General features: G+C 34.9%; 2 protein-coding genes and 1 long non-coding RNA gene across 11 annotated transcripts; 1 reads left to right on the top strand and 2 right to left on the bottom strand.

Annotated features, from left to right (window-relative positions):
* Nucleotides 1-137,642: 137,642 nt before the first annotated feature.
* On the bottom strand, nt 137,643-172,691 carry LOC129120758 (uncharacterized). 4 transcript variants are annotated; one of them, XM_077177640.1, is made up of 4 exons: nt 171,240-171,718; nt 158,280-158,414; nt 155,325-155,487; nt 137,643-138,995 (listed from the first exon to the last, which is right to left on the bottom strand). In XM_077177640.1, exons 1-3 carry the CDS (start codon nt 171,602-171,604, stop codon nt 155,331-155,333), a joined length of 657 nt encoding a protein of 218 aa, XP_077033755.1. In that variant the 5' UTR covers nt 171,605-171,718; the 3' UTR covers nt 137,643-138,995; nt 155,325-155,330. The 4 variants fall into 4 exon arrangements, 2 of the variants coding, with proteins under 2 accessions (XP_077033755.1, XP_077033754.1); XR_008534328.2 differs by lacking the exons at nt 137,643-138,995; nt 171,240-171,718 and adding exons at nt 148,757-154,427; nt 171,725-172,691; XM_077177639.1 differs by lacking the exon at nt 137,643-138,995 and adding an exon at nt 148,757-154,427 and having other exon boundaries at nt 171,240-171,717.
* Nucleotides 172,692-173,421: 730 nt separating this feature from the next.
* LOC143693980 (uncharacterized) lies at nt 173,422-173,949 on the bottom strand. Its single transcript, XR_013182141.1, has 2 exons — nt 173,851-173,949; nt 173,422-173,637 (listed from the first exon to the last, which is right to left on the bottom strand). It is a non-coding gene; the product is annotated as an uncharacterized LOC143693980 (long non-coding RNA).
* PCDH7 (protocadherin 7) lies at nt 173,929-441,237 on the top strand. 6 transcript variants are annotated; one of them, XM_077177634.1, is made up of 4 exons: nt 173,929-174,105; nt 174,427-179,083; nt 298,370-298,586; nt 436,903-441,237. In XM_077177634.1, exons 2-4 carry the CDS (start codon nt 175,913-175,915, stop codon nt 437,280-437,282), a joined length of 3,768 nt encoding a protein of 1,255 aa, XP_077033749.1. In that variant the 5' UTR covers nt 173,929-174,105; nt 174,427-175,912; the 3' UTR covers nt 437,283-441,237. The 6 variants fall into 6 exon arrangements, with proteins under 6 accessions (XP_077033749.1, XP_077033752.1, XP_077033753.1 ...); XM_077177636.1 differs by lacking the exon at nt 173,929-174,105 and having other exon boundaries at nt 174,222-179,083; nt 298,370-298,478; XM_077177635.1 differs by lacking the exon at nt 173,929-174,105 and having other exon boundaries at nt 174,223-179,083; nt 298,370-298,562.
* Nucleotides 441,238-576,716: the final 135,479 nt, after the last annotated feature.

The raw sequence follows: 576,716 nt of genomic DNA, 5'->3' as shown, positions 1-576,716 counted from the left end.
AATGGGGAGTAAATATCTTTTCTGATTGGTTGTTGGAGTACATAAATGATATTACTTCCTGCTCACAGAATATTTCTAATAAATACACTTTTTGCAAAGCATGACCATCTAACTTGATACAAATATTCTACCTGGTGGCACAGAGATGTTGGTAAGATATAATGAATAAGAAATCTTTCCCCTCTTTGGTGTGTCTCCTTTATTATCATGATTTAAAAAGGAATGCCAAGAGGCTACCTTATCAAAAGAGATTAGAATTTTTTAAGAAAGCAAAAACCAGATAAAAAATAGCAATCTAATGCTGCATTTTAAACTCAAAAATACATTTGAATTTTTAAAGTAATTTGCTTAAAGCATACCCTGAGCATTGTAAACTTATTTCATGTGAATATTCTACCAATTCTGCATCAGCAAAAAGTAATTTAATTAAATGGCAAATTTTTCAAATTAGAAAATATATTGACAGACATTCATAGAATTCATAGGATGAATCAATTATTGTTAAAGAGAGTTGTCCAAAATCTCTTTTGCATGTTTTGTAGCTCTTACACACTGAGTACACTTATGCATAACACTCTGTGGGGGTGAAGAGTTTATAGCACAATCTTTTCTCTGGAACCATCCTCAGCTCTCCCATTTGCTTGCTTTCTCTCACACTAAAAAAAACCCAGACAAACTAACATGGTTCATAGGATGGCCACTGCAGTTTGTTTATCCTGAAAAATTAATCTTAATAAAGGGCTAGAAAGCATGTTCAGATTTTTCAGAACAAGTGACGTAAACTACACATGAAATCTCACTCCATAGTATCTGGAGTCATTTAAACTTCCAATCATATTTTGCATGTGGAAGAGCAAAATCCCTCTATTGCTTCAATAGATTTAGAATGATTTTCTCCCCCTAAGAAGCTGCATACCACTTACAGTGAAATTTTTTACCTTATAATACAATAATAATAATCTCTATCAGATTATTATTTGGAATACTAAGGTTTTTTCTTATCTGCTCTCTTCTGACTGGCAGATGAGAAAGAAGAGAGATTTTGTTGTGTTTACCAGTAATTAGATCAGTCATGAGGAAAAATGGGGTCAAAAATTTATCAGACTTCAGCAGATTTGTAGTCTTCCTTTTGGGATTTAGATGGTGAATGCAAAATATGAAAGTCTCTGCCCTTGTTTTAACCCCTTTTTTCTTAAAATGACCATAATCCTTCAGTATATCTGTGTCCAAATTCAGGGGATACTTAATAGATCCCAGTTTCCTCTTAGTTATCTGTATAATTAGTGGGCAAAAAACCACACGCATTATCATGAGTTGGGTGATCATTATTATCCTCAGAAAAGAATTTTTTCATTTGCATTCAGTTCTACTATGGACTTTATTCCTTCTACTTTTCTTGAGGCAAAAATCTTCAGTTTTGTTGGGACAAAGATTTAAGGATCAAGAAGTTACTATTGTCCCTCAATGAAAAGATAGAGGATTTACGTATTTCTGCACTCTCAGAACTGGAAAGTAAATAAAGCCTTTCCACTCAATTCTGAAAACAAGTCTGAACTTCCTACACCTCTAGCAGACATGCCCTGATGATCAGTGGAATAATCATTTTACCCTAGATTCAAAATTTCAAACATCAAGAGATACTTAGAACTGGATGGAGATTCTGCATCAGTGTCTAATGTAAACCTCAGATTGATTTAAGTGCAGAAATTTGATATTTCTTTTTCTTATCACAGCCTTGAAGAAACTGCCATAGCATGGTGTTAAGAACTCTCAGATATAGTGCTTCAATATTTCAGGTCCTTCATATTTCTTATGATTTGTCAAAACTATGCAATCACTTCCTAATTCTTTGATTTGTCATCAATACACATATCTTTTTAAAGAATGATTTATTATACTTACTAAAGAAGTCTTCTGGTAGGCTCTATAATAGAGGGAGAAACCAAGCAACATAAATTCTCTGAAACATCCAATTTCCAGAATTTTTTCTTAGATAGCTACATTTCTTTGGTCTGCCAATACAAATTCACTTTGTAGTAGAGACAAAAAAAGGGAATAATCATTGGCTACATAGTAAAATACTCTATTATGGAGATTTACCCTGTAATGTCTACTCTATAGCCTCTGCTGAAAAGACTGCTTCTGAGGAGATTATGATTTATTTTTCTAATTAAAGAAAATAATTGATATATGAAATGTGTTCATTAAACAGGGAATCAATTAGCTCCAAATTAGCTATCTAACTCAATACTATTGTCATAATCTGTTGAATTTCTCAACACCTCTTTGAGAACAATGAGTTTTAATGTCAGATCCTGTATGACGTAACCTCAGTTACACTATGTTTTTGAAAATGCTACTCTTCAATGCCAACATTTTGAATAAATAAACCTCCTAAATTCTAAGTCTCAGTAAACCTTCAGCATAGGATTGTCCTGTATGATCATTAGATTTTAGATGGAACAAGCCAATATTCCCTACGAGACGTAATTACAGTTGTTCTGTCTGAGGACAAAAGCATGCTATAGCTGTTTGACAGTTTTATGCAAATAACAGGGAGTATATAGATTTCTTCTAAAAATCCAGAGGGTTTTTCATTCTGATGAAACACGAGGGAAACTGAAGAAATGTATTGTCATCATAAATTAGGTCATATAAAATACTAATTACTTTGACCAGAAATTTTCCATTATGGATACACAGGGAACCTGAAGTTGTCTCACATTATGCCCATATCAGCCAGACATTTCACCACAATGTGATTGCTGTCTGACTTAAGAGAGAAATTCTGCAAAATCAGCCATATGCTTGAATATTGATGCACTTAGCTCAGTTGAATTGAGTAGGATTTAAGTGTTAGTTATTTTTGCAACTGTGCATTTATTAGACAGGTGCTTTCATAAACTGAAGAGTCTCTGTATTGAAAAAAAAAAAAGAAAATAAGGATAAGAAAATTTATGTATTGAATACTGTATTACAGAGCACATACATTTCACAGATGACCCCAAGAATAATGTTTTTTGCCTGTCAATGAAAATAGTTTCATGGAAGAGCAAAGTTTCATATTATGAGACAAAAAAGCAGAATGAAACAAGAAAAGTGTGAAGACTAAATATGTAAGAGATAGTTTTCCTACAAAAACCTAGGCTTTAGTGTTTATACCTTAATATATGAAGATTTCACTTTCAAATGTAAATCAGCTGAAACCCAAACAGCTGAAAAAAGGTTGTTAACTTGTTTGCTTGTTTAATTTTCAATAGTTACTACAAATTACTTCCTTATATGTACTGAATTCAGCAACTGAGTGAATACAATGTCCACCAAATATCTTTATCTCTTTTTTTAGTGTCACTGTAAAACATTAAAAATGTAGAATTCCAAGCTCTGGTGACACTTTTGAAACAAGAACAGATACATCTTAAAAGCAGTTTCTATTTTATTTTCATAATTAGTTTGCCTCTTAGGAAATTTTCCTCTGCTAACACGAAAAAAGTGGGAACATGATCTACTTTAGTACAGCATTTTGTATTTCTTATCCTGATTACTTCCTTTCTCATTACATTTCTGTTACCACAAAATCACAGAATCATCAAAGTTGGAAAAGATCTTCAAGCTCAATTAGCCCAGCCTTCAACCATCACCATAATCACCCTTCGTGTCACACCCAAATGCTTCTTGATTTCTTTCACAGGTAGTGATATTCCACCACCTGCCTGGGAAACTTATTCCAATGCCTGACCACTCTTTCAGTGATGTCTTTTTCTTTTCTACTTACTTACGTAACCTGAACTCCCCCCATTTATGGTAAATATCTGTATTTCTTTCTTTGGTCTTTTAATTCTTGAAAAGAACCAGGCCATGAAAATACAATATAGGAATACCACATTCTGATTTTCTTCTGTTCTGTTCATTTATTAGGAACAAAAATATGGGTATTGTTGCTATTACCCTGACATAAATTTGTATTCCACTGAGATTTTAATTTTATATCATAGTGTGATAAAAAAAAGACTCAGAAAGTCATTCCTATTTCAAAATATTGAATGTATGCACTACATAAAAGATTTTTAGGTTTTCATATAAATTTTCATTTATGTCCAAACTGTATGCAGTGATTTTCCAAATTGAAATTATAGCATTAGATATTGTATGTCATGTAAAATCGGCACATGAATCAAGTTTCAAATTTTCTTTTAACTCAAAACACTTTTTAATCAATTTAAGCTAAAGAAGAAAAGTTCTTTTTCCTACCTTCTCTGTATCTGAACATTGATTATGCTTTAGAAATGGCATGAAAAACCAGACCTCTCGTGTCTTTCTCTGATGATGAAAAATGCTATTGGTTGCTGGACATTGTCTCCTATATCAAAAAGTATTTCTAGAACTTATTTAATTCTGAATTTGCAGGTTGTGAATGTGTTAATGTCATTTCTTCATAATAGTGAAATCAAGAAAAATTCACGGCACAAAAGTAGAAAAAAAAGTTTGAATTACTAAGAACCTCTAAAAAAATCTTACAATGTAACAAAATAAAATACATCAGAATTAATTTTTCAAAAATATAATAGAGTCTAATTGTCTCTGAATGCTTCTAAATCATTAAAAAGAAAATCCTGTGCCTAAAATACTAGGTAATATACAAATTGTTTGCTGCCATGGAAACTGACAAGTTAAGAGATGCTTGAATTTCTGTGTGTAATTTTACCTTACCTTTCTTATACAGATTTAATGCATTTTACTCTTTATATTAGACCTTTTCTACAAAAAATAGTTTCTTTGTAATGGCTACTCAACTAGTTACCCTTAACCTGTAATAAGGCTGAATGTTATGGAAATGTCAGAGGTTTTAATTCTTGTAATACTAGTTGCCACTAAAACCTATATATTTTAAAATCCAATGCTCTTATGTAAGAAACTAAAGTACTTTAGATTGGTGAGCCTGGAGACATTCAACCAAACTAATAGTAATAATGACATTTGAACACATTCAAATTAACATTGACTCTTTCAAATGGTCTAACAAAACCAGCCCTTTGGTAGGTTTTTCATTTAGATTTTTTAGACAGCTCCATCTTTCATTTATACCATTAGATGAACAAGCACTTCTTACAGACATGTCAGCATTTCAGAAGAAGTTTTGGCAAGCTGACTGTGTAATATTCAGCTGATAACTATTGCCTATTAATGCAAACCACCTAACCATCCAGCAACTGCTCATCATCCACAGACTGATGCCCAGCCCATTCCTGAGCAGCAGGCAATCAGTGGCTTTCAGCAATTTTTATATGGTCTGGAACATCCCTTTGGCCAGTTAGGTCAGTTGTCCTGGCCATGCTTCCTCTCAACTTCCTTTACACATAACTCACAGAAGATGAGAACTGAGAGACCTGGATTTAAAGCAAGATCTACTAAGCAATAGCTAAAACATCAGTGTGTTGCCAACATTATTCTCATACTGAATCCAAAAGAAAGCACTGTAACTGCTACAAAGAAGAACATTAGTTCTATCCCAACGAGGAGTATAAGAACTTTTCTTATGAATTTCTGTTTTCTCTTAAAAAAAAAAGCACTGTTATTGTATTTGCAGGCAATGCAAGGATTATCTATTATGGTGCAACCATCACATTATTGATGTGTAATTTCTACTTCAGTGTCCAAAATGTTGTAAAGACCAAAATTAGGAAAGGGCTGAGGAAAGCAGATATGAAAAGGCACCCAGCCATATTATTCTATGGCTAGAATAATAAACATGTTCTTCTATATTTACCTGGCTGTCTAAATTAGGTTTTACATGTATTTTGCCCTAAACAGACAAAACCAAAGTTGGTTTTGCCTATTTAGGGCAAAATAAATGTACTGTTTGTACTGTAGGTATCACTGTACAAATCTTAATCATTTTCTTTTTAGTGTCATGACTCTTATATGTAGAAATTTGTCTTCAAAAGGAAAATTAAACTAGAAAAAGAAAAAAAGAAGGAGGAAAATATTGAGGTGGTCAATGTGTTTATTTTTAGCTTTTGACCAGAGACATAAGTTATCCCATTTTCTTGGATATTATACCATTTTATAAAGTATATACAAGACTACTTCACCTGTCCTATTAATTTTTAAACCAGTACAGTGAAGCCAACTAGAAATCTGCATACAGAAATCTTCAGTGTAGATCCAAAATGAAAGAAGTATCAGACACACCATTTTTGTTAGAGACATCATTCATATTTTAAATTATACATGTTTACTTTCAGTAGGTTTAGAGATGCTTTGTCACTAAAGGCAGATATAGAGTCATATTTGATACTGAGGTATGTAAGTTGAGGATGCCTATATAAAGAGGATTGCTTTTTACTACAAATTGCATTTCTATTGAACTGAAATAGTGTAAACCTGTCTCTATGAATACTATGAGTATATGAAACAAGGGAAGATACACATGTATATACACACAAGAATACATATAATGTATGTATGCAAAGTCTTCGTTTTTAGTTCTAGCTCTAAGAAGGGGGATCTCAGCCAGAAAACACTGCAACAGGTTCTTTCCTGTTATTGGAATAAGGAGAATATCATAAGGGATACTTTTTCAAGAATCCTCTTTGAGAAAACTCACAAATGCACAGCAGGGGAGATTTCTGAAGGCTGGAATGTAATTTCCTCTAATTGTATTGACCTTGCAGAGGTCTAAAAACTGCTATATAATTTTTATCTTGTATTGGGTCTGTCAATACATGTCTGTTTTCAAGCAGAAAAAGGACAGCTCTTTTACATGGAAGATTCAGCACCTTTGCAAAACTGCTTAACTTTTCTTGATTAACCTCATATCCTTCTATGATGAGGTGACCCATCTAGTGGATTTTAGGAAATCATTCTCCTGGAGAAACTGGCCACCCATGGCTTGGATGGCTGCACTTATTGCTGGGTAAAAAGCTGACTTTACTCAGGCTTCTCTGGAGTAAAAAATGTCAACACTGGTAAAACTGCCTCAAGTTGCAGGAGGGGCTTAGCCTGTCTAGGAGGAAAAAAATTCTTCACTAAAAGGGTGGACTGGCATTAGAATAGGCTGCCCATGGAAATGGTGCTATCATCCTTCCAGGAAGTGCTCAAGAGGTGTCTGGATGTGGCACTTCAGGATATGCTTTAATGCTGAACATGGTGGTGCTTGCTTAATGGTTGAACTCGATCTTAGAGGCCTTTTATAAACTTAATGATTTTATGATTCTATAAAATCTGGCCAATATAAAATAAAAAATAAATACTGGGAAAAATGAAAATTAATTAATGTTTTTCTACAGCTAATTTTGTCTAATTTCAAAATAAATCTGTTACATTTACATTTAGCAATGAAATGCTATGTTATGTGAACTGTAAAATTTACATAAAAATGTCAGATATTTATCAAAAGAATTTATTCCCTAAGTTTAAAATATAGACATTTACTATTAAGATGTAAAGCCTTTCACCTCTTTAATGAGCAAATAACTGCAGGCATATTTGACATTAAAAATAAATAAATAATTAAACCCCCAAATGTGGACCACATATAAATAAGGGTATGAATCCTAGAATTACATTTACTTAGAAGTATGCTCAATAAGGAATAAGATAACCAGCTTCTTTTAAAAATTAGAAAAGAGTTCTGACTGCAAAAAAATCCTTAATTTTGGATATAGTAAGTTTTAAATGTCAATGACTAAGACTCTAACACAAAGCACATTAATTTCAAGTTTCAGGCTTTAAGCATTATAGATCTAACATTGAATATAAGAGAAGACTGCAAATACTTTCCAGAGAAAATGAACTTAAAAGCTGACATTTGTAATCAGAGCTATGGGTTAAATTCTGTTAAGAAGCTGTATTGAAAATGGAAATTACTTAATACTGAGTACAAGAAATTCCACTGAATGCATTATCTATTATATATATATATATATATCTTAGTTTTAATAAATTGTGTTTTAAAACAAATTCTCTATGAGAATATACAAACATGGAATGACAGAATACCTTGGTTTGGCAGTAACCTTACAGATCATTAGTTTAAAACCCCACTGTCGTGGGCAGAGATGTCACTAGATCAGGTTGCTCAGGGCTCCATTAACCAGGCCTTGACCACTTCTGGCTTTCTATCAGACTTGTTCCATAGGTTCCATCTTAACATCCATAACGTGAAAGGAGTCAAAAAAGTCCCAACAGCAGACCACGCAACAAGAGAAATCTATTCTTTATTTCAGTTTTAGTACTTAAAGGTCTAATGAAGTTCTCATCATCTGAGATCTCTCTAGTCCTTAAATTTGCCTTAGTCTTCAACTGTGGTTGAGAGTATGTCTACATTACAGTTCCATTCTGGATTAGGAACATGTTTTTGGTGCTAATGTCCCCATATACCATGTTTTTATTTACTTTACAGGAGAATCTCAGAGTACAGGTGCGTTAATTTCAGTGAAACTAATCTGATGGTGCACATCAAAGGTACACCCAATGACCTTCAGATATTAATGCCATTCAGTTCATTAAACCAGTTTGAAGACAATCTAAAGTAATCTCACATGAAACATGTCAATGGTGGATGTCAAGTTATTGACAACTGTTTTGATTTGCAAGTCCATTTCTACTGTTCAGCTTTACTTGCCTAAGCAGACATAACCTACATGATTCCCCACTTCTGTTCTCATGTTACAGAACAATCAATGAAAAATACTTATGCTTTTCTCTAGGGAATACACAAGTTCTCTCCTCACTATTTTGAGCACAAGAAAAGGTTTAAGTAGTAGGTGACTTGTACTGTGCTTTTAAGAGAGAGCAGTGAATAGCTACAAAATATGAAAGAAGAAAACCCAACCCATAGAGTGCCAGTAGTCAGGTAGCATCTAGGTAAAATGCTAATAAATCTACATTATGCATCAACCTTTTAACTAGACAGTGAAACTGAGTAGAAGATTTCCATCACAGAAAGCAGAATAAGGATAACAAATGGATTTTTATTCTGTTAAACGCCAGTAGTGTTTTCTACTGAAATGTTCCCAAAAATATAAATAACACTGTTTAAAGTATGAAGTCTAACAATAGATAAGAATGACAAAATCCAAAGAAGAATGTTTAAATAAGCTACATTCATTTATGAAAGAACAAAACAGGAAATTTAGCACTTACAGTTTAACCATTTTCAGTGGCTGATTATGCTCAGCCTGAAAAATAGAATCAAAACCTATGAGTTAAGCACTGCATATAGGAGAATTACAGCTTTCTGAAATTTGCCAGAATTTCTACCCAGTGATAATAAAACATTTAAATTCCTAGTGAAAAATACCAAATATTAGATGCTTGTGAACCTCTATCTTTCTGCATGGACTCAAAATTTACTAGACCACAAAGAGAAGACTGTTGCATGAACATACAGCCTAGTTGCTCTTTTATTCATATGCGATCAGAACTATTTTTTAAATGTGAGTGAAAATCCATGATGGCATCAAATAACACGGAGAATGGTGTAGTGGTATATCTATGCCTCCTGACCCTGGCCCCTGCTTCAGCAAATTGCAGCCAGAGTGAAAAATTAAGACTAAAATCAACTGTCTTGGAAGCCTATAAATAGTGGTTCCAAGTGAGACCTTTTGAGCCTTCCTGGACTCCAGTGGGCTGCATCCAGCAATATTCCTCTCCATGGAATGCCTCTCAGAGCCAGTGAACTCTCAGGTTTGCCATACTTGGAGGATCACTGAATGACAATGGAGCCTGGGTTAATACTCACATTCCTCGAGGCTCAATCCTTTGCCCATTGAGAAGATACAAGGATATCTTTGTACTGAGTCTTTGTACTCTTTTGACATAAGTACTTCACTGAATTTGAGGGGAATTTTCCACAAGTATGTCTTGTACATACTCTTTTAGGTCTGTGTGTGAGTGTGAATATGCCCTAGCAAATATGATATGAAGGTTGATCTCCTAGATTCTTAGGTACTTAAGATTTGTAAATAAGTTAGAACTGTAAGTTGCTGTTGTGCTGTAGTAAATTCTATATGAATCTTTGGCTAAATTGTTCAGCTTAAGTTGATTGACTACTGTTAAGTTTAAGTGAAGTTAAAACTTTAGACTTAAACTGGTGGTGTAGTCTGGGGCTAAATTTTGGCAAAGTGGTCTACTGTGAACCTTGAATGGTCTCTCATATTCATTTTTTTAGCCTTACCATCTCTTACCATTATTCTTTCCTCTACTACCTGCCTCCACTGCCCCAGCTTTCACATAGGTAATACATTTTAGTTTGGTCTTCCTCTGTGTCTTTAACCATGTAGTAAGTAGTAGAGTGAAACTTGCTGACAAATTTTGTCATGCTTTCACTTTTATATTAAATGTGTTTTTTGCTGGTGCCTTTGCCAGGGATTCTTTAAACAACATTAAAACAATCATTTTCAACAAAGGGTCATTAGTAAGTTTTGTCACACAAAACATAAGACCATCAAAATCAAAATTCTCTTGATATGGTGGGTATTTTTAAGAGAATGAGTATACAATGGACTTGAAAAATTGTAGTCCTTCTTTTATACAGTACAAGAGTATCTATATCTGTTTTTTTATAAAAGTCACCGGTTTGAAAGAAAAACATTCCTTCACACTAGAGAAAGCACTCATAACACAACGATAGGTGTGACTTTCACCTCTTACCAACTTAAGTAGAATATTTATATATACATATATATATATATATATATATATCTGGTATTAGAGGAGAATTTACATTCCCTTTAAACGAAATATAACATACATGGATTTAAAATAATAGAAGGTGACAATTTATTTTCAGTACACTGTTCTCTTTTCTTTTCATCTGCTGTGCAAATGAAAATGCAGCTATGGTTTCTCTGTCTTTTCTCATTATGCTTCATGCCCTCATAATCTCTTTCATGAATTCCAATTCAGCTTTCATACCTGTGTTTATGCATCTCTCCAGACATGCTTTCTGTTCAAATCAAAACTTCTCTTTATGTTTCTGCATTTCTACTTTCCAGTTTATTGTCCATATAGCCATAACAGTTGAAAAGTTTTGACATGGCCACCATTGAGGCATAACATAGGCTTTATTTGCCTGTAGTTTTGAAAGATGTATCCAGCAGTAAAATAAGGATGATATTCCACTTGTAATAGAAGCTGAACTAGGCTGTCAGAGCCTTCATAATCCCTAGAACTATTCCTTGTGTTGGTTTTAGTCATCAGCCAGTCATAGGGAGAGAGAGTCGAGACAGCAATTTTGTGTTTTTCATGGTAGATTTCACACAGACCAACAAGCTGTTTCAGTTCACCCTACAACTCATAAAAAAAGTATCTCAGGTAAAAGAAGTAATATTTTTAAACCAAGAACATCTTCCATTCAGTCTTTTTTCCTACCCTACCCTCCTCTTTTTTAGAAATATTTTAAAAATAATTTTTCTATTTTTACTGTAATTTCTGTCTCTATTACAGTCATAAGCACATATTCTGTATAAACTAACATTGTATATTATATATGCATATGCATAGCTATTTCTTTTTGTGCAGAAAACTCTATCAACAACAACTGATACCTTGTAGAATTAGGGTGACTATGTTTTGTATTCTAATTTACGTTACTGTATAACATGTATTCCAGAATATAGTATTTCTACTGTTACTGTTTTTTATGTTCTAGTAGCATTTTCAACATCCTCTGTATCTATGATATGTGATACAAACCTAACCACCAATCTCTTAAGGAAGGATTTTATGCTGACCATTCTTTCTGAGATTTGTTTAAAATGCAAATATCATTTATCTTTTCTTATAATTCATTTTTTTATTTGCAAATGAGTGTAGTGAGCACTTCTTTCTTCCTACTTTCTTCTATGCTTTATTTTATCAGTTTGGCCAAGTTTTGTGAAAAGTAAAATAACTTTTCTATGTTACTGAAGAAAAAAAATTTTGTACGGAGAAGCATTCTTTTAATGAAGTCTCCTTACAGATGTTTCTGACAGGATTCATAAATCTTCTGGCCTAGAAGCTATTTCTTTCAACATACAAAGAAAATGTAACAGAAACACATATATTCAAATGATTAGCAAAACAGGCAAAAATGCCCACTCAACTCTATTTATTTAGCAATGTAAAATGCTATTTATAGAAAAATGCAAATATTCTAGGATTAATCCACCACATTGCCCCACAAACAATGTGAGAAATTGCTAAATGGAAAGAAAAATGTGAAACATGCAAAAATTAATAGAAGCATTGTGGTGATTATGCAAATGTAAACATCATTAACCAGCCTAATTAGAGAAATGTGTTATTTTTGGTTGCACAGAAATTTTTCACAGTTTGTTCCCAAAAGCTCTGGAATCACTTATTGCATACTTGATTTGTTCTAAAATATTGAACATAACTTTCATATACTTGACCTTATGACCTACTGGTTATTCCAGCTTTGGAGAAATAAATTTCTCTGGAGAGGTAATGAATTTATTAAACTTTCATTTTGGATCAGTGAATCACAAAATAAAGTGTCTACCAAAAAGAAAAAAAAATTCAGTTAGCATGTCTTACTCTTGCAATTAAGTATTTGGTACAAAAGTTCATTTTTTTGTTATATGATTGTAAAAAAAAGGAAGTCAAAATTTCAAATATAAATGGAAGGCCTAGAATTCTCTATCACGAATTCAACATTTCTTTACAGAGAATTAGAGAATTTAATGAAACAGTTAGACAAAATTTAAAAAGTAAATCATAGCCTTTTATTGTGAGTTCAGGAATATCACTTGATAGGAGAAGAAAAGAAGACAACCTTACTGCTTCAAATGGAAACAAAACAGAAGTAATATATGAAATTACATTAAACACTTGTTATTTTTAATGGAAACCCAGAATTCATAAAAAATATTCAAACTTTAAAGAAATACTTAAAATCACTCATGTGTGAGTAGAACAGGATGCTTAACTCTACTCTGTTATACAAGTACAGCTTTTATTTTCGAGAGAATGTCATATTTTAGTCAGATCAGATACTAATGTTACTGTCTTGCATTAATTCTAGCTCACAACGTCTTTTGAAGGTAGTCTTCTCAACTAACCCTGACCTGGACATGATGAGAAAGAATGCAAATTTTACAACATTGTCTACAGAAAATGCAGGGCTATCTAACAAAGAAATTTTTCATTCCTGTATCATAAAGTCCTTCTTTTAGTGTTTGGAATATTTTTACTTGCTGTAAACAACACTATTCAGAGAATTAACATTTTTTTCTATGTATGCAGAACAATCTCTTCAAAGTCTTCCTGTTTTTAAACTGAGCTGAGGGGTTTTGTTCAGTTTGAGGCCTCTCCACCTTCAACATCAAATCTACTTTACTTTCTCTCCAAAGTTACCTATGTGCTTATGCAGAATGTTTATATATTTATTCATTTTTCTATCTTTATTTCAACTTTAATTTTCTTTGCTGACTGATTCTGTGACAGAAAGATTATCCCCAAGTTTACCATAAGACCCTATTTTTCAAGAGTTAAATCTAAGTGTTTTAAATTTCTTGCTGTCATTAATAATCTTCCCATTTCTTTTTCTTGTAATTTTACCTCAAAATTTTTATAAATAAACTAAGAATTCAGCCTGAAAAGTAAAAAGTGGACAGATAATGGCCAAACAGCAATGTTTTGTGTCCATGACTGAACAAGGAAAGAGGATTTTAAGTATAAATTTTCATATCACTAAATGCAAATTTTGATGCTGTACATTCCTCCTAGAAACACTTAATTGAGACAAACTGGACAAAGAGTGAACAACTAGAAAGTAATCATCCCGAAGTTTGTTAATATCTCACAGGAAATTTTGACTGACAGCTAAACTGCCTTTTTTTTTTTTTATCCTTGGGTTGTTCTGTCACTTCTATCTCTTATTACCCACCTACATCCCATTTCATTTTCCTATTTCTCTGGCACCTGTCTTACTGTGACTTGACTTCAAAAATGTGTACTAAGTACTTAAACTGCATATGATGTGTTTAGGATCAGCGGTGGAATTTGATTCATTATGATGCCTTAGCTTTGCAATTGTGAAAGGCAGCTGTGACCCCTTGGCTTTCCTAGGAAATTCCATGGTTAATCCTGTGTCATATTCATTATATCATTCAGATTTTTAACTAATTTGCAGATTATATTGCTTCATTTTGTCATGTTTTGTAAGGAGTCTAAAGATCTATGCAGATGTCCAAATTTACGAAAGTTGGAATTTTGAAACAAGATAAATGAAAAATCTGCTACTCTCTTCCCTGCCCTCAAATGTTTTTTGATTATTTGAACTGAACAATGAATAGCCTGCAGCAAACCCATCAGTGTAGCAGTTTGCAGTAAATTCTTGGTGTTGATACAGATAAAATTACAATGGTTACAGAGGAAGACAGAAGCAGAAGTTTTCTTAGGAATATTTTAATTTTCTCTTCTCATAGGCATGTGTGACACAGGCCTCTCACTGAAACCAGTGTAGTATTCCAACGTGCTTTAGGAGAGTAAGAAATTTTGCTTGATGCAAGGGCAAAGAAAACATTATGAATCCTGATTACAAATAAATGTTAAATCATTTTGTCTAAAAGAATGGGGACACCTGCCAAAAAAAATCTGAGTATGTAGATGACTTACCTAACAAGTAGGTGCATTTCCTAGTATTTATATTCACAAGATTCCATGAAGTGGATCAGAAACTTTGTGTCTTTTTTTGCAGACCTCCTCTATGTGCTAATTTTTATACAAAATTCAGTCCAAAGCTGTAATCATACAATCCTGCAATTCACTAAAAATCTTCATAATATATTGCTTCTGCTACTGAAGAAGAATTAGGTTACACTTCCAAGAATATTCTGGATAAAATAACATGAATTTATTCCTTAATGATCTGTCATTGCACATAAGCAAATTCATGGTCAGGAAATATGTCTGCATGCATTTAACAGATAAAGATACACTTACATACAATACTAGATAGATTGTTGCAAATGAAAGATATTTATGTGTTAGAAACTTAGCATACTTGAAAAAATTATATTTTTATGATTGCATCTAAACATATGATTTTATTTATTAATAAAAGTTAATATCTCTTTCATGCTCTTAAAACATATTTTTCTGCAATACGTACAGGAATCAATATTTCCATTGTGAATGTTTTTTTGTGAAATTTAGTTATCTCTACAGGGAAGATTTCAGCTTCTTCATGCATCAAAACCAGTTGAATAAAAAAGCAGTACCTCAACTATGTAGGATCAAACCTTTAAATAAAACTGAAATAACTCAGGATTATTCAAAGATTGTTTTCTCACTCTTGAGAAGAAAAACTATTCAAAACCTGAAAAATTATAGCAGGTATTATTCATTATGTTGATGTATTAATGGTAAAGTTTATCAAAGCATACCAGGTTGCTTTGTTTTGCTTGTTAAAATTTTTCCTTTGATTCATCTTTCTTCCCTGTTTTTCTGCCTCATTCCGAACTGGCTTTTGATTTACTTGATTTTTTTTCTGCTGTTCAGACTTGCTAAAGTGCTTTTGTCAACAGTTCAGTGGTTGAGTGAAGCAAAGTGTTAGTTAATAGTGTGAAAGCTTGGTGTGCTGTCAGAAAAGGGCAGGCCATTAACTTGTGAAATTCTGCTTTCAATGTTCCACAGCCCTGGCAGAACAAATCTCACTGATGATTTGCCATTAAAGTTACAAATGGCATATGAATTTATGACACTTTGTAATTAAGAACCACACTTCTGCCTAGAGCAGTTAAGATGACAGACTATGAAAGATGGTTTATAACACACACATACATTAAAAAAAATCAAACAACAAAAACAGAGTAAAAAAAGAAAGAAAAAACACAGCCACACTTAAGAACAGCTCCCTTTCACCAGAAGCAGTAACCATGTCAAAGGGTTGCAATTTTAACTTCACAATCTGACCTTTAAATGATCAGATCAGTCAGTATCTGAGTACAACTGTATTAATTACTATTAGAGTTATACAAACAAGAATAGGTTATCTTGAATGCAAAATAATAAACATTGTCTGATTCCAGGCCTAGAACAAAAGCAAGGTGATACTTCTGAATTGCAATAGAGAGCCCTGAAATGACAGAGCTTTTCAATGATAAATATTATGTAATGATAGAGTATATTGCATGCTCTCTTTCCGTCTTAAAAAACGACATATCTTTGCATCTGAGACTCTGCAAGCCAGTTGATTGCAAGTCTGGTAACTTCAAAACATTTGTGTCACTTGTAATTTCTGTCATTACCTGAATTTGCCTTCTAACATCTACTAAACAGCTACAGGGTTATTTGGTACAAATGAACAATGTTCACTTTAAAGCGACTTGCTGTGGACCTGCTGATAATGTTGTGGTTTTCCTTTTTCTGGTCTGTCAAATTTCCTCAATTTTTAGTTTCATGCTAAAATAAACAAATTTATGTCACCCTAAAAACCCTGCATTTCTATAGTACAGGTTGATTTTGAAATACTATGTCATGCAGTTCTGACTACAGCCATCATTTTAATTCTCTCTTTTTATTGTTGTTGTCTTTAGATTTGAAAATTCCTAGTATGTCCATCTCCTGTTTAGGAATTATGATGGTGGTATTCTATTATAAAGAAAAGGTGTGTTAAATTATTCATACTGATCATAATTAATTTTTTTCATTTTTCACATTTGCTCTTCTTTAAAGCTCCTGTTCACCTCATGCACCTTCTTAAAATGATCCAGTGAATTCTTCAGGATGGATCTATGGAGTTTTTGTGGCAAAAGATGGACAATTATTTTTATCAGATTCCTTAGTCTCTCAGAGTGCATAAATTCTGAAATTCTGTAGGCATTAAAGCAAATATTAAGCAAGTGTAAAAGTCACATTTATTAAGTAACAAATTTAAGGCTTCAACTTGCAAAGAAACCAAATGACAAAACTTCTATTTCATCGAAAATTGAAGGAGACAGATTTTTTTCAGTATGCACTACATATGGAAAAGTACATAACAAAAATTTTCTGGAATCTGAGAAATTTTGAAATAAAACATTGTGCAAGTACTTTCAGATATATGGACGTGAACAGTCACATAATTTGCAGGCAGCACTGAACCTGTGTCTTAAGACTCATAGCAAGAAAAAAAACTTGTCAGTGTTGAACGTTAAATTAGATTCTGGTTGCATGATGCTGCAACAGAAAAGAGAAGGATAACAATAGAGAAAAGATCAATGGCTGACCAACTACAATATTCTTCCTAGTTTTTCCTATTATTAAAACTATGTGGGCATAATAATTTCCCAATACAGAGGAAACCATATATTTTCATTCAACTCACAAATAATACCAAATAGCTGTCAAACTTCCCTGCAAATGTAATTTAAAATATGTAAATCTTGGAAAAAAAACACTCCAACCAACTTAGAAAAATAATCTAAATCATACATTCATATTGCTGCAAAAGGAGTTCAATAAACTTAAACAGCAATTTCAATAATGGAGCCAGTTAATTTAAATAAATAGATACACATATACTCTGATTACCCTCTGTCCTATAGAATTTAAAAGTAATTATTTACTATGAAAGTTTTTCCAATTTATTAATTCATAGGGATAATATCTGTTTTATATTATTGTCATGAGACAGGAGCAAAACTCTCATGTTCAAACTACCTGCAGTATTGTGTGATTTCTGTTCCTCCCTCTAGAGCAGCTATTTCTGGAAAATGTGCATCTCTTACACTGTAATTCCAAAAACAAAAAATGTCATTTAATACTACTGTATTCAACAGCCGTGCCCTTTTTCTATATTCTAAATTGTAACTCTGTATTGGTAGAATTAACTGATCAGCTCAATATTAGAAAATATCTAGAAACATTTATATAGAAGACAACTGCCTCACATTCTAAACACTGAAGTGTAGTGAGTGACTTTAATACAGGCATACACATTTATGTTCTTCAATCACAGATTTCAAACATGTAAGGGATTTTCAGTTAGGGTAGGTGGGTAAAATTTGATGTCCTACATACAGATTCCTTTTGTGAATCTCTTTTATCTGAGGAGACTCAGGGAAATGAGAGACATTGAAAAAAAAACAAACCTATCAACTGAGTTTCATGTAAAAAACATTGTGTTATTGAATTACATGAAGATAGCCAAGATTTGAGACTCCTTTCTGAACATTGTTGTGCTACCATCTTAGTATCATTTATCATTTGAACTGGTTTTTAAGTGCATAACATCTCTGCTTTTTGGTAACATCTGGAATTTCAACAGAAAAATTACTGCAGACTGGACCCAGATGGGTAAGGATCAAGTTAAATAGCCTGGAAGCTTGATTTATATTAACACTTATGTTGTCACCATAATTTCAAAGAGACATTTTTATGTTTCAAAAGACCTGACAGCTTTACACTGTGGTACAACCAGTCTACTTTTGATTGGCATTTAGTAATCCTAAAGATGGATCTGCAGTCTTGTTTTGTTTACAAAAATTTGTTGTTTCCTGCTGATTATTTGAGCGAAACGGAGGGGAAAAAGTTTTTTTTCCTCATGTGTTGCCAACTCCTATTATTCCTACTGAAGAGTGTTCAGAATCCATGCTCTTTATTAACAGCAAGATGAGTAGTGCAATTAATGCTCTTGAGGAAAGGGATGCCATCCAGAGGGATTTTGACAGGCTTGAGAGGTGGGCCATGGTGAAAATGAACAAGGCCAAGTGCAATGTCCTGCACCCAGGTCAAGGCAATCACCAGTATCCTTAGACACTGAATAATGAATACACTGAGAGCAGCCCTGGGAGAAGGACTTTGGGATGTTGGTCGATGAAATATTGGATATGAGCCAGCAATGTGAGCTTGTGGCCCAGAAAGCCAGTTATATCCTGGGCTGAACCAAAGGAAGTGTGGCCAGCAGGTCAAGGGAGGTGATTCTGACCTTTTATTTCCCTTTTGTGAAACCTCACCTGGACTATTGCATCCAGCTTTGGAGATCTCAGCATAAGTCAGATGTTACAACAGGTCCAAAGGAGGTCCATAAAAAGTATCAGAGGGGTGGAACACTTTACCTTTGAAGAAATGTTGAGGGATTTGGGGTTGTTCTGCCTGGAGAAGAAAAGCCTTGGGGAGAGCATATTGAAGCCTTACAATACTTAAAGGGGGTGTGGGAAACTGGAGAAAATGATTACTGGCTCAAAACACCTTGAATATGTGGGGGGGAGCAGTTCAAGTTCTGTGAGGGGTGGGATGTGCACAGTCCCACACTCACTCCAGTGTCACTCAGTGGCACACCTGAAGCTCCACCTGGAGGGGAGGACCTGGGACACCAAAGCAGATAAAAGCAGTTGCACAAAGACACGTGCTCACGGCCCAATGTTTTGGATTTTATAGTAGCTGAGAACATGCTGGAATTCAAGCAATCAATATAAATCTTTCTCTGTACCCCCCTCTCTTTCTCCCTCTCTAATTTCCCCTTTCCCTCTCTAACCTCCCTTTCTAATTTCCACTTCTCTAACTCTGGTAACTTAAAGTTCAATGGGTGAGAGTTTTCTTAGTCAATGCTTTATTTCAATTGCTTTAAAATTTACCAAGTAGCCTTATTTTCTAAAGTTTCCAGTAAAATATGTTGTTCAACCTCCTGAGAGTATTGTCCATTTATCCTGTGCACTAATCTCAGAGTATAAAAAAAGCCTAAACCCCTTTAAGAAGCTCATTGAGTAAGAGAACCTTTTACAGGGGCTCATTAAAAGATTGAGAGAGACTTTTTACCAGGGTGTGTAGTGATAGGACAAGGGAAATGGTTTAAACTAAAAAATATAAAAGAAGAATATTTTTATGATGTGAGTAGTGAGACACTGGAACACGTGGCCCAGAGAAGGGATTGAGCTCATTCCTGGAAATATTCAAGGTCAGGTTGGATAGGTATTTGAGGCACCTGATCTAGTGTGTGTCCTTGCCTGTGACAGGGGATTCTTCCCAGATGATCTTTAAAGGTCCCTTCTGACCAGAACCATTCTATGATTTTTATGATCTTTCATACACTGTGGCAAAAAATAAAAATCCACTGTGACAATTTCTGTTGTTTTGTATGCCATTCTCATTTAAGTACTAGCCTTTCTTAAGCAAGTTTTGATTCCCTTCTCTTACACAGACGTTTTTCAATTTAGTTCTGTCTACTCATCCAAAAGATTGGTGAAACATTGGCCTAAATAATTTGACATTACAATATCCATTAACTTCCCTATGCCAGCCTCGCAGATTCCATTTTTGTAATGCTGTCCTTAGCTTTTATCAAAGCTATTTCCTGTATTATGAAAACTCCAGTAACCTGATAACAAGTAGGTAGCTGCAAAATGAAACTGAAACTCTGAGAGCGATTTTAAATATATTTAACAAGAATGGTTCAAGTTTCTTACACTGAATTGCCATCAAAATTACTAATGTTACAACATGAGAGTTAGTACAGTGAGCTCTACATCAAGTCACAGATGACACACTGGAACCAGCTCCCAGGGAAGAGGTCACAGAGCCTGACAGGGTTCAAGAGGAGCTTGGACAATGCTCTCACACACGTGGTACTGGTGTGTAACCCGTGTACGGGTGGCCCGGGAGCTGGACAGGATGATCCATGTGGCTCCCTTCCAATTTGCTTATCCTGTGAAGTCAGAGATTTGTAGCATCCAGTCCTGGAAGAGCAAACACTTTATTTGTTGAGCTTAAATGTCACTATTTCTCAATTCCACTTATGTTACAGTCAAACACAAAGATAACTATGGTCCGGAATGAAATACACAAATCTTGATCTCCAGAGTAGTGAGACTACAAGTCATCATTTTCTTAATAATCATGTTCCAATCATTAATCATACTTTCTGTTTACAGCATTTTTTGCCTTATTTCTTACTTTATCAAACTTCAATTTTATGCTTTTGGTGTTGCTAAATCTTCCTGTTTAAATGTGTGATATCTCTATCCATGACAACTTTTATACTGTAATTGGGTCACCTCACCTTTTATTCTTGATTTCTTAGGATTACCTACTAAGAATTAATAAATTTCATTTCTTGCTGTACAAGGTTTTTCTAGCTCTTACACTATTTTTAGTTTTGGAAGGGATTTTTCTGTCTTTTTGGTGTCTGTGTACTCTTAGAAACATAACTAAATTGAATAAAATATTCCAGCATGAGTATCACCAGGTTTACATCTCACGCTCTCATTCTTTTTTCTTGATCTATCATCGGACTCCAACATTACAACTCTGTCATTGATTTTGAATTCTTAAGAAATGTTTTGAAATTCCACTTCTTCTTTAAAAATAATGTAGCTATTGTCTAAATTTTTGTGCATGCATACATACAATCATGTGTGCACTGATTGTACATTTGAAGGATGAGAGAATAAAGTTAAAATTGCTTTTGACAGAACATCTATTTTATTAGAAAATATCACCAAGCATACATAATGCATTCTGTAATTGCCTTTTACACGTTCGTTTCCACTTTAGCAGCTGGAGTCAGTTAATATCTCCCCTTTTATTTAATTTGTTATTAAAGCAGTGCCCTGAAATTAATTGTTCCTGCTTCATTCTTCCAAAGTCATGATGCACTGTGTGCAAAAGCTCTTATTTCTTGTTTCAGTTGTTCTATTCAGGATTCTCAGGAGAATTTTGTCAACTTTTACAAATGACACAGATATGACTTGTAGTTTAAGCCCATCACCAGCTGTTTTGTTTGAGGTTTAGCACTGATATGTTTGTGAGAATGCAAAGCAGTTGAAAAGATTCAAAAAAATTAAACTGCTGCAGGCTTTCTACCTTGTTTTTCTGTGCTGCTTTCTGTTTGTGTTTGTGTGTTTGTATCCTAGGAAACCACTGGAGGTGGAATTTGTGAACTAAGATCCCATGGTTATATTAAACATTAAAAAGATTTCAGATTTTAAAAGTTTGTTAGCAAATTAGGTAATGCCAGTTTCATTTTGTATGAAAAAATATAATTCTGATGTCTGTGCAAAAAGATAATTTAAATAAGTGAGCCAAAGTACTAGAAAATATAAATAAATAAATGATGACTTTGTTAAAATATTGAGAAGAATGTTTGAATCAATAGAGTTCCTTTAAAAATCCAGGGCATGATTCTCATGTCTGTTTGCTGTTTTAGTACCATATCAGTGAACCTCGGATTGTGAGCCCCACAGAGGCTCACAATAAAGGAGAATAAAGGGAGAATAACTAGAATTTGTAAAAATAGGATTTGATAAGAATTAATAAAAGTAATTTCCAGGTAACTTGAACTGATTACTATATTTTAACACTCAAGTTAAACTTATGGTCCTAATATGTGAAAGGTATTTAACTTATGGTCCTAATATGTGAAAGGTATGTGAATCACATTTAGAATAGCAAAGCCCAGGAAGCTAAATAAGGCAGTTCAGTAATGATACAATTTGACTCTTGCTACAAAGAGGGAGACTGTGCCCTACTGATAGAATCATGAGCACAGTATGACTGTGTCTCATTACATCAACACAATTTAACATAATATAAAACCCCACAGAGCATAAATAATAAGATGCAGAGGGAATTTGAAGGATGAACATTAAACACTTTCTATTTTAAAAAGGAGATACTGAGGTACACCATAATTAGTACTTTCTTAACCCACATTCAAAGTGCAGAGAGATCTACAGATACAAATTCTATGTAATACTCTGAGTATTTTTTGCTGCTATTTTTTATAATTTTATTAACAATAAAAAGACAGAAAAGTAATTTAACGTTACAGATAGGTCACAACAAAACTTGTCAATTCAAATTGTAAATCATTTGCAAAGAGTTTGCATGAAGAATGTTTAGTAAGGCTGTATATGACATGAAAGGGATTCAGAGAAAGTAAATTCATCCATTCTATTGTAACCACATAAAATGTCCTTGTAAGCCTATCTCTGCATTTTAGTTAGAGTCCCAAACCTAGGTTTGACAACATTTATAAGACATACAATATTGAATCACAGAAGATTACTAAAGGTGATGTTTGGAATGTAGGAACAGTTGAAATAATTTAATTAAGGGTATTGCCAGATATTGCCATCAGTAAAATACATGGCTCTACTCATCTGTGGCTCTTATCAACAGAAATGCTTGGCTCTCAAAGGTGTGTGCTTGTTCAAGTTGAAGTGTACAACCTCTTTTAGGTATAGCAAATGATTCTTCTGAATCTCCTCTAAAAATGATAACTCAAATTCTGTGGCCCGTGCAACATTTGAGTGTGTGCATAATGTGTATGAATATATGTTTAATGTAGGTCTTCACATTGTTAGCTGTGTTTGTGGAAAAGAATGGTGAAAGCAGCCTTTCATTGCACAGTTAAAAAAAAAAAAATTCCTTTCTCCAAAACAAAAGTATGAAGCGCCCCTCTAGAAAATTAACAATTGCATTGGTGAAAGCTAGAAGAGCATATCTATTTTTTTCCAAAGAAAAAATACTTAATTTGTTTCTCATTTATATATGCCTTCAGTAAGGCATATATATATGCCTTTATATATGCCTACAGTTTCATTCAGATATCATATTTTATTTTATAATATTTAATAAAATAAGGGAAATAACTAAGGGTTGGGGTTCTTTGTCCATCCAGATTTATCTTTTTAGTACTAGAGAGCAACATCATGGATTTTAAGGTGCTTTTAACAAACCCATGAGGTCAGAGGAAGTTGCAGGTTTGAGGATACCTGAAATCTAAACATCTCTAATTATGCCAGTTTAAGTACAGCAGATGATTTATTTTAAAAGACATTAGAAATGTTAATTCTAGAGCATTTTATTGGCTTACTTTCTAAGAACTGTAATCCTTCTTAAGTTTCCTCTAAGCATAAGGGCGTTCAATCTTCTAGGCATAAGGTTTTCCATATTGAGAATTTATGAAATTTTATGCTATACTGAGGTGATAATTTTGCTAAAGAGAGTTCTTTTGTTAAAGAGCTTTGTTGAAAGCTACATTTTTCATCTTTCTTTTTATTGATTCTATTATTTGGCCCAAAGTCAAACTTGCAAGCTTATGTCTTTGTTGGTATTTTTACAGTAGAGCCTGATTTGATTTGTGAAACTGAATTTCTGTGTCTCTGTTGAGCAGAAGTTAGTCTTATTTTTGAAAACTCATCACTAGCCACAGATTTCTCATAATACTTCACAGACATCAGATTCCCCTTCCTTGCACACTGCAAAGAATTGTACTTAAATACTGTGTTTAGTGCTGCAGTTTACCTCATTTAAGAGTAGTTTTAAGCATATGTGTAAACATAATCTTATCTCCACAGTAACCTTCATCACTGTGTAACACTCACATAAATTGGTCTTTCGGGAATTCTGAGCATCAGCATTTAAAGTTTTCTGTGTTTGAACTCTTTTCCTGTCTAGGTAGGAAAGAAAACTATGCATAGAAAAGAACAACAATTACAGGTAATATAAATTTCTTTTTTCTTCTTGAAATCACACAGAGAACAGATAACAAGTACCTATTACACACATGGTTTGAAAGAAAACGGATAAACCTTTCCTCTGTAGCAATTTTTTCAAGGGCTTAACTCTTTTGTTTCACCCACCTCATTTCTATAAATCCGATTTTTGTGTTGAATGCAGTATATTGGATTGAGGATAATCTTGTATTACATCCATAGGTTTTGACAGTGTATTCCTAAGGTGCATTTTTTGTTGTGGGAACTCAGATAGAATTCTCCTTTTTTGGGGGTTTTGATATAACCTGATTCCTCGGGAAACTTATATTAGAGGAGAAATAAGTGTATAAATTGATAGCTAGTACTTTTTGTTTTTTTCTTTTTCTTGAGAAATAAGAAAAAAATGTTTCTTAATAAGGCTTCTTTAATACTCAAAAGTAATACAGCTCTGTTCCCTCTTCAGGTAACTCTCAAGCTATTTGTGTTCAAAATATAAGCTAACTATTGCAGGAAGAAATTTGGAAGTGAGAAGTGATTCTGTGATAAGGGAGCTGGGTTAATCCTGTTTAGTGAGAATAACTTCAACTAGTACAGCAAAAAATCTTTCCTGGTCTTCAAGTTCTGAAACAACCTGAGAAACCACTTGTTTCATAAAGGAGCAGGTGATGAAAGGTTACAATATATTGATGTAGGCTACAAAAACTGAAGTAATGAACGAAAAAAATCTATCCAAATACCTTAAAAATTATTTCCATTAAACAATAGGTCAGAGTTGAATCTACATGCAAAAACATTAAAACAAAGCAGAATCTTTAGTCCATTGGCAAAGATGCCATATCCCTTACACACCAAATCTGTTTACTTCTTTTATTCCCAGCCCTGCCACCTCTTACATAGCTTGTGTTTCTTTCCTGCTATGATTGTTTTTCAGCAAAAATAAATCACTTTATTTAACATTTTAAGGTTTTAAAGTTAAGGTTCCCTTAACACCTTTCTTGCACTTTCAATAAATAAGATAGAATTTAAAATTCAGGCTTCATAGGCTACATTCCAGTCTTCTGTAGGCCTAGTTATAGCTTAGATTTCTTTAGCTTTTCATTGAGTTTTTAGATTTTCAATTTGAGAAAAATTGAAACACTAAATTGTAAAATATTATGTGGAACATATTTTCTCATTTCTTTCTTTAAGTTTTTCACAGAAGGAAGTCTTTCTACCATCAACCCTGCTTTACAAGACCTAAAATCTTGTAATTCAACATTTCAAATTGCTACTAATGACACTCATTTCTAATCTTCAATCTTCTAAGTTTCTTTTTCAATGTCCTCAACTTCCTTTTGCCTATTTCCACCCAGCCCAACTAGCTATAAACAAGTTTATAAAGGGAAATTCTTGCTTACATCAAGGAGATGACGCAATACTTTATTATTGATGAAATAATAAAGTATACTTTATTATTGATGAAATTTATGGGATAATGTGCCTTACAAACAGAACCACACACAACACACTCTGACTATCAGAGCTTGCATTTACTTTTAGGTACTTGCATAACTCCCAAGACGCCTGGTCCAGAAGGATGAAGGGCCCTTCTTTATTTAATTTAAAATTCTGCATATTTTTGAAGGATTTTATTCCTGGCTTTTTTTTTGGCTCATCATACAGCCCATTTCTCTCCCTTTTCCAATCTCTCTCTTTTTCTCTTCTTATCCTAACTCTACCTGCTATTTTTAGTCAATTGACTCCTTGCCTTATTCCCTAAAAAAATGCTCACTTTTGTGTGTTGCATTGTTTCAGATACCCTAATTTCTCTTCTTTAGGGAAATTTTCTTGTCCCATTGTACTGGTTTCAACTGGGACAGAATCCATTTTCTTCTTAATAGCTGGGACAGGGCTGTGTTTTGGATTTAGTATGAGAATACACACTGCTGGTTTAGCTGATGCTAAACAGAGCTTACTGTAAATTGAGGACTCTCTGTGTCTCATGCTCTGCCAGTGAGGAGGTGCACAAAAAACTGTGAGGGAGAATGGCCAGGACAAATAATCTGAACTGACCAAAGAGATATTCCATAACATAGAACGCCATTCCCAGTAAACAATTACTCAGAAATGGACCAATCACTGCTTGGGAACAGACTGGGAATTGGTCAATGAGTGGTGATCAATTCTGAAGTACATAATTTTTTTCCTCTTAGATTTCAACTCCCTTTCTTCCTCTCCTTTTTATTTACAATTATTACAGTTATTATCATTAGTAGTTGTAGCAATTTTACTGTTATTACTACTATTACTATCATTAAAAATGTCATTACTATTATTAGCAATATAATAGCTATTGTTACTGTTACTGTTATTGTCATTAACTTTGTTTCAGTTATTACACTGTTCTTATCTCAACTGACAAATTTTAGGTTTTTTTCTTTCCTGATTTTCCTCTGCATCCCACTGGGGCAGATGGGAGGGGAAGTGAATGAGCAGCTTCATAGCTTTTAGTTGCCAGCAGAGCAACTAAACCAAGTTCAACTCAACTGATAGTCACATCCTCTTCTTTAGAAGAACTTTCTTTATTACATAATCAAAGATTTCTCATGAACCATTTAGAAAGTTGCTGAGCTAGTAGAGAGCTTCTGCTGTGTGCTCAAAGGGCAAAAAACATTTTACCCTTTGTTGTGTTAAGTATGTAAAAGTAATTATTGATAATGTAAGTTCACCCTAGTAAATACACAAATAAAAAGAAATTGGCCAACAGAGACCTTTTAAAAATAATCTGCAAATGAAAACACTAATGCATTTGCTACTAGCAGCAGGCCTCAGAGAGAATTTTTTGAACACCAGAAGTTTAATGAGTATCCTGTTCTAAGAAAGTGCCATGGAGGGATGCCTTTAAATTAGCTTTATAATCAGTCAGAGCACATTTGAAGAGGATTTAATTTGCAAGGTTTAACCATCAATCTTGGCTTAAATCTGTAATCTCTGGTGGGTTGGTCATTTCTCCAACAAAGATTTTCAGCACCAGCTGTTCAACCTTTGCCAAAGCTCTGTAAATTGATTGATCTGTCCCCGTTCACACCCTCAGGACATAGTTGGTCTATTGGCCCCTATAATCCTGACTGACAGTGTGGATTAAAGCATGCTCAGCATCTAAATTCATTTGTATTTGTGACTGGAATGCATTCTGAAAGTATGTTTTGAATTTTTAAATCAATTTTTTTTATTAGCCTTGTGTAATACAAGTATAGTCTACAAACAAACATGAAATTAACATATCCATATGCAAAAAAGTTTACATATCCAACAGCATAGACTGGATACAAACATACTTTACTGCCCTAAATTCAGCTGAACCCAGTGAAAGGAATCCTAGGGGGCAGGGGAATGAAAGAAATATCTAAGGAATGAAAGCTATTCTTAATCACCAAGTGTTCATCATGATGAAATTGGAAAAACGCCCTTCTCCATTTATTGTCTTGGATTTTTAAAATTGATTTCATTGAGTTACTTAGTAAATATTAGAATAATTTCTTAATCAACACTGAAATAAATCTACATATGTTTACATGCAGCATTAACATATTTACTGTCTCTTGTACTCCCTGTGCATAAGAAATGAAATGTTTTACCATAAACACATATATTTATCAGTAAGTGATGAGAATGAAGATTTAGAATAATTATTCTGTCTTTTCCAATTTATTATTGATAAAGGTATGGAAAGATTAAGATAATGTGCAATAGAATGGCTAATCATTAACAAATCAGCATGTTCCTTCTGACACTGTTTGAAGGTGAAACAAATTCAACAGAGATATCTTCCTGAGTCCATGTGTGTACACCCTATATGTGGCTGGTACCCAAAAAAGCAGATCATGGGTGTATTTTAAAACATGAGTTCAAACACTTGAGTTCAAATCCTGTGCTCCTCCTTCAAGAAAGCTTTCTTTATGTCAGTTATTCCTCTTAACAAATGAGGAATAAAATGGCTCCTGATGAAAAGAAGTATGAAAAATAGTATGAGATTAAATAATTTTACCAAAAGCAGTCCAAAAGCAGTCATTTATTTTAGTCTTGTTACTAAACAAGTTAGAGTTTTGTTCTGTTTTGTTTTGCATCTATCTCTTTTAAATTGGTTCTTTACAAAGGGGAAACATAACATTTTTTGGTAGAAAGCTTTCAGATTTAAAAATTTTGTCATCTCTTGGTTTACAAGGAAACACGGTTTTGTTCAGAAACTTTTAGGAGAGCCAAGAGTCTGCTAACTGCTTTCAGGTTAATTTCTTCTGGGAAAATGTGGCAGTAAGCAGATGATTTATGACTTGGTTTCACACTGGGCAACTGGGCAGCCCAGCATGCACTGGAAAAAAAAATAGAGGAACTGAAAAAATAAAAGTATTTACAATAAAGACTATTATTGTTCATATAGTTTACCATTACAAAAAAAATCAATCCTCAAAGTCAAAAAACCCCTCTGAGCAACTTGGAAATCCTAAACTACATTAAAAAATAATGCATTTTCTTACTCTTTAACCTTTTTCTTCCCAACGAACTATGTATTTAATTAAGAATCCTACACTCTTGGTAGTACAAAAATTTTACTGAGTGAAGGACCTTTTTTACATTCCTAAAACTTTTGTTTAAAGTCATAATCAAAATTAGTAAAATGATTCTCATTCTTTCCCATTGTTATAATCTGTGTTATCTGTCATCTACACTAGAGAATTTTATCAATGAGCTGTGTTAAAGACCACCATTTTTGAGAATACTTTCTTATAAGCAACCCACAATGTTGCTCCAGACCATCCTTCTTAAATAGAATTTCCAGTTTCAGAAAGTTATTTTTTCAATACAATCTTTTATGTGTTCTTTTTTTTCTTTTAATGAATGTTGATATTGAAAAATATCAACAATATTTTCGGTCTCTCTGAAATAAAAATTTACATGATACGTACTTTTTTGGTTCTAAAAAACACATAAACCCCCAAAACTTTTTGAAGAACTAACCACTCAGCATAGCAGAAATTAAGGAAGAGCATGTTAGGGAAAACATAGAATATTTACCTATTAGAATACATAATGGAAAGTTACCTTTTATTAATTACTCCTTTAATTTTGCATAATATATAATGATTTTCTTTTAAGCTGTACTTCTTTCATATTTGCCTTATATTACAAATGTTACATTTTTAGGCATTGGTATGACCTTCCTGAATTGGTGGATTTAATCTTCTTAAGTTCTGCCTTATTTTCTTGAACATTGCAAACTTCTGGAATTTTGAATCTTAAGGACTTTAAAAATTCCTTAAAAAGATTTAAGCCATTAAAATCAGGCTTCTAAAGTTTACTTTAAGGTAATTATTTGTAGCTAGTTTTATATTCATGGAGTTTAATTTACTTTGTATGTGACCAGTCTGACCAGCTGAATATTTTTTTGTATTAAATTAAAGGCAGAGATGTTAATTTTTTTAATATTCAAGCATGCATACATACATACACAGATACAGGCATTATAAACAATAAAAAAAAGAATCAGCAGCTAAAGAAAAAACCTTATGGCCTTTAAAAAAATTATTTTAAACATTTGTCCAAATATGTACTAAACAAAGAAATTAAGATAGCAATTATATTCAGTAGATTTCTTTTTATCACCTAGGAAATACATATTTTTTTACTCAGATAGCTGAGATGGTAGAAAAAAATGGAGTAAATGCTAGGAACACTTCATTTCACACAGGTATATTCCATAGTTACTGGTGTGAATAGCCAATTGCAGTGACATTAAAATATTTCCTCATTTTAGGAAATTAAAGGTATTGAAAAATGAAGTTCTAGCCAAAAGTCTTTGAAGGACAAACTGGAGAGCAGCTCATTAGACGTCCTCTGAGATTTCTGCTGTCCTGTAAAATATTTGTGCTATCCCCATATATATTGTAACTGCATATCAGAGATCTCTGAGGGAAAACATTTTCATTTCCCTTTTCTTTTTACACTAAAGCTTCTCATTTCCCATTCCTTATAGGAATAAATCCTTGAAACAGCAGATATTGCCTTAATCTATTATGCTTGTTTTCTTGCAGAGGGGAAAAGGAGTACCAAGAGGGGAAAGGAATAACTTTAATTAAGGCAGATGTTTTTCAAAGTTGACTAAACAGAAAATTTTCTCTTAAAGAATCTTTAACTGGTAAAAAGTAGATTTACAGTCTTACATTCTTAGGTAAAAAATATATTCAATCATATGAGTCATTAAGGTAGACTGAAGTACAACATGAAATTTATGATAGTAGTCAAAATATATCTCTTATTCAAAGATTGCTTTTGAAAGAGGAGATTCATTAGGCACTCTTTTTTCTACAATTATAGTTTCTTCAGTTTTTTCAACATGGACATGAGCATAACATCAATGCCCACAGGAGGAAGAAATACTTATAACTAGAGCTGAGCTGTTGTGTTGAAATGGCGACTGATTACACTTGTAAACTGATATACAAGAATTTATATCTGCATGTTAGGTATATAATAATGTTTATTTTATGAAACACTTCATCCTGAAGGTAAATATGTGGCTGGGGTTTGAGATAATTGTCTTTGGTTTGTAATGAGGGCACAGATTCATTCAGAACTCCGTTCCAAATATGAAAAGAAACTGACCATTAAAACTATGGCCACACATATGTAATTGCAAGGTTTTGATTTATTCGTGCTAGCATATGCAGCTGCTGCAAGAGCATTGCAAAAAGTAGGTCTTTCACTTAGGTGCTTCAGAATCTCTAAATGTATCTACACAGTCTTAGAAAGAACCGCCTTAAATGCCTCCCCACATAATTTAATTACTCATAAGGAAAGCAAGGTTTTTTGTACATATTTTCAAAATTGCTGGCTTTAAAATAAATAATTATGATGATATACCCAACATTAGGTATTTTCAAGTAGAAAACCACCATGATTTCACTTTTCTAAGCATCACTGCATTCTTCCTGTCATGGCAAAGCTTTGGTTTCTACCCTGGAAAAATAGACTTCCTAAATATATTGTTACCTTACTTTTACTGCAATGAGGAAATGAAAGATGATGTAGGTATCAGTTTCTCATCCAAACTTTCAGGCGCTCCCCTGTCTTCATAATAGACAAGTCTTTCCCTGTGTAAGGTAGATTCTTCATGTTCTAGCAACTATTCATCTGGTATGAAATAGGGAACAATACTACAAATATGTGTAAGGTTGTAAAATTGCACCTGTAAGTGAAGAATGGAGCTAGGAAAGAGACTGGGAAATGGCATTCAAAGAAGAAAAGATCTGCCAATGTTAATGAATGATTACGTGAACAGAAAATGCAGGCATCAGTACCTTCACAGAAAACGTTCAATGAGCACAGGAAGAACCCAGAAACATTACTCACACATTCAAAGATGTAATAAAAGCAGACCTCTGCTGAACTTGGAAATGAAGAGATGAAGAAAGCTAATGGCTCTTACATTTACAGCTGAAGCAAAGCTTAAGCTAAAGTCAATTCCATTCTCATGCACAAAAGGCAGAAGAACTCTTGACAACGGACTCAGAAAGAGATGAGGCAGTCAGTGCTGCCTTTAGTGGAAATATTGGTCCTGAAATGGTCCAGGTTCACATGGCCTTGTGGCAGAGTCCTAAAGATTACAGTACTATTCATAAGATAGGAAGATGAATTCAAGGATAATGCAGCAAACTGGATATGCACAGGTCCAGGGGAGTAGATAGCAAGGGCACCAAGGGAACGAAGCAATTTCTACTGGACCATTCCCTGTCATCTCTGAGAGATCATGGCAGACTTTCCCAAAAGTAAGAAAAGAAATGTTATGCCATTTTCCAGAGATAGCAAGAAAATAACTTTAGCTTAGACTTTTTAAAACTGATCTCTCGTAGTTTTGATATAAGGAAGTTTGGAAATAGTGACACAAAATGCTTGCACTAGAACAAGTAAAAAGTGTATTACATTATTATTTCTGGCCATTCATAGATTACTTAGATAGTGTGACAATGTTTTCCTCTATTAACTGAAACCTAAACTCATCAGTTTGGGTATGTTGCACATTAGTGAACTCAGAGCTCTCTTACCTGCTCTTTAAGGTGAAAAATAATTGAAATGAAATGCTGTTTCACTGTGGCGTAAGTTAATTTTTTTCCTGTTAGTTTCAAGATATTCCTTAGGGAAACACTAAAGAGTGTAAAAAGTTTTACTATAATCTCATCGTTTGGGTTTTTTTCTGATGAATTGTAAGTTTGCAGCTGATACTGAAACCATACAAGTGGGGCAGAAATGAGAACTTCTAGAAGCACATAAGTAGCAAAAGGTAGACTAGGAAAATGTGAGGCTGCTGCTGAACAGGGTAGAGCCTTAGCAACACAGGACAAAGAAAAGGATCAGGTATTGAATTCTCTCTTTGTCTCTTTGCCCCTGATTTTACCAGTAATACTAGGGAGACATAGTCTTGGCAGAAGAGGATCAGGTCAGGAAATGCTCAGGCTGCGTGGTCTCACATAAGTCTGTGGGTCTCGATGAGATGCAGCCATCAGTGCCAAGGGAAGCGGGTGATGTGATTGCAAGGCCACACGCCATAACCCCACACTGGCCATGGCCAAAGTAAAAGATATTCCTGCCAATTCTGGAAACCATTTCCAGGCACATGAAAGGCAAGAAGGTGATAGTTGGTATGCACTCATGAAGATGAAGACTTGCTTGATCAACCTGATAAACTTCAGTGACTGAATTATTAGCTTGGTAGATGAGGAAAAAGCAGTGGATATTTTCTACCTGGACTTCAGGAAAGCTTTTAACACTGTCTCCTGGCTGTCAGAAATTAATATAACAGAGTGGCATTTTATTGTGAAAGTTATTTAATTTTCTTTTCCAATATTCAGGACTTTTTTCTGATATTATTTTTATTACTTATGATACTTCTGAACCTTCTGAAATTTATGACAGTGATTGATTTTAGACATAAATTGCAATAAATATTTGATGACAGCTTATTTAGATATAGTGTTATTTATTTATTTTTTAATCTAGTATTATTTATTTATTTTTTTCTTTATCATAGTCAATTAGATGAGAAAAAAGAATTCTGTTACATATCATAAAATAACTGACAAAGTCTTAATTTTTTCAATAAAATTCCCTAAACTGTGAAAATATATTTCTTATTCTTTTGATCTCTAAGAATTTTCCAAAATGTGAAAACAGTATGAAAATTTGAAACTTAACAAAAATCTGAGCATGTATTCCTTTAATTAAAAAATAAAAATAATAAAAAAATAAAAGGCAGTTTTCAAAGTTTCTTTAGCTTCCTTTAATTTTGTTGTTCCAAAAGCAAATGTATCTGTATGACTGATCAACATGCTAACAGTCAACAGTTAACTGATCTGCCTGAAAAATTAACATTTTTGCTTTCTTTCCAGAGTTAGTTTTCAAACGATTCCCTGATCTAACTCTAAATATGACATGGCAAAGCATAATAAGGGACTGAAAGAGGAATTGAATTCCACTGGAATGGAAAATAAGGATAAGAGATGTTCAAAACAGCTGAAGCCATAATTTCACAGTTGCAAAATAACCTGGAGAACACAGCAGAGACAGCACCATGCACTGTTGCCTCAATTAGAACAGAGTCAAGAAAGATCAATTGTGCAGAGAATCTGGTCTGATTCTAAGCAGAGACCTTCAATATCTAATCTGGAATTTTACTCTACTGAGATAAAAAATCTTTAGGTTTTACTTATGCAGCAAATACCCATGTACATTCTTCTTTATGCAGTGTTACATATGATGCCCTATTTTGGCAAAGTGCTCAGTGTTTCCTATCAGGGGAAAAAAACTCTTTTCCCACTGAAATCAAGGTTGCAAGGAGGCTCCATACTCTCATGCTCAGATTATCTTTTACTTAAACATTCATTAATGTACACACACTATAAGCACAAAACATCTGGAAACTGTTGAGAATATTTTACTCTGAAATTTTATTTAGCAAAGATAATACCAGTGTACCCCGCTGAGGTCCATTCATTGTGTTTTTAAAAGGATTTTTAAAAAATACTGTGTGAGAGATGTAATTGTAGTAAAGACTATCAAGGTAATTCAGGTTCTACATATTGTAAAAGACTGTTTGTCATAGTTCATGACACAAGGCATTAATTAGGCTTCCCAGGATTCCCAGCCCATACAATATGCCATCAAAGTAAATGGAACACAGATATTTAATTTTTTTTCAAATTACTAGTGGTCTTAAGTGCAAGCTAACAATAGAGATTTTTTTCTGACTGGCTACTCTATAATATTGATGGGAAAATTATCACTAATTTATTTATCCATTTGCATTATGCAGTACATAAGTTAGAGAGTGCAGATACATCATTTACAGTTACATACTAAGGAGGTTATAGTGACTTTAAAATAGCCATATGAAAGATGAACAAATAATTTTTAATGTTTTTCAAAAATACCCTTTCTGAGTCTAAAGCTTTTCAAAATGCTAGGACTTCATCAAATAAGTATAAGCATTTCAGATAAAACATTTTATAAAAGAGGAAAAATGGAAACAAAAGATGATGGGAAAAATAAAAGATGGGGAAAAGCACTTCAAGTATATGCATGCTTTATATAAAATAGTAAAAAAAACCCCAACAATATTTACATAGAATCACTGAATCATTAAGGTTGGAAAGTGCTCCACGATCATTGAGCCCAACTGTTAGCCTAACACCCCTGTGTTTACTACTGAACCATATCCCCTCATCCCACATCCACACACCTTTAGAACACTTCCCCCATATGCAGCCATCTCTGCTGTCAGAAGCCAAATTGTTACTAGAGTAAATAGTGGCACTTTTTAACTTTAGCAAATGAGCCACATTTATCTCTGTTTGCTCAGAGAACCAGCAAATATTGGCTCCACACTACCTTTTCAGTAACTAGCATTTGGTAAATATAGATAACTAAGCTGCATCGGTTGTGATGGTATTTCTAACACAGAAATCTCCCATTTGAGGATGATGCATAAAAAATATGCAGAGAAAAAAACAGCAAAACATAACAATTATGTTTTTGGACTCATAAAAAATAGATGCATTAATATGAAAGATTTAAGTATATCTACATATGTTATAGATCATCATTTTGTAGAAGAAGAAGAGCCCTGTGACACATGTAAATTAGCATTTTGCAGGGGCATATGAGCAGTTTGACCACCAAGAAGGCAAAGGAGTTGTACAGGGGGGGCATCCAAGTAGCACAATGTTGAAAAACCAAAAACAAAAGAAATGCAAGGAATGCAAATACATACATTCTGACTAATAAATTGGAAGAAGTACAGGAAAACCTGCATCAAAATGCAATTTTAAGCCCCTTCTTTTGAGAGAGAAAGCAATGGCATTAAAGCATCAAGCATGAAGAAGATGGAAATACCATGGGATATATTGCTACTTAAAAGTTGGTAAAGTTTATTTTAAAAGTTTAAAACTGACCTGATCACTATTTAAACACTTCTTTCACAGAAATCTCTAATATGCCATTTATTCACAAAAGTTGAAAAGAGCAGTAAATTACCTTAGTAGAAACAACTTAATAAAATTATTAAGCAATTACTCCTAAAATTAAGTGCAAAAAAGAAAAAAAAACAAGTCAATGTCATTCTGAATTTTACATTCATCTGCATATCTACTGAATGTAGCTCATCACATTGCTTTTGAGTTTGAATTATACCAGATTTCCAATGAGTAATGGACATAAGCTGTTCTCACAAGTTCTTTAAAACACTTACACAGTGTAATAATTTTTATCTAGTTTTGTAGTACTTCAGTTAAAGCATACAAAATGCCAAACACTCTCCAGATGTGTCCTTAGAAAAAAAACAAGTCTGGCATTGCAGCATTCAGTGTAACCAGCTGGATTTAGACAGAGGATATAATTCTTTTGTTTGCAACTGACTTTATCTGATTATTTACACCAGCTCTCCTCTCACTTTGCTCCAAATATTAATTAAAATCTTTGTTTTTATCCAACATCTTTATCATATGACACTACTGACCTTGGTGTATTATGGACATCAGTAATACCAATACCAAGAACATGACAGTTGCTGCTCCTTGGTTTGCTCACGTCTTTGGTAGCGTCAACAAACCTTGCACACACACTATGTCTTAGCCTTGAAAATATGTGATACAATACAATAACATACACGCTTAGAATATGAGCTTCCTAACCTGGAATGTCTATGAGTTTAGCATTATTCAGCTCACCCATAAGGTTGACATAGTTTGAATACAAAGAAAATGGACAGCACAAAGAAAAGCAGTGAAAAATGTTACAAAACAGTCAAGCTACTCATTCATCCACATATCACTAAGTTTTCATAGTGATCCTATGAAGAGTGAAAAACCCCACTACTAGATGTTGAAGGAGATAGAACTACATTTTTGCATCATTCATTTTCCCTGAAAGTACCCACAGTATATGTGAAAGGGTCCATAAAGCATTGGTCCACCTTCAGCAATTCACAATACTTTCCCTAAATATAGCACAGATACATAATGTTTCTACATAGCAAGGCTTTAGAAATAAATTAATCCATTAAGTAAAGACAAAAATAAGCTTGCAGTGGAGTTTTAACTTTCTCTTATACTCTTGTAACATTCCTTGGAAAATATTAAAATTTCCTGGGAGTTGACTAAAGTATAGCTTCAGAAAATAATTTTAGTTTTACCATCAGTAGAGTATTTCCAAATTCCTCCTAATAAAACTTTGCTAAAATAAATAATTTCTTGTTCCAAGAGCAGTCATATTTTGCATACCATACTGACTGTGCATATTATTCTTTCTAGAGTCATATGCCATTTAAAAGATTGTCTCAGTTACTGGTAGCATGTTTTAACTGATGCACAGAGATGCTGAAGGGAAAGTAATCAGGTAAAAACTTCTATTTCTCTGATAAAATTTTTATAAAAGAAATACTATTTTCTTTGGAACATGCAAAGGATATTTTTTTCAGCACAAATGGAAAATTCCTTTATGAAGTCCATTAAAAGAAGAAAAGGAAATATAATATGTCTGCAAAAGGAAGAATTCAATTTAAAGGTGCTTTTAGCCAAAAGCCATTTCATCAAACCAGGGCATAAAAAACCCCAAACAAACAAGCAAACAAAAAGCCCTCAGTTCCATCTCTTAGCAACTGGAGTGTTTTTATATGTGCTTGTGGGGAAAAAGTCTTTGGATTCTAATTCTATGTTTAACGCATATTCAAATATGCCACGCAAAACATAATAACTTGAACACTATAAAACTAGAAACTCACCAAACACAAAATATTATAATTGTACCACATCTCACTTAACAAATAAAACATATGGCTGTGAATCCTTTGGGGGAGAAATAATTGATACTAGCTGAGGAATCTAAAACACTTGGCTTTTGATAAACCACAAAAAACCCTCCTAACCTTCCCAGGATAAGGTATTTTAACTTGAACTAGTCTGGTGAAAAGGTGTTGTGTTTCATGTCCACTTGTCAGTGGCTTCTCTCAGACGCCTGATGGCACTGACTGCAGCAGTTTCACCTCCTGTGAGACAGTCTCATGGGCTTCCTAGACCAGATAAGCTTTGAACTTCAATTCTTCATCCTTCCTTGTGTTAATCGGGCAATAGGCTGCTCTGGACTGTGAATATTGGTTGCCTGATACTTTGGGATGATCCATTTACTTTTAAACTTTTTATGGTGATGAGATGAAAAACTAATTAAACTTTACAATTTATAATACAAATGCAATGCTTAGGCACTTTTTAAATTTGTTTAAACACTTGGAAATCTTTATGGTTTTTACTTCATTTTAATTTCAGATGAAACAAAAAATTCCAGATGATATGGATGAATTGACACAATTTATAAACGCTTCTGACTACTATGTAATACTTTTTCAGTGACTAAACTGATATAAAACTTCAAACTTCAAACCAAAAATAAAACAGCCAGTCTTAAATTATTTCAAGTTTCCATATTCAAACATTTATTAATTTTATGGTATTTTGTGGTAAATCAGTCTTAAAAAACTGTAGTCCTGGTCTTTCAAGCAAAAGAACTGTCACAGACTCCATTTACTCTAGATCAGTGATCAACTGACTAAGTCATGGCTACAATATTAATTTCTACATAAGCTTACCTACTTGTGTCCTTCTCTTGGGAAACTCACTGTAGTAAAATGTTGAGCTGCTGTTGCTGTCATGGTGCTCATCACTGTTTGATACTGCCAGCTCTTACATACTGCAAATTACTAAATAGAGCAAACAAAGCTGTGAAGTAGGTATGTTGAACTTATAAATAGTTGGTATCAAAGCAGTTCAGAGTTATAAGAGTGACAATTAGATTTAAAATGATATGCACTTAGGCAATTTACTTAAATGGAAACTCTTAACACAGCAATTTGTGAACTAGACCATTATGGATGTCTTTTTGGTTTCAATTTTAGAAAATTATTTCAAAAAATATATTATGTTAGGAATGCTCTTAAGAAGATAATTACTGTAAAAATTCATTCAATATAATTACATTAAGATGTGAGTATATGAGAATAAAGCTGTGTATGCCAAAAAAAGTCTTTCTATATATAAAATATCTCAGAAATATTGAACAAATAAATGAAATTCACATATTTCTTCCATAATTTTACCATCAGAGCTCAAGGAAACCACTTTTTTCATATGAAATTAGCTGTGTCAGAAATCATCTGTAGGCCAAAATATATAATTTATTTAGAAAATAACATTGAGTGGAAGGTAACAAAAGCTTTGAAAGGTCATATATGTAGTGCTATAGTAATTCTTGTCAACAATATGCTTGACTATCATTTATCAATTCAGTGGTTTACAATTTTCTTTACCAATTCAATTCAAAATAAGTAGAGATGTCTAAAAAACCATATAGAACTATTTTGGAGAGCAGAAATATTTCATGTTGTAAGGATATTTAAATGAAAAATAAGTACCCTTTCTGGCAACTTGCTACTGACTCTTCATTATTGCTGTAAACTGAAATTTAACAAAGCAATCAAAAGGCTGATTTAAAAAAAAAAATATTTTATGAGAGCGGGAGGAATTAAGATAACAAGGCAATTGCACATTTGTCTATTTGTGGAGAGAGATGTAATGAGTTAGTAAGTCTAGAAATCATGTAAATGCTGCTTTACACAAACATATAAATACCAATGAATCCTTGCTTATTCTAGAACAAATCACTTCTTCTATAACTGAAAAAAAAGCTGCATCAACACAAAATAAATATGGTTATTTGGTTTTCTTTATAATAAATTCCACAGAGTCCCAAATTTAAATTGAACTTAAATTAAACAATTGAACTTTGTGAGAATACCCTCTCTACTATTGGAAATGAGTAAACACTACAAATGCACTACAAACTGCTTTTAAACTGAAAGTTCTTTCTTTCATGTCCTTTGTATCCACACTACAAGGAGTTGCAGATAAGTGTGAAACAATCCCCCTTCAAATTTTTCTCCTTGAAAACTCAGTTCTGCAGAAAACGTGAAGGATTTGGAAACAGATGGAAGCGATGAACTGGCTGTTCATGGCTTGGGCAGGTGTTCTCTCTGCTGGGTAAACACACTGGCTGGATGGGCAGCTCCAGAGAGTGGTGGTGAATGCAGTAAAACCCAGTAGGTGCTGTTCCCCAGGGCTCAGTACTGGGACCAGTTCTGTTCAAAACCATTATCAACAATTTGATGAGGAGGGGGTATATCCTCAGTAAGTTCACAGACACCAAGTTGGGTGGGAGAGCTTTTCTAATGTGCAGCCATGATATTTTCTGAAAAATCCTTTCCTTAGGATTTTTTCTCCTGAGAAGCTGAGAGGCCTCAGGAACAAAATGTAAACAATGGTTATCTGCTGCTGTGGAATGCAACAGGTGGATCTTTGACTGGTCTCATAGAGTTTTTTCTGAATAATGGCCAATCACAGTCAGTTGGCTTGGGCTCTCTGTCCAAGACACAAGCCTTTGTTATTAATTCTTTCTATTCTTAGCTAGCCTTCTGATGAAATCCTTTCTTCTATTCTTTTAGTATAGTTTTAATATAATATGTATCATAAAATAATAAATCAAGCCTTCTGAAACATGGAGTCAGATCCTTGTCTCTTCCCTCATCCTCGGACCCCTGTGAACACCGTCACACTAATGGAAGGTGGGAAGGCTCTGCAGAGGGATCTGGACAGGCAGAATGGCTGGGCTGCAGAGAACTGTGTTAGGTTCAACAGGTCCTGCACTTGTGTCACAACAATGCCATATATCCCTATGGGCACAAGGAAGGGTGGTGTGAGAGCTGCTCAGCAGAAAGGAGCGTGGGGTGCTGTTTGACAGCCAGCTGGATATGAGCCAGCAGTGTGCCCAAGAATGCCAATGGAATCCTGGCCTGTGTCACTGTACTCAGCACTGGTGAGGCTGCACCTCAAGTATTGTGGCCAGTTCTGGGCCCCTCACTTCAAAAAAGGACATTGAAGGGCTGGAGCCAGTCCAGAGAAGGGCAGCAATGCTGGTAAAGGGTCTGGAGCACAGGTCTTACACGGAGCAGCTGCAGGAGCTGGGGTTGCTCAATCAGGAGAAGAGTAGGCTCAGGGAAGACCTCATTGCTCTCTATGACCACCTGAAAAGAGATTGTAGCCAAGTGGGGGGGCAGTCTCTTTTGACATGTCTCAAGTGACAGAACAAGATGAAAAGACCTTAAATTGCACTAGGTGAGATTCAGATTAGATATTAGAAAAAAAAAATATTCACACAAAGAGTGGGTAGGCTTTGGAAGAAGTTGCCAGGGAGCTGGTGGAGTCACCACCTCTGTAAGTGTTCAAGAGTATCAGGATGTAGCACTTCGTGATATGGCTGAAGAGTTTTTATGGTGGTGTTGGGTTGATGATGATCTTGAAGGTCTCTTACAACCCTGATGATTCTGGGATTTGGTGTACATATACATTGGTTAGATGCAGAGAAAGGATTGTAAGCACACACTTACTCTTAGACTCAGATGACTGTGCCTTGACAGTAATAAGAAAAAAAAATAATAGTTGAAAAAAAAAAACCCTCCCAAACCAAACCACAAAGGTCAGGAAAGCCATAATAAGCCTCTTTTCTGTCTCAGGATTTTACAGCAAAAACCTCTAACCATAGTAGTGGGCTGTCTGGACAATCTAATGCTGCTGTGTGATCAGTGAATTTTGGAAGCACAACAAAGTATATCTGCACCACTGTTCAACATTCAGAAGGAATATGAACAGGCTAAATTAATGTCTGGACAAAAAGAAAAATCCTTGATTAATTTTTTGAGGCATTCGAGGGTTTTGTGGCCATGAACATGTGTGGCAGCCTCTTTCAAGAATTCTTAACATACTGTCAGTAAGTTTGAGTGCCTCATATTTTTCTATTTCAATGTCCTTTGGGATTTAAATGACAGTTGCTCTGGATATACAGAAGGGGAAACAAACCAAAAATCAAAGTAGGCAAAATAAGAAAAGGAGAAGTCTACCCTCCCTGAAATAAAAGCAAGCAAAACACACCTCACAACAGAGTTTCATCTTTTGTCTTTGGCCAGATTCCACAAAGGTATAAGGCTGTTCAAATCATCGTGATCAAGGGAAAAAAAGTGCTCAAAACTTGTATTCCCCACAAAGCAACACGAGAGAAAAATAAGCCCTCTCCTATCAAAACAACTACTGTCATAAATTTGCAAAAAACAACAAAAAAGGGATGGTATTTTATAATAAAAAAATTAAATGAGAATCTAAAACTTTCATCTATATTCTACAACTTGCTGCCTTAACATGAATTTTCATCTACAACAAGTTCTGAATTTGTACTACCATTTCAGAGTGGGTTTGGTTTTTTTGTTTTGTTTTTACCCCCTCAGGGACTCTATAACCTTCCATAATGTAACAGGCTTTTTTCCTTCCCTTTTAAGTATTTTCTTAGTAAATAGCAAGGAAAAGAATCTTAAATGTATAATTTAAATTTTTTAAAGTCAGTTCCATTAGGCTCTTTCAAAGGCATGATTCACAGTTTCTGAATATTTGGGACTGTAATGCTTCAGAAATTCTCCATGACTGCTTAGCACTGCACTCTGTACTAATATATTTAATTTTGTTTTTATTCAAGTCTTTGAGATAACCTCATTCTTCTTGGTGTACATTTCCTTCTGTATAAAACCTTCCAGATATGTTTCACTTGAAGATTTTCTTAGTGCATCCCTTCTTTTTTTTCCTTTTGTGTAAAGAAGACTGATGAAAACATTCAATGAAATTATTCCCATTTATTTCCAAAACTGCATGAATACCCCTTTCCCTCTGTGAACCTACAAAAGTGGACCATTTGCAATAATTTCTTCCCAAAAATCAATCTGATTAGTCTGGAGGAAATTAGGTATTGACTAAAATGCAAAAACTGCTGCCTCCATGGAAAGACATTGCTGGCCTTGATATATGTATGACATATCACTTATTCTCCTCCCATGTTCAGTCAGATAATTCTTTATTTTGGATCTGAGAGACTGTTTATCATGAGGCAGTTTAACTAAAACTGATTTGTTAAAATATATTTTCTTCCTAAAATATTGAATACTGAAAATATTATGCATTATTTCAATTTAATTCCTACTATTTTTCCACTAAATTTGTGAGTCCACTGCATTTTTTTTGTTTTCCTTTTAAACTTAATTGAATCCTGGAAAATGCCACTTTGCAGAAGCACCATTTCTTCAATTTAAGTTTCACAGTCACCCTTTTTTTCATTTTATTATTTTCTCTTCTCCATGGCAATTTTGTTTGTGAAAACTATAATTATATATACATTTGAATAAAATTGAAACACTGGGGAAAAAAGATGAGTTACCTTTGTACGTTTTATTTCAGAGATTTGTATGACACCTCCTTCCTACAGCCAACATACCACAAGGCAGTAATTTCTCTGTCTTTCTTCCCACCTGCTTTTAGTGAAATATTTATTATGAACTAACATCTCTTTTGATACAAGCACAGAGATTCATGAAAAGTCTTGTTTTAGCCACCTGAATGCCAAAATTATGTTTTCAGTTCCAAATGTTATAATATTAAGTGGAATTGCCTTTCCTGGATTTTCTGAGGTACTTTTTCAGGATTATGAAGATGCCCCAAATAAAAATTAGTAATTTTATTTTGTAAACAATAAATAATTTCTTCTTTTTCCAGAGAAAATAGGACAGACCAAGATAAAATGAAATTTTTTCAAAAGCCATTCTGAGGGTCTCTATCTGCAGGTGAAAATAAAAGACCAAAACAAAAACCCACCTGATCTTGTTTAGCCAATATAGTCATAGTACTAAATGATTTCAGATTACTATAGTAATTAATTTTAATTAATTATTTAATTAATTAAATTTAATTAATTATTTAATTTATAATTAGTTATAAATATAATTAATTTTATATTTAAAAAAAAATAGCACAGCACTCAGGATGTCAGCAGCAGTATACATGGTGTATAGTTAAACAGTTCATTAAATCTATGTATTTGTCTCCTTTTGAAAGTTTTATTGCTCTCTGAAAACAGAGAAGACCATATATGACAGTGTCTCTGCTTTCTCTCATGTGAAAAATCCTCTAAAATTAATGCTTAACATAAAAGCAAAAAAAGGCTAATTATACTAAAAAGTGTTCTGGTAAATTAATTTCTTTATTAAGAAAAAAAAAACAACACATTTCCACCTACATTAAAAAGAAAAGAAAAAGAATACACAGGCTTCTATTTACTTCTTCCTTAAATCAGCTGTAAATAAATGTTGACCATTTTATGGTCACTGAAGAGAATAAAACAGTTTTCAACCTTCTAATTATTGTTAAACTATAAATGCTATTCTCATATCATTGGGTTATCAAGCAACAAGCCACTAATAAAGTTTAATTTATAATTAATGTTCTGCTGTCAGGCTAAATGGAAATGGTTCATCCCATCAATTTGCTGGTTCAAGAGTGCTGTTAAACTACAGTGCTGTCTATCATCAGGAATTTTTAATTTCCCCTGGACAAATTTTCATTGACAGAGTAAGCTAGGTGTTAATTTTTCCTACTGCAGTCTTGTGTTCTATTATTCAGAATGGTACCCATGTTAGAGGGCAAGTTGAAAATCTTATATATACTTCAAGGTTCTCTTTTCCTTTCATATGCTTGTGGGTATGATAGTACCAGAGAGAGGATATTCACAGCACCTATTTTAGTTTGTTGCCTAAATCAGTCTTAGTCTTCCTAAATTTCCTCCTCAACAGTCATTGTGGTTAACAGAGGTAAGAAGCACTACCAAAAGAAACAAATTAAGAAAAGAGATCAAACAAAACATATGGAAAAATTAGGTTATAAGGACATGCACTGTAAGCTATTGGCCAACAGCCATGGATGCCCAGGAAACTCGTGCTGGGCCAGCAGTTAGGGCACTGGGAAAGGCAAGCTCAGGGTAAGCAACCACTCATGTAATCTACCTGCAGGTATTCAGGACTTGGTTTAACTCTTTTAGAAGAGGTGAATTCTTCCTTTCATCAGTAATCATATGAAGTATCTGCAAAAAATAGGACATTCTCTGAATATATCAAACACATAGAATAAAAAATTAGGATCATTGTATTTTTTGGGGGGAGGAAACAGCTGAAAATAACAAACCTCTTAGAAGTTCAGTAGGATTTGCATAATGAGTTTTTCATTTTTTTGTGGAAACCCTAGTGGTTTCATATAGGAAAATTTACAATTTTCTTTAAAAAAACCTGGCATGGTTTTTTTGGGGGGTCTTTTTGTTAGCTTGGAAGCTGCTTCACTAGGAATGCAGTACCTCTGGTAACAACCCCGTAATAAGGGTAATGGAAAATTCTGTAATAAACTACAGTGTATTTACTGGTAATGCTGGTGCTTTTTAAGAGTGGTATGTTAAGCACTATCCAAAAGATTCTATCAATGACAAATTAATTCATTGTTCTCTGTATTGCTTTGCAGATTTTTGCAATATTATCCAGAAATTTCCCTAAGTTATTCAGGAATTTATAATGACGTTATTTGATTAATGCTCACTGAAAGTAAAATCCTATGCATTTGCATTTTCCTTGTTTACTTCTTTTTCCTTAATCTTGTTTAGGGTTTTTTTGGGGGGGAAGTGGGGGGGGGGAGGAGTGTTTATGTGATGAAATCAGTCAGCTGCATCATGTGCCATGGTGTAAACCCATATGACAATGAAGACCCACAGAGCTGCTCACTTACGCCCAAAACCCAGCAGGGCAGGGGACGTGAAGTGCAAGGGTACAAGTGAGAAAACTCGTGGGTCAAGATAAGAACAGTTTAATAATTGCAATCAAATAAAACCTTTTAACGAGAAGGAAAATAAAAAAGGAAGAGAAATAAAACCCAAGAGAGATAAGTGATGCAAATGAAAACAGTTCCTCAGCCCCAAAAGACAGCCAGGCCCTGAGCAGCTCTTGCCCCAGCCAACCTTGCCCCAGCCTTTTGTGCTGAGCATGAAAGCAGAGTATGGGCTCTGCCTTGTGTCACTTGGGCTCAGCTGTCCCAGCTGTGTCCCCTCCCAACCCCTTGTACCCCCCTAACCCAGTGGGGTGAGAAGCAGAAAAGGCCAAAACATTGTGCAAGCACTGAATAGCAATTACGAGTTATCAGCAGTGTTTCAGCACAAATCCAACCACAGCTTCACACTAAATGTGGGCAGAAAAGTAACTCTATCCCAGCCTAAATCAGCATGTATTCTGAGACTGAGAAACTCCACATTATGAACACAAACCCATGAACATACTTCTTAGAATTAAAAGGCTTGCAGTTTGGAGAAAATTAACTCTTATTTATATAACAGTCCAGAAATACACTGAATATTATTGCAGATAGATGAAGCAATTTCTTAATGATATATGGTCCTAACACTTTGCAAAACAGTGGAAAACCTACAGCTACCCTGTGAGATAGAGTATTTTAACTCTATTAGTGCTTAATTTTATTTCTTTCACACAAATATTGATATAATTCAGGAAGAAATAGGAAGCATTACTAGGCCTAGCAATACTAGGAAGTTTGTGTAGTATTCACAATCCAGAGTTGTTGATTTTTCACCACCCCTTGACAGAAAAAGTGGAATCCACAACTGTGAATTTAAAGATGAGATATCTCAATATCACTGAAATGAGATACTATGAAGTCTAGTTCCAGAAAGAAAATATTCTGCAGGAATGAAATATCATCTGCAAAATCTGTTTTCATTCAACATTCCCCTTTTGAGAAAGCTTTAGTAGTTTTTATCATGTTCTTTACTTGCACTATAACTGTTGACCCTGAAGTGAAAATTCAAACTCAGTGTATCAAGCTACTTACATATGTGTGTGTGTATATATATATATATATATATATATATATATATATATATATATATATACACAACTGACTTTTAGCAAAATACTTAGCAAAATTAGAGAGTTAAATTTATTATTGATGTTTATCCATGAGAAGTATGTAGTAAAGACAGACAACCAGACAACCTAGTACTCACTGTATAACCATAACCTTTTGAGTCAATTAAGAGTAGAGGAAGTTATTCTTCAGCTTAAAACTTTAGTTGAGAATCAGTGAGCTGCAGACCCATACTGTGGAGGGAAGCTGATGCATACTAACTCTGAATCTGCTCTTAGATGCTTTAATGGATATACCACATACTGTAGGAAGAGATACATCTCAAACACTCATGGCATTTTTTCATACAGAACTGAGTTGAGTTTCTGTGTCAATTTATGTTTCACAATATAAAAAGGCTTATGAAAAATCAGAAAATCTTAGGTTTGCCCATTACATGCCTGGAATTGTTTTTTGGGGTTTTTTTTGTTTGTTGGTTTGGTTTTTTTTCACAATTATCAGATGTATATTCTCTACCTCCATAGAAAATTTGCTGTGATGAGAAAGATTGTTTTGTCACTGAAAGATCAATAATGTGCTTGGATTTTAGATCAGTTCTTCATTCTGTTTCAAAGTGACTACATTTATACATAATGCAGAATGATGACCTTTTGCTAAGCAAATATGGGGCTCTTCTATTTTTCCCTAGAGTTTTTAAACAAATATTTGTGATATTGGTTATTCAGATTTGCTTATTTATATGATCTTGTCTGGGGCACCCTGTATTTATTTTTGAGAATGGAGTGTTTGCTAGGAAATGTAGATATTTCTCTGTTAAATATAGTTCTTTTCAACACATTTCACATAATAAGCATTGTTACTTAGGTTGCCTTATGTTTTTTCTCCCCACCTCAGATGTCAAAGGGGTTTTGTCTGTTTAACTTTTACCATTTAATCCTAAAATAAACATCTATAATCATAGTGCCTAGAGCTTCAAAGACACCAAACAGAATTTATTTAAAATACACACACACACATTTTACATTGGAAAGCACTGCTTAAAACTAAGATGTTTTAAACTATGTGCATTCCCCTTAAAATGTAAATTTGAAAAAACAGGGATTAATTTATTCTTTTTTTAGTAAATATATCTTTCTTTCCTGTTTTATGTACATCAAAAATATTGTATTCCTGTCGCAGACATCTTTTTGTGAAAATCTTTTCTTAAGATTTTTTCTCTTCTGAGAAGCTGAAGCCTCAGAAACAATGGTTATCTGCTGCTGTGGAATGCAACAGGTGTGTCTGTGATTGGTCTCCTGTGGATGTTTGGATTTACTGACCAGTCACGGCAGAGCTGCCTCTCGCGCTCTGTCCGAGCCAGCTGCCTTTGTTATCATTCTTTTCTATTTTATTCTTAGCTAGCCTTCTGAGGAAACCTTTTCTTCTATTTCTTTTTAGTATAGTTATAATGTAATATATATATATCATAAAACAATAAATCAAGCCTTCTGAACATGGAGTCAACATTCTCGTCTCTTGCCTCATCCAAGAACCCCTGTGAACACTGTCACAGTATTCCTAATTAATTTTTTTCAACAAATTAAATCATGGTTTGCTCAGGGAATTTTTTGCTTAATGTGTTTTATTCTCTTGGTTTTGTTAAAATACAGAGGCCATAAACTAGTCTTTTACTGACTTGAATCAAGGAGAGTTAGGAACTTGCAGCGTAGCATCATAGAATCATTTCATTTGGGAAAGAAGCTTAAGATCATTGGGTCCAACTGCCAGCCTAGCCCTACCAGGACCCCCACTCACCCATGTGCCCAGGTGTCACATCTAGACACATCTACCTGGTTTTTTTTCCTTAGTTCTCTGAAACTATAGTCTAGAGGTCTGTATTCCTTTGAAGTATTTCTTGATTTCCATCTTTTAGAAGGACCTACATTTTCTGAATCATTTAAGAAATGTCTTTTGGTTTCTTAACCAAAAAATATAGGTCCTTCTAAAAGATGGAAATCAAGAAATAATTCAAAGGAACACAGACTTCTTGGCAAAAATAAACAAACAAACAAACAAACAAAACTTTAACTGCCTCAATTTGATTTAGTGAAATAGAGACACTAGAAGTTGGTATCTGAAGGTCCATCCAATTCTATATACTACTGCTGGCATATTACATAAACCACCAAAAAGTTCTAGGGAAAACAGATTTTTTTGAAGCTGAGACTCGGTCTGATTTTAAGCCTAAAAATACATATTTTGATATTATAAAGGAATTCTCTCGGTATTAACTTGATCTAAAAATCCATAGTACATTTTTGACAGTAGCCAATAGTTGATTTTTAGAGAGAGAAGGATGAGTAAGAACAGTGTAGCATGACCTAAAGATATCGGCAAGCTTTAGTTCCTTCCAGGTTTTTAGCATTAATGTAACATTTATCTCTACAAATTCAGATAGTCAATGCTTTGATTTTGTATAGTCCTTTTTTATAAATACAAAGGACATTTTTCATGTGACTGATTTTTTCTGTCCTTTTAAAGGCTGAAGTTTTGCCAGCTTGCTCTTCTGTGCTGAAGGACCAGGCCTGCTTTATTTATTTCAAAAGGAAATATTTGTTCGAAATACGCTTCTGTTTCAATTTGCTAATTTTGACCTTGACTGCACTTTGAAAAAATACTGTCTCTAGTTCAACAATTGTGTATCTGCCCATAATTCATGAAAGGACATAGTGAGCTCAAGCATAGACATGGTCCAGAAATTTTCATGACAAAATGATGAAATACTGCTCAGTTCAGTAGTTATAGTTGTAAGGACTCAGATTATCACTGCTTTAATTATCTGGAATGAGCCTGTCTTCTCTTGAAATGTGATATTAGGAATTGTATATGTTATATTTATATTTATCTTGTTACAAAAAATGTAATCCCCTTGCAATCATTAATATTACAATCCTCAAAATACCCAGAAAAGGTTGGGAAATATTGGGAAATAGAAAAGCTCACACGCAGAAAAAGTAAATCTCAGAAATATTTAGATATGCAAAAAATGTAAAATAGCACTAAGTACTCTATAAGAGCACAATGTCTTGTCTGGCAAGGTTTTGAAAATTAGCAGGGACTAAGGCAAGTACAATAAGCTGAGAGTGCATGAACTTGAAGTGCCTATTTGGTTAGATGCAATGGAATTACTGATTGAGTTTTTTCATCTATTTGTTTGTTTGAAGAAGACCAGAAACAGGAGAGGAGGAGAGTGCTTATATTCACTTTTTCTATGGCCACATGAGTCAGCAGCTCTGGCCTTCCTTTTCATCTGAGCCTTTTTAGTCTGCAGGAACATATTCTAGCTACTAGATTACTGAGCCACGGAGTACAAGGCAGCACAGTGATCTGTACACTAATCCAGGCTTCGTATGGAGCCTTGGAAAAAAGCAGAAATTATTTAAAATGAGAAGCCATGTTTTGACTCCTCTAACAAAATAGCCAAAATATTAAATTTCATAGGTACTCATTGTCCTGTTTCTCCCTGTAGGGCACTTACCCCAGCTGAAAAGCAGCCTAGTCTTTACAATGGGAAATGGGAGCACCCCTCAATGCATTCTTCTGCCAAAGTAGCAGCAGCATCTCCTGGGCCTTCACAGCAACCAGACAAGTGCAAACTTAAAATACCTTCTGACTCTGAGAACCTAAATGCATTTGAATAACCCTCTGGGTCTCAGATACCTATCTTGTACTACAGATACCTAAGTGCATTTTTGGATCTCACTACTACTATTTATTGATTTCAACAGTACTTAAATGCTCCGGTGCTTTTGAAATTCTATTCATCTTCTATCTATATTTTTAGAGAGCTATTGCTTTTAAAACCCATCACACAGCAAAAAAACCCTGAACTTGGATTAGCTGAATCACAGGATGGCCAATCTAATCAATGATGTGGACTTCCTCACTAATCTGCATCTTCTAATGTACATACAGTTAAATAATAAAAGTCTATTCCAATAGCCTGAGTAAGTCCATATACCTAATTTAATAAGCTCAGTGAACCAAAATGTCAGTTGATGAAAATAACTATTTTGCACTATATATACAATTTTTATTTCCAGATATTTTAATTTCTTTTTTATGTATACATTTTTTCTTTTTACATTTTTCCCCAATGGGACAATTAGAATTAATTTAGAATTTGTGGAAATACAGCCATTGTCTATTCACTCAGTTTTATGTTAGCACAAAAACACTGATCCTTTTAGGAAAATGTATTTTAAAACGTAAGTAATACATATTAAAAACCTTTTATTATTAAAAACTTATTTTTCACTGTAGAGGTACTAATAACAACAGCAACAACACAGGGAGTTTTTTTGTCAAAAAAAAGGCATTTTAAACATGCTGAGGTGACACATGAAATATCCATCTTTTATTTATGATGGTTATTTTGCCCAGAAACAAAATCCCAAAACCTGCAGAAATTCCATAAAACCTTCCTATAAGGATTTCCTATAAGGGAAATCCCTTCTTATAAGGATGATTTCAGCTACACTGCATTTCAAAAAAGAGCAAACAGGAAAATATTTATCCACAAACATACAAGAATATTATATGCAGTATGTAATCTTGGAACCACTGTGTTGCGTTAAAGTTTAAAAAGGTTAAAAAAGAATTGCAAAAGCCAAAATGGTCTAAGAAAAAAGAAAACAAAACAAGTTTTATTAGCAAACTACACATTTCTCATGGAAATTGGTATATTTTTGCACCTACTTTCTAATAATAAGAGAAATAAAAGTATGAAAGGAAAGAGAGAAGAATGAGAGGTTGAAAGAGGGAGAGAGAGAGAGGAGAGAAAATCACCAGTCCTGGGTCCAGACCACCTGGGCTTTGTGGGGGTACCTTATTATAGGTAAGTTTACCCCACCCTCACTGTTCACGTAAATGAGTTATCATGTGCAGTCCATTTTTCTGGACCTTTCTGGAAATAGGTTGGGGAATTTGAGGGTCTCTTGTTGGTCTTGTTCCCCCTCTATGGGTCTTGACCCCTCCTTGATCCCGTTCCCCCACTTCACTCTTCTGTGTTAGGCAGTCTCCATTGATCAGAACAGGGAAGTTTGCCTCAGAAAAATGTTGCCTTACCTCCCCTTCCCAGCCACATCCTGTTCTAACCTACCCACTGGAATGGCCCTCATTGTTCGAAGCAGAGCAACACACGAATTCCTCACTGTCCAGTTTTACTACAGTTGCCCAGAGAAGCTGTGGATGCCCCATCCAGGGAAGTGTTCCAGACCAGGCTGGATGGGGCTCAGAGCACCCTGGTTTAGTGGAAAATGTCCCTGCCCATGGGAGAGAGGTTGATACTCAATGATCTCTAAGGTCTTTACTAACCCAAACCATTCTATAATTTTCTGTGAATGTTTTAAAAGCTATTAAGGCAAATATTTTTACTGGTTCGTAAAGATTCATAAAGGAGAAATGACTGAGACCTCAGGAGTGACATTCACACAAGACACGTTAATTATAGATTTCTTGTCAAGCAGTATTATGGTATGTTTAACCATAATATAAAAGGGGCAGATTGAACAAAGAGGAAAATAAAGTGTTCTACTGGACAAGGAGCAGCATAAGAGACAGCAGAACCTTATTGAGTCAATACTAGCTGCGTTATATTTTCCTTGCTCTACAAAATAGCACATACTATTTTTTTTAAGCTACTGTGAGACAGATAGTGAGAAAAGTGAAAAACTACTTAGCCATTTCAAATAATAAAGGCAAAAGTAAAGAATCATTTGACAAAAATGTTCTTTTACTACTCTTACGTGTATCTAGGTCAAGCAACTGGCATATCAGCATAAGTAGTACCTTATGTCTTTTTTAGCAAAACAGATACATACAAACCAAACCACACTTTGGCTTACAACAAGGTAGAAGATCTGTATAGACATTCATTCTGCCCATTCTGCATCTTCATCTTTCATTGTTGCCTTTTTTTTCCCAAGGTCTGGTTTGCTGCAAGATATTTCTGGGGAAGGAATTAAAATATAAACAATTTTTCTCCTTGTCTGTGACATAGTCTCTCAAACTGACAAAAGCTAGCAAGTTTATCTGTGGGAAAAGAACACTCTTCATAAAAATTACAATTTGTGCCTGCAGGTCAGAGGGAGCCTTTGTCTCCCTGTACAAAATACAAAGATGACACAATGACATTTATCTCCACGGGGCTTCTCTAACAATATTTCTAATGGAGAACAATATATTATACATCTCTAACAAAACACTAAACTGACTGCAGGTCTCAGAAAATGTTTTTTTAAAAGTGTGATACATTGCACAATACACTACAGACATTGAAACTACCCACATTAAGTTTTTGTTCAATTAAATTAGAATAGATTAGATGTCAGTCATGAATTTTTTTCTGCTCTTCTACAGTAATTCATTTAATTGGCCTCAATGATCAACTCTGGGGTTTCTCATCTCCAGTGAATTTGTTCTGCCCAGGAGCGGAGTTTGCAAGAGATATATCAATTCTGAACACTTGTCTTCAGTTCACTCCAGTTTCTCAAGTAATTACATGACTAGACATGCATTTCACCAAAAGTAACCCCATCATCCTGACAATTTAAAAAATATTACTCCTTTAAAGTTCCTAATTAATTTCTACCTATTCAGCAAGATCAGTCTTTATTTCACATCAGATTATCTTCCATCAGTTAATATCCACAGTTAAAAGAATATAACCAGCTACAATATTGCATTTACCACGTGACATTTCTATTTGAATACGTAGATATACAGAGTTAACAGCAATAGTAGATAACAATATTGCTAAAAGTATGGATCAGTACACAAGCATCACACTGGGTTTTTTGGTGGGTTTTATTTCTAAAATACTAATTAAAGCAGAGTAGGATGGGCAGTAGGAAACTTTCAGAAGAGGGAGAAAAGGTAGAAAATCATGCCTCTCTAAAGCTAGACCCAGAGAGGCTAAAAAGCACAGATGGATTTATGTCTCTTTCCATTATATTCCTACCTGACCTCTTAGACTGGCCACAAACGAAAAATGTTAATGATAGAACACTTACCTGCATTTTACAGGATTGATGGAACTTTTTTTTTTTTTTTTTTGTGAAAATATGAAGTCCAGGTGTTTTTTATTATATAATTTTGAGACTGTTTAGGATAACAGTACACATGGACCTTTATACCCAGAGGCAGTAATCAGAGCTAAGAAATCTGGCAGGAAGGTGAAAGGAATTTTTTTTATTTGGGAGTCTCTGTTCTCAGTAAGGACTTTGACATCTGTCAAAGGTGCAACACAGCAAGATGCAAGCAATCAAGATTTCTGAAGTTTGTTAGGTATCTTTCTGGTACAAGTACCATGATGATGCATAGGGGTGTGGGCATGTACTCTGAGGAATCTTTAATGCCCTTCTAAACATTTTTTTGTACATATGCATGTTGTTTTGTTCTCTGTATGAAAATAAGTAGAGGAAGTTCTCTTAAGCCTGTGAAAGAAAGGTGTTTCTAAACTTATAACTTTCCAGTTTATACTAAAACACAATTTGTTTTAGAGTTGCTGTCAACAGGAATAGAAAACTCTCCAAGTGAGACCATTTTTAACATGGATATTGGTCAATTGGTTTAAGAGTTGATGAAATGGGGCAAAACAATTATTAGATATTTGAAAACTTAGGAATCCTGGTTTTTATTTATTGACTGATACTTCAATTAACAAATAGACTTGATTCTTTTGTTCCTGATTGAGCAAGCTGCCAATGAACCAATCTAGAGCTGCACCTGCATTTTCTTAATACCTCTCAAAACAGAGGTTTCACAGAAATCTGCAGTGAACTGTCAGTTTCATTGCAGGTCATTGCAGGAACAAAGCATTAATCATTACTTTCCTCATCTAAGCTGTTGCATTTCAGAGCTTCAGCACTTTAATTTATGCCTGAACTGTCCTTTAGAGACAAGCAAAGGATCATCTGGAATGGATGGAACTAGAGATGTCCTTCTAGAAAATCCAAACATGTTTAACAGGCTGATGATATTTGGATTTAAATTAGGGATCTGTGTATCAGGAGAATACTTTGGAATTCTATTTCAAACCTACATCTGGCATGTGTCGCTTCCAAAGGGTGCAGGTTTTCAGGAACAGTTTCAGTGTGTCCCCATGGGGTCTCAAGTCCTGTCATCAAACCTGCTCCAGCAAGGGCTTCTCTCTCCACAGGGCCACAGGTCCTCCCAGGAGCCTGCTCCAGTGTGGCCTTCCATGCAGTCACAGCCTCTTTGGGGCATCCATCTGCACCAGTATGGGGTCCTCCACCAGTATGATGTCCACCAAATTGCTGGTGGACATCTGCTCCACTGTGGACTTCCATGGGCTGCAGGGGAGCTTGAAGCATCCCCTTCCCTTCATTCTTAACCCGCCTTGTTTTCTGCAGAGCTGTTTCTCACATATTCTCACTTTTCTCTCCAGGTTACGGATGTGCAGGAAATTTTCACCCCTCCTTAACTATGTTATCCCAGAGGCAGCGCTATCCCCACCGATGGCCTTGACCTTGACCAGAAACAGGTCCATCCTGGAGCTGGTTGGTGTTGGCTCTGTTGGACGTGGGGGAAGCTTCTGGCAGCTTCTCAGAAGAGCCATCCTTAGAGCACCCCACATCCTAACCCCTGACATGGAAACCCAAATAGTTCCACACTCTCCTCTGTGAATCACATATTTAAGAATTATCATTAAAATACAAATTAATCCCACAATCTTCTCAGATTTCATAAACTTCACTCACATAAAAAAAAAATTAAAAAAAAGGATCCTCACACCAAAATCACATTAACATCATCACAAATGCAAATGAAAGAGGACAATTTACACTCATTCCACCCCTTGTCCCATCATCACAACATGACAATTGAAATTTCCATGATCATTCCACTCTTCATTCTCTTAATTTTCTTCTTTCAGTCCATATTTTGCCCATTACCTCCCCTTGTCTTGAATTCCTCAGGCCCTGCACTGCTCACCAAAAGTATCCATGGTGGGTTGATCTTGGCTGGATGATAAAATGATCTGATGCCTGGACCATCTGCTTCCCCTCTCTCCAAATCTTCTCCTCCTTCAGAGATTAAAATGTATTTCTGGAGGTGTTCCTAAAAAAAAATAAACAAATTATTTATGTGAGTTTTAAGCTCAAAATTTAGCCATCTTGATCTAAAATGCTAATCTGGAATAAAGTATATTTTCTTGTACAGGTTATTAACAAGATGTTGGCACACTGCTCTTGTACCAGACTAGCTTATTTTGGATTTTTACCAACTTTTCTCACCCCTCAAACTTTGTGTCAGAGAAGACATAATGTCTTTTGTCCGCTGTAAAGCTGATGCTAAGGCACTTAGCCTGACTATAACTGAGAACAGTGTGCTGCAGCACATTTATAAATGCAATCCTGTGCTGATAACCCACCTAGGTACAGCCGTCCTCCTGGGTGTCTGCCCTGTGCACTGGGCAGCTGTTATAGCACACCACTTCAAATAAAAACAGATTAAATGTAAACAACTGACAATGAAAATTAAGTATGTCTTCCAGAACACATTATATTAAAATTCACCTAACAACACCTGAATCCAGATTTTCTGTTATGATAAAATAATTTAATTTTGGATTAATTGATATTTTTCCTGTACAAAAACCTCAGGTGAATCCCTATGACTACCTGTATTTAGTGCTTAGTCATTATGGAATTTTTTAAGAGTGTTAACATTGTATTGCAGTATTCTGCAGGTTGAATTTTATAAAACTCATAATTCAGGATAAAGTTTTATTCAAAGAGGAGAGTGGAACAAGGCTTTCCTTTTCTGTTCCCATATTTTTTTATTTTTCAGTTGTGGAATAACTACCCTTAAATATGACTAGGTTTGGGGAAATTATATACCAAAAAACTTGTTTCTCAGATATATTATTCATATTTCAGAAGAAAAGCTTGTCAGTTTCAGAAACTGTTTCAACTACTGCAAATAGGTATTTGGGCAAACTATAAGTCTCATTTTACTGTACCTTGGTGCACGTTTTTCAAGGAATGCAAAATTGGTTCCTACTTGTCTCAGTTGACAGTTCTGAAGGCAAAACATATACATATATCTAGTTCTTCACTTTATAGAAAATGTCGTAATTGTAATTTGAATTTTCTTCTCTAATTAAGAGTTGCTAATTTATTTGGTAATAAATTTAGGATATTTATTACAATTTTATTAACAACGTGATTATATTTGTATGCACATAGATTGCTATTGCGGAATTTAAATATTTTAAATAAAAGGCTTTTACAAATTTTAAAATTAAACTTTCTATAAGAAAATATGAAAAAATATAAAATAAAATATAAAAAGGTTTTATTTTATAAAAAAATAAAATATAATCATTATGGACTATGATCCTATTTTCAAGGAATACTTAATTTCATTGAAATGCCATTTATAATAGGGAAAATAAGTACTTTGTAGAATATGTTGAATTTCTTTGTCAGGCTAGACTATTTTAGAGGTCTTTCTTAGATAATAAAATCTATTCTTCACATTTTTGTGTAGGATAGATATGTTCATTTTGCCTTAAGTAATATGCATCTCAAAATTATATGTGACGCATTGCCCTGCCTGAATGCATAGAAATAGAAGGGTTTTTTTCTAATTATAGAGAAGCTTTGCAGAAAAGAGGAGGGAAAAAGCTCTTGGTGAGAAAAATCCACTCAAGAACAATAGCAAAATTTAAAACTGGGAAGACTCTACTCTTCAATTCTTGGCAATGAGGATTTTCTGCTCTGGTCAAAAGAAGTAAGATCAGAAGAGAGCAACCTATTAAGAAAAGAACCCTACGGTGAAGCAGAAGCTGTCAGCTTCTGAGGCTGACATGGGCGTACTGAGAACCAAGATTTACAATAGATGAGAATTTACTGGTATCTCAAACACCAGTTATATGCCATGTTTGTGAAGAGACAGAAGGGAATGCCAAACATAAGTCAGTTAATAATTGTATTTTTGCTTCAAAACCACCTCCAGCTGGTCTAAATAATTTAGCAAAATGAACCCCACTTCGTTTATGTGTATCTGCTCTGCAGTTGCACAATCCTGTTATTTTCCAAGGGTTTAAGATAAAAATATTCAAGACACCAGGAAAATTACACTATTTCTAACTTTAAAGTCAGCAGTCAAGGTGATTTCAAGGACTTTAAAAAGAATGATGTGCTCACAGAGAAACAAAGGTATAAGTCAGGTGCTTTGATCAGGCACAATGATGGAACTGAGCAACAAAAGCCAAAGCTGACTCAGAGAGCCCTTGTTCTGAAAGTTGTACTTCAGAAATGAGATCCTCAACTCAGGTCCTCAACAGTAAGTGTTTTGTGGTAAAGAAGAACACCTTCATTTTCAAAATAATGGAAAATTTAAATTTTGAAAATATATTCTTCTTCTAGATGGCAGAAATCAGGATGAAAGATTATGTATGTACAGATTATCTTGATCATTCCAGCATGTGATCCTCCACTTTTCTCTAAAATAGGATTTGGGGCCAGAAAAAAATTATTTGGAGCTAGAAATGTCTAATAAAAATTCTTACAAGATTTAGCAGGATGGTTTAATATATATTTATGTAAACAGCATGGTAAAACACAACCATTTGTTATATAAATACTCAGTACATTTCTTCCCACTCTGATGTTTTTTCCCCAGACTTTCTCCACCTTTTCTGCCTTAACATATAAATAATCTCTTTAGATGTATAATCAAACTTTATTCATGCTTGAACATTGTTTTTAACTACAAGAAAGAAAGTTATTTATAATAATAGAAGTTGAAACTAAAAGAGTCCCAACAAGTTTATTGTTCATGTGGCCTACTATAGCTGCTACAAAAGATTTGCCTCAACTGTTTTAGCTGGTTTAGCCATTTAAATTTAATTTGATTTAAGAAAAAACCCAAAGCTCAGGTTCTTACATTTTCCCAAAGGAATCTACTGGATAGTGTAATGGACTTCAGTAGAAAATTGTTTTCAATAGAAAAGTTTCATGCTTCCATTCATCTCACCACTCCTAGAATTTCCACTTATTTCTCAGAAACAAGAGTTTATTGAAGGGGAGAAAGGTGATATTGATGCTATTGAAATACATGTAAGTTGTGATGATTTTCTCTTAAGAGTCATTTATTCTTTATTCCAATGATCATTGAATTGATAATGAAGATGGAGAAATACAGGATGAAAATTTTTATTATGCCTATGAAGATACATAGATATGTACATACTACATTCTATGCAGTATTTTATGTTTTGTTTTGCTTTAAAAAATCTGTATAGTTTTGATACACTGCAGTCTATCTGGAGTGTTTGATTTCTCAAGCACTGTTGGTTCCATAATGTAAAAAACAAATGAAGCTCTAAAACTGACGTGAGAAAAATGTGTTCTTAATTTTGGACCGCTTGAGTGAAAAATCATGAATGTCCTAGACTAATAATTACAGCACTCTTTTGTGAATGCAAGTAGCTGAATTCCACTTCTCTTGCATATGTAATTTAGGAGTTTTAGTTTGTGAATTTGAAAGACCTGGAAGCAAATATGTAAATACAGTCCTCCCTTTTTCATCCCCTCTAACCTGTAAATTTGTTTAATTTGAACCTATAATTTGTCCATACCTGACAAAAATCCCACACTTTATAAAGGAAAAATAGAGGTTGATGTCTCTTTTCATCGTATCCCCAGTAAAATTCCATTATGTTTCACTTTTCAAGTATCATACAGCAAAGTAGAAGTGGTCTTGGTGAAAATGACTAAATTTAGTTTTTTCCACTTCCTTAGCACAAATTATTACTTTTTGAGTAAAAATACAGAGGTTGATTTTCCAGCTCCTTGTTAAAATAACATCACCGTGTTGTTTGACCCTACTTTCAAGAAAGAACTGAGTGGCTTAAAGTCTGCATTGATGTTGACAAGGTGAAACCCCTGTTCAGGTGGCTTCTGGTATAGAAACATCTCTAAGCTTAGGTTTTTTAATTATCCGTATTCAGATTGGGAGAAAAATAATCTATCTGTAGCATGATGACAGGGATATTTCTCCACAGGGGAAAAAAAAAGAAATAATATACTTGAATCTCTTGTGAAATAGGCTTCTTTACTTTTGGGAAAATGTTTCAGCCAGAATTTTATGTTTTGTACTTCTTTTCGTGGAGGAAAAAAAAAAAAAAGGAGTTGCTAAACAATTTTCACAGATTTAAACAAGTATAGTGAAATTCAATGATTTCGAAGCAAGATATTTTCCATGTATACCACAACACTGGATAATTTTGCCTAAGTTTAGATGTGTTTCTGAAAATGTAAGCATCCAAATTTAGGCAAGCAGTTCATATTGGAGGCAATAATTCATTTTGGACTGTTCAATTTCAAGTAGTTCTGTAAAATAGGTTCTTTAGTACTTTGTAATGAGATCTACATATCTTGACCTTCCTAAATGCCTAAATATGTAACTTGGGTTAGTCTAAAGTAATTTAGATAGATAGTTTTAAGCATTTAGTCTGCACCTTGAAACATTTCCACATAAGGATTTCATAAGCTTAAGCAAGTCAGTCTTTCAGAACACAGTATAATTGCATAGGACTTAAGGAGGTGACACTCTATTTCCATAGTCAAACAGCTCATTCATTGTATACTGAGACTGTGAAGAGAAAAGGAATTTTTGCCACAATACTTGAAATTGCTTTGACAGCATTACATATTGGAAATAAAACTTTTGCATTCTCCTTTACTTATAATGAAGCATTTAATATCTTGTTTCACTCTAGGCATGATCATCCTCCCAGTGAAATTGTGAAAATTTTTTATTGACTTCACTTGTTTTGCATATAAAATAAGGAAATATTACTGAACTCTGTAGAATCCTGAGATTTATTTTTATGGGATGTCAAATATATACATTATATTTTAAAACATGAAGTGTAGTTATTTTCTGATTTTGAATTTGATAATGACAAGCATAAGTTTATTTTTAATTGTGTAAAATTTAAATAAAAATCACTGAATTAAATGAGGATGGTCATGTTTAAGACACATTCTTAAGGTAAGAGATATCATGCAGCTGTCAAAATTTACTGTCTTGTAAAGTCAATATTTTGTAAAGCAATCTGTCAGCTTTAAAATGTAATGTAACTAACTTGTTTATCCTTGTATTTCTGTACAGTGTTACAAAAGCTACAACTCAGTGGCCACTATGAATTTGACAAGAGACATTAATTTACAGCTCTGCAAAAAGCCACAGTCTCCTCTTGTTTTATGATCACTTCAAATGGACCCTGTGAACCTTTTCTAACATCATACCATCAATTTCAGAACAGAAACTATATAGACATGCTCAGTTATGTTTTTAGAAATTATTTTCTGTGTTTTTCTTAAGTTGTGGGGGGAAAAAAAAATCAAAAATCAACAAGGGTCATCTGCAACAGTACAGAAATTAATCTAAAATTCCAATAAACTCTGTAGCCCAGAGAAAGTGATGTACAATGATGAAATTATAACAGTGACAATACATACGAAATAGGACTGAGATTTGTTGCTGGAGTCTTAGCTCCCACTTCTGCTATTGACTGAGCTTGACACTTTTTGTGTGCATCATTTTGCAAGCATGAGATGGACTTATGACTGCATCTTTAAAATAGGAATAGCTAAATGAGATGTACTAGGGGACCTGACTTTTTAAAATGAGTTTTAGAATCTGTATCACTTGTGATAACTGAGCCCCAGCAGGATTAATGGCATTTGCTCTCTTCAAAAATGTATTATGAATGTACAACTAGTGTTCACAATTAGCATTTGAACAGAAAATAATATTGAAGATATTTCAAGGAGTAGAAATGTTACTTGGAAATTCTTGACTTGACTCTCAGTTATTTCTTTAGGTTCTGTATATTCCTATGAGTGAGCTATAACTTGAATTTGCTGTGTTCTGTCTTATCTTTCTGGTTCTTTTTCCTTTTGACAGGTAAAGGGATTTCTAGATATGTCTGGATTGTATCTGTCTCTTTGTTTCTATTCTGTGGTCCTCTTTTAATACAAAGAAACCTCATTAAATGGTTCAAGTTTAAATGTACAAGAATGACCATAATCATCTTTGATCACCTTTCTGAAATTAGCACTCCCGAGAAATGTGGGGGGAGATTTTTTGCAGGCACAGCACTTTATTCATAAATCCTAACATGAAGATTTATAAACAGCATCTGTTTTCAGATATATTTTTTATGTGGTATAAAGATTAGTCTGTTGGAAATTTCCACTGCTGGTTACAGAATACCTATAGCCAAAATACTGGTTCATGTCTGCTAATTAGAGATGATTGTATAAAAAAATACATTGTATTTTACAGTGGTTTATTTTCCAGTAATAAGAATTGCCTATATCCTTCCTCTGCTTCACACAGAATGTTTCCTAAGTTGGAACTAAGTTGCAAATCTGCAAAAATCTTTTACTAATTCACTCTCTGCATACAGATGATTAATGGCTGTGATGAATAGCTTGGGAATGACAGTGTTCTGCTTAATGGAGACGAGTAGACATGCACTCTGCATACTTATGATATAATGAGTGTTTTTCTGAGTAAGGGTTGAGATTAAATGTGTATGCTCTGTGTAAAGCTGAAAAGAATAAAAAAGCAATCTGGTTAATTAATAAAATTATTTTCCAGGAAACTGCTTAAATAAAAGAATCTTTTTCAATACAAAATAATTCTTAATAAAATAATGTTTTAGTCCATTAGTCCATTTAGTCCATCCAGATGATGTCAAACCTTGTTTAAGTGGTATGGATACAAATGACCTAATAGTTATTTATATTGTGAGCATGTTGAAGGGTTGCTGTAACAGTATATGTAACTGGACAGCTATGCACAAATGCAAACATGTATTTACGTCTTTAATTCTATTTGGAATGTAATGTGATACTGTTTGCATCACACTATAAGCAGTAAAACTGCCTCTTTCAAGAACTCCTTCCCATAAAATGCCACTTACAACAGATGGAGGTAGAAATAATGCATTAAATAAGGAACAAATATTTACAGCTCTCGGCATATCATGGGCATCCATTAAAATTCAGCCTGCAGCAGGACTAGAATATATTCTTACTGATGTGGTATTTCACTGTTTGAAGAAAGCATGTCTTCTCTGCTGTTACTCTTCTCATTTGGTATATGATGTCAATTTGTCCCAGTAATATTAAAAATTACTTGTTTTCTGTCATTTCAGCTGAATATGGATTCTTAATATGATTGTGAAGCCATAGTAAAGATTTGGAAAATTCTTTAGTCCACCTTTTATAAACACAGAATATTTTCTTCCTAAAGTTTGGGGCTCTGTAAATAACATAGGACATTTTGCACAGACCTTTGAAGGACTGAATTTTAAAGGTAGCAAAAAATAAGTCTATATTTTCACTAAAAATCTATTTCAATTATTTAGGGGGACTGTCCAGACTTTGTTTTGACTTCCTTTATATCAATCAGAGTTGACCATCTGAACAATAAACTATGTTTCAGTGGCTAAATTATGTATTTTAGAGTAAACTTATTTTAAATGTTTGTGACTGTCTCATGAAAGAGAAAAAGTTCTTGGCAGCAGTGCATATGGATCAACTAGAGATGAACCATCAGTGTAATCAACTTCTCTGATCAAATGTCCAGATCTTTATGTGAAGAGAAAGAGATCAAAGAGTCTCCCAATACCTATGCAGAGTATATTAAGAATATGGATTCAAACTTCCCACAGTAGTGCATGATGGGAGAATTAGTAGCAACAGGAATTAATTGAGACAGCAGAAGCCCTATCTGAAGTTAAGGAAAACTTTTCCACCATTAAGAACTGGAAGATGTTGTCCAAAGACACGGTGATGTCTCTGTCTTTGAAGGTTTTCAAGACCTGACTGAATCCAGTGCTGAGTAGCCCAGTCCAATATCACAGATAAAGTTGTTTTCAGCAGGAAGTTGGATCAATAACCTCCTCAGGTCCCTTCCAGTCTTAAAAATTCTCTGATTCTAAATAGGGATAAACAGGAGATGGACCTGAAATCTACATCCAGACCTGAACTAAAGTACTAATATAGTTGCATCCTATAGACATATACTGTATACTGAACTAATGTTAATACAGAAAATAAAGGAAATAATACATCATAAACTCAAGTTCTTTGAAATTGTCAAAAAGCATTCAGATGAAGATGATAATGCTGCAATTGCACTCATGAATTTAAAAAATAAATTTTGACACTGACCTTCACCAAACTTTCATAGTAACAGGTGTAAAGAGGCATGATCTATTCATGGTTAATATGTTTTGAAAGTAAGAAACAAAGATAGAAATGAGTAATTAATTCTTTAATGGAAGAAGATCAACAGTATACATCTGTGCTATGGACCCTAATGTACGGGTATTATGATCTCACAAAAGAAATGGGCATATAATTAACAAAATTAAATGCTCCTACCGAATTATTCAAGTTAATCAGCGTAATGCTGGCTTTGAAATATAATTGAATAATGAAATAACAGGGGAAATTCAGTATTAATAAAAACAACATAAAGAGTATTTAGAAAAGCAGTACTAGTTATGCATGCATAACAATGAGTCCTAGTCATTAAAAGTCAGGAAACAAACCTTAGAAAGACTTATGAACATGTTCTAAAATTGCCTGTGACAGCTGGAAGCGGTACTAGAATGTTAGAAAGCAACCCAATATAATTATATCATTATGTTAATCTTTGATGCACCTGGATCTTCAATATTGTGATCAAGCCTAGTCGCCCTGTTTTCAAATGAACTGAAAAGATACAGAACACATTGGCAGAATTATCACTGAAGTGGAAATCAATTTCTGAGATTTCTTGAAATGGGAATGAAAAAAAGAATATAATGACATATTAGGGGATAGTAAACAGGCCATGGAAGACTATCAAGAACAGATATAGTCAAAATAGACTTTATTAAAGATCTATAAATGTCATGTGTGGTATAAAAAGGCTGAACAGCAAAAGCCCACCTGTTACACATCTTAAGAAGCAGGCAGCAATCAATGTAATAATAAAACGGTTGAAATGAAACAATAATACTTTTTCACCTTCTAGAAAACTGCATCACAGAGTTTAGAATACAGTAGGGGCCTCCAGTACAAATATCTTTAAGGGCAATTAAACACTTATGTGTAAGAGAGTTCCATCAAGACCTATAAAATCAGAAGGTCTTAATGAAAATCTTCAGTTCTGAAAACTGCTAAACTTGTAGTTGCCAAAATTTAGGAAGCTATTTCAAGGAAATGCCATCTTCTGTATGTGAATCACCCCTCTTCTTTCTTTTTTTAAGACTTTAAATTGTTATCCAAGTCTTGCAAGACTGATTATATTTCTTTAATGATGAATGCCTCTTTTGCCTAATTTTGATATACCGCAGAACTTAATTTCAAATCCAATATATTGATAAGGGTTAAAGTGCACATTGAGATTTAAATACACCTTTAATGAGGTAAAACCAACAGCTCATAAGTGTGCCTTTGAGTGTCTTGAATTAAACAAATTATTATTTTTTCATTTTAACTGTGACATGGGTTCTCATTTTAAAATACTATAAGCATACTACCATCTTCCGCAAACTGTTATGGATGCTGGTAACCAAAAAAACCCATTTTTAAGAATGCTTGAGACAATCCATGTTCATGTAAATCTTGTACTTAATTTTTACATGAGCAAAACCACTTCTACAAAAGATGGTTTTCCTTTCTATTGCTCCCCTGCAATAACTCTCGTATGAGAGAGCCTGCTGATAGCTATCTGTGCTAAATGACTCTTCAGTACAAAGATGTTAGTGACTTGGCAGCCCTGCAGGATAACAATCCATCTCTGTATCTAACACCTGCTTAATGGACCACAAGACATCTCTAAATCTCTCTACTGACATATTTGAGAAGACCACCCTTGTGTTAAGCAGCAATGAAGCTGGTTTTACTGACACAGGACTTTCTATTTGCCTACTGGAAAATGAAATTTGGTGCATGTTAAACCTCTTTGAAGCAACTGTTGATGTGTACCTGCAGTGAAGATTAAACTAGCAACCATGGGATGTGTTTGGTTTTTTCTCTGCTGGAAACAAAATATGCAAGTTTTCCTACAAAGAAATCTCTCAATGATTCTTGCTTCTCTTGGGAATATTTAGTAATGGATATGTTTATAAACTGATTATGTATTTCTTATTGGTTCATGCATATCTAATATGCACAGCAACCTTGATAACACCAATATTTTCAAATACCAATAATTTTTATAATTACTTTCATGTTACCTCCTCTCTTATATGCATATTGGTGTATTTGGTTGTTTTCATAAGTCCTGGGCAGCCTTCTGCTTCAAAGGTTTAGATGAAAGTCTTTCCAAAATCCTAAACTCAGAAAATCCCTCTTAATTCCATGTGATGTACATTACTTTGGAAATATAAGCCATTCATACTTTCATCTTCCCAAGTAAATGTCAAAGTTTACATGTTAATGGTCTGATAATTTTCTCTTATTCTCTGTTCATTAATTTCCTTTTGGCTCTTTTTCCTTTATCAACTCCTTCCTTGTTGAAAAGGTGCCAGAAGAACTTAGAAACATTCCAAATAACACACACATTAAAGTGCATGATGGCTGTGAATCACTTGTAACTTAAAAAAACCCGAAACATAATCTGCCAAAATAATATAGTCATGTTTCTGTCTCTTCCCAGTAATCTCTTTGTCCTCTCGTATTTTAAAATCTGTTTTTTACTGTACCTATTTCAAAGGGTGCCATTGTTTTTAGTTACCATACAATTTTCTGTCTACAATGGGATTATAATCCTAAATTAGGTGGTATTTGGAATAATACTAAATTGGAAGGTTGTTAGTAGGCCGAATAAAGGAGGCAGCAATACACTTAGTTATTTGAACAAGGAAAGCAAAACTATAAATTGAGCAGAAGTCTCAGAAAGATGAAAGATGTAAGGCAGATAAAATGAGCATAACCTGTGCAAAGGTAGGAAGTGCCAATTTAAACATGGTCATACTCAGTCCAAAGAGTTCTATGATATGTACAGTTCCATGTTACAGAGAGAAAATATTCATACCATGGACAGTGGAATTAGGACTGAGGTATCAATTATGGAAATGACACTTAAAAATAGGAAAATATTAACAGAAGGAAGGGAAATTGATATTTTTACATGGAGTAGGAAGGAGCAATTAAAAACAAACCAAACTACTAGGAAAAGCTGTATAAAAATATAAATGCCACCAGCATCCCAGTGGCTCCAGGAACAGCTCCCACCAGAGACATTATGGCAAAATTGAATAACCAGTCCAGTTGACTGGAAAGGAAATTGATATTTGCTGATAATAGACAGCTGTATATAGCACTTAATAAAGCATAATGATAATTAGGCTTAAGTCATTTATTCTTTAGAATTGTTCGAGATGGTAGTTTTAAAATAAGAACAGAATGTTGGCTACAGTTTTGTGATGGAAGTTTCCTCATTTAATGTTCCTGTAAGACTGCAATATCTATCAACACCTGTGATTTAATTGACACAGGAAGCATATTTTTTTCATGTTACAATGATATTTTTTACACTTCAATAAGCCTATATCTGTGTTTTTCCACTTGCTGTTCCTTTTTTTTCTTTTCCCTCTTATGAAAACATACCTATTTTCAGATGTTGCAGCTGACTTTTCCTTAGATCTTGTATATACATACCCTTTACATATGTCCAAAAATGGAAATTGCATGATTGATGTTACAATTTTTCTGTCTTGGTTATACAGCATAATGGACTACATTAAATTTAACATTTAATATTTAAATTTTGTGATAAGCTATGTCACTATGGTCATGGAAAATGTACAGATATTGTGTTTATCGATGTGTCAGAATTCTTGGTGTAGTTGATTTCATGAGAAAGTAAGAATTTAAGGGTTTGTGATCAAGTGGTAAATTGGTTTTCTAGTTATTTAATTTTCAGATAAGAAATTGTGAAGCTTCAAGCTACCTTACTGTAGACTCTTTAGGTTAGCTGCCAGGGCCTCACCAGCACCCTAGTCTATTTAATATGGCATTTTAAATGACCTGTCAGCAGTGCCTGCATTCAGGTATTCACTTACATAGGGTGCACATCTGACTAGAGTTCATTAAGATAGGAAAATTAGAAACTATAACATAGATATGACTCAAACAAAAACTTCTAAAATAGGATATTTTTAAATCTGCCAGACTGAGGGTAGGGCAGTGTCACAGTGAGGGAAACTTGGACGCTCAATATGAGTGTTTAGCAAGCTTCATTTATTGAAGAGAGCATCAGACTTTTATGCACAACAAGTAATAAGCTCATACATATTCTGTAAGCTAAGCAGTCTATTGGCTATATTACGATATCAGCTCTTCCTCATACCTTAGGGGTTACATCTTTCTTTTCTCATGTCTCTCTCACGACTTGTTATTGTACCACAGCTATGCTCAAGGACACAGGGTTTTGCAGGTGCAGGGACCCAGATTGGCTGCATCCTCCCGATTCTTGGTCCAGAACATGGCCCCTGTCACGTAACCATTCCTCCACAGGGCAGGGGTTCTCCATGGGAGTGGCAGAAGAGAAACCTTCAGCCAGGAAGCAGGACGGGCTGGGGAGAGCCAGAGGCAGCCTCAACCCTTGGCTTTGGGCATCTCCATGGGTCCAGGGATGTGCAAGGCCTGTCTGCTTTGGTAGTCTGCTTTTGGACAGTTCTTGTGCTGCCTTACCCTCCCACAGGAAGAAAGAGGAAAAGTCTCAACTTTCCAAACCACAGATTGTGAAAGTATAACAATGGGCAATAATCTGCTACTCTACAGAGGAATTTGGTCTCATTATTTCTGCAGCTCAGAGAATCCAGTAACTGTGAACTGCTTCTTTGTGTGCTTCTTTATCCTAGAAATGACTGCACAAGGACCATCTCAGCCATGAACTCAGACTGGCCAGGTCCCTGTTGTGATGGATGTATTATTGTGCTTGACTTCTAGCAGCCTCTTGTTTACAGAACATCTGACGTTACTGCATACGGGGTTGTTTTTTAATCTAGCCAATTCTTTTCTGCTAAGCTCTTACTCAGTCCTTTTCCAGACTGTTTTGATCTATATGATTGCTCTTGATGAGCTTCATAAAGCTTGTGTTGACCAATATGAGCTCCAGGGAAGTTCCACTTTTTATCAGCTACCAGATATTAAGACATAAACCACCATCCTTTAAAAGTGATAGACTACCCAGTTTTAAATCCATCTAACAGTCTGTACATCTAGTGCATATTACCACCAAAGATTTCCTAGAATAATATTCTTCAGCATAGAAGACATAACTAGAGATGAACATGATAGAAATCTTTAAAATAAAGACTGACATGGAGAAATTGAATAGATGACTATTCTCTGGATCAACTGAAAGGAGCAGGTGGAAAATTTGAAACAAAGATGAGAAACAGTTTCTTTTTAGAGCAGATGGAGGATATTTACAGCAGTTCACCAAAATTTTAAAAAAACCCACTGGAATAAATAAAAAAAATAATTATGCAAAATTTATCAAAATGAGACATACTATTTCTACTCAGCAGAGTGAATGTACTACAAACCACTGTAAAATTGAAAAGTGTGTCAGAAAAGAATGACAAATACAGTTCATATACACTCAAGTTGTGCTACTGACCCTTGCATAGTAACTGAGAAGGATGAGTCTTCTAGCACTCAATGACATTCATGTCTGATAAAGACATTGGGTTTAGTAACAAAAATTAAACATTTCTTCTTACAGGTATGGAGCCTGACCATGTATTATTCCCTATTATTAACTGAAGTAAGGGAGGCTATATAAAATATTACAGTTTATTTTAAAAATATGTTTCTACTTAAATACAAGATCACTATGCTCTGACAGCCAAAAATGTTTTTAATACTCTTCAATCTGGATCCTCTGATCTGCTCATAAAAAAAAATCCAGTGAGATTATCAACAGAGATTATTTGATGCTGTGTGGACTAAAGCTATTAAAGAAACATCAATATGTGAAACATGATTTTGAAGCTTAGTTTCTTTTATCCTTTCCATCATTTAATGACTAGAACTTCATCAGGAAAGACAAAGATGAGACTTTCTTTGCAAACAAGAACTAACTTGCTAGAAGTTGCTATTTTAAGTGTACCCTGTTGTTAGGGTAACTAAAGTACTAAAAATACTTTAAATAAAAAGGACATTACCTTAAGAGCTACTCAAGTAGTCATAGCAACAGTGTTTTTTACAATAAAAGCAGTTCACAGAGCATTTTTTCCTCCTGACCTGAAGTTTTAAAATAATGCATAGCCAACTTCTATTTTTAAAATACATTTGCTTATTCAAAGTCAGATAAAATTCAAATTAGGAATATTCTGGATTATCCCAAAGAATTTTATACAGGCTACTAACCAACTTAAATACACTTCAAAATTTTTGTCATTCTTTTCCGTAATTCCAGAAAGCATGTTCGTATTACAGATTTATGGGGGCTCATACCAAAAAAACACTTTCACATGTCAGTGCCTATAATAAATACATATTTTATTTTAACATTCATATACTTTCTATATTTATCATATAGATAATTTTCTCTATTGTTTTCTTTCAGAAATATGTCCTTGTGAAATTTTACTCTCTTGTTAGTAACAAAGACATATATTCCTATGATGAAGAAATTTTCTATTTAAACCTAAGATAAAATTTTACTACATGATTACTTAAAAGTAGTGCTTTTTTTTTGGCTAACACTAACTATACTGATCTTAGGAGTAAATTTATTTTTTTCATTTCTAAATGCAGGGAGTCCTTTAAAGTTTGCCCTCTTAAAGAAGTAATACTTTTGATTGTAGCTACTAACAGACATAGCTAAGAAGATGACTATTAATCCTTCTTGCATGTCATTAACAGAGTTGCTAAATAAAGGCCTTATTTAAAGCTTATTAAAGTCAGTATAAAGACATATTGTTTCTAATAACCTTTGAATCAGGATTAACATTTATTTAGTTACAGGTGTACCACCAAAATGAAGGTTATAAAATTAAGGAGTTATCACTGAAGACATAATACGAATGTAATGGAATTTAATCTGTAACCAAGGGCCTAATTTGGCACACAAATCCTTATTAGCAGAGATGACAGATAGAAAGAGAAAAACACAGCTTGAGCTCAACAGCTCAGGTTGTGATTTCAGGAGTGAAATTAGAAATAAATAAATTAACATTTTAGAGATGCACCTTTAATATCATTGAGAGGCATTAAGAATAGAAAGCATGAGACAGTGACTCTTTAGGCCAAAGATATTGTAAAAGTTCCTTACCATTTCAGAGCAAAATAATGCCTCTTCTAAACCAATAAAATTTTAATACAAAATAAATAGTACCCATGTTTAGATAAAACCAGAATAATTTTGTATTCAAAACTCTCATTTCTGCATGGGTGATATTTTAAGCTTCTGAGAATTTTTAATATAAGCAGCATTCATAAGTAATTAAGAGAAAATTTAGGGTGATCATGTATGTGGTTTCTTCATTGCCTCCTGCAATTTTTTTCTTGGTCATATATCTCAACAGCTTATCAAATATTTTTATCACCACTTACATGGTCAATATCTTAAAATATGTTTATGGAACTATCTTAGAGAAATGAAAGGGATGCTATACTATATGGATACTGTACTATACAGAAATATGCAAAGTTTAGCACTATAAAACCATAAGCATTATTAAAATAAAATGGCAAAACTCAGCTTTAATAAAAAGCTATGGATAAAAAAAAATAGGTGGAAGAAAGCAAATAGTAAGAGTCAAAATAAATGGAATAAGAGAATGAAAAGTCTACTTTTCCCTTATTGATAAATATATTACTGACAGTAATCTAATTAGAAATATAGGCTGAAAAAAATCATAGTTTGCCATAAATTCTAGTCAGGAATTGTGAAAGCAACTGAAATTTGTCAGAGAATTTTCTTTCTCAGTAGTATTCATCTGTGGTTTAGACATTTCTTGTTGTTACTACTCTCAAAAGGTTGCTACCTAGGTTTTCAAGCTTCAGAATGTGCCTGTACTTCTTACTCTGTTAAGTAAAGAAAACTCTTAAAGATTAAATTTTGTGAAAATATCGTATGTTCCAGGCTGACAACACTCTTCCAAAGGCTTCCACTGGAAAACTCTAAGGACTAGAAATTCCTGTTATGAATCCATTTTGGAAGCAGCAGAGTTTAAGGTTTATTCACCAGTTCATTCTGAGATGATAAATCAATGCTCACATCTGGTTTTCCAAAACAGAATAATCCTCATAGTCATTCATAGGTTCATTATTACTAGAGTACCTCTTCAGTCTCCTCTGCAAAATGCTTTCATGAGGCTACCAAAGCAGGGAGACTGAGACACCAAGGAATGAGTTTTCTCATGCCTTGTGAATAAGAAATCTGTGCTTATTTTGTGCTGGATTGTGCACAGACTAGGCAAACACAATCTTGCCTAATGGAATGATTAAGTGTTTAAAATGATGTTTTAATTCAATCAATTAAAAGCATAAACAGCATGAGTTTGATTGAATCAGTTTAAAGAATTACACAGAAGTCAATGTGGCTGTCAGCAGGGGTGAAAAATTCATGTATCACCTACACACAGCTTGAATTCAGCATTTCTCAATTAGATATTACAAACAACCTACTCTATCACAGAATAGCTCTTGAGTGAGAAAAAAAAAACATAGCAAAGCTTTGAGAACATGTGCAGTTAATTAAAATTTAGGCACTCAGCAACCACTGTCAAACATTTAATAAATATGACCAATTGATTAGTCTTTATTTGTTCTGTCTTTCATAGGCGATTTCAATAAAATATTTGATAGATTTAAGATTAAAATATGATTTTAAGAGGAAAAAAAGGTTTAGTATTTAACAAAATACCAGGTTTTTAGGAATATCTAATTTTAATATTCGGTAGATGCATTCTTGAAACATAATACATTAGAAAAATCATAAATATTTAACTACTATTAATTGTACCAAGTACTTAAGACGTAGCAACATGAAAGAAAACAAAACCATGCAATTACAATTGTAATGTAAAATTGCTTTTATCCTACAATGCAGTCATTTATATGGTAATTTAATTATGTAAATGTTAGGGCAAGATTTTCCAGAAGTGCTCAGTTTTGGTCTAATTAAGTATTTACTTCAGTGATAAAACCCATTGGCTCTAAGACAATTTTGATTAAAAGGAAAGATGGGAGGCAAACTGCTTTTGAAAAGATATATTCCAAAAATTAACACCAATATATTGTCATCAGATTGCTTATTTGAATGTATCCTTTCATAGTTACATAAACATGATCTGATTATTAAACTGATGTAGTTCCTTCCATTTGTATACTTTAGTTCATGTGCCTCTGCTTAGCAATTTTGTCCTATTAACTTAAAGTTTCATTGTAATCAATATAGGATATTTCATTTTATCTATATTTTTCAGTATAACATTTTCAGATGACTAATTTTTCTTTCAAATCTTATTATTATATTAATTTCTTCATGGAAGAACTTTGCCATGGTAAGAACTTAAAATAACATCACTTTTAAGAATAATATAAAGAAATATAGACATAGAAGCAAATAATGCATTCAAGGCTAGCATTCTTTCCTTCGACCTCAGGCTTAGTGCATCAGCTTGGCTCCCATAACCTAAGTTTTAGAAAAAAAGAAAGACTGTTTATTGGACTGAGAATTTTCACTTCATGCACTAATGAATACTTCAAAACAAACTTATGTTAGTATTTTACAAACGACATTTAGTTCTTCATCTGAAAAAAGGGCTGAAGTATTAAACTTTTCCAAATAATATTAAATACATAATCAAAAAACCCTCAAAATATCTTATATGCCAGCACAAGTTTTGCAAGCAAGGAATTGGTGAGAGTAGGTTTAGGTTAGATGTTAAAAAAAAGTTCCTTATACTGCGGGTGGTGAGTCATGGGAACAGGTTTCCCAGTGAAGTTGTCGATGCCCCATCCCTGAAAGCACTCAAGGCCAGGTTGGATGAGGGTATGAGCAGCCTGGTCTACTGGAAAGTGTCTCTGCTTGTGGCAGGGGGCTTGGATCTAGATGATCTTTATGGTCCCTTCCAATCCAAACCATTCCCTGATTCCATGAATTAAAAATACATAATTCAAAAGACTTTGCCAGAAAAGGTGTGTGTGAGAGACTGAAATGTTGAAGATTAATGACTCACACAATTGGTCATTTGCAAAAGCAGCAAATATTTCACTGAGGCCAGGTTTGCACAGACACCCCCAACCAAAGGGGAGTCTTTTGCAAAGAGAGTTTTTGTCTGGTGGCAAAACCTCTATCTACATAAGGCAGAGAGGGTGCATCCCCACCCCTGGAAAATACCAGCTGGGTCTTGACCCAGATGGAAGAGAAGGCTATAAGAAGCAGATCCTGCAGAGGAGCAAAAGTTCTTTTTATTATGCCAATGTCCTCCCTTACACAAGTGGCTCAGTTGTAACACTTTCCCCCAGGGAAGTTATCGGGGTGTTCATATTCACACAGGACATTCCCATGAAGAAGATATTTGTTCCTTCTGATGGGGTATAACTGGCTCCACCATGCTGACTTGAGAGGCAGCTGTCATGTCTTAGGTGTCACACACCATCAAAGACCCCCAGAGTGCCCCCTGACTAATTTCTGGGGCCTTCCACCTGAAGACTCTGTATGATCTCCAGTGTAGCAACAGTCAGTGTAAAGCTTCCCCTCCTCAAGAGGAAGTACAAGGGTATTCCACCCAAACTAAATGTATATTAAGCCTTTGAATTTTATGTCTCAGGGGCCTCCCTCACCCCAGCAGATCAAGACTGTGACCGTCACTTTGACCAACAGACATCGAAATAGCAACAATCAAGTCTTGTCACTGAATCCACAGGTGGTGACATCTTTCCACAATCTACTTTTATAGCTTGTTTTTATTTCTCTTCCTAATACATTTTCTTAAGTGTTATTTTTAAGCTTTTATTTTGTCATAATACTAGAGATAATACCCAAAACAGCTACTTAGCTCTTTTCCATTGCAAATAAATTGTTCTAAAATAAATCCTGCATTTATATGTTTAGTTACAAACGCCAGTGATTCACTGTCATTTCACTCTAATCTGCCCCAAGGGCTCTATTAAAAAGAACCTGAGTTGCCCTTGCCTTCAGGGGTCATAACAGTTCTCTTAAATATGTTGGAATCCCATAAATCCATCGGCTACCGTATTACCTGAAAATGAGCTATCAGACAGCATACCATGCCCACAATTTGCCTCAACCACCAATGAGATTATTTTTTTAAAATAAAAGGATTAGACAAACAGTCTCATATTTTATGAATGCTAATTCACAAGCCAAGCCATACTGCAAGACCAGTAAAAGATTACTACATATGTAATACTAAAGGAAACAAATGTAGTAAAATACTTTGGGAACTTTAGATAGCTTTAAATGTAGTAAATATAGTCAGTCACATAGCAATAATTCAAAGCTAGACTAGCAAAAACTTTGGAAAAATGAATTGTTCATACTTTTTTAGTGGAGGTCTACAAGAACTAATTTCAGATAACAAAATAAAAAAGGAATCTCTTGTTTAATTATGACTTTACTATCCTACTAATAACATAATTTTTTGCACATCACCACTCATTGATATAGCACTAAAAGAAGAAATTTCCTAAGTTGACTTACCACTTAAGTTTCTTTTTAAACTCCTCTTTTTATTCCTAACATACCTTTGCTTCTTTCTCCAATACTACATCAGATTGTGGAGTCCTACACCAGTATCCTCTTCTAATCCTTGTGCCTGATGATGAAACTTAATGACTTGATCATCCTGTCAAATAATGGAATCTTACCACATCCTACCAAATAAGATTCAGAGATTTCATATATTTATTAAAGGCTCAAATGACATAATTTCTAGGCCCAGCCTACAGCAATCCAGACATTATATCCTGTTCAATACAACTACTTCCATGTTTGTATAAGTTTTTAATGCACTGAACATACCCTGGTCTTGTTAGTTTAACATAGTCTCCTAGTACTTTGAAATTGTCTTACTAAATGCTGTTTCTTTCTGGTAAAACCTTCTGCTTATACTTTGACTATGATTTCTATTTAAATTTTGCCTTATGCATTATACTTGATGCTAACTCAAGTGAAAGTTGAAACAGATGATAATTTTATTAGTATTGCCATCTATTTATTTTTCTCCTTCCCTGCCTCGCTGTTTCAGGAGGAATGGCACTGGTTCAGTAAATTCTTAGAGCAGAAGACCCAAAAACTCCAGAAAATAGAAAATGTCAACAGTTAGGATCTTAGACAATTAATATGGAATTTGGAACATTGATATTAATGGAATGTCTTTGACAAAAAGGAGAGCACAGAACATCTTTGCAAATTAGACTTTGGGTGCAAGTGTAAAGCTTGGTAAAATTAATCAAGTGATTATCACTTTTTTACTGGGATATTGGATTTATCTCATTATATTATAGTAAGATTGGGTGAAATCCTTATTTTCTCAGAGAACACAGATCATCTTAAAGACCATTTAATAACATGCTGGAGAGCTTGTGTTAGTACCATCTGTATACAAAATTAGAGAAAGCCCACTTCCTAGCTGCAATAGAATTTCTGTGTCACAGCATTTTTCTGGGAAGCTGAAAAGACTCAAAGAAGAGAGGATTGTGTCTACAATCTTTGGAAAATCAGCACATTTCTCCTGTTGTCCAATTTAACTGCTGCTTCACTAAATATGATAGTCAAATAAACCCTCTCATATTTGTTAAAAAACTATACAATTCACACCCAACATCAACTCCACCCAAACTAGCAAACACATCTGGAAAAGGCAAAGTCTAAGCATTGTGCTTCTGTATGAATCTCCAAATTTATAGGGACAAGTCCTGGCTTGCTGTCAGTCACCTTCTGGTACCTCATAACTAAAAAGCTCCTCAGCTTCTCAGACATTCAGTTTCTGCTCTGATTAAGCCCATTATCTGTTGTCTTGCACTATTACCTTTTCATATTTCCCTTTTAAATTCCTTAATACAAAAGAGAATTGCAGGTGAATAAGGAAATAGACAAGAGTGACCATGAGGTGCTTCACTGGCTTAATGATCTGTGATTAGATGTCCTAGATCAATAGTGAAGTGGTATTGACCAATTTCTGAAAATGAATCCTCTTTTTATCTTTCTTTCCTCACATTTGGCTTTTACTTCATTTGAGACACCTTCTTATTCTACCCAGATACCAGGTCATTGTGACAGTAAAGGATACATTGTCCAAAAAGAAAAGGATATGTAACTGGATAACAGCTGCATTATCACAGTGCTCTTGCAATACAAATAAAGTGCATAATGGAGTCATAAACAAAGTCTAAAAAGAATTAATGAAAACAGTTTAGTGGTAAGCATTTACTCATTTTAACCTTAGATCTATTAGATATCTACCATATCAATAAATACAGTCATTTTACAACATATATTACAGAAGTTTGCTTTTGTTCAAAACATGTCCAAGAAAGCTTTTGGTTACATTAAAAAAAGTAATTTTGGGAGTTGAATGCCCTTTTTTCTGTTTTTTTTTTTTTAATTTTATTTCTGGTGGCAGGTGTCTATCTCCATTATCATTTGGTGGTTTTATGGTAAAAAAGCAAAGTAGGCAAATTGCTTTCACTTATAAAGATCTTCTCAAAGGGAGAGAGAAGCTGATTTTAAAGAGTTCTATTTATAGACTGAACAATAAGTTAAAAAGTTAACAAAGTTGAAATAAAAATTTTTGTGTGCACCACTATCAAAGGAGTTGACTCAATTTCAAATTGTTATTGAAAGAGTGCTATATTTTCAAGAATCAATAAATAAAATACTGAAATTTTAATGTAAAATTATAAAATCCCCCTTGATTTTAAATATTTTAGTGTATTTTTTAAATTTTAGCTAAAAAATATAATAGAAGTATTCTTCACATTTCAATTCCTTTTGTAATTGTTATTTTTGCCTGGTAAATTTTTGAAAGAACAAATATGCATGATCTCTAAATAATTCTGAAGTATGTCAAGCTTTAATGTGTTAAATGCATCAGAACACCTCATGCTTTAATAGACACAAGTGCACAATGTAAAGCTCATGGAAAACAGTTTTATTACATAAAAGTCAGTGTAGGCATTGATGGTTTTATCCAGACTACAATTAAGTACCTTAAGGTATTAGCTGGTGAAGCGCTATTGCTGATAAGTACCCAGAATAATGAATTGTAATTTTAAAAAATCCATTTTAAACATTCAGTATAATGTATCTAAAAAAATATAAGCTATTTTTACTTGATGCTCAGAAAAATATACAGTATAACTTAGGTGACTTTACCATCTAGCTTAGTTGTGGCCTAACTACTAATCAGGTGTTTGTTCTGTGTTTCTTTTTATAGAAATGTTTATCTAGTACATGAGATACTGAACAATTAGTTGTAAATATGTACAAAAATACCTCCAAGAACAAAGAAACACAAAGGAGGTCTGAACCAGTAAAGCAAGTTACAGACTGTTTCAACTTCCTTCCTTTAGTCATTAATGATGGTAATAATCAAATTCAGATACCAAATTCTGATATGTTCAGCCATTCAGAATCAGTGTAGATAGTTACTTTAAAATTATACTTAAGAAATTGAATACAGAATCATATATGTGAAATTGGTCAAGTATGATTTTAAAGATTAGCCTAAACATATTTGTCTATTCATTTCATTTAGTAGTTCAGATTCTAGTAAACTATAATCTTTCTTGCTTATGATTATACTAATGTTACAGACTGTTTAATTTCTCATCTCTCATAAATCTTATTCCATTAAAAAAAGGTACAAAGCAGGAATGAAAAGGAAAGAGGAAAGTTCGGGCCTAAATACAGAATTCAAAAAGCACAGAGACATTAATAAGATAATAGCAGAATGTCCCTATTACTAGGAATAACTTTCAAAGTGCTTCAGTACATGCTTTGCATGAGTAGTTGAATCTAACTAACATAAAACTTCTAAAAATTCCCCTGCCTTTCCAAAAATCTTTTCCTATTTATAAGACTAAATTAAATTTATTTCTACACGTAAATGTGAAGAAAGGTCTTTATGAGGTTAAGATTGAAACACTCAGCGCTGGTAATTACCTTTGGTGTACTTTAAAAATAAAATCTAGGCTCAAAAAGTCCTTAATAGTCTTCAAATGCCAACATTTCTACAGCCCAGTCATAGTTGTAAAAAGAATAAAATTATCATTTGATCACTCATCTAATGAAAAAAAAACAGCAAACAACAAAAAAAACCCTTCATGTGAAGTTTTGCTAGAGCAACATAAATGTAACTGCAGTTAGTTAGAATACATTGAATTGTATTATTTCCAGAATATTGTTCAAGTTCTATCCTCAACACAGATCACAGTACAAAAAAGATTAGGAAAATATGTTTAAATGTTTAACAGTCATGAAGATGAGGAGAGTTTGAAGCTTGTGGTATTGTCATTTTCCTTAGGAAAAATATTCCTTGCAACAATTTTTTTTTCTCTAACAATTACACAGGTGAAAAGAGATTGTAAACCTAGGGACGAGGAGTGGGATCAACCCAAGTTTCAGGCTGACATGTACATTTTGCAGATTTAGAACAGAAGCCATCTGTTACAAGACTTAAAAGATGGAATTATTTATGTAATTGGGCATAGACAGACATTATATGTTCTCAAGAACATAAATCTGCGTGTATGAAAATCCTTTTGAAAAAGCTACCATTTATTTACTCTTAAGCACACCATTCATTATCTCCTGTAGTAAGTCTCACCAAACTCCTGTCGATGCAACTTCATGTCACAATCTAGAAGAAATATTTTTAGAGTGTCATACAGAATCATTAAAATGCTTCACTACTTACACTACTCCATATGCCATGACTACTACGTATATAAATATGCTTAATATACGTTTATGGCATTTAAAAAGTTTTAAAGTTTTTTAATGTGAAATGTTAGTCCTTTTCTTGATAATTTTAAGTATCAGAAGGCTGGGTATGTCTTTTTTCCAAAAATACATTGCATTATTCCTCAATGCAGAAAGTTGGATTTAACTGATTAATAGGCATGGTATGACTTCCCAGCTGGGGTACTGCATCCAAGTCAGGGGCCTGCAGCACAAGAAAAAAGCTGTATTTGTTGAAACAAGTCCAGAAGAGAGACACCAAGTTGGTCAGAAGGCTGGAGCACCTCTCCTATGCAGACCAGCTGAGAGAATTGGGGTTCAGCCTGGAGAGGAGGCTCCAGGGAAATATTACAGCAGCCTATAGTACCTAAAGGGGACCCACGAGAAGTCTGGAGAGGGGCTTTTGTCAAGGGCATGTAGAGATAGGACAAGAAAGAATGGCCTTAAACTGAAAGGTGGCAGGATTAGATTAGATATTAGGAAGACGTTCTTTGCTGTGAGGGTGGCAAGGCACAGGTTGCTCAGAGAGGCTGTGGCCTTCCCATCCCTGCAAGTGTTTAAGACCAGGATGGATGGAGCTTTGAACATCCTACTCTAGTGAAAAGTTCCCTGCTCATGGCAGGGGGGGTGGAGAAATAAAATGTTTAGGGTCCCTTGAAGCCCAAACCCTTCTATGACCCTTTGATTGTTGAGGGTTTTGATCTGTGTATATAAGCAGTTTGGGAGAAGGTAGAAGTGATTCTCTGGAAATGAGCTCCAGTTTTACCATTATGTCTCAGGAACCTCTGATTAGGAATTCTCACAGGGGAATTCAGATTGCTGGAATGGTCCCAAGGCTATGGATTGGTGAGAACAAACTTTTGGTTTACCCTTTGCTCACGGCCTGCTGTGCACTCTACTGACAGAACATCTGTTCTTCGTGTAGGTGTATTAACTATGTATGGAGTCTGTCATGCTGCCTAGTCTCTGTGCCAGTACACACATCAATCTATTTTTTTTCAGTTTTTCTTGTCTTGTAGGCAGCTAGACATGTTTCTTACAACTTTTTTTTTAATGACATTTTTGCTAACATTGCTTTAAATGTTTCACTGAATTTTGCCAGCTTGCTGTTTCACAGACTGCAGAGAAAAAAGGATTTGCTTTTACAGTTACATTTCCTTATTATTGAGACTTGTAAATTTTCTCTAAATTAATCATATCACTTAAGTCTGTTTTAACTGCAGGTTTTTAACCCTACATACCTTTACACAAAGCCTTTTCCTTCAGTACACAGAGCCTTTGCTTCAGCTAAGCTTGTTAATTATCTCCTCTGTTGATATAATAATTGTTTCCCATGTAGATTTTAACAATTTAGGTTAATTGTTCTGTAAAGAGCAGCAAAAATGGGAGAAATGTAGGATCTTGCCGTGTACCTGACTGGACAGAAAACTAGCTAGGTGATTAATAAGCATATGATCAGAGAGGTACATGGGTGATGTGCCTCAGCAATTACTGGTTTCTTCAGGCATGGGGTTAGTTAAAGAGGACTGTATCTCACCCCAGAGCCTATGTAGGAGTCCATTATCAGCAATTGCTACCTGATAACAAGTAAACACGATCACAGGAGCTGCAAAGGGAACCCTGCTGTTGCAGTAGCTTACTGCATAAAATCCTGCCAAGAGACAGAAATATTTCTTGTACTGAAGAACTACCTGTAGGTATCTTTTTTCTTTGAATCAGTGATGATATCTGACCCTTAATATATTAAATTCTCTAAAATATTACCATAAAGAGTGTGAAATATGTTGTCAATTATGACAATCTTCAAGCTGCTGTAATGATACTTACCAAACTTTAAGGCATCTTCTCCAGACATATATAGTGATCTGATATTCTACTACAAACCATATGCAATTTTTTGCTGAGCAGATAATCTGGTACTGTTGTAATTTATTACATAGAATATAAAAATAGGGGAAAATCATGACAGAATCATTCTCAATTGCAAAAGACTTTACTCACTATGACATTTTGGAGCACAATGAAGATATTATTGTGGCATATTCCAGCACCTAATATTGAATATTGGCTTGACTATAATTGCAAACATATCAAGAAAGACTGGAAACTGTCATCAAATGTTGCCTAAGTGTTTATTTGGGTCCCAGAGTCCCAGAGTGTGAGTTCCTGAGATGAAATTTAAAATGCTAACTCTCAATTGCTTCAATGGCACTGCAGCATGCAAAAACAGAGTTCTGCCAGCACTGAGAAGGGTCCTGACTCACATAAGGGGCATGGTATTAATTTCAAAATTTGCTAAGAGGAATATATTCCATATAATTCCCTTCTGGAATTTTTCTTGCATTCACAGAATTACTTTTATTGAGGTCCCAATCAGATATGTAGGAGAAACTTGAGGAAAGGAAAAGTCTAAAGAAACAACAAAAAGCTGGATAGAGCTCACTTCATTTTCAGCAAGCAGGAAGGTTGTTTATTGCCTAGAATACAAAATATCTGTATCCTTTCCTTGCTTAATCATAGTTTCCTTACATGGCCTTGCATGAGTAATTCAGCTACTGCATGACTCCTCCATCTGTTCAAGATACAGAATATTTACCCACAAATAAGGAATATAGAAATGTTAAAATCCTCCCCACATTTTTCAGAATTCTAAAAATCCTTTTATACCATTTTTAATGGGTTACTTAAAACTCTGCGTTGGTAATTTCAATTCTTTTTTTTCACTTTAAGTTAGTCATCATCTGTTTCTTTTCTTCATAACAAAGCATAACTTTATTGTAGAAATCCTGATATAAAATAAAACTTTTATGCAAGACTACAAAGGAAATGTTTTTCAATAAGTGGTTCTCCCTACACATGTTCTTACTGCCTGGAGGGATGTTCTTATTTTAATTTAGAACCACAAGTGGTTTTATCAGATAGCTATAAGCAGAAGTTCAGTATTAGTATACTAAGGCTAGAAAAACTTCCATAAAACTTGATTACTGTTCATAAATAAGTAGAGGAAAAATTATTCTTTTCATGGCTTTTAAAAATCTACTAAAAAAATAAAAAACCATTCTGAAATGCTTGTTTATACAATAGTTTATATAATTTTTCCCTTTCCCTCCTCTTCCCTGATTCTAGCAAATGCAAGAGACCTACCTCATCATTGTCCAACATGTCAGAGTAAATATTTTTAACCCATTTTACAATGTTTTAAATGAGTACACAAGAAAAATAAATTTTTAACCTCGGCCCAAGTGATATTTGCTTCAGTTGCAACAAGACTGCAAGATCATTATAAGACTTGCTGATGCAACTAAAACACTCAGAGACAGAAGCCAATGAGTTACAGAGACATACCTAAGAACAAAATGTTTTCTGTAGGCTTTAGCCAACAACCCAGGAAAAGGTTAGAAACTATTGCCCTGTGCAATCTGCTGGCTACTGTTAACATTTTACTTGTTAGACTTCATTGCTCTTTTATCGCTTTACTGATTTCTGTGGATTTTTTAAACAGAAGTAATTTCCTCTGTGTTTTAGTTCACTTGCTTTTATCACTGCTTACTCTATGGTGTTAACAATTGTCATTAATTGGAACACAACCATATTCTAAGCCAGACTCCAACAGTTTTGGTGTTATCAAAACATTTTGGGTTTTCCTTTTTTTAAAAAATTATTTGCAGGAAACAGGTATCAAACTGTGTTCTTAATAAGTCTTAAAAACAATTCCATTTTCAATTCTCAGCCATCTCTCATGGGGCAGAAATTCACTTTCATAGTATTCTGTAATAGTTTTTCCTGCAATAAGACTAAAGGGGAAAATGGAACACTTGTTTTCTTTGAAGAAATATCTTTAAAATAGATTTGAATGATTTGGTGTTTCTACTATGAAATTCTTGAAGCTTAAGTATCCTTACACAGAGACCCTTTTCCCTGCTCTAAGAGGTGACAGATTCTAAGGAGTCCAGAAGAAATCTATACAGGCAGAAATGGCTTTTTGAGAAGAAAAGGTAAGTATTCAGCCTTAACTTTCCAAACAAGATAAAATATTTGCATTTGGTCTTGTGCTAACAATCAGAGTGTGACTATGGCAGAGAAATGTACCCTTGTTTCCAAGGATATATAAGGCAGTGAATGAATCTGAGAAAGTGCTGATGTTGTTTTGTACTTAATCTGAGTCTAAAGTAGAATATCAGTAGTCCAAGAATTTGTCAGTCTAGTTATATCTGACTACAGCTAAAATCCCACTTTCTGTTCTCCCCTCTTCTTTATATCATCAGTAAACCAAATGATAGGGTTTTTTTTGGTTTTTTTATAATGTAGTGAGGTAATACCTTGGAACAAATTCTTCACTCCTTGTATAAGGATTAGTTATTTACTAGTGTACTACAGTGTGCTACAACTATTATACAAAAATATAAAAGTGAAAACTCAATTCTATAATAAGTTGGTCATCTTCTTAATAATGGGATCAAAATCACATTACCTCAAATTAATCAATATTTTTTGTATGTAACCAGCATTGTCCAGGCTTCTGTCTACTCAAACCAGAATTTTTTCAATAGACTAGATTTTAAAATTGTGATAAAATCCAGTGTTAAAATCACTGGAAGAAAAATTATATCAACTATTAACTTGAAAGTTTTGATTTATGTGAAAACATTATTTTTTCTGTTTTTACGTGCTTAAGTTAGACCTTTTCATTTCAATTTCCCTTGCCTGCATTTGGTTGATTTTTGTTTCATTTGTTTTTTGCTTTAGACTTTTTAATGTAAATATTACTCTATATTCCCACTTTTGCTTTTGTTCTTTTTTTGTTTTGTTTTTTAATTTTGCTTTGGCTTCACCATACTTTCATTTTCAACTAATTTATTTCAGTCATTATTTGAGTTTGCTTTTGTGGTCTACTTAGTTTTTCCTCACATTACGTGTTAGGATGATTTTTATCTGTGTGTTAGAGAGCAGAAAGAGTAGTGCTGCTCCACAGAGTATGAGCCATGAACAAAAGGTGGCCACAGCACAGGCACTGCTCTCCCAAGGAGGGCAGAGCTCTACAGGATCTGACTGCAGCACGCAGGGCAGGCTGCTGATCACAAGATCCATCAAGAGACCTGGTTTCTCTGAGCTTTTAGTCTTTAGTAAATAGAGAATTAATCATATGCTAAAGCAGCTCATTGTTAACATTTGTAACTGTTAAGTGTGAACTGACCCTCGTGCAGGTTCACAGGTGCAACTAGGAACATGACAAGATGACCCAGCACCACAAAACATATCACCTGATACACAACAAACAGGTACAAAAATGTTACTGTAAAGCTTTGCTCCATTAGCCCTCTCACCTGGATTAAGCTGTAATGCTCAGATGCCAGCTACCACTTTATTCAATGCATATTGAAATTACAACTGAGAATTGTACTGACCTGGATATTCCCACAATATGCATTTATTTGTATATATGCTTTTCTAGTGCACTTGAGAAACGTAGTTCCTACCAGTTGTCATGGTTGCTGCCTGCAATCTTAATAAACTTCCTAAAGTGTTTTGAAGAGTGCACAGAAATACCATCCTAGGCAGTCTGCCAGCTGGAAGGAAATTATAAAATACTGCACTTGCTCACCAGGGGTTTCCCACAATATCTTTCCAGCTGGCAACCTGATCTGCCAGACAGAAGCCTCTAGAAGAGCAGCACTGTACCTGTTGCTGGCAGATTTGTTCACACCGTAGGGTTGGGAGTGTCCCAGGAAGAGTTTTTAACAATTTCTTCAAGCCTGGACATTTATGTGGTTTTGCTTCCACTACACCTTTGTGCTTGACAGAAATCCGCCTGCTTTAAAAATAAGATATGAATGGAAAATCTCTGCAGTTTATAGAAATATTCACATAATATTAAAATTTCTAAAGATTATCACACTAGATTTGGGAATAGTGAATCTTAAATCATTATAATAAAGAAGTTAGTTTTGCACATCAACAGAGATCTGCAGGGCAGATCACTCAGATTTCATTGGTTGACTATATTAATATGGGTCATACAGTGATTTAGCATCAGCAAGAGTTTCATCTCTTTAAGTAGTTTAGAACCATAATTTTGACTGCAAAAACAAAGACAAAAGGTCACAGAAACTCTCTTTCAAAATCTCATTGAAGGATCTGAAGACTACCTTTTTGTCTGCTTTTTAAAGCAGTCTCAGGTTTCTCACTATCTTCAGGAGACCATAAAAGAGGCTTCTTGTGAATGAATATCCCACTTCTGAACAGCTTAACACATATTAATTTATTGAAGGAAGATTCAGCAACCAATATCTAAATTAAAAAGTGGAGCTCCATCTGAGGAAAAAAAAATCTTTTAAAATATAAATCAGAACCAGAAACTGTAATTCGGATCAATCCAAACATTCCACCTCTGCCTGCTGAAGAGCACAAATCCTGATAGAGGAAGAACACAGTGTAACTGTTAAACTATTCACTTTCAGAAATAATTGTACAGGATTGCATCTCGATGGTTCTTGAAAACCTCCGATGAGGGACACTCCATCTCTCTGGGCAACTTGTTCCAGAGTGCAGTCACCTGCACAGTAAAGAATTTCTTCCTCATATCCAGCTGCAACTTCCTGGGCATCAGTTTCTGCCCATTGTCTCTTGTCCTATTGCTTGGCACTACTGGGTCCATCCTCCTGCTCCACTGTCCCTTCAGCTACTGATAGAAATTGATGAGGTCTCTTCTTGGTAGCCTCTTCTTGAGGTCAAACAGGTCCAGCTCTCAGTCTATCCCCAAAAGAGTCATGCTCCTTTCCCTTAATCATCTTTGTCACCCTCCTCTGGGCCTGTTCCAGGAGCTCCATGTCTCTCTTGTACTGAGGAGCCCAGAACTGGACACAGAACTCCAGATGAGCTTCACCAGGGCTGAGTAGAGGGGCAGGATCACCTCCCTCAGCCTGTTGGCAATGCTCTCCCTAATGCACCCCAGGGCACCACTGGCCCTCCTGGCCACAAGGGCACTGCTGGCTCAAGGACACTTGGTGTCCACCAGGAGCCCCTGCAGTCCTTCCTACAGAGCTGCTCCCCAGCAGGTCAGCCCCCAGCCTGTGCTGGTGCCTGGGGTTACTCTTCCCCAGGTGCAGGACCCTGTACATGCCTTGCTGAATTTCAGATGGTTCTGCTCTGAGCATCTCTCCTGCTGAGACCTTTCTGAAGGGCTGCTCTCTGCAGCACTCTGCAGATCCTGCCAGTGCATTCTGGGCCCCCACAATAGGTGCAAAAATTGATCAGAAGGAGGTGTAAGATTTCGTTATATCAGAAGTCCTGGAATCAAGTTTCAGTAAGTATATCCACAGGAAACTCTACAGGAACACAAAAGGTTTCAGGCAAAAATAATGAATAAAAATAGTAATAATCAGTGATTGTTTTGTATCAAATGACATTGATTTGGTCTTTGAATTGCATAGGATAGTGTCAACAAATCAACAGTAGGCTTTGCTGGATATTCATTTTCAGACCTGCACTCTTTATTGTACTATAAGCTGAACAGACATATGCCTTGGTGCAAGGGCCCTCAATTTAATTTGTTTTCAAATGAGCTAATACTTTTATACTATATGACATAGGCAGCCTTTCACTTCCTAGTGTATAGTCTCTTTCAGATATGTATTATTAACCAGATTAAAAAAAAAAATTACCAGCTCTCAGTCACAAGACTTTCACATCAGTATGAAGAAAGCCAGTCCTTTTCAGCATCAATAAAATTCAATTTTCTCCTGAAAAGAGGCCATGAATTGCTTTCTGTCTGAAGGAGAAAAAATTATGTCACATTACTTGATTTTTCTCAAAATTTACAATATGATTCAAATCGGCAGAAGAAAATATTAGATATAATTGTGAAAGTTTGAAAAGACACAAATTTTGACTAAGATAAAATTTCAGCTTAGCTTCTTAGACCTCATGCTTGGTATGGCTTGATCAGACACACCCAAGAATCACCTCAGGCAGAATAGTCTGTAAGTTCAGTTGCACATTGAAGAGCATCATATTGTCATAGTAAATATGACAAATACATAGGTTATAAATCTCTTTTCCAACCAAATAGGCTGTATCCAAAGATGCTGAGAAAACCAATTTATGTTTTTGCAAAGATGATTACTCTGAAAGGTGATAGAAGAAGTTGAGTGGTGCTTTCAGAATGAAGTTTCTCATTCAGATGATGTAAGTTCAGGTTTGTATGTAGCTTTCCTGTTGGGAAAAGCCCTTTGCAATGAAGATACAGGTTGTGTTGGTCAAATACTGGAACTATCAGTCCCCTGATAGTCAGTGATATTCTCCCACAATTTGCTGTGAAAGAATTCAGGTTTTTTATGAGTGAACGTCCATCAAATGAGCCTCCAGAATTTGTCTTACAGCAGAGAGTTTGTAGAATTGTCATGAGACTTTTTATTTTGTTAGGTTAAAAAAAAAGTATGTCATATTTTTCATTATTCTATTAACACTCTCATTGTTGCAATCTATCACACATTTTAAATTTGTACCTTTCATCACATCTGATTTTATTCTAGATTGTAAACCACAAAACAAATGTTATATTTACCATTGCCAAAATTTATATTTAGCAGAGGTATGTACGGTGTATGATGTTAACTGTGGTCTCTGTGGTCTCCCATTAACAGCCATTTTCAATATCTATTACTCAGGAAAAAGCTAAATTAAGCTTTTGGTTTCACCTAAATACTCAGTTTAATTGAGAGAGCTCAATTAAACTATACTTGTGTCAAGTACATTAATTAAGATGACATCCTTAAGATTACAAATAGTTATATTGCTACTCATGCTGACTGATATGGAACATCTGGAGATTTTTTTGGATGCTTTCAGAATTCTCTGTGATTACATGAGTCAAAGGAGGATATAGATTTGCAAAAGTAGTCAAGGAATAACATAATTGGATGACTTCTTGATACACTCCAGTTATACAAATTACTTTAAAAGGACACCTCAGTGGAGTTCTTTTAAGTGCTACAGAGTAAAGTACGAGAAAGGAACACAAAAGTAGAAAGAAACCACTTTCTCAGACAGTAATTTTACAGTGTTCTACTGTGGGACTTGCTACACATTAGGGCAACCAAAAAGTTCCATCATCAAAACATTAGAGAAGTCTCGTATCTACAGAGGACATTTCCTGAGTTAATCTGGATGGCCTTGTGGGGAATGTGACTAGATTCCAAAAAATTCTAATGCAGATTGACACAGAAGGATTGCATTTACAGAAGGCATTACAAAGAATAGTGCTTTTCACTCAAAAAATCTAAAGAAATTGTCCCTGAAGATGTTGGACAAAACAAAGAATACTACCTTTAAACTGCATAAATTATTATTTATGAGATACCAATAGAAACTGAAGCATTTACCTGGATCACATCCACTAAAAAACAGAAGACAAAACACCTGCCCTTGCACAGCCTATTACTATCATTATTAAAGTGACCTGATTGGAAATTCTTAGGAATTTTTCAATGTTGTTTAGCTGCATAACTGTACTATAATCACAGGAAGATTGATTTAAGGTAAGTAAGCTTAAATTCAATAGCTCTTAATGATAATGTACTTCTTAAGAGTCTCTGTACCACCCATGCTATCTATACAAGGACTGAAATGATGATTTACTAAATTTACTTTAATCTCCTTAGTTATTAATTTATATGTTCTCACACTTACATTTTTCCCTAATATGAACTCTATTTTGTACTCATTAGAATTTTCTGAGTTCAGATACTTTCACAAGCTTGATAACATTGCTAGAGGACAACCACTACTGGTATAAAGCCAGGTATAAATAACTAAAACTTTTGTATAAGCAAAACAGAATATACTTGAAAAAGGGTTTTCGTACAATATCCTTTTATTTCTTTTTTTACAACTTTCTGAATAGGAAGTATTTGAGTATAATACATTCAAGTTTAAATTCAGTCCTACCAAATTCTGTAGAAGCAATTAGAGATTAGAGAGACATCAACAAATTTTTTAAATAAATCTGAAATATTACTCTAGAGGTGATTTTGCTTTGTAAAAACTGATAGTACTGAGAAACAGCTGAGTCATCTAACAAAAGAATCATAATTATATGGCTTCCATAAAGGAAAAAGGAACCCAAACACTACAGTTTTTCAGTTATTAGACAAGAATTTAAAATACTACACATGAAGTAAGTTACAGTCTTCTCATAAAGAGAAGAAAACAAATAAGGAAATGATCCTTTAATTTGCATGCAATTACATAACTAAAATTACTATCCCAATTCATACATACAGGAGGATCAAATTAAGGCTGCACAGGTATTAGGCCTGCCCTTTTCACATACTGAGTGAAGATACCTAGTTATCATTCTGAACAGTATTGCTTTGATAGACTCAAAATCAGCAGTATCTTTAATATCATGACACTCCCCAAGTGATTGGTTATTCCTGTAGTTATTTTTTCTCCCAAATTACGCAGTAACTTAAGAGCTAATAAAAATGTGGCTATTATGTCATGGTGGCCCCAGAATTTTGTGGCTAACAATGGTATTTATAAATGTGCCGTGATATGTAATTCTAAAAACTATGAAATACACTTAAAAATACTTTCATACAATAATCATGGTTTGTGTAAAGTTTCTTGTATGTGACAGAAAATGATGTATATCCTTCAAGCGAAAAAAATCAGCTTCTAATGTAATACAATATCATAATATAAAAATCAAATGGGAGCAAAGGATGTTTCAGAGCACCATGTCCATTCAGATGAAGCTGTGATTTAAGTCAGTGCTAAAGTCAATAATGTGTGTCAGGACTGAACAAATATATTGACATGAACACATATATAACAAATTCCAAAAATATGCTGTTCTTTTTTTTTAACAACATCAGAAGGTTGAGAGAATATTATTAAATTGATAGAATATCTATCAGTGTTTTATGAACACCAACCATGTATAGGAAAACTATAAAAATACACTGAAAACAATATCTAATTGTTGCAGAAATATGTAGTAGACATTAATTTTAGGATCTTAACAGACCTAGGGTTCAGAAGCTGTGTGGGTATGAGGAGTTCTTCCTAGATTCCATCAGAGTAAAGCAACTGATATTGAGAAATCTTGGCAAAATCTGAATATTTTAAGTTATTGAAGACATCTAAATATACCTAAGATCTTGCCAACATTTGTTGAAATAGAGAGCAATGCTTGTTTACTTTTCTACTTTTGCTAAATGTGTAAGTGTTCCAAGTCTGTAACACTCTTTACTGATCTCCCTCTTCAAATATGCAGTTTAAGTGATTGGGACCAGTCAAACATTTCGTGCCAACAGCTTCTCAATTAGAAAAATGTTCATTTGCTTTAAAAAAAAAAAAAAAAGTTGGGGACAGAAAGCATTTTAGATATTGCTACTTTTTAATGTAAATTGTTCTATGCTGCTGTAGGATTCAGTTTCAATTAAAATCAGAGTAAGATTTCTATACAGAACAACAGTCAGATTCAAAATGTACACAAGCAGGTAAGAAGCCCAAGATTAGATCTCCTTATTTAAGAAGCTGAGGGTTAAATGGTCTTTGGAACTCATGAATACTTTAATCAACAGGCTCACAAAGTGTTTCATAAAATGTGTCTCTCAAGGTCTCTTTTAGAGAAAATATTATCTATCTGTAAAAACAAATACTATTACAGTCATCAAAGAACTCTTTTTTTTAAGACTAAAGTCTCTAGAGCATTCAATTACACATATAAAATTGCATCTGCATTAGGAAAACGAGATTGAAAACAGAACAACCAGTAGTTGCTGGACAAGCCACAGGGACAGTAATAACAGGAGGCCCCCGGTTTAAAACCCCTCCCTTAAAAGTACCAGATACTTAGCGTGGATCTGTGGATCTTGATTTTGGTTTTCACACAGCAGAACAGTCTCACTGGTACAAGCAAGAAGTACTACTAAAGATAGATTAGCCCTCAGCTGGGGGGGATAAAAACTCTTACTTTTTCAGGCAAGGTGAGGTTCACCAGTTTTTTACAAACCAAGATTTTTGTATTCTCCTGTCCAACATTGAATGTTTTTTCAAAGTTTTGGTTTGGTTAGTTAGGTTTTTTTACCACTACCATCCCCCTTCCTCGCTGTTTAGAATCACCACACTGTAGCACTAGAGGGAAGCACAAAGAGCAGGGCCACCCCTCAGGGAAGAGCAATCAAGAGTGTTCAGGGCACTCAGAGGATAGTGCCCTTGCCAACCAAAGTGGATCTGTCATTGAGCTGATAACAGAGTCCAGCATCGCTCCCAGACAAAGCAAGGAGATGAACCAGGCATGGAGTTTATTCAGGGTTCCAGTGAGGAGCAGCAGAAAACAGGACCAAAGACAAGACTGGAAGCAAGATAAGCCATATGAGAGGTCTTTTCAGGAAACAAGTTACTTTCAGTGTAGGTCCAAGGTCCATCCACACAACACAAACAGGACAGGTATGTTTCAGCCATAGCCCAGGACAGCGCACTGGATAATCAGGCCTCAGCTCACATGAGGCATCTGAAACCCAGCACAGATGGTGGGATTGGAAGCCCCAGGTGAGGCTGGTCAGGGTCATTTAGACCTATGAGCATATTAAGAGCCCTGACAATCACAGCCTTTCAGCTTCTTCATGATACCAAAACTTAGGAATACAACCAAAGTTTCTAGTCAAGCTTGACTCAGGAAAAAAAATCAGCCTAAGCGGGCTCAGATTTCATGTCTCAGGCATCAATATAATACTGTGTAGATACAAACATGATTTTTTTTAGATCATCTGTGAAACTCCAAATGTATTGTTTACTCCACAAATTCTGGTTTTGATAATACTGAGAACTCATCAAGTCCAAGGAATGTTGAACAACAAAAGACTCAGCTAAGGTCCAAAGTTTGTTGGTGTCCACAAGATAAAATTATGTCCCACTTCTGCTGGAATTCTCATGGGTAAAATTAACCGATAAGCCTTAATTCAAAGCTTTCCCATATGAAAGGGAGAGGAATTATAAGTAACACAAATATCTATGAGCTTTTAAAAAAAATTTTGTAGCTATCTATTTGGACAGTAGGCAAAAAGTAGCAAAATCATTTTCAGTGTTTGCTTGAACAGTAAATTTTTAGATGGCTGTAATGTGAACTCTCCTCCCATGAAAAATGTACTGGATGAAAGGCAATGCTACTTAGAAATGCCATACAAAGAGGTTGACTCCTTCTCACACCCACCTGACTGACACATTTTTGTTAATACAAAGAAAAGGGTTTTTACAGCAGAGAGTTAATTCCCTTATGAATTATCCGCTGTTTTATGCCATCGTGGGATAGATAAAGTTGCCATGAAAATACTTTGCTGAAGGCAATACAGAGAAAAAAGAATAAAAATCTGCTCTTGATTTGACAACACAGGGCCTGTTCATTCCTCTATCACATACTTCCAAGTCTCATTGTCACCTTTATCAATTAATATTTAGAACACTGGACTAAATATTGGTGTAAGAAATATGTCAAAAGCTTCATACCTAAGACAGTGATGCTTCATACACAAAAAATATTGAGTGGTGTCATCTTTCTTTTTCCAAAACAGACTACTCTATTTTTTACCTTCTGAACAAAAAATATTTTTTTAAAAGACAGAGGTTTACATAAAATGAAGTTAAGAAAAATAGTTAGCATCATTTATTATGGAAATAAACATGTATAGAAAGCAACATTTTCCCATAAAGATTTTATTCCTTTTACACTAAAATATATAGCTTTCTGACATGACAGAAAAAAATGATTTCCAGATGAAAAAATGTTAGTTGTGTCCAACTATAACTTCAATTAATGACCTTAAGCATATTTTCACTATGGAATTCATAAGTCCTGTTATATTATCTATATGTCAAATGTATTTACATTTTGCACCAGATGTAAAATTATAGGACTATAACACAAAAGAACCATATAAATATTTTATCAAATTCTTTTACTATTAGAATAACTTCATTAATAATTTTTAAAAATAGACAAATATCAAAAACATCTTCTAAAAAGTTACCAAAACAAATATATTACAAGTTTTAGTGGTTTATGTTTCATTCATTTAAATTAAATTTCTATATTTCATCCAAACAGTAAAACTGGTGCTTTCATCATTATAGAGGTAACTTTTTTCTATTATGTCTATATAGAAAGTTTTCAGCAAGACAACTTTCTCATTAATTTTTTTAATCACAAAAATTTCCGAAAAACTTAAGGTGGTCAGAAATTTTTCCCTATACTTCCTAAACCAGAAACTGAAATGAATTTAAAAAATATATATAATATTATCTTTGCATCTTCACCTTCCAAAAAAAAAATCTCACATTTTGAGTAAGACCATCCAACCATCAATTCAGCATTTGGTAGTAGTGAGAAGAACAAGCATCTGAAAGGAGATCAAGGATTTCCAATAGCAAATCTTTAACTAAAATAGTAGGTTTCAATGTCATTAGACACAAAACCACTTTAAAAGGCTCTATTGTATTTCTGTAATGTTTCATCCATACATGTACAAGTAGGGCTGGAGCATTTACCAGATGTGGATGGGACCATGCTCTAAAGGGAAAAAAAATTCATCCCTGAGCTATCAACAGAAATGTTCAAGAATAAACCAAAGAGGTTAAACAATTATAAAAGGAAAACCTGTGATTCCTTTATGGTCATTGGAAAGGTGATCATCATTTAGAAGGCCAAGGTTTAACTTTTTTTTCGTGACAAACAGAGGAAAACAGTAATTCTAGAACAGCAGTGAGGTATGTAACTAAGGGGCAGTTTGCTCTGTCAGTACATCAAAAGCACCACTTTCCTTTTTAAAAAATATAGGTAAGAAAAGGAGATTAATTCAGCAATTTATTTAGACGATCAAAGAGCTCATTTCTATTTGGTTTGATTTTTATTTGTCTTGAATTATGTACATCAAAAGCATATACCTCAGGCTTATAAGAAAAAGAGAATAAGAAAGTTAAAGCACTAAAATTAACATCAGGGGAACAGATGAGGAAACAACTTCAAGACCAATAAGTAGCTATGACTTTTTCTGTTATAAAGATAAACATTTTGACCTTTTTAAAATATGACTTCTGGAACGGCAAGGGCAACATAATCAGGTCTTTTACAAAGGACACATATTCAATGCAATAAATTGAAGAGTTCTCAGAGAGCTGGTAAAAAGTGATATTAATATAATGTTAAAGCACGATTTACTTGTTTTTAATAAACTTGGCCATTTTAAATTCAAGTATTAGAACACTGACAGGTTTCTGTATATTCCACTGCAAATTTCAAGACTTATTTGAATTATCAATGCTGTAGAAACTTTTCAAGGTCTTGTATCTTGCAACTTTTTCACAATGGCATTGCAAATGTAAATGCAATACTAATGTAAACTTATTGTCAAATACATATATCTTATCAAAGTGTACATATATTTTATGCATATGAATCAAAACACCACATTTTTAAGCAATTCAGTTCCAAGAAGTCCTTACAAATTTGCTGAAACTATGTTAGCAGAAAGTAGAATTCTGCTCTGAAAAAATCACAGAAAACTTTAACTTGTCATAGAAAAATATCATGCAACGTGTCACCTCTCTAAAAGAGAGAGCTGTCTGTGAAGCTGAGCTAAATAACAGCTGAGAGTAGTTTTCTCTCCCCTGAGACAAATGACTTATGATTTAGAAGAATCCTTTTTCACCCACTTACGAGTTACTCTCTTGAGTATACTCCTTAACAGAGAGGTGTGAGCTAGTAGTTCCCCTAGTGGGAAGTGGGAGCCCTGGGGAATTCTGCGGTTGGGCAGACAGTCCTGTCCCGCTGCCCAAGCCAGAAGGGGAGTAGGGTCACTGGGGAAAGCCCCAGTTGCCTCACTGAGCTCCTGGAGGGGGAGGCACTGACTCCAGGCCCAGGCATGGACTGGCAGGTGGGCTTGGTCCAGGGATGGTCAGGGCTGTGTGGACTTGGACACCAGCCCTGGGACAGAGAATGAAGGCCCCAGTAAGCTATAATGGGGTCCAGAGCCCCACACAGGGGCAGAGAGAGGCCCCAGGTGAGGCTCAGCAAGGACAACAAGGCCTGATATTGTCACTGGGGCCCTGACAATATTAATCTCTACTTTTACATCCACATGATCTATTCACACAGCTTCTAGTCTCTCTCTTTTATTTCCCTTTACTATTTTCTTCTTCATTCTTCCTCATGACACCTTTGCTTGTATAGGTTCAAGGCAGAAATTTACTAAAATAATATTCAAAGGAACTAACTTATTGAAAAGCATAAAGGGAAACCATCACTTCCCTCAACCTGCTGTCAACAGTCCCAATAACACAGTCCAGGATGATTTATTTGATTTATAAAATAAAACAGTATCACCAAAAATCTTAATTTCTGACTCAGTGTTATTATGTATCTCTACGATATTTTTAGTATTAATGGTTAAAGATCAACCTTAGTAGTGTAACAACTGCCATTGCATTGTAATTCAATCCAATCAAACAGTCAACACAGCTACTCTGTGTGGTTGTTCTGGTATTCAGTTTACAGTTTCTTTTCCTTAATTTAATGCCGAAATTCTAACTACATCATCTTGTCCTGCACTAAATTATTTCTCTCTGACTTAATACTTCAAACCACTGGCTATGTGTAGCATGCTAATTCTCCCTGTCCCTTTTCATTGCTAAGTCAAATGTACATACTTCCTTCTCTTATCTTTCCTCAGAAATCAAGCCCTCCATCTCCTTGATCTAGGGTTTGGGTTTGATTTTTTTTGGTGTATTGGGAGAGGGTTGTTGCTTTATGAACTCATCCTCACAGCCTCATTCAGTTTGTCAATATCTCTTTTGGAGGCAACTTCTAATATCAAATGCAATATTCAAGATATATTCACTCCAAAACACCACAAAGAAAGAGTTGTTTCCTTGGTTGTTGAAACAGTACCAAACTCTTTACTACTTTCTGACCTCTTTATCCTCTGCTCTGCCAGCTGCAGAGCCGAAAGAAACATTTAAGTCCCTCATAACAGATGTGTATTTCTATTTATTCTCTACCTGTCTTTCCAGGCCGATACAATGGCAAACTTACTTGGAATGTTAATGAACAAATCTTTCAAAACTAAACAACACCAATAATAAGGGCAAAGCACAACAGAAAGAATTCATGTAAACACATTACCTCTCTTATGTTACCTTTACATTGAAAATTTTATCAGATTTTGTAAGTTCTGCAGGTCTCTTCAAAATCTTACAAGTTATTTGCAGTTGTTAATAACATAAGATTAGTAAGGACCCAAAAGGTCAAGCTTATTTCCCCTGCTACCATAAATTCTATTGTAAGTTAATTTGTTTATGAGTTTATCAGTCTATCCTAAAAGTTTTCAACTTTTCTGCTCTACATTGTAAATTACTCATAATCATACACTGCATACAGGGATAAAAACTGCTACCTCGCTTTTGCATGCATGGAAATAAAATGTACAGATTCTAAGATTTTTCTGGTGGACACATCTAGAATAGAGATTGTCAGCTCTGAGGCATACAACAAGTATAGCTTAAGTTGTTAGTACTAGAGTTGCTATGCAAAAAAAAATTAGATTGTGTGCCAAAACTAAGTAATTAACTATGCTGCTCTTTATTTTCCAACACTGCTTTACTTAATAAAAAAACATATGCACAAATATTAATAGAAGTAACATGCATTAATATTAAGAGATGTATTAAAAAGGAAATGAAAAATACCTCTAAATTTAAAAACCTCTATTTTTTCTGTTAAAACTACTCTTGTTAAAACTGCATAGTGACAGTAAGAAGTATTCTCGTAGCTGTCTACTCAATCAGATTAGAAGACTCTCTATACACATGTAGTCAGAAAATGACAATATATAACATGACCTGGCTATTCTTAGCTTCAATTTCTTCTATGTAGTTAAATTTATTGTAATTAAGAAGACAATCTATAGAGTCATTTTAATTAATCTGTAAACTTCACAGTATCACACACTGGCAGGACAAAGAACTTCAGATTTTTTCATAGTTAATGCATTTGCTTAATTCCTGTCATTAGAAAAGAAAGAAGAAAATGTTTTTGCAGACCTCTGAAGGCCTAAAAATATTTTTTTGTTTTCAGTCTCATTAGAAACTTTGATGTATAAACCATCAAAATAATATTTTTATTTTTAGAAATCTGTGATATTTTTCACATCTCTTTCAGTCAACTGTAACCCATCAGAAAGCACTTTTATTATGTCAAAAGTGAACTTGTCCTTTCTTGTTCTACAGGAGCTTCTGTTTTCTTCATTTATCAGCTATGATGATAAAAAATAATCCCTACATACCCCTAGGATTGTGATTGCCTTCTGTTTGCTTTCCTTTATTTTTGCTACACATGTAAGATAATTTCAACTCTTACATAGCCTGTGACATGCTAAGCCCACTCTAGTTCATGTAACCACTAAGATAATTTTTTTCATCATTTTTATATCACTCCCTCATCTTTTCTCTATTTCTCCAAGCACATTCAACTGCATCAAGATGGGTTTCTTAGGATATACCTTTCTTTTCTCATACAATTCCATTTCTTTCTGCTTATGTTGTCTGTGCTGTATCCCATCATTCTCTTGTAATAATATTCATCTCTATCAGTGATAAGAAAATATTGGTTCTTTTAGTCGTTGTTCATTTTTTTCAGAAACCTGTTTTTTTGGCTTATCACAAATTACTCACCATAGCTGTCATAATCAACAGAATAAAATGAACAGTGAAATTAAGCACATGTTATATGTTTCTTGTGAAACTTTGGTCCTGTGAAAAATCATTTATTAATGAAAGCAATTTATTTTCCACAGTACATTTTAACAAATCTAAACAAAATCCTAGAGTGACTTGTGAAGAACTTACCAATATACAATTTCCTAACTTTTTCTTTATGATAAGTTTTTGATATTTCTAAGGCGAATGGAAAAGAAACTGCAATGAAGTGCTAAATAGTCTGTTTTTAGCATCAGTACTGCTGCAGCCTTTCAGTATTAAATTTATTCCACTAGTGGCTAAGTGTGCTGGTTTTGTCTAGGATAGCATTTATTTTCTTCAGAGTATTCCCTATGGTTGTGTTTTGGATTTGCACTCTAACCAGGGTTGATAACACAGGGATGCTTTCCTCACTGCTGAGCTGCACTGAGATTTTCTGCTCCTTATCCCACCCCACCAGCAAGGAGGCTGGGGGTGCAGAACAGTTTGGAAGGGGACACAGCTGCCAGGACAGCTGACCTCAGATAACCAGAGGGATATTCCATACCATATGGCATCATGCTCAGCATATAAAGCTGGGGGAAAAAGAAGGAAGGGGAGAAATTCAAAGTGACAGTGTTTGTCTTCCAAGTCACCAGTATATGTGATGGAGCCCTGCTTTCCTGAAGGTGGCTGAACACCTGCCTGATCAGGGGAAGGTGTGAATGAATTTGTTATTGGATTTTGCATGAGCATGCAGCTGCTGCTTTACCTATTAAAAAGTCTTTAACTCAACCCAAAAGTTTTCTTACTTTTACCCTTCCAATTCCCTCTCTCATCCCACCAGGAGAAAATGAGCAAAGAACTGTGAGATGTTTAGCTGTTGGCTGGGGATCACCCATGAGACTAATTAATTAACCTTTAGCATCCCAGAACTTAATTCCAAAGCAAAACCAAGTAAGTAAAATATGAAGGTAAATCTCCAAGACAAGACAAATACTGCTGTCTTTCTCACACTGTGTTTTTCCTTTATCCTTCAGTTGATTTTTTTTCTTTCTCAATAAAGACTGATTCTTAAATATTGTAATAAACTTCACAGCTGGTATGTTTGGACATGTGGAATTTCTGCACTTATTAAAGTAGATATAGAAAGCTTCCTGGTCTAAATTAATTTTTAAAAAAATACTTATTTTTTATTATAACAGAACTCTCTTAACTTTTTTGATTTGAACAATTTTGAAAGCTGAAGCAAATACAGAAGCAAAACTGCTACAGTCCAACAATTCTACCTCATTATAAAAAAAGGGAAAAAGCGATTTTTACAAATTTGCCTCTAGAAGGGTTTTAACTGAATTAGAGGTATCACTACTGTGGTCAACCTTTGCAGTATGAAGAAGATAAGGATATGATTTGCCAGGGTCAATAGGAGACATCTTTTCTATAAGTGAGGATTTGTTGGTAATATTATTGAAACTTGGAAATGCAGCTTGAAAGTAACTTGAACTGATTAATGAACATTGTATAAGCAAGTGTACAACTGGGAAGAGGAGAGCAGAACACGGGTTCAGGAAGATGCATTTCTAATAAGCATTAGGAGTGTCTACGTAGCTTCATTACAATGGGTTTCTGGGATTAAAAGACCGTGCTACCTAGATGGCATAATGACAATGAAGTCATCTGGTGATTTGACATCAGAGGATTCAACTTTTGTGTCTTCTAAAGAAATTACTTCAGCAGGCCAGGGATTGTAAAGGCCACAGATAGAGTCACTGCATCTGCTTTCCTCTAGTATTCTGCAGGTCAGCAATCCTGTTCTGCTTTGAGATTTGACAGCACCAGTACATTGTTATCAGCTATAGCAGTTGGTCTTTAGCTGTGACTTCCTATATTGTGGAATTAAAGCCATACAACTGATTTTTTTCTGACCATATCTTTGTAAATATTAAATGGACAGAATGTCAGCCACTTACAGTATTTTTCCAGGGATAAGAAAGTCTATCCACAACAGGTTCTCCAGAATTCATGCTCAGCACTCAAACTACCCTGACTAAACCTACAGGATCAATGATTCTGTGCTGAGTGGTTAACAAAATTAATTATATCATATTATAACAATGTCAGGTGTATGAATGTGACCACATTATATCTCCATGTACCTTGCATGAAGTAAAAAGGTTCAAACAGCTCAACTCAGATACATATTTCTGTAATAAAAACATTCTTTTTTTCTTGCCTAGTAAACTTAACTTTGAATTCTTTATCAAGTATTTAAAATGCTACATCTCTGCTTTTAAAACCAAGTTAGAACTAATAACTGGGTAAATGCAGTTGTCTGCAGTTCTCTTTAAGCTGTAGATGAAGGTGCTAGCAGTCCTATGCTTCAAGGTTTCAAAAAGTTTCTTGGCATAAGGATGGATACTACAGTGAAAAGTTCTAAAAGAATTTACAAAGATTAAAAGAGTATGGGAAATTAGTCTAGTCTTCACAATATCCTAATTCTCATTTAATGCACTGGCACTCCATCCAAGGGATGCACATGTGAGAAAAATCTCAAATTCTTCATCAGGTGGGTTGAAAATGAAACCGCTTTTTGGTCTAATCTATAAAAAATCCTAATCAGGTGCCATGGCATAACAGTCCCTGACAAGGCATACTGACAGATATAATGAGAACAACTTTAAATTGAAGCATGGTGAAGTAAGGAGCACAGGTTGGGGAAATAATAAAGTAGAGAGAATGATAATCAGCAGAAGATAAAGTTACTTTAATGGACTTTAAGACTCCTGAAATGTGCAATGAGATGATGTCGGAATATATAGGGGTTTTTTTATGAACTGAAGAAAAAGACCCTCCAGTATTATATCATTCTAAGGTAGCTAAGTGAAACCAAACAGGGGAGAGGAAATTATTAAAGCATGGGGGAAAAAGGAAAATAATTATATTCTGACTTTTTTTAAATTTTTTTCCCATTCCTTATTCAAACTGTCTACTTAAACTGAAATCACTTCAAAGAAGCAGCTTATATTTTTGCATGACTGTAAAGCATCTAACACACTTCTGTGGACCCTACACAGATGCCCTAAAAGAGGGCTTTAATGACATTATTTAGACTGATTAAGACAACAATATAAAATATGAAAATTAACTCCTAGCACTTTTGAAGACAATTACAACATTTTGACCTTTTTTGAAGCGAGCTTTCAGTCCAAATATGAAAATATCTCTGTATATGAACATATATGAATATCTCTGTGTAGGAACATATATTAATATCCCAAAATGTATTTTACTTTTTTCCTGTATGTAAATCTCCACAAGAAAACCTTTTTTTTCTCCTGAGAAATATTATCTATTCTTTGAAGAATAAATTTAAATTGAAGGACTTCAGTCCTTAAGATTAAATTCCCAAAGATTCACCTTTGGGGAAAGACTATGTCCTGCCAACCTAAGATACTGTCTCTGAGCAGCCCCACTAAAGTTACTGGGTCTGTAAGAGAGATGAAATCCTTGTTTTTAATATTCTTTCTATGGACTATAACTCTAGGCAACCTTTTTTTTCTTTTTTGTTCTAGAAAATAGGCTTTTTATTTTCTTTTCTGTGGAATTCATTGTGAAGTGCTTGTTTTCCTTTCAGTATACATGGAGTGTAGGTGTTCAATTTAAGATTCAGGAATCAGTCCCTTTTTTGGATTCAATCTTGAGAACTGATATATTCATAATAAAAACAAATAAAAATATTTTCCAATATTAGCATAGGCTTTACATTAATTGAACTAGGGAAAGGTAAAAAACCTTTTTTACCTCAGTATTTCATAAAATGCATTGATAGTATTCACTAAATACAGAGAAACATTTTGAAAATTAGTTCTTCCTGGATTTTGAACACATCAAAGGTTATAAAAGGTTACTACTATTTTTTTTTTCATTACTGCTCATTCTGTTCTTGTTGGCTATTGAAAATAATTGATCCTTTCACCTTTATTTTGTCCCTTTATATTTACATAGTCATTACAACTGCCCCTACCTTTCTTTTCTTCAGACTGAAAACACACAGCTCTGTTTTAACTATCCTTTCCAGGTTCAATTGCCAAAACTTTTCATCCTTCGTTTATGTTCAATTTCCACCATTAATTTTGAGCAGCTGCCCTCTTTACTGATCGAAGGGATATGACTGAGGTCTACCACTGCTGAAATTTTCCTCATGTGCTTTGTTAGACCTCCATGAGCTACTGCTTATGTTCTGATTGTTAAACCAACATAATCACAGATTAATTTTTAGCTACATCAGTTTGCTTATCCCTCCTACTGCACAGACACAGGGTCATGAGTCCTGATACAAGAGGTCCATAGGCAAAAGGTGGGGAGTGGGGCAGGTGTAACTGTCCCTTTCACAGGTGCTGTTTGCTTGTGAGAAAGTCACTAGTTTTATTTTAATGACACTTCCTCCTGTCTTTCCAACCCTGATTCATCCTCACGGTATTTCTTTTCACTTTATTTTTAATAGCTGAAACTTTTCATAATTCATTTCACTTTGATGTTTCCATGCCCAATTTTTTTTCACCAACTCTTCCTAGGATTTTCTGCAATCTTTATGGTAATAGCTCAGAAAACCTAAAAGGAGTCTTCCCTATGTGGAAGGAAAGTGTTATTAAATGAGGACAAAGACAGAGGTAAATATGAAAGAAACCATAGCTCCTGGCTCTATGTTCCTGCTGAGTTTGAAAGTCAGTGGAATGTGAGAGTCCTTCCTCTTCTCAAAGGTAAGATATTTCTAATCAGCACTATCATGCTCTAAGGCACTATCTTACAACACCCATTAGTTGTAAACTCAGCAGGAACTGCAACCCTCTGCCTCTCAAAGAAAAAAAATATTTTTCCTCTATGTGATCCAGATTATCGAGAAAAAAAGGAGACAGGATACAGATTACATGCGAACATGTGCTACATTCCCATTCAAGCTGCTGTTGACAATACATTATACAAAAGTCATGATCACACAAGTTATTCAGTATTTTTCACTTAAATGAATTTTAGTAGGAACAGGATTTTCAGATTACTCCTCCTGTGTGCCATGAGCTCCAGGGATCAGGAAATGATTGATGACTGAATTTTCTGCACTCTACTGGATGTAAAAGAGAATATTCTTTACTACAAATGAAAACAAGCAATATTGAAAGGGAGTAGACACACACAGGGAGTAAAATGATCAATTTTTCTGAGTCTAGGAGCCCAAATTACCTAAATATATTGCTGATCTCCTCAGTAGTCTTTCTTGATAGTACACCAAGTAAGGCCTGGCAGAAGGTTGAAGCTGTTCATTTAGGCACAGTTGCAATAAAAGCAGGCTTTGATCCCCAAACTATCTTCTTGAAATTAATTGTCCTTTTGATACAAGTATTATAAAATATTCAGATTGTAGTTCTTGTGTTTCAATTCCTAAATAAAAAATACAATTTATTATAATTATTTTCCAAAGAGGTAGACAAGGGACAGACATGGACGGGGCCAAAATCCTTGAAAAAGTCAGTGTTTCAGAAAACCATTTGGACAAGAAAAGACAAAGAAACCTTTCTGTAAAACAAAAGAGTCTTCAATAAAGCAATGATAAGAACTTGACTATTTAGATGGGGTCCACCACAGTTTTTAGCTCACAAAATACTCCACAAAAATATAAAACTGGATAAAGTTAAATTTTTTTTTTCTGCTTATACCAAAGATAACCATCTTCACAATTTGACTGAAGAAACACATTGACTTTTCAGACACCTTAGAAAATTTCGAATCCTCATACTTTATTTCCCATCTTTTTCCATCAAATAAACCCTTTCTCAGCTACAGCCCTACAAACTCACAAGGTTCACTGTTATAACAAAATTTTTCTTCTCACAGCCCTCTATCATTTATGTTATAAGAAAGCAAGAGATTTGACTGATTCAGACTGCTTATATGCTCAGTATTCACATACTTTCTCCCAGCTACATGAGAATTAGCAAAAATACTTAGATCTTTGCCAAGCTAAAGATTTGCAAGGAAATCCTTTCTTGTCTCATATTTATAAGGCAATTAGTCTAGGACTATTTTTTTTTCTCTGTTTATATTATGTATCTCTTACCTAGCTGGTCTGTATTTTATGGTAGCCCCATCGTATAAGTATTAATGAGAGTAATGTAACAAGAATTCACTGGTGAATTGGATCTCAGGCAGTAATTTTCTTCCCCTCTTATGGATAAAAGCATTCACCTCTCCCTTAAAAATCTTTTCTAAGATTAAAAAAAGTTTCGTCCTGAACCTTGTCATTGAACACATCAATTAAGGAAAGGCAAGACTCGCAGATACTTGTTCCTCATGCTGTTCTCTTCTAAATTCTGTTAAATTATATACTACCTTTAGTGCTTTAGCAATCATGATTCTGTTTAAAATATTTTCTCAAGTGCAGTGGGATTTTTAATGTTTCAATTATTTTAAGGGATTTTAGCAACATTAGACATCTGTTGGATACCCACACAAACACATCCTTGTACAGAAATGTTTAATGTGGAAATATGGATATGAGGATTTTTTTAAATTAAAAATGCAACATTTTTAAAAGGAAAAAAATGAAGGACATATATTAAAATGGCAAAGGTGTCAGCAGATCTTATTGGAATGTGTCAGTCAGACTACATCATTACATTCCTGTTCTGCGTAATGCTCTTTTTGCCACCACTCTCACTGAAAGGCAGAGCATTACTAGCACCATTTGAGTTAGAAGAGGAAGAAGACAGAAAAAAACAGGTTTTATTTAGGTTTCTGCTGTTGACCATAAAGTTCTGGAAAACCCTTCTAACTTAGTCTTCTTGGAAAAATGCTAAAAATCAAAGTTCACAAGGAAGAGGTGATGTGAAGAGCAACAAGGAGAAAAATCACTGTTCAGTTCATGTTTTTTCTTTTCTACATTTATGGCAGAGGGCATAAGATCAAATGCTCTTTCCCTCTTATTTCTTCATGTGACTAATCTTCCTTCTCTCCTCTGTATATCTTGAAACTGGCAAGGTGCCACTTTGTGTCAAATTCCACTTATCAAGTTCTTTGTCCACATAAAATCTCAGATTTGAGAGGAACTTCTAAGTGGTATCCTCAGCAATGTGTAACTACACCCCACAAACATGAAAATATAGTAAACTGCAGGCAAAGGCTGAAGTAAAGTACTGTCTGGAAAATGTTGAATATTTTAGCATTATGATGACTATATTATAACTGGCAAGTATTATAGAACCTATCCTAAATCAAAATTTCTCTGCAAGTACAGTATAACTATACTCATATGAGCAACTAAAAGAAAACACTTTTTTTTTTTTTCAACAATATTCTCATTTTCCCAGCTTAAATAAACTTATGCTATTCCTGCTGCGTTTTATGCTCTCCACTTGATTATTAATATATGTGTATTTCGTCTTTCTTTAGTATTTCAGTTTTCTATATTTTCCATAGCCTAATTCAAATTCTGATCATCTTATTAATAAGAATGAATTAACAAATTATAGAGAATTTTCTCCACTGCTAGATAGTTACCTTCACATGTAAGTGAACTGCTGAGATCCTTTGTCATTCTCTCCTGTCACTTTAGGGCATCTCAGTAAACTATGATTTCAGAGTTCTAAAACAAACTCCAAAGCTGAATCACAATATGGGACACCCCAGGTTGCTATATCATTATGCTTCATTGCACTAAAAATATACCCTTAAGCAAATATATGTAAACCGTTATGAGAAAGAAGGCAAAAAAAGAAGGGGGTGCAGGAGGAAGAAACAAGACAATACAGTTCTACTTCACTCATTCACTCAAAGGTTACAGATATCTTTCAGTTGCAGAAATTTTTTTGTAATAGACTATGTGCCCTGCTGTTGCAAAAAAACTTCATTAAATAATCCCATTCACAATATTTGTTTCAATATTAATTTCCCTCATGCTTACAAATATTCCTGAAACATCAATGCTACATTTGATCACAGCAAGTTTATACCTGTTTGCTCTTGTGTAAATGCATTTTACCTTAAATCATCCTTTTCTCTGGTGTTTATTTCTGGAAGGTAAAATATATCCTCTCCCAGATTTTACCTTACAAAACTTTCTGTGCTCAATAAGTTGCTTTCAATAAAATAAAGTTTTCATCTTTCTGGTCAGCTCATATTAAAAAAAATTATGTCCAGAACTATATAAAAGAGTCAATATAAGATTTTAGCAATACCTTATGAATGTTATTGGTATTTCCTTTCTGTAACAGAAATAATTTCCTGATGGAGCTTGTAGTATGTCCCACCCCTCACCTCTTCCTGTTCTGCCCTTAATACTCTAGTCACTCTGCAATTGCTCAGAATGTTAATTTCTTTGACTTTGGATCTTTTGAAGTAGAAAAATCCCATTTTATAGCAGAATGTTTTTTTTAATATATAAACGGATGATCACCCATATTTCAACCCGTTTCTAAGATCATCTAATTCTTTCAATCAGATATTCTGAACACTTCTGTATTGGTATTAACTTCCAATTTTCTGTCATCAGAAAATTTCATGAGTACCTTATGACTTTTTGTGAACATCAATGAAAATCAAATTGCTTTCTCAAATATCCCATAATCTAATGGATAAAACCTTCTTGGGTTTCCAAAGGTTTGAAGGGGTTCTTGCTTTTAAAGAATATGATCAGCAATGACATAAAAGAGCTTTTCAATGTTAAATTATTTAGAGAAAGATAGGAAATGAAGCTAAGAAAAGTTAGTTCTCAGAGGAAAGAAAGGTCAGCTACTGGTGACCACCAATTAGGGAGAAATTGATGACGAGTTACACTGACATGACTTGTAAAAATATTGATATACAGTTTAGCAGGTGGGACAAAGTGACAAAGTTTGCTGGTGACAGGAGTTTAGATAGTAAGGATAAAGTCTGGTTGTAAGTAATTGCAGAAGGAACTATTAACTAGGAGAAACTAGCTACTAAAATGGCAGGTGAACTTCAATATGAATAAAGATAAGATAAAATGCAATAATAATTGTCTTTACAATTGTAATAAAAAATTTAATAAACCAGTCCAACTTCTCATAAAAAATGATCAGCTCTGAGCTGACAATCAACCCATCAGAAGCATGGGTAGGGGTTTCAAAAGCAGTTATCACAAAAAATCATTAACTTGATATTCAGAAGTGTCCATAAAGCAAATCAGGATATTAGAAGTCAGTCGGGGAAAAAAAAAATGTTGTCATTTTTCCATGTACAAACCCAATATTATCCTGCATTTTCAGTACTATGTAAAATTCTGTTTCATTCTTCTCAGTAAGAATAAAATAACAATGGAAAAGACGATGGAAACAAAATCAAAAGTATAGCAAAAACATCTCAAAGATCAAAATCTTAGTATGACTAAAAGGAAATGCATCATAAATATTTTAAATACAGATACATATAGCCAAGAATTTTTGTTTATAAAAACTGAGCAATATAATCAGGCTAAAGCAAGCAATCGTAAGTCTGAATGAATATAGAACACCTCATTAATAATAGCACTGTATTTTTGTTGCTATACAAGAAAAATCAAAATATCTTTTCTCCTTTCTTATGCTCATCCCTATGAAGTCCATCTAGGTCCTAAGGTCTGTGCCACCAGCCTTCCTCAAGCAGAGAAGAGTTGTAATAACAGGAAATTACTGACATCCTGAAGGGCATGTCCCTTCATCTTCAGTGTTGACAACCATTTAGGGATTATTTTCTATGTTTTCTAATAACAGCCCTCTCCTTCTCATTGGTTTCAGTAAATTTCCCCTCACCTGGCAAAGGATGGACAAACCTAACAGCTCCAGCACCACCCTGCCACCTGAGACATGTCCAGCCTGCATACTGATGTACCAGCCTGCCCTTGGCTTTTCCTCCACTCCCCTGCCCTCTCCAGCCATTCCATGTCTGTGTCTGACACCAGTTACCCTCTGAGCCTATCCTGACCCATGTCCTGGATGTTGTCTCAACATTGCTTCATCTCTGGGGACATCAGCCTGTTTCTGGCTCTGGTCACCATGGCTAGCTGTAACAAGCTAAAAAATCTCATCTCATTAAATTTCATTTAAATAAATTTATTGCCAATTATCAGTTTTTAATTATTCGTTGAGGTAGTGAGTAATGAAATATTTGGGGAAATGCCTTCCCTCCCTCTTGTCCAGACTCAGCTTTAGTGCAACTCTTCTTCTTTCCTCGTCTCAACCACTCTTGTTTTCACCTTACACTCAGTCCCTCCAAACCATTTTGATGAGGAAACAGGCAGTGCAGAAGGTTGGGAACAGTACACAGAGATTTCTTTCTGCAAGTACTTTTTGTTTCATACTGTTCCCCTGCTCTGGCATGGGTTGCCTCTGGGCCACACTCCCTTCAGTGGTGCCCCTGCCCCAGCACAGGCAACACAAAGGATGTAATCCCTCAGGGGTGTCCCTTGTCCCCACTTCCAAAGCACTTTTTTTCAGGAGTTCATCTAGTTACATATTCCCAAAATTTTCTCTTTTCATTCATTTTCCTCATTCTTTCTCCAAATAGTCCTCTTCACATACTCTATCATGTGTCCCATTTTGAGTGTCCTCCTGTGTTCTGCTTGCATTTCCTGACCCCAGTAGCAGCCATCCTTCCTCAAGAAAGAAAAGAAAGAAATGATATGTGAGTCTCTGTTTGGTGGAAGTTTTGAGGTGTCATGGACTATTTCCCTCCGTCTAGAGCTGTCTGGAATCCACTGTGAGCAGCACAGGACAATTTGTTCACTCCTTCCACAGAGGATGCCTGCAGCCTCAGCCTCAAACCCTGCATTTATTCCCAGTGCATCAGGGCTTCCGTGCCCCCTCCCTGGCTGATGGGACAGGCACTGGCTGGTGAGGACTGTGTCCTGCCAGTCCTGTGCTGAATCCTTACATTGAATAATTTCCCAGATGCTAGGCAGCCAATGGTATTTATTATCCTATGACACTAAAAAAATTAATGGGTTTTATGAAATGACTATGTAGATTATAAGATTTCTACTATACCAGGAATTCAAGGAACTGATGTTAAAACAGGTGTGTTGAGTGGTCAGTTGCTAAAAAAAGCCAAAATTATGTGAGGCTAGCTCCCTGACACACTGCTCTGTCACTTCCTTAATCGTGTGACCCTTTACTAGGGATTACAAAAAAATTATATTCAATGAGTCACAGTATAAGGATTATAGGGTTATGTAACTCATTTTATTGCCAACATGAAAACTCAACAATCAGAATATGCTAGATAAAACAGAACCAATGGAGCTTATTCACTCTATATTAAAAATGTTTAGAATGTATCAGTAAGGTATTAACAGTCAGATTTAAAAAAAAATGCATTTCTTCATCAACTTCAATGCAAGAAGCTGAATTTGCCACAGGATACAGAAAAGATAAAAAAATTACTAAGTCTGAAAGTGTCAAGACCTGACCACATGCTAGAGATTCATGGAAAGCTATAAAGCAGACTCTTTTTCTGAATTAGAAAGTTCAGAGCTGAAAAGAGATAGGGAATGGGTAAGCATTTGGATGAAGCACCATATGTTGGCTGTGTTCTCATTCTGCCCTAGATAAATGTAAAGTCAGTGTTGAAATGGTACACTTATGTGGACATGGTCATCTCTCACATCTACCACAGACATTCACACATTTCTGTGTTCTAAGGCTAATAACTAGTAAAACTGCCTCATACAATTCTGTCTAACATAACCACCTCATCCACAGCATTTACATTCAAATCTTTGTTTCAAACATGAAGTTTCTAAGTCCAAAATTAGGTAATTTTTAATCCCACACTAACTCAGTCCATCAATGTCTGATTTTCCTTCCTTTATTCCATACTTATTGACAAATAAAATAGAATGCACAGATTCTTCAGCTGAGAAAAAAAATATATTGTTTCTTGTTGTCCTTGTATGTTATCTATTAAGATGATTTTTTCCTTATAAGTAAGCTCCAAATATATTTGTGATTTGTATCTAGAGAAATTTCATATATTATCCACATTCAGAAAATTATTTTTTCTCTCTCTTTAAATAATCCTGAAGCCAGACTTTTATTTATTCTTTTCTATAATTTAAACAGAAGCCTTATTTTTTATATAATTGAAAAGGAACTACTTTAATATACTTCAGTAAAGGTATACTGTCTGCCTCCACCTTACTTTTTTATTATTTGCCAAAATCAAAATGAAGGCATCATAATCTTTCTTAAATCTTTTCTGGAAGAAGTGAATTTTGCAATATTGATAATGTATCTTTATTTATTTCCATCCACTGTCTCAGTAATGCAGTTAAGTGGCGTCTATTGATCAAGTTCAAATTGTTTAGTGTGCATGTTCTCTCACTGTTTCTTCACTCATTTGTAGAATCCTCAAATACACAGATATTCATCTCTGGAAACAAAGCACAGGGTAAAACCAACTAAACTTCTGTGACTAGCCAGAATTTTGTACTTGGTATATTGTTCTTAATTTCACTCATATTTAGTCAACTTCAATGTCTGTTTATTTGGAAAAAGATTTTGATTGTATTTTCTGTTAGATCATAAAATCTTGGAATCATAGAATAGTTTGGGTAGAAAGGAGCCTTAAATATTATCTAATTCTAACACTCCTGAAATGGGCAAGCACACCAAGTTGCTCCACCAGGCTGGTCTTCCAGGGATTGGGCATCCACAATTTCTCTGGGCAATGTGTTCCAGTGCCTCACCACCCTCACAGCAAAGAATTTCCTCCAAAAATCTAATCTAAACCCATCCTCTTTCAGTTTGAAGCCATTCCCCCTTTTCTTATCACTACATGTCCTTGTCATAAGTATCTCTCCACTCTTCTTGTATTTATTTATTTACTGGAAGGCTGCTGTAGGGTTTCCCCAGAGCCTTCTCTTCTCCAGGCTGAACAACCCCAACTCTCTCAGCCTGGCTCTCAGAAGGCTCTAGCCTTCTGACCATCTTCATAGCCCTCCTCTGGACTTGCTCCAGCAGATTCCTTTCCTTCTTGTGTTGGCAGCCCCAGAGCTGGATGCAGCACTCCAGTGGGGTCTCATGAGAGCAGAGTACAGGGGAGAATCACCTGCCTTTATCTGCTGGTCACATTTATTTAATTGTCTCCCCAGCCTGCACTAGGATTGCCCTGACCCTTGGCCTTGTTGAACTTCATTAGGATCACACAGAGCCACGTCTCAAGCCTGTCAAGCTCCCTCTGGATGGCCTCCCTTCCCTGCAGGGTGTCACCTACACCACACAGCCTGGAGTCATTGGCAAGCTTGCTGACTTTCACACAGTTCCACTCTCCGTGTCACCAGACAAGATATCAAACAGTGTAACACCCAGTAGTGACCCCTGAGGAATGCCACTCATATTTGGTCTCCACTTGGACATCAGGTCATTGACTGAAGCTTTTTTGTGTTCATCCATCCACCCAAACTTCTTACCCACTAACTTCTCCATCTGTCAAATCCATGTCTCCTCAATTTAGAGACAAGGATGTCATGTAGGACAGTGTTCATTCATGCAGATATCCTGTCTTTTTTGCCTGACTTTGTCTTTGCTGGGGTGCATTCTCCTGAGGAGCCATACCACCATGTCTCCATTGTCTCCATGCTGCAAATAAGGTCAGAGCCCTATAGATGTGTAGTTATCTGTAACTCTTATTCTTTCCTGATGTCTCATCCAGTTGTATAGAAGTACTTAAAAGGTCTGAAAAACCCTCAAATAATTACTTAACACATTTCAGCAGAGAGGCAGTAGCTAATTGGAGCAGCCATTGGCTACAGTTTAATCCAAAGTGGCATATCTGTATAGACCTTGATTTCCACCAACTAAACATTTGGTCTAGACATCAGATTTAAACACAGCAGTGACCTATGCACCTTGCTGTCATATCATTACAATCCAAGAGGCTGTTCACCTTTCTCACCAAGTGATTTTAAGTAGTCTAATGCCCAAATAACAAGGGAGAAATAGGAAAAAAAAAAAACTATATGAATTTAAAATTCTTCAAATGGTTTTAAACTGATCTTATGAAAAGTAAAGTAAATGATCTATGGATTAAATGGTTCACTAACAGTTTTTGTGAATTTACCTGTCTTTCACTAACTGCAAATTAACCTCCAAAATTAATGTGGTGTGTCTAGTACAATTCCCTTTCACTCCTGTATTACTCAAGTATTTTTCTATTTTTCCTACTCATTCTTCTTGAATAGAGGTAACATCCCTGAAGAAAAATTTCTATGATCTAACATTATTTTTCAAATGTAATTTTTCTTTCAATCTTTTTATTTACCTATGTGTATTTCCCCAGTGAGGATAAATTTTATCATTCGTTCATTTGGTTTTGTATGGTAAGGTTTTCTCTTTAACAGAGTGAAAGATAGACACAGTTGATTAGAAGAGAACCACCTGTTTTGCTAATGGGCACAAGGTAGGCCAGACTAATTTTCATTTTAAGTAGAGCCTTTCTCTGCAATCACTTTATTGAGAAAAGGCCAACTCAGTAACAAAGCTGGGCTATTAATAAAGAGTTGGTCTTCTAATGAAGAAATTTGTTCTACACATGATGTCTCAGTAATTACTTTCCAGAAGGCGGTCATTCTGTGGATTTAGCCAGAGGCATAAAGCTAGCAACTTCCTCTCAAACTGAAAATCTATCTATCAGGACTATCTGTCACCTGGAATATTAGATATGGTTCAAATTCTGAATCCATCCACAGAAATGTAGGCACTAGCTCTTTAGTAGCATAAGATCAATGATCTTCTTTGACCCATCTTTTCTAGAGGTAAGACCCCATAAAAAGCTGGCATCTCAGAGGATCACTTCAAACAAGCAAATAGCATTCAGGAAAATGTGTTGGTTCAAAACGTGTTGATCTAGAAACAAGTCTGCAAATTCCTCACAGAGAGAGGTGCCTTGAATCAGTATGAAGTAAACATGAGAAGGCATCCACATTACGTAGAAAAAACAAAATTGAGCTATGTTTTATTATTCCAAAATTCAGTCATATTACTCAGAACTTAGTGAAAAAATCTTTTCCTGGTATTAGCTTTTTAATAGAGGTAATGAAATAAAATTTAGAAAGAATCTTAGCAGCAGAGAGAACTCAGTTTTCCATCCTGCTGAAATATTCTAGCCACTAGTTTTCAGTATCATACTTACATTTCTTCTCTTTTTTTTCTCACTTTCCCTCTCATTCTTTCCCCATAAATATTATACTCTTAACTATGTAGGAACAGATTAAACAGGAAAGTTGGAAACCACCCTCCTTTTCATATATGTCTTTCTTCTTCCCTTTCATAGTTGTCCCATAGTGCAGGCTGTAGATTAAAGCATTAAGTTTGAGATGAAAGTGAATCTGTGTGTCTGAATTCCCACACTCTAAAAAGATTGGTGGTCTGTCAATAGCATATTTTGAGAAAGTTTTCTATCAATCCATGTAATAAGGCAGTCTTCATTCAAGGAACTCCATTATAATATAATCTCCTAAATTAAAAAATATTTTTAAAGAGAACAGTCACAAATACACTTCCACAGTTAATGCTCTCTGTTATCAGAGAAGAATACAGACATAAGAATACCTCCTACACTGAGCCATTAAGAGGATTTAAACTAATGGAGATCTGAATCACTGATTAACTAAATATGGAAGTGTGTGTTCAGCTGGCAGAGGACATTCCAGCAATGCCCCAAAATAGATGAAAAGGTGTAGGAATTAAACATTGACACTTTGGCTCCCAAGCACCACTACGTGGCAGAATTCTTTGGTCTGAGTTAGCTGAGTTAAGGCAGAGTTCACGTGGAGTTTACATTACACACAAAATAAGAAGACAAATCAAAAACCCAAATCCTGGTCCAAGGAGTAAGGTGGCACATTTTTCCATTCACTGCTCAAAGTAAAAAATTATTTTTGAGGTAAGAGAGCTAAACCAAGCTCCATGTATTCTATATCCTAACAATCACCTAGGATATAAAATACATTTTTTGCTTGACTTAGAAGTAATTGAATGCCTATAAATACCACTGAAAGCTAAGACATTCTAAATAAAGATGATTTCCTTTTGAAATTAGCTCAATAAAAATACTTAGCTTTACAAATATGTCTAAAATCAATATAATATAGAACAATGTGTTCACTTCAAAAACAACCAATATAGGTTTATATTCCTCCAGGTTTACATTTCTCCAAAAACAGAGAGAGAATGAATGGCATCAATCTTGTTCTTTACAGACAAAATTAAAATGCATACAAATACAAACAATCAAGTATACAGTGCATGTGTTTACTAGACTGAAGAAAATCTGTCCTCAGATGTCTTCTTTCCTATGGATTCTCACAGACTCCATAGACAGTTTGATATCAATTTTTGTTAATTTTCCGTTTTTCTTATCAGCAAAATGATGTCTTCATCCAGGCTGTATTTGAATTTTAGGTGCCACATATTTACAAGAATGATTAAGCTTTGTGATGTAACAGAGAATTACCATAGGAGGAATGTTCATTGAATATCTTATTATGGCTTGGCAATTTTGATTGAAAAGGCTGTCAAACCTTTGAATTTGTAGGTGAGTATAAAAGTTGACAATTTTTGATCTCTTAAATTTACTCATTTTCTGTCAGCCACATTGCCACAAAAATCTATCTTACTTACAAACACACAATTCAAAAAAACCATATATTAGGTGATGAGACCAAGTCCGATTCTAAAGGTGGCCAGCAATACCTAGTGACATTTCAAGTCCAGAACCATTCCTTCATAAAAACTACACTCAGCAGCTTTTGTAGATGTTACAGACTGTTTGATATATAAGCTTCTTTTTAGATCGTTATTAATCTGTTTTCTTTACTTTTCTTTCCCCAGAGGAATAGTCTGACTATCAATCTTCTGTCTTAGGCCAGCAGAATTCTGAAATGAGGCTACACAGCAATCTTAAGTAGATGCTTCCAAAGAAAGCCCAGCACACAAGGTGACTGCACCTTGTAGTCAAGAAAATATAGTTGAGACCACCTTTTTAAAAGATAAACAAAGGAGCTTTTGAAATTCCCTCAGTGGCATGAGTTCAGAAATAGAAAAGACCTGGCAGATATTTCAGGAATATTCCTAAGGTGAGGTTTATGGAGATATCATCAGAATAGCAAGATTTTTTTTTATTTGAATACTTCTTCAAATTAACTGATTTTTGTTTCAGTGATTGAAGAAATGTAAGACACAGAACTTTCTCACCCCTCATCTCTCCCCTCTCCTCCTAATTGCCAAAGGTTGACTCAATCCCTTCAATGAGTCAGTGGTGAAAATATCTGGGGAGTGTTTATGGTCAGTGCATGGTGGTTTGTCTCTGCTGCTCCTTCTGTGCCACCTCCTGTCTAATGGGGTTCCTTCATGGACTGCAAGTCAAATACTTTCTTTAGTGCCTGGAAAACCTCTTACTGTGACTCTGGTGTTCCCTCTGCTCTTTCTCACTCTCGGTGTTCTCTCTGCCTCTTTGGAGTTTTCTTTCCATTCTTAAATATGTTTTTCTAGAGGCACCACCAGCTTAAATGATGGGCTTAGCTGTGTTCTGTGGGTGGTCTTCTGGAATCATCTGGAATTATTGGACTGGACCCAAAATTGATCCCTGGGGGACACTACCAGTATCCCCTCGACTGGCTGGTAATGTTGTGCCTGAAGCACTCCAGGACACAGGTGGCCCTCTGGCTTCCAGAGTACTTCAGACTAATGTTCAGCTTTCTGTCAAGCAGGATCCCACATCTGCTGCACTGCTTTCCAGCATCTCAATCCCCAGTCTGTACATGCATCCAGGCTTACCCCATCCTAGGTGCAGAATCTGGCACTTTCTCTTGTTAAACTTCACATGGTTGGTGATTGCTCAGCCCTCTGATTTGTTGAGGTCTCTCTGCAGGGTCTCCCTACCTGTGAAGGAGTCAACAGCTCCTCCCAGCTTTGCATCATCTGCAAACTTGCCCAGTAACCCTTCCAGTCATTGGAGGCATCAGTCATTTATGAAGATGTTGAAGAGCACAGGGCCAAGGATGGAGCCCTGTGAAACCCCACTAGTGACAAGTCACCACTCTGATGTCACCCCATTCACTGTAGCCCTTTGTCCCTGACCTGTGAGCCAGCTGCTCTCCCATCCCATGCTGTGTTTATCCAGCTGTGTGCTGGATATTTTGTTCTGAAGGATCCAATGAGAGACAAAAAGCTTTACTGAAATCCAAAAAGACTGTATTAGCTGGCTTGCCTTGGTCGTCTAGGTGGGTTAAGTTCTAGATCACTTTTTGCCACAAACCCTCTATATAAGAAGTTTAAGGTAAAAGTTGAAGCTAAGGCAGTGTTCTCTTATTTCCATCTACTTTCAGATTTTTAATTTCTTTGTCATATTCACTAAGTGATACCTTGTTTGAAAGTACTTTGTAGTCTTCTAGAGAGACTAATAAAATATTTTCTTTCCCTTGCTCCCCAGATGATCATTAATGAGCAGTAAAATAATTCAAAATACTACAGATTGGTGAAATATTGTTTAATCCTTTCCAAGGCAAACCACAAGATGCAATTATTCTCTTTGCATTACAAGTGTCTGATTGCTAGCAGTCTCACATCTCTAGATGCCTGTAATTATCCACTGTAATTTGTTAGCTCATTTGGTTAATTCAGAGAGACTGTATGTTTCTTCTCATACAGAGATATATGTAATGGTGTGGACCTCTTACTTCACACAGTATACTAATTGCTAAATTTTGGGTTGTGTAACAGTATAACAACATTTGAAAAATCAGTAAAGAGATTAACTCTCCCAGTGCAAAGACAGAATAATTACTCTTACAAATTAACTAGCCCCATTTCCCATGAGTGAACAATCTGTCTAATTAATGGTCAGTTCATGCATAAAATATTACTATCAGCTGTTCAGCCATTATTTGAAGATGTTTGCAGTAACTGATAGAGTTTATCTGAATTTTAAATGGAAAACAATGTCAGTAAGACTGTAAAATATATTGAGCATGCTATTTAATAAATACAATTTATGAAAAATACTACATTTTAAAACAGAAGCACAGAATGTATTAGACACTAAAATCATAAACATCACATATTGTATTTTTCTTACTGATATATTGGGTTTTTAACTTATAAAATGTCCCAATTAGATAATTTAAAAGTATGTTCAAGAAAACTTAGCAAGTAAATGCAGATACATATGCTGTAATCACTTCTGAATTTTTTTAAAATTAGATCTAGATACATAAAAGATATTAGAGATCTACTTACACAGAGTGCAATTTAAACATAATTGAAACATCAAACTACAAATGTTCCATGCTTACATATTTATCTATCAAGTATAGTTGGTTTCCTCTCATTTGGAGAAGCTTGTCAGTGCTTTGGTGACTATTTATCCCTACTTATTTAATAAACCAATTGTTAGAAAGCTGCATCAACTATTGGACTTTTTGTGTTATTTTTTTCATTTTCCCAGCCACCTTTCAGTTTCTCAGCTAGCAAATAGTCTAAAAACAAGTCTAGAGAATCAAAATCACTTTTTGCCTTGTGCTGGGCGCCAATCAGTGTTTAATTACTTAACACCACTTAAAACAGGTGGTTAGGCATATTCTTTTAAGAGAATTCTGCTAGTAAAATTAAATTGCATTTCTAACATTTAAGGTGTTCTAACCTGTATAAAAGCAGAAGATTGTTAGAGCTGTACATATAAAGTAATTAGTTGTGATCCAAATGTGTAATATGTCCAACTCCATCAACAGCAAGTTTTACTTGGTCCAGATAAGTAGTGTCAGTCCTATTTTATTTAATAACATACAGATTTCTCTATCAGAGATTAAAGAGAGAATTTTTTTTCCTTTGTAAATATCTTTGATTTTTTTTCAGGAGAGAAAATTAAAGAAATATTCAGTAGTTACTATTATTAAGAACCATTTATTTCACTTTATGGAGACATTAGAGAGAACACATATAATTTTTCATATGGCTTGATTCATGTAAGAAGAATGGTACATAAGCACACAAGCAGATATAAATATAGAAACTGTTTATTAAAAATTTAATTGCAGCTAGGTATCTAGGAAGCATGTAAAAAAAATTAAAAATTCTCTTCTACTAGAGATGATTAGTCAAACAAAGTAGTAAGTCTTAACCATGTCATTCAAAACAAGTTAAATTCCTTCAATAATTTTATGTGCCAATGTCATGATTACCATTACCTCTGGTCTTTTCTGAGGTATATTGCTAACTTACTCATGCAACTGATAGAAACATGCTTTGCAGGTCTATATTAGCCCTGAGCTATGAAGTGGGTGTGTTATAAAATCCTTGAGCATTTGCTAATGAGGAAGAACACTCTTTCTCACAATGACTTTTTAACTTGCTAATAGCTCAGCTAGTGATAAACAGTTATTAAATACCTGCCATAAATCTCAAATTAAGATTGCAATTAGTACCTTCAAATAAAAAAGTAGAAAAATGTGGCTTGTTGGAAATATAGATAACACCTTCTTATTTGGATAAAAGAATAATAAATAAAGTGCAAAGGGAGAAAAAACTGTTATTAATCCAAATAACTTCTGGAGTGAGAAACTAATTACAAAGACATTGAGACTGGGAAACATTTACAAAGGTTAAAGTACTCATGTAGTTTTCTTCTCCAAGTCCAATGAAATACATACCAATTTATCACATGAAACTTGAGGGGAAGCATGTTATATATTTGTTCAGCTAGTTTATGTGGTTAAATGTGTATTGGCTAATTCTTAAAACTTCTTTTCCTTTGAGCAGACAATCCTGAAATTTAGTTAAATGGAAAATTTTTGAGAGTGCAAGAAACGGCTGCTTCCTGGTATTTAAAAGACACAGAGGTGAACTTATGTCCACACTACCACAAAAAACATGGGATCATTGTCTGATATTGATATTGAGGACAGCAAGGGAAATATTTCACATTGTTACTTCCAACCTTGTTACTCTCCAAAACAGGTGTCTTCCATTTAGGGATTTTCTGACTTACATTAGTTTCCAGACTGTGCCTAGGACTGCTACATTTCACAAAGTAAAAGTATTTCAGGGATTTTTCTAGCAATTTTAAATTATGAAGAACAGAGTTTCAGAGCCTGGAAGTGTCCCTTTACTCTAATTTACAAGAATTTCTTCAAGTGATCTTGCTTCATTAGCTAGGAAAATCCTGTGACACACATCAAAGTCATGAGAAGTTAGCTGTCACCTTGAAAGTGCTAAGAGTTACACAAAATTCTTGCATTATATTTAATTTAAGATGCAGACTTCTTTTACTGTGAGCTCAAATACCAAATATGTCTTAGATGGGACTAGATTTCAGGGTGCAAATATAAGCTGTTTCACAACATAGACAAATCCTGGGAAAACTATAAAACCACACTTAATGAAGAGGAATTAATATTGAATATCATTGAAGAAACTACACAAATATCAGGGTAAAATTAGAAACTCTCCATTAATTAAATTTACTTTGAATCCCAGATGTTTTTTCTTTCTTTGGAATTCAATCACATGTGAAAATAAGTGTAAAAATTATGTGCATCATCAAAGAAGAGAAACAAATTAAAGAGAGACAATAATAAAGCTAGGCTGCATCATTGTAGCTGCCTACAGAGGCTATATTTTCTGATATTGGCAGATATGAAAAAGCAAATTTTGAATAAAGGGAGAGAAGGAGACACATATTCAACAATTTGAAAGTCATCCTAAATTCTGAAAATCGTCTTGTGATATAAAAACAGATTTCACATTCATTCTGATTTTGTGGGATTTATTCATAAAGCCAACTGAATATTTTATATTCACATTGTAACTCCAGTTGGGTTTCACCCCCTCCCTCCCAGGGAAAAAAACCAGCCAACCAACCAACCCCAAAAAACCCCCCAAAACCCCACGCCACTTGCAGAAAAAGTGCTTCCAGATTTAAGAACTATTGTGTCATCACCATTGCACAAAATGACCACCAACTGTCAGGTAAAACACAGCTAGTCTATGCAAATAAATCAGTTGCTAGGTAAGGCTGCTAGTCTTTGAACAGAAATTACAAATTTTCTTTACAAAGCTGCTTCCCTGTTAACACAGAATAAGGAAATCTACTCTTAGCAGTGTTTTGTTACTCTAAAAATCAGAACAGAGATGGAGATAACAGCATGGCTACTACAAAGGAAATTCAGGCCCCTCCAATCTACTAAAATAGTGGATAAATGGGAAATGTTCATGTAATATTTTTAGGCCTTCCAGAAATCATTAGCAAGTTCTGTGTAGAAACTTCCTACTCATGTGAAGAAAGATAAAATACTGCAATACATTCTAACAGATTTAGATATTGAGAATAAAGTGTAAGAATAAATTATTGATTTTCAGCATGACAAAAAAAGCTAATAACTGGATTTTCCAAAATGTTGTATGAGGAATGTGGTTGTTATACTCACATATACTCAATACTGATACAAAAAAGATGATGTGGAGGAAGGCCATGATGTTGGAACAGGAACACAACATTATTCAGACTAGTCAAGATTGAAGAAATTGTATAGGATCTCTGGAAAAACTGAAATTTATTTCAATGATGGCAATAGAAATCTAATTCTCATAAATGGAAGTTGCTAAACACATTAATAACTTGCAGTCTTAGATCAGTTCTATCCGCTTACAAAGTCAGGTTACTGTGTCTTTAGGGAATATTGACTGGAAAACCCTGCTCAGTTACAATAAAATAGGAATTAATGAAAAGAAATAATAAAATATAATTTAAAATATTGTGAGCCAATGCATAATATTTACTGACATAAAATAACAATTTCAGTTTACTAACAAACGTGTATCAGAAAAAGATAAAAGCAATTTTTGAGCAAGACTAAGGTTTGGGTTTGTATCCTGGGTGATCAAGATGGAGCCAAGAAATAGAAATAAACTATTCATGCTGATAGTGTAGATGCTTTTCATACTGTATAGCATGATAGATGTATAAATATATATATAAACATCTGCATGTATTTTGTTTCATCACAAAATCTGCTTTGCTGTTTTTGTGTGGGCTAATTTTTTCCTCATATATTTTGGTAATATTATCTGCCAAAAAAAACAAGATAAACCAAACTATCTATCACATTCCAATGGGCAGAGGTCAGTGTAATATCTGCCCTATCTATTTTCAAATTGTTTCTGAATTCATATGCAGTGTTCCTCAGTCCCAAAATTTGTTTGAGCATAAAACTGCAATAGCAATGAATTGAAATCTTCACTATTTTCTTTTTAGCTGATATTGTGGCAAATTGCTTTCCAGCTACAAAAGCAGCTTATTTAAGTTTTTTTTCTCCTAGCATTGTTAGAAGTGAATAAAGTGGCCAGACACCGAGTACATTACAGTGACCTTGCTACTAGAAGGCAGCAATAATGAGCAATTTATGAAGTATGATACCTATGGTCTAGTATCAAAAATAATATTATCCAATGGATTTTTCAATTTGTACAGCAGCTTCTTCTGCTCCTTTTTCACTTTTACTTTGCTGGTGGCACTAGCTTTTGAGGCCACCCTAACTTTTAATCCTCTTTTATAGCAGGAATCAACTAGTACTCAGCTTGCCTGTCTATTTCCTTCCATTCCTATAAGAGAACCTTTGAGAAACATAAAGGACTCTGGACTCAGCACAAGCTCCTGTCTGCAAACCTTCAGGCTGCAGCAAACTAAGTACATAGCTATCTGAGTTTCATTTTTGCAGTCACACAAAGAAATTTTGAGTAACTTGAACCAGAACAGGAGCTTGCTACTAAAATGAATTTTATTTGATCACTTATTACATTGATAACTTGTTACTTGGTGATTTTGGTCTTCTTTTTTTCTTACATGCTTTACTAACCTCTTAAGTGAGTTTAGAGACAACCAGTTGCTGCTCATAACATGTTAAAATTTACAAAGATATGTGGAGAGGGAATAAAAGAGAAAATCATTATAACCAATGGGTGGTGTGAGACTTTATATATAAGAGATAACAATACTGTGCTACTTTGAAAGGCATCACTCTTTTCAGCACATAGCCAAAGGACAGCTCCATAATAGCTACCATGAATGAAATCAACTCTAACCCAGGCAAAAGCAGAAAATATGATCCATACTCTATCATATTTGATTGTATTTGTTGTTGTGTATTATATTTGATACTGTGACTGAGCATATGTAAAATCCCAAAACACTTGCTCAAGAAGATTTTAAAATGGCTTATTGGTGTTCATGTAGTCTGAGTTAGACGCATGTACTGACAAGATCTTTTCAAGAGATCAAAACAGCAAAAAGAACTTTGCTGGCAACCTTCAAAAATCAGAGGATTTTGGCAAAGGCTTAGAGCAGCATTCAATCAACATAATACCCTTCTCAAAGTATTAATTTAGCCTACTCAATTTAGCAAAATCCAAGCCCATTTGATTGTAAGTTACACAAAAATTCCAAGCAGAGAGAATTAGATGAAAAAAGAGGCAATAGAGACAGAAACTATATAGAAAAGGGCACAAATATCTACTAACTCCTGGGTTCCAGCAGTGTTCAGCAGATAGAGATTCCAAGAGGAGGTAGTGTAAAGACATGTGCTTGCCTTGTGTTCAGCTTTAAATACCCCTGGGCTTTCCTGGGCCCATCCCTCAGGTAGGACTTCCACTCATTTGTCACTCAGGAGGTGGGTTAGGGGCTCCAGAAGCAGGTGTGGAGCATTGCCTCTGCTGTGCCAGGGATTGACAGGCACTGCTGGGCTGGGATACAGGTTCAGGGATGGGGGTTGCAGAGCAAGGCACTGCCTTGCCAGGGTAAGGCCTGACCTGCCTCTTCCCCCATGCACGTGCGCCCCAAAATACCTTGAGACACCAATCTTTAGTCTCTCACAGCACTTGTACAGTTTGCCCAAAGAGGCTCTGGTGTCTCCATCCCTGGAGATTTTCATTTTCATCTCAACATGGTCCTAAGAAAGCAGCTTTTTGTGACCTAACCTGAGTAGGGGAGTCAGAGGAGATGTCCTTCAGAGGCCCCTCTAGCCTCAACTGATGCTGTTATGGCAATGGAAAATTTGAGAACTGTACTATATTCACTGCATACCTGCAGAAATCCTGTCTCCTTATGTTCTTCTGTTGGCACCCAGCCTATGAGTATTCAGCTTTAGAAGCAACTTCCAGAGAGTTCTGCAGAGAAAATATGAGCTAATGCAGACGAATGCAGACTCTTACCTGACTAAGCAGCCATGGGTTAACTGCAGCAGGCAGCTCAGTCCCACACACAGCCAGTCATTCACTGCCCCGCACTGGAAAAGTGGACAAGGATTCAGAAACCACTTCTTGAATGTGTTTAAATGTAAAATGATACAATTTTTAAAATATAGCAGTGAAATTTGCTATAAAATGAACAAGGTATATCTCACAGGTAGAGTAACTGTCAGTAAGAGAAATTGAAGTACCAGCAAATTAGAAAACATTTAAAGAAGGCATCACTGAACATATGATGGGGAAGGGAATTTTTCCTTTTCTTCATCCTGTTGATAAGTAAAACTAAAAGTTGCAATAGGTATGTTATGTTAGATCTTGTCTAGAAATGTGCAGCACTTTTGAAAACCAGTAAAAATTGTTGGAGCCAAGGGATTCAATGTATATTGGTTTTATTGCTTCTGCTTCTCCTTTGCTAGCAAGTTAAGATGTATTCTACTGTTGGTAGTATGGTGTAAGGAATGTTAAGCATTAGAGATTAATAGAAAACTGAACTGTATCATTCATGTATTCAGTTGGTTTTTGATTATATAGAGTTAGATGGTAATGAATTTATATTTCAAGGTAAGAAGAGGTGGTTCTATAAATCAAAGTTTTTGTAAAGGAATAATAATTAATAAAAATCTTAAGTAATATTCTATTTAAACTAAGTTTCACTTACTCTTTACATTTTTCTCATTATTCTTTATTTATCAAGAAAAATTTTCCCTCTTTGTGTACAGTTCTGGTTCAATTACTGAAGAAGTTTAAGGAGCACCAAAGTCTTCAAAGGCATTTTTTTTTCTAAATGCCAGAAGAAATAATGTTCCTTAGCATAGATGTATAATTGTACAATAGATGTATATATGTGTAAAAATAAGGGAAAGAAGCTCACAGCAGCCTTCACCAGTCTCTACACAGAATCTAATGGTAATCAATATACTTTACCATAACAATTGTGTGGGAGGAAATGCAACTATACCTATGAAGTTTTTTCTACTCCATTTTGTAAAATCATTATATGTTACCAAATATAATGTACGTATATGTCTGTATTAGGGATTTCAGTCACTCTATGTTGAGACTTGACTTCTCCATACTTCAAATCTTACTCCATAGTATGTCTAGAATATACATCTTTTTAAGATATTTTACACTGATGATGTGAGAACTGAAACACTGGTGTTCCCACCCTGAGAAACTGAGCCATACACAAGTATATTTAAATGAAGTATATTATTCTTATTATCAAAGAATGAAGTCTTAGGAGAATTTGTGTTGGAACAGTTGCTTCCATGACAACAAGAACATCATAAAGGTTTTAAGCAGGACTGTTGGTACCACCTATTATTGAGGTTGGCCAGTGGTTCATATTTTAAGTTAATTATAACTTCGCACAGGTTAAATGCTCTGAACTCATATTTTCCATGCTAAGTGAACAACTCAGGATGGAATAATTTGCCATTTTTTTGGCATTTCTGTCATAAATGTTCAATCAAACATATCTGCTATTCCCAAGAAAGTGTCTAAGGAAAATTAAACAAAATTAAATACTATTTCCTTGTATTACAATTTGCATTGCTACACACTTTGGAAAAGAGACTTTTACAAAGTCTATCAAGAACGTGTCTGTTGTTATCCCACAACATCTTCAAATCTGCTCAAGGTATAAGGCTCTAAAAAGTTTTTACTACAGAATGAATAACGATTAGCACTATAGAACTGACCAAATATTTCTTCAGAAAACTACTAGTGCCCGGAACTGAATTGGTACTGAATTCAGGAAACTCACCTTCTTAGGCTCTTTTTCATTAGAAGGCACATGAGACTAAAAACTAGAAGAGAAAAGGTCTGTAGGTGGGCAGAAAGCAAAAACTTGTGAGAGTAAACAGGAATGACAAGGAAAGATCTGAGAATAAACAGAACAAAAGAAATTGGATGACTGGTGAGGAGTCAATGTGTTTGTATGAAGCCTAAGTGATGACACAGAGAACCTAGATGAAAGAATAAAGGAAATGAGTGAAATAAGATGAGCTGGGAGAGAGAACTATGGAAGGCAAAAAGGTTAATGACCCAATCACCACAGGGAAAAAACTGTGACTCTTTACCCTTAAAATTATCCATGAAAGTCAAAAAGATTTTTATTCACATTTTGTTGATGAAAAATTCTAAGACTTGGAAGACTTTGATTTCTAGAGTTCTATGATGAACTGAATTATCTGACAGTCCATTGCATGTGTATGCCATTGCATGTTGAGAGACTGAGGCTGGATATTAGGAAAAAATTGTTTACTGAAAGAGGTGTTAAATATTGGAAGAAATTCTCCATGGGCATGGTGGAATCACCATCCCTGGAGTAGATGTGACACTTTGTGACACACTTCAATGCACCTGATGATCTTCAAAGCCTTTTCCAATCTTAATGATTTTGTAATTATATATTCTGACTATAAGGGATGGTTGAACAAGAGAGAAAATGGTTACTTGTCCACATTGCTGTCTTCCTTGTTGAAAGGAATGCTTACAGGAAAGGGAAGACTGCTATCTTAGGCTGAGCGTTTGGTCAGCTTGAAAAATGTCGTGTGAGGCAGGCACTTAGGGGTAGCTTACAGGGTAAGGGAGATTGAGACCTTGTTCAAAACAAAGAGTTTGCTGTTAGGTAGAAACAAAAGCCAAACTTGTGCAAGATAATTTTTTTAAAGATGATTTTTTAAAAGACCTAGAGAGAATCTGTGGGGTTTTCTGACCCAGAGCACAGGGAGTTCTTTGATTCAAAAGTAAAGCTAGAAAAAAGGAGATGGTGAAGAAAAAGGAGAATTGTTTAAAGCCTTCTCAGGTAATGTTGATATTTGAAACAGAGCATATCTGATTTTTTTTTTACAGAAAGGATTTCTTTGTTTTAGTTTATGTATTTTCTATATAATCCATTTTTAAAGATTGAGAGTCTTTAACATCATTTGGTGTGTTCACTTAAAGAAAGGAACATTGAGAGCTACTTGTTTCAAGATTTTCCTCTAGCTGAGTTTATCAGAGTCTGAACATGCAAAACCTTTGTGATACAAAGTAGAACAGTTGAATCACACCATTTACACCATTTTTTCATGCAGCAGGTTTTGAGTTCCTCATTTTCTGAGCATACAATTTAATGCCATGAATGACTACCAGATGAACTACAGGATGCCTGCAGCTGCATTTGAAGATACTGGGAACAGTAGCCCAAACTAAAGGGCTAAGTACTTTAAGCTTCTAGATATTCAAACCAGTCTTTGAACCAGATAATGCATCTCAATATTTCAGTCACAAAAATGAGGATAATTCTACCCCTTCAGTTCTCCAACCCATTTTGAACATAAATTCAATACTCTGTTGTGAGGCAGTAAAACACCATGAAGTCATGGTAGTGTAATAGCTAGTGTTAAAATTACCAAGCTTGTTAACAAACCAAACCAGACCAGGTTTTTGCTAGTGTGAAATTAATAAAACATGGGAATTACATTGAGTAATACTCTGGTCAAAGCACTGCATATGAACTCTTTCATGAAAAAGGCAAAAACACAAGAGGGAACAACAGAACAAGTAAAACAGGACAAGAACAGAGGACTCCTCCTTGCTAACTGATAATTTTCATCACAAGATGAAACCCAGACTTTTTACATTCAAAGTGTAGTGTTAGCTTCACATGCCAGCTACCCGAAAATTTCATCCATCAATGGCTGCTAACTCTCAGTCTATACTCCATGGTTACTAGAGTATAGTAATTAGAGTTGTAGATTTAATCTTATGTTCCAGATAAACTTCATTAACAGAAGCATATTACCCCATGAATATATTTCAGAATTCCAAGAGTGAAAATTCCAAAGTGAAAATGTGCATTCTCTACTGTTCAGTTGATATTACATACTGACCTGGTCAAACAGAGAAGCTTTCCAGAATGGACTCAAATAAGAATCAAATGTCAGTGTTGAATGGGATGGGGGGAGTGGAACACTGTCAGCAACAGTCATTTATTCCTACATACAGTAAATTATGACAGCTAGCATATTTTAAGACAAAGTGAGACAAAACAAAACTATACATGACCTCTATGATTTCTTTTCCTATCAACTTCTTCTGGTAGTATAATTTAGAACAATAAAATCTTTGTATTTTTGTTAAAAAACGAGGTTGGGGGTGATATGTGTACCTTCGTTTCACATTTACATTACATTTCCAATGGAGATATAGAGGTTTTCTTATTTATACTAAGCATTATATACTTTAGAGAATGATATTCTTATTATAATCATTCCTTACTTTAATTTCTCTTTGATTTCCCCTAGGCAAAACTTGGTCTGTAAATATTTATCTGAATTTTAAGCAATATTCTAATACAGCTTTCAAAAAAGTTCTTTGTCACTCTTTTCATATCTTGCTCATAGTTGCAATGTTCTTTCTCAAACAGTTGCAGTATATGTAATCCTAAAATCTGCTTTAATCCCTGAAAGAAGCTTGTTGGGGCTTATCAGTGTGGATTTGGAAGATATGTATAACCAACTCTACACATGATTAGAATCTGGATCTGTAGACTTACTAAACCACCTGACTCCCCTGTCTTCAGCAAAAAACCTTTTTAGCACTGTGGCAGAAAATAAAGCATCAGAACCTTATTTAGAAAAACTTAAATCCTTCTATTTTCTGAGGAAACTGTACCATTTTCTTCATACTTGCATCCATGCTCCATGTGCCTGCAGTGGTAACCTGCCTTTTTGTCACTAAGATACAGACCTTTAAACGAGGTCGCAGTACTATTAAAACAATCTGACATTTTGTAGCATCTCAAACTGCTATCAATAATGAATTATAATGTGCTTTTTTAATCAGTGCTTTTAAATATAATATCAAATATTCTGTGGATGAACATAAAATCTAGAAAATATTTTCATTTTTAACCTCTTTGTTCTCCTGTGCAAGCCCCAGAATAAATGCAAAAGGTACAAGATTTCCTCTGTATCTTCTTGATACAAGAAATTTTTTATTTTGTGCTTCTAGCATTCAGATTGAATCAAACTTGCAGATGAAATTATTTCAAATAATGTTAAAATGCAAGTAAAAGTGGAAACAATATTGTTACATTATTGCTAACTTTGCAGGCGCAGGAGAAAGTTCTAGAGATGTGCTGTGGTAACAAATTACTTTTAGCTACTTAATATCAGTAAAGCTTTCTGCACAAAGAATAACCACATATAAATTATGAATAATTATTTTATAATAGGTACACTATGTCTATATGAAGTCCAGGTTCAGTTTGTAAATCACTGGATGTGCAGAAAATATTTTTGATGAATGCTTTGCAATCCCTAGTAATGCAATTAACTAATTACTGGGAGCGCTTACTTAGACATGTAAATATGTACTACTTTATGAAGTTAGTTTACCCTTATAAATATTAAATCACATAAACAAATTTCTATCTTCAGGCTAACTTCAATAGATTAAAAGAAAATTCAGAGCTAATTTAGAGACCTCTTGTGCTGTTTCATTGCTTTTAGATATTTTAGGCCATAGTATTAAATATTTTTGTTATAGAGTGAACAGTGACAGAGCTAAAAATATGCTAATATTTCTGACGTGCATTATGTACTTTATAAATTTGTTTCAATATTTTGTTCCAATAACTTTCACTGAAATATTTTGAGCTACAACTGCAGCTGACTTAAAACTCACAATATATTGAGCAAACCCACTCAATGGTATGTAATGCTACATTTTTTTCATTACATATCTTCACAGTGTGTTTTTATGACTAGAATGAATTTAATATATTAGAATTGAAAAATCCAGTAGTGGAAAGCCTTAGGATTAAAGCTATGGAACTGAAAAAAGATCCATTGATTGATTCATTGACTCTGAAGAGCTGGATAGCAAATGTTTTCTGTTTCACAAAAGTTAGGGTTAGGATGAAGCGACTTCAGAGGAGGAAGTTAAAGCATAATTGGATTCTTCAAAAAAAGATATAACAAACAAAAATAACAAATTACTAAAAAGAATGACAAAAAACCAAAATAAACTCCATAAATTCAATAAGAAATTAATGAATAGATAAGAACACTTTAATGCTTAAGCCCAGCACTTAAGAAACAGATGAATTCTTTACTTTGATATGGAGACTTTGGAAGACCTTTGGAGGGAATGGTTATATGATATACTCATCTGAAATTAAATAGAATGCTTGTGAGCTTTTATTATTTGCTATAAAATATGGGTTCTACTTGTAAAATGGCAACAGTAATAATTGTCAAATGCAGTAAAATGCATATGTCATTCAAACACAGACTAAAAATACCTGCTGGTTCACAAAAGTACCTTCTGAACACTGTTCCTTGGCCTGTCAGTATTTTGTCCGTGATCTTGTCTAAGACATCTAACTTACTTAAATCTCCACTTTGCAGATGTAAAACATTAAGTCAAAATATATCTAAATATTTAATATTTCATGTATTCATCCAGATATGGAAGATACACAGAAGCAGATCTGACAGGAACTGTTTATTTGAGTAATATGAATAAAATTTATGTTTTAAAACATGTTTTATGTCTAATCTGTTTAGAAAATTTGAGAGTGGGCATAACAGAAGTATTGGGAAAAAATATTTTTAGTAGGGAGGTTATAGTTGTTAATGAGTCTCTACTTAAAAAAATAACCCAAACAAAGACCTATCCATTAAAACCAAAATGACTCTGCTAACTTTTTAGACTACTTGGTAGCTACCATGCATACCAGAAAGTATAAGAAAAGGTATTTTTATAAGGCATTCTAAGTCTAATATAATCTCTAGAAATCTGCCAAATTTCATTACTTTTTAATGTCTCTCTTTTTTTCTGAAGTTTGTGCATTCAAATTTCCTGCCTAAATCAACAGAACACTGGTATCTTCAGCTCCCTGAATGAGTCTCGAAAGGAAAGACTATTACAGCTACCAAGACAATGGTACTTAAAGCTCCACTATAAAGCATTAACTTGTTTAATTTCCACCTCATTCACAGTGTAAACTCTGAAGCCCCATTTGTTAAATCCCTCTTACATACATCTGATGTTGTGTTTATTATTTATGTAGTCAAATGCCAGTATATGTGATAAAAACAAAAATCTACTGTCAGATCAAAGTAACAACATTCCACAAGATATCACTTAAATGTAACACCAAGCAAAAGGATACTGAAAAGCAGAATTAACCTTGAGAAGTTTGGTTATCATTCAGTAATGACATGAATTAATAGATTAGAGGGTTTTCAGGGTGTCCAAATTTCCTGTCTCTTCCAGGTCCTTGAAACTGAATGAGCAGAGTCAGGATGTCTTTTGGTCTATGATATATCTAGGGAGGAAGATGGCATACCACTTCAAAGTGAAGTTCTGAATTACTGTTTATTTAGAGAATTTTTATTTCTGAATTACTGTTTATTCCAAGGAGTAGATGGGTTCACACAGCTTTATTGAATGGACAATCCATTCTGCATTTCTCTAAGGGACTGAGGGAATGAATAAACAGAATGAAACTAGGAACCTTCCTAAAGCACAGCAAAGAGTTTCTGAGCAAAGGAAATATCAGTATACTCATTTATAAGCTCGATTCATATTTTACAATGTTAGCTTAACTTTCACCTGTGTGAAATTCACTGCACTCCTGCATCAATAATTCATGATAAGGGACTTAGCATTTTAAGTATATACCAACTTTAATTATACACCGAATTTAAGTATATACCAACAAATGTGTTATAAAACTGCTCCCTAGGAGGACCTTGTGAGATGTTTCCAAAGTACACTTGTCAGTGACTATTTCACCTGCTATTGCTTTCTGAGCAAGTGGCTGAGTGTACCAAGGACCAAAATCTTAGCAAATGGAGAAAGACCATATGACACATATTTACTAGTACAGACCTAGATATTCAGCCACGTGTCTGCCACATCTGCAGTTACTTTCCAGCACATCTTCCTTGCTTTCCAGAACTGCTACTTAAATATCCTTCTTGGATAATGACAGCATACTTTTTTTGTTCTTTATTATTAGTACTGCTTTAGTATTATTTCCTACCACTAACATATATTGTGTTGTTTTACTTACAAAGGGAGGTGAAAAAAACAGTGGAATATGTTTTCCTCTGAGTCTGATACAAATGATTAATTTGATTCAATACAAATTTATCTTACCCTTTATTAATACCTACTGGTTTATTCTTCATCTGAATTTTAAATCCAGCATTGTCATCATATTCCTTTAGGAGGTTATTGTTTTTCTTCTCCCACCCCTTGATTTTCCACATCCTCCAGCTCTAATTTTTGAATGCTTTTCTTAGGAAAAAGTTGTTCTGTATCACCAGCATTCACTTTGCAAGTATTGTTTTCTGCTTTATTAGACATTCAGCATCTCAAAAAGGGCATAGTACTTAGAAAAGTTGAAAGTTTTGCTATGTCTTGCATACCATTTCATTACTTTTTCTCTGCCTTTCCTCATGATCAATAAATACTGAAGAGTGCTCTCAAATCAAGGGATCTCAAAAAGAGTGTTCATCTATGTATTCAGTATAAGGCAGGTACCTAATTTCCTTTCTGAAGCAACCCTAATTAACTATTACAGAAAAAAATTATTAGTTTCAAAATATATGCTATCAAATAAGAATTACTTGTATTGAAAGATTTGGCTGTAAAAATCAGACTTATTGCATCCTTTTAGATATATATTCATTAGAAAGAAGAAGCTTTAAAAAAGTGTCATTTTTTATATCAGTTCTATTTAACAATGGAATGATGATTAAAAACATTTAGAACAGAACTAGAAGCTGAACTATATACATAAGAGGAAGTAAACACTAATTTATCTATAATGAAAATAAATGTGGTCTTGAATAAGACTGCACTGCAAAAAAAAAAAAAAAAAAGCCAACCAAAATACTGGACCCATAGTACTCATCAAGGGAAGTAAAAATCAAGTAATTTTTCTGAAGCTCAAAACTATATTGACCTGAATTTTTCTACTGATGTAATTTGTTCATTTTTGTTTTGCCTGCTAGAGCCAAATGCTTGTCTCTAAATGTAGCCCTAGAGCCAAAAAAGAATGCACAGCTCATGTAATACGGTAAGTGCTATCTCCAGTCAGGAAGTTCCTCCTGTGATATTTAAGTGCCAAAAAAAGATGATCTGCAAAGTGAAGACAAGTACATAGAATTCCTGAGCATCTGAAACTGCCAACAGGACAAATTGTTTTTATAGTAAGTGCCTAAGAAATGCATTAGTACCACTTCCACTTGGAAGCCAAAATGAGTGCAACATAAGAGCAAAACAGCACAATCTGTTGTAAAGCAAGCCTGTGGCAGACAATGACACTGCTGGCACATGCATCATAAAGGAGGAAATGGAGAAAAGTTGTCCTGGGTGTGGAGATAACTAATTCAGAACTATTAAAGCGAGCTGCATCTGCAGCTTGGTTTAGTTTTACAAATAGATACACCCAGAGACTTCGAATCCTGCAAACTGCACAGCAGGAGCCCAAGACTGTAAATTCTGAGCTTCTACCCTTTTCCTTATGCAACATGTTTTCAAATGAATTAATGTCAGAATGCAACAAATACATTCAGCTTCACTGGATAAATACCTTTGCTTGATTGATGTCTCTGGTAATGAGTTCAATCCAGAAATGAATAACGCTAAACAATGAGAAAACCTCCTGTTTGTCTTTGCTTTGTGTTCCATCTAACCTTCACAGTGATTTTATCTATGAATTATTATTCACAGCATTCCCGATATTTAACAGTTAATTAAAAGTGAAAATTGAAGGCATTATTTTTTTTAGATAACTTTCAAATATCTTCAGTTTTAACTGTCTAAAAAAAGGCCACAGTCAAATTGTTTTCTATTTGCTTATGTATCTTTTTGAAAAGGTCCTAGATCACTTGGATAGATAGCTTTTATATAAATTCAATTATCATTGATGCTTTTTCAACTGATTTTGCTGACAGCTAAAAAGGATGCAATATTATGTGTGTTTAGGTGTCTTCAAAACTAAGAGAATAAGAAAATTCAAGTTCCACTCAATAGGTTTTTTTCATTAAAATAAAAAAATCAATTGAAAGATCAGTCCTTTTAGGCAGTTTAATTTGTTTGTTTTCTCATTACAAGTTTATTACCCAACAGAGTTTCTTAAGAGTTGGAAATCAGATTATAGACTTAGTCCCCGATGACTAATAACTTTGCATTCCTGGTGCAAAAAAAATTTCAAAATAATCTGGAAGTAATTTTCGTTTAATTTTTTTTCCTTTACAATTTGATTGATATTGTTAATATGTCTACTAATGTTAGTGCTAAATTTTTAATTATATTAGCAAATTTGATATTTCTCTGAGCTTATAGCAAAGTTCTTGTTTTGTTCATAGGACCTAATTATGTAATTTAAGCATATTCTTATGGAAGGCCTTTCAAAATATTCAACAGATGGTTCAGAATTTGAAAAAGAATAAAAAAAGAAGCAATAGACAGATACTTTCACTGCCATAGAGACAAAATATTATATAACCATTCAATAAAAGCGTGGTAGAAAGTCCAGCTAAAACTTTTCAGTGTATCTCCATCTATATCTCTATATCAAGAGCATATTGCCAGGTCACATTGAACTTCTCATGCACTAATACCCCCACATCTTTCTCCTCAGGGCTGCTCTTGATCCCTTCTTCACCCGCCCATTACTTGTACTTGGGATGGCCCTCACCCAGCTGCAGGACCTTGCACTTGGCCTTCTTGAAATGCATGAAAAGTGCACAAGCTCACCTCTCAAACCTGTCAAGGCTCCTCTGGATGACATATTCCTTCCCTGCAGCATGTTGACTGCACCAGACAGCTTGGTGTTGCTGAGCACTGAGAGTGCACTCAATCCCACAGTCCACATCACCAGCCAGGACATTAAATGCCACCAGCCCCAACACCAGCTCCTGGGGAATACCACCCATGCCTGGTCTCTACTTGGACATCAAGCTATTGACTGCAAATCTTTGAGTGCATCCATCCAACCAATTCCTAATTAACCACATATTGCATCTGTCAATTCCATGTTTCCAGTTTAGAGACAAGGTTGTCATGTCAGTGTCAAATGTTTTGCACAAGTCCAGATAGATTACATCAGTCCTCTTCCCATATTCCATAATGCCTTAACCATGTCACAGAGGACCACCACATTCATCAGGCACAATTTGCCCTTAGTGAAGCCATCTTGACTGTCACCAGTCACCTCCTTATTTTACACATGCCTTATCATACTTTCCAGGAGGATCTGCTTCTTGATCTTCCCAGGCATGGAGATGAGACTGGCATCTGTAGTTCCCTGGTTCCCTTTTATCCCTTTTTAAAACTGGGGGGTAAACTTTCCCCTTTTCCAGTCAGTGGAAGCTTCAGTGGAGCAGCAAAAATTCCCAAATATAACAGATATCAGCTTAGACACTTCATCTGCCTGCTGTCTCAGTATCCACGTATGCATGTCATCAGGTCCCATGCTTTTTGCTCCTTTAGGTTCCTCAGATGGTACCAAACTTGGTCTTCTACAGTAGGGGATTCTTCATGCTCCCAGTCCCTGACTTTATGTCCTGACTCAGGCAGCATGGCTGGGACATTTGCCATTGAAGACAAAGGCAGAAAAGTCTTTGGGTAACTCAGTCTTCTTCATCCCCTGAGTAATCAGGTCTTCCATTTCCTTACAGAGAGGGTCCACATTTTCCCTAATCTTCCTTTTATCACCAACATAGCCATAGAAGTTTTCTTGTTACTCTTGATGTTTATGAGTTGATTTAATTCCATCAGGTCTATAGAATTTGTATTCTGATCCATGGCTGCTCAGTTAATCTCTCTATATTCATCCCAGGCTATCTGTCCTTGATTCCATCCTTTGTACTTTTCATTTTTCTGTCTGAGTTTGACCTTGTTCATCCACACAGGCCTCCTGGTGTTTTTGCCTGACTTTGTCTTAGTTGGAATGCATTGCTCCTGAATGCATTGGGGAGCAGATCCTAGAATATTAGCCAATATTAGATTGACTATAGGCCAATAGACTTAACATACACATATATAGTTATACAGATACATTTATATAGCAAGATATATATTTATATAACAAAAGGTTTTAGCTAGACATTATTCCTAATATATTATGAAATAAAAATTCTTTCACATGCATCTATGTATATATTCATAATTAAACTACTAAGAAAACAAATTTTTTAATCAATGTGTACTTTTTCATGGCTTCAAAGACAAAGGATTCTCAGAGTGTTATTCATTCTGCAAAACACTAGCACAAGCATTAAATTATAGTCACACACAATAGTGTGTGCAGGAAGTCTGTGCTGCAATTAGCACGTTTGCACTACTAAGTCCTTGATTTTGTTGCCTGTATGTTAGGAGGTGTTAAACTGGAAGGCAGCACACCAGAGCACAGAGGTAGGGATAGTTTGCTCAAGGGTCTTCCTAGTTGTCTTGTCTGCCACCTAGTGTCAAGCCAGCTGATCATTCTGATGCTGTAGCTAGTGGGGGGGGGCTAAAATTTGTTTGTTAGTTATAAATCATTTGGGAGTTGACATTGAAAAGAGCTTCTAAGATTCAAGATAACACTAAATGCAAAACAAAGATATATTGGGCTTTGATCCAACATCTTCTGAAACTGATATTTAACATTGCAAATGTAAATTTTGAAAGCATAAAAGAGAAAGGAGCTAAAACCCCCAGCAAATATGATTTTTAGGTTAATTTTGAAATGGAAATTTCAAAACTTAGGTGGAAAAAAGGGGATGTATAGGCCCCTGTCTCTTCATAATATTATGAAAATCTAAGTAGCCTAATTTTAAGGCTGATGAGCACTCATAAATCTCATTAGCTTCACACGATTTATGGAGAGCATATCTGTTTCAGAATGGGAAAAATAATGGTCTGTGAGAAAGACCTACATTGGGAGTTCTTATTTAGTAGCTTTTTATTTTTTTTTTCAGACCTAAACTGATCTGGTGACTTTTTAAGATGCATTTTAACTGTTAACAATGATTAAAATATCTCTTTCACATTTGATTGCAAAAGTGGCAAGGAGCCCTTGATGGGTCTGGTGCCTATTCTTGTTACAAACATCCATCCTTTGTACTTCTATATACAAAATCTGATCTCACCTGTCAACTAATTATGAAGAGTTTTATATGTTGAACAACTCCCAGCCTAGGCACTGAGCTGTGCAATGCCTAAACTTCTTCCAGTTTTAAAGGACCTTTTTCTCTTCTCTCTTAAAGCTTGAATTTTGTGCCTTTCTCTTTTCCCACTCTAGTCTGTAGAAAACTTTATTGAAAAATTGTATTTTGGGAATTTCTGAAAAGCTGGGTAAAGAGCAGTGTTTGTTGTCAGAAACAGCCTGGGTGTTCAAATGTAATGTCTAAAGGATTTTCTCTTCCTCTGCAGCAGGCAGCTGGAGAAATTGATCTTGGTCTGACAGAAGGTGCCCAATACAGAAAGCTGGATACATTTCTTTGACCAAAGATGGATGTCCTTTGGTTTGCACATCACAAAAGAGCAACCAATCATTTTCTGTTTTTCAAGTCATTCTAGTAGCTTAATGAAGAGATAAATTGAAAGTTAATATTTTGTTGTGATCCCTTCCCTTCCCTTCCCTTCCCTTCCCTTCCCTTCCCTTCCCTTCCCTTCCCTTCCCCTTCCCCTTCCCCTTCCCCTTCCCTTTCCCCTTTTCCATCAATAAACAGAAATTAATATAGAAAAAGAAAATGCATTCATGCTGTTTTAATGATTCGCCTTTAACCCAAGAAAGAAAGAAAATTCAAAGATAAGGCTTCCAATTAATCTTTAACTTGTAACATAAAAGCACTGATTTCAAGCCTTAACAACATTGCAATTATGAAGGCACAGGGGGAATGTACTGTGGACATAGTCAAAGTTTTAATCCTAAATATGTCTGGCTCTTGTGAATTTCTCATAGCTTTAAAATTTAACATTATTTCTGTGTGTGTTATAAACATATGTGTTCTTGACCCACTTCAAAAAACAACCGCAAGTGAAATACCATTTCCATTAATCATTCAAGAGCTTTGCAAGAAGATTGCATCTCAAGAGATGACTTTTTCACTGAAGTTTACACTATTCAGCTTGGTTTCATTATTTTTTACATATATTGAGTTGCAGCTGCTTGTTGATCAGAGCATTGGTTTTAGAACTTATTCCCATCCTTTCCATCCAAATGCACACATTATCACTTAATATCCTGAAGAGAAAAATTAATTTCTATGTAATTATAGTTTTTCCCTGACAACTACAAAAAATTCATTGTATACTAATACCTTGCAAATGAAATTCTATTTTCATCCTTTAATCACTATGTAATGAGACTACAAAGGAGATGTTTGTACTGTGTGGAAATAGTAAATAGATGTAACAATAATTTTTCACACTTTTCACCAGATTTTCTTTACTATTTTTTAAATGGGAATATGGATCCATACTAGTGGCTCTCCTTGCGAGATTAAAACTTAAATTTATTATGTATTTGTAGAAATTACTTTTTCTATCCATAATACAATGTCATGTTATGTTGGAAATATTCTGTGATTGTTATTGGCACTAGTAAGACAGTATCATTTAAAGAATCAAAGTCAATTAATCCTTTAGATCATGTATCTGTATATTAGACACTGAAATTTATCATTGCTCCACCACACTTTCTTCATGAATCTAGCTCTAAAATCCTGTACTCATGAGGAGCATATGTAATTCAGTGTTGAGCATTTTAAAATCTGTACTTTCTGTTTACCTGTCTGTGCAATAAAATATATAAGGAGACTGAAAAATATCCATGGTTGAATATTTGTGCTCACCCTTAGGAAGTTGCATAATCCTTGATGCCTCAATATTTCTCAGACAAGGACAAAATCCTTAATTGAACAAAAGAGTAATTTTGGTTTTTTACATAATAGAAAACTAGATGATAACCTACACTTGTAAGAGCAGGTGAGGCAGAAAAATTAAATTCTGTATGAAAGATACAAATTGTCAGGCTTAAGTCTTCACTACTGTGCTTGAACTAGGGAAGCTCAGTGCCTTCAGAAGGGACTCTGGAATGATAGATATTGAAACATTAGTTCATAGTTCATGCTTCATAAAAGTCCTTTTCAAAACCGACAGGATTGCTAGTGTTATCTAGCATTGATGATTCTACTTACTTCCTGGCTTAAGATATTTTATGATACTTATTAGTCTGCTAAATATTACATTTTTATCCAAAGTTTTGTTAGGAAATAAAGGGAGGCAAGTTTTGGGGTTTTTTTTGTTTGTTTGTTTTGTTTCTTTGGGGTTTGTTGTTGTTTTGGGGGTTTTTTGTTTGTTTTTTTGGGAGAGGGTTTTTGGGGTTTTTATTGGTTTGGGATTTTTAAAATAAGAATTATCTATCTGTCAGCTCCAACAATTGGGGATCATAGCCCTTGTTGAGAGAGCTCAGGTATGGTGCTCACTCAGACAAAAGTTTCTTTTTCTACACACACCACAAAGGATGCAGTGACCCAGAAGGAGCAATTACAAGAGCATGCAAGGATCCAGGTCTCAGGCTGTTGGCAGTGCCAGAGTCTGGCACAGCTCTCTGGGGGCAGCAGGGATCAGCTGTGTGAGATGCCATCAGGCCAGAAACGTGCTCAGCCTCCTGGCAGAGATGAGAGATGAAGTGGAAGGACTGAGAGCTCTTAGGGACTCTGAGGATGAGATTTGCTGCAGGAACTGCACTCTACCATACCCCAGACAGATGCACCCACCATACACTTCACAAGAAGCAAAGGTTGTCCCACCCTCTCACCACCAGGCAGAAGAATGGAACCTTGGAAATGGAGGGAAGGGAAGGGAAGGGAAGGGAAGGGAAGGGAAGGGAAGGGAAGGGAAGGGAAGGGAAGGGAAGGGAAGGGAAGGGAAGGGAAGGGAAGGGAAGGGAAGGGAAGGGAAGGGAAGGGATTTCTGATTGGGCTGGCAGGAAAATCCCCTGCAAGGGAGGCAAAAGGTCTACTTAAATGAATAAGGGACTCCTGTCATTACTCAAGCATAAGCAGGAAATACACAGCAGATGAAAGCAGAGTCAGACCACTTGGAAATTTGGCAGGAGGTACGAGGCTTTAGGCAAAGATATAGATCTGAAAACAAATTCTGCCAAGTCTGGAAAAGTCATAAGCATGCAAGAGTCTTCATGCTGCTGAGTACTTGGTAGTGTTTGCCTAATAAATTTCTGACTATTCTTCTCCTCAACAGATATGCACTTATCACAGTTCCAAGTCTGATCAGGATGTACACACACCAAAATATGCAGGAAATTAACACCCAGATCAGAGGTAGAAGAGAACAGGGGGATTTTTCCTGCTCTCCTCTGCTCTGGATTAAGCCCCAGTGCTTGAATTAAAAGATGAGAATCTGCTTCTCCTGTACCATCCACATCACTGATAAAAAGAAATTATGAAAGATTAACACCTTTGATTCAAATATGTGGGGGATTTGGCATGGAGAAGACATTAGACGCCTACAAAGCCTTACAGAATTATTAAAATAAAGTCAGAAACAAATGACTTAGAATTCACAGTAAGTTGACCCCTTGCTGGCCAACAGCAAAGTCCACATCCAGTTGCTGTCTAACTCTTCCATCCCAACAGGATGCAGGAGAGAATCAGAAGGAAAAAAAAAAAATAACAAAAAACCTCATGGATCACAATAAAGACAATTTAATAATTGAAGAAAAGAAAGACCAACACACAAGAGATTTAAAGGCATTTACCACCTCCCAGCAGCTGATCAATTCCCACACAATCCTCCAGCTATCTTTGAAAATCTACTCCCCCAGAAGGTGCTTTTATTGCTGAGCACCATGTCATATGCCATCAATATTCCTTTGGTTAGCTGGGGTCAGCTGCCCTGATTTTGTGCTTTCCAAGCCTCTTGCCCACCCTCAGCCCACTCTCTGGGCAGGGCTGAGTGAGAAACAGAGAGGCTCTTGACATTCTGTAAGCACTAATCAGCAATTGCTAAAACACTGGTGTTTTAATTAACTGAGTTTTGGACATAAAACACAGCACCATATAATATACAATGAAAAAATTGACTTAATCCTAACCTGACCTAGTAGAGAATTGTACTGGTCTGACTGGAAACTGCTAAGTTGGAAAACCAGAATCACAGAACAGAGACTATAACACATTGAACAGGGAGGCTCTTCATTAAGCAGTCTGAATTTAGCTCACTTTTGTATTTCAAATTAATGATTCAAAAAATTATTTACTGCAGACCAATAATTTTTTTTGCTCATTTTTTACAAAAAGAGAATTATTTATTTACTTATTGAATTTGCTGAATTAAGTGAATATTTTATAATTATATTTTAGTTAATTCACAACACCTATATGAGGAAATGAAAGATTAGGAATAGATGTCAGGTAGTGAAAAGAAATACATTTAAGAAATATCTATAAATTTTGGGTAATCAAATCTGATATTCATTGCATGATTTTCAGAGTGCTCTGTATTATCTCATACTTCACATGTTCCAAACAGATCTCATTTCAGTTGCGGCTGAGACTCCTCAGCAGTTCATATTTCAAGATTTCCAGTTATGCTGTTACTAAAAAAATCAGTTTAAGCTACTTTCCTAGGACAATTTAAAAAAATGCCATGTCAAAGACAAAAGATGTAATTCCAGTAGTCTAAGAAAATATCTCCTTTTTTTCCTCATTTTTTGATACCTTGACATGAAATAATCCAGCCTCATTTTAAAATACAGAACATGAGATATGTGAAGGTAGAACTTATGAATGCCCCATAGATGACCACTCAATCCCAAAGCATGAGAGATGGTGCAATGGTTTGTCTTTTTGAATTAGAGAGACTCAGACAGTACCCCATGGTTCAAGACCTTTTGTCTTTGGAGCTGAAAAGAATAAGAGCTGCCCTGTTGAATGACAGTAGTATGAACATGGGACATTTGGCCTGGCCAAAATGTTCCCATGAAGGCTGTGAGGTGCTGCCAAAAACATTAACCACACATGTATCTGCTTTGTACTGTAGGCACATTGTTGGGGTTTTTTTCATGTTCAAAAAAAAAACGAGTCCCCAAATTAGTGTCCTTCTTCTTCTCTGTGTCAGTGTCAAGTTTTTGTGTGTTACTAATGGTACCATCAGGGAAACTGTGCAATGGTTCTAATAGAAAAATATAAGTTTTATTCTGGAGTAACATTAATATAAAACTGAACATTAGTACATAGTGAACATAATTTCTAACTCTCATTTTGATTTGCATCTTTCAAGGAATGATTGTTCAGGTAAGAGGAATTGTTTGTACTAAACCTCAGATTCACTTTACTTGATATTATCAGCTAAGCCTTTGAAAGAACATTAAAAGCACCTGTATTTTAAATTGCAGCTGATAAAGCAGCAAAGCTCTTGCTGAAGATAATGACCTAAAAAGGGATAACATCACAATAGAATCAAATAGTGCCATTCAATTATCTGTTCTGCCATAAAGAAATGTGCTGTTATTTCTTGATTTAAGATTACAAAGAACAATGCTGAGGTAATATTCACTTTTTTGGGGAAAGATTTTTATGCATAGAATTAGATAAACAGAATGCTATCTTCTAAGGCTGCTGAAAACCTATTGAACACAACAAACTCTGTCTTTTCAAAAAGTCAAACAGTAAGCTTTCTCACACTATAAGCGTGTCAGCGTGTAATTCATATTCCTAACCTCAATAAATAGAGGTCTCATTGAGTTTTAAGATGACTGAAAGAAGAAAGAAATTGTGCAGGGTTGTCAGCACTTGAACAGCAGAAAATAGGACAAATGTACAATTTATTGAAAGCAATTTATTCATAACAAAAAGGTAGCCAGCTACTTTGAAGAAAACAACCATCTCTAACTGGTTCAAGGGACATAGTGATTTTGAAAGTCTATACCTTCAGACAGTAAATGTAATACTTTTCAATATTAGAGAGCAGTTGTATACTCTATTTATAAAAGATGAACTTATTAATATTTAAAGAAGAAAAACAAAGGAAAAAATCAAGTAAATTCCCTATGAAATTGTTAAGTGTGTGTATACCATCCATGTAGGTGGTGTACCTGAATATAAGATGTTCCTTTACACTTATACACGAAGCATAATAGCAAAAAGTCACTAGAGAATATAAAACAGAGAAGGAAAGCCCAGACTTCAGCTCTAACTGATGCCATGATTTTTTTTTTCCTTACGCTAAAAACAAGTAACAGCACAAATTGCACCCTTTTTCTTTCTTGTTCCATGGAGAACTGATAGCCAGAAATGTTGGAGCAATTTTCTTTTTGCTCACTAAAGATTAGTGCTGAGTGAAATACTGACTGCTGAGGGGAAAAATTATTCAAATGTTATAGAGCTTTTGTCGATTGAAATGCACTTAGTGTCTGGTATTGTAGAATACTTGTAGAATACTGAAATATTTCCTGTTATTTTAAAGAAAATTAAGAAATTATTTGTTATGTTATCATTAAAGCCTTTATCCTGCGGTGATGAAACTTGAAAAGACCATTGTTCTCAAAATTCAAGCTCAAATTAGTTTCAAAAGAAAATAAAGTAAGAACAAAGAAAATGTAAAGATACTAGAGGTCAAGATGACTGTTTTAAACTGACAGATCTAAATTTTAGGTGGTTGTCTCTGTGGGAGAGATGAGGAAAAATTTAGTTCTCAGAAGGCAAGGTTTAAAATCTCCAGTTCATCAGTGAAGAAGGGGTGGCATTTCTTAAAAACCCCATCACACCCATATTATTTTCAAAACCCCTCCATTGTTGAAGGCACCATATCTAAGATAGGTGTCTAGCTGGCTTTTCCATTAGGCAATTCTTTCTGCTCAGGACCTAATGTGTCTCAGCTGAAGAAGATGGATGGTGGCTCTTCCAAAGGGGATGCACTAGTACTTTTTTGGCTATTACCTAATACTTCATGTTAGAGCATCTTCCTAGGAATTTGGAGAGGTGTGTTCTGTGCCTGCTTTAACAGCAGGGGAATAAAATGTATGTCTTAAGACAATACTGAAAGAGCTGAAAAGGCAAGAAACCTGACACTTCAAGAAGGAGCTAAGCTCCTGTCTCAGGAGGATTAAAACTGAAAAAATAAGCCTATAGGCTATTAATTGTAATGCATATTTGTATTATATTAGGTCAACAATGGAAAAAAATAAATAAACTATTTGCTAAGATCCTTTTTAGACATTTGGAGTCTAATAGCCTCTGTTTCTTTCAGTATTAGGTTTACTTACAGTTCAGTAGAGGTGAATAGGTGGCTTCCCAGAATTTAGAAAAAATTTCATTTCTGCCTCAAGACGATTAAGATGAAAAAAGGAAATTTTCAGATTTCTCTGAAAAATGCTAAAAGTAAACAGTGATTTTGAAGAAGCTGAACAGTGCTAGGAGCTAAAAGATCAGGATCATGTCCATTTTTTTCAGAATGCCCTTACAGATCTCAGTAGGTTTTTTTTGCTGTGCCCTAGTCAGAAGAGACATAAGTATGAAATATATAATTATGTCCCCAAAATAAATACCACTAAAATGTGTGAAAGCAGCAAAGATGTCAACTAATCCTTTAGATGCCTACAAAGTTAGGCTGTAAAATGATACAGACATACGGAACAGCTGCTTAGAAATTAGGTAGGACTTCAGGTCTCCTTGATAAGATTTCAGCAGCACAAAAGTCAGAAATTCACTGATTTTTTCAAAGATATTTTTAGAACCAAGCAGGTAATTTGAAACAGGAGATTAGGTTATCTTTCCCATCAAGTATATCTAAATCATATTGTACAGTGAAAAGTTAGGCATACAAGAAGAGAGGGAAAGAAGGAATAATGCAGTCCCAGGAAAAAAGGAGAATGATTTTATGCATATTTAAATGGATTTTGGATAGCTAGTTTTTCAGCAGCCTATGACTATACTATGACTGAATTTTTGTACTTCTTTCATCTTTCATTTGATTAAAAAACAGCACTAATGCATAAGGCAATGGAAAATGGGACATATCCTCAATCACTTATATTTAATTGAGTTAGGCAACAGAATGGAAGACAAAAATTTAAAGGTATAAAACATACATTATTAAGTCTAACAAACAGCAGTCTTATTCAATATGTATGTATCTGAGTAATAATTTTAAAAATTGTTCCAATTTTATACCATTTCTAATTGTATCTGAGGGGTCTCTGCACCGATAAATGGAGGCATTCTCCAAAGTTACCAAGCACTAGTATATTCAAATATTCTTTAAGCATAAACTTTGTTGAAATCTATGCAGGATAAGCATGTTTTGATGTGCCTTAGCCAACTCTGATTATGGGTAGTATTCTTCCTTTGCAAAAATTAATCACCTGTTTAAAAAATTCCCAAATGCTGAAATGTCAGAAAATGAGAAATTATGGAATCTAGCCCATTCTCAGCTAAGGTATAAATCTTCATTATTTGTCAGTAAATACCTGACAAATGTCCCCACCTCCAAAATGTAAACATGTCCAAAAGTCAATATAGTGCTTTTTAGGAGATTGTTTTGGATGGAATCTCTAAGATACAGATTTTTGTAATAAAACTGGGATTAGAGCACAAGCTTAAAACCAACCTGTGTATACATGGCACCATTCCAAAGGATAAATGGCATCATGATTCCACCATGATCAGCTTCTTCTCCACTTCTGCTTTGCAGTTTGTTTTGCTCTGTTCTAATAATACCTTTCTGTGTCTGCCTGCTCTCAGGTAAATGAGCAAGATCAGTGGTCTGTTCAAAAGGAAAATGGTTTTACATGTGCCCGTGGTTCCTGCATTGGCACACAATAAAGAAAACAGGCATGAATTTAAGGGTTTGGCTATTCTGTGAATGGTGACATTAGTATTTACATATTACATGTCTTCATTAACCCCTGTTATTATGAAAAAGTATAAACACATGTTTCATACATTAGAAGAAAGATGTATGGAATTAGCTGAGAACATTTGCAATGAACTGAGACTGTTTGCTGCTTACCTGTGTGAATAAGGAAAAGCAAATAAAAGAGATAACCTTTCTCCCCTTTCTTTTTTCTGGACTCTGCAGTATAAGAAGAGAACAAAAGTTATGGGGAAAAGGTATTTTGTTCATTAGACCAAATGATAAAGTTGGCAAAGAAAAATAATTATTTTTTTCCCTCAAAAGTCTTTCTTCAGAGATAAATAAGCACCAAAACCTCTTTCCCTGAATTGCTGGCTAGTAAAGAATGTGAAGTGTTCCTTCCATGCACCCTGTTTCTGCTACTGCACTCAAGACAGCAAGGTGTAAAAGTTTCAAAGTCACTTGCCCCCATTAAAATTATACTGTGGTATAGCAAATGTTAATGGCTAGCTGGTGCCTTGAAGGTAGAGAATCATCCTTTCTGATGTACTTCCACTAAACATTATGAGTCCTCTTGAGAATGGTGACCAAAGGACAATCAGCCTCAGCTCATGTCTTCCTCTCTGTTTTCTGCTGGCCCCAATGCCTACATGAAATTTAATTCAAGTAAAACCAGACAGAAACAGGGGTCAGAGCCATGTTTCCTTAACCCTGCATGTTTATTTCAGTAATGAACTGAGCAAGCTTGTTTTATAAATATATTTGATTCTTACTGACCAGTAGAAACAGGTACACACTGCCTACAAACCTTTCCAGGATCCACATGCATGCAAGTTTTCTTCAGAATCTTTTCAACTGGCTAATTCACCATATTTTAAAAACAAATATTTTCAGGCAAAATATGTCCCGTGCAACACAAAGACATCATAGTCCAGTCTTGCATAAGATGTGATAATCACTGCCATATCTTGGAGTAAACCATGTTTTAAGATTCTAAAAAGTGTCAGGACAATTGTTCCAATTAAATTCCTATTATGTATGGGAAATTAATCCTTTAATTCCCAAAAACCAATTTCACACCAAAATAAGCACAAATACTATTCCAGCATTTCTTAAACTATACCCTCTCTTTGATTTTACCCCATTTGCTGTGTTATATCTAAATTTAGGGACACAATGGCTCTGTATAATAAAAATGAATAGAAAAGATATCCTGAGATAATAATCAAATGAGTTTCCTTTATTGCTGAGAACCAGCAAAATACATAGGATAAAATGACATTACTAGGGCAGAGGAATCTGAAAGGTCTAGAGTAATTTTTACTCTCTAATTATTATCAGAGTTTGCAGAAAGATACACCATGTCTTATAGATTATAAAAGATATCTTCAGGTTTTATCCTCTGATATAAAAGTAGGAAAGTTCAAACAGGTCCAAAATTCTATAAATAACAATACTGTATTACAGTGTTCTGAGAATGTGTCAAGTCTTGAAGAGCCAGATTGTGATCCTGGCTTTGTGCCCACACCAGGAATTATGAGGCTGTTCAGCATTCATACTGCCTACATTTGCTGCCTATGTAGCTGCTTGCAATTATGGTAGCAAGGAGCTTCTCTAGAACCATTGGTTTACCCTTCTTTGCATGTGGAACTAGAAAATTGACTATAAATTGTACAGAACTCTCCAATCCCTAGGAGTCCTGGAAAGTAATCCACTCTCATTACAGGACTCATACATGCTGGCATATTCCTCTACCTGAAAAAGAGAGTGGGATAGAAGTGTGAGAACACAGAACTCTGTGGCTTTGAGTCATAATAGGACTTGCTTCTTTTAGGCTTGTGGATTATCACTGTTAGCCTATGAGTCAATATTAATTTACTCCATGCACTATGGGCAAAGAAGCCTCTCCTGACTCCTGGTATCTACAGTTCCATCTGTCCCAACAAATGAAAGAGGAATGCTGTTTAAGCGCTAGACTTCGGTACATCTACACCTGTTTATTTGATAACTCTTTCCATAGCTATGCTTTAGATTGCTCCAAATACCTCTTTTTAAGACAAGATCTGCACAGGGGAGACAGCTTTCTTCATGAGCAAATCTCAAAAGTGTATGCAGATAAAACTTGATCAGATTTCCACCAGTTTTCCCTCCCTCAAATATGGTCCTCACAGACTTGTCACACAGTCGCTCATCACAAATCCACATCACACCTCAAAACTTCCAATAACAGGATCCTCTGAGTTTCTTCAAATAAATTGATACTCTAGGGAGCTGTAAGATAGCTTTCACATTAGTTCTGGCATTTTAATCTGGGTGAAGATGGGGGAAATCCACCTGCCACATGACATGTAAATTAAAGATGATCTCACAGGGACTTCAAGGTCTGGATAAAAGACAAAATTGAGCACTATGTAGTGCTCAGGTAAAGCACTTTGGATCAGGTAAAGATATGCAAGACTGGCTATCTCTAACCCATGTGGAAATGAGCTTTTCTCTTGACCGCAGAAACTCTCAGTTCTCAGAAGCTCTCATTCCTTGACTGTTTTTTACATAGTACTGAGGGCATAGTCTCAAGTTACTGTCCATTCACTGGCAATTACTATCTGTCTTCCCTCTGTTCCTTTGTCTATTAAAATCTTACGAAAAATATCATTAGTACAGCACTTCCCTGAGAAAACAATTTGGTGAATGTGCAGATCCATAAATATAAGCCATAATTTAAAAAAGTAGGCATTTACATCATTTTGGGATTTTTAGACACTGTTTATCATATGCTTCTTCAAATGCAGTAACAGATGACTGTAACAACTTCTAGTGCTATTGTGAAGGCAGACCTCTCTTTTATAAGCTGAACACTCCAGTCGTCTTCCCACTCATTACATCCTACATGTTGTCAATCTTAGTTTCAAGAACTGTCAATCAGAAATGCAGTGGATGATATGTGCAGCATTTTTTAACAACACGAAGGTGGGCATTTCTTTGATTTTCCTTTATTCTCTTGATTGCAAAGTGCAGTATGTGTCTTGAATACAAGCAAACACAAAAGTACATAGAAAACAGTATTTTGAAAAATGAAAACAGAACTTTGGTACAGTAACCCTTACAGCTAATCAAAGCCTTATTGTTAGTCCTGATTATTTTATACAGTGGTTCTAGATATCATAATTACCTCTTTAGGCTTAAGGTTATTGATTTAGTAAGAGCAATTATGAAGCATTAAAAAAAGAAGGAAAATAAATGTCACAATAATTTGATGAAGCACATTGTAACTTTTACGGTTCTATTAGTATAAATGATCAAGATGCCAGGAGAAGGAGAAAGAAAAGGAGAAAAAAAGAAGGAAAGGGTGGCACAAGACTGGAATTAAAGGCAGTATTAAATGTGTGATTTACTCAATAGGCAAATTTTTATGTTTTAATACTAATACAATTACTGTTGCTATCCTTGGAGATGTACAGATGTCTCATATAACAATGTAAACTACAATAAAAATGCTGTTCTTATATAATTCACCTATGGAATTTTTGGGCAAGTTTTTGTTAACTCTTTGAGGGAATACATTTTTGACAACTCTTTCAAAAAAATCTCAAGAGATTTACCTGCTGCCATTGGTATCAGAAAATGGCAATTTCACATATGCTTATCAAGTCTCTGGTGTCATGCACTTTAAATAACTTGCCAGGCTTGCTGAGCTGGTGTGTCTCAAAAGCATTAAGACTGACCAGTTGGTGATCTATTACGGTGTTATAAAATTGATACTGATATTATTTCAGCAGTAGTATATACAGAACAAAAAATCTTCAGTAGAGAATAAATGAAAAAAAATGCATGCTCCATTCTGATGTTAAAAAATATTTTCTTCCTGTCTTCCCCAGAAGCTTAACTTTTTTCAGTGATGATTCATGATGATTCAGTGGGTATTTCAGCAACATCACAAATTTCCAATTCAGACCTGAACGACTTCATGAATTTTGTGGGGTGATCAAGAAGTTAAGTACTGATGGTAGTATTACAGCTTTAAAAAATACATACTTACACAGCTTGAAATAGCAAAAGCTTTCATGTCTGACAAATGTTGCTCATAATGAAAATATTTAGATATTCCTAACTACAGACATCATCAGATGTTGCTAAAATTACCAATGTTGCACCATACTGAAGGCAAAATGAATGATTGTCAGTTACTTCTGTGTTCCAAAAAGCCTTATCACCTCTAGCTTCTCATCTTTTTAAAACTCCTTTCTGGGTCTCCAAAAGTACTGATTTTCTATAATGGGGCATTATAATTTCTCTTCCAATCCTTGACCCACAGGATACCAGCAGAACTGACTAGTTTTCAATTTGTCTGACTGTTGTTTCCTGCAAGGACTCTTTGGACTATAATCTATTTTATGGCTAATTCTTAGGTTTAATTTGCTATCTCCTGGCATATGACAAAATGAAGGCAGTCTTCCAAACTCCTCACCCTATTAAGGGGTAAAGGAAGTTAAGTACACAGAGAATGCAGATATGATACAGATGAGCTTTCACACACCAGATTTACATTTTTGGACTTCTTCAGCATTCTTATCCACAATTTGCTTTTTAAGGTTTCACTGTTTTATTTCCAGTAAGAAGCAGATACCGGTTCCCTGTCTAGGGAATGGTAGTTGGAAATATTCCCTGATTATGCATACCTCTGTGTCACCATTCTCTGCATGTCACATACAGAGAATATGGCCAATTCTAGTACAGCTTCAGAATAGAATGAAAATTATAGCTCATGTGACCAGAGTCACAAAGCATAAAGTATTAAAACATACTAAAATATGGACTGAACCTAATTTATGAAAAACAGTTCAGAGGCTTGTACCTTTTTCCATACCTGTTCTGAAGTGTTCCTGACCTTACTTAACCTTGTCTTACTTTTGAGAGCTTCTTACAGATTTTTTAAAGAGGCCCTATGTAAGAGTGAGAATTTTTAGTTCTGTGAGATGCCTATGCATTGCAGTAAGGAAGACTTAAAAGAATAAAAGAGTATGCAAAATTAAGTGGATGTTGCACATTCTTTAACTCCTTCTCATTCTAGAAGGCAAAGATGTAAGTTGAAAGGGATCATCATCTGCCTGGAGTTGGTACTTAAAAAAGTATGAGTGAGACTTGAATTTGTTGTTGGTAGTTGTAAGTAATAACCCTCACAATTCCAGGCCCAGTGTGGAGCAGAGCTGATTAAGTCTTCCTAGAACCATACACATACCCCTGGAGTGCTTGAATAGGAGGAATTCTTGTTTCCATTTACTGAGTTGTGGCCCGAACTAGCACTAAATTAATAGAAAAATTAAAATTCCTCTAATAAATGTAAATAGAATAGCTAGAAATATATTTAAAAGTACTCCAGAGTGGGGTTTTTTTCCACGAAAGAGAAACATAAATTGCATTTTAAATTTTCACTCCATAAAAAAAGGAATGGAAAAAAAAAGTAGGACTCTTGGAGGAGAAAGAATAACTCTTAACTATCTGTCCAAATCCAATTGCAATATACTATGATTCTTCTTGACCCCTGAATTGCTTCCTGTTTGTATTTCCTTTAAGAACACAGTTGTACAGAAACTGAGTAAATACACTGAGAGACAACAAGGTTTTTTTTTTTCATTTAAAAAAATCAGTGGAAAAATATCTACTGATAAATTTATTAAATCGTGCAGGTGACAACAAATTCAGCAGTTCCATAAAAATTTCATATTTATGTAATAATCTGTTAGTACAGACGATTTTGAATCTTTACCAAATCATTCAGCACAGTGTAGATTGTGAAAAGGAGATCTTACAGATCTTACAGATTTAGACTGTATGCCTTTCTGCACATTTTTCCCTCTGACAAAAGCACCAAGTAAAAGAAGGTTCTCCCAAATACTAAAATAAGCTGTAGGAAAAAAATTGGCAAAATGATGAAACCCATACATGCCAGATGGCAGTGTTTCCATGTTCCAGTACAAGGGTGTTATAATTCCATTCTTGACTGCAGTTCTTTACATAAAAGTCACCAAAAATAGAATGTATTGCAAAACCATACTCAACCATGAGTATGAGTTTTAGGAGTCCCAGTACATAAAAGGAAATGACTGCTACATCACAATTTTTAAAAATATCTAACACCTCTTTAAAGTAAAAGTTAAACACAGGCTGCACAAAAAAAAAATATCTCTCTAAAGATATCTAACAAAAAAACCCACTTAGTACAACTGAGTTTGAGCTTGCAGTCTTTTTTTGAGATGTTTGCTATTTTTTTCAATCAGAGCATTCTTATCTCTTGAGACAGCCTAGTGAGCAGAACAAAATTTTCCTTTTTAAATAGTGGCTAGTTGTCCTGTTTCACACAGCAAATTACATGGAAATCCAGAAAAGGGTTCAATAACCAAGAGATAATAAAACCTATATCTCAGGCCTATACTTTCTATAAAGGCTATTAAGCCATGTATGCAGGTATTTCCTGACCTAAACAAGAGCATGCAATTTCTGTAGCATAGCAGACAAAACATTTTGCATGTGTGTGAATTTTGAGATCATTACATACCAGAGTTACACTGAACTAAAAAGCAAATTTGAAAAGAGGGCAGTTTGGAAGTTCAGCAGTAGGGCTCTTTCCTGCCTGTTCTCCTGGCCAAAGCTTTTTCTCCCTTTTAGACAGTGTAACAGAGATTTGGTAATCCAAAATAAGAGTTTCTCCATTATGAACTAATGCTAATAGAGACACTCTGAAGTGTTCTTTTGTATGTAGGAGCTTAATTTCAGCTTTAAAGTTCACTTTGGTTGCCCAATATGAATCTGACCATGAATACTTTATTCCAATGTTTGAAAATTCATATTCTAGTGCTGGCCATATTCTTTCAACAGTGTTTTAAGAAAATAGAGTTTCAAGTAACAGGACTTTTCAAAACACCGAAATTATTCAAATTTGTTACAGGCATACAATTTCTTATAGTTAAAAAACTTTAAAAAGAAAGGTTTATGGTTTACAGTTGAAAGTTCCCAAAAGTTAGTTTATTTTTCTTTTCTGTCTAATCTCTACAAAATGAATGAGGAAAACATTTCTGTTTTATAAATACAAATACAGAATTTTGGATAAGGGGAAGGCAAAGAGGGAAATACAATTTTCTAATATCTGTTTAAAGCTAGACAAAAGCAGGATTTGGGGATAAAAACTTTTAAAAAAATTAATTTTGAAGTTTAAAATACAGTAAAGATAATGGAAATAGTCACTTTGAAATTTATTTTGCACAGGAAGTGTGGTCTTTGAAAATAAGGTTGTCTTCTGGAAAAAATAATTCACAGTAGAATTAAACTGTCATTTAGTTTTTCTGTGTTATATCAGAGTTGCATTGAAAATTGAAAAGTAAAGTATTTTTGAGCACAAAAAGCTGAGTAAATACATGAGACATGGAAGACATTGACACCAAAATATCTTCAGAAATGAGAAGGCACACCAAAAAAAATAGCTAGCTATGGTATGCATGTCTTTGTGCAGGGATCTTTGCAGAGTTAACTCAAGATATGAGGATGGTGTTTCAGGATATGTCTCCTCAGGACATCACTGCCATACAGATACAGTTGACAAGCTACATTGATCTAAGTCACCTTTGCATGCTGTCAAACAACTTAGCACTCCATTTCACTTCACTCTGCAGTTCATTGACAGTTCACACCGCTTGCATGTCAGTTTGCTCCTGGGCTCTCTTTTGAACTGTCACAGCTAATTTTCTCTCAGGGAACCTTCAGGTGGGGATAATTTACTCCAAAGTAAACCTATAGGCAGTATGAATAAGACTGCAACAGGTCTGTGTGCACATCTGCACCGCCACAGTCACACACACGCCTGCATGGCACACACGGAGCCCTCCACTGCAAGGCCAGACCTCTGCTGCTCAACAGGTCTCACATCATACTGCCAGCCATACAGCACACACATTTGGTACAATTTGATAAAATTACCACTTGGGGAATAAACAGGGTCTCAGCTTTCCTCAGGCACCCTAAGACCTCTGGGCATGGATGGTGGGTCACAGCAATGTAGATCCTCAGCCATCCCAGAAACAATGCAGGTACCATTGGGGAGGTGCTTTGTCCAGAGCAGGAACCCTCCTGCTAGTTGTTCTATTGCACTGAATACATTAATGTTTAGAATATCCACTCCTGTGCCTGAAGCAATACAGCTGGGTTTACAGAGGAAGACAGAGGGCTTGCTGCATTCTGGCCTGCTCCATGCTATGCACAAACACTGGTAGTTCCTCAAAACTAATATGTAAATTTAAAGGTGTAGAAGTTCAATATTCATCCAGAACATACTCCCAGTGCAGATGCACTTGTTGGTGGATTGTTTAATTTTTCTCCATTCAGAACAAAAAAACTTCACGCTGTCTGTGTCATAGATATATTATTGTATAATATTTTATTAAAACATATCTCAAAGTTATTTACAAAGGAAGCTACTATCTTCCAAATACCAACACTACCATAAGAAAACCCTATTGAGTGCATGATGAGTTTTTCATTCTCTAACTTGTTTTCCTATTCACAGCATAGGAAGCTGAAGGATGCAGAGTGCAGAGTCTGAATACACAGTTTATTCATGGAAAAAATCAGGGTGTATTTTTAATATCCAGGGTCCACTGAAAATAAAGGTACATGATAATATGTTAAAGACATAATGATAAGACTAAATGAAGATTCTGCAACTATTTCTATGTATGAGTACTTATCTCTTAAATTATATCTTCTATTATTGTTTTATATTTACTTTTAGCTAACACATAGCAAACTTGTTACCAATGTCCTCACTCAAATAGATATACCTGAACTAAACCCTCATTTTTATAGTACAGGTTGTATTTTTCATAGGAATAAGATAGTATCAGGCTCCACAACACTATTTAAATTAGTGAATTACTGTTACTTCCATTTTTGTTCAATACTTTTTCATATGAAAATGACCACTACCTGAAACTAGTTACAAAACTAAAATACTGCCAAAATGTTTGTAAAATAATTTTAATTCTTAATATACTATTTATCTCCTTTCCCTAGTTATAGGAAAACTTTACAATGCTTAGATGGTAAAAACAGATGAGGGGAGGAGTACAAATCAATAGGTTTTTCTGCTAACAGGACTGAAGCCTATTCTAGCGTGGCAGGTTTTCTGTTTCCTTGTGGGGGGGGAGGAAAACAAACAACAAAAAAAAACCCAATTAAATGAGAAATAATGGTGAGGATGCAAAAAGAAAAATGTTTTAAAAATGAGGTTTCAGTCTTCATGGCTTTGGCACAATGCTGACTTTCTCCCAACATTTCTACAGAAGTGTGGGGAGGCAGAATTCTCAGCACTGCTTCTAGGACATACACTTTCTTTTGCCAACTGCACTAGGGCTCAGCAGCACCCACACACAGCCAACACACGGTCAGTGTTTAAAATTTACTCTAAAAAGATCCTAAATTCAATTCAATTCAATTCACTAAATTGAAGGAAAAATCAGTGTTCACATCTCAAAGAAGATTCCACTCAAACCTACCTCAATTTAAATCATTGGCTCAGCAAATTCAGACATTTCCATTATCTTTAGAACATTAAGCCACTCCTTCCAGCAATGCTTGAAAGAGACATTTCTTCTTCCTTTCTTTCTTCCTTTGAAATGAGTTTCTTTCACCATAAGAAGCATGCTGGAAAATTGTGAACTGCAAAGAATTATTAAGATAAGTTAGTGAAAGAGGTGGGAATAGAAATCAGGAACTCTAGGCCTTATTCATGTGCCTTGAAGCTAAAAGAGAATTACATAATATGCATTTTCCTATATCAGACACCCACTATTATACATTACAGAAAAGTATGCCTTTAAGAAATTTTTATGGTAATCCTTTTTCTTTGATTGGCAATGCCAAGACATCAGCATCTTTTAAAAAATGAAATAAGAAACTAGTCTATATTCCATGCATCCTAGTGTTTCAATCTATATAAAGAATTCACTAAGTTTATTATACCATCTACTTGATTTGAAGGGGGAGGAATTAATGAAATGACAAAATCTAGTAAGGCATGTCTCAAAAACTTAATGATTAAATTACTTGTTCTGTCACTGCAATGATAACATTTGAAAAAGCCTCTACTGAGATAGGAGAACAGATTTCTTATCACAGAAATCTATCTGTGGGGAAAGTAAATTATTTGCTCTAATCTATATTCAATATATTCTTTCTCAGCTAGAAAAATAAAGTCCATCTATAAAAGAATCCTTTAAAAACAAAAGGCATCCAGAAAGACAGTCATTCCCAAAGTAGTAGCTGCTTCTGGTCATTTGGGCTAAATTAATCCTCAGAAGAATTTAACACTACTCTGAAAAGATTAGAGAGCATTTTATACATACATACATATATATATATATATATAAAATACTTATACAGCAATGATTTGGATGTTCTTTCTTGCTTTGTCATTATTAGGGTCATTTGTAAGGCCTTTGGTCCTATGATGGAAAAGGAGGGAGTTTTCTACTGCTGTCTGTTGATGAATGAGGAATAGAATTGAAGTCCACAGGAGAACAAGCTTATTCCCACTCCTCTTTGGTGAGCAAGAGGAATTGAAGCTTGGAAAAAAGTCAGTCTGCATTAGCTTTCCCTGGGAAGCCCTCCAGGACTCATCAGAACAGCGTGCAAACTCCCAATGGCATGGAAAGAAAGAAAAGGTTCTGTTCTGTGGTTAGGGCTCAAAGGTCATGTGATTGACCCCAAAAATTTTGTGAGGAAATGATACAGATGTGATTATAGAAAGATATCTTGCAATAAAAGAGCACTGTGTTAAACTAGCAGAAGGCAGCAACAGAAAACCTCATTATGGCAGTTAAAATCCACTCTGACATGTCCTAAAGACTTCAGAAGGTAACCTAAAGGTGCACTGGTTTGAAACTCTGTTTCAAACATGAATAGTGTCTCACAGTTACTACACTGCAAAAAGATAAAGCAGCATATTCAAATTCAGTACTTAAAGGACAGTGATTCCAGTGGATTAAGAACGCTGTTTGGTAGATAGCTTTGCAAAGCACACAGAAAGAATATGTCTACATTTGTATTTGTTGCCAATTCTGGACAGAAATATAGTAAGATTACTACTGCAGCCATGGGGGGAGCGTATTTTTTATAAACATATATCCTTACTATATGATTTTTGCAGAGAATTACAGAAATACTTTCTGCATTAAAATCTGATTTATAAGAGAGCACAGTTTCTAGAAAGAGCCTAATAAATTTGCTTTTGCTACTTGGTTTTAGCAGCAAGTCAGCTTCTGTAACATTTTCTTCAGTGTTCACTGTAACTTGACTTAAAATTCATTGGTATTTCTACATTGCTAGAAAAGATTTAGTTAATAATCCATTTCTTTAGCCTTTCTGAAAAAAAAAAAAAAAAAGCTTTATGTAAACCTTTTTAAAATTTTAAAATTAACTGAGGCTAGTAGAAAACTGCCCCAAGTACCAGTTTAATAGATGTAAGATAGTAGAAAAAGTTGATATCTAGCTTCAACTGCTCATTAAAAGAATGAAGTATATTGTGTTGTTCTTGAGGGAAGTTTATTAGTTTCTGTTCTGCTCTCTGCTTCACTGGTGATGTGACACATATCTCCAGACTTATTGGCTGGGAACCGATGATTTAGAAAACTCATGGGGTGGTAAGTGCTCTTATAAACAACTAGTTAATTTGCTCCTGGGAAACTTTTTCATGCCCAGTTGTCAAAGCTTTGCAAGGCTTATAGAAAACTAGGTTTAATCAGTGAAAGAAAAAATTAATCTGAAATTAAAATTTAAGTTCTCTTCCTGAAACTAAAATACTTCACATAAAACACAGAGGACCAATAATTTTGAATCTGAATGATCACTCATTCTGTACTGCAAGCTGAATACTGATGCCCTTGTAAACTGCTTACACCATGTGAAGACCTCATCAATAATGCACTACCAAGAGTCCTAGTCACCTAAAAATGTAACTCAGCTCTCCTGAACAACACAATGTGCCAACACCAGCTACAACTAGCATTAGGAAAATGAGTTATATGGGAAGGGATGTTGACTCGTTTAACCTATTTTACTGTGAGCAGAGAGACAAATCACTGGTACCAAGCTTTCCTGGACACTGTGTTGTCATCTTCTCCACCATTTCTCTTTTTGCACACTGCTGTACTTGACTATCTTCTTTCCTTCAGTTTGCTGCTACTAGCAATGCCACACTGGGCACAGAGCCTCACTTAATACATTAATTGGACTGCACTCTCTTCTGTGCTTTACCTTTAATACTGGCACATCTCTCTAGAGAGCAACCCTGCTCATTGGGAAACACTGAACTGCAGGGATAAAGTGCAATTGCTGTTTTACAGCACATAAACCAGTGGCTGATGCATTCCTCTGGAGCATTCCCCATATAACAAACTGGATTCTTTTATGCAATGATGGTATTTGTCTCTGGCTTATATCTCATTACGTACCTGCATTTGAATGAACATTGCAAGTTAACAGGACCAGAGAAGGCATTTAATTTTTCTAGGCCTTTTAAATGGAGGTTGAATTTAGATGTCCTTGCAAAGGCCAAGTAGGGCTCCATGAAATTTCTTTCAGATAACCTGATAGAAAAATATGATTAAAAGCTTTTGATTTTGAAATTCAAACACAAATACTATAGTAAAATACAGTTATTGAATTTCCTTCATAATTTTTCTTTAGGATGATTTTTCTTCAAAAATTTGCCTGATTATGGGTCTTTCTAAAATAGAAGCTGGAGTTCTTTGCAATGCTTAATTCTTTATTTGCCTACCAACTACAGCAGTGAGCAGCCCAAATCTGATCCATATTTGATGCTTTCCATTAGTGTATGTGAGAGGCATAGTCTTGCAAAGTTTTCCTTATTTTTCCTACCACTGCCTCCACACACAGTAACCTTCACACTGAATGAGAATAGCTGGATACAGCTTCCTGCATGGCTTCTCAATTGCTGGCAATTTAGTTGGCCAGATGGGGTTTCTATGGAGAAACGTGAAGGCTAAGTGTGCCCCTGCAGAGCTCTTGGCTCCTGCTGACTCAGCAAGTTAAGGACACAATCAAATAGTACAACTTCCACCTCTTTTCTCCCCTTCTTTATAACCCCTTCTATTTTTCCTTCTTCCACTCATCCAGGACTGTGTCTGTACTACTATTTCAGGTGACACTTTTTTTCCCCAATTAGGATCTGCAGTATCTTGCAATTAAGGCAGTCTTTACCAGACTCACTCTAAGTTCCTACAGGGAAACTGTGAAGTCATAGAGACTACAGAGAGGCATGAAGCTTTAGCAGACACACAAAGCAGCAGCTGTGTGTGTAGATAATATGAAATGGTAGGACCGAGCTCTTCAGCCAGGAATGGAGGATAGTGCAGTGTCTGCATATTGTCTCTGTATGAGTATCAGAATGAGGCATCAGTTGGTTTCTGCTTTACTGAGACTAGGAAGGCATTAAGAGCAGGAGCAGCAGCTGAGATATAATTTTTTTTTTTCCAGAGAAGCCTTAAAATAGACTAAGTGAGGGCACATATTGAGGGAAATGAGATTTAAGCTGCATTATAAATGGAAATGTCTTCAAATGGCATAATTTTGAAAATGTGCTGAGGCACCAGTCCTTTTAAAAGTCATGGGAACATAGTCATTAACCACACTAAAGTAGAGGAAAGTCCCATAATACAAGCTTACATTTGCAACTGATTGACTTTAGAATGCCTTAAATTGGCACATAAATATTTTTATGAAGGAGAGACAGCTCTGGGAAACAAAACACTGAAGAAAGCCAGCCAGTAAAACCAAACACCTTATCAAGAACAGGCTACCAGCAAGTGAAATTTTGGCCAAACACCTTATCAAGAACAGGCTACCAGCAAGTGAAATTTTGGCCACAATATACTTGTACATCAAATAGGAGAGTTTGGCTCTCTGACATTCTTCTTTAAAATGGAAATATGCCTTCAGTTTTATAAAGATATGTTCTTTTCTTCAAAGTTATATCTCAAGGTCCAAAAAAACAGCCACAGGATGGGAATATTTTTGTCTCTGCCCAGATTTAGTGACGATTCATTAAAAGAAATATTTCTGTTGTAGTTATAAGGCACAAGCTGAATATTTAGAAGTTTTCTTTTTTCCCTTTATGGACAGCAAAATATGATTTTTAAAATAGTATTTCATGATTGATTAGTCCTCACTTTGGCCCAGAGTTCTTTTTATTTTTTTGAATTAGCAAGTCAAAGTGACAGGAGCCTTGAATGATTATGATGAGAGCACATGTGTAGTGAGAAAACACTACTACATGGGCTGTTCTCTGTCTCAGACCTTAAATTTCCAGCATGAATGATGTTTGCATTCTTCTGTACTCATTTAGTTGGCATCTAATCCTTTTTTATTAAAACCAAAATTATTTTCTAAAAGCTATTCCTGCTTTTGAAGTACATAAAAGAGGAATAAAAATCAACATAAATTATTTACTACGATTCTTTCTATTGATGAATCTGAGAAAATTGACCATATTCTGTGTATTGTTGATAACTACTTCTGACATCCTATTGTCAACTCTTGTGTTCTATGAAATTTTACAACAGCAGCTATTGGTCAAATATTTTCTTGCTATAATCAAGTGACCATACATATATGTAGAAATATATTAAAATATAGACATACAAGCATATATATATATATATATGTTATGCAGGAATCTCTGAAATGGGGTCTAGGTAAATTAAATTTTCTGCTATGACTTTCTTCCATTTCCATCAAGTGGAAGTCAAGAGAAATAGTTTATTTCCATTCAGAAGCTTACTGAGCTATTTCATCAAAGTGCTTTCTGTCCTACCAGACATGTACAGCATAGTGGACATGAGGCTTTCTGGAAGTTGAAAGGGTGGAAGTTTTGCTGTAACCTAATACACTATTTAATTGAACATATGACTTTAAATTAGTTTTCTAAACTGCTAATATGTTTTATGTTATATATTCAGTTGAGAAAACCAGAGATATCTCTGGGTGAAGGGAACTTATTCCTGTCTTTTCTTTCACAGAAAAGTTTACAGAACAATGTTTAGTTATTGTATCTATGTTGCCTGTCTGGACCTGACCCCTTCCTTTCGTGGAATACATTTCATATCTGAACCTTCTTTCTTTCAAGTCTTTCCACTAAATTACATTCCATCTGTGAAGCCTACAAAGCCTTAATCATGCCTTCTAACAAATGTTATCACACTTATATAGCAAAAGATGCCCAGAGAGAATCATAGAACATTTGGGAACTTCAACCATCTGTGCATCTCCCACTTATGCTTATTCAAGAGTTTTTACCCACACCCCAGTTCCCTCTTCTCCAAAGTGTTGCATACCTAAGTACATTTCCTGTAGAGACAGGGACCTGTGCTGTCCTCTCTCTGCAATAGAAATTACTATATGCCACAAAATTATATTAGAAGGATATTTTTAGGGTCAAAAAATTAACTGTTCATTTCACAGTTAGAAAATTATGAAATTAAGCTATAGGTGTAATCATAGTTCCTGTACAACTACTGGTACTTGTGAAGTCTGATATAGTCTTTCATTAGAGCCATATTTTTTCTCCTCAAGATCCCTACTTGCTGCCTTGTACAGAACTGACCTTCTCTGATGTAAAATCAAGGCAAAATCCAGGGTTTCATTGTGTCTGAATGTTTTGTTTTAAAGCTGGAGACTGAGATTCACTTCCAGATAGAATTCCCCCATGATGTCACAGAACAAAACATTTTGATTGTGATTTCACCATATCTGAGATCTTACCTGAAATCATGAGAATGTTTCACTGAAGAATGAACATTTCCAGACACTTATGTCACTGAGAGTTTGGCTTGGATATGTAAAAGTATGTAATTCTCAACACTCCTCAAAGATACGGATCTTAAAGACTCAAATTAGATATACTCAATCTATGGATATTTTTTACCTCAGTCTCTGTAGTACCTTCACATTTTAATACTGGAATCATGGTACACCACAGTATAATATAATTTTCCACAAATTAAATAAAGCTTTTACATTTTTTAAACAATACAGTGATATACACCATAAAAATTACCATTTAATAATTCTGTGTGCTGGATGCTGTTCTAACAGTGGGCAATAAGGTCATGGGACAAATACTGAACATGAACAAAAACTTTCTTAGTAAATCCAACCTTATGTATTTCTTCTGTGTAATTAAATAAAAATAAGGATTATTTTATTTAATTATTTTCTTTCTTTATTTGAATTTTTTCATTTGCTCTTTCTTTCTTTCTTTCTTTCTTTCTTTCTTTCTTTCTTTCTTTCTTTCTTTCTTTCTTTCTTATCTTTCCCTTCCTTCCTTCCTTCCTTCCTTCCTTCCTTCCTTCCTTCCTTCCTTCCTTCCTTCCTTCCTTCCTTCCTTCCTTCCTTCCTTCCTTCCTTCCTTCCTTCCCTTTTTTTTCTTTTTTATTTTAATTTTATTCCAAATTGAAATTCAGTCTAGAAAGTATACATAAACATGCCATTAGATTGTAATCACTGCATTAAGGGTATGCTGAAAGTATTCTGATATTTTCTGACTTCTGAGGGCTACATTGACTACATTATTCATATTTGGCAATATTAATATTGTTCTTTATATTAATTTTTGGGGTTTTACTTTTTTTTTTTCTAGGTTATTTATCAGCCAAAACTGAAATTAAAGAAACCTGAAAAAACAACAAAATTAAGTCTTATGTTTCCTTATTGATACTTAGGTGGTTGGTCATTAGCAAAAGCCTTTGCAAATTGAACTAAATATATACAATGCTACCATTGTTTAGAGACAGAATGAATGTGATAATTTTATAGCAAATTTCATAGCTGTTTTTGACATCACTGATACCTGGAACAGTCAATAGCACTTCATCTTTTTCTCTCTATTCAGATCTAACTTTCATCCCTCTGCGTTCAAACATGGAAGCTTCCTGCTACCATTGTTATGTCCCAGAAGAGGCCACATAATACCAGAGTATTGTAGTTTCTGGACAAAGAGATGAGATTGTCAATAGAATATTAGTTAAGCACATGTTGGGCTACATAAAATGTGAATAAAATATTTGAGGAGCTTATTCCCTAAAAATGTCAAGTCCTTACCACTCTTATGTAAATACAATACTTTAGTGCATTGCAATTTCAACAAATTTGGATGGATTGATTTTTATATTCAGACAAAAAACTCCAAAAAGCTAGCTTCTTAAAAGCTCAATTTCATAGTGGAATGTATAAAAATACTGAAAATATTTAAATAAGATTGCCTATAAATTTCATCATGGGTAAATCTAGCTTCATTATCAGATATCATTGAATCAGGCTGACTTTTTTCAAAAATTTAAATATAGATGTGGACTTGTAAAGAAGTTATATGCTAAAACTCAGTAAAGTAATAAGCAAGCAAAAAAAGGGATATATTATTTGAAGTGCCATGAAGTCATAATAGTTATCATTCTTACTTATAACTTTCAGAGGAATAATAATACCAAGTTAAGTTAATAACTTCTTCCAAGAATGACACAAGATAAAAACTTAAAAAGTTTTCTTATCAATACTTTGTGTTCATAAACTTTTTGAAACTGCAGTAAATTAAATATATCCTCCTTAAGTTGCACTATGAGTCATGCAGTGCCCCTTGAAAAAAAATAGACATTTAGTACAAAAATGCTAAAATTATTTTAAAAGAAAAACAAAAGTTAATAAATAAATCTCCAATAACTTAAGAAGTAGCTGTGTTGATGCATTAAAATTGGAACTCTATCAACTTTCTGAAATCTGTTTTTTCTCATTTCTCCCTTATAAATTTTTAATTGTATTTGTTCACAAAATTTAAAACAAACCTAAACATTTCTTATCTTCACCTCTCTATTATTGTATTTCTAATCCATTTATACTGATCTATCTCTCCAAACTTCTCTAAGGTATTTGATACAAGACTCTTCATAGAATGTTGTTCATCAAGAACTTTATATATATATATATATATATATATATAAATATACACTTTCTCTATATTCAGCTTGATAACACTTGGCAACTGGTAGAATCACCTGTCATTTGGATTGACTATTGACATTCTGGGTGGCTCTGGTCTTGTAAGTGCAAAATCTATGTTTTCAGAGTCTTTTTACCTTTTTTTTTTTTTAATCTAGCTGTATATTATTCCACTCTGTGAAAGTGCAAAGTTCCTTCTGGTCAGGTATGGTCAGTATGGTTCCTATACTCTGGAATGATCTACTTATCTTCACTTTCATTGCCATTCTTCTAATATAAAGCATTCAGACATTCAAAATAATGAATTTTCAGAAGATAATTTAGGTCACATACGGGTAATGCATGAACAAGACAGAAAATAAGACATGCAGTGGCAAAATAGGCAAATATGTTCAGAGTTACACCTTTTACTTTTTAATAAAATGTCAAATATAAACCTTTAGACCTTATTCAAAAATTGCATAGAAAGCATTGGCTCCACTTTTGCAGAATGTGCAATAAACACAAAGATAAATAAAATTATAAATATTTACCTAGAGATACCCAAATAAATTGTGTACATTGTTTCAGGTCCCAGTAAGGATTGTGATGTTGAAATGAGCAAAGTGATCAATGCAAGCAAAGTCATAGAACAAAAATTACCACATCTGAAATAAAATTATTTCAAAGACTACAAAATAGTATAAGCCAGTAGTCCAGATAACCTTCACTGCAGAATTCTGAAGAAATTAATGCATATGTCTGAAGAGACTAGAACAAGAATTTTTAGTAAAGGTATCAGTTTCGACAGGGAAAGAGAAGAGAGGAAATAAATAATGTTTCAATAAGATTTTTTTATGGGTTTAGAATGCAAAGTTTCAAAATCAGTTTTTGAAGCTAAGAATAAGTAATTGAACAGAATCATTTAGGTTGGAAAAGACCTCTGAGATCATCAAGTCCAGCCTTTGACTGATCATCACCTTTTCAACTAGACCATGGCTCTAAATGTCACATCCAGCTATTTCTTGAACAGCTCCATGAAGGGTGACTCCACCAGGTTCCTGGGCAGTCCATTCCAGTGTTTAACAGCCCTTTCTGATGCCCAGCCTCAGCCTCTACTGGCACAGCTTGAGTGTATGTCCTCTTGTCCTGTTGTGGCTGCCTGGGAGAAGAGGCTGAGCCCACCTAGCTAAAACCTTCCTTCAGGCAACTGTAGAGAGCAAGAAGGTCCCCCTGAGCCCCCATTTCTGCAGGCTAAACAACCCTCCTGTGCTCTCTCAGCCACTCCTCACAGGACTTACCCTCCAAACCCTTCCCCAGCTCTACTGCCCCCTCCAGAACTTCTCCAGCCCCTCAATGTCTTTCTTGTACTGAAGGTCCCAGAACTGGACACAGTGCCTGAGGTCTGCCCTAACCAGTGACAAGCACAGGGGGACAATCACTTCCCTGGTCTGCTGGTGACACTATTCTTCTAAAAGTACACAAGTATAGAGAACAGAAGTAAAAACCAAACTTAACATCCAAACATATTCGAGAGAAGATACTACCATATATCAATGTCTCTGTATCTTTAATAATGTATCTTCTATTCCAGGCATGAAATCTCACATATCTGGACTTCAAAACAGCTTTTGACACACTCTGATACGAAAATAATTACTTAAGACAGAGAAGATAAAGAATGGACCAATCAGGAGAGGACGACAGGTTGTGTTAGGTGTTTGCATGATTAGATGGAAGCTTTTAAGGGGTTCTTTATGGAGTGTCCTGCCATAGAGCTTCCTGATATTTAAGTTAAAAACTAGATCATAAAACCTCAGAACATGCTGCTGAAATTTGCTGGTAAAGCAAGCCTGAGAACCATCAAAATGATAAAAACAAACAAGAAGAATCAGATGACTTGATGACTTCTATAATAGAAATGCAATTACATTTAATAGTACAAACAGCAATGTAAATAGATTTTCATCTATAAACTGTGAGTTTATCAGCTGAAAATGACAGAGAAAAGAAAGATGCAGCCAATCTACAAAAGAAGGACTACTAGTCATCAAAACATGATGTAGCTATGAAAAATGCTAATACAGATTATTAATAATATAATAATATTATTAATATTATAATAATATTATTAATATAATAATATAATAATAATATTTCTGGGTTAAATAAAGAGATGTTTAACATTACCACATGAGGTAGAGTACATCTTTATGATGAAAATCATAAGTCATTTGTGTCCTCCATATTAAAAAAGGATTCACTGAAAACATCATTTAAAATGGAGTGGAGGGAGGTGAAGGGGAAGTTCGTCTGCATAATCTCAGGAATGCAGAATTTAGATCATGAAAGGAAATTTAAAAATCTTGTATTATTTAGCAGAAAAAAACCTAACCCTAAGATGAGAGAAATTCACTCTGTAAACACATGAATGGGTAAAAAGAGCCTGCAGATGTTTATAATGTACTGAACTTTAAGATAAAGTATCAACATAAGAATTTTACATGTATATACAAACACATATTTTAAAGATATGCTTTTCATGCAACATGAGTTCTTGCACTAATGGAGGATAGGACTCAGTGCCCAAGAATGACAATTTTTTATGAGTCATAAAGATGATCTCTGGGGTCAGTGTTTTAATGGCATTTATTTTGATTCAAATGCACATAATTTTCTTCTTCACTCATCTGCTTAAGATCTACATGAATGCTTTAAACATCATTCACTCACAAGGTGCCTAATGCAAAGCTTATTTAGTCAAAGTGCTTCCATTGACTTCTGTGTGCTTTGTATTAGGTTCTATACCCTTTCCCATAGCCAGCTGCTGCAGGCTGCAGTTTTATCACAGTATTAGACTGCTTTTCTCTTTTCCCCATGATCTTAAGAGGGAAAGAAAAAGGTATACTTTGGCTTGCCCTGTCTGTTCTTTAATGTGCTTAGATTGCAGTTATTTCCTGCTGAGCCCTGAATGAGTTTTAGTTTGTTCAAGAGCAACTTTTTAATCATCTCACAGAATGAATGAACTAGAAGATATGTCAGGTTTCTATCAGAAGATGAAAAACATAGAAACTTATCAGTACCTCTCTTCCTCTAGATATATTTTAGGTCATAAAAACCCACTCTGTACAGTACTTATTACTCTTATAAAGGACACTAAAAATGTAATTATGCAAAGGATGATCACCGAGAAACTTTGCAAAACACCTAAAGCAGACGTAAAAGTATGGCTGTGTCTGCATGGCAGAAAGTGCAAGTGAGACAGCAGGATTGATCAGATGATGATCAGATGATTTCAATGTCAGACTATGTAATCTTCCTCACAGAAGGGTGACTACAACCCCTTAATTCCTATTTTGGAGAGTTCAGATAGCAGTGCAAAACATTTTAGAAGCAAAGCTGATCAGGTATGTAGCAGTGCTTAGCAGCCAAAATATATTTGGCTACTCCTATTGGTTCTAAAAGGATCCTGGTTTAGGGTGATAGAACCAGGGTCTTCTTCAGCTTCTAATTGCTATTTTGGCTAAATACCAAAGCTGCTCACTAGACCTGTACAATATAGACATGGATATACAAGTTTATGTTTTCATGTACTTCAGGGAAAGGCACAAGGAACTCCACTTCTTCATACTTTCTCTTGCTCACCAAAAACAGTTGATGGTAGCAGGTGAATAGCCCTTACTTCTTTTCAGTGAACAGTCATGTCTCTGACAGGGTCAAACAGTGAATTAAGGGAAAACTTTTTCTGCTTCTCCACTGTATAGCTGAATAAGGCTTATAGCAACATGACCTCTAAGGATTCTAATGATGCACTTTTCATATGAAAAGAAATGACAAGCCTAACATTATAAAATACCCAGTAAAGTAGTTTTAAACATTGCAGAACAAAGCCAAATAGCCTGTCCAACAGGCAATCAACAGCTTGATCCCATTCTAAATTATTTTCCTTGCCACCATATTTATTTCCCTAATATAGAACAACTGTGTTCTATACCCTAGTTGTTCTGTACAACTACTACTCTTCTTTTTTCTGCCAGAGAGCAGTTATTGTTTTGAAAAAGCAGACAGAAACATTAAAGCTCCCAGCTAAGTGAGTACATGTGTAGATTTACAAATTTAATTTTAGATGTAATCAATAACATATATTGGCATTAACTTACAGAAAGGAATAGAGCTGCACAGCATTCAGTTATCGATAACAGTACTTGAATTATAATATCAAAGATTCTTCTTCAGAACTTCTCAGAGTTGCCCTCTTGCTTAAGTATTTTATCTTCTGCTCAACAGGCAGCTGACAACACAGCACAATCATGAAGACATACCAGATATTCTATGATCTCCTGAATTATATTAAAAATAAATCAAAACTGCACAGGATGCACTAAGAAAGAACATTAGGCAAAAGATATGCTCTCATGATTTTCATTCAAAAATGGAAGAAAATTTTCATTTACAGAAAAAGAATTTGTAGCATCCAAAAAAAAAAAAAAACCAACAGTAGAAAATGTAGGACATAGAACTGAAAAATCACATTAGGTCAAGAAGTCCTCAAGAGTACATTGAGGTGAAATGATTTTACAAAGTCTGTGTACTCAGTTTGGTATATAAAGGATAGCTGGCTGAAGTAAGTGAGAGCACGTGCTTAAAAACATCTGTATTTCAATATATCTGTAACAGTTTAGTATATTTTAGTGCTATCCATCAAATTTCATGACATAAGATTTTCTTTGTCTGTGTAGTTGTCTGGAATACAAACCTGTTTTAAAGGCTTCAGAAAGAGTTCTTTGACTCTCCAGCAATCCATCAAATAAAGCAGAAATTATTGTCACATATTTAAAGACAAATCTTGATGTGAACCCAGAATATAGTAAAATAACATAAAGAAATGCACAATTATGGTCTAATGAACCTAATCTGGAAAGAGTAAATTTTTTTAGTGGTTTGCCTGGGTGACTGCACAGGTCATTGCACTTCTTTTTATCTCCTAGGGATAATTTACAAAGCACTTTGAGACCTTCAGTGTGCTCACTACTGATAGCCACCTTGGAAACACTATTTATATTAAAAAAGTACCTAAATTATTTCCCAGAGTAACTGTACTGTTCTCTGCTAATAACCCTACATACATACCAATTGTACACATTTAATATTTTCTGTGACAATGAACGTATTTTTCTTTCTTTGGCGGTGCTACCTGGTTCTCATACATTTCATTTAAATAAAGTCCAGTTTAATTATCTCTTCTAAATGTCTCATTGTATCTCTTTATGAAGAAAATGTACTAATGACTCATCATTTTCCTCTATTTTTATAGGAATTCATGAAAGCTCACCTTAATTTTTTTATAATTTTCTTTGCATTTAGAGAACATGAACAATAGTTTAATTTAAAAATAAATCTATAAAATAGTGGAGCTGGGTGCAGAACTCATTTATATCCCTGAAAATCCAGGGAAGTTAGCACTTGCATGTGAAAGAAATTTAACAAAAATATGCCTCCCCTCATTAAAGTTCACATGAGTTTTTAAAGACCTTTCACTAACTTTTCTTTCTGATTTTAAGCATATTCTGTCTGTTATTTCTACATTATTATGAGTGGTTAGATATTTTTCTAAACATCTGGGAAAAAAACCCGGTCTGTAAATGGCCTTCCATGACAAATTCTAGAAAAAGAAAGAAAAAGAAAGAAAGAAAAGGAAGAAAATAAAGAGAAAGAAAGAAAGAAAGAAAGAAAGAAAGAAAGAAAGAAAGAAAGAAAGAAAGAAAGAAAGAAAGAAAGAGAAAGAAAGAAAGAAAGAAAGAAAGAAAGAAAGAAAGAAAGAAAGAAAGAAAGAAAGAAAGAAAGAAAGAAAGAAAAGAAAGAGAAAATGAAAAAGAAAATCTCAATGCTAATAATTGTGATTTTTGAGGAATATATACACACTGTAAAAATCTTACTAAACAGAATCACTATCTCTTTGGCTAAATATCAATTTTCATCATTCTTCATAAATGTGAGAACTCAGAAATGCTGATGGAATCATGCGTATGCAAGAACCTTTCACTTTGAACAGACTTCAGTTTGAGTTTAAGAATAAACGATTATAATCATGCGAGATTTAACCACTGTTATCCAACACAGATTAATTCTGCTCTGTCAGTAACTTTTATGGTGCATAATCTAGCTCAAAATTCTCAAAGAGAGTAAAAGAGAGAGGATTTAAACAAAGTAACTGGTTTCATGCTTAGCTAGCATTCAGTTAAATAAGCACAGATGTGGGGTTTATCTGCTTAAAAGTAAATCTGTGGTTTTCTTATTTAAACTCTTACGTTTTAACATCCATCAGAAAGGCTGCTGCTGCAATGAATAATTTAATCACTGCTGCCTATTACATGTTACTACACTGCGAGCATATTTGCAGAGCTGTGAAAGGCACTGGCCAAGTGTCAGCACTCCCTGTAACTCAGCCGCCCTCCCAGCACATTCACTGCGAGCAACTCTGGGAGCTCCGAGGCGGCCGGAGGGCACTTGCGGTAGGGAAGGGAGTGAAGAGGTCACAACAGAATTGCACCAGATCAGCAAGACACTTTGGAGAGATGAAAGGTCACCGCGGGCTCCGTGCTGCTCTGGTGTCATTTCAGCTGCTTGTCCCTTGGTGGAGTTCTTGAGTTAGTTTCGCCTTTCCGTCAAATGGCTTTAACTGCTTCATGTGGGGGTTCTGTCCTTGTTTTTACCCTGCTTTTGAATTTTCTGTCATGTTTACTGTATTTAATCTTTTCCATGTATTATTATGAATACGTTACTTTCAAGGCAATATGATTTTTTTCCCCTCCTGAAGCTTCTTTTTCATTTGTGAGTGAAAATAGTAATATGCAGTGTGTATTTGTTAATGTACGGAGTGGTGTGGATATGTAAATAATCTGTCTCTCTTTAACCAGAGACTGATTCCGACTGCAGATTCCAGAAGTAATTTTCCAGTGCGAGCCACTGACATTCCCAAACTGTGAAAACCAAATTGTCGTGGGCTGAAAGCGCCAACTGCGGACGCGAGTCCGGCTGCCGGCGGCAGAAGCTGGGCTCAGCCAACACAAGAAGATAAACCAGCCATTAATTATATCTGCATATTTTAACGATGACCCCTGTCTTTCCAATCAACAACTACAACAACGACAACAAAGCCCCGGTGCAGAGCATCGGGAGCTTGGGGGATGCACAGAGCCGGGGAAGCTCCCAGGCTGCTTTAGGATTTCCCCACGTACAGCAGGCTGCGATTGTCAGCAAGACGGATTCCTTCCCACACGCAAGATGCCACTTCGGTGGCCTTATCAGATGTTCCCTTTAAGGACACAAGCTCCTATTTCCCCTCTGTATATCACCAGCATCTCGGGCTATTTTATTTATTACAGACGATTACATTTGTGATCCCTCTTCCCACTTGATCTCACCAGATCAGGAGGACAAATGCCGTGTCGTGTCTGAGCGCGTGTGGGCGTCTGTGTGCATCGGAGCGGGGGGGCAGCCGGCAGGGGGGACTCACACTGCGCAACAGATTTGCCCGAGAGGGACCAACCTCCCCCGCCTGGAACAGCCGCGCTTGCTCCTGCCGACACCCGGGAGGCCGAGGGTGCGCGGGACCGGCGGTCTGCGGGGCCGGGGAGGCGGAGAGAGGAGGGTGCGGGGGGAATTCTGCTCTCTGCCGTCTCGAACGAGTGGGATGCGGGGGGGCGCGGGGGACACACGGGCAGCACAGCCCCGTGCTCCCCCCGGCAGCCGGGGCACGTGGAGCGGGAGCAGCGCGGCCATCCACCATGCAGCGCACGTCGGGCCCATTTCCCACGCCGGCCGCCTGCCCTGGGGGAGGAGGGGAGGAGGGGAGGAGAGGAGGAGGGGAGGGAGGAAGGGAGAATGATAGGAAAGGGGGGGCCGTTACCTCTGCTCCGAAAGAGGAACCAATCCACTGTGAAGGACGCAGCACTCCCGAGCAGGAAAGACATTGCACATTCAGAGAGAGATTGCATGTGAAGACACTGCAAAAGAGAAGGAAAGGAGGGGGGGACTGGGGGGCGCAGACCGCGTGTGAAAGGCATAGTGTGTGTAAGAGAGGCCAGCGAGGGTAGGAAAGGAAGGGGGAGCAATTGCACATGGCAAGAGAAAGAAATCACTCATTCGCTTGAAAGAGGCGCTCGCAAGGAGACCGTAGTAGAAACAACGGGGAAGGAGACGCAGGCAAGAAGGCGAGCGTCCATGCCGTGCAACAGCCTGGAATCCGATTAAAGTTTATGGCGGGGAGGTTAAAAACGCTCTCATCCCGCCCCTTCCCTGGCGAACACATTAAGTTTCCTGGCTGCGTTTAAAAACACAAAGGGACGGGAACAGCGGGACCTGCGGTTCGCAGTTGTATTTCCAGCGCAGGGAGCCAGTGTAATGCAGTATGCTGGTATTCCTACGTACTGGCATGTCTGGATCTTACACTGTGAGCAAAATTTCCTCCTCGCGGAGCTCCAGAACAGCGAGGGGGAATTTTGACAAATTCAAGTTGCTTGGCAAATATAATAGGGATTTGGTACTAATCCTACTTAACCCGCTGCGAAGATGCTGCGCTCCCGAACCCCCCTCCTCCGTCCGGGACTGCGGCGGTGAGCACTGAGCCTGCGCCGAGCTGGGCTTTCTCGCTGATGCTGCAGATAGAAAGCCGAGTGTCTCCAGCACCGGCGGGGGAGGGTTTTCGTGTTCTGGCAAGGCAGAGCGGCCGGGGCCGGTGCCAGGGCCGGAGGAGGCTCCGGAGGAGCAGCCCTGCAGCCCTCCGGAGAAGGGAGCAGTCCCTCCCACCCTAGCGCCGACTCCATGCGGCGCGGCTCTGCCCCTCTGTGTCTCTGGACTCCTCAAGGAAAGAGGTGGCAACCTTCCCTCCCTCCTACAATCACTCACCGCCCCAAATGACAAAGACACGCTGTGACCGCTGCTTTGAACCACCTCAACATATCCGGCCGCTTTTCGCTTAAATATATCATCGCGATGAAAGAGACATTTCGCTACATTGGTCTGCATGCGTTTTTATTCAAAAGAGCCATTTGTACCGAGGAATGCACACACAAACACATACAGAACGCGCACGTACAGAACTTGCTTTCCCACATGTGTTCACAGAGGGAGAAGGAGCAGCTGGATTCCTGCCTTCCCCTGGCTGCGCGCACGCACACAGGCGCACACACATGTACCCGCACACACACACATGTACCCGCACACACACATGTACCCGCACACACACACATGTACCCGCACACACACATGTACACGCACACACACATGTACCCGCACACACACATGTACCCGCACACACACATGTACACGCACACACACATGTACACGCACACACACATGTACCCGCACACACCCGCACACACACACCCGCACACGCTCATTCTCTCCCCTCTGGCTGCCCCGAGCTCGGCTGCCCCCGGAGTCTCCCTGTTTTCCCTCCGGGCTCCAAGCAGAGAGGACAAGTAAGGAACCAGGCATCCCCAAGGGTAGGGCGGGAGCACACAAAAGCCATACGAGATTAAATGGCTCAAAGTCAAAAGGAGACGCGAACTAGAGACGTCAGAATAAGCAAAGTTGAGCCGGAGAGCTTTACCATTAAAGTTTATTTCCCACTTACCCAGGTAGGTGACGCTACATTTTAGCAATCATCGAAGCAGCAAGTCTGTGTTCGGAAATAAATCTGATACTTCTTACATGTGTTTCTTCCACTAACCCTCTCGCTCCCTTCCTGATAATATTCTCCGAGGGTTTTTTTTTTTGTTGTTGTTTTTTTTTTTTTCTCCTAGGATACCCACAAACATGCTGAAAAGACACATTCAAAACACGGTAATAGGAAGAACACAATCACAAAGACCGAGAGGCTGAAACAGCACTGGGAAACAGGACGAAAGTCTGAGATCTAAGGCAGTCCCCCTTCCTCCCTGGAGTTTTATGCAGTTACAGTGACTGCAGCTATTTCACAAAAGCACCGACACAACAGGGGAAGGTGGGAATCTGCAAAACGAGTTTCCTTACCAGCTTGATTCCGCAAAATGCAGAATAGAAGCAAAGAAAGGCGAACAAACATTTGCTTTAAAAATCGTTGCTCGATTCACAGTCTATAGCGGACGTGGGGAGGGAAAGGGTAGGAGAAAATCACTACAGATCACGGGTTTGAGAAAGCCACAGAAGCAACACTCGGGCGTGAAATGAGGATCGGTTTTGAGGACTGAACTGGTGTTTTGTGATGAGCAGCTATCCCACTTGCAGCACTAGCAGCAGAGACAGAGGGTAAGACTGAGCTTTCTGGAGTGCAGCGCTTGACTCGTCCTCCCTCCTCCTCCTCCCTCCCTCCCTCCCGCCCTCCCTCTCTCTCTCTCGCTCTCTCTCTCTCTCTCTCTCTGCTCTCCCTCTTTCTCTCTCTCCCTCTCTTTCTGTGTGTGTGTAGCGCAGGCGGTTCTGCTGCTGCAGCGTCAGGGAAGAGCTACCGAGAGAGGCTTCAGCAGCTCCCTCCACTTTGGGCAAACTTGCTGGTTTACCGCTTCTTCTTCTTTTTTTTTTTTTTTTTTTTTTTTTTCTCTTCTTTTTTTTTTTTTTTTTTTTCCTTACGAGTGGGAAGCTTCTCAATTGCCATTCAACATTTTAATGCACAAGCCGCTCTGCCGTGAAAGCGTCTGATCCACACTTCTCTGAAAGGCACAGGAGGGAATACACAATTGCAGATTTCACCCACTGTGGCGGTGCAGATCACAGGAAACAATTGACTGATACAATTTTATTTGCAAATAGAACTCTGTATTTTTTTTTTAATCGCGTCGCGGCTCTTTTCCCCTCCCCTTTGCCATTCCGCTTTATATGGATGTAATTCAGAATCTGTGTTAATTCACATGGGGGATCCAGTTACATCTTGTTCCGCTCCGGGTATAATTACGAGAGACCAATAATCGCCTTTGGACACATAGTTTTGTTGCTAACCTTTGAACTGAAAGGATCAAGTTCAGATCTGGTTACCTGCATTGGGACGGGAAGGAAGAGGAGAGAGAGAGAGAGAGAGAGCGAGAGAGAGAGAGACTGCAATCTCATTTGTGAATCGCTCTCAGTGCTGCAGATCCAGATTGCTTTAACACATGCAGTGCAAATGCAGGTAAGGCACACACACAAACTGCGGATGCAAAAACAAACTTGGGACTGTTGTGTGTCTATGTTCTTATCTCCAGCCTTGCAAATTCTGGGCAAACGGCTTCTGCAGTTTCTGTATCGTTGCTTTGTGACTAATGACCTTGCGCAGAGTTGTTAAAAAAAATCCGCTCCGGAGAAAGAGCTGAACATTTTAAGCGATCTCTGAAGATGGATTTGGGTGCTTTTCTGCCAGCCAAAGGGGATATTCTGTGGACTGCACTGTAATACTCGGGGTTCTCCTATCAGCTGTGCAGCTACCGACATTATTGGGATTTTTTTTTTTACTTTTTTTTTTTTTTTTTTTTTTTAAGAGCTGCCCATTGCTAAGAGGATTTGGAGTTTTCCCGGACCCAAGCCCTTTGAATAAAGCAAATCACAATTTTTTTTCCCCTGTGTGTGCAGAGAGGGGGAAGAATAAAGCTATTGCCTTGGTCGTAAACGGCTGAGAGGGGGAGAGAGAGAGAGAAAGAGAGAGAGAGAGAGAAAAGAGAGAGTGTGTGAATTGTAGTTAACTCTAGTGTTGAAGACGACGACCTGGGGGGCTTCGAATCGTACAGTACTGCTCCTGCTTTTATTGCAAACCTTGCAAAGTGATTACAGTAAAATCAGAGAGGAGGAGGAGAAGGGGGAGGAGGAGGAAAATCCCATCCTATCTACTGAGATGAATCTTTAAAAAGCAAAATCCACTGTCCCGTGAACTGTAAGTATATCGGAACTGGAAGGCAGGGAGAGCAGCAGAGGAGCCAGCGGCAGGGTTTTGACCACCAATTGCACCAGTCATGAGACAATAAGTTTCCAGAAATAGAAGGATTTTATAATTGATCACCTGGACTCTCAGCCGTACTGTTGGCTTATCAGGGGAGTTTATTGGGGGGCAGGTGGGAGTGAGAGGAGGGCGGGGGGTTTCGGTACGAGGAAGATGAGGAAGATGCGGACCCTCCTTCGCTTTGTGCATTGCTGCTGCTGCTGCTTCTTGCTCCTCCTGCCTCCGCCGCTCTGGGTCAGCCTCGCAGCGGCTAAGCAGCTCCTGAAGTACCGGCTGGCCGAGGAGGGACCCGCCGACATCCGCATCGGCAACGTGGCTTCCGACCTGGGCATCGTGACGGGCTCCGGAGAGGTGACATTCAGCCTGGAGTCGGGCTCCGACTATCTCAAGATCGATAACATGACCGGGGAGCTGAGCACCACAGAGCGGCGCATCGACCGCGAAAAGCTGCCGCAGTGCCAGATGATCTTCGACGAGAACGAGTGCTTCTTGGACTTCGAGGTGTCGGTCATCGGCCCCTCGCAGAGCTGGGTGGACCTCTTCGAAGGCCGGGTCATCATCCTGGACATCAACGACAACACCCCCACCTTCCCTTCCCCCGTCCTCACGCTCACCGTGGAGGAGAACCGGCCCGTGGGGACCCTCTACCTGCTCCCCACCGCCACCGACAGGGACTTCGGCCGCAACGGCATCGAGCGCTACGAGCTGCTGCAGGAGCCCGGCGGGGACGGCGGCCGGCGCGGCGGCGGGGGCGGCTCGGCCGCGGCGGCCCCCGAGAGCGCCCCCTTCCCCGGCGGCAGCAAGCGGCGGCAGGAGGCGGAGGCGGCGGCCCGCAGCAGCGTCTTCGAGCTGCAGGTGGCCGACACCCTGGACGGGGAGAAGCAGCCGCAGCTGATCGTCAAGGGGGCGCTGGACCGGGAGCAGCGGGACTCCTACGAGCTCAGCCTCCGCGTGCGGGACGGCGGCGACCCGGCACGGTCCTCGCAGGCCATCCTGAGGGTGCTGATCACCGACGTGAACGACAACAGCCCCCGCTTCGAGAAGAGCGTCTATGAGGCGGACCTGGCGGAGAACAGCAGCCCTGGGACCCCGATCCTGCAGCTGCGAGCCACCGACCTGGACGTGGGGGTGAACGGGCAGATCGAGTACGTCTTCGGGGCGGCCACCGAGTCCGTCAGGCGCCTACTGCGGCTGGATGAGACCACGGGCTGGCTCAGCGTCTTGCACCGCATCGACCGGGAGGAGGTGAACCAGCTTCGCTTCACTGTCATGGCCCGAGACCGGGGCCAGCCCCCCAAGACAGACAAGGCCACTGTCGTGCTGAACATCCGGGATGAAAATGACAACGTGCCCACCATCGACATCCGGAAAATTGGGCGCATCCCGCTCCGGGACGGGGTGGCAAGCGTGGCCGAGGATGTGCTGGTGGACACCCCCATTGCCTTGGTGCAGGTGTCAGACAGAGACCAAGGTGAAAATGGTGTGGTGACCTGCACCGTGGTGGGCGATGTGCCCTTCCAGCTCAAACCGGCCAGTGAGGGTGAAGGGGAGCCACAGAATAAGCGCAAGTATTTCCTCCACACCTCGGCCCCTCTGGATTATGAAGCCGTCCGTGACTACAACGTGGTGATTGTGGCTGTGGACTCAGGCAGCCCCAGTTTGTCCAGCAACAACTCCTTGCTGGTGCGGGTCGGGGACACTAATGACAACCCTCCCATGTTCAGCCAGGCTGTGCTGGAGGTCTCCTTCCCAGAGAACAACTTGCCTGGTGAGAGGGTGGCCACAGTGGTTGCCACAGATGCGGATAGTGGCAAGAATGCTGAGATCACCTATTCCTTGGAGGCCTCACCCCTCTCCTCAGAGGCACCGGGCAGCATCTTCAGTATTGACCCTGACTCTGGGGATGTGTCGGTGCAGGCAGTGCTGGACCGTGAGCAACGGGACACCTATGAATTTCAGGTGACAGCCCGGGACAAGGGGGTGCCATCGCTGCAGGGCTCCACCACAGTGGTGGTGCGAGTGTCAGACCGCAATGACAACGAGCCACGCTTCATGCAGGATGTGTTCACCTTCTATGTGAAAGAAAACCTGCAGCCCAACAGCCCCGTGGGCATGGTGACTGTGATGGACTTTGACAAGGGCCGCAATGCTGAGCTCAGCCTCTCTATTCAGCCTGGAGATCATGAACAGGCAGCTGGCATCTTCTCCATCGAGAATGACACTGGAACCATTTTCTCCACTGTCTCTTTTGACCGTGAACAGCAGACCAGCTACACCTTTAAGGTGAAGGCAGTGGATGGGGGAGAGCCACCACGGTCTGCCACAGCCACCGTGTCTCTCTTTGTGATGGATGAGAACGACAATGCACCCACTGTCACCTTCCCCAGCAACAGCTCCTACACTGTGCTGCCACCCTCCAGCAACATGCGCACCGTGGTGGCCACAGTGGTCGCCACTGATGCTGACACAGGTCTCAACGCTGACCTCAACTACAGCATTGTTGGGGGCAACCCCTTCAAACTCTTTGAAATAGACCCGGCCAGTGGTGTGGTGTCGCTGGTGGGCAAGTTGGCCCCCAAGCACTATGGCCTGCACCGCCTGGTTGTGCAGGTGAATGACAGTGGGCAGCCCCCCCAGTCCACCACTGCCCTGCTCCATGTCTTTGTCAACGAGAGCCTGTCCAATGCCACTGTGGTGGAGAGCCAGGTGGCTCGCAGCCTTCACACCCCACTGGCCCAGGACATTGCTGGTGATCCCAGCTATGAGCTGAGCAAGCAGAGGCTTAGCATAGTCATTGGCGTGGTGGCTGGCATCATGACCGTCATCCTTCTTATCCTCGTGGTGGTCATGGCCCGCTACTGTCGATCCAAGGGCAAGCATGGCTACGAGGCCGGCAAGAAGGACCATGAGGATTTCTTCACCCCCCAGCAGCACGACAAGGCCAAGAAGCCCAAGAAGGACAAGAAAGGCAAGAAGGGCAAGCAGCCCCTCTACAGCAGCATTGTTACTGTCGAGGCTTCCAAGCCCAATGGGCAGCGCTACGACAGCGTGAACGAGAAGCTCTCGGACAGCCCTGGCATGGGCCGATATCGCTCGGTCAATGGTGGCCCAGGCAGCCCTGACCTGGCCAGGCACTACAAGTCGAGCTCACCGCTGCCCACGGTCCAGCTGCACCCACAGTCCCCCACTGCTGGCAAAAAGCACCAGGCCGTGCAGGACCTGCCCCCAGCAAACACCTTCGTGGGCGCTGGCGACAACATCTCCATCGGCTCGGACCATTGCTCCGAGTACAGCTGCCAGGCCAGCAGCAAGTACAGCAAGCAGGTAAGAGCGCTGCACCCCGCGGGCCCCAGCACGCAGACACACGCACACAGAGCGGGCGAGGGAGCCGGGATGCGCGTTCCCCCCGCCTCCCGCCCTGGCACAGGCACACACCCCGTCCAGCTTCAGTGACCCGTTCAGTCTGGTGCCCCCGCCCCCCTCGCTCCAGGCAGGCAGTCAGGGGCACAGACCAACACACAGCACGAAGGAAGGACAGTCAGACATCTTTATTGCTATTACTATAATTTTTATCATTGCCTCCGCTTATCAGATCCGGCAGCCGACCAGCCCGTCCGTGCAGCCGGCGCTGTCCCGCCGCAGGCGCAGCGGCAGCCGGCCGCGGGGGCCGGGCTCTGTCGCCAGTCCCGACAGCGAACTGTAAGGCAGCCTGAGATGCCTCTATCAGCCAAGAGCCCGGAGGCCAAACCCGGCGGTTTGGGGGGGTCGAGGGGAGATCAGGACCCCCCACCAGGCGGAGCCGCCATCCCCCTCCCGTTCCCCGGCCCCGCCTCCCTCAGCCTGTCCCGGCGCTGCCCCCACCGAGATGCTTTCCCAGCCTTAGGGATGTGTCAGCTCCGGCTGAGGAGGAAAGTTTCGCCTCGGCAGCCAGTTGTTTCGGGGAAAGGGGGGTGCTGCCTGCCTGCCGCTTCCTAAAGCTGTGGGTGAGAGTGGATTTGCAGCCGCAGCGCTGAAGCGTTAATGGCTGTAATTACCGGGTCTTTCATTAGGACCAAAAGGTTTAAATAATCTACACAGCCTATGTGCGCTCTAATTTACACCACAGAGATTTGCACTCATTGCAGCAGTTGCTCTGAATACACATAAGCGTTAGTTTAGAGTCGCACCTCAGTATGTTACGTTCTCATTGCTTTTTTTTTTTTTTTTATGCCCCTCTTGCCTACCTCATGAATTTTCATTCACGCCGAGAGGCCCTAATTTGCTCGCCCAGCTGCTGCATAGCTCTCTTTGTAGTCGTGAGACCTCTCGGAGCGAAATGTGCCTTCAGGGGTGCCACGAGTGGCTGCCTCTGGTCTCGGCTGTGTTGCCTGGGCTCGGTTCAGTGAAGCTCCGATTGCCTAAAACTGGTGATGGTAGGGACAGTCTTTACAGTCCTTGAAATAAGATAGGGATAGCACAGAGGGGAATCAAGCTCCTAAGTGAAGGCTTCCGTTTATTTTATAAGACGCTTATGTACCCTGAACAGAGGTCCCTCGTTTTTGGGGGAGTACTTTTTGGTGATAGTACTGTATAAAATAACATCCTGAACGTTTTCTCAACTGCAATGCACATTACACAGGAAGCTAGAGGCAAGTGAATGCTGATTCATGTAACTACACATCCAAGTCTGGAACAGGGAAATTATGACTAGTTTGACAAAAATGCTTTCTTTTCCACTTATTAACATGCAAATATGGTACACGATGACATTTTTTTATACTTTGAAATGTTTGCTAGTTTACTAAAACTGAGGTTTTACAAGTGTTGCCAGTATTTGCATTCTGCTCAGAAATACTTAAAATATAGTAGCATAAACTACTATAACTTGTGTAAGCCACCCCGTCCAATCTTTCAGGTCACCAAAATAGTGTGATTGTAATATCTACCAGTGCCTTTGTATATGTGGCTATGAAAGTGCTACAGACTTATAGAACGTTTGACACAGCAGTTTCTGTGTGACACATTTCATTAGTGTTGTCCTAGAGAGTACATCACAATTTCAGTTTGAGAATAGTCTGTATAAAATACAAATTACTAAATTCTTTATCTTTCATCTCCTAAGGTTTATTAAGCACAGAGTAGATGATGCCATTTTAGCAAACACTGGAATAAAAGTAGCAGTGGAATATATGCTAATCACCTATCACTTCTTTATTGATACTTCAATTCATCTAAACATATGGATTATAATCTGCTAAAGTGTAGTTTAATTTCAGTGTAAAAGAATGATTTGCTCTCTAAGAGTAGGAAAGGTAAAGGAATACTCATTACAAATTTCTGTTTTGCTTGATAAAAAAACTTCAAACTTGTTTAAGATTATAATACAGTAATATATTTTGAATTACTTAATATATTCCAAGGATTTCTTTTGATATAAAATATATGAGAAAACTTAGCAGAAGAAAATGGCTTTATTGCACTTTTGCAAAGTAGTGCATCTTGAATTGCTCCATTACCTGTTTGCTGCAAAGCAGTTTCTCAGTGTTGATAGTTCTCTTGTGTTAAATATTTAGCCTGTTAGGAATGTTCACTTATTCAAGTAGTTTATAGCCAGTATTCTAATGTCTTATCTGTTTATTTTTAAATATGTAGAGAGTATTTTCACACTTGTAAAGCATGCAAATAATTTGGAAATTGTCCAAGAAAACAGTAAAGGTAGTGTTTAATAACAGACTTTATGGGAGAGTCTATCAGTCACAAACCCTCTGTTTCCACTTTCCTATGTGTACTTGCCAGATTGTTGCTGAGTGACATTTGTATACTTTTGCTCATTTTACATAGTACTGAGGACATTAAGACTTACTTGCATGAACAATAAATAAAATGTACACTTTTCACATCTCAAGCATTGACAGTGCAGTATTTCTCAGTTTAGCAGGCAAAGCACCTGAGGATTTTTAACACCCAAACCACGTGGAGCTCTTGTTCAGCACAATTGTTTAGAGAGAAATGTGAAGCAGATGCAGATAAAGGGTTCTGATGGGGTGTATATCAGATTGTTTCATAGTTCTGCTGTACCTGTGGAACAGAACCAGTAGCATAATGGTATGACCGTGGTAGGGAGACTACTTGAAACCTCTAAGACTGCCTTTATTTACTCATTGTCAGTTCCCTTTGTTCTAAGTAGACATTAGAGAGTGTATAACATTTTAGAACAAATAAGTGGACACAGCAGAACACACCTGCTCTAAGTTACTGGAGATGAGAGTGATGCTAATTACCCATTAGTGTAATTAGAACTGGTAACTGATACTTTCCTATAACTACAATACAGCAGTCAGGAATAAAGTCTCTACTTACATGACTGACTGGTGTACCCCAGGGGACACAGGTTGTTTTCATTCCCATGATTTGATACTTAATTTTAAAGGTGTTGAATTGAATTCTTATATGAGTTTCAAAATACATCATGTTTGAAACAGGACATTATAAAATAACTTAATTGGAGAAAACTGCAAACAATTTGTAACTCTCCTTCTGACATCATGTCTTTTATATAAAGTTTAAAACAAAATTCTGTATTCAGTAGACTTCTGACATTTCACAGTCACTATTTGTAGGAGATCTTTAACAAGTTTAACTCTTATCCTTGTCTTACTTAGCATGGTATTACTCTGAAATATTCTTTTAGCCTCTCACTTTTCAATTCTCTCCTTTTCAGTAAAGCACTACAAATGTTTAAAACACTTAGCATTCCACAGGTCTTAATCACTTGCCAAAAGTTAAAGCTGCACGGAGGTGTTTTACTGAATGGGGATGAGTTTCAATGTTTTTCTGGATCATGGATTTAAAATTTGAAACCTCCAGGTGCTGCACATTGCCTGTGAGGAGCCTGGATACTGGGATTTCCAGCAAAGACAGCCAAAGATAATGAAAGCTCAGTGCCTAAGGAGAATCACTTAACAGCTTGGAGAGCTACATACTTAATCATAGATCTCATAATGAATTTTAATTGTAAATACTTATTTTATCATTTAGTTACAGATATATTTTTGTAATATATACTTCACCTCTTTGTCTCAAAGTGTCATACAAGCAGTTTTATTTCAGTGAAAATTTTGATAATGAATCCACATGTTACCAATCACTCTTTGAAGAAAGGCCTTTTAAACTCTTTATATGTTTATGCTTCTTGGCCATCATCTTATCTCAGTTTCTTTTTTATTTGCTTTACTAAGAAATCATTATTGGCTCTTTAAAACGCTTCAGTTATAATGCTGAGGGGATTTTTGCTTCTTTTTTTTTAGGAGATATTGGTCACTATAGGTGGAACTTATAGAAACAGTAAAGGAATTCCTGCACAGAATTATTTCTGTACTTCAGATATTGGCTTTTTAGCCTCTGTAATTCTTTGTGAAAAATCCCAATGCCTTTTCTCATTGAAAATGTACTGTTTCATGAAGAAAAATGTTTATCAAACCAGTGTGCTGACACTCCAATCAAAATTATTTGCATTTTCTGTAAAGTCTTACTTTCCTGAAAGTGAAATACATAGAAATTATTTGCTGGAAAAAAATCCTTGTTCAGTAGCCAGTTAATTTATGTAATAAAATTTCAAACATTAATCAGTCTGCTGCAATATTGCAGAAGCATTTTGACTCGTTGGTTATCATGTATGTCAGCCTATAAACTAAATGGATCAATTTCCTTATAAACATGCACATATACCCAGCAGCCCTAATAGGACCCCAAATTCATCCATTAAGGAGGCAATCAGTTTAGCCATACAGGAGGGCATCATCTTTCCTCTTGTTTGTGTACAGACACACACACACACCGAGGCTTATCTCAAAGGCTATTTTTTATATTCCCAAACACCTCTAAAGAATAATTTTTTCCACAACTTTAAGCTAAGCAAATACACTACAGTATAATAATAATAAAAATAACAATGTTATTGTGGCACTAAGTCCCATGTCAAAAAAAAGAGAACATTTTTATTGAGTAGAAACATTCATATTGGTGACTTTTTTCATACATTTAACTTTCATACTGTTTTGTGAAAAATGTACAGAAGTATTTTCAATTTTCTGTTCTCATTTTGCATTATGTTAAATATTTTACAATTAGTTTTTAAAAGTGACCCACATTTCACCTTCAGTAGCAAATTATGATGAGAGAGGGGCTAATTAAACATGAAATGGATGTATCATTGATGCTTTAATTATCTTTATTTAACAGAAAGTGTTCCACTGATAAGTGCAGCTTTTATTTTTTTCCTCTCCAGTAAAATCATCTTGTACAGTGCACAAATGACTAAGTTACCACTGAATCATTCTGCACTCCCAGGAGATGTACAGAGCCAAAAGGGACAGGATCTGAGTAAAGGAGGATACATGCTCTGAATAAGTAAAGAACTGTACTATTATAGGCAAAGGGTAGCAAGAAACATCTTTAAAAGGATAGAACCTGATTTATCAACTCAGACAGCTCTCTGGCATTATACACAGAGAACTTGGGTTATAACCATGATTAGCAGCTTCACTATTGCTCAGTCTTTATGTTTCTGAGTGTGTTTCTTCCTCTTTCTCTCTCTGTTGTTTTTTTAAGTTTTTGTTTTTGTTATCTGTTTTTCTAGTATTTGGTGTAGTTGCTAGTTTGACCATCAGTACAGCTTTGTTTCATCTGTATAGCTTCAGACTCATTTTCCTTTAAGTATTTTCTTTGAAAAGTTTAAGAAGGTTTATGTACTTAGTAATATGCTAGGCTACTTTGACATATAAAACTAATCAATTTGGTTTTGCATTAAAATATAAAAGAAAATCAACAAACTTCAGAGGTAGTTAGCATTATAAGTCAGCTAAATCCTTGACAAGCACTCTGAACTCTTCACTATAATTGCAAAAACATTTTAGTACTTAATTACTAATCTTAACAAGATTAACATAATTTTGACTATATATATAGGGAATATTGATAGAAGCATTTAGGCAATCCAGTACAGTATTTAACAGGAAGATTTTCTCAGCAAGTCTGCTTCTAACAGACATATAGAAGCTGTTAAAGCTGCAAAATATACTTTTTTCAGTCTTAGGCCATATTACGTGAAGTATGTTCCATATAATTTATGTTCTATATTTCTCCATTTAAAAAAAATTACCTTTTTAGATGGTTTTATTTCAGCATGTGTTGAGAATATGGTATTTTTCTATTTTTCTTCCTTGATTTTTCTTTCCTGGAAGAGTAAATTTGTTTTCTGTTATCAGATTTTAGACTTTTGTAGCACAGATTATACATTCATTTTAATCAATAATTGAAATTACAAAAATAGACCAACAGCTACAATCAAGGACCAAAAAATCTTTTAAATTATTGTTGTTTTTTGTATATAAATTTGTATTATTTTAATTTTTAATTAAGTTTATAAAAGAAAATTGTGGCATGCATAAAGGTATATTTCAAGCTAGGACTAATTTACTGTTTTTCATATATTTCAGGAAATAGACTTCCCAAGGTCACTTGTATTTTGTTGTTGTGGATGACAAAATATCACAGTAATGCTGTAGTAACTAGGATTAGTGGGGCTTCTGAAATGGGTGACAAGAATCAGAATGGAATAAGACCAGAATAATCCATAGGAGATTTCAAACTTTTTAATTTCTTATTTTAATGCAATTTCCTCTAAGAATATTTAACTGAGAGCAGGTCATGAACACAGAAGTAAAAATCTCAAAATGTGATTGTACTGAAGTATGAGTTAGTCAGGTTCCTGAATTATGTCAGTGATACACACTGAAGTTGTCCAACTCTGTGGAGATGTGCTTAGCATGAGTCATTTGCTCGCTCTTATGTGGCCATTTTCACTGACAAGAGATCTAAAATTAAAATTAAGAACAACTTTTGAAGGTATTAAAAACCCAAGGGATTAGCTGTATATATAGCACATACAAGCAGTGTGGAGGAACAATTTATTATTACTTTTTGTGAAAGGAGAATATAGAAAAACTTTGGGTTTAGAAGTTTGAACAAAAACAATGTTCTGGCCCCATTTAAAACTGTAAGGTAGGTAAAAGTGATGTAACTTTTTTATTGTTTATACCAGTAAAAAAAATTCCTCTCATTTAGGCAAAAAGCTGTTTTGAAATCATTAGTTTATAAAATGGTGCAGCATAGCCCCAAAAGATCAGTTTTACTCAGAGTAGATCATAAACAGCACAAATATTAGAAGTTGAAGAAAACCATTATCTTTTTCTTTCAAAACCTAATTTACATTATTAACTACTAAAAAGAGTGAGTATACTTTTTAAAGGCAAACATTTTTCTGTCGAATGAGATTTTGCTACAGATTTAATATTCTACTTTGTAACTGAATTAAATGAATGTGTCCTTGCAAGTATTAGGAAGCAATAAAATTGGCATTTACCACTGTTTGATAAAAGGTCTTTTATTATCTATAGATAATTATGGATAATGTAAAGTTAGTGTTTTAAGGCTAGGTACAGAAGGTAGGTATTAGCTGATGCTGAAAATTGCTCATAGATAGAACCAGAACACAGAAATACTGATTCCACCTGCCAAAAATTCAGAGACAATATTATCTTGCAGTCATGTGTAAACAAATTCCTTTATGGTACCCTTTTTAAGTAAAAGAAAATTGCCACCTGACAGCATAAAAATTCCTGAATTTTGAATGATTGTGTGATTATTGTGAAGAATCTGCCATAAACTCCATTCAAATTAGATTCTTGACTGGTCGTGTGGCCAGGAAATGTATTGTGTGTTATGTGTCAAATGTTTTGTCTGTTGTAGCACTTCTAAAAGAGAAATGGGAGGGGGTGCTGTAATTTATTCTGTCTATCCATGTATAAATATCAAGGTCTCTTCAGCCCTTGAGCAGTGTAAAATACGAGAAGTAGCCCCTACTTCCTCTGGATACCAAATCTTGAGAGTCAGAATTACGTTAACACAGAGACTTATCCTTGGGTAAAAAAAATAGACCCTTCACCAGGACAATGCATTTAAAGGGACACAATCTGGGGTAGAATTACGTTTCTGACTTCAGTGTTGTGCTGGCAAATGAACTAAAGGACGTTATGGAGACTGTCATGACATTCTGGTTATGGTTCAGCTATCTGAGGGTGAGCATCCTGATGTCAGCTTGGGTAGCTGAAAGTTCCTGTGCTGTCTGCACAGAGCTGCACGCACAGGGTGCATGATGCAAGACTTGGGTGTCTTCTGTGACTCTTCTGTAGCTGCAGCTCAAGGCCAAACAAAAAACCAATCACCAAATCCTTTGGTTTACTTAAAGGAACAATGTTTGAAATAAAATTAAGCACTCTGTGCGTCTGGTGCACTTTGGCAGGGCTGAAAATTATTTTTCCTGTGAGAACTTCAGCACAGTTTTCATATGTGTGTGCCATACACATTTGAAAACAATTGCCAATTAATAGAACAGAATCTGCATGTGCAGACACCTGATTACATATAAGCAATAAACTGAATTTTCATTCATTGTCAGACCTCTCAGGTTGATGTTTATCTCAGGTGAAACTACAGGTAATGCTCTAAAGTCAACCAAATTTAGCTAGTATTACGGCAGTGAATTGTGTCAGGTGTTGTAATATTCAGAAAATGCTTCATATTAGAATAAAATATAGATAGAGAGCACCAATTTATCAGTTTGGATGTTAATCCCCTGCATTTAAGTTATCAGCATGTATATAAGTATCATTTGCAAATTAACAGAGTAGGTTTTCATCATGTATTACATCCAAATCTAAAGTTATCTTTCTAAAAGGTCTGGAAATGATGTGGCTTTAATGACACTTCAAAAAAGTAAGATTTTAGTATTGAATACATTCTTGCTTAAACTAATGATACAGCAAGTATACATACATATGTCAAGCTACCTTTTTTTGGTCCACAGACAGGTCATGGTGTTTGTTCATGGAGCTGTGTGTTACCTCTTGGAGGCATATTTACAAGAAAGGCTTGGCCTAAAACTACCCCAGCAACTTTATAATGCAAATTGTTGTTTTGGATGAAATCTGGCCATTTGCTTAGGAAAATCTGCTTGGTTTATTGCAAGCCCCATTTAAAACACTATATTGTACAAGAGAAAATACTTCTGTAGTTTGCAGTCCTTGTAAAGGTGAAAGACAAGAGTGGAAATACAGATAATAAACCAACAGAAAACAAAAGCATTAGGTCATCTGCTCCCAATATTTTCACAGTGATATTTTAAGTCCCTATTTTGCACTTTTGCTATTCAGAACTTTTACAGTCTTGGTGATTTTAACATACATCTGATCATGTCATACCTGCTTTAAAGTGGGTTACATTGCCTTAAAATTTGAGTAATGAAATAGTTAATCAGTTTCCTTATCTCCATCCATGTATTCCAAATTGGTTATAATGACATAACATGTGCCTTGTGTGATAGTGAGAGAGGATATCCATCGTTCTGCTGGATTAGAGAAGTGCTATTTTCAGTGAGCATGTAATTATATTCCAATTGCAGTACAAGTTTACAGAAGGACAGTAATTGATTTACTTGAAAGAGAAATATTTGTTGAATTTTCAAGTAATGTTGTGAGTTTTTATATGGAGGGAATAATTGCACTGGAAACTAGAAGTATCTACTTAACAGGGCACTACATGCTCAGCCCAGATCTTGGGTAAGATCTGTCACACTTTAGTGGATTTAGAAAATCACTCAGACGACTCCTCTGACTGTATGCTAAGTGTTTTACTTTTCTTTCTGTAATATAAGGGACTAAATTTTAATCATATACAGAAAAAATCCATTAAATTTAATTTTATTTTAATGGAATTTTTCTGAATATGAGTAAAATTCAGCTATTTCTAGAGCAGGTGTCAATTCTGATGAGTAAAAGTGACAGCAGGGTGAAACAGAGCAAAACCTGTTTTCACAGAGTCTTTAAAATATGAGTAATTTTCCAAGGAATTGCAACACAATGTCTGGGTCATGTATTTTGCTCAATTTGTTACTAGATGCATATGCAAGAGAAGAGCATGACATATCTGAACTAACTACAGTGCAGATGTGAGTAGTACTCATAGCCTGGCAGAGCTACCACCGAGGCACAGTGGGTGCTTTGCAGCATTTGGGTTTGTGTAACGGGTGGGTTCACCCAATAGGTTTAGCAACTGCAGACCCTTGAGCAGACAGGAATTCACTAGGGCTTGGTGCACCACAGCAATTCATTCTCTTTAAATTCACCAGGTTCACAGGTAGAGATGATAGGTATACTACTAAAATACTTGCTACTTGTGGTGTTTTTCTGTGCTTTTGTACAAGAATTAAAAAAAAATACATAAGACAGCTTTAGTTTAGAAGTAAAGGGAACTTGTGCAAGTGTTTACAAATGGCTTGCCTTTGCCATCCGGTGTTTTGCAGAGATCACTGCATGCTTATATAATTTATCCTTTTTTGTGCAACATTGGATCTTTAAATAATTATTTATAGTGTTGCTGGTATTCTGGATCTTTCTGTTTGTTCTTTAATGCAGATGAGTAACAGTGTGAAATCCCTCTGTCCAGCATAAATTAGGAATATTTTGTTTTCATTATATTGCAAAATGTTTTATCAGTTGTGGTCTCATGTTCAAGGAGACTGGCTGATGCTTTATTCAGTTGGCCCTTCAGAAGCTGATGAATGAATTGAAAATTTATCTTGGACTTTCTAAAACTGCCCATTAGTGCACCTTTCTGGGAACCTTGAATGCTAAATTTATGCATTTTTTCTATACTACTTCTTAATTAAATATATGAAAGGACTGAACTCTTTAAATTATATGGTAAACTTCCTGGAGAATTAATGTTACAGAAATATGAAAGGGCTGGCTAAAGCATCACTCTACCAAATATTTCTAAAAGGCTTCATATATTTATAAGACTTCATGATCTACTATTGATGCAAATTACTAAGGATAAAAGAAAATCCATCTGTTATCAAAGAAAAAAATAAATTAAATAAGTCCAAGGATTTGAAAGACTTAGCATTAAGGACTAAGTATTCATACTTTGTGATGGGTTTATAGTAATTGACAGTAGAAAAGACTTCCTTTTAGCATTTACAATGTGGGTTATTTTTCTTTAAACCAAAGAAAATGACTTTGCCATAAAAGCTTCTCATGTAACATATCCTGTCTCATTTCATAATTTCCTATCCTTCACTGAAATGTCTCAATTAAAATACGGCCTACACCATTTCATGTTGTGTTGGGCATTACTAGCTTTATTATTACCCTTACATTTAATCAAATGGTCAGTAGCTAAATAAATAGCATTTCATCAAGAGCTGTTGCTTTTCAATCAGCTAGGAAAAAGATTACAGGCCTGAGCACAGATCTAAGGCTAGTGTCTCCAATCTGCAACTAATTGTGCACTGATAATAGCACTGCCCACAGGCAAATCTTACTCGCTGTCCTGATCTATGATAGATTTTCCTGAATGTTAATATTACATCAGATGGAGTAATTTTGTTGCAGTTGCCATATTTAACCTTTCCTTTTTAACTGAAAATATATATTGTTTGGAGACACTACCTTCATGCTTAATTTCTGGAAAGAAACGCTTAAAAAGAAATCTCAAGGGAAACATTATAGCCGTGCTTTTTCCTTTAGCTTCTCCTCTTAAAACAGTTTCTTCTTTAGAAGATAAAGTACTGCTGATACTTAAAGAAGTACTTACATGTAACATTACATATTCTGTGGTTTATGTGAGGGATTGAGGACCATGTTTTACAAACTACAGCAGGAAGCAGTGCTTCACTCTCCCCTGGTGTGGATGGACTAGCTGTTGAGGGTGTGGGTCCCAGAGTTCTCTCTGGATCAACTGCAGATCACATAGTAACTGCATAGAGCAGATGTGCAGATTACATCATTAAGACATTATAAATATTCACATTTTTCCAGTGTGAAGTTGATGAGGGTGATTAAACACACAGCAGACCCAGTACTGTACCAAGACTCCATCATTTCAGGTGCATCACAAATTCAGATCGCACTGCAAAAGCTGCTGTTAAACACAGAGGGTGGAATAGCAAATACTGCCTGTAGTCAGCACATTATAGTGTTCTGGAAGAAAACTGTCTTCTGGGCTGTGTACATTGTTCTTGTGAAATGATTCCAACAGTTTCAAATCTTTCTTTTCACCTTGCTAGTTATAGAAACAGCTCTTCACTTTTTTCTCTAAAGCAAGTGGGAATTGTTCACTGTCACAAATAATAAATAACAAGAGTACCCAATCTGCAGAGCATGGAAGTGATAAAAACACATGCTTATGAGTGCTTGAGATTTCACAGCTATTAATTTTGAGCTTTTTGATTGCAGTTCTGTTTTACAAGAGTGGATGCTGTTAGGGCAGCAGTACACAGTGACAGTGAAGGATTATGACAACATGCATTTATCACTGTGAGCTTGATAAATTCAGTGTAAGAGATGGTCAGAAAATGCCCCTAAATCTGAAGTCATAAAAGGTATCTTGCCTTTACTGAAAGTTAAAATAGTGAACATTTTTCTATTACTGCTAATGATCTTTTTCAATTATAATTCAATACTAACATGAGTATGCTTGAGAAGGCTTCTTTGTGCATAATGAAATGTGTAGCTCTTACCAACATTAGTGAATTTCTTAACATGTGCACTGAAGGAATCTAGGAATTTTGTGCAGAATGCTGTTGTATATATAACATGTAATCACATACAGAAAGGTCCTTTAAAAAAGGTCAGCAAATACTATAGCAAGTTTGGCATTAATAAAAGTCAGAAGGACTCTTAAGACTTTCAAGAGTGCTTTAAAACAGCTTTTAAAGGAACCTAGCACTTGAAGTCTAAATTGCAAGTTTGTTTAAAAGTATGCTCCCTGACTACTTCTATGTAAATCAAAATGTGGTAGATCATCTTCCCTTTTGAGATTGCACCATTTACAGGTAATAGGAGTGTTTCAAATCAGAAACCACATTTTTGGATTATGGACAGAAACAGGAATTTCAGTAATAATTGGACATCATTCTGAAGTTGTATACCGTAAGAAATTAGAAATTAGAATTTGAATATTTAATCTGCAATATTTACGCTTAATTTTCAAGGTGATAACAGAGAAAAGAAATCCTCATTTATACAGTAGAAAGTCTGGAATAAGGGAAGCAATTGAGTAAGAACATGTCTAGAAATGTTAGTACTTCATTTTTTTAATCTTTATCATTCTAGGGAATTAATCTTCAGCCTTTCTGAAATCCTCACTGAGCTGGTAATTTTTTTCACATTTTCCGAACATCATCAAAGCCATGCTAATCTGGACCAAGGGCATGTCTCAGAGTCCTTGAATCTCTGAAGAAAACATTTTGCTGTCTTTCCTTTTTTTAACACAACCAAGATTCACTTCAAACTTTTATAAAACATTTAGAGAAGACAGTTTGATTATTTACAAGGTTGGTGTTATAAGATACAATCAACAGTTTACAGTTCATTGCAAGATTAATAAGAAAAAATTGCAAATCCAGGAGGCATATGTTCTCACTGAATTTCTGGCTCAGTAATTAGACAATCTGGCTACTGAGTGAGGTACATTTATGATAGGTTGTAATGTAGATCCCATGTATAAGGCATTGTAAGCCTATAATCTGGAGGAAGAAGAGGAAAGATATAATGAGAAAAGGAAATCCAGATTTTCTTTTTTTCCTGTAATGTGAATCTGTAGGTATTTATTTTGTCTCCCAAAAGAAAAGGCCTAGCATTTGAGCAAGACTTTTCTCATAGAAAAGGAGAATAGTTGGAGTTCTGTCATTTTTATTTTTCTCTAAATCTAGAATTTTCTTTCAAATTAAGAAAATCTAGTTTTTAATCATCCAATGCTCTAGATTCTGGCAATGTCTTTCATTAATTAATATTTGTATATAACTTTGCCAAGGAAAACTTATACTCTATACCTTTCTCATCATCTTCATCAAAAGCAGTGTACTTTTAAGACACTGGGGCAGATAGATAGGAAAATTTAATCTTTCAGTATTTGTACGACTGCCTATTTGTTTTTTCTATGCTTATATTTGGAATGATTTTTATGGGACTTTACAGGAAGCATAGACTAGGCAACTACTACTAAAACTTACAGAAGAAAATAAAGGGAACCTGTGATGGAAAAATTGCTTTCAAAATCTTTTTTCCCAGTTTTTCTTTTGTTAAATATGAAGATTCCAGTTTTAAAAAGTCACCCTAGAGAACCTTAAAATATTTATTTATATGTTGGCTTTATGGAAAGCTGTTTTGAGAGCCAAATAAACCAATCTGTAAAATTGGTGTTTTGGACAGAGAACCGTTGTTGAGGAGGCAGCAGAATCCATATGCTGAGAATTTCACTCACATATATCATGGATTCCTATATTATCTGTCCTCTAACACCAGCTTTGTGCTCTGCTTTTATAGTCTCATCTTCCCAGTAGAAGTCTGAAGATTTTTGGATTTTCTTTTCAGTCTCTGTTCTTCCCACCAAGCCAGTATATTTTTCTAATACTGTAAGAGTCAGATAGTGCAATAAGAGATCAAATTTTATGAAAATGTGGACACTGAATATTATTTCAATTTTGTTCCTTCTGCTGGATTACAGAAAGTGTTGTTGATCTATAAGTATGTTGCTGTTAGGGTTTATTTGGTGTTTTTGTGTTTGTTTGATGTTCTTTATTTTTTATAATTAAATCCTATTCTAAAACTTTAAATATTTGAAGATCTGAGCATATATGATGAAAGGTAAGACAGTGAAGACAGTAAAGATCTTCACTGACAAACTTTCCCTGTCCCATGGAATAACAGCACATCTGTATGACTTCTTGGATACTGTTTTCCTGAAGAGTGGATTTCTTTCTGTTATAATAAAACCAAAGGAACAACAAAAACAAAACCAAAAAAAAAAATTGAAAAAGAAATCCATATACCAAAAAACCCACCAAAAAAAAACACCAAAAAACCCCAAATAAACCAAAACCTGCAAAAATGCTCTCCAACTCAGGCTGATTTCTGTTTCCATGAATCAATACCCCTAGTCAAATTCACAGTCAGTCTGGCAAACACCTATGACTGACCTATGCTGTAGAGAATAAACAGAGACGATGTCAGTTTTATGACTAATCCTCTGTCTTTCATGAAACCTTTTCTTTCCAAAAGAGGCTTAAGTATTTTGAGCACAAATGAAATAGTGCCCATGCTCTCTACTTTTCCATAATTCAAGAGCTAGGAAGCCTGATTTGTGAGAAGCTTATTCTGTGACTTTGTGTGTAATTGACAGTGAAGGGGGAAAATGAGGCAATGTTACGCCTTTGCCAGTTCTTTTTAGAGGAAGGAATATACTTACTCATTAATGATCCAAGCTATGAATAGATTCATGGTTTATAGCACAGCCTTAGAGTGGGTTAAGAGAATTTAAGGGTTTATCACACAGTCTTAAAAGAGGCTAAGAGAATTTAAAAGAAAGCTATTCAGACTGGAAAATTCTGGGTAAACATTTACCTATCTTCTTGGCAGTTCATTATTAAATTATATGTTGGCATTTTACAGTCATAGAAATAAAAGAGTGGTACAGACAAAGTAATAGAAACACTCTGATGACCTATTATTAGAGTTTAAGCTGAATAAATATTCAGCATCTAAAGTATGGAGCAGAGGTAATAAAAATCATTGGAAACTACCATCCACAGTGCATAATATTCAGTAATACAATTTAGTTAATTACATTAATACATGATGTAGTACTGTATGCTGCAGTATTATCACACTCTGTCTATGCCCTGGGGTTAAATTTGTTCAAAGTCTTAGAGTAGTTCTAAACAGTAGATATTTCATGATGACTGGCAGATAAATGCATTAATATAACTGTAGCATAATGAAATCACATCAAGGTGTGGGGAGTTACTTTTTTTAAAATTATTTTTTAAAATCAAATATTCTCATCTTCCTCTCATCAGAGGAAGAATCTGCATAAGAAAGAATCCATGTGAGAAATACAGAACCTTGTTAACAGTGTGCTGTCATAAGTGTCCTTTAACATATGTTCAGTTCTGTCTTATTCTAGACATGTCCTTAATATCACCCTTCTGGTTTCTTCTCCATAGGAAGTAGATAATAGCATTTTTTTGCTTCATGATCATGTTACAAGTTTGGAGAGAAGTCAGTAAATGAGCAAGTGCTCTTGTTGCATGCAGAATTTTGGATTCTAGTCTGCAAGTCAGAGACCAAAATGTTGTGAGAGTCAGGTTCTCTGATCTGGTGGTGCAGTAAATCCTAAGTACAAACAAGCACAAATTGTAAGGCTAATGTATTCAGCTCTTAGAAATGTTGGGTTTTGTAGGACACTTTTTGTAGGACAGGTTGAAATTACCCTGATGAGATTATGTATTTTATATATGTTTATAGAAATGGATTGAATTACACTGAAGTATGAATTGTAATGGATTTCATAAGAGAGCTTAAATTTGGTTCTCTTGAGAACATAGTGTCTTACTAAATTTCTTATACGTTTTACTTTATTATGGTACATATTTAAGAATTTCATTCTTATTTACTGATGTTGATAACAGGATAATAGATCTCTACATTCTTTGTATGTTCAGTTTGTGTTTAATTATTGGAATATAGTAGATATTTTATCCTAATATTAGAGCATACTGCCCTTATTTAGCACTCTTGAAATAAGCTTAACTTCACACATGTTGACTGTAGAGGGATTTCCCTGTATTACTCTAACTCTGTATTCCCTTGAAAGATTAAAATAACTGTGATAGAATTATGTTTAACTCATTTCTATGAAAGTATTTCAGGCAACAGAACTATTGTTACGTTCCTATATGTATATCAGACTGAGTTCTCCTGGTAAGAATGAGGTACAAACGGCAATGTTAATGAAGGACATATTTTTCAAAGTTTGTTACTTAAAGGTGAACTTGGGCCCTTAGGCCAATTTATCTCACCTCAGCTTGCTGCTCATCTAGCCCAAGTTACTTATGTAGGGACAATTTACAGGAAGAGGAATAGATGCCTTAAGGAGTCAAGCTATTCTCTTTACTTTAGCTATTAGTGTCTACTGGACCTCTGTCTCCACTGATCATAGCAGAAGAGTAGTTTAGGCAGCTTCTAGGTCACTGATTTGGGTTGACATTCCAGCTGCCCTGTGATTTTTCAAAATCAGGTAAAGGTTTTGATTTTTTTTGGTGGTATATTTCACCCACACAGATGATGACACAGACCTATAATAAAAATATTTGAGGTATTTCTGTATGTTTTGATTGTTGGGGCATAGACAAATGCATTTGGTAGTGGAAGCAGGGGATAAGAACACAGGGCCTAGGCCTGCTGAAGGAGTGTAGCTATGCATCCTTCTGTCCTCTCACCTGTTGCCTGTATGTACTTTTTGGAAATGTGAAAAACGACTGAGGGAACTAGGAAAGCAAGCAAAATGCAGATGCTCTGTAGATATTCTCTCAAAATACCAGTCATATCATTATTTCTAAAAACTGTAATTAGATGTTTACCTTAGTTATTTTAAGTAAAAAGTACAAATTATGGAAATGCAAGCACTTATGTGATGGTGATACAAGAGATTGTGAGTTCATCACCACCAGGATATGCTTTATGCATGTTTTAATTTCACCTCACATCTGCAGAGAATTTTGATGCTTTGCTTTGTCCTCTTGCCCTAGGCAATTTTTATAGTCAGTAAACATCAAAGTTAATTAAAAAGAAAAAAAGACGTGTAGTGTTCATCACATGTCATAAATAACATTGATGGATTCTGTTCTCTCTATCTAGGCCTAGAAAATGAGGAATATGTAAACTGATATACTAGAAAGTATTTATAGCTTTAATAATAACTAAGATAACATACAGCAGCCACAGTGTCTTAAACTGTTTTATGTTTTGTCCTCTATTTAGCGTTTATCTAGCAAATACAGCTTGTAATAATCAAGAGAAAATAGCAGATAGATAAATTTTATATCATGATACAGACATAGAAGCTGTATCTAAATGTGCCAAAGACAGGATTTTTATTTTGTTGGGATTGCAGGAACATCAGATTTTAATAATGCACTGTTTTATTGTTCATCATAGCGTTGATGCTGAAGATTATGAAAGAGGTTTGGTAAATTTTCCTCTAAGTTGGGCCTCTTTAGGAAGAAAAAGGGAAACAGTAATGAGTTAGAAATGCTAGCAATGATCATATCTAAAACTTAATAATAACAACAAGCACAAACTCAAAAAAATGGAAAGGTAATTTAAGGAAGTTCAAAGAAAAAAATTTTTTGTGAGATTAACCCTTTTTTGCAAAATACTTTGTGATAACTGTCTGCTTGAAAAAACCAAACTATCCTGGCTTTGTGATAACACACCATAGTGTTTTGTTACAATTTCTTCAGTGGTATTTTTATGGTGACTTTATAAAAACTGTTTCTGCCACCAATCTTTCTTTACCCTCAAAATGGATAATATACTTGTAGAAATATAATATAAAGTAAAAGTAGTAATGCAGTTGTTCTAACAAACAAAGTTTTAGGCTTGAAAACAGAACAACTATAGTGTTCTGAGTGTCAGATGAATGTATTTCCAAAATCTGTGTTTCTACATTCAAAGTTATATCCTGCTTTCTCTTTGCTGAGAAAAAGCTGATGTTTATGAGATAGAAAAAGTCTCGAGGCAGATCAAGGAGATTCAAGTGAGAAGATGAAAAGTATGCATTTTTTCCCTGGGAGGGAAAATACCAGAAAGGAACCTGGAAATATTTGCACACAGGAATATAATGGCTGAACAGGGAGACAGGTGTGTCAGGAATTTTAGCTGAAATGGTTTGGAGAGATCCATCCAGCTAGGATGGATTTGTATGTCCTTGATGAGTGTCTGCCCAGCTGCAGATGAAGGCTATATGGTCCATCAATGCCTATGTCTTTGTGAAGAATAAGGTGCTGTGACAGAGGAGCTTACAGATTCTAGCAGTGTCTGAGATAAGGAGAAGAAACTCAGTACCCTGGGTTCTTCTAATAGATTGTGTTACCACCTTATTTCACATAACTTAGGCAGGATACCAGGATGTGGTTGTTATGTTATAATTGATTATACATGACCTACAGACTCTTTGTGCCCAAACAACATAATAGATAGGTTGCCTGGATTTTCAATAATCAATTTTAACTTTATTAACCCTTATTTCTTCAAATGCATTCAGCACACAGACACAGGCCTAGTCTATGAATTTTTAGGGGTCTATACAACTCAGAGTGATAAAAAGAATTTTATAAACTGTGTAACTCCTTCCTGCGACTGGTCTCCTCTAACATTACAGGAAGTTAATGTCAATCACTGTAAAAAATTTGTAAGGCCACATCTTGGTTCCTGTTCTCCTGGATTTGTCATCTATAGAGGCATAAACCAGACAAAAAGCCAGACTGAGGACATAATTAGAAGTGTCATCACTCTTATGTTATTAGTCCCTGGTTTAGTGGATTTTGGAGAAGTCATTGAGGATCCAAGCTATTGCCTCAATGCAGATTTCTGTTCTAGCAAAAGACCATTTGAGGAGCAGTGTATTGCTGATATAGAATTGTTCTATCATTCAGACTGGGGAGAGGTGACCTGTAAAGTGAGGATGATGATTTTCAAAGAGATACAAAACTGAAGAAATATTTTCTATCCCTCTCTCTGATCTTGAACTGCGCACATTTTGAAAGGAAACACCCATGTATCAGTGGCTTAGTATTTCTATATCCCAGTTTTAAAAACAAAGAAACGGAGTTCACATGTGAAACAGAGAAAAAAATAAAAGGCACAGTCCTACAAACTCTGATGAATATTGTGTTTACAGGACCTCAGGTTGGTATTTTTATATGCTGTTTATTCTCAGACTTACTGTTAAATCAATAGAGTTATTTTCAATTCCTAAACCCCTGGTTTTCACTACTTAATGTTTTGTCCTATAATAATCAAAAGGTGATTTTTGCTTGGCACCTCTGATGTAATTAAATAATTTTGTTTACTTTATAGAATTAATTATTAATATGAAATGTGAATTGATATTCTGCATGACAATTAAAATATTAATTATATAGAATAGAATGACAAATAAATATATTTAATATTATCAAGCAATAATTACGTTAATAACTTTATTAATTAAATGAGAAAAGGAAAAAAATATTTTTTACAAGTTATTACCCTGGATTTTTTCCATTAGCTAACAGATTAAGGAACTTTTGAGACTTAGCACCTCCACATGTATATAAGCTAGTTTGCATTTATTTTAGTATAACCTTTCAACTCATGCAGTGGATAATTTAGAAGAAAAAAATTATGACCATATGTATTAGAAGTGCATTCGTTTTATATTTACATAGATATAATAATTTTGACATTTAAAGCTTAATTTTTTTAATCAAACATGGCATTCATGCAAAATGTGTTATTTTAAAGAAGGCTACTCAAATGAAGTAAACAACAAAGTCGTCTGCATTAAAAAGAGGCATGAGAAATATTTCAGAATAGAGAGAGTAGGAACTTGAATGGATTTGTAGTACAAGTGTTTTAACAATTGTATTCAACTTCACTTATACAATAATATTTTTCAGGGCTGAACATTCAGAGTATAAAATGTCACACGTAAAATGTGTTATGTCACATTTTATAAAGAAACTTTATAAACACTGTGTGTGTGTGTAAATTTATGTGCTAATACAGACCCTGCTCAAAGTGAGAAGCTTGATGTTACTTGATCACCAGACACGGGACTTCCTGTTTGGATTTTTTTTAATTTGTGGGTTTTGTTTTGTTTTGTTTTAAGAAGCATGATATACCAGAGTATAGGGCTAATTTTATGCACTGGTTGATCACTGCTGTGTTTGATTGGTTGCTGGTAGTCTTAGTGCAGTGCATTGAAATAATTCATTACATTCCTAGCAGCTAATGAAAAGTGTTGTTTTTGATATTTCTCTGACAATTTAGAAATTTTGAACATAAAAATTCTCATTGACCTACCTAAGGAAACACACTGGCAAGTGATATAATTCTGTAAGTGTTCCATTCACCCGCCGTGAGAGCGATCAGGGACCAAGCACCTTATGTAAGCGTCTGCCTGCTGGCTTTCGGAAGGGATCGAAATTCGCTGTGATATACTCAGGAGCATCCCATTCTTCTCCAGTAATCCCAGCAGGCAAAGTCCAGTAGAAGAGAACAGCTAATAGAGTATCTGTGATAAGCAGTTACAAATGTCAGCACAGTCTCTTCCAAGTTATCACATTCCCAGAGGATGCCAGAGAAGTTAGTGTATTACTCATTGCAGTTTCAGTATTTATCCTCTCATGAGGCCTACTTGAGGACAATCTTCCTTATGTGTTCTGTGTAGTACCCTGCAGTGTAATATCACTGTAGAATTTTATTTTGATACTATCTTGGTAGAAGAAAGGTAAAGATTTTGCTTTCTTTTAAAGTAACCAGTGATATATGTAATTTGTTTCAATTTCTTTCTTAAAAGTTGACCTTGTATGCTGGGCTTTGACTTTTTTCTCTATACATATGAACCGTGACATTAATCAGTATTTAAAGGAAAAATACATGTCACATTTTTACATAAATATGCTGGTAGACTGATAAAATACAGCAATGACTACTTCCTGCTTTTAACCCCAGGTATGAGGGGATGCAGCTACAGTTGCTGCAGAAATTTTAAAACCTTATTTCAGAAAATTTTTTTGAGCTTGTTGCATTTTTATGCCAAAAAATATTTAACTAACATAATTAAATTCATAGGATCATACCTGTTCTTTGTCAGACTAGCTATCATGTTTCTCTTATGCTTCAGAACAGAATGACTGGGTTCAAGCTATGGATTGGGAATGATTCCTGGGCAGTGGTGTCTGCTGAACTGTGCCTAAGCACTCCTGGGGACCAAGTGCTCGTTGGCATCAACCAAAATTGTACTAAAGGTCATGCAGATAATTTAGTGCTATGGAGGCTCACTTATCAGAAAATGAGAATGTGCCATGACCCTGCACAATTTACTACTAAAAATAATACTTTACTGTCCTCTCAGAAAGCTTTTAGTTTATTGCAGTAATGGACTTCTTTAAAAATGAAAAAAAAAATTTGTATTGCAGCTACATGCCAAAATGCTAATGTATAACTATATTTCCATATGGAAAATGAAGTTTCGCATGCTGACTGAATATAGATAGACTTAAAAGATCAAGTAGACTTTTAAGTATCTGCATTCACACATATTTTTTTAATGTGATATATTTTTTGCATGCACTTAGAAAAATGACTCATAAACATCAGGCTTGGGATTTTGTGCAAACCATTACTTGTAGGATCATTGTGTTTTACTTTGGATCTCAGCTTAAAGAAAAAGTGAAAACAAGAACAAAAAAGCAAAGTAAAGCAAAAAACCCCCCTATAATATTATGTGGTAAGTATGATTATTCTTAACAAAGTTTAACTTGGTTTTTTGAGCCTCTTTTAAAAGCTTAAAAAAAGTAGGTTTTGTTTTGGTTTTTTTTAATAAATCTTTCTAATGTAAATATCAGCATTGCTACTCTGATTACAGTGCTCTACAGAATCAGGGTTCTTTTGCTCTTTCCAATATATGACTATTAAATAAAATCTCATGGGAAAAATAATGCCCACAGCACTTCCTACTAACCACTTGAAACTGCTTTTTGTAGGAATATTACCAATGGAACTACGAACTCTAATTCTCATTTCAGCTTAGGTATAAAAGCACACTAGAAAAAATATTCTAAATTTACATTTATATAACTGAAAGTAGAATATGTCCCATGATACTTTTACATCTTTTCCTGCAAAGTGGCAATTGAAACATTCTCTCAACACTAAAAATGAAATCCCTACAGTTGTGTAGGAACTTAAATTCCTGTCATTGGGAAATACATTATCTCAGGATGGCCATGGGTACCACAAGATGCTGAGAGCAGTCCCTGAATAGAGTGTAAGTAGTTATCAGCAGGCGTCGGTGGTGTTGAGTGAACCTCAGGAAATTCTTACAATGCAATGTTATGACAGGTTCTCATTCAGTTCTTGAGGCACAATTGGAATTTCCCATTGCAGTAAGCTAATAAAAATGCATTAGGGTTAATGCAGATATAAAAGCTCTGAAATGGCTACTATCAGTAGAAAAATATAGTACAACTGCTAATATCAGGGTTTGATGCATGCTTAAATACCTAAGGAAAGAAGTATTAAATCATTTTTAAGAGAAAAAAAAAAACCCACTTAAATATCATTCTTTCACACTCAGATAATTCCTAGATGGCTGGAGCAAATTAGGGGGAAAAAAATCTGCCCAAGTATGAAAGTTTTTAGAAACCAAAATACATTGAGGATTATATGAGAAATAGATAAAATTCTTATTTCAACCTCATAATGGATAAAACTCACAAGAGCAGGACAAGAAATACGGATAATTCTAGCTACATAAAGCAGTTCAGTGAGACTATTGTGCTCTGCCATTCCATATCCCGTGATGCTCAAATTCAAATACTTCTGGTTTCAATCAATCTTTATTATCCAGTTATGTGCTTGGGATTGATGAAAACAGTTGGCAATGCTTGAAAAAAAGGATCAGGTGTGTGTGAGCTACTAACCTTTAGCATGGCTCATTAGAATATATCCTGAAATCCCTTTTGCCTTATACAAGACAGGCTGTTGTACACACACAAGTCATCCATCAAATAGCTGGGAAATTGTCTGTAACAAGCCAACTGCAGTAGTGATAGAAGCCCAAATGTATCACTTAATTCCTTTTTTTCTCTTTTTTAAATGGGAAAATATATTTCATTTCAAATTGCTTGAAATCTAAGAGGTTTTCTTTTTGTGAGAGTTATTCATAATGCATTGCATTACAAGCTTTTAACAGGAAAGACATTGTCATGCAATGTAAGAACCTTTATTATGAACAAAAATCTTGACAAAATCAGGGTATTTTTTGATCTTAAAAAGTTAAGATCACATATTACCTTCCTGGAAATTATACTAGATTTAAAAAGACAAGTATTACACACTGATATTGCAAGTATCAAGTATCACACACTGATAAACTTTCAGTAATGCTGGAGTTCTTATGAGGTTTACATCTTTAACATTTATTGATTTTTGTTTAGTTGTAGTAAATTACTATAAATTGCCATTGTTACAATATGACCCCAGCCAGCAGCCAAGCACCCACAAAGCTGCTTGCTCACTCTCCTCTCCATGGAGGGGGAGAAAATAAAAGGAATATGAGAAGTCTTGAAGATTGTGATAAAGGCAGTTTTGCAGGTGAATTGAAATCTGTGCACACAAACAAAGCTAAATAAGGAGTTCATTTACTAGTCCCATTGGCAGACAGATTTTTGGCAACTTCCTCAAAAGCGCGCCTTCATCACAAGTAGTGGTTTCTTGGGAAATTAAATGCCATGACCCCAAACTTCCCCCTTTTCTTCTTCTTTCCCTGAGCTTTTCTTGCTGAGCATGGCATCATGAGACATGGGATATCACTGTTGGTTGATTTAGTCGGCTGTCCTGGCTGTGTTTCCTCCCAGTTTCTTGCTCACCCCAGGCCTACTTGCTGGCAGAGAGGGGAAAAGTGCAACTCGATTCTGCCCAAGCCCTTGCCACCAATAGACAAAAGATTGGTGTACTAACAACATCATTTCAGTCACAAATGTGAAACATGGTACCATATCTGCTTCTGTGAAGAAAAGTCAGTCTCAGACAGATGCCACACAGCCATCTAATTATTTAATTACCTCATATTCTAAGTTTTTTTTCCAAGGAGTAAGTTGAGCTTTGATTTTCTGTCATTTTTTCCTCAAGTTACTAGGTCTTAATGATAATTTCATCATAATAGTAATAAAAAATCACCTTTTCAAAGCAGTAAAATAATTGGCTGGAATTCATCGTTTTGGCTTGGGTCATGAGGCAGCACAGAGGATCAGACAGAAATTGGTGATTCTGTCTCAGGACCTAATGTAGTTGGAATAGCAAAACCATTGGAAGTCTTAACATTGACCTGAAAGTCATCTGGATAAGCACCTATTTATAAATTCTCATGAACTCAGGACAGATTGTTCATAATTACATATACCTACTCATAGCAGAAAAGATATCTATCAAACTAGTTTTATTTGGCTTGACTTAAGATGTATTTTTTCACATTTACTCCATGCTATTATCTGTTCTGTTATGTTGAATAACATCTGTAAGAAGTTGTTTCTGATGTTACATCAAATGTCAAATTGTATCAAACATAGTCATAGAATCTTTTATAACAGAGTTCCTGAAGGCTTCTGTATAACCTACAGTTGGATGGAGAAATATGTTACAATCATTCAGAAGAATAATAAAGCAAATCTAAAAGCATGATATATATACACTCATCTGGATAGGCAACATGATGATATCTTAATATGTCACAATGCTGTCTACAATCACAGATTAAGCTAACTGCATAAGACAGCATGATATGTTGTAAAATATGTCAATATTTAATCTAGTAGAAAAGGAACAATTTATTAACCATCAGATGTTCCACATTTTAGCCCCTGAGCATTAAAGAATGAGCCTTGGAAACCATTTGAGAAGTGTAAATTGATTATTATTGTTTGTTCTTGTTAACAGGGGCTTTGATTTCTGAACTTTAAGGATAAATTGCCTTTAGGACTCATTCAGACAAGTAATTCTACTTTAACTTAGACACTACCTAAACAGATATTTTTGTTTGATTTATTGGGTTTTGTTTGCTTGTGGTTTTTTGTTTATTCGTTTTGGTGGTTTTTTTTTTTTGGTGGTTTTTTTTTTTTTTTTTTTTTTTTTTTTTTTGTAAAGGAAACCATTTTTCAGGACTGAGTTGAGAAGTAAGTGCACATATGGTTCTCCTGTCAGATGTGGGGAGTTTCTTACCTCCAACAGGAAAGAGCTGGAAGAAGCAGCTGGTAAAAAGAGGGGGCAGTAACCTCCTAGCCCAGAACAGCATGCTTAATTGTCATCCTGTGGTAGAGATTTCAAAGTACACATAAATATAGAAATGGTGTTCTGAGGAAAAAGAAAAGGAAATAAGGGATTTTAACTGATAATTTTTTTTTTAATTGTTCTGAGAAATTTGAAAGTGTTGAGATTGCTTGTTGTATAGAGTTGTATAGAGACTGCAGTACCTGTTTTTGGAAGATTATCCATGTTTCTTTTGAGTCCTCTAATTGTAGAAGAAATAATCCAGTTAGGCTTCTTGGAGGAGGGATGTGAAAGAACTTATTTTTTTCAAATGTTCCTAAATGGCATATTATGAACAGTGGATAAATTTGTGGAATAGATTTCCAAACAAAATAGCTGGCTGAAGATCATGGCAGCAAATCACAGGAATGACAGGGTAAATGGAGATTTATATTGAAATGGTAGTAATACAAAATACATAGTTGGACTGTTTTCCCCCAGGCTATAACTATTACCTATGAGAGGTTTATCTATTAAACCAATAACTTTACGAAACTCACAAATGAGAAGCCATAAAAATCCATTCTGTTCATGTTTACACTACCTAAAAGGTAAAAAGTGGGAAAAGGCTAATGGAATATATATTAAGCACATGCTGAATGGTGTCTTTTTACATTTGATTTCCCTCATAAATGTTTCTTCATTAAGTGTTTTAGCTCTACTTTTTTATAAATTTGTTATAACATAATGGATGCTGCTTTAAATACTTTTCTACTTTGCTTTGGCCACAAACTTAGAAATCCAGGATGAAAAGGAGAGGCACAAGAAACTCTGCTGCTACCCAGCATATTATCTTTTAGACATTTTTGTCCAAGGATACAAAACTGCAGAAGCATTAGCGGTGTACTGTTAGATATCTTGCATCCAAATTCTTCAAAACCTTTAAAAAAAGGAGCATACACTAGCAGTGTCATAGAATTTATGAATGCATTTTTTTCCTAAAAGCTTTTCTACTGCTGTTGTGATTTTTTGTTCTGCTTGAGAGTACTTCACCTCTGTCCCTGAGCTGCTCAAGCCTTCTTCATATCTGGAGGTCACTTCTGTTGTTTTTTGGGGTTTTTTAAAATATTCTTTAAGTGCTAAAAACAAACAAAATGTGTTTAATGGAAACATTTGACTGAGAGGAAAAAAAAGTGAGAAAGAGGAAACATTCAGCAAACAGGACACAAAAAGGGGAGTCAGTGAATGGGGTGTGAAGAAGGCAATAAATGCCTAAATCAGCACATTGAAATGGTAATGTGGAAACCAGGGTAAGGTAGTTTTTTACCGCTCCTTAGAGTACACAGAAAAAATTTCTTCCTTGTTCTTTTATAACAATTTGGAGAATCTTATTAGTGTTTTGTTGGGTGTTGATAAGGTTACATAAAGAAAGACAGTTTATGTTTCACAGGCTTCTAACTGTTGCTGTGCTCCGGGTTCTTTCTTACCTATCAGTATATCTGAGACCAGATGCAATACAGTCAGAAATATTCTAGTACTGAGCAATGCTTTTTAGTATAACTGGAGTCTTAAAATTTCAGAATAGAAAATGGGTTTCTCAGTGTCCTAAGTACTACCATTCCTTTTCCTGCCTTCCCAGTGCGACTCTTTGCTACACATCTTGGCTTAATTTTCATTGTCATTCTGCGCTATTGTTTGTACCTTTAGAACAACTCCTGTCTGTGAGGCAGTGTAAAATGTAATTTATTATGTATTTGTGATTTTTTACGCTTTTTCCAGTGTTACAGTTCTATTATAGAGTTAGTCTGTGGATTTGTCAAGGTCATTTGAATTCCAATCCTGCTTTCTTCCTGGTGCTCAGAGCCTTTCCCTGTTTTGGGTCATCCACAGTTTGCAGTAGTATAACATTATTCAAGATTAAAGAAATACTGAGCCAAATGCCAGACATATTCCTATAGCATCTCATTTGCAGTTTCACCTTTTCCTGCCAGCAAAATATGGATAGCTACCAAATGGCAATTTTTTTTCAGCTAACTGAATATCAGTGTCATGGAGAACAATAATACTGTGGTCATTTCATCTGGGCAAGTTACTATTGAACCTCTTGTCTATACAATCTTTCAGTCACTTAAGATTTTTTCTTTCTTTCTTTCTTTCTTTCAATTCTGGCTTTAGGTCAGATGATGTTTGAATAAACTAACCTACATACAAAGAATGACTGTTAACCAAAATAAATTAAGCTAGTACAACTCCTAGAAAATGAAAATCAAAACCCCTCCTAGAAAAGAATGACAGAGTTTCGTGGTTTTGTATTTTCACTTCTAGTCAACTGAAAATCTGAATGTTCTTTGAAAAAATGTGCATATTAAATTTAAAAGAGTATGGTTTAAAAGCACACTAAATACCAGACACAGAGACAAGTATTAGATACTGAATACATTGGTTATATTATTGTCATACCCTAAATGGGGACATAGCAACATAGCCAGTTTGTTTAGGTAGTAATGGCAGTATGGAATTCAAAATGAACTGGAAAAAAAAACCCATAAAAATATGAGTTCAGTGTTTTTGCAGTTGCACACAGCCATACACTGCTGATCAGTTGGTTAAAACTGGGACTAAGCTAGTTCCATTGCTTACACAACCCAATCTCACTGGGCCCTGCAGCATAAGCCTACATCTAAATCATGGAGAAAACTATGGAACTGCTGCTAAGCTTGGCACTCACAGAGACTCTGGCCTGATCCTATGGGCCACTTGCTACTTCTATGAAGTCTATTTTTATTGATTATTAGTTCAGTCATCATTGATTATTAGTTCAGCAGCTTTCCTGCAGCTTCAAACTCTTTTATTTGTTTGTTTGTTTGTGTGAGTTAGAGTTCTTCTAATGTTGAAATAATAACTCTGTATATAATAGCTGATAGTTCATTTTGTGTATCAGCCATTAATCCAGTGGTCTGGACTTGCTAATTAAATCTATCTGCACTGCTGCTCTTCTAAAGTTAGGAAAGCAGGAGTGAGGTAAATCAGCTGTAGCAATTCTAGTTTCTTCTTGCTGTGGAGGTAGGCACGTCATAGCTATTACCTTGGTTAATGCAAGGCATCCTTTCAAGTTTGACTTCTTGTAATGGAAGCTACAAAGATAGATTTATTTGTTCATGGGTTATGCTCATGGGCTTCGTGACTCTGTTGCAATTCCTAAAGCAGTCATTATATTTTATTTGTTATTTTTCCTCTCCTTCTCTTCAGAAAATTTTCATTGGCTTCAGAAAGAGATGATAATGCATTTACAATTTGTTCAGTTCTTAGCTGATAGAGAAAAAGTGAACAAGAAGGAGTTTTGCTGTTTGGTTTCCACAGCATTTTTGCTTTGCCATTTATTCCATTGTCAGCCTTTGTTCATAGAAACAAAAGGTAATAGAAGGAAAAGGGAAAGTAATATCTGTTTGAAGAGAGAAGAGAACCATACTGTGGAGATATCTCAGTCTTGTGGGTACATGCATATGTGATCAGGATATCAGTATATAGCTCTTATGTGTCAGCTGAACTCTGCCAAAATGAGGTCTTAATTCATGTGGGCATGAGTTTGAAAAGTAGTTTTCAAAATAGATTTTTTTTCCAAAATGACATTAACCTTTGGAATAGCATGGCTTTGATTTTTAAGTTCAGCAGTAGAAAAACTTTTCATTTAATATGCTTGATTTTAAATTCCATTAATAAAATTTGATTTAAAAGCAGCTTTCAAAAATGCTGCATAGATGTGTTCCTATACTTTTTTGTTATTCTTTGAACATATGCAACTATTCTTCTATATTTTGTATTTCATGATCTACTGAAACATCATGTCTCAGGTTTGTTCAAAGAAAAAGTACTTTGTTTAATTAAGAAGAAAATACACAAAGATTTCTTCAATTTTTTCACAATGATAATTTTCATTTAGTTTTTCCATTTTATTCCTCATATTTATATGAGTCCATAGAATAATTACCTTTATTTTTACTCTATTTGATTAGACAACTCCTTTAATACTTATATTAAAGTGTAATGTTTGTAGATGAGGGAAAGCAGTTCCAATAAAATGACCAACAACTAGAAGGAATTAAAAAAACAGAAGAAAAGCTATTTTGAAAAAAATTATTTGTCTTACTAGCACCATTTACATTTTTTCTTTTCATTTGAGCATAATGTAAAATTCAAAATAGAAGTGAGATAATTAAGGAAATAGAATTTAAATTAAAATTTAGAAATTACTAGCTAGAAAAAATAGTTTATAAAATTAAGTTACATTATGCTAGATCATTAAAAGCTTGCTTTTTGGGCAGATGAATATAGACAATTCTCACTACAATCAGTGAAGAGCAGGGGGTGATTAGTGCCTCCAAAGACAACTCCTTCAGGCTAGATCAGATCCAGGTTAATTGTCAGGATGAGAGAATTAGAAAAGGAAAAAATTCAGAGTTGAAGGAAGAAATGTTTACTCCAGAGGGCTGTACCGGTCAGCTGCTGTGTATCCCATCTATGTAAGATTTTATTGAAAGGAATCTCACTGTGAATATTTTCTGTATAATATATATATATATATATATATATATATATATCTCTTTTTAAACATTATTTTAAAAAGGATTTTGAAGCACAGCCTGAAATAAGGATTGGATTTTTAAGTATTTTCTCTATGGAACTGAGACTAGTTTAAATTTTCAGGCTGGGGATGTAAAAATTGCTTCTTTTTGTTAGTTGAAGAATCAGTTCAGTATGCTGGAACTGTTCCTTAGGGAGGAAAAAGAAGCAAGTGCAGACTCCTGGCTGGAGCCCAGCTGCCTGTTAGAGTTCCAGAACATGTCCTGATTCACTTCTATTTGTTCTTCTCTCACTTGTTCATTCATATCCTTTCCACTGAATCATGAAACAAGAAACTGTGAAATCTTTGGGTCAGTGGATTTTGGTATACTCTTTGATCTCTAGGCCTACTGTGATTGAATGTAGTTGACAGTGGGTTTAGTACCGTGATTCCTTAGAGCTTTTTATTTCTAACGTGGGCAGTAATTGGTAGCAGACTTTTTGTGTCTAGAAACACTGAACTGAAATACTGTCACTGATATTATCAAAAGTTTTTTTTCCAAAATACTAGCACTGTAAAAGAAAAGATAAATAAATACTCCTACGTACATTTAATAATGTATTTACAAACAAGCTTCACAAACCAAATAGTTTAAAATCTGTTTTGTAAACTATATTCTGATCCATTACTGCATAAAAAGAGTAGCTCAATTTTTGCACTGCAAACTTTTTTATTTCTCATATGTCTGTGACAGTAGTACACAGGATTTGGTCTGTTGCTGGTTGTGGTGGTGTAATGAGGCATGGACCTATAGAACTTTGGATCTGTCCGAATCTAAAAAATAATTCCTTTACATTATCACAAAAATCTTGAATTCAGCATCTGAATAAGTGTTTGAACAAGTACATAGGTTTGGTTAAATGAAAGAATTTTTTCCCTAATTTTTTGGTTACTAACGGAATAAATGTATAAATGTGTAGAAAATAGTAAGGAAACAGTATGTTCTTAAAATAGAAAGGAAGCTAGATGCAGAAAGTCTGGATGGCTGGTATTTTGAGCCTTAGGTCTAACAGGTCTCCTAAGTCTTGTCATGTTTTCTTGAATTGTTGGACTCTAGAAAATTTAGAAGCTAGGTATAATGGTATAAGGGAGAATAAAATAGTGTAATACTGCTTCTGCTCCCTGAAAGCACATTCCATTTAGCACATTACATTCATGCCCAGTCCACCTTAGAGGTCTGATGCATGGGCACAAATGTCTAACTTTGTGACACTTAGCACCTCCGTCTATCACTTGTTTGCTCCTGAGCAGAGGAATTGCTCATGCAGCAGTTATTGGGTCAGTGCAAGTTGAAGCCCAAATATTAAAGAATCAGTGCTCTTTGGCCTCACTATGCTGGGTTGTAAAGTGCAGTTGTTAGCTGCTGCCTCATAAACAGCTTTGCTGTTCCTGGTGTGGGTGTGTATATCTGTGAGGAGGCAGAAAGGTGGAGAGCTGAAGCAAAGATCACTTCTATCAGGAAAGCTGCTCTTTTTCTTGCAGCAGAAGCTCTCAGTTCAAACCCACATCCAGTTGGAAACCTTTGCTTGCTACTTAGATTTGCCAATTGATTTTAAGACAATGTATTCATCACACACGTACAATGAAATGAAGAGAAAGTCTGAAAGAATGTAGAAAGTAACAAATTTGCTACCCTAGAACAGATTTTTCTGTTTATCCCTCTGGTAGGTACTTAGTGCCAGTACAGGGAATCACCTTTCCTCTCCTCTTCTGCATCAGTTTAGCTCCCATGTAATGTCTAATGTAGCTCACAGTGGCTTGCATAGCACTAAACTCATGAATTCAGGTCAGAGTTGAAAACAGTTTTCCAGGTTTGAGTTTACAGTTGTGTTACTCTGAAATCAAAATCAGTTTTATTTTAGTCTGGTTCAAAGACGTTGAAATCAAAATAATCAGAATTTTCCAGATTATTTACACTTTGGTTTGCTTTTTTGGTTGGTTTGTATATTGTTTGTGGCTTTTTTTTGTTTTGGTTTGGTTTGGTTTTGTTTTGGGGTTTTTTCCAGAGTGAGTGGGACAATTATAAGAAATTCCAAGTGCTCTTGGAAGGCTCTAGAGGTCTTTTGAGGAGTTCAAAGAATCCCTTGGGTACTGAAATAAACTCTCACTTTAGAAACTTCAGGGTGTTTAATTAGTACTCCTTTCTTTGTTCCTGGGTTGCAACAAAGATCTTTGTCAGCTTTGGGTTAAACTATTAATGAAAAGGGTGTGTTAATTAAACAACTTGCTTATTTCTAATTGGCAAAAGTACTCTAGCTCTCCTGAGACTTACAGCCAAGCACAGCAATGTCTGTTAAGAGATACTCATGAGCTGCTGAGAGATGCCATAGAGAATATTAACATCCAGGAAAAGCAGCAATAGTAACAATCTTGTGTGGGGAATGCTTCACAAAAGACAAAACATGGATATTCATATTCTCAGGGATCTTCCTATTTTTTTTCCTTTCTTTTTTTTTTTCTTCACAGTACACAATTTGCATGACTTACAGGTAAAACCCGTTACTTGGTGGGACATTTGCAAAGTCATTTGAAATTTTCAGCTTTTATTGCAGCATGTAGAAACAATATTCAGCTCTTCTTTTTGTTATTTTGGACGTTTTTGTGGGGTTTTTTTTTGTGTTTCTGCCCACTAATGTATTAAAGGAAAGCCCTACTGATAATCCCCTCAATTTAGTTAGTATTATGCAAGACAGCCAGCAGCTGCATTGACAGAATGGCACACAATTTATTCCATCCCAGTATGTTATGTCAGTACAAAGAAAAATTTCATGAGATGCAATAGGTTTTAGTTTATATTTCTTTGAAGAAAAAAAGTTATCTCTTGTCTCTCAGCAACATGCCCTATGTTACTACCTTAGAAACACATTAAATATTTTACTTGTACTTTTTTACATGCAAATGTTTATTAGAACTTCAATACAGATACATTTATTATCTGACATATATAAATCAGTTGGAGAATCATATTTATAAAAAGTATTGAAGAATCCAATTTTTACAGCAGCATTTTGTTGTATACTAAAGCATATTGTGAGGAATTAATGCAACACTAAAGTTCATAAGAATTCAGTTTGAATTTGCTAATCTGTGTTGGCCATTTGCTGTTTAACCGAGAAAATAACTAATTTTCACATGGATTAGGAAGACTTTATTTTATGAATTTAAGTAGTTAATGTACCTTAATGGAAATGTGAGTACTGAAAACTATACATTTTTATTTTTTGACAAGACCTTGGAGATATACAGGAATCAGGTGTGCATGTGCGTGTTTCTGTGTGTGTCAAATGTACATAGCTTTAAAATCCAGTGGTTAAAGAAAGACAGCAATCTTTACTCTGACAGCTGCACAGCAGCTGAGGAAGAGGTTTTTAAAAAACGGGTTTTTTCTGTTAAACATCCAAGTAATCTCAGATTGGCCAGTATGTATTGCTTATCCAAGGGTGGAACACAAATAATCAACACTTCTTGTCTTAGATTTGGAAAATATTTTTAAGATATAATTATGAGAAGATGCTGATGGGTTTGTCTCATCTGCAATTTTCCACATCTGTCAGAAAGGTCAGTAACTTTGTCTCCAATTCCTTGTAATGCGCTGCAGAAGCATTTTTTAAAAGTAAGAAATTGCCTTGTCTTATAGTAGTCCCAATATTTAGATGGTAATATGAGAAAATGGATGAAATAACCTTTAGAAGAGCTTTTTATACCTAAGATTTGAGATACTATTGTTTGATTTTACTAAAATTCTTATTTTAGGTTATATTTTTTAACCTATCCTGAAAGAAGATTTCATCAAGGGCTGTGTGGGTGATGATCTGGGTGGGAAAGAGCTGTCAAAAAATCTTGAAAACGAGGACTAGAATTTAGAGCAGTGTGCCCATGCAAGTGTCCTTCATCAGAAGGGAGATGTTTAAATGACTTTTAACTTCTTTGTTTACTTCCTATGTTTGATTGAGTAAAATTGGAATAAAATCATTTATTTACCTAGGACTATTTCCTTCCCTCCTAGTAAGAAACTTGAAATTGATTCTAACTAGACATATTTCTTCCCTGAAGTAATACAAAATCTTTGTCTCATAAATGCATACAGAGGCTTTGTGGCTCTTCAGGGTGCCATGACATTCCAGAGTATTGATTCTGTGGTGTTAAAGGGTGACATATTTGGTGCTAACGGGCCATCAGAGTATTGGGATTTGAACTGTACACGGTAAGAAGCACTGACTTTCCTGTAACATGACAGGCTTTTTAAAGCAGTAGGAGTAATGTTAGTCTTACGTAGTTCCTCATGTGTAAAGTTCAAATATTAATAAGATTTTTGTATAATTAAATTAATAAAATCGGATAATATTTTTAAAATTCTGAAAATAAAAATTAATATTAACTGTTTTGTAAGAGCCACCACCATTCTGCATTTTTTCATATGTAAAATTTCTTGGCATCTAGAGTTTAAAATTCACTCTTGAAAGGAGCATTTTATTTCATACTGTGTTTTGTTAGGTTTTTTTTCTTATATTTTTTTTCTTCTGCAAAATGTAATCTCTCTTAGGTAAAGATCTTAACTTGTTTTTTAGTGTAGTTTTTAGCAGCATACAGGATTTGTTTGCATTTCATGTAATGGCTCTTCTCTTCATATTGGAGGCTAAAGACACTTTAGTGTAAATTTGTTCCAGTTTTATGTTGCCCTGAAGGGCATCAAATACAGACCAAAAGAGCATATGAACCACAGGGGGTTAAAACTGAGCATCTTCTGGTTTTCTGTCTTTCAGATGAAGTGGGTTTTTTTTAATTTTAGTGACCTGGAGTGTTTTCTTTGGAAATAACATTTTGATTTTTTTTCTTTATTTTATAACTTTGATTATAATTATTGTGAAAAAATAAAATCAGCATAGTCAAAAAAAGTGACTTTGGAAATTAATCAGATTTATGGTTTAAAAGAGTCTATGGGACTTAAATTACAGATGTTTACATATTCATTCTGTTTTGTGTTTGAATACCAGTTGTCCTGCAAAGACATGTAGAATGTATTTTATCTCATATATTTGCTCTGTTTTCTAACATAAGTGTTTTGCTTAAGCAGATTTGCTAGGAAGTGACAGCACTGAAAAATTGGACACAATGACTGCTGGAAGTATTTCAGTTCCCAGCAATCTAAATAGTGCAGAAGAGAGAAAATGAAATATCACCATGTTTTAAAGATGACAGTTTGGTCAAAGACTGCTTTTTACTCTAAAAACAAATTGAGTAAATCAAATAGTTCTAAAATGTCTGCATGCATTGAAGATGCAAAACCTTTTTAGTTCCTTTTATTTTTTTCCTTGCCTTCTCTCTCTTTATAAGCATATGGAAGAACAGTGACTTATTAAATGTAAAACACTCTGTGAGTAGCATAGTTCTTCTGGTTTAATTGTTATCTCTTGATAGTTTTGAATCATAACAGGCTTTCATGAAAGATAGTTACATAATCTATATAAAATTTTGTAAAATGAAACTGAAATGAAGTCTTATAGTCTTCAGATTATATTTTGTAAATAGCTTCAGAAGAATATTTTTGTCAGATCTGGTTTTCTAAACCTTCAGTTTCATGGGTTCCTGCTGCACTTGTGTGGATCACGAATCAAAAAGTTGATCTGGCCTGTTTGTTTCAATTGTTTTGAGTATTAGCAAGCATCTACAAAAAGAGAGGTTTTGTAAATAGGGTCTTTAAAATAGGAGAGGGGGAAATGTTTATTGAGCACGGCTCTCAACTTGAGCACATGTAAATGCTTATGATTAAATTCTTGTTCCTCAGTGGGGAACAGGGAGTAGTGGGATAAATGACCAATGTATATTTCTCTTCTGCTATTTTTAAAGGTGGCATAAGACTTGCTGCAAGTGTATGTTCCCTTCACATTTAACTTGAAATATTTTGCAGAAAGACTTTACTGAGGTTGAAAGTTCTGTTGAGAGTGGAACCCACTATCCATAAAGTAAAAACCTTGTGTGCTACCCACAGTCTGTGCAGATACTGACAAGGAGACACCAGAGACACAGATGCTGCTGCTTTCTTCATGTTCTGCAATGAACTGGTCTTATTTGGCAATCTGCTCCAACACAGCTTTGCTATTGTATTATACTAAAAACTGTCAGGATATTTTCCTTCTTTTTAGTCCTCTCTACAATATCACAAAATGAATTTGCATTGTTTTAAATGCAGCAGATCCAAACAAAAGATCTACTGCCTTGGATTTCTTAAGTTCCTGCCTGATACACAGAAGGGACTTGAGTATTTTTCATCCTAGAAAGCAGAGAGTATTTATGGACCTACACCATGTGTTTGTTTCTTCCTAGGAAAGCCAGAAGTTGGAATTAATGTTTTTCCCTCAGATATGTTACATGAAGTCTTTAAGAAAATATCTTCGAGGGTCTCTCAATTTCTTGAAGAACAAAGCCATTACTTAGAAATTTCTCCAAAAAATTCTATGTTTGTGGGCATGCAAAGGAGGACTCAAGTTACAAGTAACTACTGAAAAGACATCAGGGAAAAGGTTATGCAAATTTTAAAATGAAATCAGCCCAGGAGTCTTGCTATTTGAAGAAAAAGAGAGAGGCCTTTCATTTGTAAAATGCTCTACAGTGATGCAGAAAACCAATTAAAATATACATGATGTATATACTAATTTTTAATTTCTGAGACATGCTTCCCTTTGAAATATACACCCCCACAAATAAATATCTAGAATTGTAACCAATCAGTCTTGTCTGGTGTATTCTGCTTGCCAGCCAGGCTAGGCACACTTTCATTGGTGTACATGTGTCTCCTGAAACTTAATTGGAATAATATCTTTTCTTGTTCACCCCCCCTCAAAGATATGGGGCAGCCATTTAAAAGTGTTTTACTCCTGAGTACTACAGCTGGTAACATCCTGAGCAGGGGCAGCCATGTAAAAATAAACTGAACTATCCCTCTGTAAAAAGAGAAAAGCCTTTTCCCTCTGCATCTTAGATGTAATTTAATAGAAAAGAAGTGGAGACACACTTCAGACTGATTTTGGGTCCTAAAATAAAAATTTTGCTATTTCACTGGAAAAAGATTTTTTTTTATTTTTGATCAAATATGACAAAAAACCCAACCCTAAAGACTAAATGAAACCAGTTTATAGTGTATATGTAGTACTCCCATGTGCAAATTCTGTACCTATATTAATTGGCCATGAGGAATTTATGAGCAAAAGGATTAATAGTTACCTAAAATCTGGAAGTGTGTGAACTATGCTATGTTCAAATCACCAGAGTGCAATTTAATGTGAGGTAATTCATCTGATCTTACAAATATTTGTATGCAACATTTATTGCTTTCCACTCTTCCAATATTTTTCATGTGAACTCTTAGCATGACAGCCTAATTTTGTAAGTGACATTATTTCACACATATAACCATTGTCAAATCTGGCTTAATTTTGCTAATTTTAGGTTTAATTTAAAAGCATGTCTAAGAAATTAAAGGTCACATCATTAACTGCTTATTCTGCTTATTTTTTTCTTATGTTTATCTTCATTCTACATCATATGTTAAAGACAGAAATAACTTTCTCTGTTTCCATTAACAAAAAGTGAATAGATAAGAAAAAGCCGTTATTTCCAAAATGTAAAAAAACCCTATGATAATTTGACAGACTTTAGTTAAACCAATCTACCATAGTGTATTCATAAGGCACATTATAAAATAATCTCTTATTTGTTAGGAAACACCATACAACTCCTTGATAAAGGACTTCAAAAGTTGCAAGTGGTTTAGAAGCATGGGATTTATGTTTCCTTTGAAAGGGAAGGCATAGATACAAGAAAACCCTTCTTGCTTTGAACTTAATTTTAGGAAAATGAACAGTTGACAATACAGACAGGCTTATGGTATTGTTACAACAATTTAGTGTTTTGCATACATACAGCATCTAAGAATAGCTCTGTTCTTTATAAACTTAGTTTATCATTATGATGCTTCCATAACATCAGTGATTATTTAGATGAATGTACAGACTGAGAATTTGTACCTTTTAAAATCCCTTTGATTGTACCTTGGAGGTGTACTTAAGAGGAATTCTGGAAGTCTAATTTTATGTTTCGTTTATTGAACAACACTCTCCTTTAATGTCGTTTTTTGAATCTGTATTTTACGTCCATGTTTTCTGTGATCTGTTCAGACAGTGGGTTCAACCTATGTCTATTGTGACATTTCTTTTCAAATGGCTGGTAGGCTGGTGAAAGTGCTTTCTTTCATCTTCTGACATTTTATTCAGAGGTTCATCGGTGTGTTTTTTTTTTTTTTTTTACTGAAACATCCCTACCAGGAGAGGCATTGCTGTGATCAGTGAGTTTTCTAGGTGAGAGTGATATCTACTTGTAATTTGGAATTTCATAGAAAGGTTTGTCATTTCCTGCCTAAGGATTCTGTATAGAACAGTTAAGCCAACTTCCCTACATCTTTCACTCTCCCTGCTTTCCATAACTTTTTATTTTAGTTTCGGCTGCTGTGTAAGTCTCTACCTTTAGAGCCCTACTGTGCCTTTGGGATAATCTTCTTTACTGCCTGATGGATGGAGTTTTATTTGCCCGAGACGGAGCAGCAGCTCTCTGTTCCACATGCATTATTAGTGCATTTTGACTAGAGAGGAGAATAATGCCTCTCTCAGCCAAGGGCAGGCAGGGGGCTGAGGAGTGGTGGTGGGGCAAGAGAAGCCCCTGCAGTGTGTGGTACCCAGGTAGAGTGGGAGTGTCTGTATTGAACAGGACTGCTGGCCCAGTGCCTCCAAGGGCCTGAAGTTACAGCTTTCCTCTCAAGTCTGTTGTGCCCATGAGATGAAAAGTGAGGCTTTCCTTAACAAAGTAAGCACCAAATGTATCAGCTTGCTCTTTCTGCTGCATCACAGTGATCTGTTTTAAGTATATCTACAAAGTATTTAATTCCTTGAATAATTCTTTGGCCTCTCATGAGCATTTTGCTAAAAATCCTTTCTGGCCTTGTATGTGTGAGTGGAAACCTTAGAAAGCAACAAATTTAATTGACAGCTATCATTCTGTATAGATTATACATTAGGCAATGATTAAAAAAGTCTCCTTTAAAACAACCAAATATTAATGCCTCCAAAACAAAATTACAATAAAAAACCCCATATTTGTCATTTACCTCAGCTTTTTTTATATATTAGACACTGAAGTCTTGCCATTCTTAATTTTCTTTCTGTATTGGTGAGTACAGTGTGATGGCTAGTGAAATTATAAGTACATATAATACTATGTTTGAAGTGTCAAAGGATCAGTAATAGAGAAAACAGATATTTTGCTTCTAGGCAGATTAATTCTGGGACTTGGAATGTATGTCCCCTGTTCAATCAATAAAGTTTATTCTTTTCATCATTGCCTTTAGTAGTAGGGGTAGGCAATGATTATATATACACTGACAGATAGGAGGAAAATGGGGATTTTGATGCAGAAATATTCTTCATACTTGTCTATGACGTAAAATATCTCAAACTCCTTTTCAGAGTCTCAACTGCAGAGGTGTCTATCCCATGTAGATACATGAGAATATATATTTTTTAAATTGGAATAAATTATGAGATCAGAAAATTGCAATGAGTGGGAAATGGAAGGAGATGGGAAGTCAGAGAGATGTACAAAGTAGGGGTGTGGTCATCATCAGGACAGAGTGCTCTGACAAATGTCAGCTGAGGTAGACATTAAAGGGATGATTAAAAGGAAACTTTATTAAGCTATAAGAGCAAGGGGGAGAATCAGGGCAATTATTACACTTAGAAGTGAAAGGTCCTTTAGATGTGATAGAGATATACATGGGAAAAACAAAAGCTGGAAGCACCTGAGATGAAAGCAAAACCAGGAGTCTGATGTATGTAAGTCAAGCAAGACCATATAGGTGTCACCACAGAATTCTGAGTGATGCAGAGCAAAGCATGTCATGTCTTCTTTTAAATAAATCTGTTAGGGGAAAAAAAAAAGGTACTGTTTTGTTGGAGAATAGCAAATACCATATTTATATTTAAGTGGTGGAGAAGATGGAAAAGAAGAGATAAAGGTCTGAAAGTGTGAACTCATCTTTTATCAAACAGTAGAGCAGAGTTTATATGAAAAAAAAAATTAAGCTACTGACATAAAGAGCAAGGGAAGATAGCATGAAAATTGAAAATGCCTTTACTGCAAAGAGTTCATACAAACCAATCTGATAACTTTCTTTGAAAAGATAACCAATTTTCTAGACAAAGAAAATTTAGTAATCTCCCTCCTGGACTTCAGCAATCAATTGATACTGTGCCACCTGGGAAATTATTTGTGCACCTGAGGAAGATGGGTATTACTAAAGGAATCAAAAAATATGTAAGAAATTCACTTAAATGAGATGACAATTGGTTTTCTTGCAAAGGTAAGCATTATAAGAAGTTACTTGAGTCAAGAATCAGTCTTAAGAACATTTTTGCCATATATTTTAAAGCAAAATGAGTGTAAATGTAATAAGGAGACTTGCTTATGGAACAAATAAAATCATGAATTTTTGTGAGAATTAGGTTGTATCAGATGAAAGACTAGAAAATTTTCTAGGCTTTAGGAGTTAAGACTTAAAATAAAACAAGAAGAAGTTGTAAATTCAGTTAGGAAATATTGATATGGGAGCAGTAGAAAAAAAGAAGAATTTAATAAATTAGGTGAGAGTTACTAGGAGCATTAGTGACACAACAAATTTATTTTTGCAATATAAAGCTGCATCAATTTTGGTGCTGCTGTGAGACAGACATAGTCAGGTCATTTGAGAAGTCATTAATGAGACTTCCTCTGAAAAATTGTTTTGTTATTCTAGTCAATCATTTTCAGAAAGAATTAAGCTTACTTTTAAACATTCAGAAAAAGCTGTTTAATAACCATGGAATATAGACTTAGCTGTGGAAGAGAAGACTAAAAGGGCTTTGCCTATTAGACTTAAGGCTCTGAGAGACGTGCTGTGGCAAGCTAAAATTGGATGGCAGAAGTTGTTACTATCCTCAAGGCACGAATACTTGAAGCTCTTTTGAATCACTTTGTGAACCACTGCTTTGTATATTAGGGTAAACCAAAACTTTTTCTTTAATACACCCAGCAGAAGACTGCAATAGTACATGAGTTTTTTCATAGGCATGCCATATAATCCTGCCCTGAAGGCTTCAGTGCCCATCAGAGGGGTGGAGCAGATGCTAAATATTCCTGCCTCTGATTTTAAGCCACTGCTACATTTACCTCAGAGCCTTGAGAAAGCAAGGGGAAAGAGGAGATGTGATGGCTCTTCATAAATATATTGGGAATAAATATCAGGAAAACTTATTAAACAGTAATATTGTCATAATAGCAAATATGTAACACTATATTTTTAGTTTAGAAACAGAAGAAAAAAAAAAGATTTCAGCTCTCTGAGATTGAGGTAACATAAAAATATCTTGATAGTCTTGAAATGGAACTTCATCTGTTCAGAATAATACAATTACACAGATATTTTCTGTCCAGTAAGTTTGTGCATTCCTAAAGAAAGAGAAAAAGAAAACAGCAAGAAAATGTGGGCCATGATTTTAAGGCCCTATTCCATAATGATGGATTCAACTGTTAGTAGCATTATCTATGCCAAGATCAAGCTACGTTCTGTAGGCTGTTTAAGGAGCAGCACAAACTTCTCAGTGGGCTGCAACAGAAGCATCTAAAGATGTTGGTACTTGTGCTTCTGTTTTTCTGTGAACCTTTTTTTTCTTGACGTGGCAGTATTGTTCAGTTTTTTAGGAGGCCCAGAGTCTCTGTGGCTTGATTGCAATAAATAACTTAAATAAATCAATTTTATGCTTGTAATGATGGGTTAAGAGGATAATTTTTTGTTTAGTTGGGGTTTTTTGTTCATTTGTTTGTTTTTGTTTCGGTAAGAACTAAAAATATTCATTTTGATGAACTTGATTTATATAACATGCAGAAATCAGTAGTCACAGAAAAAATATGACAAATTTAATTTAAATGAGGTGAGGTGAGAATACAATCATGTTAAACTGTGTACTAAGTCTAGGTGTGTTGCCCATTAAAACTATTGTCTTTAACTTCTCTTTTTAAAAATTTTTATATTCAGGATTATTAAATTTTTATATCAATTTAGACCATATTACAGAGATTTTAGTTATCAAAATCTCTTCACCCCTTTGTGATCATGTGTAGAAGTCCTCATTAATTTCTTATTCAGAAAAGAACTGTTCATGGGTTCCATATTGCCTATTTTTTGTCTTATATGTGGCCTTTACATGTGTATACAAATGGCACAGCATAAAAAAAGTGAATATTTTATTTACTGATTAATTTTCTTTTGTCTACTTAAGAATATTAAAATTAGCTTTCCTTATGTAACACATACATTCTAAGGAAATACATTCAGTACAGTTTCTATAGTTCCTCATATCCTATTTTGATTTCTGTCACAAACTGGAAATGAAGCTGCATGTGTATAAGAAGTTTAAAAATAGGTTAGAAGTATCTTGTGAAATGTAACAGGAAATCTACGGAGATATATTTTTATCTGGCATTTTCTGTGGTGGGCAAAAATGAGCATGTTGTGCCTTTCAGTTCCGTTCAAGAATGTTGCAGAAACTTGTAATCTGTCACATTTTTAGTCATGTGTGCATGTCAATCAGATGAATATATAATATATATTGCAATCATAACATATTTACAGACAGAGTTCTAAGAATAAAGTGAAATGAGTGGCAAAACCCCCCCCACAATAAAACTGTACTTGCAGAAGTTAATAATTTTGAGTTTGCAGCAATATATTACGGCTGGGATCACTACATTCTGGTAAAGTGTGACTTCTCACTTATTTAATGAAAAATAATTACAATTAATGGCAAATATATATCAATAATGCTAAAAGGTCACTTCCCAATGGCAATGAGTATGTAAGTTAAGGAAAAGGAGAAACAGAAATAAAGATCAATAAATAAATTTCAGGTGGGTTCTACAATAATTTTTATGTACTGCAACATTGAAATTCTGGAAGCAATTTCCCATTGAAATATTCAGGAAAAATAATTGTAACCTGTCAAGAAATTATGTGAAATTATGTCTATGATAAGCAGGTGTACTCAGTGTGTAACAAGATACTTCTAGGCCTATATTTTAGTATTATGAACTGGACTAGTGGAGTGCTGCAAGCATCTTGCTCATGACAATTGAAGTAGTGACTATCAATTCTTCATTTAACTCTGGTATATGTGCATTTTCGGGAAAGGAAATGGAAGGAGGAACAAGACAATTTCATGGAAGTTAGCAAGATTCTTCAACTGCTGTAGAAAAATGGGGAAAACAGCAATTTAACAAAAATTTGGGGAGAAAAGAAAATTTTCTAATTATATTCTGTCAATCATGATGTATGGATGCGTCCACTAATGACACAGAGCATGGGAATGTGATTTGGGTGTGAATTTGTCTTCAGTCTAAGTTTGGAGTCCTTCTGTACATATTTCTGAGCACCACTGAGCATTTTGAAGCATTGATTTGTCCCACCTTTGTCTTTAGACTGTCATGTAGTGTGTAGCACTTGAAGCACAGGCGCAAGCCTTCCATCAGTTTGCTCTCTGTGCCTGCAGTGTGTGCCAAAGGTTGGCAGGTGATGCAGACCTTGTGGCCTGTTGGGATGTAAAGTAAAGGGGCACAACAAATTGCACTGCCATCCTTGCTGCATCAGGTGTACTGCAGGTAATAGAGACACACACACACTCTGACTTCCATGATTGCCTGAGGTTTAATGATATAATGTATTGCATTTGTGATAAAAAAGATTCGACATTTTGTCTCATATGCACCCGGTAATTTGTTTTGCTTATTTAAGATTTTCTCTCATGATTTATGATTTGATTTGTTAATTTAAGAAAAAAACAACTAGTATCAGTATCTTTCCTACAAGAAAGCTCTAATTGTAAAAAGTATAAGTTACATCTATGAATATTTTTTACCTCAGAAATATTTTATGAATGCACCAGATGCTCACCATTGTGTTTATATTTTGGAGAAGAGTATTTAAAATACATGTTAATAGACCCCTGTTCATTGCATACTGGACAAGTCTACTATTCCAGTGAATGTACTCTCCTTGAAGTTAGCAAAACTTAATTTTTATATAAATTTGACCAGCTGTTAATAATTTTGAGGTACTCAATGAACTTAAATGAAAGATACAGATAGATCTATAAAAATAGGTAGGTAGGTAGGTAGGTAGGTAGGTACGTAGGTACGTAGGTAGGCAAGTAGGTAGATACATTACCTGTATTTTTATTGAATGTTTTGGGCTATTTAGTGTTCTTGCTGTTTTGTCAAATTAAGTCAGTGTAAATTGAACAAAGAGATTTGTATATAATTTGGTTGGTAATGTTGAAGAATTTTTCTAAGGTGTAAATATGTTCCTTCTACAACCAAAAGAAAATGTTTTGCTTGCTTGTCCCAGGTGGCTTCCTGTAAGAAGATCATATTTAGATTGAGGAGCAGACATTATTATTTGAGGACATTTAGGAGTCTTTTATGGATAATGTTCATAGAGGAAAAGATGTTTTATAGAGATGCTTGACATTGGTATCCTACTTTTGTGTAACTTGGTTTTAAATTTACATGTGTGTAACATTTTACGAGAAATGATTCATTAAAATAAGGATGCTGTAGTCAGTGATGTAAAATAAATATAAATTATTAATAATTTAACAGTACTGGAAAAGCTGAAAAGACTGATGAATGCCAAAAAAAATGTGTTATGTAACTACCAAAAATGGGTTAATATTTTTTTTTGTGGATGATCCAATTCCAAGTGATATTTTAAGTCCTGTTTCTGAAGAATATATTGGACAGAAACCTTCACTGTTTATCACTAGATGTGCATGTCTATTTAGTGTCTCATTTTCTTCACAAGCATATTGATCAAAGTGAGTCAAACGAAGAAGGTTCTTCCACAATTCTCCATTTTTTTTATGTCCACCTCAGAGTAAGATAGTTGATATCTGGCATTTTGAAGAATGTAGATGTTCATAGAACTGTTATTGTACACTGTATGATGCCCTTCAAATCTGGCTTGCTCACTCAATTTTATCTGGTGGTTGGGTGAGAGAGATGAAGGAAAAGAGGAGTTGCCTGTTTGTTTTCTTGTAAAATTCTCATTTTTTGCTTCCTTCAACTCTCTGTACTGCACTATTAATCCCATCATTTAATGGAGAAGAGTTATGCTCATCACTGATACCCGAGACAGCTATATTATTTTTTACTCTGTCTGCAGTAACTCTGAGTAAGAAAGGGAAGAATTTATAAATCACTCCAATTTGTCTATAATTTAAAAACAGCCTGCTTCTGGGCATGTCTGTATGAAACAGACAGTTCTAACTGTCTTTGCTGCCAAAATAGTTATTCTATGGAATGTGTTTGGATCTAAGGAAGAAAAGAGAAATTTTTTGCTCACTAGTAAGATCCATGGTAGAGGATTAAGTCAGCCAAACCCTACTCACATCCCAGTAAGCAGACATATATTTCTGTATTTTTTGTAGGTGGATACAGTGCAGACCACGCAGCACCCTGGCCATATTGAGGAATCATGTAAAATGAATGTATGTGCTCGTAAGTGAATTATTTATGAACTGACACTCCAACTCTAAGGGATGTTGGATCACAAAATCCATGAACTCTCTTTACTCTTATGTTAAGACATTGATTCCCAGGAGGCAGGGTTACTGCAGAACTAAGTGGACCTTTAAAGCAAAGCTATTAGAAAAACAAAACAAAACATGGTAAAGCATGATAAAAACTGCTTGAAACAAGAAATTCAGATTACATTTTGGATGCATTTGAAGAGACATTAAATGGAGAATGCAAAAAAGCAAGAATCCAAAACAGGAAAACAAATGGTACATAGAAAGGTTTAGTAAGCAGAACTGATGGTAAGTGGAGGAAGAAGATCGAATACCATCTAATTCAAGAGTATGAATAGGATGAAAGAACTCACCCTTTTCTTCTTTGTTCTATCTTTGAAAAGACTGAAATTTGAATAAATGATTTGTTGAATTAGTAACTGGGAGATGAGTGTGAAGAAGGTTGAATTTTCAGTGTTTGAATCAATGAAATATTTGTGGTTTGATGAAAAAAAACCAAAACCAAACCCCTGATAATATGCTAGATAAACAAAGAAAAAATATACCTCAGGACTGAAATTCTGGAAATCTAGAAAGAGTCTTAGTATTTGAAAATCTTTGACCTGCTCAGGGATGTGAGGGAGAGTGTGGAAGAAGAGGATTCAAGTCAAGTGTCATATGGTCCTTCAGATTTTGCTGAGAGAAATAGCTCTCAAAGGAAGTTGAGGTAGATACAAAGAAGAAACCAAACATGCTAAATGACTATCAGCAAATAGGGAAATCAACAGCCACTCACACGGTGAACATAGAGTTTGGTTGATAAAGACAACTGAATTCACTCAGTTAGGGCACTCCAGACTAGAATAATTGTATCAAGGATTGTACAAATGCCAGTATCAAATTCATGTACACAGAAAAGCTCTAAATCTGCAGTCAGTTCTAAGCTATATGCACCACATAAAAACAAAGACTATAGTGCCAATTCCAATTTTATATATGTGTGTGTGTGTATATATACACCAATTTTTATATTTATTTTATATATGTATTTGGATATTACTCTATATATCAGCTTATGATTTAGAGAAAGGCTGAATACTTCCTCCTAAATAATTTATTTAGTCATATCCTTCATCGTAAGAAGCAACTAAAAAGGATATTTGAATAATAATTTTCCAACAAGGTTTTTTTCTTAGGAATAAAGCATAACTTCAGCCCATTGAAGTTTGTGAAGTAAATCTGGTAAATAGCTGTGTGAGAAAATGACACGATATTCGTAACAAGACTGTATGTTGTGACTTGCCTTCATAGTATGGCTTTTCAACTGTATGAACAAAAATACTGAAAAATACTTTTTCTCTCCTGATTGTTATGTGTTTATGTCTGAATTAGCTCATCCTTTGTGTTTATCCCTTCAAAACTGATAGTCTGCCAGTCTTTCCCATTTGGAGTAATTAGTTCTGAGTGGAGGAATTTATGATACAGTACAGGCTTTGACCTCTTTATTGTACTGAGATAAATTATCAAACTTCAAAGTCAGTAGGCTGCTACCACATTGATTTTGTTTCTGTGAACAAAATCAATGAGCAAAATTAAAATAAAAAAATCAATTCTTTCATTTTTGAATTGATTCAGGTTTTCTACATGGACATTGTTTATTTAAACTTGATTGCTAGTCTGGAACTTCAGTAATTCTGCATAACAGAAATTATTAATAAAATAAACAAAGAAAATTAAAATTAAGACATACAGGAATAAGAAGGAAAAAGATGCAAAAGAGATCAAGAAAAGCACTTGTTTAGGAATATCAATAAAGATTGGTGCCAACATCTTTGTCAAAAAAATCAGCACACAGGTTGCTTTTTTTGCATTTTCTATCCTTTTTCTTTAGCTCAATTGATGCTTAGAAGTGGTGTAGGAAATACCTCCAGTCCATGGACCATATGTTGTGAGAGCATTTCAGAGCATTTGCAAATCTTACCTAAAGATGAGAGAAAAAAAGGAAAACCCCACCAAAATATTTAAGATGTAACATTTCACAGAAATAAATACACTAAGTATGCAAATATATTTGTGAAATTTTCAGCCTTTTTCGGAATATAGACCTTATCTTAGAAAAAAAAATTTCAATGTGGAACATGTCAAGGCATTGTTAAGTACCTCTAAACAGATTCTTATCTCAAATATAACAATTTTATTTCAATAAAATTATTCTTCAACTGGAAATGAAGTCAAAATTGTGTCTTCTGTGTTTGTTGCAATTTCATTCTTCTGTATTTAATTTTCTGGTCAGAAGCAATTGCGAAGAAAGAACCCCTTCAAAAAAAAAATTGTGGAACTACTCTAATTTTCAGATTTCAGAGAGTTTAGCACTCAAGCAATTTGTATGGAATAAAAGCACTTTTGTATTGCCTCCTGCTACAACACCACTGAGGAAAGGGCAGCAAAACAGTGGGAGATCAAATGAAGAGTTTTTTCTTCTGTTATATCAACTTGCAAGATACTGGGAGCTTCTGAATTGCAAGGGGTAATATAGCTTTTATGAACTATTTCTTTCCTCTTTGCCTCCTACGGCTGCTTCATTGATGGCTAGTGTCTTTTTTTATGTCAGAATGAGAGAATGAAAGATATTTGTGACAAGTGACATTCTACTTTCTGTTTGCTGTTGTCCTGCTTGGATGAGAAAAAAAATACATCCATCTGACTCTCATTTTCCTATATTTTAGGAAGTGGTTAATTTAGAGCTTTTAAAGACAAATCTGAATTGTCTTATTCATATGACCAGGCCAAATATACCCAGAGCTTTCTGGTATAAGACCACTCTTTTTCCAGTATCACTTTATTTTCAATTGTTTTATACATGAACACTGAAGAACAAGATATGTCAGTAGAAAACTATCAGGCAAGTTGTGATATACAATTTTTTCAGCTAGTTAGATATATTATTAGTAGGAATATTATATGAAATGGCAAAAGAGGATCTCTTTTTCTCTTCTAAATGGTTCTACTTCCGGTGAATGTATATTGTCACAATTTGTAGAGGCACTTTCAGTGATGCCAAACACAATTTTACGTACAAATGGTGCAGTAGAAATGGTCATTGTGGTAGTAGTCAGCTTGCTAAACTATCTGTCAAACCTAGACTAAAGGATTAAATTGAGTAAAGTTGCACCACCCACATCACACTTCAGTCTCAGGGTTAACAACACAATTCAAGTCAAGTAAATTGTTTTTGCAAAGGCTCATAAACAATTTAAAACCTTCACCTGAGATTTCTCAAGCTTATAAAAAAACTCTGTCTCTTCCTACAAGCTTCATATGGACCCATAAGAACAGATTCTTGGATTTACCCACTCAGCATTTAAAAAGACTAGACAATCCATGCTTTAACCCATTACTCATTTTACTCTTTCAGAGTCATTCAATAGACCGAATTTTGCTGAGCTAGTAAAAGATAGCTTTGTACTCTCAATGCACCAGCTATATTTAAATTTCCAATGTATACTTAATTATGCATTCTTACAAACTCAGTATTATCTCCCTTTTCATTGGGGAAAAATTAAGCTATTGTGCTTGCAGACATTATATCTGACTTTTGACATTTCATTTAGGGAAAACTATAAATATGTGAAATGCTGTTCCATCTTCTATTTTGTTCTCAATATTTACCAGAATCTACATTAAGAGATGGCAATTATGACAAATGTTTTAAATCCTTTCTCTCACCATGAACATGCCTACAATTTCACTGTTTAGCATTAAGCTCTTTGTTTTTGTTGGAATGTGTTCCTGAAATATCAAGAAGCCACAATTGAATTCTATTCTCCATCATACCCCAGTAGATTGCCATTTCAGCAGTGAGTTTTCCTTTGATCTGCAGTTCCAAGGAATGGCATCTATCACAGGAAACCAGTTTGTTGCCCTTTCTAAGGAATTTATGGTGCTAATGAGGAAGAAAAAAGAAAAGGTTTGTTATGACTCCTGGCAGTTACCACAGAGCCCTCAATATTGTTCAGTGGTGGAATTCAAGAAAGGCATTAATGTTTCTACATTCAGTTTAAAATTAATTATCTTCCAAATCAGATTAGTTTTCACATTTAAACAGTCTTATTCTAGCCCAGTAACACTATTTTGAATAGCAACTGCCAACCAAGCTAATTAAAATAATTAAATTTTTTATTATTTACTTCTATAAATACTATATTTATTTATATATTATCTATTGGAAATATGACAGAGAAAAATGTTCTACAGGAGTTTAATAAACCTGATTATGCTCTATAGCCTATTTTATCAGGCTTAATTATCTGTTTGTGTTACATTTTGCAGAGTTTTTATTCAGGAAAGCAGGATTTTCAATTGGCTTTTGACACAAAATAACCTTTCTTTAAACTGTGAAACTCTGGGCAGACAATTGTTTCTGGAAAAAAGGTATCACTTCTTGACTATTGTCTAGAGCAATTTTATTCTAATAAACACAAGCAAAAGAGTGGTATATAAATTAATTAACCTCATAAGAAGTGTGGGCAGAGTTCGATATCACGAATGTCCATCTGCTTTTCCTTTTTACTCTCAGAAGAATGATCATTTCCCTCTGCTATCCAGCCCTGTATTGTGAGAATGGTAGAAGCACACAGGGAGTAAAGATAACTCTGGCCAGTCTCAGCTTTCACCTCCAAGAAGGGAGTTAGCCAGTTGTACAGGCATAGTTTTAACAGGTGAATTATGAATATTGTAAACTTTGGCTTCTCACCTATCTGCACAGTGTTGCAATCAGTAGGAAGTAGGTATATGTGGGCACTCTTTCATTCAGCCTAAGTTGTCTTTTTCTAATATTCAGGATGAAACCTATTTTGGTGTCTCTGAGAGTCTACAGAGAGACTTAATCTCAGAGGAGTTTTATGTGTTCAAGCTCAAAATCTTTCTGCATCTAATGTCAGTTAACATGGAACACTTTTAAGTAGAAATGTCTCAACACACTTAGTTTGTTTTAGCATACATCTAATGATAGAAGACAGTTTGTATATTTAATTTTACTGACATAACAACACCATTTTCATGGAGGGACAGAAAATCAGTCTACCTGTTGAAGGGCTAGAAACCAGAAAATTCAGTCTCTTTTCCTAGATCTGCCCCTAGTACCCACTCCTTTGGGGTTACACCTTTGAAAAGGGTAATTTCATTCTCAGTCAGATAAAATTCTTTGATCCATTTTTTGGTGGATTACTTACAAGGTATAGTATTGAGATCCATAGAAATGTCTGCAAAGAGTAGTATGATGTTGTAGAAATCCTTCAATATCTTCCATTTCACTGAAGATGGGAGAACTGTTTTTCAGAGCAAAAAATTTTTTTTTTTCCAAAACAGCTACAAACTGCCTCCTGGCCAAAGTGTTTGAAAGAGATATTAATTTTCATCACTAAGTATATGGGACAGTTATATATATATATATATGTTTCAGTGCACTTTTGTCCAAAAATGCTTTGGATTTAACCATACTGCAATTAAGAAAAAAAATTTGCAGGTTACATTTTTTATGCTTAAATATTCTAATATTATTAAAATTTATTATCAAATTTACATTTTATGTTGATTTTGAATATAGATAACACATCTGTTTTTATACAAGTATTTAATGACTGTGAAATATGAATATATTGACATGGTTAGTGGGTAAAGTTTTTCAACAAATTGGAGAAAAGACATGGAAGTAACTAATTCAATAGTATTGTGAAACCATTGATTGTATACTCAGTGTGATAGTGACACAAGGATACATGAGCTTTGTCCTGAGAAACTTACATTATAAAGAGAAAACTAGACAAGCTGTGGAAGATTCAGTGTTTTTCTTGTTGCCTTTATCCTGCTTCCATCCCTCATTTTGAAATACTCCCTGTGGATGGCATTAAAAAGTTGTGAATTAAAGCTCCAGGGAGCCTGAAAGAAGCAGCTATAGGCAGTGTTGTGGAATAAAAAGGGTAGACTTCCTGATGCAATTAGTCAGGTGTTTCCTATGCGTGATAAAGAGTTTATAGTGCAAAGAAGATGGTGAAAGAAGATTGAAAATTGTACAGTTACATGTGGCTGTAAAATTGATGTCATGTCGTGACACCATGTCATTCTCAGTTTCTTTTTCAAATGCTTAAAAGTATGTGAATTCTGAGGATCTTGCAGAGATAAGGAGTTGATAATTGCTGGTTACCTGTTGAGTTTGGTTTTTGATCTTTCAAGGAAGATCAGTTTAAATATTTCTATTAATCTGACTATAATTCTTGAGCAAAGCTTGTGCCTTTCTCATGCACAGACATTGGATCATTCCTAAAGTACTTGAATGAATGCAGGGAGCTAAACCTAATAAAATCTGTAGATGTAGCCTCCAGTTTTCCTTTATTTTTCCTACATTGATGATGTTGATTTCTGGCATTAATATTAAAATAGTGAAAAGGTAAAGACATAGGGGCAGTACTAATAAACTGTTTTTAAATTTTTAATGTCCCATTTAAAAATAAATTTAATTTTCCAATATAGCATTAGATTTTAAATATGACACAATTTCATTTTGTACTGTGTTGTGGAGCTCTTCTTTACAGTGTTCTGCACTTTGCTTTTAATCATTCTCACTGAAATTAGAACTGTCAGTGAGAAGCACCAGACAGATTTTGATTTCACTTGAAAAGTTATTATGGATAGATAACTTTTGAAAAATACATACTATTTTTATACATGTCTTTAGGGTGATTTTTATATTAATTTTTTTGTACTTTTGGTTGAGTTTGTGGCTTATTTTAATACATGTCAATGAAAAAAGTGCTTTCAGAAAAATAGGATTTATAACGATGGGAGGTCAGACAGTAATGTCAGAATCTCTGCTTTACAGAATTCATTACTGTAAGTAATGATAGAAGATGATACATTAGCAAGTCTTGAAACAAGGCAGAAGATTTCTGAACTGCCATTTAGTCCATTAACTTTCTAGAATCCCCTTGATATTTTTTTTTTAGATTTCTGCTTATATATAATACATGCATACAACAGGACATATTTCTGTCTTATTGCCTACTTCAGTAGAGGCTGCAATTTTACCATGAGCTCCATTTATTTGAAATTAATTATCTGTTTACTACATAGAACTGTGAAGTGGGAATTGGGGAACTTGTTTATGATACTGACCTGCTATCCTGGGATGAAAGAAGCCACCTTAGATCTCTGTGCCTTGACTGTTTGGTGTATTAAATACATGTAGGACAGCTTACGTTACAGTACATGGTAAGAATTGCTTAAGTAAATTCTATCCATAATACATGAGTGTCAATGGGAATTTCCTGATTTATGCCCTACCATAAAATTTAGGGAAACTCTTCACCTCCACATGTGCAGTGCTTTTATATGTTGAAGTTAAAAAAATAGAATCATGAGGTCTGGCATAATGATTTCAGCTTTGCCATTGTCATAATAATAATTTTTTCTCCTATTAATATGATGAGAAAAAAAAAAGCAGAGAATTATCCTTAAAATATAACCATTTCATTTTTTGCATAATTCATTGGAAGTATACTAAAACATTTCTCTTACAGTGCATCAACTCTGCTGGATTTGTGGTGTTCTGGCCATGTTGAACTGCACCAGAAGAGACTTATAATGACTATTACAGTTCATGTAGGAAATAGTGTTGAGTTTTCAAAAATCTTTCCTATTACTTACTCCAGTGATTAACTCTTTGAAACAGTATGACCCTTAAGAGTAACTACCAGACAGATGGGCAGATGGTTATCCATATCTTGCAATTACCAGAGTGAATTCAGCCAGGTGTCAGGTAGGAAGATTCTGGACATCTGTATCATCTCTCTGGCTTATTCATCTGTCTCTCAGGGACTGTACAGGTGCACTAGCTGCTTCCCTGCATGCCATAACCAGGAAAGATATGGCAATTGGAATTCTTGTCCCCAGACATGGATTTCAAGGGATGGAACAAAACTGGATTCATAACTCACTGTGTGAACTTCATGATTTTTTGCACACCAACAGACTTTATGTCACACATATCTAATACCTCTGTACATATCCAAACTTTCATAATACTTTGCAGTACTTCATTTTAGGACAGAATATAAATATGGCAAATCTCTATTTTTAGGAAAAAGTAGAGTGAATAATGTTACCTGAAGAAATACTCCTATTTTAAAAAAATGGAAGATTAAATTATCACTAGATCTTTTGATACTTAGCTCTGCAATCCACTGAAATTCTGCTGAAGAGATTTGTACTTTGTGTGGATGGAATGGTTGCCAATCATTCTTCCCTCATCTATTATCTTATTCAAATTAATACTGGTAAGCTTGAAAAATCATAAGTAGCTTTAGCCACTCTGTAATCTGCTTTTAATAGAAATAGGAATGGAATATAGTCCATATGGTAACCTGGATGATCTATCTTGAATTATTTCTGGGATAAGATCAAATACATACCTGAGTTTTGGTTACATACCCAATCTCAAATTATTTTCATTAAAAAATAAAACCTCCTTTAAATACACTTAGGCTGAGGCCATCTGTTAATTTCATAAACCCTGGAGCCTCATTCTAAGTTTTTATACCAAATAAACTGTTCCTACACTACCTTACCATGGAGGTGAATATCAGAGGAGGAAATTGTGAGATGAGCTTGGAGTGATGCACACTGGACTGAAAGGATGAACAGCATTTGACTTTTAAAAGACTTCTGACTCAAGCCAGTAAAAGGAAAATGCAAGTCAGTGACTTCAGGAGGGTTTGAATCAGGATTTAGTGTGGTAAACTGTCAAATTGTCTGATGTTATATATGAGTAGGTGAGGATAAACAGTATGCTACTTCATAGAAAAGACTTCCAAATAAGGGTATCAACCTACTATAGAATAATAAAATATTTTGTATTTTTACTAAATGATGGGTTTCTGTTAATCGAAAGTGTAGGTGATTTCAAAGCGAGAGAGAAAAAGGGGATTTTAAAAAAAAAATTCTAACATTAACCCCCTCTTGGGGTTTCAGACTTGTGTTTAAAACAATAGTCCTATGTTCCTGTTTCTGAACTAGTCATTAAGAAGAATATACAGCAGAGAAATCATAATTTTGACTTCCCTTTATAATTCCGGATCCATATCTGTATTACACTGTCAAGACACTACTACAGCTGTTTAAAAAGAAGCCTTGCTTCAGCAGTGAGAAAGCTGCACATCATGTATTAAAGCTATCAGGAAACATGCAAACCTTAAAATTATTTATCACCAGGGTGGTGTTGGGGCACTTCTAAACCAGAGGGTTCCAATCAAGCTGTGTGAAGTCTGCAGTGATACAAAGGAACATTTTTCTGATTGTCTGAAGGTGCTATGGGCTCAAAGTTTGCTTTTGCATTTCAATGGCAATATGAAATGCTGTGAAAATACAGAATCTTAATATGTATAAAAATTCCTCACATTATTTTTTTTATCTTGTAGACTCCAGACAGTTTAAAATACAAGAAGTAATTACATTTCCTTAAACTGTTTTATTAAAGTTGATTGATTTCCCAGAGATATTGCTACCTGTCACTGAGAGCTGTTGCTGTGACAATTGTTTATTGTGGTGTAACAATAGCATCACATTCCTTAGAGTAATATGTGAGAATTGGATAACATAATGGACTTCCAGGGCCTTTGTGAAACACCATTTTTTTCTTTTGCTGATTTTGTATTAAATAAGTACCAGCCTGTGTTTGTGGGTTAATATATGCATACCATTTGGAATGTACTTAGTGACATTATGTAATTCACAGATGTTTTATTATTCATAGTACTGTGCATTCATAGATCTCTGTAGTCACTATTGTGCAAAAAATCTAATGAGGGAGAGTCTGTGTGTGTTTTGCTGCTTCTTTAGTCTTTTTAAATTCTCATTCACTCATTCACAAACAGAGGGATGTGGTACCCTTTCCTGCATTTTGACTCATAGCATGGAAAGGATTAAAAATACGGATTTCTTATAATTTGTACATGTTTATTTCCCATTGTAAAAATACAGGGTAGGACACAAAATATCCCAAGATCTTATTTTTCCACTGTAATAGTATTGTACTGTAATATATCCCTTTGAGAGGAGGTGGTTAGTCTAAAGTATTAGATAAGAATTTTATGTACACTTTTTATAGGCGTAAATGAAATCACACTGTTACAGACAGAAGTGAACTAAAGAAAAATGAGAAAGCTCCTCGGTTTCTGTTGTTGTTATCTTAAATCATATTAGAAATGCTTTCTCCAGCTGGTTTACCAATTCACTTTTCTTGATTTCATCATCTGATCAGCACCAGACCACTAGCTGATGAAAGTCCTTGTTACTGATTGCAGTGGCATTAATCATTTTCTATTAATAAAAACCCATGGTCTCTCAGTGCAGTAGTTCTGCTGAAGAACTAATAAATCATAAGAATTAAATGATCTTCAAAAATCCTTACTGGAATCAGAATTTTTATTCAGAATTTTGATACCCCTTTTTTAAATCCTCTTTCTTTGTTTTCTTCTAAGTTTTCTTTTTTTTTTTTTTTTTTTCCTTCCCCTGTGATTAATGCATTCTTTGTCACACAATTTTGAACCAGCTTTTATCTTTATCCCTGCTTGGTTGGACTTTTTGGATAGTGCAACCATAAACCCTTAAATTGTTTTTTTTTTTCCTATCATCATATTTATCATTATTTTATTGCATGTTATAATATCCTTTTAAATATTACAATGAAATGTAGTAATTCACTTGGTAAAAAATTATTCTCACTTAAACATTCAGTTCTTTAGATTTAGTTTGTGTGTTTTTTACATACAATGGAAAGTTCTTGGGATTGTGTTTTTTCCTTTCTTTCCTCTTTCTCCATGGGGAATTATTCTTCCCTGGGAATGCTTTTGGTGAAAATTGAATCTCCCTGTGCTTAAGTTCCCTGGTGTACAGGTCTGTCATCTCTGACTACCTGACTTTGTGGAAAAGAAAGTTGTAGTCCTATGTAGTTTAACCTACCTCTCACTAATATCTTGCAGGAAAAACAAACCAATTTGCAATGTTCCAGCTTTCTTTGTTGGGCTAGTGATAGCCTTGCCTTCACAGAGTCTCTGATCAGTATTAGGGAAGTAAATACCTTGAATAAAAAAATCTGGCACTTTTGTAAATGCAGTACTTTTCCACTTAAAGTGTTTTGAAACTATGCTTTCAATTTATTTAATATTCAGTCATTCACTTTGAAATTCTATTCATTTATATACCACTGCAGTAAATACACATGTAAAGCCCTTTAGAGCAAAACATAAACTTCAGTCAAAATGCTGATAAGGAGAGTGCTGACATACCCCAGGAACACAAAGACTAATGTAAAATCTGAGGCAGAGATGGAAAAGTTGAGTTTCTGTCACATTTAAGAGTTAGTGTAAGAAGGCATTAGGAAAGTGATTTTTTTTTTAAATCACCCATGTCCAGTAATTTTTATTAATGTGAAATATGCTCCTGAAAACATCCTTCATTCTGTGCTACTATTCTGGCTTCCCATAACTGTGTTAGTGATTGGAAAGCTGCACTCTTCATTCTGGATGAAGTTACAATATTCCAACTTGGTTTTCAGAGCTGTGTCCTCTTTGTAGCATTTTCTAATACAACTTTGATAATGGGATGGTTGGGGTCCAAAGCCCCACTTTGAAGTCTAGCAGTGGTCCATGTTTAAAATTTTTAGGACAGAATTTGCTGAACTTGCTGTTCTTGCTGAATAGAAGGAACAGAAAACATAAAGCATTGACTGTTCGTTTTGATTTGACTTGCAAAATTTATGGAATGTCATATGAATGATGTTTTGGCAAAATAGCTTATATAAGGTCCCCCAAATGGTGAAAAAGGCCTTTTTTGGAGCTCCAGTGGGTATCTCAGAACTCCTCCTGAAAGCAGGCAATGCAATTGATTCTAGCTGTGTGCTCTGCTTCAGTTTTTGTTGTCTTTGTGAAGAGTAATGGATTAAGGTTTTTAATGGTTTAATATCTAAACTTGAGAAACAACTGAAAATATTTGATTAATTCCTACTATACACAAGAATATATTGTCTTTTCTTTGTGGACACTGGTATTTAGTTTACTCTAAAACTGTTTAGTTCACTCCCCCTCATATCAGAGTTGGAAACTGGACGTTGCTAATCTTACTCAGGCAGATTGATACTATCTTCACATTGTACAAGGGCACCAAGTAAATTTCCAGTCATGGAAATCATATTATCATACACAGGAGCAACACAAGAGTTGGATTCTGTCTCTGGTTCTTTGTCAGTGTGATAGCAATTTCCAGATTCAGATCTGATGAATATAAATGGACAAGAATATGTATTCTACACAATGTATAAAGCAAAATGCTCGGGGCAAACTAGCTGCTGTTTGGTTTTATGTGGAAGAAAATATAAAAAGCAGCAGTTAGCTTCTGCCTGTGTTTGTCCCTCTAGAGTTTCTTCTTCATTCTCTAAGATCACCTATTGGAGACAGTCTGGGATTTTTCTGTTTCAGATTTTTGGTTTTATATATGTAGAGAACACTGCAAGGAGGGAATACAAAGAGAAGGATGAGACAGCTGATATCTTGAAACAGGACTGCTCACTGTAATGTCAAAGATAGGTGGAAAAATACGAATAATGAACAAAGCTCAACACAGAGTTCTCTAGAATGAATATTTTTGTCTTTTGTAACTAGGTTCCAGCTACAGAATCGCAGAATCACAGAATAGTTAGGGTTGTGAGTGACCTCTGGAGATCACAGGGTCACTTAGAGAAGGCTACACAGTAACTCATCCAGGTGGATCTTGAATATCTCCAGAGAGGGAGATTGCATGACCTCCCTGGGCAGCCTGTTCCAGTGCTCTGCCACCCTCAGTGTAAAGCAGGTCTTCCTTCTGTTGAGATGGAGCAACTTGTGTTTCATTTTATGACCATTGCTTCTTGTCCTTTCACTGGCACCACTGAAAAGAGTCTGGCACCATCCTCTTGACACACAATTTAAAAATATTTGTATTTATTGATGAGGTCCCCTCTCAGTCTTCTCTTCTGTAGACTAAGCAGGCACAGTTCCTGCTGTCTATCCTCTTAGGAGAGATACTCCAGACCCCTCATCACCTTTGTGGTCTCTGCTGGACCCTTGCCAGTAACAATTTGTCTTTCTTGGACTGTGGAGATCAGAATTGAGGCCAATACTTCAGATGCAGCCTGTAGGACAGAGAGAGAGGATAATATCCCTAGGCTTGCTGGCCACACTCTTCCTGATGTACCTCGGGATTGGCTCTCCTGGCTGCAATGGCATTGCCAGCTCACAGTGACCTTGTCATCCACCAAAACTCTTGGGTTCTTCTCTGCAGACCTGCTCTTTAGTAGATGTCCCCTAAACTGTGCTGGCACTTGGGATCATTCATCCCCAGGTTCAGGACCCTATGCTTGCTTTTGTTGCACTTCAGTAAGTTTCTCCCCACCCAACCCTCCAGCCTTTCAAGCTCCTGCTGAAGAGCAGCACAGTCTCCAGGTGTATCAGCTACTCTCCTCCATTTTGTATCATCATCAGGCTTGCTTAGGCTACACTCTATTTAGTCCAGGTTGCTGATAAACAAGCTGAATAAGGCTGGACACAGTACTGATCCCTGGGGAACAACGCTGGTTATGGGTCTCCAGATGAATTCTATTTCACTGATCATGACTCTCTGAGCTCTGCCATTCAGCCAATAATAACATTTAAATGGAGAATGCTGAAAGAAAATTACCTATTTGAAATAAATTAGATCCTTCATATAAATATTCCATTCACTTTCATGTTTGAGAGGGGAAGCTGGAAAGACCCTCTTCTCTGGTGCAAAACCAATCAAAACACAATGGAGGTTTAAAAACTAAGCACAAAAGATTTTATTCATTTTCATATAACAAAATTTTAATATGTGTTACATTAAAAATCTAAGACAGTAAATGCCCTGAAGTGAGCACAAAGCTAGAATTCCTTGACTGCTCTTCACTGCTGATGCTACACATTGCAGGAGGACAATTTTGTTGTACTCCCAATTAAGGTGCTGGGAAGAAGCCCAAAACTTGAGTAGAATGAATAAGAGATTGCTACATTTTGGTATAATACATTTATCCTAATATAGAAACAGAAGCTTTAAGTAAATTATTTGTTTAGGGAGATGTTTGGGGAGATAAAATATTCTATAGATTTATGACTTGCCTAATGGTCTCTTTTCAATTACTTAGTGTCCTTATTTGTCTGAGGCTAGAAACACCATTCTCTTCACTGCCAAGACAGGCAATCTCTAATGTGTTCATATTTTTAATCCTGAACTACTTCTTGTCCTTAATCCATAGAGGGGCTTCATCCTCTTAACATGAGAAGTTTTCCTCTTTCAGGAGTTCCTGTCTCAATAGAGCAGTTGAATCTATTTTGTAAGAACTATCTAAGAACTTTTGTCTGTTTTTGCTTCCCCAAAAGGGCTAGGATATTTCTAAAGGTCCTGAGAACTACGAGGTATCTAGTATGGTTGTATCTCAGAGCTGCTGCTTTAGGTTTTTGGTGGCCTTTTTCTCCCCCTTGGGGCTGGTTTTGATGAAGATTGTCTGCTGAAGCTCTTCAGGAAAGAACGGCAAAACCCAACCAAATTCTAACAAAATCATAACTGTCATGAAATATGTATTTGGTTAAAATAAGAGAGCCATGCAGTGTTCAATCAATGTACATAATAAAATCTGCTGTTATTAATATTGTATTTATTATCATACTATTATTCAAGTATTATCAATAATACTATAATTATAATTTCTATGTTTGTCAGATTAGTACATATACTAGCAGAATGTAACTTAAAGGTTTGCTTACTGTCTTTCATGTTTTTTGGGGAATGAATTCCAGCCTATAAATCTAAATGTATTATACAAAATGTGATGTATGAGGGATAAGGGGATGAAGCCCCTTTAGTGTGCATTTACATATGAGTAAAAGAAAACAGCAGAAAAGAGCTAAGGAGGACTTGGTTTACGTGAACTAGGTGTAAGAAAATTAAAACTCATTGATGCAAATTCTGCAAATTTTTCATACTTAATTCTGCCAGTGTTTGTTATGTTTGTCTGTGATTTCTACCCACAATACAAAGGTAAAGCAGCTGTTCTAATTGTTATGAATAATTTAGCTTTTTGTTTCAAAAGCACTGATATTTGTTCTTTAGGGAAAAAAAAAAGAAAAAATGTACTTTAAAAGAAATGGTAAGCAGAATACTTTCATAGCCCTTATGATGAAATATTCTCTGTTTGTTGCCCATATGACAGCTCTGGCAATATTATAAATCTTTCTAACCTTCCTCTTCCAAGTTAGCTATACTCGTGAGGATTGTTGAGGGCAACTTAAGCATAAAGAAAACAAAGATGCTAAGACATAAAACAAATATGACAACCAGCATTTTTAACCTGTGTGGATTTGGAAAGGATTTATACTGTAAATCAAAGGGTAATTTCTTTGTGCCTCTCTGATGTTTAAGAAATTCACCTATATTTTTTTTCTCAGTACCAAGATTGTTCTATTCTGTTTCTTAACTTTTATGTTCTAGAAATGCATGGATAAGTTGGTTATTTAAGAAATTAAAAATATTCTTCCCGTCCACACATATCGGTTCTCAAAGTATTTGGCAATTTGTGCTAGTGTAGCAATGCAGAAGAATCTCAGTCTCATGACTTTCATTATGGAGCATCAGGGAAAGCTATGGAAATAGCATATAAGCTCCTGGCAGCCAGGAGTAGTCACCCTTTCTTTGCATTTAACTGCAGCCATACTGGTGGGCCTCTAAGGATGCTTAAATCATCCTTTATGAATTGGTGCTGGAATTATAGAAATTAGAAATAAAAAAAATAAAAAAAAATAGGAATTTTTTGGTCGTAGGAGGCAAAGAAGTCTTTAAATCCCTACAGGAACAAAGTGAAATAGAACTTGAAGAAAGAAACTATCCTCCACATCCCATGATGAGGCAAAATAAAGAAATAAATGGACCAATAAATAAGTTGATAAAGGTGTATAATGTGACTAAAAAAAAGTATTTTTCTCATATAGTATTTAAATGACTTTGCAAAGGAAAAAAGTCACATTAACTGGTAATGAAATGGGACAAGGGCAGTCCTGCTGTCAGAGCACAGTATCATCCCCTTTCAGTTTTTAGTTTATTGCTTGCTGTTCAGGATTTGTTTACTTTGGATTTTAAAATTAAATTAATGAGTAACAGTAAATGATTAGGTGTTATTTTTGGTCAGAATAATAAAAGTGAAGTATGAAACAGCCTCCTATATGATGATGCAAGCACAAACCAAGGAACAGGAAAAGGCTTCAAAGGGCCTGTAACTCATGGAGCAAAGGAAGCAGTGTATTTGTTGATGCTTCTCCTTAGCCCACAGAAACTCTTCTGTATGTATACCTCATAATTAGGGCTTCGTGTGCCTGCGGGGAGGGTACACAGCCAGGGAGCAGCCTTTATGCACAGCATGCTATCCTAGCAACCTGATAGATTTCCAGCAGAAATTTGTGTGGGAGTTAATGCTGATCTTTGCAGAGTTAACCCATTTTTGGAGAGAGAACTATGCACAGCTGTTATGGACTAGTCAGTACTGTTTGCCTCCTGAAATCTATAGGAGAGAAGTACTTCGCATGTTCATATTTGGATATGCACCTGGGATTTCCTCACACATTTGTGAATTCCTTTGTGAAGAGTAATGTGGCATCAGCCACATAGGACTATGCTCACTAACTATGCTCTTGATGCCTCTTGGGTTTGGCATTTATTTGTCACCTAAGCATGATACGAGTTTTGAGTCTGTATTTTGCTCAGTTATACTTGAAAAAGTATAAAGGAATAGCCTTTTTAAAAGGAATAGCCTTTTTAAAAGTGAAATTGCCATCTGAAGCTGAGCTCTGTCAGTCCGAGCCAGAGCCCTAGGACCAATATAGGAGAAAATGTAAATGAATACACAAATGAGTGAGAAAAGGATGAGGAGAGGAATTGTGTTTTGCTGAGAATTCCAACATCAATAGATCTTTGGGACCACAATATTTATATCTTTTGTTCTTGCACTTTCCTCAGGTCAGAGCTAGAAAACATTACTACTACAGAGTGAATAGCATATATGTGTCTTGTGGCTGTGTTAATTTCATGTAGTATTTTAAGAGTATAGAGAGGAATATCTCTTTTGGGTGTGCAGAGAGTGGGAAATTGCCTAATGGTCAAGAGTGAAAGAGTAAGGCTGAGGAAGAGACAGATTTCTGAAGCTCTGACAGGCTGTAGGGACTATTTTCAGCTTGTATAATTGAATTTTGAACCACTGGAAGAAGAATTTATGTGCACAGTTTCTGCTGCTTTCCATCAGCAGAGCAAAACTACTGCATCACAGTCTACCTAATGATCTGATATTCTCATTTCTCAGCAGAAAAAAGAGATGTGTGTCATAGTAAGTGTATGTTTGCATAAAGTCTCAATGACATTAAGCTGTGAAAATTCTGATTTTAGCTGTCAATTTTATTGTTATGGTAACGAAGAGACTTTCACCTTCCATATTCAAGCGCAAAGCTAAGAGAGTCACATACAACAGGGAGCTAAGATTCCAGCTTTGTTAAACTTCAATGAGTTTATCAGAAGTAAAGTGTAGAGCCTCTCACTGAAAGTTTCATCTTTCCTGCTATTAGCATGTAAAATCTTAAAATGCTGTCAGTGCATTCCTGTTAGGACTGCTGAATGGTTTCCTTGGATTTACTACTCTTATTTAAGGGAAAATTGTTGAAGAAAATTTGACCTGATATCCTCTTCTATTTTTACTGAAAAAAATTGAAATCAGTTTATACATTAAGCTTTTTCAGAGTTCCAAACCCTTTTTGTCTGGTAATTGACTTTCTAGTATTAGTTAAAATATCTGGGCAGAAAAGTAAAACTTGAATAAGTTGAAGGGAAGTAGACTAGTCTGTAAGAAGTTTTCTGTACATCTTCCTCATGTCCTTGGGATACCCAACTCTTCTCCTCACACAGGAATTACAGAGGTGTGCACATAACTATGTGTAAAGGACTGCTTATTTGGTCAAAACCAAAATGAAGCAGAGGATGAAGAGTCCTTGTGATGTACGAGTCTGAGACAATGTATATCCATTGCACTTACAGAAATCAAAGGTATTCTGTCTCTACTGCTGCACTGGAAAAGAGGTAGTTCTAGATCACTTTAAGCCAAGAATGCTGTAAGCAGCACTGTAGAATTTCAGTTGTTTTATAGAATATTAACCACAGTTTTATTTTACCCACATGGAAGTGTGGGATTGGTCTGAACTATTACAATCAGCTTATAGATAAATACATCTTTTTTTATTATCTAGTTCCCTATCAGTCTTTCTACCCAATTTGAAATTTTTTATTGATACCCTTGAACACTACTATATATTTTATCATTTTCCACAATAAAATCAATAGCTTTACTGAAATCCTTCCTAGAACTGAAGAACCACTCACTGGAATAGCAAGATGGAAAGTTTTGCAAGGTTTTCTGAAGATGTCTGTCTGGATTTTCTGGATCCATTGTGGAGTATTTGTCAAATTCATAAAAATACCTTCTCACTTGGGCTACCCTACAAAGGAACTATAAGATTAAGTTTTTATTTTGCACCTTAAATTCTTAAAATTAGAATTCAAAGTGATATTTTTGTCTTTTAAATTTGAAACTTCCATGAATAGGTTCTAAATCAATTGTATACTAGAAGAGGGAGGCCTTTTATGTGGTATTCATCAGCTGTTATTCTTGCTCAAAACACTAATGAATAAGAATGTAATCACTACTATTTAGACCAGTTCTGGCCCCTTGAAAACAACACATTAAAATGCTTCATCTCATACCTGGATAAGTTCACCAGGCATTTAACATGGAAGATACAATTAATGTTTTTCCTCTTCATCATGATTTATACAACTGTTAAAATGAATTTCCCTTTTTTTCAAAATTAGGACAGGTATCTTAATAATATAAAGTTAATTCTATATGTTTCTGAACTGGACACCTATATGTTTGTTCACATTAGGCTTAAAGTCTTCCATGCTCACAGTAATTCAAATATACAAGGGGAAATTTTTACTATTTGGCAAAGAGGGTCTAGCAGCCCTAAATCTCTTCTGGCTCAAAATTTATGCTGGTATGATATCAGAATATATCATATATTGTATGACCCCAAACTGAATTATTCCTCATATATTCTGTCATTACAGCCATATTTTCACCAGAGTTGTTCCACTTCTCATATATATATATATATATATATACTTTGGAAATACTGCTTTACCTCTTTCCTGGTTCATACTATCTTAAGAATTTGATTTCTGAATCCACATTTTGACAAAAGCTTTCTGTACTCCACAAACATCAGTAATAACCACTAAAATTCATTAATTACAACTATGGAAATGGCAGCTGGATGCTCGTGCTTTTCTACTGATTCCCATTCAAATTCCAAATATTTTAAAAGCTTTTCAAACATTCATCTATCTTAATTTGCTTTGCTTCTCATCCAGTTCCTTCACCACCTGCCCCATCCTTCCTACAATCATGCCTGCTGGTGTGAAAATATGTTCTTTTGCATAGTTCTGTGAAGCAGCCTGCTTGCATTTTTCCTTCTGATCTAGCCTTAATTGCCTTTCTAAACTTAAAAACCGACATTCTTTTAAATTTTCTTTTTAAACTTATTTCATTGGTCTTTTCTTTATGCATATTTGCTTTCTGTAATGCTGTTATGGGGCTATGTTACATTGCCAATACTCCTGTCTGCTTTGCTTTCGTACACATCTATTTTTAATGGTGAAGAAAATATACGTGATACACACTGGGCTACCTTTGTTTTGACTTTGTCTGTGTATTCTAGTATGGTTGGAGTTAATAAAGTGTTTAGTAAATACTTACAATGCTTCTATTCTGCATGGATATGGAAGTTTGAGTAACAGAGTATGTATCATATTTTGGCATGAGTGCGTCCACTGTGGCAGCAGTGCTACGTGTGCTTTTGCCTTTGTTCAACTTATGTTTCATAAGTCAATATTGCAACAGGAGAAGAGATAATAGCATAGAGTTTGAGAGCATTTTAGGACACTGAATAAGTCGCCGAACCACTTCAGCCAAGGCTGCTGATGCAATCTAACAAAATTCGTGATTCTGCCCCTCTATTTTGCTCTGGTGAAACCCCACCTGGAGTACTGAGCCCAGCTCTGATGACCCCAGTACTGGAAGGACATTCAACTGCTGGATCAAGTCCAAAGGAAGGCCAAAACCTTGATCAGAGATTTAGAATGAAGTGGTAACTTTACCTACAGCATGATTATGTGGACAGAGGAACAGGAATAAAACCATTTAAGATGGATCCAATTTACTTTTTCAGTTGTAGTTAACTAGTAACATTTTCATCATGCATATATGGGCACTGTGAAGGAATCACAAATACCTTTTCAGTACTTTCTTGACAGGCATTTGCAGCAAACTTGTCATGTAGGACCTGTTTTCTCTAAAATTGGTGTGTTGCTTCACTCTATTGCAGACACTTTTTCAGAGTGGCAATATCCTTCTCCTTGCCCATACTTTTGTTCAAATGATGTCCTACACATCTCATTTTACAAAGAATGAAGATCAGGGTATCCCTGTCATAAGACATTTGAAATTCTTCATGCAATCTGCACTATGAAACAACACACTGTGACCTGAAGGGATCGCTGTGTTGGGCCTCTTTCAGCTGGTGGCAATCTTCCCTGTTCTTAGGAAGGCTGACAGTTCTTGCCCTAAATCAAGACTTGTTCTGCTGCTGAATAATGAGACTGTGCAGTACTTAGGATGTTTGGCTTCCCTAGAACTGAGGTAATCCTTTCTGTGACAGGCTATGTCACAGAAAATAAATGCAGTTGGCTTCTGCTGCTTTTTCAGGAGTTACAAAAACCATAGTTCTTTTATAAAAGTTAATATTGTTTGTAATTAGGTCTTATTTTTTGTTGCTCATTTTCCCCCCAAAGTCTGTTACTGTCTGAGCATTTGTTGAGAATATAGATCTTATTTTCAGGTGTAGTTTCCATCCTGTACACCATCAATGTCAAATACACCACTTTTCAGCATATAATGGGATTTTCAGGATAGCCAGAGTGTGTATACTGACATTTTTGTCATATGACAAAGTACCACGATGTTGCTCTTAATTATTACAAGATATTTCAATAAAAATATTAATATTAATTATTATAAAATTCATCATTAAGATTCCTTAAAATAATTTTCTGTGTGAAAATTTCTATAATGCTCTGAAGTATTATAAGCTTTTTTATACTGCATTTATTCTAGGGTTTTCATATGGGTTAAAGTCTTTAAAGTATTATATTGCCAATGATGTATATGCATCTGATTGTTAATACTTCTGCTGGCACCAAGATGAAATGCAGAATCTTTTCCTTAAGAGTCCAAAAGCAAGAGCACACAGGCAGCTGTTGTTAGATAATGTGATCTTCACTGACTTTAAGCAGACATTTAGATTCACCTAGAGAGGAGCAGGCCTGTAAGATTAGCTGTGTCTAAGAAAACAAAATTGTCATTCATGTTTCTTTTACTGTGTTATTAGTTCTACTGTACTCTGCTTACAGATCTGAAACAATCACTGCTCTTCTCAGTAATGAGTAATTGAAATAAAAATTTAGAAGCTGAAAGAACTAGTTATGGTACTTCATTTGGGATTGAGGTAATCCAAGATAAAACAACTAATAAATTAGATTTAAAAAAAAAAAGAAAAAGAAAATATTTTTTATTTTTTTAAAAGCCTTTCATTGAAAGCAATAATATATAACTGTGTCAGCAGAAAGTTCCCTCTTGGTCTTTTGGATTTATGTCTTTTCCATTGACTTGACTTCAACCGTATGAGACCCACTTGCTTTCTTAAAGACAATGTCATTAAAGTTCATTTTCTACTTTATCAGATCCTTACCTCCTTGGGTACTGCATTATATGCTTAAATCAATGTATAGCTCAGTTGGCTTCCATGGGGCTGTTCACCTTCTGTGAATTTAGTACATGTGCAATACTGAGTCCCTGTTATTTGCCTTATAGACTTTTCAAGGATTAGCAAGGAGATGATTTACCTGATTTCTCAAATTTAGTAAAGCTTCCCATACAAAATTATCCTGTTATGAATTTAATCATACTTTTGATTAGGAAATGAAAAAGATGATTATAAATAATAAATTAATAATGAAAAGTTCACAAAAGCAAGCAAAATAATGAAAACTAATTGCAGTGTTATGAAAGCAGAAAACCTGCTTTATATTGATAAGTATATCCTGCAATGTAAATAATTTTGCCTTTCAAGCATTAAATAAATGTCGGGTGAAGAACTTTTCTTCCATGTGGCTGGCATTAAAATGTGAGATCATTTAAAATACTGCTTGCAATTAGAATGCAATAGAATGCAATTGATTTTTTTTCATTAAATGACAGGGAAAAATCTTCAAGATCTTCTAAAGAATATAACCTGCAGACTAACCACATACATTTCAGTACTGGTTAGAGGTGTATAGTTCTATAGCAATAGACATGCAGATATTATATCAAAGTACAAACAGTGATGCTTAATGAGGCTTAAGGCACATCTTGATTTCAAGGAAATCATGAGTCATTGAAACACTGCAAAGGATTCAACAATGAAAAAATCAATTATTTATTTTAAATATACTGAGAATATGGTTTTTGGAGTATACATTTGTCCTCTTACAGCTTTCTCTTACTCTGTAACTTGAAGAAAAGAAAATCTTACAGTACCAGTTCTTGCTTCCTGCTCATGTTTGAAATGCAGTTGAATTTTCATCTAATCTGTCCCTTCTTCCCTTATAATAATAATAATAATAATAATAATACTTTTTCTACAGTATCTCTTGCTCAGCTAATTAAAATGAAATAAAGTAATTTCAGAATATATTTATAAAATTACCCACCCATATAATAACTAGACTTAAGAATCACTAGGAATAAATAAGAATTATGAACATATTCAACAGCTCTTTTTTAGTTATTTTGTATCTTCTTCCTCATTATATTTTAAATTCTTTTTTTACCTTTCTTTCCTTATCTTGTATTCAATATTTTTGAAATCTTCAGTGCATGTCATATTTACTTGACATTCAAGGAGCAGGTTTAACAGGCTCTTTTGACATCTTTTAATAGGATTTCAGCAAAAACCTTTTGAATATAGAAGGTGTTTTGGGGGTGTGGAATGTATTTTAAATAAATAACTATATAGGTTTAATTTTCATCTTCTCAAGTGGGTGAGATGATATTCACTAGTTAATATGCAGATATCTAGCTGTCAGGATTCTACTAACAGACAAACAAACATGAATCCTAAATACCCGATACTCCACTCATTTGTGCAAAAAGAATTATTACAAAGCTATACAGATTTAAATCTATAGAAATATTTTTTAAACTCATATTAAATTCTTGTTTTCTTATTTAAATAATAAAATCTAATATTGAAATAATAGACTTGTTCGCCTTTTTCGATATTAATACATCACATGCACACTGTTGTATTCTGTCTGGATTGTAGTGGACACAGCCAAAATAGTCAAAACAAGAAATATCTTTTATTTACAGATGAATGAGGAGCACCCATACACAGCTGAAGAGAGTTTTATAAAGCATACTATTCCAGGAGAACATTAGTTTATATTTTACAGACACATGAATAAAAGGAATTAGAGTACAATTTGTCAATCTACATTTTCACATACAAGTTTAGAACACATTTTAAAACCTGTGTTTAAATCCCTGTTACTTCCCTATTCTGCCTAATTCTTTAATTCAGTGTAAAATTCAATGAGCTCACTTTTACAATTTTTCTTGATTCTGAAGTATTCAGTCACAGACCAGCAGCTTTTATTGTAGGCTTCTTAAAACCAAGTGCCTTGTGGGTAATGAAGACATTTGACACTGAGAAATAAGGACCATGACTGAATATATTTTTCTAATAAATTTATCACTAAAAACTGATATGGATTAGAAAAATCAAAAGATCCAAAACATTAAGTGAACCTCCTAAGACAAGTTTTTTTATTTTTATTAGTTTTCTAATAGCTGGGGTTTTCTTTTCCCCTAGTATGTCTTGTGGTAACCTTAAAACAGGGATTCTTTATGCACCATAAATGTGTGTAGAGGACATTCCTGAAGAAGTTTTTCAACTAAAACAGATGTTATTATTAGGCTGTATATGCAGACCTCCATTCATTTTAAAGAGTCTAGATGTTTTTGGGTCATTGCAAAAAGACATTAGAGGGTATGGTTTGGTTTCTATAAATCAAAGTTGCATGTGAACAAGTATGAATCAATTCTCACTGCACTTCAGGTCCAGAACTGAATTAAGTTAATTCAATAGCTTATGAATTCTATTGAAAATGACTCATTTCTCTACCCCAGCAAATGGGTAGGTTATGACAGGGAGAGTTACATGGATTTTTATAGTAATGGTAAATACATCAGCCTCTGGTTTACAATAGAGTACTCCACCTGATATTTGTTAAAAAAAAAAAAAAAAGTGTAGAAGTATACACATTTTTACTGAAAGACTTCTAATGAACCTTTTAATATAGCAACACATTAATATCCACTGAAAATGAGTTCTAATTGGAATGATAATTCAACTCTTAGCAGTAAAAATGCCTTTTATATTATTTTATTGGAGATTGGAAATCTGACTGAATTGCCTGGTAAAACTAATCAGGAATACAAAGGAATAGTTCATGATAGCAATTTCACTCATTTTTGGTTTGTAATATCTTAATTTTTTTTCTTTGTATTTATGATTTTTTTTTTAGAAATAGCTATAGATTTCACCCTTACAACTAAAAGAGAAATATTTTCTAAAAGAGAAATATTTTTATTTTTGTGCTCTTGACCTGCCTTATCCCTATGAATTCCATAAGAGAGACAAGTGTAACATCAGGGAGAGTATAGGTTTAAGTATTTTTATAACTGGCATTGTAAAATGGAATTTTTAAATGTAAACTGTACATTGATTATACACCAGTTAATACACCTGTCTTCAAAAATCATTGGCTTTCACAATAAACATTATTTCAAACTCTGAATAGCCCAATTGTACACTTTAGCATAGCAGATCAATCTCTGACCTCAAAACCTTGTCTTTAAAGAATGTTTCATGGATAAGGGCAAGTTCCTTCAGCAATATATACCTATAAGATTAACATTTTGCCATCATTGTTACTGATTTCCATGGAATGATAGATCAAGTTCATTTGTTAGGATATCAATTTGGTGGTATAGATTTGGAATTGTGTTAGCCTGATAATGATGTGGGGATGGGGTATGAGAGAAATTAAATGCTTATGTTTGATGGTAATATAAGAGTATCCCCTTGTTCAAATGTAATTTAAATAGACAAAAATAGAATTCTCTGCCTTTTTTAACAAGGACAAATGAAATGATTCATCTGCAAATTGCATGTACCCAAAGTAACTGAAGAAAGAAGTTATGTTCCATGAATAAATAGGTTCAGTGTGGGTTACAAAGTATTTCTTTTCAAAGGCAAATTGTAAAAATTTGAAAAAGTTTTCACTGATAAATAACATCATGGCCAAATACAGAGGGAAATACTGCATACTTTTTTCTTGGTAAAATTATTTATATGAACCTAAAAGTTTTCATTTCATCTTCACTTGTCACCATACTTCACTATGTCAGAGGGCTTTTCTGACTGATTTTGGCCACTGGATGATTCTTCATGAGCACATTCCCTCTCAGATACCATCATCTGCAGTTGTTTGTGCAGCTATAGTCCACTTGATACACCCTGCTTTTAGTGTTGCAGAGCAAAGTGCAGTTCTCCACACTGGTGTGGTGTTCCAGCAGGCAGTTTGAAAGATTTCAGGCTAGTCAGCAACCCTGTGGTGTTAGTTACCTCCTCCTTCATTCATCACTGTTCCAGGAAAATGAAGTATTCATAGGCAACACAGTGACAAGGACATGTAAGGACATATTTACTCAGAAGTATATCACTAAGCATGCCTGTATATGCCTTGTATTTTTATTAATTCCCAAGGTCAATTGGATGAAGATTGAGGTTTTTTGGCTTCTTATGCTTTAAATGCCAAATCTTCATTTCACTTTCATAGACTGCAGACCCGCACTTTCTTTTGTACATTGACTCCATCTTTGATCATTATTCAGTTATCCCTATATTTCTCTATTTTCCATACATGTCTACAAAACAGGATTATAACATGGCCAGATTCGCATAAATACCCAGATTTAATTTTGGAGACTATTATGCCTGTATCTAAAAAAGCAATCAGGTGGTTTCAAGCATTTTGAATAAGCTAACTTGGAATGAACCCTCATGAAAACAGAGAAAATAGAAAAGTAAAAATATAATCAAAATGTGTTTATCTAAATTATTTGGGTATTTTTTTCTGACAGCATTTCCAATAACAGGAAAGATAAATACTCTGATAGATTAACAAGTTCATTGTTATTTTTACTACACATAATGAGACAGGGATGACACCTATTTTCAACTAATTCAGTTAAGACCTATTTACTTTCCAAGCTACTTCATAATGGTGAGAGTATTTCCTTCATGACATTTGTTCTTGTGGCCCTTGCTCTGAAGTGCTTTTGTTCTTTCATGTACATGCTGAAGTAAGCAGCTGTTTGCGACTCTTTAGCAACTGTGATTGGAACACTATTTTCAGGAAAACAGGGGAGATTCTCTTCCCATGGAATGAAAAGTGAAGTTTGTGCATTTTAACTGTCTTGAGGGACTATTTCCAGTTCCTTCTCATCTGTCTCATAGTAGTAACGATTTAATGTTATAATAACACAATGAAATATGACAACCGTAAAGTCTTAACAACAGGCTTTATTGTGAACCTTCTCTATGGCTGCAAAGTTGAAAATGAAGATAACACTGTGACGGTCTTATCTATGTTTCAAATCTTCATGGAGGGTGGATATTTACTGATTTTTATACAGATTTTATGTCCGTTAAATTATTTTATATAGGAGCATGATGTTTTTTCCCAATGGAGTTGTATAGCATTAACATGCGTGCAGTTATATCAGCTTGCAATAATTGCTTTGTGATTCACATCAAAAGGTATTGTCCCTGTCCTTACAGCTGTAAGGAAACCTGAACTAGATCTGGTTTCTAATACTAGTATATTTGCATCTACACTCTAGGTAAGCATGACATTAAGTACACAAGTATTATTAAAGGTTATATAAAGCTTTGAGTATAAACAAAACCAGAGTGTTTCATCAGGAAGGAGAATCTTCACCCATAACTGTGTCACAGCACCTCTCTGACAGAAGAGCTCACGCCATGAAGGTGCACTTCAGAAGAGGCCAGTGCATCCTCAGAAACAGAGTTCTGCTCTCTGCAGTACAGTAGTCATTTTTTTTTATTTCTGATAATATATAATTTTTCACACTCATTTGGCCTAATCTAAAGGCTGAATCAAAATGGAGCCCTCAACATAGTTTCTCAGTGACTAGCTTAAAATGATGATAAATTACTTCCCCTGATTCAATTCATCTAGAGATTGATAATATGATAGCTCTCTTTTTAATTAAAACCACTTCCTTATTCTTTTCTTTTTTTTCCAAATCTATTAAGAAAACAAGAAAGATAGAATTTCTGTTGTGAAGATGTATGCATGAATATATTTAATGTAATATATTTATATAAATATATTAAAGAAAATATCTTTTAAAATTTTCTCATTGCTTCTAAGCAACCTAGATAGCTTTACAGCCTATTTCCTAAATAATCCCCTGGCCTGGACAACAGAACAGCACAACTGTATTAGTAAAACAGAGCATGAAGATATTTTCAACTTTGCTTGTCTTTGGGTAAGGCATGTATTTGTAGAAGTCAGTAGCATACTGAAGCTCCAGTTAAACCTCAGCGAAGGACTCTGGTACTTTGCAGAGTGTGAGGCTTGTTCCCTGTATACAGCTCCTGGTATTGCAGAAGTGGCAGTAAATCATCAGAGCCATTTTTATAGCCTGGCAATATTTTCCAGAGGTGGAAAGATCTCCTCCACAGTCTTGCTATGTAATCTACATGCAGAAAATGACAAACACAAACAGATGGCAACCTCTCCTATTTTCTTACTGGAGCCACAAGCTGGAGTACACAAGGCATGCTGTCTTAATTCTACCTTTTGGCAGATGGCAGTAACATTGTTTAGCCTGTATATATGGCAGAATTATAAAAGAAATCTGTCCAATTAAGAGAATATTTGATGTGGCAATGATGGGGAGAGCAGTATATTTCTAATGTTCTCTGGCTTCTCTATTTTCTCTTTAGTTGACACAAACAAGGGAAAAAAACCAAATTGTTTAATACACCTTCCTTTTCTCTGACCTGTGCTGGATCATAACCTTACTCAAAAATGCAAAGTAGACCAGTCCCTGTAGAAACATGAGAATTATTGAGAAAACAATATTTATTAACAAAATCTTAATAAAGCTTTTTTTCAATGAAAAAACTTCAATAGGAAACTTCAAAGGAGGAAATGGTAACCTGTACAGAATCTGTTAATTACTGTGTTATTACAATTATGTCTGGAGTTGAAAGCATCTACTGTTCTAATACTACTTTAAAGATTTAAGGATAAAGTGAGTAAGAGCATGTCATAGTTTTTTCAATAGGAAATATTGTGAAATATGTGAAATATTGTGAATACTGTGAAATATGGTTCGAATACTGAATAAGAGCATAATATTCCACATAGTACTCCTTATGCACCCTTCCTTGCTTATCCATACAAATGAAAGAAAATACAAAAGAGTGCATTCTCAGCATCAGTGGTTTTTGACATGAGTCTCTGTTCACATGACTACCCCCATTGACTTAATGGGTCTATTCATGTCAAAAAAAAAAGATTTCTCATGTGACCATGGTTTGCAGTGCTCCTCTCAAGTTCTAAAAGAGACCTTTATAGCAATTCAAATCATTAAGTGAGTGAATTATAGGTTGTTTCTTACTACACAAGCCTTTGATTTCAATAATTTGGTAATCTGAGTCAGGTTGAAACTAATTACTTGAGGCTTACTTAGCTCAAGAATGTCTAAGTGGTAAAGAATGCCCATGAATACCAGTGACCGAGCTCTTTGAAAATGCACTTACCCTCATCTTCCTTATAAATGAGATTCAGGCATAATTATTGTTTCCTAATACAATTAATCTTTATGATGAATGACACACACTAATGAACAGAGAATAATTTCTAATTAACTTATTTCTTGTAGTGGTTCCGTGTTTTTGACAGTTTGAAGCAGGGCAGGAACTGCAAAAAGTTACGTTATTCAGGGATATCCCACTGAAACACTTGATTAATAGTGTAAAGAGAAGAGGAAGAATGGGGATCATAAACTGCATGTTCCAGAGGACTACTTATGAGGTTTCTGACGTTTCTGAGCTGGCCTCTGATGTTCAGCTTGTATTAAGTAGCAAATTAGGAGAACAGTATAATGGGAAATTATACAAAAATGTACTTTGAAACATTTCCTCATTTAATAATAAAGCTGTCAATTTTTTGGTAAGTATTAAGGACATAAAATTAATACTTCAGAAACCCACTCTAACTTGATTTCCAAGATTTGGTGCTATAGATTTGACTCATCAAATGAACACTGTTCTGAAAGTCAGCATTAATGGAAGCCAATAGAAAGACTCCATAGATTTAGTAGGCTTTTTATTAGACACATTTCACTAACAATCCCAACTAATTAAGCCCTTTGGTAGTAAAACAAAGATCCCATTAGCAGCATTGCAATTTCAAAGAGTGCAAAGTTAGATAGCTACTCTTGTGTCTGGCATTTGTTAGCTTGTTTTTTTCTTAAGTAGTGACTCAGCTCAGAGTCAAACTCATATTCACAGACTGGAATGAGGGAGAGGGACCTCAATGGTTTTTTGTCCTTAAAACCAACAAATATGCAAATGAAATAATCTCTGGTAGATTAGGACACACTTCATGTTTTTGTGGGGAATTCAGAGCTATATATTTCTTTGAAAAATACGTTAGGAAAATATCTGCTAAAATTTTATTTTGCAGTAGGTGTTTAGATGATGTAATCAATACCTCATTGATTATATTTAGCATTTTATTCCTATCTGGAATTAGTGATAAAATTTTGGGAAACAAAATTTTGAACTGCAAGTGCTATGTCAGATGGAAACAGATTTTTATCTGTGTATAATGTGACCAGCTAGAGTGCTTCTTGCTGTAACACAGGCATGCTATAAGGTTTCGTAATCTTAGTGCTTCTGAAGATTTCAAAGTCTTAGTGGTTCTGGACAGACTCCCAGTTTTAGAAGGAGAGAAGCTGATCAACACTTTGCCAGTGGTAAGAGAAGCCTTTAATCAGAGTCTGGAAAATTAATTCTCTCTAAAAGCATCTGGATGCTTTTCTGCCTTGTATTCATCTTCTTCTGCAGTACTTTGTGTTTTACTTGTGGACTCTATCATAAACTGAAGTTTAAAAGAGGAAAGCTAAAGCAAACTTGCTGCCATCAGCAGAAGACAGCAGATACCTTAGTGGGAAATGAGTTCCAAAGTGAAAATTAATACAATGAGTACAGCTACAACATGTGGAATATAGAGTGAATTACAATGGGGAATTTGCTCTTTCTACTGAGCAAGCTTTTTGCCATATTTTTATTCATGCATTTGATAACACTGTTATCCTAACATTGTTCTGCCTATAAAGCATTTCCCACTATAATATACAAGAGCTTTGTTTTTTCCTTCACTGTGATGACTCTGTCCTTTGGTATTTTTCATAGCTTGACATGAGGCAGTAATGGTTCTATTAGCTGCACTGTATCTGCTGAGCTTGCTGTTTTCAGGGAGCATGTCATCACCAGTGCCTTTCTGAAGCTTCCTTATTAGCATGTGCCCTTTACTGACTCTGCAGGAGCTATCACCTAGAATTAAATATTTTCTGCTAGACCTGTCCTTACTGTGTGCAAAAATGATTACAATCCATTACACCACCCTTTTGCTGACAGGCAGATACCACTGAGATTGCAATAAAATTGCTCCACATTTAAATACGACACTAGCTTGCTGCACTGAGTAGTTTGATAAAGAGAAATGTTGGGAAAAATCCTTTCAGTTCACTAATTGGTGATGAACTTGTGAGAAGGAAAATGTGGATACTTATTAAAATTATTTTATCAGCTATGCTGTATAGGTGTGATAAGCATAAAAATGGAAAACAAACATTTTTACTTCATTAAGATTGCTAATAAGGTGTAGAATAGCACAGACATTTAGAAGGTACAGAATTGTAATGGAAAACAAAAGCTTTGAAATTATTCATACTTAATTTTGCCTTTGATACAAAAGACAAATGAAGTAATATTCAGCATTTCCTAGTGCAAGTTCTTTACATGTCAAAAAAGATCCTATGTGCAGCCTATTTGTAAGCTTTTTCAATGGAAACACCATCATTGTCATTATTCATTTGAATATAAACTTTTTTTTGGACATATTTGTCTTCCTTTCAAGCCCTATTCCAATAGAACCTCAAGGATGTCATTGTACAGTTACCTTTATTTTTAGCAAGACACCACCTCCAGCATTGTAGAAGATTTTGATGTGAGCTTCTCCCAGTGGGTGTAATGTTCTTGCTTCAGCTTCTTTGGAGCTGGTGGATTTGCTGCAGCGAACATAAGAGAAGGCAGCTAAGCTCCCACAAAGTGGGTGCTTTCCATTTGGCTATTTTACTTCTAAAAAATGTTGTTCCATAAGTAAAATACTTGCTGAACTTAAAGCCTCTTGCAGCACTACAATGCCATACAGACAGGGCTATTCTTAAGCCCTTTTTTGTATGTGAAAGCCTAAGGACCCATTTTGTAATTCCTACACTCATTGCTTATAAGAGCATGTTGCTTTCCCTTATCGACGTCTCCCACTAGCATTAATAATTTTAACTGTGATCAGACTCAGTCCTTCTGTTTCTGAAGAATGTCACTGTATAGGTGCAATAAGGAAAACTCCCTTTGAAGAATTTACCATATAAACATATCAGTACATTCCTAACTTAAATTTTGTATAATGTTTTACATTTTTAGCCTTCAGGGCTGTCTTTCTTTAGCACCCAGCTGTTTCTTCATGTTTTACACATGAACCCGCATGCACCACAAGGAAAGATAGATAGATCACTGTCACATTAAAATTTGTGTGCCTGTTTCATAAAAGTCATATCCTTCATTTGCATGGGATGATCAGCTACAGAGAAATATATTGTGTAATATATCACTTCAAAATTAATATCCACTTTGGAGAACACCTGTCTTGCTATGACATTGCAGCTTATGTAGGAAGTGTCTGAAGCCAAGAAATGGACCAGTTTGAAATGTCTTCATAGGATTTGACAATGTTTAAAGACATTTTCACCACAGATTTTTGTATCTAAAAAGTAAACAAGTTCTATTTCAGAGATTTTCTGAATTATAAAAGATAATTAATTGCATTTGTTTTCTGCCATCCCATTTTGCATGTGAAGATTATCTGATGAAACAATGTACGTTTCTTCACACTGTGTTTCTGATGTCAGGGCCTTATCAAGACTTATTTCCCTAATTTTTCCTGAAAGCTGATTTGCTTCTTGTGGAAACCACAGAACTAGAACTATTAACTGCTTTATATTACACTTAAAGTTAAAAGAACCCCCAAAAATTCAACCTATTTATTATTGTCTCTATTCTTCTGGATATAGAGTATGTCTCAAAGAGAGACCCTGAATCCCATATTCACATCTAAATCAAGCTGAAATTAGGGTGAAATTAAGTTAGCCATGCTTAACATGACTGGGTTATGGAATTAAGGTTGACAGCAAGACTATGTGAACTGTAGCTGTGGAATATACAGCTTAAACTAATTCAAACGTGGCTTTCTCATAGGACTCATGTCAGGGGTGGGAGACCTGTACTGAATCAGGGTAGTCTGAATCAAGACAGTTGATCAGCAACTTCTCATTAAAATGACATTAACAACTATTCTGGGATCACCCTGATGCTCAGAAAGTTCCATTCTGCACAGGAGCTTCCAAGAAAGATTCTGACACTGTTGTTACTGCCTACCTGTGAAATATCAGCCTCCTCTTTGACCACTGAATATCTGTCGTGTGTCTCTTGGTCAAAAGGGCATATTGGCATAGTCTGTAAGGTCCTACACCCATGGCACAGCATGAGATCTAGAAACTATTACTGCTGAAGTTCATGAAAAAGGCCAATAAACTCAAGGATTGTATATGCAAACACTGTGTGTAATATACTTGAAAAGCCTTTTTGTATCAGCTAGGATTTGATAACCTTTACAGAAAATAATTATGTAGATCCAGAGTCTGTATGAGCAAGTCTCTTGAACTTGTATTGCTGTGAACATGCACTAAAATGGAGCTAGCTGCCTGCAGGGAGGCACCAACAGAAGCTGGGGCCTGCTTTCCCATAATACTTTCTGGCAGCTACCAACTCATGCCTTCCAAGTGTGTAGGAGGATATGTGTCTGGATTTATTTATTTATTTTTCACTGCACCTGTTTAGTAGACTGCTGCTCCCTGAACTATCAGTTATCTGTAGACCAAAGCTGAAGAAAGATTCAACTCTGCATTAGTGGAGCCTAGTGAAAGCCCAGAAAGTGGGCATGTATTGTGTTTTAGGTCTCAAATTATTTCTTTCATTGGGAAAAGCAGTGAAATATGTTCACCATATTGAACCACTAGAGAGAAATACTTTATCAAGATATTTTAGGAACCAACACTGGTCCTAAGGGCCTAAATCAGAGGGGTTTCAAGTCCTACCTTCACTGAAGGGAAGACAGGGACAAAAGCTGTAGTATCAGAAAAACTTTTGGAACTGGAACTAGGAATAATATTTGTAGTCTGTTTGCACATTATGAATATGTAAGTACATGGATCTGGCATGACCCAAGCACAGAGGACTGTCCAAGTCAGGGAACTCCAATGGAACTCTAAGTGCCCCCAGTTATTTCTGCAAAGCTGACAGTACACAGTGTTTTAACTTGTTCCTGGGATAAAAGTAGATTCACCTGAGTCAGAAATGGTTGACAAGTCTTGTCTTGCATAGAAATGAATATTTTAGCTCCAGCTCTATGTTACTATTCACAGGTCCAGTAGTCCTACATATAGTCTCCTCAGATTGCTAAAGCACAGTCTTCCTGGAGAAGGAGGATGCATTGGATATTCTCAAACTTAATTACTAACTGACAACTGCTTTTCTGCCTTCACTCAGTCATCTGCTAAATTTCTCTAGTTCTGATAAGAAAACAAAAATTTTTTTCCAGAGTAAAACACTTCATAGAAATTTACCATTGCTACTTAAATGTGCACATTAATATCTAACACTATATTTATTAATTATGTTTCTTCTTTTTATTTTTTAAATACAAAACATAACAAAAGCTGAAAAAAATGGACTTTCTGTATTTCATTTTGCTCTGGGTTTCACATACTTCCTGGTGTGACAGTTGCTCCACTGATGCTAAGTTATTTATAGGATATAAGTATATAGATATATGCATAATCATATATATACACAGGCTAATAGATGGTTTTTGTATGTCTACCCATTTAGATGATGTGATGATGGTTGGAAGGTTCTGCCTTTTTGTTTTGTTTTTTTTTTTTTGTTTAAATTATACTTATAGCTCTACAGGGGTAAAAAAGTCCAGGATCAGGAAGGTAGAATTTAGAAACAAGGAATGATAAATCCAGTAAAATTTTAGTTATTTAAATAATTTTATTAAAACTAGCAATTAAAGAAATTTCTAGTCTGTTAGTTAGATGAGTTTTATCTTCAGCATCTGCTACATATGAAAAAATAAAATGAGAATTGTATAAAAATTTTTCTACACAAGAGAATCTACTTTGCTTTCTAGTACATTCAATTGTTTAATATTCTCATACTAACATGAGTAGTAGTGACATTCATCTACACAAAATTCTCCTGTACAGATGCATCTCTAACCAAAGGTTTATAAACCCCCATCAATTACAGGCAAAATTTTCAGATAGGCTTGTAATGCCACATTTAGAATTAGCAAGAAAATTTTCCATTTAAATTTTCTGAATGCTATGGGGGTTCAACTCTTCAATCCATTATTTTCTTTTTGTATTTAGCTGTATTGACCTTCCAGAAAGGAAAATTTGCCCTTCTGCCCAAGAAGTGTGAAGCAGACATTGTGATGTTCTTCATATTTTTAGGAAACTCAGAACAATAAGATCTAAGCAGGAGATACTTTTCTACATTACCCTAAATATTGCATCATTTACATAATAGATTAACAGTCTGTTTCACACCTTGCAATTCTCTGCATAATTTCCACTTGAAGCTTTAGAATTTTAAGTAGCTCACGACTTGAAATTAGATATTCCTGCATTCTGGATGTGTCTGCAGTGTGTACATTGTCTATGCTTTCAAAAAAGAAGTCCTGATAATGGAAGTATTTCCTTTAATTTCCTATTTTTTTTTGTGTAGATAGTTTCTATTCATAATTTTCACCTTTTACAGGTTAATTTCTGCTGAGCTATATCTTTCATTAGGAGTAAATAAATTGAATGGCACTTATATAGGAAGCAACATGAGATGTGTACTAATTACTGATATCTAACCCAGAAAATGATTATTTTTTAAGAGATGCTCTTTGTAAATAATTTTTATCCTAAATATTTGGGTTCTTATTGTACATGAAATAAGGTACAAATCATCTAATAAGAAGCAGATTTATGGCTTGAGTGAGGAAGATGCTATTGTTCTGAAACCATTAATTATTTCTAGTCCTAAAAATAAGGAACTTCTGCCTTTAGAGAATGCATTCATAAAATGAAAAAAAAGTGCAGCAATGTGTATATGTGCATAATCTGCATACTTACATGCATTTGAATTTAAAGTATGTAATTTGTTTTATGTTAAACAAACTAACAAACAAACAGCTTACACATTTCAATTTGCAGTTTTATTTAATTTGTAAGTACCAAGGAAGAAGCACAGGGGTATTTAGAAACCCAGATTTTTGTAATACTTTTTTGTATACAAAACCCTTTCCACATTTTTTCTCCACAACTTTTCAGCATCATGTTTTATGAAAGAAAATGCAAAAGAATGGGAGTGCTAGTAAAGCTGAGTTATTGACAGAAGAGAGAGGCCAGAGCATAATTGGCTTGTCTTTTGCAGAGTGTTCAGCAGCAAAGAAATCTATGACTGCCAGTCTTGGCCCTGGTTCACTCCAGCATGGGAGTCAGCAAAGCAAAAAAAGATTGTTTATTAAAGTGCTTTTCACTGTGTTTTGAAGTCACTCAACATGCAAAGGAATCATTTTAATAGCTCTTATTTCTTTTTCTTACAGCATATCAAAGGTGAACATTAAAACCAAGAAATATAGAATACAGTGTGTCATGCAAAAGACATGTCATTTCTGTTTTGCTCTCTCCTCAGTAAAATGTGCTCTGTAAAATCTGATTTATAAAAGTGCCTATTGTTTCAGCTATTTGTCTGTACTATTATCCTTGGATTTGTTTAATTTGTTGGGAGGATCAGGGTTGTTTTATTACATTTGTACAGAGGCATAGTTGTTCAGGTGATCCATGGGCCTTATGAAAAAACCCTAACATTCCATAATAGTGATTTTAAAAGAATGACCTCAAACTTGCTGTCAGACAGCCTTTTCTTATCTCAGTGCTACCTCAGCTGGAATATCCTATTATTGTGTACATGCAGCTTTTGCTTGTGTAGTGTGAATAATGGATGTATGGATCTGTAAATACTACAGTGGAAGTGTGGAATTTTTTTTGTAGTGAAGTCTTGCCCAACCCTCAGATAGACATCAGACATAGTTGTCTCTCCACAGTATGCATTAGAATTCACAGTGTCCTGTGAGAGCTGTACCTTGTTTCTGCAGGTGACAAGAGTGAGGGGTAAATTGTGGCATTCCTGTGTTGTCATGTCTGCTTACACCACTGCTAATCATGCCAGCCTGATTAATGTGTCTGTTCTAATGACTCTCTTTTTGAATAAGCCTCAAAAGGTCTTGGTGTTTTACTTCAGTGCTTCTTGAGGCTGATTGTATCTGACATACCTCAGGCACAGAGGGTTTGTCTGCCTCAGCACTCTGGAATGTTCTTGGCCACTTGACATAAAATTAAGATCTTTAAGGTGTGGAAACAACAATTCAGTGCAACCTATAGAGCAGGTACAGGGAATCAGAGAGGAAAGCCTTCTTTTGCTTTCTGATGTTTTGGGAATTTCCAGTGGGAGTCTATAGCATTGTTTGAGCAGCATGATCAATTTTGTGGTAAAGAAAGATGTGCAGAAAAAAAAAAATAAAAGGGGGAAAAATCCCAAAGAAGACTTTAAATTCATCTTGATTGAGTGGATTTAGACATAATTGAAGAGCTGTTGTTGCTGGTGGCTGTCTGCAATGAAAAGTTATGCTTTTATAGCTTCCTACAAGGGCATGAGAGTCATTGTGGGGCTGCCTGGTTTCATGTTAGACTGTGTCAAGGAGACACAGGAATGTAGAGAAGGGGAGGGTATTTATCATGAGCTTATTCATTACCAAGCATAGTTTTTGAAGACTGATAATCAATTTACTTAACAGTATGAATAGCTAGATAACTTTGAAAATGTGCAAATTTTTGTTTGTTCCACCAGAATGTGCTTTCTGTTGAGGCTTTCTGTAGGTTTTGAAAGAATAAGCATTTAATATTTAGAAAGCCAGAATGCAGCAATAGTAACATAAAATTTGCAGGGAATTAAAACATTTTTTTTTCAATTAAGACATCTTAGAATTTACTTTGTGATAAATTTCTATTGTGAAACTTTCAAATTTTTATATTTTCTTTAAAATATGTTATGTGACTGCAACATGTGACCTGTTACAATGAGATATTATTGGTGCATCAGTGTTATCTGAAATTACTAATTGTTCTCAGCAGTCTATAACTAAATAAGAATAGTGAAAATAAAACAAAAATTGAGCATCTATCAAAAAAATTCTTTGTTTGATACTCTGACTAACTTTTCTTTAAACTTGAAGTATTTTCTAATTATTTGTAGTTTAATAATTAAAATGAAAGTTTCTTCAAACAAATTTTTCAATGAATTGCACCCAATAAGTAGCAGAAATTAAGGCCTTTTAAGAGTTGACAATCTCAAATATTATTTAATTCCTTCTTAAAAAAATTAAAATTGAAGAACTGAGAAATTTATGAAAAGATGGAAAAGAAGGAACAGCCAATAAAGTAATATATTTTATTAACCAGATCTACCACTAAAATACTTTGAATATAATGAGTTTTTCACTAATTTTTTTTCCCAGTCCGCTAAAAGTAAAAAAAAAAAAAGCAAACACATGTGTGATCAACCTTAGTGTTTTATGGTACTGAGTTGGTTATCAGCTGCTGGATTTTTTTTTTTTTGATGATTAAGTACCAAGAAAAATTGGAAGATTTTAGGAGCATCACTCTTCCCAGTTTACTATCCCTACTGTTACCAGTGAAAACAATGTTTAATCATGTACTTAGTCTCAAAAAGAATATATAAGATGTGAATAATCTTTTATGTCTAGTATGGGACAGTGCTAAAATCTGAATTTCAGGGGATTCTTGCAGTTAAAACAGAAAGCTTTTGCATGAAATCTCTCAAATAGCTATGAATAAAGAATCAATTCTTATAAATAAAAAGGCTATTCTTATAAAGATGCATTAAGAAACCAGCTTGTTGGGTTTTTTTGTTGTTTTTTTGTTGGTTTTTTTTTTTTGTTTTTTTGTTTTTTTTTTAATATTGGTTACCTGCAAATCTTTATCACTGAGTTCTGCTAAATTGAGTTTATATGTAGGTCTTTGGCTAGTTTTGTAAACAGATGCTAGGGTAGACTACCTATATAAGGGCTACTTAAAGATCAGTGATTAAAATGACATGAGCTTTGCATTTTTGTCATAGAGCTCAATACAGGAAAATGTGAATGCTTTTGAAATTGAAATCAATAGATACTCAATTTTTTTTTTGTATTTTCCTTGTTATAAAGGGGCTATTGTTATCAAAATAGTCTTAGAGATATTTAATCTAATTAAACTCTGGAATGTGTAAAATTCCCTGTTTATTTATTTTTATTTTTAACCAGAATCATTACTTTTGGGGATTTTTTTTACCCCTTGACAACAAACCAGTGCTACCATTGTAACACATTTTGTGTAACATGGGCATTTTAACAAAAAATGTTGCTGTAAACCATCATGCTCTAACTGTCAAAATCATTTGGGTTGATTCTTGCATTCTTACTCTGCATAGTATCTTAGTCTTTAAAAAGTCATACTAATTTAATTGTGTATGTATTCTGAAAAATAACAGTCTGCTGCTCAGATTTAAATTTATGGAAAGTCTCTGAAAAATTTGGAAAACAAAATGAATCATTAACACTAGGAATAGAATTAGCATTCATTTAGATTTTAATCCAAAATAAGCACTCCAGAGGACACCTAAGACTTTGAGCAACCTTGGCATGTAATTTAAAACATAATGTAGAGACTGCAATAAATAAAGCTTCCAAAAAAAGCAGCAGTCTTCTGTCCTCCCACTCTCTAACACCCCATATAATTCCTAGTCATAAGACCTGTGCACCTCCATCACACCTTCCCACGAGATATCCCACCCATTACTGCCTCAGTCAGCTCACACAGATGGACCTTGGAGCATACCCAGAATGCCAACAGTTTATGGCTATTTTAGACCTTGGCAAGGAAGAGCATTCCAGAGGAAAAGTCCCTTGAAAAAGAATGCTTTGCCAGCAGCTCTGCAGCCCTCTAGAAAGAGGGGAATCGAGTTTGAGGGCATCTGCAGGTGTCACAAATCTCAATGTAAATTGTACAGACAAGTGCTGACCACAACTCACATCAGCATTTTTGCACAAAAATCTCTCTACTCTATCATTGAGTCAAGATGCCAGTTTGTTATATATTGAGAAAAATGGTCTCATTTTTTCAATGACCTTTCTGCCTATGCTTTGATTATTACCAGCTGCTTTTCATTATGTTTAATAGATCAGTCAGCCTTGCCTAGTATTATTTAATATTTCCACATGCAATGATGTCAAGTAAAATTAATAACTGATGAAAATAATAAACTACTCCAGAAATTTGCATTTTTTTCTATATTGTAATTGTGTCCATTGATTAGTTTCCTATCGTTTTTTCCCCATAATACTACAATTTATGTTCATAGTAAAATTTTCCTAAATCATACTCTACACTTTACCAATATTGTAAAATCTGTAATTAAATTGAAAATTATATGATAGAATGAAGCTACTGTCCTTCGGAGATATTTATTAAGCCTTGCTATTCATCCCTTAGAGGTGAATGTAGTGCTTAAGCAGGGGAATTTTTTCATGTTCACAAGTCTTTGTAGGATTTTATGTTAGTCTTATGCATGTTAAGGGAAATCATTCTGATAGAAAAACTTTGTGGAAGATACCAAAGACCAATACATGCATATTGTGAGGGTCTGTATGCATTTTATGTGTGATCATAAGATAAAGGTACTCAAGATTCTCGCGGGTGGTTGAGCTGGACTTTTCTCAGAGGAGTCATTAACAAGAAAAGGGACATGTCTCACAAGCTGCAACCAGAGGAATTTTAATCAGATATTGGGAAGGAATATTTCATCATGAAGTTCACCAAGGAGGTTGCCCAGAGAAGTTATGGAAAGTCCATTCTTGGAAACTGAACTAGTCAAGGCCTTGAACCTACTGCTTTTGAGACGTCTCAGTTTGTGGCAGGAGGATGGACCAGGGGTCCTGCTGACTCAAATCATGCTGTGATTCACTGGGTAATACAGACAGCAACTGGAAGTTCATGGTCACTACAAACCTGACACAAGCCTCCTGGATGGGCAGAGTTTGTGGATAAGATTTTCATTTGACATAAATGGCTATTTGAAGTTATTAGACTCGAACTAATTTAGTGAAGGTGATGCTCAGATCTCATATCCTTTAAAGTATAATTTGTGGATCATATTAAGTTTGATTTCCTTTTTGTTGAAAGTGGTTAATCTGAAGGTTTAGGAAATACTCTGTTCTCATCATGCTGTGATGTTTTCATGCTGTTCCACACCAGCCTTTCCACTATAGAAGGTAGGATTTGCCCATGAAAAGTTATGCAACTTCTTATGATTTGTCCCTGAGAATTCTTGAATTTTTGAAAGAGCCAGGTACTCAGATCACATTGGCATTCTGATTTGACATTTCCAGGCTAAATTCTCTCCTGACTTATAACCTATTGATTTAATTGGAAGATTTGGGCCCTGAGTCTCTCAGCATCAGATGATTAAATTTATTATCCCTCTTGCCTTTTATTTTTCCTTTTCACCTCTGCCTTGATCTCAGTAAAAACTTTCCTTTATTACCCATACTCTAGTACCAAACTCAGATTAATGGTGAATTACATGATGAATTTTAGGTTGTTTGACTGAGGAAACCTTTGTCTTTGGTTTTTCTGTTCTTCTCTTAGTAGAAATCTGTCCATCTAGGAAGCAAGAACTATAACAGAAAAATATTTCTGCAATAGGCTTTTGGCTGAGTGTGTGTGTGTTTTGGTGTTGTGTTTTTTTTTTTTTTTTTAAATTGTCAATGACATATGTGTTCAATCTGCACTGTCAGGGCAAAGGAATATCTAAACAGTTAGAATACTATTATTCTGTGCTAAAACTCAGAATTTATTGTAAACTCTGAAAACAATTTAAGCACCAAAATAATCAACAGTTAAAATATTTTAATTTGCTCATTCAGATTTTTATTACATGACATCAGAGATCCCTGAACAATTTGGAAGACTACTTTTGTGCAGGCCATTACCACACTGTTATCAGACATTTGTGCACATAAGTGGATATATTGTACTAATTAGCTGAGACAGTTTTACAAATGTATGGTTCACCACTGAGCATGGAAAAGCGCTCATGAAATTCAACTCTTACAGAATGAAAAGCTGATCATTAAATTATCAAGCATTAGGATTCACAACATAAAAGCAGAAGTACAATTCTCATAATTTTTGCAGTAATAGTTCCAGTCTGTCTACATAAAAAGTCACATCATAAGATTTTCAATGTAAGAAATATCTCAGTTCTCAAAACCTAATTAAAAATTAATAATAAACTGTGCAGAAACTGATGATAAAAGAAAAAATGCTGGTGCCATTTCACTCCAGTCACTGATCTGGAATGACAAGAATCTCTGGAGTGATTGTATCTTTTAGCTTCCTTCCTGACACAGAAGAATATCCTTGAGGATGTCTGTAGAGGGTCTGGAGTATAAAATGAAACCAGAGCTTTCAAACAGAGTTTTACAGCTTACTTAAGAGTAAGGGGATTTGTTATGACAATTCCTCATTGTAAAAGGCAATTCAGTTCACAAGAGTACATAAGAAATGGGACTGGAAAAAAAATATATTGTGCCACCAAATCAAGTCCCTTTTTATGAAGCCCAACATACAATCCCATTTACCAAAGACACCAAATGCTATCTTAAAACTATTGTTTTCCCTGATTCTTCTTAGTTGAAATAAACTATTTTATAATTTTATCTGTAAATTTAGAAATCTTTCTGATTTCTAAGTTTTCTTCATTGTTAGGTTGAAATAATTTGTGGTTTGTTTTTTTTTTTGAAAATAGTTTTGTTTGTTTTTCCATCTTTTACAATTTGCTATTTCACACGATATTTACAGAACAGTCCCTAAAAGTTTCTGTATTATCAGCTTTTATATGAAGTAAGTTTTCTGACTCTGAGACACATATTTACAATGACAGGAATAGGCTTTTTTAAATGAACCAGCCCCAAAACCACATCTGTTTTTTTTAAGTACTGTGTTACTTTTGCCTGCTGGAAGTGGAGCATGACTGATTTCACAAAGTTTAAAGAAGTGTGACTATATGAATTCAGGACTTACTGTAGTTAATCTAAGGATTTTACATTGTTTTACTTGATTCAGAGTTTTGCACGTGTTGTGGCTCTTTAAGAAAAACCTGTCTGCTCAGTACTTGCAAAAATACTGAAAGAAGACCTTTTCTTCAATTAACATTAACAAAGACTCTAGTTGTCATCCATGCATTTAAGGGAAAATAATAAAAAGTCAGTGTGATACAGCCTTTTTGTCAGTTTGCACATTATCCATTGTAGAGAAGAGCACAAATTAAAAAAAAAAAAAAAAAAAAAGAAAAATCCAAACAAGTTTTCTTTTTAGTAATGAGCATAAGAAATGCCCCTGTCTTCAAAAATCATTGTCAGTTTTCTGGTTTAAACACATTCAATAATCTAGACTCTTTTAATTATGGTCACTTTAAGAGTGAACTATCACTTTAAAAACCACCTTCCTTGAGGTAATTCCTGCTTTTTAGTAGTTGATATATATCACCTTGAGGTAAATGTAGACCTTAGAAAGGTAAGAATCAGAACAAATGTTTTTTCCTCCTTGTAGAGCTTTGACAAAGAGAAATGTATTTCCATATTTAAGGGTAAGATAACTCATACTAAAATATATCTAGATTAATACAGGAGAAGCTGTCAACCAACATTTTGTGTTGATTTCTGGAAAATTTACCTGAGGAGTAACTAAAATTTAATTTGCTTGAAATTATCTTGCTTGTCTTTTTTGCCACTACAGGACTTTACTCAATTAAAAATTAACAAAATCATAATAACATTAATACAATATTTATATTCTTTATAGCAGAAACTTATTGGAGAAGCATATAGTAAAAATAAGCTAAAAACATGTGTACATCAGAAAACCCCACAAAATTTCCAACATTGCTGTGTCTTACAGTAAAAAAAATAAGTATTGGGATTTACCTTTCTGTTCTTCTTGAGGAAAAAAATCTATATATTTTTTCCTTATCCAGAAGTCTTTCCACAGGTAGACATAGCATAATGAAATAATCCTAAAGCCTCTACGTTTCTCATTTATTTTATGAGAACAAGCAGATATGACTTTAGGGAACAGGTTCCCTTTGTTTCAAATTCCTTTGTCAGCTGTCCTTAGAGCCAATACCAGACCTTTCCTATTCAGTCACCACACAGGTTTAAGAAATGGTTAGTGCTGGTGAAAACTGTGGGCACTGGGGAAAAAAAAATCTTCTCGATTACACAAGAAAAAATCACCAAAACTGAAAATCCCCAACCAACTGAACTATCTGATGTCTTCTTAATATTCAGCTTAGGCATTAGCCTGAGGAAATACTTTGCCATCTATGCAAGGCTTAATTTTTAAGTTGGTTACATCAGATTCATGTGCTGTATCTCCACTGAAAATAAGCACAGTCGACAAAAGTAATATAAAGAGTTGTACAAATCTAGAATTCAATGGCTATGATAATCAAGAAGAATTGGTAAGTTTTATCAACTTATTGCTATTTTCATTAATTTTTATAGTATTCAGAAGAGTAATTAAATGTATACCATTAGTGTTTGTGGATCATCTGAAAATAGTGGGTAATTTGTCAGATGGACTCCTTTAGTAGTTAGCAAAACTTCGAATATAATTGCTTATAATAATGGCACCTATAATTCTGTTACATATTTATATAGTCCACTTTGGAACGTACATTCTCAGCCTTTAATTACAATGGTCAAGACTTCAGTTAAACCTGGAAAGAAAATTGATTAAAAAACCCACTAAATTTCTTGTGTTCAGAACAAACCTATGTTTCAATGGTCTAACTTTAATTATTTTTTGTAGCTGGTGAATTTTCAAATTTTACTGTTTATATATTCTATGCAGTCTATTTTTGTCAGTATTACTTACAAGCATTTTTTTCATGTTCTTAGGCTTCCCTCTTACATATTAGATTCTGTATTACTGATTTTCTGATTTAGTCTATCTTTTGCTATTGAGTTAGTTTCAGTAGGAAGTTTCCAAATGTCAGACTCAGCATGATTCTTCTCCTCATTCAGCTGTATAGTAATATTTATAGTGTATATATGTATATGTAGATATGAAATGTCTCCCAGCAAGTTCAGAGAGAGATTTTGCAGATAATTTTACAGAAATTTATTCACCATATTTTTTTCCAAGAAATATTCAGAAATATAGACTTAACAAAGATCTTCCAGTGGTTAAACCTCCCTTGCTACACAGTTATGCACACACGGGGGTTTTTTTCTCCCTATGTCATTTTACAGTAGAAATTACCAAAAATCATTAAAAATAAAGTGCAATATTTTGAATGTGCTTAGAATACAGATTATCCTCTTCTATTTCAGCTCTTCTTAAAAGAGTTGAGATAGGAATTTTAGTTTTATTTTAAGAACCATGTTAGGGTATGACCAAGAAACATTCAAGACACTGGAGATAAGGTCTGTCAGCAGTTCCATTTATAACCCCTCTCTGTCTCTCCACACTGCTTTAAAAGCTTTTTGAATTGATTTTTAGGTGCTTTGGCAGCATCCATCTTATCGCTGGTTACATACGACATATATAAATAAAATTAAAACTTAATGAGGTTGGTGATAAGGGAACAAGTCCATTGAACCTCACAGAGCAATGCCCATCCTTACAGGGTATTAATAGCAGCTTCTCCTCCTTAAGCAGCTGTACATTTAGGCCATTAACAAAAAGTTTATCTGAGGTCAAAACTGATTCAGATATTTTGGCTTTTATTTCAGAGATACATATACATGTTTATATTTGCCATAGACATCCCAGTCCTTTTTCATAAAACAAAAGTAAAATTTCATATAGGGAACTTACCCTCAAATGACTTAGTGTAGTCTCTGATACAGAGAGAGGTTTATGGATCATACCTTACTGTATTATGTTAAAGTCTCACTTGACAAACTTTTCAAATTTGTCTAGGAAGACATTTCTACATTTTTCTGCTTGGTTCAGAAGCCTAAAAAAATGCATTTTCTTAGATCTGCCAGTGTCTTCAGCCTCCTGTGGAGTTTTGGATGCAATCATAATGTATCCAGCACGGTACATCGAATTAAGGCATTCAGTGCTTTGTATTGATTTTAGACCCTGCCAGAAATGCTTAGCTAATGCTAATGCTAGCAAGCAGGCAGCCTGCATCAGCATATGAGATATAAAGATTTGAAGTCTATCTGAAGTTCCAGGTTTATTCAAGAAGAGCTAAAATGGGACCAGTCTCATTTTGGTATTCTCATGAAACACAAAGGCAGTACTAATTTGGTGTAAAACACTTGTGTGATGATTTTAGCTGGTTTTGACATGGGTTGTAAATGTACAAACTAAGCATTGGTTCTTGATCCAAAAGAATTTGGTTTTTTTACAAATTTTAAAAGCACTGACAGTGAACCACTTCATACCAAACTACTAAATCAGAATAGAAGACAAAACAGGAAATTTCTTCTTTTATAGATCTAATTAGGAAAAAAAAAAACAAACAACAAACCTTTAAGTCAGGCGTTCAGGTGTTCATTTAGCATTTCTTCTATCTTTGTAATTAAAAATGTTTTTTTTTTTCGTGACAACAATGATTAATATATTGTCTCTACAGAGAATAAGCAGTTTGCCTTTTTCTTCAGTCTTTTCTAGAAATTGTGTTTTTTTCAGAAGATACTGCCAAAAACTCAAACTTTATCCTAAGTATTAGTTCACTGAATTTTTCATCAAAGCTGAGTGCAAGGTTTTTCAAGAATTCTTGAGAAGGTAAATGTTTAGATGGAATTATTTTGCATAAAACATGTAAGAAAGTAGTTACTCCAGATGTGGGGAGAGATTCCAAAGGCTTAGTCAGCCTCAGAACTGTGCTGGAGGAGAATATGTTTTCCTGTGTCACTGTTCTGTCTAATCAGCTTCAATTCTGAGATAACTCTGAGTATACTTGAAATGCAGCAAACTTGTTGTGAGTACCCCAGATGCAGAATACACCAAAAGAACAGAGGGTGATCAGCCAGAAAAGTGCCATTGCATAGAATGCATGAAAGATCAGAGTAGCAGAGATATTGCTTGTAGCCAAAAATATTTGGCACATATTTTCAGCTACTGTTCAAAAGAATCAAATGAGGTAAGCTAGTAAAATATCATTATTGTAACCATGACCAGAAAAATTTGTGAGGCAGACAAGGTGAAAGGGTATACCACACATTTTTGTTAAGCATACTCCTGTTTCTTATATTTTAATTATTGTAATTATTTTATTTTAAAACATGTAGAAGCTAATGGATTTTCCATTAGGGTTTTTTCAAGATTAAAGGATTTCTTTTCAATGTATTGGAGGAGAAAATATTTTTGTCATTTGGAGATAGTTTTCCTAAGGATGAAAAATACATGAAAACCCAAACACCCCAAACCAACAAAGATAAAAAAAATGTATTTTTCATGTCCTCAGTTTCTTTTGATTATTTCTACTTTAAAGATAACCAAATACTGGTGTATGATTTCATTAATCCAAAAGTCACCAGTGCTGGTAACCAGGTTTTGTTTAGTGTACCAGTACAAGTTGCAAAGGGTGACAGATATCAAATCAAAATGAGAACCCTAGGGAAAGCCCAAAGAACAGACAAATTTTTATTTGACAAAATAAAATTTTGTCAAATAAATTTTTATTCAGACAAAATAAATTTGATATTTTCTACCTAAAATTATAAAAGGAAGATTTTTATTATATTTTTTGGAAAATTCTGGTTTGCATTAGCTGGAACCATTTCTAAATCTGCTTCAAAAGACTTTTAATTTTTTTAACAAACATTTGATAATAATGAAATATCGTGCTTTTCAACTTGGAAAATAAAAGTTAAATGCTTGACTTAAAAACAACTTTTCATTCTGGAAATGCGTTACTAATACTGGTACAGCATATATTATCATGACAAATTTTGAATATGTAAGATGAAATTCTGATTGACCTCTTTTTACTTTGTTCCCTCCAGTTATTATTTAGTAAGAAACATCTGAAACTTATCAGTTTTTTCTTCCAACTTAGAATGGGAAAATTATATCAAAAAACATTAAAAAGGAAGAACTAAGAAGCAACACCATTCTAATTTATGGCTTACACATGTCTCTGGAGAAATGTATGAGGTTTACCACCCCAGATTATATATTCAAAATATACATAATAAACAGTATTTTCAGAGTATTGCCTCAGAGGAAATCCTAATCAAAGTAAGGTAACTATAAATGAAAATAGTCCATAAAATTTTTTATTAATATTTCATGACAAGAAAAGGTCATAAACTTACGTAACAAGTCCATGTAAATTTTCCCATTATATGTTTTCATATAGAAGTGCTTTACATAGTATACTTTTTTAAAGTGTGCTAACATTCTCAGGAAGCTTTTGTAAAAAAAATGCAATTTGCACCTCTCTCTGGTTTATGATAAAACATGTAAAAAAAGGATCATTGAGTCATGCTATCTTAACACAAATACAATGAAAATCAAAATATATTTTATTTCAGAGTGTTTCCTAAAGGCTTTTGAATTGTCTTGGTCCTTGGAATTTCTTTGTTTCCCTGCATAAACCAGTTTGTAGTGCTTCCTTTTGCAATTTCTCTGATTCCCTTTTCTTGTGTGAGTGTTAAGAGGAATTTGATTTCTCACCTAACCTGTAGGATGCTTCTGATTTCACAGTTAGCACCTTCCTGACAAAGTGAAAAACATTAATTCTGCAATAGCTTTAATTACCTGTGGAATAAGCACTTCCAGGAAGTTGGTTCAATTGTGATTTGCAATTAATGCACCTTTTTGAGTTAGGTGAGGAACCTAATGTTCCTTTTTGAGGAAACAAAATGGCACTATATAGTAATACATTTTTAATTGCTTTTTATCCCTAAATAAGAAAAAGTTTACCTCCATAGTCTTTGGGTTATGCTGGAAAACTTGTTTATGTGTCAATATAACCTGCAAATATAAGAGTCCTTTAGAGCCTAATCTCACTCCTTTTCTTCTAAAAACAATGGAAGAATAATTTGTTATTTGCTCGTAGTGGTCCAGAAGAAGGAAGCTTCTGAGTCTTTCATTTAAAAATATGAAGACATTATGGCACTAAATCTACACTGACTTTTGATCTGTTAGACAGTCATTGCCATCAGTAAAATATATCAACTTTATTAATGCTGGAGACATGAATCAGGTAGTCAGCATCAGAAAGCACTGACATAATTTTACCTCAGTGTAAACATAAGGCCTATTATTTGTGTTTGGGGTGTTTTAAAAGTACATTTATTCTACCTCTTTAGTTCCTGTTTGGCCAAACTGATTCTGTTATTTTTGTGAAATGTGCATCACTTATTACTCTAATTTCTGGTGTTTCATGATCCATCAAGATACAGGTAGATTCCCAAGAGATTTAATACTGGTGATTTGAAATATCACCTAACTCCCTTATCATAACTCCTTTTTATTCTTTTTTTCCCTCATTGCCATTTTACTTTTACTCATTGCTTTGACTGTTGTATTGGGAGCTATTGCAAGTTTAGGCTGTCTTAAATTGCAGAGGGACAATATCAAATGGTAGAAGATCAGCAAGACTGAGAGCGGAGTGGGAGCAAAAAATACAGTTGAACAATTTGATTTCAGAATGGCTGCCATCAAACTTTCATTTTAGTATGAAGTACTAATTGCTAAGAAGATTTATCTTTAAAAAATATACATATTTCCAAAGTTCCAGCAATTTTCCATGTCTATTAATCAGGCAACTTGATGACAAGTATGTCTGATGAGGCTTCCATAATTTTTGTTTCCATTAAAGTAAGTAGAAAACTTCTAATTGACCAGGAAAAGTCAGCATTATAACCACAAAGTTCAATTATTTAAAAAGACCTCAGAACTTTAAAATAGGAAATATTTTTACTTCTGGTATTTGATCTCATTTTTGTGATACTTTAATTCCACAGTTATAGTAGGAAATCTGTGTGTGAGTAATTTAGAAACATATCTGGAATATATGCCTTTTTAAAACATTAAATATTACTTTTATTTTCCTCCAAAATTTACTTTGATTACAGAAAGATTAAAAAAAAATAAGTTATTTGTTATTAAAACATACAAATATGAATATGAACACATAGGCCATAATGCTGAAGTGCTTATAGAAATTCTTAGGACCTGTCTGTGAGAACCTAGAATGTCAGGGAAAGGCTGAACTGCATGACAGACTGAAATGGGCTGGTGCTTAGAGTAATTACATCTCAGGTGTGTTGGTTAATTCTGACTTGGATGTGAGATACAAAACAAGAAACACTGAACACTAATGGTTCTGTTGCTTCCTTGAAAATTATAACACACAGCAGGGTGTGTGATTCTTGATTAATAAACAGGCACCTAAAGTGCATGATGAGTCACAGGCTAAAGCCAAATGTTTTCAGACACCCTACGAAGCGGTTGCATATCCAGATGCCAAGATACTGAGGAGAGTGTAATCAAAATTGTTCCACAAGTAGTTACAAAAAACCCAGCACCCACAAATCTTGTTGTGCTCTAGGTCTGTCTGTGCAGAAGACAAGTGAACATTCAGCTTGTGGCAGACAGTGGGGTTTTTTAAGTAGTGGTGTTTACTGATGATATGCATAATGCTTGCTAGTCTTCATGCTCCTTTCTGAGACCACTCATGGCATTCCTCTGTCTCTATTGCCCTTTGCTGCCCAGTGCCAGTCAGGGTAAACTAAAGGGTGTCTGATCTGCTACCTTTCACTGCACTTGTGCAGCAGAAGACCTTTTGTGATCTGCCTGTGCAGTAAGGGGCAAATTAATCAGTAACGCTAAATCTTAGACACCAATACAGCAATTGATCTGAAACATGTGGGCCCAGGAGCTCCACTTCAGCTCAGACATAGCTATTTATGAGTTGTTTCTTTAGTTTTCTGGGCTGATCTTAGCTGGCATTAGCCTGATGTTCCTTATGCTGTTGATAGAACCTGCTGGTGTCACCGTCCTTCTTTGCTCGTCTGGCTGAGGTGCGACAGGGCTGCTCCCACTCAGTGCTGCTCCTGCCTGGCCTGTGTAAGAGTCACCCTGGCTTCCTGGCTCACTTTCCTGGAGGGATCAGCCCAGATCTTCTTACTCAGAGATATTAAGCATTTCTGCTGGAACTGGACTGAGAGGCTTCCTTTCTAGCTGACTTCAGAGACATTCTGGAGTTCCTTCTGGGCAGAGTGGGATAGCAAGGCGTTATTTAAACTTAATTGCTATACATTTCCTAATGGGATTTGGCAAGCTCTAGTGGAGTGGGAGGGAGGCAGTATTTCACTGTGAAGGACTGAGTCAGCATGAGAGTGAATCACAATAGCTGACTAGCCAGAATTACAGTGGTATGCATCTGACATGTCACTTTATCCATATTGATCTGACAGGGGATACTTACTCTATTTATCCTGCTTGTATTTTCATTCCCTGTGTTCAGCAGAAGACCAGGCTACCTCATTAGTATTTAGACCATTGACATAGAATTTGAGGCCCATAACCAATGGTAAAGCAGTTCCTGTTTGTCAGCTATTGATGCAATTCTATACTGTTTATTCTCATTGTAATGTTACAGATATTTCTTAGATGCAAAATTTTCTTCTACATGCTAGTCAGACCACCTACTTTTGATAATAATTTTTCCCAGGATACATGAAACAGCATTTTGATCTTAAAAAATACACCCCTCCTCCTTATTTTAAAACTTTTTCAATCAAAAAAAAAAAGGCATTCAAAACCCAAAACTAAATTTTATTTATATGATATTTTGCCAGGAGAGCATGTTGCTGAAAGATTTTATCCAGACAATGGTTTTATACTTCCATTTAAAAAAATCAGTATGTCTTTACCATAGCAAAAAGAGAATAAATCACAAAAGTACAAGTCAGTGTTTATTTTATAAAGAGGACTTAGCCATTATGATTTTGCACTTTTATTTTTTTCTAAAGCTTGATATACAAAATTGTCTAATTATTTTCTTTAAAAGAATGACAACAGATATCATGTAATACACATTTGTGGTTTATCAGCTACCTGATAAACAGTTGTGTATCTCCTACACAACTGTCTTGCTTCACTTGAGTTCAGATGACCACAACTGCTTATGTCAGAAATCTGCCAGTATATTTCAGTAGCTCTTAACAAAAGCTTACACTTATTTTCTGGATTCAATGACATGTACAGAAGAACATATTGCAGCTTCTGATTACATGAAGAATCCTGTATTCATCCCTGCCTTCCCAAATAGGTATGCATTTCTCTTCACCTACAGTGCTGAACTCAGAAAAATACTCAATTTTATGCATTTAACTCATAGAATAATTTGTTTTACTGTTAAAAAGTGTTTGTTTGACAGTACATGCTGACAATATGAGCCACATTGTTAATCCTGTTAAGAATCCTCAGACTGTGGATTGAATGAACACGTAATGGAGATTTTTGGATAGAGATGGCTATGGATAATGTTCCTGTTCTCATCTATCCACTACTTGTGCTTTGTTTCAAGACTGTGTGGAACTACAAGGTGTATGGGTGGATCTCATGGATAATTTATTAATAAATAAAATAAAATTACTTTCAATGCCTAGATAGCATACCTGTAGCATTATAAAGAAACTACATCAAGTGGAGCATTTCCAGAATTTTTCACATGGAACACTTTGCTATTGGAAATGTCATTTGTTAAGTTTAAAATAGTTTTAAAAAGTGTGCTAATATTTATGATTTTCAAGAAAACAAATGCTGATTTTTTATTTCTATTATTGAAATAGTTTTTTTCATTTGAATGTTATAAATAAAATAAGAAGCATCCTAGCCAGTTGACTTATTCAAACAACATGCCCTAATTGTTCTGAAAGAAAAGATATCAGAATTTTCCATGGAAAATTTATTCTGAAAGGACAACATGGTACAAAAATCAATGTAAATCTCTGCTACAGTTAAGACTGAATCAATATATATTTAACAGAGATCTTGCATTATTACATTGAAACAAGACAATGAGACTGGAAGCAAGATGTCGTCAAACACGGGCAAAAATTTGCAAATTATCAATTGTAACCTCTCTTAGATTTGTAATTTGTCCTTTTCATATTTCTAATGAAGACCATAAGAAATTACTTCCATAATTCAACTTTTGAAAAGATTTTCTGGTGTTTTGTAGGCCCTTCATGATTCAAGATCAATAACTTTAAGGGTGCCAGGACTTGTCTTACTGTCTTGGCTTCTTTGTGCAGCCCCGCTCACTACTCTTTCAGTCATATTTTTGATGCTGCTTTGTCCAAAAATGCAGCAAACTATTGCAGCTCTGAGACAGATTGTGCATGCTAATTTCTCCAAAGAATAGTACAATAAACCAATGCTACCATAAAATGTGCATGAAGAAGGAAATAGAACTGAGTAGGAAAAATAACCACAGGAAAAGGCACTCTAAAACTGCAGCAGATTTAAACAAAAAAACTTAGTGCTGCTCTTAGTCATTCTTCTACAAAACAAAACCAAAAAGATTCCTGAAGAAAAATCATTGACTGCTCTTTTCATTACACATTTTTAAATGCCCCTCCTCTAGTACTACTTATCTTTGAAGGTAATTCTTAGGACTAACACTCAGCGCCTCAGTAAATGCTTTTATTTCTCAGCACTGTTTGTCTTCCTCTCCCCTTGAGAGCCTACTCAGACACCCACCCACACAGAGATATTTTCTGACCTTGTGAATTTTAAAACACGAGTTCTAAGTAGTGCAGAATTGCAGTAGCTGAGGTTAATAATTAACCATGCCCCTTAAACCCCTAGGAGGCTCTCACTTGCTCACTTACTAGAGACCCATCACCCCCAAGAGACACCTGTTACAGTGCTTGCTCACTTGAAATTTAAGTGTTCCTATTTCTGTCTCAAATGTTGGAGAACAGGTTAGTGCAGACTCGAGGCATATTGCTGCCAAGGGTTTACTTCCAATTTACAATGACTTGAAGAGAGAGAGATCTGGAAAGAACAAGTAATGTACCAGCTTGCTACTGCAAATGGATTTCAGGAATTTAGAATTCAGTGGCTCAGTTGGTGTTTTTTTTCTCCCTTTTTTTTTAAACATTATTTATAGTTATATTGAAAGGCAGAGTTAATGCCAAATATGTCAAACCCAAATAAATCCCTCTACATGAAAACAAGCTAGAGAGGCTTCAACATGAGTAGTCTGGCATACAGAATGTTCTTTTGATCCTAACCTATTTCTGTATAAACTAGTAGGTAAAAATTGTACTATTAATTATTAATTATTAGTTATTAAAATGAATATGATCTGATAATAGCCCTGTGGTTTTACAATGCCTTTGTAGCTCCTCAATCTCTTGTGAGGTTTGAGTGTAATTCACTATTGGTTATAATCAATGTGCTTTTCATTTGCAGCCTAAAGAGGAAATCAGCTTCCTTTAGGCATTACTCTTCCATGAGAATATGAATGGAAGTTGATCCCTGTATTTTGACCTCTAGATTGTTCTCTGATACCTTTGGGAAGAACTAGCTGTACAGCCCCTGACTCTCCCCTCACATTTTGAAAGCTGGGTAAAGAAAAAAGAGTAGCCTTGTAACTACCCTTTCAGTCTATCATTGCCATGTTTTCACTAAACAGAACATATTAGGAAGCCTGTTTTTAGTAGATATAGGAGGTTAAATAAAGTAGAGAGTCTTCGCAAGTTGGAAGGCTGATTTTGACCTCATTCTTGTAACGGGATTGTAAGTTCTATGAAGTCACCCTCTGATTTAAATTGCACTGAATACCAAAATCCCTTTCTAAAACTGTGTCCATATCACATTTCTGTCAAGGATCATACTCCAGGATCACAAGGGGATGATTTTTCATATTTATCTTAACTAGTGATGCCACTGACTGAACAGGAAGAGAGATGTCATTGACCATCTGTGAAAGACCACAGTCAGAGCCAAAGCTTGACTATTTATCAACTGACCTAGAAAGTGAAATGCACTGTGGTACTGTCTTATGACACGAAAAGTTACGTGAATTAAAGTATCCTCTACTGCTCTGAAGATTCAGACAACTTATGTTTTGCTTACTTCATATGATTATATACAAGCAGCAAACAGAACTTACTGGAAGTCACGGGTTTTCTGAATTGCTTGTAGATTACAACATCATAGCCCAGTCTAAAATTATAGCTCGTTCATAAACTTGTTGTTCAGGAAGTTTAAGTACTGACAAATATCTTGATATCTTTGAAGTGTGGGTCAGATTTATTTATTTTCTACAAAAATAACTCTGGGTCCAGGCCTGTCTTTATGGTGAAACACTGAACACTAAAAATGTTTGACATAAATTATTGGAGGAAATACCAATGATTGTACTATTGCTGAGTAAACAGATAACAGTTTCAAACAGTTGACAAAATGTCTGAAAGTATATGAGTGACTGATGAGTTTATATTTCAGAACTATGAAAAAGCATTGGAATGAGAATGTTTTTTGAGCTTTGTTCCTACAAATATTTCTGCTCTGATTGAATGTCACTTTAACATTTCTTAGTATTTTGACAGCAAACATGGCCATCTGCATTGTTAATGTATCTGCCTGTAATACAATTTTTCTGTCACCACAGTACTTTCTTATCCTTTTTTCAAGTCTGAATGTGGTTGAATCTTTTATTTCCTTGTCAATTATAGTTTCTCTAAAGTCTGATTCTGGGTTTAGTCATGAAATACCAGTTTAGGTGCATCCAAAATGGAGATCAATATGAATCAATGGAGGTTGTCTCTCAGACATACAGAAGGTTTCATATAAAAGTAAGAAGATCATAGAATCACTGAATCACTAGTTTGGAAGAGACTCTCAAGTTCACAGAGTCCAACCCGTGCCCTAACACCTCAACTAAACCATGGCACCGAGTGCCACATCCAGTCTTTTTTTTAAATGCATTCAGGGATGGTGACTCCACCATCTCCCCAGGCAGGCAATTCCAGTACTTGATCACTTTTTCTGTAAAAATTTTTTCCTAATATCCAACCTAAACTTTCCTTGGTGAGACTGTGTCCTCTGGTTCTTTCAGTTGACACCTAGAGAAAGAGACCAACCCCACCTGACTGCAAACACCTTTCAGGGAGTTGTAGAGAGCGATAAGGCCACCCCTGAGTCTCCTTTTCTCCAGGCTGAACACCCCCAGCTCCCTCAGTCGTTCCTCACAGGGTTTGTGTTCCAAGCCCCTCTCCAGCCTCGTTTCCTCCTCTGGACGCACTCGAGCGTCCCAACGTCCTTCCCAAACTGAGGGGCCAGAACTGGACACAGCACTCGAGGTGTGGCCTCACCAGTGCTGAGTACAAGGGAAGGATGACCTCCCTGCTCCTGCTGGCCACACTGTTCCTGATCCAGGCCAGGATGCCCTTGGCCTTCTTGGCCACCAGGGCTCACTGCTGGCTCATGTTCAGCTGGCTGTCAACCAGCAGCACTCCCAGGTCCCTTTCTGCCTGGGCACTGTCCAGCCACACCATCCCCAGCCTATAACGCTGCAGGGGGTTGTTGTGGCCAAAATGCAGGACTGGGCACTGGGACTTATTAAACTTCATCTTATTGGACTCTGCTCATCCACCCAGTCATTCCCAGTCTCTCTGATGACCTACCCCTCCTAAACCCATGCTGGCTGGGTCTGATACCCTGGCCATCCTGTAAGTGCTGTGTGATAACACTCAATATAAACTGTTCCATAACCTTACCAGGTACTGAGGTCAGGCTAACTGGCCTATAATTATCAGGATCCTCTTTCCACCCTTCTTGTGAATGGGTGTCACATTGGCCAGCTTCCAGTCATCTGGAACCTCACAGTGAGCCAGGACTGTTGGTAAATGATGGAGAGCGGCTTCACAAGCTCATCTGCCAGCTCCCTCATCACCCTGGGATGGATCCTATCTGGGCCCATGGATTTATGAACATCCAAGCAGCTCAGCAGTTCTCCGACTCCCTCCTCCTCGAAAGCAGGGGGACCATTCTGCTCCCTGACACCATCTACCAACCAGGAGGACAGTGGTCCTGAGGACAAGCTGTCTTCCCACTAAAGACTGAGGCAAAGAAGGCTTTAAGCCTAAAATGAGCAGCATAAGAATAGTGAATGTAGAAAAAAGCATTACACAAATGATTCTTTGTGTAAATACACTCATCCCCAGGGTGTGTGTGCAGATCCATTAAATTTCATAAAGGTTGTATGTGTATATTTTAAATAAAGTTGTGTGAATGATTATTTCTGTAAGATTAAGAAGAGAGGGATTTTCTATCCAAGAAGTTTCATTACATTAGTACTATTGCATGTGAGTTCTGTGCAGGGGTCACTGAACTGCAGGAGTTCTGATACCTTATAAAACCAGTGGGGTTCTTCCACTCGTAATAAGTAGGGAGAAGAAAAATATATAGGAAAAAAAAAAAGCATTGGATTTATAGGAAAAGATACTTTTTTTTTTTATCAAAATGAAAGTTTGTGGGGGAAATAATGGAATTAAGAAAACAGTTGTGAAAGCATTTATCTTTTATAAACATGTATTCAAAACATATTGCTCAATTCACCTTAAAAACCAGCTAAATTCAGAAAGAAGAAATAGAAATATTTTATTTTTGAACTTAGTATTTTAAATTCCTTCAAAATCCCTTCCTTACCTTTTCACAAAAACATGAATAAAGTTTGCTCTGAAGTGACATTTTGTTTTTCAAACCACTTGCAAAGGAAATTTGCAGCTCAACTTTAATGTAATTAAATGTCTCAGTGTTACAAAAAATTATGTTCTTGGAAACAGACATAATTTAAATTGTTTCAAGGTATACAGATTTACAAAAAAAAAAACCCTGTAAGTATTTTTATCTATACAGAAAATATTTCAGATATTCACATACATAATAATAATAATAATTTATCCTTTTCTACATTAAAATGGGAAAAAAACCCTAAAAAATATCTCTTACAGTTTTCTTGGACTTGACAATCTTTTTTTTTAAAGAATAGTCTTTCAACACTTTAAATGTTATTTTCTTTCCTTGTGAATTACCAGTATTTTTGTATACATCAAAAAACGTCTATTTGTGCCATGCTTGTCATGTCCTATTTAGAGTATCTGTGAGCTCAACCTTGATCTTAAAATTAGAATTTGAAATATTAACATAATTGTGAAGCTAAAGAAATCATAGCTTTAGCTGGCTTTGCAGTTGAGCTGCTTTGAGAGCACATATACTCCACTGAGGCAGAGCAGCCTCAGAAGATATTCTTGGGACACAGACAATGTTTGTAAAATCCTAATGATGTGCCCCTTACTTTTAGTTATTCTTGCTGTGTTTATTTGCAGAGGCTAATAATTTGGAAACAATTGAAAGAAATTTGCATAATGATATGCAGTATTGGAAACATTTTATCAGTGATGTTTTCATATTTATAGTAGGGTTGCTAGCCAGAAATTTTCATAGAGTTTCGTTCCAGTTTCCAAGAAGATTCATAGCATAAAAAACTCAGCAGTACCCCCTGTGTTCTGGATTCTTAGGGTTGTGGTGGCCCCCTGCAATGTCTTCAGTTATTTGAAACCCTGTTTCATTAGCTTGTGCAGTTTTTCCCATCTGTCTCCCAACAGTCTCCACCACAGGCTTACAAAGTCTGCTTCTGAGGTCAAAGAAATCATTATACAAAGGTAAAGGGTATTCCTTGTCTTGAATCTACAGACGGTTGAAAGACATTGCCAAAGCAAAACATGACATTTGTGCAGAGCCAGGAATTAAACCCAGACTTTCCAACATTCTTTTCCTTTCAACTTCCTTCCTTCTAACTGAAGAGTGCTGTGATAAATGCAATTACATGAGCATCACTTAATTTGCTATTAGAAAATTGTGCACTTTCTGTTACCTTTTACATAATGATTTAAACAGGTGCAATTTCATCTTTGAAGGCATGAAATTAAAGAAAACAAAAAGATAATTGGTCTAACTGTTCCATTCAGAATTCTGAATAACAACTGTACATTCAATTCTACACAGACTGTGGTTTTACATCTGTTTTGATCCAATAACCTATAATCATCTAGAACAATCTGAGAAAGCCATGTCATTTAAGATGAAGACATCTGCATAAAATCAATTATAATTTTTTTATTCAAATCTGTCTTAAAGTCGCACAAGTATTGAATTCCTTTTTCACTGTAAAGTTCTTGAATTAAGTTTCTTTCCCCTACATCTGCCCAGACTTTCTGGTTTGTTTGTCCTGAACTGGAAAGAGAAACATTTTTTCTACCACTTAGCTGGGAGAATTTTTGGACAAAACTCAAATATAAATATTTGTGCTTTAAAAGTTACAGACATAAAACTGATGCAGTGCTAAATGATTTTGTTGGCCAGATGGCATAGTGGCAGGAGTAAAGCAGCAAAATGGGAGAGCAGCATTTAATTCTGGACTTTAAAATAGGGGTCTGCTCTTGGTGAGATTGATACTGTTTTATTTTTAGAGGGCATTGACCAAAAAGTGTTTTGTTAATGCCAGCTGGCTTTGTGAAGTGCATGCTGCCTCATGCAATCAAGATCCAAGACTGTCTGCAGCCATGACAATGCTGTTGCCTGTTATGTTGTTTTGTTTGAAAAAAGAAAAACATCTTGGTATAACTAGGGAAAGAACAGACGTCTGGAGTCAGACAACAAGAGTACACTGATTTATATCAGCCAAGGGTTTGACCTCCCTAATCTTATTCATTCACATGGAGTAAATGAAGAATAAATAGTGAAATTAATCCTGAAAGTTGCGGCATTCAATGTGGAAATTGCACACATTCAACTATATGGTGTTGTATAAATACAGACGCAAAGCACTTAAGAAGCTCACAAACAGCCTTCCAGTGCAATTCATTTAGAGCTGGCTGGGGTGACTTCTCACAGAAAACCAATTTGTGGTGTAGATGCATAGCAAACTTTAGACTGAAACCCAGATTCCTTGCCAGAAAGGCTCTCTCTGTAATATCCAGAGAGAAAATCAAAGTATTGCTGTTGCCCTGCTGAATATTAAGAATGATCATGTCCTGTGAGGATTCCAGTACTTGATACCCATGCAGTTTATCAGAACCTGCATACCAGCCTAACCCTGTGGAGTATGTGATTCTTTTCGAAGTTACATGACATTTTCAAAATGTAACCTTAATTTCTTTCTGAATGACAATACTTTAAAAACTAGGTTTTAGAACTGAAAATTCTTGCATTTTATTTTCATTCTATTTTTGCTTTAGTCAAATGTTACTCTTTTTTTGTGACACCTCATTATCCCAAAACTGATAATGTTATGTTCTTTATCCCACTTTATGTTCTGCATGACACTGTACAATGAAAAAATGGAATTACATCAAGTGTCCAGGGCATTTTTTGCTCTTGGTCCTCCCCTTTCTTGAGAGAAAGAAAGGTGGTTAGGCAAAAACTTTCCATCTCTATGTAACACTTCTTAATGGTAGAAGCAATGAAGGTTTATTTTGCCTTGTCACATTTTCTTTAATAATATCTTGTTATTAAATTATTTAATTTGGATAACTTATCTAATTTGGAACTGAATACAAGCATCAGACTGTCTTGAATTACAGCCACAGTATTAACAACATTCCTAGATGATTATTTGAGAAAATGCACAGTAAGATTGAATTGGGATGTCTGAAAACACAACTTGGACTTCTTTTAATCATCTTTCAATCACAGTATTGCTCTCTGGGCCTGCAGTTTCTTCCAGGAAATTCATCAGGCAGTTTCCTTGTGATGTTGAAAGATACCCAATTGGTCTATAGCTGTGAAATAAGAGAATATGGACTCCAGTTTTTGATCTCTTTGTAGAACTTTCTAGAGACTCAGTGTCTTTGTGAACAATTTTGATAATGTTCCTATGATCAAAAAATATCTGTAAAAATGTGATTGACAGGGATGACTATGCAGTGACTACTAAAACTGTAGGATTTAGTGAACCATAATTTGGACTCATCCTTCATCAGCCACATAACAAAATGTATCATGAATCCTTTTTTGTCTATTTCATTTATATGAGACATTCAATCAAAACCAGACATTTATTAAGCCTAGAATATTTTTCTTTCTACTGTCTTATTTTCAGAATGCCTTAAAGTGATTAAAGGAACATGAGATCTAGCAAATACATGCTCCTTTTAAGAAAAATGAATACATCTTTCTCACAAACAAATAACCAATCCAAAGAAATGCCGGTGAATGTTTCCACAGTTGAGCTATGCAGAAAAGGTTTTGGAAGGGAAGCAAATGACTTGAATCTTTTAAAAGGGACTCTTTGCATCAATCTGTGGTTCTAATCTTTGAAGGACATCCTGTGTTCATCAACAGAAAAAAGTATTTTTATATAACTTATTGCTATATAATTAATGATGGTTGTCATACCTGAAGTTTTATATGTCAACTTTGTTAAACTCTTGGTGCAATCAGACATGTACAGCCATGTTTTTAATTGAGAAAGTGTTCTGTTTTTAATGTGAACAAGTTAGAGAATATTTCAAGTAGTGTGACTATTAAAATCTACTGATAGTAACACTCCATGAAAAACAGATCTATAAAGCTTTACCTGTGAGTAATTTGATTTTAAACATTTTTATTATAACTCATGCTTTTCTTTTTTTATGGTATTTCATGTGTGCATATTAATTTGAGTTGTATTCAGATACATAAGTTCTTCTGATGATTTTTCCAAGTATATGATGAAAATATTTTGAGTAATTAACATATATCCTTTTTTGGGGCCAAATCTCATGCAAAAGATAAAAGTGATTTTGACATGAAAAAATTAAAATTAAACTGCTCATGTGAAAATCAAGTCCTAGGATAATAAAAGTAGTTATATTCAAGGATTTAGTGAGGATCATGCTGTTTTCCCCCAGACAATTGTCTCATTGGCTTCTTCAAAAGTCATGCTTTTAATATTTGGCTAGAGCATGCACTGACAAACATCTGCCAGGAAAGTTTTTATTAGACAACACAAGTTAACATTTGTTTTAATATAATTTCACCACCAGACTTTTGACGGAAAAAAAAATTAAATCAAGCCTGTTCTTCTGTGACATTACACTATTTTCTCAGTTATAGCTGCATAACAAGTTGATGGTTGTAATCTATCCCACAGGTGAATATATCAGTACTTCTTATAAAGTTGTGCTTACAAAGCACCTTTAATATGTTAACAACATTCTCAAATAGTTAGTGAACATTTAGAGTCAAGTGTAAAGTAACTGTTTCACATTTCAGTAGTTGCAAGCAATTTGCTTTATATAATATTGCTGACAATTACAGAGTAACTTTAACCTACAGCAACAGGCATGGTGCTCCAGATGACCATAGTAGAAAAGAGGCAGCAATAGCATCATATCAGCAAGTTTATAATTCATTAATTTAAAAAAAACCCCATATTTTCCTTGTCTGTATTTTGGGTATTTTTGCAACCATTAGTTTTTTATAACCTAAATATCTCCTTTTAATTTTGAAATACCCACTAAATGCAAACATTTTCTTACAACAGAAGAAAATGCATACCCCATTTTTTCAGTAATGCAAGCCTTTTAAATTTTCTATATGAAATGCAAAAAATAAGCAAATTAACAAATAGCTCCACGTCTTTATCAGGAGTTTTAATTATACAAGGTACCTGTATAGATAAATATGCTTGGAGTGGAGTTCTGGACATGGACACCGTCTGTTATTTAGTCTGTAACTACCTTTTATCATTTTCCTCTTCAATTACCTTATTCAAATGTATTTTTTCCAACAATTTATCTGTCACAAGGAAAGTGTATTTAATCTTGATAAAAAATGATGGAACAAGTTGCATTTTTACATTGATTCAAGTCTTCTTTTTTTTTTTTTTTCCTATATAGCACAATCTATACTGCTTTTCCAAATATCTAAATTCTGGAAAAAATTAGTAACTTTGCCTTTCAAGGCCTTGCATTTTGAGCCTTTGGCATGTTTATTATTATAACTTGCATAGCTACAGTGTTCACCAAGATGGCATTTGTTTCATCTGACTTGAGAGATCTCAAATTATGTAGCGCTAATTTAAATTCTTCAATATGTAGTGAAGAAAATTTCCATTCTATTAAACATCTTCCAAGAAGGGATACACTTCTAAAAGTTCTACCCTTTCATTTTTATGGAGAAGTGTAGTTGACTGAGATTTTATGCCTGAGCTTATATTGTCTAATTTATAGGAATTTTGTCAATGCTTTAAAGCTCACTATGTCTTCAAATTTCAGACATTTAAGGTTAAAGAATAATTTGGATAACTTAGATGAATAAAGAGTAAACAAACATTGAAGACTACCTTGTAGATAAAAACAATACAAAATCTTGAGTATATTACCTAATTTTGGAAAACATTTCAACTGCAGATTTTGGATAATATGTCATCATCAATACAATTTTGGTGACCAGTGCAAAAGTCCTTATCCCTAATCAGTCAGAAAATGAATGAATCTTTGTACCTGTATTGAATATATTTACATATCTTCCCTATTAACTGGAAATGTCTTGTTTATACATTCATATACATTTAAAATTTGATCTGATTCTTCCAAGAATTATTGCAGAATTTTCCTAAAATTTGATGCTGTGACTCTCACATTTACATTGGGCTAGAGTCTTGTGAACAGTAGCTAAAATCAAAATAGTTGCAATAATATTAATAATAGGCCTTTTTAACAATGACAGCACATAGGTGAGATCTAAGACACAAAAAAATTCTGCTTTGATTCAACGTATGCATTAATAATTCAAATCTTTTCCGATTTTTTTTTTTAGCCAATCATTTCTATACAGAACACTCTGGTGTATTTTCAATTTATTCCAAATATTTCATCTGAGCAGCAAGAATATTTTACATTACATAGAAGACATTACTTGTGCATCAGTGATTTGCTAATATTCAGGCTTCATATGCTGAAAGATTCATATATGCTTTAGCTATCTGTGTCTCATTTCAGTACCATTCTGGCAAAGACTCCTTTGCTGACAAGCCTCTCTTTGAGCAGAGAAACAAAACAAAGAGAAAGTAATTTTTAAAAATGTCTCTGTCTACAATAGCAAATAGAATGGCTCAAGAGGAATTGAGTTGAAGGGTGAAACAGTGGGCTCTGAGACTTATTTTCATACAATATGCATTTTGTGGAGATTCACTGTGGAGTAGCTTCTCTGATACTGTGAACTGAGCTCCTTTTAGTTCAAGACATCTAGGGAGGCTTTGGGATCATTTTCTTTGGAATTTGATCCAAAAGGGTCAAATAGATTTGCTTCTTGATACTTCTAAGGATAGCAAAGTACAAGCTTGGGGATGATAAGGAGATTAATTTCTGTAGTCCATGCCTTAGGTGAACTAAAATATTGTGTAAATGACTTTTGAAATAGGTTTATAAAGGCTTTCCTCCATTCTAGGGCTTGTTCATGCCTGATAACTAGGTTTAAGAGTATATTCTATTTCCTTTCTACACATTAAATTATTTAATAATATTCCAGATTCAAGACAAGATGATGATGTTTGCAACCCAAATATTTGGGTGATTGAGCTGGTAAGATGGAAATGAGGGTTTTGTTTGTTTTCAGCCAGTTAAAGACTTTAGTGAAACAGCAGAGCAAAGATAAAGATTTCTCATGCTGAAAGACAGGAGCTGAGAGACACAACACGCTGTGAACTAATATCCCTGGAGTAGTTTCAGGCAGCATATTCTCTACTGAAAACCAAAGAAAACAAAACAAACTCCTCCAGGAAAGAAAGGCTCCCCAAATATTCCAGCAAAAGATAATATCACAGAAAAGTTTGAGAGAACGTAAGCCAAGAATGTGAAAGCAGTGAATAGTACCAGATATTGTACACTTAGCTAAAAGAAGGCTTTTATAGTGTTTTAATAATAGATTTTAGTCAAAGAAGTGTTCAGAAGATTTCAAGGGAAATTATTAGAAAGAGTAGAATATTGGAATCTTATGCATTGAGTTCAGAAAAAAATACTAGATACACTGAATTTCTGTTTAGTCTTCATGAAAGATATAGGAAAACCTTCTGTTTTAAGAAAATTGAAGGAGATATGATAAAAATCTTAATTCATGTTGTAATTGGTCTAGGATGCTACTTCATCTATTTAATTTTGCAGCAGAAAAATAGGAGAGCACCTCAGCGTCATAGATGCTTTGTGTTTATAATTTTCAAACAATTGGACACAGAAGTGATAACAAAAATACATTTTATGAGCAGTCAAAAGAGTATGCTAAAATTATTTTGACTGTCTCTGATGCAGATTCTCATTTATTCTTGGGTTTTTTATGCTCACATTTCAATAGCTAGCAAGAACTCTTGTGATATGCTAAGAATATTGGCCTACAAGCCTTCTAAGATTTTGTCTAAATTTTCTAAAAGAGCTTGTCTGTTGTATTTTGATATAAAGATTCTGGCACAGAAAAGTATTGTATCTTTGAGAGTATCTTTGAGCAAGAGATTTCTTCATATTATTGGTTCTTTGGTGATATTCACTGAAATTAAGGGATGCCTTTTATTTGTTTACTTAGAGACAAATATTATTGGGAATTTACTTAATGAATGTACCTAGGTGAATAAAAATAATTTTGGCCTGCTCAGAAGTCCTTGTCGCAATTCAGAGAGGGAAGTAACAGAAAACAAAGTATATTTGAGAAAAACATGAAACTTAAAAGGAAAAAAGTATGTTTTAATGTTACAATATGACATTCATCATGTAAAATGAATTATGAAATATTATCCCTGAATAGCAGATCTTAACATGTAGCCTTGGGCTTAAACAAATAGATATTAGTGGATGCGTATTTCAACTTTTTACAGAACAAAAAAATGCACTTCTGGTTCATGACCAGAATACCACTACTACAAGAAAAGTTAATAAAAGTGAAACCAAAATAAATGAAAATTAGCTAATTACAGTTCTGTCCTGGTTTAGGGTAAATTTGGTAGAGAATTTCCAAAGGAGGGCCCCTCCAGAAAGCAAACTCACACGGGCCCTCCCCCCAGCTGGTTCGGGAAGGATTCCTCGGAGAGGAGTGGAAAGAACCTGTTTATTAACAGGCACAGCACCCCCAGCACACAAAATGAACAGTACCGGATGGCAACACTCTGAAAAGAGATGACAAATTCAGAAAGTCTCTCTTGGGGGTGGTGGTCACTCTGTTCTCAGTCCCTCCGGCGCTGGGGCTGCTGCTGCAGGCCACAAGGTGCAGACTCTTGGTGTTCCCAGGACCCAGTCTGGAGCAGGTTCGAGATGGTCGAAAAAAGGAAAGGAGAAACCGTCCAGGAAGAAATTGGACAGTTTAGCTGAACTAGCTAACGAGCAGAGGCAAAAGCAAGCAGAAGCAAAGCAGAAGCAAGAGCAAGACATAGAGCACAGCAAAAAGCAAAAGCAAGAAAGCAAAAGCAGCACTAAGTACTGCCTGTCTGTGTCCCGCCAGGCTGATAAGAAAACCCAAACAAAACTTTCACTCTTCAGAGCCAGTCTTAAAGGCACAGAACATAATATCCAGCATAAACAGAACACATGAATGGGGATACAAGCATCATAACGTCACCCTAGGACAAGTTCATCACAGGCAATGTCTGCTGCAGAGCTGTAATATCAATATTTTTTAAAATTTTATTTAAGTCCTGTTTAAAGTTACATTTGTCACTGCACTTGGCTAAATAAAAAAAAAAAATCATTTTTCTTATCAGCATCTTTCTCCTCTTTTAGCCTGCTACTCTAATACTATTCTCAGGTGTTTCAGTCTTCCCATTGAAAAAAATAATGCCTGTTTAATTTAATTTCCTGCCAATTTTATATTAACTACAATGACAGAAGTTTAGAACAGTAGAAATATGTGAGTTGAATAGGGAAAAGAGTTGTGTGGGTTGAAACTATTCAAGCAGAATAGGAATCATTCATTAATATTTTGTTTGTCTTCCAACAAGCTTCCAGCAATTAAGAATGAATAGAAAGAAAAGGATAATGACATGTTGTATCAAAATTCAAGTGCTAAAGAAACACTTTGAATTTATTTGATCAGTTGATGCATCTCTTCCGCCTGTTTTCCAGGTCTGCCCTATACACACCTCAGAGTCACTGTATTACTCTTACAATTTGCTTGACATTGATTGACTTTCTGAAGCTTACAGGAATTATAATATTATTTAGGCCTGACTCATCACCATTGCTTTTAATGCTTGGTACAAACAGAAAATACAGAAATTCCATTGAAACTTAAGAGAAACCTCCTTTACTGCTAGAGTTGAAAAACTGCAGAACATCTTGCTCAGAAAGGCCGTGGAGTCTCCATTCTTGAAGATACTAAAAACCAGACTGATCAGATCACTAAGCAAAGTATCTAGCCAACTCTACTTTGAGCAGAAGAGTTGGACTAGATGATCCCCAGCTAGCTCTTAGGCCACCTTAAATTCCTGAAAATACCCCAAAATATCATACATTGTTAAAGTGGAAAGTCATCTGATTTGAAAGTAGGGAAAAAGAAGATCCTTAATTCCTAATGTTCCAGGGTAATGTTCCTTGGGTAATGTCCAAGCCAATGACGAATAAACTGGTAGAAATACTTGTAGAAATATAGCTTGCTATACTAAACATACTACTATGCAATTTAGGCTATTTTTTTATGCTTCTCTACATGTTAAGTTGCATCTTGGACTGAGTTTTACAGTTTATGAAAATGTTTTCAGTCCTTATGGTTTTGCAATGTAGATATTGTGACCACAGGAAGGCCTGGAAGCCTTACTGTTTTTGTCCAAGTGTTAAGTAGTTAAGATAGTTATACTTTAGCGTGCACACTTTGTACACAGAATAAGTTGTGGAGCAATTGGCTTAGAAATGGTTGATGGTTGCAAGTTTAGTTCTCTAAACAATTAAACATAAAAAAGGTTTACTCTGGCACCCTGCTACTACAGTCCAAATGCACCAACATTTTTGAACCATGTTTATAATGTTAATAGCAACTGACATACAGAAACTATGAAAGAATATAACCCAAGAGCAGTGTGAACTATCAGGAATTACAATGCAAAACTTCAAACTTTGGGATAGGAAAAAAAAATCTCTATCACAATGGTGAAAAAAAGTGTCACAATTAAGCCTTATGGAGCTATATGGATATATTGCTTTTTACCAAGTCTAGCCAAACTCTGTCCCTAATGTCAACCTCCAAAACTAGGGTTCTTCATGTATTGAAAATATAATTTTAGCTTCCATCTTGGATAGGGATGAATTATTTAATACAGGTTAAGATAAACTCTATACCATAGAATAAGTTAATAGAGCTCAGTTACTATAGATATCAGGAAGCGTATGTTTTTGGCATTGCAGTGTTTTTTGTTCTGTGGATGAGTGGAAAGGAAACTACTATCCCATTTAAGAAATACAGATGAAACAAGGAAGAAATGGGGATTTATCACTGAGATATAATGCAAAGGTGTATCTTTTCTCTGTGATCTGTTCACCTTCAGGATCAGATACATTTAGGAAGAACTCCATATGCTGTTCTCAGAAAAGATGATATCAGTTTTCTGAGGGTGAAAATCATCAAACCTACAGTCTTCTTATTAAACTTACAGTCTTCTTACTAAACCTGAATAGTGTAAGTCCCTACCAAAAGACTAATAAAGGCTTAATGTTGCTTTTTTGCTGGGATAGACAAATTGAACAATTGTGGACTTTGGGTAAAAGTTACTCAACCATGTTGATTCACAGTGGTGGTAGACACAGCTGTCTTAATGTAATGCATTGAAAATCAATAAAACTAAACATAACCCTGTCCCCTCATAGGTTAGTGCCTTAATTTGTCAGCACTCAGATGACGCATTGCAGCTGACCTGAAGCTGCCCCTTAAACTCAATCAACCTAGAAGAAAACAAGTCCCTGAGTAAGGCAGGGAAAGGTTGCATTCAAACCCAAGCAAAGACCTCAGCCAACCCTCTTCTAGCAGAGATCCAGATACAGCTCTGGCCAGAGAGCTGGGTGGAGAAAGGTCCCATCCAATCAGCTATCTGAGTTGAGGAAATCCAAAACCCCTACAAAAAGGACATCCAGATGAAACTTATTGCTTTTTGCTGAGGACTCAGTGCTGTGGAGGCCTGTGGGCCTGCTAGACTTCCTGGGGCTATGCTCTGGAAGAATGTCCCCCAGAACTTTAATCCCTCCCATGGACTCCTGTCAACCAACCCCAGTGCCCTCCCCCTGTGGCTGTTCAACTGCCTGTTAACCACATATGGTCAAAGTTCTAGCAGTTTCTTTGTTCTTTCTACCCTCGTTGGTACCCTGTCTATTTACCCTTTAGTGTCCCTATTGGTCACTGTAATCCTTTTCCTACTCACACTTTCAGGTGATTGATTGTTGCTGTTGGCTCCACCCCTATTTACCAGTATATAGTCCTGGACCCTCTACCTCTCCCTGTTTTTGTCCCTGGACCCTTTCAGCATGTACATGAAATAAACTACCACTGTAAACCTGTACAAAAACCCTTCCTGCTTCTGCCATCTTAGAGAAGCAGTCACTGCATGTGTGTGGTATTTGCTGTGTGCTTGGTGGAGTGCTCTCCTCATGGGGATGCTTCAGGAAGGTTGCAGCAATCTACCATCTGCCCGTGCTGCAACATCGTGTCAATGTGTCTGTCACCAACCCACGACTCCACAAAACACTTTGAAATTTCTCATGTCCATTTTTCTTAGAAATTACTGGTGTAATTTTATAAATATTAGAACAAAATTTAGTATATACTCTGTCTTCACTTGTTAAAGTGGAGCTTACTGTCCTTGTTTTTTTCATGGCAATAAACACATAAGAAGACCAGCATTTTACCAATAACTTTTTGGAAACATTAATGTTGGTATTTATAATTTTTCACTCTTGCCTATTTTGCTAATATGCAGTTTTACGTGAAACCACAACTGTTTTACAGATATAAAAGAAGATTAGAGTATATGAAGAAAGTTCTTGGTTTTGGAGGGGTCTTATTGCATTCAGAGAAACTACTGCATAAGTAGTACTTACTATGTATTAGTATTCTAGTGTTCATAACTAAGTTCGTAGGGATTTAAACTCATTTAACTTGAATGCTCTTATTAGTAACAATTAAAGGACTAATATGAGTTTCATGAACAGTAACAAGTACATGCATATACAGGGTTTTTTCAGAGGCATTTTAGAGCACCCCCATGCCACTGTGTTTTTATCAAATTTATCTCTAAGATGTCCTAGTTTTTTCGGTGTAAAAATGAGGTGCCATAATTCATTTAGCCCAAATATTCCAAGTATATAAAAACTCAGTATCTTTTATAACTGATAGTTCTGCTCTAACAAAAGTTTATCCAGATTATACTGTCTAAACTATATGGTAATTTGCATATCAGAGATGAAGACGTGGGAAACAGTCAACTGCAATACAGATATTTAATTATTTTGTTCTTAAAATTCTGTATGTTAATCACATGGAGGGTTTCTAACCCTGCAGGTAACAGACATATATTATAATCCAAGTCTATTTCTTTTTATTGGAAAAGGACAGGCCATGATGTTATTCCATGAGGCTGGATGCATTCCAAATTTGTAATACATTTGCCTGAGAAGGTCTGATTCTCAGAGGTAGTGCAATAGAAAGGTCAGAATTCTGATGTTTATGCTGAAAGTAGAAGTGTAATGAATCCTGCAAAATAACCATTAACATGCGCATCATTCTTTCAGAAAGAATTTTATCATCATTATGTTATTCTCATTGATATTCTGTGGAAAGGGCTGAACTGGCTCTACTGAACTGAATACTCTGTGTGTTAGTTTTGGGTTAGATAATTCCTATTCAGTACAGCACTTAAGAGAAAAGCAAGATTAACACCCATATCTGTTTAAAAAGCTATTATTAATAACTTGGTAAAAGTACATCACATTTCTTTTCGTTTCAAGGATATATAGTGATGTTCTTAGGGAATTTTCAGCCTGAGCTATAAAACAGTCAAACTTTGCATCTGTCACATCTCTTCCTTACATGCCAATTAGGTAAGGCATGTAACTTTCAAAGAATATCTGAAAATGAACAGGATGCTCCTGAATCTTTTATAGCTTGTTCCAGAGCTTATTTTAGATAACTTTGCTATTACTCTTGTGGTAGACACAGATGTGATAAAAAGGTGTTCTCTTCTTGTGATCTAGTTGAGTCTGATTTCCAAGAAATCAATAAGAAATGGAACATAAAGTTCCAAATATTTGATGGCTTTTTTCTTTTTTTTCCTAATTCCCATTTTAAGTTACATCACTGCTCTTGCAGGAACTGTAGATGATGCAAAGTCCTTCTGGTATTGAGGAATACACTCAGTGGAGGTAGCTTGGTGAGCAGCTGCAGTGGGAGCTCTGGGCGTTTTGAGCCCCAAGCAAAAGGTGATTGAGTGCAAACCCTTTGCATAATAAAGGGGATGGGGACCTGTGCCCATTCAGATGACCAGACACTCAGAGACATGACAGAAGCTGAAGAGCCCAAGACTTCCATGTGCTTAGACTATGAAAGTATAAAGCCCAGAATTTTCTCTGTTCAGGGTCTCTCCTCAGAGGTACCAGCTCAAGCTGTTAATCTTTTATATGGTTATTGCATCAAGACTAAATTATTTCAAGGATTGAGACATCTGAGACTCTGCTATAGGAAAATTGGTGTTGAGCCAGGAAGGAAACCTAGTATGACTGTGTGAGTTTGATGTGCGTAGATGCCAAAGGGCCTCTCTCCCAGCTCAGTTGATCCAAATGTGACTGCTAGAATAGTATGATATTCAGGAATAATCTATGGGATGTTCTAAGTGAATTGAAATCTCTGAGATTCACAGTTTGTGTCATTGGCTCATAACTAAGTAATAATTGATGTATAGTTGCAGATTATAGCATCTCAATGCATGAAGTTTTGGTCCATCAAACAGTTACAGTAAAAGTATTTCTGGTAACTGTCACCTGTTTAAACTTTTGACCTACTCATGCCAGGAAGGTTTAGCATTATATTTGTTGTCCTGCCTGTCTACCATCAGCACTAACTACCTTGGTATTTTCAAAGTTTTGTACCCTCAAAAGAATTTTGTACCCTCAAAATGAAACTACCTCCACCTACCCCTCTACTTGTAAAGCTCATGTGGACTTCTGTTCTTCAGGGCTTGTGTGAGTGGTTGCAGTTGCTGTTTTCTCCCTTCTGGCCTGAATATATACTGCCATCCTATAGTGACTACAGTTGCCAGTGGGAGTGATGTATGCCTATGTCTCAATCTAACACAGGGCTTGAAGCACATCTGAATCCAAAGGATAGCACTGTAGACACTCCATTTTAAACACAGGAAAATTTGTGTGGTGACTTATAAAATGAATCTATTGGTGTTTTTTTTTAGAAGGTTTTCTAGAACAACAAACATTTTTCTGCAGTTCTCCAAATGTATCATTAAATTATTTTAAATGTATTATTGTGCTTGAGTGTAGTTTAAATGCTATGAAAATCCACCAACTTCTCACTGAAAATCCTGCATGTCCTCAGCATCCTCTGAAATGTGAAGGATTGACTCTTCCATTTCCTGGGATTCTCGTTGGTGCCAGAGTTCAGCATGTAGGCTTCCAGAGCAACAGCAATATCTGTCATTTTGAATGAATACAAATCTCTAACAATCCATGTTTGTACAGTCCCAGTGGAAGCGTGTTGTGTCAGCTGTGCTTGCAGTACTTTAAAGGCTTTATTAAGTCAGCTGGCAACACACCCTGTCTCCAGGCACTGGCTTTTACGGCAAAGGACCTAAGAGACTTTTTTGTCCCTTTCCTTTTTTTTTTCTTCCTTTTTTCCCCCCTCCTTTCCCATGTTAACTAGCTATCAGAAACACAGGTAGTGATTTTATAGAAATCTTCTGGGTTTGTTGCTATGTTCATAATAGCCACAATATAGTTTACAGATGAGCACTTTTACCCACCCACACAACCTCACACATACATGTGCACACATTGTAAAGTACCTTTATGAAGTCTGATATTAATTCTGATAAACTTATTACTACTGATTGATAGAGAAGCTGTACAAAATTTATAAATAATTATAACCAGCTCTCTTAGCCCATGAAGCCATTTGAAAGGAGGCTATGATAAACTATCTGAAGGTTCTGACCATGTATTACAGTAAAATTCCATGCATAGTCTGTCCAGTGGCCTTTTATGTAAGAGCTGTACTTTCTGTTTGCTTTAATGTAGACAAAATTGCTTAATTGGTAAATGTTAAAATATTAGTTTGCTTAAGTCATGTTTTGAGAATCAGTTGTTCAAAGACTGAACTTTGCAGTGACATTCAGACTCTTTTCTCTTGCAGCCGTTTCGTAGAGTGACGTTTTCTGTTGTGAGTCAGCCTCAGGACCCGCATCAAGGGTCATTGCAGAGTTGCTATGACAGCGGTCTGGAGGAGTCAGAAACACCAAGCAGTAAGAGTTCATCAGGGCCAAGACTGGGTGCCCTTCCACTCCCAGAGGACAACTACGAAAGGACTACGCCGGATGGCAGTGTTGGTGAGGCAGAGCATATGGAAAATGGTAGGGGCAAACACAACATTCACACACATAATCTCACTAGCAAGTGATACTAAGTAGACTTTGGAAAGGTCAGTCCAAAACCATAAATAAATACATTAAATAATTAATATTGAAATTACTTGATTTTAAAGTTTGTTAAAATGCAGGTATACAAAATAATGGAACATAACACCACTAATTAAAACAGCTTTTTTTTTTTTTTTACATTACTTAAAATCTATACTGCAGAAACAGTTAAAACACTGAAAAAAATATCAGTAGAGGTCTGGGGAAATGGCAATTGAATAAAATTATATACTTTTCATTTTAGATAAAAGACCATAAAGGACATATATATCCTCATTTTCTTCCATTTTTGACTCAAAACCTACTTAGGAAATTTCCCAGAATGTGATATATACAGCATTAGGAAAAGAAAATAGTATTTTAAAACCCCACTCTAGAGAATTCTCTTTTCCCCAAACATGTTATATAGACTGTTTTCAAAATAAAACACAATGTCAGGTCCATTCTTCATTATTCAGAATAGAAGAATATTACTTTCCTTTTCTTCACATTTTATTTTGGACAACATTTTACAACATTTCATTTAAATTCAGGGCCCATTTAAGTAGAAGGGGAAAATGTTAAATAATTATTTATTCCATAGTAATTCTCCTACTATTAAAAACCAAAAAAATGTTAATATAAGTCTCAGGTTAGGTTGCTTTTTCTTTCTATCTAAAACTATTCAGGATTTAAAAGCCAAAAAGACTTATTAATTTTGAAATTTATTTTATAAAACAGGAATATTTCACTGTTTTCCACTTTTTGGCCTTGATCTAAAGTTTTATGAAGTCAGAGACTGACTTCATTGTATTTTCATTTGCCCATAAACAACAAAATAAACTAATACATGTCAAACATTTCTTTGATAACCAAAGAAATAATGGGTTTTCTAATTCAATTGTAAAAGGTGGGTACATGCAAGAAGGGTGGTGTATTTTTTTGTTATAGAATGAATGAATTAGTTTGGCTAAGTGCATGTTAGTTTTTCAGAGATTTCAATACTGAATAATTGTTGGGGTTTTGTCTTATCTGAGATAGACATGTCAACCCATTAAAACTATGCTATTTTTTATGGTAAGATATTTCCAAATCTAGTGTGCATTGCTGAAGAATGGCTACAGAATTCTACATATGCTTGAATTGTATATCCCAATAGCAAAAAAATTTATTGACTAAAAAGGAAGATAGTATTATCCATCTAAAGTTATATTAGGTCATATATGTTTATACGTTTGCATTTATATATTTTCCTTGGTTGTTTATATGAATATATTTGATTACATTTCATTTTTCTGGGGATGTGGTAGGGGGAAAAAGTGATAATGGTATTCCTGGAAAAAATGTCAGAAAAAAAGCTTGTGGAGTTTGTACCTAAATTGGGCTGATTATTTTATTTTCTGTTTTGTAGTGAGATTTTGTGGTTAGGATGATAAAATTAAACAACTTGTCAATTCTCTTGGAAATCCAGCAATGCAGAGAATTTGTAGACATGAAATTCTGAATTCAGAAACTGTTTTAACATAAGATATGCATGATCCATGCTGGAGAAACTGTAGAATCAAAAATTAATATAATTCTTAATCTATTTGGTAGACAATGAAAAAAGAAAATCACACTAACTGAAGTGCAACTGAAAACAAAAAGTGCTTGAGCAATGTCATAAGTTAAAGCAAAATAATTTTTCATAATGATCCAAAAATTAGAATTGCATTCTAATAACTAAAATATTTTACATGCTTCTTTTTTTGAAAATAGTTTATTTTATATTTGGTAGGATAAATTTCTTGGATTTGGTTTTGAAAATAGTATTCTAAAATTAATACATAGAAACACAGAGGTAAATAAATACATTAGTTCAAGGTGAATGAACAAAAAGTCTCCAGTAAAAAAATTTTGCATAGTAAGACATGCATAGAATCAGGATTTCCTCCTTTATAAAACCTTGAACAGAGACCTTTAACAGCTGGGTGATATTGTGGTGAAAACTACACTGTACAGATTTCTGGATTTTGCTGTCACATTTTAAAGACAAGATTTCAACAGTGGCATGTCATCTACCTCCAGAAATTCATGTTAAGAATAATCTATAAATAATGATGGAACAGGATGGAATGTACTTTTGTTCCTTCATACATGTATTACCCGATACTTAAGTGAGAGTTTTCTGTCATATGATTCTTAAGTCCACTTGTATTTTAACAATTGAATTGTTCAAATTCTGATAATGTAGTCTTCAATATTAATGGATCATTCTGACAGAAATAGAATTGAAATTGAAGTCTGTCAAGCGTTCATTTGTCACATTTAATTGGAATCTAGGTAATCTGCAATGTTTGGCTAGGTTAGGTTTTAATCAGGATTTATAGTGGATTTTTATGAAGATTCTTCATGGAAACAGCATTTTGGAAATGATCTTGGTTATCAATTTTTACTTCAAATATTTACCATTTAATTTCAGTTGGTGTGAAACAATGCAGTTATAACTAATTGCTTTGGATTTCCTTTAATTTTAGAATTTGAAATAATAATCTTCAGCACAGTACATGAAATCTTCCAATATGTTTCCTTCTTTTTTTTTTTTTTCAAGCCTAGATGACTAAGGAAAAGAAGTAATCTTTATAGCTATTACAAATTTAAAAGGTTCAGCTTGCAGGCAGAGTATATAAGAAATTCAACTTTCTGTTTGCTGTTAAGAGTTTCTTTACATTTTCTTAGTTGAGAATAAAACACTGCAAAAGTGGAAAAAATGGATAAGGGGGTTGATTTTCTTAGAATATGGTGAACATTGCCCACCACCCTACATGACTGTCAGATGTAGATTGAAGTTTTATTCTGCTGATTAGCTGTGGTGTCAGATGTGGGAGAAAAAAAAAAAAAAGGAAGAAAAAAAAATGCTAGCAGATTGACTGTGAAAATTTAGTATGCAAAGATCTTGTTAATTAGTAAAATCTGCAGAACCAAAAGTAACTTCTGAGTTAATTTATCCCCTGCCCTTGGAGCTTTCCTTGCAAAGAAATTCTGCTCATATGTGCAGCCTTTTCTGATTTTGCTGTTAGAATGGCACTGTCTTAATGTAAATTGCACAATAATTTTCTGAAGAACATTTCCATTACATTCATATTTGTATATCAAGGGCAAATACATTACCATGGTAAATTAGTTTCCTGGTCTTTTGTCATAGCTTTCTAGTTCTGACCATGCCTAATACAACATCTCAGAAGAAAATTTTGAAAAACTCTGTGTCAGAAACTTCCAGAATTACTTCTCCTCCTGACCCCAACAGTTAATAGTCAGCATGTGATTTTCTAAATCATAATAATAGTAAGAGTACTAAAACCCCACTAATTTACCACAAGACAAGTTACTGGCCTGAAGAATTTCAACCGTGAAATCCTCTGAAGGCTAAGAAAAATGTTTGGGGTTTGGTTTTTTTAAATTCTTATTTAACTATTTAGTGTCTATTCCTTTTCATTATGAAGAAGAGCATGGAAGCATTCTATTTTAGTTTTCAAATACTATGAATTGTTATGTTTCCTTATAGTTTACCTTTCCTCTGAATTATAAAGCTTCCTAGGTTATAAATATTCTTCTAGCAAAGGTAGGGATAGCTGAAGATGTATTCTCAAAATCTGAAGAATGGACAAGACATCTTTTTCATACTAATTTCTATGTTATTAATTACAGATATGATCTTTAAACGGAGCTTCCATTGTTCTGTTTCATTTCTCTTCTGGTTTTATTAGGTCTCTCTCATGTTTCTTGCAACTCTGAGAAATATTTCATTATATTCCTTCTCCCTACCCCCTGATTTCTGCATACCTACAGTTTATTTATGCATGTAGTAGCCTAATCAGTTTTATTTTTTGTTTAATTTAGCTAGAGGACCTACAGTGGTGAAACTGCAGCACTGCAGGTTATGGCTTGTATGATCTTCCCTCGAGATTTGTTTCCAGGCAGTCCTAATTAAACTGTATGCCACACCTGAGATATCTGCCTTAAAGCTGGCTCAGGTACTTCTACATGAACATGTCTTTGATCTGCAGCACAGAATGTTAGGTTAGCCCATGTTTCAATATCAAATAGGGTTGGAGAGGAGCAGCTGTCTCTGTGAAAGAAGGAAAATAAAGGAATGGTTTACAGATTCCATTTTTGCAGGGGGAAATGGAGTAAAGAAAGATGAAGTGAGATGTCTGAAGTCACAGATAAAGTAAGGAGAAGAGCTTAAAAAGGAGCTCAGAATTTTTGTGATTCAGTTACTTGACTCCCACAAAGAAATCAGTAGATAAATTACTCTCTGACTGACACATGAAATAAAAGCCAGGGAAGAGAAGTGCATTACCTTGGTTCACATAGTCTGATAATATGCTCTGTTTTCAATTACAATTTCAGATTTAAACTGCAAGAGTCAAAGTTCCACCATCAGTATAAAGAACGGGTTCCTAACGTACAAAAGGATGAAAATGAGAAGTGAATTTTGACAATTAATACATATAATTAATTTTATCTATAAGAGCATTCTCTCACTTTTGCTTGTGAAATAGATTCCTAATCTGTTCTCTGGACCAAAGTGTGAGGAAAAGAATACATTAATTTAGAGAACTCATGTTTACAGAATCCATTTTCCTTTTCATTGTGCAAATAACACAGCTTAATGTTCTTGAAGATTTAACTGTCCTTATTGTATAATGGCAAACTCATTGACTTATTTCAGAGAATGACTGCATTTTTGCAGTTCCCATTATTTTCAAATGTTCTTTCCTCTTGAATTCAGGTCCTAAAATTGCATGAGAATAATTTTGTTTTAAAATTGTGTCCTGAAATTGTTGATGTAAGTAGTCCATCTGAGAGGCAGTAAAGGTTTTCAATGTAATGATTACACAGTAACAGTTCCTTTTTAGTTTGATTGGTTTCTTTTTATTCTATCATGGCTGCTACCTCTACTTTTTCTTAAATATCACTCTGCATGCATGAACCCAAAATACAAGAAAGTGTTGCAAAAATTATTATATAATACAAATACATAAGAATTCTTACCCTTGTTTCTGATGAATCTTAACCTATAATTAGGCATATGATGAATTTTGGATTCTGTAACACTAGCAACACACATGGGTAATGTTATGGAACACATGCATATTCAGTGATGAATGATATCTTGAACCAATTTTTTTTGAGAATATAGCATTCTGATAAGATCTGTGAAAAGACATTTTATAAGAGGAAAAAAAAAGCCTAGCTTGTAAGACAGAAGACAAACTGTGCAGGAATCCCTGATACAGTAGTGCAGTCTTATGTAAGGCAAGGAACCTGTCTGGGAAAAATATTGACTGCTTTTCTCCTTGATTTTTTTCCCATTTCTAATCTTTTACTGTGGTCCTTTAGATCACCTTACCCCGTATGTCTGTGAATTTTTTCAACAGAGGAACAAGGTTGATAATCTATATGCACATTAATACTTTAAGTTTCAAAACTATATTGTGCCTGTACTTTAAGTACTTGTATTTTGAAGTGTTATGCATATATACTTGTCATGGAAATGAGGGAAATATATTTTGTGTCAAATTCCTAGTGCTGATATATATTTTTATATATCAACTATTCTATGTTTACATTGTACTTCAAATCCACTGTGCAAAGTAAAGCCCCAAATATATACCAAATACAATGAGAAATAGCACTCATTGAAGACAACAGAATAGCATTTTTCATACCTTGTCTATTTTCCTTGACTGTTCAAATATCAGCAACTTCTCTGTTCTCTTCATGAAGAGTACCTGAGTTTGCTGTGAATGGTTTTCTGCTTGATCAGGATTTTAACTGCTCAGAGAACATATGCTTGGATCTGCTGGAATCAAAGAAAAAATGCATATTTCTGTATTGGAAATCCACCCCCGCACATTGGTAGAAAAACAAATTTTTCAGCACTTTTCTGATTTTCTGATTAGAATTGTATGTCTCTTCCTATTCTCTCTTGCTTTCCCATTGTATTTGTTCTAGCTCCTTTTGTGCTGCAGAGTGAATAGCATATGCCTCTTTTCTGAAAAATCATATTGTAGGATTTCTTTCTCCACTCCTGATTTCAGTATCCTGCTCTCAAAAAGAAAATACACACAGTAATAACTGTTCACACCACTGTTAAAAAATCGCCAATTGATACCAGATAACTTGAAATGCCATGAACTAAAACTTTGATTTCTTTTATTACTCTTTAAGAAAGGAACTCCATGTTTACATTCCATCAGTTTTTAAACAATAATTTAAAGTGGAGGAAGACTTTGGATTTTTAAAAAAACACACCTGCAGTTAGGATGAAGCAGGGAGGGAAGAGTTTGTATGTGCATGTGGGTGTGCACACTTGTACACATCTCAGTGAGTCAGTTCTCACTGCAAATACTCATGAGATCTAGACAGTTGCAGTTATATAACCTGCCTCATCTATGAATTTCAAATCAATTCACTGAGGTGGATATGAACATACTAAACTGACAAGTGAAGAACTAAATGATCAGAAAGTAAAGCAGTATGTCCACTGTCATGCTGTGAATTGATCCAAACATTGTGCACCCCTCAAAAAGTAATAATTTGAACATTTACTTCCAGTCTGATGAAGGTTTTGCAACTGACTTAGGGAAGTTAGGCTTTTGTCCAAGTCTTCCGTGCCAGCTGCCAGCTCAGGCAGCCTCCCACTGATGCAGATTGCAGAACTCCCTTTGATACTGTCGCAGTCCTCAATGTAGATGGAAGGCAAAATGCATTCCAAAATTTAGACTCAAGGAAGAACAGACATCTGGTTTATGAATGGAATATTTAGCAACCTTTGCATCCAAGGCAGGCTCTTTTCTGAAAAAAATCTAATGCAAAGCTTCAACGGAAGTTTATTTTTCCTCTGTTCCGATGAGTCCTTTCAACATACTGTATTTCCCAGTTAGTTTTACTTAATCATAGATTCTTTCATTTTCTGGACAACATTAGATCTTTCTACCCCTTCAGTATTTAATCTTAATTTCAGTGAAAAATACTTTTTCCTTTATTTGTGGGAGATCTAGGTAATGTATAGGGTCAGACCAAAGATCATCTGGTGGCCAAAATAAAGTGCTCAGGAAACAGTATAGCAGGACAAATAAACTGATTTGTTTTCCAAGTAGTCTTCTATACATCAACAGTTGGGAATTCTGATTCCCTGAGCCACATAATGTGCGTTTAGTAATCTTTATGGATTTACATATTCAAATTTGTCCAGTTTCCATTGCATGCAACTATTAATATCTCTTTTTCCCAATGAGGGTTTTGGAAGTGATTGTGTGTGCCATTATTCTTGGATTGGACAAAGAAAAAATAAACTTCCTAGTCTGTAAAAGAACAGTACATAGGAATTTTTTACAGAGAATATGTTTATTTGTACCCATACTAAAATTTGCTGTTGTATAAGAAGTCCTGTATTCAGTTATTATTTCAAAAGGTTTAAATCCTAAAATTTGAAGGGAAGTGTATCCCTTATGTATTTTAGCAAACATAAATGTAAGTTTAGTGTGCCAAAATCTACACAAAGGTATTTAAAGGAATTAGAAGCTTCCATATGACGTGTCATCTGTAGTTCTGAAAATTCTATTTTATATTTATATTTTATAAATTATTTTTAGAGAAATGGAACAATTTCTATGATCACAAGAGGATTTAAGTGCAAGCATAACATGAATTCAGACATTTAAGTATTTCTGAATATTGCTACAGCATCACCTATATTGCCTTTTTTGCCTCAACAGCAACACAGCATTTGATGTGAATGCCAACTCACATGTCTTGAATAAGTAAAAAAAAAATCATGGCATATGCTAGAACAAGGCATACATTAGAATTTTTAAGAAATTGCTTCTTAAAAATATTAGTACAGTAACTTAATATTTCAGGGCTTCTTTACTTTTTTTGGGTAAGGAACAGCAATAAGAACAAAACCCTTACTACAAAAAACACAGAGGTTTTATGCTCCAACACAATTTTTGTGCACAGATTTACATTTATTTCTTACATAATACATTTCTTACATAATAAATGTAAAAGTCAGCATTTATTGTATAAGAAAATGTATTTTAGTAATCAGTATTTTATAAGTTGCTTTTTTTTTCTTGTAGACTGGAGTAATAAATTCTATTAATATTAGTTGCAAATTTTTATTGTAGATTAATTGCTGTTCATTTGAAAGAAGCTGTCCATTATGCAGCTTTTAAGAAAGGACAAAAGCATGTCTTACTAAATAAATAAAAAAATTGGTTTGATGGATTATTCAAATCTGTACTTTTTTCTAACATGTAAAATAAGAAATTTAGACATAAGGGTAAACTTCTGTTTGGATAATAGAAAAAAGTAATATGTAAAGGCAGTGAAGGAAGAACAGTATTGATAATTTATACTGATTATTGTGTACTTTCTTGCTATCAAGTGTGCCCATACAAGCTTCCCCAACTTGCTTGCTTTAACCTGTTTATTAGTTATATCTAATAAACAAATCAACCCTGAAGATCCCTGCAGGGGCACTTGTTCTTTTCCTAAGCAATCTGCATTATTTCATCACAAAGGGAAGAAAAATCAAAGTGTATCATATCTAAAATTGCATGCAAACAAGACTATCTTCCACCAAAGGGTTAGTTTTCTCCCCACGTATGATTTTATGGCAGATTTACTTTCTTGATCCAAGGATTTTTCTGTCTTTTTCTGAAATTGCACTAGTGCTATAAAGAGCAGTGCAGTCCATAGAGAGGATTCTGGGAAAAGGTTTTCAAATTAAATCTCCTTAATTCAAAAAGTGTGTGATGTTTGTGCCCTGCTGTCCTACTGTCTTTAAAGTATTTCAGGTGCACAGCCAGTGGTTTTCTTATGTAATTGTCCTGCTTACATTAATTCATATTTTTTGAAGAGGAGAATCTGTCCTTTTTTGGGGCAGGGCAATGATATTCACATCATCATGAAATATTAAAGTAACACTATCAGTTGAATATGACATTGCAAACTTTCATTATGAAAAGAAGGCAAAGAGAGATGTAATTTTACTTTCTCCTGTTGTTAGTCAATAACAGAAACTTCTCTGAGTGGAGAATAGAAACCTATTATTTTTTAAACAAAGTATTTGAGAGATAAACTTATCTATGCCTGGTATGTTATTTTATTAATATTTCTCAATGTTTTATTCTATTAACAATGGCCATCATTCCCTGCTATTGAATATAAAAATTTATGCCAACATTCTTTTCATATTCTGATATGTATTGCAATAATAATATGGGGATTATTTTAATATATCAGTAGAATTGACAGCTCTGGATATGTGCTTGTTCTAGCTATCTCCTACACAGACATTATTCAAGTGTGTGAAAGAGTAATAAAATAGCTAACTTTGTTTTCTAGGTTTTGGTGATTTCTAGGGCTAAGGGGGTTACATGGACAAAAGAGGAGCAACCATGAGTAACATTATCATGTATGCTGATTTTTAAAATATAAGAAATCTAAGTATTTTAGTTGTGTTTGAAGAGGTCTCATTCAATGACTCAAAAACATGATTAATATATTGTATTTAATGCAGTTGCATTGTTCAGTTAAATTATTTTTGGTTAAAAAAAGGGGTGGCAAAGGTAGTTAAAATGAGACCTGCTTAATTATACGTACAGGAAGTTTTCATTCTTATTGAAAGCTTGTAACTTGCTGTAGCTTCATCATCTTTCAGCATGATGAAAGAAATTTTGTAATGGCATATAAAGCATGCAAGAAGAAATTGAAACAGTCCTGGAGAACTAAAAAAATGATGACTGTTCTATTTGACAATATGCAAGGAACCTGCACAGTATGACTCAAGAGTCATGGAGTCTGCCTGGATGACTCACATCCTTCCTGTAGCCCTCTTTCCAACATGGTGTTGTACAGAAGTACAGAGAAGAGGCAAAGGAGAGAAGCAGCATGGGCTTTGGTTCTGCTCTTAGCATGCTCCAGATAGCCCTCTCATATTTCAGCAATTAAGATTGGCCTGAGAAAATCTGTAAGAAAAACAGGATTTAATAATTTTGACACTATATTATCTTTTTCTTTTCTTGGAAGAAATTCTAAAATAATATATTCTGCCATAGTTCTCTACTTGGATGACACCAAGCATGAAGGGTAAAGGGTGATAGGAAAAAATCAAATTTAAGTTACACCAAAATTTCTTTCTGTCTATTTATTTAATATGAGGAGCTCAACAGCAGTGTGCAAGAGGCAACAATAGAATTGACTTTTCCCACTCATTGTTTCCTCCTACACTGGAAATGGTCATATCTGCAGAATTAAACTTTGGGAAATAACAGTGGCATAAGAAGCTGGCTCACAGAGAATGGTGAAACAAAATAGTTGTGAGTCAAAGAGAGAGTCAAATACATCCTAGATTTTATAAGTGACAGTACAGAGGACAGACTCTATACTGCCACAGTGCACTGTTTCTAACAAAGGATGTTGCTTAGAGGCATAGCTCACTTGCCAGGAGCATAGATATGGAAACTTGAGACACAGTCAGATCTAATCTCACAAATAGTAATGGGAAAATGCAGAAAAACCCAAGATGCCCCCGAAGGTTTAGATAAGTGAATATTTTTCTTTTGCTTTTCTCTTCAAAAGGAAACAATTGCCTTTAGCTTTGAGCAGGTAGAGTCCCACATGCTGTTGTTCATGCTATGAATTTTAAGGGGAAAAAACTTTTCCAAGACATAAAGAAAGGAGTTATCCTGAAGTTTCTTGATAAATGTTACAAGCAAGTTATGTTAATTGAGGAACTTAGGAAACTTCTAAAACTAAATATTCTCTCTACCACCTCTCCTCTCTGCCTAGTACTCTTGTGTTTTCTGCCACAGGTAACAGACATTTAGAAGCTTCTTTTTCAGAAAGGCTTAAGCAAACAAACTGTACTGACAAGACAAATTTGTTTATTACTGTGAAGATAAATAGTAAAAGAATTGAATCAAGTTCAGTTCAGGAGTGATAGAAAGTCATTACTCTCAGGTGACAGTTAACTGGCTTGTATAAAATGAGTTAGCACTTGGAGAGTATTGCCTACTGGAGAGATGCTCGTGCCTCCAGAAGCATTAACTAGCATCCTGTTGAGACTGTCAGCTCAGGAAACAGGAGAGCAGACAACAACTAAGGGAAAAGGATCTGATACAAGGTCCATTAGTCTTTGAATAGCAATGGCTGCCAAGTGCTACTTTTTGGTCTGACTTTGTATCATGGGCAGTGTTCTGTCTACTCACAACCTGGCACTTCCTATCAGCATTAGGTTTATGTGGAAAGAGGAAATCCACATAGGGCTGAACTTCAGCAGTGGATTGAGATAGTTGCACACATTATTGTAGCGAAGGACACTGGTCGTGGCCTAAGCTTCAAAGCAGAATTCATTCCTATACTTCTTAGCGATTATATTAATCTAATTTTAAATGTTCTTACATGAACAAGTTCAGATCACCTCAATGTAAAGAGGTGTTGTAGTAATACTAAAATGGGAAATGCTTACTGTTGTCTCCTGGAAAGTAATGGTACTTTTCAGTATTGGAACTCAGGAGTGCTTGTGCTCTATTAGCTGAAAATAACCTTAATTGTTCTTCATCAAGAAAGGGTGGAAAACAGAGATGAAAAAAAAAAATTCCCTACTCTCTAGATTTTCAACTAGTTCTGATCTCCTGCCAAAAAAAAGTTGTTTTTATTTTTTTTTTTAATTTTACCATATTGATTCACTATTTTCTCTCACAAATATTTCTTGAAACTCTCTCATTAAGTGAATTTCAGAATGCCTTGATTACCTCTTCAAACAATAACCCCATAATTTCCAGTTGTAGAAATTCACATATATATTCACATAAGTGTATACCATACAGTTTCCAAACAGGTCTTGAAAGAGCAATTGTACATGAAGAAATTCCATTTAAAGTTCCTTTTAAAATGTTGGGGTTTTTTCCTATGTTCACAGACAAAGCCTTGGAGAGCAGAGTCTCTGTGTTATGCCTCATAATTTGGTGTCAAAATTTCAAAATGTCTTGAGCACTGAGAGGACATTGTGCATTATGGGACTTTCTTGCATAGCCTTTTTTACTAGTAATTGCAAAGGGATTATCAATTTGCAACAATTAAATAATAAACTAATTTAGACCGTTGAAATTGGAGTTATTCTTGCCTTTCCATATCTGACACAGGACTAAAATTTCTTTAGCATGATGCTGCAATGGCTGCTTCTTTTTGCGGGGGAACTACTCTCCACAAAAGGGATAAAATATTTGAGCATACAGTATTTCTGAGATACAGCTATAACAAAATAGATTAAAACTTCATTCACATTACTATAACTGTGTAAAGAAGGGATTTACAGCCATTATAAAAAGCTACATATATTTCCATCCTTAAGGCCCTATATTTTGCAAATGCTTTTCACTTAACTGGTGTTTTATACTAAGATATCATGAAAAAACTGCAAGTAGTATCTGTTGAACTAGACAAACCATTATTTGTGAGTTTCAAATGACAAGATTGTAACTAATGCTATCAGTAGGGATGTAGAATTGTAGCAAATACCTAAACCTGTTACATTTTATTCTTATTGGATTACAGACACTTTGGATCAAACACTGAATGCTTCAAAACATTGTCTAAATCCTACAAGTCTCAAGATGCTCACATATATAATAGAATATTACTGTCAGAATTTATTTAAAGTCCACATGAGAAAAAGAGACACTAGATTGACCTCAAAGAAAAATATAAACATATCAAATTTCTGATAGTTTTTATTTAACTTCACATATTTTCATATCTCTATTCCCTATTTCTGTGCTTCATTCATAGCCCCTGAGTGCTGGATCTTTGTGTATAACTTTTTCATAACTTCCATAGATGTGACTTTAGAAAAATAATAAAGTTGGGCAAGCTGGCATTTCTGTGTGTGCAACAAGACCCTCCCCTGGGAAACAGAGAAGAAAAATATGTAGAAAGTTGAATAATAAAGATAATTATAGTTATATTATTTTACTATAAAATAATGCCATATTTCTACTGAAAAGGGTCCATGTATTTTTAAATTCAGTCTTATTTTTGTATATAGTCAGTTACCGAATAATGTGACATTTTCTCTTTCAGCATTATATTGAATGCTGCTGACCTTAGTGAGAGTTGTGATGTTTTGTGACATGAAACATCTACCAAAATATACAAATTTATGTGTCTTTCAAGCCTCTGATTCCTAAGATAGTTAGAAAATTATTTTCAAGTAAAGCACATAGAGAACTATTTGTTTATATTGTCCTCAATTTTCTAGTAGGTAAGAGCTTTCCTGAAAGTTTTAGTGTATTTCTTACTCTCTGAAATCTAAACTCAAACAGCCTTTGAAATGTTTGCATTTACTACTGTAGCTAACTAGAGAGTGTTATTTTTATCAGTTTAGCAGATCTGTCTTGCAAAGACCCTTCATTGGGTGAATGAGAAAATAAAATCAGAAATGATTCTAAAATATTAGGTTGAAAGAATAGGTTTAAAAATATAAAAAGTTGGCCAACTATTTATAAGTAAATAAAACGGCACCTATGTTCAAATATCAGTGACTAATCAGCAACTCAGGCAGCCAAATAGAAATCTTTGCTGGGGAAGCAGTTGCATTGTGCTGCATCAGCAAGAAATAAGCTGTTTCCACTCTTGAGTCCAGCTTAAGAATTCATTTCACAGCATGCTTGGGAATAGATATTGGCAGCTGGAGAGTCTAGGTTCTGCTTTCAGCTCTGCCACAACCACTATGAAAAAATGAAAAAAAAATCTTTATGAAACATGCAAAATATATTTCATAAAATGAACAGGAAGTTCTTTGTAAAGATCAGTGAGCTTCCTAAAGGGGAAGTTGCTGATAATTGCTAATTTCAAATTACTTCCAAGTTTTAGTTTGATTAAGTTCAACCTTTGCACCAACTATTCTCATCTTCTGAAAAATTTCTCTATATTCATGGTGATTTGCAAGCACATAATTTGTCAACAAAGGGAGAAAAATATTAAAAGTGAAGAAAAGGGGGCTATAGAGGTTTGATATGAACCAATACATTCATTTTACTAAATAAATATTTTTCCTCAGAGTTGAGAGAACTGTATTAAATAAGCTAAGCTTCTCATGAATATCCTGTTGATTTATAAAAGCAATTGGCAATGCTTAATTCCAACAGAATTGTCCTGACCCTTTCCAAGTCTTGCTGATCTTTCCAGCTCCCACCAAGAAGTTATTTGTTGTTAACAAGTACATCTAACATCTGGAGCAGGAGGGAAGAAGTTTGCAAAGCTTCCACTACTCCAGCAACATTTCTGAAAGTCCTTTCCTTTCTTGACTGAAATTTTCAATAGAGTAGTCTCCAGATCTTGGAGAAATGTTTGTAATTTATGTGCTTGGGTAAAAACAACCTGTTGAGCCTTGCCTTTAGTAGGAGTACTATTGCTAGCAATATAGTGAAGGCTATTTTGCTGAATGTTGTAATATGCTTAAGGAATAATTACCCTTTTCTTACACATGAATAAACAGCTAAAATTGCAATTAAGACAATGTTAAACCATCCCTCTAGATATTAAAAAATATTTTTTAAGCTTTCTAATGAAGTGGTGGACTATTCATTGATAATGTTGGAGTTCAATGCAAGAAGCAGTGCCTTTATTTATGATGTGCACTAGTGAAGATGCCTCTTTGTTCTTCAGAAAAACAGACTTAGCTTTCAGTTTGGGTTTTTTAATAAGTTCAAAGATACTATGCCTTCTGCACACCTTCCAGAAATATATTAGCCAACATAGCTGTAGCACTTAAATTTGTGTATTTGTTGTAAGAAATAAAAAACTTGTAGCAGATGATTATGTGACAAGAGTATAACCACTAATGTGAGAATGACTTCAACAAAAGTAACATTCCAACATTAATTATAATAAATGAGATTCTTAAGCTAGAGAGAATGAAAAGGGCATTTTAGATTTATGCTAGATTTATACTTAACTTCTTATAAATCTAGCATTTAATTTTATTTTTTTAACATATTTTCAAAGGTTAAGTTCAGCTATATAAGAATAATGGTAATCTAAAGTAGAAAAAATGCATTAAATATTTCCTTAATGCAGTTTTTAAAAAGAAAATGGACTTAAATTATTTCAAGGACATAAATACTTTCATATACACTGCAAAGTTTTTCTATTCCATTTTTCTCCTAAATCAGAATAAACCTGTTTTCCTTGAGTGATAGATAGTGCTCTATTTCCAGAAGATCATCCCAGTGTGTCTTTACCATGAACCTACCATTATATAATTATTTATGGAAGTGCTTATCAGAGCCCTGGTGACAGAATGACAACTGTCTTCATGAAGATGAAATCTCAGTTACATTTCCACATTTTTGTGTATATAAAATGCTACTTTACAAGATTTTCTTATGCACAAGGTGCTAGCTTTTAATCCTTCTGCAGACGAAGCTAAAAACAAAAACCAAAAATGAACCAACCAAACAAAACCCAAACAAACAAAAAACAAAACAGGAAACAATAACAAAAAAAAATTCCTTACAAGAAACCTGAACTAATAGAAGATATTGTCATCCTAAAGTTTTGGGGTATTTCTTTTGGGTTTTTGTGCAGGGAGGGGGAGTTTGAGGGGTATGGTGGGTTTTGGGGGCAGCAGGGGAGGATGTTTTGATTTTTTAAGAAAGAATTACAGAAATTTTGTTTTAGTCAAAGATGACTGAAATAATTCTATTCTCCAGAATTGAATTCTACGTATGAAAAAAATTATTCCTCCTTCATATTTCAGGCAATAATAGCATACAGCATATTTTTTCTTTAATAGCTTGCTTGAATATGCATACTTTTGAGGACTTAAGACTTTTCAATTTTTTCCTTTTTTTCCCCCTCATAGGGTTTTCTAATAATGTGGATTACTCTTTTGAGATATGGCATACTCATTGGAGTTAACTTTACATTGCATAATTGCTTTTAATTATTTTTTCTTTTTTTAATGATATATTAAAAAATGAAGGGTAAATCCCATTATGTGTAATGCATCTTTCTTCTCTGGAAAACACTGTTTTGTGTTTTGTTTTTTTTTTCTCAATTTCTAGTTACATCTGGTAGCTTTGTAGCATTTTTTTTCCTTGTTCTATAAAGTTTTTTGTAGTCAATAGTTGATTATGCTAATAGTGAAGGAAATGATTTGGCTTTGAGTATAATAAATAGCAAAATGCTTTGGTCTCTTGTGAGTGTTACCCTCACCTCATGATGATAATAAATCATGGAGCTTATTAGCCTTGCAGGGGTACAGAAATAAAACAGCAGGATATGCTACAGGAGAAATATTTATATCACTGCATGGTGGTTTCCTGACTCATAGTAAAATGTCATGCAAACCACTAATATCAAATCAAGACATCTATAAAAAATAATTTATAGGGGTTTTTTTACCTATTTGTTTGGAGAACTGAAAATTAAAACCTCAGAGCAAAACTAACATAGAGATCATAGCTTTTCCTTTTTACCTGTCCTAACTAAATCTACCATGCAAAGATACTATTTACATAAGATCTAGTCGATCACCTGATTCTTTTCTTTGTTGGGTCATGCCCTAATGTCTATTTTTGGGAGAAAAAGAGGCTGAGAGGTGAACCTGTTTCTCTCTGCAGCTTCCTGTGGAGGGGAGGTGGAAAAGGGGATGTTGAGCTCATCTTGCTGGGATCCAGTGGCAAGGATGCATGAACATGTTTCAAAGCTATGCCAGGGCAGGTTTAGGCATTAGGAAGCATTTCTTTACTGAGTGTGTAGTCAAACACTGGGTGGATCAGGCTTCCTAGAGAGGTGATGGATGCCCAGGCCTGTAAGTGTTAAAGAGGTGTTTGGACAATGCCCTTAGCAAAATGGTTTAATTTTTAGTTAAACTAGATGATAATTGTAGGTCTATCCCTTCCTACTACAACTATTCTATTTTAATTACAAGAAATTTAATGTAACACAATTGACTGTTATGTGTAAGGGGAAAAAGAAGGAAAAAAGAAGAAAGACAACCAGATCTAAACTCTAAATTGATATTCTGGGCTTTTCTTTTATATTGATAGTATGTTTCCAGATCTCTTTGTTAAGGAAGTCTGGTTCAGAATACATTTCTAAAGCTCAGATTTTTTTAAATTTGTCATGCAACAATGAAACTTACTCTAATGTGACTACTGTTTATTTTCAATATAATGCATGTTTAAAATCATGTTGAAATAAGAACATTCTCAAAAATTAGGAAACATTTATCTTATGCTGTATAGCTTTACTGAAGGAAACTACAACCGAAAAAAAAAGTACTTTAGATGCAAATACTCTTTTAAAAAATATTATATTTTATATTTATTTTTTCATAAAATGGATGCTGTAGGGACTGGAAGAGGTCTCCCACTCAGGAGTCCCATTCTCTCATAAACTCTGTTGTATATTTCACATTGTAAATTTATTGAGTTCCAATTTAAAGCCATTACCATAAAAGGAACGCCAATTTCTACAGCTCTCTTGTAAGATAGACAGGAGCTACAAGTTTGCAGATGAAAAATATCAGTAAGTTCACTCCTTTTTTCTTTATGTCTTTAGGTTTTTTTCCATCCCAGAGTGATGAGATGATCCAAATTCCTAAGTAAAAAATGTTTTGCTGTTTAAGCCTTCCTGGATCAGCAAACACCAAACCAATGATCTTTCCCTGCATCTATGACATGTGAGATCAAGCCAGCCTTTTTTCTCCCACTGTGTTTTTCTTTTGACAGCTAATATCAAAATTCAATCTTGGAAAATGGCTCAGAAGATTGCAGATGAAGAGTTATGTGTGCAATTTCTTAGCTTAGTTGTTTACATGGAAGAGTCCATGTGTAACATGTAAATGTAGGTGTGTGTATTTAGATTTATATTTATAGAGAGAAAATGTACTTAGTAGAAAGAGTTTTCATATTAAGTAAATTAACAAATTACAAATGTATTTTTTACAATATGAACTGTTAGACAACAGCAATCACCAGCTGAGATTACTACATGCATAAGTAAATAATCCTACTTTGGTCTAGAAATGGTTGAAGGAAAAGGATGGTGTTGTGGTTGCTAGTTTCTGAAATCAAGCAATTTAAGAGGATTATTAGCAGAACTAAGCAGGTTTACTGACTCAGAAAAGCACATGACTTTACTGAAAGATAATAATTGCACCTGGCTTCTGCCCATGAAAGAGTTTGAGTTGGGTTGTTTACCCAGCTGTAAACATTCACCTGACCACAGAATCAACAATAACAGGCTGGGCTGAGCCTTCCCCACCTATGCTGTGAGGAAGCAAGATTCAACCTTAAAATGTAAGTAGAGCCAGCATTCTTTTTGTTCTTTTCCCTTGGTTTCAATACCAGCTTTTGTAATTTATTCACTGGACTTGCAGTAGAATATTGTTCTTCTTACTTGTTTATAACCAAATATTGAGTGTAATCAGGCACAGCTGTCCCAGTGAGTCATCAGTAATTAACCTGAAACTCCCTGGAGGGCTCTAGCATCTACAAGTAGGATAAGAATTTTGCTGGCTTGCAGTTTTGTGTTTCCTTCCTTACTGAATAAGGTGGGAATACTGGCATTTCACACTTTAGTCAGCAGCAAAAGAAGACCTCTAAAAATCATGCAAGTTTGGTATCAAAATAATGGTTATATTTAAGGCATGTAAGTGGGAACAGTACCACACTCAGCCACCTCTTTCTGAAAATAGTATTATTAATAACTTGTAATAAACTTGGTATGGGGAATACTTGAATAAAAATATTTAAAAAGACAATTAAAAGAAGTAGCACAAACTAGGCCAGTGACATGGGAGCTAAAATTTATAGGAGACTCCGGAACAAGAGCTACTTGTATATTTTTCTCTTCAGGCAACCATCAAGAGTAGACTTCCAAACTCAGAGCTTTTTGTTTTGTGAAAGTAGTCCTAAACAAATAAATTAACTGGAAGACAAACAAAAATAAACAAACAAGAGAAACACAACTAAAACAGCAACAAAAAACCCAACCAAAGAAACCCCAAAACACCATACATGAGATAAGGGGGTTCTCCAGATTTAATCAATGTAAAACTCTGGGAACATCTACAGTGCCTCAGATTTTAAGGTTACAGTAATAAAGTAAAGTGGATGACAAGGGCATTGAGTTTTGTCTTTCAAGTAAGTACATTTTTGGTGGGTTTTGGTGTTTGGTTTTGGGTTTTGTTTGGTTTTGGTGGGTTTTTATTAATAAGAATAGATTATCTAAAAATCACAGGCAGAGAATGGTAGCCAAGACCATATTTTATATTACTATAATAATATATTTTTACTGAGTGATTATTAGAGTATTTACACAGGGAACAGAGAAACTCCATTTGAAGGTTCCTCAAGCTTTCTTTCTTCTTTTATGGGAGGCAGGAGGGTTGGGTGATGTATCTTTCTGCACCTGGATATGTGACACAAAGTTATACAAAATTCATTAACTTGGAGGAAATAATACACAAAAGAAATGCAATTCTGTGAGATAGGTTTCTTGCATAGGTGGTGGGAGTCCTGGTTTCTGAGATGCACATTCAGAAGCTCATAATTTTATTATGCAAGATTTGATGAGGGTGTTGAAAGAATAGAAAAATTCCACATAAAAAGCGTGAATTTTTTTTTTAAGTTTCTCAAATGAGAAGCTTCAATAACTCAGTATGTTGTGTTCATAAAAAATAAATGTTAGGATAACTTGGAGTTTTATGTTTCTTAAAATATAGCTCAGATGTGCTTCTAAATCCATAAAAATGCATACTAAAAACCAGTTCTGGACAACCAAGACTGACAGAATTCTAGCACTTTTAAAGGCATAGGAGTTTTCTTGTAAAAGAAACAGGGCATGTAGTGACAGGACAAAGGATAATGATTTTAAATTGAAAGAGTAATTAAAATAATAAAAAAAAATTAGAAAAAGCCTGTTTTTCGCAAGGGTGGTGAGGCACTAGAACAGTTTGCCCAGATAATTTGTGGATGCCCCATCCCTGGAAGTATTCAAAGCCAGGCTGGAGCTCTGAGCAGCTGGGTCTAGTGAAAGGTGCCCTTGCCCATGGCAGAGGTGCTGGAGCTGCTTTTCAAGGCTCCTTTCAACCTAAGCCATTCTAAGATTCTATGAAACACTTAATTTTTTTTTAATTCTGTCACATACTGAAGGACTGCTCATAAAAGAATAATTTATGAGATTATGCTCCAATGAAATGGATAATGTACAAAAGTATTTCAGAAGGTATTGAAAGCCCTGTGTTGAAAATTATTGATTACATCTGAAATGGAAAGGAATTCGATTTTCCTGGATTCTTTGAGGATATCTCTATAAAGCACCTCTTATTTCAAAGTAGGAAGTGAAATACAGTTCTACTGCATAATCTACTTTTAATTTTCTTTTTTACTTTATCAATTTTAGCTCGTCTTTTATGTGTGTCACAGGAAGGGTGAGCACGGGTTTCATATGTTTAAAAGATTTACATTTCCCTTCAAACAGCAAATTTGAACGTTTTTAGTCAGTCAGGCTCTTTGAGTAGAAAATTAGGGATTCTTTTCTATGAAAATGTCTGAAAAGAGTTAATATACTTAAAGAATAGTAGAGAAACCTTCCAGTCACTCTTAGTGTTTAAAATCTTTGTAGTCAGCTCAAACAGCATATGCAGTGCTCTGATTTTAGATGACAACATTTAACAAAAGCTATCCTATTTTGGTGTCAGAAGTAATTTAGGGCAATGAATCCTAGTACATGCTGATTTTTGAAATTTTTCTCAGTGTAGATACATATGCACATACGTAATTCAAGTTATACTTCAAAATATGTGTCTCTATGTTATTTAAATTGAAAGTTCAACTGTCAGAGTTTGAAAAACAATGACTTACATTCATCCTAGCTAAAAATCCAATCAAAAATACACTCTTAATATTTTTTATCATTTTGTGGAATAATATTTCCATGGCAAAAGTTTAACAAATTAACTCTTTACTTAATTACCTTTATCATATCATTAAAAGAAAATGCTTACATGAAACTGCCCATGGCAGGACCATTGCATTGGTGGTTATGATACTTAAAGAACAGAACTATCAGCATGGAGGAGATGACAGCAAAGGTGCTGGAGGTCCCTTTAGTATCTCCCAGTATTAAGGATATGACCACAATGATGCACAAATTGCTTACAGTGCTTTTTGAAAGGGCAGCTACTGTTCACTGTGGAATACAAATTAGTTATCTACACCCAATTTTTGTGGATATTAATCTATGAGCACCTGTTAGTCTTTCCTTATATGAAACTATGAGGAGTATAGTCTAAAATAAATCCTACTATTGCTCTGAAATACAAAATAGTTATGATGTTTCAAGGTAATTTCATATTAGCAGCTTGTTTTCTATTTACAGAAATTAGTCTCAGACATAAATTTGTCTTTCTTAGGTTCTCAAGCTGGCCAAATCTCCTTAATTTGTTTTTGTGCAAGTTTCTGTATTTGCATTCTCACTAGATTTTTGTCCTATAAATTTCTGCTCTCAGTGATACATTTAGCATGTGACATGACTGTTGGAAAATATTTAAGGTCTAATAGGCAAGAATCCTGAAAATTGCAAGACAACTAGGATGCACTGTAACATATATATTATTTTTTTAAATTCAGATAGAGAGTTCTTGCTTATGTTGAAGAAACAGACTATTAAGCTACTGCTGTTTCACCTGTAACTTGAACTGTTCATGTCTACTCATGGCATAAACAAGATTCTAATTATGTAGCTGTATTTTTAATTTACTCAGACGCTCTCAGATTCAAACTGAAACTTTTATGACAGAAAACAAAAAGCCTTGGGTATGCTGAAGACCTTCTCTTCTGTAATTGTTTTAGGTTTGGCTGTTGGTTGCATTACAGAAGGAAATAACATGGGTGAGGCATATGGGCTAAGTTAAAAATTGCCCCAAATTAAGTTTGAAAAGCTTGTAGTCATACTAGTAATCTGTCTGGGATTTTTGTTGTATGACTAACAATGTTTAGATCTCCTTTAAGGCAGTTGCTATTTTAATTACATCAATTGTCCAGCCATATGTATTTGTTCTCTCTAAATGACTATTGTTGTGGATATTCACTGTGGGTTTTTCAAAAGACTTGAATAAATTCCACAGTAGTCCTGATAGTATAATTTTCATGGAAAAAAATAAAATAAAAGGAAGATAAAAGTAGGCCAATATTTTCCATGATTAGAATTTATTTCCATTGTTTCCAATAGAAACCTTTCATCTGAATATTAACTTATTTAACATATTTCATTAGCTATTTGTATGTATGTATAAAACTTAAATTTTAGTCAAAAAATGACTGTGCAAACAATGGAAATTTCAATTTAGTTCCATTACTTTTAGGTGGCTTTAAACAGCTTCTCTCTTTCCCCAACTTTTGATGTAACAATATCTGATGGATGACATGCAGAGTGATTCACCACTTCTCTTGGCTTCATGCCTATACTGAGTCAGTCAAGACTAAATTTCTAAGGTAAAATATTATGCCAGGTGTTGACTAAGCTCTTGTTGTGAGGCTAAATGACATTCAAGATTTCATATAATCAGTAAATGCAGCCAATTTTTATTTTCTTTTGAAGAGAAACATGAAGATAGATTTTTTTTCTCGTGCTTTTTTCTCCAGTTATTGAAATGACCTATTCTTTACTCTATACTATTAATGTGATTTTCTGAACTAGTGATTAATAAACAAGTTAATTGATTGCATGGTGTTTCCAGGTTACATACTGCTGTTGGGTTTGGGGTTTTTTCTTATTTTCACTATAGTTTGTGATAAAATGAAGAGAAATTTATTTTATGCAAACATGCTTGTACTACTGTAACCTCTGTTCTAAGAGTTTTACAAAACTTTTCAGATATGAATACAGGGATGGGAATCTGTTTGGTTTTTGGTTTGGGGTTTTGTTTTGGTTTATTTTTTCTGATTTTTATCCTGGAAGAAAATTATTTCAGTGTGACTCCAGGCAGCTCTAACTTAGATGACCCACACTCAGCAGATCATTGAAGGTCTCATTGCCCTTGGCATCAAAAAGCCAACTAAATTTACATGCTAAGCTTTATGGGAAACTTCCACATGATATATCTAGCATATACTTTTTTTTCAGAATGATATATGCGTGTCTTATCTTTCTACCTAATTACTTTTTCAGCAAACACTTTTATTTTGGTTACTGAATGGAAAATTAGATTTTTCACTGCATACTTGAGTTTGCTTGCATGTTATGTCATGTTACTGATTGAGTAACTGATCATACTCTGCATTTCTCTTGTCTTTCTCCCAAGTCACTTTTTAAACTTGACTATTCCAAATTTTGGAACAGATCACTGGTGGTATGCACTGTTCTTTCAGTGAGTATACTTTACCAGGACACTGAGTTTCATTGTTTCCAACTATGCAAGTGTAGAAACAACACACAAACTGAAATGTTTCCATAGGTAATTTCAAATAATTATTTAGGTTCACTCTTCTCCTCCATAAAAAAAAAAAAACAACAAAACAAGCACCAAAAATCTCAAGTAATCCCAACAACCCCACAAAGGTATAATTTGAAGCATAAAGATGTCACTATCAAAGGCACCATTATAGGAAACTGCTAAACTCCTCTACCAAGTCAATTTTATTCTTAATTTTCATGTGATGTTTCGTGTGTATGAATACACACACACACACATATATATATAAATATATTTTGTCAAGTCATCAAATGCATATTAGAGAACAATTTTTTATGCTATATGAATACACAGTGATCTAAAATATACATGCTTTACATTTCTCCCACTCACATAATTTTGTCTGACAAGATTTTCAGAGCAAGGTGCAATCTTTTTTTCCACTTTTATTTTCCTGAACTATATTTAGTGCTTCAAAGCATGATTAAACTTTGCTACTCAATTCTTTGCCCAATGTATAGTAAGAAGTTTTAAGCTGCACTTCCTAAAAGAGATATAACAATATCATAATATTTCTCTGCTTTAACAGAGGTGTATATAGTAATGTAAGGACTCTTTGGTTTTGGATGGAGGCAGGCCCTTTATATCTACATCAATTAAAACTTACTTGCTGCTTAAAACAAGGAAAGGAATTTTCCAAAATGCTGTCAAAGCATCATTCTTGGTTAGGAGTTTTTGCAGCTAATAATAAGAGTTGGCAACAACTTTTGTTGTACTCAGTTGTACACAAAATTCTCAGATTTTGTTAACAATCATGACATAAAGAGGGGGAGAATTATAGTGCAGGATTTACTAACTCTTCTTCTTATCCTTTAGACACAGATGATATTAAATTTATTTTAAGATTATTTTCATCTTACAGTTATGCTCAGTAAAATAAATTATCTTCCCAAGTTGTTATAAAAGTGGCAGGAAGAAACCTTTCTATGTTAACACCAACATTTGTATATCTTTCTCTTGGAACTTTATTATTATAGCAATCAGAAGTAGAATACTTTTTCACTTTATGAAGCTTGTAGCTATTCTGATGATGATTGAACAAGGTTTAAAGTTATCTTCTTTAAAACATAACAAAATAACTCCAGTAGTTTATTTGAAGATGTATTCCAGAGTTTTTGGTTTGCAGCATGTGGTCCTAGTGTAGAAAATCATTCCAATGCTGCACAAGTTCAAATCTTCTAAAATTTATAAACTGGTAGTACTTCAAAATGAGATTTTCCATTTAATATGATGCAAATTAATAATAAGTGGGCAGAAAAGCCTTTATCTGGGAAGCAGTTTTCAAGTTCTACTTTAAATGCTTTCCTGTGTAGCCAGTGTTAACATATTAGTTGATGCCCAGGGAGGAAAAGGAACTTCAAAGTTGTCTTTTCTGTTAATCTTTATTGAATGAGTGTAATATATTAGAACAGCATGTATTATTCAGAGGGAACCCATTGTAGTTAAGATAGATGCTAGGAAAATGCAAAATAAACAACTATAAATTCCTTGGAAAATAACATTCAATAGTGTATTTTTCTATAGAAGATAAAAAAAATAGCATGAATTTCCCTTTAGGTTTATTGACATTAAGCCTGATCTCAACTGGAGAAATAGATTAAATTACTTCTTAGTTTGATTATGTGTGAAAGCAAACCAAAGGTGGATCCTTGTTTTGCATCTCCTTGTTTTTATGTATGTGCCATTTGATTGTCCTGTAAGAAATCTGTTGACAATTATGATAAATCTGATTGCAGGATGTGAGTTCCAGTGATGATGAACAATAGAACTGTGAGTTTCATGGAAACAGACTGGTTGTAAAAGCTTTTCCAGTTGGAACATCTTTTGTCTTAAACATCTTTCCTCTTATCTTCCCAACATGCAGCACCATGAAAAATCTGTCTTGAATATTTTTGTTATAATAAATGCCTTTTTTTATGATGTGTGAGCAATGACTCCTAAAAATTATAATCAAATATCATTGTATAGAAGCATTTTTAAAATAGTTATATTTTAAAAGAAAAAGGGTAGAGTCATATAACTTTAAAAACACTTATTAATCAAGCAAGTCAATGAACTGTATTATGTTTTTAAAAGGGTGTTAAAAAATGGCATATAAAAATGGACAGGTTTACAAGACAATGTTTAGAAAATTCATGAGATCCTTTTAACTTTTTGAGACTGTGTGGTAAAAGTACCTTATTTTATTATTTTGAAAAGAATCATTTTTTCATAAAAAGGATTCACATATGAAGGATTTTATTCTTGTTTTCAGTTTTTTGGGGTTTTTTTTGGTTGGTTGATTGAGGTTTTTTTCTTTCTGGAAATCTGATAAACGTTTTCTGTTTCACAAAATACTTAATTTCAAATGTAACATACTTGTAAGTAATATATTAGAGAGGTTTGCAGTGCTGGCAAGTATAAAAAAAATAGATTATTTAGGAAACTCATAAAAGTTGGATAAAATTCTTTGCTTCATAATTGTGATCATATTACATTTAGACCTTTTAATAATTTTAGCAGTAGGTAAGGTTTAAATATATGTATAATATTTTCCTGGGGACAGAGGTGCCTGAGAAATCAGGGTTAAATTAACTTTATATAATTATTTTTAAGTGTCCTTGGAACTGAAAAAACAATTAATGCAATAATTTTTTTCAGGTGAATGTTAGTTTCTTGCATGGAAAAAGACATATAGACTCCCAAAATTCAAGAACAGCATTAGATCTACAGTAAAATATTGAGTGAAAAATTTGCTAGTGATACAAACTCAGTCCAGTAACATTTACGTTTTACAGCTTTGTTATGCTTTTTTTTAATTAAGCATTTTATATATAAAAATTTGGTGCTTACTTTATCATTGTTAATCAGCAGTGTAAAATTCATCCTGCCCATTTTTAATTTATTATTTTTCATCTGAATTGTCTTTGTTTAAAGCTAAAGTAGAGATAAGTGTTTCTGGCGATTCCATAACAACACAGAACTTGATCATCGTACACAATTTCTCATGTCTGAATTATTCTCTGTAGGAATCTGCCTTTCTCTGTTTGCAATAGAAAACTAAATAATTATTTAATCATTGTATAGGTACTATATAGTCCACAATGAGCTTATGCTTCCTTATTCCTTTCAAAAAAAGTCAAAATTATACACATATACATACAGATTATACATCTAGAAAGCAGAATTCAGAGATTTCAGAAGTTTTTGATTGTTATTCCCTTGTCATAGAATCAGTTCCCAATCTTCGTACTCAGTGTGATCAGCTCTGAATTTAGACTGAGCCCTGATCTGGACTGTGTTCAACTGGATCTTGAAAATCTCCTAGGACAGATTCCAGAACCTCATGGGGATACTTGCTCTGATGTTGATATCTTCAGTTATGTTATTTTTCCTTTCATATAGAACTTCCTCTGTCTCACTGTATAACCACCACCTCTCAGCCTCTCACAGTGCATTTCAGTGAAAAGCCTCACGCTTCTCCGTAACCTGAAGATCTCTAGCAAATTAACTTATGTTTTTAGTAGTAAAACTTCAATTCACTTAGTTATTTATTATTTGCAAGCAAAGATTTTTTTTTCTGAAGTTCAGGAGGGGTAAAAGTACTTGGTTTATGGACTTAACCATCCTTTGACTACTTCAGTCAAAAACCTTGCTGATTTTCAGTAATGGGGATTGAAGCTGGGATGAGAGGTTCTCTTTCCTGTCTATTCCTCGCTTCTTGTGGACTGTTAAAGTATCATCTGTAGCATATTAAGCAGCAGTTGGTCAATAGGTTATGCACTGAAACACGTAATCAGGTTGCTGCAGTGCAGATTATTCTTGGTCATCAGAGAGAACACAGATTCCAGAGTTCCTTGTCAAAAACCCCCACAAGGTTAATGAACCATGTTTCAATTTTCATGGCCTTCACTGCATTAATACCAGCTAATGGGTTGCAGGAAATTGCAGTCAGGTTATTTCTTTAGCCAAACTTATCCTCATTCAATATAGCTCCTGTTGGTTTACCAGTAAGGTCAGGTGGACACTTTCTGAAATGTCCTTATTATGTCAGCATCCACTGGGGCAATTTTGTTGAATTATATTTTACTTTTCCTAGGTCTTTTGTTTGTTTGTTTTGTTTTTTGTTTTGATTGGGGGTTGTTTGTTTGTTTTTGTTTGGGGGTTTTTGTGGGTTTTTGTGGGGTTTTTTGGTATATTTTTAAAAATTATTACTAAACCTCCACCTACACATATGAAGGAGATATATGAGTATGAACATAGCAGTGATGATAAATTATTGTAATCTGATGTAATAAACATTAGAAAAAGTCAAATTTTCTTAATCTTTGTGTATTATTCTAGTTTTCCTATTGAGCCCATTAAATTAAATATTAATATTGAAGAGTTTTAGAGAAAACATTTCATTATAGATTGTACAGATTGATAACTAGTTGCCATGATGTAGGTAGCCTTTGGTCTAACAATTTTGCCTCTTTATAGAAAAAAAAAGGAAGGTGTGTAATTTCTTCTTTAGTTAAATTGTAGAACTTCTTCATTTTCCAATCTAGAGATATCAGAAGTCACTTTTAAATGTTGTCCAAGGTGTCTGAACCATGCTCTCAGGGGAATGGTGGGATTCCTGGGACTGTCCTGTGCAGGGCCAGTAGCTGGGCTCAATAATCTTTCTGGGTTCTTTCCAACTCAGGATATTCTCAATTCTATGGTTTTCTGCATGAGGATTTTCAGCTCATATGCATGAGAAGATCAGCCTTTCAGGACCATATAATGCTGACCCAAGTTTTATCTGGTTAAAGCCACTGTGTTGCACTTTTTGCATAACATGAGTTAGTGTGTTAATAAAAATTCAGCCATCTCCTGTTTCGTCTTTTTGATGAGTTGGCAGTTAAAAGCCTTGAAATTAGGTGTGGCAGATGCAAAATAAGTTCTTATCATTAAATTGAGAAAGAAAATTAACTGCCAAGATTTTTGTGCTTACAGATAAAAAGAAGTAGAATATTCTTGTGAAAGAAGAGATAGAGGCCACATATGAACATTTGTAATTGTAGAGCAAGGAACATCTCTTGCTTGAAGGCTATTTTGTTAACCCAGTAGGCATTTCTAGAATTATTTTATGATAAATAGTTATATCTAGCAACCACTGCTAAGATTTTTCAAAGATATGTAGTTGTTTATCTCCTTTCTTTAAGTACTCATCTATCATTTGAGTGTCATTGATAGCCTCAAAACAACTCAGCTGAATCTAATCTTTCAAGCATTTACACTCTTATTGGTGGATATATACAAAGTCATTATACTGTTGCTGCCTTCCTATACCCTTAAGCTCTTGTGTTAGACAAAATCCCAAAACTGTGAAGAAGGATTCTCAGAATTAGTGTTTTCCTTCCCTTTCTTTTCCCTGATTAATTTAGTTTGCTTTATGATCTTCTAAGAGATCTGTATGGGTTTCTCTTATGCCAGCATAGACAAATGACAAAAGAATTTAGCTGTGAAGAAAAACTGGGATTCAAGTATTTTATTTTTTGCACAGCCTTAAAATTCTGACTCCCACAAACCCCAGGAGTTAACAAGTGCCTAAACCATCAAGTGTTAACAAGTGACTGTCTTGAGTAAAATGAATAAAAATCTGTTGTGCTAGGATACAGGATTCCACATCTTTGACTGCTGTAATCACAGGCAAATTGTAGTTTCTCTTCCCAGGACTGGGTCAGTAATATGTGCTCAACAATAGTGAGATAAAGTAAGGAGAATTTCCAGAGAACAAGGGTTCTGCTAGCCCAGCTGAGAATCTAGCACCTTGTCTTTTATCTTTACTTCAAAGAGTTTTTTACCATAGAACAACAGCACCCAGTGTACAGTCCTTTACAGTTTCCTCAGATTAGCACAACCTTCCATGGTTGTGGCAGATCTTTATGAAAGTAAAATATTAAATACTTGTGGGTAGGCTTTTACTTTCATAAAAAGGGTCAATGGGAGTTTTCCCTTTAATATTTATCCTTTTATCTATTAATATTATAATTCCTGATAATGTTTTCTGTACACCATTTATGAAAGAATTTCCTTATCGTAGAATGGTTTTGGCTGGAAGGGATTTTAGAGGACATCTAGTAAATCCTACTTATGGAAGGATTTCTGTCCTAAACAGCTGGAAAATCTGCCCTACAAAGGGTTTGATTGCAAAATAGATGCCTAATTTTTCTATCTGAACTTACAGACTGTGAAATAAACCATGTCTTTATTTGCTGATATCAGTTTTGAAGGAAGCACCTCATACACTGAGTTTTCTAAAAAAAAAGGTTAAAAAAAGGGGTGCCATATTTGGAACAAGAATAAAAGAACAATAGTTTTTTGGTTGATGTACTTCTACATCTTTGATTGATGTACTTCTACATGTGGCATAAACCAGAAGCAATCATAATACCTCCTGTGCCATTCTTCTTTGGTTTTATTTTATGTCTCTCTTTTTGATTTTAGTTTTCTAGAACAATTTTTCTAAAAATAAATTTGTATGTTGTAATTAAATTACATTTTTTTTCTATTGTGACATATAAAGTGTAATTTCCAAATTCAACATTGGATTCCTTATTTTACAGACATGACAGATGTTCAGCTTCTCATCAGGCTTAGCAGTAGAACTCTTATCCAGTTAAATAAGTCTCTTTTAGCTATTTTTTTAAAGAACATGTTGTTAAAGAAAGTTCTAAGAGATCTGGTTATTTTTTTGGTAGTTGAAGTGTTCCTCATATAAAGACAGTGCTTATGTGTTTGCTCTTAAAGGATATAATTTTGTGTTAAATGAATATCTGCTTGAAGATTACCCTTCCATATTATTTTCTGAATAAGATAGTTTTCTAGAATGGGAACTTGTCCTTTTAAGTAGTAGAAATTGGCCAAACAAATAATCAGTGTACATGCTGAAATTATTAATGTTGAATGCACTTTAAAATGAAAAATGCAGCTCTAAAGCGTGCAAGTATTAAAGCTAAACTCTGAATTATAACTTGCTGATTTCAAACAAAGCAGAGAGTAAGCACCTGAAGATAACAGATTATTAATATTGGTATTAAAAAAAAATAAATCTGCCAGTCAGAAAGATCAGCATAGAAGATCCCAATCAAATCAAAACAGCATTCACTTGCTAACCCTTGCTGTTCTAGCACCCAACAAAACCTTATGAGCTTCTATTTATTAATCACACTGCATTATCTGGCCATCTGCTCTATCTGCCAGAAGAGCAGCATTCCTTTGGTGGTCATTATTAACAGATTTCATGCTTTGTAGTTTATTTGTGCTGCCTGCTGTCATCTACAAATCTTTCTTTTTCAAAAGAAAAGGGGAGGAAACAAAAATGAGTGGAAATCCCAACAATCAATTAGCCAAGGAAGATTAGCCCATATGACTAAATGATGCCATGTGAGTTATCAAAGAACTATTTTTTTTCCCTGTTGCTTTACAGCCAACAATTTAAAACTGTTTATCATAGCAGAAAGACTGCCTTCAGTTCATAACCAGAGACAGAAAAAAACCCAGTAAGTTAAAGAAAATTGTATGTCTTCTTTACTTGCTCTTTCTCCAGCATCTATTCCCAAGGAATCTTCATAACATGTATATTCCACATGTGTTTTCCCATTTCTGGATAAGCATCATGCACAGAATTTTTCAGCTCTGCTGGGTGTTTTCTGGACACCAGTAAATCAGTGTGTATGTATATGACTTGTAATTCCTCTTTGAAAGTTTTTTCTCTCATCAAAGGATGAAACTAAGCTGAGTATATGAACAGTCCATACCAGTCTTCAGGGCAATTACTTTGACTGCTGTGAAAGTGAAGTGTGAAGGAATTTGGCTTTTTGATTTCAGGCACTGTTACAAGTTCCTCTAAACCACAACTCAAGTACAAATATAATCATCAGAACAGCTCTCTGGCTTTTGTATTTGTTATGTTATTTCACTGCCATTTTCTTGATTTTGGGAAAAAAAAAAAGCCAGTAAATAGCCATGAGTGTTTGAAACATAACTCACATCATGTCTGTCATTTGTCTAACGTAGTTTCCGAGCTCAGTGTAGGCTAAGAAACTTGGATGTGATGTGTGCAGAAAAAGAATCCTTCATGGCATTCATACAGCTGTGCTGTAGTTTCAACAGACAGTGGTTTGTACTTGCCAGCTGGATAGCTAGCAGACAGATTTTGAGGGCAGACCACCCAGCATGGTTAAGTAGATAGAGGAAACAGAATAATTTACTAATCCTCTTTTACAACTCAGCTGTTTTGTTTTCATCCTTTGGGGTGGAAAAAAAAAAAGTTTTACAGATTAATTATTTTTAAATTGTGTGCATTAAAGTTTGGATAAACTAACCATGATACCTCAGCACTTCCTAATGCTTCTGCAGCACCTTGAGATGTACATGCAGAATTTATGCTGTGCATGACAAACACAGATGAAATATTTATTTCATCTTTGTCTGAGTTGGCAACATAATTTCTCCTCTGATCACTAACATATCAGACTCTTCCCTGATAAAATGCATTTGTAGTGCTAGTCCTCAAGACATTTCTAGTATAAAGAAAAAAACTAGGTCATTTAATTTGATCTGATTACATTAGTTATTAAACTTATTTAATTTACTACTAGAAATTGTTTTGAAGCAGGAGATGGGCTTGGATTAGCCTTCAGATAAATGACATCCAAATCTAGCTCACTGAATTTGCCAAGTTCTTTCTTCATGCTAAAGTTATTATGAAATGCCAAAGTAATAATATTTATGAGCAGCTCTGTACTTGCATGTGGGAAGGGAACATCTCAGATTATGATTCCTGTCCCCATGTCTATTTTTACTTGTGTATCCCACAGTTGTTGGATAAAATACTAAGATAACATGGAACAAGATTGCCTTTTACTTCCATTCTTGCCTCTATGATAGTCAGATGTTTTAATGACTCATATGGAACCATGTTTTGTGTGTTTGCTCTTTCTCTTGCCCAAATAGATTGACCTCCTATAAGCAATGTCCAAATTTTAGCAAGAGACAAAGGTTATAGAAGTAGACTAGACATAGTGTTTGTGTGTCATCACTGGGGAATGAAGACAGGGTGTTTAAAGCTCTCTGACTAAGAACTGGACCTTTCTCACACATACTGGAGTGAATGCTTCCCTTCTCCTTGTAGGCGGAACGTCTGATTTCCAGAAACTGATAGGGTGCAGCCAGACACTTAGCTCATGCATACCTAGTCCTGTCAAAACCAATGCAGTTCTGAGTGTGCCTGGAGGTGTGTTTTAAAACTTTCAGGCTAAAATATTAAGTGTCTCAAAAGACCAAACAGTTTTTGCGCTCACAGTTCTGGACTTTGGGTATATCTATGTATGAATCTACTTTGTGCAAGAGCATTCTTTAAACTGCTGACTGCAAAGACTTAAAGAGCTTTGCTATTGCAGAGCAGTGTTGTAGCATGAGGATTGAATTCCTTTTAAGTGAACCTAGACAAAATGTATGTTGCAGGGAAAAACATAACATTTCCCAACGGATAGTAGGTATTTAATTCACAGGACCAACATACCTGGAAATAGAATTCCCCAAATCTGTCTTTGTAGCATTCTGATCAGTTATGATTTATGCTTTTGCATGGCAGTGTGTTAAAATTTTGGCTGTACTTGTTTTGATACTGGTCTGGCCCACAGTTTCATGACTTTTATTTCTGTGGGTTTCTTTACCTGGATTTTGATTAAATATAATTATTAAAAGTCTCCATGATTTAGCATCATATGAATATCAGCTGACTCGGATGTCTGACTAATTTACTTACACAAATTCAGTATTTTTAAGCCATGTCTGTAACAAATACAGCAATATATGAGGTTACATATTGCTGTTATGTTCCAGTCACTTTAGTGCACATAAATAAATGCAGGTTTTGAGTGCAATTTATTAGTCATATATAGAATTAAGTGATCCTGTTTCTTTTATAATGGGATGACTTTATATATTTGGCTGCAAATCATACTGGGCTTTTGTTTCATGTCATACACTTCTTCTAGCATTATGAATTTTCCAATATTTTTCTTTTTACATAATAGTCCTTTCTTTCTCTTTCTCTTTTTTAACTTTCTTTTTTCTTTCTTTTGCATTTTCATGCTGAATCTTATTTTTCAGTTTTCTCTCCTCATGACTAGTTGTTTCCTAACCCCTATGGGTTTTTTCCCCCAGGTTTCTCTATAAGTGATTATCACTATTTAGCTGTATAAAATAAATAGATAGATCTAATCCAGTCAATTGACAATTTGCTTAAAATATTTTAACTAAAAATAGTTTGTAAAATGAAAAATCATAGTCCATCTGTATCTGTGTAAAAAAATGGAACATGGATTTTTTTTGAGATTTTAAAAAAAAAAAAGTTAGGAAAACTGCATCCTCTTGTGCAGACAAAGATAGGGTCCCGAACAAAGATTAGTGAATTGAATAAAAAAGCATAAAATTTGTATTTTGACTGCCTTGTGTAGTCTACACTGTGTATTTCTGTCTTCTGCCTATTCTTGTTTTTATTTTGGGAATAAAAATATTACTTAAAAATATAAATAAACCAGAAGTAAAATTTAACCAATATCTATTTAACGCTATAATAGTTCTTCCTAATACAGAGTTAGGAAATTATTGTAAATGTTGGCAATTAGAAGATAACTCCCACAACTACAACAAACAACAAATACCTGAGTTTCAGAAGACTAACCTTATCAACCCATTCCTTGTCTAGTAATGGATTCCTTGAGGTGAACTCCAGAGTGTCCAATTTACTTTATGTGCTTAGTTTTTAACACTGCATGCCTTTGACGGTAGGCCTGATCACAGATTAACACAATGATGTCAAATCAAAGGACACTGAAATTTTAACACCTCTATCTTGCCTTTGAGCATCACATGGTAACTCAATGAGTATACTCACTCTGAATAAAAAAGTGACTAGGAGCTTAGCCATTCTCCTTCCTGAAAGGAAAGATTCAGGCAATAATGGAGAATTACATGCTAACTTCTCATTTAGCTTCCTTAATCTTTTGCTTTTCATTTAGATCAAGATATTTTGTATATTCTATTACCTGTGATGTGTAGTTCTTCATTAGAAAAGAGACCAGCTGCCAGTCACATACCAAGAGTTGACTCTACATCTGCCCACTCTTCAAGTACACTGTGGCAGCAGTAAAAGAGGTAAAAGTAATTTTATGAACAATAAGGGTATTTAAACCCATCAATGCAACAAATTTCACTCAACTGTGAAGAGACATGAATATGTTGTGAAAAGAGCTAGTAACATATACTGGCTTAATGAATTGTCAGCAGTATTAAAATGATGAAACCTTTTTCTTCTTTTATAACAAATTAACTGAAGAAAGATTAGTGGAATAAATAAATAAAAAAAGGATAAATGATGAGATGGTTTTGCAAGATTAAAAAAGGGGTGTGTCACCATTTTATCTTACTGTAGGGTATGATATGCCTGCTTCTGACCAGATCATAAGAGCAACAAAGTCATAGTGGTATGAATTTGGAAGGAAAGAGCCAATCAATATACAGTAAAACAGAGTCCTGGATCTGGGCTTCTAGTCTCTGTATTATGAAAGGTGATAAATGTGGCCTAGAATTTAGCTCTGAATATTCTATTTAACATTTTGTTTGTACTGATGCCTTAGTGCTACAAGCATGTACTTAAAATATTCACTGAGTAAAGCCACACATAAATATGAGAACAATTTTATGAGCAAGTGTCAATATGTTTTGGGTGTAGTTTAAACTTAGCTTCAGTAAAAGAGTAATCACTGAATGGTAGGCAGTGCTGTGAGTCACTGTGAACCCGCAGAAGGTAGATGCCACCAATCTGTGAACAGTGTAGCAAAGCCAGATGGAAAAAAATAGTTGACTGGTCGTTTTTAATCTCTACCACATGACAAAATACACAAATGATTATACTAAACTCATGAGTGTTACAAGTTTCAGTACTGGAAAAGGAATTGATGAAATTGAAAACAATATGAGTTTGCTGATCTGAGTTCCGGTGAAGGGTCTAATAGTAGCAAAGGCTCACCTTCATAAGTCAAACCACAAGTCTTTGTCACTCTTTGTATATTTATACAATCTGCTTATGAGGAGCAGTAAGTAAAGATGCTTCATTTTAGCAACTGAATGATGAAACCATGTATGCCTTTGCACTAATGTCTCTTGATATAAATTGCATGATATTATGGTGTATGTTAGGTTATTTCCAGTTCATCCCCAGGCTGCATGTCTGGCAGCAGGGGGCTGCAGAGGCCTAGGTGCAGCATCTTGCACTTGATCTTGTTAAACCTTATGAGATTCCCAGGAACCCACTTCTCAAACTTGTCCAGATCCCTCTGTTTGGCATCCCATCCTTCAGATGTGGCAGCCACATCATTCAAGTTGATGTCACCTACAAATCTGCTGAGGGAGCACTCATTTCTGTCATGTATGTGATTATTAATAAAGGTAGTAAATAACTTTTGTCCCAAAGTGGACCCCTGAAGGACACACTTGTCACCGATGAATATTGGCACTTTGAACCGTTGACCACTTCCCTCTGGATGTGACCATCCAACAAATTCCTTATCCATCTAACAGTCTACCATTGAATCCAACTCCCTGAAATTCAGAGAGAAGGATATTGTGAGGCAACAATGTCAAAGACTTTACAGAAGTCCACATCTGTAGCTCTTCCTTTGTCCACTAATGTAGTCACTCCACCATAGAAAGCCACTGGTTTGGTTAGGAAGAATTTGACCTTGGTGAAGTTATGCTGGATGTCTCAAATTGCCTCCCTGTCATCCATGAGCCTCAGTATAGCTTGTTAGGAGTGTCTGTTCCATGATATTCCCAAGAGCAGTGATGAGGCTGACAGGTTGGCAGATCCCGAGTCCTGCTTTCTGTCTTTTTGAAGATGTTTCCTTTTCCCCAGTCACCTGAGGCTTCAGCTGACTGTCATGACTTTTCAAATGTCTTGAGGAGCAACTTGGCAGCTACATCAGACAATTCCCTGAGGACTCTGAGATACATCTTATCAGGTCCCATAGACTTGTGTGCATTCAGGTTCCTCAGGTGGTCAATACACCCAATCTTTTCTAATAGTTGAAAGCATTTTGCTGCCCCAATCCCATCCTGCTGTCCAGCCACTTGAGAGGTGTGGGAAGGGAGACTGCCATTGAAGACTGAGGCAATAAAGTTGTTAACTATAGCTACAGAAACCCTTCTGTTTACTCTTTGTGTCCTCTGCTAGGTTCAGTTCCAGCTTCGCCTTTGGCCTTCTCATCTCATCCCTACTCAATCAAACTGCTTCTGCATTCTCTTCCCAGGTTATCTATCCTTATTCCCACTGCTGTGCATTTGCTTATTTCCCTTTAACCTGACCAGCAGGTCCCTACTCAGTCATACTGCTCTCTTGCCTTTCTTGCTTGTTTTCTTTCTCCTAAGGATTGCCAGCTCTTGCGCTTAACAGATTTCCTTAAAGATCTGCCAGTTTTATTTCACTCCCTTGTTCCTGAGGGAGGTCTCCCAAGGGATCCTGTTGACTATCTCCTTAAAGGTTTGGAAATTTCTTTTCATAAATTCCAGGGGCCTCACTTTACTCTTTGCCGCATCCATATCCCTCAAGCCTGCAAACTCCACCAGCGCATGATCAGTGCATTCCAGGCTGCCTCTCATCTTCACATCGCCATTTAGCTTGCTTAATCATGACATTAGACCCAGTATGGCCTCCCCTCTGGTAGGGCTGTCCACTACCTGGCTTAAGAAGTTATCCTCCATGCCCTGCAGGACTGTCCAGCACTGCCTGCAGCTCCCTGTGCTGCTTTGCCAGCAGATGTTGGGGGAGGTTGAAGTGTCCCAGCAGGGCAAAAACCTGTGAGCACAATGCCTCCTGTGGTGGGAGAAAGAAGGCTTCATCAATAGGCTCCCCTGCATCAGGTGGTCTGTACTAAACATCAACTGTGAGGTTCTTTTTGTTACCTTGATCTCTGATTTCTACCCACAGGTTTTTGTCCTGCTCATGGCTCTTCTTCAGAGACAGCTCTTGCACTCAATCCAGCTTCTATTGTAGAGGACAACCCTTACATCTCTCCTTCCTCCCCTGTCTCTTCTGAATAGGCTGTAGCCATTGGTAGTTGCACTTCAGAAATGGAATTTGTCCCACAAAATCTCGTATTCAACCACACTAATCTTAGTCCAAAAGTTAAAAAATTATGCAAAATAGTGCTGATTATTTTAATCTCCCATTACTTTTTTTTTCCAGGGGCCATTTCCATAGATATGGCATAAACATCATTAAGTAAAAATGCAAAAAAAAAAAAAAAAAAGTTATGTGTTCCAGGCATTTTAAAATAATACAAGACTGGTTTAATTTCATTAGCAAATGTTAGTGGTGTGAAAAAAGTTCTGAGATTTTTATTAGAAGAAAGAACTTTTATTTTTATACATAGTCCTCTTAAAAAAATAATATTAAAGGAGTTTTACCTATTTTTTGTTTCATTTTCAATCTAGATTGCATGATTAGTAATACTAGTAGTTTGTATTTTTTCTTTCCAAAATATGCACTAATAGATACAGTGGACAGCAGAACTAAAGTCTCAAATAACTGTTTTTAGAAAAATCTAAGCCCATACATATGGATAAAGATAAACCTAGTTTTATTCCTATTTATTTATTTTTATTGAGAGTAAAAAGGTGTAATAGATCTCAGTCACACAGCTACTAAAATCTTTGAAATGTTTAGAAAATATTTTTCTCATTCTTCATACAGAAAAATTAATAGGTTAGTAATTTTTATGCTACATGTTTATCCTTTTATTTATTTATTTATTTATTTTTATTGCACTTTGATAAACTTCACAACCTGCAGTAGTTTAATGTGACTATTTTGATTTTATTAGGCCACATATATTTATAAAGTAGCAGTAATCAGTATGCATTCTATGTGGAACTGCAACAAAATTGACATTTTGAAATATGCAATTTCATATCCAAAAGTGTTACTGGGTATGCTTTAGCCAGAATAACATCCTGAAACCAATTACTGTGACTTCATTTATCAAATATAGCATAGTTGCATTTGTCTGTAGATATACAGCATTACTGAGTTGTGCTATACTGCTAATGTAATGAAACTGTTCCTTCTTGTGATTTAAAATAATCATAGATGTTTTCCATGTTGAGGAAGCTTCTGAGAGCTGTAACACATACCAAATATTATTAAGACAATGAAAGTCAAAAAGCTTGCATAACGTAAATATACTCTGGCACAGAGGATTTTTTCTTAAGAGCAAAGTTAAATGTTATATAATAGGGTAGATTTAAGCAGTCATGGTAAAGTTATAAATACATAAAGATTTATATGTTTAATAATATAGATCATTCATAAAACAGAAAAGCAATAACATTCTGTAAGGTATTTCATAATGAAACAGATAATTTTATTTTTTTCAGATAGCTCTTCTATGAAGTCCTTGAGTTACACAAAAAAATGGCAATGTAAAACTCTGCCAAAGTAATCATAGAATATCTTTGGTTGGAAGGCACCCATAAGGATCATTGAGTTCTAGTCCCTAACAGTAACCAACAGTAACTAACAGAAAACTGTGTGACAAGGGCTGTCCAGATGCTTCCCAAGCTCTGGCACGCTTCCCTGAGCCATGCCATGACCTCTTCTGTGGGCAGCCTGTTCCAGTGCCCACCTCCTCTGTGTGAGGAACCTGTTACTAATCTGAACTTCCCCTGATGCAGCTTCATTCCATTTCCTTGTGTGCTGATGCTGGTCACTGAGAGATCTGTATCATCTTCTCCTCTACCCCTCTTGAGGAGACTTAAGACTGTGATGAGCTCACCCCTCAGCAATTCCTTAGAAAATCTGGATCAAATTTTGCCAAATTGTGTTTTCACAGTCTGCAAAGCTCCTGCAGTTTAATTGTTGCTTCTTTTTCATACAGATATTGCCCCAAAATCTAGTAATTTAAAAAATTCTGTAAAGAATTTGATGTATCCTTTCTATTTTTGTATTCAGAAATACAAAGGGCAGAGACCTATGTGTCACCCAAAGCCCTCATACCTCCCTATTGTGTGGATTATTGCATTGAAGATTACTTGTTGATTTTAAACAAATGTTATATGTTATTTCTCAAAGAATAAGATAGAATAAAGGACTTTGACTAAATTTTTGATGATTTACCACTCAGCATATAGAACTTACTACACTGCAGCACACACATTTAAGAGAAGCCTCTAATTTTCATATTTTCAATTACTTGTAAGGTTTTGTGTGATGCTTTTTCCCTGTTTAATTTTTTTGTTTGGGTTTGAGGTCTTTTGTTTTTGTTGTCTTTCTTGTTTTATTTTTTTTGTTTTGTTTTCTTTTGTTTTTTTTTCTTTCTTTTTAACCTGTTTAAGACTTTTGTGGTATGTTTTTAGAACTCTTAGGCATTCCCAAAAACTCATTTAGTTAGTGAGCATTCTGAGAATTAAAAAAAACTGTCAAGTCCAGCTGAGTTCCCAAATGAGAAAAAATGGGCTGCCCCCAGATTGAAAGCCCTTAAAACAAGAAACTATTTAATATTATTTTATTTTCTATGAATAAAATTATAAAGCTGGAGGTCACAAAATGTTTTAAGGAACCAAATTGCTTTAAAGAGGTTAGTCATTTTAAAAGAGCTTCCTATAGACAAAGCTGAAGAATTGCTAAAAGAAGCATTTAATAAAAAAACCAAAACCCTGACTCATAAATCAAATTCTGTGCACACCACTGTACAATTAAAATAAAAACATAAACAGCAGTGAAATTTTTTGAACTATATATAACAGATTACTTCTGACACTCAATATATAAAGACTGTCACTTTTCTAACTGTTCAGGTCTAACTCTTTAAAAAAACCACTCTAGTTGGAATTGAGTTGAAACAAAGTTCAGACAGAAAAGGTAACCTAATATTTTCCATATGCACTGTCATATTCCATCCCTTTTTCTAATATTCATGTTCCATTAACATTTAGTATTGGATGAATCTAGGCTTGAAGATACAAAAGATAAAAACAAACTAAAGTATTTCTCACTTGTTTTGATATTTGCTATCCGTGCAGTATTTGCTCAGCCAAAGCCATTTTGTTTTATGACAAGACAGAATTTATAAATTCTGAGGCAAATAATCAAAATCTTAATCTTCTAATATTGGATATAGAACTGCCACAGAAGCACACTACGTTGGCAAGACTGAGATTTGCAACACTAAAAACTAGTACAGCTTTGATAATTTCAGTGCTAGAACTTAGTGTTGGAAAATCCTACCCTCGGCGTTGAGAGTCAAAGATATCAAATGAAACTGGGAATGGAAGACCTCAGTTTACCTGCAGGCTATCTACAGCAATGGTAGTGTTAATGCATGTTTTTCTGTGTTACCCCTTAAACTAGCTCAGTCAAATCACTGTTTCACAGAAAATGTTTTGCAGAAAGATAAATGTGTTCCATTAAATAAATCATTGCTCTTTATGTCTTTGTACAATAAAGTGAGTTATATTAGACAGTTCTTATTATTTTCCTATTTTAAATGAACATAAAGCACTTTGAGTTAACTGGTAAATTCTGATTAATCTGAAACAGATTTTGTAATATTTGGTAGACAATTTTTTCAAATGGCTTTCTATACCTATATTTAATAAAATTCTGCATTATTTGGATAAAGATAACACCAGAAATCAAGAAATTGCAGTTAAAAGATGGCTAACACATGAGAAATACCAAGCTATAAATTCTTCATATTTCTCAAATGCAGAAAGCCACAGATACCTGGCAGTAAGCAGCAAATTAGTAGCCATCTAATAGGGTAGCTTATTTTTCTCCATGGTTAGGAATTTTCATTTATTAGAATGTTTAGTTAGAAATGGGCCAATTTCTTATTTACATGATAAGCATTAACTATAGCTGTAATACCTACCACCTGTAGTGTGCCTGCAGCAGTGCATGTTGTCTGTTTTATATGCAAATATTGTACGTCTGTAGTGTGTCTACAAGTTCCTGTAAAATACCTGTAAGTGTATGTGCTAACTAACCTTCCACAGGTGCTGCAATGAGCCTTCCCAACTCTTCAGATTTTATCATGAATCTCACAATATTTGGTGTGTGTGTGTGTGTTTCTTTTGATTTAAGTTGAATTTTCAGTCCAGTCTCATAATTATTGGTAGAGAACATATATACTTGTTCTAATTCCTTTTGAATCTGTCTTCCATTACTTTCACTTGGGCTGGTCTTCAAGATAAGTGGTATTTCACAGTGCTTTCTGCATTAGAACTGAGGTTGCCCTACCCCTGCCCTAACATGATCGTCACATTCCGTTGTTCTCAGACCCACCTTTATTTAGATCATAAAATATTCAGGGAAAAAGACTGGAAACTGAAACTTTCACACTGAAGGTGAGTGCTCTGGATGTTTGAGTAAAAAAGAGGTAACACCCTTCTGCTCTACAAACCTACAGAATAATTTGTCATTATAAAGAACGATGGAAAGGCAGAGACATTATTAAAGCTCTCTCTTTCTCCTGTGATTGCTGGACCATTAAGCAAAGACCATCCCTTCAAAAAGGGCTTTCCCCACTGAGCACCTAAGGTATCCAAGAAAGAACTGCTCCAATGGGCCCTCCTGTGAAGACAGGCTGAGAGAGTTAGGGCTGTTCAGACTGGAAAAAGAAGGTTTCAAGTAGACCTTTTCAGTACCTAAAGGGGGAGCTTCTATAAGAGCATGTAGTGATAGGATGAGGGGGAATGGCTTTAAACTGAAAGAGAGTAGGTTTTTATTAGATATTAGGGATAGATGCTTTACTGTGAGGGTTGTGAGGTACTGGAAGAGCTTGCCCAGAGAAACAGTGGATGCCCCATCCTTGGAAGTATTCAAGGGCAGGCAGGATGGACTTTGGGCACCCTGATCTAGTGAGAAGTATTTCTGTCTCTGGCAGGGTGATTGGAACTAGATGATCTTTAAGGTCCCTTCCAACCCAAACTATTCCACATGATTCTATGTGCACGCCCTGAATACAACTTGAATTTGGTGTTAACACCGACACTTCACTGACACTTGCTTCTGGCTTGCTTTGGCAAGTGCCTTCTCAACTCTATGTCCTCCTCAAATAACCCTCATATTCTTAATTCTGTACACACAATACAGGGTAACATAGCACTACTCTCATTTACAGAAGCAGATTGACTCATATTCTGCAAGTCCTTGATGACCTTTCAAAGGGAGAAATTATTTAAGAAAAGAAGTTCTTTTATGACTGGCTGATCTTATGAAGATGGTCTCTGGTGCAGCCTGTAGGCTTCTTTAGTGTCAAATGTAACTGAATCATACTGCAGCTTTGCTTAACAAGAATTCTCTGGTCTCTCTCATTCTGTTTTGGGAACATATAATCTGTGGGAAAACTGCCATATTGTAAGATTAGATGTAGATTAACCCCAGATTCATTAAACATTAATTCTTACAGAGTGAGTACATAAAAACAAGCTCTTCAAGAAGCGTTTTCAGTTATTTTTCTGTGTATCGCAATATGCAGTGTATATATGCATAGCATAATATAAAATTAATTAAGGAATATGCAAAGCATATTAATTAATTAATTAATTTTAATACCTTTGTATGTAAACATTTAGCAAGGAATGTAACATCATCAGTGAGTAATGGAAAATAGACCTTATTTAGACATTTGAGTATTTTATTTTTTGCCCCAGTCTGGCAAGACAAGAGGAGTAAAGTAGAATTTTTAAACTACAAAGAAATCTGCATTAGCAATACACTGAAATATATTGTAGATATTTTAAAAAATAAGTGATGAGAAATGGCATATGAGTATAAACTTGGTTCATATCATATAAGAAATTTAACTGAATCACTAAAATATTTTAAAATGTTTGGCTTTGAACTTTTTTGAGACTCAGTCTTAATGACAAATCAAATGTATCTCAAATTTCTAGATAAAAATAAAACCAAAATTTTGTGATCCCTCCATCAAATTTGATTTTACTCTTCTATTTGATTTTACTCTTCTATGGATTTAAAACATTTGAAAACAAAAAGTAGGAGATCCCTTGAGAGCAGTATAAGGAGGTTCACAGATATACTAATGAGATGTGACAACAAAGGAATTATTCTTCAGGTGCCTGGGTTTTGTTGCTGAAGTCATTTGTAGGGATCAAAGAAATGATTCTGAAATGTATCTTTTCTTCAGGGAGCAATGCGAGTCTCAGAAATATTACAGCCCTTCTTGCAGAAACATCTGTATTTTCTTTTTTCTATTTTTTTTAAAGAACATATGAAATCTCAGATTAGATATCATGTCTATAGTATTATGATTACATTTGCAGTCACAAGAGGTGTTTATAGTCATAGCTATAGTAGTCATGTTAAGAGCAGAAAGTGTTATTTGAACATATTGAAGGTGGCTATATTGACAAAAGTTTATTGTGATTTTAATAGTCTTATACAACAAATGGTTTCATGACATACCATCTTTCCTCTGGTTGTGTTTTCCTGCAGCTCTGAAATACCATCTCTTTGTGGATATAACAACAACAACAACATAAATGAGCCAATGAAATTTAAACAAACAAACAAACAAAAACCCATCCAAAACCCTATGCCAAAGAGAAACACTTAGGTGGTGCTGAATTCCTAGCTTAAATTTTAAATAAATCGAAAGTTGAGATTTTTGTTTTTCATATCCATATTCAGTTCTTTTCTATTTTAGTTGGATATTTTCCTAATACAAACAGATGTCTTCTGATGAAGAATAAGGACTTGCTTCTTGTTTTTCTGAAGTAGTAAATGCTATTTGTTTGTTTTTAATGTCTATCTGTGAGGAACTTTACAAACTATTTAAAAAAATTTAAAATATTTGGAATGTATTGAGTCTGCATTCTTTTTAAAGCCAGCTGCTTTAGGATGTTCCAGATTTTGAGGCTTAAAATGTACAAGAGAGATTTTTGGAAAATGGATTCTGTATTGACAAAGTAGTTGATACCATAGAAGAGAGCATTTTTGTTATTTTGAGACCATAAGCAATTTCCTATTTAGAAAAATAACAGGAGGTAAAGAGAATAAAGAATGAAATGAAAGATGTTAACAGCACAGTTTCCCTCCTGTTCATAACTTATAAATTATAAATGCTAACCCATGGGATGTTTGCAGTTGCTGGCTATTACATGTGTCAGTATTACAAAGGACATTATTATACAGATGATGGAGCAACAACATGTAACAAAGCTAAATATACTATAGTTTGGGACTTGGGAATAGAGTAGGGTGATAGAAAAGATGCAATTAGATGTCAGCAGAAAAATTAGTGGCATGCACTTTTTGACTTTCCATCCCTAACAACTTAAATTTGTAGAAGTCAGCTTGGTGCCTCTACACTTAAGGAAAATGCAATGCTGTTTATCTTCAAAAAGTTAACATCAGGTTATGTAATAAATACTGACTAAGCTAAAAGTTGGACAAAGAAAGGTATTAAAACCAAAACAAAACCAACAATTCTTTTTTCTGCTTAGGATCTTATGCTGGTCTCCAACCCTGCTGGTGGGGATGAGTGAGCAGCTGAGAGGTGCTTGGTTACCAGCTGGGGTGACACCTTGACAGATAAGATTTCAGACATACAATCAATTAAAGAATAATAAATGTCAAGTAACTGAATTATTTCTTTTATGGATACAATTTAGGAGTGATGCCCTACTTAGGCATCACTCATGGTCCCACTAAGGCAAAGAAAGGTCTTTCTTCATAGAACATATAGGAGAGAACACAGAGTGCTTTCACAGAAATGAATGAATTATGTGTTTAATGGAACAGCTTCACTTGCGCTGTGAAAGCTGAAAAAAATCCAGCACTAAATGCAGATCTTGGTGCTCACTTTTAAAGGATCTGAAATGACCAGTGTTTTTCTTGTTCCTTATAATCAAAAACTTAAAATCAAAGATGATGGATAGGAACTCTGTTTTCAGTCCAGTGGTACTTGATTTTAGCAAAGTGGATGTCAGGTATTACAAAACAAGCTCTTGATTACTAAGATACTTTCAAACTCTCTCTCAAAAGTAGTTAACTCTTTGACATTGGTTTAGTTTTCTTAGATGAATAAGTGATAATTAATTAGAATATTTAACTTTTCCATTTTCCACATAATGGCATAATGACATCTGCTCTACACCATGAGGCCACAAAATAATTAATTTGTAATTCATGGATGTGCCTAACAGGTTTGCTTCTCTCTGCTGAAGTAAAAAATTTTGAATTATGCTTATAGAGCGACCCCCTCCCACTGGTAACTTAGAAAGTATTTCTTGAAGCTATATTCAAGACACTTTCTCATGATCACAAAAGGAAGTTTTGTGTGTGTGTGTCTGTAGTTTGTTAGATGTTAAAGACATGAGGCAAATAAGATAATATCAGACAAGGGGAATTTATCTCTTCTTGGTCTCTTTTCTAGTCCCTGTCTTTATTAAGGCTATGGATTGATTTCTTCCATTATTCTTTCTCTTTTGTAGGACTCTTATTCATGAGCAGAAGGGCGAGGGGGGTTTTGGAGGTTAATTTCTGACTGAAAACACTGAAGATTCCTCTGATTAGGGGAGTAATGCAAGGTTTGAAGTTTCTTAGTTCTCTTAATGTAGTGTAATTGTAGCTTTTACTAATTTTCATAGGATGATTTTAAAACACAAATATTTCTCTAAATAAATTGAAAACAACCTCACAATGTATTTATGTGTAAGGTTAATTCAGCAATGCTTGAATTATTTTTTTTCTTCTTGCAGTGAAAACAACTTAATTTAAAGCAGGGAAAACAGTCCAATTATTTCATACTCTGATCATAAGTATCTGAGTTCTTAATTGCCAGAGAGAACTAAAGTAATAAAATTAGTGACCCCTAAATGGACTGCTATAAAATCTAGAGAAGTATTTATTTATTCCACCATAAACACTTTTATTAAAATAAAAGCAGTTTCATTTTTTCCAAAGGATTCTTCATAATTTTCTTTCTGTTCAGCCAATATTTCAAAGAGATGCTGTAGAGTTTAGCTTTACATTTGCTGAAGTAAAATATATCTGTCAATATGAGATCTGAAAGACTGTGTTTTTAGAATACTACCTAAACTACCTGATGTTAGGTAAAACATTTTTTTCTAAATATTGAAATAATTTCCTCTTGAAGAACTGAAGTTTAGGCTAAGGGGCATTAAGTGTTACAATTTATTTAAAGGTTAGGTAAATGCAGATTGAGCATTACACTGATGCTGTCTTAATTCAACATTAGGTTTGGGAATGTGTTTGCACTAAATAATAATCAGCTCCCTGGATAATTGTCACTATTCAAAATCTAGGAGCATACTAAATGCAGGCAAATCAAATAATGCACTTATTTATTTCACAGTGCAAAAGACATAAGGAGAAAGTTCAGTGTTTTTGAAGACAAATGGAAGTTGCAGGTGTGAAGGAAGGTTTGTACCCCAATGGAACCCCCAGGGAATTAACCCTGCAGGCATCCTTGTGTCCTGGCACAGTTAGATACAGCAAGGTTTCTTGGCAAGGTCTGTCTTCTAAGATACTCTCATGCAGCCCACTGCACTGCCACAGATACCCACTGAAGTTCTGGATGCAGGTGTTAGGTAATGTAAACTGAACACTTTGCCAGATTAGGTGCTCATCAGGATGAATGGACAAAATACAATCTGTGTTTGAACTGGACCATACTACATCCACAAATAAGTAGAATTGCTTCCATCAACTATTTTTTTATCACAAACAGAAAAAATATACAGGGACAGTTAGCTAGCTATGAGAGAGTAGATAGGCTGAAGGGCAGAACCTTTTCTGTACAAAGGAATAGTAGTGATGTACAACATGCTGGGGGAAAAAAATATTTTTTTTCCACAAATGGCAGCATGATGTGCATGACACAGAGTGATTTGGGATTTTGATTACTTGTTTTCAAGAGGGTTCTTTGCTTTTCTTCTTTTAAAACAATGATTCTTCTATGGAACTTACTTTTATGCAAAGAACTTAAGGCAGACTCTGAAATGGACTTCATATATTAATATACAATAACATACTGAATAAATATTTTACTTCTAATGATAATTAGACAATGGTAATTGAAAGTAAATTTAGGTAGTGATGACAGTTTCTCAATATGTTTTGGAAGGATTTATTCATTTAAATATATTGCATTGCTAGTTAAGATCCTAATGATATATTGACACATTTTGAACTATACAATTTAAATTTTAATTTTAAAATAATTTTGATGATACTGACTGAGGTACAGCAAAAGTTTCTTTTGGAGAAAAATCATGAACAGAATGCTAGACAATCATGTACTGTCATTAAAGACATAAATGACTTAGTAATAAGGTTCATGCTTAATGAATTCCCAGAATTTCAGCACCAAACAATTTATATAAAAGGTGTTCATTTTCATCTACCAATAAAGCATATTTATTAAATATGTACATGATTTCTTTCCCTGGGAGTTAGTTGGTGTTAGCACAGTTTTCAAATTCTATGTAGTAGTGTAACTGTAAAGATAGAAATGCCTGTTTTAAATGGTCAGTCACATGCCAAAGGACTCCTCTATAATTCAGTTATTTTTCCTCCAGATTGGACTTTTTTATATCCTATTTTCTTCATATAATAGCTGTAGTCCCAAAAGGGTTAGGTAAATTGTATGTCTGAGTGTAGTGTTATTATTTTAATGAATCAATTTTAAATAAAAGTAGCTATAACAAGGTATTCTACAATATTTTTATAGTAGTTTGCTAGATAACTACTAAGATGTAATGAGTAGTTTCAGTTTTGTGAGACTTATAAAATTTATTCAAACCTACATCAAAACTTGCTGCAAGAAAATAGTGGTTTTATTTTAAGTGCAAAATGGAAAGTCAATGAGAAGTGGCAAGAGAGTCAGGATGCTCCATACTGGAGCAAATTCAGAGGTATTATGGGTTTTTGTAGTTCTTCAATAATTGTGTCCTCTAGCCTGCTGCAAAAGTTTTGCTTTCTGTCTCACCCCTGGAAATGTCCAAGGCAGGTTGGATGGGCCTTTGAGCAATGCTATCTAATGGAAGGTGTTCCTGTCCATGGAAGAGAGGTTAGAGCTAAATGATCTTTCAGGTCCCATCCAACCCAAACCATTCTATAATTCACAGGGTTATATTCTAACTTGGTTTGTCTGATTACAGCAAATATACCCTTGGCCCAGTCACAAATAGCTGCTTCTAGGTAGGTGTTGTATGAATTCTCTTGTTTACTCAAAGTATATTGAGCTGGATTATTGCAACAGAAATGCCACAAAGAAACCAGATATACAGATAGAGGTCAGGAAGTATTCAAGAATTAGGTGTGTTTGATTTCTGTTTGTCTTTTTTAACACAACAAAATGCTACCTAGATGTCTAGGACTAGTGCAGTAAAAATATTGTCTTGGCTAGGAGGAATTATTTTATTTCCTGTGCATGTGAACAGGGGTTGCTTTTTAAGCTAAGTACACCCAGAATAGGTTTGGGCTTCATTGTACATTTAGAACACTCTAGATTTAATAAGGTAGTTATAGCTTTATGAATATTTTTAGTGTAAAGCTTATACATAAAACTGATTTGTCTAGTCTCAGGGTAGAATCATAGAGGAGCTGTATTTTTGTACTTTGGTATTGTATTTTTCCCTATGTGCCTTCTTGCAAGAATAAATTTTTCTTTTTACAAATAAAGCTACAATTCAGAGCAGTGATATAATGCATACACAATTTGCCTTTAAAAAGAAAAATTTCTATTAAAAACGGGTTCAACCAGATGCACAGAACTGCACTGAGAAGGAAAGGTGGTGTTCTTTTGGGGGTATAACATGAATCATTCTGACTCAGATTTCAGAAGGCAATATAGGAACAGAGAATTGTAGAAGAGGCATCATATTTCAGTGAGATGCCTCTTCAGGTCTGTGAAGTTTCAAGACTGATACACGCTATCTTTAAAGCAGCCAGGTAATTGCAGAGTGATGTAACCAGCTACAAAGGCCTAACCTGCCTGGGCAAATGCCCATCAACACTATGTATATTGTGGGGTTCCCAGGGTGCAGCACGTGAACTTAAAAGCTTAGCAGTAAAATAATTAAACTGCCAGCTACAAGGAAGTGAATTGAAAAGGAGATAGGATTTAATAGCCCCGTGAGAAATGTAAGAAAGTTGCTAAATCATCCAAGATATTTTAGCAAGCTGGCAGGTTACTTGCCCAAAGGCAGAGGCCATTGCTGCGTAGCAGGCCTGGTACAAGATAAAAGAGCTCACAAACATCTTGTCTGCAAGCAGAGTGAAAAGAAGGCGGTTCACTGAACAGTTTAAACCAGGGTTGCAATTGGCTAGATATTTTCTAGTTGATGTCTATGTAAGCTGTCCCAGGAACAGTAAAGGATTTGATCTCCTGAAGAGAGGTGTATATTTTTATGATTTATGGTTTACCTTTATAATCTTTACATTTCTTTCTTATGCTTGTGTTTTACAATATTTCTGTCATTTAAGATAGATATATTTTTATTTATACATTTCTAGTTTATATCAGTGCAGTGCAAGACAGCATTGCACCAACTCTGACTCAGTGCTGAGAACACCTGTGAACATGTTCTGGCCATGGACAGGAGTATAATGTGAGCAAAATTACCAAAGGAGGTGGATCCATAACCATTAACTTTCAGATCTTGTATTTTCTATGTACAAGGTTGCTTTAAATTCAGATGCTCAGAAATTAAGGGTAAAATTGAAATACAGTCTTGTCAGACTGATAATGTTCTGATATCATATACTTGTCTGAGGAAAAAAAAAGGCAGATAGGATTTGTTTATGTACTTTGACAAACAATGATGTTTCCACACAACATTGTAGCAGGCTGGGTTATAACATTCTGTGAAGCGCATAATTAATTCAATATTAAAATATTTCTAAGCTTATCAGAACTAAATATCAACTTTTGAACTTTAGTAGAGAGCTTAAAAAAATTTACAAACCAATTGGCCTAATTGTGTACAATGGATCTAGAAGAACCGTATCATGATGTCTATTACAGTGATTACTAAAGGTCCCTTTAACATTTACTTTTATTGTTAAGTTAGAAAGTCATTCTTATTACTTGATAGTTTTTATTCCTTAAACCCCTGTTTCATTATAAAATATCTGTCAGTTTTTTAAAATAAAATTTCCCACCACAATAACACCAAAATACTTTCTATGCTAATAAATCAGATTAAAAGAAGCAGGGACTTTTTGTTTCTGGAAGATTTTTTTTAGAGATTAATGCCATTTTAATGAGAAATTCTGTATATAAATTATTTCTGACTTTCCTAGAGGTGTAGAGTATTGCTTGTGTAGCAACCTTGTCAGTAACATTAACCCAAATTATTATTTTATAGTTGTTCTCACAGTTTATGGAGAAGTTTTCTGTTTATAACTCTGTTCCCTACAGCAGTTACATTTTCTGCCTCTATTTTTTCCCTTTGAACTTAAGCTCCACATGTCGTAAATAGGTCTTGTTGAACTGATTATTACATTTATATCCAAAATTAAATTCCTTCGCTAAAAAATAATTTGAGCTTAGGTGAGAACCTGAACACTTTCATATTTCTTTCCTGAAGAATGGAATAAATGTAGTGTTATCAGATGGTTTTTGATTGCACTCATGTGCCAACAATTTCATAGCACACCACAAACAGAACAAAATCTATTGGTGTGAAGTAAGGATAGGTGTGAGGAAATGTGCTCTTGCTCATATTAAAGAGTACCTTAAACTTTTCTTTCAGTTTTATATACTATCATTCAGAAAACTTGGACTTCTCTTTTGATGCGCTACTTGTTGGGCTATGTCTTTGACAGGTTTCTCCAAGAAGCAAATTTAGCCTCTAGTGCTGGGTGTTGGCTGTGCTGTGGTTCAACAGATCTACCAACTACAGTATTGCTTGGGCTTTGTCTTGTTCAGACAACTTTGCCTCCCTTTTCCAGAGGCTCTCCAAATCTTATGCTATCTGAGACATTCCTTGGACCTTTGAAAGAAATTTGTGTGCAAGTACAATAGTAGCCTGTTATATTACTGAAGTCTTGTTTTATTTTTGTTTTTTTTTTTTTTAATTTGTGAGGTTTTTGTTAGTTGGTTTTAGGTTTTTGGTTTTGGTTGCTTTTTATTTTTGAAGATCTGATATGAACAGGGAAGGAAAAAAGTATTTTAAATGATAATTAAACAAACTTTTATTTCCAGTAGAATTATACAACTGAGTTTGGCTGGTTGATACAGTCCTGGAATAGGTCAGAAATGTTGCAATCAAAAACTATATTTATCAGCCAAGTGTTACTTTCTCTGGGAATGTCTTCTGAAGCTGTAGACAGTATTATTTTCAGTGTGATTGTTTCAGCTGCACTTACTTCCTTTGCCCTTTGACTGGCTATTACTGTTAGAGAGACTACTCAGAAGAAACTCTTTTACTTCTGAGAACTGATGGATGCCAATCACATTTGTCTTTCACACCAGCCGACAAAGTGAGGAAATTATTTTCTTTAATGCCTTGTTTTCATTTCTTCAGGGTAAGCTCTAATTGTGAATTTTTAAACTTGCATTGAGTTTTCTGCTAAGCTAAGGGATCTTGGGTTTTATTTCCAGCTCATATGCAGCTGCTCATATCCACTGGCCAAACTTATTAGGGTATGATTCTATCTCTGAAATATGAACTATTTGTATAGTGTAAAAAGTTTGTATTCCTATGTGAGATCTTCAGTGAGGTAATATTCTTTTGTTCCTCTGTCCTTTATTTTCCTTTGCTGCTTTCAAATTCAGTGTGTAAACTGTATGCAGCATAGAGTGTATTATTATTGAATTTCTAGTTCATCTTTTGTTGACTTGTGATTTCCCTTCAACGGGCAAAATTATTGGTTTATTTTGTAATTTGGGAGAAAGACTGGTAGCAGTCTATTGTATCAGCTATCAAAATGGTCAGAGGTTTGAGCTTGCATTAATACAGTTCCTTTTGCACACAATAATGTTTTGAAAGGCAGCCAAGTGTGGTATAAAAACATTCAACAAAAAATTTTTGAAAAATAGTGGGAGGAGCTGAGAAGAAAAAAAAACATTTTGTGTAACAGTTTAATAGAAAGAAGGGAGTGTCCTAATATATAAAAATAAGCTTAAGGAGTTTAAATTCTATCTAAACATTAGTTGTAAAAAGAGTTAACAACTTTTTCCTTATTATGCACTTATAAAAAGCTATTTTTATTGTTTCCTGAATCTTTTATATGATGCATTTCCATCAGGATTAATTTCAAATATAAAATATGACATAGAATCTATTTATTGAAAACTTTGAACTTTGCATATGATCAGTCTGGGGACAAGATCCAAATGCTGTCTTTACATTGTCTTGGTTCATTGCCATATAATTGATGAATGGGCTTGTGTTTCTAGATATAAGTATAAAGACTTGTACCTTATTTAAAAAAAATATTTGGTTTTTTTTTTTTTTTGCCTGACTTTCTCAATTCTAAATTGTTTGTCCACTCTCTCATGGTCTGGCCCTGCTGCACTATCTTTAACAATATTCACTACGTGGGTTTTAAACTGTGCAGTAATTCTCAGTAAATAAACTGGCTCAGTTTTTCTAATCTTGTCTGCACAGTCTGGTAGAGCTTTTGCTTCCTTATCTGTCCAGTTACTTTCTGTTTTATGTTTTTACAAATACCAGGAAAAAACAGAAAAGTTTTTAATCCTTGTTTCTTACAAGCCTTTCAAAGTCTTTTTCCCTTTCCATACTCCTTCCCCACTCCCTCTCTGTCATATTGTTATTCTATCTCAGTTTTATTCAGTCTTGAATCCCCAAGAGTTTAATGCTGGAATATGTTTCTGACATACAGATAGTGTACTGGTCTAACACCTAATTCTATAATCTGTCTATGCCATACTTGGGAGTTCCCTGGCATTCATTTAGACAACTAATGAGATAAATTGATTTGTTTAATTATTAAATATTATCAATTAAAAGATTTGCACACACATAATATGTTTTTCTAGTGCCTAAGATAGTAAACATGCTTTGATTGGCCCATCCTCTTTATTCAAGTGATTCCTGAAAGAGAAATATAACAGCATGGTTTTGATGGAGTTGAGAACCATTGTCAATGCACTACTTTTGTAAATGCTGTAAGAAAAATTCAATTGAAATTTTTTCACTGATGAATATTAAATACACATGAGCAATTTTTCTAATGGTTTGTGCAAATACATAAAGACCTCTGGCTTTAATGTTGTGAAAATGATGCCCAAAATATGTGTATTGTGATCTTAACTGAAACTGTTGTGTAATCCAAATTCCATTCTGTCTGGTCTAGCACAGTTCCTACCCTCTGATGAAACCTGAAGCATTTCAGAAAATAACTTCCTCTCTCATAGCACATTTGGTGCTTCAGTCTCATGTGACTCTACCCAATTCTCAAAAAATATCTTATACCTGGAGAGTAAGGTATACAAATTCATATCAATATATCAATGTAAGGAGAAAGACATCATAAACATGTTCCCCTGTACTCTAGTCAATAATTCATTTATGATGAACATCACTCCAAACTGCATCTAATATAGGTCACTTTAAAAAGCCTCTCTTGAGAAATGCTTTTGAATATTTCAGTGATGATGACTAAGCTATATTTATGACAAAGGAGAGTTTAAACCTGAAATTTTAAACAGAGTTCAGGAATAGGTGCATACTGGCTGCATGTGACTTAGTAGTTGCACTGTTGAAAAGTGTCTGTAAATTACTGCTGGGTCTGCCAGACTCTATTCTGATGGGTAAAGGATTTCTTCTCCCAGTACTGCGAGCACTTGTGGAAGCTTGTTTAGGATAATACTTGTTTTACTTTGAAGATAATAGTAGAATAATTTTTTAGAAAACATTGTGGTCATAGTAATGAGAAAAAAGACATCTATATCTGTCTGTATAAACTTCTAGAATATTATGCATATGGAGATATGCAATTAGAGAAGGAATCTTTGGCAGTAGAGAGGAAACATCTGAAGAATACTTTGTGGCTCAGGTAAATATTACAGTAACTTTTCCACTCAGGTGCAAGCCATGTTAATGGACCAGTAAGACAAATGAAATGACATTTTTCCAATATTGAGCTCAATTACCTCATTATAACCAGTGTACTTCTAAGGATACATTGATAAATATTCTACGTGAGAAATTAATCAGCAGTACAACAAAGGAAATATTTTCTTGAAAGATAGTGTATTTTCTAGCTGATATATTTTATGATTTAACATGCCATTTCAAACTTTCTCTTGGAATTTCTTTTATGTTGCTCTTTCTCTTCCTCTCTTCCTTTTTTTTTTCCCCCCACTTTAGAATGTATGTTTGAATTTTTCAGTACTCCACAAAATGGAGAACATACAAAGACATGATGCATGCCCTTCCACATGTGTTTTAACTGGAGGCAGGTGTTTCCTGGCCTCTTAACTGAATTTAGTGTGCCAATTAGGATGCACCTGCACTGGATACAGATAAAAAGAACTAAGAACTGTTAGAGTGCACTTCTTCACAGGCTTTTTACAGAGCGTCATCTTTAATCCTGCCTCATCATCTCTTACTAGGTAGAATGTATTTGTAATTAGTGCTGTATGTACCAGTGCCAATGTGAGATGAGTAAAATGGGACAATCTCTGAGACAATCTTTTTTTCTGATAGAAAAAGCCATTCCTAAACCATAAGAAAAGGGAGTAGAGTCTTCCTTTTTTATTCAAGAGGACTTTGATAAAACGTATGTGCTATGGGGGAAGTGATACTGCATAATAATGGCAGTAATATGGAAAAGTAGCTGGCCAAAGCAAGTGTGTAGACTCCTTCTCCAGTTCTTCTATTTATTGTTAATCCTCCACTTTTACTATGCTGAGCTGCTTCTGGAGGAGTGATGGTGGCAGAGTGGGCTAAGGGTAATGTTTTACCTTCTTATGCACAGTTTGGTTTCCTCTGTTTGCCACTGACTGTAAATCCCTCCAAAGACTGAACAAAGTATTTTTCTCGCCCTCCCCTCACTAGGGTAAGTATTGCTCAGAGTTACATTAGACAATGGTTCCAGATATCTTTACTTGTGCTTTTGAACTATAACCCTGTGGCAGTTAAAGGGAGATGGAGAGTCCATCAGGTTATGTGGAAATGGACTGGATATTTCAGGAACTGTGCTATCTATCTGTGTTTTCACTTTGTTGCTTCCAAGAAAACAAAAGTTGTGATAAAGAGAAAAGGTAGACAGAAATTATACTACTAGTAGGAGATGCTTGAATATATGTTTAAATTGCTTTCTCTGTCACTACTCTGAAATAAAGAGGGAAATAATTCTTCAAGGATTTTCTGCATATGACATTAAGATCTACAGTTTGTGTCAAGTTTTTTAGAGCAGCCAAATTAAGAACTGAAGTTCACCCAGGGAACAGAATCATTTTCCCACCCCTGTACTTGAACTTGAGATGGAAGAGAAGCTTTCTATTACTTTTTTATACCTTTGTTTTAGGTTAATTCTATTCATGGTGTAACCTAATTTGCATGAAGAACAGTTTTCCCTGAATCTATCAGTTGCATGGGAAAATGGATATTATTCATTCAAGTGGAGCTTAAACCTCCTGAGACTGAAAAATGTTTCTGCGCAACAAATAGTACTTAACATGAGCACTTGAAGTCAATGGGAATTGGGACTACTATGCTCCATTTAGAATGTGAATATTGTTTCACAGGACTAGGATCTCATTTCATTTGTATCCACCAGAAGAAAGAAAAATAGTTTGTAAAACTTCATCTGTTGTAATCTGACAGAACTCAGCTGTGCTCTTGAATTTTTTCATTATGGGGGGGGTAGTGCAGTTATTAAAAAGTAAACCCTTTTTAGTTAAAACAATATCTTCTTCTATCCAAATCCATGCTCTATACTTACTTATTTGCTTAGAATAGAAATTGAGATTGCCATAACTTCTCAGTATCTATTTGAAAGTGTTTCAGATTTGAACGTTAGGCCATGACATTTCCCCCCCCCCCCCAAATTAATCAGATAAATAGTGCAGTTGAAAGAGACTTTAAAAAAGGATAAAATTTTGAATTTTCTTTTAGTGTTCTGCTCCTCACCACCTACTTGAGATTTCTTTGGATAAATAAATCAGTTTATCAGGCTTTAGAATCTAAATTATTCCTTTATCAAATAAAGTAAGCTTTGACTAAAAAAGCCAAAAAAATACAAAAACTTAAACCAGAAATAACTTTTGCTGCTGCTCCTCTAACTTAAGTGAGAAGTTTGTCCTTTTCCATGTACTGAAGAATTAGGTTTTATGAGTATTAGCAAAATATTTTTTTTACAATAGCATTTAGAGATGGCTTATAATCAGATATGAATTTTATTAAAGAAGTCAATGGAAATATTAACCACTAGTATTTCTTGGAGCATGGTACATAGTCCTTGCTCATGATTAATTTTTATGTGTCCTGGTGATGTATAATTCAGTGAAGCTGTTTGTGGCTATCAGTATCCAAATCTGATTTTAAGTGAAATTCTGGTGAGAGGAGGGTGAATCTCCTGATATTTGTCCCACGATGTATTGAGTGGCTGGCTTGCTCACAGGCATGCACACTGAGGGGGGCAGTTTGTAGCTGTGCTGCACACTTTATTTTTCTATTGGCTTTGGAGCATGTTGGGGAAAAAACCAGTACAAAGCATCAGCTGGAATCTACAAGAATTTTCAGCACTGTTGTTAGGGAGAAGGGAAGGTACGACTTTCTTAGTCTCCATTCTTATTTTGTGTTGTCCTCTCACTCCCTGTTCATATAAAGCTGCAATATTGTTGTCTGAAAATTTATTAAATCTCTATCAAAACTGGGGGGAAAAGAGCATTACTTGTATATGTATACACAGGTGTTTCTGTACACTAATGTTGTATCTGCCATTAATAATGTGGTAAAAGTCAATATAAAAAATTAAAACATCTTTTTCAGTGAAAGAGCCTTCAATGCCATAATTGGATATTTCATACTCATTCTTTCTATGGCTGTTGAGGTTTGTTTGTATCAGATTACACCAGTTATATGTTTGCCTTATTCAGAACTGTTTGCTGCTCAAAGGGAGTAAGTTTTTTTCTGCTTTCTGCTTGTGTGTCTCACTTCTTTAGCAAATCTGAATATAGTATTTCTCCAGAAATAAACTTTTTTTCCTTTTATTTAATAATCAATGACACTTCATAAATGTTAGGCTTTATTCACATACATGTTAGGATCACAGACGGTGCTTAGGTAAGATTTTGCTTAGTTTTGTTAATATTGCTCAGCCAAAATGGCAAAAACTGATCTTAAAACCCACTTAAGGATCTATAATATTTTTACAGAATTGTTTAAAAAAAGCACAACAAAATCCAAAAGAAATTGAGACAAATAAAAAAAAACTTTTAAAATTATACATCTCCATATGTACTTTTATTTAAAAGTGATTATATAATGAATAAACACTTTTGTCAGGGGAATACATGACAATATAAAGACCAGATTTTCTTCAAATCTGCTAATTTTAAATTCTACTAAAAGGTATGTTAAGACATCTAGTGAGAATATATTATTCTGCAAGGGCAACTCCCATTGTAAATTGTGCTATGGATTAGGTATATTTTTCAAGAATTAAATTACGGTATATATAGAACAAGAAACATCTTGATTCAATCTCTGCAAATATAATCCTAAAATAAAGTTTAAATCAAATTAAATTAACCAAGACACTTGCCTGTTTATGGTAGTGTAAAGTTACACTACCCTGTTCACAAAACACTAAAAATAAGCAAATGTATTTCACCAAGTCTTTTGCAAGAATTGCAAATCAGGTTTGAGGTTTGAAATAAAAACAATCTGAAAATCTCTGAAAGAAAAGCATTATGGCTGTAATATATGTAAAAATGTTGCACAGCAATGCATAGTTTTAACAATAGACACTGAAACAAGAAGCATATGGCCTTAGTCTTTTTCCAGGGAAAGAAACAAAAGATATTCAAACCTGTGAAATTTCTCATTTATACCTTTCAAAATGAAATATGGGTAAATTGAAATAACAAATCTAAAAGAAGTGCAGTAAGTATTTATTGCTGCTTCTCTAATGTAAGACTTACCTAATCATTAATTTCTGTATTTTATAGTTTGTTGCTAATATTCCAAGTCTGTACTATATCACACAGCACTATGATGTGCAGTAATTCCCAGGTGTAATGGGTTGACCTGGGTTTACTGAAAGGTTCTTTTCTAGGATTTGACCAATGTGCAGACTGATGGAGTGGCAGAGATGAGCTGGAACCAGTTAGATGTTGGTGTGCAATGTTACAGGCTGCAGAATATCCAAGATACAATATAGTACTTCCCATATATTTCAAGTCAGATTCACTTAAAAATAGACTTGAATTTGTTGAACCAATGAGTGTGCCAATGACTTTTAAAGCTTGTTTCATGTTTATGGAGCTTGCCAAACTAAGACCATTCTCACTAACATTAGTAAATTGAGTGTAGGTGGTGTTAATATCACCCATTAGTACAGAATGAAGAGTCTTCTGTAAACTTCAGTAGATGTTGAATTTGAATTTGAATGGTATCATAAAATCATTTCAGTAATATACACACAATAAACAAGAAAATATATTCCCATGAATTGGGGAGTTTATTCTTATCCTCATTAACAAGAAAGGGCAGTAACTTGGAAGTGCTGTTTGCTATGTTCAGTACAGTAAACCTCCACAGTTCTTAGTATAGTCAATGAGGATAAGGCCAGGGTAAATTAGCCTAAGGATTTGCAAGTCTTAACTAGCATTGATATAAGTGGTGACATATTGCCATTTCTGTAAAACAACAACAGAAAGTTATCAGCATGAATAACAACTATGCTGCAGTGTTGAAACCATTTTTTAAGAAATGGTGTGAAATACTGAGATATTTCTTAAGATATATCCTACAAATATGAAGAAATAGTGCCTTTTCTTTGTATTGTTTGGGTGTATTGCAGGTCCTTAGGACTAATGTCACCTTCACAGTAATCTTCATATTCTTTATCACATTGATATATTTTGGAAAATTATTGTTTCAAAGAGAAATGTTAGTGGTTTTGGCTAGAAGACCTGGATCCCAGCCCTTCTTTCAATGAATGCTTGATATAAAGTTATTTACATATATATGTGTGTGCATATATCTTTGATCTTTATGTTCCCCCCAAAAAATATTTAAATAAGTCATAAAAGGTCTTAAAAGAGGTCCTAACTAAAGCATAGTAAAATCCCCTTGTTTTCCCTAATGATTTTATGTTTCCCAGAAAGTAGATAGGTGTGAGCAAAGAGATTATGTCTCAGACTTTGTAACAATGAGAGCACTCTTAAAGTTTAGATGTGTCAATATGTGTTTTCTTGGGCAGAAAATGCTTGTGGTAATCCAGGGCATTTTATGTCTAGCAATTTAATAGACAGATGAAGAGGATGGTGCTTATGTGACACTTTATCCTTAATCCCAAATCTTAAAAGGAGAACATAGGAAGAGTTTCGATACCTTCATGCTGAAATTGTCTGCATTCAGACTGTGGCTAGAGATAGTCACCAAAGTTATGTCAAAACACTATTCATAGCAATTTAGGTCACAAATATTAAACTGTATTTGAAACATTATACTTTCTTTACAGGTGAATAAGCAGAATCCATTAAGTCCTCTCATGTCTTTTTATTTTCTTATCTCTTGGAAGAACTTAAAGTATCTTAGGTACAAAATAATGACTTATACAAAGTGAATGGACATGAGAAAATAGAAATGTTAAGGAATGTGATAAAGTCAATGGGAATGATGAATCAAAACATTACCCCAGCACACAGATCTATCCATTCAATTTCAGTGATTTCTAACAGTGATAGACACTCTTCCCACACTTGGATTATTTTTAAAGTTTCTATTCATAGGTCGTCTTGTTGATGGGATTTTTTTTGTTGCTGATATATTTCCATTTTACATTGTGGATTAGTTATGGTTTTGGCTGGGATGGAATTAGTTTTCTACCTAGGAGTTGATATAATGTTGCATTTTGGATTTGGGATGCGAATAATGCTGATGTTTCAGCTGTTCCTGAGCAGTGCTTACAGCAAGTCAGCCCCTCACACCACCCCACTAGTGAGAAGGGTAGGGATGCACAAGGAGTGGGGAAGGGACACAGCCAAGGACAGCTGACTCCAGCTGATAAAGGGATATCCCACTCTCTATGATGTCACACTGAACACTAAAACTGGGACGTTTGGCCTGGGATGGCGGCCCATTGCTCAGGGCTTGGTTGAGCATCAATAATTGGTCAGCAACTGCATTGTACATCACTTGTTTTTTATATAATTTTACCACAATCGTTATTATTATTATTTTCCCTCCCTTTCCTCTCCTGTTAAACTCTTTTATGTCAACCTTTTGTTCTGATCCTTTTGCCGTCCTACTGGGGGACTGTGAGTGGCTCTGTGATGTTACTTTTATAATTGCATTCTGCTGAAATATCAGATATCTTTGAAGCTGGAGACTGCTTCTCAGGAAAACATGCTTTTTGTGCATTCAAAAAGTGGTTTTTTACCCTGGTAGCAGCTGCTCTTCTGTTTCTATCAAGTTCTTCTGGAGGACTAGCTGTAGTCAGCTTGTGATCCATTGGGGCATAAACAATCTTCACAGCAGAGTAGCTATTGTAACTCATTGACCACAGCTGTCACCCAGAGGAAATTGTTTAACACGGTAAATATTTGGTGTGTTCTCATATAGCTGGGTGATTCTTTATTTTGGTAAGTAAGCTTAGTTTGTACGAAGAGTAAAGTACTTACAAAAAAAGTTTATATGCAGTGGTGAGGGTAGTTAGACTCTCATCAGACATGTTTGGGACTCTAACTGAAAGGTGTTCTGGTAATTGTGAATTTAGAGTTACACTGCAAATATAGTACATGCATCTATCTGAATAACTTTCATACCATGTCCTTAGGACTATCTTTTATACTTTTTCCTGAGGTTTAAGAAGTTGCATCCAGATAAAGAGACACATCTGCTAAGCACATTTAGATGTTTTCACCTCCCACAGAATTTGAAAAAAATCTTACTAACTTCATTACATATGTCTATTGTTACTCTAATGCTTCCTGGGTAACCACAGGAATTGAATAAAAAGAACCAGAGAAACTCAGGAATAGCTGCAGCAATTCTGGTCTAATTTTAAAATGATTTTGCAATTACTGTTGAATAATAAGTCATTCAGCACTATTGATTTTCTACTTCTGTGAGGCACTGTGATGATGTTATTTTTATGTGTGTTTGGATTGTTCATGCCATGCTGGAGTGTTCAGAGGAGTGACTGAAGCTGTGGTAGAGAGACAGAGCCCTGTGGTAGAGAGAGATAGTGGCCTTTCAGTTACTTCAAGATAACTGCAAGCCACAGACACTTTGGAGTTGATGGTACTGGTCTAAACCTGTTCATCTCTTGCCATTGTTCTTGTTTCTCTGAGGAGAGCTGACATGTGTCATACACTGTTTGTCTAAAGCAGCAGACTCCAAGTAGAGATTGCAGTCTGAGTGAAAGTTTGCACAGTTTTTTGCCCAACACCACATGGGCTTGGAAGCCTTGTGTCCTGCTAGGCATGGGCAAGAAAATTTTTGCTCCTTAAAAAGCAAGAAACAAGCTGTCCCCCTAATTCTTATTGATTTGATTGCACCACTATCTAACTTTGGAAACAACAGCCTACTGCTCAAAGGACAACCCAAACTGGTTGGATGTGTAGTCCCCACCCCACTCTGAGCATGTGTTGCAACCAGGAAAATAAAGACTGTTTTTTGTTGGCCAGTCATGTATCAAGGTTTGAATTTAAAACTAAATTAGTTTTTTGTTTGTTTGTTTTCTTTTCCATTTTTAATTGACAGGTTACAGCTGGATGAGGAGATAAATAAAAATATTTCAGATAGTATCTAATATCCTTTTGTGTGTCCAGCTCAAAATAATTTTAAACTCCAGACATGGATTCCTTAAAATTCATTAAAGGAGAAAGTAAAGACTCTAAATTGATTGTTTCTTTAAGTAAAGGGGAAAAAAAATAATAAACCTGAGAACCCATACTTGAGGGAAATAAATCATTAAGCAACAAACAAGGCCAAGGACTTTATTTTAGTATGAAGATTTATAATCTGACCTACCCAGCTATTGTGAAAAGGTGCAGATAATTCTGTTGCAAACTAAACTTTTTGTTGTTTTTTTTTTCCTCTCCTAACAAGTTGTACTCTCCCTCTGTGTTACCAGGGAAACAGTTTAAAATCCTCCCACTCTTCCTTACCTCCCCATTCCCTTTAAAATAGTTTTTTAGGAGCCCCCAAAAATTTCTGCTCATCTATTCTCCTTTGCTTGAGTTTGAAACAGTTCTTATTTATTACCTTAAGGTTACTTCAGGGGAAATTCCTTGCTACAACCATGGTGGACTAATACTTTCTGCTTCCAGATGAATTAATTTCACTGCCAGTCATACTTGAAAAGTACTGTCTCCTCCCTTTCCCTGTATCTGGTATTTGTGTGGTTTTCTGTGGGGATGACTCAATGCAATAAGCCTCCCAGTAGGATAAAAAATCCCTGGCAACTACACCTTCCTAATTTATGGAATTAAAAATAGAAGTGAGAATTGTACTAAATTCTTGATGCAGCCTCCTTTTTCATGAACTCCTGAGTTTAGAAATGTCTTTGTAATTAGAAAAGGTAACACTAGCAAGAACCATCAGCTTGTAGTTTAAAAGTTATTATTTTCCTGGTCCTTGGAAAATTACTGCAGCAGTAACGTCATTCTAATAATGTTTAAGTTCTAGTGTCTTCTGGGAAAACTAGATGTAGGTATAATAGAATATTTAGGAAGAATATTTAAATGCATATAAAATATTTTTTAATTCTTGGTAAGAAAAGTAAATGTTAATATACTATATTTTGATGTATTTGCACCCATTGAGATTTATTAGAAAGTAGTAAACAGGAAAATATAAGACCTAAAATGATAAAATATAGAACAGCATGAAAGCAGTGATTTTTTTGTTTTTCAAAGCTGTCAAAATTCATAAATTTTTAGCACAGAAAAATGTGACTAATTTATGCACCTAGTAACTTTAACAGTTTAAAAAAAAATTCCTGATGAATTATCTTTTAAAGAGCAGGTAGAGGCCAAATGACCTGATTGCACATATGTTACATTGCTGTTATGTTGCTCTTCAGAGTTCAGGGAATTCAATTCCACCTGGAGGTAAACAATGCCAGTAGCAGATAATGTGGACCACATCCATCCTGTACGTAATTCTTTTGAAGTGTATGAATTATACCACAAGGATCTCAATGCCTTGAAGGTATTTCTTAGTAAAATATATTTTAAGGGCAATGCTTCTCAAGGCATCAAGGGTAGCTTTGCTGGCACAACAAAAATGCTACAAAGTAAAATACGTATTGCACACACATTAATCCTTACAGAGATATTTTAGGAATATTCTGTTTTCTCTGAAAAGAAAGTACTGCATTTTCCTTTACTGTGAAGTATAGCTTTTTTTCACTTTACGTCATTGCTGACCTCATAGAAAGATAACATTAAAATACTGGAAGGTGATAAGTGGGGTAATGTTGAATTAGAAATTGTTATAACAGCAGTGGTGACTGAAATAGGGTGGATATACTTGTGGTTTTGCCCACTGTCTCAGAAAACAGTTTATCTAGATATTTTTCTGTCTGAGAAAGCCTTTATTTGGATATCTTTTTATGTACAAATATGTGTGTATAAACAGCAGTGTATTGCATATAACCATTAGTGCTCTTGGGCCCATTCATATAAACGTACCATGCTGTGTAAATTGTGCCTACTTACCTGTTGGCTAAGGCTACAGCAGGTAGAACTTTAAAAAACTTTGAATGTTAACTGCTTTCTGTTTCAAGTTTTGTGATATGCCAAATATGATAGCAGACTTTAATATCTGTGGAGCCAGACAAGTGAAATTTGTAGGCTTCAAAAATCCTGGAAAAGCAGAAGCTAGCCTAATCTTCAAGATGCCTCGAGCACACAATCCTTGAGTCTAGTTTGGAAAAAGGAAAATATTTTTTATAGTATTGCTAAGAGATGGTGTTAAAAATACCAACTTTTCCTGAAGGTTGACATTAAATGTGGTCTCTTGTATAAAGATCTTGTTTACTCCTGGAAGAAACCATTTTCTTTCAGAAACTAAAGTTGATCAATAAAAATGGTTTAGCATAATTGAAAATGCCATTCTGACTTAATAGGAGTGCAGCTGCATTATAACATGTCATAAATCTGTTAAAAAATTAACTGGAGCCACCAATTGTTTCAGGCTACAGTGTGGCTGTTTTCACAGGAGGCTGCAGAGATTGAGTCTGCCTTTAAGCTCCTTGTGAAACCAAGGCCTATAAAACTTTAACACTGTACACTTAATAGCTTGTTTAGCTAGTTGTAAATGGAAATGTCATGGTGGATTACTTTGCCCAAAACAGGTTTTTGCTCTTTGTAAAGGAAATTGGAAACCAAAACTTGTTGAGTTTTCCATCCTAACCACCTTGATCCCCTTGAAAAATTACTTTGGACGGAAATGAGCAACAATTAATGCAGACAAAGATTACCTGGTTCAGAAAAAGTATTGAAAGCCATCAGCAGATGGCTTTATTTACAGCTTTTTACTGATCAGTTACTGGAGAAGTAGGCACCAAAAAACAGACACTGTGCATATAATCTGTTTCTTTATATAGATATGCTTGCCTAGCACTATTGCCACATTATAAGACTTAAAATCTATTATACTGACTCACCTAGGCCAGTGTGGCAAGTGTAAAACTGTGAATGGTGAGGATGCCATTCAAATACTCATTGGTACAATAACGCTCTTTCTCACTTTGTAATTCTTTCTATTTCTATTTGCTCTTTAGTTATTTATTAAATAATGAGATGGTACAGAGAAAGACATATTTATGGCAGCCTCAACATCTCATTCCTGAATCATCAGCTTTAAACCCTAGCCTGTTGCTTCCACATAAAAGTAATATTTTCTTTTGTGCTCTTCCCTTCTCTGGTTTGGTTTTCCCAGGCCTCGGCTGGAAGGAAAGGGTAAAGAAAACATTTCTTCCTGCATGTCCATAACATTAAGCCACCTGCATTCATAATAATGACTTTTAATATGTTTGTGTATGTATTTATGTGTGTACTCATACATACATATGCATATATGAACAAATATTATTGAAATATTTATATGGTTAGTGAAGGATTTTGAAGTAATTCCAAAGTACAGGAAAACCATGGCAACATGCTTCTTTCATTTCTTTTTGTATAAAGTTGTAAATAGATTTGGTGTTTAATTTTAGGTTAGCCTAAAGTGACTCCTTACTGACAGTGAATTTAAAAAAAAATAATGAAAAAGATATAAAGACATTGCTGGGTTTTGTTCTTTTTTCTCTGTGTGTTCTTCTTGAATATGGGAGCCTTGATAACTTCTCTTTTCATATTTGACTGCATACTAAAGAGGTTTTTTTCTGCCACCAAATAAAACAAATGTTATGAACAGTTTTTTAATGTACTTGTTTCTTAAGATAGTGGTTTGAAACAGATTTAGCAAAAAATTAAGAAAAGACACATTTTATTTTTTTTAAATTGTTTTCAAATACTTGGCATCCTTTTAGATGACAATATTTTCTTTTTTTTTCATTTTTCTTGGCTTCCAGAAACTTGCAAAACTGCCTCAAATCTATGTATGACAATCTGAAAGGAGATAAAAGAATTCAGAAGAGTTTGATCATGGCAAAGGAAAAATCAGCTCATTTTAAAAAAAATTTTTCTACTTACAACATATGCAACAGATGGCAAGATTTGACAAAACTACGATGTATATGTTGTCTGTTTATGAATTAGTTATGCTCAATTATTGTTCAATTTCCATGTAATTGTGCTTTAGTTATAGTCCTTCTAATGTCTACACAAGCACAATTTATAAGCAGAGATGGCCTAATGTGCACAGGGACACTTACCTCATGTGCATCTCTTGGGCCATTCTGATTGTGCAGTGGTAGCTGCACAGCAGGCATCTTATGCTTTCACTGACCTTAGCAGTATTGCAGGGATAATTCTGCTTCCACAAGAGTGAAGCTGCTACTAAACAATATCTTGAATCTATTAGGAACAAGTATGCTTGCCTTAGCCATCTGGAATGTGTATTTGTTTGTACATGTTTTACTGCCCCAGTGCAAGAAAACAAAAATTAAAGCAAGAACCCTCTGCATTGTAGGCTACCTTTTGTCTCTTCCCACACACAATATTTTCATGTAATGATGAGTTCTATTATTTCTCTGTGATATTTGTTCTGAAATTCCAGTTCTGCTTGTTTTGGTTATTTTTTCATTGGGTTTTGAAAGCCTCAGCCAGCTTTGTTTAAGGTCATATCTTGAGCTGCGTTCTATTTCTTGGTCTCCATCTGTGCAAATCACCTCTAACTTTCTGGTTCAGGAGACAATTTTAAAAATCTAGGTGTAGTCTGAACTAACATTTTGACAGTAGCTAAGTTGTGCATAATGTGAGAGGTGGCATTTGCTCAGGCAGTATGCTTCACATCTGCTCCCCTCTCACCTCTGGAATGTAGAAGCCACTTTGAAACTGAGTCTACCACAGGGTGTCTGCTCTAGAGAGTAAAAGGGGATGTTTAGACCTGGTTATTCCTTCATAATTTCTAGGCTGAAGTGATCAGATCTGAAACTGCTTTGAAATTAGAATCCTGGTATGCATTTTACAATTGCAAAGAACTATTTTTTTAATCTGTCATTGTGTTATTTTGTTTTTCTTTGCAAATTTTGCATGTGTTTTAAAGTCACTTGAGACCTAATTATATGAAACTACCGTTTCTGCATCAGCTTATCTGATATGAATATAATTATATGAATATAATGTGATGGGGGTAACACTAACCTTTGCTACTACTTTCAAACTATGTGATGTAAGACAGTGGGTGTTGTCAGGGAAAACGTGAAGGTGTTCATTAAAATGCTGAATTTTCAGAAGAGCAAGGTAAATATTTAATGCCAATGGAGCTGCAAAACCAGAGGGAATATAGTCAACTAGTATTGTTTGTTGTCTTGATAAAAATACTCAGGATTTTTACTTTATCAGCCCCTTCAATAGATTTCAGTAAAAGACTTAAATAGAAGTCTGTCTTGAGAGTTACATATAGTAATAGTCTTATTGCAAAGCAATGCTCATATCTTATTTCCTAAATGCCTAGATTCAAAGCTGAAGAACTGTGTGTGGATTTAATTTGATTTGGGTCACATTTTACCAGAATAACAATTGGAAGAAGTCTGTTTCATCTTCACCTGACTCCTACCGTGTGGTTATAACCCATTTAACTTCAATAACTTCATCACTCCTGTGAATGAAATAAGACATAAAAAATTTAGAGCATATGGAATTACAAATATAACTAGAAGGTATTAACAATGATTTCTAATAAAAATCAGTTTTTCACAGCGATGAGAACATATTTTGTATTTTGCACCAACTGATTTCCAGCTGTGGATAGACTTCAATCTTTTCAAGAAGAATGAGGAGAGATACATAACCTATATGGCACATAGAGCCAGCATCCTGATTACAGAATTGAGAGTATTGTGCCTCTGAAATTGTTGAGAAAATCTGTAGAGGCAGCAAGAGAAATACTAGCCTTTCCTGCTTCTTTCCAACCCTACACACAGTACAAAACAGTGGAAGGTTCAAGGAAATGGCAGTCATTGCAGTGTAAAATTCCAGAAGCAGATAGTAAATATTTAATAAGAATGGAGTAAGAAAAGTAGGATCGATGTAATCAGATAGCTACTAAGTTTTAATTTAGTTAATTGTGAAAAGTAAATTTCTTAGCTGTTTTGCAGAAGAAGTGTAATAGAGGTTGAAAAGCATTTACTAGGCAGACAACAGTTACAAAAAATTAGGACTGGTTTAAAATGTAGTTTTTACCACTTTTGGTAAAAGCTGGTAATTAATTATGAGTGAATTTGACTTTGACATGAGACTTTGTACAGGTAATTACACAACATTTGCTTCTTACAGTGACTTAAAAAATGTTGCAACTTTTTAGAACTTTTTGCTTCTTGCCTTCCAAACTATATTACTGCCATGGCCTATTGGCTACATTCCTACATCCTCCCCTAACTCCAGCTAACCAAGGGATATAACATCAGTTGTTAGCTGGGAGAGTAGTTCAAGATGAATTTGCATTGACCTTGTGAATAAACCTTCTAGATCAGCAGAGCATATATGAATTTATTAAGAAACAGAATTTCTTACTTGATCAAAGGAAGCACAGCTGTTGTGCCAGTGCAGAAGTCCCTGATTTTCACTGTTGTGAAAATGTCATCTACAAATGTTGTTCATGTCATCTACAAAGGCAAGCTACTATTAGTTTTCTTTTTGTAGTTCAAGACAAGGTAGCATTGTTTGTTTGTTTAAGTCTATTTGTTTTGGTTGGTTGGTTGGTTGGTTTTTTTTTCATTTTTTGGGGTTTTTTTGTTTGTGTGTTTGTTGCTTTTTAATTACTTTTAATGAAGGAAAACTATGCACCTTATCCTGGTTTGTTACCATGTTTAATTTAAGTGCCTGATAAAATACTACAGCATCATACAGTGTCTTTATGTAGTTTGTTCAAAACAATGGTGTTAGCAGAACCACTACCTTCATAAAATATGTGAGTTGTCATTAGGGACTTTCGAGATGCTAAAGAAAGTTATGTCTCCTCATTTTCATTTACAAGACCAACCTGATATTTTATAGCTTGCAGTGAACATGATAGAAAACAGATATATATGGAAGAAAAAATTTTCTTGGAATACATAATTTTTACCCATTCCAAGCAGTTATATATGTAAAAACACAGAAGAAAAATTCTTAGGAACATTTCTGCTGGTTCCAATTATTTATGGATCAGCATCAGTAACTTAGCAGCTAATTTGTCCAAAATGAACTCTCTGTATTGCTGAGGTAGATAACAAATGTTATAATACTCAACACCAGCTACTCGTTTCAGTCTTTGAGGAAGTTGCTGTGAACAGTGTTTGTCTCAGACATTATTTAAACTGATGAATATTACATATGGCTTGATCTTAGAGCAGTGGAACACAAGATCTGACAGGTTAAAATGCATTCCATACAGCTGAAGACTAATAGAGGTTAAGGAGGTTTGTGTGTTGCAATTTTCTTCACACAACTGTAATGTGGTAGTCAAGCTACAAATAGTATGTCTCTTAAAACAAATTGCTTGTGTGAGGAGTATTAGAATAGCACACAAATAAGAAGCCTAGGAAACACCCTTTTTTCTTTCTTCCATGTAGCAATGCAGAAGCATAAAAGTATGCAGAAGTACAAAAGAAGGCAGACAGACGTATTCAAGTCCTTAATTAAATACTGTCTAAAAAGATAACTTCTATTTTCTTTTATTGAAAAATAGTTTTTCCCTCAGAAAGGAAAGTTGATAGTGCTCATCTTGGTAAAGATCTCTGTAGTAAACTAAGAGCTGCTGTAATTTCCCAGTCTAACTTATTTTCTTCTGTATTTTTCAATAAATATGACATATAAGAATGTAATTTACCAAAAGAGTCAGTTCAAGTTATGAAGGGTCAACCTACATATTCTTTATTTATTCCTAAAACAGTAAATTCTTTATTAATAGTGAGTAGATAAACTGGTTTGTAGAGAACTGTGCTACAGATGACATCAACCTGCTCAGATTCAGCATTTTACAAATGCAGTCATGATGCCTTCAATATCAAGTTCAGTCTAAAATAGTCTTGCTGCTTTACAATAGCAGAACTGAGCTATAGTAAAACCTGACAACCTGCAAATTTGCTTGCTTACACTGAGTCATTTCTGCTGAGTACCATGTTGTAAGTCTATTTTAATGCAGTACAAAGACTCTTTTTATAATTTTATAATTTTGATATTTATTTTTACTAATGTAATAATGATAAGTACAAAATAGGTATCGATAATATTTCAACCAAAATAGTTTGGTGCATGGTTTTTTGTTTATGTGAAATTCACAATATTTTTGTGTTTTACTGGTGTTGCATATACTTAAGTATCCCTTGCACCCACCAGTCCTGGGATCACCATGTGGTTTAAACTCATCTTGCTATATGTAAGAAAACAACTATCAAAAAGAAACACAAGTATAAATTTCTGTAGATTTAAATCACTGCAACTTCAGTCCATGTTCTGAAAACAAACATTATGCTGCTGGAATAATAAAGGCAAAGAGGAAAAGGAAGATATGTACTTGGGAAGATTTCAAGCAATTTGGACTGAAACTAGGAAATTACTGTGTTGTGTAAACCTTTAGAGAATTTGTCACTGTATTCACAGTCCTATGTTAAACATCTCAGCCTCCTATGCAAAGCATAACACAGATGAATACGAATGAGTTCTTGAACAATTAGCAGACAACAACAGTCAGTCAACTACTGAATTAGCTGATAGGAAATTCAGAGGATATTACTGAGACTTTAACCGTGGACTCCTTTAAGAGCCTGAATGCCTGTGCTGCAAGAAGTAAATGTTCTGTTAAAGAGTTATAGGTTTTATCCCTTTCCAAGGGTTAGGCTCTGTCAGTAGTAGGATTCCCTCCCAGCAAAACACAGATGAAAAAATATTGTGGTTTTTTCACTAGTTTAAGTGTTGAAATCCATGAGTTTCTAGCTATTGGCTACATAGACTTTTGTGTACAAAGTAGCTAATGTCTCATGTTTCCATGATGTATTTTCCTTTACTGAGATCTACACACACAAAAAAACCTTTTCAGGGTAATGAAGATGATATTTCTCAAAATACCAGTGCAAACAGGAATTTCCAATGCACTTTAGAATTACATGCAGGGATATAAGCAATTGTGGTATATGGTATGCCACCTATTTTTGTGCGATAGGAAAATGGTGGACAGGGATATACTAAGGGTAATATGTTTCTCTTTCTCCTCTTAGATTCCTTTCATATTGGAAGCCTATGCTGCAATTTATAAAAATCAAGACATTTACAACAAATTGATTCCTTAGAGTGTAAACAAGTTTAGTTACTTTCTATATGACAAAATCAGCAAATTTTTGAGAATGCTTTCCCCTCTCCTTCTCAACTAGAGGGTACTTAATGTTAGTGTGCTAATATTTTGTGTGTGCCACCAAGTGGGATTTGAAGAATTGTACCTTTAGCAGGAGAGGTAATGTTTATCAATGAAAGACCTGTGAATCTTTATTCCCCTTGTCATAGTGCTTTAGAATGGAACTTAGAGGCTGTGGAAATAGGAAATGCTGACTAAGCACTATTTTTTTCCCTAGAATCTGTTCTTCTCCAGACTTCAATTAGCAAAAATACAGTTTTGAATTCAAACTATCCATTGTCCCAGAAAATAAAATTTTAGGCTGAAAACAGAGTTAGATTTTTGTTAAACTGTTTTCAGAAATGCAGCCTATAAATGTCCAAGTTTCACTAGATGAGCCTTGCCAACCAAAACAGATCACATGAAATTTTTTAGGAATGGCTACTGGCTTGGGAGGTTCTGTTTTTGAGATAGCCAGTCTGGAATGTTGCTTATAAACCTGGTTTCTTTAGAGATCACTAAATACAGAGTGCCCTCTAAAGATTGCTTTTCCTTCTGAAATGTAAACCAGATATCTCTTTGGATAAAATTTTGATACTGGTTTTGTCTGTATTTGATGGTGCAAGATAACAAAAAGATTAAAAGACAGAAAAAAAAAAGCGCCTTCTAAAAATCACAGTTGGGATTAAAATTTCTTTCCAGAGAGTTCCTACATACTGACACTGTTATTTAGAGGATATTCCAAGGTACCTGTAGGCCAATGTGTTTGAATATACTGAAGCAATTTTATTAGGCAGGAAAGAAGTATCACAAAAATTATTGAGCAACAGTGCCTCTAAGAGGATTCATATGCAATGGACTTCACCAAAATATATAGGTTCTGGAAGCAATGCCTTATTTGTTACACTGTTTCTCTGTTCTACTCAGACATGTCAAAAAAGGATATGAAAATTTTAACAAATGAATCTGCCAATGTTTATCCTTCAGCAGTAGTTATGATATATACTATACACAAAACTGTGTTTCTGGTTTGCTTGAGAGGTGTTCTTTGAGAATGATCAACGATGTTATCACAAAGTAGGTCTTTGAATCCTGATAGAAATTGTCGTGAACAGATTACAATGCTGTGACTCACTTTTCCGCAGCATGGAAATGTGCTGAAACCAGAATACTTCTCAGAAATTCTTCTCATTTTTAAGAAGGATGATCATGCTTAGCATGTCAAAATCCAGTCAGTACTAAGTACTATGGTCACAAATTCTTGACAGGTGGATAGAAAAACCACATTCCTCAGTGTGCTGTAGGTGGCACAAAAATTCCTTTTCGTAGAGAATCCATGGAATGATAGAGAATTATGCTAACTAAAGTCACCATTGACCTGTCACCAACTGTCTTTTAAAAGGCAAGTAACAGCCTGAAAAACATAATTTAGGCTTTGCTTTTGTACTAGTTTGTTTGTGTACTATTAGTTGCATGTAAATACCAAAAAAAAAGTCAAAACACCTACTGAGAAAAGATTTCACAAATGTTACATGGCACATATGCTTACATAATTTGACACCTGATACCTTTAAGGTATGCACAATCTCAGATTGCACATAGTTTTGCAATTCAGTAACTGAACAAAACCACAGGATTAAGAATGTGTTTAAGAAAAGAAAATAATTTTTAAAATTCTCCTACTTTCCCCCTGTTTCTGATAAATGAATGAATGAATACTTAACAAGGCGGAGCAACTGGACTGCTCTTTGTGAAACAAGGTTTGGTTCTCTGTGGTGAGTGTGGCTCAATGGCATATAAAAGGTAAAACAAAAAAATAACAATGCTAATTTAAAAGGCTATTATATGATAACTATGCTGAGACCAGTCTTCCTGAATATCAGAACTCCTCGCATTTGGGATACTGGATCTCTCAGCTTTGTAAATATTCATAGTTTGGGATATGAGGCTACACATTCAAGCCTTGGCTGGTAGAGTTGTTGAACTATTAACATTTTTCTCCTGTGTGGTTTCCATCTAATTTATGAAATGCAAGACCAGAAAGCTCGATAATGATGGTATTTCTCTGATAATTACAACATGATTGATTATTTGTCTGCTTTTGGCATGACAAAGAAGGATTGTATCTCTTCTATTCTGTTGTAAGCATGATAACACCATTGCTGGTTTTAATAAAGAAGTTGTCTGGCAAAAAACAAGTCCTTCTTTAGCAAAGAATGTTCAATGAATAGTAAAAGCAAACATTAAGCACGTTTCATGGAAGGGTAACCAGAGTCATTTAGTGTTGGGAGTTTGGTAAGACTTCTCCCCCATCCTTTGAAAGTGGAAGCTATGGAAAGCATGAGAGCATGAGGCTTGATGTAGCTTTTTTTTTCCTCCTGTGATTGTGACAAGCATAGTAGACTTGATACAAATACACCTGTGCAAGAGTTAGAAGAGAGATTTTCATTTCAAATATGTGCTGCTTATCTATCTTGAGGATCTGTGTGTTGACTGCAGTTATGTTGGAATGGGATAATGAAATGGGGCTGTTTTGTTTGTATTATCATTTATGGACCATGATTAGTTCCAGATGCAGAGTACCAGTTACTAACCTTGACATTACAGTCTGTTTTTAAAACATAAGAGCTTTGTTATGTGTATGTATATGTATAGGTATATGTATAGCAATGCCATTCAAAAATTACCCGGAAAGCTCATTTCCAATATGCTTTATGGAAGGTAATTATTGGGCAGAAGATGAATTACAGATGAGAACTTAAATTATCCAATATCTATAGTAGTGCAATTTGCTGTTCTAAAGACTATATTACATGTTCCCACTTCCCCAAGACTAGCCATCTTCAGCCCTTGATTCTAAAACTCTCCATATTAATCACCTTTTTTTACACTCTTCGTTTTTTTCTTGTCTTTGTAGTGAAATCTGTGTTTTACCTTTTCCATTCTTAGCCATTGTTGTATTTTGTGTGTTCCATACTTCTGATGAAACTTTTTCTCTTTCTTATTGTTTTACCACTCTTCTCCTAAATCTTGTATTTCTGCAGAAAGTCTTTGGCACTCTATTGACATGCTGGCCTTTAGTTTTCATAGTAGTTTCAGTGATGAAATCCATCTGATGAAAAATTTTGAGTGTTCAGTGTTTTCATTTTTGCTCTTACCAGTTTGACATTGAAGACACCTTATGAACGACCTTGTCTTGATTTGGCTTTATCGAGCTATAATTTTCAGGGTTATTTGTGTGTCAATATGGCTGAACATGCAGCAATAGATCTACAAAAGTGTATCATACCTTCCCTCATCTTGTTTGAGAGCCTGATGTCTGTGGAGCACACCTTTTACAGTGTCTGAGCTATTTATGGCTCTCTCCATGTTGTTTTCTGCTAAGGATGGGAACTCCCAGAAGGCAGCATTCTGAGTGAAACTCCCCTGAGTTTTGTCAGTAGGAAATAACTGGGGGGGTGGGGGAGGGGGAGTGTTACAGACTTGTTTATCTATCACAAAATTCACCACTTTGAATTAAGCACTTTAACCCAATTTTTCAATATATGGATAGAGAAGAAGATACATTATTCTTTTTTTTTTTAGTATTTAATTTGTCAGATGTGTGAATTCCTTTTGGAGAGTACCAGTTTCTTCTCTCTGTGTCAAGCTCTGCTGTCCATGTGTTGATGACTGGAATACTTATTCAGAGAAGAAAGATGAGGGTTTCAATGGTTGCTTTAAATCACATAATTGTAGATTAAGTAAACTGAATTAGGTCTTCAGCAATTGCAAAAACTATGTTGAGTGTATATCTATGTAAATAAGTAGTTAAGTATTTTTCAGAATTTAGAGCTGTAAAAGACATAGCAGAACCTCTTATCTGTTTATCCTTAGAAGTTCCTGATATTCTACATTTTTATGATATTGATGATATATGAAACTTGTTTGGGAAAGCATATATTTATATATGGCAAGGGTATTTCTTTTTTAGTTTTATTTGAAAATATATCTTGGTCATGGAGACATTAATTTCTTCTGCAAATTTTTCATATTCTTCTGAAAATAGGAAATTTTTAATTCTGAGGTAATTCACTGATTTTTACAATTTATGGACAGCATAATAAAAGTCTCAAGTCAATATAATACCATCATCAATTATGATGATTTTCAATAACACCAAATACTCATGGTAACTCAAGACATGGTTATATGCCATATTGCCACATAGGGACATGTTGGATTTTGTAGTTTTGGGGTGAGTGGAGGCCCTAAGTTAGTGTTGAAGTTTGCCATATGTAAGTGACAACTTAAGGAGTAGCAAACTCCAGCTAATTTTCATGTACTCTAACTCAGCAAGGTACATTCTTCAATGAATTCATAACTTTGTTCCAAAACATAATATACGTGAAATAAACTTGATATGCCAGGTCTGTGTAGATGTTCAGGGGTCACATACAAACAGACTGGAGGAATGAGCCAGCAGGAACTTCATGAAGCCCAGTGATGTTTAACACCTATAATATAATAAGTCCTGCAAGTGAGGAAGATTAGCCCCAGGCACCAGGATAGGCTGAGTGCTGACCAGCTGGAAAGTGACTCTGCAGAGCAGTATTTGGGAGTCCTGGCAGTTCATGGTGGACATAAACCAGGAATATGCCCTCGTGGCAAAGGCAGCCAAAAACCCTCTTAGCTGTTTTAGGCAGAATATCACCAGTGGGTTGAGGGAGGTGATCCTTCATTCTGCTCAGCTCTGGTGAGGCACATCTCGAGTGTTGTGTCCCAGTCTGTGCTCCCCAGTACAAGGGAGATATGGATGCTGAAGTGAGAGGAGAAAAGGACAGCTGAGATGAAAGGCAGTTAGCTTTGGACTGTGAGAGCATTGAGATGCAACCCGTATGGTGTGGATGTTTTTATGGGGTCAATTTAGTGCATGCCATCTTAGTATTTAACCCTGGATTAAATTCCATTCTGTGTTTTGCCTAGTTTTGTTGATTTTTCTATCTTAACTGTAGGTTTTGCAAGGCAAAAAAAATGTTTATTGTTGCATACTGCATTGCATTTTCAGGCCTCAGCCTTTTGATTCTATTCAATCATGAATATATTCAGGCTTCTATTTTGTGTATAGTTATGAGATCTCTTATGTAGCAAGGTATGTAAACCCTTATCCATATGTCCATCAATTTGAATGTACTTTGGGTGACAAAGAGTTTAAAATCTTTGCTTGGGTTTCCAAATGCCTCCTGCCAATGCGACAGTTTGAAGTAGCTGTAAGAATATCACTCCCAATATTTTTCTTAGAAAAAGAAAAAAATAATAACATACACTGTTTGGAGGAAAGAGTTAAAACAAGTTTTAGTGAGGGAGGGGATAATTTCACCCCAAGTGAAATTCCAATGATGCAAGGAATGTGGGTAAATCATTCCTGCCTAAGTCATTCCTAAGTCATGCCTAAGTCATTCATCCTCTGCCTGTTTTGAGAATTAGAATTCCTGTACAGAGATAACACAGTCTCCCCCGGGGAGGGGCTTGAGCCTCCTGCTGGGAGGGAGAGGGAGATCATAAAAGCACAAGCCTGTGATAAACTCTGCTTGCAAGAGTTTTTTGTTATATGGGGGCAGGCAGCAGCCCTGCTTCCACCCTGCTGGGTGGTAGAATAATCGGAGCCTGGGGAGCCTGGGTCCCCGCGTTTCTCTGGAGCCCGACATCGTTATCGAGGTACTGAAATTAATGTACACTGCAGCTCAGCTGTGATTTGGTGGTCACCCTGCTGACCTGTGAGTGTTGCTTCACACATCCCTCCAGAAAACAAGCGACCTGCCCACTATCACAAACCAAACTGATAAAAATCATAAAAAAATCCCCAAAAATGATTTAGTGAGGCTTTTTTTACTGCAGTTAATAGCACCAATACTGAGGATGCAAAATACTGCACTTATATGATGTAGAAAGGAATGTCATACTTTAATATTGTGTGACACCACAGGCATAGGGTCTTTTACTGTTCTGCTATGTCTAAGGTCCCACACATATGCAGACAAATACAGAGAGATTCAAACCAGGAACAGAACTACAAAACACATTGGAACATGCCCACTGTTAAAAGAATAACTTTGCATGCCTGTTTTGTAATGATCTGATTGCTGCTTCTTCCACAGTAAAGTCAATTCATCAGCATTAGTACCTAGTGTGAGATTGACAGCTTCAAGCTCTATGTGTAAATCTCTGAAATTATTGCTTCTACTGGCAAGGATTGGTGCTTTTGGCCTGTTCCTCTAAAAAGGGCTTTTAGGCTGCTTTCAGAAGTCATCATGTCTAGAGGGCAACATTTTGATTTCATGTAATTGGGAGATGTTATGTCTTTAAAAATAAAATTATTTTAGTGTCATAATCAGTAGGTATGGATTTGTTCTTTTCCACACACAGCTCCAAAGAAGGATGTGGGTAGGCTTTCTGGTTATGAATATGTCTTCAAAACTGGACTAAGATGCATATATACTACATACATGTACACATCATTTTTGGCAAAGAGTGTTTCTAAAACAGGATAAAAATAGAAAGAAAAAAACTAAAAGAAAAAGAGACCTTCTTAGTTAAGATTTCCCAATTATTATTACAATTTTATGATCAGGGATTATGCCTACTCCTCAGGCTTGATGCCAGTAAGAATATTTCCGTGTCAGTGGACTTCAAGACTAATTTGCTGTGATTACCAGGGAATTACTTTGTCAGCCTTCCTGTTCACTTTTGCAAGGACAGACCTGTTAATTCCAACTCATTTACTTTATGTGGAATGAAAGGTAAATTCAACAGAAGTGGTCATAAGCCTCAAGCTTTTACTAATAACAGTTGATCTTAGTTCTACATACTGTACTCATAGGATAAAACATCAAACTGTGCTTTAAAAGTGACAGGATGCTTAATTCATCAAACAAGGGCATTATTGAACTGCAGCAAAGGGAATGCTCATAGCCACGTGCACACTAAGTTTTTCAGCCAAGAGATACAGCAGAAACATTAAATCTGAAGGTTGTCTTAGCAAAGTATCTTCTATAGACATCAACAGAGTAAGACAGAGTACTCACTTAGAATTTTGAAGGCAGCGGTACACAGGAAGGACAACCAAGTACATGATGTGTGTTTCAGAATAAAAACAGAGGTTATAAAACAGAAAATATTGAAGAGCACAGATTTTAATTCCAGCTGTGTTTACAATTGCATGTGACATAGGAGAAATTCAAGCAAAATGCAGATGAATTATTTTTTAAGTTGTCAGCTCATTTTATGTTGACAGTAATTATTCATCCAAGTAGTCCCTTTCTTTAAAATTATGATACTGTGCAATACTGATATTCTGCATCATCTGATTAGGACTTTCCTATCTTTTATAATTAATTTTTTAACCTAATTTTTATGGTTTAGATGAATTTATAGCTCTGTTATAATACTGTGCAGATGTTAGAGAAATGTATTTTTTATTTATATATAATTCATGTAATCTGGAATTTTTATTTTTAACTTGATTTAATAATTCAGTGGTCAGTTGCTTTCTTCCAATACTGAGACAGAGTTGGAAAAACAGAGAAGTATATTCAGTTTAGTGCTTAGCTTTTGTAAGTGGTTGCTATCTGTGGTATGTTTCCCCCCATAAAATGGATAAAAAGAGATCCATGTTTTATAATTGCAATAATGATTGCTTGAATTGACAAATTAATCACATATTTTAGCTTTAACACACAAATCATGGAGGCTCTTATTCTGAAAGTTTAATTTTTAATACAGATTAATAACTGTAAATAAAAAATCAGAATTTAAAATGAGATTAAATATTGGTTATGTGTCATATTTATGCTTTTATCATCAGTCTTCAAAAATGTGTGTACAATCGTGAGCAGAATAATTTTTTTTTTAATAGAAGTCTAATTTGCAGCAGAATTAATTAATCTCTGTTCTGTTTAGCTGAGGTTAAATCTCCCTGCAGTTTGTGTTATCAAGGAAATGGTTTCAGTAAACAAATCTTGTCATCCTTGTGTAGATTTTAGGGGTTTATTTTTGTTATATTTTTTAAGCAAAATAAAAATTGCTCTATCTCTGCAGTGATTTCATTTTGTTTTTTCCCAAGCTGTCATCATAGGATCATGGGTTGGGAGGGACAATTAAAGGTCATCAAGAGCAACCTACCCTCAGTGACCAGAGACATCTTCAACTAGATCAGGTTGCTCAGAGCCCCATCCAACCTGACCTCAAATGTTTCCAGGGATGGCGCATCTGTTACCTCTCTGGCCAACATTTCCCAGTGCTTAACCACACTCATTATCAAAAATGTCTTCCTTTGTCCTGATATCAGCTGGGATACAGTCAATTTTCTCCTTTGTAGCTGGTACAGTACTCTGTTTTGAAAGCAAGTTAATGGTTTAGTTGTGGCTGAGCAGTGCTTATTCTAAACCAAGGAGTTTCCACTTTCCCCTGCTCTGCCAGTGAGCAGGGGCAGAAGATACTATGAGGGAACAGTGCCAGGACAGCTGACATCCTGGTCAAAGGGATATTCCAGAGCACAGAACATGCTCAGGATATAAACTGGTGAAGTTTTCCAGGAGAGGCCAATTGCTGCTCAGTGGTGGGCATTGGTCAGTGGGTGATGAGCAACTGTGTTGTCCATAATTTGTTTTTCTTGGGTTTTATTCCTCTTTCTCTCTACTTTTCATTAATCTTATTCTTCTTATTTTAATTGTTAAGCTGTTCCTATCTCAACCTACAAGTTCTACTTTTTTGTGATTCTTCTTCCTACGCCACTGGAGGGAAAGTGGGGAAATGAGGTGTGGACAACTGGCTAACTGTGTGGTACTTAGGTGCCAGCTGGGGTGAAACCACAGCTTCCTTATATGTAGCCTAATATGTGATGCACATGGAGGGGAAAAACAAATAGGGCTCTTCATTCTGAAGGAGGTGGTGCTGAGTCATACTTACAAAAAAGCTGGGCAAAGATTTTTATATTTTTATATTTTGATATATTTCAGTTGTTATGCTAGGTATAAGTTGAGAGAAAATGTAGCAAGAAGTTCGGACAGATCATGACAATAATTTTTTTCCATTGTTCCTGGTGTTGTCTAGTCAAGCGTCAAGCATATCTAATGATGGATATTATATAACGTAATCCTGTACATAATCACATAATCCTCCAATCATTTGACTCCTCTCACTGTGGTTTTTTTTTCCTAATATCCAATTGAAATTTCCCTTGCTGCAGATTCCATTCCCTAGTTTTGTGTGTGTGTGCATCTCCCAGTGGAATCTGACTCTATTTTCTCCATATTCCCCATATTCCCTGCATATTCCCGGTTGTTTAGTTGTGGCACCCTCCCCTTAAGGAGAAGGGAGCAGCCAAGATAGATAAATTCTTCTGCTTAAAAGGAGCAACAATAGTCACAGTGCCTGAGAAAGATTGCCCCCCTTATATTCTAGGCTTCTAGTAGTAGAGGAAGGCTGCAATGAAATCTGTTATTGATCTTCAGTTTTTAAGACTAGATAAATCAAAGTCTCCAAGTCCCTCCTTTGGCATCACATGCTTCAGTCCCCATATCATCTTGGTGCCTCTTCTAAGAAAAAAACAATTAATGTCTGTCTTGTGCTAGGGAAATTAGACATATACATGTCCTATAACATGCTGAAGTAGTAAAGAATGGTTACTTCTCTCAACCTGCTGTTGGTGCTTTTAGTGTGGAGATGGATATGTGGTTGGCACTCTTTACCACATGCATATACTGCTCAGTATATGCTGCTCTGGCTCAGCTTGTCCAGCAAGACCCCACCCTCTAGATCCTTTACTACAGATTTGAGTGAATGTATCTTAAAAATAAAATGGAAGAAAGTAAATACTCTATTTTGAGTAGAAAAGGAATTTCATTGCTGAAAGCCACTGCTAGTGTAACTGTATGAGGACCGGAAATTTCTATACTGCTGAACAGAGAATTTACATGACCTTTTCTGCAATGATATATGTTCATCTATTTAATAATCCATGAATGTAACTGAAGTAGTGGAAATTGCAGGAAAAGATAGAAGTATGGACAAAGGAGTGCATCAACATCAGTAGAAATAAAAGACCTGTAAAAGACAGAGAAAAGGATGTTGCTATTTGCAAGTGCTTGAATTGCCAAGCTTGTCAGGGCATCTTTATGTAATTGTGTGTTATATTAATTATCTTTTACCATTAGGTGGTAGTATAATAGCAGATATACTAAAAAAATATTTTAATAAATGCATTTACTTTACATATATATGTTACATAAAATATAAGTAATGTTGCTAGTGTTCTTCCTTTAGATGTTGATATTTTACTTACAATGCTATTAGTAATACCACCTATATTGGTACATTGCTACAATCTTAAAATCCATTCTATTGAAAACATATTTTGGAAATTGATAGATGACAGAGCTTCCATAATTCCAGTGTGGTCTATATAGGTACTATATATCTTATAATACCCTGAGCATAAATGTGTGTATACTGGCTGTACATTGAGCAGCATTAGGACATGCAAATCATGAGGACCAGAAAAGAGTACTGGAGTACAAAAGCCACAGCAGGAGGTGGATGAGCACATTTTCAAGAAATATTCTCATATTATAGGAAAGTCTCTAAAATCCCTAGCTTATAGCTTACCTACACTGCCTGTTTATATCAATCCTTGTGGAAGACATAGCCCACTAATAGTTTCTTTAGAGTGTGATTTGAATTACATAAAGTCTGAATAGAGTGTTTCCAGTTGTGCTTTGGCCTCAGGAGCTAGTAAAAATACTCTTTCTTTATTACTGCATGAAAATAATAGAATGGTATTGAATTTATCTTAGTCTAATATTATATTTAACATTCACCTACAATAGAACCACATATTAGACTGGAGTAACACATTTTTTTCCTTTCAGATTTATGCTTTTGTGCTACTTTTAACTTCAGACTAGATGGAATCTTTCCATTGTAGTATTTTTTTTGCTAGCTCCCCACTCTGTCTTGTGTCTGTAAAATCGTGTATATTTGAAGTGAGGAGGGGAGTAGTTTATTTTGCTTATCTCTTGGTTTTTTTTGTAAGAAGAAGGTGCATTTAAAATGTTAATTTTGTGGCTTAGTTTTATTATCATCTTGGTTATTTATCATCTCAGGTGTGTAAACAAGTAATCTGTTCTTAACTTCAGAAGCACTCTTCCTGATTTGTTATAATGTAGGTTTTGATTCTGTTCACATGGTTTTTATACAGTTCCAGGCCTCCCAGTGGGCTCTTATACCTGACTACAATTAGTGTATGTTCCAAAACATACCAGTGCAGTTTTGACTTGATTATTGACACTTAGGTGGTGAATCATCCTCTGTAGAAATGTATGTATCTTGTCTGATGCTATGAAGCAGACCTTGTTTGGTATGCCCTGTTTTTCTAATACACATGCACATACACCCCCTCCCTCCTTCCCTAAGCAGTTTGCTAAGTTTTTTCTTTATCAATTCAATTTCTTGTGAAGTAAAGGAGCATGTCCTATACATATTCTCATTCTTTTGAAGGTTTTGGGAGTCCTTACATGATTCAAAATATTGTTTTCTGATCCGCAGTTTGAATCAAGGATGTGAATTTGAAATAATTTTTTCTATGCTGTAATAAAGATGAATCTATGTCTAAGATATTTCTGTCACAGGAAAATCAGCTGCATCATGTTCTCTGCGTATCTTGAAATATAAAGAAGACTTAGGCTTTCTATGTCTGTAAGAGAAGATTCAGGGAACAGCAAGTTTCTTAGGTATATACAGGCCTTATGAATTAAGTCCATAATGTACAGCCTCACAGAAAATGTTCAATAAAAGTTGAACTACCAGACTGAGTTCAGATTTCTAGATGGAATTTACAATCTTTTTGTCATGTAGCATGTTTGGAAAGAATAAACAAACAAATTAAGAAAAAAAATAGCAGTTGTGTTAGAGGTGCACTATTAAATATTTTTCTGATTAAATAATAAATGGATGTAATGGAAAATTGAATAATCAAAGAATTTCTCAAAAACTATTACAACTGTAGTTCATGTTGAACAGCCAGGGAAACTTTGCTTTATAACATACAGTAATAAACTGACAAAGATGGAAATGCATGAAAAATAATGGGACAGTCATAGAGACAAGGTCATGTTGTGTAGCATATTTACATGAGTTTACATAGTTACATCAGCATAATTTTACAGCTATCCATGGTAATGTGTGTTATTTGACTTCCCTGAGGTGTTTTGTCAGGGTTTTTTGTCTTCTTGTAATATGGTTATCCATTATCTAGCTGTACTGCCACTAATCTAAGTATTTTGATTATACCTTAAGTTTTGGATTGGAATGATGCAGTTTTTATTACCAGATGAAATTGGTTAGTTTTGAGATCAAGGAGTTATGTTATTTTAGAATATATTCAGAAATAACACATGCATTCACTTTCAATTTTTGTTCCATATGAACTGATGTCTTGCCAGAATTTAGCATGGTTGATCTGGTAAAACTTGTCAGCTTGTCTTATTTCATCTAGTGTGTTTCCCACCTTGAAAATCTTGAACTAGTTACAAATCCTCAAACACTTCCAACACGGGTATCTGATAATGTTTCATTAACACTCTTTAAAAGTATTCCAGCTTCCTGATTCACACTATTATACTTGATGCTTTCTCAAAATTATACCCATGCTTTGTAAGATCTACAAAAAATATGTAAACATTTTTTACTAGCAAAGTTTGCTGAATGCTTGTGTTAGTTTACAGAATGTTCAAAAGCATTCTCCCACCACACCCCTAAGCTCAATCTATATACTCAAAAGTTGGAAGTATCTGTATGAAAACATTTTACAAGCTGTTAAATATTTATCTTCTTCAAACTCTATAAGTACTGCCTCTCAGCATAAGTTTCACCAATATATTTTCAAAAGATCATTTTCTTCAGGCCACATCAGAATTAAATTCTGTTTGGATCTGACTTGCTTACCCACATAATAAACTTTCATACATATTTAATTGATCTGACCTTTCATTTCTTCTTCAATAGATTTACCTGCATAACTATCAGTTATGTATTTTTTATGTTGCTTTGCAATGTTTGCCCTGCCCCACATAGTAAAGTTAAATTGTTTTCATGCAACGAGAATGGACTTTTCCTCTTGGAATCCTCTTGGAATTCTATTGTGTCTTTTGGAAGATGGAAATATTTGGATAACTCAGAAATTAATATTTCTCTTCCTACTAGCTAATTTAATGTTTAACATTATTGGTAGAACGTGTACAACAAACCTCTTACTCTCAGATTTCTTCCTCAGTTTTGTAGGTCTTCAATTTGTCTTTCAGGGTAAAAAAAAATATAATTTATATAGTCTTTTTTTAATCCATTATCATGCTTAAGCTAGTCAAAATGTGGGGCAGTTTGTCTCCTCAAATCAGTATAAACTCAGAAGATTTTCGGGTATCCTTCCCCAGAGAAGTTCAGAAGTCATCTGGATGTGTTCCTGGGCAACGAGCTGTAGGTGGCCCTGCTTGAGCAGGGGTTTATGACAAGAAGAACTCCCAAGGTCCTTCCAATCTTAGCCAATTTCTGATTCTGTTATTTTTGCAGTTTTTTAATCACTGTTAGGTGATTGCTATTCTTTTTTTTTCTCCCCAGTGCAGTGAATAGGAGTTCAATATGTTATCTCCTTTTGTCCAGTATGTATATCTGTTTTAGGAAGTAGTCCACCTCTTAGACAGGGCGATGCTGAGTATATTAAATAGATGTGATGCTTGGGGAAATGATTGCCAAAGGGAACCTCATCAGCTTAGATGAGAAGCACCTCCTGTATTTGGAGGAAAGAAGTGTGTTCTAGGAGTTGATTATTTCTCCATTATTTTAAATTTGATTTTGAGAGGAGTATGGTGGTGTCCCTGCACTTTTCCTAGAAAAAAAAAATTATTAATACACAGTTTAATTTGTAAATATTTTTTAAAGTACTGATACTTATGTGGCACAGATTGCAACACTTGTCTTCATTCTCTCTTTATTAGTCATGGTGGCCACTTATCTTTAAGGGATATCCATACAGAAAAATGGGAGACAGATTAGATTTTGCATAGAATCAGAGACTATTAATTTCTCCTGATAATCTTGATCATTAGGGAAAATTGTGTTAAAACAGAAAATTTCTTTGGTTTCAAGTAAACTTAAGTCATCTTATATTTAGCTGCTTCTGGTTGGAAAGCATACAGTTCTCTTGTTAAGGACAAGACCCTATATAATATTCAGTTCCGTTTTTTAGAAGTGTTACAGGTAGTGTGTATTGTGTGCTGTTTCTAAATTGATGTCTAAAATCTTTTTCTGTGACCTGTATTCAAAACTGAAATTTAAATTCTGAGCAAGGGCAAATATATGTTCTCTTTTTCCCCCCCCAAACCTTTAAATTCTATTGTTGTGTGTCCTGCTGTTAAGAAAGACAGTAAAACTGCAACCATTTAATAATAAAGTAGAAAGGGAATAGAAATAGAAAAACAAAGCATCAAAGAGATAAGAAACAGTCCTGAAAAAAGCCACTGCATTATAAAAAAATTAATTATACACAATGCATTATTACTGTCCATTATGAATTGTTCCAATTTCTAATGCTTTCTTGTAGATGAGGCAATTCATTACACAAAACCCATGAATTTATGTCTCACTTCACAAAACACACCAATTTTACTTCACTAAGTTTCCACTGGCCTTTGTGGAACTACTCTCAGTGTACATAAATGTAAATGAGGATACAATCAGGCCTTGGGACTAAGTCTTGATCTTGTAGAGTGAAGCTATCTGCAAACTCAAGAATGCAAGGAGAATAGTAATTATCTATTGTAGCTGCTGTTCTTTAATGTCTCAGGTTTAAATGGGAAAAGATCAAAGAGTCATTGCACTATATCCTGATAAACCTGAAGGCACAGCAGTTATTGCAATCTATCAGCATGATCCCAGCTCAGACTCTTCTAGCAGACTAAACAGTGAAAGGTTTGAAAGATTCTCCTGCCCAAGCCAGCGAATAATTTTACATAAAAAAACAACGATTATGAGAAAAAAAACCTATTACATAACTTTTGCTGAAAAAGGCCACACACAAAGACTTTTTTCCATATTCTTTGTGTAACACCTAACACAGTGGGATTCTATTTCTACCTGGAAGCAAAATACTAGTATTAGTACTGCATATTATAAGGGGATGGAACTGGTTCTCTCTACTATTCACACTATATATGAGTTTATATCTGTAATCTTAAGGGTGTTTTCCCCCCATTTCCTTTAATGCAGATGCTTGATGTGATGATGATTATTATTTTTATTAAAATTCTTCTCCCTTTTTTTTTACTATAAGGATTAACACCAGGACAATGCTAGTAATTAAAACATGAGGAAAAACCTTTGCCTGGACAGTGTGTAGAGACTCTTGATGACACAGAACCTGCTTTTTATAAACATAATCCTTGTGTTAGGAGCTCCTTCACTCATAACAAAGTGAATATAAATAGAAACAATTTCCATCTCCATTCATGAGCCACTCTTCACTCTTTTATCCTTTTTTTTTTCTGGATCTGCTTTCTAAAAATGCCACAGGGTCCAGACAAAGTGAAACAATTTATTTCTTCATTTTTCTTTTCTGATTGAATTCCTAGCACCCAATTTCTGTTTTAAATTTTTAATGTCTTTATGTCACTTTGAGAATGCAACATAAATAAAAATATGTATATTTCTTCATGGACTGATAAATTCAGAATGTCAACAGCTGTTGCTCATCTTTTTGGTATACATTTCAAGCTTTTATTTCTGGGTCATAGGAGTCAACAAAATGAGGTTAAGTCAGAGCCTGCATACTTATGAGGTTTAGAGAGTATATTTGTGTGACTCTGAAGGGAGATAAATGTGCTATTATGAGAAATAGTTGCAAGAATCTGCATTAGTTGCAGATGTTTATGAGCTAACAGAAAAGAAAAAGCTTGAAAATACACTGGCAATCCTTACTTGCAGGAGACTTTATGAAGTCCTAATCAGTACTTCACATGGTATAAAATGTTTCTGTATATTATTAATAATAAAGTTCTGGATACCCAATCTAGAAACCTCCTTGGAGGATGTAGGAGGATCCTAGGAGGATATATTTTCAAATCAATATATTTGATAGAAAAATCAGAAGAAAAGTATCTAGTGTGTGTTTATGATTTTATATATGTATAATAGTTGTATGTATTTGGTAGTAAAAAAAGTGCTCACATAATGAATCTGTCAGCTGGAGCTTTTTAAAAAGCAATTGGGATGTCATAAAGTCTTGAAATATTATCATTTTCAGTTGTATTCTCTTTAAACATTAAAACAGCTGTATTCTAATCTAGAGTTTTTTAAATGTACTAGTTTCCAACTGACTCTTTTTTGGTGAGTCATCATGCTGTACAGGAAAGATGTGCTCAGGAGTGGAATCAAAGTTAGCAATATGATCTGTGGTGAAAATTTGGAGGAATATAATCTTCAACATTAAAGAATGTTGAAGTGTTAAAGCATGTAATTCCTAGTCTCCATTGGAAGAGGTGTATTTTCTGTGGGCAAGACGAAATCAAAATAAGGCATTAGTATCAAAAGTAGAGATTTTGAAACACATATTTAGAGAGTAACTAAGGTGATAATATTTTCTGTGAAGGAAATTTAAATATAGTAGGATACCGCACCTTTGGCAAATAAATTGTTTTTTGTTAGACTGTCTATTATAAAATCAAATTTATGTGATAACACATTACACTATCAAAAACCCCAAAAATAACATTTTAAAGATATGTGAATAAAAACAAAATAAAACAAACCCCCCAAAAAAAACCAGCACTGAATAAATTTCCTTAATATCAAGAAACATCTTCATAGTTAAGACTTCTGCTTAGAGTGTGTATTCTGCTTATTTTAGCATCTTTCCAAATGAAAGATCTCTCTGTAATCAATCATTTAAATGTACAGAGAAAGTAATTTCCTCAGATTATGAGAGCTACAGTTTCCAGTCACAGAAGGAGTGCTAAGTAACCGTTCCCATCCTCTGGCACTGTTCTGTGGGGACAGTAAGTCACCAGCAGATTTCATTGACACCTCAGTGAGAAACATTGCACTGGCTATGAAGTTTCCCAGATTTCTGTGGGGATTCTTTACAGTGAGTGTAGACTTTTTATTGACAGTCACATCAAATGCATAATGGAAGTGTAAACCTGCAGAGGAAACAAATGAGACAGTTCTTGAAACTCAGTGTTACCAAGTCTGGATAAGAAATGAGTACTGGAATTCAGATCTTACTAAAAAGGAAATTTTCTTCCTCTTTATAGTCCTTTTGTATGTTTGCCACTAGTATAATTCCTGCAGCTGCTGATTATCATCAGATGGGGTTTCCCCCAGCTTTTCCTGAAAATTTACCTTTTTTTTTTCTTCCTGTTCTTTGTGTTTTTTAATCTGGCTACATTTAGGAAAAACAAACAGACAAAAATAAACAAATAAAAACCCCTAAACCCCAAAACCAAACCAAAATAAAAAAAATAGTGTTGTTTACATGTTCACATAAGTTCACATGTTAACAATTTCAGAATTTCATTGTGTGAGTTCAGGGTAAAAAGGTGTACCCATCCTCAGATGGAAGGATGTGCTGCACAGGAGGGGTGACATTTGTTAACAAGCTGAGGTAACACCTACTGGCTGCTGTGTAATGACATGCTAGATTAAAAACTTCCTATTTCCTTTGCCCCCTCCTTCCTTCACCACCCTCCTTTCCCCTGGAGACACTGGGTGCAGGAGTGGCACAAGGTGCTGTTGTTCCTGCTGTGTGCATGGCTCATCTCCTGCCATGGAGTCTGTCAGCTCCTGATCATGATGACAAGAACAAGTGGAAGCTGGTGAATGACAACACTCAGCACCTGCCCCATCTGCTAGGCAGATGGTTGCACATGAGAATTCATTACTGCATTGATAAAGGACTTGCTCTGTAGGTAGGGAGTTGCAAATGACAAGGTGGGGAAAAGGTGAAGGGACAACATCTGCATCAGGACATACCAGTGCTGTTTTAACCTTTGTATTCCTTCCTCTGTAATCCCTCTGGTGCTCTATTTGTATGGTATCTATTTTTTAGCATTATGGGATTTTTTATTTTTCTGTCTCCTGTTTTTTCTTCATTTTAATTTTATCTTCGTGCCCAAGAATGCACTTCAGCTTAATGGACTGCTTAAAGCAGAAAAAGCAGTCTCTCCTTGTTTTTACTTTAAATCCTGCCTTTTCATTTGAGGAAGGGAAAGAAGCCTGAATATTGAAACTTGCTGGCAGCCATTACATTTTGTTTTACATTTTAAATATGTAGATATTGTTTATGGAGAAAGGAAGGAAGAAAACTTGGCAGAGGGACTCAGGTCCTGCCACAGAGAGTAAATGAAGCATTGTTTTTACTCCATGGGACAATCGTTGAGCTGCTGGATCTGCAGCTTAGTGGAACATTGCAAAACAGACACAGCAGGGGGTAAGAAACTAAGCTTTATACAACTCTAAATGATTTACAGACATGCAAAAGTGTAGATGCTCTGCCCATTAATGAGATGTTTGCTATTTAAAATTCCTTCCTTTCATGAAGTTGTGCCTTTGTGCATATACATCCATGTTTTTTCCTCTTATTTAAAATTTGTCAGCCGAACAAAATCAAGAAACTCATATTTATAGTTCCCATGAAGATTCTAAAGCATGACTACCCTATTATAAAGCCAAATATGAAGAACGCAGTTTTTGTATAGGATTATTTTTGGTAAGATTTTTCATAAAATTTATTTTCCATTGATTATTTTCTAAAATGCCAGAGACATTGGGGTTAGTCCTTTATTTTTGTGCTCCCTAATTGAAAAAATTCATCAACTATCATAGTTAGACTTGCCAGAAAACAGAATATTGTCAAAATACAAAAATCAGATCATATGAGAAACAAACTTGCTAAATATACAGTGATGATTATTTGAAACAACTTCTCTTTGCCTATGCCATGCTGTTCAGTGATAATATAGCAGTATTAATTTTTTCTTCTGGTATATAAGTGTTGGCTATTGGACAGAAAAAAACACAATATTTATACACAAAGAGATGAATGCATCCAGAAAATGTTACATCTCTTGTCTGAAGAGCAGAGTGTTGTGAATAGAGTGAGTGTAGTGTGTTGTATATTTATTTAAAAGGAAAATTATTCTAGCTCCCACTGATGATGGAATTACAGACTGCTAATGGCAGCATGCAAATTTGTTAGACTGCAGGTCAATTGTGACCCTACTTCAAGTAAGCATAACTTCACTGGTCAATCAACCTCTGTGCGTGTCAGATTGTGCCAGAATCTGTAGCTGCGAGCTCCAGGCTTGCTGCTCACGTAACTTATGAGACTATTTTGTTTCTGCAGAGTTTTGCTTTTCATGTTCCCCTGTTCTACACTGTAGAAATGCCCAGCCTGGCATTTCTGTGGTTCTTTTTTTTTTTTGGGGGGGGGGGTGTTTTTTTGTTTTAATTTAAAGAGTGAATTTGCAAACAAAGCGTCAAAGTTGTTATGGCCCTATGAAAGACAAAGGCTGTTTTTATTTATATTTATTTTACAGTTTCCTGGTAAAATAACCATGATATAGTCAAAATTTTTCTTCCAATTACCAAAAAAAGAACTGAAGTTTTGTGAAAGGTCCAGAATGCTTCTTTGGTTCGTGATGTGCTTCAGCATGTGTTTGTCTGGCAGGGTGAGTCAATTACAGGGTGATTGAGCTATCATACTAAAAATCAGCCAGCAACATAATATTTGAACTCTTTCATTAAAATGATATTTTTCTAAGTATTTGGACATGCATCTAGTGATAGACACTTTTCAAATTTGCTTGGGAAAATTAATCACATTCAGTGATCTTATATGATAAAATACTTCCACTTTAAATTAGGTGTCACTGTAGGATATGGTGCTCTATTAACAAAAGAAAATTTTTAGTGTTTTGGATTGATCTTTTCAAGGACAGCATGCATCTAGAAATACTGACAGAAATGCACATAATATAAATGTGATAGCTATTGTAAGGGAATAGATTTTTCCCCAGGAAAGTAAGATATAAATGGACATATTAGTTAAAGATGTTAATACAGAAACTATATTTCATTTGTATGTAGCCATAGTGATGTTGAAATTTTAATATAGTTTAAGTATTGCCAGTAAAAATGAAAAGCACTGCAAAATATGCAAAACCATTTCACATCTGTATGTTTTGAAATTGGAATTTCTCTAAGTGCTGGCTTAATAGACCAAAAAAACCTCAAATCAATAATCCTAAATTAAGTTCCCATTATTGCAAGGTCAAAATGAAAGAAATAGAAGCTTCAACAAAGGGAATTATGCAGTGTTTATTGAGCTTGTATTAAGTGCTATAAATGTGTTCAATCTCACCTTTTGTCTGTGAGAAAAACCTGGTTCTATTGAAGTGAGTAGAAAAACCTTTCTTCTCTGTGTTTGCTTTTAAAGATATGGTCTGTGTGGATGGTAAATGGGTTTGACAGAAGCAAAGTAATTCAAAGCCTGTTCACAAGTAGAATTGTTTCACATCCTTATGAGGAGAAAATATCCCTTCATTTTCTTTATAGAAGGGCATTAAGAAGCTTTAGCATTAATCTATTTGGAGCAAGTTGTCCATTCACATAGTGCATCCAGACTGTAAGCATCCATCTGTAAGAAGACCGTCAGTTCTCACTGAAATATGTTTCATGGCATTAAGTAGGTGGTAGAGAGTTTTGCTTCTTTACAAGCAGGATGATATATCGATTATCTGAAACAAAATTTGCATAGAAGTGAAGGAAAATCATTATTACTTGGTATGGTAAGAGACAGGCAGTATGGAAAAAGCTATTACACATTATTAGCTGACAAGCATTGATTAGTTATAAAGCCGGTCACATCCATGATGATATCGCTCTATAATTACTTTTGTAGACAGAGAAAATAACCCAGACATTCCAGGAATATACAGGCAAATCTTAGTACTTCATACACTGCAGCTGATGGACTACCAATAGGTTTATTATAAATTAAAAGATATTATAGACTTTATGTGGCAATTAAGTTTTGGCAGCTGATAAAATAACCAGTTCATTCAGGGTCAAAATTAATCCATGTTTCAGTCTATATCCTTTTCCGTTAATTTAACTTTGAAATTCTTTGTGGTTTTTGAATATTTTCAATGTTCATTGGGGGTTGTAGAATGATGTTTTAGTTTTCACATCTGTGGAGTCATGCTTACAGTTATGCTTATCTCTATGCTTACAAATACAGCTATTGCATTATTTGATCTGATGCTGAGTCTGCATTCCAGATTTTGTCCTCAAGCACACAGATGCTTGTGTTCTTACAGGCCAAGCCTAAAGTTAATGGAGAATTGATTCACAGGGTTAATTAAGATAAAAATGAGAAACACTTTATTAATTGTCTTATTACAAATAGAAATAATATGACAACAGAAGCATAAAAATTTCTAGATAACTTGCAAGTATGACCTAAAAATGTATTCAAAGCCCTTTTAGGTAGATGAGATAGTCCAAAGTACACTTGTTCACAATAAAAGATTAATATCCAGTTGTAGGATGTGCCTTCCTGTGGCTAAAATTTTCAATATTCTGTTGAATACAGTAATGTGATATGTGATAATATTATGTGATAATTAATATATTTAATTCTGAATCACAATGACTTGAACCAGGTTGCAAAATGTCAAGTTGTGAAAACACAACTTGATTGTAGAAGGCTGATTGTAGACAGATCTTAAATCTGGTCTATAATCTATAAATTCTATAAATCTATAATCTAATATATCTATAAAATAGATATACTGGTATATAGTGATTGTAAAGTCAAGGAAAATATATCTAAACAAGTAAAATACTTTTCTTATGCAGAAGGCCAATCAACAATTGTGTTTGTTTGGAAACATACTAAAACTTCTGCTACATGATGTTTAACTCCAGATTCAAGCTCTTTTATTTACAAGAGTAGAAATGCCTTCTTCAGAATTATTTCTCAAATGAAACATCTTTAACATCTTTAAGGGTTTAAATTATTATTGTGTGAATCTAGCACAATTTTTGGTGGAGTTTGGTGGGATTTGTTTATTTCTTTGTTTAGTAATTTCAGAAACCAAAGCACAAGTTAATCAGAGAATAAAAATGTCAAGGAAGTTCTAAAACTCTTTTTTTTTTCCTGGGGCTAAGAACACTGTAGAATATTTTTTTTGTTTCTCACTTTTTATTTCTTGTCCTATGAAAATATTTCCTATATGTATGTGTACAGAAAGAGGGAGAGGTGTAAACTTCTATCCCTCCTCTCAACTCCTGCTCTCATACACCTCTACTTGATATGTTCCATTTGAAATTACTCTTGGTAGTGTGAAGAATAGTTGATATGTCAGCATTGGAAATATGTAGAAGTTTTTTACATATGTGGGATCTAGACACGCACCATTTTTGTCCCCAGTGAAGGACTCAATATAAGCCAATTGCCAAGAATAATTTTATATTTTTTTTACTGATTTTATAATACTAAAGAAATACAATCCTAAATTCATTCTCAGTTTGATTGTCATGGTCTCTGAAACAGAGGCTTTGAGACTGATTTTTCTTTGATTAAGTCTAACAGGGGAAGATATTTCAGACACTGACATCCCTTTAAAATTCCTGACTTAGACGTCATAATGTAGACCCTCACCTACAAAATATCAAGCATAATGAGAGATCCTGACAAGAACAGTGGACTGATCTCTGTTCCAGATTGTGAATCTACTCCTGGGAATAAGTCTAACACGATTTCTCTTTAATTAGTAAATGAGAAGAATGCCTTTCTTTGAATTTATGTTTAAAGTTCTGTAACTCAGACATCAAAAGAAGTAAACCTTTGCTGCTAAACAAATTAAAAATTTGGTGGTATATAGAAATATTTCTATAGTCTCTCTTTCATGAGAATAGACAGGCTTAGACATAATAAATGGTATGGAATAATTATTTTGAGAAACATAAGAAACAACTTGTAGCTGATAAAAGCACACATTTTGGTGAGTTTTAGTTATAACTGGAATTGAAATACAATTAATTTAATTTTCTATTGCAGCAAAATATTTTGTTCTATTGTTTCTATAGACAATCTTGAAACTTGCAATTTCTTCTTGTGCCGTTATGAAAAAAATATCTTAAATAAGTAAATAAGTGATAAAGCATACTTGTGGACTGGTTTAAAAATTATAAATATATAAATATAAATTAACTATAGCCCAATTAAAAAAAAATAGAAACCCTCCATTAATGATAAAGCATAGCAAGGTCCACCAGCTGGAAGCTAAATTTGGCCGAGGTGTTCCTTCCAATGATTATCCCTTGAAAGATATATGTTTAATAGAAGTTTTATTTTAATGACCATCAGTAATTCTGAAAAAGAAATAATCTCACCTTTAAATTAGATGTACTAAAATGCTAAAATGTTACTCAGTATTAAGAGAGAAATGTTGTTATCATTGATGGTACATTGATATTTGTAGAGAACATTTCATCTAGCAAAACTGTAGGTTAAAAGGTATTTAATTATGTATTACCCTTTTTTGATGTGTTTGCTTACTAAAAGAACTAGAAAGAATAATTTTTATGAAAAAATTTATGAAGTAGTTTTATGAGTTGCATTACTTTGCAATGCAAAAAAACATTCATCTGGTTTTGGAGGGGTCAGTGGGGGGCAGTCTGAGGAGTGTCATTGACTTGTGACTTGTTCTTTATGATTCTGTTACTGAGGGTAAAAAGTTCTGAATGGGTTATTTTCTGACTCCTTGTGCTCCCATTACTAGAATAGATGAAGAGGCACAATCTCTCTCCTTGTTTCCAAAGAGTTATTTGAATTGCATAGGAGTATGAAATTACAATGAGTTATAGAAGGATTCTTATCCTGTGCCAGGATCTGATTCATTTCAAGAATCTAAAAATTGATTTAGTTAAGATAAAAAAAACAACCAACTACTTCTTTTGAAACCAAATATAAATTCAAAACTTTCTTGAGATAAAGGAAAACATATTCTTTTAATTCTATCATTTTCTTCTCTTCCTGACTTGGATTGCAAGAATAAAACAAAAGAGGTGACATATGAAAAAATATTCCAATGTTGTTTTACAAACAAAACCATTTCAGAGTGAAATTCAGTGACATGGACTAATCCTAATTCAGATGAAATTGTGGAGTTTCTAATCTCTCTTTTTTGCAGAGACTTGATCTTGTGGACTGGTTAGAGGGAAAATTCCGCCTTCAAACCACTTCAAATCGTTCTAAATATTTGTCATGCATTAAATTGGGAATGACTGTGCCTTACTCTCCAGCTCCCCAGCCAGCAGATGACTCTAAAAGAAGTCTCTGTTCCAGCTACTGAACTCACTATTCATTTTCGCTCCAAAATAATTAATGATCTATAGTGTCAGCCTGAGTTAGTCTTCTCCTTTTTCTTCCATACTCATTTTCCATCTAGTTGTTGAGCTTAACTGCTTTAAGTTCTATGAGCTTAACTGTTTTAGATAAACTTTTACTGATGTTGCTGTGAATTTCCTTTTTTCTGCAATCCCTAGTGGACAGAAAGAATGCTTTTCATATCAGTGTGCACTAAATATATAGGAAGGTCATACAATTTCATGAAATACCCTGATGACCCTTCAATTAAAACATGGGGGTAGATAGAACGAGATATTTAGGCTAGAGTTTAGTTCTTTACCTTTTATCTAGCTTGTTGCAGAGGAAACCCAATGCTCCTGTAACAGGGTACATGTAGTTTCCCAAAAGGTGATCATTACTCTCCATTTCCAGTGAAAGAAATTGTGCTTGAATTACTCAGGTTAGGGAGACATAAGATTGAAATGCAGATCTCTGGTAAGTGTTCAAAGGCTTGAATGCCTTCTGCAAGGTCATTGTTTGAGGCAACCGTCATGTATATTTTTTTATAATTTTTAAAATATGGTGAAAAGAGATGATGTTTCATTCTCCCATTATAGCACTTAGAATACTGATGGCAGACGTTGACTTCCTGTTTCTGTCTTTGTGGCTTTAAAATAGCCCTTTAGTTCTTGGGAGCATAACTAGCAGACTGGGTACAGAGTAGACTTATTGAGGATAGTGCAATTTCTTCTGCTGCAACCTTTCTCTATGGCTGAGAATAATTCATGTGATTATGCACTGGAGCTATATCATATGTCACAGTAGCCAGAATTCTTAGTGCGAGGGCAAAAAAAAATAACTTGTGCTTCAAGCTGAATTTCAATATGTATTTTATTATTTTTCATAAGAATAAGAATATTTTCACTAGTAACCCATAGAGACATACATTTATTCCCATGAGGGCCGGGGGAGGAAAATAATGAATATTTTTTATGTGATGCGGAACATTCATCAGATAGGACTATGAGTAAGTGCACAAACACTAAGTTCAGAATAGCTGAAGACTGGAAAATAGGGTTATGTTTTGAGCAGATGATGTAACTGAATGTGGTTTTTCAGTGGTATTAATAACCATTGAAAACATTGAATTGTACAGGGAAATGTGCAGAGCGCCCCCACCACTTTTTTTGCTGCAGATGTGCTCTGAAAATGCCTTGATTGTGCATTGTTGTTGCTATAGGAAATGTGTGAAATGTATGGATTAAACCCCAGCCAGACTTCCAGCTGTTTTTCCTGAGGCCTGTCAGTTTAGGAACAGAAGCAGATCTCAAGATCATGTTGTTTTTCACCACTTGACTACCTTCTGACTTCTTAAGCTATCTAAGAGCCCAGCAAGGGGTTTTTTAGAGTTTATGATATAAAACTGAGTATAAAAAAATGTAGAGATCTATGAAAGACAACTAGAATTTCTTTGTATGCTTTGCATTTACTTAAATACTCTTATATCCTGAGAAATATCCTATCCTGTATTTAGAATCCACTTTTCTGTTCAGAAAGTGCATTTATTTATACAAGAAATTCAATACCTTTCTAGATAGCTTTCAGATGATTTATTAAAACCTTTAAAGCCGAAAGCACAGAAAATCTGCTGGTAATTATGTGACTATTTAGTGTGTGTATGTACAAATATTAATAGAGTAGATTGGAGAACTTAAACGGAGAAACAAAATTTTCAGCATTTATACATAAAAAGTTATACCAAATCAAACTTTGTTCCTGTTTTGATTTTGCTTTTAAGCTGCATAAAATCTTATTTTAAACCTTGTGATACTTTGATGAACCCAGTCTGTCAGACAATTTAGCCAGAAAAAACAAAAGATTAATACATTTACTGTATTAATAATGATACCTATTTTGAAAGTGGTCATGAAATGTCCCAGTTTTCTGAAAACTTAAGAGATCGTTTTAATATCTTTCTGTTGTAACTTCTCTCAAGGTGTTAATAAGCAATCATTACCCTTGTGTCTGGAATATGGGATATTAACCTCTTGCAGGAAAAGTGTTTCCCCAAAGGGTTTATTTTTATATTTTGTTTAACTAGCTTTTTACTCATTAGTGTCAGAAAAGAAAACAGATGAATGGAGAATGTGTTGTGTTCTGATAACTAGGAAAATTTCTTTTATGAGTCAAAGAAAATGAGCGCATAAATATGTAATCACTGATATTTTTTATTTTTCATGGTGAAAACATTAAGTAAGATAAATTCATAACTTAACCTAATCTAGATATTCTGCATTCAAAATATTTTGTTGGAATGAAGTAAAGTTTAAAAAATGTTCTTAGAATAGCACTCATAAATTACTTCTAGCTCCAATAAGTGCTCTACGTGTTGAATTGAAAAGATTTATTTCACAGACTAAGCAATCCTGTTACTGGGATACCAATACTTGCCAGATCAAAGCTCAGACCATGGTAGAGCCAGAAGCTAAAACAGGGTCTCTGGACTTAATCATTGCTTCCATAACAGGAAGAAAAGCAGAAGGCAATTAATTTTTTAAAATATAATTAACAGATATCACATCTGTGTTTTTTATTATTATTCACTATGCCAATTCTCTGTAGTGTAGAAAGTTTTAGTACAAGTAATCATTTAAGCTAATATTTTCTAGGCAACCAAATATAATAAAACAGGGCATTATCTCAGCAAGTTTCACTGACACTAGTTTCCAGAAAGAGTCTAATCTTCCCTTTGTTATGGAAACCCAAATTGCCTCAATAATTCTAAGGATAAGAGAAATGAGCAAAAAGTAATGGAAAGGGAAATTATCTTCTTCTTCATTATACAGGGGCTTTAAATGTACACTAATGACATTTTTTGTGTACGCATTAATATTCTCAAATGCAATGATACTGCAAGCTACCTAATGGATCTATACAAAGAATCACTATTGAGACAATTATTTCTATCTCTTCAATCAAGCAAGATGGGTTTTCAGCAGCTGAAGGTCATGCGTGTGTATCAGCATGCTTTATTCTTTATCATGAGATCATACAATAATTCAGATTGAAAGAAACCTCAGGACGTCTCCTGTCCAGCCTCTTCCTCAAAGCAGATTCAGCTATGAGGTCAGATAAGGTATTTAGGTCTTTATGTCTAAGACCAAGTCTGGTCTTGAAAACTCTCAAGGACAAAGACTGCATAACTTCTCTGTACAGCCTGCCCCACTGCTTGACTGTCCTTGGGGTCAAGGGGTTGCTTCTTATATCAAGGTGGATTCTGTCTTGTTCCAAGTTCTGGCCATTATCTCTTGCCCTCCCTCCATGTTTGTGAGCTGTCTGACTCTCATGTTTTCATCACCTCCTCGTAAGTACTTGAGGGCTGCTGTTAGGCCTCCAAAGTTTCCACCTTGTTCAGCCTCTCTGCACAGGATAAGTGCCCCAAGCTGGAACTCACTCCAGTTTGCCAGTGTCTCACATTGAGCAGGAGATCCAAAACTGAGCCCCGACACCAGTCTCACAAGGGCTGAGGAGAGGTGATAATCACTCCTACAGACCTTCTGGCTGTGCTGCTCTTGGTACAGCCCAAGATGCTCTTGTAGTTCACTGCAGCCAGCACACACTTGTGACTCACACCCACCTTGCCATCTCCAAGCACCTGCAAGTCCTCTCAGCAGAGCTGCTCCAAAGCTGCTCTACCTCAACCCATCAAGTCCCAGCCTGTATCAACTCAGGGACTCGTCCTTCCCAGGTCTCACACTTGGCATTTCTTAATTTTGATTTTCATATGGTTCCTGCTGGTCCACTCCTGCAGTCTGCTTACATCTCTCTAAATGCCCATCCTGCCCCCGAGCATGTGAATTGGTCCCATGGTTTGATTTCATCTGCAAACTTGATAACTGCACACTCCACTCATCTCCTCCAGGTTACTGAAAAAGTAAGAAAGTTATTTGAAGTCGAACCTCTACACTTTGTCAAAAATCCTGTTCTGACTATATTTATTAATCCATTATTACAGTTTTCAAAAGGGGAGATGGCAACATATCTTGCCAATAATAAAATTCACAGTAGAAAACAATAGTATTGAGTTTAAAAGCCACCATTTAGGCAAGAATGTAAATGAAAAGACTTCAGGTTTCTAGCTGGAAAGTCTAAAAATAATGAATCCACAAAGTGTGTTCTAAAATATTCACTAAACAGGAACTGAAACTCAAATGCCATGAGTTCTAATAGAATCTAGAAAGCTGAACAGTTTGAAATGCTCTATTTTTTCATACCTGAATAATGATGTAAAATGCCTTGGGGGTGGTGATGATGATGATACTTAACATCTCATCTGAATTATATGATATGCAAAACAAGAAAATATATCCTTAAACCATAAATTATCCTTGTGAATTTTCTCCCATGGTATACACATGTGAATGAGAATTTTTTTTTCCTGAAGTAAGCAAAATTTCAAACCATCAGTGGGAAAACCAAAAGGAATTAAGTGATAAGTAGAGATTGTCTTATTTAGATGTTAATAGGTAGGAACAGTAGCTTCTGTAGAATCTTGAGTGATAATGCTTTAAATTTTAGATTTTTAAGATCTGCCACATGCCTATTAAAAAAAAAATCCCAGTGGCTTCAAAACCTCTAAATTTGTCCTGTTTAGATCTTTAATCAGACCATACACACAATGTGGAGCACACTGGTTTTGAAGATTTTAGAGAAAGCTAATTCATTGCTAAAAATCTGAATACTGAAGGCTAAGTAATAGTGATTGTGCATGGAACTATGCTAATTAATGATGACAGTAAAGTTCTATATTGGAAAATAGATTTAAGTACTATAGGACTTAATATAAATAGAAGGACATATTGCACCAAACAGTGAAAAACAAAAAAATAAATTCCTACTCTGTAAACCAAGTATTCAGTGTTTTCATATCCCCATTTTATAGTCCAGTATTGTCATCAGAATTTTTTTGTTTACTGGATCCCTGTTTTTACAAACCAAAAGTGAATTCAATCTCCTTTGTCAGCCAGAAAGAAGACAAAAATCCAGGGAGATGTGACAATAATATTTTTAAAGTATTATATATCATTACTATGGCTAATAATTTTATAATTTTAGTTTTTATATTATATAATTAATAATAAATTATTTTTCATTTTTCACACCATTTACAAACAATGTCACAAAATTATTTATGACATCAGGAAACAGTGCTTGGGTGATATATCCCCTCAAATTTTATGTCTATCAAATATTTATTCATTAAGTCATTTCTCTCTGTAGAGATGTTTCCTTATGGATTTTATGAAATGCCCTTACATTATTGATGAACTACAAGCATGTACATGAGTTGCTTTTAATCATATATGTGGTTTTAGAAATGTTAGCCAAACAGGTTTGTTTCTTATTCAAAGGCTAACATTTTTGACTTTGCTTTCAGTTTTTTGGATTGATTTTACTACTATCATGAATTAAAAAAAAAAAATAAAACAAAACAAAAGTTCCTATAAATAAAGAAAGCAACCCAAAACCTAACAAAAACCAAACTAACAAAATCCTAGAACAACAGCAACAACAAGTCCACCTTGATATGGTCATCAACATGAGCAGATTATGCTCTGCCTCACCATTTCCTGTATAGACAAAAGATAAATGGCACAATAACTGTTGGTGTCATTCCCACTTTATTTAAAAATAACTTTGCTCAAGGATCTAAAAGAGAAAGAAAGAATCAATGCAAACAAAAAACAAACTCTGTTACATAGAACTTGCAGTTCAAGAAATCTCTCTGGATAATCTGGTTTAGAGCAGTATTGTTGGTGTTGTTTAAAACTGTATAATTATTTTATTTTCTTTCTCCATCTATGTAGTAGTTGGCTAAATAAGAAGTAAAAACAAATTAAAAAAAACAAACAAACAAGAACCCCCCCCCCCCAAATTTGAAATACTGTTGCAAGAAAGACCATAGATTCATCCCTCTGTGTTCTTCAGATTTAGAAATGAAACTGAGTTTCATAGGAAAATCTTGTCTCTACCATATGATTTTGTCTTTGGGTTTAAAGGAGCATCTGGCTGAGGGTGCAGCTTTTCACCCTGTAGAAGTACAGGAGAAGTACAGGTTGTCAAACATGTTCAGATGAAGAAATAAATATTAATTCTGTAGAAACTGAGACCTCTCTTCTTCCCTGCCCGTACTCAGGATTAAAGAACAGAGTAACAGACTTCCTCCTTCACCTGGCAGAGCTAAAGTACACATCTCAGAATTATGTCTGAAGGTGTCAGTGTTCACTAAAGGTGAGTGAGAACACCAGGAATGGTATATGTCTGATCAGGATTCATTTGCTAGTTAGGAAGTGATTGGCAGAGGAAAAGGTATTAAGCACTCAGGCTCAGAGAAACCAGAATGAATGTACAGCCAAGATTACCATCTGTTGAATATGAAATGCTTGGATCAAGACATTATAGATACATTTCCCCAAACAGCAGGGGAAGCAGTCTTTTCTGGAAACACTATCACGCCAGAGTAGGGAAGCATTAAGATAGAAGCAAAAAGCTGTTCACTAAATTTTGGAAAGCAAATGATTTTATTGATGCAACTGAACTGTATTTAAATTATGCTGGATCTGTGAAAGACTTTACAACTTACCTCTAAGTTAATGATTTGGATTACTGACACGTACTGTACAAGCTATTGTTATTAATAATTATAATGATCATCATAATTAGAAGAAGAAGTTTTGGGGATCCAATCCCTAGTGGCCTTTGAGCTATGATATGTTATTTTTTAGCCTGAATAAAGCCAGAAATTTTTTACCATTTTCAAACTTCCCTTTCCTGACCTAGATGACCATTGACAAACACTAAACCAATTAAAGTTATTGTACTTCCATATTCAAAGAATTGTTGAAGCAGATAGAGGGCAGCTCTAAGTTGTGAGGGTAATTGTCTATACAATTACTCTTTTCTACTTGTTTAATTGTAAATTGAAATGTAGAAACTAGGACTAGATCTTCTTCATCTAAGATTAGTGTCATCTGTGCAGCCAGCAGCCCACAAAGTATGAGGAGCATTTAGATTTCCAGAAGGATTAAACAGTCTATTTTGTTTCTTTCAGATCTTTCTGCCCTGCAGTTTGATTTTTAGTCAAAAAAATTATTCAAAAAATTTTCAGAGACCACTGGCTTTATTATGGCTGAAAGCATCACCAAATAACCAGAGAAATGAGGGTGGAGGGTGTGATACACCTTTACTTCTTCAAGTTGTGGTGGGTTGATCTTGGCTGGACACCAGGTGCCCACCAAACCACTCCCCTTCCAGTTGCGCAGGCAGGGGAGAGAAAGTAAGATAGAAAGCAACTCATAGGTTGAGATAAGGCAGTTTAATCAAGGAAAAGTAGAAGTTTGCATGCACAAAGCAGAGAGGAAAGAAAGTTTATTCTCTACTTCCCTTCAGCGAATGATATTCAGGGAAGCAGGGCTTTAGCACGTGTAGTTTGTAAATAACAAACACCCCCTCTTTCTTCCTCCTCCTTCCCTTAGCTTTTATATCTAAGATGGTGTCATATGGTATGGAATATCCCTTTGGTTATGCCTTTGGGTCAGGTGGCCTGGCCCCTTCACGTGGTGGGGAATGCTGAGAGACAGCTCTGCTGCTGTGCCAGCCCTGCCCAGCAGCACCCAAACCACTGCTGTGCTAGCAGCACCTTCCCATCTACAGCACAGCTCTGGGAGGGCTTTTATGAGAAAATGAGCTCCATCTCAGCCTGACCCAATACAGATGGATTTTGAATATTGTGCGATATTTTTCTAAGAAATCTAGTGAATTATGACCATTGAAGCTGGTATGAAGCAGGTTAGAGCTGGTTGGCAAACTGTTTTCAGAACAGTTGCTGAAGTTTTAGTGTAATAATCTGGAGAGATTTGCCTTAAATCTCAATTTGATAATCAATTTAACTAAAAAGTAGACTGAAAGAAAGCTGTAATATCTGATAATACCTTTCTGAGAGAGATTTGGAATATTAAGAAAAAAAAAAGAAACCCTAAAGCAAACAGCAAAAAATATTTAAAGGTATGTGTAAGAAGATTGACTATAAAATGTATGATGTAATTTTTATACTCTACTTGTATTAGAAGATCAAGTTAGGTGTCATCATTTTTGTGTCATTTTTTTAAGAAAGTTGTTACGTGGAAGAGAATTTGGGAAGACTAGCAAGCTCAGAACAGTAAGAAATATAATACAGGATCAGAAAGTGTAAATAAATGAGTTTATTCTAGTCTAGAGAAGTGAGAGATCACTGAAGAGACAAGAAAATAGCTTTCAACCATGCAAACCCATGAGAGGAAAGAGTTCTAATTTGAAGCATGAGGCATTTACCATTTTTTATTGGAAAAATTTAAGCTAGAAGTAGAGGACTCAGGAAAGTCAAGTAAGTTCCATATTATAAGTTCTAGAAATGAAACCGAATAATTTATAATAAAAGTCCAGCTAGATTGTTTCTTTTTTGTAACAAGAACAATGTCCTTTGAACAATTTTGAAGATACAGAATATGTATGTATTGATTTAAAAATGCAATTCTTTAAAATTCAAGGTAAAAAAAAGGTAAAAAAAATGTGTACAAAGCCTTAAGGTACCTTTTATCTAAGTGTTGCCAAACATATTTCATGTAAAAATTTCATATTTCACATATTTCATATTTCACTTTATCCACAGATAAAGTGAAAATTACTCTATTGGGAAGGAAGGATAAAACCTTTCTTGCAAGTTTCAGGAATATTAATAATCCATGACACTGAGCTGAAGAAAATTCCAACTCTACCTTCTTTCTTATTCTTTTTTTCCTTTGTACAACAAACCATGCCCTTTCCCCTTTTCAATTTATTCTTTTTGTACCTGAAGGAGAGGGGGATAAATGACTGTAAAAATATTTTACTGATTCTATACGGGTTCTTTTTTCTAAAATCTACTCATGCAATAAAAGTAGATACTTCCTATGCTGAAAATTTTGGTGAGCTGCACAATCTAGAAGAGCAGAGTTCAAACTGCAGAAGATGCAATTTAAAGGCAAAAGCTCTACAGCAGTACAGTCATGAGACAATTTATATCTTTATGTTTAGAGTTAGTTGTGGGAAATGTTCTTCATGACACGAAGATCTGTTGCTTGATACTGCAATTAAACAGAGCTGAAACTGTAGCTAAAGGGTGATGTTTCTCATGTTTTGGAACAAAGTTCTGCAAAAGTCTTATTTTCATGCTTTCTCCAAAGTTCAAATCATGCTGTCACTGCAAAGTTGTTTATTTTCATTAGAGAGAATGAAAGATTTCAGACTAATTTTAGTTGTAATCCTGTCTCTTTGTAGGAGAAATGCTGAAATAAAGACTGCAGAATATCGAGATGGTTACTGGTGGGAAAACCTTTAAACTCAGGATCAATGGGAGCTCTTCTACCTGGTGAAAGAGAGAAACCATTGAATGTTGATTGCAGATGACACTTGCAGCATGGCAGGCAGGAGTTTGGCTGGGTGGGGGGTGGTGGGAAAGCCTGAGCTTGCTCTGAGCAGGCAGAGAGCGTTTCTGCTCGAAGGCAGTGTCTCAGCATCTGCAGCAGTGTGGAGCCATGGCCAGGGTAACACGCCTCATTCCTCTGTATGGCTCCTTAGCATGGCTCAGTGCTGCATTAGCCCTGCTGTTCAGCTTCCAGTGGATTCAAAACTGTTGGCATAGGGAGGCCAGTTTTGTCTGTACCACAGAATACAGACACGTTTGAAGACAGAAGGTTTGTTTCACTTAGGTCATCAAATTGCCATGAAAGTCTTCAGATTTTCAAAATGCAAAATTTTGTTGCCATAATTACTAGTAAATCAACCACTCAAATGATAATGTTTTGAAATATGTCATGATTTATATTGTGTGTACATAAGTTATAATGTTATGATAGCAAGGTTTTGTTTTTATATTGTTAACATATCCCTGTTCAGTTTATATACTGTTTGGTATTAAGAGTTTGTAGTATAATTGAAGCCCTTTATTTTATGAACTTAGAAACACCCATAAGTGTTTTCTCTTCTTGAACAAAATTTTGATTATTCATGTTTTCTGTTTTATTGTTTAAAATAATTTTACTTCAGTATTGGAAGGGCAGACAATTGACTGGGCATAGAGTATTTCCTTTAGGCAAAGGAGATGTGTGTTTGCTTGTTAGCTTTCCATATGAGTATTTGCCATTACCATTCTCACTTACCATTTAATTCACATTGTTAAAGAGCATGGAGAATGAAGAGAAAAGCCTGCAGCAAAACCTTCATGGTGACATTTCTAAGCAGTAATGTTTTAAGCTAGCAGGTCATGGGAAGAACACTTACGGTCACTAAACACTAAACATTTTGCTTACTATTGGTATTACCTATGAGTAATTACACTTTAGATTTCAATTTACAGTTTACTCTTGATCCAGATCTTTATAAGTACAACTGGTTTACACTAATGGAACAGAGTCCTCATTATGCCAAAAGTGTTGCCTTTGTTGCAGCTATAATCAATCATTTCCTGATTTTATTTTTGTCTGTGCAAAGTTAAAAATAGGGTATGTAAGTCAATGGAGTTGGAATTCATGCCAGTAAAAATGGAAGATGAATGCCAGCATTTCCACCAAAAATTATTATTAATGATTTTTATTCTCTATGTGTTTTTGTTAACCACATGAAGCATGCTGCTCCAAATTTCACATTACAGTATGCTAGCTTCTGCATGCAGTGTCAAGCAAAGTGAACATATGTTATTTTGTAAACAGGAAAGAGATTATACTCTTGAGACAAGCTTATCAAATGTGATTTGATCTATCAGTTTTCACAGAGATCCCATGAGCATCAGAAAGAAAAAAAGTTGACTCATTTACTTTATTCATTTTATACACAGTAGTCACACAGCTTCTCATATTTTCCTCCTCTTGTTAAAATCAGCAGGAAAAAAAAGTAAAATCCCTTTACATAGAGTTTCTATATCTATTTATTACTCATCTCAAAATTTAAAACAACTCCTGTTCTCAAGTCTGTGGCAGTTTGGTGCTCTCAAAATGTTGGAACTATGCAGCTCTTTGGGTCAATAGAGTAAATATTTTTAGCTGAAATCCCAAAAGAAAATAAATAATCCTGTTTTTTAGATATGTGACTAGTGTCTTGTAATTTATTGACTTGAATTTTATTGACTTGCTCTTGTATTTTATTTACCTATTTTGGAATAGGTTTTAGTATAAATAAATAAATAAACCTGATCTTTATTTCCCTTTTTGATTTCTACATGTCATGCAAAAATTATAGAAAAAGCAACAGTAAAAGAGGCACTTTAAATGAATAGACTGAAGTTAACCATCTGTGAAGTATCTGGAATATGCTGAAAGGGATGCTTCAGAAGGAATTTAATATGGGCTGTCATTCCATCCCTGTCCTGTGTCAGAAAGGAGGTAGAAGCACATACATTATGTAATAGGAAATGCGGTCACTTCTACAACATTTCTCTCCGTGTAATTCTTAGAGCTCGGGACAGTGCAGGAATAATGAAAGGTTAGAACCACATGATGATTATCCAAGTGCTGTTCTCCCACTCCTAACAAGGGTCTGCATCATTTAAAGCAGAACTTGCAGATCTGGGAAGAGTCTGTAAACTCAAGCTGGAAAAAAGACAGATGCAATAAAGGACCAGGAATGCTCTCTGAGAGAGTAATATGGAAAAGTAATAACTGTTGTTACATATGAGGAACTTCAACATTTCTTGGAAATAAGAGTGCTTGGAAGATCAATTTAGAATTTGGGAGTAAAGAGCAGAGGAGCTGTATTTCATGCAAGTCATTACTTATTCTTCCTGCTCTGTTTTTAACAATGAACCAGTATCACTGGCTTCAGAAGTCAACTGTGCTGGCAAGAAACTGTTTATTCAGGCATTTATGAGCCATGATCTCAAAAACCACTGGAAATCAAAAGGCTCCATTGCTTTTTAAGAAAGGAAAAAAAAAGCAAAATCAGATGTGGATCTGAACTCATTAATATAAGCATAGATAGATAACTAGGAAATTAATTCCCTTTGAGGGGTCAGGGAAGTGGCTTGGCCATTGTTATCTCATTTACCTATATATTCACTCCAAGTCCTCTTTATTATTTTCAGGTGCTCTTCTCCCTAGAACTGCCCATTCCTCCCTAGATCACACTGCTGAAATCTGCAGTCATTTATCCAGACTACAGGTGGATTCTGTTGTATCTGCCACCCCTGTGGATGGTTATATAGCTGATATATGAATAAAACAAACCCTCTGAGCATGTACAATATGAATGTTATATACTTCCAGTACATACACTCTTTTACTAAGGCAAATATTTTAACTCATCTTTTCAAGTAGATTGACATCCTCACAAATATGTATATATATTTTTAAAAGATGAGATAATATATTTCAGATTTATTTGTACAAATTCTGATTTAGAGCCTTGATCTTACTAACAGATATTAGGAAACCATTTGCTACAAAGAACAGGAAAGGGAGAGTAAAATTCATGTGAATAAAATCTAATAGGGTTTAAAATAAAACAGAAGTAAATGTGGTAAAAGAATAATCTGGTATTCAGTCTTATGATATATACAGTTAGCATTTTGATGAATCAGCTTTTTTTGTGTGGCTGGACAGATGGGAAATCAATATTTTAGCAGTGATGCACTTATTAGCATAAGAATGTTTTTCTATAAAATGCATCTTTATTTTTGTTTCTCCATCCTGCTCCACTTTACTAAAATCTTATTGCTGTGTTATGCATGAACATTTCCAAATGGTCTCCTTTGGAAAACACAGTAGGAATAAACTACAAAAGTCATTGTGCAGTACAGATTCTAGTTGAGCACTTTGTTTTAAAGAGGCCATGATACATAATATCCTATCACATATACTTACAACTCTTTGCAGACAGCTGTTGTTGATGAAGTTCAATGCATTATTCTCTGGATTTGTCATTTTAAGGTAGATACATCAAATTCCCCATATAAATCTTTTGTAAATTAAGATTTCAAGATTATTTTTGATATGATGAAAGGAACAAAAAGGTAGTGGGATTCTCCATGGTGATAATAATGTAAAAGAAAAACTGCACTTGTCTGAAGTGGCGATCTCTCCTTTTTAAAATTTTAAGTTCTAGGTTGCAATTTTCTGGTTGGGTCAGCATTTGCACCTTCAATTACATCACCACTTTGCTCCTTTGGTTCTTTTATTGCAATCAATTAAAAGAAAAAACTGCTCAATTAGTAAAGGAGCATACAAAGCTCTGGTGCAGAGTGTGTCGACCTGCCTATGGGATTAGGGTCCCATGAATGGTCTCTGACCTCTACATACTCCCACTGTCTATTTCAAGTGTCTGGGAGATTAGGTTTCACTTTTAGTTTGTGTATTGTCTCATATTACAGTTTTCAAAATAGCTCATGCCCCATAGTTAAAGCAGTTGTATCCAAATGCCAAGACAACAGCACTGTAAGAAGCCTCATCTGGAAAGGACTTTAGTTCTGTTCCTTGAAAATTAATATGACAGAAAAGTAAAATTAAATGTGGCACTGAAGTGGATTTTCCTAAGTAAACCCAAAACTCATTTGAATTCATGCCTTGATTCTTCCCCAGAGTTAAGGAAGAAGTAACAAATAATTTTGATCTGCCTGATTAGCATGGTGTCATACTGATATCTCCACTAGGGTCTCATTGCCAAGTTCTCAAAGGGTGTCTGCACTCATCACCAGAGCTTTTGAACTCAGATCATATAATGTGCTTTACATTTCAGTTTAGAGATGCAACATTTAAGTTTCACAAGTACTTCATCATTTAAATTCATGGTTTCTGAGTATATCTGAATTTCTGTTGCCTTACTGCTGATATTCTAAAGGGAAGAAACTTCCCTTTAGAATATCAGCAGGGGAAGAATAGCTGTTTCTTCACTGCCTGCTTTTTTCTGCTATTTCAGGGTACTGTGCTAGAAAAATCAATGAAAATCAGAGAAAAGCTTCAGAAATGAAGGTGGCATGATGTACTATGAGGAGCTGTACAATTTTCCCTTTTACTCTGCTTAATTAGTATATACTGATATCCAGAAATGTTCAGCAGTTGCACAGGACAGTTAGATTGGGAATCTGGCATGAAGAGATCTTAATGAAGCACAGATAGTGGCAGGTACCAGTTCTTTACTATGTAATTATATTCACAGTATTACTCAAGCCTGACATGTTTTCATGCACACTCCCTGCACTCCCTGCAGAGAGTAGAGAGCAAAACCGGTTCCCTCATGGTGCCATTTGAGTTTTTAAAGGTACAGACATGGGCTTGGGATTTTTTTTTTAACTTGTTTTTTTCCCCTAACTGAATACTTTCTAATAGCACTGGAAAAGCTGTTCCACGTGACATGCTTGGAGTTCTCACACCTGTTTTCCCCTCTGCCTTCTATGTGTGAAGCATTTCCTTTTCAGCATTCTTCATGCTCAAGGATATTACTGAGCCACAGGGAGGCAAATCTGCTTTGTTATATAACAACAACACATTACAGGAGTTTGAACAAAAAAAACCCAAATAAGCAAACAATAGCCCCTCTTCTTTTATTAGAAGAGATACTTTTTAAAATGTATGTTTTAAAAAAAGGCTTAGTTAACAGTGACAGATGCAGAAGAAAGAAAAAATTCTGAATGCTGTAAGTTCCCAATTCCCAATAAGAAAATTTGAATTTACTTAGTATATTAGCAGGGGCATTCTGAATCTCTTCTCACACTACACTTCAGAAAATATTTCCTGAAATGCTGCTGCAGGCCAGAATTTTCATCTCCATATTTTATTTTATTTTATTTTATTTTATTTTATTTTATTTTATTTTATTTTATTTTATTTTATTTTATTTATCTTATTTTATTTTTTTTTAATTTATCTTATTTTACTGACAGAAAAGGAGATGGGGAAGAGGTGAAAACCATAAGAGAAGTCCCTGGAGAAGGCAATATTCTTTGCTTACCTAGGCTTTTGCTAATGAGACACAAGGCACTGCCAAAGCAGAATTGGTAACTGCTTGAGACATTAGTCCTTATGATGAAAACAGAACCTATTTTATAGCAATAAATACAAAAACTGTGAAAATCATTGGCTTGTTTAGTTTTATTTTGTTTTTTCTGACTGCAGTTGTTATGAATAACCAAAGAGGAAAATGGGATTCAATGTAGACTTAGCATAGGCTACTCATAAAAAAAATGGATTCATAAAATCATTAATTAGACATTAAAAAGGGTTTTAAATGTTGCAGAAAAAGCTGAGTTTATCCAATAGAGAAGAACAGCAGATCAATTAAATTATTAAAGGTGGGGTAGTTTTGCAGTGCTCATCTGCTTATATCCCCTTACACAGTCAAACAGGAGGCAGCAATGGTCAGACAGAGCGACAATCCAAGACCACTGACCAACTCAAATGAATTTTCTACCATTAGAATGTAGTGTTGCAAACAAAAAAGAAGGTGCCATGTTGAGAAAGGTGATTGAATGTAAAAGATTTATTATGAAAGGAGAAAAGAAAAACTACAGGATAGACTAATCTGTAAATAATTTAAGAGACAAACTAAAGTAAAACTCAGCAGGTCTGAGAAACATGCGTGTCCTGCTGATAACACAGGAATGAGTGACTTTTTTCTAAAGAGATTTTGGGAGCAATTCAGTTCATTTTAGAGTACAAAGTGGAAAATTAACTTGAGGAAAATGTTGGAACAGGCAATCTTTATTTTCCCTTTATTCAACAAAAAAGAAGATAACATCTTAAAGATAAATAAATATAGAACCTAGAAAGGAATTATCACTTAGTAAAGGAAGGAAATTATCACTTAGGAAAGGAAGGAAATATCACAAGTATCTGATAAAATTTTTATGTGTAATGATATGATTGTTTTCTTTGCTTTGTTGTTTAAATGGTTGGGATTTTGATAAATAGCAGGACAATTAATTAGTATTATTTCTTCTGAAAACTCACATTAAATTTAATGGGAAGGAAATGTCATCAGTATGATTTAAATTTACAATTAGTACACGTCAGGGTTGTATATGTGACTTTGTTTACAGGATATTGACATAAAACTTGTCCTTTCTCTGCTTTCGTTGTGTGTTAAGCCCAGCTGGCTGCTGAGCCCCACACAGCCACTCCCTCATCTCCCCAGTGGGATGAGGAGAGGCTCAGACGAGGAAATGTGAGAAAACTCCAGGGGTGAAATAAATACAGTTAAATAGGGAAAGCAAAGCCTAGCACATCTTTGTGCTGTTGTGGTGTTTTTCGCCAGGGTAGAGACAATTTTCTTCATGTATGAGTAACTGGTATGGAGCTGTTTAGGATTTCTGTGAGAAACTGTTGATAATGAAGAGAATTTCCAGCACAAATCCAAAACAAAACCATGTGCTAGCTACTGTGAAGAGAATTAACTCTACTCTGGTCTAAAGCAGCACAGTTTTCCATGAGGTTTTTTTAAAAATTTTTGGTGGTTGTGTTTTTTTCTGCTGTTGCTATTTATCTATTTATAGTAAGCGGTGTTTTTTTTAACTTTCTAAAATAACTGTCTGGAAGTCGACATTTTTTGAATTATAATTACTTAAATATATGTACTATAACACTAAAAATTTGAAAATGAATGTATATAAAGTAATTTATTAATAGGTGGTGAAAGTGCTAAACAAATTCTCAAAAAAAGGAAAAGAAAATTAATTTTGAATTCAAGATTATATTTGTAATTGATATGAGCAGCAGAAATAAGGTATGGAAATCTGAAGTCACTCAGTTTCAAAGGAACTAACTGTGCATTTGGGTCATCAAAATAGAGAATATAAAGTTATTCTTGAGGACAATATCCTTCTTTTTTCCATCCTTTTTTTTTTCTGTTAATTAAATGACCTGTAGAAAATTAATGTGTAACAGACCTAAAATACATAATTCCTAACACAATAATTTATTTACATATGATCCTAGTGTCGTAGTGTCAGAATTTATCAGAATAATTTTACTAGCAATTATTGTCTTGAAATTAACAGATCATTCTTTTAGGTCATCAACTACTTACACATATGGCTACATCTGACAGATTAGGGAAAAAAAAAAAGCCAAACCAAAAGCCCAGTCTTCCCCAGATGTTTCAGTGTTGGCTATCAGAAATAAAAGTAATGCATTAGCTGTACTGGGGAAAACGTTAAGTCAATTATACTCTTGCAAGATTTATAAGAACTAAAGTGAATTTAAACTTGAATTGTCAAAGGAAATTTTACATGCATTAACCACTCAGCTACATCCATCCAATATATTTAATTATGTACTGGATTTTGAGCCACCATCTCCAGAGCAGTGTAAAACAAGAGTTTTGCTACAGTACTCTTCATAGGCATTGCTCTGAATTACTCATGCAAAAAACTCAGCTGATGTCACCAAAAAAAGAACCCAATGTTAATATACTTTCATTCTTCTCCTAAGGAAGTGTGTTACAGAAAAAAGACTTTACCTCATTTCCTTGAATTTTCAGCCAGTCAAGTGCTTAATGTTGAAAGATTGCTTATGCACATCCCAGCATATTTGAAATTATTTTACTTACAAGGATATGCAAAAAACCATAATTTGATAAATAAGGTTGGAATGGTGGCATGCTCTGGAATGATGAAAATAATTGTAATTTGCAATTTATAATCACAATTTTAAGGCAATATTTTTCAATGCTATCAGTTATGAAATCTTAATGTTACACAAATATCATCCATTAGTAATGCAAAATGGCTTAAAGCATAGTGGAACTAAAATGTTTTAAAAAATATTTAGAACTTGAAAGGTTTGTTTCATTTATCTTTAATGATCAAAATTTTTGCTTCTTTGTTCAACCTCCTCATATGCTGTTTCAGAGATATACGTTTCAGGAACATTTCAAATCTTAGTAAAGAGAATTGAAGTGCAGTCTAAAGCAGATCTTTCAAGTTCAGCCTGTGATATCTTCTCTTCTGCTTGCATTTGTGAACTCTGTGCATTAGGGCCACAGTGAAATGGTATCTCTGTTAGAAGCATTCTGCTCTGAATAAAATGACATTGATGCAAACATTTCTTGGATTCAGCGGGTTGCTGCAGGGTCACATTTGCAGGATGTGCACTTATGTCTGCTTTAAATGAATACTGTGCAATACTGGACCAGAAGAGTGAGGAGACAGCTGCAATGTAAATATGGAATAAAGAGCTTATGTTTTCCTAAAGCTTATATTATTGATACAGAACTTGAAGACAAGCAGACTGAAGAGGAAATAGGAAATTGTTAAAAGATAAGTTCAGCACAAACTGTGAGGCAGTACAATGCAAATTCAATTCACCTTAATCTGAACATTTCATAGAAAAACACAATATTTTAATGGAAATATTGATAATAAAATTCATAGTTTAATTCCTAGGCAGAATTCTATGTTATTATAGGTGAAATTCACCCACCCTGAAATAGTCTGAGAAAAAATGTAGATTTGAAAGTCTACATTCCTAGATCTCATACTAAAAAGATTAAAATGCAAAAAGAAGGAAATAAAAATTTGGGTCATGAAGGAAACTTCTCACCCTTTAAGACAGACCAGCTTTTTTTGTCTGGAATTCTTGGGAAGAAAATTAAAAATTAACAGTAGAAATGTTTTGTACCCTTTCAATGTATGTTTCTTGGAGATTTAGGGAAGGAAATTGCTTTCATGTTTTTATTTGTTCTGTATGCTCACAATTACCTATATGTGATGAAATTAAGACAAGAGTTATTTGGGATTTTTTTACAGTAGACATATGGTGTAGGAATGAATCCCCTGTCTCCAGTTCATCTCACTGATTAAATTTCCTATTCCATTTTTCTCTTTTTCTTTAGATTACCATTATTTGTGTATAAAAATGCATTACTCTGGATTCTATCTTCCAAAGCATTTTAAGTAGCTACTTACTATGATTTAATTTGAGAGACTCCTGTGCCTAATAAGCTTTCCATTTAAACTCCAAGCTTTGAGCTTTATAAAATCTACGTGGTCTACATGTAAACACTGTGTAAATAGCATCTGAATAAAAGGCAGGGACACACATTAGGAGCTGCCAGAACCGTGTCTGTTGTGGCTGCCCTGGCCGCTGCTGCTCGAGCAGCTGAAGAACAAAAGTCCTGATTGACTGCTGCCAACTCAAGCGAAAAATACGCCAGCAAAGAGAAAAGTTAGAAACAAATGCAAAAATAGGTTATAGGAAGTGTGTATCCTTGTTGGTAAAGGGTCAAAACAGAGCCATTAAAAATGTGGTTGTGAAGCGTGTTTTCCTGTGATTTTATTTAGTTCAGCAGTAGAGAATCCTGTTCTTAGATTTTGTATCTGCCAGATGATACTACCCCACATGGTTTTAGGGAATCTGATAGCAATATTGTTTGAAAAAGGTTTTTTTTTTGATATTTATACAACCTAAATATTATGACTAAATGCAGATTTATAATACAGCTGAAATATGTTTGTGGCAGAGGGGTTGTTTTGTCTAGAAACTGAAAAAAATGAATGTGAGCCTACAATGTTCAAGATATTGTCTGGAGAACATTTATTTATTTAAATGAGAAAAATAGTTCCTAATTGCTAGTTATGAATTGAAAGCTGGTAATGGATTTTGCCTTGCTGTCCAATTTTGTTATTTGCTGGTAAACTGCATTTTTTATTTATTTGCTCTAAGCAGCAGATTATGTTTTACTCAGTAAAATTGAAAGCAATCAGACATATGGTAATGTCCACAGGTAAAAAGAGAGCTTTATTTAAACAGGACATTCTAAAGGAAATTTGAATGTAATAGGAAAAAAAAATAGATTTATGGGTTTTTTAATGAGGTGGGTATGCATTAGTTTTTAGGTATATTATAGTGTCCAGATACCATGCCTTTCATAAATGAACCTCCATAGTAAATCCATTCCACTGTTAGTACACTAAAAATGTAATAAAGCTTTCAGACTAACCAGTGATGAAACTACCACTACCTTTCCTATTATTATTTGCTCTTTTTTTGTTGTTTTTTTTTTTTCACTTGGTAGTAGAGAACAGTGATAAAGATTTAAGAGTTTTTAAAGTTTATTGTCTATCACGTAAGCTGTTGTGGTAGCTTAGTGAAGCTCAGACACAACAAAGGAGTAAGAAAGATAGAAAAAACAATTTCTGCAAATAAAAGTTGAAAAAGTATTTCTAGAAGGTTTGTATGATAAAATGGACCATTAAAATGTTGGTTTTTTCCCCAAATGGGAGTCAAGTTTTGGTTTTAAGGGTAAAAATAGATTTCTATGACCTTGAGTTCTTTTGGAAATAAAACAGCAGCCAACAATGTCATCTTTGTCTGTTTACAAATACTTTTCAAAGCATGGAAAACTGCGCCAAGGTCTCAAAATTACTTTCCAGGTTAGATCTTTCTGTTAACTACCTACAAAAATACATTACAACTGATTTCTTTTCAGCAATGATAATTTTTTGGAAGACCAGAGCTTCTTCATTAATTAAGAAGGTAAAGAGGAAAGGGGAAAGGTACTACGACAGGCATATTTCTATGAAAAGACAGGTTTTTCTAGTTTTGTGTGTTTCTGGTACACATACACAGAACAAGAGAAGAGCAAGAGAAAGGGTAATTATAACAGTTCAGCAGAGGGATTTAATAAGCTTAACATTTCTTGGAGTCTAAACTGTATTATTTTCTAGAAGACATACTTTTAATCTTGCTTCTGGGAGAGAGAAAAGCTTCAATTCATGTATTCAAGGAATTATCTGGAAGATCACAGTGGCACCTTCTGGACAGAAAAACTGAGTCTAAGTATATTTGTTTTATTAGGTTTATTTGTATCAAATAAATACTGACATTACAGTACTTGCCTGCAAGTAATTGAATTAGTGATGTTTATGGAGGGTTAAAGGTACATCCTGACTGATAGCACTAAATTCTCTGACAAACTTTGAAGGGTTAAAGTCATCAAACTCCTGATGTAATTTGTCTAGCAGATTGATGGGAAATATTACATGAATATCAGTTTAGTCAGATGTCTTCTAATGCTGCTGCAACTCATGTTCAATCACACTGGTGAGTGAGATGTTGACTATTGTTGGGGATCTAGTGATGAGCTGAAGAAAATAGATGATGACTGGAACAGGGGAAAAATTGCTTTTCATGAGCCATCATGACGGATGCAGATCCCTCAGAGCCTTTCAAAATGTCTAGCAAGCAGCAGGGCATTGGTTCACTAAAGAAATAGTTGGCCAATCAAATGTTTTGCATTCATTGTGCTACTTTTAGATCATGTTAGCAAATGAATGACAGCCCTTATTTGCTCATAGCTTTCACATTGTGGAAAAATATGCAAGAGTTTCATTTGTGCAATTATCGAAATAAGGGCCTTGGAATTCAGCTAGAAACAAAGTGTCAAGTCTTCCTGCTCAAGCTGACAGATCTCTAATCAGTTGTCATCTCATATTTACTTTAAGTGACTTTATTGGAGAATATTGAATATTTTGCAAGGAGAGATGGTAGCTATGGACTTCATGCCATTAATCTCTCGAGACCAAGGTGATGATAAGCTAAGCTTCGGTCTTTTGAGGGGCAAAGATTTTATTAATAAATTCAGCTGAATTTTAACCATCTCTTTTTTTTTAATGTTTTTGAACACATCATACCAGTTAATTAATTGAAATAAGTACTTGATATTGAGCCCTAGAGAAAATGTTGGTAATTATTTCAGCTCAAAATTTAGTATTTGCTTTAGAGTTTAATTAACAGCATTATGATTTATGTCATAGAGCAGCTCTAGACCTTGCCATTTTCAAATTAAAAACCTTAGCACTGTTTTGACAGTTTTGGTGCCAGACAAAACCTTTCTGGCTGGTTTTTTAAGGCAAATGGGAGAGTTCAAGGTCATTTATTTTTGGCTCTGGAGGTGGGGTACACTCAGAGGAAGTGCCTAAGAAGCAGTTTCACAAGGTTAATTTCTTCCATCTCCTTTACTTTGTGTTTTGAATCACAAAGTTACCTGTGAAACCAAGCTGAGATTCACAGTTACAAAACCATTTCATCTGGAAATCTGTGCTCTGGTGACTTCCAGATATCAGGCCAAAAAGAGCAGTGAAATCCTAAATGCTCCCTTAACACATGAACCCAGAACATAGGTTAAAATTGGAATAAAAGGCACAGACATTTTCAGGTAAGCAGGCTTTTGGAAGTTGCAGGTTCTCTATCTTGTTCAAGGGGATTCACATTTCTTGGTAGGAGCCATCATCATTCTGTAGCTATGTGCTGCATGGCCTCTATCAGGAGCTGTTGTGAGAGAGGGAAGCAAAGTGACTTTCTCTCTGTGGCCTTTCAAACATTCAACAAGGGACAGAAATATGCTCTCTGAAATCTGACCACAGGTCCCTACCTTCTCTTCTAGCTGGGTGCTTATCATTCAACAAGAGACATAAGTCATGTTCCTGATCTCTCCCATATTCAATTAGAGAGGAGAATGCTTGCATGACATTACCTGGGAGGAAGGGAAGTTGTTTATGAGCACTCTGTTTTGAACACAGGCATAATGACTTGAAATATCAGCTGTGCAACTAAGAAATAAAGTTAAAAATGCAATTCAGCTCTCTGGGAATACAAGTTCCGTACCTAGATTAAGATAAGACACCACATTTTGTCGGTGTGACTTATCTTCTAAGTTACTCTTGCTGACCATTGTAAATCAGAAAATTTCCTATGCAACATTTCAATTTTTTTGAATCTGGGGCAATAACATCAAAATTTTGCAGATGATCTGTACTGAAGGTCATGGCAGGGAGTATAAGCAGAAATGTAATGTAAACTGTCATAATTTTTTTTGTTTCCTGCAATATGCTGACACATATTTATGGAAATAAAAGGTTCTATTTAACTTCATTGTGCATAGCAGAGCTCAGAACACATGTACTTTCAGAATAAGTGAAATAGTTTGGAAAGTGAAGTACTATAACTTTTTATAGAAAAGGAAGTCTGAAAATTTCTGTTTTATTTGACACTACTTTCTCCCCATCTTAACATTTCCACACAAGTTATTTTCTGCATATGGCAAAGAAAGTATTGTTCTTTTTACTTCTGCTTTCAAAATCATTTATTTCTCACTGTTTAAAATATGGGAAATTCAAAATATGTCTCTTAGGCAGATATTAGAGAATGATAATTTTTCACAAATTTTACTTGGTCAATAAAAGACTGTTTTCATTAGCATAAGAGTATGAAGTTAATAATAGGGAGAAATTAATTTCAGAAGTTATTTTGAAAAGCTGTTTTCCAGAGACTGTTTAGCTACAAAAGTGTTGTGTATGTGCCAGTTGCAAGCTGTGAGGTGCTAAGATATTGTGCATTTCAGGATGTATGACACAGAATTCTTCTGATGTTTGTAGCCTTTAAAATAAATTATTTCAGTTCTTTTAGAATTGCGTCCTGCAGAGAAGAACCTCATAATTAGAAACAGAGTAGGATAAGACTGCAGTGCAAGTCCTTTGATGTGCTGGTAACCTGATAGATTTTTTTGAGATGAGATGAGATGAACTATAGCTATTGATAATGCTTCTCTTTTTAAGAGAGATCTGCAGAACTACCTAGAGTTACCTTGCTTTTAATTTCATTTGATGAACAACAGAATATTAAGCATGAAGCAGGTAATTATAGTATTCAGACTGAGTCAGGTTTACTGACTGGAATGCCTATTCAAAACACTACAAAAATTTCATTATAATTGCTTATCTTTTGTTTGGGTTGAGTTTCTTCCAAATGCAATGATTTCTTCTTTATTCCTTTACTTCACTTTTTTTTTTTAAATTTTTTAAGGTATGCATACTTTATAAACAGAAATGCCTCTTCTGTGTTCTTCTTAGCCTTCTTTTACTGTCTTTTAAAAAAATCCCAACAAATAATATCCCCCCCATCCAAATAATACCTGAAAAACTCCTAGAAGACCAGAAAAACATTCAAGGTAGGATAGTATGTGTAGTACACAGTTTGTATTTGTTTCATAACAGGCAGAGAAAATTGGTGAAAATTAGTCTTAATTACTTCAAAGTTTTCCCATCCTGTAAAATTTAGTTTTGTTTTATTCCATCTGCAACCTCATATTATACAGTGCTTTTCTAGAGCCTGCCTATTTTGTTCCACCCACACGTAGGCATGTATAACTTCCCATTGGTGTTACATTGGATGAAACATATTATTTTAAAAATGTTAATGGTATATCGCAGCAGAAATCTGCCTTACACATTAATTTTTCCAAAAAATTATATGCTATGTGCAACAGTGCTTTGTGACTAAGGGTTAGATCAAGTTTCTTCTTCAAGTATTCTTCTTTAGAATACTAGATACACATTGAAAAATTAATCACTGCAGTTTTAAAGCAAAAACTTTGTTAGGAAGACCAGAACTACTTTTTTCATCACACTAAATTTCTGGGTTACTGAACTTTTATGTATGTAAACCCTAGGTAAAGCAAAGCTGGTATGACTCCATAAGTAGCTTCAGTTTCATTTTTTTGTGCTATCTCTTTACAAATTCATACTTCTTGATTTCATAAGATTCCTTTGATTATATTTTTGCTTGATGACCTTCTTGGTTGAGTCTTGCTGGGTAAATAACACAGCAAGAGATTTCAAAATAATAATATTGTCTACAACGTTATTTTACTAGAACACTATTTAATAAGATAACAAATTTTTAATGTTCTTATAGTGAAAAAAGATGTTATGAACTAGATAGAAGATGAAAATCTGAAATATGTATTTTGCTAGTTCTCTTTAATACTTTTCCTCCTACATTATGTAGTCAAGAAAACTTCAGTAGATTCCTATGTGGAATAAACTCTAAAGTCTCCTTGAAGTCTCATTCTGTCACCTATAAATTTAGAGGCAGGGGCACAGATTCCCCTTTGAGCTATAGAAAATTCTCTCAGTTAAACAAGTTTAGGTACTCTTGAGAATTGAGCAATCTTTCCTTTTCCTCAAAGGAGTTCCACTTAACCTAAAACTGTTCAGTCAGAAAAACACACACACTGCTGCCGAGCAGCTTTGCTCAGCAGCTTTACAGTTTTGAGCTGAAAAATACATTATGCAGTAATTATATGATAGGCTACAAACACATCTTTGAATTGTATTTTTTATTATATGTTTTATTATCTCTGTCCATGTAAGCTTAAAAGATGAGATGCAGTGAAATATAGCAAAAATTTTGGTACCATCTTTAATGTACCTGTTATCTTTTTGGAGAAAAATTATCTATGCTTTGGATATGCTGCTGATGTCAGTGTCTTAGAAAAGGGTTTAAAATTGTATAAATATTCATCTGCTTTATAATATTTAACACCCAAAACATATAATCTTAAGAGACTTTATCTCATTTTTCTGTTCCACTGAAATTTTCAGTTGCTATCCTTGGAACAGATCTGGATCATACTGTACATTAATTTCAGATGTTGGCATGCCACCAGCTTCAGTTGTTTATTTTGAGTTTGCGCTTCTCATTGATGACAGAAATATTTGATTCAAAGAATACCAGAGCAGTATGAAGTTAGTCTCTGAATTAACAAAATATTTATGCTTTTTAGAAATTTAAATGAAGCTGGATTGACCAAACTTCTAAGTCCTAAGTACTAGCGATGTGATGCGTCTTGTGAAAGCTATGCCTTAGCTGTGAACTATTTTTCCCTGAAAGACAAATTAGGTAAAACTGAATCACAGAGAAATTCTCATAGATGTTTATAATTCCTTTGGCAAATTTGTGTAGCTGAGATCTTTAAAACAATTTAAAATTTCCTAAGAGAGTTTTCAAAATACAGATTATTATAGAAATCAGTATAAGTTTTGTTTTGTAGAACAAAAGATGCCTGCAGCTAGACAGATTTTCATGGACTGAAGCATAATAAGTGAATCTAACAAAAGAGAAATTAAATGATACTTTGTTTAGCAAGGAAAATTTGTTCCAAATTTGCTCTTTCTTCCTTTTCCATCAGTTTTATTTCATAAAATTTGAAACCTAAGATATGCCTGTAAATCTTAATTCAGATTAAGATCTCCCTATGAATAAAATTATTGTAAATTAACCAGAAGAATTGTCCTCTAATATCATGATGACATTTATAAATATCATAAGAAATTGTTATTTTGTTATTCCAGAAAAAGATGTAATTATATTCAAATAGTTTCAATCAGAGGCAAGATATTTCTCTAGTAAGTTTCAAACAGATGTGGCATAAAACACATTAGGTCCATAGAATCACTTTTTGACAGACCAAAATGTCCTAATCTCTTGAGATTAAATTATATGGCACCTATTCAATGACTTTTAATCCCTTGAGTTTAGAAGATGCTATCAGTCAAAAAAGCAAAGAAACTTGCTTTTTGGATCTTTCCTTAAGTATAGTGTCCAGCATTTTATATGGAAGAAAATCAGATAGTTAAAGTTATTCCATTATATTACTATGGTGCAGATTTACACATTTACTTATGGGCTTAATTTTAAACATAAAAAGGAGTTGGAAAAATGTTTTATATCTAGTGACTATTATTTAGATGGTACTTGCACTCTGCTATTATCTGTAGAGCTGTAGGGATATGTGTGCTTGAGTCAACAAATCCAGGGAGGGAAAAAGGCATTCATATTAAGTATTGAAGTTTGTCAAAGATGAGCTAACAGATTTTGTCCAGGAATGATTGACACAAGAAATATAAGTGTGGAAAATACACGTAAAATTCAACCTATTAAATCTGATTCCTTAAAGGAAAATGAGGAAGACCTGTCTCTCACAGACATTTCTTGAAGCATGAAAATTGTTTAAAGGGCATCCTAATTTATCCAGATCACAAGGCTATCTGTGATGGTAGGAAAAGATTTTTTCTTGAAATGGATGCCTTATTCTCTTTCTCCCAGTAGCTGTTCAGATCTTTGTCTATTTATATTCATTATTGTTGCTATAAGAACAGTGCTGGTTTTCATTATTTCATTGGCATGAAATAATGCCCTGATTCAGTTTTACTGTCAATTTTGACCTCTTTCTGTACCTCCTCTACTTTCAGTGACTAAAAGCGTCAGTAAATAGAAACAGAGAAAACTCCACAAAATACTTTTGCAGCAGAACAAAATAATTAAAACAGCACTCAAGATGTTTGTAATTACCAAACTACATAGGGTAAAATATGCACTGAGAGTTTGTTCAGTTGGTTTTTGCACTATTACACATATAGCAAGTTTTCACACACCTGGCTGGAAAGAGATTTGAGAGTATATATAAATAGTCTAATAAAAAATAGGAGTCTCAAAATACCTTCACAGAAAGAGCAGAAGAAAATCAATGTTAATTTTAATGCTGAAAAGTAATTTTTGTCAAAGTATTTTGAGAACACATTAGTTTTTCCATTTAATTTCTATCTGTATCACTTGAAAGTGAACAGATGATTTTCAAATTTAGCTAGGTAGGCACTCATCTCCGATTTAAAATAGAATATATATATATATATATATATATATATATATAGCAAATGCTTTACCAATCCATTTAAGTTAATTATCTTGAAGTGTATGTTTAATAAACTAATCACTGGTGTCCACCACTGTGGACTGTGGGTTTATCTGCTGTGCTTAGTCCAGACCTAATTTAATGGATCACTATCAGAAAGGCTTTGTTCACAAAAGGGCATGAAATATGCTCATCAGCCTTCTCTGATGCTCATTCCTGTACAAGGTCCATGAAATACCCAAGTGTGATGTGCAGTTACTGGTAGACTTCATTCAGCTCTGGTAGGAGCATGTCATACTCTTTGAATAATTCTGGAATAATTCCCTCATGTGACAATAAATGTGGTTCAGGTGATATTTTGGTACACATTTCTTTGCCTGAAGTTGCAGCTTCATAGTAGACACAAGTAGAAAACAATTGTACCAGCCAATATGGAATCTGTTACATTAATAAATTAGCTCTACTTCAATGCACAATGCTTTGCATTCACAAGAACCACAATCCTAACTGACACCTCTATTATGATCTCAGAGAGAAGCCAGAGACTAAAATACTGCAGAGAGAATAATTTTCTGCTAAATATTTTTCTGTCAGGAAACCATATTCAGAATGGCCTGAAAGGAAAATGCCTGTACAAAGTATGCACTGTATGGCCTAGCTATGGTGTACTTTGGGGGCAATAGTGGGAAATGGCCATCTAGTAAAAGTAAATTAACAGTTTATTAAAAACTTTTCTGAAATAATAATTGTCAAAATACCACATTAATTTATTTGCTTTAGCAATAGTTGCCCTGCAAGTCAAATGAAATCTACAGATTTCTTTTTTTTTTTTTTTATCTTCCATTTCTTTATGTTCTGTCCGGCTCTGATATTTGAGCCTTTAACCACTGGTGTTTAGTGTCTTCTTTGGCTTTTTAAAATAGTCCAGCAGCTGCTAACTGATTATGACAGCTCCACTTAATATTGGGTAGATTAGTAGACTGTGGATTTAAACTGGGAATAATCAAGAGGATTATTTTTTATTTTCCTCACCTCCAGTCAATAAATTTAAAACACTATTTTTTTTTTAGTTGTATATGCACTCTTAAAAAGGAGATAATTTAACCTCACTGTTAATGTGTTTTGCTTGGCTAAGTTTTATGCAATCCTTACAGACATAATTAAGGTTTTTTCCCTACCTATTGTCAAGAACTTAGTCATGCACTGCCAGTGAAGCAAGCCTAACATTGTCATTTTTACTGAGGTCTGAGTGAAAGCAGTAATTAATAATTTTTAAAATTTCTTGATATTCAAATGAATGGAACAAGCTGGAAAATATCTCATTTATTTTGGAAGAGGTAGATGCTAACTCTGAAGCAGTAGTCCAAAGTATATATACTGCATGTCTTAAGAAATCTGGAGATGTCAAAAGCAGAAGAAAAATGGACTGTTTCCTGAGATTTACAATTTTTTGGGTATGGTAAATGCTTTGGCAACCACATTAAACAAAAGTAAAGTGACTAATTTTAGTATTGTGCTGCACAACATAAGAGGAGATTAATTGCGATATTAAACATTCTTAAAACAATAATATAATTGATTTACTAAAAAAGTACTTCCACTGCAGTTACTTCTGACAAAAATGATTCCATTTTTACTTTGGGGCTGGGAAATATTTCACAAAATTTGGAGGAATATCAGAGAAAATCTGTATGCTCAACTCCACTAAATGACTTAAAATTTGAAGACGCTGTTACCTAGTCAACTAACCCCCAGTATCTTCATCACATGGATGAGAGATAGCTCCTGACTGATGTGCTTGCATACCCCTGTTCTAACATTCATCAATCCACAGTTCTATTTGTGAAGTAAAAGCTATACTTCTTTGCCACCTATAATTGTTGAGTAATAATGGTCAAATAGCTGTGATACACACTGCAGTCTCTGTTAGATTCTACCTCTCACCAGAAGGATTGACACTACTGTTTCTGACAAGCTTCGACTTTGCAAGTAACACTTGATTATTTTTCCTCTGTTTTGTTTCATTCAAACTGCTTCTGTACTTTATATTGATAGGAAAAAAAAATCATTATACTGTTCCATTCCATACTGAGCTAAGCACTGATACACTAACCTCTTTTCATGTAACATCCCTATGATTCATGTGTAGGATTACAGTCTTTCAGCTATATGTGCTCAAGAGGAATTAGTTCTGTGCTTAATACTTAATTACTAATGGACTGTAACCCAGATGAATCTGTCATAAATATGGAAAAATTCTGAGCTGATGCTTGCAATTAATTCACTGTAATCTGCAGACACAGCTGAAAAATCAATAAAAAAATTAATGGAAAAAATCCCTTTGAGCAGGACATAAATCACACTGAGAGCACTGAGAGCTTCATTATCTCCCTGTATTTGTCTCTTCATTTTTTGAGGTGTAAAGACTTTTCCACATACTTACTATAAAAACTACAACAGCAGCAAAAAACTCCCCAAACTCCCTCTTCCCTGCAAAATCTTAATAAGAAAGCATCAGGACTTAGAAGTACAAATTTAAGGGAATGATTTTGTGAGGTATTAAAAACACCTGTAGGATAATGCAATCATCAGTCATAGCCAGCACAGCTTCATGAGGACAAAGTCCTGCTTGTAAAACTTAATTTCCTTTTACAAAAATATTACTCACCTAGTTGATCAAGGGAGGCAAGTTGGTGTAATATTTTTGGATTTCAGTAAAGCTTTTCACACTGTCTCTCACACTGCCCTCCTGGACAAAAGTTCCAGCACACAGCTGGATAAACACATCATGGGATGGGTGAGCAGCTGGCTTACAGGCAAGGCTCAAAGAGCTACAGTGAGTGGCGTGACGTCAGAGTGGTGACCTGTCACTAGTGGAGTTCCACAGGGCTCCATCCTCAGCTCTAAGCTCCTCAATATTATCATAAAGGACTTGGACACAGGACTGGAAGGGACTGAGCAAGTTTGCAGATGATGCAAAACTGGGAGGAGCTGTTGACTCCCTCAAAGGCAAGGAGGCCCTGCAGAGAAACCTCAACAAATCAGAGGGCTGAGAAATCACCAACCACATGAAGTTCAGAAAGAGAAAGGACCAGATTCTGCACCTGGGGTGGGGCAACCCTGTATGGACAGACTGGGGAATGAGATGCCAGAAAACAGTGCCAAGGAAAGGGACCTGGAGGTCCTGGTCAATGAAAAGTTGAATTTGTGTCCTGTCAGCCAGGAGAGCCAAGCATGTCCTGGGTGCATCAGGCACAGCATCACTAGGCAGGCCAGGGAGGGGATTGTCCTGCTCTGCTCTGGGCTGTGGCAGCCTCACCTTGAATATTGTGTGCAGTTTTGGGCACCACAGTATAAGAAAGATATAAAGCTACTAGACATCGTCTAAAAGAGGGCTCTGAAGATGGTGAAGGGTCTAGAGGTCTAGATGGTGAAGACACCATACAACGAGCCACTGAGGTCACTTGGTCTGTTCAGCCTGGAGAAGACTGAGGGGAGACCTCAAAGCAGTCTACAACTTCATCATGAGGGGAAGTGAAGGTGCAGGCACTGATCCCTTCTCTGTGATGATCGGTGACAGGACCAGAGGGCGTGAACTGAAGCTATGTCACGGGACATTTAGGTTGGATATTAGAAAAATTTCTTCACCCAAAGGGTGTTTGAGCACCAGAACAGGGTCCCCAGGGAAGGAGTCATGGTCCTAAACCTGCCAGAGTTCAAGAATTTTTTATACAATGTTCTCAGCACCTAGTATGGCTCTTGAGGATATCCTGTGCAGGCTCAGGAGGTGGGCTTCAATGATCCCTATGGATTCCTTCCAACTCAGAATATTCTATTGTCCTACTATTCTATAAAAGAGGAGGTTCATGCCTCTGACATGGAGTAAAAGACAAAACTCTGTAACTACTTCATCAATAAATAATTTTCTTTCCCAGTGGCAAATGGATGTATTATCATTTATGGCTGGGTTTCATGCTTTTATATTTCTGTTATTCTTCATAATTAAAGAGGATGAGCAATATATTTTATAAAATTTAACCCATTTCTTCTGAAGTATACTTAAACACATAGGAAAAATGTGAATTAATACAATAATGTTTTTTATATCTGTTTTTAACATTCATTTCAGTCTTTTGTTATGCAGAATTTCTGTTAAAGAGATGAAAATGCATTCTCTGTACTTTTCAATTCACTGAATTGATTTAAATTTGGTTCTAATCCAGATCTTCTAGTATTATTACGTAAAATTACAAATTTATACGTGCATTTGTGAGAGAAACATTTATGACATGAACAGATAAGTGTTTATTTTTTTCCATTGTTTGGGATAAGGTTCCCTTCATGTGACACAAATGGTTAAACAGATCCTTCACATGACTGCTATATTTCTTCTTACTACACAACTTTCTCTCGACAGCTGCTAAAAAGACAAGTAGTCACAAGTTATTTGTTTCTGCTTCATGCTGAACCCTACATTATTTAGGTAATAATTTGCATGTAGGGCATAGATAACTTTGTTCTTTCCCCCATTTGAAAATAACATAATATAAATTAACAGAACTTCAGCTCATTTTACACTTACAAGTTTAACCTTTGAGAATCTATGACTTGTAACAAAATATACTTTGCATGAGTCACACAGAAAACCTCTGGAAACCCGAGTAATTCCCTTTTTATGAAAACAATACTACTATTTAATATAGGTTACTATTCAATATTCTATTCTGTGTATGAGGCATAAAATAGATCCAGAATCCAGCAATGTTTTGCTGCACAAAGTGGAACAGTATGAAGCATTTCATTTTCACAAATACAGTGGTACTACCAACATAATCAGTTCAAGTTACTACTTCATGTATCAGAATAATTCTCTAAGAAGTAGCTCACTAAAAGATATGAAAGAAAGAAATCAGTATTTTCCCCTAAAACCAATTCTTAAATATAGAAGCCTTCAACCAGAAGCCTCAAACTTTAGTTTGAGTTCTAGTCAACAAGCACAAATGGTTCAGTTTTTCTGTTTGTTTATTGATTTTATTCCTGCCATTACTTATGACAATTAACTGGCCATGTGCTTAGTGGGGGTTTATCTTTTTAATCAGTCACCACTTGAAGCTAAACCTTAGCCATATATAATGGACTTTTATATTGCTTCAACAAATATCAGTCTTAAAAAAGAGCTTGAAACTCCATGTCACTGACTTTTTCTATGCATTCAACTTTCATTATCAGTTTTGTATATCTTTGAAGATATTTGTGAGATATCCATGAGGCCAAATGACACCAGACATCTTTTGGGCCCATGTTTTTATTTTCTAAATGAAGGCAATGCTGCATTCATTAGCATCCCTTATAAATTATTATTTTGAATATCTCAAAAAATAAGTTATCTGTTGAATGAGGTAGGCATAAATTAAAGGGAGATGAGGGGAAGTCATGCTGTTTTTGTCTTCTGTGGCAAGAGCACTTGTTTTCCTACCTACTGTCCATTCCTGATGTGAAAATACATTATTAAATCCTTATCAACATGAAATAAAATAAAAGAGAGGAACATCTGAGGTGAGCTAATAATGGCTGCTAGCTACCTGATTCCCTTAAAGCTCCTGCAGATCCATCACTTTGGCAGGAGAATCAAGGAAGTTATGGTGACTTTTGAGCCTTGATTCAGATTTTCTTAAGCCATCTCTAGGAGAGCTGACATTCTAATTGCTCCATAAATTGTTTCAGCTCAGAGTTTGTTAAGCACTGACACATTTTACTGAAAAAAATAAAGGCATGTAATTTGACACAGTGACAGATTAATACCTTAGCATTAGATTGGCAGAACAATTAGACGGCTTAAATGTTTCCTACATCTTAATGTCTGTGCTACTTCAGGAAGCCACAGTAAGTCCTGCTTTTCTGAAGGATATGTTGCCATTTCAGTGATAGAAGTAAATCAGGCTATCAAAGGATTTAACAGGATTACAAGAAGTCTTGCAGCAAATACATTTAAATCTAGAAAATTAAAATCTGGGGAATTTAGGTTCAGCATGGTGCATTTAGTATGGTACTCACCACTGGTATCCCATAAGCTGATACTTAGTTCTCATTACATATATGCAATTGGTTTTGTGAAAGCAAATGAAATAATACAGTCTGAACTACTGGATAAATACAATTTAAACAAGAGAAAACCGTGTTTCTACTGGCCTTTCCTCTTTTATAATGTAATCAAACTAATATTTGTCTAGGATTAATCTCATTGAATTTGATTTCACTTAACTGTAATGTTGCAACATTTCTGTTATTGTCCTCCACTGACAACTATCAGTTCAATATGATTTTGTCCCATAAGAGTACAAGTATGTGGGGTTTTTTTAGTGTAAAATAAACCCCAAAACTGATTGATCTGTTTTTAACATAAATTGTCTTTAAGTTAGTTGTAAAATACTGGTGATTCCTTAAAGAACATAGATGTAATATTATTGAACTGGTATAATCATTAATTTAAGCAAGAATTTTTTTTTTATCAAGCTGTTCCATAATACAGGAAACAATTAAAGAATATTATATTTTAACATTATGGAGGTAACTATGATAGAAATAACTATGACTATGTGGAAACTCAGCCAGAAATATTATTGCTTAGGAAATATTTCTTTATTACTTGGGTCATATTTCTTGGTTACATGTCTGAGTCATTTTAAGTAGCTATACAGACTAGTGTAGTGTGTTTAATAAGCATAAAAAAACCAATAAAACTTTATATGTTCATTATCTTATGTGACTGCTCCTCCGTACTACACAGATAGGTAATATTCAAGGGAAGCAAAACAAAAATATCATACAAGATGCTAACACTTGTGAAATTTTGGTTCTTAGACAAGTTTCATGTTTAATGGACTTCAGAGGTGTGATATGCTTTGCACTACTACAGGCAGAAGCAATATTCATTCTTTAACTTTGTGAAGAAACTAATTGTAAAATAGGATGGATGTGTATTTTCTCAGGAAACAAGATTTTATAAATGCTAAATTATCGTGTTGGAACTTGGGAGTGGGTGAGGTGCTTTTATCATTACAGGCTTTATGTTTCTGTATTCCTTTGATTAACACCTGAATTAAGTGGTCCAACTATTTCTCGGTTTTTCTCGTAGTTTTATTACCATAAAATTTTAAGGATGATTCTAAAATGGATTTTTGGTTAAACTGAGGCCCACTGTCTGAGGTTGATTTATTACTGAATAAGTCAAGAGTCTCAACCCAGAAGCAGTTAGGAATTGGATTGAGGCCAAAGTACATGAGAGGTTGGCAATCACATCAACAGAACTGTAGAGATGAAGGGACACTTTAGAGGTCATTTAGTGCATCCTTTCTCTCCCAAGGTAAGATTAGCAACGTTTATGTTATCCTGAGAAAAATTTTCTAGACATTTGTAAAACTCATCTCAGATTCTGTAACCTTCCATTAATACTTCATTCATCCTCAAAGATTTTTCTAATTTCTAACCTGATTTGTCATTGTTGCAATCAAGACATTAAGTCTGGTCTTTTTCACTATGGGCCTGCAAAATAGATTATTTCCACTCTTGTTTTTTTTCTGTTCTTGCCTTTTAGGCACATTATCAGTGCTCTTTTCTACCATATCTCCTTTCTCTTCTCACTAATTCACTTTCATGCATCTAGCTTGAACTTTTTTCAAATATAAATAATCATTTAACTGTTTCTATTTTCCTATTACATTTTTTTGGTCTGTTTTATTTTTTATTGGTTTTAATTGTAATGATCATTTAGCAGTGCATATTTCCTTTACAATGCCACTCTGGTCTCTCTTGAAACTGCTAAGTATTAGGACTTTGGACTCATCACAGCACTGAGTCTTGCTAGCTTTAGGGATTGTTTAAGAGGAACTATTATTTTCAACAATTTTACAAGTATTGAAAATTCTCACTTTCATTCTATATTCTTCATTCTTTATTTCTATATTTCTTTTCTCTGCATTGAAAAAATAAATCAGATTTATAGAACTCATGATTTTATATCATTGTCATACCTTGTCTCATAATATTAATCATTCAATCAATATACATAAAACCTTTCTATACGCTCAAGTATTTTCTTAAGCACTGAAAGGAATTTTAGAATTAGGCATGATATATGTGAAATTATTCTAGTCCAAAAGCAATTAATATATTCATTATTTCAGTGCAGTTGGCACATCTCAGGCAGTGGATTTGTGTTTGACTTTATTCAGTAAGACTGTTTCAGAGATGGCATGCACTATCTCTGCAGTACACGATAATGCCACATTCAGAATGACAGCAGTCCAAGCCTTGGGGCACCAAACGCTTCTTGAGATATGTTCAACTGCTGTTTAACTGTATTTAGCCTAAGGTACAGAGAAAGAAATTGCTGATGCTTTCTAACATGTTTAAGTATTTTTATAGTGTCTTGGCATGTCAGAATATGCCACAGCACAAACTGGGGTGCAGTTCCTGAATTACAGCAACTAGGAGGCAAGAATTTCAACAAAAGTACTGTTGTAGCTGTATATCCCTGTAGACTAGCTTTGTTTTCCCCCCTTAAACAGTGATTTTCTGCTATATGTACTCTCTCAGCTCTTTTCTGCATTATTGTTCCCTGATCATGTCGTCAATACTTGTTAGGCTTTAAGAGATCTATTGTGTCCCTGATCACACAGCTCATAAAAGAGTCATGGCTTTTAATATAAAAGCCATATAAACATGCTCCACTTTAATCATATAATGGTGTTTCACCTGCATTTTGGATGCTTTTCTGAATGTAACATATTTGTGTACAGAATGCAGAAAAAATGGGGCTCATCCAAAACACAGTCTCTTTCTTTACTATTCTTTTTTTTCTTTTCTCACAGTAGCTGGAACTACTCCACATGCAGTTTTTATAGGTCCTCAATAAATGGAACCATGCTGGGATATTACGGGCCTGTCAATGTGGAAAGCAAAATCTGCATGGAGTCATTGATTTGTCATAGATACTATTTAGAACTCCTCTGCCAATGACTCCTCAGATCCTGTTGTCCATGCTGCATGGTTTACAGAAGTACTGTTGCACTGCTCTAATACTATATGGCTACTGTGGTTTTGCACTCCTCCAAGAACAAGGTCTACAGCTAGGAATGCTTTCTGCAGATGTTCAAATTATTTGTCTAGATACAGTGACTTGATTTGGAAGGTTTTCCATCTCCAGGGACAAGTGGAACAAAATTTTTGCCAGCTTAAGTACATCTTAAGTCTGTTGTTACCATCAGCTTTGAGTGTGGTTTACAAAAATGAAAAAGTGAAAGCTCTTTACATTTTTCACCAGTGTCTGTGCTAGAACAATGTCATCAGTAGCTGTGTGTCTATAAAATATATTGTACAACAATGGTTGTTAAAAATGTGTAGAATGGAGCCAGAGTGAGCATTCTTGACTATATTTCTGCAATGTGTGTATAAAATAAAAGCACATAACTTGTTAGATGAAGAGTAGTGGAATGGATAGGGTTGGAACGGACCTTAAAAATCATCTAGTTCCAATCCCTAGGTGTACTTGTTGACTACTGAGTTCATAATATTTTTTATGTCCTTGATGAAATGTATTAACCTCTTTTGATTAGGAATAGGAGAGAAAATAGTGGAAAACTGCTTGGTTGGAATATTTGAGTTAGTTTCTTTGGTTTTAAAGTGGAGTTAGAACATCATCTTTCCCCAGTCCAGCCTACTGTGGTAGCTGCCTTCCCTTTCTGATAAGAAGCAACCCTACTAGCCCTAAGGGAACAGTCAGCTACAATCAGCAGAAACATTAGCACACATACAAATAAGATCTCAAATCACTTACATTCTTTTGTACAAAGTTTTATGGAAAGCATAAAGCATATTTCTGTCTCAGAAATTAGCTGCAAATGTTTAAGGATTTATTGGATGAATAGTTACTAAAGTTTTAAAAAATATCTAACTTTTATCAGATAAAATTTAAAACTTTGTGGTGGAAGCTTCCATCAGATACAATGACAAAGTAGATTTTAAGGCCCTTTAAATTAATGTTTTCCAATTTTTTCCCAAGCTGAAGTCTGGCAAGTGAAATCTGTTTTAAAAGTATTAAATTTTGAATTCTCCATTTACATGTATGTCTACTTTTTTTTTCTAAATATCTGCATTTTAGGAAGTGGGTTTACAATGGCTGAGCCAAGTTATGATCTGATGAGAAGATATGCTTGAGAATAACTAATATACCTTCTGATGACATCTTCTGATGAACTTTTTTGTGCAGATAAAAAGTTGAATCTGACTAGTCTATACAAACTCTTAGAACCTAATCCCAAATCTACAGATTTCAGTATAACAAGAAATATCACATATCTTTCTCTACTAATTAATGTTGTGATAACTTTTTTTGGTTAATAAGGGGCATTTTAAGCACAAATTAACTTGGTTTCCAGATATGTAACTGCAGCAGGAATCTGTTGTGCTACTTCTTGATGATTTGCCAATTCTGCTGACAAATTGTTTGCTGTGTCATATTCCATTAGACTTGTCAGTTCTCAGTGGGGTCACTACTGGAGTATTTAACTTTTAAACTGAGAAGCACTTAGGAAAAGCATTTAGCTTAGAGATAGATGTGTTTCAATGCAAATTATACTAGAAGACATGAGTAAATTTATTTTTATTTTCAAATTTAGAGCTTGTTCAAAACTCCATGGGCTAGGTAATTTAAAATGCTGACCATAGAGTCCCTACTCTGCAAAACGAGGTTGATCTGTTCCAGTGAGTTAGCAAAAATGCAGTTACTGTGTAGCTAAAGTGGCATGGCAGTTTATCCAAATTAGAGGTTAAATCACTGTTATCAAGTGCATAGAAAGCACCCCATCTTCCCTTTACCCACTAGTTTAGGTATGTCAATCCTTTAAACAGATGAGAGATTAAAATGCAACAGGTTTCAAACCATGTTAGATTAAATCTGTACTCAAATGCTGCACTGATTCAAGCTCTGAGAAAAGATGCAAGAAAGCAATAGAGTAGAATTCTGTAAGTGTCAAATCTTAGTTGAAGGTGTTTTAGAGAAAAATATATGGCCCTGGATTTGACAGCCTGAGGGACAGGAGGCTGCTGCTGCTGTTCCATACCCCCAAGTCCAAGCAAAGATGAAGATATATTCCCAGCAGGCAGACACACAGAGTGCACACATACACCATTTATACACCCAGTAGTCCACACAGAGCACAGACACTCAGAGCCCTCCCATGAACACAAACAGCACCAGAGGCCTCATTCTGTCCTCTTCTCTGGCTGGACAGGATGAAAGACCACTACTAGTGATAGTGGACACACCCATATCTATACATGCACTCATAATAGAGAGCCCATTCCCAGGAAAGAGTTAGAAAGGAACTTGATAAGAGGACAGGACAAATGGTGTTCATCCAGCATAGAACATAACCAGACAAGCAAACTATTTAGTTGTGACTGGCCCTTTTATCCCCTTTTATCTCCATTTCCCCTCTATCACCTAAACTCCTCACTTGTCTTCCTGATGGTTTCTCCCCTAAATGTCATCTAAGTCCTTTGCTGTCCCAAATTCCTTTTCCCTTATATCTTATAATTTGCTCTACATACCTAGACAGCAATCCCCAGCATTACACAGAATGCTGGGAAAAATCTTCCTCCTGAATCCTTGTTTTGAGTTCCTACTTGCTACTATAGACCTCTGTGCTCCTCTGGGCCTGTACAGATGGGTCTGATTGCCCTATGGTGGGCCTGGGCAGGTCTGTTGGGGTATTATTTGGGCTAGAATTGTTCTTCCAGTGTCTCTCTGAACTCTTTTGTGGGTGTGAAGATAAAGTTTATCATATAACCCAACAGGTTATGTGACTTGGAGGGTTTTGCTTCATAAAACAACAATTTAAGGCTGAATTGCACATTAAGTCCTCGTGTTTCACAATAACGAGTTCCAGTATTTGTCCAGAAGTGAATAGGAGAAGCACCACAATGCAAAATGGTGCATTTTCAAGAGCATGATTAAAAGACCACCAGCAAGGGAAGGATTTTTATGAACCCATGTATTGCTGACTCAAAATTTTTTTCCAGCTAGAAAGACTCCATCAGATATAATGAGGCGCTAATTGTTTCAATCTGGAAAAAAAAACCCAAACTCAAATGACGACAAAAGAAAATCTTTTCAATAAACATACATTCTTATGTTTTAAATAAAGGTCAGACAAATTGCCTTGATCAGTGGTTGCTAATATTATGTCAGAGTAACAATTAAAATACTTGAAGCAAGCATAAAGTTTAATGGCCAGGATTTTTTTTGGAAATAAGGTGCTGGTTCAAATAATTTATAGAGGTTTAAGGGAATTGGCCTTGTTGTAAAAATATGAAAAATTCTGCTTAAAAATCAAAGCATATCAGGGCAGCGGAGCAGTTAATTATGCTTCTTATCATTAGGGAGAGTCAGAATAATGCTCATTTAGCTGACAAACAGAGGATTTTCCCATACCCATCCCCATATTCTGTGTATGTTTGCAGAACAGAGCCATCTGAAAACCAGTAGGCTGATAAGTTTTCATAGCATTGCATTCTTCATTGGGGGAAAAAAAAAAAAGTGAGAATTGTGTCTAAAGGAAAAAGCCTTAAAAATAAATTGGGGAAAAAATTTTAAACAGAAAAAATCACTCAGTTCCCTCCTCCTGGCCTTACACATCTTAGTTACAGGGTTACTCAGTTATCTAGAAACCAGGGCTATTTCCTCATTAAAGTCAGTGATATTTCATTGAAATATGAAATTTTATACAGTAGTCAGAATGCATTCAGTAAATTCTATTAAATATTGACATTTGTCAGTAGCAAATAGTGTACACACTCTTTGCAATACTGCAACAAATTATTTATTAAATTAATGTTTAAATGTCTGAAAAAAAAATCAGGACAGGATGGAGATAAATCTGACCTTCAAGAACTTTTGCAATTCTCTCAGGATTAAATCCACAGATGTTGAAATGAAATATGTTTTCTCTGCAAGCACCTGTTTTAAATATTTTAAATTAAAGTGGTTTATTCTGGAAGAGTGAATGATTTTTGGTTGTTGGGTTTTGGGGTTTTTTGTTTTTTTGGTTGTTTTTATCTTCAGCAGTGGTTTCTTTTATCAATTTATAAAAAAATCACAGCTGAAATTGCCATCATTTGAGAAGGTACTCTATTAGTCAAATTCAAAGAAAAATAGGCAAAACAAAGGTAACAGAATGAAGGCTGAGCAGGCCTTTGAAGGAGTTTTGATAAGTTTGTATAACACATGTTACTACAAGCAAAAATTACTGTTCACAAGAATTTTGCTGTTGTAGTGGGAAGGTAGAATGATGCCACAGTCCATTTGAAGTACCTGATTATGTTTCCATGTTCCTTGCTCCCTCCAAAATAATTGATTTTTTTTTACAAAACAAACCTAAATATTTAATCAAATAAGTCATATTATATGAAAGCCATATCAAACACACTTGAAAATTTTATTTTTTGATTTATGTTCTTTGTCAATTTTGTTTGAATATAATGTTGTTCCTTTGTAGGCAGCTTCAGTTATTCCTTTAGACCATAAAGTACTCTATAACTGAATAAAAGCAAGGTTTAAGAATATTACCCATTCCTTAATAGTTGAGGTAGTTTTTAAATTCAGTTGTATGCAAGTATTAAAATAAAAATATTAAATATCCCTGCTTTGAAAAGAGGTAGGAGTCAATACTTCAGGCCTCGGAACTTTGCTGGTTTTCAGTAAAAGCTCTTACAAGTACAGAAAACTTAGACATAGTGAACAGGAACAGGACACCTTCTAACACAGCCAGTCACATATAAAATGTTTCTCTTTAGGCAGCACTCAGATTCATCCCATGCCCTACCATGCACATGTACACACAGAATGGCTTTATTTGTACTATTGATAAATTTATAACTCATAGCAGAGGTTTTGTATGCTTCTGCAATTACTGATTGTACAAGTTATCTAACATATTGTGGACTAAAAACTCAAGTGCCCAATCCTCAGAAATACAAGCAGAGGGTTACATTATGTGAAAATTCAGTCCCTTTGTCAATAACAGATCTGCTCATTTGCAGGGCATTAAGTATGTTTGTAAGTACTTGCAGGGTACAGGGTCTCAGGATCCTTCCACATAAATTCAGAGCATTCCTAAAAATAAATTCAAGGAAAGGTATTTTTAATAATTTCTAGAAAATTGGCAGTATGGAATTAAGTGTTTCTTTGACTCTTTCAGACATCAAAATTAATTCAGTACCTAATGCCAAATGTTTCTGGAATTGATTTTCAGGCACAGGAAGAGGATTAATAGATTTTGTATTTTTTCAATTATTAAGATTGAGAATAACTGTACAGATCTGCTTGCTGCCTCTGGGTACATGCAATGTGAAAAAATTATTACTGAGGAACTTACTGCCACATTCCTACCAAGATCTTTAAAAATACCTTTTGTGAATGCAAGGATTCTCAGTTTCAGTCAAAGTCACTGTAATATAAATTTGTAAAGACAACTCTCTTTTATTTTCAGATTCACGGCCTCTACCAGATGTAGCCCTAACAGGGAAGTGCACCCGAGAATGTGATGAATATGGCCACTCAGACTCCTGCTGGATGCCAGTCCGCACTTCTCCGGAGAGAAAGCAGAAGAGCCAGCCAAAACTCTCCACTTTCATGCCTGTTGATGAACGGGGCAGTCAGGAAAAGCTGGCCAATGGAGAAGCCTCCCTCATGGGTGACCGCAACAGAAACCTCCTTAACAAAAAGTTGACCTCATCTTATGAGACCTTCAGCGCAGCTAGTTTCAGCAAAAATGAAGAAGGCAACCCAGAGGATATCCCCCTTACACAGACAGGGGAATACAAGCCATCTCCTGTCAATACTCTAACTAGAAGAGAAGTTTACCTGTAGGCTAAAAAGCAGCAACAAAGTTCTTTCATAATATAAGAAAGAAATGGGGCAAAAGTCTTAAAATCACAACAATTTTAAGAAAAAATGTGAAACAATAAAGAGGGGGCCACCAAAGAGACAAAAGATCTGCCTGCCACTTCTGCCTCCATAGCAGGCATGTAATTATACTGTCTGCCTGACTATACTGTACAATGTAGAAAACATTGCTGTTACTTGCATGTCTAATTCCCCCTCGCTGATTTTTATTTTCCTAGATCTATGGCTGCAAATTCCTCCCATAGTAGCAAGCTTGATTAAAAAGAACACGACATACTGTTGTTTCCCCTCTGCAGAAGCATGAATTAAGCCACTCATTTTGTTTGTTTGTCATCTGGCTTGTTGAGGATAACAGGTCAGGGAAAATGTATTCCAAACATACCATCTGAATATTGCTGATCCCCATCAGGGACAATCCTACAGAAACCATAAAGATATAGGATAAATATAAAGGAATAATCATAAATAGGCACTTTGTGAAGACCACAGCTTTAATATTCTCACCTCTCATCTGAGGCTGGAAGCAACAGAAATACATTCAGCCTGAGACTGCAGTCAAAAACATGGCATACTTTCCCGTGACTCATGGACTCTGGTTCTGTTTATTCCATTGAACAAACCTGTCTTGCTGTGTCTCTTTCTCTCTTTCTCTCTCGTTCTCTGTAATGATTATTTCAATGTAAACACAATTACTAACACTTATACCATAGGATAGCAATGATAAACTGTTGAAATCATTATTTTGGGCAAGACTAACATTTAGCTGGGAAGATTGTAATAACAAAAAGGCCAAAGATCACACAATGGATCAGGGGAACTGCTAAGTATTGGGGCTTGACTTAGAAAATAAATGTATTCACAAAAAAACCACATGTACTCATAACACAGCGTCAGTTACATTCTATGCAGCAGCACAGTTCACAAGCCCAGATGACAAATTTTTTTTCCAGTGTGGTTCAGTTGAATGCCCAAAGGAACTGATGCTTTTTTTGTAATGACATGATACATTGCAGCACATGCTGCATATTATATGCTGCATATGCTAGTTCCAGGGAATTTTTAAGATCAAAATTAAAAAATATTAGTAGAAGAGAAGGCCGTGTTAGTGGGAATGCTTGATGGGAGGGAAAAAGGTGGACAATAGGATAATGCAGTAACAAGAGAACATTTCAACTCGGATACAAAAGCTTCTTTTCAGACTGCAAGGCATGGTTGCTAAGTGTGGTCATCAGTGTTGCAGCTTATCAACTGCTTCAATTATGTCAAAGATGATGATAATGAAAGCTTTCTTGAAACCAAGTGCATTAAAACCAAGAAAAGTGCAATACTAAATGATATCAAGACTCAGAACATTTAGCATTAGTAAAAAATGGTCTGATAAACAGTGGTATGATACCTAGGAGGTCAAGAGGAGTTAAAAGGAGTCCAAGCTACGATATGCAAGAGCTGTAACAATTATCATGGTGAGTGCTTCTTGAAAGGAAGAGGAAATGAAACAGGGTTTTGTGCAATAAAAGCAACAAAACATGCAGAACATCAACCAATTGCTTTGTAGTTGATGCTGTATTAATAATCACAGACTGAGCTCAGACATTCAGACAAAAGTGACAATCAAACAACACAGCAAGGACAGCTCAAGGATGGAGAAAGCATTCAGATCCCTGGCTGTTGAACTGGCACGAAGGCATGGCTAGATGGCTCTCTAGTAACTGTAGTCATAATGTAGCTTTGGGTAGTTTCTTGCTTTGCAGAATTGCATAGAAATAACCTTAAACAGCCTAAGGTAGAAGTTGGTAAATCAAAACAACTCATCACATTTATCTTTTGAATTCACTTCTCCATGTAGTGGGTTGTGCCATTACTGGCCTTTTCATTCTCCTCTCTAAAGTTTACTTTCTTCAAGTAACATTAGTTTGTGTATAGCAGTTATGATGAATGGGCACATTTTAGAAAGAAAATATTAAAATCAAAGATTATTAACGATTGAACATTTTTATGTTTAATTATTTAAGTAATACGGGGAGATGCAAGCTAGTACTTTGTTATGAGACTGCGTATAGCAGTTACTGCTTTGTATAATCTGTAAGTACCTGTTTAAAAATGCTTCTAAAAATGCTTATGTAATGTAAACACATTTTTCTTGCACGTTTCAACAGAATACACAATTGCATAACACAAATGTTCAACAGAACTTCCTTTAATAGGATTTTATTTAATATTACACACAAGAAAATAAATTAGGTAGCTGGGTTCCATATATTCTTAGACACTTTTTCTACAAGGCTAATAATACAGGTCATAATAGGCCTTCCGATTAAATGGATCAGCAGTCATTCACCAATTTTTGCACCACGTAAGACAGTCATGAAATAATTTTCTTGTGTGCATCTCCTTAGATCTAAAATGTGTGAAAGAATTTTTTAAAAATTCTATCTACTGTAAGTATTCACAGTAATTCTTGTGGAACTAGCCACTATTAATATGCTGATTACTCTTCTGACCTGGCATGACATACAAATATATTTTGTGTTTGTATTTTTCCTCTTTATTTGAAATAGGTTAAATCTGGTGCCACTCCATAAATAGAGTGCTTTTGTATAAAAAATAAACAAATAAAGCTATAAAAAATAATTAGGGTGAATGCAAAATATGCAACTGTGCCTTTTATACCTATTATTATGGTAAAGTGGTAGTTGGGTTTGGACACTGAGGGGTAAGGGGCTATTCCCAACTTTTTTGAACCTGTATATTTACCTGTGTTTATTTTCTGAGAAATTATAAATAATATATTTAAAAACAAGCCTTTTGCCAAACTCAGTTAATGGACCAGTCTTAAGCATTATTAACACAAGGCTGTGGTTTAAGTAGGTCTTGAGGATTTTTTTAACTACTATTTGTGTGGGCTTTGGGGTTGTTTTAATTTGTTTTTAATTTTGTTGCCTGGAAAAGTATGATCAGTCTATATGATAGTTATTTAGCAAGGTGTCACCAGTTCATGTTGCCAGGAAAACTGACATTTTTTTAATAGCTTTTAGCCTTCATCACATTTTATTTGTACAGTATAGAAATCATCTTTTTCTTTCCTTCCATGGGAAACTCAGATGAGCTTTGCATGTATTTTACATTAGGGCACCTTTATAGATTGATGCGTTAATATATAACTTTATATGTATTAGAAAGTTCAATAGCTTTGGTCTAAAATCTAAGGCTTAATCCAGATCTCAGACCCACTATGTTTATTGAATATGGTTTCTGACTGGCCTGCTGCCTGAGTTTCAGGAAAAAAGTTAAACATTATTTTTATGTGGGGGAAAAACTTAAATGGGATTGAAATGATTGGCTGAAAGGCTACCCTAGAAGTTGTCAAGCAGAAAAATCATGAATCTGGATAAAGATCTTGTCATAAATCCAGCCATCACCAAACACCAGTAAGGAAGTTAAACAATTAAGTATTTTTCTTTCTGTTTCACTGGTGATAAATATACAGGGTTTCCTTAAGAAAAGAAGCAGATGAAAAAGCAATAGAAAGCCCACCAGTTAAGTTGTATTACTATCTGAAAGAGCATAAGCACTAGGAAGAAGACAACATTCACCAGCTACCTGGGGTATGCTTTCAGACAACTTTTCCTAAATTTTAAAGCACTTGCATTCAGTGTGGTACGATCTGTTTGTAATAATAATCATTGACTATTGTTCTGCAACTTGGATGTTGATAGTGAAGCAGAGAACAATTTATCATTGTTTATTATGAGTCACTATGCACGCAACTATGCTAAACATGGCAAAATGTATTAAACGCTAGTCCACCTCTATTTATGAAATATTTACATAATTTAATTTGCTTTTGTACAGTTTTATGTAAATAAATTGCTTGTCATTTTTGTCTCTGCAAATTAAAATATAACATGTTCAACTGGTTGCCCATTTGCCAGTTTACTTTCTTGGACAGTCTATTCCAATTTTACTAGATTAAATCACATGCTAGTTTCAATATTTAATGGCATTTTGAATAACAAAGATGACACTGCCTTAGTAACTGGCCACAGATTCAGCTGCAGAGATAGCTGAGGTTTTACCTGTCTTCTGGGTGAAATTCCATAGAGGCGAGGCTACTGCCACCCTGGACAGCACACAGCTATTTTCACAGCAGAGAGTACTTGTAACTTGAACAGTTGTTTCTGATTACTGATCAAAAGGGCTTATTTTAAAAATGTGTTCAAAACCTTCCTATTAAGTGGAATAACAAACCTTTAGTAAAAGTCCATGTATTTCCATTATAGACTGGCAATTCTCTTATTATCAACAAGGCTGCTATCTTTTCCAAGAAGTTTAGAACTATTAACACATCCTAAAATGTCAGTAGAGCATCTATATTGAGAAAAACAACACAATTAATGCAGAAATTCGGGGAAAAAAAGAGAAACAAGAGCCTCCAGTTCTCTCTGGCTGTGAATCAAATTATCCATCTCAGCATAACTGTAAATCAAGAACGAATCCTCCTCAAGAAGGAACATCTGAGAAGAAAAAGTTTATTCCTTAGCTGTCTGGATCCCACATAGCTTTTTTTGTCCTTGTTTGCTTGTTTGTTTTGAAAGAGCAGGCTCCAAAACAGCCATTAAATTGGGATTTGCATCAGTTATAATATGTGAAAAAAGTGTTTGTTGGGAGAGGGATCAAAGGTCAACACTCCTTTCACCGCTCTGTGTTATGCAAAGTACCGAATTACTACAGAGGCCTTGGAAAACATTGAATACAATTTCCCAGTAGAACATCACAGAAAGAGCCATTTATATCCTTTTACCTTAGTTACAGATTAGGCTTTGGTTTTTGTGAGTACAAACTGGCCAAAACTTTTTATAAAATAAACTTTACATTGCAAATTTCTTTCTCTGAAATTGCTTTAAGTTAACATTTTCTAGTCTGCTCTAATGAATGTGTCAAAGAAGATTCTTCTTTCCACGAGCAGGGGTCTGAATCTGCAAGCCTATTGAGAAAGTTTAGTTCACCACCTGACCCTGGATCTCTCATACTGCGCTTGAATGAGCTACCCCTCCGCCTCTTTCAGCAGTAACAGTATTTTAATGAGAAACTTCAATCAAGCTTTCAAGTTTATTTTATACTAGTTGTAGCATGCAAGGCATGACCTTATGTTTGTTTGTCTTTTATCTGCATTTTCTTGTTTACCCACTGCATCCAGGAAGGTGATTACAGGAAGATAAAATAAATTTCCTGAGACACTAAGAGTGGTAAGAGAGGATGATATAAACTAGCAAAAGCAAACAATTTATGCTCCCCTTTAACCCTGGCTTCAGTTCTCCCTCCTGTGTTGCAGTAAATTGTAAATCTTATGCAGAGACTGAAATTAATAAATGTGACCTAGGCAGAAATAATTTCTTGCCTTTATTGAGCCTCCTGAGGGGAGTGTATAGAAGATGCTTAATAGTTCATAAATATGCAAATTATCTAGCCTTTGCTGAAAAGGAAAGCAGTGCTACCGCTAGATGAGAGTATTCCTTAGTAAAATCATAGGATTCTAGTCAGGCAGTTCATATAGCTCTTTCTTCTGAACCGAGTACATCTGGTTTAAAGACTGAGATACACTTGCCAAGAAACTGGGGGGCGGGAAATGCAAAATACCTATTCTGTACTTGTGTGGAATAGCCTCTGGGAAAAAAAAAAAGGGAACAAAGAACAGCAAATAGGTATAATGTAATTGTAATTGGTACAGAATTGATAGAAATATATTCCTTTAGGACTTTCAAACTGATGTAAGGATTTGAAAATAGGGAGATATTAATGCATAATTTTTAGCTACCTGTGGTATGGTACTGTAATTTATAAGAAAGGATTCTTTTTAATTATAAGGCGTGTGATTCTATTTTAGGTAATGTTTCTAAAGATTTAGGCAATGGTTAAAAAATGTTTGTATATTAGTATCCTTTTTTGTAAGCTTACTAAAGAAAATTCCAGCAGGCTTCTACAGCATTCATTGAAGGAGAAGCCAGTTTCGTAATGACCCAATAGGCAAGATATACTTTTCATATTTCTATTCTATTTTCAGGATAACAACCAGCTTTTTCATTTTCATGTTATAATAATGAATGAAAAAAACCCCAACGCTTTTCAGCTGTGTTTTCAAGGATAAAACTGAGGGAACAAAGAAGCCAAGGTAGTATAAAAGCAGGTTTGTACCATGTTTACTACTCCTTTGGTAAATTCACACTCAGCAAAATATAGTGTCATGAAGAGCGCAACTTAAATAACAATGAAATACTTAAGTTTGTCGCAATCCTGTCCACAGTCAGAGAAGAAAGAAAAGACTAGAACAAAAGGAAAAAAAAAACCTGTGTCTTTTTACTACCTATTTCTCAAGGATTTCCAGCATCTATTGAATTCCCCAAACAGCAATATTGGATTCTACCATTTCGCACAAAAGTGTGCACTTTTACTTCTTCCAAAGGTACTTGCAAGTTTTATAGCTTGTAGTAAGTCTACTTGGGGAAAATCATCTTCCTGAGTTTTTCTTCTTATATAGTAACTGTGTTACACTATTCCAGAAAAGGAAGCTGATTCTAACTGTGGCAGGGTTATGGCATCAGTAGTTTGTTCGAAGTTAGTTGAACATATATTTGATAAGGCAAGTAGAAGTGAAGAAATCAGAGGAAGATATTAGTCTGAAAAGATCCACAAACTGCTGCACATGCTGTAATGGTTCATTATTTAGGCATGATTAGAAGACAAGAGGTGAAAAAATTCACAAGCAAAAGTGGAAGAAGGATAAAAAAAGTTGGACAGCTTGGCTAATTGTGTGTTTGTATGGCTGTGTATGTACACCTCTTGCTTTTGAAGTAGATTTTAAGATTCCAGAAAATTCTTTGTCATTATCTAATGATTCCAATCCAGAATATTGGAAAATAAAGACCTTCACTAGGAGGTCCTGTATTTATTCTAAGGTTTAGTAAGACAGAACAAAATACATAAATTAACATCTACCATTTACTCTGGCAGTGATGGTGACCACAGAGTCAGACAATTGGATAATTATTGAACCTACTTCAGCTTCTCTCCAGTTTCCTATCTTACATAAGCTGCTAGAACAAAAGTCAGAGCATTTTTTTTTTAATTTTCATCTCCTCTTGCTGGCAGTACCTGCAATCAGCTTGGTACCTACTTAGCTTTTCTCCACCTTGCGCCAGAGAGCCCTGGAACAACAGGTGATTTCATATTCCTTTTCAGTCTGACCTCTGAGCATCTGGCAGGCATCATGTTTCCACCTTTATCTTTAGGAGCATAAAATTATGGTAGACTCACTCACATATAATTTCATGTTTGAATATTAAAAGTGGTAGAGCAAGAAGCAAGCCTTGAATTTAGAATATTCTGCAGCTGTGCTGAAAGAAAAAATTATCCTGAATTCCAGAGAGGATTGAAATACTGCTCTGTGTGATAAAGAACCAACCACAGGGTACAACCCTACAATAACAGGCTGTACATTTCTATTTACTCCAATTTGGGCCTTATGTAGAGTTGTAAGAAAAATGCACAAGTGCTCCAGGTCCTTCTGAAGTAAAGTGCTTTATATATGTGAGAAAGAAGGAATCATCTTTGGCCCAACCCTAGTAAGTTAAGCCTGTTTCCAATTAGTTTGGATCCCCTGATGAATATTCTGATTATGTTTATGCATCATCAGTGAAATGATGATGGCTAATTAACGATACATATAGTGTGACATGCTCATTTAGGAGGGCATAGAATTAATAGAGGGGATATGATGGAAATGTACTGGCTGGAGAACAAGGTTTTTGTACTGTAACTTCTATAAGGTGCTATAATATATTGGCTACAAATATTATTAAATATTAATATAAAAGTTAAATATTACTTTTCCATTCCAAAGAAAATTCAGCTAATCAAAATGAACATTCAGAAACAATTAAGGGTGAGAATTTGGCTTGTCATGGACTGGGGTCACATCTGAAAGTTACGGAATATTGTCTTCTGCACTGAGTGACTGCAGATAAAATAAATTTAATAACACTTAGAAAAAATACATCTTGTCTTTCCTTACACAGTGATGGAATTCCAGAAGTTTACTGTTCAGTGTCACTCAAAAAAGAAAACAACAACAACAACAACAAAAAAACAGAATGAAGGTTTAGAATTAAGGAAGGGCTGTCAAACACAATAAATTTTTTTGCTCAAATAAAGATGTTGGTGCATCATTCAGATTTTTCACAGTTCTGACCTTTCCCCTCTAAAAAGATAAGAATATAAATACTAGAAGATATACTGATTAGGGTGATCAAAATTATACAATAAATTAGGTAGGATTCTTCAGCCTCAATTCAGAAGAGAACTGAGAGGTTTGACAGTGTTATATAGTTTTGCTTAATAAATCATCTGTGAGGCATCATAAGAAATTATGATGCACTGGATTCAAGATATATGGAAGTGTGTTTCCTCACACTGAATCAAACATAACTGTTTGTCAGAGATCACCTTTTGGGATGTACCCATGAATTTGGCTCATATAAATAATAAAATAAATCCCAGAATATTTTTAGTATCATTCTTTTTATGAAGGATGTAAGAATAACATAACAATAACATATCTCTGTTTCTCCCACTCTATTACCAAAACAAATAATCCAACCACTACTGAAAACAGAATATTGTGTTGGAAGTCCCCTTCTCTCTCTAAAAAACACTCAACTAAACACACACCAAAACAAAATTAAGAGAAACCTCAGCCCTCAACACCACTATTTTGTTAGCTAAGAAATTAAAAAACTTTGCTTCAGGAAGTGTTTTCTGATAGTTAATGCTTTTGATGGTGTTTCTCCAGGAGAGTGAGGAAAAATAATTTATGCCTAACCACAATTTCTCCTTGGATATCTACAGCTGCAAGTCTTCTAGTAAGAAAACTTTCCATGGGAAAAAATAGAAAATGGAGGAGAAAAGTTGTTTTTTTTTTTAAATCCAGTTTGTAAGAAATTTACCAGTCAAACTCCAAAACTCTGTGCCTCAGGGAGCACATGGCTGAACTCACAAAATCATGCAGGTTACAAGCACTAGAACAGACTGTTACAGGACTTACTGGACACGTGAACAAACACAAGTTTTAGAGACAGTAATTTATTTAACTCAGTGACAGGTGTTTACCTTGTGCACTCCTGATTGTGGAGATTCATATAGACAAAAATGGATGGCAAAGAAACCAAAAGCATTTGCAAACAATTTTCTAAGAGTTTCTGATATTTCAAACTTTATACTTCTGAACACAAGTATAAACAGAAGATAGTAAAAATACTTGAAGTATAGAGTAATATGTGAGGTCTTACCAGATGATGTTTGTGACATTTGGAGTTTATGGATAAGTCTGTTTTATCAAATATGACACCTAACATATTTATCATCAGTGATGTAATTAGAAATTCTGTAATAAGTGTCTCTGATACTATTTTCCCCCCAAAGAAATCTAAAAAAAAAATGTTTCTTCACCTTCACATTCAATTAGAGAAAGCAACTGTGTCTCCAAAGGACTTCATTTTGGAGTCATTAGGATCTGTGCAGGTTAATCTACAATGATTTGAGATGAACAAAACTTTTTCTAATTTTATTTAAAACCTAGATTGATACTCATGAAGCTGACATGCATAGCAAATATTTCACTGAGTACAAGTTAGTATTATTTTAGTTTAACTCATGCAGCAGTTTTCCAAAACACATTCTCATATAACATTACAGGAAATAAGATTAATATGTGAAGGTGTAATAGTTTTATTTACTATGATATTCTTTTAGGAATTATTCAGAATACCAGTGGTGTTCATCATGTATATGAAGATCATTGTTTGACAGCAATGGTGCTGCAACTTCTTCAAACTCCAGAGCTCTTAAAATTCTGGCTTACAGAAAAAAATACTCCTTACACCCCATGAAAAACCTGGGAAGCATATACTGTTTAACCTTTAAAAAAAGGAAATAAGTAAAAGGTAGCATTTACCCAAAATTGCATTAGCCTTAAGGAAAGTGCATTCTGGGTACTGAAAATTGAGAAATTTTGATTAGGCTCAATTAACTATGCAGCTGAAAGACTAGAAAGACAGAAAAGTCGTTATTAAAGTGATAAAAGTGAATTAATAAAAGAATAAAATGAATTTTAAAAAGGAGAATAATATAACTTTATTCTTTTATTTTTGTTTTTTCAAAACATGGTGACAACTAATGCTAAAAGAAAATTACTACAGAAGTTTGCCTGTGGATGAAATCAGACTTTTTTTTTTCCCTCCAACTAGATCCCTCAAATCTCTCTGTGTTTGAAGCTCCTTGTATTATCATCAGTAATGTCATTAAGTGCCAAATCTGCCATAACTGTCAAGAGATAAATTCTGATATTTTTCTCGGCATGCAAATGAGAAGGTTACCTTCTATCTCAGAGGATATTGCTACTGTAAAAAAAGCAGCACAGTGCAGAGACGATAACCAAGTTATCCTACATGGGACTGCCATGTTACTCAAATAATTCAGGACTAGTTCCTTTATTTTCATTTAGCTTGATTAAAGGTTTGTTTGCAACACATGAAGCAGGGCTCTGGACTGTGGTGCATTCTACACAAGATTAGACAGGAGCACCTAACTCTTAACTCTCTAAACCTGAGGATTTCACAGTGTGCTGTCTGACATGGAGGAGACATACTCCAACTCCAAAGATGTATTACCACCTTTGTGGGAGTATTGATTTTCTGTAGAAAAAGCTAGGATCAGATATCATGCCTCAATGAGAGATCTCTGCCTCTGAGCACCAGAAAGCAGTCATTGCACATTCTTACAGCTTCTATCCTTTGTTTTCACACTAGAACTGTAGAAAGGAAAGGAAGCAAATATGGCTAAAGATATTTATTTGTAATCCTTGAATCTGGCTGCCACTTATTTTAGAATAGTTCCAATTTTTACTAAAGTTTTTTTTAATAAGGAAAATCTGTTAATATAAGATGTGACAAGTTATACAATTTTTCATGTCCTACTCCTGAGAAAACTGAATTATTTTTTAGTCATAGAAAAAAAATCTTGTCACTGCCTCACTGCAGCAGAATATATGTACATAAAAATAACTACTGAAATTCTGTTTCAGTTTACCCATGCAATTGGAATTGATCTGCATAAGGACAAATCTGAATAGTTTGTCCCAGTATACTCAAATTACAAGCAGGAAAACTGAGGAAGCCTTCTTAATATTTTTAAATTTTTTGTTATAAATTCCATCCCCTACTGGATATTCAGATTCTAGTGCACTCTAATATAGACTTGGTTGGCATGCTAAAAATTTAAAATGTTGCAAATCTCTCTTCTTGAAAAAGAAATCTCTTAATACTGAATTGCACTGATTTCAGAGCTGCAAAGGATCTGCCCAAATGCATGATTTTATTGTAAGTGTGACATATAGGTGTGTATAATTTCACAGTTTATTGATATACAACACTGTTACCCCAATTACACTAAATATCCCCCAGAATGCCTTTGTTCAAGAGGCAAAGGAAATCAATCTTCCTTTGACAGGTTTTTGTCCATTTTTTCCTCTTCAAACTTTCCCAGAAACTTCTATTTTTTCTTGTTGACCTAAAAGTCATTACAGAACATTTACCCTCTTGCTCTCAATAGTACTTAAAGACTTAAAAAAGTTTTTCCTGGGGAGAAAAAGGAGCAATCAGTGTTGGATTAACACAGCAAAGGTTGAACATACATGACATCAGTATCTCAAGCCTCCCCTTGCTCCACCTTCCCAATCCACAAGAAAGAAATATAGTGACCCAAGAGCAGCAGCAATTTAGTTCAAAGAGAAAGTACAGTGAGATTTAAAACCTGTCCTGAGAAATTATAATACTTTCCAGTGCCTATTGAAACCAAGAATGCTTATAGAGATGCTATTTGGAGATTATAAAAACATATATTTTTAATCTAACTGGAGTGGCATGGAGGTCTGTTGACCAAATCCTCAGCTACAATAAATCAGCACATAATCTATACAGGAAAAATCCATTCTCCTAAGTGTCCTTTCTGGTTTAGATGATGATATTGCCATAGCTTGTATTCAATAGCTGGTTCATCACAAAAAATTGCAACCTATAGTGTATGGCCCCAGTTTTTTTAGGAAATTGATTAGAGGCTTGTGTAGCTGATGTTGTCAACAGCAATTTTGGATTTAGACCACAGGGCCCTCCTTTGGAGACCTGAAGACAAAGCTGTTGAGAGCAGCTTTTCAAGCAGCCTGGTCAACCTGGCGAGTAGAGCTCTAATCTAGGAACTGATTATGGAAGGAAATAAAAACCCACAGTCAAGCATAGAAGTAGTGGGTAGGTGGAAGGTGCAGGAGAGAACTCCAGAGTAATAAGAGAAGGTGAAAGGAAGTCCATCTCAAGTATATTATATGAACAGAAATGCACACAGCCAGGGAAACAAAGAGCAAAGAGTGCAACTGTGCATATGTTTACATAATTACATACCTTACATCATTTTGATTACTCAGCTGTAGTGGGACAACTCATACAAATAGGTTATTGCAAGAATATATGGATAAACATTCTTCAGGGAACACATATCAAGAAGACAACAAGGGGGTAAGGGAGAGGTGAAGGGGTAGCTCAGAAGTATGCAAGCCCTTCTGTGAGACAGACAACAATTTGTTTGAGAGTTCACAACTCAGGATCAAGGGAGAGGCCAGTAAGGGCGACCCAGTGGTAGGGGTTTGTTACAGTTCTGATCAGGGTGATGATATGAATGAAGCTATTTTGAAATGAGGAATTCTGGATGACAGACCCCAATTCTCATGAGGGAATACTTTGGCATTTTCTGGTAGGTCACCATGACAGAATTTTTGTCAGGGGTAAATTCTTGATGCAAATACTGATACCAACCAGGGGTAAGTAAGGCTGGATCAGCTGCTCAGAAACAAGGAAGAACCTATTGAGGACATGTTGCTCAATGTCTTGGAGTAATGTCAAAGGTAACTTTGACTGGAACAACCAGGAATTAGTGGAGTTCAAGATCCTGAGGAGAATGAAGGAGATAAGCAGAGCCTATAGCCTGCACTTAAGGCAAGCAGCTTTCAGCTTATTCAGGGAACAGGTATAAGGGATCATGTGGAGGAGGTATTTTAATGGGCAAAGATGATCAAGAAGGTTGTTAAAGACACCAGTTAAACACAATAATAGTCCATCCTGACTCCCAGGAGAGCAAGCAAGTATCTCAGGTGGCCAGTCTGACTAAACAGAGAGCTCATGGTGGAATTCAAATGAAATAAAAAAAAACAAAGGGCAGTGTACAAGAAGGTTCAGGAGAGGCTACTAAAGAGAAATATAGAAGCATTGCTCAGTCATGCAGGGATGTTGTTAGGAGAGCTGCAGCTCTCTTGGAAACCTGTTAGGGATGACAAAGGCGACAAGAATTGCTTCTAGCACTGCAGCAGTATGCAAGTACAGTGTTGGAAAGGGTCGGAGATTTAGTGACAGCAGATGTATAAGGATGAGGTGCTCAATTCCACCTTTGTCTCAGTCTTTGCTGAGAATTTCTCCCACACACCTGTGCTCAGTGAAAGGATTCAGAAAGGACAGAAAATACTGCATGAGAATAAAGATGTGTTTGCTTCAGACAACTAAACCCCTGAAAATCAAAGTGATCAGATGAGCTGAGTCCAAGGGTACCAACAGAGGTGGCCAATGTCCTTGGATGGCTGATGTCAGTCATCTTTGACAGGTCATGGAAATCTGAACTGAAGAAAGGAAAATATTGCAGTCATATTCAAGAAGACTAGTGTGTCAATTTCAGAAAACTACAGACCAATGAGACTAATTTTTTTGCCTGGAAAAAATCAAGGAGGAAGTCCTCCTGAAATATAATTCTGGGCATATGGAGAACAAAGTGCTTGGGAAGAGTCAATACTTACCAAGCATAAACGATTCTCGAGAAACCTCTTTGCCTGCTTTGATAAAAAAAATTATTTTATTAATGAGGTTAAACTAGTGTAAATAATTTACCTTGATGTTAATCAATGCTTTCAACACTGTCTCCTGCCTTATCCTTATATCTCAGTTACAATATTATGGACTGGATGGATGAATAAAAATAAAAAAAATCTAACTGGGTAAAAACCACCCCAAATCTGATAGAAAACAGAAGGTGATACTTACAGCGTTTTCCCCTACCTAGAAGCCATTGACAAGTGAAGGAGTTTATCCTAGAACCTGTCCTGTTAAAAATTTTACCACCTTTTTGCCTTTTCTGGCAAACCAGCCTTCTGCCTCTATGTCTCTACTTCCTATTTTGTTTCTTATAAACTTGAAATAAGATCATACAGTTTGGTCCTTTGCAAGCAAACTGTACAATGTTGTTCAGAGCTGAGATACAAATAAGCAGAGCAGTGCTGCTGTGCAGAGGGGCTAAAGGCTATTGCTATGGTGTTGTCAAGACTCAGGAGTAGCTCTGCCTTTTGTAAGAAATCCTCTCTTCTCATGTTCAATGTTTTAGTGTCTATACTGTTTGAAGAAAAAAACCCACTGCTTTTCCATCAAACATTGTGCCAGCTCAACACAACAAGACTTTAAACTAAAGATACGATCCAGTGCTTAAGGGCAAGCTTAACTTTAGCTGAAAAAAGTGATACCAAACAGCAGAGTGTAACTGCTCTCTGACCACTAATCTACTGCTTGGCTATTAGTCTCTCACATTAAACACTTAAATCCATGTTACTTAGCATACTTAGCATTACTCTGACATCCACAGATGCTGAGTTCCAGTGTATCAGTAGCTTTGAAAAAAAGCTGAATTTGCATTCATTAACCAACATTACAATAGGCAATTTGAATGCATGCAGACACAGATCATGCATGTAAATATCTCTATATGCTATCAAATGTTCAGTAAGCAGGTATACATACAAATGTATAGCCAAGGAATGATAGATCAAAATCAGGTTCTGAAGAGCTGTAAGGGTGAACTACTCCAGAAGAGTCAATTTTCAGTACCAATTATGTTGCACAGCCCTTGAAGTATTGCAGCCACACTCTCTTAATCATATTCTTTGCTTACACACTGTACTGAGGCCTTAAAATCCTCTGGTCCTTGAACTGTTTTTAAAGTAGCCTCACTGATTTTTTTTGAGATTTTCTTGGGTCACAATTATTGATTTGTATTTGCTCATTATCAGCACATTATTCAGGATATTTTGCATTTTTCAGCTGGTCATGTGTTAGAATCTTTCTCCCTCAGATCACCAATGATGCATTTATGGATATTCAAAATAATCCATAAAACATATATAATCACAAATTCACCTCTACACTATTGCAAGATAAAATTGCATGCAAGAAACTTATTCTTTAACCTACTCTGGATTTACTTTTTAAGGTCATATTTACATTTCTCAAGAATTACCAGTTTTTATACACCCCTTTCCTACCATTTTTCCAGTCAACTATTTTTAGTTTACAAATTTAAATCAAGTGAGACTGTCTTACTCTGTGACATATCAAAATATAATTACACATTCTGGTAGTCAGCTGAACCTTGTCCCTAATTTGCATCCTATCTTGAGCAATTTATTTTCCCACTTGTCATGAAACTTATGACTTGTGCTGATCTTTTCTAGATTGCTTGGCAAAACTGAATAATTAGAAATATAGGTCCATCTGCATTAGAAGAGTTTTTGTCCAAATTTTGGATTTAGGCACGCTATATGCCTCCCTAAAATTCCCCAAAAGGAGTGCAAAAGATAAAAAATTAAGGTGAATATAATGAACTACCATCTTGGAAATTAGTGAACCTTATATTGTATAGTGAACCTTATATATAATGCAGCATTAAATAATTTTATTCTCATTTAAGACTGATTTTACTGAATATTCTCACTGGAACTTTTTCTAGCTCTAAGGAAATTTCATTTATTCCTATTATGATGCATAAAACATTATATTCTTTGAGGAAAGGGTCTAAGATTTTGTTTTTATGTTAAACTGTGTTTAATAAAACAGGTTTGAGAAAATAAATCTCTTACTTGTCAAGCATAGCAAACCTGCTGTTTTGAAGTAACATTAACAAACCACTTACTGATTCAGTAAAGCAGGTATTAGAACTCTGTACACACAGCTATGCTTGTCCTAAATTCCAGGAGCACAGCAGTGTTCAGGATATTCTAAGAATTTCTGAAATGTGACCAATTATGTAACAAGATATGACAAGAAACTTCATATCTAAAAATCACGGCATATGAGGCATAATTAAAATGCAGATCAACAACATTTTTTTTTAAATTCTCTGCAAACACTGTACAAAAAATGGAATACCATAAGGTTGCCAGAGACTTGAGTTCCTTGTGTGTATAATAAGAAGGGAATATACTCTTGCTCAGATCAATCTATGCAAGAATGACAATTGACTACCTTTCTTAAAACTAGTGTACCTTCCTCTAATTCCTCCAGGTCAGAATAGAGCATGATCAACACTTCAGAGTGGCACAGGGAAGGGCTGAAAAGTGAGAAATTCACAAAAATAAAGCTAGCCTAAGAATATTTGGTGTCACTCACTCCACACTCCACATCCTTTGAGGTTTTTTTTATGGAGTTAGAAAAACTCAGAGCATCCTTTGAGCTGAACTGGAGGAGTTTGTTTCCCTGCTCATAAAAAATTACATAGGTGGCATTGACCATCCTAACACAGTTCTTGGGTTGGGTTTAGAAAGCACTGGGAAGAGCACATCTCTGTTATGAACCTACCAATGCTGCCTTAATATGCCTCAAACCTACACTGCCTCACTGCTATATATATATTTTTTTTTTTTGATGTTCCTACCAGAAGACAAAACATTTCTTGTTTGGAAAGACAAAGACAGAGCTGCCTAAATACAAACTGAATTTGATTATTGAATACAGAAGAGGTTCTGAATTCTCTTGTTTTCCACAGAGTCTTATGTCTCTCCTCCCACCCTCATAAATTCTATAGCTTTATATTTACAAGAATTTGGTGAGAATGAACAGATATTATCATAATTGTACCTCAAGAATCAAGAGGGAAATTGGTTTTCCCTTAATATAATTTTGGATTAAAAATAGTGGTACAAAGCAGATGAGAACATAAGACTGGAACAGGTCTGATATTGGGGCCACATGGAGTGTTTGAACTACAGGAGAACTTGGTGACAGACAGTTGTCATTACCATTAACAGTAGTAAAGGGTCTCACTTTTATTTCTGATGGTCTTACAGTCATCACTTACAGTCAGAGCAATGCTTTGCCTTTGTATTGCTGCTTACAGCCCAGTGAGCTCAATGATCCAGCCTTGCACCTTAGTATCCATTTACCAAGTGCACAACTCTATCTAACTTGGATTTCAGAATACTATAAGGAACTAGGTGAAAAGCCTTACTAAAAGTAAGTATACAGCATCTCCTGTGATCTCCATTTCCATTTAGCCAGTCATTTCATCACAGAATGTTTTCCCTATCTTCCTCTACAATACAGAAATAGCTTGTGGTCACCTGCTATAAGTGAAAAGGGCCCAAAAGACCTGGGGTCATCCCCACCAGAGTCATGCCCCACTAAACAGCTGTACCTCATTTTCCCTACACCTCTTTTTGCTGCTGAACTAGCTACAGAAATTCTTAATATCTTTCACTTGCTCCTTAGTTTCTGGTTCAGCTAAGCTTTGGCTTTTCTAGACCTATTCCTGCATGCTCAGGCAAAAGCTTTATATTTTTTGTAGGCAACCTACTACCATTTTCACTTTCTATGTGACTCCCTTTCATGACTAAATTCAGTGATCGTGACTGATAGCATCACTTTTGATCCCTCAGTGAGTTCAAAACAGCATTAGAATGCAAATTTTCTTAAACTTTTACATACACAACAATAAACTGAGTAATAAATTGAGGAGATCACAGCAAAAGAAAGAAATCAGCCCACACTGTGTTGCAGCTTAATAATTGATTAAATATCTGTCCTTGAAATGTCACATACTCATATACATAAAAAAATTATTCTTGTTCCTTGTTCACTAAAATCAGTTTGCAAGAATGAAATATTAACATAGATACAGAAAGTATTTGAACAAGAATTTGAAATAAGAAAATATGAGGATGGAGTAAAATGAAGCAAAAGATTTTCAAGTGATCTATAACAAAGAAAATTGCCTGAAAGGCAGATTCCTTTCTAAAGTAAAAAAATGAAAGCTGCTGTTTCTCGTTTTTGTTGTTATGGTTGGAAATTATTTATAATGATAAAGCCCAGAGGCACATTATAGCAACTATTGTGCAAAAGCACAGTTCTGTAAGATGAAATCAAGAGCCTGAAAGTACATTAGTGCAAAGGGATGTTGAGGGCCACACTCCATGATGGGTTATTATTCCTTTATTTATATCCTTGTTTTCTAGTTCTTGGTAACATAAAATGTTTAGAGTTCAGGAACTGTTGTCCTACATCAGAAGATGGACAGTTAAGGACTGAGACTTTATCATTGAGGATTCTGTATGGACTATCAAACCTGGATTTTTCTCAGAGAACACAACGTAAAGTTGATACCTCTTACAGCTTTAAATCTATTTATCAGAAGTTCACTCCCATGACCCCTCTTCCCTTTTCCAATGGCCTTCATTGGACCCTTTCAAATGTACTAGATAAGTCACGCACACAGATACAAAAGACATATAACAAAACCAACAACAAAAGCCCAAAAACGGAATCAAAACCCCCCAAACATTCCACTCCAAATAAGTGAACAAAGAACATTCCAAAAACCACAAAACACACCACACTAGAAAATACAAGACAAAAAAAACCCCAAACGAAATCCAAAGCTACACAAAAAAAACCCAACCAAACAAACAAGAAAACCCAAAAACTCCCCCAAAAACCCTAAAAAACCCAAAACACAAAACAAACAAACAACAAATACCAAAACCCAAAGAGTCAAAAACAGATTGGCAAAATTGACTTACTGTGAAGAAAGACAAACAGAGCCAGTAGATACAGTAGGAATAAAAAATTTCTTTCAACATACTTGGGGCATAAGTTCACCTCAAACTGTGTCATATAATACCAGTCTGGCTAAGTTTTAGAAAGTCTGTAGACAACTGAAATAAGATATATCCTTCAAAGACTTAGTCCTGTCTTGGAGTTTATTGTACATGACAGTTATTGTTCTGCTAGCCAGAAAAATTAGAATTCAGAAAGTAACCATAGTACACTCTCATCAGACATCTTACATGCACGTACACCTGCACTAAGTGCTGGCCACAGTACACAAAATTATATTATCTCAAGACAATAAAGATGCACATGCCTTGAAGTATACTGCTGGTTTGCTTTCCACATAATATCTGTCAAGAAGCTGGATAAGCAGGGCAAGAGATGTGCTACACCTGCAAATTTTCCACAGACCATTCTCTGGGAATAACCAAAACCTGTTTGTTATGTTCACTTCATATTACTCTGGTAAAATTAATTTGCATGTATTGAATAAAATAAAACACAGCTGAAATCGATGCTACATAGGCTCATAATCATAGGTGCCATAGAGCACAGGGAAGAAATTGAATATGTGTACCTCTAGTACTGAGAAAAAAAATTAGAAAACACCCCATATGCAAGAATAAAACTACAGAATGCAAATCCCCAAGCACCTAGCCTTTCAGCATCTGAAGACATAACTGCTTCTATGTGTTATTTTCCCTGCTTCTAACACATCTGGAAGATGACCTTAAAAATCAGTTATGCATATTTGATATCAACCTGTGGAAGAAACTGTGTACTAAAACACACCTCATGCTGCGTTGATGCAAGCCACAGGCAATTGTTATTATTTAGAGGGCCTAGAAGAATAGAATTTGAAAGTGGTTAACTACACAAAAAGAGCCCACACATCCATGAACAGCTTGAATATAGGATATATGGTGTCATTCCGTCATTTAAGCTGTCTGCAGAGATCTGGAGGGTCCTTTGTCACTAAACTTCAATATTTCACTAAGACAGATGGGATCTCTGAGCAGCCTGAGTTCAAGCTCCTCTTGTAGCAACATGTTACATAGAAACTAGAAGCATTATATCTTTGTGGAGAAACACTAATAAATTTCCCTTGGTAAAACACCCTGGGTAACAATATATGATAAGATAGGAAGGTACATGTAAATGGTGTATATGAGTGGAATATTCAAAGATGTTTGAGAGGATACTTCCAAAAAAACCCCAAACAACCAACCAAAATACCCAAACCACCCAACAAGCTAAAAGTAACTCTAATGGCACCAATGATTAATATCTGTTGGAATAAACAATTGTCCATGAATGACCATGAAAATTTTGAGTAAGAAAGCCAAACAGAAAAGATGAGCAAGGTATGAATCATTAAAATTTGCAAAATTGATAAGAAGGAAATGCACCTAGCATGGTATGATGCTGCCAAAGACTGGGGTATTTTGGCCTTTGCCAGGCTGGGAAGAGCAGCTCCTAGTTTAACAGTATGAGGTACAGTACATGGGGATCCATTCCTTTGGGGGCTGAGGTGACACTTGGCTTTCTGGGAATCCTCATCACCTGTGTGTACACTAGTAAGTTGAAAGAAGTGCATGGGTACACTAAAGTGGAGCATCCACATCTCCAATACAGATGTGTAGAAGTAGAGTATCCTATAGTATACTCTATACTATATATATAGTATTATATAGTATAGATAATCCATCCCTATGAGATGGATTCTGGTCTAGTTGCAAAAGCAACAGCTGACCCTTTATTATTTAGACTACAGATTTAATGCAATTTGACTGGATAAAAAAGCAAAGCTATCTAATGTAACAAATTGGCAGCATACTTACTGCCAGCAAGCTAGCTGCAATTTCTGCAGTGATCTCAAAGCTAATTAATCTCAAGTATTAATTACCAAGAATAAGAAACAAATGGCTAATCTAGACTTCAGTGAATTGAGACATTTGTATAAAGCTATGAAACACTATTGCTAAGTCATCCCTAGAGGTACCTAACTGCCTACACTTCAACAACATCTTCCTAGGTTGTGATGAGAAGTGATTATCTTTCAGGAGATTAATCTCCATGTATTAGCTGAGTAATTCTCAGTTATTTCATATTCTCATATCTGTGCTGTTGAAAAATAGTCATGCTTTTGTTGTTGTCTCTCATACCTTCAACAAATCTGTTTTGCAAATCTGTCAGAATTCAATGTTATGCACTTTACTCACAACATAATTGGCTAATTTATAATGTGATTTTTGTCATCTGATCATCATCTGATTTTTAGTTCACTAAACTAAAAGTTTCCACGTTAAAGTCAAGGTCTCATGTTGCATACTTTTAGAGGGCTTACATGTGACTACATGTACACACACATTCTCATATATATTTATACATACATATGTATATATACCTATGTACATACATTTTTACATGCAAGCAAGAAGGGGGAAATCAATCAAGCACTGTGAAATGAACCTACAGTCACATATAGAAAAGCACCTCATTGCTACTGAGAGATTTTCATTGTGGGAATAAGTTTCTTTTTCAGAAGCTTATAAACCTGAAAAAATAAATAAATACTTTTACTATTAATACAACTTCAGGAAACTTCCTGATGGAAGGTGAGAGTCGCTGAAGTACCTCAGCCTATTTGAAAAACTATTCTGATTAGAACCATTGCTATACTAAAAACAAACCAGCAGCATTAATAAAAATCAAAGTGAAAAAGGAGGGAAGATTTGTTTGACAAATTTTAGCTTTTGAGCAACTGTTACAAACACGTTCCCACAAATTCATATAAGATATTTAAGGAGAATGCTGACACAGCTGAAAAACAACTACAGTAAAAATCAGTTTTCCGTTATGCAGCTTAAATATGACAGACTGAGTCAATAGAAGCATTTAGCTCACCAGACACAAGTTGAATTTTAATAGGGAAATAAAAATTCTTTGGAACAGATTTTCCATATATCATCTAGGATCATTATAGTAGCTTTCATTTCCTTCAAGGCAAGTGCTAAGGCACACTCCCATTTATTAGAGCAGACATCCAATAAGCAGCACCTGTTCTGCATCTCAAATACTATTTTTCTTCACACCTATCCAGTCACAAACTGTTCTGCAGTAAGGTACTCTGATTTACTCCATTGAAACTTGCAAAATTGAATATTCATCAGGAGAGATAACAGTCTTTCTTTCTTCACTTAACTGTCCTACCCAATGGAATAGTATTAACCTCCTGTCTCCTTTTACATAAAGGACAAGAGAGAAAATTAATTTCTTTTGAGAAAAAAAAGAAGGAAAATATGTTCTGTGGTCTCTTATAGCTTCATGAGTGTACTCTGTAATAAACTTACAAATTACTATTAAAATATTGTCACTAAGGATCAAATAGAATTACAGTTACTAGTTCCTGTGGAAGTGCTCATATAAGTGATTCTTTGAATATTTTACTCTGATTCTGGCTTCCCAGCATCCTGAAATTGGGTGAAACAGATCCAATCTACTCAAATCTGAACACAACAGAGAAAAACAGAAGATTAGTCAAATCTCTCAATTTAGGCCAGAAAATTGGATTTTTTCAAAATGTTTTTTTAATTTTTTTTTTACGAGTGGGTTGAGGGCAAAGAGTAGGCAAAAGAAAAATCGGTTTTGAAGAGTTAGATGACAACTTTCTCCTTGCTTGACTAAACAGGAAGAATGCAATAGTGAGAACAGAGTATCAAAAGTATCACATAATTACCCTTTGGGCTGTTATGCCAATGCAGTAAGCACAAGGACACAGGAGGAGTCCTTTTTAGGTACATAAAAATAACAGTAAAATCCAGTTTCTTTAGCAGACTTTGTTTCATGTGCACTGTATGCCACCTTTCCCTCCTTCCTTTGGGCTAAATACACCTACTGCCAGGTAGCCTAGCTGCCTTAACACCAAAGGATTTAATAAACTGGAGCAGATTTGCCTTCTAGATAAAGACTAAAACACACCAGTAATCTCATCTTTCTGTCTACAAAATGAAACTAGCCTTTAATTCATAGAACACATGGTTCCTTAAGAAACAACCATCTTAGGAACCACCCTCTTGTTGAAAAAACCTTTTGCAGACTATTAAGCCTGCCAGGTGTTGGTGTTAGAGAGACACAGAAATGAGTCCCACCTTTTTTTTTTTTTTTTTTCTCAGAATGGAATCAGCAGCTCTTCTAGGGTTTAAAGGGCACCCATACATCTTTTGCATATTCTGCATATCAGTTTTAAAGTAAATTTTGATTTGGCAATCATTTAGGGCAGAGATTAACAAAATATCCAAACCAAAACAAAATAAAAAAATGAGAACAGAACAACCAATGAACCAAAAAACAGACCTAGAAGTGAGATAAGTATCTGGAATCTGGGGTTAACATGAATACAACTGTCTTTTCAAATTGACTTGCAGTCACTAAAATTACCAAGCTAGACAGCTATACCAATTTAAATTATGTGCTGTGTTGGAAAGCTGGTTTCTCCAGCTTTTCTCTAAGAATTCTTAGGTTAGAGATAAAAACTCATTAGCTAAAAACGTGTTAGGTAGGAACCTACTAGAGTATTTGAATGTTTCAAATTGTCTGAAGTAAGGGAGTAGAATATTGAGAGACAATTAAAGCATACAGTAATTATTTAAGATCATTTAGGGAAAAAATAGAGGAAAATTTCACACTTTCTCTAAAATTAAAGCAAAAACTTTAGTCTATTTTCAATGATAGATTCTTAACTTATTTAGATATTTTATTTAGGAAAGCCTGTACAGGTGCCCAAATGCAATACCTGAATATATTTGAAAATATGACACCAAATCATTTATGTATCCCATAGGATCTTGACTCTACATCTCTGTCTTTTGGCTCCACAATTAAAATGTGCCTTGATGTATAATAACTAATATACCTCTTAACAGAAATAACAGAGAAGACTTGCCTAATTTATATGACCATAGAGAATAGAGGGAAAATTAAAACTGAAAAGTGATTTAATTATAACGACCTTTCAGACTGAAACAGTTTCTTTTCTGACTAGCAGCAAAAGAAAAAAAAAAAGCACAGATAATCACTGGAATTAAAACCTCCAAACAATAAAATGTTAAAAATCCCTTTCAATTAACTAGAATTGTTCAAGATTTGCATTACATTTTCTGGCATTCATCTTCAAATTTTAATGCTATTTAGTAGAACATTTGAACAACATCACTATTTGCCATTTATTGAGCTGTGGTTTTAGCTCTGTAAAAGCAAAGCAGAAAGGTACGTTGAAGAAACAGAACAAATGACAAGAATGCAATGTAATTTTTGATAGTATTTTTGATAGTAGACATTCTCTATTTATGTTCATTTTGCAGTAAAAATATTTAACATCACTGCATAAGAAAGAATCTAAATTATTGAGCTTATGGTACAATACTAGAAAGAGACAAAGAATCTACATAGCTCATAATCTGATAATCATAATCTTGCAGAGATCCCACAATCTGTCAGCAAAAACACCTATCTGCAGTCAGTGAGGATGAGAGCAGGGCTGGATTTTTCCCATTTCCTGAAAGAATGCTTTATTCTCCTGCTGCATGTTAACTCTGACAGGTAGCCAGACACCAAAAAGCTGCTTGCTCACTTCTCCCGCTCTGCCAGGGGAATGGAGGAAGAGTAAATGAAGGATAAAAAAAGAGAAAACTTATGTATCAAAACAAACTAATAATAATAATAATAATAATAATAATAATAATAATAATAATAATAATAATAATAATAATATGCTTAATAATCGAAGGGTAAGTGGAAGAGGGAAGAGAAAAGAACAAATCAAGTGACATAAAGGCAACCACTCTCCTCCTTCCATGGGTAGAATATTGCCCAGACAGTTTCTGATCTAAAGACGACTGACCCTCCTAAAGGCTCCTCTTTCCCCTTTTATTTGCAAGTGTGGTGTCATATGATATGAAATACTTTGATCAGGTCAGGTCAGCTCCCTGCTTGTGTGTCTTCCCAATTTATTATGCACATCTCCTTACCTTGTTAAATCCATTTATTTTGAGGACAGATTGAAAAACAGAGAAGTCATTGATGCTGTGTGAACACTGCTCATCAAAAGCTAAGACACTAATGTGCTACCAGTATTGTTTTGGTCAAAAGTGTAAAGCACAGCCCCATATGATCTACTCTAAAGAAAATGAGTTCTATCCAAGCCCAGACTGGTGCACCTTTGAAATGTTTCATAAAAAGCAGATGGCAGAAAGTTTTCTTTTCTCCTCATCAAAGTTTAAAAATAAGATCACTGTTAAATCCTTTGAGTAACAGGATGTAAACAGCAAACACCTATCATCTCAATAGAATCGAATTTGCAAAATTGGGTGGAACAAAGGCCATAACATTCCTCTTTTTCCTGATTCAGTTGCATAAGAGTATTCCTAATCCATGTTTTTAATTACCTCTCCTTGATAAGAATCTGAGCAAAGGTACATTGGCTTACAAGTCAAAATTGAATTCTTGGCTAGGGAATGTTTGCCTGCACTAGGCCTGTTTCTGGTGCAAGAGTTGGCAGTAGCAGTCCTAACTGCAGCAAGAAAGGAGCAGTTTCTTTGACAGTCTGTACCTGACAGTATTGGGCTTTTATTCCCTTTCTGAGCAAAATCCAATGAATTAATCTACAATGTCTTAGGTGACTTCAATTAATAGGGCAGAGTTTACACTTAGAGAGAACTTAGCCACAGCCCAAACTCACATGAGATCTGTGACTGGAGCTAACAGGGGTAAGAACATGTTTTCTATGTTGCCTCTGCTCTGTCAGCAGCAGGAACAGATTCTTCAACTACTTTATTTTCACCCATATGGCAAATTTTTGCTCATATTTCCAGGAAATCTTTTTAACTGTGGTAGCCCTTTGAGCTGTTTTAAATTAGTGCATTTATTGTCTAGGTAGTGAGCTTGTAACACAGATGTCAGTGCACTGAATGACTAGAACAGGTCGTGAGAGCTTAAGACAGGTGGTATATCAGTGCTTTGTAGTATGAGACACTTCTAACCAAACTTCTGGGAAATTATTATTATTTGGGCAATTAACATCATTTAGGTATATTTTATTTTGCTAGGTATATTTTGAAGGTAGCAATTTTAATTTACCTTACTTTCATCTCATAGAGGAACCTCTGCGCCCATAGGCAAAGCAGTGTCTAAAACTAAATAATATGAAATCTGACCTGTAAATGCCTATATACTCTACTATACTTTTCTTTTTATTGCAGTGATAACAAGGTTTTGATATTTGAAAAAAAAAGAAAAAAAAACAACACATAAAAACCCCTATGATGTAGTGATGTTAAACCATGACCAAATTTCCTGCCATGGCCTCACATGAATTTCCTGCTTATGATGACCCTAGCATGCAAAGGAGAAGATTCTGCTTCTTTAGCATGCTTGAATAAATTCTTAATATTTGTCTTCCCTTTTCATTGCCAAAATCTTAATTACTAAATTCAGGGTGAAAAGGCAGTAATTTTTTTCAGTGTTAAAAGAACAATTTCCTTATATTATTTTTAATTATAAGTAATCATTATTGTTTTGCTTAAAAGCTTTCATAACTGAGATTAATGTGAAATAGAGCACATTATTTCTAAGACTTCATGCTCAGTAACTGAAAAGAGCTCATGTAACATCAAGGGCTTTTAACCTCACTGCTTTTAATACAGTTCTTATGCATGTTCATGTATTTGCTTTCTTTACAAATTAAATAATTCCTTTACTTAAATAATCTTCTTTTCAATATATGTCATAAATGACATTAGGGATATTTTTTTAATTGTGGGGGCTTTAGTTATTATATTTTTAAATGTTTTTTGGAAGGTGAAGCACTTACATGAAGCACATAGAGCTGCCTACATTATTTAGAAAGCAAGCTTGCAGCAGCTATAGTTTGTTATAGTTGTCAATTAGTGTTACATAGAGTTATATACAATTAGTGAGAGGAATAAGTTGCAAGGACAAGAAGGAAAGTAGAAATTGTAGAGCACTGCCAAGTCTGATAGCCCAAAAGAGCTGAGGTTGCTGAAGCTCTGTGCTCTCAGGTCCAGCCAGCAAGTTTGAGCGCCAGCAGGCAGACACTCACACGTACACACAGTACATGCATGCACACAACAAGTCACAAGGACAAACACAGGCAGAAATTAATTTTCTATTTCTAAATGCTCACATGTGTGTCAGAAGAGCATCTGTGTTTATGTAAATGAGTTAAGATAATTCTAGTTTTTAAAGCACGTGAAAAACCTCTATTCTAGGAATGAATTTGTATTCTTCATATGATTGAAAGACTTGAAGCCTATATACCTATATAGTTGATGCCTAAACACAAGGCATATTCTTCCAGAATGTTCACAACTAAAGAAAACACTGCAATTATAATATAAAATAGGGGTTAAAGAAAAATCTCTTCTTGCTAGAAGATGTGGGTAGGAAATAAACTATTAGAAAGACTATCAATGGCAAGTGATGTTTCCATGTGTAAGGATTTTAAATACATATATTGATGCCAGAATCATTGGCATGGCATTAACAATTCTATAAGAATACTTTTGGGCTTAATTATCCTGGAAATGATTAAGGCAAGACATCAGCATCTCACCTTCTTCATTTCAAACCAGATTCAAGAAGTACTGATTCATTGTATTCAAAGTTGTTTCTGGATAGGCAAAGGTTGCAATTCCCAGTGTGACTTGTTTCTGTCATTTACAAATGAAAATCCTTTTTAAACCTTCCTTGCCTCTGTCATGCTGAATAGTCTGGCTGTCACTCTTGGACTGGATTACATTGTTGAAAGCAAATCTGTGTCACTGACCTTTCCAGTGAGGCTGAAGATGCAATGGAATGTCATCCCAGGGGACAATATTTAGAACTTCTCCATGAGACTTGTTGTCACTGACCTACCAACTATGAGCTACCATTGTCAGAATTAATGAATGCTGAAATACATTTCAAGAGAAATTTTGTACCAGGGGCTGCAAAGAGGATTAACAGATAAATAATCCAATTGATGTTATTTCATGTATATTATACATGAAATAAAGCTTAGAATGGAGATGGAATGCTTCTGGCTTTTCATTTGGAAAGTTCATTTCCAGCATCTAGAAACTTCAGTGAAGAATATTCAGTGAATGCCCAGTACTTATGAAATTAAGCCATTAATGTACATAGCTAAATAAAGTTCTAGGATTCTCCCCTCTTCTCTTATTTTCCTAATTGTTATTAACTTCACAGAAGAATTTCATATTTTTTAAAGTTTTGAATCAGAAAAATTTGGAATAAGGAGTATAGTGCATGCAACTGAATCAGCATTAAAATCTGAAGAAGAATTTCTAGACAAAACAGAACACTAAGACTTTTATCTGTGGTGCTGCAAAGATAAAGAGGTATCAAAAATTGGGTCTAAATTGTATATGATCTTGAAGAAGATGAAGATCTTATATCTAATGCACTATGGGAGAGGGCATCAATGCCTGGACTCTTCACTGATGTGTTACAGAAGAAATGAGAGATAAGGAAGATAATTATAGTGGCTGTGATTTTAATAGATTAGAGAGGTAAGATTTGCATCAGACTACAGGAGATGTTGCAGTAATCATGGTAAAATTTAACCTGACACTCATGTAACTAGCAATGGTATATGGGACTAAATAATTCTGTAAACTTTTCAGCATTTATATTTTTTGTATGAAGCTTTTACTATAGCTTATCTTTAAGGACATTTATTCACTGCCATTACTTCAATTATGATTCTTGGGGTTATTGGAGAAATGCATTTAAGGATATGAAGATATAATTGATTTCATTTGTTGTTATAATGTAATGGGGACATAAGCACCAGTAAAACTAGAATTTGCCAGATGATACCACAGCAGGCTAAACTTAAAAAATGAGAGTGTTTCCATATGACAAAATGACTGTGTGGTTAAAGTGCACTCTAATCTACAAGTACCAGCTTGATTTCATTCATGTAAACACCATAACTATCAATGAAGATGTCAGCTCAAGTTCCTGCTAACAACCCTAGCAGAAAGTTGCCTGACCATTACCCTGCTCTATTTGTCTTGTCTCTTTACTTCTTTGCTTCAGCTCATGTAAATTTCTTACAATTTTTTGAAGTTGTGCTAAAGGAATGCTCAGTAAATTTATCTGAATGATATTCCTTTCAGTCAAAGAATCACTGACTGGAGTCACATCCTCTTTGTATGACTGGCAAGTGCAGAGAGTGCTCTGTGGTACTACACTGACCTAAGGTGCTGAAAGACCCTGGCCGAAGGGATGGCAGCTGGCAGCTGAACTCTGTGCCTCTGTCCACCCTCTCCTGGTTCTGTGGCTGGAAGAGGCTTGAGTAAATGGTCTGGTTTGTTAAGTCCTTTCAGATCAAGGTAATCTGCTGCCTAGCAGCAGTTTTAACACAGTTACAAAATGAACATATTTATAGTTAATGCATTTACACTCAGCTCTAGCAAAACCTATAATTTTGTTCAGTGCATCACAAATACTTAGGATTTCACAATTCATGTCACAAATACAGTTTTCCCTTTCTAAGTTGCTTTCTTAATAAAATAGAAGTTATATTAATCTCGAAAAACGTTTTCCTCTGTTTAAAAGCACATCAAGCTGAACAGCTGCTACTTAATTTTGGAAGGTCAGAAGTTTATTAGGAGGCATGTTTGGCAATACCTGCAGTTTGCTTCCTAACATCCTCACATTTAAAAACTAGCTCCAGCAGCTAATAGAATGTAAATAAAAATGTCTTCTTATATAATGCTTTCACTAAAGTTTTCTTTTATTTAGAACATTCATTTAGGTAGTACATTTGGAGCCTGAGATCTGATGCAACATCAAATGTTTTACTGGCAGCATGATACTAACACAGATGAAAAAGCACACTTTGTACAATTCAAGAAGGTCTTTTTATCATTCAGCTCAAACAGAACTAAAGAAGCTTTATAATTGGTGTCTGTAAAGCCTCTTCACTTGTGAACAAAACTATGACAATCAGGAATCACATCTCTTGCCCCTCTTAACTGCCTAAAGCTATGAAGAGACACCTCTGCAGGTGCTGATATAGCAACATCAAGCTCTCCCTTTTTCACCAGCTGTAGCTTACCCCTTTTCACAGCTCAGCTGGTAAAGTGTTTCTGGCAAATTCTGTCTAATCCACATTCAGAGCAAAGCCAGTGAAGTTTCCGAATGATACAGAAAAACACACCAGGTTGTTTATAACAGAGATTAACACAGGATCTGCTACCAACAGGTTAACAAGTGGGTTTAAACTGTGCATACATAGATCTCAGCTTGCCTGTCTTAGAAGTAGTCCTGAGATATCTACTGCTTGGTTGGACATCCTGAGAGGCATAGTCTCCAGCACAGAGATGACTAGGAACAATAGCTACCAGAACAGCTAGATGTGAAAGAGCATATCTGTCCTGAGCCTCAAGCCAACCATTTAAATTGCTTGTGTTTACCTGGCTGCTTTTGCCTGAAGAGAACGAGGAATCAATCACAGGAACCACTCTGCTGGAGGTGACTGCCCTCCCAGTTCTGCTGGCAGAAGGGTAATAATGAGCAGCTGGAGGGCATAACTGCAACAAGGGTCTTCCACCTGCATGCCAGCCAGAGAGATTGCTGTCCACAATCTGTTTGACTGATCTAACTCTGCTAGCTTTACTGTGTAATATAAACCTAGGTTAATTAAAGTTGCCTTCCAAATTCCTCTGCATATAAATCCTTAAATTTCTATTATTCAATCTCTATTTTTATTTTGCTATATTTTCTGGGTGAATGTCTCTTTGCATTATTTTATATTATTAATAAATAAAATAGTATATTTTGTCTTTTGCAGCACAAAACCTTTAGATAAAAACATAATATCATTACTTTTTTCCTATGCTTAATGCTTCTCCTTACTTCAGCTTCACTTTTTGGACTAAAGGGGAGGTTGATGCTTACAGGGCTGTGTGACTTGTGATGGGATACAGGAGATGGACATTCAGGAATTGTTCAAGGCAATGAGATGTTCAGAGAAGGATGAAAGGAGACGAAAGGGTACCTGAAGTGTTTTGGGGAGTAGCTCAGGAAGTAACTTAGGCTGGAATAACATAACATTTCCACATCCACCACTATGCCATGCCCCTAACCACAATACCTACATGCCTTTTAAAACACCTCCAGGATGTCAATGCAGCCACTTCCTTAGGAAGTTTGTTCTGATGTTGGATAACCCTTTCAGTGAAGGGCTTTTTCCTTAGGTCCAAACTAAACCTTCCCTGGCACAGCTCCATGGTGTTTCTTCTAGTCCTGTCATTTTTTTACTTGGGAGAAGAGGCTGATCCCTACCTTACTACAACCTTCTTTCAGGTAGGTGTAGAGAGCAATGAGGTATCCCCTGAGGCTAAACAACCCCAGCTCCCTCAGCTGCTCCTCATAAGGCTTGTTCTCCACAGGTGTGAGAATTAGGAGAGGATGGTTACTTGCACAATGCTGGTCAGTGCTCTTGCCTGACCATGCCATACACTCCCTCATCACAGTCTGTCCTGTTTCCTCATTAAATTTTAACTATTTTCTTGGGTGATGGGCTCTTTTCATGAGCATATGTATGTGTATGGGAAGTCTAAGAGCCAGTGACTGGAGTGCCAGAGAATCTGTGTGTCTGTGTCACCAGCAAGAATGATGAGTGTTTTTACACAAGTCTGTGTATGATCACAAACATCAGGTCAGCCTCACTGGTGAGTAGGTGGGATCAGACAAGCACATGAGTGGGCTCTGGAGATTGACTGTGGGACCTCCTTGAGTATATGAATATCTTGGTGGAAGGCAACAGGGGAGCAGCAGGGTCCAGGACTGGTGTATCTAACACCTCTTCATTTGAAGGCATGCATATCTATATGTGTGTGGGTGCAGCTAGAGTGGGACTACAGCCTTCAAGGTGGCAAGGCCAGATGCTACCAAGTGGCAATCCTGGCATCCAGGGGCAGCAGATCCCACATGCTGGATAAGTGAACATTATATACTCATATCTCCTCCCACTACTGGATTTTTATCCTGGTCAGCTAGAGAAGGGAATGGGATGAGGCTGTTGGTGGTGTTTGTGCTTGTGCAAGTGCTGCATGTGCTGATCAGTGTACAGGCTGGCTCTGTACATAAGGTAGCATGTACTGTATAGTCCATTTATGTGTGTGCCTACACATGCTACTGGATGCACCCAGTGACAACCTTCATCTCTGGATGTCAGATTGGCAACTCTCTATCAATATATGTACAAAATGGCATATGAAGTCCTTGCGCTTTAGACATGCAAAAAACTATTTATATATACACAAGTTGTATGCATGCTATATTAAATGTATGTATTAATTTTTGAAGAGAATATGCAATTTTTTTTTCACAAAATTATTTTATTCTGTGTTTGTTATAAAATATTTCTTACACAGAGTGCTCTTAAGTACATGGTTAAGCTACATAATTTCTTAAAGCAATACATATCACTATTCCAGAGACATAGGCCCAGACATGAGATATAACTGGTAGTAATAAGGTGCTCTCAGCAAATGTCATGAAGATGGACAATGGAGAAAGGACTGACAGCCAAGATGGGGATTGTCTCACCTGAAGTACTACCTGTCTTACTGCCACTAGAAGACTACTCTGATATTAAGTAGCAACAGCCCACGGAAGAATGCCTGTTGTCAGGATTTTCATCACTGCAAATGGCAATGCCATAGGAAATTAAGGTACACAGGAAATCAGGCAAGGAGTTGAAGTAGTTTTACTGGGTTCTAGATCCAAATCCCTTTGGCCAGTAACCAAACAAGATGAAATCTAATTAGGTGCTCTGAATACATGTGAGAGAACATAGTCATATTTCTATGAACGTGAAATATCAAATTATAAATATAAATTGTTTAAAGACTGTAATTTCCCCTTGAATAGGTGGGAAAATATATTAAAATATATTTAATTCAATGAGCATTGCAATTTTTCTATCATAATGTAATCAAACAGCTGGTTGAGTCTACTTAATTGTGAGCAACAATTATGTTATTTTAAGGTCAATTTTAATGTTAAAATATTTTAACCTTGCTTAGAAATAAGTATGTAACAATGATTTCTTTATGTTTTGAAGATTTTTTTATGCTGTTTGTTTAAGAGCCAGCTTTTTACAGAAGACCAAACCTTGAAATATTTAAATGTAATTAAATTGATTTAATATGTGATAGTCCCACATGTGTCATTTCTGATGTACAGCTGCCATACACAAAATTTAAAGATAAGTAACATGATTACAATCACATTAGTGAGTCTACACAAGTAAATGAGATTGTAAATCTATCTGAGTGAAAACTGCACTTCCTAGCGAGACCACTTTGCATATCATTAGCTTAAAATGAATTATCAACACTCATATAGAATACTGGCTGGCAAACCCAAACTTTTTAAGCACTTTATGAGTCCAGAAAACCCTTTATCTTCTGGGACACAGACTACTATGCCCTGCTGGAACTTTTCAAGTGTTATTTGTTTCAAAATAGAATCATTCATGTACCTTGATCACTGATGAAATTGGAAGAAGCAGGGGTTTAGGGCACAGAGAATTTTTGTTTTCATTGTGTCTAGCCACCAGGATAAACAGAAGTATCATCATTATATTGAAGAAATACCACATATAAAACTACAAAAGTCAGATAAACTTACACATGTTCAAAACAGTATGCAGCTGCATGGGGGTGCAGTAAAATAAGGGATAGTAAAGTGTGTGTATATATATTTGTGTATATATATGTATATGTCATAAAAAACTCCATAAATGAAAGGAGTGCATTAAATTTGCAGTCTAAATTTGCAGACTGCTTTAAACCTCAGAGAACTTGCTTTTCAAGTATGGACTTCTGAATGGCTTTGGTATTAATTCCAGAAGTTTCATGAATCTGTACATGCAACAGTTTTAGATATCACAGTTTGGTTTAGTTTATATGCTGCATAAAATGAGTCTAGTTGTGCTCCGGTGACACGGAACTTCAACACTAGCAACAAAATTACATAACTAGACAGAGCCTGAAACTCTGACAAAAAATTTCCTGGGGATTTCAAACCAGAGTTAAGCTGAATTGCATCCTAAATTCTGGTAAGGAGCAGCAAATACCACATTTAAGTTTGGTGCTTAATACCCTTCTTTCGATCTTAATGGAATCTCCTGAAATTTGACTTGATAACACTGATTGCAGACTAAGTTGCTTGCAATAGGCTTTATTATTATTGCAAATAAAATGTGTTAAAAAGAATGGCATTTAAACAATGGATTCTTCATCACTCAAAATTTTTATATCAATATTCACTTTTTGGAATGATATGCTGTCATCAAGTATTGCAGGTTTGACAGATAAATTATAAGGGAAAGAATTTCTCCTGAATATCTTAATGAAATCATCCTACTTTAGGTTGTGAATTCTAGAAAATGCATTCAATTTACTTGGGGTGATCAAATTATCAAATCTCCAGAATGTTTTGGTATACCCAACATAAGTATACTCTTTTGTTTTTCTTTTTTTTTACCCGATGAGGACACCATATATTCACTACATTTTATGATAGTTTTTCAAATTCCACATAGCTTGAGCATTTAAAAGCCATTAAACACATAAGTGGACTAGAAATGACCACCATTATGAGCTTTAATGGATTAATTTATGATGATTTTGTCTTAATGCAAAAGAATAATTCTTTTCAGGCTTAAAGGAATATGACCTTATTAGCAAGCATTTTATTATTACTTTCATGTTATATTATTTTCTTTCAAAACATTCAAATTTATTCAAAAATATGGACAAGCAATAATATAAAGATGTTTCAAAACCAAATTATTTCACACAAAATAGATTTTTTAAATTTATTAATATGTAGGGAAAGTATAGACAGTAGTTTTGCATTTTATATACTATCATATAATAGGAAAAATATGGAGAAATATGAATCAAAATAGGTTTTGTTCCTTTTAGAAATCACATTGTAAGTATTCCTGTGTCATTAAGGTTACTGATCAGAATAGAGTTTGAACATTTTGTGGAAAACATCCATTTATGAAAGTGGCATAAAAGATAAGGCCTATAAAGAACATAGTCCCTACCAAAACACAGAGAGACAGAATGCAAAATCTCATAGGTATTAAACTTAAATGTAGGCTATCTATCTTAACTTTTTTTTTTTGGTAAATATTATAAAGCTACAACAGTTTAGATGGGTATATACTTTTATTTGTTCAGATTTTTGTAGCTAAAATCCAGAGCTACTCAGGTATTGCATTAATTTTTTGGCAGAGAACATAAAGAAACATATCAATGTCTCTAAAATCAATAACATCCCAAAATATCTTAGGAGTGAGGCTTTCTAAAGGGTTCTTTTAACAGGGAAAAATGTTTACACATCATATCTAATTTAGCAACAATGTCTCTCAAATGCTTTACCAGCAAGTTTTCACACTTGGAGATGTACATCAGGACACTCAGAGTAATTTATTTTACTTTGTTCCAAGACTGAGAATCTTTATACCATTTATTTACATTTCACAAGGGAAGAGAATAACAATTTGAATAAATAAATTAAATACAATGTAAAACCATCAGATTTCTGTATTAGCAGAAAGCTCAGGACAGTGTTACTACTTCAGGGTCATATAAGCGTGATTAGCTTGCAGCAAATATTTTATATTTAAGGTGTATAATTAATTGGGTCACAAAAATCAGTCAGGCTAGGTTAAGAATCACTTCATTTTTGCTTCTGCTATATGAAGACTGACAGGTTTTTGCTTGTCACCAACAGAGGAATATAACACAAAGAATCTTTTTACTGAATCAGTGGTGCTTTTTAATAAGGGATCAAGAAATGTTTTAAGTAAAATCAGAAGGTGGGATAATAGTTAAAAAAAGTCTGACAACTTTTCACATGAAAGACCTTCAAATGTGAAAATCATGAGCAAAAAGTTAAAAAATGTTAGAAGTCTGTCTGATAAAGGAAAAAAAAAGAAAGGGAGGAGTGATAGGTAGGCTGAGAAAAGTTACTATAATTTCAAAAGCTTACATGTATTATTTTCTTAAAGGAGATCTCTGAAACCTTCCTACATTGTGTATGTCAATGACAAACCTCTCTTTTTATTTTCAGTCTCATAGCTTTTTATTCAGAATTTCTTAGCTTCTAGGGAATAGGAATTAAGGGCAAGTCTTTTAGATGTCCTGTCACGTCCAATAATTCTGCATCATAACTTACAGAGTTTAAGAATTTATAAATAATTCCAGACCATATTATTAGAAAATTGATGATATTATAAAAAACACTCAAATTGTATTCACTGGGATATGGGTCAAGGTTAAACAGGAAAATGTCACTTGTACAGGTGTGACAGATTATAGCAGTTCCAACAGGGAAAACCCTTAGGCAAGAAGAATTTAAATTGGATACAGATACCTACCTGAAAACAACCCCATTGAAGTTACTGGGCTCCAATATGATGTACAAATACTGGAATACAGGGTGTCAAGCAGAGTTCATCACTTGATTATAATCTGCCTGGAGCATCTCAGAAAGAAAGGAAAGGAAATAAAGTTAAATGAAGTTTTCCAGAGTTTGTAGGAAAGAACAGTAGGGTCCTATAAAGTGTTAAGATTTGGTGCATTAAAGGATAGGAAATAAGGCACTAAGCATAGATTGACTTTCAGAAGTTGCAGGAAACATTGGAAGATAATAGTACTATGGAAACAGCAGCAGGAAAGGACAGCTTCAGAGACTTGGTGAAGTTCTTCAGTTTAGCAGTGAACATCTTAGTTCTTTGCCTATCCATGTGATTTCACATACTAAGACCTGAGTTTCAAGTGACAGCTATCTCTGCATATTGAACATGTGGAACCACATTAGGCTATTCTTATTCTGGTTTGAGAACTTTATTCTGGACAATTTCCTTTTAAGTATAAGAGCTTGGGTCTATTCAAAACCAGAATTAGCATGAAAAAATATAGATATCTTTCCTGTGACTCATTGAATAAAGAGCAGTATGATGGAGGAGAGAAGCATGAGTGGTTAAAAAAGAAGTTCTCTTAATTCTAAAAAGTAAAACCCAGATCACAAAAAATAATTTTGACATGAACTTTAATGAAGGACTTGACTAAAATCTCAGTGACTACTAGATGGCAAAATTCCTGGCCCCTCTGAACGTAAGCCTCTGCTACTGACGGGTCCATGTCAAAGCCTCTGGGTGGCCATGGATTGACACAGTAGGATTCCCACTTGATCTCACCATCCTGAAGGAGATATTTCCCATGTCTGCACCCACCCATCACCACATTTTTTTAGCTATAAGAAGCTTGTTCAGAGAGTTTATATGGGAAATATAAATCATAGGGTCTCCTGGACTACTAAACCCAGTTCTGTAATAATAGTACTAGACTCTATTTTTTTTATTATTTTTTTTATTTGATGAAGATCTGTTTTAAAACTGACTTCCTCTGGGACTCCTTTCAAACCCTGTGTAAGATTAAGATAGGGCCAGGAGGTTTCTTATATTATTTGGTTAAATTTCCATCCTATTCCTTTTATTTCTAGAGAATGCTGACTTCACAGACCCTTGTGATTCTTTAGCTTGCCTCTTAAAAGTCCAGCTGCAGTACACACTCTGGTTTTGGTAAAGCTTCTTAAAAAGTTTTGTCTGCTTACAGATGACTTCTCCCCTTGTTCTGTCTGGAGTATGATTCATCAGAAAAAACGATTCAAAGAATAAATTTCTTGTGTGAATGGTTTTCTTGATCTGTTTATTGAAGTAATTTTTAACTCCAGTTTTATTTGGTCTTGGCCTTGTACTTCTGTTCTCCCAATATCCTCATTCTTTATGTGCTTAAACAATTAAATCTTGTATTATACTGTTCTGCAGAAGTTAGATTTCTTTTTCTAAGGCAAAATAATGCACTTATTGTTAATTGAATCATTCAGTTCAATTAGTACAGTTGATTTGATAACTAAGATTATATACTCTGTTATCCAGGTAACACTTAAAATGAGTCAGTTTTTTTGACTCTGTTTTGGTTGCAATTCAGAGGGCCCCTCCCTATATCTGTGCAATTAGCAACAATAAAGTTCTTACAGCCAGTCAGAACTCAGACATTTCTCCTTGTGACTTCTTTTTTGGGTCTAACCGTACCTCATGCAATTTCTTGCAGCATGCTTACTTAGCATGCCTGAGAAATGCCTGAGAAATGCCAGAGAAATGCAGGTATAGAGATTCTTTTCTCCATATAATTTATATCAACTGTCCTTTTCTCACCAGAGAAAACACAGAGACAGAGTGAATTTCTTCACCAGTCATGTTAAAATGTGTTATTCTTAGGAAAGACTTTCAAAAAGTTTGTGTTACAGAAGGAACCAGTGGTCCAATAGCACATGAAAACAAACAAATTCAACTTTTTCCTTGATATAAGTACATAAATTCTATATTGCCCAAATAAGAACATTATCAGCTTTTATTAAGCTATGAATTGTAATAGAAAAGATCAGAACCAAAGCTAATCACGTAGCCTGACTCTGATAGTAGACTGGAATTTGCTAGTTGATACTTTAAGTGTAAAATGAAGGCAATCTTATATGATGCTTCCTAGAGAGCTTCCTAGCCTCTAGGAACTGAAGCTCATGGATCTAGTGCTTGAGACAAAATGTAGATAGTTTACTTAATATTTTATACCACTTGTACTCTGAGAACTGCTATGAATTGTAACAGGAATTGTAATTGAAAGACCTTGGTGATTCTTATTTCTCTATGCCTCTTGTAAAAAACCTCATATATGATGTAAAATTAAATTAAATCAGTCCACCTTGGGAATGTGAGATCTAAATGTCATGTTACTTAGTGAGATAATTTTGGATCCAGGTCTAATGCTCCTTACAGTTCACCTGAATTATTTAAACCTATATATTAATCAAAGAGTATTGGTTTCAGTTATGTGGAAAGAAACTCTTAGAATTTGAGATTTGGGGAAAGATATCCTTTATGATTTTTGCTTTAGGATAAAGTTACAGTCTCTGATATGAGCCAAGGAGTGTTCCCAACTTTGAATGTTATCCTCAGCTATTGCCAATCTATTCACAGTCAGTATTACACTTACCTTCATTACAAAGATGTCTTTGTACTTCTTTTCTTTCTCTTTCACTTATCTGAAAGATGTCTTGGAGAGTAACACTTTACTGCTTTCATTTTGATTGGTTTTATTTTTTTAGTATATTTTCCCATTATGTCAATATATTTTAAGACAATTGTGGCCTGTTACAATATTTAATCTTACTTCCTCTATGACCTGGAATGAGCTAATTGTTTATAGCTTTTACTCATATCTTGTGGTTGTATCAAAACACACTTTCAGCTTTTTTTCTAATTATTTGATCAAAATTATTGATATAACAGAAACTAAAGCCTTTGTATGAACATTAACTTCTGATTGCTGTCATTCAGATCAATTATACAAAGTACTTTTCACTGTCTCCAAGGAGATCTATCTGATATTTCAGAAAACTAAAAATTCGGTGTATATCTTACACTTGCATTAATTCTAATTCCAAATAGTTTAAGTTTAAATAAAGATTTGTTCTACTTGTATTCCTGGGTCTATATTCAGTCCTTTCACAGTATACATTGTATAAATTAAGACAGAACATGAATTATTTCTGGTGCATTCTGACATATAAAGGAATGGAGGAGGTGGACTTTCTATTCCTTAGATAATAATTTGTTTCTCAATTTAGTATTAATTTGGGTGTTCTTGCTTGCAAAGAAATATTGTCAATGTATCACCTCTAAATTATTCCTCCGAATTCAGGAATTAGTCTCTGGGTTATTCTGCATGCATAAAACCATAAAAAAATTAGCTCTCAGATTCTAACTGTGGCATTAGATTTAATAGAGAAGGTTGTTTTCAATCAAATCAAGCCTTTAAAATGTAACAAGTAGCATTGGACAGAACATGACCTCTTAGCCTAACTTGTCTTTTTCTTACCCAGATGTTACATCAGAAAAGAAATAAACCTCATCAATCTGCCTTATGTGTACAATTTTCTTCCTTGCTGTCAGGAGAGTGGTAGCATTAGGGACAGAGTTCTCCAACTAGAATTGTGGCTTAATAATCCCCTTTCAAGTGTAATGAGCTAAAAGAACATTATGAATTCCAGAATTCATATTTAATTTGTTTTTCTTTATGTTCACGAATTAGGAAATGAACAAAGTCTAGTAAAGTAGTAGATGTAAGCAAAACAGATTTTCCTTTCAAAGTCTGTTTGTCCTACAGATAACAAGAAAGACAAAAGATGAGGTTTGCTATAAACCAGAAATTATGTGATTGTCACAAATCCTCTGACCACAACTGTTCTACATTTGTCTATGAACACTGGTGTCAAGAAACTATTTTTTTCCTTGAGTCTCAGCTAGCACAGCTCAAATAATTTCAGAGAAGGCTATATATGTGTGCATGCGAATAAAACCTGTGTCTTAGAGCTTCAGCTGCCAAGGCAGCATCTTCTTATGCATTTTTATTTTATATTTTATTGAGCATACACTTATGAAGAAGGACAGAACCCCTTTGTGCATGCACAATTTATATATAGCTTTGTTCTTTCAGCTAGGCTGGTCAAAACTTGTCAGTGAACACTCAAAGGAAGCATTGTAATGTATAAAATAACCCCAGAGGGAGGGAATAAATGCTGTTTAAGATATTGAATTGTTGGAACAGAGCCAATAATGCAATTCTTATTCAGTTACATTTTCAGATGACTCATCAGATCTTCTACTAATCCATGCTTTGAGTCTCGAGGAGTATGATCTTTAAAATCTCCTGAACACAAGAAAAGAAATAATTTTTAAAAACACAATAATATTGAGGAATCCACCATTTGGATCTGTTTCTAATGTGATGCAGTAGCTTGTACCAATGATAAATCTAGAAACATGACTAAACTCTGTAATTCTATTTCTTATTATACCATGAAAAGTGAAATGGAAACAGAAAAACTTGTGCTGTTCCATAACAGTGATAAGGAAAATGGCCCTTGAAACTAATTTAAATAAATGATTTTTGGGAAATAAAAGCTTAGCTATATATTTTTTTTAAAGGCACTATATAATTTATTTTTTTGAAATCCTTGTGCTTTTACTTGTGGCTTTTATTTTCCTTCCAACTGCTGTTCTATGGTACTGATTTCTACATTTTTTGTGTACTCCTCCATTGTCTTTCAAGTCAGAGCTGCAAATTAAATACCATTTTATCAAACACTAAGCTAGAGAAACCTGCCTTGGCCAGTCATTTTCAGCAATATCATTGCTTCTCTGCCAACAAATTTGCCCATTAATGATATAAGTAATAAAAATGGTCTTTTGTTTTTACCATTTTCTTTCATCTTTTATTTATTTAATTAATTATTTATTTATTTTAAGGCAGCCAACAGTATAAACAAACGGTTACATGGCATTAGACTTGAGGTGGGAAGAATTTAGTCTAATCCATTAGTGTTATACAATTTACAAGAAAATGAAAAAAAGAGAATTCGGCTTCATTAGTATAAAAAGAAACAAAACCACAAAAACCACAATACTGAAGAACACTAATGGCCTCCATGGAAACAGTGTGGATATTATCTTTTTAATTGCTTATGTTTCCACCTTAACAACAACAATGTACAATGTGAAAAGTAACGTGAGCTTGAGAATGCCTCATGGCAAAGGCCAAGATGAAAAATATCCCTAGGGAAAGTTTCCATTATTTTTGACATATTAAATGGTTTCTGCCTCTATTCACGGGTAGCAGAGTAAAAGGAAAGTCCTCCCTGCTGAATTTAACTGCTGATCCTTCTCTACAAAATGAAAATTTTTGGTTCTTTCTATTTTAAGCTGCTGGGTTAGGGAGTGGGAAGGAAACCCTAGTTCAACAGTGAAGGTGTTACAGTAAACTTCCTTTTAATACTATGCAGATTTTGATTGGTAAACTGAGTTTAATTCACTTGTTCAGTTAGGAATTAGTTGGAACAGTAGTAAAAGCAGTAACAGAAGCAATAGGACGTAGGACATCTACTAGGAATTTGACATCTACAATTCCTCTGGGCAACAAGAATTTCTTCCTTATATCTAGTCTAAATCCATCATATTTCACTTTAAATCCTCTCCTCCTTTTCCTATCAGCTTTCTTGTAGGTCCTCCTAGAAGTACTGAAAGGCTGCTATAAGGTCTCTCTGGAGACCTCTCCAGGATGAACAACCCCAGCTCTTTCAGACTGTATTCATAGGAGAGACTCTTCCGTCCCTTGATCTCTTCATGGCCCTCATCTGGACTCCCTCCAGCAGGTCCATGTCCTTGTTGTACTGAGGGCTCTAGAAAATGATGGAATACTCCAGGTGGAATCTCATGAGGGCAGAGTAGAGGGGAAGAATCAGCTCCCATGACCTGCTTGTCACACTTCTTTAGATGCAGCACTGGATATATTTGGCTTTCTGGGCTGTATGTCCACATTACTAGCTCATGTCTAATTTTTCACCTGCCACTATCCCCGTGGTCCTCCTCCACAGAGCTTCTCTTAGTTCATTCATTCCTCACTCTATGCTGCTCCTGGGGATTGCCATGACCCAGTTTGGAGGACCTTGCACTTAGCTTTGCTGTACTTCATGATGTTCACAGGGTTCTATTTCTTTGGTCTGTCAAGATCCCTCTGGATGACACACATTCCCTCTGGCATATCGACTGCATCACTCAGCTGGGTGTCATCCAAACACTTGCTGAGGCTGCACTCAATCTCACTATGTTGTTAATAAAGATACTGACCAGCACCAGTCACAGTACAGACCCCAAAGGGACAGCATTTGTTTACTGATCTCCACTTTGGCATTGAGACCTTAACCAAAACTTTTTGGATGCAGTCATCGAGCCAGCTTCTTACCCATCAAAGGATCCACCCATCAAACCCACATTTCTCCACTTTAAAGACAGGGATGCTGTATCAGTCCTTGCAGAAGTCAAGGTAGATGATATCAGCTGGTACTCACTTATCTAGCAAAGCAGTTAGACCATGTAGAAGGCCACTAGATTAGCCAGGCATGATTCACCCTTTTTGAAGCTGTGTTAGCTATCTGTATAGCTCCTCCTTGTTATCTGCATGCCTTGACATAGCCCCCAGTGCTATGTAACTGCTAATTCAGATTAATTCTTCTTTTTCTATTCTCTGCCACAATTCATAGTAGAAGCATATTTCAACAAAATAAAAATTCTACATCATCGATTTAGATATATTTATATATATTGATATGATTTCTCAGAATCACATCTTTACAATTTACAGATTATTTCATCTTTCCAGCACATTCATTTCTATACTGATCAATGTTTGTCAGCACATAAAAAATAAAGAACCTCATAAATACCACATTGGATTGAGAATTCATAATTTACTCATCTGCTTCTAGTGTCAACCATGAGTCATATGGTCACAAAAGAATGATGATTTAAGTATATGGACAAAATTAAACCAATGCAGTAACAATGGTTTTCTCCTAACACATAGTGATTCTAAAATAATTGTTAAAAAAATACACATGGATTATAGCAGACAAATCCAAATAAAACCCAGGACTACAGCAGGCTGTACTTCAGACGTGACTCCCTTCCCATCACAATGAAAACCTGGAAAATAGAATATGTGCTATTTGTACTCAGGGAACTACAAAAGTCTTTCGAGAAATTACTGGAGGTTGATTGAAGAGAAGAATTGATGATGCCAAACATTTCTTGGGTAAAAAAAGATATTGCCTGTGTTTGACACTTCTAGTTTACGTTATCAATTAGTATTGTTTTCAGTACTCACTATTGAAAAGTAGGGGTGGAACTGCTATTAAAGGAACTTTTAGTTAGTAGTCTATTATCCATTTCTATGCATTTGTCTGTTATAGCTCTATTGGATGGACTATAGTATGCTTTAACCAAGTTTTTCTCTTTGTAAGAGTTTTCTCTTATCTTACTGCTTTCTTGTAGAAGCAGATTGTTAATATTAAAATTGCACCATAATTGATTTAGTTTTTAATATGAATGAGGGTCTATTTTTCCCAAATATTTCTGAGGTAAATTGCTATATCTATATAGACATAATACACTGAGATAATTAAGAAAGTATCTAAGATTAAATTTAAGAAATGTCACTAGCAATTTTGGCCCTGCTCTACCACTTTAAAGTTTTATGTTTATTTCTTGGCTTTTTCACAATTTTGCAAAGATTTGGATAAATCTTTAATAGTCCTGCCATTTACTTTATTCTCCATGCAACCCAATTTGTGGAAAAAAATATCTAGTTGAAATAATTTAACAAACATTTACATCTTTGAAAGTACTATCATGAAAGTCCATACATACCATACCTATAGATACCTTTTTGAAATACCTTCTGAAAAGATGAATGTATAATATAGCTGAAAACAATAAAATCAGTTGTTGCAGGTGTTACAGACAATTAAAAACATATTTAAATATCTCCCAGCAGTAGGATTTTTGTGCAAGTTAGTATACCTTACAGAGTAAACAAAGCCTGTTAACATTTCTCAGTTTACCAGTAACATTTGGAAGCTGGACAACTTTTGAGCACTTTCTACTGGCAAAGCAGCTGGATTTTGTACATGTTGAAACAACATAAACAAAGCATTTTCAGAAAGCCAGTATGAGAAACATCCTACACAGAATTAATATGTTCTCTGAGTTAATAGTTGACAATGGTAAATAATATTTCAGTTATAAACACATATACTAAGCCCTAAAATTATATATACCTTGTTACAAGTTTCAATACTTATATTCTTTATTTCTCCCCCCTTCAAAATTCATGTGCTAAACCACTTCTATTCCCAAAAAACCTACATATTCTGTTTATGTGTGTATACTATGGTCCCATTAGAATACTTCATAAAGTATGAGGCAAGCTGAAATTCTTTCTTGAAGAGATTCTCTTAATTCTCATTTCAGTAGTTTAATTGGAACTGTGGGCAGATGTTGTTTATAATGTACCCTGTGGTGCAGAAACCACTACTGGCCATAGTCCCTGAAGAGATAGTAAAAAAAGGATAAAAAATTATAAACAAGCCAGGAATACCTGCTGAATTTATTATTGTTCAGATTTCAGATATATTTTTATTTAAGGCTAAAAAAAAATATTCAATAATAAATATACAGTCTTTTTAGAGTGTGGCTGTAGTGGAAATGAAATAATTATGCTTAGAAGCTTCCTTACACTAAAGTATGTGCTATCAGTGCTTATGCCAGCTACCATCTTTGACTTATAACAAAATCTGTTTTTTAAAAAAATTAAATGAAAAAATCAACACATACAAAGCTTCTCAAGTTATTTTAAATGATTGTAAGGTTGATCTAGAAAGTATATTTGTCCGAGTTAATGGGATTGAATTCAGTTTAACAGTCCATATTTAAAGGATTTTATTATACTTTTCAGAAATGATTCTGTATCTTTGCTTTGTTTTGAATCATCCTGTAAAGATTAAGATGTTTCCCTCTTTATCCTGACGTATCCTAATTATTACTTATTCTGGTGGCACATTTTAACTGAAGGCAGCCCTGGCATGTAATACCAGTAACATTTGTCTACACCACACACAGAGCTCTTAGATCTAATTTGAGTAATAGTTTGCCACTTAGCTACAATAGAGTTAGTCTTGTCCAGCGGCCAGTTACCCACTCAGCAGTTCTCCCACTCATGTACCTCCTCAGGATGGAGAGTAAAAATAGGATGAGAAAGCTTATGGGTTTAGATAAAGTGAGATTGATTACCCATGATTGTCATGGGGAAACAGACTTGAGAGGGGAAAATATAATTGTACTTATTGCCAAAGTATATTCAGGAGCAAAATATTAAAAAAAACCAAAAAAAAACTCCAAAAAACCCAAAAAAACAAACACCAACACCCCCCCCCAAAAAAAAAAAAAATCTATAAAAATTTTACCTCTACCACACACCTGTCTTCCCCAGGCTCAGCTGGTTTCCTTCTCAACATGGTATTTCTGACTACTGTCCCTACCTTTGGCAGCACTGGGGAATGGAGTACTGAAGGCAGTTTTCAGTATGTAACTGTTCCTCTCTGTTGGTCCTTTCTCACACTTTTTCACATGCAGTCCCTCCCTTGAGATACAGTATTTCAGGTTAAGACTCCTTCTGTGTGGACTTCCACACACTGAAGCTCCTTCAGGACATGCCTGCCTGCTCCACCATGGAATCCTTCATGACCTGCAGCATGGCTATCTGCTCCTCTCTGTGGACTTCAGGCAAACACTCTGGCGTCTGCAGTACCTTCTCCACCTCCTTCTCTGAGCTTTGTGTTCACCATTCCACACTGAGTTCTTTTCCCTCCTCCTTTGCCTAGGTGGGTTTTTTCTCTTTCTTAAAAACCTTCACAGAAGTGCTACCAGGCTGACATGTCTGCTGTGGTGGGCTGTTATAGAACTCACTGGAAATGGCTGGAAATGGCTGGAAATGGCTGGAATTTTCTGTTTCTGGCAGGGAGCAGACCCAACCTGTTCTTGCAAAGGTCATCTCTGAGGCCCAGCACCACCAGTACCTTGGCCACCCTTTTTCTCCACCATCATAATCACAGACAAAATATAAGTGATGTTTTCATTGAAGAACAACACATGTTTGGTTTTGACCAAACTTGGTCAAATTATATAATTTAAAATAATAAAACTCAGGTTTTATTATTTTAATCCCAAGGGAATTGAACTGTGGTGCTGCAGCATTTTCCCATGTGCCTAGAACAGAATATTTCCCCAGCAAGTTTCTGAGAAACAGTGATATTGGATTACTAATTTCATAGAATTACAGAATAAACTGAATTGGACGGGACTCATCATGATCATTGAGTTCAACTCCTTGCCCTCTTCAGTATACTTCAAGAATCACAGCAAGTGCCTGGATGTATTGTCCAAATACTTCTTGAACTCAGACAGGCTTGGTAGCATGTTCCAGTTCTGGGGAGCCTGTTCCAGTTCTCCTTGGCTCCTGTCACTGATCATCATAATAAAGAGATCAGTGTCTGCCCCTCCTCCTCAGAAAGTTGTAGACTGCAATAGTCTCCCCTAAGTCTCCTCCGGGCTGAATAAACCAAGTGATTTCATCTGCTCCTCAGAAGGCTTTGATTTGATATCAAATATCTGGGACTGGGTCAAAGTTTCAAGCTTGTCTTGTTCATTCTTGCTGCATGCATTAGAATAGAAACATTTCAGGAGCAGTACTTTGTAGCCAGCTTCTCATGATGCAGGTTGAGGGATCCTATTAGTGCTCATTTCGTCAAGTTTTGACACACCACCCCACTGTTCCTCACTTGCAAGCCTGGTATTTTCTTTTTCCTTCTTCCAAATTAGTTTAAAGTTCTATCAACAATCATCCTGTGCTAGAAATCTTCTTCCCCTCTAGAGGGGCTCTTCTTCCCCTCTAGATCCCATCAGGTGTCAGTACACCAGGCATTGAATAGATTATCCCATGGTAAAAAAACCCAGACTTTTTCTGCTTACACCAGTCTCAGAGCCACACACAGACCTGACAGATCTGCCCTATTCCATCAATATTATTCCTTGTTACTGGAAGAAAACCACTAGCTGATCTCCTGATTCCTCAACCAAGAGTCCCCAGGCCCTAGAGTCTCTTTTGATTGCCCTTGGACTTCTCTCTGCTTTTTTGTCACTGCCAGCTTGAACAACCAGTAATAGCTAGTAACCAAGGGGCCTTACAGGACTGGAGAGTTTTCCACTAATGGTCCTTACCCAAGCCCCTGGGAGAGAGCAGGATTTCTGTGAGTTGGGTCCAGTCTACATACTGGGCCCTCCATTGCCCTTAGAAGGGAGTCCCCTATTACAATTACCCTTCTTTTCCTCTTAACAGAGGTGGTTGTGATGCAGGGTACAGATGGTGCTGCTTTCAAGGACCCCTCTCTCCCAGAAGGACATTTGCTTTATTTCTATAGCACAAAACACTGCCATGAGGCACCAGTGCATACCAGGCACTCATGAGAATTTCAGGTTTACAAAGAGGCTTACATTTGAAGGTCAATTTAACTGTGCAATGGAAATGTAGGTTATGAGGGTATATAAGCTTCTTCCAGCTTTGTAAGCAAAATTTAATTTAAGTCAAAGTAATCTCATTGAGTCAAATGGACTTTATCAAGGCAAATTTTGGCATCCGATCTTCCTGTGCTGAAGTTTAAAAAGGAAAAACAGTGATGCCTGCCTTTGGTAAAACTTACAACAAAAAATGCTTGTGTACTATACAGAATCAGATGTTTCTGTAGCCTGGAATTTGAGTGCATAGTTGTGAAAGGCAAGTCCTGGATTCTCACATTAGAAATTGTGAAGTTGTTCAGAGCACCTATACAGGCTCAAACTTTACACATGAGTTAGGAAAATGGTCAGGTTCTTTTTGTGAATGATACTGGTATACAGGTTTGTTGGCATTGATCTGCTTTGCATTTTTGAGACTTGAGAAATTCTGTAAGCTCTCAATGGTTGTAATGTCATTGCTCATCTAGTATTTTTAGATTCCTTGGGAATTTAGGCTTCTCCATGGATCTTTTATGGGTGTGACTTTGACTTTAGATCTTAGTTTCGTATTTCTTAATTGCATACTTCATCTTTATTTTCCAAATCAAAAACCCCATCATGTAGTCATTCAAAATAAAAGATTAAAGATTTCATAGTAGTTCCTGCAAACATATAATAGCCAGACTTTATAATAAAACTCTTGGACATCATCTTAATATCTCTTTTCATAATAAGTGATATTTATTAATGCAGAAGTAAGTTTTATTTGTTTATTTGGTAAGTCAGTATTGCAGGAATTATATCTCCCTTCTACTGATATTTATTACTTTTCCTGCAGGCTAATCAAGACCTAACTAAATCTGATGGATGTCTTCACTACATGTGAGTACTCTTACTGAGATGAGGAAAAAAAAAACAATCTCTGAATACTCAGTATAGTTATTTGCTGTAAAATTTGGGGCAATAGGAGGTTCAAATGGCCTCCTTGGTCAGCCTTCTGTAAGTGGAACTAATATTAACACAAGACTATGTGCCTCAGGACAAGCCTTGGTGAACCTAAAAAACAGAGTGATACCAAAAGGAGAAAGCTAATGCAAGCCATCAGAGACACCTTTGTATTTGCACAAGAGATTACTTCTGAGAGGCATTCAAAAGGCTTTTCAGACACTGATGACTGTCTGAAAGCAATGCTATGTCTACATAGAGACTTTGCTCTAACTGATGCAAGATTTTTCCCAAATAACTTAATCTGGAACAGAGCTTAAGTATTTAGGTATTAGAAAGTGTCTGTCAGTTAAATGGTACCTGATCTCCCGTTGTTAAAAGAGCCAAATTAATGCATAACACTCTATTCATCACCTTAAATGTAATAATCTAATAAGTTCTTCACACTTTTTCAGATGAGACCAAATAATTCCTAATAGTAGCATGAGAAAATGTTAATACATTCCTGCATGCCACACATGGGTTCCAGAAGAGATAACAGAGAAAAAAGTAGTGTTTTACATAAACATAGATGCAAATTCCCTAAAATACTTTGAGAAAAGTTTTGATTTAAAATATAATTTTATTTATTTTGGCCTGTTAAGGGCATGTCATGTTACCCTCAGTTGCTGTAGGTCTTCAACTCCTTCATCCAAATTTTAACAGAAAAAAATATCGCTAAGCAAAGTACAAGGTAAGAAAGACAATCTTTCTATTTCCTCTTAGATAGGAACACAAAAGAAGTCACAATGTGCCCATAATGATCTCTGCTTTCATGGTGACTGCCAGTTCTCTCATGTGGATTAAGAGACTGGCTTTATCTGTAAATCCTTAACTGGAAGTATGTTTTATACTATATTATGAAATGTTATGAAGAAATAGCCTAATTTACTGCTTCACGCAATGCTGGATTTCCATTCTGCTCTGCTTATGTCCAGATCTCAACTTTGCTAGTAAGCTGGTTTGAGAACTAGAAAATATTAATGAACTGTTTGGCTGAAAATACTATTTTGTTGTCATTGTTCCCTTACTTATCTAGTGTGTTACTTTGTTTCTGTACAAGGATGGGCTATTTTTTGGAATGTTAGTCTAGCATGCCATCACAACTCTGTACATAAAAGTGTGATGGTGAACACACTAAAAGTATCTGAATAGTTTAATTTTTTATTCATATTTTACTGGACAATAGAATTAACAATACATCTGTTTAATCTAACAGAAGACATAAGTATGAACACTGTACCCACTAAGAGAGTTCTGCTTTTTTAAAATATCAGAATTTTATTACTTTTGTTTGGTTGCTGGTATTTTCCACTTCTCAATTCAGCATTATCTTTAGTGAGTCCCTCCTGAGGCTTGTTAGCTCACTGAAGTCCTAAATTCAGTGATTTCATTCAGATGTCTTTTTAATTATCTCTAGTATCTTGGCCAGATTTTAAATCTATTGCTCTTTGCAATTTACTTGGCACTATAGGAAGAGGAAAGCTTTAAACAAAAATGGTATCTTCATGTCAGGACCAGACTGATATCTAGTATTCCTGAGAGCTGTTAAATAACTGTTGTGTTCACTTGGAAAATGAATTTACTTAATGCAGTGAAAGTAGCCTCCTCAAAACATTCTGATAAAATACAATAAACTTCATACTTATGGAACTTGATTTGCCATTTAGCTATGATGTGTTTATAATATAATCATTAGTCAAAGAAGATGAAACAGCATGAAATAAAAGTAAATAAAGAGAGAATCATGCCATTTGTCTTGTTACTATAGAACCTATGGTAAAATTGTACTGAAAATAAAAGAAATAGAGACAAAATATTTTTTTTATACAGTTTTTGTATCCACATTCATTGTTCACTTATAACATTGTGATTTTAAATGTTTTGTTGCAGAAAAAATGGCATATGAACATTTTGAAAAAACACTCCCTGGCTCGTTACCTGTTTTTGCATCTTAGCCATATTATCTGTTATAGGCTAAAAACTGATCCTTCAGTCAAGCATGAACACTCACAGATAAATAGAATCTTACTCTTTGTAAGAATATATGGAGAATTTTATTTAAAAAATTTCCCCATGTCCTTGTAACTGGACTGTTAAGACTAGTAGAATACAATGTGGAAATACCTGGTGAAGAGAAAATGTCCTGGATATTAAAACTAATTTCCTAACATATCGTTGCTCAAGATAAAAACATCTTTATTACTAAGTGGCATTTTCTTTTCAGGTACTTATGTACACATGCCTGTATTGGTTCCTGACATTCATAAAAAATGACCTTTAATGTACAGATCTGGCTACTGAACACTCTAAATCCAGAGTGGAACAAGTGCTGAAAGAATATCTCAGTAGGAGACTATTGTATAACTGCCACAATAAAACCCCTTAGTGACAGAAAATATAATAAAAGTCCTATGAAAACAGTAGCTCAGTGACAGCTCCCAAGGTAAGGTGCTACATTAATTTTACTATTCTAACTACCCATATGTTAAAAAATCATTACCAAGTTGCAATAAATAAAACATTAAATTGTACATTCAATGCAATGACATTTAAATGGGTGGTGAAAATGAGGAAGTTACCAATGAAGTAATCAAATAATAAAAAGAGACAACTAAAGGCAAGGTATTCTTTGACTGCAAAGAAACTACAAATACTTCTATACACAATAGGAAATATAAATCACCAACTGTAAGACGTTCAAATGGAAAAGTCTCTCCAGGGAAGTGGTCACATCACCAAGCCTGGCAGAGTTCAAGTGTTTGAACAATGCTCTCAAGCACATGGTGTGACTCTTGGGGCTGGTCCTATGCAGGGCCAAGTTTTGGACTCCTTGTGGGTCCCTTTCCACTTGGCATATTCTGTGATTCTGTGAAAAAAAAGAGCTGCAAACACCCCAATCAAAAAAAAGTTCTTGATCTGAAAGACATAAAGTCTTTATGCTACAGAATTACATAAAATATCACAGGTGATACTGCTTTTACAAATTCATTATATATCCATATAATTTTATCTCTAGTGAAAAAATATTCTAGCTGTCAGTTGATCCTTGATCTCTTGCAACTTTCAGTAATATTAATAGAAACCAGTTGAAATGAAGACACTCTAAGATTAATAGTTACCAAATGCACCTTAAAAGAAAGAAAAAGAAAAGTTTGTCATAATAAAAAAACAGCAATACTCATACTGACTTCAAAAATTTACTTCGTAAATATTGAAGTAAAGCAATTTTGTGTCTATAAAAATTGTTGTGTCTGTTTGAGATTATTCCATAAAAACTTACCAGGTTTAGGAAAGCTTGTCACTGATTTATTCCAGTGAAATTTTCTGCTCATTCTGCCGTCAGTCTATTGTTGATACTGATAAACATACTGCTTTCCAAGAGCTGAATCATTTATTAATGTGAACTCCTTTTCCAAAAGAAAATATTTTACAGGTTTCAATGTTTTTATTGTTATTATTGCTGCCAGATATAATGCAATCTTAAAAAGAAACATAAATCCTTTACACAAGGCAGCTTAAATCAAGTGTTAGAAATTGTGAAATGCTTATTTCCACACTGCCTGGTGTTAAACTTTCAATGTTCACTTCTGAAACTATTCCCTTAGGACGTATTGAATTGCAAAATCCATGAACTTGTAAGTTGTTTGCAGTTTATTTCAGTAGCTTTCTTGGTAGCATTATCATTTGTAATTTCATTGCTATCCTTACATCCACTGTTTCCAAATCCCAGGTGCGTAGTAAATTCACTGACTTTTGCAATGTTCTTATGATCCCAGTAATCATGCTGGACTATTTCTTCCTCTTCTTACATCTTCATGTTTATTTAATTATTTATTGATTTTTTACCAACACCTTAAGCTTTAGGTTGGTTAGATATTCAACCTCAAAAGTAAAACTTACTTCCCAAAAGCTATAGCATATATTTGCTGTTTGACAATTCTGCAAATCTGAAGAAAATTTACTGAAGTCAATAACATGTAATTACTACAGAGATCAGAATCACTTCTATGATTTAAGCCATGATGCTGCACAGTCATTTAAATTTGTAATGGAGACCACACAGTTTTACTCCTGAGTTTCCTGTCATGTATCCTTTCTGTTTCACTGATAGACTCGTATATTTTAAATTTTTCCTAGTGTAATTGTAATTTGGTTTATCATTTCAGCAGATGTAATTCTTAAAATCTATCAATACATAATTCTGTTCCTGATAAACAAATTTAATGTTTTAGCAGTAATAGCTCAATGTGTATTTGGAGTCCCACTATGAAACCTCATGTGACATTTTCCAAATTCGCCAAGATTGTGCCATTCTTTCTTTTCTCCCAATATACACACACTTTTTGACTCAACTATTTTTGTACTCTTTACAACTATCCTTCAATAAGAATGAGACAGGAGTAAAACAAATCTTAACTGTTTTAATGGATCATATTTTGCCTTTTAGTCTTAACATTTACAACTTCTTTTGATTTTTTTTTTTTTTTTGTAACTACAAATCATCTCATTTTCATGATTTGAGAAAACAAACCATAAAACCTTGGGAAGTTGACAGGTACCATGGTAAGTGGATAAGAAATGCTTTTTCAGTTTTGTTTAGGAATTACATATTTTTTTCATATTTTGACAATGCATTTTGGAAGCCAGATGATGGCCAGACATAAGAACTAAGAATTTCAGAGTCCTGTCTCCATATCTCCTTCTTTTCTCTTCCCATCCCCTTCGAACTAACCATGCAAGTGCACATACTCTTGTTCTAATAGAATCCCAGTAGTACCACAACATAAAAGAAGAGGTCAAAAATCTTTCCTATTCCATACAAATTCAATTGATTCAGGAAGATGCAGAACTGCTTTTCCTAAAGGGAACTTCCCCTTTTCCTGGAATTCCATGCAAATCTCATGGAGAAGTAGAGTCTGTACCTTTAGATTAATTAACTTTGGCTCACCTCCACACTAAATTAAATACCATCCAGATGGCAAGAGGATGTAGATGGAAATAAAAACAGCCTAATAATTGCCAGCAAAGTAATGTTTGGTGTCAAAACTGCATTTCAGGAATAATCTATTGTACCAACTCAACATCAATTTTACCAGATCTATGTTTCCAAGGATTTAACTTTCAGTTAAATTGTGGTACGATATTATTTAAAATATGGCCTTTTTTTCTCTTTTTTCAAAGTTAACTGTGAAAAGTAACAACACACCTGAAGTGATTCATCTTGCAAGCATTTCTCACATTAATCACCCCACTATGTGCATAGTTTCAATGGTTTCTGTGGGCCTAGGTGCATGAATGAAATTTGCAGGATCTATTCCCCTATGACAGTATTCATATTATTTCTTATCGGGGGATAACTGACACTGTCTTGAGATGGTTTGATTTCATGAATTTTCAAACATTAAAAGTTAATTTTAAATGGGATAATTTTCTAAATTAATATTTTAATTTTTTATCAAGCATTAATTTTTTACATGAAAAAGTAGAATAAGGCATATAGTTTTCCTACAGTTCAATAAGTGAATGATTATCACTACTCATTTTATACAGAATTTTATGTAGCTTGATATTCATATTGAGAGCTGGTGGAAAAAAAATGCCTACAACAGAAACCAAAACAAATAAAATAGTTTCTGTGGAAAACTGCAGTCTTCTCAGGTACTTAAACTCACAATATGAGTTTATGAGTTATGCCTTGAGAGGCAAGAGTTAAGAGCTACACTGGTATCTCTCTATGGGCCATGCACTCAAGACTGGACTCAATGGTCCTTTGGGTCCATTTCAACATAGAATATTCTGTGATTCTGTGGTGGAGGTTGCTACTTCACTTGTTTAAGAATGGCATTGGTCACACTTTATCCCATGCTTAGTTGCACTGCGGTTCATTTCTTTATGCTACTGGGGAATACTTTCACTATAACCAAAGCAGAATGTAAAAACACACATTAAAAGACCTCAAGTATTTTTTCAGTCTCTTCACTCTTGCTGTCTGCTTTACTGTAACTGAAATTATGCAGAAAAGTAATAAATTGGATTACAAAATGTTCCAAAACATTTTTATTTTTCCTAAAATAATGCTAAACTGCGACATTACAGGGCATTTTCTATTGATCTGTTAGCGAAATTTAAAAAGCCATTCTTACTTAAAATGTCAAGTTCTGAAAAGCCAACTACTACTAAAACTTCTGGGTTCTAGAGAGAGACCTCTTCCTAGTTATACACTTCTGTATTTGGCCTGAGCACTGCACTATTTTCCACCCTGGGTTTACCTATATTTACTTAGAATAACATAGCATAGAATAGACTAGAATAGAGTAGACTAGACTAGACTAGAATAGGACAGAAATTTCAGGGGGAAAGAACCTACAATGGTCATCTAGTCCAACTACCTGATCACTAACTATTACTGTCCTCCAATCCAGTGCTGTACTCTGCTCTGAGATACACACCCCAAACACTTCTGCATGAATCTGGAATCTTTCCTTTCTGTTCATGTGCACGGTGCATGTCATTAAGTCACCAAGGAACTCTAGACAAACCTGGATGTAAAACAGGAAAAGACCCTCTGTGTTTAATGCTGCATAAAAAAAGAATGTCCTTTTGTCAAGGAATTATCACCATTCTATACAAAAATATCCTAGCAAGGTATTATAGAGGAGGCTCAGTCCAGATATCTATAATAACAGCAAATAATATCCTTGACTAATGAGAGTGAAACTAATAAGAACAAATAGGGCAAATGGCATAGTGAAATGGAGATATAAAATACATGAAAAATATTTCAAGTAGTGTAAAATAATTGAGTTACTGAGAAGCCAAAATAGACTCTACTATCACAACTGAGGTGGGTCTTTTTGGTTGGGTTTTGGGATTTTAGTCTAAAGACAGTTGGCAGCCTATTTTCTAGTATATTACTTTATATTTGCATCAATCTGGTTGGTTTAAATGAAAACATAAACCTGAGTTGACAAAGTAGAACTACTAAGTAACTTCCAGGAAGAGTGCAAGACTAGTTTGTAATAATATTTCTAGGTCATTTTAATTTTCCCAATTTTCTCACATCCTCCCTAGCCATACTAAAATTTTATTATTAAAAGAGTCATTAAAGTATTTAGTCATATTGCCCATTTCTTCAGACAACTGGCACGAGTCAATCACCTAAGTTCTCTCATACAGACTCAGTGTGACTGCTGCTGCTGAGCAATTAGGTTGTTCTCTCTGATCCATGCTCCCTCACAACAAAGGAATCCCACTAGAATTCAGTGGAGGTGCCCATTTAAGCACAGGGCCTCCGGTGTCAGCTGGTGAGTTGCTATCACAGTAATGAGTTAAAACTCAGCTACATGCTCAGTAATAGCCAAAGGGCACGCAGTGCCAGCTGAAAGGTGGAGAAGTAACTGATTGCACACAAGAGACATGAAGCTCAACTTTGTCATTGCCTAATTCTAGGACACTGGGATATCTTCCAAGGGCTAAAATGACTTTTTGAATTAATCCATATAATGGCCTTTTAGTTGTCTTTGCCTCCCCTTGAGCTGTACCTACTAAGCTGTCCATTTCCTGAAAATGCTAGAGAAGTATTTAACCTGCTCTCATGCACTTAGAGAACAGGTATAATACCTGTATAATTTTGTAAAGAATAAGAATCTTTTGTGGATTTTGTCAGAAAAGTACATGGATTTGAATAAACCACATGACTTTGAAAACATTACTGGGTTAGCATTTTGACCCCCGCTGCCTTTATTTTTCTAAAACTAGAAACTTTATCAGAATGACTAAGGGACATATGACTTAAAATTGTGTATTATACACAATCCCACACATTAGAAACTCACAAAAATACTTTTTTTCTCTTAGGTAACTAAGATACCAATTTTTTTCACTGAAAAAATGATTCAGAACAGCTCCTGTTAAAAACATGACTTAAATGCAGAAAAGAAACAGAAGGAAATGTAGATATTCTTACATGCATGAAATTCAACGTCTTGAAATCAAGGTACACAAAGATGACATTTTAAGTCAAACTCAAACATCAGGAATAAATGTATTTTTACAAGTACTTAGTAAGTTTTTTTTCCCGAAGAATAGTTGTGATGTGAAAACAGAGAATTTGTTGTTACAGTGTGGTGTAACGAAGACATAAAATAGAAAAGAAAATACAAGAAAAACTACATCTTTCTATGGTCATTAGGTATGAGAAAACAAAGTACATGTCAAAATATGATCCTTAAAACATAAGTAGCAATCTTTCTATAAGCAAAAACATACTTTGTATTAAAATTCCTATGGTATAATATACATTTGTCTTTCCAGCATTCAATATGTTGAATGGCATCTTAAGAGGGAGGAAGAAATACATATCTACATAGAAACATTTTGTTAAAATATCTTGAAGAAAAAAACCCCACACAACGGCAATTATCAAATTGTGCCTGCATTGGGGTCTGAAAGAAGAAAGTAGGAAGGTAAATAAGTGTATTTTCAGAAGGTAAATTGATAAATACAATAATTCTGTAAAGAAGGGAGTATTTGAGTCTTGTGTCCTACAGTCTAGAATTATTCACCTGTGTAGCATACACTGTTGAAACAATACCATATTTCATCAGAGAGATGATGACTAAATAGATATACTGGTTCCATTCCCTATCCATCTGAATGGTTGAGCATCTTATGTTTGAGAAAATGTGTCTGTGTCTCAACTTATTTCTCCTTCACTCCTCCAACTGTTTTTGGGGTTGGTGGACTTTTTTGAAATTAATGATGAGGTTGCACAGTTAAACAAGTTATTGGAAAGTGGAGCATATCAGAATTGTACCTTATAAAAGGAAAAACTATTACATTTTCTGTAAAGTACTAAAGACTAAAAGCAAGCATATTTAATGATTCAATACATAACAGACAGAAAAAACCTGTAAAAGATGTTTCTTGTATTTGACAGATATATTAATCATTGCAATTTTTCTTGCCTATAATTATGATCATAATTATTCCTTCTGGGGTTGATACTGGGGGGAAAAAAAAAGAGTTGCAAAACCAAACGCTTTCAGTATAAACTTGGGATGGAATGTTGTACATGTATGGAGTGTGAAAGTTGCATAACCTCTGAAAATTGCCAGCCACATACAGAGCATCATGCAGTGCCATAATAATACTTAGCCAAGCAAGTAGAGGGAGTTTTCAGCATCTGAATGAATAAAGATATTACTGTCAGGTTTTAATGACAGCAAAAACTAATTGCTCTATATAGTTTCACACTACAGACTTCATCATATGAGCCATGTGCATAGAAGTAGGGAACTGCTTAACACAACTTACCCCAAACTGTGTATAACAAGTGAATGCTTCTCAGCTGAAAACTAATAAATTTCTCCAGGAAAATGCACTGTTCATATAGCAATTAAGCTCACCATAGGAATAATAACCAAGTAGAAAACAAGCAGAAATTTTAATTAAGCAGTTGAACAAGACTTAGCCCAAATGTGGAGTTCTCAAAACACTGGCCAAATTCTCTTCCTGTTACTTATAATGAAAATTTACCACTGACTTCAGCGAAGGTAGAATTGGGGCATTATTACTTTTGGGTGATCCATATCTAAATGACTACTGTTTCTTCTACTAATAGTTTACATATCATAGTAGTTCAAAGAAGAAAAATATTTGATACATGATTTGAATTCTATTTACATTAAACGATAACATTCTGCATTGTATCACACGCAGTATAGATTAAATATTTTTATGCAAAATCTTCAGTGTTTACAATACATTCATTTGTGACTGATCAATCTGAATACCAAGATAACCAAAGGAAAAAACTTTCCAGAAGATAAAGATGTTAAATATAGAGCTGTAAAATATGTGATGTTTAACTCAGTATCTGCTGCCACAATTTCTGTTTTATGATCAGTCTGGAAATGGAGGTCTGTGTTTCTGTTGTTTGTTGTAGTTGCTGTGTTTTGGTGCTGTTGCTGTCATCTAAGGAGCAGGTTATTTATAATGAAATATTTAAATACCAGGTTGTAAAAATACTGATGGGGGTTTTTGGGAAAACTAGTATATCTGTGTAACTCTTCTAATTCTCTTGTCAGTGGGCAAATAATACTACTATGAAGTCTTTCCCATTTTTTCACATTATATTTATTATTCACCAATATAAGAAATAACATAATAAAGATATACAAATTATTTATTTTGTAATAATCTCTGATAAAATTCTACATAAAAGCATACCAAAGGAAAATGAAAATAACACTTTTCAAAGACCAGTCTGTGCGTTTGCTACTAATATATACTCAATGTGTCTTACAGCAGAGCTGCTACTCTGACATGTAAAAAGCAACAAGAATTTTCTATAAATGGTTCTGTTATAATCACCTGTCTGCTTAAATTTGTTACAAAAGACCTCTCTTTGAAAGACCATTAATATTTTCTCTTAGTCTGGAAAGAGCTGCCTGTCTACTTGCCTACTTTCACATCAAAATAGCGATTAGCACTAAGAAAAGGTACACGTGAGGGATGGCTTATGCTTGAAGTATCACAAAATGAGGCATTACTGAGATACTGGATATAAAGTCAAGATGAAAGATGTTATAAAAATGTAAGTTATTTGTTATCATCGTTTATTTGAATTATTTTGTCCAATCGTTTGTGTATCATAACTCTCTAGTAGAAATTATCTGAAAAATTAGAAGCTATGAACTGAGAACTTATCTACCGGAAATTCATCAAGAGAATAAAATCTGACAAAGTATTTAACATAATATTTACACAGCTATAGTATAAATTAATTGATTCATAATTGATAAACATCCATCCTATCCATGACTATCTTCCAAAACCTAGGCAATATAACCTATTTGATTTCAGAGAGATAGTAATGATGACAGATTAACAGATCAAGATAATCTCTTTTAATAACTTTTCAGGCTCCAGTAAAACCTTTATGTTCTCCAAATGGCCACCATTAGTGTCTATGAATTCCACTCTTTATACTGAACTAGGAAAATTTCAATCCCTAAACTGAAAAAAGTGATATATTAATAAAAATTTAAAAGGAGTTTGTCCTTCTAAATCCTACCAATACATATGTAAAGATTGAAAAAACACTAATATTTCCATGATGTTCCAAAGCTGACTGTTATGTTTCTAACTCCCAAAAGCAACATAAAGGAGTTAGAAGTCCTAATTTTTTTAAGAGTTTCTAAGCTCTCAAGCTGTCTGTACTGTGATGCTTTGAGATTCCTGTGAAAGATTGCACATGAAAGGAATGCAGGTTTTATGATGTTCATCCTGGAGAAGATTCCAATATGACATTACACTAGCCTTCTAGTAACTCAAGGTGGCTGACAAGAAAGTTGTGAAGGGACCTTTTACAAGGGCATAAGTGATAGGATACTTTTACAAGGCCATAAGTGATAGGACAGGGGAATGAATTCAGTTTGAAAAAAGGAGTTTAGATGAGATATCAGGAAGAAATTCTTTATTGTGATGGTGGTGAGACACTGAAACGAGTTCCTCAGAGAAGCTGTGGATGTCCCATCCCTGGACTGCTCAGGGTCAGGTTGGATGGGGCTTTGAACAACCCAGTCTACTGGAAGGTATCCCTGCCCATGTCAGGATAGGACCTAGACGATTGTTAAGATCCCTTCCAACCTAAATCATCCTATTATTCTGTGATAACAAAGGGCAAGATGACTTAGATATCTTCCCTTACCAGTTTTTTATATTGTTTGCTGGCTTTTCTATTGCTCAAAGACTCTATCCTTCTTGGAAAAAGTGCACTACTATGAATCACCAAGAATCATGGCTCTTCTTTGGAAATGGACATCTAGGTGGATTTTTAGTTCTGTTTCATGTTTTGCCTTTATGTTACTGGGAATTGAGTCTTATTGTTTTCATCAGAGGGAGAAAATAATTTATGCCTAGAATAGACATCGATGTATACCTACAGTGAGGTACATAGGGCACTTCTGGAATCATTAGGAAGATGATTTACAGTTAACTTCGAGAGGGAGAGAAATCCCTGTCAGCTGCATCTGGAGTGAGTACATGCAAGAAACAGATCTGAAGACACCAAGGTTGGTGAATAAAGAGCAGGAGGGGTAGCTCCAGGTCTATAGGGAACCAGGGATCTACCTGCAGTCTGTGGAAGACCCAACATCGGAGCAGGTAGATGCCCAAAGGAGCTTGTGACCCTGTGGGAAGCTCATGTTGGAGCAGGCTCCCAGCAGGACCTGCAGCCTTGTGGAGACAGGACTCTACAGTGTATTCAGGTTTCATTTTGCATTATTCCACTCTAATATGATTGATTATAAATTAAATCAAATAATTTAATTTGACTCCCCCAAGTTGAATCTGTTTTGCTCATGACAGTGATTATTGAGTGATCTCTCCTTGTCCATATCTTGATCCATGAGCCTTTTGTTATAAATCATCTCCCCTGCCCAGCTGAATAGGGCAGTGATTGGGCAGACCTCAGGTGTTGGATGCACTCCTGCCCCTGGGCCTGGATTTTCAGTCCATGCCTGAGGTTTTTTCCATGTGCATGGCTCTAGCTCTGTCCTAGCCATTCATGTATCAGCCTAGGGACCTTTTAGGTCTGAGCCTTGACCTGTGGACCAACTTTTTGGCCCGGCCTCAGTCTTGCTCCATCACTGTAGACATGCCTGGCAATTGCCAGGTAATTTCTGATACCAGTTACCACAGCTGGACTTAACCCAGGAATGTGGCTTGACTTCATGACTTGACCCAGACCTGCATCATGACCACAGATATGTGTGGTGATCTGGACTCTGGCCTGACTCCATCTGCCACTCCTTGAGCTGCTCAGCTTACTTACCCAGGTACAGTGGCATAAGGTCACTCTGTGTCTGACCCTTCTGGCCAGCTCCCAGCTGGCTTCTGAGCACAGAGGCATTGTCAGCATCTAGAGAGAAGTGATTATGCTTTTCAACTCACTCCTTAGAAGATCATACTTGGAGCACGGAGACTAGATCATGAAAGAAACCATAGCAAAATACTGAGCTGACAAAGGAGTTTCTTTGCCTCCACACCCCTAAATAATTTTTTGGTACTCTGACACATCTTAGGAGATTCTGCTTGTAACAAATACTCCTTATGAAAACACAGACTTGCTGTGGGATCTCAGCACATCGTTCCCGATGTCCAGAGATGCCAGGAGAACCCTTGGGGGTCTCGAAAATCCTGGAATGTTGCCAAGAGTGTTTGGTGGCTTGATTTTGATCCATCCACAGAAGTAACAAGAGTCTGAGGACAAGAGAATCACTTTAGAGTAAAAGGTGTAAAAGAGACACATTTAGAGGGTGAGATATAGACTTTAAGGTTTTTGGTACAGGGGGGTTATGGAGACAAGATGGAGGGATCAGGGCGTGTCTTGTCCTTCTTCTTTCTTCTTCTTGTCCTCCATCTCCTGTGATGATGTTGGCACTTAGAGATTGGTTTATGGTGAAGGTGCACTTGCTAACATGGGCGAAAAGCATTGGGAAATAAAGGTAAATATTGTATACGTAGGTTTTAGTATAAAAAGACATGACCGCCCCGTGGGTGGTCGGAGAGTGCCTGTGACTGCTTGCAGATCAGACCTCTGTTGGGCAGACAGAAAAATTTTGTAGATAAGAAATAATAAACAACCTGAAGACCGAAAAGCTGAAGAGTCCAGACTCGTCCTTTGCATCGTGTGCCACCCAAGAACCACTCTACCCGTGTCGGGGCAGAGACAGACAGCCGGACCCGACAACTTGCCAGATAAATAATGAGACTACTCTCATTTTCCATAGCATAACACCACAGTGTGGGCTGCATGCATCTCAACCATTGCTTGTGGAGGCATACCTGTGACATGATATGATATATGCCAGGATAATGTTGAAGAATTGTTGTGAACAGAGAGAATGAAACCTTATCCATCCTTAAGATGTGGCAGATTCACAGGGAGAAGACTACGAAGCCAACTATCCTTTCAGCTCATTTCCTTGGGAATAGTAATTTTGTTTTATTTAGATGCAGCCTTGGGATCCAAGGAGAATAGACAGTGTGGATACATCTGGAGAAAAACAGGGAATGAGCCAACTATTAGTGTGGGAAAATTAATGAGACACTGTTTCAAAATGTAACATTTATACAGAACAAGACATTAAAAATTGGAAAACAGGGCAAAGGACTGCTAGATTCATTTCTTGAGCCAGGTGGCAGAGGCATGAATGACAGGTCTACATTTCTAGTATAGTGTGATGACTCAGATGGATACATTAAAATGATACATGATAGATAACAGATGATAATATTTTGCTTTTAAAATAGTGTAGTGTATGTAGGGGAACTGTTTTTCTAAAAAAGAAATGGAAAAAATTCTGTGACTTGCTGCACTTGTTTCTTATCCTCTGTGTTGGCCACAAGAGTAAGGATTTTTTCCATTTTACCTCAATATGTTTGCCTACTTCCTATTCTCATTCCTACATGTCCAAATTACCCCAAATTTATCTAGCAATATACCAATTTTTGTTACAGAATCATGCCTGTCAAATTTAACAGGGACGGTCTTTTCACTTACACATGACTAAAAGAAAAGGTTCAAGAGCTGACATATGACAAGGTTTGTTGCAAGCATTAAGCAGCATCTTGACAATAACTATAATTAAAGTTGCCACAGCTTTGACCTGATTAAACACTGAACAATACAGCTGCCACTCTTTGATACCTTAGGCCGGTAGAGCATCTGATGATATATAATATTATTTGGCAGCCAAGTTAATTATAACATAGTTGACTGCATTTCTTTGGAGGGAAAATATTTTAAAAAATTAGTATGAGAGTAACAGTGATGAAAGCTGTCAGAGTAATTCTAAATATTGCTAACAAGTATACCTGGTATCTTTGAAGTATCAACTTTTTTGCATATTATTATGTATTTTTAACCTTTTTATCAGATTATATAAGAACTTCACTTGCCATGTACGAACATTTAAGCATACTAAAGTTTGCAGTGTCAAAGCTCATATCGTTTCCTGAAAGATTCATGGGAGATGAAAGCTGAGATAGTTAGGCATTCAGGGGATGCTAATTAATGGGAACTGAACATTCAAATCTCCTAGGTGGCACAGGGAATCTTAACAAGCGTGTTTGTTTCAACCGTCTGTATCAAGATGCTTACAAGATGCTCAGTGGATTGGTGTTCCAAATCCATGTGAAACACTGATATATGAATATCTGCATGGATGAGGTATGTACAAAGCATTTATATGCAAGTAGCACTAATGACCATCATTGTAAAGCACATGGCACCTTTGCTGAAACACTGAAAACTTAGGAAACATACCTCATACCTAAGTATGGCCAGCAAAGGTTTTTAATACATGCTGATGAGAAGAAGATTAAGAAGGACCTCTTCCTTGTCACTGCTTCTATAAGAGATAAATAGATGCAGTACTTTGTGAAATATAAAATATCTTCCATACAGCTTTCATAAACAAGAGCTTAACCTAGAGCTTCCTAAATGTACTTAATGGAAAATGCCCTGTAGCATAGTCTCAATCACTTTGTCTCTTAAATTATTACAGCAAAGTTTAATGAGTTATGCATAATTTTTATTAACACGCTTTAATTTGTATTTCTGCACCTGATTAAATTTTTAGAATTTCTGAGACTGGAAATGAAAATTTTGTGACAATATTTCTACCACCTTTCTTGAAAACCAAGCAAACCTTTTAGAAACTATTTATAAGTTGTCCCAAAATTCTCACAGAGTTCATTCTAATCTTTCCTGGAATCATATTTTTGTGCATAATGAGACCAAAAACTGCTACTTCGTACTTGGAATAGGTGAGCCTTTTGGTATGACTACACTCTACACTTTCTTTGTACAGGTATAAATGATAGCCCAAAGAGGCAGGCAATGGAGGTTCAAGATTTTTTATAGACAGTGTTACTTTGCTTTGTTTGACAATGCTCTTTTGCATTAACTCTTTAGTTGATGCACATTTTTTAAATGTTTATGCTTTGTAGCTCTCAGCTTGTTAAGCTGAGGTGAAACAGATTAAAGTACTTATTTTTGTCTTTTCCTTCTTGGACATCTGAATTCCAGGAAAACAAATAATATTTTTTATTTATGAAAAAATTATACACAATGCACAGACTTAAAGGAATGTGTCAAAAAATGTGCACTTTTGGACTATGGAATAGCATGATATGTTATCTATTAAATATTAAACCACACTGCAACATTTATCCACAATGTTTCACAAAGTTCTTTGGCTTTTATAGCAACTTTAGTTTGAAGAGGATATTAATTCTGTAGAGTAATTTGTTACTTCTCCATCATGACACACCACTCTATTCAATTGGTCATTTTTATATTTGTTCAAATTAAATTAAATGTGAAACAAATATTTGTTGTCTTCCTTCTGAAGTCCTGATTAAGACTAAACACATAATGATCACAGTCATATGATATTACTGTTAGATGTTACACAGAAAATGTACATTATAACAATCTCTTAAAACTATCTATCAGCTTTGAGGTCTGTGTGTCTTTCTCAACTGATTTTATTTCAGTGCCACTGTGATACTAAAGCATACATGAACTTCCATTTCCTTTCACCTGACACCCTTTTTTTCATAGAAGCTGAAAACAGGATTCATGAGGCAGACCCTTCCCTAGAACTTGTGTATTTCATAACAGTGTACATCTATGCTTGGAGTATAACATCTCTGGTAGAGCAATCTAGAAGAAAATAAGGAGCAACATACTAAAATTTTTACTGGTTTATTTTCAAATATATTTTCTTATTTTCTTTCTTTGATGATTTTTATAGCATTGCCTGAAAAAATTATCACAGTGTATTTCTTTCAAATGTATGTGAAATTAATTTTCCAACTTTGATAAATTGATGAATGCTATTTATCAAAATCACAGAATTTTCCTATGGTCAAATTTTAAGCATTCTTCTGCTACAAAAAATACTTATACAGCTTTTACAATTTCATTTAAAATATAAAGGAATATTATGTGAAAAAAAATACAAGACAGGAATAGGTGTTTTCTGCCTTGGCCTCAATTTCTTTCAAATTTTGTGAAAGAAAAGGTTTCCTTTCTTCTTGGAAATTACCTGTCTAGAAACTACTTTAGTTTGAACAGAAAAACTGTGAAGTTCCTCCAAAATCTATCTCTCGATAAGGAGCTTCCAAAACTACTTCCTCAGGCCATGAAGCAAGACTGTGAGTAACACTGAAGTCTGCAGTAAGGCCAACTATTAAAGTGCTTTTTTTACATAGGAAATAGGTATTGCAAGATATTCAGATTCATTGTCATGTGAGTTTGCATTGGTTTACCTTCTAAAACTATTAACTTCTGTTAGCTGTTCTAGGTAGCATCTCAATGCGGTTTTGCATAAGCATCTTGGTTAATATTCAGTCAAGTATGACATTGAAAAGAGGACTAATCATAAAAATAATGTACAGATAGAAAGTGAGAGGGATTTTGTCTTTAACAGTTGCAGAAAGAGGATCAGAATTGCTGGCTGTCTACATCACTTTTCTAGATAAATTTTTTGCCTGCAATAGCTTTTATAACATAAGACTGTCGATTGCAGTCACTATTTACTTCATTTCTAGTCTAATGGTGTGTTATCAAGTTTTTTCTCCCTTTTTGAAATTACAGTGGAAATCAAAATAAGCAAGTCTAATGTAGATGGCAAAATACTTTTTTTTTTAAATTTTATTTTCTACAGAAACACTGGACATTTATTTGCTGTTGAAAATATATGGGTCATAGTTTTAGGGAGATCTGTACTCAAATACCTCTCTTTTCAGGCTCAGAAGACCCATGTCCAAGAAAGTTATATCTCAAATAAGTGGGGAAAATGATTGCATTTTATGTGTCATTGAAACATATTCAGAAATAATTTTTTGTGAATAAGATTTATTCCTTATCTTTTGTGCTAAATTCTCAGAAATTGAATGTTAGAAAAGTTTAAATATTAATTTATGAAAATAATCAGTCTAACAGTATTCCAGAACAGTTTTCTATACTTGTTGAGAAAGCAAATAATACTAAATAAGAAAGCTATTTAAATGGAACAAGCCCAGAACTAGATCTGTAGATTTACAGCAACAAGCAAAAATGCAAACTACCAAAAGTTTCACATATGGGACATTTTACAATATGATATTAATCTGAGTAATTTGTCTCATGCTGCCACTTATGTGTATTTATATGTAGGCTTTTGTCTCTATTAAATTCAAACTCATTATGATATCAGTTTCAACTATTCATAATATTTATCAGAGTCTTATGATAAATATTATGATGGATTTAAGTAGAAATTAATAATTTCATACAAATCATTCCTCTATAGAGGAAAAAGATAAAATACAGTACATTTATAGATGCATTCTCATGTTTATTTTGTTACTTTCAGTCGTACCTGGAAGAAAGAAAAAACCCAACTTTTACATTGCTATTGCTCTTATGCATGATCTTGGGATGAGGACCACCCATGATAATAATTAAGTGTCAAAGTAGACCAAGAAATATGTTTAAGGAAGGAAAAGGTGTTTAAGAAAGAAACTGAGGAGGGCTTTATCCACTTGAAGAAGCTACTATTATTGCTGATACTCAGAGGAACAGTAACTGCCTTTGCCATTCTGGTTTCATCTCATGTCCCTCCTCCTTCTACTCTATGAGTTGGTGCTTCTTAAAAGAATCTATTAGGTAAACGAAAGTGGAAGAAATTAGTGTGCAGTATGTGGGAGTAACCCATCACACTAATGTGTCATCATGTGTTTGCCTTACAGCAATTCCCTTTTGTAAGATTTGCAGTCTCCTTTACCCACAGATTCAGACATTTGATTCAGTCTTACACAGTAATTCAATTTTTATTATATTTTATAGTTGCTCTATTTCAATTCAAATAAAGTCTTGAGTGATTCTGGGATATTTGAATTTCTTTACTGTCTTGGCTAGTGATAACACCAGAAGAGGTCAACCTCATTAGCAATAGAGTAATTCAGCTTATCATGACATTAATACATTCAACAAAACATTGCTCCTGTGCAGCCATATTGCCATGGGCTCTGATTGTCATGTCCTATAAATTAAAATTGGGTTTCCAATTGCTGGATTCATGAATTAGTAGAAAATTAAAAAAAAAGGAAAAAGAAAGTGACAGGAGATTCATATTTTGGTTTGTTTTGGACTTTATATTATTAAAACTTTAATTTTTAAGGCTTTTATTTACTGTTTATTGCCTTCTACTGGCTTTCTGATTAAAAACCCCTATGTTAATTCTTTTGATTTAATAAAAATAATGAAAATGGTACTAGAACTTATTCTAGTAATTTCTTTTTATGGAAGGTAGAGTACTTGAACATAATGTTTGAATAATTAAAATCTTCCTGTGGGATAGAAGAAGAAGAATGTACCATTTTGAAGTAAGGTGATGATTTAAATGATAATTTAGGAGAACAGCTGGATTAAATACCTGTGGAAAAGAGGTTAAACTGGATTCTGTCTTGTTCATTTCTTCTCTACAGTTTATATTTTCAACAAATAAGAAGAGATGGCTATAAAGAAGATGAAATAAGCTGACTATATACAAAGGATATGGCTCCTATTTCCTAATTAAGTCCATTTCCTTAATTTTGAAGTAAAAATAATATTTCTACAGGGCAGCAGCTGAAAAGCACACTTGTACTGGTGGAATAGACAGGTGGCCAGTATTTGCCAGCTGGGTTGAAGGCGCTGAAGAAATCAGTTCATAAACCAAGCCATGCCTTTCACTGCCCTATCTGGGCTTATTAACCTTTATTTTGAGAAACTTTAGCAGAAGTACAAAATACACAAAAGACATGGAAGCATAAAGTATCAGATAGTATCAGGCAGCTTTTCCTGATGTTTAGAATAGTGGTAGGTAAAATTTCACTTGCATCTTCAAATTAATACAAGAAGCATATTTGCTTGTGAAAAACCCAGTATCTGACCTTTTGTTTTCTTCACATAATAAATGCTCCCAGCATGGTGCATAGGCAGTAATAATCTTCTGGAAATTTTAGCTATATCTCCAGGGAATTAAGAGGCTATTTATTTATTTATTTATTTAACTAAATGATTTAGCATGAGGTATTTGCATGAGGTTCTTATACTATGATGTTGTTTGACTTATACTGTTTGTTGCTTATGATTTGCAAGGATAAAATAGATTTTTTTTTCATTTTCATTGTGTATTTGTTAATACATTTCAAAAAGTATTATGCTAATTATAGCAGTGTGCTTCACATTTAGCATCTGAATTGCTCATTTTCAAGTTTTTTTTTTAAATTGTAATCTGTTAATTACTTGTTTAATGGAGTGTGTAATTACCTACTTTAAGTTAGAAAACTGCTTCCATTTCAAAGCAAGAAGCCCTTTCTAGAAATGAAAGTATGTAAATGCATTCCTTGCAGATATAGTGTATAACACTTTTGCTTCAATAATCGTTTCATTTGAGTTTGAAAATAAATTGTTTCCTACCCTCTGTCTGTAGTAATTATTGACAGTGTGTTCTAGGGAATTGTCCTAATGTAAGAAAGAAGCATTTATGATACGTGGAGGATTAATATTGAAAAATGTATTATTTAAACTAAAAATTAGCAATAAATAATTTTCTAACCCTAAGAGATTAGCTGGCATGAAAAGAGAGAAAAAGGCCAATTTGCCATTATTTAAGCATTAATTTCTTTTCAAACCCAAACTGAGATTAAATTTTAGTTTCTAAACTAATAGTTAAATATCTGAACAAAAAGTAATTAAGAAGTTAGAAGTTATTTTGAAATAAAAGTTAGAACAGTAGTGTAAGCATTCTACTACACTTGATACCTGGTTAACTGCCACCTGGCTTTGGATGAACCAGTCATCTTCTAAAGGTACATCTAATTTTTCTTTAACTTTTTTTTTAATCTTTATAAGTTCTGAATTCTGTTACTGCTGAGAAAGAAGTCACTCAATTGAAGGGCCAAAATTTATTATTCCTTCCATTCACTTCATTTCCAGAGTTGTGCACCTACCACCAGCCTTAGAATATCCTGTGAATTGTGGCTAGTAATCATTCATCACCTCAGTGCTCACTAGTTTGGTAACTTGGAGCACTCATCAGAGAATTGATAGATTCAGTATGAAGACATTGAAATTTAAATTTTTTTGGATGTTGCTGAAAAAACTTCCACTGTGTGGAAAAATCTATGGTGATTTTTTTTTTCAGTCTTTCCCCATAATTTTTTTTTTCCATTCTATTGTAAAGAATTATTTGAAGTAAGATAATACAGGTAGCTAAATCTTACAGACTCACTACATAAAAATTCAGAAAGCAGATTAAATTTCTTCTCATATAACTGCATCTAAGATAAATTTTAAAGGACTAATGGAGTTCATGTCCCCCTTCCTCAATGAAATAACATGATGATTCTTTCATGAAATCTTTCTCCCCATTATTGGATCTCCTATTCAAAATAGAACAGTCCGGTATGATAGAGCAGTTCTTCAACTCACTGCAATTCTTCACTGTAAAATAGGAGATATTTAACCAGTTTTTCAAAATTTCTTATTTTTTTCTTTGCTTCCTGAAATAGTTATTTATATTCTGCTGAATTACTTATAAAATCCTTATGAATCTTTACTGCTTGTGGAAGAAAAATTCTACACTGGAAAAAGGTAAGAGAGACATTCCTTTTCTATTTTTATTCATTAATTTAGGTGACTCCCTGCTGAAGATTCAAATTTTTTGGTTTTGTGTCTTATACCTGTGTGCTTAAATTTCCAAATATATGGAGAAAATTTAAATCTATGATTCTCCTAGCCCTCTGAGAAACAGCTAAATTCTCTTTAAGAATGAATGCACTCCAGACTCAAATACAATTTTGCACACAGGGTAACATTTGTGTATAAGTTTAAAGAGCCAAGAAATATACCCAGAAGAAAAATATCATCCCTCTATCTGTAAGTCAAACTTCAGTGTTATGCTGAAAATGATCTATTGTTCACCATCTCTGCATAAAAGCTGCTCACTGGATTGTGCCTTATCTTTGCCTCAGAAAATGGAACACGTAAGTTACTTGCTCTTCAAACTATTAACTAAAATAAAGAATTATTATATGAAAATCCACATTTATTTTTCCTGTGATATGTGTTGTAAACTGTCTCATAAAAGCCAAAATACCTCAATTAGGGCAATTGGCAAAGCTTTTGGGGTAAAACAGTTTAGGTCAGAATGTCTTCTCAAACATATCATATTTATAACTGAAGAAAATGTGTACTACATGTGTCAGAACTAGGCTTCACTATAAAATATGTTTCAAAAGTACTATAAAATATGTTTCAAAAGTGTTTTTATATTTTGTCTTAATTATATACATCCCTGCTACTATTTTGTTCAATTTTGTTTCTATGATCTTACCACAGGCACAGATAAAAATGCTTAAATGATTTCTGGTTCTGCTGAAGTTATTAAAAACATTTGGGTATTTTTTATTTAAGCCAAAATCATACCTATATAAATATTTATGATCTTTTGTCTCTCAATTTTTTGGGGGTTTTTTTGTTTGGTTTTTTTTTTTTTGGTAGGCTGTTGTGTTCCTGTGTTTCAGGTTTTGTTTAAACTTAGTTTTTTCTGAGTTTCCTTCCTGTTAAAATTATTATGTTTCAGCCTCATGTCATGTTTCTTTCCCAGTGAAAGAATGTTTTAGAAATAAAGTTCAGACCTTAGTATGAAAAGCTGTTTTCTGAATTAGCACAAAATTATGAAGAATGCTGAGTTTGAAAGCTTGAATGAGGCCAAGTGTATTCCCTCTGGTCTGGTGGTAGCAATACATAAGGGCTGAGATAGTTTGTTTGCAAAATTATCTTCTAAAAACATAATTGAAAGAAACTACCAGATAAATGAATCAGACTTTCACATTGAAGTCCTACATTCCAATCCTGTTAAATTTATAAATGAGTGAGTTTGGTGGTCTCTGTCTCATACTCTGTGAACATCTGTCTGTGTCACTAAGCTGTTCACATGGCTTAGCATGATTGGCAGCTCTGGCCAGAAGGGATTCAGAGGATGACAGCTTGAGCACTGCACATCAGGCTGAAGGTGCATTGGAGGTGCATGGAACTCACGAGTGATTTATCAGCACTTGGATGTGCTGCATAAAATCAAAAACATGGAAACCTCCAGGAAGATACCTTTTGCTATAGGTGACCATACACTATTTTTTTTTTTTTTTTGCAAGGACAAACGTTTTAGAAAGAATATCTGTGGGAAGGTCGATGTTAGAATGTTAATTAGTCCCCCAATCAACTTCTGCATATTTTATAAATCCCTAGATTTGTTTGAAGCAATTTGTCTGTGTGGGTATTTTTGTTGTCAACCACACAACTCAGTCTCCTGTTCTGAATGCTCTGATGCAGCAGGAATCATTCTATTTTAATTCTTAAAAATTTTACCATGATCCAAATTTAAAAGAACTGCAAAGGAGAAAAAAAGAAAGTAAATGTAAACTTCAGGATAAAAGTTATTATCAAGATATTTAATACCTGTTGAAAGAAAATGAACATGCACAAATTGTCAAGTGAAGACCCAATATTTTCTTTTCTTCATTCTCTTTTCCAAGAGAAGAAAGCAATGGAGTCTGTGGGGATTTCAGTCTTATTTTTGGCCTTCACAAAGATGAATGTTACCCTATATAACTAAGCAAGTAACCTGGCAAAAACAGTATAACAATAAAGCTATATTTAAACAACTCTATTTTCAAGTACAGAGACCATGACCACTTTTCTCTTTATATTTCATCCTTCTTGCAAGAGACAGTTTTTTGACCTGTTATATTTTAAAATAATTTTGCTTCATTACAATGGCAATTCTGCTGGTTGTTAACACTCTGCCATTTTTATAAAAATTTGTTCCCTAGTGCTGATAAAGCTTTGAGCGATTTATATTACAAACCTATTGGTCAATCTGTCATTCTTTATTGTACAAACAAGCTTTTAAATAATATTTGCAAACATTATGGTTTTTTGTGCCAGCTAAATAGCAGAATAAAAAAAAATTATTTTTTTTAGCATCCTCATGGACCTAGGGAGCATATAGTCATGAGTTTCACAAAAGCACTTAAGTGAATTAAGAGCTTAACGCCTGCTGACCTTCAAAATACCACACATATTTATGATGCATTACATTCTAATATGTTAGAGCACATAGATCTCTTTTTTATTATTATTTTTAAATAAAGAACATTCTTCACAATGCCTTTTCTGAACTAGGATTATACATTGATTTATTCCTGCCACCACTTGTGGACAGAGAAAACAACAAATGTTTTGCAATTTAATCTTCAAAAATATTTAAATTATTTTAAAAGTTCTTATTTCTAGAAAACTTTAAAACCCACAAAATCAAGAATACTTCAAAATCAACATAAAATCTTTAATTTCACTAGAAGAGTTTCTCCTTCATCAATTTTTATTCCATTTGCTTTCTCATTAAAGGAATGTTGTGGTTTTCTCTTGCATTTATTCAATTTTGCATTTTTTTTTAACAGCTGCTAATGACCAGAAATGTAGCTATTCCCATTTTCCATCAAATGAGATTTAACTTTTTTTAATATTCAAAATGCAAAAATGTAATAATTTGATGCTCATCCAGAAAATATACTCATATATTTTTCCTCTTGTTCTACGGACTCCTAAAACAGTCTTAATTCAAGGAGGTTTGCCACTTTATTTAAAGTATTCCAAAGTAAAATTAGTTGCTAGAGGGAGATTTAAAAAGGCCAGGACTCTTGGTATTTTTATCTATTTATAAACTTTTTAGGTTTCTGGGTCTTGACATAAAATTGGAGAAATTCCTTGTTATTTTGATGCCCTGATAAATAATTTTACAATGTATTCTTATTACAAAATTCCTTAAAACTCTATAAAATATATCTTCTGACATTTGCTATGTAAGCCATCTCCAGTCTCTTACATTCTCTGATTTGTGCCTGAACTTCTGAATAGCACTATAAAAATATTAAATTGAAGTAGGGTGATCTTTGCCACTCACCTTTCATTATTTGCCTCCTAAAAGACCAGATTAAAACAGAAGACCATACCTTCTGATCTTTCTTTATGGTAGAAGAATTAAACAGAACAAGTGAAAGGATTTCTATGACCACTATGTAAGAATAAAAGAAATACTTTTTTCTTTATGTTAGTTTTCCCAGCCTCCCAGAAGTAGAACTACCAGAACAACAAAGAATAGAGCTTTTATAAAAAAGCTGCTAAATAAAAAGAGGAGCTATTTCTACTATGAACCTAGTTGCAAAATTTAATTCTTGTATATGTGTTATTAATAAATGAGTTTGGGTTTGGAGTTTTTTTTCTTTTCTTTCTCTTTCAGTGGAAGACAGTAGGCTTATTACAGAAAAAAACCTCTAAAATTTCCTTTACAGAACAACCTAAACTGTCAGGCAAAGGTAAATAGCTCTGAAAAAGGTCATCAAAGAGTAGAGTGTCATGAAGAAAATGTAAGGAATAGACAGTAGAGTGTTGCATAAGATGATAAAGTTAAAGGCTGGTGAAGCACCCTTGGTGAGATGTTAAGGTCAACATTCTTGAAGAGTGTGGTAAAGCTTGAAAATTGATATGCAGGTCTACAGGTAGCAATTGTACAGAGTCACACACCCTTTGACATATTACAAATAATTTTTTGGCCAATGACTAAAGTTTTGAACTAATGAGGATAAAGAGCAGTTACGTCTTTATTTTCTTTAAATATTGCGTATGTCCCTATGTTGATTTTTCTCATAAATGAATTAAATTAACAAAAGTCATAAGACAGATCTGGACAAGAAAAATGTTTAAAGAAACTACAGAAAACTCAAATAAAATTATTGTCATGGTAATAAGCTCTTTGGTACTGTCAGAACTATTGTACAGAGGCCTCCTTTTTGAGAGCTGTGGAAAGAAATTGGAAAGAAACTAATTAAAAGCATGTATTTGTAATGTGAATAAAACACTATAAAGATCTCAGCAACTAGATTATCTCTTGCTTTTTGTTTAATTCAATAACTAATTTTTAATTAATTCGTTGCTATTGTTTTTGAAGCTCCCTTTGTGTTTGAAATAATATTTTTGCATTTTTATGCAATTGGATTTATTCCATTATTCTAACCTTTTTTTAAATTTCATTTTATGTTGCAACAGGTATTTTCTTTTCTTCTTTTTGTCATCTGTATAATGATTAATGCTTTTCTCTTTATTTTACTCCAGTATGCTTTTGTATTGTACACAAAACATATCATTGAGATTTAGTGAGGGAGAATGCAAAATGAGTTATTTATGAACTAAGCTGCCCTCATCATATCTTTGGATACAAAAAAAGGGAGCATTAATGTAGCACAACAAAAGAAAGAATTCACAGTTTCTTAAATCTAAGTCCTCTAAAGCAAAGCTGTAGATGTAACAGAGGAAATTTTCCAAAACAGTTTGGAAATCTATTTCTTTTAAGACCATGAGTCTAAAAAGACATTTATGTTTTCACATAATTTCAAGGTACTTTTCAATAGTCTTTTTTGGGTTTAATGTGAATGTTATTGCATTTCGTTAAAAGACCTATGCACCTTATTTCCTGAAGAATCCAATCCTTATCTCTATTTCTTTTTGCACAACATTTACATATATACTATAGAGTTGGTGTCCTCTCATGCAAAAGAATTTGTATACTCACCAGGGCACCTATTTTTACAATAACACTCTTCAAAACCTTCTTTGAAAATATATCCCTGAAAATAAAGTTATTTTGCCATAAGAGTTAAAAAATATTGGGTTTTAATTAGACTCAGAATGCAATACAGATTGCTACAGATTCTACAGAATTCTACAGATTCCTACAGAAGCTTCCTGCTATTATACTGCATGCAGGCAAATTAACTAAAACCAAATAATTTAAATTTAATTTTGAACTTTTTATTGTAACTGCTAAACACACATACGATCCTGTAGTAACTTTACTTGATTTCTTAGATTACTGCAGCATAACCAGAAGCTTCAAACACAAGTTCTGCATAACTGTTTACCTGGTTTGAGCATTCCCAGAAGCTTGTGAAGTTTGCAGACAGAAATAATACTGAGTAACTGGAAAAGGTCAAGATCTTCTTAAATAGATACTATTTAGAGGATATTCTATGGCATCATGGTTTATATCCAAGTATGTTTAATATTAGAGACCATAAGGGCAATAGAGGTCCTATAAATTCATGTGTAGTCATGGTAAACACTATAAACTTTCCAGGGCATTGAATTGACATTATTTTTACTTATTTCCATAAGTAGAAACATTTATTACTGGATGATCTCTTTATCTGTGCTTCATCCCCAATTATCTCATGCTTGTACTCCTCTATGCCACCTCCTCCATCTCCACTTCTCAAGTCCTCTGCTGCTGTACCAGGTCTGCATTTCTCTACTGCATTGTGTTAGTGTTGAGATATTTCATTCTGTACAGAATAACTGCTTGTTAGCCTCTATAAAACCATGCTTGCACCACATAAAAATAAACAAAAGGAAAAATATTTAGCCATAAATACCTGGCCAAATAAAGCAGTTGCTTTCACAGTGTAACAAATTTTTAAGTTCAAGTACAGTTCAGACAGACCAAGTCTGACAAGCCTCAGTAGTGATGTTTAGCAATTTCTGTAAAAAGTTTATGGCCTGTTAATAGCCATGGCAATACTTATGTTGGACTACATGGTCACAGCATGCTGTGCTTGCAAACACTTAGTCATATACTGCACATCCTCATTGCTATTCAAACCACACTAGCAAAAACTGGTGTGCTAGTTTTACTTTGAAGCACTACATTTTTTTTTCAGGTCTATTATATTCACAAAGTGCTGCATAAGCCAAATTTTCTTAATCTATAAATGTGTTTTATTTATTTTTCAATTATTATTATTATTATTATTATTATTATTATTATTATTATTATTATTATTATTATTATTATTATTATTATTTGGGTATTATAATACCTTTATAGTTTCTACAGAGACTTCTAACAGGAAGTGGTCTGTGACATTTAAGCAGTGAGAGCAAAATCTTTAGAAAAGGGTGATGATATTTCATGCAACGCAGAAAAAGAGATCTGAGATACTAAACTTTAGCTTATTTTGCAACAATAAAGAAGTAATTCAGGCTTAAATCAAACCTTCACTCCTTCACTAAACTTTTAATGTATAAAAAAGTCAATAGAAATGAAATGCTTTGAAAGAACCTCACTGAGCTCTGCAGCAGAGGGATGCTGCAGGAGAGATTTATTTGCTGAGTATCTGGTGATCACAGGTAAAAAAAAAAATGGACATTTTCAGCCAGGGTAAAAGGATTTGCTTCCTAGAATTCCCATCTCTTGAGAACTACTCAAAGCAGCTCAATATTCTTTGGCTGCCAGTTGTTGCTGATGGCTATTTTCTCTGTCACAGTGAATGTCAGAAGGTGCCTTTAAGAAAGATTTATTTGGTAAAGAAGGCAGGGTTTTTTCAATACACAGGAATATGGGATCTGCTTTTTATTTCTCGCTCTCTTTCTTTTCTCTGAATGAGACTTTTTTCTATGAATGCAGTTTGAACTAATATAACTGATGGACACATCCTATTAAGTTGTATTTGTTAACTCATTTAATGTTGAACTCATTTAAAGAAATGCCTTATATAGGGGTGCATATTGTGCATTTGACACCAGAGTTTATATTTTATTTTATTTGTATTTAACTCCTCTTAAATATGCAATCCTTCTCCTTTTTTATTTTAATGTTGTAATTTTATTAAATAGATACCTATTCTCCCTTCCACAAAAACCCCCTATTTCAGGCTATATCTATGAAACTGGGCAGTGAAAATGGCTTCTTACATGGGACTCAGTAGCAAATATATCACTTTACTGAGGTTATTCAAGCCTTCAGATCACTATGTTCCTTCAAAGAAGGATGTTTGCTCAAGGCCTGTCACTTTATCCAAAGATATACTCACTATCGAGCTCCTGAGTGATGTTGCTCATTCTTGGTGAAGGTTCACAACTAAATAAGGGTGAAGGAGTCAGAAAACCAGAAACTGATTATGACAGTGTTACCTCATTAGATGCTTGACAGTCTGAATAAAAATTTTCTGCTTCAAGGAATCTTTTTATTATAAAGAAATTCTTAGTTAAAAAATAATAATAAACTGGGTACTCTACAGCTGAAAAGGGAGAAGATAATGACGATGTTCACTTTAGGGTGCTGTGGAACAGTGTCATGGAGGACAGTGCCTGGGACAGGCACCTTGCAGCCCTGAGCTACAGATTGCTCTCCTGGGTTCTGCAGGAGCAGGGTAGCAGGCCTGTGTGTCTGCTCCTCCTCTCCAGAGTGTCCTCCCGCTCTCTGTTCTTGACACTTTTGTTTGCCATTTACCTGGAATTTGGAGCATACCTGTAAGACTGAGCCCAACAAAGCAACAACTGCTCTATGGGGCTGAAGAAGATGGTATAATATACAGGGGACTTTCAATACCCCTGTGTTAGAAAGAGATATTTGAAGATCTCAGTGTTAAATTGATACAGGCAAAGACCTGAAGTGGTACCTCAGGGCTTTATTTTCTTTGATGAAACAAAAAACACCACACTTTCCATTCTAGGAAGACTAACATCTAAACCCTTTCAGGACCTGGCTTTCTATGTATGTGAATGATTGCCACAGAAAATGTTCAGCACCATTGCTATCTGTTGTTTTTGCATTTAATCTAACTTAGAAAAGACAAAGAAACCCAGTAGAATTACTTGAAATCAGAAGCTGGAACTTCTCACATATGTAATCTCCAGAAATCCTTATTCTATGTCAGTTAGTTGCCAGAATCCTGAGAATTAATTCAGCTAATGTAGAAAATCTACTTATCAGAATACAGATAAACAAGATGCTTTTGTGAAATTGTATGTGTGAACAAATTTTCCATCTTTCTGTGATAATGGGCACAAATCCTAGATGTTTTTCAGTAGTTAAGTGATCATAAGCCTTTTCCAGTGCATTCTATTTGTTTATCTTGTGCCATCTTTAGTCCATGTGATTTTTCTTTCCTCCACTTATTTTGAAATAGATCCTTCCCTTTGTACACCTCCAATTTCTATAGAACTTTATATATTTAAATTCAGATCCAGATGGCAAGCAGAGTATTAAGAAAAAGAGGTACAAAACCAAATAACGTTCTTTGATGGAGTCAATGGCTTATAATTGTCAGCAGATTTTTTCCAGATGAGCAGATGGGAATTTATGATAATGAAAGTATGAAAACACCTTGTGAATTAATATTTTTTAATAATTTAAGATGTAGAATAGTTTATTTCTTCCTCTTGTATCAAGAAAAACATGGTATAAGATAAAATAGAGAAGGTTATCAAAAGGATGGTGCTATTGGTAGCATGCTGCATCTAATCACAAACTGGTGAGTGATTCTGAAATTAGGAAATTTCTACGTAATAGCACCATGAAAAATAAAGAATCAGCCTGCAATAGTTATGTGTCTCATTATCTATTCCTCAGCATTTTTTATTTAGAAGTGTATGTTTTTCTGGCCAAAATAATAGTTCCAAATTTTATTATTATTATTATTATTATTATTATTATTATCATTATCATTATCATTATCATTATCATTATCATTATCATTATATTAAACTGGGAGAGAAAACAAGAATCTCAAAAATATGAGGAACTGTTTCAAAAATCAATATGTTATTTTGTTTTGAAAATTGATAGTTTTGCTCCATTTTTTCTGCTTAAACATAGATTAATTAACCTAGTTTAGTTCCATTTATGTTCCCTCTCAAATACTTGAAATGAAACTTTCCATCACACAAATGACCAGCAGATATTTTGTAATTAGTTCTTGCCATTTTTCTTACTCATTTGCCTTGATACAAATCAAACTACAATTGCAAGTCCTTGAGAGTTTTACCATTTAGTTCATCTAGTGTCTCATAATAAAATTCAGTCATTTACAGTGAGTCTCCAAGTCATTAATGTGAATTAGCGGGGCTCTTCTGCATAGCAACAAAAATAATGAGCTTATGCCTCAGAGTATTTACAGTTTACTAAACCACTCTTCCTTTTTGTACCTTGCATATTAAACAACATTTCCCTCTCTGAATGGTCTTTATTTTATCCATTTAACATAACAATGAAAAACATATAATTACATCTAGCCATCTGAATTATTGGATAAGAGTTGAATTTTAATTAATTAGAATAAGACTGGTCAATTCCCTTTCCTCATGATGGTAGGAAAAAGAATCATTCTAAAACTAAAAGAATATTCCATGACTACATTCCAGCATAACCTCACTGCCTTGACAAAATTTCCATTTTGATGTCACTGCTATCCGCCTAAATGCTTCTCTTTCTCTTCATAGAGTCATGGAATGGCTTGTCTTTCAAGGGACCTTGTCAGGGGGCTTGTCTTTCAATTCTTTCAAAGAATTTCTGCACGTAAAGAGTTATTAAGCATTGGGAATAAATAATGTCTACCCAGGGAGCTGGAGTCACCATCCCTGGAGATGTTCAAGAAATGACTGGACATGGCACTCAGTGTCATGGTCTAACTGACAAGGAAGTAATTGCTTAAAATTGGATGTGATGATTTTAAAGGTTTTTTCTAAATGAAATGATTCTGTGACTCTGTGGTCTTGAAGATCATTGAGTTCCAATGCCCCTGTCATGAGCAGGGACGTCTTTCACTAGACCAATTTGCTCAAAGCTCCGTCTAACCTGGTCCTGTATGCTTCCAGGGACAGGGCTTCCACAGCTTCTCTGAGCAATCTGTTGCAGTGTCTCCCCATCCTCACAGAAAATAATTTCTTCCTAATATTTAATCTGAATGTAGTCTTTTCATTTAAAACCATTCCTTCTTTTCCCATCTCTACACATCCTTGTAAAATCTCTCTATAGCTTTCTTCCTTTCCCCTTTAGATACTGGAAGGCTGTTATAAGGTTTCCCCTGGAAAATCCTCTTCTCCAGGCTGAAAAATCCCAAATCTGTCAGTCTTTATTCTCCTTTGTAAGGACAGGTGTCCTTTATAAGGAGAAGTCCTTCATCCCTTTGATTATGGTCATTCCGCTCCCCAATTCTGTCTTTCATCTTGTGGGCTGGATACCCTTAGGATGACTGACCTTACTATTAAAGATTGAGGCAAAGAAGGAATCAAGTATCTCATCCTTTTCTGTGTCCTCTGTCATTTTTCCCCTTGTATGGAATAAATGATGAATGCAAATTTTCCTTAGACCTCCTTGTGTTGATGCATTTGCAAAAACATTTTTGCTATCTTTTACAAAAGTAGCCACTTTTGTATGAAATTACTAGATCAGCATCACTGATTACTAGATCAGCCTTAAAATTATTTTCATGCAAGAAAAAAATAAATAAATCATAGGATTTTTTGTTTATAAAGCAGGTCAAGAATAGTAGCACAGAAAACAACATATAGGGGTCAGAAAGGCCTTCTAAACTGTTTCAGATAGTAGGGAGCTGCTATTTCAAATAGAATAGTGGGCCACAGTTCCTTCCAGAAAAGTACTGCAAAGTTTTTCCCAGAATGTATAGATTCCTTCATTTCTATGTACTCCCTAGCTGTCTAGTAACACTCCTACTCTTGATGCTACTACCACAATGCAAAATAAAAAATAAAATAAAGGCCAGTGCTAAAACAAAAGCAAATTCAATGTCCATTCATTGCATTTGAATTATTAATCATTCAATAATGCAGGAATTAATTTTAATATAACTATTCTTTTGTTGTCTAATTTTAGTAAGACTGTTTAATAAATATGCCTAATAGGGACCTAAAATGCTTGTTCACAGATAAATCCTCAACCACTTGCATCAATGCAGTTGATACCAGTGGTAGATGGAAGCCAAAAAGAAAACTATTTTCTCTTCCTGGCTCTGTTCTGCTCTGATGTTTCTATTTCCATCTCTGCAATGTTATCATGACCTTTAATAAGAACATTTCTGCTGAATCATATCACCTCTTTGACGTCTGGTGTTGCAGGAGTGTGGTTCAATGAGGTGGCCATCAATAGAGTCCAGAGCACAGAAAGAATCTCTCAACAAATACCCTAATTTCTTTTCTTTTGAAAAATCTCTTGATCACATTATGCCATTCACCTTACTAGGTTCTACTTTTCTAAAAACATCTCTTAACTTATTTATCTTATTCATATTTGAAAACCAATGCGCTTTTCTTATATCATCCATACAGTATTTTTAACCAGTCAGAATTTTCAGAGAGCAAAAAACTAAATACTGCAGTGAATTATGTCATATAAAATTTCAATAATTTAATCAGGCTAGCAGCTTTTTCCTGCAAGTATTTTAAGTTGAGTGTAAACCGGCATCTAAACATGATGTTTGTATTCAAACACACAGGCAAAACAAAGCAGAAAAACTTCACCTAACCAAATCCCAAGTAAATCTTCCCTCCATAAGTTTTAGATAATAAAAACTTCACTAACTGAATAAACCTGGAGACAAGAAACTTATAATGTTAGGTCCTTCAGACTTACTAGAAAATACTTTGTTTTTATAATACATTAACTTTAATCTAATTTAACTGAACAAGCATTTACTTTATAGAGGACGTGTTAAAAATAAAATTAGATTATTTGTAAACAGTTCTGTCTTCTCCCTCAGCTTGTCATAAAATTTGCCTGTTACGCATGAATTTTCCACACATATTTTCACACAGAACTGTACTTTTGGAAACAAATAATACTACACAAGCAGCCAGAGCTACATTAAAGGAAGCATAGCAGTGGAACTTTCATGAGGGCATAAAGAATCATTGAGGAACTATACATTGAAAAACTGATATAGTAAGTTCAGGGATTCACTCACTTTTGTTCAGGGACTCATTTTTGTTCAACAAAATTATTTCTAAGAAGTTTAACACTCCTAAAAAAAGGGATTTCTAGTACTGAAGTCATACATAAACACCATAATGGTTCTTTCTCAGAGCTGGAAGTCTACAAACTTTCCAGCTGAATGTAATGACGAGTGCATTGACAAGATGACATTCATTTGAGCAGCAGGCAGTAATAGATGGATAGATAAGTCAGATACTTTCAGCTGACACAGGCTAAATATGCAGTCGTAATCAGTGTTTCAGAACAGTATCTCTAATTTGACACTGATGCAGAGAGGTTTCTATGCAGCTTTCTAAAAATGGACTTTGTTGTCACATTGGCATGCGGGTGTGTAAAACATGCTGTCACTCTCACAACCTCCAGTCCTGACTCTTGATGGAGCCCCACTTATTTTCAAGGCATTTGTGAATAGAAGAGAGAACCACACTTGCAGATTTGTCCTGAAGTGAAGTGTCAAACTCAATGTGTGTTGGACTGTCTTTTTCAGGAGCATGAACAAGACAAAGCAACCAGCAAAAGAAACTCCAGCCCTACTGATACTGGCTATGAAAAGAAAGAATCTTTTGCTGCAGGGATTTTGTTATCTCATTCTCTGAAGTTCAGAGCAAGGTTTAGGGGTTAAGGGGGAAAATAAATTTTACTCTTGTCAGTTTAAAGAACCTATGAGCATTTATAACAGCGGCGTATTGCATGTTTTTCTTTATGGAAAAACAGCTACAGTAGTCATTTTTTTTTTTGCCTTAGTAGGTAATATTTTGATGATTTCTAGCACCAGATATTTAGAAGGAGAACAACTGCTTAAATGTAAAACATAAATATTTCTTAAGAAAACAAGGAGTAGTAAAATTAGAGATTACTATATTAGAAATTAAAAGCAGCAGATAAGCTTATTTTAAAATATTCATTTTTATGGTATTTTCAATTATTTAGTTCCTATTAATGTACTAACAAGTACATTAAATCTCCAGCATACAGTTGCAAAGAATTATTAGCAAAGTATTGAATGCAAGTGTTGCCAGAGAGACATAGAAAAATTGTGGAATCTGTGATCTCAACATTTGCATCAAAAACTGATTTTAGCAGTGACACTTAAGAAAAATGTATCCTATTATTCATATGTTCAATTAAAAACCATTAATTTAGAAAATTTATGGCTTAGAACTTTTCACAAATGATGCTGGTTTCAGTCTCAGATCCTTCAAATACTGAATACCATAGCAGAAAGTAGCATTTTTCACACACAGAAGTTCCTCACCCTCAACTCATCTGAAAGTTTGGGACTCAAGAAAGATTTTAAACTAAAAGGGAGACCACTTAAGAATTTCAGGTATAACAGTAGTTTTCTTGTGATCATCCTGTGACAAATGATGACAACATAAGAAAAGACAATAAAAAAAAAAAAGAATTTTTGAAGAGAAAAACTTTTGAAACAAATTCTGTTTTCAAATGTGTTTGAATTCATGAAAGATTTTTTATTTTCAAAATAAAAATAAATAAAACTATGTGAGATAAAGTCATGACAAAGAACAAGCATAAAACAGCAAGCAATCTTCCGTGGCTGTAGATTTTTAGCAAATGTGAAAGTATCATTAATGAAAGGCCAGACCTGACACTTTTAAATGAGATATTTTTATTGGAGGTAAAACCAGCAGACACTCTGTTTCTACACTAATAACATACAGCCTCATCCTGTCCTCTTGTTGCTAGAGAACAAAGCAGACAAATCATTGTTACATCTATATTTCTCTGGTGCAAACACATTCTAAAATTAATAGATTTTCATGTGCATTCTTAATAGGTTAACACTAAACTGTAGTCTGTCAGATACAGTGTGATAATATGATGCTTAAAAGTTCTATGTATGAAGGTATTAGGACTTTCTAAAGGCTAAATATGTTCATAGGTGCAGTGAAACTGTCATGAAAACAAACATGTGACTTTCTGCCCAACCAGAGTTGTTTGGTTGTTTTTCTTAAAGTGAGGACACCAGAATCAGTAAAATTATTTTAAGCTGCAAATAATTAAGCAAAAAGGTTTCAAACTGAGAAACACAGAATGCTGGGGAACTTTGGGAAAATAGGAAAATTAATTATAAAGAAATTTGTGCATAGATCTGCCATCTAGACACTGAGTCTATTCGCTGAGTCCTATTCATTGGTACCATCCACAGTTCAACAATATTTTGTCTCCTCTGGGCTGTAATAAACTTCATCCAGCTTCTGGACATTCCTGGAAAAATTAGCTTCTGTTACTCTGAAAATATGTGCACTTGTATGACTTCTTGCTATGTTTGTCTCCTTTCTACCTGCCTTAACACTAGAGCCCTGAAGATACCCTCACTTAAGCATTCTAGTTTGATTTTTCTAAGAAATCATATTCTCTGTATTCCTAAGTGTCCAAGAAATGCTGAGTTTTTTTATACATATACATATAAAACCATTTTAAAAGGATGAAATAGGATTGGTAAGAAATGGGATAGAAACCCCTTAGAGAAGATAGTTTATACATTCAGGAAAACAAAGGCACAAATACAGATGCTCTAAGTCACTGTATTTGAGAATATGTTATTTCCTTGGTATTTTATCCTTTGGTTCAGGATCATGAACAGAAAATGAAAATATTCATTTACAGTGAAGCTTATGAGTATATCAAAAATATTCATGAAGCCTTAAACACCAATACATCTTTAAATATTTTGAATGGAGTTGGTATTTGATCTTGTTTAATAAAAATATGAAATTTGGGCCAAATTCATTCGTAAGCTTGACTGCTTTGAATTTCATTGTTTTTGCAAAAGGTCTGTAGTTTTTCAATGGCTCAGAATTGTATCGGAGTTTCTTTTCCTACGATTCGTGACACAGAATTACTGCCTCTTCAGTTTTCATTATGTGAACTAAATTTTATAGAGCAAAACCTTTCAACCCAGTTTTGGAGTATGAATTCAATACAATTTGTGTTCTCAAGGCAGAATCTCAGGTGAAGCAATAGAATCCCACTTCATCCACCCCCTGAATGGTTCCAAATAGCCACTGAGAATCTGAAGTTGCAGCTGCAAGACCCTCAGAAGTATTTATAAAAATAGTCTCAGTGTTAACAGTGATAAATTGCAGTAGCAATTATAGCATGCTTGCTGATAACAATCCAGTTGCTTTAGCAATTTTTAAGGTACTAAAAACTTTATCAACTTCATACTTTAGGTTTTGTTTGTAAGAAATATTTATGGGTTTAGAAAAAAAAAGGAGCAGTAATTTTCTTTATGGAGTTTATAACCTAAATCTGCCTTTTGTATTTATCTGAGGATTTCAACAGTGAAAAGAAAAAAATGAATATTTTGCAATAATGTTAGTGTGCAAAGACAGGAGAACATTAGAAGGAACTTTTATTTTGATACCATCTTTTTCTGAAGAAAGCTTTGTTCCTTTATTATGGAATGACAAATACTTGAAACAGAATTTAAAATGCTAGTACTCTTAAATTGGGGTGGAATTCTCATTATCTGAGTGAACACCTCTGTATCTTCTCCTGTAACTTAGTTAAATAAAATCGGTTTAGTTAAATAAAATCGGAAGAATAGAATACAATTGGCTAGATCATAAAAAGTTACTATTGGCTACTGATTGGTACCAAAGCAATTTGTATTCCTGAATAACTCTATTAGTGTCTTAAAAAGCCAGGAAAAAATGAAGACATAATTAACTTAAGTATTTTTCTCAAATTTAGGGTAGCCTTGTAGGTTTGACCTGATAGACGCAATCAGATTCTCTCTGGAGCAAACTCAGTGGTAAATTTTCAAGCTGCATCTGTCAAAGTCCTGTATGAATTATGATTAATAAATGACTAATTTAGATGCAGTACTGTAACACAGTACCTCCTTTAAAACCAAATTGATTGTCATCAACGATATTTTTAGTGTCTAATTCTTTATTAATGAAGTCCTGAATTTGGATTCTATTATTTTTTTCAAGAATGAATATCTAGTCTGTCATTTCTGGATCATACTTCTAAAAGGACAGAAATTATAAAATTTTATGCTGTATTCTGAATAAAAACAAATTAAAAATAATTAAAATAAAAATCATACAATTAGCTTTTCAGCTGTTCCTTCCTACTCTTAGAGCACTTCAGTATACATACCTAGTAAACTAGAGCACTTTAATTTAGAAGAGATTTATTCTGCAACCCTTTATATTCATAGCCAGCATTTTAAATTCTTAATGTATCATCTTCATTAGTCCAATCTCAGATAAAGGACATTTTCTCCCTATTAAATATGAGTATTTGATTCTTGTCCTGCTATTTCGAAAGTCTTTCTGTTTTAGTTCATTTTACCTTCCTAACTTTTTGATCTATCAAATTCTTTTTCAATCTTATCTGTCAGCCACGTACTTTTATTTTTTTAAATTCTGATCTTTTTGGATTTGTCTTTCGTGGGTGCATCTCCAAGTGTTAACAAGATTTCAGTCTGTATAATTGAAGTAGTTCCGTTTATCATGTCTTCTGAAGTGCTTTAAAACCAACTGTACTCATACTGAAGCTTTAGGAAGTTTTTTGTCTTCACCACTTGCATGGAAAATGTGCACAAGAATTTCAAAATAAAAGCCGGTTCACCAAGAGATTTCAAAACACAGATGTTAATTAACCTTATTTATCAGAAATTTAGTACTCAATATATTTCAAAGATTATTTTTTAAACCAGCTTAATTATTTAAAATATCAAAATATCAATTATTTAAAATATCAAAATCCAAGGCTGATTTAAAATCTAATTAAGTTTAGGGGCATTCTAAATAATGAGTAGGAGAGGTTTTTGTTACAAAACACCTACATTGGTTAGTAAGGTTGCTAGCAATCCAATGAAGTATAGCACTGCTAAACTAAAACAAAATCAAAGTTTATGTCTGCATTTCACCAACTCATTTGACAGACCATTTCAGAAAAGAATAAGGACTTAGGAATTACAATAAAATCTCTTCAGTGGGTAATGTCAGTATTAAAACTAATGGAAAGGATACCTGAAGATATTGAAGAAGGACAAAGAAGGCTGTATATGTAATAGTTTTAGGAGATCCCAGACCTCCAACAACCTTATTCACATTTGGAAGAGGTAAAAACATATAATTTTTGGAAAAAACAGCATTTCATGAGCTTAAGTATTTTAGCCTTATCTGGGGCAAGAAGAGAGAAAATAAACCCTCTCATTGAAGAGAAAGTTACAAAACAATTTGGTTCATATATATAGGTACAAACACCCAGAAAATTGTGATGGGAGGATTTTCAGCCTTTCTGACTGAGATATGAGAGGATGCAAGGATCAAAAATCTGTTCCTGGCACTAAGGGTTGTTTGCCTCTGCAATAATATGGCAGGTGAAAAAATTACCAATGTTCTAAGTCTTTTAAAAAGAATTAGATAACCTTTCAAAAGATGTTCTCTGACAAAGTTGCGTGAAAAGCTCATCAGCATTTTTGCACAATGGTCATTTCTGGCACTGGAGGTTGGGAGCTCTGGAATCAGCATCTTAATTCTTTTTCTGCCTCAATGAACAGAACTGAATGTGTGAGCTACATGTTTATGACAGTTGCAGCTCATAGTTGAAACAAAAATTCACACTTCAGCAGATCAGCTACGATCCTCTGAGTTATATATCATGTGTGTGTATGATGCACAATCAGATTGCTGTCATCTATTCTCCCATTGGACACTGGCCATGATAAAGTCAAGAAAAGAGATCAATAATCACTCTTCAAAGAATGCTTTTCACATTGGTAACTGACTGATGTTTCTTGCTCACCTCTTCAATCTGAGCAATTTCTTTCCACCACTTCCAAGAAATTTTGAATAAATTATCTTCTGAACTTGTTCTCTTTGTATTCTTCATTCCTTTTTTCCTCTTCACAGTGCATGCCTGATTCAGCTCTTAGAACTATCCCCATTTGTTTTATCCAAATGATCCCATGCTATTACAAAGGCTTTAGATCTTTCATCCTAACCTATATTTTGGAATATTGCACAAGGATAAGCTTTCTAAGAATTGATATACTTTGCTTTTCAGGTCTTACACTTGTTATAAAATAATCTAATTCTCAAAAGAAAGACAGCTTTTTTAAATTATATCATTTATTTGGGTTAGCAACATATTCTGATAACATATGGTCTACCTCATGATTTGGAGGTCAAATAAGAAGGAAACAAGCTATGACGCCACATAGAAACAAATAGTGGCATATATATTCACAAGAATGACCTTTTATGGAGAAAATATCATTGATTTCCAATATACTGGTATATTTTGTATACAGAAATAACCTTCTTTTTATTGGCTCAATTCTAATGAAGCAAAATGATAGCCAGTCAGATCTTCTGGACTTCCAGGCAAAGCAAAACTCACATTGTCTATTGTGAAGCGAGGAATTTTCTTCAAATCTGTTTTGAGCCTTCAAGAGAGAGACATCATGCAGAGTCGTGAAATAGAGATATCAAATCAAAACAATGAGGATAAAAAAGAAAAAAATATACATCAGGAGGTATCCTGTATAATAATGCTAAACTGTCAGCTTTGTGTAGTACTAAGTCTGTAAAACTACTCAATTGTATTTGCAGTGAAACCATTTTCTACAGATATGGTATGATTCAGATAAGCAGAGTGCTATTAAACTCTCTTTTCCTTTGTGTATGTAGAATATTAGAAGAAAATGAATGAAAGTTTCAGTAAACATATAAGACATTTAAATCATTCTTCAGCTACAGTAGGAGAATAGCAAGAGAAGGGGAATAATTTATTCACAAAAAGTAGAATAATATTTTTTTTTCAATGATTTCTAAGGACAGATTTTCCTTACTAAATTTTGGTGTATTTAATTAAAAACCTAGATGCTGAATTGAACGTGAGAGCTGGCTGATAGAATCACATCAAAGTAGTCTTTCTGAAGAAGGAATTTATATGGTGTACTAGAAATGGAGCTAGGAAGCAACTCAGGATTGGAAGGTCAGAAAAGAAGCTGATCTATTGCAGAGCTCAACAGTGACTTCTGGAAAGTTGGTAATGCTCTATAACTGATCTGCAAAAGGAGATTTTTAGATTGTTGACGACAAGACATAATTAGAAAAAAGTAACAGAAGTGATTAAGCAAAACAGCGAGATATAGCTTCAGTCACCATTGAGAGTAGCAGATATGCTATCTATCCTAGAAAAAAAAAAAGTTCCATTCTCAAATTGAAAAAAAACCCAAAACATTATGACTCAGAAATAAACAATACAAATTACTAATACTGCAAATATCTTTTTTTTTCATATTGTTTGGTGTTCCTTTTCCTCTGATACTCTCTTGTCAAATATTTAAAATCTGGTTATTAATATCTTTGGATACTTCAGTCTTTCTGACTCTTGTATATGAAGGTGAGAAAATGTGTTTCTCTAAGCAAAATGCCGTCCCACAAAAATGGTTTTGTTTCAAATTTTTTAAAATCTAGTAACTGGTTTTGAGTTTTATTGTTTTTTCTCAATGTATTCACAACTTCCAGAAAAGTCTTTCAATCTATGATATTAAGTATTACCTCAAAAGGAAAAATTCAGGGTGTGTATATTTATTAAGAAAAAGTAATGCAAGTAACTAAAAAAAAAGCTTCCTTACATTTCAAAAAATGGAAAAAAATCCATACTTTCTCACACACAGGAGAATTTATGAAACATATTAATATGCAAAGACATTGACAAAAAATATTTAGGAATATGTCAGACTACAGCTGTTCTGTCTTGTAATTTTCATCTATCAACACAAAACCAGTTAAAACCAAAGATTCACAAACACTAAATAGCTACCTCTTCAAATAATTTATGTTTTTACTATTCCATTAATTTCTCTGTTAGGCCGAGTATTCTAAAAGAGTTTGATTTTGCAGAATGTAGTAAGAAAACTGTAAAAATATAAGAATACTGCAAAAATATAAGAATACTGTAAAAAAAAAAGAGAGAATGTGCTAGAGTCTATGCGAAATAAAAATGACAAAAGAGCTTTTTCTTACTAAACAAACCTAATCAGTGTATTTTATTAATGCAACTAGATGAAGTATATTCTCCAATTTCAGCTCTCAATTTACTCATGCATTTTTTGCTTTACTAAATCAAACTAGGAGATTTTTCAAGCTATATAATCAATATGTAAATTAAATTGTAAAGAAACATAAAAAAGAAAATTTATTTTATCAGATTTTTTCTATATGATCTATCTACAGCAGTCTTTATTCAAGAAGGGAAGAGGAAAAACATACTGGATAATATATATTTTAATTGTATTTTTCCTTTCCAGAGCATTGCTATCATTAACATTATAATGGCAAGCCAGTAAATAGCTATTTTCATTTTGAGACAAGAGGCTAATACTTATTATGGGATACAAGCATTTTAATGGAAAAAGATGATTTGATGTGAATGATAAACAGATCATTTAGTACTGCTAATGCTTCACATAATGTGCTTCATTAATTGAATGTCCTGTGTAGCTTACATTTAAGTATACACAATTACATCAAGCTCATTTATTTAGCTATATGTGCTGGCACAATATATAGCTAATATTTTTCTAATCTAAAACCTGAATACCATTTACCATACTCTTTGCCTTTCAATTTATACTCAATTAGAATAGTAAGTGTATATGAGATTAATGCAGAAAAAAAATGAGCACTTAGATGACATTTTATCAAGGAAGTTCAAGAACAGTTCACTTAGAGTTTATTTCAAGAACTATTGAAGGTTAGTGATGAGCACAACATATGAACCATTGATCTAATACACACACAACCTCACCAGGATGATTATGGGGAATTAATTTACTAACTAGTTTGCAGTCCTTTGACTATGCAGTACGTTTTCCTAAATACTGATATTCTTTTTAAGAAAGCTATTGTAACTTCCTTGTAAAGCACTAATTTAAAGTAGTATTAATCAATTATTCAGAATTTAAGGTATGCTGCTTCCATGACCCATTTTGTAGATTTGATCTCGAAACTCCAGTTTCTTGCTTACATTATCTATCTCTGATATTAAAAATTTTACTTGCTTTGCAGCTGTGAAACAAGGAAGTAGAGTTTTTAAGAAACCTGCAGCTGACTACTTAATTCTGTACTTAGAATAAGTGGTCATTATGAATATTGCAATTTTATGCACAGAATTCTACATCTAAGATTCTCTGTAATTCAAAAATATGGTCTCTTAAATGTATTCAAACAATGGGAAAATATTTCTACCTTGCGCAAGTGGTTATGATGGAAAGCTAACAGGAACTTCTGATGTTTCAATTTTTAGGGAAGAGCTCAGCTGACAACTTTCTCTTTACATTATCTTTAGGAGGTTTGGAGGCCCAGTGACTTCACCTAGTGCTCCTACAGGCCCAGCTATCAACATTATGATGCTGACAGAAATCAGAAAGGCATTTTAAATTCTGATAAGGATCTGGAAGGAACCATGAAGGTTTTTTATTATCTGTTGAGAAGAATAAATATAATTTGTTAAGGATCCTTTTAAATTTCTTTAAAATATTCAACTAGAAGCTATTTGGTTTTCAAAAATCTGATAGAGTTTCTGAATACAGAGAACAGATGAATGTGAGAAAAATGGACCCATTTCTTTCCCTGTGTTTGTGGGTAGGAAGTAGGAAGAGGGAATAAGAATGAGCCAAACATTTCCATTCTGAACATAGTGTTTTGAATGCAGTCACAGATGACTTGTCCAAAGAACCCAAGCCTATATAACAGACTTGGAAACAGAACTATGTCTTGTCTAACAGTACATTTTTTATCAAACCAGTTTATTCTATTTCCAGGATATCACTTTGAGAATTGGAGTGTCTTATAATTTTAGGAAGGTTTTTTTTCCTCCTTACATGCATTTACAGAGTTTCTACATGGTTCCCCTCCATTGAGTATACAAAAGAGATGAAAGAATATGTTTGTGGCATAAAAAAATTTTTAAAGCCCAAAATCAGATTAAAGTTGCCTTCAACTAAACGATAGCAATTTCCTCTTTGGTCTGAAATTCAAATACAATAATATATTCAAACAGGGTGACTATTTATGAAACATCTACTCAGAACCTAAAAGGGTATTTCCTCTGTGATCTTTTGAAGGGTATTTTCTTATTGGAATGCAGTGTATTTTCTTATTGGCATCTGTATTCACTCATGCAAAAGCTATATTTTTACTTCTCATTTTTCTCACTCCATATTTCTTTTTCCCTATGATCTTTTCACTGTTTGATTTCTCCTTTTTTTTCATCATTATAGTAAAAAAATCTTATCCTATAACATTCAGAAAAACATGAAATTAAGTCAGAGAAGCATACTCATCCAAAGACACTTGAGTGTTAAATTTCTATGAATTAATGTTGTAGTTAATTAACTGAGACAGATTTCAAAACAGGAATACTGCAGGTAATTATTCACTGACCATGCCAGAGAAGAAATAAAGCATTTCTCTGACTGTAAATCAACGTTCTTATGCCATATTAGTCGTCTCTGCCATGAGTGGTTTTCCCCAGAAGCATGGTACTTTTTTTTCATCCTCCATCTGTTTCTGCCTCATAGTGTTAGGGACAGTACCAAGATTACAAATTTAAGCAGCTTCTATTATATCATCTAGGATTGCTTCTTTCATCTAAAGATATGATCAAACATTTCAAGTGCTTGGTATCTAATTCTGAGTTAAACAATTTCCTGGACATGAAGAGGTATCAACATTTGACATGAAAGAGCACTGCATGCCTTTGTAATAACTTGACAGTTTATATATTTGAGAGTAATCTCAAGTAAGTTATCCCAAAAGAACTATGTAAAACAGTTGATCAAAACTAAATGTTATAGAAATTATATGTCTTTCTGGTATGCTTTAACAAGGCTTTAAAATGCATGAATGTAATTCAATATCCAGAAAGAAAAAAACAACAACAACAACAACAACAACAAAAAAACCCCAACAAAACACAAACTCATTTTGACACTTTATATCACAAAGAATGACAAATTCCCTTCATTTTGTTTATCATATGTCTTTATTAATATTCATTGGTTTGAAAAGTCTGGAAAACACTAGAAAAATATCTTTATTCAAAAGATTAATTCACTTTTAATTGACTAAATCTGTGAGTGCTTTGGCAGATGCAGAGAACATGTATTAATGTAGCATTTGTGCAGCATAGCCCAAAGGATCTTTCAGGTTTTTCAGTTAGCTGTTATGCTATCAGTAAAAGTAATTTCATTTCAGAGAAATGATTCTGAAACATGGAAATTCAAATATTTAAGTAAGTTGAAAGATATAATATAAACAATAAGCAAAGGAAGGTTGCTTTAACAAAATAAGCTATTTTTGAAATGAAAATGCTAAGTTCAAACAGCATAAGTTATTAATGAAATCTATTTTCACATTATTACTTCCAATATTTAATTATTTTTGAAAGTATTTTCACTACATTGATGAAATTTTGAATGCTGGTTTTTGTATTCAAAACTCAAAGTCTTGGGACGTGAAAAAAGACCTCTTTTCTTTTCCTTCTTCTATGAATGTGTATTTGTGTGGTGGATTCATTGAGACATTTTTACAGCTGACACACCTTACCTTACTCTCTTTTTTTTATCTCAGCCCTTTTCAACTGCTTGGCTGGCAGAGAGCTTCTCTACATTATGTTCTAAGAATGGATCATGTAATTGTTTCCTTCACACATTTTCTTTCATTATTGCTAGTCTGCAGAAATAGTAATAGTATTAATTTTCTTTTTAATATACTGACCAGGATTTTCTGACAGGCAAGCTCTTATTCATTTAGTACTTTGGCTTTTCTTTTAAACTGGTCTATCTTGGTGACTTGCAAGACTATCACAGAGCAGGGAAGTCATCATCATCCTTTAAACTTTTATTTTAAACTCAGATTTTCAATTTTGGATAGCATTGACCTCTACTTCTCTTCCTAGCAGAACACACCTTGCAAACAGGTCTCAATCTGTGAAGATTTCAAAATCAAAGCTGAGAAAAAAGGAGACAGTAAATGTTTTCAGAACAACTGTTTTTCAGCCCCATGCATCTCCAATCCGTTCTGCAAATGAATACACCACCTCATCCCACTCATTTATTAGATCAGTAATATCCAAACAATACCAGTTAATAACTTAAAATCAATAAGCTAAACATTCCTAACACTCAGATCAGTTTCTTGGTTATCAGAGCATACAGTTAGTTGATGGAGTTTTCTATTGAAGACTTGATATCTGTTGATAGCAGTTTAACCATAAAGAGATAAAGAAAGTAGTATAGTGAAACACAATTTGCCTGCTATTTGCATGCTTGTGAAGACTAAGCCCCAAAGTCCAATCGTGGGATCTGTTCAGAATCAATTATTCAAATTATTGTCATTGGGGTGATATGTCATTTTGTGTTAAGGGAGGGCAAAATATCATCATAGTTAGATCTTCCCCTATTTTAAATGCAACTCAGGTACTAGTTTTGCACTAAACAGCTCAAACCCCTGAAATGGGACAGGTGGTAGAATGTCTTTTTCTTTTCCCAAGAGCATTTGAATGGTGAATTACTGATCGCTTTTCAAATTGAAGCAGAAAACTAGAGAATGTAGGTCCCTGTGTAACTTAATGACCTCTGGTGTTTAGTTTGCTGAACAGGAGTTTTAAAGGTTTACATTTTGAATATTTTGCTTAAATAGAACCGTATTCCTAAACACTTCTTTGTGTACAGGTCCATTGCTTTCTGAAAATGAATGCAATTCCCAGAGCTGGAGAAAATATATTAGCAATTATTAGACTCACATGTACTACAGAGATGGAGCCTAATATAGATAAATACAGTTTATGTGAGGATTGAACCATTAATCAGCCCCTGTCCTATTCCTCTTGCATTGATAAAACATTTTATTTCTAGGGAAAACAAAAATAGAGTTTATTGCCTGTAGACAATGACAATGACAGCTTTTGTCAGTTTGGTTTGGCTTGTTGGGTGGTTTTTTTTAACCCAATATGTTTATTGTGCTATCACAAATTCCACAAAATGCCATAAATATACGCTTTCTTGTATGTCTCCTGCTCTTCTTCTCAGAAATTTAGGTCAAATAAATATTGATATCTTCCTATAAACACACCCAGGTTACCTGGCCCTAGTGGAGGTTGATTGGAACAACCTAAAACCAGAGCACATCCACAATACTGCTGTACATGTCTTCTTTATGACAGAAATTGGATATACATGCATGAACAATTGCTCTAAGCATGAAATTATGTCCAAATTTTTCAGGAAACATTGAGGAGAAATTTCACCAGGGAAAAAAAAAATAAAAAATCCCCAACCAGTTAACCAAGTAACCAACCAAAAACTCCCCAAAAATCAGCAAACAAACAAACAAACAAAAAAAAAACCCAAACCAAAACAAAAACAAAATGCCACAAAACCAAACAAAATAAACAAACCAAAAAAACCCACCAGGAAAATTCTGAAATTGCTAGGTTGTAATGTCATTTTTTCCCAGCAAAGTTTTTTAAAATATAGAAAAATGTGCACATAAAAATTAATGTATTTGCTTAATTTTATCATCAGACATAAAAATGTAGATGGTATTCTTATTATTTTTAGAGGCTAGTTATTATTTTTAGCATCAAATAAATTGCTTTCTATAATTGATGCATGTACTTTTCTTTCTATTTTCTTTTCTATTTTATCTCAACTTTTCAAAATACGCTAGTGCATACATTTTTCTCCCCTGTTGTTTTGTATAGTGACTTAGCTTTAATATTCTTTATAAGTTCCCTGAATGGGAATGCAACAAAGATTTTTATGGAAGCTTGGTTTAGTATTTTGAAAATGACGAGGTTTTATTCAAGTCACACAACTTCTATGAAAGTACAAGAAAAGGGATCTGAATAGGATTTGTTTCTCTCTGTGTAATAAAATCTACAAGACAATACAAGGATATTTCAAAGGTGAAAAATCTATCCAGAAATTAATAAAAATAGCTAAAAGGAGAAAAGCCTAATGTTTCAATATGAATGAATTATTACATAGTCATTTTATAGGCACTTCCATTAAGAGTGTACCTTAACTACCAAAAAAATAGAAATTTTTTGATTTTAATTAAATAAGGTTGCACAGAAAATTTAGTCTGGGAAACACAAGTTTTGCAAACCAGAGAAAATGAAATAATGAAGAAATAAACTCCTAAAACACTCCGTGCCTCTGTATCAATTTATGTACTGCTTTGCTTACTACAGATCAATAGAAATCAAAACAATGCAGAATACCAATGGCTTTAGTTTTCTTCTTTCTTTTCTTTATGTAGACAATTTTCAGCATAAGCAGTATTGTCATTCATATAGGTAATTGTCAATGCATGCCAAATTATTTCTAATTAGATTGAATAATTTCTCCTAGTAAATGAGACATTGGCAATTCTTTTTATAGTCTTTTTTTGCCAGTTGTAAAAATGATAATATGTACATTGATTTTAATCTAGAATTAAAATAAATGTCCTATAAATTCCTTAGACAAAATGTAGGAATAACCTGTTTGCAGAATGAGGAAATTTAACAAAAGATTTAGTTTCAGAGCAGAACTTTTCCAGATTCAAGTGGGCATCTATGCTCACATCAGCTGAAAAGATATATTTACACTCATATACAAATATCATATGTATGCCTTTGTATATTTATCATACAGATCCAGATACAGAACAAAACAACCATGTATATCTGCAATAGTTTATTTCTTTAACTCATTTAATTTATAGCACAATTTAAAGGGAAATAGTTCACTTAACAAGATTTTTTCCCAAATCTTCCGTTTGATTCTTCAATATTGCATTAAAAGGGGGTAGGCTTTCTCAGTAACCTTTTTACAAACCTTTACAGGTAGACAAAGTCAATTTTAAATAATTTGCTCAGTCATCTTCAGTCAAGTGGGTGGATCTGATTACCTCTAATTGCAAAGTTTCTGTTGTTACTGATGTTTAGGGTTTTTTCCCCACAGGGGTTGGAGTTTTTTTTGACACTCAGCTGTAAAATACAGGATGCAGTGGTCATTTATCTAAATATAGTTCCAGAGATTTACTTAACAAGTTTTTACATGCTTAACTTTAGGTACCAGGGAGAGGAAATAAATCATTTTTTAATGAAATACTTTTGCTTTTATTCAACACCCCCCAGATTAATGAAATGCCTCAATAAGGGTTATAGCTAGATTAGTTAGAGTCAAGAACTTGTTCCTGGTCATCTGCATTGCTTCCATTTTTATCATCTTTGATATTCAGTATTTGAAGTCTTTGCCAAGAGATGCTGGAAAAATCCTACTGTGCATGCTCTTCTTTCCTGATGTGAAGGTTGAGCACCACACTTGTACTTCCTAGCAAAGAGAGATCTTGGTGCAGTAAGTCTGGGAGGCATCAGCAGGTCCAATAACACCCCACTTGAGGGCTGTTTGCAAACATAAAAATGAATTTTTAAGAATTTACAACACTTTAGGAAAAGCCGAGTCAGAGATAGGCCTGTGCTTAAAGCACTACTTTGTAAGACATCTCTGGTAAAACTGAGCTTGATCTGTTGGTGTTCTGAGCAGAAAAGATACAAGTTTCTTCCTAGTCAAATAGTAGTAGTAGTACTCTGGCAAACACAGCCTATAATCCTCTAGAATACCACTCAGGGAATGCTTCTGGTTTGCATCAGACTTTAATGTCCTAACAGCTTTGGTTGTCTCAGAGCACAGGTTGAGAAACCCTGTATCTGATAGCCATGTAAAATGTCAGCTAAAAATGGTCACATTCTAAAATGCTTTGATAGTGAGGCCATAGCACATGATAAATGGTGGACAGGGCTCTTCCTCAGAGGTCACTGTGGAAGTATGAAGTAACACTGCTTTTCAGTTAAGATTAAATTTAATATAGATACATTGGGAATAGATCCTACTGTTCTTTTACTGCTGATGAGATTTTGTCTCAGTGTACACTGAACATACCAAATAATCATTAGTTGTGTTATTTTATATAGTTATTTCTTATGAGTAAGCCTACAGCTAAGATTAATAGAATTTCTTTCATGAAGTTCAGAGCTTAGTATACACACACATTAGGGTGCCTAGGCACTTATGGAACAGCAATTGCATTCCACAAGTAATGAGAGCACCTCTTAATTCAGCTGAAGTCAAAGCCACAAGTGAGTAATAAATGTATTTGTTCTCCAGTTAAATCGATTCCATGCAATGTTGCAAGTGCTTATTATGCATTCTGTTTATTCCACAAGGAGGAAAATAATAGTTCTTTTCCTATTCTGCTAAAATACCACAGTACAAGGCATCTTATTTGGTTTCATTTTAACTATACCAATTTCACTTCTAATCAGCTTTTGTGCAAAGCTTATAGTGATCTCAAAGCTGCTGCTGGATTATTGATTTCTATTAGGAAAAACGAAAGAAGCATTAGTTTGCATATCATGAACACTATTTTTCTACATAGAAAAGCTTTTTTGTTGGAGGTTTGTGTTTGTTTTGTTTTTTTCCAAAAGGGATCAGAATATGCATTTCTTACAAGCATATATAGTACTTACTTTGTGATGTGTCTCACTGAGACAAGATTAAGGATCTTACCTCTTTTTTTTTTGTCAGTGCAGTTCTCAGCTGATAATGTCCAAAGATAGCATATGCTTCTTCCAGAAAGGATATTAATAGGCATTACAATTGCTTGGAGAGTCTATATTGCAGTTCCCTTAGACACTAGAATAAGTTATCCAAAAAAAACCCCACATTTGTATGCTGTTCCCTCAGAAGCAGATGAGAGAAGTAGAGCTGATGATAAATTTACTGTGCTGTGCTGTAAAATCCTGATTCACAGAAACCTTATGGGGATATTTTGCAAATGGAACATTGGTTGCAAAGAGGCATATGCTGGTTATAATGCAAAATGCAACAAAAGCAAGCAGTGTAGTAGTACTTATTACTCCTTTCCTTCACATTCTACAAATCCTTATCAACTAATTACTGACTTGAATAAATGTTGAAAGAAAAGAAAAAGAAAGAAACTATAAATTTTAATTTTAAAATATAGAACCTCAAGTGGACCTGAATAGGCTTACGGTTATCAAAAATCTTTTACAGAAACACAGCAAAATATTGGAACACAAAATTAGGAATCAGGTTATAGATACTAAAACACACTGCATTTTAAAAATCTAGTGCAGCCCTCTCTACCTAGACATCCTTCCCATCACTATTTCCTATGTAAAACACTTTAAAAATTATAAACAAGTTTATAATGTGCAAAATATTTTTGAAATTGATGTAATCAATCAGTTCCAATATTTTTCAGCCTGCTTTCTGCCAAAGGATTCTTGGCAGGAGCACTCAGAGTATTTGACCACCAATTAAAAAAAAAGATTGTTCTGGAAAAAAATGTCAAGCTTATGAAGAAGATTGAATTCCCCCATAACAAATTGTCCTCCAGACACATTGAGATTTCCTTTGCCAGAATTTTATTTTTCTTCACTCACTGAGAGGGAATCTGTTTATTTTCAACTGAGACTTCAGATATTATGTAATATTCAATATAATTCTCCTATTGGTTACAATTGTGTTAGAAACTGCACATGCCATTTTACATAGCACAATTAAGTGACTGACTCTTTATGCCCTCATATATAGTAAGGAGAAATTATCTGAGTACCTTTAGTGACAGAAAAATAAAATAACCTGGCATAGTCAGGACATTTAAGTAAGAGGAAGAAATGGTACCTTTAAGAGGATAAATATGGCATCTCATATAGAAATAAATAGATTAGGTAGACTTACATGCAATTTCTGAAAGAAAGATCTAAAATATAAAGTTATGTTTTACTTGTGCATGTGAATATTCCTCTTCATTCCTATAGGCTAAACAAAACAAGTTAAATATCATGAAGTGTATCATGAGAAAAATTCATTCTCAGCTTTATGCTTGTATATTCATAAATCTTGTCTCCTTGTTTAGGTCTTATCACTGAGCAAAAGAGATGATAATATATCTCTTTGTGAGGTTTTAAGAGCATTCATCCACTAGTCCACCTAATTTCAATGACTGATGTGTAAACAAATCTCTTCTGTTAAACTCTACACTGTAAACTGTGCTACATAATCGAAACAGCAAAATAATCAGGTCCCCATTTGAAGAGTCAGCAGTCGCTGACTCTTTGTGTTTGAAAGACTTCTGTTTCATTTTAAACAAGAAATAGCCCTGTCAGCTATGTGACAGCCAATGATATTTTAATGACGACCACCACAACTAAACCACTGACCTCTAAAATACTCTAAAAAAATCTTCAAAAAAGACTGCTGACTACACAGATCATTTTAATGAATGCCAGAAACATCCTGCAAGTTGCAACTCTTTTTAAGCAGATGTATTTTGGGATGTCATATTCATGAAATAGAAATTTGACGGTGCCATGAAAAGCAAACATTTCTCTGATCAAAGAAACCCACATTTATTAAATTCTTGCCTTACTCCAAACAACTGATATGAGATATTAGGGGTCAAGATACTTTCAAGCCAGTTGGAGTCAGTGGCTCTGTATACATTACCAAGTAGTGTACATGACTGGAAATAAGCTAAAGAGCTGAAATGCACAGTGTATCTATTGCAGGAGCTTCTGACTTTGAATCATATGTAGGTGGGTCCCATAGACATAATCTGTGTTTAAACCTAGAATGCATTAGTTTTGCTCTTTTACTTTGGTCTGAGAGGGATCCAGCTCATGCATACTGAAACTGCACCACAGTACAAAGGTAAGTCTTGAGGGCTTCTGGGAGATTCACTTTATAAAGTGTGTGGCTGGCTTCCATTGAATTATCTGTGTAGAAGGATCCATGATGGATCTTCCATGCCTCTGAGCAACATCTGTATACTTTTAACTATTAATTGATGTAAAGGTATGTCTGCACCTCTCAACTATTTGACCATTGTAACAATAGGTTTTCTCCTTTATTTTTTGTCTCTCATGTATCTTTACATCTGAACAGACTCAATCTGAAAAAAAATGCTAAATGTTGAAATACCATGCGGTCACAATGAAGGCAATCTATTCTTTTCAGGTACTTTGCCATAGTTTTGTCCTCCTAAAAGCATTAGTAGTGGAAACTCCAACCACTGTCTGTTAGTACAGACTTTTTTTCCTCCATAACTGAGAGCCTCAGCAAAAGTCTGCCCTTAGCAGGGCACTCTCCTTAGGAGAATAAGAGAATATGTCGAAGTTGCAAGACTGAATTTTTCATTTTAAGTATGTATCAGTTTTGTTGACTGTTCAAAATACATTCACCAAATCTTAAAAAGTTACTCTTCAAATGCATTTAATAGTCTATGAGGACAGGGTGACTCATACATTGCAAAAACTGTCTCATAATAACTTCTTTTATTTTCTTAAGCAGATGTGATGTTACATAAGGGGTGACAAGTTCATTTGGTCCCATGAGAGTATTAAAAACCCCAAAGCTCACAAAAATTGTCTCTAAGTATTTAACTTCCACTTCTCAGAATCTGTCAGTTACAGTTCAAGTTTCTCTTTTTCTTTTTTAAATAATTTTAAATATAGACCACACTTTCATATGTTGAGGATTTGATTTATTCCTTATAGTTTACAGGAAAGACACCAACACTTTGGAGCTGTATGTTTCAATCAAAGCACTTTATAGTGTATGTTTTATTGATAATTAAGAGTAAAAGTTAAGAAGAGTCAAAAATGTGTATAAGGTACTAATAAACAGATGCATAACAGAAAGATGATTTTTACCTGAAAGTCTATGCACAAGTCACAATTAAAAACCATAGAAGGTTGCTATAACATAAAACATACAATATCTAACAATAAACATTAATCTCTAAAATTATGTGAGGTAAGAACTACCCAGAAATGCCAGAACTCATTAAGGATGAAAAAAGTAAAAAAAAAGGCACATGATAGGTCTGATAATCCTTAATAAAAAAGATTTTTTTTCTGTATGATTTCTGTAGCCATCCACATGCTTAAAGGAAAAGTACATAATAAAATTAACTTTGCTTTTTATTGCTCAGAGAGAAAATCAGAAGACTTGAACTGAGCACCAAATTATCTTATACTTGATACCTTGCTCTGAAAGAATTTGCAGGGATTTGCAGTCATTCTGCAAAAGGTAATTAATCTCTTTTTACATGCTGACTAATTTTATTTGAGAGAAGACAATGTATAAGAAAAACAGTGGTGAGAAAAATACTTTTAGAGTGGTATTTTCAGAGCATCACCATATTTTTAAAAGATCACACGACATCACTATGACATTATAACATATGGTCAAATTTTGTATAGGACAAATGTGCACATATGGGGAAAATGTATAGATATATAGATATGCATAATTTTCCTTGTACTACCATTATTCTTGATTAAAAGTACCACAACCAACAAAATTAAGTTATTTCTGTTTCTGTAGTATAGGTACATGTATGAAAATTATTCATTATTAGTAGGATGATCTGCATATAATTCATTTCAGCTTGTCTCCAAGTCAAATATGTGTGCTAAAATACTGTAATCAAGAAGAGTGTTACCTGTATTTTCTAACATTGTATTTGCTTAGCCATGAAGATTACATAAGACTGTGAGTAATGTGGTCAAGAGAGGAGAAGGTGTGTTTAGCTGTGTGTAGGAATCATGTGAGTACCATAACTTGAAAGAATATATACATACATACATCTATGTGCAAGACATTCATGCTCAGTCACAATGCTGGTGCAAACAAGCATATTAACCAGGACAATATTCACAACTGCTATTTAAATCAATGACTTCTGACCCTCTCCTGGAGCCCTTAATAGTCAGAGTAGTAGAGAAAGATTGTGGTGTCCAAAGTCTACCTCAGCTTTCCACTTCCTTGTCCCTGGCATTTTCATTCTGTGTTGTCTGTTCCAGAGATATGAGGCATCCAGTCTAATCTCCATCTGTGAAACAGTAGGTGTCTTTGACAGGAAAAGACTCCTCTGCTCAAATCATCGCAATTATGGTCCTCCTTCTCTGCATGATATTTTGAGTAGAATCATACGACTCGGGAGTCTGACTATTCATTACCAGATGAAGGAGTAGAAATAAAAAATTAAAAATATAGATAACATTATGTTATCATCCTCACATTTTTTTTTGTTTTCTCCTACACCATTAACTCTTAGAGAAGAACGGTAAAGCAAAAGCCTAACTACTGCAAGAGATGCAATGAACACATTTTCCCAAGTCTTAATTCAACATTTCTAAAAAATTCAGAAAATAAATCTACAAAGAAAATTTAGAAATTGAAATTCAAATGTGATGCAGCATAAGCAAAGTAATTTTATTTCCCCCCAAAAAATTATGAGCCTACTAATCTTTGGAATTTTTGTTCTTAAAATACATTCAGTGGGGTTTTAATTTGCATAATAGCAGTGTCAGCCAAATCTGAATCAGGATCTTGATTTCCATGCATTGTACACAATTATAGGCAACCTTTGTACTGAATATCTGATAATCTAAAAGACAAACTGGTAGGAGGAATAAAATTACTTCCATTTTTCTGATGGGGGCTTTGGCCACCAAGACATCAAGTACCTTGGTCAAAATCACATGAATAAGTCTGAAAAAGTCTCAGAATCTGAAGTCTCCTCCTTCAGACTTACACCTCTGTCCATGAAAAACACTATTTTTTTCTCCAAATATGCATTATTTAATATTTTGTATTATGCCTTAAATTTTTCAGTTCCAGTTTCATGTGTCAGAGAGTCTCTTTGATATCACTGTTGAAGTCATTTGTGTATGGAGGATAACTACTATGGATGCCTTTCATAAGTGCTTAAAACACACTTTAGAGATAGAGAATTCAAAGATGCAAAGAGAAAAGAAATAAAACCATTGAATCATTTTTCTGCAACTTCTGAGAGATTTTGGTATAAACTATAGTACAAATTATTACCTGTGGAAAAGATTTTAGTACAGAGAAACACAAAATTGTATATAATTTCTAAGCATGGAAATATTTCTCATAGAAAAACCCTACTATTGAGGTGAAACAAAAACAAAGGAAATTTATCTGTGCACCTACAGGGTGGAAGTTTTCAGCATAATCTCTTTAAATTAAGATCCAGAATATTTTAATATTTCCTATGATTTTTAAAATATAATATTCTCAGCCAGCCAGAGTTGATATAAAAGAAGTGCATACATTTTATATTACTCAGTAGATATTTTATTAGTTTAACTGATTATTGTTTTGAAGGTTTTATATAATTATGTATTTATTTAAAACACAGCTTTAATTGAGAGTAAATCAATTAAGTTATGTGCAACAGAAATTACCCATATGACTATAAACTAATATTCTGATTTAACAGAAAATTCAAACCAAGAGATACTTTTGATCCTGGATTCCTTGAAAAGGTACACCTGATGTGAAAATGTTCAGAATAATATTCTTTTGTAAAAAGATATAATTTTTTTCAGTCAAATGGTATCGAGTAAGTGTACTACAGCACATGCAACAAATTAATAAGGGACAGTTTGGTGTGAATTTGTTCTGAGAAAATGCTGTGGGCAGAATAAAAAAACTTGTAAATTCAAATATTGTTTTGAAACAGAAATGTTATCTTTAAGTCAGCTGTTATTAAGAAGTATCTAGGAGCTGGGACATATCTCTTTACTGGAATAAAAGTGGAAGAAAAGCAGGAAGAACTGAATGAAAGCACATTCAGTGTTCAGGCCCCCCTCTGAAAAAGCTTCTGAGCTCATCTGTGTTTATTATGACTGAATTCTAGTTTGAGCTTGAAATTAAGCTCCAATTTAATTCCCACTGACTTCATTTTTAAATGGTAGTTTGCTGCAATGACACTTGGGTGAGACTCACTTATCAATTGAGCAATGAAATAAAGGCATATACTTGGAAAGTAAATGCTCAGAGGGCAAAAATGGAAATAATGAGCTAAATTTGAAAAATGATAATATGAAAAAATACCACAAATTTTCTGTCTACAGAAAGGCGATGGTTATTGTCATTAAATCTAGTATAATTTATTGCATCTGATTATTAATATAGTATGTGATTCTCACATGCCAAATATTTATAAATTATTTTACTGTAAGCCAAAGTTGAAGTATAAAGAACCTATTGGACAGCATAAAATACCTCTGACTGTTGCACCTTTCAGGAGTTATCACCCACAAACCATGGTAATGAGGGTACATAAACTTTTGCATTGCCATTCCTAGCTTTTTTTTTTTTAGCTTTTCCCCACTAGAAGTTTGGGGATTTCATTGTTCTTCAGGAATGACTTTGGTCTTTTCAAAAACCTTGTCTGTGCTCCTGGCCTAAAGGATATATGTACAACATATTTCACAAAACATAATTAGATACTAAACATGATCACTTCCACTGTGTGATTCAGATGCTTTGGTTCTTCTGAAAAATGGCCTGCTTCTTAGCAAATGCTAATTGTATTTTCTCATGTGAGGGACCACTGAGAAATACAGTTGCCCTTTGCCGGTACAGAATTTCACTTACATTTATATCCTGAAGAGCTACTTATACAGCTTAACATATAATTGTGAACATCTGCTGATCACTGATGGAGAGTGTGAAACAGAATAATTTCATATTGTGAATTTTTCCAAATTAAATTATGAATGCAATAAAGTTCATGTTGCATACATTTACTAAGTGAAAACAATTGCAATTCTTTCTTAATGTATTCTTCCTCTGTTTTGTGAAGAACTCTGGTGCTTTGATTCTGCAGTCTATTTAAGTAAATTTATTATTTCATTAGAATAGGGTCTGTCTTCTTGTTTTTCTTTAAATGTATTTGTGACTGTCCTCTTTTTACTTAATCTATGGTAAACATATTTATTTAGCATAGCATTTAACAAAAAGCTCACTTGACTTGTCACCTACAAATATATGTACAATAGGTTTTAAAAAATTATTTCTTGCCTTTCACATATAGTAGGCCCCAGCTAAACATATTTTACAATTAATGAATTACCATTAGGATCTGAAACATTAGCCATTCTAACATGACATATCTACTTCCTTTTTTGCCTTCACTTGTCTTTTTCTCTAAAAGATTAAGTTCAACAAAGATTTATTTACTCTTCTAGTTTAATTTTATTGAAAATACACATAATGAAATTATAACAGAGCAATAATCATTGGAACCTTACTGGAAATCATGTAAGTATTTAATTTCAGTAACCTCATGTCCTCTTTTTATTCTTTTTTCAGAAAAAAAGAACAGCTATATACTGGAATTTTAATTTGCTTCTCCATTTTAAAGGTTAGCAAAAGATCCTTCTTGGCTCCTCCATCCTTCTAATGGACTAATACTATTTTAAATGTATTTCATTCTTATTTTGGTCACTGAAGATAATGTATGCACAAACTCACAAGCTGGGAGCCTTAGAGGGACTGAATTTTTGTCCCTGATACAGACAAAAAGCCATGTCTGGGCAGTCTCATTTACATTAATTATTATGTTGTTCCACCATAGTTTCAATTACTTTTTTATTACTTCATCTGACTTTAGTGGATTGCTTATGCCTTTACTATATTTGTTCTTGGTCAAGGACATATGAGATAGCAATTCTGCCTGAATTCACCCTCTTCACCCAGCCAAAAAGGTCATTAGAGAGAGTCCTTTCACTCACAAAATGCAGAGCAGCTCTGCGCCACCACCAGCAAATCCTAGTTATCAAGTAGGATAAATCAGTAATCAAGATGTAGTAATAATAATAACTGTTATTATTATTATATATTGTTATTTTTATTGTTGTTATTATTATTAAAATGTGGAATTTCATTGCCCAGACCACCTTCTTCACCTTTTTTTGAACAATTTTGATAGACAGGGTTTGCATGGCCAAGTTTCGGTAACGGGGAGAAAACTTCCTCCATGTCCAGCAGAGCCAATCATTTGTAGGTCCAAAGATGGCTGTGGGTCAATGATTGGCCAATCAGAAATCAGTTAAGGTCCCTGTGAAAACATATTTAAGAAGAAGAAGGAAAAAAAAGAAGAAAAAATATTATTGTGTAGTTATAATTGTGGAAGAGAAAATGAGAGGTGAGAATAGCTGAGAGGAACAACTCCCAGGTCATTGCAGAAGGAGGGGCAGGAGCTGCTCCAGGCATTGGAGCTGAGAATCCCCTGCAGCCCCTGGTGCAAACCATGGTGAGGCAGCTGTGCCCCTGAGCCCATGGAGCACCACAGGGATGCTGAGATCCACCTGCAGCCCTTGGAGGAGCCCCACACTGGAGCAGGGGATGCCTGAGAGGAGGCTGTGACCTGTGGGAGGCCTGTGCTGGAGCAGGGTCCTGGCAGGGATCTGCAGGGACCCATGGGGAGAGGAACCCACAGTGGAGCAGTCTGTCCTTGAAGGACATCACCTTGTGGAAGAGTGACTCACACTGCAGCAGTTTGGCCCTGGGATGGACTCGTGTTGGAGAAGCTGATGGAGAACTGTCTCCTGTGAGAGGGCCCCCATGTTGGAGCAGGGAATGATTCCTGTCCCTGAGCAGCAGCAGATAAAACATGTGATGAACTGATTGCAACCCCCATTCCCTGCACTTCTGGGAAGGTCTTTTTAAGTTTTGGATTCTGGTTTTTCTCCCCATTATCCTCGCCTGTTTTTGTTTGTAATAAATTCAGTTAATAACTAATTCTAGCTTGTTTTGCCCATCATGGTATTCAGTGAGTGATCTCTCTCTGTCCTTATCTGAACTCATGAACTCTCTGTTATATTTTCTCTTCCCTCTCCAGCTGCAGAGAAGAGTAAGAGAGAGGCTTTGGTGGGTGCTTGGGACCCAGCCAGGGTCAACCCACTACAACAGTAAACAGCTTATTTCATCCAAGACAAAGGCAAAAGCAAGGATATTGAAGAATAAGGATTTTGGCAAGATATTATTTTGGCATATTGGGATGCAAGAAGAATGTAGAAGACCAGATGGCTCTTCTCTTTAAGGAGCCCAAGTGCAGAGGCTGGCAGTTAGTTCAGGGATCTGATTCGTACCTGGCATAGCAAAAAGATCTTCAAGACATGAAAGAAGAAAAATGGCTAGATATTTTGAGGGCAATGTTTTGAGGGCAATGTTTCAAATGAAATAGACCATCTTTTGCCCTAAGAAGGACAAAAGAACATAGGATGTTCCTCTCTGGATATTTTTTGCCATTAAATGTAAAGGATATGCCTTTATATTTGTTGAACTGAAAGTAAAACGCTGCTTAAAAATATATATATGAGGACTTTTGGTATATTTGCTGTATTTTGTGGTGTCAGCCACAGCAGTATGCAAACTTGAGCAATGAAGGAGAAAGAACAGAGACTCATGTAAACAGATATATTTCTGAACCAGAGAGTTTGAATTAACACTGCATGATACATTGCATACTAGATATGATTTATTTTTCCAGTAGAAGAGCCTGATACTGAGAAGTGAGAAATGGGAGACATTCTAGTCTGTGCAGGCACTTCAGGAAAAACAAATTATTTTCTTTATTGTCATCTTTAAGAATTGAACTTTTAAGTCTTGTCTATATTTTATATATGGAAGCCTTGGAATTATTAAGAACACTAAAACATTGAAAGGGTAGTAAATGTAGGTAAGTCAGCACAAAATCTTATTCCCAAAGACACGTGGAATAACTTCTACAACTTCTACACTTGCCCTGGGCAAGCTCTTGACTCAAGAAAGAACGCTTCTGTAATTAGTGTCAGACATGTTAAATTATGTAAAATTAAGCATTTTGTATGAAATTAAATATAAGTTTAAGTTCTTATCACATTCAAGTGCAAAAAGAGCAGGCGTTCTTGCCTGTCAGTGTTGATCTGGATTTAATGCAGTTCACTTCAGAATGGCTATTGATTTTGTCATATTTACACTATAACATGTTCCACGATTTCTGCATAGTCATCAAAGCTTTATCTATTTCCTAGACAAATGTATAATCTAGGAGAATGAAATTTCTGTATTTTATTACTAACTTTCACACTTATCCTTGAAAAGACAGATTAAATCATATTTTATTTTCCACACTACTTACATGATAAAAGCTATTTAATAGATTTTATGAGGACAGAGAACAGTATGACAACCATTTAGTTTGATCCTGAATAAGAAAGACTACAGGATTTAGTGAGGTTACACACTTGAATAAGTAATCTTGTGCTACCATGTTTTTTTCACAGGGCTTTTAGAAATTTAAGTGATCAAGGAAAATAATTTTGTATGTGGTTCCTATGGCTAGTTCAATAATAATAATAAAATAAAATAAAATAAAATAAAATAAAATAAAATAAAATCAACCAAAAAAAAGCAGAAAAAAGAATTAAAAATTGGAATTTAAAACATATACAACATGTAATCTGAACTTCTATAGAATTCTATACCTAAGTCAACATATGTAATAAAATGAGAAATATCTCTCCATTTAGATAATGGTCAAGTTCCTTCTCGTTTGATAAACAAATACTATCTTTTCTCAAATAATAAGGCAGTGGCTGTCAGGGAGCAGCAGGGCTGGTCCTGAGGGATGGGATGGTGGCCCAGGGCAGGCAGGGCTGTGCCACCCTGAGAGAGCAGCAGAGCAGAGCAGGACGGCCACAGCAGCGCACAACCAGCACTGGACAAAGGGAGGTGATGAGCGAGGTCAGGAATCATCTGGGGAGCAGAGTCAGCACAGCAGGGGGGGCAGGAGCAGGATGACCCAAGGGACACCCATGGCAGGGTTCAGGCAGGGATGTGACATTCAGATCTGGGCTTAACTCCAGCCTCTGAACACAGGGACAGGGGGTGAATATGGATGTGCATGTGTGTGTTTAGGGCAGTGTTCAGGGGAGGCTAAATAGGGCTAACATCCTTCCTGAATATTAAGGCCCATCTGCGCACTCAGGGCCCTGATTTCTCAGAATGTTTTTGCAGGTGTCTTCTAAACTCCGATTTTTGGTATATTTTACAAAGTGCGAACTGGATCCTGTATTTCCAATGTTACCCCATTAATTCCATATTAGTTCATCCCTCTGTCAATACAGAAAAATAATATATTCAGCCTCAAAGCTATAATGAAAGGTGTTTCATAGTGTTCAGTACCTACATATGAATTTCTAATATTTTTCTGCTGCATAGAATTAAGGCTGCAGGATGCATCCTCTAGGTGTGAAATTTGTGTACCTGATAGTATCATTCTTTAATAACTTTGCTAAAATACATGTGACCCTTTTATTTATTTAAACACCTTTCATCTAACATCATGTTTATTTACAAACATACTAGATGGTCTGTGGTTTATGTATCAGAGAATTTTAATACACCTTGAGGTTTTTTCAGGGATTCATACTTAGGGTTGTATTTATTTGGTACAAGAAATAAGACAAATTATGCTAGTTTAATGACTTGTTGGTACCCTAAGATAAGGAGAGGTTTTAGTACTTATCTGATCTGCAAACAGTTTTTTTTCCACTGGCAAAGGCAGTCTACCTGCTGGAAGATAAAGCTGATGGAGTTTATGTCCTCAATTCAACTCTAAGACTTAAAATCAATTCAGTTAGGGAAGAGTGATAAAGTCATTCTAGTAAAGGTAAGACACCATGGATTTCCACATATATTTGATCAAGCTCCTAGCTGCTACTGCTTCACAGGAATCTACAACATGCATATCATCCACAAACACGCGCAAATATTGCTGACTATTAGTTACCTCTTCTGTAAGAAAAGTGTGTTTACAACCTGGAGATTTGTGCATTTTTTTGCTTCTCTTAAATGCTTAACTATGAATTGCCAAAATCCCCCACACACATAACACATAACTAATGGTCAATATATTGATTTTCCAAATAAATATCAGTACAGAAGAAGCACAGGTTATCTATAACCATGAAAAGCTGTATAAAAATTACAAAAAATCCCCCATTTTACAAATATTTTACAAAAGCAAGGTTTATACTAAGCTCACTTCATTCTTTTACATGTATCTCTGTGTAAGTGTCATGAGCATCATTTCTTCTTTCTTCGTAGCTATGTACAACACAAAAATACTTTCTGCCTTTCCACATACATGAATTGAAATGGATTATTTGAAGCTAACATAAGCAAATAATAAATAATATACAATGTGTAATATGTCATATACTTTGTAATGTAATAAGACATGTATCACATATATAGTGTATAATATACTATCTATTAAGCTCAGTAAACTTGTTGCCAGTTAGTTTGTGATTTCTCATTTTTCTACAAATGTTACTTGGAATCATTGAATGGTTTAAGTACAAAGGAAGACTTGAAGTCCAATCCCCCCACAATGAGCAGGAACATCAACTAGATCAGCTTGCTCACAGCCCTGTCCAAAATGACCTTGGACATTCTCAGAGATGGGGCATGGACCATCTCTCTGGGTAACTTGTTCCACTGTTTCACTGGAAAAAAGTTCTTCCTTATAGCTCATCTCAATCTCTCTTCTTTTGAGGTATGACTGAAGTGATTCACTGCTGGTAGAAAAAAATTTGATCATAAATGTATGTGTATGGTGTGAACAGAGAGAATGAGGAAAAAAAAAAGAATGGAACCAAGGAAAATAAAAGTGGAAAGTAAAAGCAGTAGGAGAAATAACGAAGAAATAACATAGGAGAAAATGGATGATGCAAGCTTGAAAACAGGAGAGAAAAGTCTAGAAGTGATCACTGCAAGAAGGCATGTCTCTTTATTTGATGCTTAGTAACTTTTTTTTTGCCCTTTTAACCAAGGAAGATATAGAAGAAGTAAAAGCAAGAGAAAGAGACATTTTCATGAGAGACAAGAAATTTTTTACTTGGTCTTATTGAAGTCAGAGTTAGGAAGCCTTACATCAACTGTTCTGCTTCTGTTTAGAGCCAATATTTCCCTCATCTTTGTCCCCATGCAACAGTGCTTAGTTTTACCAGCTTCTGCAAAACATCCTTTTAACTAAAGTCTAACCGATATCAGCTTACCAAAAAATCAGGTGCACTTAGACTCAGTACCTCTAACACTTTCAGAATTATAAATAATTATATGTCTCCAGACCAATTATTCCAAGTGAGTACAACATTACCTAATTATCAGACATCAAACATATATGCTTGATACTTGATTTTTTCAAGGGCACTCAAGCATGACAACAGCAACACACATAGACAAGTTCAGTGGACTAATTAGCAATTGATAATGAAAAGAAAATATTGTCAAGGACTCTTTTGTACACAAGCTCATTTGTTGATGAGTAGAAGGACACTCAGTTTCTATTATAATATTAGTTTCTCTTCAAGAAAGTATAATAATGTAATTGAATATAATTAACAAGGCAGTTTAGAATGCCAACAAACCCCTTGCTAGATTTGTCAAATTTCTTAATGCAATAAATATGCACTACTTCTGAATTTTATAGCTTTTTCCAGATTGAAGACAAAAAGAATAAGAAAGAATAAGGATCCTGCTGAAGTAATATGATAACTAGGGCTGGTGAAATAAGTAAACAATGTTATGTTTAGCAAAAAATGTTATTTATTTTAAAAATAAGGATTATGAACTTATTTTATACTTCTTTTCCATCCTAATCGGAAGCCTTGCACATAACATGAAATGAAGGCTGAAGTGTAATTTATTTTTATAAAATTGGATTTGTTGGTAATATGCTATTGCTATATAATTTCACACACAATACCAACTCTCTGACAAATTTAGCTCTAAAAATTCTTAATAAGGTCTTGTGTGAATGTCTCTGCTGGAAAGTCTTCCTTTTCTGTCTGCTCTCCCATAATGATGATACATTAGCAAGAACCAAGTTTACAAGTCAGCAGTCTTAGCCTTTACTTATCACAAAACAGGTTCCATTTGAAAATATTATCTTACTATCTCAAGACTGAACATTTCCAAACTCATATCTAGTCACGTTGCATTAATAATATTGATACAAATGATACAACCGGGTTCCACTTCATAATAATTTTCTGAACAAACTGAAATTCTACTGTCCATAAATTCCAAAGTATAGGAAAATATTTTTATTTTCATTTTGCGTTGGTACATATTTTATCTCCATGTAAATCTTAGAGATGTTTTGGTTTTTATAAATGTATTTCTTACTAAACAAAAAAGAATACAAAAATGTTGCTGACAACTGCACAGAATTGCAAAAGGAACCTGAAGGTACATTGTACCTTTCCAATAATACAAACTGTAGTTAATGTTTGTGAAGAACAGACCTGCAACAGACAATAGTTTTTGTGTCAAACTGTATGTATGAGGAATGTATAGCCACAGGCAAGTCAGTGTCAGCAATGGCACCTGGGGACAACAATGTATCACAAAGAAAGGAACCTGAAAAGACGCTAAGGCCCAAATTGTGTACTTGTGGCTTAGAGGCAGCAGTCAGTCAACAGGAGTGTTTAATTCCTTTTCACATGGGGCAGAAGAAGAAGAAAGACTCCACAACCACTTTCTCTTTCTGAAAGAATTCCTGATAACAGAGAGAACAAGCAACACAAAAGAAAACAGATGTCTTTCTATCACACTCAATAAATTTGTGTTATGTACAGTCACCAGGCTACTGGTAGTCAGGTTTTTCAGAATGTAAACCTTGCAAATAAAATGTAAGCAAATAGTCCCCCTTAAAAATAAAAATCTACTAAAGCACAATAGATGCTGGCATCTAGTTTCACTATGCTGGCATCTAATTTCACTAGTTTCCAGCATGTTACCATTTTTTTCCCCAAGCCCCGGTTCTAGTGGGCATCATAACAGGTTCCGAAAAGAAAATGTCAAAATCAAAAATTATTTGAGACTGTCCTTCATATAATGATATATACATACTCATATTTCTGTTCTCATAATAGCCAAAGAGGTTTGGAGAAACCCCAGGTTTACATGTCCAGAATTATAGGAAAGCTATTTCTTCAGTCAGTGTTTTAGTGGGTTTGGTTGATGAGAGCAACTGTAGAGGTGGTTTGGTTAGAAGCTGAAACTTACTGAGAAAAGAATATGACTGTTGAAAAGTACTGACAAGAAAGGACTGACAGAGAAAGGACTCCCAGGCTGAAACTGCCGGCCTGGGAACTCAGCTGAGGAATGATAAACGTCCTTGAAGTACAGCTTGATACACAGAGACTTGACACATCCTGAGATACCACTGACAAGCACAAAAAACAAGGCACTGTAACAGCAACTTATTGTCTGAAAGGGTGGAAAACTTTCTGGAAAAATAAAATTACTCTGAAAGAACAGAAAATACCATCATCTACTGGCTGTTAAGGTAAAAGAAAATCAAAATTAAGTGCACCTACTGTCTGCTCTAAGTAGTATGTCCTATGCCCTCTTATATCTCTATAACAGGGCATTTATTTTCATCAAAAAGGAGCCTCTCTCTCTGAGAACTCCCCACACTACTCCTACTTTTCCTTTCTCAGATTGAATTCTCCACATTAACTTTTTATGAAATCTTGGACTTCCACTGTCTGACTTCAGACTCAGACACAGATTGTCACTGAAGTGAGATTCAGTCTGTTACCTCATTGTACCCCATTTTTGGGGTCAATTGGTTTGCCCTCCTGCCTCTTGGATGGTTGAATCTCCGTCTGTAATCAGTTTGTTCTTCCCTTTGGGATTGTTCTTCCTCTTCTGAAATCTGTCTAATTCACTTGATAGTGATGAAATATTTATCTCCCAATTACTCTATTGTACCTGTTGTTAAATTGATGATAAGCTGCTTCAGTAATGATAAGTTTCTAAAAGAGGATATGTCTACTTGGCTGTCACTGTTATTGCTTATTGCTACATAATTGATTACTGTTATTATTGATTGTTGACACACTTTTGATTGATCCTATATCAATGAAAGCTAATAATAATTTGTAATAGTTTGAGATATACGTCCTCTGTTAATCATAGGCATATTTATTAGTGGTAAGTTTTGTGATCATTTACATGGTAATGGTGATTCATGTGGTATTTGTGGTCACTTATAATATAGTAGAGAAATTTAAAGGATAAAGTCTCTGTGTCCCTGTGTATTACAAAATCCTACTAACCCTTTGTTAGAATTTTTATACATCTGAAGAGCAGTAAGACTTTAGATTTTGACAATCATTAGACTCAACAGATACAAGCTTCTTTGTCAAAAGTACTGACTAAATGCAATGAATGATTGTTTAGACAGCATCCCTTCAAACATTCTCAAGTACCTAACGAAACAGAGATGTGTTTTCTTTTTCTTTGAGTTGTCAAAAGTTTGAGGGTGTATCAACAGTTTCATAATATCAATAAATAAGTAATTTGAATACAATGTTTGGGTTTTCAAAGACAGGAGGAGGGAGGATTAGCTATGGATAGGATGGAGAAAAGATTAGCTATTTTTCTATGTAGACATCTACTTCTAATGTTGTAAAAAAAGACAGGATACACTAAGACAGCATGGTAAAAGCCTGTTTTTCCTCAGTCCTAAATTGAAATGTAAGTAAAAATTTATTACAACCTGTAGCTAAGTAAATCACATATTACATAAGCTCTCAAATGAGAAGTCTAAAAATATTTCTTACAATATTAGATTTCAGAAAACAAGGTTAATATAAATTTTATAAGACATTTAAAACATGTTGTTGAGGTCAATTTTTGTGGAGTATCTAGACTGTGATACTTATGTCTGAAAAGAGCAAGTTTCATTAAGTCTTAATGATTTAAAAGAAGTAAAAGTGACAGAATCACTTCAATTGAGCAGCAAAGAAGACATCGTAGAGTATTACCAGCTCTGAGACAATGCCCCATTCAGTACATCAATATAACCAAAAATTATCTACATCATGAATTCAAAGGCAGGACAAAAAATTCTGATAGATATTTGGAGCAAACTTTAACTTATACATATACATATATATGTTGGATATTATTTCTGGTTAAATCTGTGGATTTTACAGTTTTGTTCTTGTTACAGAGTTGTTTTTTTTACAGTAACTACATATGTGTGGCTTGACAACACAATACTCTCTAAAAGGCCTCTGTAATTCTTTCAAGTTTACAAGAGGGTTCTAAAGGACTTTTTTTACCTCTCTTCATATAAGTTTATGGTCATACACTATTTATCTGACACTACCTCCCCTGAAATAAAACCAAATAGATGAGAAAAAAAATCACAAGAATCTATGATAAGGTTAACCAAGAGTGGGTGAAGGGAAAGTGGTGGTTGCAGCCTTTCTGGGTTTTAGTAAATCTTTTAATACTGTCCCTCTGCACAGGTTTGGATTGGGATAGAATTTTCTTTTTTTTCACAACAGCCACTATGGGGATGAATTTTGTGTGCTTGTGCAAAAACATTGTTGATAACACAGGGATGTTACAGCAAATGCTGAGCAGTGCTTGCACGGAGTCAATACCTATTCTGTGTCTTACCCCATCTCACCAGAAGTAGGCTGCAGGTGTGCAAGGGGTTAGGAGGGGCACAGCTGACCCCAACTGACCCAAAGGGTATTCCGTATCATAAGACACCATGCTGAGCAATAAGTCTAGTAGAGAGGTTGGCAGGGTGGACATGCTTTGGGGACTGGCTGTGCATTGATCAGTTGGTGGTGAGCAATTGTTTTCATTTACATCATGAAACACATGACCAAGCTGCCGCAGAGAATGCTTTCCAACACTGCCTCTGCGGTGAGGGAAAGCAAAAGCAGAGAATTTCTGAGTTCACCATGATTTCACTTGATTTCAGTGCTGCAACAGGCAATATGAATTCATTGAATGTCTTAAGTCCATGGGCCTTTGGGTTTCATCCCAAAGTACTGAATGATCTAGTCAGTGTTATGGCAGATATCTTGATCATTTACCAATGGTCTTAGGAGGCTGAGGACATCCCCACTGATTGAAAACTAGTCAACATTGTTCCAATTTACAAGAAAGGCACAAAGAAATAGAAGAGAGTTAGAACACAATGGAATAGAATAGAAAACATCACAGGAATATTTCTTGATCTTGACTTTGGTAAGGTTTCGACACAGTCTCAAGAAAATCATTGTTGCTCTTGGTTTGATGGATGGACTTCTAAATGGATGGAACTGGCTGAATGGCTGCATCCAATGCTGCAGTTCCTAGCTCTATGTCCAAATGGAGATCAATAGCAAGTGAAGTCCCTGAGGGTTTTGTGTCAGGACTGATACTTTTGAATATATTAATCAATGACATAAAGCGATTAAATACAGCCTCAGCAAGTGGTTGGATGACACTGAGTGATGCAGTTGATATCCTAGAAGGAAGGGATGCAATCCAGAGGGAACTTGACAGACTTGAGGATTGGTATAATGTGAACCTCATGAAGTTCAACAGGGCAAAGTGCAAGACCCTCTTCTTGATTGGGCAAATCCCCAATATCATAACAGACTGGGGGATGGATGGATTAGGAGCAGCCATGCTGAGAAAGGAGTTGGGGATATTGGTAGATGAAAAATTACATGTCAGCTGACAAGGTAGACTTTCAGGACAGAAAGCCAATCATATCCTTAGCTCATGAAAAGAGCTGTGGCAGCCAGTTGAGGGAGGAAATTCTTTCCCTATACTCTACTCTGGTGAGGTGCCTCCTGGAGTGCTGCATCCAACTTTGGGGCACCCAGGACATAAAAACATGGATCTGTTAAAGTGGACCCATAGTAATGCCATGAAAATAACGAGAATGATGAAAGACCTCTCCTGTGAGGAACAGGCTGAGAGGTTTGGGATTGTTTGGCATATAACTGAAAAGATGGAAGTGGAGACCTTATTTTGGCCTTTCAATATTTAAAGGTGAATGCTAGAAAGATTATTTTTTTTTTTTAATGATGGCCACCTGTGATAGTACAAAAGCTAACAGATTAAAATTAAAATCATCGTCAGGCACTGGAACAGGTTGTCCAGAGAAGCTTTGAATTCTCCATCATTAGAAATGTTCTAGGCCAAGCTGGATGGGGCCTTGAGAATTATGATCTAGTGGAAGGTGTCCCTGCTGATGGCAGGAGTTTGGAGCTGTGTGGTTTTCAAAGGTCCTTTTCAACCCAAAACCATTCTATGATTCTACAATTCTAAAACCTAAAAATGTGAAGCTCATTCTTTTGCCCTTTCCACACGGTAAGAGATTCAATTTCCATTCTCTTTCGCTGTGTTGTAAAACACAGTATAAAAAACAAGTTAGAGTTAGAGATTTCACAGGAAAATATTCTAAAATTATCTTCTGTGAATTTACTTTTGGTGTCAATGGTTCATGTTAGCAATTTAACTATATATAGTGTATCTGTTAACACTTCATGTAGTGTTTCAAGTATAGTTGAAAAGATTACACTAGAATACTCCAGAACTGCCACTTTGGTACTTGGAGCATAACTGTACTCAGTTTTCACAAATACTATTATTCACATTGATACATTGGTACTTAAAATACCCATTCTTCTCATAATATGTTGTGAGAATGTATAACAAAGCAGTGCTTCTGTCTAAGGAGAAATTTCAGCACAGGATGCTAGCTGAAAGCCACTGTATCTATCAAACCCCGAGAAGAAGAAAAATATAAAGCCAAGATAATATGTAGAATCTCTTATTTAACTCTCGTGTATGCTACATTAAATTTCTAAACCTCGTTTGCATTAGTTGAACTATCCATTAGAATTCATTTACAATTGAAAAATTACTCCAAAGATATGCAGTAATGTTCAAAATAATTCAAGTTTAATACATAGTTTAACTTTTCTGAACCATGTTTACTGCAGAAATATAATCCAGCTTCCCAGTCTGCTATGAAGATCATACAAATAGCTGTTATTCTTGAAGACATCAAGTCCTTAAAATGAATTTGAACAACTTTATGCAATTATTTTATATGATATTTCAAATACAAATCTATTATTTTTTATAATCTATGTTAAGGAATTATTTCATATGTTGTGGTATCAAAAATTAACATGTAGTAACTACGGAAGGTTAATAAATTATTTTACCAGCTTGGGCTAGAATACAGTGAATTTTATTCATTGCAGATTGTATGGTGCTATGTTTTTGATTTGTGGCTAAGACAGTGTTGAAAACACACTGGTGTTTTCATTGTTGTTGAACAGTGCTTACTTTAAGTCAAGGGCTTTTCATCCACTCATGCTGCCCAGCCAGTGGGTAGTCTGGGGATGCAGGAGAAGCTGAGAGGAGACATAGCTGGAACAGCTGACCTAAATTGACCTCAGGGATACCCCATACCACATTATGTCATTCTCAGCAATAAAAGATGGGGAGAAAAGAAGGAAGGAGGTGATGTTCTGAATACAACATCTGATTGCCCAAAACTGTTTGTCCCCGCTACGTGTGGTGAGTTCTGCTTTCCTTGACATGGCTGATCATCTTCAGGGCAATGGTAAGCAGCAAATGAATTCCTTACTTTGGTTTGCTTTCATGCACAGTTTTTGCTTAATCCTTTAAACTGTCCTTATCTCAGCCTTCACCAACCTGATTCTTTTCCCCATTGCATTGTGAGGGAAGAGAGCAAGTAGCTGTGTGGTGCTGAGCTGCCTACTGGGGTTTAGCTACAACAATCCTTTATGGAACCCAAGGTGAGTCTTGAAGGGTTTGTGATAAGGACAGATTTCAGTGTGATAGACTGAATTTATAGCTGCTCTGACTGTTCAGCTATTAACTGCTAGTCTCCTGTGCTTGCCATGGGGCTTGCTTGCCTTATTGTATATAAAAGTCTAGAGCTTGTTGGCAGCTGCTTTCACTATTTTCTGTATTGCTTATCATCTTACTGTGTTCTGCCTGTGAGCATTTTGATAACAGCAACAACAATCTGCCTTGGTTAGCAGAGGGACAGGGCATTTTTGCTCTTCCTATGCTGCTGTACTGGACAGGCTGGAACTTGAATCAGAACTCCAGTTAAAGGGACTAGGACCTGTGGATAAGTCTGCATGGGCACAGGGATAACTCATAGGTATTTGTGTCCATCAAAAAGGCCATTTCAGAGCATTCCAATGTCCAGAGTTATAGTGTTTGTCTTCCCAAGTAGCTGCTAGGCATGAGGAAACCATGCTTTCCCTTAAAAAAACATCTGCCTGCAATAAGAAGTAGTGAACGAGTTCCTTTTACATTGCTTTTCTCATGCATGCAGCTTTTGCTTTAATAAGCTTAAATAATCAGGGAGTACTAAGCAGCTCTGTGGTGCTTAGCTGCCTGCTGGGGTTAACTTAAACAATTAACAGTGACTTTTACGTTAGAATACTTCTTTATTTTCCGTTTTCTTATTATTGTTCAAATTTGTTGCTTTGTTGAGCTTTCACTCTCTTCATGTCCAACTTCTGATAAAATTGCAATGAAACAGTGACCCCGTGTCAAAGAGATGAGTTTGTTACTATGGTAATGGCTGAATAATTACAAACTAAGAGTCTTACTTCATTGCTAAACTGAAATTATAGATGTTTTATAAGGTATTCCACCTGTATTTAGACATCTCAAGTAAACTTTTGATCTTATCTTCTGTGAAAAACCAACTAATTTGAAATGTTTACCACATGTATCTTCAATTTGAACTTGTTTAACAGATGAGTAATGATGGGAGGAAAGAGAAATACTAGCAATGGCATTTCACAAAGCCTGCCTAGGCATATTCAGGAAGTTTGTAGTAGAGCAGACGTCTGAATTACAAAACATGTAATTAAGGGCCAACTCTATTATGGTGGAATGGTTTAGCATCCTAAATAAATTAATAAAAGACAAATATCTGAGTTTGTGATCCTGTTACCACTTTCCATGAGGCATTTTTAAGGATTCTGAGGAAAAAAAAAAAAAGATAGAGTTTTATTGTTACTGATTGAACAAATTTATAATTCTTTGTAAGTTATTTCAAGTGTCAATGTCTTTCATTTCATTTGTGTTTTGTTAATATATACATTTTAAAATAACAAATAAAGGTTATCTACAATTTTAAAAAATTCTTTGTGAACTCAATGTAAGTATTTTTAAATTATTTCAGATCATGTGAAAATAGAAAGAAAGTTAAAAAAAATGGGGAAACTGTGTCTATCAAGTACAAAAAAAATGAATGAATGAATATTACATGTAAAACCTCCTCATTTTGTTATCATTACACTGTACTTAAACTGATCTGCATACCAGGGAGCATTAGCTGAAATGCAATTTTCAGTATAATGAGACAATCAGACTTAATAGAATGTAACAGGGTACAAAATACTTTGTTCTTTTGTATCAGCTGTGTTTTAACCTTATCAGAAAGTCAGATCAAAACTACTATTCAATAATTTAAAATGCATATAGCATAAAATAAAATACAAATGTCCCTTTAGGGACCTAGAATTAGTGTTTTCAAATAGAAGATTAAAGACAGTGAAAAGATGCCTTTGAATTCAAAGGCTCAGGAGCAATAACACTGATTTCAGTTCTGGTATTTCAAAGAACATAATTCATACTAACTTGAACAACTATGTTCTTAGGTAAGAAAGATATTTAAAAACTGTTGTCAGATCTTCTTGCTTTTTCCGTTAATAGTACAGGACAATCAAATTTCTCAATCATTGTATGTCAGATAGTGAAAGAATGCTGATGTTTTTAACATTGGTATGTGGAAAACAGAAGCAATCTGAATTAAATAAGACAAAACTTAAGATGCACCATGAAAGTCTATTTGTCATCTGTTATCTCCTCCATAACTGAAACATGTATGATTTTTATATGTAAGGGGACAATGTACTTTTCAAGGCCATTGGTGATTTGCTTGCATATTCCATATATGAACAAAATTAAGAAAGTATGCTATAATTCTTTCTATTTTGGCTATATATATCTTTTCCACAAATAGACTGATTTTCTTGGTTTTTTGCCTTATGAGAAATCAATACAGCAATTGTCATAGGTGAATTAAAAAATTGGCTTCTTCAAGTGTTGTGCCATGTTTATTTTTAAAAACCTACAAAACTAACCTTGCTATTATCATTGCTACCCCAATTATTTACAAATACTGAGGAAACCCTGTGTTTGGTGAAATTGTATTGTAGTACATATTCTGTAAATACAATTTTTAAAAATAGTCTCTTCCTCAAGTAGATAATAAACTTCTGGAACTGTTTTATAGAGGCAAATGTCTACGGAACATTTGCATGTGCAACTGATCTGGTTTTGTTCAAAGTGCTTTGCCAACAGAGAACTTGAATGATGGTTGGGTTACTCAGGCTACTTCCCTACAGCTGTACTTAGCTGTGTATATTGTTTGTCTTACACCTAATTTTTCACTTTTGAGATAATACTGACTCAAATGCTCAATGCTATTTTGACATGGATTCCTGAAGACTAAATGTGCTTTCTGTGGTTACTGATACACTTCACCCTGGCAGAACACAAATCATTTAACAGCTGTTTTGAACATCTTGTTCTAGGCTCAAGTTGCCAATATGACATTAACTAGGGATTTTTCTATTTAAAAGGTTCTCCTCTCATTTAGGCATCATGAAAGAAGCAAAAGGCTGGTCCTCATGGGAGTTTGGTTCTTTTTACTGAAAACTTATTTTCTTTTATTATTCTAGTAATTATTTCTTTCTTTTAATTATTTTATTATTTTTTTATTATTTTACTTGTGTCTTCACAGTTTTCTTGTTAATCTATCTTTCCTTTCTACCATTCTTCTTTTTTATTACTTTGGCATTAATATTTGTCCATTTAAAATACAAGTATTGACTGAAAACAAGGAAAACTTTATTATCTGAATAACTACTATATTGTGTCTTCTTACAATCAATAAACATTCTTTTTACATCTTACAGATCATTTTTAAAGAAAAGCTCAAGGGAGAGAAAAATGTCTAAGTATCACAGTATATTTTATTTGGTAATGAGGATATGCTTAATATATGATTCCTAAGATCCTTTTTGATTATCCACATGTTTGCATTAGAAAAGATGATCCCATTAGGAGATACCATCATGTCTTTGGCTGTTGTCTTCAGAGGAACCTAAATTCAACTTACTAAAAGTTCAGCTTCTACTTCCTGAATATTTCTTAGCTTTCACAGAAATGAAACCATGGCTGCATCTGCTCCATATCAAGCAATCTGGTCTAGTGGGAGGTGTCCCTGCCCATTGCAGGGAGCTTGGAACTCAATGCTCTCAATGCTCTTAAAGGTCCCTTTTAACTCAAACTATTATATGATTCCATACGCTATCGCTAACTCTTTCATTTTTGTTTTGCAGATTTTACTTTTTACTCCAGAAAGCCAAGCTCAAAGAAAGTAAACAGTAGTCACCGAAGTTCATTATAAATATCTGATAGTATGTGTCAACAGGGATTTAATAACCAATATTTTTTTTTTTCCAATAAATTACAGTGTCATCAGAAATTGATGGGGAGCTTTAGCACATCTCACTGAAAGGGTAATACTAAGAAAAAAACATGCTGAAAATCATCATCATCATCATTGGCACTTCCTTCATTTGGGGGAACCCCACAGGGGAGGATGTGTATCCATGTTCCCTGTTTCTTATAACTGCTTTTACCATTTCCTATAGGCATTTTCCCCCTTAATTCCTTTCTGTCTCTCTCTCTCTCTCTCTCTCTCATTCTCACTCCAAGGTGACCTTCATAATTATAGTTCAGGTATGCCATTAACTACACATTCTGCCAATAAATGTTCATATATATGAACTTGTCTTAATATTCTTTCTGCAAAAAGCATGTATTTAGTTAGAAAGTCACAATTATTTTGTGAGCTAAATGAGAAGACAGTTGCAGTATGTATTGTTATTATCTATTTCTCATCAGCCTTTTAATGCTGTTTAAAATAGGCAAGTATTGGTTCTAGCTCCTCAACTAGGCATTTTATTTCAGTTTCATGCTTTTAATTTTGTTAAAACAATTTTGTCTATTACACCCCTGAAGCAATAAATCATCCAGCTTCCCTAATTGCCCTTCCTGTCATTTGTGAATTTCAAGAGAAATATAAGAAACGCCCACCTCTTTTGATCAGATCAAAGATTCCTTTAAAAGCTTGTATACTGATTTATCACCAGGAAAAGACATGTTTTGCCTCTGTATTTTATTACTTATTTGGTTATTTAGCTTTTATGCATTTTCTCAGAAGGCTTTTTCCCTCTTTTAATATTAAATAAGGTCATACCTTGTTAAGTGGAAAAAAAATTCTTAAAGCTTAGATATCTAATCTATTGACTTGAAAGGAATTTTTACTGTAAATTATGCAGGTATACTTATATATTAGCTTACAAATATAATTCCATATTTGATTTATATGATGAAAGAAGTTGAGTAAGGGAATAAATTACTTCCTAATTCTGTTAGGGAAAGATTCAATTCCATGATTATCAGTATTAATTAGTACAGGATACATACCATACCTTCACTTTAGAATGTGTATTGTTTTGCAATTAGTGGTCATTCTAAATATTTTTGGAATATGTTTTCTCTTTTTCTTCCCTCCTCCCCTGACTTTTCCTGCATTTTTGCATGAGACCTCTTGTTATGACTAAACAGTATTCTAAAACTGCAAAAATAAAATGCAGCAGTGTTTTTGATTGATCTATAGAAATACATATAGAAAAGTTACCTTTTAATACATTTTTATGGTACCTTAAAATATTTACACTAAGATAATCCCATTAAACAAAACAAAACACATTATGTAAAATTACCTGGACTCCTTTGGAAGCAAGATACTATATGTAGTGGTTTTAGTACTATATTTATGGTATTTGGTTACAAGATATTACAGTGGTTAAAAATTACTAAGGTGTATCTTTTGCTTTTTAGGTATCTAGTAGATAGATGTAAGAATAATGTGTGAATCATAAGGACATAAAATTGAAATGAAAGTCTGTCAAAAGAAGGGGAGTAAGACACTGTGTAATTTGTCTTGCACAGGTGAATTCCATCCTTCTGGTATCTGAAGATATTTAAAAACTGGAGAAAATAAAAGAATTCCCTCTACCATTCTCTGGAAGAATTTGAAGCAGATGAATAAACAGAATAAAGGAATGTCTGAGTATGTCTTGGTGAAACACTATCAAAACTTTGGTCAAAATTAGCTTGAACATTCACTCTATGCATTTGAAAATTCATGCTGAGTAGAAATGAATCAATGGTAAGTACAGGGAATATCACACCAAGATGTGTCAAGCTTGGGTTTCTACAACTCCATTCTATAATAGATCTCTTGCCGGCAAACTCGCAGAGCTCCTGGCTGCCTGTTCTCAAGACAACCAAACCAGGCTTCCCACAAGCTGACAGTGCAATTTAGCAACAACATGGATACCATCTTCAGAAAAGGACTAAGCAGTTTAATACTTATTTTAGGACATATTTGAATCTGAATTATTTCTTTTCAATGATGAATTTTTTTCCTCCCGACCCAGCTTTTTTTATGATGTTTTTGTTTCCAGAGGTTCAATGTTAGACAAAATAGAAACATAAAAGATAAAACACAAGCTCATTACCATTTCTTTTTAGTTAAATGAATTATTGTCATTTAAAAACCAAGCAATAATCCACAATGGCACTGAGTCATCAATAATCATTTGTTCCTTCACTTGCTCTTAAGGAGGATCCATTTCCCACTGACATTAATGACTAAAATGCAGCTGTTTGTAAGGAAAATAAAGGAAGCAGGTGTCTTTAGCATCCAGGTTGTCATATGCATTGAAAACGTGGAATGAAAAAAGGTATTTCAATCAGAAAAAAAATCTAGTCATAAATATAATCCAAAAAGTATACTGGACATCTATCTATCAAAAACAAACAAAAAAACAAAACCCAAGTAAACAAACAAAAAAACCCAAAACCCACACTCAAAAAAACATCCCCAAAACACAAAAAAAAAAAAAATAACCCTCTATGATAATTTTTGTCCTGTCTTACTCCAATACAGTTTTTCCCATTTCCTTTGTTTCTGCTGATTAATAAAAAGATAGAGATTAAATGACCATTTTTCTTAATAAAAGAGTCTTGAAATTCTTTTTTTTTAAACCCATAAATATTTTGAATTTTGTAATTTAAAAACATAGATTAAAATACACTAAGGATTAATAGGAAGTGGCAACAAAACTTGCAACAAAAATTCAGATGTTTTATTTTCTTTCTTCATATTTATAACTATTTTGCAAAAGAGATATCATAGATATTGCATATTTAAATCTATATTTATTGAATATTTGTATATATAAATATAATACTTGGTATTATTATATATAAAATAGTTATTTATTTTATAACTACTATTGAATATAGTAGTTCAAATTAAGCAATAATTAAGCTTGGCAGGAGCATAAGCATAGTAAATATTTTGTTTCATCTGTCTTTTGCTTGAATTAATGTACAGCATAACTTTTCTACTACACTGTTTCAGTATGCTTAATACAAAAATTTTTATAATAGATAAAAAAATTAATATGAAAATGAAAAAAATTGCTTCTTTCATGTATCTGAGAAATGTTAAAATAGTTTACTTTGTGATGCTTTTCTTTATGTATATTTATGCTGAATATGTATAGTAAGAAAATATTTTAGCAAGCATCAGATCAAACAATTTACTTCCAATATCTTCTATTATTAGACAGTGAAAGTACAAAAAAAATCATATAAATGCAGTCAATATGTACATATGTACTTCAATAAAATTACAAAAATATTTTTTCTTTAAAATCTTTACAAATTACTTAATTTTCTTTCAAAATATCATTAGATGATTTTAAAAATATATGAATGGTGGACCCTCTCATTTAGAAAAAACAAGACTCACTTAGAAGCTGAAGTGAAAGAATCCAAGATCGTTAGAAGGAATAAAAACAGAAGATGCATGTGAGAAATGAAGGATACAGATGAGTTCTGGTAACACTCCTAGTTTAATGTAATGGTGTTCATTTCCCCCACAGTATTTTAATCATGGACTCTTATTTATGAACAACTACGGTATTAGTGTTCTGTCAGGCAGTTCTATTTTCCATTACTGCAGTCTCTCATAGACATTTTATGATCATCTGTAAAATCAGTTGTGTCCGAAAGAAAGCTGTCTGCAGTAAATTTATTTATTGAAAGGTTGTGGCAAGACTCTGCTTTTAGATGTAAAACTTAAATCAACTTTCTTTCAACAAACAAGCTAACCAAAATAAAACTTGCAGGTTTTCGAGATATTGCCACTGACTTGTTTGACTGAATTGTTCTGATGCTGTGAAACCTGCAGCTTCATTCAGTCATGCAGACCAAAGAATACTTCCTATGTTTACTCACAATTTAGAAGGCCTAGGCTCCTTCAGGACGACACATGGGGAAGAAAACAACCCGTATTTCCTCTCAGCCCATTCCTGTGAACAACAGATACAGCATAACATATCAAAACACTTTAAAATATGGATTTTTTTTTTCTCTACATGTTATCATTTTTCTAAGACAGTAAGAGGGACCAATCTGATTTTTCTTTATGCCGCAGCACGTGTAGCCCATGCGGTGCAGGATGGCTGCAGGGGCTGTGCCCGTGCTGGGAGCGCTGTCCCCGGCGGGCTCCGCCTGGCAGCCGAGCGGGGCAGAGAGAGCGGCCGCGGCCGGGCTGCCAGCGACCCCCCTGCCGGCGGGGCAGATCCCCTGCGCCCGGGGGAAGATGCCCAGGGAACCGGGCTGTGGGAGGAGCTTTAGCACAAAAAAACAGTGAATGCACTGCCACAGGCCGGGGTCATTTTGTTTGGCCAGCAGCAGGGACACGCAGCACGCAGCTGCTGCTGTTCGGGAATCGCGCCTAACCTACCACAGGAATGGATGTACAGGTCTATAGACTCAAATGTGAGAATTCATGAATTTCAGATGTCTATATTAAAGCCTTATAGAATCATAGAATTGTTTAGGTCAAGATCATTATGTTCAACCTGTACCCTAGGACTTCAAAGTCTACTGCTAAGCCATGAACATGTCTTTTAAATACTTCTAGGGTTTGTGACTCAACCACTTCCCTGGAAAATTCTTCCAGTGTTGACAACCTTTTCAGGGAAGACATCTTCCTTTATATCTATTCTAAACCTATCTTGGGGCAACTTGAGGCCATTTCCTCTCATCCTAATACTTGTTACATGAGAGAACAGACTGACCCCACATTGCCACCACTTCCTTACAGTAGGTGCATATACTTTTTATTTGCAGGGGTTTTGACCTTTTTTCTTTAGCTTTCCTCAGACATTTGAGTCTATTACCAAGTTATAATTTGACCAAGTTGTAACCCATCAGTATTATATCACTACCATCCATTTGTCTTTAAAATTTCTTTTTATTAAGAACTTGCATAGGACCAAGGACTTTGAACTGCCATCAAAAATGGTTCAAGGGATTATATGTGAAAGAGATGCCAATACTGCTGTAATAATGTAGGAGAGAAATGCTCATTGGTTAGAGACAGATTGTACTAGAGATTGAAATATGGATGAAAAATCACATATGCAGAAAAAGATTCCTCACTGCTCCCCTCACAAGTAAACAAAAAACCTTAAAATACCTTTCTTATTTTTTTCCCTTTGGTAGGCTCAGCACTTTGTGTCTGAGAAATTAGTTTGACAAGGCATTTGAGTTTACATATGCCAGAGGATGCTAAGTGGGCAATGAATGTTATTTCTGTCTTGGTTCATATATTTTTAAAATATACTTTATTAAACACATCTACCTTTAAAATGGAAAATACATAATTTATAAATGTATGTACTTATAATGGGAGAGTAGTAGAGCACTCTTCTACAAATGAGAAATATTTATTCTCCCTGCAACACAAAATTACACTTCTCCATGGAGGGCTCTTCCCTTTCATATGCCATATCCTTGGCTGTCAGGACCATGCTTGGGCATGATATACGGAATTCCTGTTATGGAGGGTCTGACATTTACATTTTCTGTACTGATACTGACCATGCACCTAATGATAGATGCAGACAACAGCTCCTCACTCCAGAGAGATAATGCCCTGCAAGCCCCCCTCCTACACACTTCTGGTTAATCTCTGACTTCAGCTTAGAAGAAAGAAAAGACAGTATGATGATATATTAATCTCTTCATTGACGAAATATTTTGTTTTCTTAATTAATGTTTCATCAGTCCAATTTACGTCATTAAACAAAAAAGTGTTATTTATTACTTTGTTTAAAATGCTCTACTAAAGATGCTTCCTGTTGAAGGTGGAAACAGACTCAGAGGTGTCCATCAAAAGCATGAGGGGCAAAAACCTGGAAGATTTGAAAGAATGCCTACCACAATTAGGAGTGTCAAACACAGGCTGCCCAGCAACACTGTGGAAACCACGGCCTTGGGGTGATAGACAGCCTGACCTAAATTAGTCCCCTCTTTGAGTGGTGGCTTGGACAAGATGACCTTTAGTATCTTTGGCAGCAGATCTCATTCATTCTCTGAACATATTTATATTGCCATAGCATCTGAGTGCAAAAAGCACTAGCATTTAAGTCATAATGTGTAAATTTCACACAGGTATACTTATGTTTTACAACATGACATAGTCTAAAGAAGTGATAATAAAATACAAGACATATAAAAATAGATTTTTTTAACAGAAGAATTTCTTTCAACCAGTAGAACTGAGGTTCTTGTTTCATAGCCCTGCATTCTTGAAGAGACCTCAATTTTTCCTAAATGCATGTTCTCAAAAAATAAATCAAATCAGCTTAAAACTAACTCCTTTAATAATATACATAATGCTAAGAAAATTTTGATCTCTGTTAAAATAATTATACTTTTTATCCCAGTAATGGAAACTGCCTGAGCAGATAAATTCATTTTACAACATTACCAGGTCTGAAACCCTTTAGATCTAGGTTTGTACTTCATCTAGTTTTTTGTGTCACTCATACAGAAAGCATATTTCTGAGTCCTGGTAGCTTTGGAAAACCTTAGAATATAAGAAATAAGAAACACTGACTTCTTTAAAGCAGTTATTCCTGAGACTTTACAGTGACTATGCTGACAAATATTTGAAGATCATAAAAGGGAAAGAAAGAAGTCACTGAATTCTAATCAACATATCATCTACTTCTTTCAAGAATTACTCTTCGTGTATTTGTAGGAAAGAAAAATACAGATGATAATACTAGAAGAAAATGTCTATTTAGTAAAAATCATTGTTTGAAATCAAATTTGTAAAGACATTATCACTACACTTTCTGAAATTTTTTTTTTGTTAGAGACTGAAGTTTCTAGTTTTGCAAATAACACCTAATATAGAATTAACCCTGTTACCACACGGAGAAATTCAAATAATCTTTCCCTTAGGAGTGTAAGAATTCTCTGGGGCAAATGCAATGCACTTCACAAGGTCAAGAAGTGGTCCCATGTGAATCCCATGAGGTTCAACAAAGGCAAGTGTGAAGTCCTTTAGCTGGTTTGGCAATTCCTGATATTAATACTGGCTAGGGGATTAAGGGATTGCTATCAGCTCTGCCAGGAAGGAATTGGGGATGCTGGGCTGAGCACGAGCAGACAATGTGCCCTTGCAGCCCAGAAAGACAATTGCATCCTGGTCTTAAGGATGCAGGTCTTAAGAAGCTTGGCCAGAAGGGTGAGGGAGGTGATTCCTCCACTCTACTCTCTTCTGGTGAGACCCCACCCGGAGTGCTGAGTCCAGCTCTGGACATCAGGGTACAGGAAAGACATGGGCCCATTAGGGTGGAGGGCTGCTGGATGGGACCATCAGAACCTGGAGAAGAGAAAGCCCTGGGGACATGGTATTTGGAATGTTTTGATACTTGAAGGGGGCTAGTAAGAACAGTTTAAAAGAGGGTAGATTTAGATTAGACATAAGAAAGACATTTTTTTTTTTTCAGTGAGGGTGGTAAAACACTGGAACAAGTTGCAGAGAGGTGTCAGATGTCCTATGACTGGAATGGTTCTTGGTCAGGTTGGATGATGTTTTGAGAATGTAATAGCTGCTCCAGAAATGAGATAACAGTGAAAGGAAGAAGCATATTTCAATTCCTCTGGCATCAGTCTCCAAAAAGGGATACAACCTCTCCCTCCCCTTAAGGAGGAATTACAGAGCACAAATTAAAAAAAAAATAAAAAACAACACCTAGAAGGCAATTAGGCCTCTCTGTTGGCAAGTGGAGGCTTATTGAGTGGTGATAATAGCCCATAGATTTTAATTAAAGATCCTAATGCAAATATCTTAGGTTTCGACGTTTTAAACGGATGTCCCTGCCAAATGCTGATGTTTGGTCCTTAGGTTCAGACATCAATCCCCTCAATCCCAGTTTTGGTAGAAACTCAGTCTACAATGTATGTACTAATGATGATGCCTTGAGAGGCTGATCTGGAACAGAGACTAGACAGAGTTAAGGGAATAAAGTAGGTATTTTTTAAAAGGCCTTAAAAGGATACACCCTGGGAAGTGCAAGAGCCTGGCCGTGGCTCTGCCCAAGATGGACGCAGGATGGACAACTGGCTAAGAGTTTTCACACTTTTATAAGTTTTGGTCCATTTACATATTGGGGTTAATTGTCCAGTTGCAGCTTCGGGTTATGAAGTCCCAGCCTCCCAGATTACTTTTTCAGTTTTCCATAGTTTACGCTTTTTGGGCCTGAGACTGTAATGGTGTCCTTGGTTCTCAGGCTGGAAAAGGATTGTTTTGTCCGACTGAACTGTGAAGAGAACTTACTAACACTTACTCTGAAGTTCAGAGTTACACACAAAGGCAGTACAGAATCTGGACAATATGAAAGCTAGAACTTAAGGCAACAACAACTGTAGCCAATGCTTGCACTCCCTCATGGAAAAATTACTAATGATTTCTGTGGTGGCACAAAATGGAATTTCTGAAGTCATGATTGGGAAACAACAAATAATCTCCAGAACTCACTCCCCATATAACTCAGCTGTCTGACCAGCTGGGAAAGCAGACAGGAGGTGGTATTTAACAATTGATTATTAGTATCTGAGCGCTAGTACAGCCATGCTAACAGCTGCTGTACCAAACATTGCAAATATAACTGCTACTTTGAAAGCAGCTGCACACTCCTTGATGGTAATGCTAGATATAAAAAATATATTTTTTATGGTTCCCTTGAAGGAGGAGGATAAAGAGAAGTTTCCTTTCATTTGGGAGGGAATACATTTCACCTTTAGCAAACTCCCACAGAGATATAAATATTCACCTATAATTGTTCATGCCGCACTTGCTGAACTTTTGCAGAGAGACTCACTCCCCCAAGATGTGAAACTGTGACAAAATATATGGATGATATTCTCATTGGAGAAACTTCCCCTGAGAAACTGGGGGGAGAGGCAGCAGCAATATGGCAAGCAGTAAATAATGCAGAAATTGAAATTCCATATGAAAAAACTGGGACCAAGTAAAGAAGGGCAAACCCTGAGTGAGGAAATTGAGCATAAAGAGGGACTAAAAATTTTAACTAAAGAATTAAAAAAATAGTAGTCACTGGGACCAGTACACTCACACACCCCTATTACAGCTGAATGGGGTTTCTACGTTATTATAGCATGTATCCTTGGTATGTGTAGAAATTACCTTAATTTTTATGATAATAAACATGACTCAACTTAAAAAATATGTTTTTTCCTCTTAAATTGGACAAAATTTAATTTAGCAGAAGTCTGACAAATGTTTGACCTCCAGTTAGTATGGTTTTTTTGTGTAGAATTAGTTGCTTCCCCTCCCTCCTCCTCAGTCTTTTATTTTCTTAAACCTGAACTCACTTAGGGAAGGGTAAGATTTCCAAGTAGGTGAATATGTACAAGAATAGGTCTGGAATTTGCTTCATTTAAGGAATTTGTACTTCTGCAGTTCATGTTTCTTGTCCAGGATTTTATTCTAGAATTCTATTCCATACATAAGAAGCAAATTATAGTTATAATAATATGCTGAGTAATGTATGGAAGGTCAACAGACAGCTTGTATTTTTACCCTTTCCATTTTGCTAATTGATCTATTTGAATAATTTCCCTTTTTTTTCTTATATGAAACTTAATTTTTCCAAATCTCAGATGACCAAATTGGAATAATAATTAATAGTGTACCTAGGTGCTTCTGTATTGCCTATATTGTGATTCAGATTTTATCCAGAACTTTGTATTCACTGCATGAAGCTTTTATGCCTCTTTAAAATACCCGATTACTCTTCTTTTGGATCTGTTACACTTCTTAATGGACCAATGCCTAAACAGAGTTTATTTCTATTGAAACGACAAAAAAGCTTAGCTTTAGCACTTAAAAAACTATAATTAAAGTGACACACTATAGTCTTATGAACTTTGTTAAACCAATTAGCGAAGGGTACTCCTACATTTTCTTGTCAAAATAGTGAAAAAAATTCAAAAACCCCATCAGCTGGTTGATCAAGAGTTCCAAATGATACCTACTCCCAATGACATAAATTTCTAAATTCCCATTGATTTCTTTAGTGTTAAAATATCCTACAATAATAAATGAGGAAAAATAGTACACTAAGCTTAATATTTGGCATTAAACTTTTGATTTTGTTCTTGCTAGTGAATAACTTAGCTTGCATAGAATTAGATTTGGAACTGAGAAAAACATGGAGGATACAAGCACTATGATCTAATTAATACCTAACTGTCCTATCTAAAAAACAAAATAAAAAACCTCACTAAAAAGTTCTTAGAGAATAAACCATTATATTCTGTCTATAAATGTCTTCTGGAAAATGTGCTTTACAGTAGTTTAATATAATGTGTCATAGTGTAGCCCCATTAATTATGCTGTGAAGCGCTGAGAGGGTCTGGTATAACAGAAATTACGTTTTAATCTGTATGGGTCTGGTATAACAGAAATTACGTTTTTAATAGTTACATAGAAGATAAAATTAGGTTTAGAAAGTCTTCACTGTTTTCTAGTCTCCTACAAGAGCCAATAGTTGAAATAATTCCCAAACTATGAATTCAAACAACCCAGAGAAGTTATGAAGACCTTCCATCCTTGCATACTTTATTAACTGTGAGTGAGAGTGATTTGGTAATCACTGGCAACCCAACAGGCATGTACAAATCCCACCTGCAGGTAGAAGTGCTTCTCTACTTACAAATGACAATATACACTAAATTGTATGATAAACATGTAATTATGTTATTATTTTTTTGCCTATGCATTTTTTGCCTTGAGTGGGTACAAAGAATAAACTTGATTTCTTATTCCTTCTTCACAAAATCAGTTCTTAAATCCCAGAACACCAAGTGATGGCACTTGAGAAAGCCCTTGAGAAAGGAATGGTATGTTTTATTTTTACTCTATGTTCCATTTTCTTTGGTGTTTTCCTTATTCTTTGAGAGTATTCAGTATCACCAAAACCTGGGTCAAACATAAAAAAAACAGTCATAACAATGATTGCATGTCAAACAATGTATTCATGACATCCAGATTGCAAAATGGTCTGGCACCAAAAGATTTGGATTGGAATTGGATTTGCTGCATAGGAAAACCACCAGATTTAACCTAACATAAATATTTGTTTCTGCTCCTAAGAAAACAGAGTATGTTTAATTTAAATAAGAAATTATTTTGAATAAGTTATCCATATTTACTCTATGCAACATTTTTCATTTCAGAAAATATCTTGAAGCTCTGCACAATGATATGCAGTAAACAGAACACACTCATCTCACTTAGGCTATGAATCAAAACAAAAATTCTGTGGGAGTACACCATGCCTCGTAATGATAAAACCACGATACAGCCTCAGATACATGATTATTTGCATGCTATTTCCCATTCTGTAAAGTAAGTTCTATTGAATAAAACATGGTGTAAAGTGTTTTTCAGGCAACAAGAAATTGCAGAGTTTCTGGACTGCATATGAAGGAAGCCACTCTGCTTTCAAGGACAGAAACTATGGAAAATACGTTATGTTTGCACCTTTAAAGGAAAGGGGAACATCCTCTCCTTGATATAGAACCTAATAGTTTGGCATCATGCTCTCCTGTCAGTTTCTATGTATACAGAAAAGCATTTAGTATATAATCATTAAATTCTACAGTCCTTCAGGCCCTAATACAGGAGCTGTAGTACAGAATATAGTTTTAATGTACTTTTCTTTCTGTGTCTACTTAGTCAGTCTTATACATCTTCATCTGGAAAATAAGCATATGCAAAATATTTTTTTGTCTCCAAGCAATTCTATTCTTTGTGGATCATGATTGGAGTGCAGCCAGAAAACTATTTGTAGGCAGACAGGTCTGTGGACAGCACTGGCTGTGTCACTTTTGTAATCTGTCCTTTAGGACAATATCCTTCCAGAGGATATTCTTTAGAAACAACACTTTAGTAAAAACACAGATTTCAACCTCATGGAGCTGAAGATCATCTGTTCAATATACTGCTGGACAGTACCCACTTCCAAATTGTACTTTTACCTGTTTACAACAAGTAATTGCAGTAAGCTGGAGAAATACTAAAGTATTCCTTTTCCTGTTAGACATTAGGCCTACACTTGGCATGTTCAGTCACCTTGTATTCTCTGGGTGCAGTTGAGAATCAGTCCCCATGCATGCATTCAGGATGAACTATAATTATCTGCCACTTGAATAAGAAGCTAAACCATTTTTTATTGCCTGGCATGCCATACCACAGCAAAGAGAGATAAGGAGCTCAGTTCTGTTTTCTTCTAATCAAAAACTTTGGCAGAAAACAAGCTGCTACAGCATATTGGGCATAGACAGCTGAGAGCCTCTACTGACTTTCATCTCTTGCTAGTGAAAACAGTAGGCAAAAAAAGTAGACAAAAAAAAGGAACAATACATATGCATTGTCAGACCTCAGAATAAGTGCAGAACTGCAAATGAAGATTCCATTATCTTTCTGTTTGTAACTATTACATTTGATTTGGAAATAATTCTCAATTGATAAATATAGCCACATATTTATTCCTATTTTGCAGTATCACTTCTGGAAGTGAAACTTCTTTAAAGAAGTCTCTATGGGAAAAAAATGATACCTGAAACAAATAGATTATTCAGTTATTTTACCCAATTTTTAAGCATTTATTTATAGTTCAATACTATTTGGTGATTGTGGGCAAATATATGTAAACATATGAGATATTAAGGAGGAACAAATTCAGTCTCATACTAAATTTTTGAAGTCAGATAGAGTCCCTTGACATCAGACTCATAAATCAGTAATTGACCCAGAAGTATCATGGTATCACTTTGGCCAGGAGCTGAGTTCATTGCAAATGGGCTAAGTATGGAGAGCCAGGGTGAAGGGGAGGATGCAAACAAGAACAGAGAATAAGGTGCCTTTGTGTGAGCCGCAAGTCAAGAATTCACCAAAGAGTTAAAACTGAAACTGCTGGAAAGGTAGATCACAGAAGATCTATCATTAAGAACCAGCCTGGCTGGTGGTTTGGGCTGACACCTGGTTTGAAAGACCTTCTGAGAAAGAGGCTGAATGAACGCGGTTACCTGGGCATGGAATGTGGCATGAAGAAGGCAGACCCACGGGGTGTCAGAGGCAGGCAGCTGCCAGGGCCAGCTGGTCAGAGCGTGGCCTCGTGGCCACTGGGAAGGTGTCAGCAGATAGTGCATGTCCAAGTGGGGCAGGAGTTGATGGGGGAAGCTTTTTACTGATACAAACTCTACTCCCTACTGTGGAGGTACCAGTTGTTGGTTTCTCTGGGTCTGGATTGAAGGCACTTGAGGCAGTATTTAGTTCATGTTCGGACTCAGGTGTTTATTATTTCTTATCAGTAATACAGTCCCACAAATGTGAGTTTGGTAGCTTTTCATTAGAAGGCACAAAATGGCTAACAATCTCTTGTTACAAGGTCTTTTAAGACTAAACTACCCAATTAAGAACTGACACCTAGATTGTTTTCCCTTTTAACCCAATAACTGATACCAAAGAGCCCCCAGTGCAGACTTTTCTGCCCAAACCCCTGAAGAAGAAGGAAGAAGCAGCATGAAGAAGAAACCCAGGATGACACCCTGTGCCCTCCATCCTGCTTCCATCCACAACATACTAAAAATCTCAAAACCTAAATTTCTCACCAAGTGACACACTTACACTACTCTCTATAATCTATTTCACACTTCTGTGGATTCTAGTCTATCTTGAAGTCTAGGAATGTTTCTCCATAAATAAGGGTCAAAGTCAGTGCTTCGCTGGGGGTCAGGACACCCCAGAGCAGAAAGAGAATTATTCGTGATGCTCTGGGTTTCCACACCCTACTTGTCTGCCTAGTAACATTTATATTATTTGATATTCAGATCTTCAACTCTAGCTCAGATAAAATTAATTCTAGCTCATAGAAGTAATTTAAAATAGCCTGGCTATTCCGCCCCCCCCCCCCCCCCCCCCCCCCCCATTCTTTGTGGTTGTCAGATTCCTGTGAAATGAGAAGCAGAAATTATGAAATGCTTTGGTATGCAGTATTTTTGTGTTGCTGATATTTTACAGCAATGAGATTCTTCCACAATAAGAAAATTACTTCCAGATTAAAAATACAATAGTTAGCAGTTCTTAAACTGTTCTTTTTCAAAGGGAGTTGAAATCTCCTTGAAGGTTTTAGAGAACTGTATCTTGCATCAGTGAAGAAAACCAAAATTTTACTATAAGCATTTTCAGAAGCAGACTGAATTTTTATATCCTCAAATGAAGTAGCTTACTTTTGCTAAACTTACACTTGAATATTGGAATATCATACTAAGTATAAACATCCTTATCACAGCATCAGGACATTTTGAGCCTGATACAGTGTATTTTTCCTTGATTTTGAAAGGAAAATAACATCTGCTACATCCTTATAATGGTTTTCTGGGAATTGCCATGCTAGCTTAAAGAATCTTGGTTTCAATTAATTCATATTTCCTTGTTTAAAACAAGAACAAAAACAAACCTCTTTGTTATCTCAAATAACTGAATGCTGTGTAACTACACAAATTTTAACTATGCACTTGTGTAAATGCTACTTGAAAAACAGATATGTTAGAAAATACAAATCCTCTGGAAGAGACTGTTCTTACAGCATTGAAACTTATCATAGGGTTCAGACAAAAATGTTCAGATAATTTCACATCCATCACTGTGGCTGTGGCTGCTTTTTGCTTTTTTTAGGTGATTAGTGTCTACCAGAGAAATCTTATGGTTCCACCAGCCTGTTTTGAATAGTTGCAGTAGGATACATGGTTTAGAAGAAGATGTGATGTTTGATACTTGTGTGAGGTCAATGGCACTTACACCTACCTGGCATTCACAGTGGTTGAATTAGAACGCTACAGAGTGAATTCTGCCAATTCCATTGGGTTTTCATTTACAGATAATTTAGTTTACCT

Source organism: Agelaius phoeniceus, chromosome 4 (genome assembly GCF_051311805.1).
Source record: "Agelaius phoeniceus isolate bAgePho1 chromosome 4, bAgePho1.hap1, whole genome shotgun sequence".
Taxonomy (NCBI): Eukaryota; Metazoa; Chordata; class Aves; order Passeriformes; family Icteridae; genus Agelaius; species Agelaius phoeniceus.
Note: the sequence above shows the minus strand (reverse complement) of the source record. Positions and strands in the feature narration are given on the sequence as shown.

Bases quoted from the DNA above. Each gene is read 5' to 3' on its own strand.
- LOC129120758 (XM_077177640.1), bottom strand. From the start codon at position 171,604: ATGGTGGATGGCCGCGCTGCTCCCGCTCCACGTGCCCCGGCTGCCGGG. The intron at 158,415-171,239 runs GTGAGATCAAGT...TTTTTCTATCAG, and splicing joins GCATTTGTCCTCCTGATCTG to GTTATCTGAAAGAAATTTCA. The intron at 155,488-158,279 runs GTACGTAATGAG...AATTCTTTGCAG, and splicing joins CAATGTTCATTCAAATGCAG to TTCACAATTTTCCAGCATGC.
- PCDH7 (XM_077177634.1), top strand. From the start codon at position 175,913: ATGAGGAAGATGCGGACCCTCCTTCGCTTTGTGCATTGCTGCTGCTGC. The intron at 179,084-298,369 runs GTAAGAGCGCTG...TTTCTCTTGCAG, and splicing joins GCAGCAAGTACAGCAAGCAG to CCGTTTCGTAGAGTGACGTT. The intron at 298,587-436,902 runs GTAGGGGCAAAC...TTTTATTTTCAG, and splicing joins GGCAGAGCATATGGAAAATG to ATTCACGGCCTCTACCAGAT.